The sequence below is a fragment of the Cyprinodon tularosa genome, unplaced genomic scaffold (assembly GCF_016077235.1).
Source record: "Cyprinodon tularosa strain WSP-4 unplaced genomic scaffold, ASM1607723v1 ctg408, whole genome shotgun sequence".
In the NCBI taxonomy this organism is placed as follows: domain Eukaryota; kingdom Metazoa; phylum Chordata; class Actinopteri; order Cyprinodontiformes; family Cyprinodontidae; genus Cyprinodon; species Cyprinodon tularosa.
In genome coordinates, this window is record NW_024039128.1 from 17,691 (window position 1) to 594,406 (window position 576,716).

Below are 576,716 nucleotides of genomic sequence, written 5' to 3' on the forward strand. Positions count from 1 at the left end.
CATCCAGCTCAACTCAGGAACCAATGGCAACTCCACGCAAGGTGGAAAAAGTAAAAAATAAAGTTGTAGCGTTAGCTACGAGGACAAGCAGAAGAGGGCTGCAGTTCTGTGTTTTGGCCAGAGGTGGCAGTATCATTAGAAAACTCTGTGATGCCTCATTAAGGTTGGTAAGATTAACCATAGAATGCAAGAGATTAGGCTTCTTTTTTAGTGTTGATATGTGAGAAGGAGGATTTTAAATTCTATTCTGGATTTAACAGGAAGCCAATGAAGAGAAGCCAGGATAGGAGAGATATGATCTCTCTTTTTCATTTTCATCAGAACTCTGGCTGCAGCATTTTGGATCAGCTGAAGGCTTTTAACTACAGTTGAATGAATGAATAAAATTAATAGGAATTTATTTCAGAAAACTTTTTTGACAAACAACAATAAACAACAATGAACAAATCAACCAAATACACACAAAATAGACAAGTTAACACTAATTTTCAAACTAACTAAAATTCACCTGAACATAAATGAAAACAGAACCCTCCACCAAATGAACCTGTCGGTATATACAACCATAGAAATGACATTGATCAATGGAAATTGTCTGAAAAGGGGTATGAAGACGTAAAAATAATTTTTCATACCCCCTTTCCCTTTAATTGCACTTGAATTAGCTTCAATTCGAGTAACCCTCCTGTTACACTTGTTTTTTATACAATATTCACAAACACACACAAAAAAATAAAATATATATATATATTTTATTTTTCTTTCTCTCTCTCTTTTATCCACCTTACTTTTATCTTTTTAAAATATTTTATTTGTTTCTTGGTTTCTTCTTTTATTTTCTTTTATTTTTTATTTATTTTTTTATCTGTGATTTGTGAAATGTGAACGTGTGTATGAAAGGTGTACTACGACTTCACAAAAATTGCCCATACTGGGACAAATAAAAGCTACTGAACTGATATACAGTTTTATACATTTATATCACCAATATATATGTGTTATTATACATATCTCCTTATATATACATATAAACATACTTATACATAGCTACACAAACACATCAGGCCAAAATCCACATTTACACTCCTGTACATCGGCACTCGGACTGCGACCCCCCCAATCATCAGTGCCACATCCCAACGCCCCCGTTTGTGGACTTCCTGATAGTAAAGAATTACAATAGTCCAGCCTTGAAGTAACAAATGCATGGACTAGTTTCTCAGCATCACCCCTGGACAGGAGATTGCTCATTTTTGCAATGTTCCTCAGATGAAAGAAGGAAATTCTAGGAATCTCTTTGATATGGAATTTAAATGATCAAAAATAACAAAAAGATGAACACTGAAAATTAATCCCATGCTGTCCAATAACTCTACCGATTGGGAGCATATATACAGTAAAGAGAATTGGTCCTAGCACTGATCCCTGTGGTACTCCACAGGTAACCTTTGAGCATGAGGAAGATCTGTCATTAACATGAACAAACTAAATTCGATCAGATAGATAAGATTTAAACCAGTCTAGTGCTGTTCCTTTAATTCCAACAAAATATCCAAGTCTTTCTAAAAGAATATTATGGTCAACTGTATCAAATGCAGCACTAAGATCCAACAGGACGAGCACAGATACAAGTCCATTATCTGAGGCCATGAGAATATCATTAGTGACTTTCACCAGAGCTGTTTCAGTGCTATGATGAGCTCTAAAGCCAGACTGAAACTCTTCAAAAAGTTCATTATGGTGGAAGTGATCGCACACTTGTTTAGTATTTTTCCCCCCAGACTTTTAGGTAAGTAAGGATGTTTAAAAAGTGATTTGACCAAATTATTGATTAAACTTTAGTAACAAGCACCTTAGCAGCAGGAGAATCAATAAACACAGCCCTGCCTCCTGATTGGATCACAGTGCCTCCACGCAGGACCTCCATCACATGTAGCAGCCATGAGACACATGCCATTCTGACTCATTGCCCTGCTCAGTAAGCAGGCAGTTCAGCAGTAAGCCAACCACCATGCGACACAATCACTGCACACTCACTCACACTCACACAGCGCTTCATTAACCAGCCCAGCCTGGAAACGGGCACCGCTGAGAAGCTGCCTCGCTCTTTTCCACCTCGGTGGACTGGAAACTTCAGCTGGCGATGAGAATTTTGCAGATCAATGAGCAGAGTAATGAACAGACTTTATGGACACTTAATGATCCACAAGATCAATACAGCATTGGACACCCAGAGTTGATGTGGCAATACGAACTTGCTAAATATTTTAAAACGCTCCGGGCCAAACAAGCATGCTCATGAGGATTACAAAACCAGGAAATAGTACAATCATCCATCAACGCTGACTAACTAATATATATTATTATGTACATGGGAGCATATTTGTCCAGAAGAGAATGAAAATGCGATTTATTGCTTCAGGTACATCATGTTCACAGAGAAAGAAACGGACAGCTGCCTCCTGCACTGATCCCAGATCAGAGTCAGAGGAGAAACACCTGCAACAAGCCGCCTGTCAACTCCAGTTCAAAACCCAGCAGAGCTTCATGCAAGAAGATCTGGACAAGCTTTGACCTAAACCATGCTTAAAGTGTAACTCACCCTAAACACTAGACAGGGGCAGATTTAGGAAATTCTGGGCCCTCTGCAAAGACAGGCAGGGGGCCCCTCTGAATGGAGAAGATAACCCATAGAACAGCCCCATTCTCCAGAAATGTTAATAGAATAGACATCCATTATCTGTTCTAGGTTGTGTCCCTCTCTTCTTGTCCCTTTTCTTCTTGTTTTCCTCTCTATGTTTTGTACTCAGCTGACTTTTCATGCTGTCTCTAAAGGAATGAAAGATTTTTTCCAAGCACTAAGCTCACTTAGCTGATTGCTCCTTCCTGTGTTTCCAAAAAGGCCAAAGTAAATAACCCAGTCCTTCTTTTCACTGTAGACAAGCCATGATCTGCTTCTCTGTTCTCCATGTTTCATTTGGATGAAATAATAGCTGCATGAATCATGACAGCAGACAAGATAGAGGAGAGCAGGAGGCGGGGTTACCAATCTACTCGCTCTGGAGAGCAGAGTTCGCTGCTTTTAGATGTTGTCTCCAAAGTCTCCAGTAGCAGAAAAAAGTCTCTAGATTTGGCGCTAGGAGCTTTTTAGAAATCAAAGTGCTAGAGGGGTCTGAAAAGTGGCTAAATATAGCGACTAAAGCGCTAAGTTGGCAACACTGCTCTTTGCATGGTTTTTTTTTTCAAATGGTTTGCTGCTGTCTGTTTGGATCTTTCTGAACCTCTGAATAGTTGTATTAACCATACATGGAAACAGGGTTTTATGGGGCCCTCAGGAACTTAGGGGCCTATGCAACTGCCTAGTGTTGCCTAATGGTAAACAACCAGAGCAGAGAGCAGCCAGAGGTGAAGCGGCAAAGCAACTTGACAAGCGTTCTCTGCTTTTGCCCGTTCTTGACACTCATTACGCCTTAGGTGTGAACGCAGCATTGTGCTACGTTTACATGCAAATTCAATGGATGACGTGCATCAAGACGCAGCAAAATGAGCTTCTGAGCATCTGAGGCGCTCCAGAAGCAGCAGCTGCTGGAGTTGGAAAAATTTAACTTTATCTGCTGGACTCGCCTCATCAACCAATGAGAGAAGCTGATCTGGGAGCTGGCAGGGAGTCAGACGCAGCACTGCTGATGCAGAGCGCTATGATCACTCCTCTGAAACAGTTTATTAACGCCTAAATTAACTTCAAATGTAGGAACCTGCCGGCAGAATATGTTGGCTTTTATTATCCTGCTGCCTGCAGTTTGTAGCACAGACCTGAAAAACGCTAAGATCTACTTCCAGACGCCACCAACAGGAGGGGAAAACCCCCAAGAGGCGAGCGGGCCTGAGGCAGCTGCTGCTGGGGATTCCCAGTGACAGCGCAGCGCCGGTATGTGGGGGTCTGAGCGGCTCCCACAGAGAAATAATCTTTGAAGGCAGGATGGTGATCTGGATGAACTGACTGCACAGACCATGTTTTCAGGAGGACTTTCTCACTTCAACATAGATTCTAACTACTTTCTACCCGCTGATCACAGCTAATATAGCCGCCATTGTTCCAGGCAGAGAAAGGATAGAGTAGCTCCGCCCACCGAGCATCAGACCCACTTTTAGGCTGCGCAGCTAGAGCAGCAAAGATGCTTCAGCCGCACGTCAGAACTAAACTTGTACAAGCATCAAAAATGAAGCAGTGCGTGCATTTTTGCTGCTCCTGCTGCTTGCGGTCTGAAGGTACCATAATGCCTCGTCCAGCAACAGTGTCTGCCCCCAGAAAAATGCTTCCGGGTATATTTGAAAAAACGTGCATCTATTGCAGACATCCTGCCCAGTAGAGCTGAAGCATATAGCTCCATAGAGTGGGCTGATGTGGTCATAAGGCAGAGACTTCAAATTTGTCTTGGTGAGATGGTGCCACAAACTAGCAGTGCTGATTCTTTGTGGTTAGCGGGCAAATTAGGAAATCCAACCTATTATGTAAACCAGTGTCTGCAACAGGACACCACAGGGAACTGATGTTTAGAAACTGAGATGGAAAAAAAAATGGTAGGGAGAGAATAATGGACACGTATAATTAGCTATAGGGTGGAGCATAATAGTAAGAGAGAATTAAAGAGGGCTCCCCTGCAGAGGTGAAATGAATGTTCTAGCTCTCAGTGGGGAATACGTCTAATGAAAGAGATCTGCTATATGAAATCTGATATTCATTTTCACTCCCGATTCTGTGGATGGATGGTGAGACAGGAGCAGCAGCAGGACTCTGCTGACTTCACTGGAAGAGGAGGTTAAAAGCAACATGTTGCATCATGTTCAATCAGACAAAGACGTGAAGGTTATAAACAGGATTGAGACAACAGGGGGCCCCACATCACAGACAGGTTATTATGAAGAGGTACTGCAACAGGGACATTTTCAAAAGAGAAAACTAACTTTTTGGAGATGTTGAAAACTTGTCATGTAGACCAAAAAAAATCCCTCTGATTCCCAGAGCATCCAGAATGAGCTTTTATACAGAGGGAGTCCTCACTAGTTTCAACCTCGATGCGAAAACAGCATCATAATACAATACTATGAGTAAATATGGCATCGTCAACTGGATTTTATTAGAAGTTGGAAGAGGAAGGGGAACAATAGATGCTGGAATTGATATCCGTGAGTACGGTGACTAGACATGCACTGCAAATACAATAAGTATTGTGAATGCTAAAATGAGCCTAGGAAGCATAAAAAAAGACTCAAAAACACGTAAATGGTGAAAACACAGAAACACAAGCTGCAAAATGCTACAAGTAGGAAAAACTGCAAGTAAAGAAAATTTGCAAAAGAGCTCCAAACCACCAGGGGGAGCCAACTTCCCTACCCACATAAGACTGACATTAGATTTTAATTGTCTGAGTGTTATTACCCCTTTCCCACTGGCTGAAAAAACTTTTTAAACCCGGAAACAATGGTCTTTTAGTGGCAGTGGGAACAACCCACTGACACGTGTCTACATGGGGCAAAAGACTCTGCAAGTGACCGCATTAAAAGCGCCTTGGCTCTGATCGGCATGCTTTAAGAACCCCAGAGCCGGGATGACCCTCTAATTTACGTGATACCATTGAAGGCAACGTACGGACAACTCTATTTGCATTTGATAAACGTGGAGCAGCTCTGGTGAGAGGGATTCAGACAGATAATAGAGAGAATCAATAAAGCACACTGACTACGCCCTGGCTTCTTTACATGATGCTATCCATTGTTTACTTCCCTGATTTCTGTCGAAATGTCGATATCAAGGCACATCCTGTGTGATACTGTCATCAGACACACAGCAGTGGGGGGAGACGGCTTGCCAGCAGGGGATCAGACGTGGTTTCCCATTTCGGACAAATGTAAAAGAGACAAAAGCCGATTGTTAGCGGGTCAACCCGGTTTTGAAAAACTCAGAATGCGGCTTATGTCTGTTTTTCCAAAGAATCTGGTCACCTGTGAGTGAATTGTCAACTCCCCCTAGTGGTAACAAAGTAAACACTTTGACAAGTTAAAATATTTGAGAAAATCAAAGCTTATGAAGAAGCAACAGTAAACATTTTACCATAAACCTAATGTCTGTTTCAGGTTCGTTATCAATGTGGGAATAAACGTCTCATTAATTCATCATCAGATATTAAGTTTGTTTTTTGAAAACCTTTGCAGAAATGATAAAATCTCAGTTTTCAAGGTTTATTTTATCCATTTAATTTGTACGTATTGTTGAAATTGACATCGAGCACATCTTTACATAAGTTATATGAACAGATGTATAAAAATATGTCAACTTGTTATTATCACAGCTAGGGCTCAAACAATTTACTGGATTAATCGTGATTAATCAATTAATCAATTAATCAATTAATGAATCTTCAACTAATTTAGTAATGGATTCATCGTTAACTGAAGTATAGAAACTCTAAAACATGCCTTTAGCTGACAGATTTTTTGTCTTCTTTTTTCCTTTTCTAGCTTTTTTTTGTCATTTCCCTGTCACGAGTACAGAGCAATGAAATGAACCCATCCCCTGGGGGAGCAGGGGGCTGCCATTGTGCGGCGCCCTGGGAGCAGTGTGGGGTTAAGGGTCTTTGTTCAGGGACCCAGAGTGACAGTCTGTGAGAGTGAGGTTTGAACCTGAGGATTCCTCTGAGGGCTACCACTTCAGAGTGACCCACTTAGAGCAGGAATTATTAGCCTGACGTAGTCCGACTCAATTCTAGTCAGAATCTGAGTCTGATGCTGCTCCATAGAGCTGTGATTATGGGGCGTGTTTCGAACGAACCAGGAAAAAAAATGCCTCTGCACTCAACTGGATAGACCTACAACCAATAAGAGAAACGGAGTGCGTGACGTATGTTAAACGACGCATAGTTGTTGTCAACAAAAATCAAAGCGTGCAGTTGCGCGCCTAGAATAAGAAGATGAGCCTTGATCGCGTTTCTCTGTTCCTCTTTTAAAATTAATTTGCTGTCGGTATCTTCTAGAACAGACCTAATAGCAGAATCTACTCACCTCAACTCTCCAGCGGCAGCCATTGTTGTTGTCACCCAAGCGCGCTTTGGTGACGTGGTTGATTACGTTACTGTTGATCATCTGTCCATCATCGTATAAAGCCCGCCCTGACAATTTGATTGGCCCGCCAGATATTGGGCGAGCATACTCGCGCTACTGTTGAGCAATGGCAGACCGAACTTCCCGACCTCAAACGTTGTGGGCGGGACTAAGTTCGGAATGGCACCCAGGCTAAGGAATTATACCAAGATTGCAAAAAATATTAACATTTTGCATTTAAGATATAAAATATATTTTTCTCTCAGTATGATCTATGCAGTACTCATCATGTGAAAGGTTTGAGTTTGACCAAGTTTATTTTTATAAAGTCTTCTCTATGTCATGATCTTGGCACTTTTAGGTTGGGATTTACTCCTTGTTGATCTCATCTGCTTTGCTCCGCCCTGCGCTCACGATCTCTCATCTGATCCACCTGTTCCTGTTGCTATTTAAGCCTCTAGGCAGACATGGGCAATGTGGAGTCAACAAGTCATCTTCATGTCATGTATTTGTTCTACCCAGCCACTGAAGCAGGTGAGTCCAGTTTTCACCATCAATTAAGCTGTGCAGATTGGACTCACCTGGTTAATTGGCTGGGTAGATTAAATACATGACATGGAGATGACTTGTTGACTCCACATTGCCCATGTCTGCCTCCAGGTCCCAGCTTTTGGTGCCAGATTATCTGAGCTTCTAGAGAGACTAACTTTAGTTTTCCCGATGTCCTGATCTGCCTGTTTCTGACATGTTTCTGCAAACGGACTTCTGAGTTTTGGGCGCCATTGTTCCGCTCTGTTTGCCTGTCCTGTGTTTTGGGCTGTTACCTGAATTCCTCTTTATGTCGACCTTGGACCTGTCTTCTGACCACGGTGGGGATTTACCCTCCTGGATCTCTGGTACCGGCTCCAGAGTAGTTTAGTCTGGGCACAGACTGATCTGTGCCAGGTTGGTGGCATTCATGCTCATTGTTGTTCCTGAAGTCACTGACCTGAGCCACTAATCCTGCAGAGTTTCCAGTGAGTCCGCCGCAGCAGATGAGCAGCCAAACGCTTCCTTTAATAAAAACCTTTTCAATATATCACTGTCTGTCTCACCTGAATTCTGGGTCCCACTTTCTGAGCCTTCTGACACTTTAAGGAATCTTTGGATATCTGATTATTAATTGATTGATTGAAGAAAATAATTGACAGATTAATCGATTTGTAAAATAATTCTTTAGTTGCTGCCCTGGTCACATCCCAACATAATGTAGTGACAGGATCATGACTGTCAACAAATGAAAGGGTGAGTCAGTCTGACATTTCTTCATATGCATCGGTTCTCAGTGTTACAGTAAGACCGTCTGAGCAGAACGGCATGAAGCCAGAACAGATCGTATGACTTTAACGACTGGTCATCTTTTCATCAGCGGTTACACCTCCAGAAACTGCAGAAGTAAACTGGGAAGACTGGGAAAACAGACGACCAGTCTGACACGCATCCTATTTTACCCCAGTAAAGCATCCTTTAATACTCTCTATGGAAGGCTGAGCTTCCAGAGGATCCAGGATTTCACTGATTAACTGATTTGTTAAATGTGAGGAATGCCTGATGTCACTGGTCACGTCTTATGACAACAACTTTGAACTGAGAAACTCATGATTTACCAAGAGGGCTAATTGATTGCCAGGTTGGACATTCTAACGAGCCTAAATGACTCAGGTTGAAGCGTATTAGATTATTGTGCCAGAGGAGAAGAGTGCTCTCTAACACGGAAGCACAAAGCCTCATAAAGAAGCTGAGATCAGACTGGATTGTGAGTTTAAATGAGTTTGTACCGCTTTATTACAAACAGAAGCAGGTTTCCAAAAGCGTACACTGGAAAATGAAAAGAAGCAACAAGGGTTTATTTTCTGTAAATGAATAATAATTTGACAAGGAAAAAAAACAATCCCAGACAGAGGAGTTAGTGCTTTAAAGGTTCTGCATCTTTCTGTTCTCTCATCCAGGGGCGGATTCAGGAAATTTGGGGCCCTAGGTAAAGACAGGCAGGGGCCCTCTGGATTGAGAAGACAAAACATCAAACAGCCCCATTCTCCAGATGTAGAAATGTTAATAGAATAGACATCCATTATCTGTTCTAGGTTGTGTCCCTCTCTTCTTGTCCCTTTTCTTCTTGTTTTCCTCTCTATGTTTTGTACTCAGCTGACTTTTCATGCTGTCTCTAAAGGAATGAAAGATTTTTTCCAAGCACTAAGCTCACTTAGCTGATTGCTCCTTCCTGTGTTTCCAAAAAGGCCAAAGTAAATAACCCAGTCCTTCTTTTCACTGTAGACAAGCCATGATCTGCTTATCTGTTCTCCATTTTTCATTTGGATGAAATAATAGCTGCATGAATCATGACAGCAGACAAGATAGAGGAGAGCAGGAGGCGGGGTTACCAATCTACTCGCTCTGGAGAGCAGAGTTCGCTGCTTTTAGATGTTGTCTCCAAAGTCTCCAGTAGCAGAAAAAAGTCTCTAGATTTGGCGCTAGGAGCTTTTTAGAAATCAAAGTGCTAGAGGGGTCTGAAAAGTGGCTAAATATAGCGACTAAAGCGCTAAGTTGGCAACACTGCTCTTTGCATGGTTTGTTTTCAAATGGTTTGCTGCTGTCTGTTTGGACCTTTCTGAACATGTGCAGCAAATGGACTGATCCAATATGGCGGACACTGAAGGGGGGGGCTGAGACACACTGAATATTATCTGATGGCATTTTAGCCAGAGGATTTTTATCAAAAACATAATTAATTTTCATAATAAGGAATAGTTGTATTAACCATACATGTAAACAGGGTTTTTTAATGGTAACCCCCCCGCTCTCATCAAATCCACATGGAGCCTCAAAATAGATCTATATAACCAGTTTGGGTTTTGGTTTTCCTCAGTTTTGGTATCCTAATTCCTTTACTGTTTTCTGGTTTTTAAATTGTAAAGGTCTTGCCGTATTTAACACATTGCTTTGTGTTTATCATTGTGAGCAACATTGCAGCATGCAAATTAGTTTTATTGCTGATTGGAAGCTGTTGCTTCCTTAGTTTAAACCTGTGTGTTTATTTTCTAAGTTCATAAATGTTTTCTGTTTGTTTTCTGTTTGGTACTTTTGGGATCTCTTTTTCTCTTTGCTTAGTAATGTTTTACTGCCGTTTATATTGGTTATTCTCTCAGCTTTTCTTTAGCCAGAGCTGTTCCAAATCCTCTGATTACCTCCGTTGTCATTCTCCACTCTTCCCTCAGTAGTATGTTAGTTCCCTGGTTGTCATTGTTCTGTTATACCACCCATTAAGGCTGCGTCCAGCTCTGATGTGTTATTTTTTTCTGTCACACTGGCTCTGTAAAGGTTCCCATGGAGATTTTGTATCAGAAATTCCTTCTAGTATGAACAAGCCAAGCTGTGAATGTTGATGTCTTTTTGCTCTAACAAGCTACAAGAAGATTGCTGCTGTTTCTCTTTACCTTTTTTCTGTATTCCTGGGCTCCTTCCATGGTTAAAGTGCAATATTTATTGAAATGTTTTATTGATTGTGTATGTCAGAGTCTGCCCTGCCTGCTTTATAACTACCGTGTGTTTCCACACCAACCTAGATGGGAATAAATCTGGTTTACCATCAGAGTGTGCATTTTGTATTTAACTGGAAGCGGATGGTTTGACTTTGTCATCAAATTGCTGCATGGGTAACAGGCCAGGGTTCTAGTATTGATTCACTGATATATCAGCTGGCTGATATTCTGAGATGGTATTACCTTCTTTTTTGTGCCACGATCAGCCGATACCTGCACGCTTTCACCGAATCGTTAGCACATTCGGCTGCCATGCCGCGCCGCCCTTTCATCTGCTGCCCGTCGTAATTTGTTAAATCCTTTAAATGTTATTTTATCAATTAAATTGAGACGTGTGTAACAATTTTTGATGAACGTTTCATTCTTACCATTTAAAAGGAGAAAGAAAAAGTAGATTATCTCATGGTTTTGGTTCTGTTTAAGTTTTATTTTTGAGTTTCACTGGTTTTATTTTCATTTTTTGTTATTCTAGTTATTTTTGGATTGTATTCGTGTTCTTTGGTATTTCTTGTTTGCCCTCCTGTGTCAGTCTCCTTCTCCCTAAATCCTTCTAGACTCCTCTATCCACACCAGCTCCCAGTCTGCTGATTAGCCTGGTAGTTGTTTCTCTCTCCCATATATACACCTCCTGCTCAGTCACTGTTGCTGGTTTGTCGTGATTTCTTTGCCCCCTTGATGTGAGGATTCCTGGTTCTCGGATTTTGTGGATTTATGTTTTTGAAATTTTGGATGCTTCATGATGTGTCTAGAGGTCTGACCCAAAAATGCAGAGAACCACTCAGAGATTGGCAAGGCAAAAGGTTAAACAGGTTTAGAGGGAGTTGGATTTGGAACTCAGTGTACTCAGAGGGCTGGTGACCCGGAACTGGAAGGGAGGAGGGAAGTTCACAGTGGTTAGTTCAGGAACCGTGGGAATCTTGAATACAGTAAGGAAAGTGCTAGTGAGGGAGGTTCTTCTCTCACTAGCATCCAGTCTGTGTGGGTTGATCAGAGAAGGGGAACATGTTGAAGAGTGGACAGGTAGACATACTTTGGACCCAGAGGAGCACTGGAGGGGACTGTCACTTGGATTTCCATGAGGGACTTGAACAGCACATGTGGAGGTTTCTCCCCTGCTCAGTGTGAACTCGATAGACAATCCTTCCAGAGGAAGAAGGCCAAACATCCAGTATGCAGGAGGACTTCCTGCCAAAGGCAAAGACAAAAACAAGGTTAGACTCAGAGAGACAAAGACTCAGGTTAGGCTCTGCTAATCGAAGCATGGATAGATTATCCAAAACTGGCAAACACTCTGGCGTCGAGGTAGTGACAGTCAACTGCTTAAGTACTCCTCCAGATAATGATCCAAAGAGGTGCAGGGAGGACCAACAAGGACAGGGCGCCACCTGGTGGTGGAGAGAGAGACAGACACAAAAAAGACCACACAAACTGGATTCCTGACAGGATGTTACACTTTCTGTTATTAAACCTGCTAGAAACCACTTCAGCTTCAGTGTCTGCATTTGGGTCCTCTTCAAACCTCCACCCAACCTGACCAATTCCTTTCATAAAGTGTTTATTTCCTGGTCAATATTTGCCCCAGATTGTTGCATATCGCCAAGATATTTCCTGAGCAAAGGAGAGATTTTCCTTCAATTTTTTCAGTCAGCAGTTTATTTGCTCTTAGAGCTCGACTATGGAGGCCTGATCATTGACTTTGATTTAGTGAAGTGAGGCTTGTTGTGACTGACATCCCCCTAAAAATACATCTAGTTAGTTTACTCTGAACTTATATAGAAATAGAAACTGAAGTAATTCTTTAAATTTCTAAATATATGTTTTTTTAATGATATTTAATGATTAAATTATTCATTTTAGATGAATTTTTTATTGTTTAAAGCTTAATTGCATAGGTATTTTTAATATTTGAATCTTTTTAAAAACAAATAAATGAATGGTACCACTATTTATTTTATGATACATTTATTTATTCATTTCAACAGATATCTATACTTATATAGCCCTCCTCCCCAATATATCTAAAGGGTCACAATACAATGACTGAAAACCCCCGGCTGGACTTAAACCCCTGATTTAAAATTTCTTTTAACTTTTCTCTCATCTTCAGTGGATTTGCTGATATGCCCTTTAAGTCTTGGTAGACCTGCTCCCCCTGGAAGGCTCCCCACTGCAGAGGTGCTTTCCAACATGATTATAAACACAGTACTGTAAAAGAGTAGCACATTATTTAAAAATAATGACATTAGAAAGAATAAAAACGTATTAAGAAGTGTTCAAGGTCTGGTTCTTTAATCATGAAACAGGAAAATAATATAATGACAAAAAAGAAAAGTTGTGGCAAAATAAAAATAAATTAAACATATCAACAAATGTATTTTCAAAGATTGTAGCTGCCTTTTACTGTAGGTGATATTTGTATGTTAGAACAGGGCAACATTTCGTCCTTTTTTCTGTACAGTACCTCTGAATGGAGTACGAGTTCTGCAGCTAAAAGACTTTATTAGAACAATAAGGTCGGTTTAATCGATCAACCTCAACATTAACTTGTTGTCTGTGTGTCTGGTGGGTTAAAGGGCATCTGATCCTCAGTCAGTGAAGTGTAGAAATGTAAAATACAAGGTGCAGCTAACTGCTTGTAGAAATAGTTACTCTAAGACTAGCTGTCAAAAGTATTCATGTTTATTACTCCAGTAGATAGATTGTTAGAGGATCAACTTCAGCTTTTTACTCAAGTAAAAGAGTAAAAGTACAATTTTTAAAATGACTTAAAGTATTAGGAACAAATATTAAGGATAGATGCTTTAAAACTTACACTGGCTACCAAGGAAGAGGTTTTAGAGGCCAGTGAAAAAAAATTAAAAAAAATTTAACAGATTTTTTATTTTTATTTCAGTTTAATATGGGGAAAAAAATCTGAATTCTGATTTTGATCTCAGGATTCTAAATGTATTCTATTAGAATTCTGACAACACCTCAGTGTTAATGATCGATTTGCCAACAGAGGAGGTTCTGTGAATTTAATCCGAACTGCTCATAGATGACAGTGACTGACAGAATCTATTGTAAGTCATGGAGCACCAGGGGCAGCATGGAGATTAAATACAAGCTGGGGAGCTCTGAAGCTGATTAAGAGTGAGGAGGCAATCAGAGGAGTGTGTTTAAGACAGTGGTTCTCAAACTTTTTCTGTCATTCCCCACTTTGGACAAGGGGGAATTTTCAAGCCCCGCCTGTCCCCATCGCCCCAACACAATGCTAATGAAATATGCAACAATCTTAAAATTTTCCAATTTTATTGAAGTAACAAGTAGTATCTAAATACAAACTATCTACATCAAATAACAGCAAGCTCAAAAATAAAGAAAATGAAAATGCAGCTGTGTCAAAATTTGTATCAAGCTCAAAGATAGAAAAAATTAAAGTGCCACTCTGCAATCTGTTAATAAAAGAAAAGAAGTGAAATCCATCTGGCAATACAGGTCTATTTATCCCTGCATCAGTGGCTGCAATGAGCCTGTTTTGCATTGCACAGTTTCTCAAAACGGGGTTGCAGGCTTGATACTGCCACTCTCAAGTCATGCTCAATGTTCAGCTGAGATCTGTATTTTGTTTTCAGTGAAGCAACAGTTGAAAAGCCCATCTCACAGAGATATGATGTGGCAAAGGGAAGAAGAATGCACACAGCTCTCTGCCCGATGAGTGGATACTCCCTCTCCACTCCAAACCAGAATTCACTATTAGTCTGAGCATTAAACCTGAGCTTCAGGGTGGAGTCAGACGTCATTTCAATAAACTGGTCCTATTTATTTAAGATAAAATATTTCAAATTCAGTTATTTATGATCAACCTGCGCCGTCAATCCCGGCGCATGTGCGCTTTATTTGCAGTCTGGACGCTGAGGGTAAACATGCTGTGTCTCTGCAGCGCTGAGAGGGACTCCTGCGATAGCTGGGGAGAACGGGGTGGGGATGGGGGAGGCGCCCCACGGCAGCACCTGCCGCTGGAGGACAAGAAAAGGAATGATACGTGCTTTCACGTAAGAGTCTCCAAAAGGCGCTAATTTGTCGCTAGTCCCTTTTTTTAAAAAGAGTCGCTGGAGGGGTCTAAAATATAGCAACAAAGTCGCTGAGTTGGCAACACTGGGGCGCGAAAGTTTATTCCGTTACAAATAATATGCCGACGTCACGTCAATCATTATTTTGGCACTTCAGTTCCAGGTGAAATTTTTCTCATATCTAATGTTCTTTTAATTAGACTGCATGTAGGCTATTAATGATTACTTTGTGGGTTTGATTGGTCTAAAAAGCGGCAACATACAGCTATAAGGACAGTTTGCTCTCACACATTCTACATTTATAGTCACACACACACACACACACACCGGAACTTGGCGCGCCCCACCTGTCACGTCTCAATTCCCCACCAGTGGGTCGCGCCACACACTTTGAGAACCGCGGGTTTAAGGTAAAACACCAAATCATTCCCTCCTTCAATACGTCCCTGCTTTCGTTCATCTCTTATTCTCCCCTCCTTTCTCCCATCTCTGTGCATGTTTCCACCTCCTCGGCTTCCCCACCTGCTCCTGCTCTCCATCCTTACCGCTGCGCAGTCGGCTGCTCCTACGACTCTGTCCCTCCATCTGCTGCTTGGTTTGGAGGCAGAAAATGCAGCAGCAGTTAGTTTGTTCTCTCAGGGTGGAAGAACAGGACAATCCATGAAACTGGTCTTATGTCACTGCCCTAACTGTGTTACGACTGGCAGTTTGACATTTTCAATAAACAAAAAACGTATAAAGCGTAAAGACCAGAAAGCTTTAAAACACAGCTTTGTAACATATTTTGTCTTGTCTCCTTGTTCACCTTGTTGCAGTGATGGAAATAATTTTTAAATGACGTAACATTAGATGACAGTGTTTATGTCCTAACTACATGCTCCTGTATTACAATCAGAAGTAATTAATCTGCAATGATTTCATTATAATATACATTTGGTTTTAGTCAACCTTTATTTATTCCCTTAATTTCCAAATCTGGTTCTTTGATGGACTGTTTTCCCAAATGCTAAAACTTATATTAGACATAATGTCTAATGTATATTAGACAGTCTGTTGCATCTCTGGTCCTTCAGACTGTCTGTGTGTCGGTTCACTAGGATTCAGCAGAATGGGTTCAGATTCATTCTTAATTAAATAATTAACTGCTTGATTCCAAAGTACCAAATATTATAATAAGATCTGAAAAAGTCAAGAAGCTGATTTCAGCATTTTGTCAGGTTTGGGTAAAAACAGCAAAGTGGAAACAGAAAAAACTTCTTATTTCTAAAATCCTTCTTTCCTTTCTCGCTTTATTGCTCCCTTCAATCCGTCTTTCCTTCCTTTATTGCATCCTTGCTTCCTTCTGTTTTTCCTTCTTCCTTGCATTCTTTGTTTGCTTCCTTGCAGCCTTCCTTCATTTCTTCCTTTGCTTCCTTGCATCCTTTCATCCCTTAGTAGTAAAAAAAAAAGCACAAATGATTAAGCTAAAATGTAGATTTCTATTTCTAATCTATATTGTGATTTCAGAAGGTGGTTCAGTAAAATCAGAGAACGTTATTTCTAAGAAAAGAAAAAAGATCTGGCACTGGCCTAGTCTAAGTCCAGCCTGAACTTTGATGAAGATGCACTTTTAACGTGGTTGAAACTCTAAAGAACAATTTGACAAAGAAAATCCTAATGCTCATTTGTTCTAAAATAGACGTCCTGTCTAATTACACACTCTGGAGGGAAATTGTTCTCTTCTGAACACATTTAAATTTGAAGAAAAACCATCAAATCTGCTCTGCTGATATTTCCGCACGTCACTGACTCATCCAACAGGCTGGATTTAGACATTTTCTTTTTCTGCTGCTATGATACAGAGTTTTTTCTTCCTAGTTTCCAGGGTTGTGACTAGGTTCTCAGGCTGGCGGCCATGTTTGTTATGATTGTAGGCAAACAGGTGGCCCGACTGTGTAAAATCAAAGGGCTTAAAATGTTGTCACGATTTTTCACCGAAATAGATTCCTATGGCTTGTACATTATTGGCGAGTATCTCCTGGGTGCTGCGTAAGGAGGCTTCAGAGCCCCGGGGCCCCATGAGGAATGATTTACATTCTGGCCAGCAGTTTGATTGCCACCGGTTGTGTTCAGAGACACGTTGCCATATTTCATCCGCCGTCTTTATCTTGCTCCCGCTCTCTGTTCTGGGATTGTGCGGTGCAGATTGCTGTGGGAGGATGGTGTCGGGTAGAGTGCGAGGAAAGCAACGTCAAACAGGGTGCACTGCTTTATGTGTGCTTGGTTGGAGCTGTGATGATCTGCACAGAGCAGATCTATGCTCTGAGTGGATCAACTATGCGGCATGATCCAGAAATTCAAATCTAAAGCTGTTTGAATTGATTCATAGTAAATTAAGGCTTTGTTTAAAAAAGTAACATAAGCAAAGAAAGATAAATGAACAAAGACAGAAAAAAAATCTATAAATTCTTTGTGCATTAACTTTTTCAGCCCTATACTCAAACAGAAGGCCAACAATTCCCTTTAATGTTATGACCCCCCCTTTCCGAGACATAGACAAAGAACACATTGGACAAAGAAGACAGGTGGTTTGAAAGGGGTGTGCAGGAAGCAATGTATGTTAAGGAAGAAAAAACAACCTTAAACAGAGGAGGTGGACTCAGATTTCAGCTTTCAAAAAGCTAAAATGCAGCAATTTAGTTGATTCCTTCCCGCTATCATCGCAACCCCAACTTCTGTAAAGGGGAACAGACAGAAGACCTCACCTTTCAGCCAGGCCAACTATTCCCTTTAACGACCCCCCTTTCAGAGACATAGACAGGTATGGGGCATTGCAGGCTGACAAAGAAGCCAAACGACCCCCATTCCAAAGGGGGGGACCCGTTCATCTATTTCTATTTGCTTGTTTTCTAAACCAAAACAAGGCTTTGTTAGCCTGGGTGCCATTCCGAACTTAGTCCCGCCCACAACGTTTGAGGTCGGGAAGTTCGGTCTGGCATTGCTCAGTAGTAGCGCGAGTATGATTGCACATTATCTGGCGGGCCAATCAAATTGTCAGGGCGGGCTTTATACGATGATGGACAGATGATCAACAGTAACGTAATCAACCACGTCACCAAAGCGCGCTTGGGTGACAACAACAATGGCTGCCGCTGGAGAGTTGAGGTGTGTAGATTCTGCTATTAGGTCTGTTCTAGAAGATATCGACAGCAAATTAATTTTAAAAGAGGAACAGAGAAACGCGATCAAGGCATTTGTTGACAAGAAAGATGTTTTTGGCGTCCTTCCTACGGGATTCGGCAAAAGTTTAATTTATCAGCTGGCTACCTTGGTCGCTTAACATACGTCACGCACTCTGGACATTTTGAATTGAAAAAGCTTGCTGGATGGAAGAGAAAGGTCTTCAAACTTGGAAACAAAGTCCAGTGGATTTATTTTTTTCTTTTTTGGAAAGAAGGAGTGATGGTTTTGTAATTTTCAGAGTAAAACTTCTTCATCTTCTTATTTCCCTTTTTCAGTTTTCAGTTTAGGCAAGAAGTTTTCTAGAAGACGTTTCTCCTCTCATCCAAGAGGCTTCATCGGTTCTAACTAGTGGTGGAGAGCAGTGAAATTAATATCCTACTGGATTGGGGGGGGGGGGGGGGGGGGTTATTGGTCATTATAAATGGAATATTAGCAGCCATAATAAATGGCTGCTAATATTCCCAAACAAAATAGTTCAACAGATCTGGTCAAACTTACCTGCCAAATTCAATTCACAACAAGCAAACAATACCGACTATTTACACAGGAGGATTTTTACGGGCATCATCCTGCACCAACAAAGAAAAGTTCGGCAGAGATTGCACCGTTTGTCTCTCAGACCCCGAGACGCTTGAACACCTGGCCGTAGCATCTTTGGGACAAGATTGGCGAAAACATGGAAAGTTTGGAACCGAGCATCAGCAAAGGAAACAAAGAGTGGGACTGGATAAGACTTTTTGGAACACAGAAAAAAAGACTGCACACCTTAAGCAATATAATCCTTTCTCTCGCAAGACACTCAGTATACATTTGCAGGAACTGTAAACATTTTGAAAATAAGTCACTGGATTGCTGGAAACTGTTCATAGGACTTTTTGAAAATCACAGGAAAACACTCATAAGCATCGACAAACAACTTTCTCAGGACATTTTCTAAATGCTTAGTAAATGCAAATATTTTCAGGACTGGACAATTTGATTAATTTTTGTGCATAAACATGAAAGTATTTTTGTTGATATGGGTTTGTAATGAGTTTCTTTTTATGTTTTTTCCGTAAACGAATAACAATGTTTGATTATCCTTTTTGTTCACTGTATATAGTTGCACCTATTCTTTTAAATTGAATTTTTCTAATAAAAAAAGAGGTCATTAGGGGGTTCTAATGGTTCATTAACTTCCTCGTCAGGGTGGTTGTGGTCACATGCCTCATGGAGGTGTGAGTCAGGTGAGGGCGGGTGGGAGGTGAATCTTCTGGGTTTTGTTCCTAAAAGGTATTTTTAAGTAGGTGAAATGTTCTGTCTAAGCCCACCTCCTCTGTGGAGAGATGGATTTTCTAGGCTAACAAAGATGGCTTCCTTAACCCCTCTCTCAAACCATCTGTCTTCCTTGGCCAGAATCTGGACGTTGTTGTCCTCAAACGGGTGTCCCTTATCCTTAAGGTGTAGGTGAACATTTAAGTTCTGTCCTGAGGAGTTGGTCCTCCTGTGTTGAGCCATGCGCCTTGCTTGGTCTCTCCAATGTACAGCTCTATACTCTTCACTTCGCTGAACGGCGTAAACCACGTTGTCGGTCTGGTTTCTGGGCGTCTCATCCTTGGGGTGAACCAGTTTTCGTCTCAGGGTGTTGCTGGGTTTGAAGGGCACAGGGACCTGGTGCTTGTTAAAAATCCTCCTGAGGTTTTCAGAGACTCCAGCAACATCTGGAATGATGATGTTCCTTCTTCTGTTCTCTTCCCTCTCAGCAGACGTTCTTGTTGGTTTTTAGAAAAGCCCATCTGGGATAACCAGTTCTTTACCTATCTGAACCCTTTGTTCCCATGTAGGCTTATATAGACAAATTTTATTGTCATTTTGCATACACAGAGTGTATACACCTCTGGCTTATTTACAGTTATCAAATTTATGCAATAGGAGTGTGAATAGTTTTCAACCTTCCTGCATTTCATGGTGTGTATTTGGAGGAGAAAGAGCTGGTAGAGCCTTCAGCTCCAGCAGAATGAAGCCGTGGCTCCTGGGCTGCAGAGACAGCAAAACACGCTGATTGTTTCCTCTTTTATTCCCCTCATTCTGAGCCTTGTTCCACCTCATAGCCTTCAGAATCATTTTTGCTTTATTCCCACTGGCACAGCATCTGTGAGTGTTTGGTGTGCGTGTGGCCCTTTTCTGTGCCGCCGTGTGACAGCTGAATTTGTTGTTAACACCTTTTTATGTGAAGCTGTTAACTCAAAGAACAGGTTTCATCGCAGCTTAGTGGAGCAGAAAAAAAGATGTGTGGAAGGCTTTGTAAATGAACTGCAAGATCTGAGACCATCTTAGGATGGAATATTAAAAGTTATAGTGGGCTGAAGTCTACAGGTTGTCTGGATGGCAGGTCCTCCTCTGTTTGTCTATCAAGTATGAATCATTTACTAGATGTAATTTTCTTTGCAACCCGCAGTTAAAACCATAAACTATGAAATGTTCATTTAGATATATATATATATATATATATATATATATATATATATATATATATATATATATATATATATATATATATATATATATATATATATAAAATGTATTTGTATATAGATAGAAAGCTTACATGCAGTGCCATAACCAATTGGCTGGAATAGCGTACAGGAACATCTGTGCAGAGTATGGGCTGGAAACCCCAAGGTCAAAGTGGGAAACACTTCCAAAGATGGTAGAGAATGATCAAGCCAAGATCCTGTGGGACTTTCAGATACAGATGGACTGAATGGTGATGGCAAACCTACTGGACATTGTGGTGGTGGACAAAAAGCAGAGGAAGGCCGTAGTGGTTCTCATAGCAATACCAAGTAACTATGACATCAGAAAAAAAGAACATGAGAAACTAGAGAAACACCAGGGGCCCAGAGAAGAGCTGGGGAAAACCTGTAAGGTCATCAGTGGTACCTGTGGTCATTGGGGGGCAGTGACCTCCAAACTGGTGGAGTGGTCCAGAATAGGTGCAGTTCTAGGAACAGTAAAGATACTGGCAGTACCGTCGAGCTCCAGGCCTCAGGTAGAGGACCCCAGTTTGGAGTAAAAAGTGGGGGGAGAGCCCCCGCGATGGGTGAGGAACAATTTATTTTTTTATACGTGTATGTCCATCCATCCATCCATCCATCTTCTTCCGCTTATCCGGGGTCGGGTCGCGTTGGTAGCAGCTTCAGTAGGGAGGCCCAGACGTCCCTCTCTCCAGCCACTTGGTCCAGCTCCTCAGGGGGAATCCCAAGGCGCTCCCAGGCCAGCAGAGAAACATAGTCCCTCCAGCGTGTCCTGGGTCTCCCCCTGGGCCTCCTCCCGGTGGGACGTGCCTGGATCACCTCACCAGGGAGACGTCCTGGAGGCATCCTAACCAGATGTCTGAGCCACCTCAACTGGCTCCTCTCTATGTGGAGGAGCAGCGGCTCTATTCTGAGTCCTCCCCGGATGTCTGAGCTCCTCCCCCTATCTCTAAGTGAGAGCCCCCCATAATCGCTGCTATCTGCCATGATGGAATGAAAAACAGCAGCAGTGGATTAAAAAGCTGAGCTGAACCAAAAGGAAGAAGGAGCTAGCAGCTTCCTGGAAATGGAGTGGAGAGAACCCCCCCCCCCTAAAAAAAGAGCTCAAGTAAACTAAGGATACTCAGACAAAGTAGTTAATTATAGTAATCAAGTAAACTGCAGATAAACTTGGTCTGATGGGGATGCAGATGCTGTCTCAAAATTAATATGATCCAACAACAGATCTCTGTACTGATTGATGCTGAGTTTATCCTTACTTTTCCAATCCATGAGGATAGTTTTCTTTGCGATACATAATGCAGTGAAGGCCATGCAAACTGATTTTTTTCCCAGATAGCTTACCTCAAAGTCACCCAGCAAGCAAACTGAAGGGGAAAGTGAGATTTTACAACCCAGGCACAGTGATAAGTCCTTACATACCTGTACCCAGAACCTCTGAACCGGCATGCATAACCATAACGCGTGAAAATAATCATCAAGTTGATTGCCTGTGCACTGTGGACAGATGTTAGATTGTATAAAACCCATCTTGAATAATCTTTGACCTGTATAGTGCACTCTGTGGAGGATTTTGTATTATATTAATTGTAAATTGGAGTTTCTAATCATGTTAAAAGTTCTTAGACATATCTGAGCCCAGATGTGTTGTTCAAAGCTGACTGATAAATCCTCCTCCCATTTAGTAATAGGAAGAGATATTGTATCATCCAGTTTAGTCAGTGTCCTGTATAATTTAGACAGTAGTTTAGGGGGGGGGTTAACTCCAGGAACTCTGATATATTAGTTGGAAACAATTAATTCAATTTGTTTCTAATTATAGCTTTAATTTACTCATATTCTAAGAATTTATTTTTGTTAATGCCATATTGCAGATTTAATCTCGCAAAAGGTATAAACTCTGTACCTTCAAATAAATAATCCAGATAGTTAATACCTTTATCTGCCTGCATCTCAAGGCACTTTACAGTTCACCTGATTGATTTAAAGTTTTCTATCTAAGGAAAACCAGCTGATTGCATCGACTCATTGACTCTTCAGCAATCCCTCACACTAAGCATGCTTGTAGCGACAGTGGAGAGGAAAAACTCCCTTTGAACAGGAAGAAACCTCCATCAGAACCAGGCTTTAGTACACTTACTATTTTAGGGAGGGAAAAAAAAAGTAATTTAGGTATTTTTTACAAAGTAAAATCAAGTAGTAAACAGTATATCTGGTTGTGCAGATGAGCTGATAGCACAGATCGTGGTAGCGGTACGGATCGGGTATTGACTGGACCTCTTGTGTTTGTCAGCAAACCAGGATGGTAACGGCCACTCGTATTGTTTCCATTTCAGCCCTTCATCTCTAACTGAGGGAATCAGAGCTCTGCAGCCACCTGAAGTCACACAGACAAAAGCTGCCTGTCAACACAGCCGTTTACTTCATTTCTTCAAGCGCCTCCTGTTAGCTGGCGGTCACAGTAGAGAAATAGGTTCCTGGTTTCAGAAATTAGCATTGATCAGTGCGCTGTGTTGGAACAGCTCAGGGGAAATGATGTACCCACCTTAAAACTTGCTAAACTCAGTGACCACTGTGTTTTGCTGTGCATGAACGCAGCAGGCTTCCTCATTGATTTTTTTTTTAGAAGCTGAGGTAACTGTCATAATGCAGCGATGATGAAAGACCAAGGAAATGTGGACGGGCACTTGAGAACCACCTCCTGTCCATCTACTCTTTCAGTTGCACTCACCTAACTCAGCATCTCCCCACGTCTGTCTCAAGTGCCGCATCATTTCAGAGGCATCAAAGGAGACACATTATGCTTTTCAGGGTTATTTCTTTCTGCTCCGGTAAATCGGCCAGCTCTAAAAACCTTGAAGTGTCCAAAACTTTTCAAAACAGGGATTTTTTCCCTCTAACTGAAACATGTCTCATATAGTCTGGAATCCTTTGCTATTATTTTTCCATGCAGCAGAACCACCATGTTTGCAACAGTCTGGCTACATGTCTCTATTCTTTACAGAAAAGCTGCTTTTTCTGATAATATTCAGATGAAAACAATTTCTGGTTTGGAGCAGATTCAGCTTCTAATTTGGTGCCTCACTGACTTTGCCTAGAAACTGGTCCCAAAGCAGCAGCGGATGAACTGATGGGAGGAGTGTTCATATTCATCTTCATCAGAGGGATGTTTCTATGAAAGTAAACTGAAAAAGCTGAACATGTCAGGACTCAGAATTCGAAGCAGACAGACAGGTGTATGAGGTAAGATCACTGTCAAAATAAACTTGTGCATAAAAGCATAGTTGTGTGCATTTTAGTCAGAAGTTGTGCATAACAAAAATTTGTAAACTCATAATAATTGAAATCTCATTCAAAACATGCAACATACAGTTTAAATAGTTACAACTTCAATAACAAATAAATACAAATTTCAAGTTTAAATTTGTGCTTTATTCTTTATGAACACAAACAGCAGCGGCTGTTTGAGAATACGGATTTTTTCTTTGAGAATACGAATTCACAGCAGTGGTCTGACGTCACGGTTTCCAAGGCTGGTTAATGGAGCACAGAGCAGGAAGATAGGAGCCGCGCATGCGTACTATGTGTTCTTTCAACTTAGTAGCGGCAAGATGACGGACCAGGAAGCTACGGAGCAAAGCCAGGTAATGGCTCTGTTCGAAAACCTAGGACGGGTCCTCCAAGGACGCGTCTACCTAGACTGGATCCTTCGAAGTCCTTGAAAATAAGGAGACCGGAAGAGTTTTGGCTGTGAATTCGACCAGGTCCTCCCTTCGGCGGGTTTTACCGCCGTATGCTCTGTTGCTTAGCAACCGTAAACGTTGACACACAAAGCAGGAAAAGAATGAATACCGAGGTTTTCAAAACTGTTTATTTATTTCTTTTTTATTGTGAAGTGAACAAAGACTACACTCACAAGAATCCAGAATGGAATAAAGGTTCCAACCACCGGGAGCAGGAACTAATCAAATCAAATGTAATGATAGAAACCTTAGTCAGTTTAATAACCTGCTGCTGTCATTCTGCACATCTCTGATGTTGCTGCTATTTTCAAATATCCATGACTGTAAAAATGTCCATAGCTGCATATTGGTTATTTATTCCCCAGTTTTATATTGTTAAAACACTTTACAGTATTGTATTGTTTATATTTTAACTCTTCCCTATTATGTTATTCTTAGACATTTTTCTAAGATCCTCATTTGTGTGACCATTTTCAATAATCTTTCTGCTGCTGTAAATCTGCCCATTGTGGGAAAATAAAGAGATTTTCTATTCTTTTCTATAAAAGGGGTAGAAATATATAAGTAAATCTAAACAATGTATTTATATGTGTCAATGATTCAGTATGTTGAAGATCACTGGGCAACAAGCGACAGCATTTAAGTAACACACCTGTTGTGAAAATATGACTATTTGCTGTATCCTGCCTTTGCAAATTTAATAATCTACATTGATGTCACCATTTTTGGGTATTTAATGTCATTTATCTGCACAGCTATTCATCTGTATTTGATTGTATTCTTTTTACTCATTTCTATACAGATTACAACTTATCTCAAATTCATCATATCAGAAAATTAGAATATTACTGAAGACCAATAAAAACAAAGGATTTATAGAAATGTTGGCCAACTGAAAAGTATGAACATGAAAAGTATGAGCATGTACAGCACTCAGTATTTAGTTGGGCCTCCTTTGGCCTGTATTACTGCAGCAATGCGGCGTGGCATGGAGTCGATCAGTCTGTGGCACTGCTCAGGTGTTATGATAGCCCAGGTTGCTCTAATAGTGGCTTTTAGCTCTTCTGAATTGTTGGGTCTGGTGTATTGCATCTTCTTCTTCACAATACCCCATAGATTTTCTATGGGGTTAAGGTCAGGAGAGTTTGCTGGCCAATTAAGAACAGGGATACCATGGTCCTTCAACCAGGTACTGGTAGCTTTGGCACTGTGTGCAGGTGCCAAGTCCTGTTGGAAAATGAAATCTGCATCTCCAAAAAGTTGGTCAGCTGCAGGAAGCATGAAGTGCTCTAAAACTTCCTGGTATGTGGCTGCGTTGACCCTGGACCTCAGAAAACACAATGGACCAACACCAGCAGATGACATGGCACCCCAAACCATCACTGACTGTGGAAACTTTACACTGGACTTCAAGCAACGTGGATGAAGTGCCTCTCTTCTTTTCCTCCAGACTCTGGGACCTTGATTTCCAAAGGAAATGCAAAATTTACTTTCATCAGAGAACATGACTTTGGACCACTCACCAGCAGTCCAGTCCTGTTTCTCTTTAGCCCAGGCAAGACGCTTCTGACGCTGTCTGTGGTTCAAGAGTGGCTTGACACAAGGAATGCGACAGCAGAAACCCATGTCTTTCATACGTCTGTGTGTGGTGGTTCTTGAAGCACTCACTCCAGCTGCAGTCCACTCTTTGTGAATCTCCCCCACATTTTTGAATGGGTTTTGTTTCACAATCCTCTCCAGGGTGCGGTTATCTCTCTTGCTTGTACACTTTTTTCGACCACATCTTTTCCTTCCCTTCGCCTCTCTATTAATGTGCTTGGACACTGAGCTCTGTGAACAGCCAGCCTCTTTAGCGATGACCTTTTGTGTCTTGCCCTCCTTGTGCAAGGTGTCGATGGTCGTCTTTTGGACAACTGTCAAGTCAGCAGTCTTCCCCATGATTGTGTAGCCTATAGAACTAGACTGAAAGACCATTTAAAGGCTTTTGCAGGTGGTTTGAGTTAATTAGCTGATTAGAGTGTGGCACCAGGGGCCATCAATTTTGAACCTTTTCACAATATTCTAATTTTCTGATATGATGAATTTGAGATTTTCATTTGTTGTCATTTGTAATCATCAAAATTAAACAAAATAAACATCTGAAATATATGAGTTTGTATGTAATGTATGAATATAATATACAAGTTTCACTTTTTAAATGGAATTACTGAAATCAATCTACTTTTTCATGATATTCTAATTTTATGACCAGCACCTGTATGTACCGGAAGTAGTTAGTATCCAGGCTGTTAAGGCAGTACAGAGGATTTTTGCCCTTCTTGCTTGCACTGCCCACAAACAGTTTGTTTTCTATTTCAGAAACCATTTCTAAATTGAACAACAACAAGAAAAAAAATTATATAAAGTGTGATTGAATAATGTTTAAGTTCCATTAAAACTAACTCAATGAGCTAATGTAAATGTACCTGTTAGAAACTCTTTACTTAGAGCGCCTGTGTCAATGCCTGATTCCCCAAAAAAAGAAACCTTCAGTCGGCAGTTTGGACGGGATTTTTTCTGGCATTGCCACTGTTGCATTCCTCTACTAAAGAGATCAAATCTTGACACACAAAGGGAAAATGTGCAGCTGTCGTCCACTTGGCCGCTGATCCAGTTCAAGATTTCCTCTGAGCTAAAAAAATTATATAACAAGAAATGTGTTAAATTATGCTCCTGAAAAGGAAAAGGGCTTTTGTTCTGATAAACTAAATATATGCAACATCAACAGCATGGAAGTGACATACATTTTAAAGGAATAAAGGTCACTTAACTTAATAAATTTATATCCATGGGGTAGCCGAGGGTTCTATTTCACATAAAATAATATCATGTCCTACTACACATTAGTAGCACTCATGCAGTCCTTGATGACTAGGAATCCATTACAATTTCCCTGACACAAAGCAGTCTAAAAATCTATTAAATATAATGTCTACAAGAAGGGACGAAGCAGACAAGACATCTTGAAGAATATTATAGTCCTTCAGTGTCTGTAGCAAGATGCTGCAGATCTTTTCTGGTCTGTAGTGTGTTGTTTCTACTGTCATTTTCTGTAGAGGCAGAATCAGATGCAATTGACATAAAGCATCAGGGTAACATAGTTGAAAAAAGCTTGTTGAGCTTCATCCAAAAAGAAAGCTAGCTCTGTTCTGGGGAATATCTGGAGATGATTTTACAAGGAAGTATTATTCATAAAACGAAGAACATTGTGGACAACCATGGGCATGTTCTTCATCAGACTGTCACACAACAACAGAGTGTCTTCAGTGAAACCACTACAAGAGATCCTTCCTGCATGCAGCCATGCACAGCTTATTGAAAAAACTCCAATAAAAGGAGTTATACAAACATTTGAGTTGTTCATTGACAGCAAATAAGTTAGGAGTGGGAAAACTGTTAAAGAAATATTACAAACACTTTCTGAAAGAATAATGTAAAAATATTATGCATTCTTTTGCTAGAAATTGAATCAAAATATAACTAATTGGAGCTCCCGTCTTTAAATAATGCATTTTGCTCTATAAATATGGCGAAATGGAGTTTTGTTTTTGTTTACCTTTGAAAGTAGTTACTCTCATCCTCTCAGGTGCTTATATTGCATTCTTGGTTTGAAGATCTGTAGGAATAATAATTAGAATTCATATATGAATAAATCACTGACTACATGAAATGTTTTTAAAAAAAAAATCCTGGTGAAGTACCGTATTCCACAGTCTGATGCATGGGTCTCAATGGCATCAGTGCTGAATATACCTCCGCACACTGGACACTCAGTAGTCTAAATGACACTGAATGTACATAAAAAAGTTAAATTAATAATTCAAACAGACAACCAGCAAACAAAGCATCTCACCATCTCTGTCTGATGTTTTGTCCTTAATGGAGATTCATTGTCCTGAGTGAAGCTTTCCTAATTATAAAACATACAAATATAAATGTAATCAATTATTTGGTTAATTACAGCCAACACTTTATTACTTATAGGCAGTATGTCACATACATTCTCAGGGGAGCTGCTGAGATAAATCATTTCCTCTTTGCAGCTCTTGATGTGAAACGGAAGAGCTTGGAGTGGTACCATGTTGTTGCAGGTGGTGCATGGAGCTTTAGGCATGTTTTCAAATTCTTTTGCATCTGGTGGTAATGGAGAAGTTTCAATTTGTTCCTGTAGAGGAGTTATGTACAGTGTACATTTTCCATTTCCACTAACGGTCTTCAGTTGGTGCCCACTATAACCATCAGAATCAGGAGGAATAACAACTAATCTGCGCTGCCCACCACCACCTAGAAATGTTAAACATTTACAGACATCATTTACTCAACTGTATGCACATTCACCGAGTTAAACTGGTTGTACAACATGAGTTTAACAGTTTATGTTTCATTACAACATACCTGTAGACTTGTATAGCAACCAGCCACCATTGATGCTTGCAGGCCTTGGAAATGCATTAAGCAACAAATCTGTCAGCTTATACAAAAAAAGTTCAGTTACTAGTCAATATCATACATATAACAAATACAATTATTTTCTACATTTTCTATTCCGTAACCCAAGGAGAGGTCACTGATTTGCAATATATATAATTATATGGGGAAATTCAGCCAAGACATCGGCTCATTCAGTTATCACAGGATGCAGAAAAAGTCAGTGGTTAGAATAGCTCCAACACCAAAAAGAAAGAAAGAAACAGATTATAGTTTAGTCTACTATACTTAAAGAAGAATTATCTCTGTATGTGTTAAACTCTCTGTTACTGAGAGAGAACGTTTACCCAGACCAGCCAATATAAGCTGGAGTTTTTCGTCTCCTTTGGGGGTTTTGGAACGTTGTTTCTCAAGGAGAAAAAAGTTCACCAGAAAACTTTTTTTTGGTCGGGTATACAGTGTAAAACGTCTTTTCCCTTTTGTCTCTCGGCGAAAAAGTCCAGGAAATGATCTGAAAAAATGATGATGATGATGTTTATACAGCTTATTTTATTCAATATCAAATTTAAATTGACAGAAATGCAGAAGATCAACACAGACCGCAGGCTTGCTACACAAGCTAACTAAGATGAAACTTACCGAGCCATTTCTTGATGAACTGAACCACTGCGCTGAGGACATCTTAGCTGTCCTGACTGTGGACCTGTCTCTGTTTGCCTCGACTGTCCCTCAACAGACTGTCTTTCACTTTCTTGTGCAACTGGCCTCACAGTCCCTGAAGAGCCTAACCTTCGGTTTAATAATGACACAAGACTGTGTGCCGTGTTTAGGATATCCGCTAACTGTACCTCACAGAAAGTTCAATAAAGTTAGATGTCTGAATATCAACTACAGACATAAAGATTCTTTCTTTCTTTCTTTCTTCTTGTTTAATGGCGGTTGACAAGCAACTTATTGGTGTGCATTACCGCCACCTACTGGTAAGGAGTGTGGATCAGGACGCAACCTAAAAAAAAAAAAAAAAAAAAAAAAAAAAAAAACTAAATCCTTTCTATCAGTTTAGTTTTCTTAAGAAATCTTAATAAATGACGTAAATATTCAGAAGAGGAGCAATATCCCAACATATCTGATATTTTTAACTGTAACTTATTCTTTAGAAGTCGATATTCTAATTTCCTTCTCTCCTCAGAGTACTTTGGACAAAACAACAAAACATGTTCTACTGTCTCTTCTTGAAAACAAAATTCACAATTTCCTGATGGATGTCTTCCCATTATAAATAATGTACTGTTTAAGCCTGTATGACCAAAACGTAACCTGGATATTATATTATCTTCTTTTCTACTTCTTCCTGTTCCCCTCATTACCCCAACTTTCCTTTGAATGCTATAAATCATCTACCAGTTCTTTCCTCCTCCCACTGCTTCTGCCATCTTTCCTTAACCTTTTGCTTTATAATAGATTTTATCTCCTCTTTACTAAATGGAATCAGTATCTCAATGCAACTGTTTTTTGAAGCTTGTTTTGCATATCTGTCTGCCAATTCATTTCCTATTACTCCTATATGAGATGGAACCCATGTAAAAATGACAATTAATCCCATGGTCTGAATTCTATAAAGTATTAACTGAATCTCCAATAGAAGGTCTGGTCTACTATTGGAATGATTATTTTTATTTGAATATAACGATGAGCTTGAATCAGAGCAAATTAAACTTCTTAGAGGACGAACATCTTCAATCCAACTCAAAGCCAAAATAATTCCCATCATTTCCCCTGTAAACACTGATACGTCATCAGAAATCCTCTTACATTTTTTAATATTAAACTCTGGGACGATAAATGACACCCCATTGTTGTTACTTAGGCTTTTAGATGCATCTGTATACACTTGAACATAACCAAAATATTTATTTTCTATATATGATTGGACTGAGCAAGATTCTGAAAAATGTCCTTTTTCCCTCTTCTTCAACAATGATAAGTCAACAATGATTTCATTACATAGAGATGGATGAACCAGTGGCAGAGGAACTGTACCACTCATTTTTATGGATGATAACTGAACATTTTTAACATCATTTTCTATCTCCCAACCAAAGGATTTTAAAGTCTTTTTCCCTTTTTCCCAACTAGGTTTTAAAATTTCTTGACATGGATGGTTTTTATAATGACCCTTTAAATAACTCCAGTCAGATAATCTTAACTGTAACCTTCTAAGGTAAAGTGGTATTTCCCCCATTTCAACTAACAGAGCTGAGATCGGAGTTGTTCTGATGGCTCCTGTACACAACCTCAAGGCTTGAAACTGAATAATATCTAATTTTTTAAGAAGTGTTTCTGATGCTGATCCAAATGCCAGACTGCCATAATCTAATACAGATCTTATTAAGCCCGTATATATTGATTTTAACGCTTTCCTCTCAGCACCCCACTCTCTCCCCACCAAACACCTCATAACATTTAAAACTCTCTTACACTTGTCCACTACTTTTTGAATATGACTACTCCAGGTCAGTTTTTCATCCATCCACAAACCCAGAAACTTAAACTCCTTTACTCTTTCTAAATCATGTTTATACAAATACAATTTTAAATCACTAGATACTTTCTTCCTAGTGAAAAATAAAGTCTTTGTCTTATCTATTGAAATTTTAAAACCCCAATTATATGACCACTCTTCTATACTATAAATTGTTTCTTGTAATTTTTTAACTATAAATTTCAAGTTCTTACCTCTCTTCCAGATTGCTCCATCATCAGCAAATAATGAACAACCCATCCCACTCTCTAACTTATCAAACATATCATTAATCATAATAGAGAAAAACAAAGGACTCACAATACTTCCTTGAGGTGTTCCGTTTTCAACAAAATATTTTTCTGACAATTGTTGACCTATTCTTACTTGTATAGATCTATTATGTAAGAAATCTTTTATCCAATTAAACATTGATCCTCTAACCCCCATTTTTCTTAATTTAATTAAAAAACCTTCTTTCCACATCATATCATAGGCTTTCTCTATGTCGAAGAAGACAGCCACCACACTCTCCTTATTAACTTGTCCTTTTCTGATTTCATGTTCTAAACACAAAACAGGGTCCATAGTACTTCTACCTTTTCTGAATCCACTCTGAAATTTTGACAAAAACCCCTTTTTCTCCACAAAATAACTCAGCCTTTCATTTATCATTCTTTCCATTATTTTGCATATATGTGATGTCAAAGCAATGGGCCTATAGCTTGTAGGATTTGACTTCTCTTTCCCTGGTTTTAAAATTGGAACTATAATTGCTTCCTTCCATGCCACAGGTAAATAACCCTCTTCCCATATCTTATTAAAGAAATCTAATAATATCTTTTTAGATGAATTACTAAGTTTTTTAATCATAATATAAGAGATATTGTCTTTTCCTGGAGAAGAATTTTTTGTTTTCCTTAAAGAGTTGTTCAATTCAAATAATGAAAAGGAATTATTCAATAGATCATTATATTCTGTATCTACTTCTAATAAATTACTATTTTCCTTAATAATAGAAGCTCTTTTCCTTATTTCTTCTACATTTAAGTTTTTGCTACTATGTATTTCAACAAATTTCCTACCCAGCATATTTGCCTTGTCCTCATCATTTAGAGCCATTTCATCTCCATTCTTAAGAACTGGATAACCATATTCCCTTCTAATTCCATTCATTCGTTTAATCATTCCCCAGATTTTTGAAATATTTGTTTCCCTTCCTATTGAATTACAGAAATTTCCCCAATAAACCCTTTTAGCACTTTTTACTGTTCTTTTAACCAAAGCTTGTGACTTTTTATATGCCAACAAATTCTCAAAATTTTGATTTCTCTTTAACAGTCTAAAAGCTTTATTTCTAGATTTAATTGCCAAATCACATTCCTTTGTCCACCATGGAACTATTTTTCTCTTATATTTTCCTTTTTTCTTTTGAATCGTTCCTTGGGCCGCTCCTAAAATAGCTTCGCAGATAGAAGAATTTATGCTATCTATATCCAAATTTAAATTAACCTTTAGCATTTTTCCATCACTTATTATTTTATATTTTTCCCAATCAACATTTTTAAAATTTAATTTTTCTATATTTTTGTTAACAACTTTCTCTATTTCTAAACCGATTTCAATAACAATAGGATAATGATGACTTCCTAATGTTGATTCTTTTAAAACTTTCCAATTACTAATCCCAGCAAAATTGGCTGATACTAGAGTTAGATCTAGAGCTGATTCATTTCCATTTCTAATATCAATTCTTGTCCCTTCTCCATTATTAATACAGACCAATTGTTTCTTATCCATTATTTGTTCTACCACTTCTCCGTTTTCATCATTTTTATGACCCCATACAGTGCTAAAAGCATTAAAATCTCCACAACAGATTAGACTTTTTCCTAGATTTTTAAACATTTCCTCTATTTCATCTAAACTCAGTTTTTTACAGGGATTATAAAAGTTTATTATCCTAATATGTTCTTTGTTAATCCAAATTTCCACAGATACCCATTCTAAAGATGATCCTTTATCTACAAACCTATATTGAATCCCTTGCTTAACAAATATTATACAACCTCCTCCATTTTCTTTCTCCCTATCCCTTCTAATGCTATCATATCCCGAAATCACAAAATCTAGATCTGGTCTAAGCCATGCTTCCTGAACACAAATAATATCTGGTTTAATTTCCAAACAGTTTATATATCCTTTCAATTCTTGACCATTTGCTATTAAACTTCTTGCATTCCATTGTAAGATAATCATTGAGTTTTTCCTCCACCTTGCTTTCCATCCATTTCAAGCCTTTTATTTATTAGTTCCCAAGATAAATCCTTCACGGCCAAAAAATTTTCTGCACCTTTCACTATAATTTTTATTTTTTCTGTTTTACTTGATCAGTACAGTTGATTACATATGCCATGAATAATATTAATTTATCCATTGTGATCTCCATTCCAGATTTGGAAGTTTGGCTGGGGTCAGCACTTGTGCTAGACATTACTTGTTGACTTTTCTGAACCATTCTTTTCTCTTGAACACTTTTTGCTGCCTCTGCATAAGTGATGTTTTTAATTGTTCTCAGCTGTTGAATTTCTGCTGCCCTTTTCCTTGCCTCACAACCTCCATATGCCACATTATGTTGACCCCCACAGTTACAGCATTTCATTTGTACATCCACTCCACATTCATCATATCGATGATCTCCTCCACATTTGGCACATCTTTGTTTCCCCTTACATACTGCTGCGATATGACCATACCTTTGGCATTTAAAACATCGCAAAGGGGGAGGAACATATGGTCTTACAGGAAAACTCATAAATCCAATTTTAATTTTATCAGGAAGGACTTCTCCTTGAAACTCCAAAAGAATCGATAAGCTCTCTATTTTTTCTCCATTTACATGCTTTTGCAATCTTTTCAATCTCCGAACTTCTCCCCCCTGTATATTCTTTTTGAGTCTTTCTAAATCCTCCTCCAGCGGAATACCAGTGATAACACCACGTCACACTCTATTTTCTCCAACAATTAGTTTCTCACTAACAACTTTTTTGCAAATGTTGTCAATCTGCATGCATTTATTCTTTTGATCTTCAGATCTGCATTTTATCAACATGTTTCCATCTCGTAATGTTTTAACAAATTCCACTTCCCCTAGTTTCTTTTTTATTTCCCTTGAGACTTGAATCGGGCTCAGGTTAACATTTATATCTTCGTTCCTGAATTTAAGTATTACCTTAAATTCTTCGTTTGTTACTTTTTTCCTGACTGCTCTGTTTTCTTCATCAGAGCTGTACTCTTCCAAACTTCGTTTACTGTTCTGGCTACCAATTACTCTATCCTCTCTCAGAACCTTCGCCTTCCCTCTACCTCTTCCTCTTCCTACCGATGTCCACTCATCAAAATCCATGTCATCCTCACCAACATAAAGATTTAAGTTACAAATGTTAAAGATTACCTGGCTTTGCTCCGTAGCTTCCTGGTCCGTCATCTTGCCGCTACTAAGTTGAAAGAACACATAGTACGCATGCGCGGCTCCTATCTTCCTGCTCTGTGCTCCATTAACCAGCCTTGGAAACCGTGACGTCAGACCACTGCTGTGAATTCGTATTCTCAAAGAAAAAATCCGTATTCTCAAACAGCCGCTGCTGTTTGTGTTCATAAAGAATAAAGCACAAATTTAAACTAGAAATTTGTATTTATTAGTTATTGAAGTTGTAACTATTTAAACTGTATGTTGCATGTTTTGAATGAGATTTCAATTATTATGAGTTTACAAATTTTTGTTATGCACAACTTCTGACTAAAATGCACACAACTATGCTTTTATGCACAAGTTTATTTTGACAGTGATCTTACCTCATACAGGTGTGATTATTAAAAGCGTTTATTAATATACTTTGGATCTGTAACTGAGCAGCACCAAAGGCCGTAATCTCTGTAGAGGGAAAACTCAGGTTAATGACCACGTAAATCTGACAGAGGACGATTGTGAGCGTGTGAGTCACTAACCTGGTTTGAAAGTTCAGCCCGAGCCTAAAGGAAGGAGTGGAATCCAGCCAGATGGCTGTGAACAGCACGCGGTGGAGGAAGGCAGGACTTTCCAGAAGACGTAGCCAAAGCTAGCGTCGTAGAGTTTAACAGGAGCCTAGCCCAGAAGGTGAGGTAATGAGGGAAAAATCCAAGTCAAAGTCAGGTTCAGTCCACAAGCAGAAACCAGCGGGAGTCCAAAGACAGGTCAGGCAAACGAATCTGAAACGGGAACAGGCAGTCTCAAAGGTCAGAAAGACAGAATAGGTCAGGATCAGGCAATCAGAACAACAAACAGGTACAGTAGAGAATTCTCACCAAAGGCTCGCATAATATGGCACTGATGACTGGGAGCAAGCAGTTTAAATAGAGACTAGAGCAGATGACACAGATGATCAGTGATGGGAAACTGGGCGGAGCTAGACAGGTGAATGGAATGAACAATTAAGCCAGTCATCAGTGCCAAAATCAGAATCAGATATACTTTAATAATCCCAGAGGGAAATTACTTTTGTTACACGCTCCAGTTACAGTTTTACATAATATATACACACATCCAACTATACAATATAATAAAGATAAAAAAATAAGATAAAAAATAAGAATAAAAAGTGATAAAATATATACAAATATAGCTCATCTGTATATATATATGTACGTATATCTAAGCGTACATCATGACAGAATCATGACAGAACAGGCTAGCTGTTAGCCTCATTCTATAATTCCCTCCTTAATCAGAGGTTGCTGAGTATTTTTACTATTGTTTTTCTTTTGGAAATGTCTTTTAAACCTTTTTTTGGGGAGTCATGTTTTCCACAGTTGAAATTAGGTCGAAGCCGTGCCTGGATCCCTGTAAAGGTGACTGCACACCTAATGTGAATTTCTTGACATTTCAGCTTTGTAATGCAGACACTTCAATGAAACTCCGCCCATCTAGTTTCACAGCATCATCAAACAGGAAGGACGTCTATCCTCTATCTCCCTTTTCCCCTGTTTCCTCTGTGTGAAATTTCGCTCTGATTGCTGTATGTGCACTCGAAACGCATCCTTCAGATGGCTGACTGTTTAGTCGCTCCTTGTACTGTAAAGATCGTTCCCATTGCATCCCATTCCCTCTCACCCCCTTGTAGTTCAGTGGGAAGTGACAGTGTTGTTCTTGGACTGCTTCTGCTTCTCTGATTAATGCTCTCCCTGTTTTTGCTCTGTGGAACCCTCCCAGCTCTGTCTTTACGAAAACCTTAAGCTGAAATCTGTTCGTATAAAAAAGGTCTTATTCTCAAAAAAAGCTGAAATAGTTTGTGTTGTTTTTTTTGTTTTTTTACTTCATAGGACGACATATTGTGTGGAATGAGTTTACTCGGACTGGTGTAATTTTTGTCATTATTAGAGATTCAATTAAATTCAGTTTATTTATATAGTTCCAATTCACAACATATTTAATCTCAAGGCACTTTACAGTTCCTCAGATCATGCAGGTCAAATTGATTCAAGTTTTCTATCTTAGAAAAACCAGTTGATTGCATCGACTCATTGACTGGAAGGCAATCCCTCCCACCAGCTCCCATGTCAGAGGATGAAGAGAGCACATCCAGTTAGTCACAGTCAGAGAAACAGGACTACACTGGAAAACAGGCCAAGCTCCAACATCTAGAAACAAAGGTGTTGATGGCAGCAGCACAACTGATATTTCTCTCCAGGATGGAGTCACAGCCAAACAGGAACAGACCAGATGAAGCTACTATGAGAAAAAGCAGAGAGAGCAGAACGTTAGAGATTGAACTAACAGATTCTGCAGAGTGGGAGAATAGAGATAGAATGAAGCAGAATGATGAAAAAGGGGTCCCTATGTCCTCCAGCAGTCTAAGCCTATAGCAGCAGAACTATAGAGATAGCTCAGGATAACCTGAGCCACTCTAACTATAAGCTTTATCAAAAAGGAAAGTTTTAAGCCTAGCCTTAAAAGTAGACAGGGTGTCTGCCTCACGGACTAAAACTGGTAGTTGGTTCCACAGGAGAGGAGCCTGAGAACTAAAAGATCTGCCTCCCATTCTACTTTTAGAAATTCTAGGAACCACTAGTAAACCTGCAGATTGAGAGCGAAGTGCTCTGTTAGGAACATAAGGAACAATCAGATCTCTGATATCAGATGGAGCTTGGCCATTTAAGGCTTTATATGTGAGAAGGAGGACTTTAAATTCTATTCTGGATTTAACAGGAAGCCAATGAAGAGAAGCCAGGATAGGAGAGATATGATCTCTCTTTTTCATTTTCATCAGAACTCTGGCTGCAGCATTTTGGATCAGCTGAAGGCTTTTAACTACAGTTTGTGGACTTCCTGATAGTAAAGAATTACAATAGTCCAGCCTTGAAGTAACAAATGCATGGACTAGTTTCTCAGCATCACCCCTGGACAGGAGATTTCTATATTTTTGCAATATTCCTCAGATGAAAGAAGGAAAGAGATAAACAGCAGCTTCATCTTTCCTTAGTTACTGTTTCATTTAATCCTTTGCGGCCACATCAATCCTTTCCTCGCATGTTTTGGTCTCAAAGTCTTTTTCAATCTCTCCCCTGTTAGAAAATATTCTGTAAGACTGAAGAAAAAAATCCACTTCTTTGCTTCAAAGAAATGTGAAGGTTTACACTTGAGGTGCAGAGCATCACTGTCCTTCCTCCCTACCTTGGCTAATTTCCACAATGCCAGATTGGATTGTAGAAGTGCTGAAAAAGAAACAGCCACTGCAAATTCTGACTTACTAATGGAAGTTATTTACCAATAAAATCTCTCACGCCTGTGATTCCTATTCCTCAGCTTCTGTTATTCTCAAAATCATCTGGCAAAGATCTAAAAACACAGAAGTAGAAAATGGAGAAAACATTTATGTCAGTCTTTACATTTGTCCAAATCGTTAAGCTCAATCTTCTACCATACTTAATAAAATGTCATGATTATAAAAGGTGTCTCGGTTTTAGCATTGGGAGTCGGATCAATGCGTTTTTCCTTTAACCAAAGACGACATATTGGTGTTTCCACTAGCAGCGGGACGCCTTCGATTTGATCTCTGCCAGCTGTAGCTTAGTGAAGGTTTAAAGTCTTGGGTTCTTGGTTGGTTTCTGAATTCTCCCAGTGGTGCCCCACTTTACACGAGTGAATAAAGTGAATGTGATTGGTCGTTTACCAAGGGGGCAGGATTTTTGTGGCGGAAGGTTTGCAAGCAACTTTGGTTGTGGTCGGTTTTTCTGAAGCATCTTGCTAACCAGTTAGCATCTTAGTGCTAGCAGGTTCCCAATGGGAAATTCCATTGGGACCAAGTAGCACTAAATTGGTGACTTAGAAACGACGCTGTCAAGGAACGCTATGGACAGCGGAAACATGCAAGAGGAGGAGAGTTTAGTGTCGGAGGTCGTGGATGAGTCTCCTCCGTCATCCATTTTTTATTTAGAGGAGGAAAGCAGGGACGAAGATGTTGTGGAAGAGGACGCCAGGGCGGCAGAAGCTTGGTTTGGTGTAGAAGGCTTCCAGCCGTACATGTTTGAGCCCTTGCCTCGCAACGCTGCCAGTTCTGTTAGCTCTACGCCTGCCGAAGACACAGACGTCCATCCCCGTGAACACTGGGACGCAACTCAATGGGAAAGGAAAGGATTCTGATTTCAACCGTTGCGTATATTAGCTGCGACACATGAATCAAGATGCTATGACCAAAAACATTTGATTGACAGATGGCCGTTGATATATGATTGGCCGAAATTAGGTGTTCAGGCTGACGTAGAACTAACTGGCCTGCAGAAGATAAAGGAAAAAACAGACAGGATTTTTTTTTTAAACTGAAATTTTCTAAATTTTTGTCACAATATCGTCTGATAAAGAGTAGATTTATATACATGTTTAAGCCAGAATGATTTGACATTCAAATATGATTTCCCTACAACTTTAATCTAAACAGGGGGGTGATTTACCATTAGGCTATACTAGGCAGGTGCCTAGGGCCCCAAGTTCCTGAGGGCCCCATTACTCTCTGCTTAGATGTATGGTTAATACAACTATTCGTTCTTTGCGAACATTAATTATGTTTTTAATAAAAATCCTTTGGCTAAAATGCCATCAGAACGCTGATAATATTAAGTGTGTCTCACCACCCCCCCTTCAGTGTCCACCATATTGGATCAGTCCATTTGCTGCACATGTTCAGAAAGGTCCAAACAGACAGCAGCAAACCATTTGAAAACAAACCATGCAAAGAGCAGTGTTGCCAACTTAGCGCTTTAGTCGCTATATTTAGCCACTTTTCAGACCCCTCTAGCACTTTGATTTCTAAAAAGCTCCTAGCGCCAAATCCAGCGACTCAGGAGTGGAAGCTTAATAAACCAACCAGGCCGTGTCCTTATTTCTGCTGAGTCATCATTTTCCTTCACTAAAGACTTTGCATTTTTCTTTTGCTAACCTTCCACTATTGGCCCCACGTCTCAGGACAGTCACCCATCTCTCTGCTACTGAAACCAACATATTGCTTAAAGTCTTGTTTAGGGAAGAAGATGCTCTCAATCTAAACTCTAAATGCTAGCTAAGGATTTATTTTCCACCCAGTGGGGAACTTGTGCCACATCATCTAGGAACTGATGAAACTAGCAGCAGAGTAAACAGCCTGACTGGGATCTATTATATGACTGCAGAGGTTAGACAGAGATGTGCTAAAGCTAAGCTAGGCTCATTTCGTTTGTCCTCAATTCTCCTCACCATGTCACCACCTGTCCACCATCTTTGTTCTCTCTCCTTCGAGTCCTAATAAAGAAAACGGCATTTAATGATGACTAAAATCTCTTTTCTTTAAGTTTTTTATTCCTCCTCACACTAAAGTCACAGTCAACAACATTATTTAACAGTTAAAGATATTTGACTTATTTTTCTCTGGAAGCAAATATTGATTCATTTTCAGTTGGCATTAACCAGAAACAGTTCAATGTTTTTAAGGTTATGTAGTTGCCAGATAAGGTCTTGGTATTTTTATTTTATTTTTTTATATACTGTCCTGTCTGCAATGTGGTAATGAGAATTGTTGTCTTAATGATAAAAAGAGCTCAACAGATTTTACTCTTAGAAGTGGAAAATCATCGCTTTCGCCATAGTGCTCTGCTTGATTTATATATGTAAATAGTTTTACTACTACTACTACTACTAATACTAATAATAATGATAATATTAATAATAATAACAATAATAATAATTATTATTATTATTATTTGATTTATTATAATAGGGCTGCACAGTGGGTAGCACTGCTGCCTTGCAGCAAGAAGGTTCTTGTTGCAAGAAGGTTCAGGCAGCAAGGTATTTCTGTATGGAGTTTCTCCCTGAGCATGCATGGGTTCTCTCCGGGTACTCCGGCTTCCTCCCACAGTCCAAAAACATGACTGTTAGGTTAATTGGCTCCTCTAAATTCTCCTTAGGTGTGAATGGTTGTTTGTCCTGTGTGTCTCTGTGTTGCCCTGCGATTGACTTGCGATGGACTTTTAGATCAAATAATATTCCATCTGTCATATACAATATTGTTATGTGAACCTATGTCCAGCTGGCTGAGTGTTAGAACAACAAATTAAAGTTTTAATTAAGCTCAAAACATGGTCGAACAAATAACTGCTCAAATAGACTTCTTCCATTCAAAATAATTTATTAATAAAAATCCCTATAGTCTGAGATCATTTTAAATGTCTCATAGTTCTGTCATTCTGTGATCTTTTTTTCTGAATTACTTCTCAGGGTTCTTTAGCAGCAAGAGATAAGATAAAAAAGGTAAGACAATATTAAAAAATAATGTGATAGAGTTGAGAAAACCATTTGAGCAATTGAGAAGTGGGAGAAACTGGGATTTTACAATGGTATGCCTCTACTCTCAACTATGTCTTAATTATTTTAAGGGAGAATTAAAGAACTTCATATGAGATAAATCCAAGACTTTCTCTTTAATAGCTGAAAAGAACTCGGGATGATTTTGGGTGGGAGACACTTGCAATGGAGGTTCATAAGCCAGGATTTGATCCTGCAGCAGGCTTACCATGAACTAAGTTCTGTGTACATAGAAAGATTGCAAATGAGACATTCTAAATCAGCACAATAAAAAAAAAAAAAATTAAAAACAATCCTCTGGACTTTGTTTCCAAGTCTGAAGACGTTTTGTTTCCCATCCAGGAAGATCTTTCAATTCAAAATGTCGTTAAGTTACAGGTTTTATAAAGTGGACCAAAACAAAGCTTTGTTTTGGCTTAGAAACATGCAAATTGAACGACTCCACCCCTTTGGAATGGGGGGACTGCAGAGTCTGGTCCGACTCGGCGGTACATCTACACTTTAGGGGCAAAGGTCATTATTTTGAAGACCAGAATGTTCACATTTTGGACAAAGAAGACAGGTGGTTTGAGAGGGGCGTGAAGGAGGCCATCTTCCGTCTCTCTCAGCCCTCCGGTCAAGAGGAACCGGCATGGGCTCGAATCCAAACGGATTGAGAGGTTAATTAATTCCTCGACAGAATCAGGTTCATTTAAGGTGGCTAGTTCGTCCTTGATCGAATCACTTAGGGCATGAGCGAAAACCCCCTTTTTTTAATAGAAATTTTCTATTTTTTGGGACAATATGGTCGGATAAAGAGTACATTTATATACATGTTTAAGCCAGAATGATGTAATTTCTTCTCTACGAATTTAATCTAACATAATTACCTGAAAGAGGTAGAGGGCAACACACAAATAGTGGAGTGAGCTTTCCTACTGGTCTGCTAGTCACTCTGTGTACTGTAACAAAATTCGAAGTTAGCCTTTGAGCATAAAAGCCAATATTATTCAGAAGAGAAGCAGATTTGATGGCTGACCACAGCACGGCGCCCAACACACTGGAACTTTCGGCTTCTCTTTGTATTTATAGTGAACCAGTAGGGGGCGCCAAAAACTACCCATCACAGGAAAATTATGAAACATATTTTAGCGAGAATTTCATGTGTATATCCAATACCCGTTACGTATATATTGCTGTATTTATGAACTAAACATTTTAAGTCATGAATCTCTGTTTATAACTGGTGGATTAACAGATTTGCATTTTCAAATTAGATGAGAGCAAAACCTTTTCATCTAAAACTAAACTGCTTTCCATACAGTCTTTCTGTAAGTGCATCCTTGCTGCTCTGCATTTATTCTCATTGTACCGTTTAAAGCTGCGGTTCATTGCAGAGTCATGGAGCATCACTGCTACACGTGTTTCAGGGCAGCAAACGTACCTTCGCTTAATGGCATGCTGGGAATTTCAGAACCATAACATCACATGTAGAAATGTTACCGCACTGGTTGCCAGAGATAAGCAGCGGCTGTAATGATGCTAATTATAACCCTTTCACGCAGTGCGCTACATTGACATTTGCACTAATGAGTTAGAATATGCATCCACTCACAGCGTCGTACAGCTGTATGGTAAACCAGCTGTCCCCGTTGGATTTTCTCACCATCTTATGGACAGGAGCTGCTGTATAGTTTTAAACATGCTTATAAAGGGTCTCTGCTGCTAAATGGCTTCTAATGTTACAGCTTGTTTCCAGTTATTGTTGAGGAAAGCTAAAAGATGCTAATATGAGGGTTTATCCCTGGGACTGAGGGATTGCTGAACAGTCAACGAGTCGATGCAATCAGCAGGTTTCCCTTAAATGGAAAACTTTGAACCAATCTGACTGGATGATCTGGTTTAATTGTCTCTATAAAGTGACCTGCGATGATGTGAATTGGAGTTTAATAAATAAACTTAAATGGATTGAACTAGTCAACAGGTCTGTGATTTAGCCTCTCAAAACCCGCCTGAATAAAAATATTCCATGATGAGAAAATCGCCACATAACCTCCGTTTTTTGACACCAGAAAAGTTAGCTGGACATACCTAATGATTAGCATCTTGCTAATAAGACTTCCTTTCTCAAAAAATTGTTTTTGATGTTTGGTATGTTTCTTTACATCATCTTCTTACCTACAACACAAAAGTGTCCGCATCTTTGTATGAGTAGATTTCAGTCAGGGACAGCCGCTGAAGTCTCACAAGCGCTCCTTGCCTTTCAGCCAATGATGCACCGATGAACTATTTTATGCCTCATAGACTCCTGCTGTTATTGGTTAAGACCAAGTTGGCTATTTTTCTTTGTAGTCAATGAAATAAGGTTTCAAACAAGGGTAGATATTGTAGGGTTGTATAAAGCAGAGCTGTGTTACCGGCTTGTGTAAGAGTGAAACACGCAGCTGAGACTGGATCAATGCGCGCAGTTCCAAGCTGATTACTAAGAAGCTTCGATGTTTTTGAAGTTTGGACGCTGATTTTGTTTAATTACAATGCCTAAGGCTGAAAAACAAAAATAAAAACTACAGCTCAGAAAAGGTACTGGGGCATGAAAGAAGCAGTTTAACCGTTTTTTTTTAATAGATTTTTATGTTATTTTAGGTTAATATTTTATTATATACACTGATTATGAAAAAAAATGGAAAAATACTTGCTACATTAATGTTTTGTGACCATCGAAATGCTTTAGTGTTATTCTATGGGTATAATAGTTGAGTAAAAGCATTTGACACAATTTGGAGATGCTGCTGACACCAAAAGTTCAAAGCCCCACAGCTCTGGAAGAGAGAGGAGAGGAGAGGAGAGGAGAGGAGAGGAGAGGAGAGGAGAGGAGAGGAGAGGAGAGGAGAGGAGAGGAGAGGAGAGGAGAGGAGAGGAGAGGAGAGGAGAGGAGACATTATTGCTCCCCAGTGGGGGACTTTAGATGGAACAGCAGCTCAGTGATTGTTAATAAGCAATAGAGGCATGCAGATACTCACATGGGTAAAAAAAAAGAAATTAGAAAACTAGAAAAAGCTTTTTCGGAGAAACAGCAAGTGGGAATGCTTCTGCTGAATGAAAAAAGCTGAAATTACCTGAAGAACATATGAAAATGTGATATGAAGTTATCAGAAACTTCAAACTGCAGAAAACAATTGAATCATCTGAAGATTTTGTAGGGTAGAATCATTTGGCAGTAAAATGGCAGAAACAGACTCATCTTAAAAGCTGCACAGCAAAACCATACATGATCAAAAAATGTCTTGAATGTGGGCACGAGAAGGGTCTTTACATAATGTCTCCCAAGTTTCTAGGAAAAGTTCTAAAGAAATTTTGAAGGGGGGCCACCTGCTTTCCAGAAACATGTCAGGCATGTTATGAATTAGCAGCAAACAGAAAAGCTTAATTCCTGTCCAAAAAGAGAGCAGAATGAAGCCAAAGTTCACAACATAGGCTGAAAAGTATTAAATTAGCTGAATCAGAAAAGAAATTACAAAGAAAAACTTGAATCTTATCTGGTTGAAGAAAAAATGAGTAGCTTAAGGATGGGAAGTAAAATGTTGAAGAAGATGGTATTGAATAAGTATCAAAATTTTTAAATCATATGTGGAAATGTCAAGACTTGGCAAAACAATTTGAAATGATTTAAAATGTGTCGGTTGATCAGCATGAAGAAAACAGCGTCAGCCTTAGAGGATTGAAAATCTAAAAACATATGTGCAAGACTGACCATGAGAAGCAGAGTAAGGATAGAGAGAGAAGCTTATAGAAAGAGTGCCAATACCACTTAAGGAGCTGAATTTATAAAAAAAAAACTAACCTGCATATAACGAGCCGCTGTGGTGATGAAAGCACCGTTGGCAGGCTTAGACTGCATGTTACGAGGTTAGCAGATGCTTTATTAAAGTGTAAATCTTAGAACCTGATTAAGAAATATGCACTGAGGTGTGTGGTCAACAGGCCTTGGTAGTGTATTTTGAAGAAATTGGTTGAGTTTGGGTCATAGCTACGAGCCATACAGTACGGCACAATGAATGAGTGTGTGTAAGGAAGAGGCTTTTATTTTGTAGAGTCCCTTTAGTCTTATTTCGAAAGTCCATCATGGATGTGTGTCAAGGGAAGGGTCATGCCCAGCAGTGATATAGAATCCATTTCTAAATATGAAATCACTGGTTTTCCATGTTATTGGGTGAATAGATGCTGCATTACAGCGTAAATGGGAGACTTTTATTGTGAAATTCGCTCTGGGGTATGTTTTGAAAAGGTCCCTAGAGTCTAATAGAAACAAGCTGGTAGAGTTTGGGTCATAATGCTGAGCCATTTGCATCAATTAATACACGAGTATAATATAGAGGCTTTTATGTTGTAGAGTCACTGGAGTCTTATTTTGAAAGTCTAGCAGGGTTGTGTGTTGAGAAAAGGGTCAGACCCAGCAGTGATACTTGATGACTTTCCAATCATTAAATCACTCTTTCCCCTGTTATTAGGGCAGTAGATAAAGTGGCAATGGGAGGCTTTTATTTTTAAATTTGCTGTTGGGCATGTTTTGAAAAGCCCCCTAGAGTCTAATTTTAAAAAAGTGGTTGAGTTTGCGTCATAATGTTGAGCCATATACTGGGAAAAAAATATGAGTTTAATGTAGGGGCTTTTATTTTGTAGGGTCCCCGGAGTCTTATTTTGAAAGTCTATCAGGGTTGCGTGTGAAGGGATGGGTCATGGCCAGTAGTCATATTGTATGCATTTCCAAATGTTAAATCAGTGTTGTCTCCCTCCATTAGACTAAGGCCCCGTCCACACAAAGCCAAACCCTGGCCTAAACACACAAATTTTTCACCAAACCAGCCTCTCATCCATACGAAGCCGGCGTTTCGGGGGTCTGTAAACGATCTTTTTTTTATTCAGCCTTCAGAGTCGGAAGATTTCGAAACACCGTTTTCGCGTTTCCATCTTTAAGCTCTAACCGCATTTTTTTTCTTACACGCATGCGTCATAGCGTCGCCTCTAAACACGCATGCGTCATAGCGTCGCCTCTAAACACGCATGCGCGACACAGTATCACAACAACAATGGCGCCGTACTGTGTTGAATGGTTGCTGCTCATGCTACCTGCCCTGCTGTCGGGCTTACAACAGAATCTTCTTCTTCTGGAATATCTCCAGGAAGAACAGAGCAATATCGACCACATAGTTCAGCACCTGAATTTGACTGAACCACGAAAATGGACCCGCAGGGCAACCATGTATAAATATTAGTGCGCATGCCCAACATTTCGTCGCCTATTTTTGCTTTGGCACCACAGCGCCACCTACAGGCCTGGCATACATTTTGCAGCGTTTTCATGCATTCGTGTGAACGATCACATTTATTTTACGTCTCCGTCTTTACGACAAACGTTCTGGAAAATATTAGCGTTTCGTGTTCGTTTTGACTTCGTGTGGACGGGGCTTATAATGTGCTGTTTAAAGTGGCAGAGGTAAAATCCCTTTGAAGCTTGGTTACCTTGACAACGCTTAACGAGCCTGTCAGTGACAGAGAGAAAAGCGCAACAGTATCGTTCCTTTCCTCTCAGGCTTTTTTGAATGGGAAAATCAGCTCCGAACAAACGAGTGCTGAAGACAAACCGTAAATGGTATCTAAAAAATTATTTCAGTCTAAGCGACAGCTATCCTTTGTCTTAGATTGGGGTAAATTTCATGGCTGTAGCTTATTCAAAACCTTAATGGGAAGAAGAAATAAAAAGGTTTGTCACTCCTGCTGGTCTCATTAAAGCAGAGCAGAGCTCTCAAAAGCAAAACTTCCCCTCTGAACAAACGAGCGGTGAGCCAAAACTGTAAAAGGTATTAAAAAAAATTTTTCACCGTTGGCGTCAGCCATCCTTTGGATTCGACTGTGCCAACTTTCATGTTTCTACTAAAAACTATTTGGCCACAGTGACGATGTAAAAATTTGTTTTTTCTGAGTATGAGGTTTTTTCTCAGAATCAACGTTTTCCTATGCCCGAAAAAGTCAGCTAAAAAGCTAAACCATAAATGATATTGAGAAAATTCATTCAATGTGAGTGCTAGAAGCGTCTGGAGATGGTGTATACCAAGTTTCATGTTTGTACATCAAACAGTTAAGAAATGGGAGCGATACGAAAATATGTATCGTTTTGGATTTTCATATGTGATTTTTGGCAAGCCTCTCATTGGATTTCTATTGGGGAAGTGTGGACTTCTTCGCGGTCTGGGCCACACTATCGGAAAACTGTAAATGCCACACAAATGAGGGTTACATTTTCTGAATCCTGACAAAAATCCCTACGTTTTGATGTATAATGTATTTCAATTGAGTGAAAAATGAGGGAGTGAGAAGAATTTGTTCGGAAAAACCAGAACAGCTCAAAAGCTAGAGCACGCACTCTAGCAGTTGAAGAATTCCGTCCATAGACTTCCATTATAAATCTGAAAATCTTTAAATTTCCTTTTAAAGTTTGAAGCTTCACTGAAGCAAAACTGTTAAAGTTAGCAAAAAGCTGAGTTAAACAGTAATAGCAGAAAGATACGGAAACATTTCAAAAGTTGAACGGTGTTTCTAGCTGAAAGTATGCTGAAGTAGTTAAAGTCAAAGATGATGAAGTTTTAGCTGAATTTTGTTGAAATCTAAGAATTCTACATGCATTTCAATGGGACAAAAAAAACACAGAAAAAGCTGAATATCGCGAAAACTACAAAAAATATCTTTACCAAAAGACATAGCATAATTCTCCTGAACAAGCTGAACGTTTTGATACCAAAATTGTTAAAATCGGTTGAAAACTGCGGGACTAGTTAGAGTCAGAAAAATAAAAAGTGAACAACAATAAGTGGGAATGCATAAGCATTCCCACTTGATTAATGGTAACAAGGGAAGCCTGGTTAAATAAGTAATGGTTTGGGATTGTGTGGATAACAATGCAGGCTGATGAAGGATGAGCAGAAGGAGGAACTTACATGTGTATTCTCTTATAATGGAGTAAATGTCCCCCCCTTTATACTTTAACCCTATAATGCCAAATGTATCATATTTGATACAAACGGTTTCTGAAATGTTTTGCGTCTTACACCTTTTGCATAATTTAATGGTAAAAACTTTGCTCAAAATCCTATAGTACACAATTAGATATACCTGATAACAGAAGGCAGAAGACTACACAAAAAATAATCTTGACTTATCGCATAGTAATAAATTATTAATATCTTTTTACATATTTTGTTAAAAGGCCAAATAAGGACTTCAAACCAGAAAAAAGCAATTTTCTGTTTTGTTTTATTCTTGGATCGGGCTTTAAAGGGTTAAGTAGTTTTAAAAATTGTACTTTTACACTTTTACTGGAGTAAAAAGCTTTAGTTGTTCCTCTAATTTCTATAAAGTGTTTTTAAACAGTAGGATTTAAACTTCTACTGTACAGGAAGTTGTTTTTTTACCTTTCTCTCTGAGTGTGACGTCCAATGTTAGCTCGTTTCTGCACTAAAAAAAATAATGCAACTGTTTTTTGCATTTATTTAATCATATTTAGTTACTTTTTGTTTGCTTTGTTTCATGCTAGCAGGATAGGACATGAAACTACACTGCAAATACGATGTAGAAATAAGTAAAATTTTCTTAAATTAAGTGTTTTCACCCTTAATTTGAGTAGGTAAATGAGATAGTTTGCAATTGGTATGAGTTTAGATAATATGCACTTGAAATAAGACGATGCAATTGTGTTTTCTTATTTTAAGCGTCTTGTCCCATTGGCAAAATGTCTCTTTTACCTCCTCAATTCAAGAACAAATGCACTTATTTTAAGAAAAAATGACTGATCTAGATTTAGATTTTTTGCAGTGTATTGTTTTAAAGTGGCTGAATATAACTAAGTAAAGTAAAAAAAAAATTCAGTGTGGCGTGGGGAACGTTGGGTCAGCGTGGGCAGCGCTGAGCCATACCAGCTACTTATTGCTACATTTATGACTTTTTAACCCAGAAATGTATCGCTGGGCTCATTTGTTTGTAGTTTGATGAATTTGTGGATAACATGGGGTTTTATAGACATCTGGTGCGAATGAGAGGCAGATCTTTTAGTTCTCAGGCTCCTCTCCTGTGGAACCAACTACCAGTTTTAGTCCGTGAGGCAGACACCCTGTCTACTTTTAAGGCTAGGCTTAAAACTTTCCTTTTTGATGAAGCTTCTAGTTAGAGTGGCTCAGGTTATCCTGATCTATCTCTATAGTTCTGCTGCTATAGGCTTAGACTGCTGGAGGACATAGGGACCCCTATTTCATCATTCTGCTTCATTCTATCTCTATTCTCCCACTCTGCAGAATCTGTTAGTTCAATCTCTAACGTTCTGCTCTCTCTGCTTTTTCTCATAGTAGCTTCATCTGGTCTGTTCCTGTTTGGCTGTGACTCCATCCTGGAGAGAAATATCAGCTGTGCTGCTGCCATCAACACCTTTGTTTCTAGATGTTGGAGCTTGGCCTGTTTTCCAGTGTAGTCCTGTTTCACTGACTGTGACTAACTGGATGTGCTCTCTTCATCCTCTGACATGGGAGCTGGCTCGGAGCTCGTCTGCCTGGCTGTGTGTTTCCTGGACGGGGCTGTTGATCTGGCTGCTGTTTTTACCTCTGAATGGCCTCAGGTGAAATTAAAGCCACGATGGGAGGGAGAAAAATGAATGCGAGATGAGAGACGTTCAATGGCTGCTGAGCATTTTTAGCCCCCACATGGGTGTTGAGTAAGCTTTGCTGATCACCCAGCAGGCTTTTATTGAGCCATCTCATCTAAGCAATTATTGGCAGAGTCGGTAAATAAGACATAAAAGAACGTAGATGAATAAATAACTCTTCTAGAGTCAGCCCACAGGAGTTATCATCGTAAATACGTTTCCCAGACGGAGCGTGGAAAAAGGGTTGAATATCAAACTGGCCTGGCCTCCACAAGACAACCCCATGATGGATCTCCAGTGAATGATGAGAAGGAGGATTTCCATAATATCTTGCAGGGTGCTTTATCACATGGATGACCATAAATCAAGATGGAAGGCGTTTCATTTCAACACAGTGTTTTATTGGTCAAATATTTACTCATAGGTATAAAGATAAATCTGCTGAAGACCTTGAAATAAAGATGAACATAAGAGAAGCAGTTTAACGTTTAAAAGTTCTTGCATAGGTACAGAAAGTCTAAAATCGGTAATTATATACAGAGTTATTTTTGCCCATCTAATCATCACTGTGTGCATTGTTCTCGGTTTGTTTACACATCGCTGCTGTGCCTGTATGCATGTAACAGTGTGTTATAGTAGGAACCCTGTTGACTTACAGACAGGAAGCAGAAATGACAGCAAAATTACTGTTTGTGCTGATTTTCCCTCCCTTCTTTCTCACCTTTCCTATTTTTCCAGAGATAATACTTCTTTTAAGGAGCATTTCTTTCTCTGTGTGGAGATTTTAATCCAGTTTATTCTCTGTAATCTCACATATCATTCATTCTTATGCTACATTCACACTTAATGTGATTTCAGCAGCAAAGAAGCTTCTGCTGTTTCATTTCTGATGTTTGTCCACATTAAGGTCAGCCGTCCAGTAAAGTGAGTCCAGATGCTTCTGCTGCTCCTGTGTTCAATGCCAGAGAGCAGCTTTGCTATATTTGCTGTGATCGGCGGGTAGAAAGTAGTTTGAATCTACACTCACTGGTCACTTTATTAGGTACCCCATGCTAGTAACGGGTTGGACCCCCTTTTACCTTCAGAACTGCCTCAGTTCTTGGTGGCATAGATTCAACAAGGTGCTGGAAGCATTCCTCAGGGAGTTTGGTCCATATTGACATGATGGCATCACACAGTTGCCGCAGATTTGTCGGCTGCACATCCATGATGCGAATCTCCCGTTCCACCACATCCCAAAGATGCTCTATTGGATTGAGATCTGGTGACTGTGGAGGCCATTTGAGTACAGTGAACTCATTGTCATGTTCAAGAAACAAGTCTGAGATGATTCCAGCTTTATGACATGGCGCATTATCCTGCTGAAAGTAGCCATCAGAAGTTGGGTACATTGTGGTCATAAAGGGACGGACATGGTCAGCAACAATACTCAGGTAGGCTGTGGCGTTGCAACGATGCTCAATTGGTACCAAGGGGCCCAAAGAGTGCCAAGAAAATTTTCCCCACACCATGACACCACCACCACCAGCCTGAACCGTTGATACAAGGCAGGATGGATCCATGCTTTCATGTTGTAGACGCCAAATTCTGACCCTACCATCCGAATGTCGCAGCAGAAATCCAGACTCATCAGACCAGGCAACGTTTTTCCAATCTTCTATTGTCCAATTTCCATGAACTTGTGCAAATTGTAGCCTCAGTTTCCTGTTCTTAGCTGAAAGGAGTGGCACCCGGTGTGGTCTTCTGCTGCTGTAGCCCATCTGCCTCAAAGTTCGACGTACTGTGCGTTCAGAGATGCTCTTCTGCCCACCTTGGTTGTAACGGTTGGTTATTTGAGTCACTGTTGCCCTTCCATCAGCTCCAACCAGTCTGGCCATTCTCCTCTGACCTCTGGCATCAACAAGGCATTTCCGCCCACAGAACTGCCGCTCACTGGATGTTTTTTCTTTTTTGGACCATTCTCTGTAAACCCTAGAGATGGTTGTGCGTGAAAATCCCAGAAGATCAGTACGGTTTCAGTAGTTGCCCTGGTACCTTTCTATAAACCCATCCTGATGGTGGTTTCAGTAGTTGCCCTGGTACCTTTCCATAAACCCATCCTGGTGGTGGTTTCAGTAGCTGCCCTGGTACCTTTCCATAAACCAATCCTGGTGGTGGTTTCAGTAGCTGCCCTGGTACCTTTCTATAAACCCATCCTGATGGTGGTTTCAGTAGCTGTCCTGGTACCTTTCTATAAACCCATCCTGGTGTTGGTTTCAGTAGTTGCCCTGGTACCTTTCTATAAACCCATCCTGACGGTGGTTTCAGTAGCTGCCCTGGTACCTTTCTCTAAACCCATCCTGGTGGTGGTTTCAGTAGCTGCCCTGGTACCTTTCTATAAACCCATCCTGGTGGTGGTTTCAGTAGCTGCCCTGGTACCTTTCTCTAAACCCATCCTGACGGTGGTTTCAGTAGCTGCCCTGGTACCTTTCTATAAACCCATCCTGGTGGTGGTTTCAGTAGCTGCCCTGGTACCTTTCTATAAACCCATCCTGATGGTGGTTTCAGTAGCTGCCCTGGTACCTTTCTATAAACCCATCCTGACGGTGGTTTCAGTAGCTGCCCTGGTACCTTTCTATAAACCCATCCTGACGGTGGTTTCAGTAGCTGCCCTGGTACCTTTCTCTAAACCCATCCTGGTGGTGGTTTCAGTAGCTGCCCTGGTACCTTTCTATAAACCCATCCTGATGGTGGTTTCAGTAGCTGCCCTGGTACCTTTCTATAAACCCATCCTGATGGTGGTTTCAGTAGCTGCCCTGGTACCTTTCTATAAACCCATCCTGGTGGTGGTTTCAGTAGCTGCCCTGGTACATTTCTATGAACCCATCCTGGTGGTGGTTTCAGTAGCTGCCCTGGTACCTTTCTATAAACCCATCCTGATGGTGGTTTCAGTAGCTGCCCTGGTACCTTTCTATAAACCCATCCTGATGGTGGTTTCAGTAGCTGCCCTGGTACCTTTCTATAAACCAATCCTGATGGGGGTTTCAGTAGCTGCCCTGGTACCTTTCTATAAACCCATCCTGGTGGTGGTTTCAGTAGCTGCCCTGGTACATTTCTATAAACCCATCCTGATGGTGGTTTCAGTAGCTGCCCTGGTACCTTTCTATAAACCCATCCTGATGGTGGTTTCAGTAGCTGCCCTGGTACCTTTCTATAAACCCATCCTGATGGTGGTTCTAGTAGCTGCCCTGGTACCTTTCTATAAACCCATCCTGATGGTGGTTTCAGTAGCTGCCCTGGTACCTTTCTATAAACCAATCCTGATGGGGGTTTCAGTAGCTGCCCTGGTACCTTTCTATAAACCCATCCTGGTGGTGGTTTCAGTAGCTGCCCTGGTACATTTCTATAAACCCATCCTGATGGTGGTTTCAGTAGCTGCCCTGGTACCTTTCTATAAACCCATCCTGATGGTGGTTTCAGTAGCTGCCCTGGTACCTTTCTATAAACTCATCCTGATGGTGGTTTCAGTAGCTGCCCTGGTACCTTTCTATAAACCCATCCTGATGGTGGTTTCAGTTGCTGCCCTGGTACCTTTCTATAAACCCATCCTGGTGGTGGTTTCAGTAGCTGCCCTGGTACCTTTCCATAAACCCATCCTGGTGGTGGTTTCAGTAGCTGCCCTGGTACCTTTCTATAAACCCATCCTGATGGTGGTTTCAGTAGCTGCCCTGGTACCTTTCTATAAACCCATCCTGATGGTGGTTTCAGTAGCTACCCTGGTACCTTTCTATAAACCCATCCTGATGGTGGTTTCAGTAGCTGTCCTGGTACCTTTCTATAAACCCATCCTGATGGTGGTTTCAGTAGCTGCCCTGGTACCTTTCTATAAACCCATCCTGATGGTGGTTTCAGTAGCTGCCCTGGTACCTTTCTATAAACCCATCCTGGTGGTGGTTTCAGTAGCTGCCCTGGTACATTTCTATGAACCCATCCTGATGGTGGTTTCAGTAGCTGCCCTGGTACCTTTCTATAAACCCATCCTGATGGTGGTTTCAGTAGCTGCCCTGGTACCTTTCTATAAACCCATCCTGATGGTGGTTTCAGTAGCTGCCCTGGTACCTTTCTATAAACCCATCCTGGTGGTGGTTTCAGTCGCTGCCCTGGTACCTTTCTATAAACCCATCCTGGTGGTGGTTTCAGTAGTTGCTCTGGTACCTTTCTCTAAACCCATCCTGGTGGTGGTTTCAGTAGCTGCCCTGGTACATTTCTATGAACCCATCCTGATGGTGGTTTCAGTAGCTACCCTGGTACCTTTCTATAAACCCATCCTGATGGTGGTTTCAGTAGCTGTCCTGGTACCTTTCTATAAACCCATCCTGATGGTGGTTTCAGTAGCTGCCCTGGTACCTTTCTATAAACCCATCCTGATGGTGGTTTCAGTAGCTGCCCTGGTACCTTTCTATAAACCCATCCTGGTGGTGGTTTCAGTAGCTGCCCTGGTACATTTCTATGAACCCATCCTGATGGTGGTTTCAGTAGCTGCCCTGGTACCTTTCTATAAACCCATCCTGATGGTGGTTTCAGTAGCTGCCCTGGTACCTTTCTATAAACCCATCCTGATGGTGGTTTCAGTAGCTGCCCTGGTACCTTTCTATAAACCCATCCTGGTGGTGGTTTCAGTCGCTGCCCTGGTACCTTTCTATAAACCCATCCTGGTGGTGGTTTCAGTAGTTGCTCTGGTACCTTTCTCTAAACCCATCCTGGTGGTGGTTTCAGTAGCTGCCCTGGTACATTTCTATGAACCCATCCTGATGGTGGTTTCAGTAGCTGCCCTGGTACCTTTCTATAAACCCATCCTGATGGTGGTTTCAGTAGCTGCCCTGGCACCTTTCTATAAACCCATCCTGATGGTGGTTTCAGTAGCTGCCCTGGTACCTTTCTATAAACCCATCCTGGTGGTGGTTTCAGTCGCTGCCCTGGTACCTTTCTATAAACCCATCCTGGTGGTGGTTTCAGTAGTTGCTCTGGTACCTTTCTCTAAACCCATCCTGATGGTGGTTTCAGTAGCTGCCCTGGTACCTTTCTATAAACCCATCCTGGTGGTGGTTTCAGTAGCTGCCCTGGTACATTTCTATAAACCCATCCTGATGGTGGTTTCAGTAGCTGCCCTGGTACCTTTCTATAAACCCATCCTGATGGTGGTTTCAGTAGCTGCCCTGGTACCTTTCTATAAACCCATCCTGATGGTGGTTTCAGTAGCTGCCCTGGTACCTTTCTATAAACCCATCCTGGTGGTGGTTTCAGTCGCTGCCCTGGTACCTTTCTATAAACCCATCCTGGTGGTGGTTTCAGTAGTTGCTCTGGTACCTTTCTCTAAACCCATCCTGATGGTGGTTTCAGTAGCTGCCCTGGTACCTTTCTATAAACCCATCCTGATGGTGGTTTCAGTAGTTGCCCTGGTGCCTTTCCATAAACCCACAGTGATGGTGGTTTCAGTAGTTGCCCTGGTACCTTTCTATAAACCCATCCTGATGGTGGTTTCAGTAGTTGCCCTGGTACCTTTCTATAAACCCATCCTGGTGGTGGTTTCAGTAGTTGCCCTGGTACCTTTCTATAAACCCATCCTGATGGTGGTTTCAGTAGCTGCCCTGGTACCTTTCTATAAACCCATCCTGGTGGTGGTTTCAGTCGCTGCCCTGGTACCTTTCTATAAACCCCTCCTGGTGGTGGTTTCAGTAGTTGCTCTGGTACCTTTCTCTAAACCCATCCTGATGGTGGTTTCAGTAGCTGCCCTGGTACCTTTCTATAAACCCATCCTGGTGGTGGTTTCAGTCGCTGCCCTGGTACCTTTCTATAAACCCATCCTGGTGGTGGTTTCAGTAGTTGCTCTGGTACCTTTCTCTAAACCCATCCTGATGGTGGTTTCAGTAGCTGCCCTGGTACCTTTCTATAAACCCATCCTGATGGTGGTTTCAGTAGTTGCCCTGGTGCCTTTCCATAAACCCACAGTGATGGTGGTTTCAGTAGTTGCCCTGGTACCTTTCTATAAACCCATCCTGATGGTGGTTTCAGTAGTTGCCCTGGTACCTTTCTATAAACCCATCCTGGTGGTGGTTTCAGTAGTTGCCCTGGTACCTTTCTATAAACCCATCCTGATGGTGGTTTCAGTAGCTGCCCTGGTACCTTTCTATAAACCTATCCTGGTGATGGTTTCAGTAGTTGCCCTGGTACCTTTCTATAAACCCATCCTGGTGGTGGTTTCAGTAGTTGCCCTGGTACCTTTCTATAAACCCATCCTGGTGGTGGTTTCAGTAGTTGCCCTGGTACCTTAGTAGTTCTAGTTAGTCCTGGCTTGAAGTGTATTTTTAAAGGGTTTAGAAATGACACCCATTTGATGTGAGGGTTAGAAGGAAGAGGGATTATATATTATATTGACCTCTCATATCGAGAAAGGTATCATCTGGCAGAGCCAGGACTCAATTCCCCATAGTTATGGCCTGATAGCACTCCACAGTGGATTGTTTAGAAGCAGTACAGTACAGAGAAAAGCATTTCTGTCTCCTTCCTTTCTAATCTTCCTCCACTGCTGCTATTACCGACCTTTTAGCAGGAATCATTGGCAGTGGCTGCTGTGAGTTTCATAGCTACGGGTCAGGAAGGCGAACTCCTCATGGATTAATCATACGGTTGGCGGTTTAGTGTCGGGATTCTTCCGCCTGCATGTTAAGAGTCCTTAAATGAACCAGTGAGCCCCTAAATTGTTCCACCCCTCCCAGCCAATGCCTAATGTGGCAGATCTGAGTGGGAGAGCATGGCTAAACTAGATGTTCCATCAAGCACTTCTTTTTCTTATAGCCATACCACAAATGTATGTTTATGAGAAAATCAAAATGCATTTAAAGCCCCTTTTGCTTCCAAGATGCGACTATGGCTAGAGAAGTCTTCCTACATTCAGTTTGTTTTTATTTATGTCTACATTCTGAGGAACAGACTGTCAGTGATGAAGGAAAAGACATTGCCTCTGGCATTAAAGCTGTAGCGAAGTCATATTTAAATTATAAATCATTCTGGCTTAAACTTGTATATAAATGTACTCTTTTTCAGACCATATTGTTCCAAAAGTTAGAAAATCTCTATTTAAAAACAAATCCTGTCTTAAAATTTGTGGGGAGTTTTCTGTTATCTTCTGCAGGCCAGTTAGTTCTACGTCAGCCTGAACACCTAAATTCAGCCAATCATATATCAACGGTCATCTGTCAATCAAATGTTTTCAGTCCTAGCATCTTGATTCATATGTCGCAGCTAATATACGCAACGGTTGAAACCAGAATCCTTTCCTTTCCCATTGAGTTGCGTCCCAGTGTTCACGGGGATGGACGTCTTTGTCTTCAGCAGGCGTAGAGCTAACAGAACTGGCAGCGTTGCGAGGCAAGGGCTCAAACATGTACGGCTGGAAGCCTTCTACACCAAACCAAGCTTCTGCCGCCCTGGCGTCCTCTTCCACAACATCTTCGTCCCCGCTTTCCTCCTCTAAATAAAAAATGGATGACGGAGGAGACTCATCCACGACCTCCGACACTAAACTCTCCTCCTCTTGCATGTTTCCGCTGTCCATAGCGTTCCTTGACAGCGTCGTTTCTAAGTCACCAATTTAGTGCTACTTGGTCCCAATGGAATTTCCCATTGGGAACCTGCTAGCACTAAGATGCTAACTGGTTAGCAAGATGCTTCCCACAAACCGGCTACAACCAAACTTGCCTGTGAACCTTCCGCCATAACAATCCCGCCCCCTTGATAAACGACCAATCACATTCGCTTTATTCACTCGTGTAAAGTCGGGCACCACTGGGAGAATTCGGAAATGCTACGTTTGGAACAGCCGTTTCCTTACAAAGTGACAGGTGTTGCTGTCAATAATCACCTGGTGGGACTTTGAATTGCAGAACATGGTGCATTTAGTTCAACTTAAAACATAACATCTCTTTACTACCTGAAACCTGCTGCTTAAACGTGGAAGAATTGTCTCTCACCTGTTGTTATGATCCATTATTCTCCCCTTTCCAGGATATTACCGTAAAACTTTAGAGTATAATGTTTTTTTTCTTTGTTGGTTGTTGTTGGACAAAAAAAAAAAATTCACCATGTTAACTAGGATCTACTGATGAACATTAGTTAGGAACTACTGGTTTAGACTGGTGGGAAAGAAAATGAAAAGTCGCTCATATTGAGAATTCAAACTTCTGAAAGTTCTTTAAATCTGAAATGATTCCATCCTGTTCAATAAATGATCAGTGTTTTTAATTCAGAGTCATTTTCATGTGAATGTGCTTTACTGGAGGCATCCATGTTTGTCAAAGAACACTACTGCCACCTACTGGTTAGTGACATTGTCACGGTGCGGTATCGGCTGTTGATCAAGTCCCAGTGCTGTATCTGGTGTTTGTCACAACGCGCTATTATCCAAGTCATCTTGAAAACATTCTTCTTCCAAATGTCGGCTACATATTACGGGTTTTTTCTCTGGCCAGAAGTTCGATGGCAAATCCTCCCTCTTCAAGTTGGCGATCCAACGACCAACCCGTCCGTGGAGGATCAGGAATCAGAAAGGTGGAATAACTCTTTTTTTTCACTTTTACCCGATGTATTCCAGCATCCAGCTGCCATGCACGTGGGCATTGTCAGTTTCACTATAGCTCTGGTGATCACAACCAAAAAAATATATATTTTTTTTTTTACTGATTACGTTAAATTAATTAAATCACTGCGAACATATTAGTTTTAGGTATAAATAATGATCCATTGATTATGCCTTGTTCACCGGACTTTTCCCTTAAAGGCTTAAATAAACAGCATGAAAATAATTGCAGGAAAAGGCTGGAGTCAAAAATATTCTAGAAAATAAGTTATACAGGACCGCTGCTGATTTAGGTGGCATATTGCTGTTTGTTTGGGGTCTTCAGTGTTTTTAGGGCGAAGGACCCGAAACTGATGGTGAGATGGAGCAGGGGCCCCTTACTGTAATTATTGTATTAAAGTGGAGTGGTGGCCTAGTGGTTAGGGCATAGGGTTTTGAATCCTGAGATTGTGAGTCTCCCACTCCCACAGACTGCCACTCTGGGTCCCTGAGCAAGACCCTTAACCTCACCCTGCTCTCTGGGCGCCTCATAGTGGCAGCCCACTGCTCTCCAAGGGGAGGGGTTAAATGCAGAGAAGTAATTTCCCTCTGGGATTATAAAAAAAAATAAAAAATAAAAATTAAATAGTGTTCTATCAAACTGGTCCTATAGTCACTCTATTACAGATGGAGTAATGTAACTAAAGTAATCCCTCCCTGGGATTATTAAAGTATTTCTGATTCCTGGTTGATGGGACAGGTGTTGTGAATGAAACGGTGCCCAGCTTGAAAGAGCTCCTGTGTGTCGCTGAATGTGAGCATTGATGACTGAAAGACATCTTCTGCCTCCATTTATCTGTTTACTACAGTCTGTTGGATTCATGTTAATGCGGATTTAAAGATATTTCAATTAGTGGAAAAAACTGCAGGCGAGAATATATAAAAAAGTCTAATCAACCACAACTTTCGTGATCCCCATGCAGTACCTCTGTGGACCCCCTAGGGGTCGCGGACCCCCTGTTGAAGACCTCCACCTTTGAGAGACATGTTCTTATTTCTGGCTTTGTGTTTGTGTGGGCTGGCTAATTGTGTTTCTATGTTGTTAATAAGGAAATATAAAAAACATACACTTACATAAATTTTTATCCATGTTTAACATTCAACGTCATCTAGCTTCTTGTTGCCCTGCTTTGTTTGAAAAGCACCTTTTTAACACCTGGTGCTTCTAATATCCCCATTGTCAGCTTACAGCACACTCCACAATTATTGGGACCAGTGGTAGTGCTGTATAAAAAGGCTTAAAACAGATTAATCTCCAGTGTTCCTGACTAGATGTCCAAATAATTGTCCCCCCAGTGTATTCGCTGAGCTTTGTCTCTCTCAGCATCCACGGGGCTCAGTAACCTATGATTAGCCAGAGCTCTGAAGAGGCAAAGAAGGAACACTGGGATGTTTTTCACACCAAGCAAGTTTGCAAAAGGTGTTAGACCAGAATGTTTAAGTCTTTTCTTCCTGACTGTATGATTTATACATTTTCCTAATGATTTATTGACTGGTTAAGTAATCATAAACAGCTAAAATGCTTCCATCATAGGCACACATTTCACTAAATGTGTTTGAACAAGCTGGTAGCTTTTTAATCTCCCCTCAGCAGACAACCATCATGCCTTGACACTGATGCAAAGGTCAGGATCTTTTTTTTTCTCTCTGCCGTAATGTGACCTTTCTTTGAACGTCAACCAACACAGATTTAAGATTCTCTATCTTTCCTTTCAGCTGCTCTATCTCACCAATACCTGCTTCAAAAATGAGTTCAATTAAAACATTTGATATGATTTAATTTCTCCATTTCTACCTCGAGCTGTTTTTATGAAATAGTACGAATTTTGTCCTTGTTACTTCACGCTAACGTGAAATTCGTACGATTATAAAACATGTTTTGCCATTTTGTCATTAAGTACCACAGAAATATTTGAATGTAATCTAAATAATTTGTATAATCAGCTAAGATGGAATGCTGTTTTTTGTTTATGATTCACTGCTACCAGGACCGTAAATAACATCGATGTTTTTTTATTTATATTTTGCCTGAATTGTGATAAACCTAAAATAAATTACTGATCTCAGAAGATTATCTAAATCTCCCATAAAACTGCGAGCTGTTTTAAATTTGAGGAGTCAAGAGTAGCGCGACCATCTAATACAAACAGTAGCTCAAGGGTTTTTTAAAACGTGCTGCGCATCCTCAACACGCACTGTTGCTATGGTAACTGCCACACAGGGGGGGATTTACGATTAGGCAATACTAAGCAGTTGACTAGGGCCCCAAGTTCCTAGGGGGCCCATAAACCTCTGTTTACCTTTATGGTTAATACAACTTTTCCTTATTTGTGCACATTAATTATGTTTTTGAGAAAAATCCTTTGGCTAAAACGCCATCAGAACGCTGATAATATTAAGTGTGTCTCAGCCCCCCCCCTTCAGTGTCCACCATATTGGATCAGTCCATTTGCTGCACATGTTCAGAAAGGTCCAAACAGACAGCAGCAAACCATTTGAAAACAAACCATGCAAAGAGCAGTGTTGCCAACTTAGCGCTTTAGTCGCTATATTTAGCCACTTTTCAGACCCCTCTAGCACTTTGATTTCTAAAAAGCTCCTAGCGCCAAATCTAGAGACTTTTTTCTGCTACTGGAGACTTTGGAGACAACATCTAAAAGCAGCGAACTCTGCTCTCCAGAGCGAGTAGATTGGTAACCCCGCCTCCTGCTCTCCTCTATCTTGTCTGCTGTCATGATTCATGCAGCTATTATTTCATCCAAATGAAAAATGGAGAGCAGATAAGCAGATCATGGCTTGTCTACAGTGAAAAGAAGGACTGGGTTATTTACTTTGGCCTTTTTGGAAACACAGGAAGGAGCAATCAGCTAAGTGAGCTTAGTGCTTGGAAAAAATCTTTCATTCCTTTAGAGACAGCATGAAAAGTCAGCTGAGTACAAAACATAGAGAGGAAAACAGGAAGAAAAGGGACAAGAAGAGAGGGACACAACCTAGAACAGATAATGGATGTCTATTCTATTAACATTTCTCTATCTGGAGAATGGGGCTGTTTGATGTGTTGTCTTCTTCATTCAGAGGGCCCCCTGCCTGTCTTTGCCTTGGGCCCCAAATTTCCTAAATCCGCCCCTGGCTACAGATGCCATTAGTGGGTCCGTCAGTCACTGTAGTCACAGGAAATAATATATATATATAACTGGAAATAATTCAGCCCAGCAAGCTAGTCTAACATCAAAGGAACATCAAACCAAAGTTTAATTAACGCCGTTAGTATCGGTCATCAGTCAGTTTCCCCGTGCTGAATCAACATTCATTATGTGACTGATGTTTCAGTGTTGGTTTCTGAGTGTTGAATCTGTTTCATATTTCTGCCCGATGCTGAAGCTCAAAGCAGCAAGTTGGTGCAGAGCAGATCACGCAGCACAGGAAGTCATGCCCAGAAACAACATAACACTGCCAGTAATATTCAAAATAATAAACTATTTTCTTTGGTAACTTGTCCTTATTTCAAGAGTCACCATTATGGTGCTGGAAAAAACTTTGTTGACTCTTTCATTCTTTTTAAATTCAAAATAGACGTATACCAAAAACCAATCAAATGTATACTAAGTTATGACACCAGTATATTTATATGAATGCCAACAACAACAAAAAATTATAAAATCACATTATAAAAACAAAACATGATTTCATGTCCAGGTTTATTGTTTGTCCATAATTTTGTGACACGTTTCTGACCACGTAGATGGAAGCTTCAAAGACAGATGAAATTAAAATCTAGTTTATATTACCTGAAATGTCTGGGAGGAAAGAGGAACAGAGAAATGCAAATTGTTCAAAAGTCAGAATGATGTTGCTTTTGATCCTTAAGAATGAATGAAAGTCATATATAGTTAATCTGCACTGATGAATATTGACCAACCACAGGCTGATTGATCACAGTGGCTCCAACCGAAGGAGCCTGAGCTACTTTCTGACTAGTTCATCCGTTCTTAAAGGGTCATCCGGGCTGCTGGGTCCAGCTGGCACAGAGAGCGAGGTAGGGTCCATCCTAGAGGGGCCGCCACTAAATAAAAACAGGTTAGACCTAGAAAAGACCAGATTATTTCGGATGTTAAAAACTAAAAATACCACTTTCCTATAAGAAAGTATCTCTAAGAGAAAATGAAGTGAGTGACTGTCACCAAAAACAGGCCAAACTTGGACATTCAAGGCAAGAAGAAGAACTGAGGAGTTTTTGTTTCTCGCTACCTTGTCTCATAAAATAGGTCCTCTGTCACCTCCGTACAGGCGTCTCTACATTGGGCTTTTCAACTTGATGATGCAAAGTTAAATGTGACACCCTTCTTATATTAGTTATAAAACTAAGAAAATTAGGTCTAAGGAAGTTATTATCCAGAATTATAGAAAAATGTTCCTTTAATAGGGCAGAGCAGTAAAGCTTCTGGCCTTTTATACTTTAAGTAGTTATACAAATTGTACTTTTACACTTTTACTGGAGTACAAAGCTGAAGTTGATCCTCTAACTAACTAAAAAGTAGGATTTATTCCTCTACCTAAGTAATAAACTTTAATACTTTCGACACCTCTGCTGTTTGCTGGTTATTTTATTGATATTTTCTGCTAATTAACCTTTGCGTTTCTTTAAGCTCTCACCACCATGATCCCTCCAGGTTCTTGTCTGCATTTTGACCATGTTAAAAAATAGGTGACATTTTTCATTCCAAAAAAAGAAAAAGAAAATCAATCCACTGGACTTTGTTTCCAAGTTTGAAGACGTTTCTCTTCCATCCAGGAAGATTTTTCAATCCAAAATGTCAGAAATAGCGTTTAGTTCCAGGTTTTATCCAGTTTACTGGTCTCTCTTAATTCCCACAGATGCAACAATGTTCAGGTATGGTTCTGCCTCTTTGTGTGTAGCTAATCTATCACTCATCCCGGCTATAGACAGGAACTAGCAGTGGGGTATGAAAAATAGATGCATACGCATTGGTCTGGTTATATAAACATTTGGGAATAAAACAGCAGCAGCCGTTTTTCAAAATGAAATAATTCTGCTGCTTTTTGTTCGTTACACATTTGTGTTGTCCCCTTTGGGAAAGTGACTCACCAGGGAAGATCAGTGTTTGGCTAAAGAAAATAGCAAATATTTCCAGTACATTAAATACTGCAGGGCTCATAATTCCACATGGTGCTTTCATAGCATGTGGCACCGCTGCAGTCTTTCTTTATATCACAGTTAAGCTGCTGTGTGCTTTCTGTCCGCCACCATTTCCAGAAAACCTGCGATTGCATGTAGCACTTTATCTTCTTGGTTTGTAATGATAAAGTTTAGATGGAGTCGCTTTTATTCATCGTTAGATGGTTTAGTGTGTTCCTAAGGGGGAACTATATGAACGTCTTCCATGAAGATCTCTGCAGAAAAAATACATTACATTGAAAATTGCTTAAAATACTTAGGTTGATGATAATCCCTCCTACAAGAGAAGAGGTACTACAACAACCCGACTGTATCATTTAAAATATACTTTATGCAACAGCCCAAGACAAAGTGATTAACTTCACTTTATTTCAGCGTACTTAAAGCCTATTCATGATCGTCTAATTTGATACTCCTTGTCAAAGAAAGCAAGAAATTGCTGAAAAAGTTTTCCATTGTGAGAAACCGTGCAGATTGTATGAACTGACCGTCTTGCAGAATTTACTTCCCCTGGAAGAGCTTGCAACCATCAGCAGGTCAATTGAATTAGATTCAATCCAGTTTATTTATATATCGTCAATTCACAAATCATTTTATCTCAGGATACTTTAAAGACACAATTCAGTCAGAGAATCCAATGCCTTTGGACCGGTAAGTTGTCTGAAACCTGCTGATTGGACCCAGTCCTTGACATTACATGATTTCCCTCCTCCTGGATAATCAGGTAGATCAGGGGTAACCAATTAAAAACCAGCAGGTTCCAAATAAAGAAAATCGTCAACCAGTAAAGGTCTGGAGACATTTTTAATTATAATCTGTTACTTTAAACAGAATTTAACACTAAAATAAAATGCAGGTGTTTATGCATCCATGTTATACATTGATATTTAAAATAAAGACATAAAAAATAGAAATGTTTTTCATTTTAAATCTAAAGTGTTTTTTAAGTAGAGAACAAAAATCGTTCAGTTTGGTTTATAGATAATTTCCTGATTCCCATATTTTCTCAAACCCCTGAACTGAGCGTTTGTTATTTTCTTTCTTTTTTTCTGTCTTAATGTTGGCAGTGGGCTTTAGGCTGCCCTGCAAGGCTTTAAACCTGGGTTTGAATGGAGACTAAGCCATTCTCAAGCACATATCAAGGAGCTCATTTTGAGCATCCAGATCCAGACCGTGGTTCGCTAATCCGTGACCTCTGATGTAGACACTAGATATCTCCTGGCCATCAGGAGCAAATGAATTATAACGACCGACTCTTAACAATCATAGACAGGTTTCAGGTACAGGAGACAATCCCCCCCTTAACAGCAATCCCCCCCTTTAATGACCGACCCCTAGAATCACAGACAGGTTTCAGATATTACAGGCTAACAATGGAACCAAACGACCCATTCATCGGCTTCCTGGAGAGGTGGAGAAACTTCTTCAAATCTTGGAAACCAAATCCAGTGGATATTTTTTTTTTTTTTTTACGGAATGACTATGACCTGGATGACTGAGAATCTTCATCAGCATTAGGAGCTAATTACTTCATTTTTTATTTTCTGTTTTATTTACTTTTAAATGTTTAATTATATTAATTTGAACTTTTTCAATTTTACAGTTGGCTTTTGTATCTATTCTTCTATTTCTATGTCTGCTTCTGTCTCCTTGAACCCCAGTGGGCCTCAGCAGATGGCCGCTCACACTGAGCCTGGTTCTGCTGGAGGTTTCTTCCTGTTCAAAGGGAGTTTTTCCTCTCCACTGTCGCTACAAGCATGCTTAGTGTGAGGGATTGCTGAAGAGTCAATGAGTCGATGCAATCAGCTGGTTTTCCTCAGATAGAAAACTTTGAATCAATCTGACTGGATGATCTGGTTGAACTAGAAAGTGACCTGAGATGACATGATGTGAATTGGAGCTATAGAAATAAACTGAATAGAACTGAACTATTTTAACAGGGTTTTTTCTCTATTTTTGCTTGTTTATTCTAATTTTACTGTTGCTTGTGAGCAGCACTTTGATGACCTTTGCCCTTGTCAAAGTGCTTTATAAATAAAGGGTTATGGTCAAACAGGAGCTCCAAACACGCGTCCGTAAGGCGGCGGATCCAGCGTGATGTTCTGAGCGCAGCTGAGCGGTGCCTTCAGGGCTTCTGATTACAGGGACAGTGATTCCAGGCAATAGGAACTCCTTCATATTTTATGATAAAGGATTTCTGCTCCTAATTACAACTGATGACTTGCCTGAAAATGGAAGCTGCTGGCTCTTATCTTTAATGAGTAAACATACACACAGAGCTGCGGATCACTACACAACTATGAGTCAATGCTGACCGCTGTGCCCACTATTCTTTGGAATCGATTTCAGACGGTCTTTTAGTGCTGCCACACTATTTCGCTTTCTCCTCCAAACACATGCTGACACACACAATCTCTCTATTTGTCTGCTTCATTATTCTGCCTCTCTCCTTTCATCGCCTTCACTGAGTTCCTCTCTGTGGTGCAGCACAAGTGATTTCCCTAATTGTGTTTTTCATCAGAGAATTACAGCTAGAAAACACCGTGGCGTGTTGGATGAATCCGTCACAGCTGAGTGTCCTCAAACTAGCTCACAGCGCAGCGCTGCGTATAGCTCCTGCTGCTGGATGCTGCCCGGCTAATTGGCTGATAAGGTTAGAAGATGCCGGATGTCTTTTACAGCCAATCAGTGATTACAGGCGACCCTGATGGACCGAATGCCCATAATAATTAGAGATGTTTACATCCAGAAAGATTTTCAATTGATTTCACAAGTTTTTCACATGTTTGCTGTTGGTGCAGGGATGGTGATGTTTGCTTCATATCCCATAATGTTTAACAGGTTGTTTTTTTAGGGTCACCTTCTTAAAACAACCATCTCAGTGCTGATAAAAGCAACATGGCCCTTTAACCCAATACAGGGCCCTCAGTCAAATACTTTAAAATTAAAATTTCAAGCAAATAGTGTCATTGAAAAGACTTTATTACCTTTGTAACATTCCAAAAATATGGATATTTTGATGGCAAAAATAGATGTCAATGTCATAAAAAAAAACCCGGCAACTTGCCCGAATAAAGTAAGAAAAATAACAAAAGTGCTTCTATAAAAAAAATCCATGAAAAACACTCTGAGAGTTAAAGAAACACATTTTCTTTGGTTCAACATAACCTTAGAGGTTGTTTTAGTTTATAAACCTTAATATAATACAGTTAAATAGGCTTATTAACGTTTTAACTTTACTTTTTTTCTTTTTAATTAGCTTTTTACCTTTTTTTTTTGACTTGTTAACTTTTTTCCAACTTAATTTCCAGTAGTTAATCTATCATTCAAGGGATCATCTAACTGGTCAAATGCCAAAATCAGATGTCCAGCCATTAAGCAGGATCTTTCTGAATGGCTGGATATAGATCTTGCGCTTCTAGACCTCACTGCGGGATGGGGGAGGGGGTTCCTTCTGTAAGGGGTATGCAGGTGATGGAAAACTGTTTGCCCTATAAAGGGTTAAAGGCGTTAGATGCGTTGACTTTGATCCATGATGGTATTATGTAGGTCTGACCCCATACTACTGCGATTATCCCCACAGCATGATGCCTGAGCTACTGTGCCTTACAGTGACTAATATGCTGCCTAGTAAGCACATAAACAGGAGAAAACTGTGGTTAAACAAAAATGCAGATCTCCTCTACAAAAAAGATTTAGATTATTGCAAATTAACAGCCAATTAAATCCTCCAAACAACCACAGAGGTGTATGGCAGACAAATGGCCCAGAGGCTTTAACACTCTTTAGCATTTAGTGTGCAGAAGAGGCGGAGGCGGAGCCTGAAATAGAACAAGGTATTACTTGGATGCAAAAACAAAATGACATCCATCTTGGGGTTGTAACACATGGGTGAACCGGTTTTAGCAGGAATACCCTTCATTTCTTTTTTAAAAACGAGCAAGAGGACGGGATTTTTTTGCCCTTCTGGTTGGAAAGATGTTTGCATGTTCCTCCCGACTGGATACAGTTAGAGTTCTAATTTATCAGTTTAACGAATCAAAAATGTCTGAGCTGCTACTGCTGCTGTGATTGGCTAAAAACTCAACACTGTAGGCAGGTACACAATCTATTGCGTCATTTTTATTTCAAAATGCCCATTAGCAAATTAAACATACGCCCATGTATGTTAAACTACTTCGGTGAATGGTTTATGTTAAAGTGAGGACAACAAAATCACACATGCGGCCCTTCTCTCCACGTGCGCCAGGTCCTCCCAGGCGCCCTCAGGATGGTGCTCGGGATCTAACCGTGCGCATGATTTTCTATCTAGCGGTCGCGCTCGAGGATGGCTATGCTCTCGAAAGAGTCTCTGCTCTTGGACTGGTTTTCTCCTCGTGCGATGGAAAATGGGTTTTAGCAGGTGTGGTCGAGACAAACCTCTTCTGTTAGCCTCCTCCTGATTGGACCTTGGGAAGTAGAAGACAAGGGCAATAGTTTCAGGAATCCTTTGACTGACATTTACCCAGTGTATCACAAACGTAGGAGAAGCCTCCGCCACTGTCCCGCCTCTAGTCGTCATCTTCACTTATGGAAGACGGGCTGTCAGAGAGAGCAGAACGTTAGAGATTGAACTAACAGATTCTGCAGAGTGGGAGAATAGAGATAGAATGAAGCAGAATGATGAAAAAGGGGTCCCTATGTCCTCCAGCAGTCTAAGCTGCTGTCAACCAGCAACTGTCAACCAGCTCCACAGGCGGCCCCGTCCAGGAAACACACAGCCAGGCAGACGAGCTCCGAGCCAGCTCCCATGTCAGAGGATGAAGAGAGCACATCCAGTTAGTCACAGTCAGAGAAACAGGACTACACTGGAAAACAGGCCAAGCTCCAACATCTAGAAACAAAGGTGTTGATGGCAGCAGCACAGCTGATATTTCTCTCCAGGATGGAGTCACAGCCAAACAGGAACAGACCAGATGAAGCTACTATGAGAAAAAGCAGAGAGAGCAGAACGTTAGAGATTGAACTAACAGATTCTGCAGAGTGGGAGAATAGAGATAGAATGAAGCAGAATTATGAAAAAGGGGTCCCTATGTCCTCCAGCAGTCTAAGCCTATAGCAGCAGAACTATAGAGATAGCTCAGGATAACCTGAGCCACTCTAACTAGAAGCGTTATCAAAAAGGAAAGTTTTAAGCCTAGCCTTAAAAGTAGACAGGGTGTCTGCCTCACGGACTAAAACTGGTAGTTGGTTCCACAGGAGAGGAGCCTGAGAACTAAAAGATTCCACATATATTTAATGTGGCTGTTTCTGCTGGTTGCACCAGTGAATTTCTTTTTTTTTATCTTGTTCGTTATATGAGGGTCATCTGTTTCTCACTTGTCTTTTCTCTGATTAAATGAACTCACTGACTGAACTCCACAGGTTCAGTTAAGGATTCAGCAGCAGCAACACTCTGTTGTTAGTTACTTTTATTCCTCTGCTTGTAAATTATTTGCAATGTAGGAAAATAGTTGATCTGGATGGTGAAGGTAGAATTCTATAACAAACTGAAGGAAAGTGAGTTGGATGCTATATTCCCTCTCTTTATAAGGCGAATACTAAGTATAGATTAGTAAGTAAAGCTTATTGCTTTTCTCTTCGGAGTTTCTCACTGTGCTACTCCTCATATAACCCCCCATGGAGCCCAGACAAACTCTAATGTTTACTGCTGTGGTTTCTAGCTTTGTTTCTCAGCGGGTGAATGATAGAAAGCCTGTTGGTATCGTGAATTGCAGCTGAAAGGGAGGCCCACCACAAAATATTTAGTTAAATCCAGTTCAAGCAGAGGAGTCAGCGGAGAACAAGAGAAATAAATCATATTATTTTTAATCTATTATTCATTCTGTGTTTATGTGTTTCTTATAAAGAAGAATGTGTCTGGTTGGTTTATGGATATGAAGGTCTTTTAAAAAACGGTGGAGTCATTCAAGGTGGTACGCTGATCTAAATGACACCAGACGCTTCCTCACACATTATGCAATCATCTATTTCACACTCGCCAGCATTGTCTTCTCACAGCAGCATTTCTCCACCTGCCACAGGTTCGCCGTGGATCGCGGATATTCAACCTTCTTCACCTTCTTCTAGGGAATGCAGGGAGCAGCATCACGCAGTGTCAAAAAGAACTGTTTAGGAATATATTATGTAATCGTCAAAAACAATGAAACACCTGCGTCTTCCAAGCATCACAGTGCAATAACCTGTCAGAAATACATGTATGGCTGATCTTTTATAAAAGAAATATATATATATACACCAGTATATATATATATATATATATATATATATATATATATATATATATATATATATATATATATATATATATATATATATATATATATATATATATGAATGTCAACAACAACAAACAACATTCCTAAATGTTCTGCAAAATGCTTTAAAGTCGTAGGGAAGCGGCTGTTCCAACCGCTGCATTTCCGAATTCCCCAAGTGGTGCCCGACTTTACACGAGTGAATAAAGTGATTGGTCGTTTATCAAGGGGGCGGGATTGTTGTGGCGGAAGGTTTGCGACAAGGGCGTAGGTTTGATTTGAACTTTGGTAGGGACACTATCAGTCGGTTGTCATTGGTGCTATGCAATATGCATGCCCTTTTTTATGCACGGTGTGAGCATCCGTACTGATGAGAGGAATTCATTGTTAAAAGAGAAAAGCAACATTTTGCTCTATTAATAATAATGTTATAAGCTCTACACTCATTAGATGCTGTTTATCAATGTTTGAAGTATCACCGGCTCTGATGAATGTGGAATTAGGACTGTTTTCCACTTTGAAAACGGTTTCATTTGAACGACTAAGAGAGAAGGTAAATACAGTATTTTCTTTTGAAGATATAGAATTGTGCAGAGTTAACCCCACTCTTATATTTTTACCTACTATTCTCTCTCTGTATCAAGCAAAATAATACATTCATTAAAATATTAACTTCACTATAAAAGTTGAACATCTGGGCTGTAGTTACTCTGTGTAGCCACTTTCATTTATTTCATCTGGGGCTGAAAAAATGAATCATATTAATTGATTATTTCAATAATCGTCAACTAATTTAGTAAGTGATTCATCATTAACTGGAGTATAGAGACTTTAAAACAAACAGTAATATAAATGTAAAATGTGCCTTTCCCCACAGAGCAACCCACTTAGATAAAAGTCTCAAGAACCAGGGATATTAGATTTTTTATTTTTTATTTTTTTACTCAAAGCTGAATCCCCTCTTAAAAGCAGCTCATCTGAGGTTCTTCTGTTATGGTGGTTTAGCTCACAATCTGAACTGGGAATCGGATGCAGAACAGGTCTTTGTTGTCTTTATCTCTCAGCTCCCACTCCACAACACATTTGATAGAAGGATACTCGCTCTTTACTGGTAATGAAGCAAAATGGTAAAAATAAAAACAAAAAAATGAAAACAGTAATATCAACTAAATATCGGTAAAAAGGAAACCCTCACATTTTCTTTTTTAGTTGGCTGTGGCTAAGAATCAGAAATGTTGATGGCTTACAGCCTTTATTTGCCCATTTTTCCAGCAGTCTTCAGAACTCCTGGCTGACTCAGAATATTTCGTTTTATAAAAGAAAAAAAAAGGGTTTTTTTTTTTTAGTGTACATGATATTCATTTTTTTTATTGGGACTAGTTTTGTAGCCTAATATTAATTGTAGTAACCGCTGCATTCTAGTGTGAATACATTTTCAATGTTGTGCTCCAAGCACACGCGGACTAGAAAACAGCCAATCAGAGAGAGAAAAGGCGGAACCTAAGGCAGAACAACCAATGAGAGTTTAGTTAAACAGCGCAGCACAGTTCCACGCGCTGCTACATGAAAGGGACAGGAGAGACCAGGCAGAGGAGCTGCAAGAGGAAAAGAAGCCACTGCTGCAACAACTACTGCTGGAAATTATAAACATGTTGCTCACATCCAATTATTGGTAGGGACAATTAGGTCGGTTCAAAATTTTGGTAGGGACATGTCCCTATGGTCCCTATGCAAACCTACGCCCATGGTTTGCGAGCATGTTTGGTTGTGGCCGGTTTGTCGGAAGCATCTTGCTAACCAGTTAGCAACTTAGTGCTAGCAGGTTCCCAATGGTAAATTCCATTGGGACCAAGTAGCACAAAATTGGTGACTTAGAAACGACGCTGTCAAGAAACGCTATGGACAGCAGAAACATGCAAGAGGAGGAGAGTTTAGTGTCGGAGGTCGTGGATGAGTCTCCTCCGTCATCCATTTTTTATTTAGAGGAGGAAAGCGGGGACGAAGATGTTGTGGAAGAGGACGCCAGGGCGGCAGAAGCTTGGTTTGGTGTAGAAGGCTTCCAGCCGTACATGTTTGAGCCCTTGCCTCGCAACGCTGCCAGTTCTGTTAGCTCTACGCCTGCCGAAGACACAGACGTCCATCCCCGTGAACACTGGGACGCAACTCAATGGGAAAGGATTCTGATTTCAACCGTTGCGTATATTAGCTGCGACATATGAGTCAAGATGCTATGACCTAAAAAATGTGATTGACAGATGACCGTTGATATATGATTGGCCAAATTTAGGTGTTCAGGCTGATGTAGAACTAACTGGCCTGCAGAAGATAATGAGAAGAAAACACAGATTTTAAGACAAATTTTGAAATAGAAATTTTCTAAATTTTGAAAAATATCGTCTGATAAAGAGAACATTTATATACATGTTTAATCCAGAATGATTTGAAATTTAAATATGATCTCTCTACGGCTTTAAATCAGTCCTACCTGTCTCCATCCATGCTGCCTGAGATCCTTTTTAAAGGTGGCAGTAGTGTTCTTTGACAAACATGGATGCCTCCAGTAAAACACATTCACATGAAAATGACTCTGAATTAAAAAAAACTTCTCATTTATTAAACAGTATATAATAATTTAATACTTAAAGTTTTTTCAGAAGTTTAAACCCTAAATATGACCAGACTTTTTGTTTAAAACTTTCTAATCAAAAACAATGTTCTTAAAACTCTTCCTACTGACTGTTTAGTTCTCTACGTTAGTGAATTTATTCCTCTCTCCTTGAACGGCGGGTTCAGAGAATCGGTATAAAGGTTGATTTAAACAGCAGAGGCTGTGATTAATAGCCAGCTGAATACAGTCAGATTGAGGGGACTTTATTTAGAAAATGTTCCCGAAGATTTGGACAGTAAAAACTTGACATTTACTTTCTGCAGCCTGGTTACCATGGTGACAGTGGAAAGCAGCATTCTGGTGGGAAGGGGGCCGTTAATGATCAACTTCTGTGTACTTTAGAAATGTTTTTTTAGCCGTTGTCACAGTGGCTGAGGGCAGAGGAGATGCTGAAGCGTGTTGGTGCTTCGTTCTGCTGATACCACCGTGTGTTAGAGCCGGGATTAAAACTAACCCCTGATTGTTTGAGATCCCAGCCCATCAACCCCAGACAAAAAAATAACTACAATTAAAGCTCTGAAGGCTGTGAGGAGAGTTTGATCGTTAGTTTTATTCCAGGATTGATGATTAAAGTTGTTTGAAAAGAGCCGATGATAAGTGTCCTCCTGTGAGTGAATGTGAGCTCCACACTCTGTGATCGCAGGTCTCAGAAATCCAATTTGGTTTATCACCTGATGCATCTGTGGGTATTCTGAGGTGAATCTCTCAAATCTGGGTCTGTCTGGAAAAACTGTGTTTTGAACATTGAGCTAAATCTACAGTAGCAGTCATTCCTTCCCAGTCAAATGCCAGTAGAATGGCAGCCCACTCCCTGCAGCTCCCAGCATAATCCCCTCCAACTTTCAACCAATGCCCTCCTCCTGGTCGTTAATATGTTTTATGTATTTTATACTCTGACACTGTCACAATGGGGTGGAGGTTTTTGAGGACCCAAACGCAGAGATCAGGAGGCTGAGGTGAATCCTGTAGATTTAATGAGTAACTGAGGCAAAATCCCAAAAATACAAAGAAACAAATGACCTGAAAACATCAGGGAAAACTCACACAGGGAGCCAGAGATGAAGCACTAACAACAACCTGCAATGAGTGACTGCAGAGGTGGAGTATATAAGGGGAACAGGACACAGGATGGGTTAATGAGCTGAATATGGAGCAGGTGTGAGTGGAACTAACTAGAAAGAAGCACAAGGGGGCAGCAGAGAGTAACCAAAGGCTGCTTAAAGGAATAGTACACCCAAAACATGATTAGCCTTCATTTTCTACTCACCCCCATGCTGAACAACACTCTGGAGTACTTTTTTGATATCTCAAATGCATCTGGAGATCTGGGAGGCTTCTTGCTGTCTGCTGACATTCAAATAATGGAGGTCTATGGCGCCCGAGGCAGAAAGGTCCATAAAAGTCCACAAAAAACGTGTCAATATTCCTTCATACTGCTCGTCCAATGTATTCCAAGTGTCCTGAGTGGGTAGCGTCCATAATTTACTCGAAACGAAGTCATTTAGAATGTTTTTAGAGCATAAACAGTAGTGTATAGGATTTCCTGAAAGCGCGCACACGCGCGCTCACGACGCTACGGAAGCCGGCAGACCAAACCAGCGCATTCAGCTCGGCAAAGAACTCATGCTCTTCCTCAACACTGAAGTCCTCAGATATTTTTCTTTCGTTGTTTCTTTCTTTGCACAGGTAAACAGCACATTTCTTCTTCTACGCTTGCATTATTGGCAGAGCAGACGCTGAATGCGCACTTTCATCCGGTTTGGTCTGCCGGCTTCCGTAGCGTCGTGAACGCGCTTTCAGGAAATCCTATACACTACTGTTTATGCTCTAAAAACATTCTAAATGACTTTGTTTCGAGTAAATTCTGGACGCTACCCACTCAGGACACTTGGAATACATTGGACGAGCAGTATGGAGGAATATTGACACGTTTTTTGTGGACTTTTATGGACCTTTCTGTCTCGGCACCATAGACCTCCATTATTTGAATGTCAGCAGACAGCAAGAAGCCTCCCAGATCTCCAGATGCATTTGAGATATCAAAAAAGTACTCCAGAGTGTTGTTCAGCATGGGGGTGAGTAGAAAATGAAGGCTAATCATGTTTTGGGCGTACTATTCCTTTAATGGAAAAACAGAATAACTGAAAACTAAAATATCAGAGTCCCAAAAGAGGAGAACTATAACAGACTCCACCCTTTCGCTGGATTACAGGGTCTGACCAGGAGATGGCGCTTCTCTTTAGATCTTAATGTCCATAAATCATGACAGAAAGAATATTTTAGTACAAATAATGATGTTAAAAAAGGAATTATAGGGGACCAGCCAAGGGCCCATCAAGGAAACTGGAGAAGTTTTTAATGGCTGCTACTGTAAGTTTAATCTAAATGAAAGCTAATTAACCCTATACAGCCAAATGTATCATATTTGATACATATGGTTTCTGAAATGTTTTGCATCAGACACCTTTTGCATAATTTAATGGTAAAAACTTTGCTCAAAATTCTGTTGTACACAATCAGATATACCTGATAACAGCCAACAGAAGACTACACAAAAAATAATCTTGACTTATCGCATAGTAATAAATTATTAATATCAAAAATGTATTTCTGTTTTTTCTTTTTACATATTTTGTTAAAAGGTCAAATAAGGACTTCAAACCAAAAAAAAGTAATTTTCTGTTTTGTTTTATTCTTGGATCAGGCTTTAAAGGGTTAAGACATGTTTTGTAAATTGATTATAACTCTTACAGACTTTATTTGTCATTTTGTACACAGACAGTGTATGCGAAAATAAATTTCGTTCAGTACAGCTGTAGTACAGTTCTAGCAGTAGTGATAATGTAAACATACAACTGTATATTAATTACAGCTCTAACATTCAGGGTTTGTTTTTTATTTTATATTTATTTATCTCGGCTTTCTGACACAATTCTAAAACCAATAAAAGTTAAAAGACCTGAAAACAAGTAGAGTCATAGATTATCACTTCCCTGCAGAAATGGCTGTTTTCACTCTTTCTGTAGAATATTGGGTCTAGCGTACGGGACGATACACAGTGTCGTGCACAGTGTTGGGAAAGTTCTCTTTCTACGTGAACTAGTTCAAAGTTCAGTTTACACATTTTAAAATGAACTAGTTCCGTTCATAGTTCATAATTCAAAATTTTGAACTAAGTTCACAGTTCCAAAAAATGAACTAGTTCATAGTTTGTTTGTTTTTTTCATATATTGCTCAATTACACCATAGCCTACTGTAGAACCACAGACAGCAATTATTTTATCAGTTGTAACTCTGAAACTGTGCGTCAGATTTCATCTTCATATCCAGTTTTGAATCCTTATCCAACCAGGGTTTACATTAGCATTGAGGGGACAGCATTTCCCCATTGTTGCTTTAACGCTTTGTTGCTGTCCATTCACTTCACACTAGTAGCAGCTACAGCTTTCACCCCTACAGTATATTCTCAACAACATCAGGAAAAATGTGCTGCTTGAATGGTCTTTTTATGAGGAATTATTAAAAGAAAAACAGGAAAGTAGTCTTTAAGGTGCAAATGTTTTTTTAATTTTAATATTTTTTTCAATTTGAAATTCCATTTCAGTACATACTAAAAAGGAATACTGGAAAATTATACCAGGCAGGTTTAACAAACAAGTTACATAAATAGTAAAACCCTCAAGAACATTTTACTAACACAAACTGAGGGACCAGGCTGAGGTAGGAATTTAAGGTTACTGAAGTGCGGATTTTTTTACTGAAAGCCGGCGGGCAAAGTTTGCAGAGAAATGTAAGATTGTTGCCATCATCCTCACCGACCACCTGGTCATAAAACTGTTTTAAGTGATCATACTGCTGCTTTGTCACCTCCACGGTCGCCTCCATGCTGCTGTGGCTTCCACGCTGCATTTTGTTTTGATGACGCACGCGGCTGTAGCACGACACTGGTAGCTGGTGTTGCCAGATTGGGTGTTTTTCCCGCTACATATTAAGGCCTGTTTACGGTGTGATTTAGCCGGAGTTTCGCCTGGAGGGCTCTATAGAAATCTGGCAACCTATTGAACGGAGTTGAACTGAGAGAGCGTGCCGTTCACAGACACCAGAATGAACGAGTTCACAATAACGTTCATCAGGCAGTAATGCAGTACGTTCAGTTCACGTTCGCGCAAAATATGAACGCGTTCATTGAACTTTCGTTCAATGAACGCGTTCAGGCACAACACTGGTCGTGCATGACTGTGCATCACTGAAGGCATCCGCTGAATACGTTCCTATTTTAGCCAACTGAGCGGATCAGTTTTTAAGAAATGAATTTAAACAAGCACAACGTTCACTCTGTTCTTTCACATGAGCATACCGGGTCAGACCAGCATGCCCACAGTCAAAAACTGTTTATCCCTTTAATTTTATATTAAAAATACACTTCAAACTATCTCTATAACTGAATTGTAAGTTTTTGGAAGCTGGAATCTGAGCTGGAAACCTTCTAAAAACTTACAATTCAGTTATACAACAAACAACATCACATAGGAACAAAGTATCTCCTCTCTTCAGCCAGGTGAACAATCCCTTCCTTAACGACTGACCCTTAACAATCATAGACAGGTTTCAGGTTTTACAGGCTAACAATGGAACCAAATTACCCACTCATCGGTTACCATTTGCATGTTTCCAACCGATACAAGACCTGGTCTATATAAAGACTCAAACTCACTGTGGATCCAGAAATTGAATTGAAAAGGGAAGGAGAAGCGAAACATCTTCAAACCTTGGAAACCAAGTTAAGTGGATTGGGTTTTGTTTTTTTTACTTTTACAGAATGACTATGACCTGGATGACTGAGAATCTTCATCAGCATATTTTACAGTCATTGATCAGACTGTTTTAGTTTTAGTCAGAGGAGTTTCTGCAATAATCCCAAAGGAAACTGAAATCTCTGTGTTTCCACCTTGCAGCTTTCCTACTCCGGTTCTTGTCCTGAGAAGAGATCATTCGGGACAAACTCTTTAAATAACACCTCATAATGTATATTTATTAAATGAGACATGACAACATATTTTGACAGAAATTTTAATCTTACTCAGATCAGAGAGTTACAGAAGGCAGCTGCTCACCAACCGGACTCACTTATCGTTGAAGTGGCCTAGAATCACAATTAGAGAAGCATTTTATACAACTCCAGATCCACATCATCACATCATTACATCATCACGTCATTATTACATCACATCTGCTGTTGCCCCAGCATATGATGGAGATCAGACTCTCCACAGCATCCTGTTGCAAACCCTGAAGGACCAACGCTTCCATTCTGCTCTGTCCCTTCATGATTGAAAAGGCCAAACATATAACCCAAACTCACCCAAAGACCACGGTAAACGAGCCATGGCTAACTGCTAATTCTGCTAACATTATATCAAGTCAGAATCTTTTGCATTCCCTTATGAGAAAAAAAGGAGTATAAAAACGTATTTAAAACGTATCTAAAAAGTATTTTCTTATGTCATTATTTGAGTTGTGTGTTTTGTGAGGTGGAAAGCGATACATGCAGGTCTGCAGCTGTGAGCTTTCTGATGCTGCAGAGGCTCACTGTGTGTTTGGAAGGGGGGGGGGGGTTTGGCTTTGCTCAAGTCAGAAAGCTGTGTTCCTCTCATCCAAGCCCCGCCCTTCCTACAGTCTCCACGGAAACGCAACACAATTGGTACCTGTCGCTTGGCAACGTTACCCGCTATCTTTGGGATGCAGAGGGCCCCCCCGCACACACACACACACACATGTTGTGTCACAATATCCGCGTGGGGACCTTCCATTGACTTCCATTCATTTCCCATTAATTTATATGGCCTAACCGTGACCCTTGCCCTAACCCTAACCATTACCGACACAAACCTATCCCTAAACCTAACCTAAACTCAATTCACACCTTAGTCCTAAACCTAACCCCCACCCCAAGAAGAGAAACTTTCCTTATGGGGACCAGTTGTTGGTCCCCACAAGTACCTATGAGTCCCCAAAATGTAGCATATTCCTAGGAAACTGTCCCCACCAGGTATTAAAGACATGGCCACACCCCCACACACACACACACCCTGTATGGTAGCAGTTACAGAGGTGTTTTTTTTCTGTGTTCAGATGTTAAAACGGTGCAGCTCTTTGATGAGGAGAAAACCCAAAGTTTAAAGTGTTTTTATAGACTGAGACAATCCTGATAAATATGGCTTCTATAAAAATATATTACTAATAACAAACAATTTAAGATGTTTTTACCACAGTGTTCATATTTTCTCAAACCTGCTAAAACAATGCAACGAGAAATATATTACTTTTGAATTTTAATAAACATTGTTCTACCTGAAAATAAAAGACAACCTGAACAGCTTGCTGGAAGCTACGACTTGTTTCAAACAGATTTTTACATCCCTTTATCTTTATTTCCTGGGCAAAACTCATCTTAGACTCCTGCCGATTTTATTAGATTTTTGTATGGTGGACCAACACATGGCAAAGCGTGATTATGGAGAAAAGGAAATTGCTCATCATTATAAAATGTGTTTTATAAATAAAATAACCTACATGTATTTGTATCGAGATGTTATGATGGCAAATATCTAAAAACTGAAGAAACGGCCTCATTAAAGCTAACGAGCAGCGCAGACATAAAGCTTTCTCACTGAGCCTCGTTACAGAAAAGGTTTTAAATTTTGTTGCCATCAAGATTAGTGGAAATGTTGCTCTTGTAATCAGTGCAAAGTTGCAATATGAATAAAATAAACAATTTATTTCAAATTGAATAATTGATGAGTTTAAAACACTGAAGTACGCTAAGATAAACAGTTTGAACACCAACCTCCTCCACTCACCTGCCTGCTTATAGATGTGTTTCAGAAACGTGACGTCATGGCGGTTCTATTTAACGGCCGCCATATTGAGCTTAGCTCTGCAGCGCTTCCCTCCAACCAGAACACACTGATCCGTATTTCACAACTGACCAGAGCAGCTACTCAAAATTCATTTTGGAGATAAATATTTATTTAAAAAACTAAATATCTCATTTGCAAACTAAATATTTAGTTCCAAACTAAGTATTTAGTTTGGAAACTAAATAGTTATTTATTTAGTTTTTACTTTGGAAAATAAATACTTGCCTTGCTGACAAATCTTTTAACTTACAATCTAAATATTTAGTTTTGAACCTTGATTTTTATAAATGAATGAATGACAAAGGGAAAAAATTATTTGGAAAAAGATAATCCTCTTATTTTTCTCCTAAAACACACTAAATCACCAGATATATTGCCTCTAATTTTTTACTGTGAAACTTAGCAAATGGCAACCCATATATATCCATCTAAAAAAAGGCATATGTTATAAGAACTATTGCAAATTCGTGACAGGCAGGTGTTTTGCTCAAAAAGTAAATGTTTTATACATTTATAACATATTTAACACATTTAGTTTTCACCAAAAGGCCATGTTCCATTAGGATTTTCTGTAAAACCTGGACTGTTAACTAAAACACTAACTTAGTTTTAATGTTCTAACTATTATGACTGTTTGGTGAAACACAGGATTTAATTCTATTCAGTTTATTTCTATAGCTCCAATTCACATCATGTCATCTCAGGTCACTTTCCAGTTCACCAGATCATCCAGTCAGATTGATTCAAAGTTTTCTATCTAAGGAAAACCAGCTGATTGCATCAACTCATTGACTCTTCAGCAATCCCTCACACTAAGCATGCTTGTAGCGACAGTGGAGAGGAAAAACTCCCTTTGAACAGGAAGAAACCTCCAGCAGAACCAGGCTCAGTGTGAGCGGCCATCTGCTGAGGCCCACTGGGGTTCAAGGAGACAGAAGCAGACATAGAAAAAGAAGCATAGATACAAAAGGCAACTGTCAACCAGCTCCACAGGCGGCCCCGTCCAGGAAACACACAGCCAGGCAGACGAGCTCCGAGCCAGCTCCCATGTCAGAGGATGAAGAGAGCACATCCAGTTAGTCACAGTCAGAGAAACAGGACCACACTGGAAAACAGGCCAAGCTCCAACATCTAGAAACAAAGGTGTTGATGGCAGCAGCACAGCTGATATTTCTCTCCAGGATGGAGTCACAGCCAAACAGGAACAGACCAGATGAAGCTACTATGAGAAAAAGCAGAGAGAGCAGAACGTTAGAGATTGAACTAACAGATTCTGCAGAGTGGGAGAATAGAGATAGAATGAAGCAGAATGATGAAAAAGGGGTCCCTATGTCCTCCAGCAGTCTAAGCCTATAGCAGCAGAACTATAGAGATAGCTCAGGATAACCTAAAGCAACCTTAAGCACTCAGAGATCCACTTGGAACAACTTTCCATGGAAAGTTTCTCTTCCTCGCCTTTGATGCCGTTTCTGTGGTTGAACACCTTCTGACAGGATGGGAAGTCAAAGCCTTATATGGCATTATCGGGGAGGTAATTATGCAGATCTGGACTGGGCAGCAACAGGTTAACAAGGATCATTTACTGAAGTTAAGAATGTTTCTTGAATCTGATGTGGAACATAAGTAAGAGCCCTGTTAAAGGTAGGCCCTGTGTTTGCACCCTGATGCTCTATCTCTCCGGTTCTTTTTCCTGAAAAGAGTTCACTCAGACAAACTATTTAAATATTTCATAACTTCTATGTATTAAATAACCAGGAGACATGACAACAGATTCTGATAGAAATTGTAATCTTACTCCGATCAGAGAAGTTGCTTCGGGTTACAGAAGGAAGCTGCTCACCTCTCAGGAAGTGGCCCCGATTAACAGTTAATAGAGTTACAGTTATTAGAATAGAAATAAGGAATACCGTATTTTCACGACCATAAGGCGCACCGTACTAAAAGGCGCAGTCTCAGTTATGTGTCCCATTTCTGTATTTAACACACATAAGGCGCACCGGACTATAGGGCGCATTTTTTATATACAGGTACATGTCCTCTACTACCTTTAAATACCTCTACTGCGTATTTAAAAATACAGCGGGGGCAAAACTGAGTATGACTGTGCTTTATTCATGTATTTATTACAAAGTATTAATCAAACCTGGCAGCTGGCCGTGAGACAGACACATCGCAGATGACACAGCGCTGTGATCACTCCTAAATTAACTTAAAATCTTGAAACCTGCCGACGGAATATGTTCGGCAGTTTAAATTATTTAGATGAAAAACACCTGCCATCCACCGCGGTGAACCCGGAGGCTGCCCGGCCTAGAGGCTGCTGATGAAGGGATTTTTACTGTCGGTGCACCGCTGGTATGTGGGGGTCTGAGCGCCTCCGACAGAAATAGATAATCTGGATGAACTGACTGCAATTATTAAGTTTTCAGGTGGACTTTCTCACTTAAAAACATATTAAAACTACTTTATTCCCACTGATCACAGCAAATATAGCTGCAAGATTTAGATTATTTAGATGAAAAAACACCTGCCAGCCACCGCGGTGAAGAGGAGGAGACCCGCCCAGAGGCTGCTGTTGAATTAAGTTTTCAGGTAGAAAAATAGAGCGGGAGCAAAACTGAGTATGATTGTGCTTTATTCATGTATTTATTACAAAGTATTAATCAAACCCATCAAAGTCATCATCCTCTGTTTCTGAATAAAACAGCTGCGCTAAATCAGACATGCCAATTTCCCCTTCGCTCTCAGAGTCACTTTCCGTGCCTTGCGGCTCCTCAGAAATAATGCCGGCTTTTGTGAAAGCTTGAACAACAGAGCCAGCAGACACGTTAGTCCAAGCATCTACAATCCATCCGCAAACGGTGGCGTAACTTGCCCGGCGCTGCCTTCCACTTATCCTGAAACTGTGGTCTCCGTCTGTCATCCATCGCTCCCACGCCGCTCACAGCCTTACTTTGAACGGCCGCTTCACACTGATGTCGAGCGGTTGAAGTTCCTTTGTCAGACCCCCCGGGATAACGGCGAGCACAGCGTTCATTTGATTCACCTTTTTTTTCACATCGGCTGTGAGATGGGCACGCATGGAGTCACAGATTAACTGCGATGGTGATGAGTGGAAAAAAACACCTGGTCTCCTCACATACACCTGCCTCAGCCACGCTTTCATCATCTCCTCATCCATCCAGCCTTTTCCATTTGCGTTAATATCATATGTCATCAGAGCGCTGTGTCTGTCTCGCTGTCAGCTCCCAGATCAGCTTCTCTGATTGGTTGATGCGGCGCGTCCAGCAGCAAAACTTCAATTTTTCCATCTCGAGCAGCAGCAGCGCGTTGTCAGATGCTTAAACGCTCCCGACTTGCTGCACCTTTTGCTGCGCCTATACGCGCGTCAACCATTTACTTTGCATGTAAACTCGCTGCTTCTGCTGCACCTGCTGGGTCCGGTTCACACCGATGTCGAGCGGTTGAACAGCGAGCACAGCGTTAATTTGTTTCCCCATGTTTTTCACATCAGCTGTGAGATGGGCAGGCATGGAGTTACATATTAACAGCGATGGTGAGGGGTGGAAAAAAAAACACCTGGTCTCCTTACATTCAGCCACTCTTTCATCATCTCCTCAATGAGGTGGTCTCAAAAGTCGCAGTTACAACACACATAGGTCGCACCGCACCAAAGGGCGCACCGCACATTTTGAGGGAAAAAAAAGACGTTTAAGTGCGCCTTATAGTCGTGAAAATACGGTAGTTGTATCAACCATACATGTAAGCAGAGTTTTATGGGGCCCCCAGGAACTTGGGGCCCTAGGCAACTGCTTAGTATTGCCTAATGGTAAATCCCCCCCGACTGTAACGCATCATGGATATGACTGACTGTTTGATGCCTTTAAACCAGAAATAACATTTTTCCACCTCGACGCCCTCAGGAGTTTTAAAGTCATTTTCTCCTCAGGCCATTTGGCATCAATTTTAAACAGGCTGGTTTCGGCCGTTTGAATCAAACGTTTTGTTTCGACTCACACTGCTCTGCTCTTATACATTTACTCCTTTGTATTTTCCTTTGTAAACTTTGAAAGAACATATTATGTATTCTTTTTTTTTTTGTATCCCGAGGGCTGGAAGATGGAAATCTGAATGAAATATCTACAATCTGACACTGGTCCCTTCTGCATAGACCTGCTGCTTATGATAAAGCAGGAACTGAAATCAGACTCATTTTTTATTTCAGACCACTGCGGCATCATCAAGTCTGTTGACATCAGGTGTTTGAATGAAACTTGGTGTTATATTTTAATTTACTAAGATCTTACTGCGCTGGCATTATTGATTTTTTCATTTATTTTTGTTCAATGAAGAATAGTTTCTGCTTCAACGTTCTCTGTGATGGAAGCACGGTTTTCCTTGGACTATTTGTGAGATAAAATATTTTGAGTGAGCCTTTCCTCTGCCTAAATAGCGGTGATTGTTTAGAAGTCACCAGTCTGTATGCTGGAGTTATGGAGTTAAGAGTGAGGATGACAGAAAGCAGCTGCCTCCCTTCTCTAGACATGGGTGAACCATGAGAGATAAGAACCAGTTCACCCAGCCTCCTTCATGCCGTGAACTGGAGACCTGTTCTGAGTGTTTATCTGGCTAAAATTTATGTCCTTGATTGATTGAAAAGTGTTTGTTCTTGGGAATAACCAAATTTTCAAGTGTGAGAAAGTTCTTTATGTAGGGGGTGGGATAGTTCCAAGGGAGAGTGTGTGTATAGGGAGTTGCTGTATAAATGTACGTATTGAGCGTTGCCCACTCAGAGCTCTATCTCTCCGTCTGAGCAAGTTAAATAAATTTGAACATTGCAACAGCCTCAGCTTCCTCCTTTTAATCCACAAATGTCTTGTTTTGGCTTCTGAGGGCAGCAGAGATAACCTCCAATGAGTTTGTTCAAATTCTTCTGCCATCTCGAGTTATTCTCCTGTTCGATTCTGCAACAATAGTTGAAGTTAAAACATTAAAACTTTGGTTTGCTTCAAACAAGGAAAAGAGGAAGCAATGGATAAATTCTGATGTGGGGTGTCATCTGTGACCTGCCATCAGCATCTGTGATGTTTATCACACTTTAAAGTCACCTTCAGAAATGTTAAAATGGCAGCTTTTGTGATAAAACTTGAAGCTTTCACAGACATTTATTCTGTGTAAGAAATACGGTACTTTTAAAAAATATTTTCTTGGTATTTGCTAGGGCTGTAAATCACTTCCATCATGGCGATTCGATTCAGTATCGATTTCCTGACGCAACGATTCGATTATTTTCGATACTCAAGAATACACCACGATACGATTCGATTAATCGGTTAATTATTTATTTATTTTTTACACCTTACAGGCTAAACAAAGTTTTAACTTTGAAATAAATCAATGAAAGCTGTAAAATGTTTTTTTCTTTTTTTAGAAACAACAGCAAATAACAGAAGTAGAAAAGTTGCATCAAAAAATTCTGCACATAATCAGTGCAATGAGTGCAATGCAATACCTGGGCTCCAGACGTCCCGCCCCTCCACAGACGCTCCGCTGCTCCTCTCCCAGATTGTAGCTGACCGCAGACAGGAGGCCGGCTTGTTTGGTTTTATGACCGAAATTGCGGAAAACAACTCGTGAAGTTTGACCCGCTAGAAGAGCGAGGTGCACGAGAACGCTGGGACCCTTTTTCCACCTGGATCCCCGCTCTTTTTGGCCCTCATGTCCCTCCGTCGTCGGACTAAACTCGCCCCCACTTCCTCGCCGCCTCGGCCGTATCTAGACCCACAGTGTGTAGCTCAGACCATGCTTCAATATTGAGCATAAATCAAAAATGTCTGCATCAAGCTCACTGCAACACACTGCTGTAAGAGTATAACCAGGAAGCGAGGTAGGAGGGCAAAATAGGTTTAGCGCCACCGCAGCACAGGAGAAGAATTACGCCCAGGAGCAAATGGATAAAAATAGACCGGAGGAAAAAAAAAAACATGAATCGATTCTCTTGCGGACGTGTCGATGCATCGGATCGTCGGCTGTTGGATCGATGCATCGATACAAAACGATTATTATTTACACCCCTAGTATTTTCTTATTTCCATCCTTTTGTCATAACCATAGTTTGCAGGATGTTATTAAAGAATCATGGAATACAAAATAATTTTATTATTATTATTCAGAATAAATTAAAATTATACAAAAAACTAATTAGTTAAGAACAAGTGTTGGTATAAATGTAAATATGACAATAAAAAGGCAGCTCCCCACTGTAAAATGTTCTGAAAATTAGTAAAAATGTCTTAAAATAAGTGTATTTTAAGTAAAATAAGACGATCTGACAATGGAATTAGCCTTTTTACTCTTAAAATAAGATAATTAGATAATCTGGAATTTTTATTCTTCTTATTTTAAATGTAAATAGTCTTGTTCCATTGGCAAAGTGTCTCAGTTAGCTTTTAAATTCAAGAAAAAATGCTTTATTTTAAGAAATTGACTTGCTTAACATTTACATTTTTTGCAGTGTCTTTGACATATTGTATTAAATCTTATCAAAGCCCTACACCTGCATTAAATCCCCCATGTTCTTAGTGGCTCTGTGGAAGCTGAGCTCCAGTGTTATCCAAATAGACCGCCATCTTTGCCTACCCCCCCTTGTTTAAAGATCAGGAAAAGTATTTAATCTTATGCAGTAAAAATAAGTTTTTCATGAAGACACACAGAAAGGTCACTTTCAGGCAAAAAGAAAAACAAATAAATAACCGATCAGTTTGCGGTTTAGAGGTGCTGGTTTAGAGTGAAATCCTGCCTGCAGACCACCACACTGCAAAAAATGTCTAAATCTAAATAAGTCACAGATTCAGTTCAATACTCAGAAATCTGACCTGGAGAGTTTTGATAGAGCCTAATTACAGTCAAAGGTTTTTCATCGTAAATCCAAAATGTTCACATTTCCTGACCAGTTTTGGTTTAATTACTGTTCTCAGCAGGTTGTTCTCTGAGCCGACGGCGTTTCAGTCTGCGGACGCCACTTAACGATGGTTAGACGGCGAATTAGGTGACCATTATTTCAATAGCTGAATAATCAGAAGGAATCGTTTTAGTCCAGCATTGAAATCAACAAAATTGAGCTCATGAAGGGAAAAGTGGAATGAGTCCCAATCTGATATAGAAAATCAGTGTTTACCTGATGAAGATTAAGACTGAATGAAACATTTAAATCAAGAGGAGCTTCACTGAAGTTTTCGTTTAAGGCTGTCTTTGCTATTCAACTGTTAGGATTTTATTTTCTACTTTTAACAGATGGAGGTGTCTTTCCCCTTCAATTATTCAGGACCAATTAAATGTGGAAAAGTGTTTAATTATAGATTTGTTATTTTAAATCACCAAAGTTTGGTCACAGATTACAGATTGTGGATATGATCTGCTCTGCCTGTTGACTTAATTGTAAAGATTTTAGGTATTTTCTGTTTGACATGACGTCTACTAATTGGAGCTGTTATGTAGAAATATTAATTCATTTTACTTTATTCTCTTAATTTTACGACTTTATTCTCGTAATTTTGTCTTTATTCTCATAATTTTATGATTTTATTCTCATAATATTTCAACTTTATTCTCGTAATTTTATGTCTTTATTGTAGTAATTTTATGACTTTATTCTCATAATATTTCAACTTTATTCTCGTAATTTTATGATTTTATTTCTCATAATTTTATGATTTTATTCTCATAATATTTCAACTTTATTCTCGTAATTTTATGTCTTTATTCTCATCATTTTTTGACTTTATTCTCATCATATTTCAACTTTATTCTTGTAATTTTACGACTTTATTGTCGTAATTTTAAATCTTTATTCTCATAATTTTATGACTTTATTCTAATAATTTTACTCCTTTATTCTCGGAAATTTGTCTTTATTCTCATAATTTTATGATTTTATTCTCATAATATTTCAACTTTATTCTTGTAATTTTAGGACTTTATTCTAATAATTTTATGACTTTATTCTTGTAATATTTCAACTTTATTCTTGTAATTTTATGTCTTTATTCTCATAAATATCAGGGGTCTCTCGCTCGAAATGGGCAACAGTCCCATTAAAGGTGTTATTATGAACTATGGATTACAGTGAAGCGTTTCTAACCGAAACATTTAAGACGTGTTTTCCTCACCGATCGCTGATGCTCTGAACTCTTTACCTTCCTCTTAGAGGCAGAAATGATGGAGCTGTGATTGCTTGTGATCTGGAAAAGTCCGAACTAACAGCATGTAAACTGAGCCCAGCCTCCCTTGTTACCTTGGGGTTTAATTACTCGGTAGGGTACATGAGTCACAGTAATGTGGGGGCAATTAAACCCTGAAGTTCAGGCCACCCAATGAGGGTGCAATTATTTCTGAAACCCCTCAGAGACTAAAGAACAAAATGTCAGTAGGAAGAAAGTCTCATGTTTGTAACTCTCTGATTTTCAGTCGTTAGTAAGGAAACAGAATCTGTCCTGGGTGAAGCGACTGGTTGGTATTTGCAGGATCAGTTCTCTCACACAGTGTGCTGGAGGGACACGGCTGACAGGAACACGGTTAGGGACCTATTTTTGCCCGTGTCACACGCTCGCTGATGCTGGGGGGGGGGCTTTTGTTTCAGGGCGTTCAGGGACCACGTCACTGCAGGAGTGCATTGCTTAAATGAGAGATTGCACCTTACTCGGGGCTCATGACTCGGACTTTAGTCAGATTTGAAATTTTATTTTCTTGTGACTTGCCTTTAATTTCTACACCAATGCCTCGAGTCTTTAACCTGTTGAAACTTGATAATTTACCTGAAATTTAAAGGCCTTGGATCTAAATCTAAAGTCCATTAATTAATTTACTCATTAAGAAAACGCAGACTGTCTCCATGTCTCCATGTCTTCACTCTGTACACGTGTTTAACTGCTGAACGGACATTTCTTACAAATCCAGACAGATCTGCTACCAACATAGATATCCTTTGGGTACTTAGATCCCCACACGAACTAAATGCAAGATGCAAAGGATCTGTAGGGGGTGCTTTTCGTTTGCTGAAATGGGATAGTTTATGTTGGCTAACTTTATCTTATTAAAGGAAAAGTCGCTCATATTCAGAATCCAAACTTCTGAAAGTTCTTTAAATCTGAAATGATTCCATCCTGTTCAATAAATGATCAGTGTTTTTAATTCAGAGTAATTTTCATGTGAATGTGCTTTACTGGAGGCATCCATGTTTGTCAAAGAACACTACTGCCCCCTACTGGTTAGTGACGTCACGGTGCGGTATCGGCTGTTGATCAAGTCCCAGTGCTGTATCTGGTGTTTGTCACAACGCGCTATTATCCAAGTCATCTTGAAAACATTCTTCTTCCAAATGTTGGCTACATATTACGGGTTTTTTCTCTGGCCAGAAGTTCGATGGCAAATCCTCCCTCTTCAAGTTGGCGATCCAACGACCAACCCGTCCGTGGAGGATCAGGAATCAGAAAGGTGGAATAACTCTTTCTTTCACTTTTACCCGATGTATTCCAGCATCCAGCTGCCATGCACGTGGGCATTGTCAGTTTCACTATAGCTCTGGTGAATTTCAATGGTGAAGTCCTCTGGAAATCTTCAATAATTGTTGTTGATTGCAGATGTGTCTAGTAGTTCCCATTGATTTAGCTTGGAAAGCGGGGAGAATGGCGCTAGGCTTACCGCACCGTGACGTCACTGCTGGAAGATGGCAGGAGGGAGGGGCTACTATATTTGGGAGAAAATGGCAGCTCCCAGACTCAGTGATCATGATGAGAATTATTATTTAAAATTTTTTACTGAATAACACTAAATTCATTAAATCACTGCAACATATTACTTTTAGGTATAAATAATGATCCGTTGGTTATTCCTGCTGATCAGACTTTTCCTTTAAAAACTGTTGGGTTGGACTGGTTGCATCAACGGTTGAGATAAATGCAGATTTTAAAACAAACACACTGTGAACTACTAACATACAAAGTAAGCATATAATTTAACATTTTTAAAAATTAAAACGATTCAGATCCTAAATAAATTGAGACTTGGTTCAGGACTTGATGCTTGTAAAATAATGACTGCTTTCAAATGTCTAAATTTAGGCACTAAAACTTGATTCACGCTGAGGTTAGAGAAATTGCTCTTGTTAATTATTTACAGAAGCATATCCTCCACTTATTAATGTGTGTGTTTTGGTCATTAAAGTATCATCTGCATGACAGAAAACGAGCCGCCTGCTGAATTTCACCTGCACATCTCTTTGTGCTTTCTTTGAACATCTGCTCTGAGTTTGTTAACAAGTTTGCTTGGTTTTTAAAACCTTGAAGGTCGCTCCTTTAGGCTTTATATATTTCTTCTCAGTTATTGTGTCTCTTTAGACTATAAAGCTTACTCAGGTGTTTATAATGATGGTTTAACATTAACTGAACAGCATAGGTTCAAAGAATCAAACTGCAACAGATGACTCACTGATTAACTATTAGTATCATCACTAATAATAACAATTGAACTTTATTGATCTCATATTGGAGAAATTTACCTCTGCATTTAATTTATCCCCTTGGGGAGCAGTGGGCTCCCACTGAGAGGCACCCGGGGAGCAGGGGTGGATTTAGGAAATTTGGGGCCCTAGGCAAAGACAGGTAGGGGGCCCTCTGAGAAAACAACACATCAAACAGCCCCATTCTACGGATATAGAAATGTTAATAGAATAGACATCCATTATCTGTTCTAGGTTGTGTCCCTCTCTTCTTGTCCCTTTTCTTCTTGTTTTCCTCTCTATGTTTTGTACTCAGCTGACTTTTCATGCTGTCTCTAAAGGAATGAAAGATTTTTTCCAAGCACTAAGCTCACTTAGCTGATTGCTCCTTCCTGTGTTTCCAAAAAGGCCAAAGTAAATAACCCAGTCCTTCTTTTCACTGTAGACAAGCCATGATCTGCTTATCTGTTCTCCATTTTTCATTTGGATGAAATAATAGCTGCATGAATCATGACAGCAGACAAGATAGAGGAGAGCAGGAGGCGGGGTTACCAATCTACTCGCTCTGGAGAGCAGAGTTCGCTGCTTTTAGATGTTGTCTCCAAAGTCTCCAGTAGCAGAAAAAAGTCTCTAGATTTGGCGCTAGGAGCTTTTTAGAAATCAAAGTGCTAGAGGGGTCTGAAAAGTGGCTAAATATAGCGACTAAAGCGCTAAGTTGGCAACACTGCTCTTTGCATGGTTTGTTTTCAAATGGTTTGCTGCTGTCTGTTTGGACCTTTCTGAACATGTGCAGCAAATGGACTGATCCAATATGGTGGACACTGAAGGGGGGGGCTGAGACACACTTATTATTATAAACTTTCTGATGGCATTTTAGTCAGAGGATTTTTATCAAAAACAAAATTAATGTGCACAAATAAGGAATAGTTGGATTAACTATACATGTAAACAGAGTTTTATGGGGCCCCCAGGAACTTGGGGCCCTAGGCAACTGCCTGGTATTGCCTAATGGTAAATCCCCCCCTGCCGGGGAGCAGTGTTGGGTTAAGGGTCTTGCTCAGGGACCCAGAGTGGCAGTCTGTGGGAGTGGGACTCGGACTCAGAACCTCAGGATTCCAAGCACAATGCCTTACACCACTAGTATTAATACTATTGCATCTTTTGTTTCTCCTGGTAAAATAAAAAAGTTTGAATAAACCCTAAATGGGTGAATGTGCAAAAAGTTCTCCACAGAAAGAGGCCGACATGGAATCTGTAAATTTTCCTGTTTAGTTTAATAACTGTGAACAGTTGAAGAGGCAGATTATTTCTCCTTGTTAGGTTAGATATCAGTCAGATGAAAGAGCAGTAACGTAATGATATTGATCAAACACCAGTAAACAACTTTAACATTCACTTTGGAGTTCCGTCTGTTGTTGGAGGAGGAATCTCGCTGTGTATTTCTATGAGTCAGAGCTTTCAACCATAGAGATACTTCCTCCGGACATCAGATGCATGATAATCGCTTCACCGTCTCTATTTATTATACTCTTTATTTATCATGTAGAGAAGTAACTTTCAAACTGAGGACTGAAACGACTCTTTTCAGCTTTCGCCCCTCGCAGACCATTTTTAAAACATCTAATGCCTCTGTGGTCAAAACATTTTTTTCCCTACTTTTTAAAAAGCATCTCTCTGAAATAGAAAAAAGGAACTTTTTTCATCTTTTTAGGTCAATGGAGGCTGCCGGAGTGCAGAGAGGAAACTTTAATCCGCACAGTTTCATTTCAAGTCGGTCACAGTGAGAGGGATTTTAAAAGAAAGTTTATTCAATCATAAAAAAAATCTAATTTAGCAGTGGAATTGGCTTCAGTTACCGGTTTAAATTTTCTAGGAGGATTTATAGTAAATATGATGTCACATCTGGGTCCTTTGATGGGACGTTTGTCTCTACGTGGAGCCGACCCCCTGATGTAACTGGATCCGCTCTCCTGTTGGTCGTCCAGTCTTTCTTAGAAGATGATCCTTAAAGGTGCAGTAGGAGATATTTTCTGACGCATTTTTTACCATGTGGCTTAAAGGAATAGTACACCCAAAACATGATTAGCCTTCATTTTCTACTCACCCCCATGCTGAACAACACTCTGGAGTACTTTTTTGATATCTCAAATGCATCTGGAGATCTGGGAGGCTTCTTGCTGTCTGCTGACATTCAAATAATGGAGGTCTATGGCGCCCGAGGCAGAAAGGTCCATAAAAGTCCACAAAAAACGTGTCAATATTCCTCCATACTGCTCGTCCAATGTATTCCAAGTGTCCTGAGTGGGTAGCGTCCATAATTTACTCGAAACGAAGTCATTTAGAATGTTTTTAGAGCATAAACAGTAGTGTATAGGATTTCCTGAAAGCGCGTTCACGACGCTACGGAAACCGCGGCAGACCAAACCAGATGAAAGTGCGCATTAAGAAAACACAATTACATTGTCTTATTTCAAGTGCATTTTATCTAATTATCTTATTTTAAAAGTAAAAATACTCATTCCATTGGCAAACTATATAATTTACCTACTTAAATTAAGGGTAAATACACTTAATTTAGGAAATTTTTAACTTATTACTAGATCGTTTTTCCAGTGTTATCCTTTCTCTGCCTGGAACAATGGCAGCTATATTAGCTTAACCTGACAACAGCCAGATGCATGTCTCGCTCCGCCCAGCTCCACTCACATACATCTGGGACACCACCATAGGAATTGCCTTTACTGAAGGCTGGGCCTTATCAAAACTCCTTGCATATGATTGGATAAGCCACTTGTCTGTCATCTTTATTGACGTGCTATTTCAACCACTCACACCGAAGCTAACCCGTGACGCTGTGAGAGGAGGAGCCATTTGGTAGATCAAGCTCTTGCCAAATCCGGTCGGGAGAAAGGCGAAAACATCGTTTCCACCAACAAAAGCCTTCAAAGTCGTTCTCTGATGTTCTTTTAATCAAACAATATCAGATAGATTGGACAACACAGAAGAAATAGCAGCATCAATGCTAACGCTTGCTTCCTCAATGCGAGCCGCCATTGTTGTTGGAATCTCACGGTCGCTTCTCCACTCCAGGACACACCCACCCTGCGTCCTGATTGGACAGACCATAAATACGGTTGGGGAAATCACTTTCAATGAGCGGGTTCCCAGATGTATGTGAGTGGAGCTGGGCGGAGCGAGACATGCATCTGGCTGTTGTCAGGTTAATATTAGCTGTGATCAGCGGGTAGAAAGTAGTTAGAATCTATGTTGAAGTGAGAAAGTCCTCCTGAAAACATGGTCTGTGCAGTCAGTTCATCCAGATTACCATCCTGCCTTCAAAGATTATTTCTCTGTGGGAGCCGCTCAGACCCCCACATACCGGCGCTGCGCTGTCACTGGGAATCCCCAGCAGCAGCTGCCTCTGGCCCAGTCGCCGCGGCGGCTGGAAGGCGTTTTTCATGTACGTAATCCAAAATGCAGGGACCAGGATAATAAAAGTGAACAAGTTTTGGCGGCAGATTTCGGCATTTTAAGTTAATTTAGGCGTTAACAAACTGTTTCAGAGGACTTCCAGAGGATCTCTGCATCATCAGTGCTGTGTCTGTCTCCCTGCCAGTTCCCAGATCAGTGACGCACTGCTTTAGCTGCTCATATGCGCTACACCATGTGCGTTCATGTGTTTTGAAGGTGCGGTTTCGAGGGCTGTTCTGAAGGGAGAGGCATGGTTGTGTATGTTAAAAGATATAGCTTACTGGAACTGTTTTTTCAAGATCTCCTACAGCTCCTTTAACTTCTATTATCATTCTATGCAGCCTTAAACCATGGCATCTTAACCCTGGTCCTCCACTGTCCTTCATCTCTACTCAAGCACATCTGGTTCATATAATGGCATTACCTCCTCTGCAGCCATCAAATGATGCAAATCACCTTTTCATTCAGGTCAGGTGTGCAGAGGTGAGGAAACACCTGGAACCTGTAGGACAGTACGGGCACCGCTTCTTACTGTATTTTCACGACTATAAGGCGCATATAAACGTCTTTTTTCCCTCAAAATGTGCGGTGCGCCTGATAGTGCGGTGTGCCCTATGTGTGTTGTTACTGCGGACGTTGTTGAGACCACCATGAGAACGTTAAAGGGCGAAGTGTGGGCGTGGATTGTGTATAAAAGAACAGGTATGTGCTTTATGCAGAACTCCTCATTGAGGAGATGATGAAAGAGTGGCTGAGGGAGGTGAATGGAAGGAGACCAGGTGGTTTTTTCCACTCATCACCATCGCTGTTAATCTGTGACTCCATGCGCGCCCATCTCACAGCCGATGTGAAAAACATGGTGAAACAAATGAACGCTGTGCTCGCTGTTATTCAACCGCATGACATCGTGTGAACCGGCCGTTCAAAGTAAGGCTGCGTTCCAGCGTCTGCTGCTTCATTTTTGCTGATTGTACCAGTTAGTTCTGACGCGCGGCTGAAGCAGCATTGCTGCTCTGGCTGCGCAGTCCAAAAGTGTGTCTGACGCGCGTTGGGCGGAGCTTAACTATCCTTTCTCTGCCTTGCAGCCATATTTGCTGTGATCAGTGGGAATAAAGTAGTTTTAATATGTTTTTAAGTGAGAAAATACACCTGAAAACTTAATCAGTGCAGTCAGTTCATCCAGATTACCATCCTGCCTTACAATATTATTTCTGTCGGAGCCGCTCAGACCCCCACATACCAGCGGAGCGCTGTCAGTAGGAATCCCATTCAACAGCAGCCTCTGGGCCGGGTCGCCTCCTTGCGGTTCACCGCGGCAGCTGGTAGGTGTTTTTCATCTAAATAATCTAAACTGCAGGAAGCAGGATAATTAGGGTGACCAAACGTCCGTATTTCCCGGGACATATCCGTATTTCACGTCCTGTCCCGGGCGTCCCGGGTTTTTTTTAGAAAGTGAGGAAATGTCCTGATTTCACTGCGCACGACGCTCCGTGTGACGTAATCCCTGAGCCGCGTCAGTGCGGGCAGCCCTGTTCTTAATCAGAGGCTCTGTTCAAAAACCTGGGCTGCATCCTCCAAGGACGCGGTCTACCTAGACTGGATCCTTCGAAGTCCTTGAAAATAAGGAGGCCGGAAGAGTTTTGCCTGTAAATTCGAACAGGTCCTCCCTTCGGCGGGTTTTACCGGCGTATGCTCTGTTGCTTAGCAACCGTGAAAATTGACACACAAAGCAGGAAAGGAATGAATACAGAAGTTTTCAAAACTGTTTCTTTATTTCTTTTTTATTGTGAAGTGAACAAAGACTACACTCACAAGAATCCAGAATGGAATAAAGGTTCCAACCACCGGGAGCAGGAACTAATCAAATCAAATGTAATGATAGAAACCTTAGTCAGTTAAATAACCTGCTGCTGTCATTCTGCACATCTCTGATGTTGCTGCTATTTTCAAATATCCATTACTGTAAAAATGTCCATAGCTGCATATTGGTTATTTATTCTCCAGTTTTATGTTGTTAAAACACTTTACAGTATTGTATTGTTTATATTTTAACTCTTCCCTATTATGTTATTCTTATACATTTTTCTAAGGTCCACATTTGTGTGACCATTTTCAATAATCTTTCTGCTGCTGTAAATTTGCCCATTGTGGGACAATAAAGGGATTTTCTATACTATAAAAGGGTCAGAAATACATAAGTAAATCTAAACAATGTATGTATAAAAATATATCTGCAAAATCTCTAATATTCAACAACAAAAAATACTTAGTTAAGCATATTGTGCAAAACAACAATAAAAAAATTAAACTCCTATCAGATTTATAGTTCCCACTCTGCAGATCTATTAGAATCTGTCCTTTAATTCCAGCCAAACTCATTTACACAGTAACAGATAAAAACCTTTAGATAAACCAAACATTACCGCCACATATCTGACTCAATAACCATTAAAACAACTATTTTCATTAATTTCAGACGGAACTATTCACAGAGTTCTATTATATTAAACTGAACTTCCAATTTTCACCACTGTTCTGCGCCAAGTAACATTTCCTCTGATCACGGAGCAAATCCCGATGATGAGACATTTGTTCTTTCAATCAATTTTTCTACTTAAAAGCACAAACTTTCAGCACTTTCAGCGGATGTAATGAGACAAAGTTATGAAGCAGAAAAGGCTTTGCTGTTTCCATGGTTCACGCTCCAGTCGTACATAATTTTCGAGTAGAATCTGCTAAATGAGGCATGAATGAGACACTTTATCGTACAGAAAGTACAATGTTATTTTATCTCTTTGCCAGTCATTTCTGTTGTGGATATTAATGGTTAACAAAGCACTGAGCCTCTCTCTAAAAACAGCTAACTCCAAAAGTTGTTAATCTTTAGGGTTTAATAACAAAAACACAAAAGTTAGCTAAACGTTCCTCCATTGAAATTACTTAAAATTCAAAGTTATTATTTCTAAACTGGCATCAGTTGTTTTTCCCGTATTTAAAGCTATGCTTTTCATGTTTTCACAAATAAAAATAGTTTTTGATTCCAAACCATGAATGTTTTACAGTGTGGGCCCCTTGCCTGTTTCTCTGATGCTTTTCCTGTCGGCTTCTGAGTTTAGCTGGATGTTCATGCTTTGGAAATTTCTGCCGATGTTCCAAACTCTTTGTTGTCAGATGATGTACAGTAGTAGCCATTCAAAATTTCCCCACTTTCCTTGGCTGGTCCCCTACAATTCCTTTTTTAATCATCAGTCTTTGTATTAAATAATTTTGGCCTAAACATTTATATAAATATACTCTTTATCAGAGCATATTGTCCAAAAGGTTAAAAAATTTCTATAAAAAAAAAAAAATCCTGTCTTAAAATCTGTTTTTTTTTCTCGTTATCTTCTGCAGGCCAGTTAGTTCTACGTCAGCCTGAACACCTAAATTCAGCCAATCATATATCAACGGTCATCTGTCAATCAAATGTTTTCAGTCATAGCATCTTGGTTCATATGTCTAACTCTGGAAAATTATACAGAAATATACTGATATTAGAAAATTTGATTTGTATTTTTGAACACTAACGTACCTTTAAATGCATATAGTTTTCAGTATTTAAGTATTTTCAAAAGTGAGAACTTTAATACTTTAACCTGAGTAGATGTTTGACTAAATAACTTTTACTTGTAGTTGAGTAAGTTTCGACTCTGAGTATCAATACTTTTACACAAGTACTACCGCTGAGTACTTCGTCTACCACTATCATAACTATCACAGAGTATTTCCAGACACAGGAGCAAAGGTGCTCATTATGTTCTGGTAGTCTGGTCCCCTGGAGCTCTGTAACTCTGCCTTAGCAGGGCATTTGAGGACACTTGCATACGTAAACAAACCCTACTATATCCACCGTTAGGAGCTGCAGCCCTTCAAAGGGCCTTTGAAAGGACCCTGATTACCAGCCTGCCTCTAACTAGCATCCCTCCACAGTCGGCCGGACACAAAAGCCTGCTGAGAAATGCCACCAAAGACTCCTGGGAAATCAACAATCAGATGTTGTTTCCCCTTTTTTCCCTGAATAGAAATGCATGTATCTTGGTAATTCATACATTTTGCATGAGTTTGGGGAAGTGTTCGGTTACAATGCCACAGACATCCGTGCGTGATCATCCTGAGCCGCAGCGCTCACTGCAAACCTGTGGGACAAGAAAGAAGAGAAAAACAGAACAAAACGGGGAAACAAAAAAAGTTTTATATGATGTGACCAGAACGCAGCTCCTGTGTTTCACTGATGGATTCCCTTTTTTTGCTGACTGTACCCTGCTGTCAGCCGGGTCCCCATCACACCACCTGTTTGTTGCCCACTGCCAGTCAACACATCTGTGCTGGTCCATTTAAACTGAACTTTGGGCATTAAAGGGTGCGTCTCTGCCAGCCTCACGTGGAGCACAGCGCGCCTTCATCCATCTACATCATCCATTATTGATTTTTCAAAGAAAAGCTGCCTCCTTTTTGGGTTTTCACTGCGGGGTCTAAGGGCAGCTTTAAAAAGGCCCTCCTGGGGGTTTCACTCTCAGGGAGGCGGCATATAAATGGACTACATGCATAGCTGCGGTTCTGGTGAATCCTCAAAGTGCTTTACTCTATGGGCCACGCTCAGCCGTTCGCTCAGATTGTGGTTGTTCAGTGTTTGCAGCTCCTGGCAGCTGTGAAGCCTTCTGAGCTGCAGCCGTATCTTTAACTCTATAAATGAAGTTTAAATGAGCTAAAGTACGTCTTCAGTCACATTCAAGAGCACTCCATTTCCATACCTGAGTAACACAGCTGATGTCGGCTGTGGGAACATCTGCAGGAGTTAGACTTGAGGTCTAAAGGAGCCAAAGCTGTGAGCTTCGCAGCTGCACTTTTGGTAGGAATCGAGTATTCTCACTGCATAAAATGGAAATCTAAATAAGTGCATTTGTCTTGAATTGGGGAGGAAAGTGAGACACTTTGCCATTGGAACACAACAATTTAGATTTGAAATAAGAATAAAATACTATTATTTCAAGTGCATATTATCTAATTACCGTATGTTATTTTAAGTAGGGATGCACGATATTGGGATTTTGGCCGATATCCGATATGCCGATATTTTAAAACTCATGTAGCCGATAACCGATATCGATACCGATGTTAAAGCTGGACAAAAATAAGTAGTCATTGAAAATAGCAGTTTTGTTATCCATTTCTGACACTTTGAAAAATAATAAACTCAAATATATTTTCATATGCTGATATCAAATAGATTTTTAAAAACGCGGTATTGATCTATTTTACTTTCAAAATCTGGTGAAATTTCATTGTTCTGTTACAAACTCTCGTGATATTTTGCAAATTCTTGTGAGATTTTGTTAGTAAAATAGATCGATACCGCGTCAATATATCAACATATAAAAATATGGCAACATTTCATGAATTTTCGGGGGATTTCGTAGCATAACGATGACATATAGCAATATTTCATTAGTAAAAGAGATTGATATGGTGTTTTTAAATGGCAATATACACTATATTGCCAAAAGTATTTGCTCACCTGCCTTGACTCACATATGAGCTTAAGTGACATCCCGTTCCTAATCCATAGGGTTCAATATGACGTCGGTCCACCCTTTGCAGCTAGAACAGCTTCAACTCTTCTGGGAAGGCTGTCCACAAGGTTTAGGAGTGTGTTTATGGGAATTTTTGACCATTCTTCCAGAAGCGCATTTGTGAGGTCGCACACTGATGTTGGACGAGAAGGCCTGGCTCTCAGTCTCCGCTCTAATTCATCCCAAAGGTGTTCTATCGGGTTGAGGTCAGGACTCTGTGCAGGCCAGTCAAGTTCATCCACACCAGACTCTGTCATCCATGTCTTTATGGACCTTGCTTTGTGCACTGGTGCACAGTCATGTTGGAAGAGGAAGGGGCCAGCTCCAAACTGTTCCCACAAAGTTGGGAGCATGGAATTGTCCAAAATGTCTTGGTATGCTGAAGCATTCAGAGTTCCTTTCCTTGGAACTAAGGGGCCAAGCCCAGCTCCTGAAAAACAACCCCACACCATAATCCCCCCTCCACCAAACTTTACACTTGGCACAATGCAGTCAGACAAGTACCGTTCTCCTGGCAACCGCCAAACCCAGACCCGTCCATCAGATTGCCAGATGGAGAAGCGCGATTCGTCACTCCAGAGAACGCGTCTCCACTGCTCTAGAGTCCAGTGGCGGCGTGCTTTACACCACCGCATCCGACGCTTTGCATTGCACTTGGTGATGTATGGCTTGGATGCAGCTGCTCGACCATGGAAACCCATTCCATGAAGCTCTCTGCGCACTGTTCTTGAGCTAATCTGAAGGCCACATGAAGTTTGGAGGTCTGTAGTGATTGACTCTGCAGAAAGTTGGCGACCTCTTCGCACTATGCGCGTCAGCATCCGCTGACCCCGCTCCGTCAGTTTACGTGGCCTACCACTTCGTGGCTGAGTTGCTGTCGTTCCCAAACACTTCCATTTTCTTATAATACAGCTGACAGTTGACTGTGGAATATTTAGGAGCGAGGAAATTTCACGACTGGATTTGTTGCACAGGTGGCATCCTATCACAGTTCCACGCTGGAATTCACTGAGCTCCTGAGAGCGACCCATTCTCTCACAAATGTTTGTAAAAACAGTCTGCATGCCTAGGTGCTTGAATTTATACACCTGTGGCCATGGAAGTGATTGGAACACCTGATTCCAATAATTTGGATGGGTGAGCAAATACTTTTGGCAATATAGTGTATCAGCATATGAAGATATTGGGATATTTTAATGTATCAATATTTTTTCCCTCGTCTTTAGAAGTTTTTAAGTCTGCAAAATTCTGCGCTATGTTTCCTGCCGAGGTCTGAGCGCCAAAGACTAAAGTAATTGTATTGATAAAATTCCTTAAAATATATATTTTTTTCAGGTGAGTTTTTCAGATTGAAGTGTTTTATAATGTTTTTTGTTCTCTGCATTCATATGAATATACTGGTGTTACAACTTAGTATACGTTTGATTGGTTTTTGGTATACAGTACGTCTATTTTATAGCCCCCCCCACCCCACCCCCCGCCCCGGAGAAAACTCCACCAGCCGCTACTGATTATGAGTTCTGAATTACATTTCTTTCTAATTCAAGTAATACAAATTATATCCAGTAACTGCAGGAATATGGAGATCTGATATTACAGGGGGTCAATATAACCTCAATGTTAATTACTTCATTTTAATATACAAAGATGTTTTCATCTTTAATTTTTATTTCCATCAGCCCCTTACCACCTTCGTTAACTTGGTATGATCCAATCAACGGGTTTCTCCACCTAGAGTTCATCATTCGCTGTACTGTAGATGGCCTTGCTAGCAAAAAATCGATGTAAAGCTAAAAAGAGCCCCAAACAGTAAACAGACAATCATTTTTCATCATTGTTTAACTTTGAATAAATCTAAATGGTGGACTTATCTGTACAGTTAGGGTTAGGGATGCACGATATTGGGATTTTGGCCGATATCCGATATGCCGATATTTTAAAACTCATGTAGCCGATAACCGATATCGATACCGATGTTAAAGCTGGACAAAAATAAGTAGTCATTGAAAATAGCAGTTTTGTTATCCATTTCTGACACTTTGAAAAATAATAAACTCAAATATATTTTCATATGCTGATATCAAATAGGTTTTTAAAAACGCGGTATCGATCTATTTTACTTTCAAAATCTCGTGAAATTTCATCTTTCTGTTACAAACTCTCGTGATATTTTGCAAATTCTTGTGAGATTTTGTTAGTAAAATAGATCGATACCGCGTCAATATATCAACATATAAAAATACGGCAACATTTGGTGAATTTTCGGGGGATTTCGTAGCATAACGATGACATATAGCAATATTTCATTAGTAAAAGAGATTGATATGGTGTTTTTAAATGGCAATATATCAGCATATGAAGATATTGGGATATTTTAATGGATCAATATTTTTTCCCTCGTCTTTAGAAGTTTTTAAGTCTGTAAAAAAGACGTTTTTGAGGAAGAAGAAGAAGTAGTATTTATTTTTTTTTTTTAGACTTTAGAAACTCAGAAGCTGATCAAATATCGGGTTAAATATCGGTGGGGTGGCCGATGTCCGATATTCAGTTTTAAGGCCGATACCGATAGGGGGCCGATTATATCGTGCATCCCTAAATTTAAGCGTAAAAATACACATTCCATTGGCAAATCATCATATTTACCTGCTCAAATTAAGGGTAAATATACTTCACTTAAGATTTTTTTGCTTATTTGTAGATCGTTTTTTCTAGTGCTGTCTTTAATTTTTCTAATTTTTCATTTCTATCTGTTGCACATTCGATTTTATCTTTTTGTTGCACAAAAGTCGGTTTATTCGACACAATTCTTGTGCAAGATTACGAGCTGATATATGAGAACATTTCCCGTTTGCTGATGATTGAAAGTGTGGAGGACCGAGCAAAGATGTCAATGCTGAACAGGATACGATAGAGATATGATGGAGAAGGTCTGAGCCCCGTAGACTTCATTTGACAAACGTCCAGATTTCAAGGGAACCGTTTGGATCCGACACTCCAGCAAACATTTCAGGGAGACATCAGACAGTTCTGCAGTAAAAGGGGTACAAACACAGTTGCTGGTCATGATGTTTTGCCAGATCTGTTGGGAACCGGTTATCAGTTTGGGATTGATCCAGGCCTGGTTCAGCGCTCTCTGCAGACGGCTTTGTGCAGAGGATAAATTCTTTCCTAACTGTATTATTCCTGCTGTTTGTCCATCCACTGCTAGAATACTCTCTGCTCCTCCAGATGTTTTTTAATCAACTTAGTTGCTTGGTAGGTTGCTTGGGGGGGTGGGGGTTGGGAGGGTCCAATCTCAATTTACTTTGCAAATTCCAATAATTCAATAACCAGAACAATTGATAGGAGCTGCGTGAGCAACAACGTGAACTGTCTTATTCACACAAAGCAATATGTTTGCACACACATGCACACAAACACAGGGTCTAATGTAATCATCTCACGTTGTTGCCGGGCCGGTGTGCTGGATTATTCATCAAAGCTGGGCAGCTGCTCTGCCTTCAGGCATGTTTGCAGGATGGATCCCTCGTTGGTCCTTCTCAGATTCTACTTTAAGGCTCACGCTCACTCTGAATGCATCAGATAACCTAACGGAGATCATCCGTCCACTGTAGAAATAAATGCTTTTTATTTTTATGTGTTTTCATGAGATTATTTTCTGTAGCAAACTAAACGAATATAAACTTATCTTAGTGTCAGTTCAGTTTTATTGTTCTGAGATTCTTTGTTTTGCTAAGAAGCTCAACCTGTTGGATGTTTAATGTTGAGCAGATTTGATTTTATCAGTAGTTTACTTCAAAGTCATAAGCATACAAAGGGAACAGAAAATACATTGGAAAATCATTTTTAAATATAAAGTAAATAAATTAGTGCTGGCCTAGTGGTTAGGGCATAGAGCATCCTGAGGTTCTGAGTTTGAGCCCCACTTTCACAGACTACCACTCTGGGTCCCTGAGCAAGACCTTTAACCCCACAATACACCCTGGGTGTGGCACAATGGCAGCCCACTGCTCCGCAAAGGGATGGATTATATGCATCCATCATTGTCTAGCACGCTTGTCCCAATTGGGGTCACAAGGGGTGCTGGTGCCTTTTTCCAGCTGTCTACGGGCGAGAGGCGGGGTCCACCCTGGACAGGTCTCCAGTCCATCGCAGGGCAACACAAAGACAAACAGGACAAACAACCATTGACACTCACCTAAGGACAATTTAGAGAAGCCAATTAACCTAACAGTCATTGTTTTTGGACTGTTGGACAAAGCCAGAGTACCCAGAGTGAACCCACGCATGCTCAGGGAGAACATGCAAACTCCATGCAGAAAGAGAATCAAACCCAGAACCTTCTTGCTGCAAGGCAGCAGTGCTACCCACTGCACCACTGAGCAGCCATTTCTCCCATGTGAGATCAATAAAGGTCAATTATTATTTTAAAAGTCGTAGGGAATTTTTTTATTTTTTTATTTAATATACTCTAATAATCCCAGAGGGAAATTACTTCTCTGCATTTAACCCATGTAAACATTTTGCATTTAAGATAAAAAAAAAAATGTCGTCTGTCTATAGGCCTACGCTCTATCTAGAACTCCTCAAGTGAACCAATTTTACACAAGTGAATAAAGTGAATGTGATTGGTCGATTTTCAAGGGGGTGGGATTGATGTGGCAGAAGGTTCACAAGCAAGTTTGATCGAGGCTGGTTTTTAGGAAGCATGTTGCTAACCAGTTAGCATCTTAGTGCTAGTAGGTTCCCAATGGGAAATTCCATTGGGACCAAGTAGCAATAAATTGGTGACTTAGAAACGACGCTGTCAAGGAACGCTATGGACAGCGGAAACATGCAAGAGGAGGAGAGTTTAGTGTCGGAGGTCGTGGATGAGTCTCCTCCGTCATCCATATTTAATTTAGAGGAGGAAAGCGGGGACGAAGATGTTGTGGAAGAGGACGCCAGTGCGGCAGAAGCTTGGTTTGGTGTAGAAGGCTTCCAGCCGTACATGTTTGAGCCCTTGCCTCGCAACGCTGCCAGTTCTGTTAGCTCTACGCCTGCCGAAGACACAGACGTCCATCCCCGTGAACACTGGGACGCAACTCAATGGGAAAGGAAAGGATTCTGATTTCAACCGTTGCGTATATTAGCTGCAACATATGAATCAAGGTGCTATGACCGAAAACATTTGATTGACAGGTGACCGTTGATATATGATTGGCTGAATTTAGGTGTTCAGGCTGACGTAGAACTAACTGGCCTGCAGAAGATAACGGAAAAAATAACATAGATTTTAAGACAGGATTTTTTTTAATTCAAATTTTCTAACTTTTCTGACAATATGGTTTATGTTGTTGATGTTTAAGCCAGAATGATTTGACATTTAAATATGACTTCCCTATGACTTTAAAAAAGAAAAACCTTTGGATCAAAGCTAACTGACTTTCCTGACCTTTAACCCTACTGAGTTTGTGCGTCTCAATAAAACTACATATTTGTTTAAAACCTCTTTTCAGTTCTTGTCATGTGTATTAATGATTAAACCAGCGCTAAATTAACAATCCGAAAAGTTAGAATATTGTAAAGTAAAGTTGAATACATGCTCACTTGTTTTAGAAAAATATGAGAGTATTAGGGCCATATTTGAAGGTAGAGTCAGTGCATTAAGAACTGCAACACACACGGACCCCAAACACTAGGTAAACATCACCTTTCCAGTAACCTGAACCACAGACAACATCCAAAACCTCTTAACTGATCTAAGGTAGGATGCTACAGGCTAAGGTCATCAGTGATCGATCCTCCTTCAATCGAGGTCCCACAATCTGAAGGAAAATTAGAGAAGCCCAGAATCCATGTTGGCTGAAGTCCAGAGGTCTGGTTTTCACAGTTAGTGATGGTTTGAGCTTCCAGCTCACTTGGTGCTTCTGGTCCACCTCATTTTCTGAAGGCTTCTACCAGAACATTTCATGCTTCCTTCAGCTGACGGGCTTTAGGTTTTCATTTTCCATGCTGGTTCAGTAATCACAGTGCTCCTGTTCTCTATTGGTCAGCCAGCTGAACTGAACCAGAGGACAAGATGAGAGACACCAGAACCAACGAGAAATAGGTGAATTTTTCATCCAAATTTCATTTTTCAGTCATCCTCTGACATGGGAGCTGGCTCGGAGCTCGTCTGCCTGGCTGTGTGTTTCCTGGACGGGGCCGCCTGTGGAGCTGGTTGACAGTTGCCTTTTGTATCTATGCTTCTTTTTCTATGTCTGCTTCTGTCTCCTTCAACCCCAGTGGGCCTCAGCAGATGGCCGCTCACACTGAGCCTGGTTCTGCTGGAGGTTTCTTCCTGTTCAAAGGGAGTTTTTCCTCTCCACTGTCGCTACAAGCATGCTTAGTGTGAGGGATTGCTGAAGAGTCAATGAGTCGATGCAATCAGCTGGTTTTTCTTAGATAGAAAACTTTGAATCAATTTGACTGGATGATCTGGTGAACTGGAAAGTGACCTGAGATGACATGATGTGAATTGGAGCTATAGAAATAAACTGAATAGAATTGAATAATTAAGTCATTTACAAGGAAAACATTTTTACTCTATGTGTAAGAAATAATAATAATACCATTACAACTAATAATAATGACGATGATGATGATAATGATGATACTACATTTTGTTTAAAGCGCTTTTTAAGAACTGTACAAATCTGTATATTGGTTCATAGCTTTACTTTTCTACCAAATGCTTTCTCAGCTGGTCCGTATTTGCTTCTGCAGAGTTTCCCATGCCGTTCTTCCTGTCAGCTGTACTGCAAATTAAAACGCTCTACCAAAGGTCATGCTTTATATGAAGGAAACTTCAAAAAGAAAACCCTTCAGTCATCTTCATAGGACATGAGAAATCTAAAAGCTTCATATTCATGCACAGCAAAAACCAGTGAGCGAATGCAGAGTATGTGACTAGGCAAAAAGCCTTCTTCTGCAGAACTAGGAGCGTTAACAGCAGGTCAAATAGAAGCTAATATTTAAAAAGGTTGCTCACAGATATATTCCTATTTAATGTTTATAATTTGCATCATCTTGTTTTCCAGACTGGTAGAAGTTTTATTTTTCTTATTATTTAGCTTTTCCCAGACGTGGTAAGATTCTGTCTTTATCAAATTAAAATATGTGCCATACACTTTGTAAAAAAAATAAAAATTACATCTTAGATTTTTATTTTTTTGTATTTTTTCAGTCTTTAAAAGAGTCTCAGGTCATGGAATCTTTGAATTAAATTAAACATAATGTTTGTAACTTGCTGACTGCACCTTCCCAGCCTCTTATTAAGATTAAACAGGTTTTCAGCTAACTATATTAGTCCATTTATCATAATAAATATTCTACTAATATGTGGTTCTTCATGGCGCTCATATCCTGTAGTGAGATTAATGTCAACCAGTGAGGTTAATGTGGGGAATTCACAAGATAAAATAATGTTTCATTGATCTTTTTGTAAATTAAGCTTTAGCAAAAATTCAGTCTTAAGACTTGATTTAGCATCAGAAAAGGTAAAAGTTTAATCAAATCCAGTGAAAACTTCCAACTACGAATTGCACAAATTCAATAGAAACTTCTTATCAAAGGCATTGATGAAGAATAACCTGACTCCGCCAGATGGATTTGCTCCTCATATCCGTCTGGAAACCTTCAGTTGAAGTAATTTTGGGAAGGGGCGGAAATACTGGTTAGCTGATTGGCCTACAGGTGCTGGTCATAAAATTAGAATATCATGAAAAAGTAGATTGATTTCAGTAATTCCATTTAAAAAGTGAAACTTGTATATTATATTCATACATTACATACAAACTCATATATTTCAGATGTTTATTTTGTTTAATTTTGATGATTACAAATGACAACAAATGAAAATCTCAAATTCATCATATCAGAAAATTAGAATATTGTGAAAAGGTTCAAAATTGATGGCCCCTGGTGCCACACTCTAATCAGCTAATTAACTCAAACCACCTGCAAAAGCCTTTAAATGGTCTTTCAGTCTAGTTCTATAGGCTACACAATCATGGGGAAGACTGCTGACTTGACAGTTGTCCAAAAGACGACCATCGACACCTTGCACAAGGAGGGCAAGACACAAAAGGTCATCGCTAAAGAGGCTGGCTGTTCACAGAGCTCAGTGTCCAAGCACATTAATAGAGAGGCGAAGGGAAGGAAAAGATGTGGTCGAAAAAAGTGTACAAGCAAGAGAGATAACCGCACCCTGGAGAGGATTGTGAAACAAAACCCATTCAAAAATGTGGGGGAGATTCACAAAGAGTGGACTGCAGCTGGAGTGAGTGCTTCAAGAACCACCACACACAGACGTATGAAAGACATGGGTTTCTGCTGTCGCATTCCTTGTGTCAAGCCACTCTTGAACCACAGACAGCGTCAGAAGCGTCTTGCCTGGGCTAAAGAGAAACAGGACTGGACTGCTGGTGAGTGGTCCAAAGTCATGTTCTCTGATGAAAGTAAATTTTGCATTTCCTTTGGAAATCAAGGTCCCAGAGTCTGGAGGAAAAGAAGAGAGGCACTTCATCCACGTTGCTTGAAGTCCAGTGTAAAGTTTCCACAGTCAGTGATGGTTTGGGGTGCCATGTCATCTGCTGGTGTTGGTCCATTGTGTTTTCTGAGGTCCAGGGTCAACGCAGCCACATACCAGGAAGTTTTAGAGCACTTCATGCTTCCTGCAGCTGACCAACTTTTTGGAGATGCAGATTTCATTTTCCAACAGGACTTGGCACCTGCACACAGTGCCAAAGCTACCAGTACCTGGTTGAAGGACCATGGTATCCCTGTTCTTAATTGGCCAGCAAACTCTCCTGACCTTAACCCCATAGAAAATCTATGGGGTATTGTGAAGAAGAAGATGCAATACACCAGACCCAACAATTCAGAAGAGCTAAAAGCCACTATTAGAGCAACCTGGGCTATCATAACACCTGAGCAGTGCCACAGACTGATCGACTCCATGCCACGCCGCATTGCTGCAGTAATACAGGCCAAAGGAGGCCCAACTAAATACTGAGTGCTGTACATGCTCATACTTTTCATGTTCATACTTTTCAGTTGGCCAACATTTCTATAAATCCTTTGTTTTTATTGGTCTTCAGTAATATTCTAATTTTCTGATATGATGAATTTGAGATTTTCATTTGTTGTCATTTGTAATCATCAAAATTAAACAAAATAAACATCTGAAATATATGAGTTTGTATGTAATGTATGAATATAATATACAAGTTTCACTTTTTAAATGGAATTACTGAAATCAATCTACTTTTTCATGATATTCTAATTTTATGACCAGCACCTGTATGTTGGTGATAGACGGGCCAAATAAACCAATCAGATCAATGAAGCATATGACGTACTAACAGAGCGACGACGAAAACACAACCACAAACCAGGCTACTCTTGCGGAAACCAGTCGGGAGAAGAGCAAAAACATCTTTTCCTCTGAGAAAAGCCTCCAGAGCAGTGTTTTGCTCTTCTTTCAGTGAAGAAATACTCTGTAATTCCGATAAAACTTGCTCGATAGCCACGCTAACGCTAGTTTCATCGGCTGAAGCCGCCATGTTCTTTAGACTGAACTGTCGCGCTTCTCGTTGCGTCACACCTCAAAGCCAACGCTGATTGGACGTTCGTTTGGTGAACGGCTCCAAATTTTCTTTAACCGAAAGAAGCCAGACTGATTAGCGAGTGAAACCTTGAAAGCTCGCGAGATCAGGATGGTCTCACGAGGCTAGACGAAGAGATGCTGAGATTGGAAGCAGAGAAGAAACATAGTTCATACAAACCGTGGATGATCCTACTTATCCCTGTTACAAAAATCCACAAAAAAAGAGAATATTTAATAGAAGCTGCACATCTGCTGGATGCTGATGGGGATTTTATCATATTAAATTAAGCGTTCATTTCCGCATGCTTTGCTCCTGTGGATTTATTAATAATATAGCGCACGCTCTCCTCGAGCTCCGAGGAAGTCGGGAGGAACAGCGGAGGTTGTAGGCTTTGCCTTGTGTAGGTGGTCTGGAGCGCAGCGGGGGGGATACGTAGAATGTGAGGTTTCGCCCCCCCTCCAGGTGCAGCCTCTAGTCGCCATCTAGTGGATGAAGGTGAATGTAGCAGGCAAACAAGAAAAAACCCACAGAGATCCCAAAACCCAGTTCCCAACAAAAACAGAAGAACATTTTTGAAAAAGAATTGAAATGATCGTATCAGACTGTTTATGAATTTTAGAAGCATAAAGTTCGCCTTATGCAAACTTTTAGTCCGCATACTGTAAGGCGAACACAGAATCTGTGGCTTACTGCTCTCCATCATCGGTTTCCTCTGATTGGCTTCGTTCTCACTCTGAATCTGAAATCCTCTCATCTTCACCATTTCTGATTTCATCCTTTTCCTCATCCTTCAGCTCTTGGACCTTCAGCGGATTCCTTTACTTGAAAAACAATCTAGAAATAAGTAAAAATGTCTTAAATTAAGTGTATTTACCGTTAATTTGAGTAGGTAAATGAGATGATTTGCCAAGGGAATGAGTATTTTTACTCTATAAATAAGATATTTAGATAAAATGCACTTAAAATAAGACAATGCAATTGTGTTTTCTTATTTTAAGTGTTAATTGTATTGTCCCATTGACAAAATGTCTCTTTTACCTTCTCAATTCAAGAACAAATGCACTTATTTTAAGAAAAAATGCCTTATCTAGAGTTAGATTTTTCCAGTGTTAACTTGTGACCTTTCAACTCACTCCCTTTTCTTCCTCTTTATTTATTTTATTCCAATAATTTCCTTTTTATTAATCTCATCACGTCACAAAAGCAGCATCTCATTCTCATTGCTGCAAATTTAATATCGTTGTATTTTTTTATGACATGTAATGAAAAAATATATATGTTAGTAAGTAATATTTAAAGGTTGTGTGGTTTTAGGGATAATATAATGACTGAAAAGTCGGGGGGAAGTTCGGAGATTAAGGCTTACTAATGGCAGCCCCCAGCCCTATAGATCCGGTCTGTACAGTTTTAGTGCCTGTTTCTCTGCCTCTGCTGTTGCAACTTCTCTAATTTATTTCATTAATCTCATAAATAAAAACCTTCACTAAGTTTATCCCTCATTCCTGTCTGCTCTTTGGTCCCAGTCCAAACCACTGCTACCTTTCACTGCTGTGTTAGTGAGGATGTCATCATTTATTGAAAGGTTTATTGCAGCCCCAGAGTTCCATGCTTGGAAGAGTGGAGGTTTCTAGAGCTGTTGTTGAATGATTCATTTGATATTTTGTAAGGTGTGCTGGAGCGGCGATCTTCTGGGTGGAGGTCTGCAGCGGAACCAGTTGCTCCAAGCTCTGCATACTGATCAAACCAAACCTCTGGGCTGATGTGAGAGGGAGGGAGAATTTGACTTCTGATCGTAGTTTTATATTGGTCTCAGATATTTGCACACAGTTATAAAACTCTTTGTTTCTCTCAGAATAAGCAAATTATTTAATTCATAGGAAACTATATCGGGTTAAAATAGGCAAAGAGGCAAATCTTTTATTTCTTACCTGTTTGTGCATAGAAACCCTGAAGTTTGGGGTTTTTGCTTGGATTCTTCAAACTCCCACATGATTTTACATCTTAATGATGCTCTTCTGGTGCTTCTGGTTCTTATTGTTCCAGCTTAAGACCTGACAGAGCCAGTGACTTTAGATATGATTTTAAAAAGTCCTATTAAATAATGGTTTTATTGTTAATTTTATTGTAAATTGTTTAATTTTTTATTTTCTTTATCAAGATGTCTGATTATGACCAGAGATGATGAAGAAAAACAACTTAAATGGAACTTGGCTGAAAACATAATGTTGTCAGGTCTCTGCCCTCTGCTTCGGTTACTTTTAGTTTCTTTGTATTCTGTGTCTTTGTAGTTTATTGCTAACAGTGCTGAGTTCTTTAGTTACTCTCTGTCGCCCCCTTGTGTATCTTTCCTTTCCCCTTGGCATCCTTCTAGTTGGTCTTGCCCACACCTGCTCCCAGTCTGCTGATTAGCCTGTCTTGGTTTAGGCCCCGTCCACACGAAGTCAAAACGAACATGAAATGCTAATATTTTCCAGAACGTTTGTCGTAAAGACGGAGATGTAAAATAAATGTGATCGACCACATGAATGCATGAAAACGCTGCAAAATGTATGCCAGGCCTGTAAGTGGCGCTCTGGTGCCAAAGCAAAAATAGGCGAAAACAGGCAACGAAATGTTGGGCATGCGCAGTAATATTTATACATGGTTGCCCTGCGGGTCCATTTTCGTGGTTCAGTCAAATTCAGGTGCTGAACTATGTGGTCGATATTGCTCTGTTCTTCCTGGAGATATTCCAGAAGAAGAAGATTCTGTTGTAAGCCCGACAGCAGGGTGAGTAGCATGAGCAGCAACCATTCAACACAGTACGGCGCCATTGTTGTTGTGATACTGTGTCGCGCATGCGTGTTTAGAGGCGACGCTATGACGCATGCGTGTAAGAAGAAAAATGCGGTTAGAACTTGAAGATGGAAACGCGAAAACGGCGTTACAAAATCTTCCCACTCTGAAGGCTGAATAAAAAAAAGATTGTTTACAGACCCCCGAAACGCCGGCTTCGTATGGATGAGAGGCTGGTTTGGTGGAAAATTAGTGAATTTAGGCCAGGGTTTGGCCTCGTGTGGACGGGGCCTCAGTCTCACCATATATACACCACCTCTGCAGTCACTCTGTGCTGTTTTGTTGGTTTGTTGTTCCTTCGTCTCTGGCTGCCTACATGAGTTTTCCCCGATGTAATCTTATTTTTGGTTCTCAGTATTTTAGATTATTTTGGATTTCTGCCTCAGTTGCCTGTTAAATCTGCAAGACTCACCTCTGCCTCCAGATCTCTAGATTTGGGACCTCAAAAACCTCCAACCAACCGTGACATATGCAGTCTAGATGGTCTGAAAGAGCAGCAGCAATAAATACTGGATCTGTTCAAATATTTCACACCTAATGAAACAGACTTTGATGTTAATCTGGCTCTAATATTTTCATGTTAAGACTTCAATAAAATATTATGACCATTTTATTCTCTTAATATTAGGACTTTATTCTCTTGATGTTGCATTTTTCTCCTACTGTTTTGACTTTAATTGTTATGACTTTATTCAATATACTGATTTATTTTTTTCTTATAATTCAAACATTTTATTTTAAGAGTATTTGTATTTTATTGCCACATTAATCAAATGGATTAGGTATTTTTTCCGCTATAAATGGCTTTATTTTCAGAATTTATAAAAAAAAATAATGGGTATCTCTCAGTATGGCACTAATACTCTGTCCTACCCTTACAGCATTACAGCTACACTTACGGTATAAATGTAACACATTATGCAGGCATCTAGTTTATTTGCCTTGGAAATTAGGAGAGGAAGCCATTTTCCTTATCATGTAACTTACAGCAATAAAATGCAAAAATCACTTGAGAAACTAGAACTTTGTGTTTGTGGCCGTTCACTGGGCTCACCTGAAGCCTGGCCATCATTCAATTCTATTCAGTTTATTTCTATAGCTCCAATTCACATCTATTTATTTAAACACATATTTTAGAAATAAAATCTTGTACGGGCTTAGAATGGGTAGATTCAGATCCTAAATGACTTGAGACTCGGTTCAGGACTTGAGGCTTGTAAAATAATGACTGCTTTCAAATGTCTAAATTTAGGCACTAAAACTTCGTTCACGCTGAGGCTAGAGAAATTGCTCTTGTTAATTATTTACAGAAGCATATCCTCCATTTATTAATGTGTGTGTTTTGGTCATTAAAGTATCATCTGCATGACAGAAAACGAGCCGCCTGCTGAATTTCACCTGCACATCTCTTTGTGCTTTCTTTGCAGATCTGCTCTGAGTTTGTTAAGAAGTTTGTTTGGTTTTTGATCTGTTGATTATTAGTTGAAATCCAGGTGGATTTCTTACACTGGTTCAAAAGCAAACTCAATGATTTTAATGGGATTTCAAGATCCTAAAGCTCTGAAAGGTATTTACAGAATTAGTGCCTGATCTTTAAAGATTCCATACGGGAGGCTCTTTTTCTTTTTAGTATGTGAAGTTGTCATGATTTTACTTAAAGTTCAGACCCATATACTGAAAACCAAACAGGGAGATCATGAGAAAAGGTTTAACAGGTTTTATTGAAGAGGTTAAACAGAGGGAGAAGTGTTGCTCTGAACACTGCTCAACCAGAACTGAAAAGTGAGGGGAAGGCACAGCGATTAGTTCAGGCTCAGTGGGAAATTTGATACGTGAACGTGGAGAAGAGGATTTGGTTACCGACTCACGTTTCCAGCAAAGTTGTTGAATCTTTGACTCCATTCTGTATGCTGTTGTTCCAGTGTTTGTCTGATTGGGTGGAGGGCGGAACAGGGTTTACCCAGAATGCGGTTGTTTGTAGGTGAACGGAGAAGCTGACTGCCACTCAGATTTCCTGCGGTACTTGAACGGGTCGTAATGGAGATGATTCCCATTCTCAGTGTGAAGCTCAAACGATCTCTTGGGGTAAAGTGGATCCAAACTTTTTGTTTGAACCCCAGTTCAGCTTACAGCTCTGTTGATCCTTCCAGGGAGAGAAGGTCCGAAAATCCAGTTTGCAGGATGACTTCCTGCCGAGAGGCAAAGACAAAAACAATGTCAAAACTCAGGTTGACAAGAACTCAGTTTGAGTCAGCAAAACTCAGCTTGGCTAGAGTACCCTAAACTGGCAAACACTCTGGCGTCGAGGTAGTGGCAGTCAGCAGCTTAAGAACACTCCGTCAACGAGGAAACCATCAGCAGGTGTGTGAGGAGGCGGACCAGAACCAGGCGCCTCCTGGTGGACGAAGGGAGACAAACACAGAAACACAAACAGACAGACAGGAGTCCTGACAGAAATAAGTGGATGTGCTGCAGGTGAAATAAAAAGATTGCTGCACAAATGTTAAGACATGCAAACTGATTTAAAATGAGCAGGTTCTACTGCTGGTTAAAACGGGGCAGATGAGGGTTGAAGACAGTGGAACTAATAATAGTGTTTATTGTTATTTATTTTACTTTTATTGTTAGATTTATGTTACGTTCAGACCGCACGTGTTTTTTAACGCCTAAATTAACTTCAAATGTAGAAACCTGCCGGCAGAATATGTTGGCTTTTATTATCCTGCTGCCTGCAGTTTGTAGCACAGACCTGAAAAATGCTAACATCTACTTCCAGCCTGTGTTGCCAACTCCTCAGTAAGGAAAGTAGCTATTGGCTGTGCTACAAGTCGCTAGTAGTCGCTGAATGACGTCATTGCCTAATTTGCATATATATTTTTTTCCAACTTTTTAAAAACTTTTTTTTTCTCTCTTGTGGTCCACAAAGAAGCTTAAAAAGCATGGTAAAACATGAACATTTTCAACCATACAGCGGGAGAACGGGGTTTGGAAGGGGGAGGCGCCCCAAGGCAGACACCAGAAAAGTCGCCAGATTTGTCGCTAGTCGTTTTTTTGAAAAAGAGTTGCTGGAGGGGTCGCTGAGTTGGCAACACTGCTTCCAGCCGCCACTAACAGTAGGGAAAAACCCCCAAGAGGCGAGCGGGCCTGAGGCAGCTGCTGCTGCGGATTCCCAGTGAGCAATTGGAGCTACATTTGTTCAAGACCTTAAAGGAATAGTACACCCAAAACATGATTAGCCTTCATTTTCTACTCACCCCCATGCTGAACAACACTCTGAGTACTTTTTTAATATCTTAAATGCATCTGGAGATCTGGGAGGCTTCTTGCTGTCTGCTGACATTCAAATAATGGAGGTCTATGGCGCCCGAGGCAGAAAGGTCCATAAAAGTCCACAAAAAACGTGTCAATATTCCTCCATACTGCTCGTCCAATGTATTCCAAGTGTCCTGAGTGGGTAGCGTCCAGAATTTACTCGAAACAAAGTCATGTAGAATGTTTTTAGAGCATAAACAGTAGTGTATAGGATTTCCTGAAAGCGCCCACATGCGCGTTCACGACGCTACGGAAGCCGGCAGACCAAACCAGATGAAAGTGCGCATTCAGCTCGGCAAAGAACTCATGCTCTTCCTCAACACTGAAGTCCTCAGACATTTTTCTTTCGTTGTTTCTTTCTTTGCACAGGTAAACAGCACATTTCTTCTTCTACGCTTGCATTATCGGCAGAGCAGACGCTGAATACGCACTTTCATCTGGTTTGGTCTGCCGGCTTCCGTAGCGTCGTGAATGCGCAGGTGCGCGCTTTCAGGAAATCCTATACACTACTGTTTATGCTCTAAAAACATTCTAAATGACTTCGTTTCGAGTAAATTCTGGACGCTACCCACTCAGGACACTTGGAATACATTGGACGAGCAGTATGGAGGAATATTGACACGTTTTTTGTGGACTTTTATGGACCTTTCTGCCTCGGGCGCCATAGACCTCCATTATTTGAATGTCAGCAGACAGCAAGAAGCCTCCCAGATCTCCAGATGCATTTGAGATATCAAAAAAGTACTCCAGAGTGTTGTTCAGCATGGGGGTGAGTAGAAAATGAAGGCTAATCATGTTTTGGGTGTACTATTCCTTTAATGTTTGTGTTGTTTTTGAAAATTTAGATTTCAGAGGTTCTTTGGAGGTTATCATGCTATGTTAGGCAAAGCATGTGAAGAAATAGACTCAGTCTCAGAACTATTGAGTTATCTGCACAGACTTATAACATGAAGGCACAATAAATGAGGCACACATGTTGTTATGATTCACTTACCTGGTTTCCTTCTCTTGTTTCTGCTGGAGCTTTCTTCTTGTCCAAAGGGAGTTTTTCCTCTCCACTGTCGCTGCAAGCATGCTCAGTGTGATGGATTGGTAAAGAGTCAATGAGTCGATGCAATAGACTGGTTTTCTTTATATGGTAAAAATGGAACCAATTTGACTGGATGATCTGGTTGAGTTGCCTCTTTGAAGTGACCTGAGATGACATGATGTGCATTTAAGGTATTAAAATAAACTGAATTCTGATGATTGTGGTTTAATGATTTTGCATTAAGTTTTCCTCTGCTAACTTGGAGCTAATCTGTTAGCATCCTTATTCTTATGGGCAACTCTGTCACAGAGAGGCTCTGGAATCAGAATCTGGATATTTAATAAAAACAAGCTGCAGTTTGCCTCTAGTTGTTTCTTTACCGGTTCACAGCCTCTCAGCAGCATATAAGATGTTTGTTCTTCCACCCGCCTCTACAGCACATACATGTCTTCATGTTCAACCCCAATGTCTTCATTTTCAGCTGAGAAAAAGTGCCATTTAAGCACATTGATAATATCACAATATCAGGTCTACAGCATTGATTCTGAATCAAATAAAGTTTAAACCAGGGTTTCTTATTCTGTCCTCAGGGCCCAGTGTTCCACACGCTGCCCTCCCTCCACACACCTGACATGTCATGATCCTGGTGCTGATTGCTGGCTTAATTGCTCATTTCATTCACCTGTCCATTTCTGCCCTGTTTTTCATCACTGCTCATCTTATCCACCTGCTCCTGCTTCTATTTAAACTGCTTGTTCCCAGCCATTAGTGCCAGATTTTTCTTTAGCCTTTAGTGTGAGATTTTTCTAGCGTAACTGTTTGTGTTCTGGTTGCCTGATCAGGAATGGACGTCACCTGGGGGGGTTAATAGTCATTAGTGGGTTCTAATGGTTCATTAACTCCCTCGTCAGAGTGGCTTCGGTCACATGCTATTTCAATCTGAAAAACTCACAGAGAGAGAAAGATGCAATTAGAAGAGTTTATTGATACAATAGTTTGAACTTTGGCGCTCAGGCCTCGGCAGGAAACATAAACGCTGATTTATACTTTAATGCAGATAAACTGATGTTTGAGAATAAGGATATTCCCCCCGGGCCTGAAACTGGTGGTGGAGTTTAGATAGATGAAGTTTGGTTAATCCATAGAGGCTGGTATGCAGGGTGATGCTTGAGTTAGATGTCACTAAATGAACAAAGTTTGCATAAACTGTCCATGAAGAGCAAGCATGAAGCGACTGTGGAGAGAAAAAACTCCCCTTTGGGAAGAAATCTCTGGCAGAACCAGGCTCAACGTGGCGGTCTTCTGCCGGACCGTTTAAAGTGACAGGGAACTCCATGAAAGTCTGGAGGGAGTACGCACTGGAGGTGAGGTTGAAGGAGCATCGAGGAGGAGTCGGATGAGCTTACTACAATGGTGGACAAGGGGATGGAGGTGGGTTGTCTGAATCAAAGTCCGACATAGCGACGGATCTTGTGCTTGTTGAGGAGCAGGCCTAGAGATGATTTGGAGTGGCTTTTAAGTTGAGTGCTGGAAGATGATTGGGCATCGAGGAAATGTAGCTTGAAGCGGGTTGGCTGCATTGGAGGCGGATCAGCCTCAGATTGAATGGAAGTAATCAGAGTTTCTTCAGTTGAATTTCCGCCTTAGCTTCATATTAAAGAAATTGCTTTCAGGTTTCAAACGCTGGGGAGTGAACGCTGGCACGACTTGCTGCCGCTGCTCGCCGGTATTTTTGTATTCGTTGCTCACTGCCTTCGCTCACCGGTAACTTTTAAACTTTTTTACTTTCTGACGGACAGTCTAATTGTTTTTACTGGGATTGTTTTTACTGGGAATACGACCACGATTCGTCAGCACTACAGGACTGTGTGAGTCCCAACTAGGCTACTACCAGTAGCTCACCTGTCCTGCCTCGTTTTCAGCCTCACCTGGCGTTTTTAATAATGTGGACCGGCAGGACATACACCCTGCTTGTCTGTATCTGGATATTCCTACTGCCCGCTCACCTGCAAGTGGCGGGTTTGCTGCAGTATTCACCCGCTGACCTGCTCCGGCTCCGCTGTCACTCCCTTGGACCTGCGCCCGAGGCTCTCCACCTTCACCCGGACATCACCTTCCAGCCACGTCGGAGATACATCCACCGAGGGTCCCGTCGGATTGTCCACCGCAACGGTTCAACAGCAATAAAATCCATCTGGTCCAGCTCCCGACGGCGGATTCCTCGCCCTCCATGCTCCACCAGCCGGCCTGTCGACCACAGCGTGTTAGCCCGCCTAGCTCGGTCAGCTAGCACCACCACCAGCTGCGACAACAACGCACTCAACTTTGCTCTGCTCAACATCCGTTCACTGACAAGCAAGGGACATCTCATTCAGGATCTCATCACTGACCGTAAACTGGACTTTCTCTGCTTAACCGAGACCTGGCATCAGCCCCAAGATTACTCTCAGCTCAACGATTCCACTCCTAGTGGGTTTGTTTACATCTCTCAACCCCGTGGTTCCGGTCGCGGAGGAGGTCTCGCGATAATTCATCGCGAGAATTGGAAAGTCTCGCCGGTATCAGCACCAGTTTCAAGCACATTTGAATCCACAGTCTGCAAGCTATCTGGTCCAACTCCAACCATCATTGCTGCTGTCTACCGCCCCCCAAAACCGAATAGTGCCTTTTTAACTGAGTTTGCTGATTTTCTCACCCACCTATCCTCTCTCTCACCAAACTTAATTCTGCTGGGTGATTTCAATATCCACATGGACAACACCAATTCGCCTCTCACCAAAGACTTTACTTCCTGCCTAGAGAGTTTTGGATGTCAGCAATACACCACTACCCCCACACACACCAAAGGACATATTCTGGATTTAATCTGTTGCTCTGGTGTCATCCCCCACAACATAACATCTGATGAACTCCCCATAAGTGACCATTTTCTCCTCTCATTTGCAGTTAATCTTACTCTCTCAGTCTCTAAAACATCCCGCCTCATATCCTTCCGGAACATAAAGAAAATTGATCCCTCCACCCTTATTTCAAGTATCCACTGATCCTGCCTCCTTGACTTCAATAATCTGCTAACCCCTGATGATCTGGTTTTTCACTACAACACTGGTCTCCATAATATTCTTGACTCACTTGCTCCTCTAAAAAATAGATTTGTTTCTTTCTCTGTCTCCTCCCCCTGGTACACCCCAAATCTCAGAAGCATGAAAACCAAAGGACGGCAACTTGAAAGACTTTACAGAAAAACTGGTCTTACTATACACAAAGAAATGTACAATAATCACATTATGCACTATAAGGACTCCATTGCCAGCACCAAATCACAGTACTACTCCAACTTAATCACTGCCAATCAACAGAGCTCTAAGTCACTTTTCTCTATACTTAACAATACCATCAAACCCCAGGACCCTTTCCCCCTGCACCTTTACACAACCTCCTTCTGCAATGACATCATGTCATACTTCACAGAAAAAATCAAGAACATTCACCAGAACCTTTGATCAACGGCTCATCTCAACAACTCAGCAGATCTCCCCCCGCCTACACATTTATTCTCCTCCTTCCATCCTCCCACTGTCTCGGTAATCACAGAGCTCATCCGGAAATCCAAATCATCCACCTGTCAACTGGACCCCCTCCCAACACAACTTGTCAAAGCCTGCCTTCCCTCTCTGGCTCCCCTCATCTCCGCTATCATCCACTCCTCCCTCACCACTGGAACTGTCCCTACACCTCTCAAAACTGCTGCCATCACCCCGATTGTAAAAAAAACCTGGTGCCAACCCCACCAACTTCAACAACCTCCGTCCTATCTCCAATTTACCCCTTCATCTCCAAAATTCTTGAAAAAACAGTTGCCTCCCAGCTCCATTCTCACCTATGTGCCAACAGCCTGTATGAAGAATTTCAGTCTGGTTTCCGGCCACTCCATAGCACTGAAACAGCACTCATCAAAATCACCAATGACCTCCTCATGGCATCTGATTCTGGACTACTCACCATCCTCATCCTCCTCGACCTGAGTGCAGCCTTCGACACCATCTGTCACACCACCCTCCTCAGTAGGCTTTCTTCCATTGGCATCACGAGCACTCCGTTGGACTGGTTTATTTCCTATTTTTCTGACCGCACTCAGTTCATTCAACTGAAGACCCTCAAATCCACCCCCTCCCCCGTCACCTCAGGAGTGCCCCAGGGCTCTGTTCTGGGGCCTCTGCTCTTCATCATCTACCTCCTTCCCCTTGGCAATATCTTCCGTAAATTCAACATCCACTTCCATTGCTATGCCGATGACACCCAGCTCTACCTCACCACGCAGCCATCGTCCTCTCTTCCGCCCGCCTCCCTCACAAATTGCATCTGTGAATTAAAGGCCTGGTTCACCAACAACTTCCTTCAATTAAACAGTAGTAAAACCGAGGTTCTCCTCATTGGTACCAAATCAACTCTTTCCAAAACCGACAGTTTCCAAGTCACTATTGATAGCTCCTCCATCTCCCCCTCCCCCCAGGTTAAGAGTCTGGGTGTCATCCTCGATAGCACACTATCTTTCCAATCCCATATAAATAACATTACCCGGTCTGCCTACTTCCACTTAAGAAACATCAACCGCCTCCGTCCCTCCCTTACCCCACACACTACTTGTGCACAGCCTTGTCACCTCCCGACTAGATTACTGCAACTCCCTCCTCTTTGGACTTCCTCAGAAATCACTCCACAAACTACAACTGGTCCAGAACTCAGCTGCTCGAATCATAACAAGAACTCCCTCTATCCACCACATCACTCCGGTCCTCCGACAGCTCCACTGGCTCCCCATACAGTTCCGCATTCAATATAAAATTATCATGATGACTTTCAAGGCACTTCACCATCTTGCCCCCCCATATCTGTCAGACCTCCTGCATGTTCCCACCCCCTCCCGTGCTCTTAGATCCTCATCTGCTTTACACCTGTCTGTCCCCTCCGCCCGTCTCACCACCATGGGGAGCAGAGCATTCAGCCGCTCTGCCCCCCGCCTCTGGAACTCTCTACCTCCCCAACTTCGAAATACGGACTCAATTCTCCATTTTAAAATACAACTCAAAACCCATCTGTTCAAGATTGCTTATTCTCTTTAAAAATATCAATTTCACTGTCACAGCCTCTGTATTTTTTAAATGTTTTTAAATGTTTTTATAATTATAATTTTTATTTTTTCTGACACTTTTTATGTTTTGTACGGTGACCTTGAGTGTCCAGAAAGGCGCCTTTTTTTTTTTTTTTTTTTTTTTTTTTTTATGTATTAAAGTGTGAGTCAGGTGAGGGTAGGTGGGAGGTGAATCTTCTGGGTATTGTTCCTAAAAGGTATTTTTAAGCAGGTGAAATGTTCTGTCTAAAACCACCTCCTCTGTTGAGAGGTGGTTTTTCCAGGTTAACAAAGATGGCTTCCTTAACCCCTCTCTCAAACCATCTGTCTTCCTTGGCCAGAATCTGGACGTTGTTGCCCTCAAACGAGTGTCCCTTATCCTTGAGGTGTTGGTGAACAGCTGATTCCTGTCCTCCTGTGTTGAGCCATGTGCCTTTATAGAGATTGCTTGATCTCTCCAATGTACAGGTGTGTGCACTCATCACTTCGATGAATGGTGTAAACCACGTTGTCGGTCTTGTTTCTGGGCGTCATCTTTGACTCAGGGTTATTTTGGGTTTGAAGTGCACAGAGATCCAGTGCTGGTTGAAAATCCTCCTATTTTCAGAGACTCCAGCAACATCTAGGATGGCGATGTTCCTTCCTCTGTTCTCTTCCTTCTTAGCAGACCTCTTCTTGTTGGTTCTTAGAAAAGGTGAAAAACTATCTAAAATCTAGAACAGCCCTGGGAGGATGCAGACCTCGCCCATTTTCCCATTTCCACGGACAGATGGGGAAACTCTCCTAAAAGCATCACCTCCTTGGCGAAGGTCATTATAAGCGCCTGAAATTAATCAGACATAAATCCAAGGAAAAACATGGCAGCTATATCTTTGATTTATTTTCTCATGGATTTCTCTGTTTTGATGCTGTTATCTATATTAGTAATAAATGATGTGACTTTACCATGAACACACTAGATGAGCACTATGATGGAGAAGCAGCACATCAGCTGCTGTTTTGCAGTCCCAAGAAGTAATAGTTGTTTCTGGATATGCTGCCAAGCATGGGACCCTGAGCTTTCAGCTTACAGCACATCCAGCCCCCAGAGTGAGCGATGACATCAGCACTGACTCCCAGAGGGTCAGCGAGAGGAGGAAGTATGACAGGAAGGTGGTCACCACTCCTTCTGCTCCGTCCTCTACCAGAAAACAAGGAAGGGTTTCAATTTCACACACAGGAGTAGTTAGCTAATATGGATTGCGTAACGGTTGCTTGAGTGACTCATGATGGTGAAAGAATATTACTTCCTATTAACTCTGGGCTTCAGCCAACGTCTGCACTGATATCCACTTTAAAGAGAACACACCCTGCTCAGAGCGAGCTGATCAAGTCTCCAAATGCTCTTTTCGTGCTCGTCTGATGACTTTCTTGCCTCGACACTTCATTTTAGGCTGCCTAATGAGCTCTTGGCGCAATATGCAAACATACCCAAACACAACTAACAGCTCAGCCATGAAATATTTAATACGTGGTCTCAAGGGCCCTGGTAGCTGATGGATCAATGAGAACAACGGAACGCAGAGTAATAGATCGTTCTTTTCAAAGCGCTCACTCATCTGGATGCCCAGAGCCAGGAAGTGGAAACGCAGGGGCAACGTTGTTTCATATTTACACATGTGAACTTTTACACGTCTGATTAACGGTGTGTGTTCCTGCCCGTTAGGGGAGGGCTGACACGTGAGCTGCCGGTGGCATCAGTTAAAGGAAGCTCCCGACGGGTTTGAGGCCTCTTGTCATGTTTACTTCACCCGATCGATTCTTGTTAGTGATCTCCGTTGCCTCCGGCGCACCCTCACTGAGGCTGCTTTTCATGCATGTCATGGGGAACGTTGGAGTAAAACAAACCCAGCCTCTGCTTTACGGTTCGCTTTGTGTCTTAGTGGTTTATTTTCTGCTGACTTTGGCTTTCAGCCTGCAGGAGAGTGAATATTGGAAAAGAACAAATTTATTTTTCTTTCCTCTTGCGCAGAAACTAAGCCTGCTTTTATGGTTTCTGTAGAGAACAAAGTTTGTGTGAAACTTTGACCCGTATCTTTAGACGAGTATAGTCCAATGGAAAAGTTTGGGCTCCCCTATTAATCTCAATTATTTTAATTTCTAAATATTTGGGTGTTTGCAATGGCTATTTCAGTTTGATATATCTTATAGCTGATGGACACAGTAATATTTTGAGTATTAAATTGAGGTTTATTGGACTAACAGAAAATGTGCAATATGAATTAAAACAAAACTTGACAGGTGCAAAAATGTGGGCACCCCAACTCACTTACTGAAACATAAAATTGGTTCGGTAACTTTATTAAGATTTAAACATCAGAGCCAAAAGTTTCTAATCCAATTTTTTTTCTTTTTTTAATAGAAAAAATTCAATTTAAAAGAAAAGGTGCAACTATATACAGTGAACAAAAAGAATAATCAAACATTGTTATTCGTTTACAGAAACACCAAAGAAAAAAACCACAAAAAGAAACCCATTAAAAACCCATATCAACAAAAATACTTCCCCTCTTAATTATCTACAGTGAAAAAATTCATGTTTATGCACAAAATTAATCAAATTGTCCAGTCCTGAAAATATTTAGCAGTCCGAAAATGTCCTGAGAAAGTTGTTTTTCGATATTTGTGAGTGTTTTCCTGTGATTTTCAAAAAGTTTTTATCTTTTTTTTTTTATCTTCTAGTTTTTATCTTTAATCCAAGGTGCTCTGTATCGATTGAATACTTCAGCATCGGAGCTGAAATACTTGGTTTTAATAAAACCTATATGTTCCCTGTAAACTTTTTCATTTTAATGGTTATTAACGTATGGAAGCCCGTTTCCGCCACTCTGTAAAAAAAGAAAAAAAAATTAACTCATTATAATGAGATTAGGGCTGCAACAACGAATCGATAAAATCGATAAAAATCGACTTTTAAAAGCGTTGGCAACGAATTTCATCATCGATTAGTTGTGTCGCGCGATTAATGCGTCATCCGCCGCCGCCGTCATCACATCCACTTGACTGAAACAGGGGAAGAAAAAAAAAAACGGCAGAGCAAGTCAGCGCTGCAGGTGCAGTGTTGCCAACTCAGCGACTTTTCAGACCCCTCCAGCGACTATTTTTCAAAAAAGCGACTAGCAACAAATCTGGCGACTTTTTACGGTGTCACTGGCGGCTTTTGGAGACTCTTACGTGAAAGCATATATCATTCCTACTCTGCCGTGGGGCGCCTCCCCCATCCCAACCCCGTTCTCCCGCAGGAGTCCCTCTCAGCGCTGCAGTCAGAGCCGCAGTGTCCAGACTGCAAATGAAGCGCGCATGCACCGGGATTGACGGCGCAAATTGATCACAATAATTAAAATAGCCTGCGCTTTGTAAAGTGAAAAAAGACGTAACATGCAACTTTTGTCAAAACAAATGAACATGGCACGGAACCACCATGTTTGTTTGGTTTTAAAGTGGGGAAACGTTACGTTAGTTGCTCAGGTAGCTCATCTGATGCTTTCCTTACCGTGTTAGTAGGTTACAGACAGTGATAAGGTTGGCTACTTATTTTACTTTTCATTTCATTTCAATTAGCTTAAGCAGCGTTTGTATTTACTTTATAAATAAATTAACTTGCAAATTATGAGGGCAAGGCTTTTAAAGTTTAAATCTTCTGGCAAAGATAAAGTAAAGAAGATCCTGCAATTTATGGAAGTAAAGCAGAATAAAATCCAGCAAGATCAGTAATATGTCAATTAATTATATGCCACATTCCCATGTAAATATCTGTCTTTGGAGGATGTGTTTTTTAGCACCCCTAGTTCTCTCATTTTTATTCCAAATACAATTTATAATTTGAATCACAGGGCTATTTTTATCTCTATGGTTAAGTATTTTCTCAAGTAGCAACTTTAACTGCTATACTTTCCTGTCTTAAAAGGCAGAACTCTTCTAGTCTAAAAAAACTCATTTGTTGAAATGGGGGGGCCTATTGTTTGAACCCCTTAGGGGCTTTTAAAAACAAAAAAGTCTTTTTTTGCTCTTTATGAAACAAAGTAGCCTATATTTTGTGGATGTACAGCTACATTTCTCATGTAAGTTTGCGTAGTTTTAACACAAACATTTATTTTTCATATTGCACCAGTACAGTTAATGAGCAACCTGTACTTGTGTGCTTGTTTGTTCTGTCTAAAATGTTTATTTTGGAATAATGATGTTAATATAAAAATATTTTCTGTCTGATTCATCGATTAATCGAAAAAATAATCGGCCGATTCATCGATTTTTAAAATAATCGTTAGTTGCAGCCCTAAATGAGATAGTAAAAAAGTATTTTTTACTATATCAGTAAAGTAATTTTGTGCTTCAGGACATTTTAGTCGAACCGTCCGAGTATCGTTTTTTTTTTTTTTTTTTTTTAATAACCGGTGGTCTGTAATTTTCAACAAAGCAGGTCTTTCAGAAGGAGCGACCTGAGGTCAAGGCTGTAATTTTTAACATTTAAATGTCAGTAATAATGTGGATGTGAAATAAAAGGGTTGCTCTAACAGGAAATTAGAAACTCTGCTGCTGTTGCTGCATCAACAGGCTGATCGTCATGGTTCCTTTCAAGAAGTCTTTAGATCTTCTCTGAAAGGTTTAATTTTTTTTCACATTATCTAAAAGCTTTAAAACATGATCGACCGACAGAAAGTAGAACATCAAGAAACAATATTTATATTTTTAAAAAGCTTTTATGGAAATAAAAATGTGGTTTTCATTTCTTTTTGCCCCCATGAGATTATGATCAACTCTATTCAGTTTATTTCTATAGCTCTAAGTCACATCACGTCATCTCAGGTCACTTTCCAGTTCACCAGATCATCCAGTCAGATTGATTCAAAGTTTTCTATCTAAGGAAAACCAGCTGATTGCATCGACTCATTGACTCTTCAGCAATCCCTCACACTAAGCATGCTTGTAGCGACAGTGGAGAGGAAAAACTCCCTTTGAACAGGAAGAAACCTCCAGCAGAACCAGGCTCAGTGTGAGCGGCCATCTGCTATGGCCCACTGGGGTTCAAGGAGACAGAAGCAGACATAGAAAAAGAAGCATAGATACAAAAGGCAACTGTCAACCAGCTCCACAGGCGGCCCCGTCCAGGAAACCCACAACCAGGCAGACGAGCTCCGAGCCAGCTCCCATATCAGAGGATGAAGAGAGCACATCCAGTTAGTCACAGTCAGAGAAACAGGACTACACTGGAAAACAGGTGGATCAAATGTTCAAAGTAAAGACAGCTTCCTGGGGTACGGGGAGCTGTATGTAAAACTTATTATTACATACAGTTATTTAGCGTGTTTTGATAGAAAATCATTTTTTACTATGTCAGTCATTCATTTCTAAAAATGTTACTTTGTTAAATAAATATTTATATTAATATTAAGTTTTTGCAAAATAAAAATGTAGTTTTTTAAAATAAATATGTAGCTCCCAACTAAATATTTAAACTAACTATTTAGTTTGGAGCTAAATATTTATTTAAAATAACAACATTTTTAATTTGCAAACTAAATATTTATTTAAACAAAGTAAGATTTTTATAAATGAAGGAACAACAGAGTGAAAAAATGACTTGGAAAAAAATAACCACCTTATTTTTCTCTCAAAAGATGCTAAATAACCATAAATATTGCTCCTAATTTTTACCGTTTAACTTTACAGCACCCCATACTGAGGTAGGTCTCTACCTGCATCAAAAAAATTTAGCCTTGTCATTTTTTTTTACAGGTCAGTCAGATTGGACAGAAGGCAGCAGTTTTCCAGACATGAATTCATATTTGGGATTTTTAAACATGTTCTTTTCCTGCTGGAGAGCAAACCTCTGCCTCATTCCAGGTCTTTTTAACGAGTCGCTTCATCCATGTTTCCTGTCCCTGAAAAGCATCCCCACTGTACAGACACTTTCCTTCTAATCCCATATCTTTATTCATTGGTTCACTTCAACTAGGAGACAAAATGAGAGGGAAAAAAAACAGGAAATCACGTTGTAGATTTTTAAAAAGTATTTATGAGTAATTTCTTATAGAAAATAAGTAATTGTTCGATAAAAAAAGTTCAACTCCACATCTTTGCAGCGTAATCTTTGTAACGACAGCTCTAGCTGTAGCTGGAATCAGATCTCTGCAGAGCTCTGATGTTTTGGGGCTGTTGCTAGGCAACACACACTTTTAACCCACTCCACAAACTGGAGACCGGCTCAGCCACTCCAGGACCTTGAAATGCTTTTAACAGAGCCGCTCCTTCGCAGTATGTTTGGCATCATTATCCTCTCACTGTTGGAAGGATGTTTGGGCTTCAAATCTCAACATACGTGGCCATTTTTCCCTTAACACAGATCAGTCCCTTTTAGTGAAAAACTGCCCCAAAGCATGATGTATCCACCCCCATGCTTCACAGTAGGTTCACTGTTCTTGGGATGCATCTGGATGCGGTTGAGTTTGTGCTGACCTGCTTCTTGTTGTAGATTCTAGCTTCCCGACCTGCTGCAGGTCTACAGCGGCTCCTTGGCCGAGGTTGAGTTTGGAGTCTGACCTTTTGAGGCTGTGGAAAGGTTTCTTTCCACAAATAACCAGTTCAAACTGGTTTTATTACTACATGTAACCAGTGGAGGACAGAAGAGCTTTTTACAGAGGAAATTATTGATCTGTGAGGACCAGAAATCTGCTTTAATTGTAGGTGACCAAATAATTATTTTCCAAATAGATTCTTTAAAAAATCTACAATGTGAATTTCTTGGTTATTTTTTTCATTTCGTATCGCATAGCTGAAGTATAGTTTAGTGGGAAAAAAGTATTCAACACTTTTCTCCAGTTAAATAAACGGAGATCGATGGATTTCACTCAGTCGGCACTTTATTTTTTACCTTTGCAAAGAGAGAAGAGTTCATCATATTATTGCACGGTAATCAGCCCTGTTCTGATCTGAGCAGCATTCGTCCCCTTTTCACTGCAAAAAAGATCTAGAAATAAGTAAAACATTTCTTAAATTAAGTGTATTTACCCTTACTTTGAGTAGGTAAATTCAATGATTTGCCAATGAAATTAGTATTGTTACTCTTAAAATAAGATAATTAGATAATATGAATTTAAAATAAGACAATGCAATTGTTTTTTAATATTTTAAATGTAAATTGTCTTGTTCCATTGGCAAAGTCTCCCACTTTCGACCTCAATTAGGGAAAAAAATTACTTACTTAGATTTCCATTTTTTGCAGTGTTACTTACAACAATGGAAAGTAGTCAGAGTCAAAAAACATTACAGATATTTTGGCTATGCTATGAATAAACCTTGAGAAAGAATCTGGTTTGTTATGGGAAGAAGTATGTCTCCAAACACCCTCATTGTGTGGCCTTGCAGGTGAAGCAGGCTGAGTGAAAACCTTTGTGGTGAGTAAATAACAAATTAATATATGAAATAAGAGAAGCTAAATTTTCCAACCACAATAGCTACCTCAGGCCTCATTGATGCCTCTCTGCTGTTCATGCTTTGCAGGCTGGTTCAGGTTAACAGCCGTGTTTCGGTTGGTTTACAGCTGTTAAACATCATTCTTAATGGAGATAAAAAAACTCTTTGAAATGTTCCAGGCTTTAGATGTAGTTTCAGAAACCTGTCTGCTTCCAACTCTCTGACCTGTTTGCTGTGTTATTGTTCTTCATCATACGGTTGGGGCTCCTATGGTGCATTTAGGGTGAGATTAGATTTGACACCGGTGGATCTGAATTATTAATTAGATAGATTCTGATTGACCACTGTGGATCAGAGGAAAAGGCAGAGGGGAACAGAAGATGCAGGTCTTTTCATGACTTTTATATGAAGAGAAAAAAATCAGGTCTGATGTTTTTATCTTAAAGGAATAGTACACCCAAAACATGATTAGCCTTCATTTTCTACTCACCCCCATGCTGAACAACACTCTGGAGTACTTTTTTGATATCTCAGATGCATCTGGAGATCTGGGAGGCTTCTTGCTGTCTGCTGACATTCAAATAATGGAGGTCTATGGCGCCCGAGGCAGAAAGGTCCATAAAAGTCCACAAAAAACGTGTCAATATTCCTCCATACTTCTCGTCCAACGTATTCCAAGTGTCCTGAGTGGGCAGCATCCAGAATTTACTCGAAATGAAGTCATTTAGAATGTTTTTAGAGCATAAACAGTAGTGTATAGGATTTCCTGAAAGCGCGTTCACGAGTCTACGGAAACCGCGGCAGACCAAACCAGACGAAAGTGCGCATTCAGCTCGGCAAAGAACTCATGCTCTTCCTCAACACTGAAGTCCTCAGACATTTTTCTTTCGTTGTTTCTTTCTTTGCACAGGTAAACAGCACATTTCTTCTTCTACGCTTGCATTATTGGCAGAGCAGACGCTGAATGCGCACTTTCATCTGGTTTGGTCTGCCGGCTTCCGTAGCGTCGTGAACGTGCAGGTGCGCGCTTTCAGGAAATCCTATACACTACTGTTTATGCTCTAAAAACATTCTAAATGACTTCGTTTCGAGTAAATTCTGGACGCTACCCACTCAGGACACTTGGAATACATTGGACGAGCAGTATGGAGGAATATTGACACGTTTTTTGTGGACTTTTATGGACCTTTCTGCCTCGGGCGCCATAGACCTCCATTATTTGAATGTCAGCAGACAGCAAGAAGCCTCCCAGATCTCCAGATGCATTTGAGATATCAAAAAAGTACTCCAGAGTGTTGTTCAGCATGGGGGTGAGTAGAAAATGAAGGCTAATCATGTTTTGGGTGTACTATTCCTTTAAGATAACAGTTAGAAAAAAAAATTATATTGGATTAAAATAATTGTTATTTGAGTTTTGTATGTTTGGGTGATTCACAGGCTTTTTGTGTTTCTTGTTTATGTTGATATTTGTCATGATCTTATCTAAAGCTCGGACCCACATGCAGAGAAAGCAATTCAGAGAGACCAGGGAAAAAGTTTAACGGGTTTATTGAAGAAGTTAAACAGAGTGTTGCTCTGAACACTGCTCCGGAAGTTTCCAGAAAGTTGTTGAATCCCTGACTCCTGTCTGTGTGCCGTGGTTCCAGTGTTTGTCCGATTCGGTGGAGGGCGGACGGAGAAACTGACTGCCACTCAGATTTCCTGCGGTACTTGAATGGGTCGTAATGGAGAATAATCCTTTTCTCAGTGTGAAGCTCAAACGATTTCTTGGGGAAAGTGGATCCAAACCTCCTGTTTGAACCCCAGCTACGTTTGAAGCTCAGTTGATCCTTCCAGGGAGAGAAGGTCCAAGAAATCCAGTTTGCAGGATGACTTCCTGCCAAGAGGCAAAGACGAAACAAAGTTAAACTCAGGTTGACAAAAAACTCAGCTTGGCTAGAGTACCCAAAACTGGCAAACACTCTGGCGTCGAGGTAGTGGCAGTCAGCAGCTTAAGAACACTCCGTTAACGAGGAAACCATCAGCAGGTGTGAGGAGGCGGACCAGAACCAGGCGCCTCCTGGTGGAGGAAGGGAGACAAACACAGAAACACAAAGACAAAGACAGGAGTTCTGACGATATTATCTCATGTAGATGTTAATATCAGTACGATCATGTTATTTAAATGTAGACCAAACTTCCAGATACAGTAGGTGTGTCTATAGAGTTTACTCTGAAAAGTACTGACAGTGAAATGCTGTAAATTAAAACGGTACAAATTGACATAGTATCAGTACTAAATAACTTTTTCTTTGCATATTTTTTGCTTTTATTACATTTTAATTTCTGGATTATTAAAATTTGAATAATTAAAAGAATAATACTGCAGAAAACCTTAAAATATTGTCAGATTATTTTATATTTGGTCTGTTTAAATTAAAATCCATTTATTTTGTGATTTATAAAGTATTTCTGAATGCTCCATGTTAACATTGAAAAAGGCAAGTTTTTATGTTAATAAAAGTATTTTAACTTTATGGTAATATTGATCCTTTTTTTTATTTCAATGGTGTCAAAAATTGTATCAATATCACTGTTTAAAATTTTAAACAGCGATAACCTGACTTGTATTTAAATCTGAGATTCATCCTAAAATACATGAATACAACTAGGACATACCTGATTATTCATTCCTCTGTTTAATAATAATTAAGACTTTAAAAATTTGAGGGAATAACTTGTTAAATCTTTCTTCAGAAATTAAAGTACGCAAATATTAAATTATTTTCAGTTACCAGGATCTGTCGGTTCCATAAAGCTAATTATTAACAAGCCAGCATTAAAGGTTATGGAAAGTTGGTAGACTGATAAGAACAGTCTCACCAATTAAGATTAATTGGATTCATGAGGTTCTGAGTTAACGAGCTTCCTTTTATCTCTTCTTCTAATATCATCCTGTCACCATCCTTTTATGTAGACTTGTTGGTCCCTCAGCCTAAGATGCGCTCTGTGAAATTAGACAGTGTGTCGTCTATTTCATTGGCTTTGTAGCCAATGAAATAAGGTTTCAAACAAGGATAGAGATCGCTGAGCTGCATAAAGGAGAGCCATCTTACCAGCCTGTGTAAGAGTGAACCACACAGCTGAGACTGGATCTGTGCGCACAGTGCGAAGCTGATTACTAACAACGCTCCAATGATTTTAAAGTTTGGACGATGATTATGTTTTATTACAATGCCTAAGGCCAAAAAATAAAAAGTAAAATAAAAATACAGCTCAGAAAAGTTACTTATTAGGCTTATTTTAGCTTGAAAAGCAGCAGTTTCACTATTTCTTTATAGATTGTCATGTTATTTCAGGTTTATAAATGTTACATTTTGTTATATACACCGATTCCGGAAAAAAGTGGAAAAATACTTGCTTCACAAATGTTTTGTGGCCATCAAAATGCTTCAGTGTTATTCTATGGGTCAGATAGTTGAGTAAAAGCATTTGCAGATGCTGGTGACGCCAAAAGCTCAAAGCCCTGCAGCTCTTGAACTGTTGTAGCTAGAGGTCTGGAATTTTCTGACCTGTCTCCGCCAGATGGATTTGCTCCGCATATCCAATTTTGGGAAGGGGCGAAAATACTGGTTAGCTGATTGGCCTATGTTGGTGATAGACGGGCCAAATGAACCAATCAGATCAACGAAGCATATGACGTACTAACAGAGCGACGACGAAAACACAACCACAAGCCAGGCTACTCTTGCCGAAACCAGTCGGGAGAAGAGCAAAAACATCTTTTCCTCTGAGAAAAGCCTCCAGAGCAGTGTTTTGCTCTTCTTTCAGTGAAGAAATACTCTGTAATTCCGATAAAACTTGCTCGATAGCCACGCTAACGCTAGTTTCGTCGGCTGAAGCCGCCATGTTCTTTAGACTGAACTGTCGCGCTTCTCGTTGCGTCACACCTCAACCCGCCTCAAAGCCAACGCTGATTGGACGTTCGTTTGCTGAACGGCTCCAACTTTTCTTTAACGGAGAGTCTCCAGACTGATCTGCGAGTGAAACCTTGAAAGCTCGCGAGATCAGGATGGTCTCACCAGGCTAGGAATTTTCTGCATTTATGGTTGACATGATGTAGAACACATGTAATACAATGAGACCTGCCTATTCTCAAGCATGTCTTTATTACTGCTGTTTAAAAAAGACCTATTATTTTCAAGGATAAAAAAAACAACTTTGAGTGATGTTTGATTGAACTGATGCTTAGGCTGTGTTTTACTCACACTATTTTCATTGATATTTTTAGAAACTAGAAGGTTTTAGCTTTCAAATTATGCATCACACATGTAATATTGACTTACAGTTCCTCAGGTATTTGCTTTTCCATTTGGGTATGCAAAATAGGTGGGGATTACTAGCCTAGTAAACTAGCCCCACCCACCAGCGGCCAAAATCATTTTTGCCTGCGAGTTGGTCCAGCCTAGATGAATGCCCCAGGCCCTAAATCTGGCAGGCCAATCACAACAATGTGTTTTGAATTTTTGGATGCAAAGCGGGCGGGGTTTTGAGGGCGTGACGACAAAGCTACACGACGCTGGAGAAAGAACAACAAGGAAGATGACATCTATTGAACAGTAGCATGCACTGCGGCAGCAGCAGCTTTCAATGGAGCGCTCCATTGAAATTTAAAAGTTCTCTTTTCTGTTGCTGTTGTTCAATAACAGCATGTTTTAAGAGCATTTGAGGCGAGAATATTATATCTTAAAGCATAACTATTAGTCCATTTACAGATTTAATGCGTAATAAAAAAAAATATTTGCGAAGTTGAGAGGACTGCGGCAACCAGCGGAGCTCCGAGGCTAACGGCAGCCAGGGCTAACCGCAGCCCGTCTGCAGCGGCCCTCTCTCGGCTTAGCCGTGTGTGAAGGACAGCTGGCTCTGATGCCGATTTTTGACTCCGCTTTGGAATCAGTTCTGGAAGGATTAGACTTTGGGTTTTCATTGAAACGTGAGCAGGAAGAGGCTCTACGCTCATTTATTTTTAGGAAGGACGACGTATTCGCCGTTTTACCGACAGGCTGTTTGTTTCCACTCCCCCACCAGCTTCCTGTCCAGGGCCGGTTCTAGCCCTTTGGTTGCCCTAGGCGAGATTGAGTTTTGCACGCCCCCAAACGCCCCCCCCACCCCCCCCCCCCCCCCCCCCAGTACTGTTTTCAGCATCTGTTTAGTGCCTCATTGAGTTGTGTTTACAGTTCCATAAAGAGTGCTGTGCGGGGAATTGTACCTACAGTTGTGCAAAGTGTGTGTTACAAAATTGCAAATTGAGTGCAAAGCAGTGTTTGTTCTTTTAGTTTTGTGAACTCAGTGAGTGGATTTGCTATAAGTATTAATAGTTTTAGAAATTGTGCTATAAGAATCAAGGTTGTGTTTAAGCATTCAGAAAAAACTGTAACTTAGCATGGAGTGATGCATAGACAAATACCAGAATAGGTTTCAGTACCTTTTCTTTTTTATTATTTTAAATAATTTATTACACACTCAAAGTTAGGACTTTGCAAAAACACTTTTAACCATCTGTAAGGACACTTAGGTAAAGTATAACTAAAAAACTGGATTGAATCATTGAATGAATTTATTTCAGACAATTAACAAATTTAACACACATTAAACAAATATTAAATAAATCAATTTCAGAAATTACCAAATAACAATAAAAAATAATAAATTTAAGAAATTCTTCAACCAAGGACTACATAAAAAAGTAATTGATAAACATTAAATTAAATTTTCTGTTCCAGTTCAATTAAATCATTTGAACATAAATAGAAACGAGATAAACAAAATGTTCCTCTAAATAAAATATATCAGGTATATTTACCCTGATTTCTGACATTGATTAGTGATTAAAGAAAGGATTAACCCTCTACAAACAAAAGTGCTTTTATGAATACCATTACAAAATTAAAAGTTTGAAGTTGTTGTTTTTTTTGTTGTTCACATATTCTATGATGAACAGCCATAACTTCATATATTTTGATGATTATTTGTACATCCCTTTTGAATACTCAATGCAGATAATCACTACAAAATATTTTATTTATATTAGTATCTTCTACCCCTTTCTCAAGCTAATAATATAGCACATAATTCTGCTGCATATATACTGAGAAAAAAATGATGTCAACATTAGGGATGGGGATCGTTAATATTTATTGATATCGATACCTTTATCGATACTCCTTATCGATCCGAGTCTTTATCGATACCACTATCGATACTTTTCTGTTATTTGGTGGAAAGACGATGCAACAAAGTTTTATTAACAGAACTGGTATTGCTTCTATTGCTTAACAAGTGAGCGTAACAAAAACTTTTCTAGCCTTCAATAAACATGGCTAATGTAATAGGCCACTTCGAAATGACATAAAACTAACTAGAATATATTTTCACAATTGTTGGTTAATGTATTGTCTACTGTCACTTTTCATCATGTTTTTAGTGATTAGGAAAATATTTAACGAATAAATAAATTTTTTTTAAATTAAATGTAATTTTTAATAAATGTTGGCATCAGTAGTTTAATTATATAGAGAGCAATATACAACTGTATTACTCATGTTTCTCGCCAAAAACAAAATTTCCCGTTTTCTTTACGTTACACTTGAACGCATTATGATAACCTAATTGTCGTTTTACTGAGCCAATCTGAACACATCATCACGCAGCACGTCTGAAACTTTATTCACTTTTCAAGCTAACTAGCTTGTATGCTTCCGATTACAAGACGGATTTCACAATTAATATTTTTAACTGACCGGACAAGCTACAAAGTCTGTGTGCGCTGACCAGTGATACTCTGAGTGGATGATTAAGACGGGCCCGACCGCGGCGGCAGGAGGAGGGGGAGTCTTTTCCGTTCAGCCATTCTCGAGTCGCGAGCAAAGTTAACTGCCAGACTTCACTTGTTTTACTTTTAATATCTGTTTGCTTACAATTTCATTCCAAAATATTGGTGTACATGCTGCAGTGATTGACGTCACGACTTCCGGGTTGGAGGGCGCTTGAAAAGTGATCAGAATCTTTTCCGATTTTCTCTTAAATGTGAAAAAATAAATAAAAAAAACGGTGGTATATTTATTTGTTCATATTTTGCTATTTATATATACGTAAGGCTAAGTCAAACTGACGGACGCTTCATAACCGGTTTAATTTGCTTTTTTTTCTACTTCTATGATTAATGGGAAGTAAACCTAAGGGCGACGCTAGAGGGCGCCCCCAACACATTTGTCGCCCTAGGCAATTGCCTAGCTCGCCTATAGCAATCGCCGGCCCTGCGCGCTTCCTACGTAATCGTCGGTTGCTCATTGGACAGAGCGTTGGCCAATAGGCACAGACATGGTTGAAAAAAAACGGGTTGTTCTCATCATCGGGGCCAGACTAGATTACACATTTAGTCTGGTTTATCAGGCTAGAGGGTTACTCCAAGTAGGTGGGAGTTAAGAGTTTAACTGGGAATCCAATGTTAGGTGTAAAACCAGATGAGTCATGATTTCGGTCCCAGTTAGATAGATAGATAGCATTTATTGTCACTGAACAGAATTCAACGAAATTCAGTTCAGAATTCAGTTGTTCCGTTCTAATGGATCTTCTCTCTCCTTTACAGACAGTAACTTTGTTCTGGGGAATGCCCAGGTGCAGTCACTCTATCCCATCGTCTACTGCTCCGATGGCTTCTGTGAGCTCACTGGTTACGCCCGCGCCGAACTCATGCAGAAGAGCTGCGCGTGCCATTTCCTGTACGGCCCCGAGACGAGCGACCGGTCTACGGCCCAGATTCAAGGAGCTCTGGACGACAGGAGGGAGTTCAAGACTGAGCTGGTGTTCTACAAGAAGGAAGGTGAGAAAAGACCTTGCAGAAATGTTATGTCACCTCGCAAGAAATGTTCACATCAATTCAAATCTTTTCTTTTGTCATATTACATGTATTTTATTTGGATTTTATCGTATATGATACAAAAAATAAAGTAGTTCACAGCCCGTCATACAATAGAAGCCATTGCAATTTCCCCATATTCCTTGGCTGGTCCCTTACAATTCATTTTTAAACATCTAAAATATTCTTTCTGTCACAATTTGTGGAAATTAAGATCTAAAGAGAAGCGCCATCTCCTGGTCAGACCCTGTAATTCAGTGAAAGAGTGGAGTCAGAGTAATAGAATATGCACACCCCATGAGAAGTCCCGTGGCTGGCAGTTGGAGGGGATTTTGCTGCTTCTGTAGGAAGAACAAGGCATGCATTTGTGTTTATTCAAATTCATAGAGCAGCAGACAGATCAGGTCACAAAATATCATCCCAAACTCTAAATGCATATCCATATGGTGGATATGCATTGAAATACATGCAGAGAAAAAAATGCTGAAAGTAGCAACAAGAACTGCAAGTTAAGAAACGATGCAAACGATCACAGCTTGAGGTAAGTTCTCCAGACCACCAGGGGGAAACTAGCATAAACTGGATGCTACGAAAGATTAGCATAAAAAATAACAGTGAGAAGATTAAAAAAACATCCCCATCCCATATATTTCTGGAGTCTCTGAAAAACTCAAGAGGATTTTTTCCACACACAAAATCCCAGGAAATTTCAAACCAAACAGACCCTGAAACAGAGACTAGTTCATCCTAATACCAAACCCCCAGACCTAATCTGAGCAGAGTGGTGTCTGCAGGTCAATGCAGCGAGGAATGCTCTGATCTTTATATTGGAGTAACCAAACAACCTCTCCACAGACGCATGGCTCAACACAGAAGAGCGCCCTCCTCTGGACAAGACTCTGCAGTACACCTACACCTGATGGACCAGAATGTTCCCATTGTGGACAAAGAAGACAGGTGTTTTGAGAGGGGCGTGAAGGAAGCCATCTATTTTAAGAAAGAAAAACCAACCTTAAACAGGGGGGGGGGGGGGGGGGGGGGACTCAGATTTCACCTTTCAAAAAGCTAAAATACAGCGATAGAGTTGATTCCTTCCCACTATTATCGCAACCCCAACCCCTTTACAGGAGAGCACAGGATCTCGCCTCTTCAGCCAGGCCAACAATTCCCTTTAACGACCCCCCTTTCAGAGACATAGACAGGTATGGGGCATTGCAGGCTAACAAAGAAGCCAAACGACCCCCATTCCAAAGGGGCATGCCCGTTCGTTCGGTTTAAGTTGCATGTTTTCTAAACAAAAACTAATTGAAAAAGCTTCCTGGATGAAAAGAGAAACGTCTTCATACTTGGAAACAAATTAGATTGTTTTTAATTTTCTTTTTTTGGGATTAAAAAAAATACATTTACAAATTCCAGTATTTAATAATGAATTGATACATATAATTTACAATTTGCAATTAATTAAATTAAAATATACACTACTGTTCAAAAGTTTGGGGTCACCCAAACAATTTTGTGTTTTTTTCTGAAAAGTCACACTTATTCACCACCATACGTTGTGAAATGAATAGAAAATAGTCAATACATTGACATGGTTAGAAGTAATGATTTGTATTTGAATTAAGATTTTTTGTTTTTACATCAAACCTTGCTTTCGTCAAAGAATCCTCCATTTGCAGCAATTCCAGCATTGCAGACCTTTGGCATTCTAGCTGTTAATTTGTTGAGGTAATCTGGAGAAATTGCCCCCCACGCTTCCAGAAGCAGCTCCCACCAGTTGGATTGGTTGGATGGGCACTTCTAGCGTCCCATACGGTCAAGCTGCTCCCACAGCAGCTCAATGGGGTTCAGATCTGGTGACTGCGCTGGCCACTCCATTACCCATAGAATACCAGCTGTCTGCTTCTGCTCTAAATAGTTCTGCACAATTTGGAGGTGTGTTTAGGGTCATTGTCCTGCTGTAGGATGAAATTGGCTCCAATCAAGCGCTGTCCACTGGGTATGGCATGGCGTTGCAAAATGGAGTAATAGCCTTCCTTATTCAGAATCCCTTTTACCCTGTACAAATCTCCCACCTTACATGCACCAAAGCAACCCCAGACCATCACATGACCTCCACCGTGCTTAACAGATGGCGTCAGGCATTCTTCCAGCATCTTTTCATTTGTTCTGCGTCTCACAAACGTTCTTCCTTGTGATCCAAACACCTCAAACTTGGATTCATCCGTCCACAACACTTTTTTCCAGTCTTCCTCTGTCCAACGTCTGTGTTCCTTTGCCCATCTTAATCTCTTTCTTTTATTGGCTAGTCTTTGATATGGCTTTCTTCTTTGCCCCTCTGCCCTGAAGCCCAGAATCCTGCAGCCGCCTCTTCACTGTAGATGTTGACACTGGTGTTTTGCGGGTTCTATTTAATGAAGATGCCAGTTGGGGACCTGTGAGGCGTCTGTTTCTCAAACTAGAGACTCTAATGTACTTATCGTCTTGCTCAGTTGTGCAACGCGGCCTCCCACTTCTTTTTCTACTCTGGCTAGAGCCTGTTTGTGCTGTCCTCTGAAGGGAGTAGTACACGCCGTTGTAGGAAATCTTCAATTTCTTAGCAATTTCTCGCATGGAGTAGCCTTCATTTCTAAGAACAAGAATAGACTGTGGAGTTTCAGATGAAAGTTCTCTTTTTCTGGCCATTTTGAGCTTTTAATTGACCCCACAAATGTGATGCTCCAGAAACTCAATCTGCTCAAAGGAAGGTGAGTTTTGTAGCTTCTGTAACGAGCTAAACTGTTTTCAGATGTGTGAACATGATTGCACAAGGGTTTTCTAAGCATCAATTAGCCTTCTGAGCCAATGAGCAAACACATTGTACCATTAGAACACTGGAGTGATAGTTGCTGGAAATGGGCCTCTATACACCTATGTAGATATTGCACCAAAAACCAGACATTTGCAGCTAGAATAGTCATTTACCACATTAGCAATGTATAGAGTGTATTTCTTTAAAGTTAAGACTAGTTTAAAGTTATCTTCATTGAAAAGTACAGAGCTTTTCCTTCAAAAATAAGGACATTTCAATGTGACCCAAACTTTTGAATGGTCGTGTATACTTAGAAAAATGCTTTTCATCTTGGATTTCAATTTGCATTAGTTAAATTTTAAATTTTACCCCCCCCCCCCCCATCCAGTCTGACTGAGCTTCACCTGTTTTTAGGCAAAAAAATACATCTAAATGTCCATATGTCATGGTTTTGGTTCTTTGAATTTTCATTGGTTTTATTTTTATTTAGTTTTATTCTAGTTATCTTTGATTGTATTTAAGTTCTCTGTGTTTCCTGTTTACCTTCTGTTTCCCTCTTATGTCAGTCTCCTTCTCCTAGCTCCCTTCTAGACTCCTCTCTTCACACCTGCTCCCATTTAGCCTGGTCTTTGTTTCTCTCTCCCATATATGCACATCCTGCTCAGTCACTGTTTGCTGGTTTGTCATCATTTCTTTGCTCCTTTGTTGTGAGTATTCTTGGTTTTGGGTATTTTTTTTATTTTGTGGATTTATTTTTTAGGATTTTTGCTACTGTTACCCTTTTTGTTTTTAAATCTGCAAGAAACCACCTTCAGCTGTAGTGTCTGCATTTCTGTCCTGTCAAACATCCACTACAAATTGACACCATATGTGCAAAATGCTTGGTTATAAAGGAAAATACCTTCAGCTGTAAGAACGACAGAGATTCATCCCGCAATGGACTCAGGAAGGCAACATAAAAAAAGCATAATGCAATTTCTTTTTTATTTCATAATTGTAAGAAAATGTGGGTCTCATATGAAAACCTAAAAAGTACAAAGCTGTTGTAATGAAACAAAATGCAAGGGAAAAAATTCTCCTATGATCTGAAAAGAATCCAGTCCTCCTTCATTCTGTTATGAATCAGGCAGTCAAATATGCTAGAAAACCTTGCAGTGTAGGAAGATGCTCCTTGGATCGGTTAGCTCGCTGGCTGGCATGTCTCTAGATGAAGTCTGTGTGTTGTTAAATATCAGCGTTCAGTCAGCAATGCTGAGGTTGATGTGAACTTTGGGACATTCATTGCTGAAAAAAGAGGTTTGATGCAAATGTTGCATGACTTTAAGTCATCAGAAGCTGCATCTTGAATAAGCGCCATTAAATATGGAATTTGTTGCAGGATACAGCTGGGATTTTACTATGGCTCCAGAGAGAACGGAGCCAAATGAATAAATTAATAAACTACAGAGAAAGACAATCATTAAAAGGTAAGCAGAAGAAAACAAAAGTTCTTGCAGGAAACGAGGCTAAAATTCAGGCCAGTATAGATGATGGAGGAGAGAGTGGGGAAGTTTTTCAACATATGTGGAGCTCAAATGTCTGCAAAAGAAAAACACAATAACAATACTTATCTTAAGGACTCATTACAAATTACACGTGTTACAATTCCTTCTAAGAGGATTGTTTTAGCATCTGCTTCAAAAATATTTAAACAATTTTCTTTTGTCTTGTTTAGGAGACCAGCGGTGTCATGATTTTACTAAAGTTCAGACCCAAATGCAGAAGACCAAACAGGGAGACCAGGGAAAAGGTTCAACAGGTTTATTAGGAAATTGTGGGGAGTCCAGTGTTGCTCTGAACACTGCTCAACCGGAACTTAAAAGTGAGGGGAAGGCACAGCGATTAGTTCAGGCTCAGTGGGAAATCTGATTCGTAAGCTTGGAGAAGAGGATTTGTTTGCTGACTCACGTTTCCAGAGAAGTTGTTGAATCTTTGACTCCAGTCTTTATGCTGTGGTTCCAGTGTTTGTCTGATTCGGTGGAGGGCGGAACAGGGTTTACCCAGAATGCAGTTGTTTGTAGGAGAACGGAGAAACTGACTGCCACTCAGATTTCCTGCGGTACTTGACCAGGTCGTAGTGGGGAATAATCCCTTTCTCTGTGTGAAGCTCAAACGATCTTTTGGGGAAAGTGGATCCAAACCTCCTGTTTGAACCCCAGCTCAGTTTGAAGCTCAGTTGATCCTTCCAGGGAGAGAAGGTCAGAAATTCCAGTTTGCAGGATGACTTCCTGCCAAGAGGCAAAGACAAAAACAATGTCAAAACTCAAACAAGAACTCAGTTTGACTCAGCAAAACTCAGCTTGGCCAGAGTACCGAAAACTGGCAAACACTCTGGCGTCGAGGTAGTGGCAGTCAGCAGCTTAAGAGCAGTCCGTGTGTGAGGAGGCGGAACAGAACCAGGCGCCTCCTGGTGGATGAAGGGAGACAAACACAGAAACACAAAGACGGGAGTCCTGACAACCGTTAAACAAGAATAAAATACAATGTTTGCTGCTCATTGTAATAACAAAAAAAAAGGGAAGAAACAATTTTAGATTTTCTCTCAAACATCTGATCCTGATTCAGTTTGATTTATAAACGCAGAGTGAAGAAAGAGTGTAGGTTATAGAAAGAAATAGCTAAGAACGTCACGTCAATGGGTTCGCACTTTTTGCTCTAGGCTGAGTGAAATCTACAAAACACTAAAAACTAAATAACAGTAGAAGAACAAATGAGAACACGCTTTGTTTAACGTTTTAATTTTACCCCGAAATTTGAAATCCTAAATCTGTGATTTATGACTTTAAATAATTTATAGCTACATTAAAACATGTTTAAACTATGAAAACATTTTTATGATATTTAAACACTTCTCCAAACTTGCATGATCTGATTAGTCCCTATGGATTAAATAGCGGGCTGCTCAGTGGTGCCTTGCAGCAAGAAGGTTCTGGGTTTGATTCCCGGCCCCGGGGTCTATCTGCATGGAGTCTGCATGTTCTCCCTGAGCATGCGTGGGTTCTCTCCGGGTACTCCGGCTTCCTCCCACAGTCCAAAAACATGACTGTTAGGTTAATTGGCTTCTCTAAATTCTCCTTAGGAGTGAATGTTGTTTGTCCTGTTTGTCTCTCTGTTGCCCAGCGATGGACTGGAGACCTGTCCAGGGTGGACCCCGCCTCTCACAGCTGGAGATAGGCTCCAGCTCCTCTGGGATAAACATTATGGAAAATGGATGGATGGATTATATAGTGAATAAGAAAGTAAATTCTTTAGATTGGGGGTCAGCCATTCAATGAAATACGCAGATTAATCGACCAGTAGAGGGGTAGATTTCTGACCAGAAGCGTGAATGCGTGGATGGAGCATTCAGACATTTAAACAGGGAATTCATCTTTATAGGAAAATCTTGTACCTAAACTAAGGCATAAACCACTGCCTGTCCTCCGCAGTCTTAATGAGGGGGTGAACATTTTTTTCCTGATTCCGAGACGGCGGGTTCACAAGTGTGAGAGAGGGGGCACTGTAGCTGGGGAGATTCATTTAATTAATGATTTCCTCTTTTAATTTATCGCTCATCAGAGGTGCCAGAAAGATCTAAAGAGAAGCGCCATGTCCTGGTCAGACCCTGTAATGCAGTGAAAGGGTGGAGTCGGGGTAAAGAAATATGCAAACCCAGGAGAAGGCCAGTGGCTGGAAGTAGGAGAGGAGTTGCAGGGGAGTTGGCTGCCACTCGGCTAGAGTTTGACTGGGAACGGCCATTTAAAATGCTGCTACTGTAGCAGGAAGGTGATTCTGGATTATTTTTCAGACCCTGGGATGTAAACTGTGTTACAAAAGGAGGAGAAAACGCAGGATAGCCGCTGCTATTTTGAATTTTTATCACCCAATAAGCTCCTGTGACGCTCCTAAGTTATTAGCAACCATGTTTGGGCGAGGTTGCTAAAAACTCCTGCCCTCTGGTTAGTTTAAATCCATATAAACTAATCTGCTTCCCCGTGGGGCATTAGTATCTGAGCTTTAGGGAACAGTTTAGCACACGTAGCCCATAAAGTCCTGAGCCACAGCAGAGTAACTAAAAACCACAACAGCTTGTTGCTTGTTTCATGCATTTGTAAGAAGCTGCTCACTCATACCTATTGAAGCCCTTATTGAAATGAGAAGGCCGGAGATACAGTTTCTTGTCATTTCACCTAATAACACCTGTCGGTTGTTTTTAGCACACTGTGTATTAATTAACCTGCTATATGCTGCTCTGTACAATGTCTTTAAATAAGGCTTCAGATTATGTCCTTCACAGATTTAGGTTTAAAATAACCCGGAATGGAAGTGATGTTCATGTTCACACTATTAGTGTGATAGAAGGAAAACTATTGCAGCAAAGCTCATTGTAAAAGATGCATGTGTAGAAATAGCAATATTTATATATATTTTATCTTTGTTTCATCAAAGCTGGTTTATTTAAACCCATCCCTATATTATATTTTACATTTGTTTTACTGATAATTTTCCATCTGAGACCCCCGCTTTGTAACTCATACCTCAAAATCATTAAAAACAATAAAGAAAATGTCCACTGCTGTGGTTTATTTTCAGTAAATAATCATCATTGATGTTTTTCTCTTTAAACCTGTTGCAGCACATTGATCTGTAGCATCAAGGTATTATATTTGGTAATATATGATCAGTAATGGTAATAGCATCAGGATTTACCATTAGGCAATACTAGGCAGTTGCCTAGGGCCACAAGTTCCTGGGGGCCCAATAAAACTCTGTTTACATGTATGGTTAATACATCTATTCCTTATTAGTGAACATTAATTATGTTTTTGATCAAAATCCTTTGGCTAAAATGCCATCAGAACGCTGATAATATTAAGTGTGTCTCAGCCCCCCCCCTTCAGTGTCCACCATATTGGATCAGTCCATTTGCTGCACATGTTCAGAAAGGTCCAAACAGACAGCAGCAAACAATTTTAAAAAAACCATGCAAAGAGCAGTGTTGCCAACTTAGCGCTTTAGTCGCTATATTTAGTGACTTTTCAGACCCCTCTAGCACTTTGATTTCTAAAAAGCTCCTAGCGCCAAATCTAGAGACTTTTTTCTGCTTCTGAAGACTTTGGCGACAACATATAAAAGCATGGAGTTAGATAGGTCTAAATCTTCACAAATACACATATGTGATTCATAGATGCACAGCACGATTCTTGCAAGCAAAAAAAAATAAAAAATCCACACATGAGGGAAAAGATTCACAAAACGATTGACGCAAGCACACAAGATCCACACTAGAGACTGAAATTTTTTCGGGAATCCCACGGGTCACGGGATTCCCGTGGGATGGGAGTCAGTATTAGTAACGATCACGTGATTGGGACGGTACAGGATTAAACATTAACGGGAGAAGACGGGAGCGGGAGCAAACCAATAGTAACTAAAAAAACTACGATCGATGCCAAAAAATAAAATAAAATAGAAAGAAAAAAAATCCAGTCCTGGCGCCGCCATTTTGTAGTTTTCTTCCTTGAAGCCTACACTATAATGCGAGTCAAAAAAACTACACGACCCAAAAACCAACAGTGCTTCCGCTCTGAGTTTTTCAAAAACAACGATGGGGGGACCAACAGTTACTACAGTTAGAAACAGGAACTTAACTGACCCTTCATAGAAATTCAGATTCAATGTATTGGCAGAAATCTTATTGAAGACAACAAGAAGGGGAGAGGTGCAGGAGCGGGAGTCATTCTGAATGGGAGCGGGATGGGAGTGGGAGTAATTTCACCATGAGTGGGACGGGACAGGATTTAGATTTCTACTCTGGCCCGGGATCGGGACGGGACACCATTTTTTTCTGTGGGAGTGGGACGGGACAGGAGGGAAAATCCACTCCCGTGTCAGTCTCTAATCCACACATGCACAGAACAAGATTCACCAAAGTATTTCAGGAGTATGTGGAATCTGGGGGTAAGTCATCCCAGAGTACTTTCTTGTGATTGGCTTATAGAAGAGAGCTTTGTGATTGCTAAACCATCCCGTTTAAGAAAAATGCATTTGTGTATCGCGGCATGTCAAGGGAGTGTCAAAAATCCACACACAAATGCAGTGAAGGTAAAAGTGAAGTTCATTTTATAATTTTTTTTATGGACCAGACATACTGTGGTGAATCTCTTTCTCTGCACGTGTGGATTTTGTCCTGTGCATGTAAGAAGGACTGGGTTATTTACTTTGGCCTTTTTGGAAACACAGGAAGGAGCAATCAGCTAAGTGAGCTTAGTGCTTGGAAAAAATCTTTCATTCCTTTAGAGACAGCATGAAAAGTCAGCTGAGTACAAAACATAGAGAGGAAAACAAGAAGAAAAGGGACAAGAAGAGAGGGACACAACCTAGAACAGATAATGGATGTCTATTCTATTAACATTTCTCTATCTGGAGAATGGGGCTGTTTTATGTGTTGTCTTCTCCATTCAGAGGGGCCCCCTGCCTGTCTTTGCCTAGGGCCCCACATTTCCTAAATCTGTGGAAACGCCCCTGCTTCTGAAAACAACACAGTCGGCTACTCATGATCATCCCTTACGACTAACTGTTTTCACCAAACTCTATGGCAACATCTTCTACATCCATATTCGAAGGGAAAAGTTGACCCCAAACTTTAACTAATTGATCCCGTCTCACTGAATATTATATTCCTCACAAACATGTCATCCCAGAGACGGAAGCCAGAGAGCTTAAACCAATCAGGTTATCACCTGTCGGAGGATGATGATAGTCTCATTATATCCTCTGCTCTCTGTGTTGATTGAAATGATCATGTGCTTCTATAAAAGAAGTCCAGGAAAATCATTTCCACATTAATATTTTCACTGCCATCCCTTATGCACGCCGAGGTCTCCATCAACTTTAAAAATTGTATTACACGCTTTGGAGCTCGCTATCAAAGTACTGCATTATAAGCCAAACACTGTGGGATTTCTAATGACAGAGGACACAAACCAGCATCTAGATTTGAAGTAGAATGGAACACATTCTATAAATGATGATCTGAAATGTCTTCAGGACTCCAGAAATCCACATTTAGTGGAGCCACATTTCGCTGGATTTACGAAAACCAATGGTGTCATTCAGACGTCTCTTCCAACTCTCTTTTTTTAACAGATTTTTTTTCAGTATTGTTTCATAATTAGCTTCACCCTAAACTAAACTGTAAAGTTTTCTAGAAGTCGTTTCGCCTCTCATCCAAGAGGCTTCATCAGTTCTAACTAGTGGTGGGGGCACTGAGATTAATATACTGGAGGTGGAACAAAGAATCCACTGGATTGACCATGGATGTCACCCAGAGGTTAATAGTTGTTAGGGGGTTCTGATGGGTCCTTAACTCCCTCGTCAGAGTGGTTTCTGTTACATCCCTCATTGAAGTGTGAGTCAGGTGAGGACAGGTGAGAGGTGAATCTTCTGGGTAGTGTTGCACCAATGCCAGTATCGGGCGGTGCCCCGATCCAGCAATAAAACAATGGTATCGATATCAGCGAGTACCATCAAATAGGGCCCTGATACCATTTTGAGAACCAAAAGTTTCTTCAACTATTGTCCCCCATTCCAGGTAGGCAATAAAAAGTTATACCGGATTCACTTTGTTTCAGTCTTTTTCCTGCTTCACAAAGGTAGGCAGCAGCTTGACATGAAGCCATGATGGCAATTATTTTAAATCTAATTAGTCTGCAGTTCTTCATATATACACACGCATCACTTTCAAACAGATGGTATCGGTATTGGCCAATACTGCACAGCCAGGTATCAAAAAAACGGTATTGGCGCCACACTTGTTCTGGGTATTGTTCCTAAAAGGTATTTGTAAGTAGGTGAAAGGTTCTGTCTAAGCCCACCTCCTCTGTTGAGAAATGTTTTTTCCAGGTTAACAAAGATGGCTTCCTTAACCCCTCTCTTAAACCATCCATCTTCCTTGGCCAGAATCTGGACGTTGTTGTCTTCAATCAAGTGTCCCTTATCCTTGAGGTGTAGGTGAACAGCTGAGTCCTGTCCTGAGGAGTTGGTCCTCCTGTGTTGAGCCATGCGCCTTTGTAGAGGTTGCTTGATCTCTCCAATGATCAGCTCTGTGCACTCATCACTTCGCTGAATGGCGTAAACCACGTTGTCGGTCTTTGTTCAGGGCTTCACCTTTGGGGTGAACCAGTTCTTGTCTCAGGGTATTGCTGGGGTTGAAGGGCACAGGGATCCGATGCTGGTTGAAAATCCTCCTGAGACTCCAGCAACATCTGGAATAATGATGTTCCTTCTTCTGTTCTCTTCCTTCTCATTAGACCTCTTCTTGTTGGTTTTTAGAAAAGCCCATCTGGGATAACCAGTTCTTCAGGGCTTTCCTGATATGTCCCCACTTTTCAAACTATTTGCAGAGCGTTTGCACCTCTCTGCTAGCCTGGGTGCCATTCCGAACTTAGTCCCGCCCACAACGTTTGAGGTCGGGAAGTTCGGTCTGGCATTGCTCCATAGTAGCGCGAGTATGCAAGCACAATATCTGGCGGGCCAATCAAATTGTCAGGGCGGGCTTTATACGATGATGGACAGATGATCAACAGTAACGTAATCAACCACGTGACCAAAGCGCGCTTGGGTGACAACAACAATGGCTGCCGCTGGAGAGTTGAGGTGAGTAGATTCTGCTATTAGGTCTGTTCTAGAAGATATCGACAGCAAATTAATTTTAAAAGAGGAACAGAGAAACGCGATCAAGGCTCATCTTCTTATTCTAGGCGTGCAACTGCACGCTTTGATTTTTGTTGACAACAACTATGCCTCGCTTAACTTACGTCACGCACTCTGTTGCTCTTATTGGTTGTAGGTCTATCCAGTTGAGTGCAGAGGCATTTTTTTTCCTGGTTCGTTCGAAACACGCCCCATAATCACAGCTCTATGGAGCAGCATCAGACTCATTCTGACTAGAATTGAGTAGGACTACGTCAGGCTACCTCTCTGCTACCATTTCCTTGGTCTTCAGGATGTTAAAAAAGATCCAAAAAATATTATCCTAAAAGTCAGATCAATACAGAGATGAAATTACACTTTGTTTTTTTTACATGCTGATTCTCGTTTTTTCAACGGTTTTGAACACGAAAATTGATTTTTCCTCATTTTACAATCATCCACATCTTTTTATGCAAAAAAAAACACACAAAAAATCCTGTTAATAATATTCTACAGCTTAAGAATATGCTTCAAGTTAAAGCGGTGTTATTATACCTGCAATTATGTCTGTATTACAACTAGAAACATTACATGAGATAAAAAGCAGGTATAGATCATAGAGCTGCTGTTCTTTTATATAGATCGCCTTTTTAAGTGTGATTTAAAGTCTTCAAAGCAAAGATAAAGATTTTTCAACCTTATTTAGACTGAAAGAAAAGTAAAAAACTTGTATTTTCTTTTGTCTCCACTGCTTGTAGAATGATTAAATTTATCTGAATGTTTAGGAAAGTTCACATTTTGCTTCTCTACTTGTTTTAATTTTATATTCTGGCTCCTTTTCCTGCAGTTTGTCTTCTATGTGTTGCAGGGTATAATACTCACTTGATCCTGTTGATATTGAATCTAATTGTTTTGATCAACTGCATTAATTTAGTTTGGTTTGGGGTGTGGAAGGAATGATTTGGGTCGTTTGTCTGGAAGAGGGGTGTGTTGGCGCCATTATCAAAAGAGTCCACTAGGGGGACTAGTGCGCTCTTCTGCATATTCAGTACAAAAGTGAAAGCGCACTGGTTTCATCCCTGCTGTTTCTTTTTTTACATTTTGTCCTTTTATAAGGTAAGAAATTATATGTAACTCTCAGGAGAATAACATGTAGATAAATGTTAGCCCTGTATGCGTGAATTTGTTTGTATTTAGTTCATAGTGTTTTAAACTTATATGTTAATACTGTTTAGCTAATTAAGCTAGCTCTGTTGCTAATGGCAGTAGGCCTCGTCTTCCGATTAGCAGTTTGATTTGTTTGAATTGTAATTATTACTTGTGATTCTTATAGACTACAAGCAGTGTAATTTGTATGTATTAAGTTCATAGTGTTTTAAATTGATGTGTGAATACTGTTTGGCTAATTAACTTAGCTCTGTTGCTAACGGCAGTTGGCCTGGTCTTCCGTTTGGCAGTTGGATTTGTTTAAATTTTATTATTGCTTGTGACTTTTATATAGTACAAACAGTGTACTCTCTTTTTTCATCATTAAGGATGAGTATTGTAAGAAATTAGATTTCTGTGTTCTGCTCTTCTGTATGTACGGAGACCCACTGATGACATGGTCAAAAAAAAATTTTAATTGTGGCCATGAAGTAGTATTTCGTGCGCACGAAATACTTCTTCGTGGCCACGCATTAGTTTAACGTGCGCACGAAATACTACTTCGTGGCCACGCATTAGTTCAACGTGCGCACGAAATACTTCTTCGTGGCCACGCAATAAGTTTAACGTGCGCACGAAATACTTATTAATAATATTAATATTATTCCTGGACAACTGGGTAAGCAAATCGAGCGCGCCTTCTCTAAGGTCCAGTAGAGAGGAGGATCCTGACGTCTTCTTTTCTGATAGAAATACCGTGTTGTTTACACTTTGTAAACATCCACCGGTAACCGTGATCATTCCCAGGGCCTTGCAGTTGGTCAACAATGAAACCTATCCTGCGTCCAAGTCGTACCTTCGCCGGTAAAGCAACCTGGCTCTCAATATCCTGTTTAAATGTCTCTCGGTAATGACGGTTCCTTGCAATGCCAGGCTTTTCAGAATGTCTTTGTAGCTCATTCCCGGCCTAAAATGAAATTCTATCATACGGCCCCCTTCCATCGGGGAGCTTTAGCCTCTCTAATGCCTCTACCTTAGACCTTAGAGAAGGCGCGCTCGATTTGCTTACCCAGTTGTCCAGGAATTATATTAATATTATTAATAAGCATTTCGTGCGCACATTAAACTTATTGCGTGGCCAAGAAGTAGTATTTCGTGCGCACGTTAAACTAATGCGTGGCCACGAAGTAGTATTTCGTGCGCACGTTATACTTATTGCGTGGCCTCGAAGTAATATTTCGTGCGCACGAAATACTACTTCGTGGCCACAATTAAAAACTTTTTTTGACCATGTCATCAGAGGGGCTCCGTATGTATGTTCCATACAAGAGTAAGTAAAAGCGCACTGGTTTCATCCCTGCTGTTTCTTTTCTTACATTTTGTCCTTTTATAAGGGCTAACATATGTGAACGCTTTTACCTGTGAGGCAGAGACCTGCATAAACACATTAACACCTGCTAGGATAGAACTAAAGTTATCAGAGGCACCACCGCTCAGGTAGATTGAGCCTCGAGCTGCAAAGTATCTGAAGCCTGCGACCCGCAGCCGTTTCCAACCTTTTGTGCCGTTAACTGTGACAAACTGTGCTCTGCTTTTTAAGGTTTAGGTTTTCTTATGATTCAGTCATAATATTAGGACTTTTTACTCGTAATTTTATTACTTTATTCTCATAATGTTATTCTCAAAATAGAAGGAAAAAAAAATCCCTAGCCTGGCCCTAATACTCCGTCATATTCACTAAATAGCGCACCACCGGCGTGACTTTCTGAAAGCCTGGTGGGGACAATCCCCACAAATAATTTCCACTTTTTCCCCCTTTCCGCTAATGTAGCCAAAGGTAGCAGAGTTGGGTGCAGCTATCTGTATTCAGAGCGTTTTGAGTCGTGTTGCAGTATCCCGCCTCTTCTTGGGATCTGTCACTTTGAGACATTTGATTTGCGGTCGCATTTCATTGACGTATAAAGTAGCTACGTGGAGATGGAGAGATACATAGCAGCACTCGGTGAATATTAACCAGCAGCTACTTTGATATTTAAGTAAAAATTAGGGGACGGGTTGGTTAAAAAAATTTGAGATGCCACCGAAAAATCATGGCAACAGATTGTAAGTTTATAAAAGTTAGTACTATAATGTTTCAAATTAATGTATGACATTTTCTATACATTAATGTTTTTGGGCCCTATAATGTGTATTATCAGTGTATTATGGTTATCCTGTATTCTCAACAATAGGAAAGTATTCAATAAATATGTCATGATGTTTTTAAGAGATCTGACCCACATGCAGAAAACCGCTCAGAGAAACCAGAGTAAACAGTTAACAGGTTTATTGAGGAGTTCAAATGAGTTGGATTCAGGGAAACTCAGAGAGCTGGTGAACTGGAACTGGAAGTGAGAAGGGAAGTTCACAGAGGTTAGTTCAGGGTCCGTGGGAACTTTGAACGACGTCTTGCAAAAACAGAGATAAACGGGACTCATGTTTACGGAGAAAGGTTTCTTCCCAGAATCCAGTCGGTGTGGGTTTTTCCGGAGATAGAGGGGCTCGTTGGAGGGCGGACAGGTTTTGGTTTGGTTGGTTCATGAGGAGCAATGGAGCGGACTGCCACTTAGATTTCTAGGAGAACTTGAACGGGACGTATGGAGATTAATCCCCTGCTCAGTGTAAAACTCAAACAATCCTTCCAAGGGGAGAAGGCCAAACATCCATTATGCAGGATGACTTCCTGCCGAAAGGCAAAAGACAAAAATCATGTTAGATTCAAGAAACAAAGACTCAGTTAGACTTAGCTATACTCAGCTTGGCTAGAGTACCCAAAACTGGCAAACACTCTTGCGTCGAGGTAGTGGCAGTCCACCGCTTAAGAAGTCCTCAGTAATGAGCCAACCAGCCGCAGGTGTGCAGGAGGACCAACGAGGACAGGGCACCACCTGGTGGTGGAGGGAGAGAAAAACACCAAAAACACAATCCACACAGACTCGATTCCTAACAAAATATATGTTTGAGGTCATTTTTGGAAAATACAAAAACTTTAATGAAAGCTTTGAGGTTTAGTAACTGTCCCCGCCAACTTTCATCCCTAAGTTACACCCTTGTAGAACAGCAACAAATTCAAAATTCTTTAAAAAAAAATGTAACATCATCAGAGACGAACCCTTGGACAGAGTATAGTGAGAAAGCAGCGTCATATTAAGGAAAGACAACAAGGGTTATTCTGGAGAGTTAAGGGAGATCAACTCTCCAAAATATTGGTGGGCGGTTTTTATACAGGTGATAATCAAAGTGCATTCTGTGTGTTCTACTTCTAGGCACAAAGTTTTGGTGCCTTCTGGACATCGTGCCCATTAAGAATGAGAAGGGAGAGGTGGTTCTGTTCCTCGTGTCCCACAAAGACATAACCGACAAGAAGATGGAGCAGGATCCAGAGCAGGGGCCTGAAACTGGTGAGTAAAAAAATATTGCAACTACTTTTTATACACTTCTGGGCTCCGTTTCATGAAGCAGGTTTACAGAAAGCTCTAAGTTTTCTAAACCTGAAAACAGGGAAACTGGTTTTCCGGTTCATAAAGAGAGTTTAATCAACCTCTGTTTCTGTTGCCATAGTAACATTCCCCCAGAGCTAACCTGGTCAGCAGAAGGTTTTCTTTTGTTTTGTTTTTCCTTACAGCCAAATACTCAGACTTTTGTTGTAGTTTTGTTTAAAAAAAATTGCAAATTAGACACGTTATGTCATGAAGCGAGGACAGAAGGACCCAGTATTCAAGGAGAGACAGTCAGTAGGCAAGTTCAAAACGTTTATTTAATGAAGAACAACACTAAAAGGGGAGCTGCTATGATCTGTGGCACGGCAACTGTCCACTCTTGGACAGTCCAGTCCGAGAGTGTCCCCAGTGCTGCAGTCCCAGAGGTCTTGCAGGAAGCCGATCCTGGTCAGGGATCCAGAACAGACAGAACAGGCAGGATCCAGGCCTCATAGTGCTCCCAGGCAGGTTCAGAGTCCAGCAGAGTCAGGCTTACTTGGATAAAAACTGAACCTCCCTGCGCACAGAGCCAAAAACCCAGAGGACTCAGCAGGTGAACAGTGAACAAGCAGGAGACGAGACAGACACAAAACCCTCCTTCCACTGGCCGCCAGGATCAAGGACAAGAACCTTGGCATCAACATGACAGACAGGCTAACAGAAAAACAAATGATGATCTGGCCCTGAATGCTCAGGCTGAACAGAATATAAACCGAAGGAAACAGGTGAGAGGAATAAATGATAATTGAGGCAGGGAGGAAAAACGACAGGTGAAAGAAATATCCAATTAAGGGAGAGCAAACAGGCCAGATCATGACACGTTAGGCTGAAAAAACGAACAATGCATGTCCAGTAGACAAGGATCTTTTTAAAGAATGGTCGGCACTATTTCACAGAAAATTTTACATCTCAGTTAACAGGTGTTGTACTGAGAATGAGCTCCGCGGTCGCGGGAGCGTCCATCGTTCTAAACTCTCCCACATTGATGAGAGAATGAATAACAGTTAACATATTCTTAATGTTTTCATATTTCTTATGCATGGATGCCCTAAAATGGAGAGTTTTGGTGGGCAGATAAATTCGATGAATACAATTTTTACTTGTATGGAGACTCATTTTAGTCGATGTGCTACAGGCAGTGACCCATAAATATATTCTCTGCTCACTGGATGGCATTTCCCTCTTTTGACATCATTTTTGATAATTTGTTAAAGCTACAGTGTGTAATAATTACAGGGATATACAGTCAGAAATGTAATATATTATACATAACTATGCTATTTATCATCATCTACGAGCTCAGCCTCTTAACCTTAATATTTGCGTTGCCTTAGAATTCGTTATTTATAATTACATAGGAGCGGGTCTCGCAGCCATGGAGGCAGACATCTTTGCGCTACGGCAGCGCAGAGCCAACAAACTAGCGATTGCGAGATCGCCCATTACGCTCGAAAGTAACTAAGGCAAGTTGAGAGAGATTAACTGAGACGGTACTGAACAATAGATGGCAGTATTAAAATTATCTATGTAAACAAACCTCATCACTTGAGAAGGTAGGTGATGCGGACGTCGTGGAAGACATTTTGTCCCGTAACGCTCGCCGTACTGTTGGGGGGGAGAAGCGGTGGGGGGGAGATGTTCATGTTGCTGTGGTCTGCAGTCTGGACGTTAGATGTCGCTGAAAATTACACACTGTAGCTTTAAACTAAGAATCTGGAACCTGCCGAAAAATTCCTCCCCTGCCTATTTTACACAATATTGCCTCCCCGATAAAAAAAAATAAATAAATAAAATCATTATATTGCCTCAGATGCAGGAATCATTATGTCATCATTAAGTATCCAGTTTCTACCCCTGAACAAGTTATTTTTACTCTTTAGTTAAAAACACACATTACATTCAAATTGGTTCATAGTGGTGATTTGGAGCATTTCAAGTGATGACTTTAGCAAACGTCAAAGCTCAATAATATTTTATAACACACATTATGAATCCTGATACATGTGGGGATTAATGTGGAATTTTGAACTGAATCACACCAAATGATCCATCTGTGTACAGAAATACGTTTATTGGCCGAATCTAAAGCAGGCAGCAACACTGAGCAAAGTGTGCAACAAGTTTCCCTGCAACAGCAATGTAGATTAACTATTAACACAGCAGTGGTGTGAACAACCACACTGAGGGTCCCAGAGTGCCGCCAGTTGCAGGATTCTGCAGAGGAGCTTTGGACATCCACAGTAGAGCCAAAACGTCATGATTTTATCAAGAGCTTGGACCCACATGCAGAGAAACCAATTCAGAGAGACCAGGGGAAAAGGTTTAACAGGTTTATTGAAGAGATAATGCAGAATGAAGTGTTGCTCTGAACACTGCTCAACCTGAACTGAAAAGTGAGAGGAAGACACAGCGGTTAGTTCAGGCTCAGTGGGAAATTTGATTTGTGAACTTGAAGAGGAGGATTTGGTTGCCGACTCACATTTCCAGAGAAGTTGTCGACTCTTTGACTCCAGACTGTATGCTGTAGTTCCAGTGTTTGTCTGATTCGGTGGAGGGCGGAACAGGGTTTACCCAGAATGCGGTTGTTTGTAGGGGAACGGAAAAGCTGACTGCCATTCAGATTCCCTGCGGTACTTGAACGTGTTGTAGTGGAGATGAATCCCTTGCTCAGTGTGAAGCTCAAACGATCTCTTAGGGAAAAGTAGATTCAAACTTCCAGTAAAATCCTTAGCTCAGTCCATAGCTCAGTTGATCCTTCCAGGGAGAGAAGGTCCGAAACATCCAGTTTGCAGGATGACTTCCTTCCGAGAGGCAAAGACAAAAAACAAGATCAAGACCCAGGTTGACAAGAACGAGGTAACTATCTGCAGGTGTGTGAGGAGGCGGACCAGAACCAGGCGCCACCTGGTCGAGGAAGGGAGACAAACACAGAAACACAAACACACAGACAGGAATCCTGACAAAACAATATGTTGACGGGACATATGATCATAGGTCCAGGCATACGGTATCTGCTGATCCACTAAAGGCTTTGATATTAAATATGTGGTTATTATCTTCTATATACAGTTGCAGCCATTCGAAATGGGCCTTCCCAGTCAAATGCCAGCCAGATGGCAGCCCACTTCCTTACAACTCCCAGCAAATTGCCCTCAAACTTCCAAGCACTTGAGTGACCCCTGTTCAATGAATTACAGGGTCTGACCAGGAGACCATTCTCTTTAGATCTTCTACTAATGTAGATAAAAGAGAAGACCATGCTGCTGAGCTAGTGGAGGTTGTAAGTAGGGGTGTAAATCACATCCATAATGGCGATTCGATTCAGTATCGATTTCCTGACCCAACGATTCGATTATTTTCGATTCTCAAGAATACACCACGATTCGATTCGATTAATCGATTAATCGGTTAAATTTTTTCTTTATTATTATTATATTTTTTTTTACACCTTACAGGCTAAACAAAGTTTCAAGTTTGAAATAAATCAATGAAAGCTGTAATATCATTATGCATTTTCTTTAGAAACAACAGCAAATAACAGAAGTAGAAAAGTTGCATCAAAAAATACTGCAAAAATACTGCACAATATCAGTGTAATGAGTTCAATGCAATACCTCGGCTCCAAAGAAACTGTCCAACATATTTTTTTAGAATGTAATAAATATACTCAGGAAAGAGAGATGTTGTGTAGAGAGTTGGACAGGAATAAAAATAAACTAGATATAAGGGAATTGTTTCAAAGGTAATCTGGGGATGTAGTTTTTGGGAGTGTTTTTAATTTTCTAAGAAGAACGGGTATTTTAGGGAGAATATAATAGTTTGTCTGGTCCATACTCCATTCTGGAAGGTGGGGGTAATGCACCTATAAGTTGTTTGCCAACCGCCATTAAAAAAAAGAAGAAGAAGAAGGCTCCAGTGTGTCGACGTCAACGCTCCCTTGACAGACGCTCCGCTGCTCCTCTCCCAGATTGTAGCTGACCGCAAACAGTGCAGCAGACAGGAGGCCGGCTTGTTTTGTTTTTATGACCGAAATTGCGGAAAACAACTCGTGAAGTCTGACCCGCTAGAAGAGCGAGGTGCGCGAGAACGCTGGGACCCTTTTTCCAGCTGGATCTCCGCTCTTTTTGGCCCTCATGTCCCTCCGTCGTCGGACTAAACTCGTCCCCACTTCCTCACCGCCTCGGCCGTATCTAGACCCACAGCGTGTAGCTCAGACCACGCTTTAATATTGAGCATAAATCAAAAATGTCTGTGTAAAGCTCACTGCAACACACTGCTGTAAGAGTATAACCAGGAAGCAAGGTAGGAGGGCAAAATAGGTTTAGCGGCACCGCAGCACGGGAGGAAGAATTACGCCCAGGAGCAACTGGATAAAAATAGACCGGAGGAAAAAAAAAAACATGAATCGATTATCTTGCAGACGTATCGATGCATCGGATCGTCGGCTTTTGGATCGATGCATCGATACAAAACGATTATTATTTACATCCCTAGTTGTAAGTCTGTGGGGGGATCCTGGGACATCTCTGTGTCTGCACCCAGGATCCCCCCCAGGTTGCTCTGTGTCACGTGGTCTGGAGCCTGGAAGAGGAGGGGTACGTTCATTGTATTTGTCAAATTAACCTGGGCTCCATCTGGGGAGGTTCTGTAGATAATCGATATGTAAAAGCCTCTTTGCCACTGAAAAAAGCAGATTAACGCGTGTTTTTCAAACATGGATCGACCCGCTAACGATTAGCATCTGGCTCCCTCCCACTGGCAAAAACAGCTGGTTTAACCCCTCTGTCTCCCCCGTTGCTGCGTGTCTGGTGACATCAACATGCTGGGTTAGTGTTGATGATGTCATCAGAGCGACAGAAATCAGGGAAGTAAACAATGGAGGGCATCATGCCAGGGCGTGGTCAGTGTGCTTTATTGTTTCTCTCTATTATCTGTCAGAATCCCTCTCACCAAAGCTGCTCTATGTTTATCGAATGGAAACAGAGTCGTTTCTGCTTGTTAGATCAGAAGCGACTGATGCAGTGTGTTGACGTCCGTACGATGTGTGCAATGTTATCATGTAAGCAGGTCAACCCAGCTCTGGTGTTCCCACAGCATTCCGATCAGAGCGGAGAAGATTTTTACGCGGATCACTTGCCGAGTCGTTTGACCCGGGTAGACACGCGTCAGTGAGCTGTTCCCGCTTTCACTAAAGGCGGATTGTTCCCAGGTTTAAATGAGTTTTTCGGCCAGTGGGAAAGGTGTATAATTTTCTATCAGTTGAACATCTGCAGCTAAAAGAACTTTGATAAAACTGTGATCTATGTGGGTGTCTGTCATTTCTCTGTTTGTACTGTAAATATTGGAATTTCACCAACAACTTTTATCTGGAAACAACCAAAAACATGAAATTTAGGCTATAATTAAAATTTTAAACTTTTAGTGGAGGATTTTCGTGAATTTTTTAAAAGACCCGCCCTCTCCACTTTTAAAAAGAAATGCACATGCACAACCCTGTACACGCTTAAAAGAGGGAGCGCCTATTAAAAGCATGCAAGAGCGTGCATGAGCCCATTGCTAAAAGAGGATTTACAATTTTTCCAGTATGTCAGACTCACCACCATAAGTTAAAATGGGGACCAGCAGGTAGGACGGCCTTAAGTAAATGTATCACCAGAATGATTGAGATCTAGGAGGACCAGTTATTTTGATGATCCACTCGGAAAAAAAAAGAACATCCTCCGATCAAGGATGCTCTGATCAAGATCAGAACATTCATGACAGAATGGTCCAGTATTATTAATCTGTAGCAGGAATTGATGTTTTCATTCACTCTGAATATGGAGAGAAAATGATCACTGGATCTGCAAAGCTGCCATAGAGATAAACCCTAAAAGACTAATTGGAATAATTGCAACAAAAGTTTAACAAAGAATGGAACCAGGTTATCTGGTAGCGAATAAACACTTAGTTGTTTAGAACAATTATGAAATAAATAAATCTTTGTTTTTCAATTTTAATACGATGTACTGCTTTTTGACCCCTAAATAAAATGAATTTTATGTTTTTTATGTGATAAGAATGAAAGGGGACATGAATACTTATCAGTGATCAAAAAGACGCTAATAATCCTCTTATAACTATAGCTACCATTTCTAGGTTAGCAGAGTAATTCTAACTGAGTGCATTTTTATAGTTTTCTCTTTACTGTGTAATCAAAGCAGTTGGTGTTGGACACCTGGTGCAGTAACTGCACCTTGAGGCGCTTTTCTAAAGAAAGTACTTTTCGACAGTATGTAGCCCACAGGCTTTAAAAGGTGAGATATTTTAAAATTTACATATTTTAAAGCTAAAAAAGGCCATATATAGATAAAATATTTAAAAAGCATGAGAAACCTTATCGACTTTATGTCAAACAGGCTAACCCAGCTGCACCACCTTGCAGAGAGTAAACCGCCTGAGGCAGGCAGGATAAAAAGCAGCTGCATTATGATTCTGAAGAATGCAAATTATACCAATGAAACTTTCAATAGCATTTTGAATATGAGACACAGGCTGAGCTGTATGATAAGTATTTGCTGCAGGGGATGAACAGCACTTCGCCCTTCAGCTTCCAGGCTATAAGCAAACATCAATTAACCATCTATTAATCATTTTAACCACTCTTCTCTGACTGTACATCTCGTCCTGATTAAACAAGCAGGTCTGTCAGTTTGAGCTTTTGATGAATGCAGATGATTTCTCTAAATGAAAAGCACACGCCGCACTGTAAACATTCACTCAAGGATAACACACGGCCTCCTCATTTTGAGATGCAGTAACGCCGTCGCTGAGTGAAGACGAGAGCCATACTTCAGCTGCCTACGGAGAATATGTGAGTTAATTAGGAGCAGAGAGGAATCTGTCTGCAACCAAACGTGTCTTACATGCTTCTGTGTTTTAGAACTACCTTCAAAAAGACTTTCTGTGTTATGGACTTTCTAGCTGTCCTGAAAACTCTGTTTAGTCTCCATCCTGGTGTGGATGAGGTGGTGGAAAATATTCTGACCGCTTTGTGGTTGGAAGTTCCAAGATAAATCAATTCAATCCACTTTATTTATATTGTGCCAATTCACAGCACATGTCGTCTCAAGTCACTTAAAGCCGGGCGTACGCTGTACGACTTTTTGCCCTTTTCGGGCCGATTCTTCAGTCGTGCGAGAATTCTCCAGCGTCGTTTAGTGTACAAGGGGTAATGAGGGGCGATCAGCCTCTCGCGACCACCTCCCCATCAGGAATCAAGGTTGGGAGAAAATCAAACATGTTTGAAATTCAGTCGGCCATTGTAAGGTGGTTGTGGGCAAATCACTCTGTGGGCAAACAAGGATTCTTCTTCTTCTTCCTCTCAGAGGAAAACCCAGAAGCATGGCGGGGTCTGAGTGAAATGAAGTTCTTCTCAAACCCCGTTTCTAAATTCACGAGAACGCCAGTCAATACTCGTGTTCTCGTCAAGTCTGGACTTGGTGAGAACAGGAGCACGCAGTATAAATCTGGGTCAATTGGAACAGAAGCGTACTGATGACTTCACCACAAGCTCAGCTCGTCTAGAGCTGCATTTCACCTCCTGTTATTAATAGTCTCTTAATAATAAATTCAGACTTTTTACATTTAGTCGGGGAATATTAATTAACACAGTCAGATAAACACAAATCAAATGAACATTTTGCCAAGCAAAGCAAAAAAAAATCACCATCAGAGCCAGTGGTCCTTCACACACGGCTATGCCAAGAGAGGGCTGTGGTTAGGGCTTGTTAGTTAATTACACATTAAATCCGTAAATTGATAATATAGTGAAGCTTTAAAGTATAACATTCTCGCCTCAATTGATCTTAAAATGTACTTTTATTGAACAACAGCAACAGAAAAGAGAACTTTTAACTTTCAATAGAGCGCCCCATTGAAAGCCGCTGCTGCTGCAGTGCATGCTGGGACAGCTGTCAATCTCAAGAATTGACAAGTCTTCTCTCATGCATGCTGGGTAAAGAGGGAGGGGCCAGAAGAACATCCGGGAATTTGGTACGTTCTCGGTCTGGCGTTCTTGGCAATTGGAACAGTGCTCGGGCTGAGGCTGATGACGTGTCACAAGAACGCTCAAGAATACATATTGAAAACGGTAGTAGCCATGTTTGCTCAGCCATGTCTTTGTCCAAATACGTCGTCGCCTTTTCTTTGTAGGGCTTTCGACACAAAAAAAAACACACCTGGTTTTTAGACGTACGGTGTGACCAGTTAGAGCTGTAGCTGCGTACAATGATTGAAGAAATCATACAGAGACAAGTCAACAGGATCATCTAGTAAGATTGGTTCAAAGTTTTCTAACCAGAATAGATAGGGAATGTTGACATATTACAAAACATAATAAGATCTACATCTAAAGAAAAGAAAAACGCAGCAATAACCGCTTTGTGACGTTTGTTATATTGATTGACCTGGTTTGAGTTGCTGCACAGACTGATTAAAAGGGGCTTTACTTTAAAGCTACATCATTTTTTGTATAACTTTTCACAATCTGTCCAATTCAAACTTGGGGATTTATTTTTTATTTCTGTACAGCACATAGGCAGAAGTGAAAAAAATCTGCACAGATCTCCTCAACCTGCCTAGTCGGAGCCTCTCTGTATGCAGTCAGTGTGACATGGAAAAAAATCGGATCAGAGATTTAAAAGTGGTACGCAGCCGGAGTGTTCATGCCTTTAGTGTGTATAGAAGGTCACATTGAAGCTTTTAATATTATTGATGTCATTAGAGTAGAGCAGAGGGGGTGCGGGAGCTGCTTCTGCTAATAAACTTATTAATGGGCTTGAGTTCTCATACATCATCAGCTGCTGGAATCTAGAGGCAATAAGTACATTTTTATCCCCATAGAGCTGCATTCATTACTTGTATTTTCTAAGCTGTATTTATCTCAGACTGAACAACATTGACTAACCTTCATCAGCTCCTGCTGCCTGGAGATGTTTAGAGGATTTAGTGTTTCGCTCTTGTACCTCTGAATACAGAGAGAGGAGGACTCATTTATGCAAAGCAGAGCATCCGAAAGGACTCAGTGAAAGACTTGGAAAAATATCTTTAATAATTTTTTCAACCTGTGAGCTGTTGTTTTAAAGATTTCCTTTTAACCCTTTGAAGCCTGGACCATGAAATTGACAGAAAATTCTAAGTTTTCAAATTAGAGATGTCATTGAACAGGCAGAAAAATTTAATAAAAACATCCATTTTATATAAGATAAATTACATAATTTATTTGCATCAATGTTGATACATTAGGCATGTTCTGTATATTCAAAAAGGTACTTCATGTTAAATTCTGGGCTCATCATTGACTCCATAGGCATAGAGATTACTCAACCTACTTCTGTATTATTTTAACATGCACCCTGAAACAAAAATAGCCTTAATATCCAGTTCTAAGCATAACTTTCTTCAAAATCTTAGGACTAAGTGAAAGTTATTGGGTTCTAATAGGGGCTTTCAAATGGTAAACATATCAACATTAGCAAGTAATAAAAAGTAGTCAGACATACGGACAGTCAGCCCAGAGGGATGCCTGCTGAATTGTTTCCAGTCAGCCACGACTTGTCCCAACAACACAACCTGAATTGTTTCTGTCGGGGAAAAAAAGCTCCCAGATGCTGACGGTGCCTCCACTGTGCCACATGGAAAACATTTCCAGTATAATTCAATTTAATACAGTTTACCTATACAGCACCAATTCACAACACATGCGATTTCAAGGCACTCTCCAGTTCACCAGATCATCCAGTCAGATTAATTCAAATTTTTCTATCTAAGGAAAACCAGCTGATTGCATCAACTCATTGACTCTTCAGCTGCTGAGGCCGACTGGGGTTCAAGGAGACAAAAGCAGACATAGAACAAGAAGCATAGATACAAAAGGCAACTGTTACAAATAGGGATGGGCATCGAAACCCGGTTCTATCAAGGACCCGGTTCCACTTTTTTCAAAACCCGAAAATCAGTAACGTTTGGGCTTATCCATACCCATATCGAGTCTGGTCGTTTTTTTTTTTTTCTCCCGGAGGTCATGTAACATAATTGCGTGTCCCTCGAGTCGCGTCACAGCATTTAAATCTAATCAATCCAATCGCTGCAGCATGTTCACCGATGTTTTGGAATGAAATTGTAAGCAAACAGATATTAAAAGTAAAACAAGTGAAGTTTGGCAGTTAACTTCACTCGCCACTCGAGGATGGCTGAACGGACGAAAAGGTCTAAAGTTTAGCTTCATTTTACCAAGCTCAAAGATAAAGAAGAAGCGAAATGCAACTTATGTTGCAAAATCATCTCTTGTAAAGGGGGGAACACAACCTCAATGGCAAAGCACATTAGTATTGTGCATGAAATAAAGGCCAAATGCAGTACCTTCGACTGTCTCCGGGTTGAAAAGACTCCTCCTCCTCCTCCTCCTGCCGCCGCACCACAGTCAGGCCCGTCTTCATCATCCACTCAGAGTACCGCTGGTAGAAGCGCACACAGACTTTGTAGCTTGTCCGGTCAGTTAAAAATAGTCATTGTGAAATCCGTGTTGTAACCGGCAGCATACAAGCTAGTTAGCTTGAAAAGTAAATAAAGTTTCAGACGTGCTGCGTGATGATGTGTTCAGATTGGCTCAGTAAAACGACAATTAGGTTATCATGATGCGTTCAAGTGTAACGTAAAGAAAAGGGAAATTGAGTTTTTGGCAAGAAACACGAGTAATACAGTTGTATATTGCTCTAATTATTTTAGAATATATAATTAAACTACTGATGCCAACAATTATTAAAAATTACATTTAATTTAAAATAGAATTATTTATTTGCTAAATATTCTCCTAATCACTAAAAACATGATGAAAAGTGACAGTAGACAATACATTAACCAACAATTGTGAAAATTTATATATTTTTTTAAACCAAAAGAAGAAATTTTCTTCAAAATATAGGACATTTCTTCAAATAATTTTTTTCCCACTTCCTTTCTGTCTGTTAAAAACATATTGTCGCACCGTCTTTCCAACACATAACAGAAAAGTATCGATAGTGGTATCGATAAAGACTCGGATCGATAAGGAGTATCGATATCAATAAATATTAACGATCCCCATCCCTAGTCACAAATGGGCAGCACCACAGGCCACCCCCGTCCAAGAAACACACAGCCAGGCACATGAGCTCCGAGCCAGCTCCCATGTCAGAGGATGAAGAGAGCACATCCAGTTAGTCATAGTCAGAGAAACAGGACCACACTGGAAAAAGGCAGGACTCCAACATCTATAAACAGAAGTGTTGATGGCAGCAGTAGAACTGATATTAGTGTCCAGGATGGAATGACAGCCAAACAGGAACAGGAATAAACTTATTGTCATACATATTGTATCCTTCATGACTTCCAGACTTAACTTTCTTCCATTTTTCAAAGTATATGTTTTCTGCAGCCGTATAAAAGTAAAACAAGCAAATTTCTTAACCATCTTTTTATTTTAAAAGCTTCTCACAGTTTTTCATAAGGCTATCAGGCTTTCGGTAAGAGACTATTTAGTCAAAGTTCAGATCGTGTGTTAAAGCACAGCTTTCCAGGCCTCAGGGTATTTTAAGTGATGTAAGATGTCTGTCTGACCCTGTCTAACCTCTGCACAGATGGAGCACTGGGAGATGCTCTGGATCCTCTTTGAATTTCTCCTTCAGGAAAATTGCCTTAAACTGTTTCTGAGTTTTTGATTTACTTTAAATGTTTTCCCAACTTGTTGTGTTTAGTCTGTTTTCCCTGAATTTGAACTTCCATCATGAAATCTTAGTATTTGAGAAATTTCCCCGGCTCACTTTAATTGAACTAAATAACATCTCATCGGCAGCAGTTCTGCTCCTCTCTGTCTTTCTCCCACACTGAGACCTGTGCAATGATATTTGAGGGTTACAAGCAGAGCAGATAAGATTACATAGGCAGCAAAGAGCAGCTGCTCTCTCTGTTTGTCACTGGAAAGGATAAAGAAAGGCTCCAGTTTTGAATCCAAAAACAAAGAAAATTGACAAAGAAAAGTTAATGAACCATAATACAGCTGATAATTCAGGTGTGTAAACCTATCGTTGAATGATTAAATGTCCATGGTCTACTCTGACTCTTTTTCTATGTCTGCTTCTGTCTCCTTGAACCCCAGTCGGCCTCAGCAGATGGCCGCTCACACTGAGCCTGGTTCTGCTGGAGGTTTCTTCCTGTTCAAAGGGAGTTTTTCCTCTCCACTGTCGCTACAAGCATGCTCAGTGTGAGGGATTGCTGAAGAGTCAAAGAGTCGATGCAATCAGCTGGTTTTCCTTAGAAAGAAAACTTTGAATCAATCTGACTGCATAATCTAGTTGAATTGTTTCTATAAAGTGCGTAGAGATAACATGTGTTATGAATTGGCGCTATAGAAATAAATTGAACTGAATTGAATTGAAGAGGGGGGAGATTTTACAATCAACCCCAGATAAAGTGTTTCTTTCTATCTTGTAAGAAAAAAAGCAACACCACCTGCATCAAGTCGCCCTATTTTCCCAGGCTCTCTGATTTGGTTCAACATGTCGCCTTTTAGCTGCAGAAGTTATTTCATTTTTTACCAATCTGTGTGACCTACTTGCTGAGCCGTAAGCTCAGAAACTCAAGGTGCCAGAAATTTGAGCACAATATGGATAGAAATACAAACTGGTATAAGAAAGGGGAAACATGGAAGACCACAGAGGCTGATATCTGCCTCATTTACTTTTAACATAGGCTGGTGAAGATTCTCCGTCATTCTGCGTCAGTCATTTCAAAGATGTTAAAAATCAATCCACTGGACTTTGTTTCCAAGTTTGAAGATGTTTCTCTTCCCATCAAGGAAGCTTTTTCAGTTCAAAATGTCAGAAATAGCGTTGAGTTACAGGCTTTATACAGTAGCCCAACAAGGCCTTGTTTTCGTTTAGAAAACATGCAAATTGGAATGAACGGGTCCACCCCTTTGGAATGAGGGTCATTTGGCTTCTTTTGTTAGCCTGCAATACTTGTGCGTTCTCGTGTGCTCGTGAAACGTCATCAGCCTAAGCCCTAGTGCTGTTCCAATTCATGAGAACAGCAGACCGAGAACGAACAAAGTTCCCGGATTTTGTTCTGGTCCCTCCCTCTTTACCCAGCATGCATCAGAACAGACTTGTCCGTTCTCCAGATTGACAGCTGTCCCAGCATGCACTGCAGCAGCAGCAGCTTCCAGGTTAGCGCTCACAGAGCTCAGAGTATTAAGTTAAGAGTTCTCTTTTCTGTTCAATAAATGTAAGTTTTGTATCATTTAAGGCGAGAACATTATACTTTAAGCTTCACTATATGGCCCTTTACTAATTTAGTGCGAAATTTGAAAAAAGTTCCAATGTTGAAAGGACCATGGCAACCAGCGGACCTCTGAGACTAACCGCAAACAGGGCTAACGTTAGCCCAGCTGCACCAGCCAGGTCTGACAATCTCTAGTGGCAGATGCCAGTACTACGCCGTGGGCTGCCTGACCTGCCAACCAGAAGTGTCACAACACTGCCACAAATTGAGCTCGGCTCTGCTCTATTTTTTCTGAACTATGAACTGAACTTTTTCAAGCTTGACCATGACCATGGATGACTGAGAATCCTCAGAAAATCTGCCCACTCAGTTTCAAAATGTTCCCCTTCATTCCTGATCTACCAAGCAGTAGGTTGTGCTGAGAAAGCTGCTGTGTGATCCTTGGACCTCATCTTCCTGCGTGTCTATTATGCAGATTTCTGTTATCATGTTAGATTTAATATTTTCCAGAAAGCAGCAGTTTGACCAGTTGTTTTATGTGCAGTGCTTAACATTAAGGTGAAAGATTGACTAATTCTGCTTAGAGATACTTAGAACCACCTATCAGGACCTAAAAGGTCACAGATTAACACATAGATTAGGTCATTAAAACAGATAGATATCCAAGAAACTTTTTCCCTATTTATTTTCTTGTTTGATCACTCTGTGGAGGTACAGAGTCTGTTAGCAAGAGTCAATTAGAACTGCAACATTTAGAACTGCACCAATTAGAGATACGCCAATCAGAATTTTGTGGCCCATTCTCTTGTCTACATTCTCTATTTTGTAAGGCTTTAGCTGGATGTTTGTAATTATACTGTTGTATTCAAGTATTCCAATTAAAGAATGTTAAATTGCACAAAAAACATTGTTGGTTTTAGCCGATATTAATTTTTCCGTGATTATAGAGGTGACATTTTAAACTTTAATGACATCAATTGGTAATTAGAGACGCTGCCATTACAAAACAGCAGCGTCTGTGCGTGAGGGGGGTTGTAGGAGTTCAAACCCTTAGTTTAACTGAAAGACATCTAATTATTACCCCATATTACAAATATACAATCCTATATAACTTTAGAAGAAAAAAATAAATACAGGTCATTTGGACCTCTTTATTTTTCTTGCAGGAATACACAAGACAATTTGACAATTTCCCAACTTGTGTGTGTGTGTTCATGATGTAACATTAGCCACATTAGCAGTTAGCCACGGTTCATTTACTATCTCTTTAAAAACAGTTAAAAATGTATTACTTTGACGTCCAATTGACGTCAATTTGCAACAATGGATGTTAAGCCTAACAATAAGTGATCTTTTTAAAACATTGTACAGTACATACATTTGTTACAAAACATACATTGTTACAAAACAAAGTTTATCCGGCCTTAATGGATTATTTCCTAGCTTAACTTGGCTATAAACCTTTTGCTCTAACTAATCAATCAGAGGACAGAAAATGCTGATGTAGGGAAAAGCCCTCGAGCTGGTAAATCTGTAATCTGATTGGTTGAAGAAAATGTCACTCATTAAAATTATTAAGGTGAGATCAGCCAGCACTGTTAAATTTAGTCAAGTCTGGTTTAATTCAATTCAATCTATATTGTGCAATTCACAACAAACTGCACGATTCCCCACTTGAAAGGGAGAGTCTCTACTTTGAAACTAGATTTCACTCAGAGAGTCTTAATTTTAGCTGATCCATCTTCATTTTTATATGAGGGTCACCATAGTTTTTGTCGTTCCAGTCATGTAGGTGAAAAACCTAAAATCTAAAAAAATCTATTACCGTAATTTTCGGACTATAAGCTGCGACTTTTTCCCAATTTTTCGACCTTGGGGCTTATATAACAATGCGGCTTATCTATGGACTTAGGTATTACTAGGGTAATACCTAAATCTATGGATTTTACCATCTACCATGTTGACGTCACATTTGCTTCAACACACACGTATGGTAGCCGCGCGCGCGGGAATGCGGAGGTCCTCCGGAAGAAGACTTCTACCGCGAGTGGTACAAGACAGAACGACAGTGAGAAAAACGGACATTGCGAGCGCAAGACAGTTTATGGGACACCCTCATTATGGAAAACAAACGTACGGGTAGAAATGCATAATGCAAGTTGTGTTGAAATGTTAATAAATAGGAGCTTCCCCAAACAGTTGCCTCTTTCCCGACAATCCTCTCTGTGCACGAACTATATGGTAATTAAACATAAAAAAACCTGCAGCTTATAGCCTGGTGCGGCTTGTATATGTACAAATCATGCAATTTAGCTTCTGTGGCTTATATTCAGGTGCGGCTAATAGTCCGAAAATTAACAGATTTTTAACCAATTCAGACCAATTATAATGAAACAGCAAATATTTTATAGATGTACAAGCATAATTTCATGGACATTATGAGGCATCAGTCAGAGCTGATCCCCTCAGGAGGACCGCTGCTCCTCAGGGGAGCGTCGTCTAGAACACGTCGGATAGGTTCATATGCGTTGGAAAGAAGTTCTTGATAAGTGACGCAGAAGTTATTCAGAGGTTTAGGACAAGCTAGACGCCACAACTGATGAGGAACTGACACTGAACGTCTGTTTCAAGGGACTAACCCAAACATTAAACAAATGCTTCAATTATAATTATCATGAGCAACTTTTAAAGGAAAATAAAAAAGTTTCTACATAGAGATATTCAACCAAATACAAATCTCCACAATTTTTGCTCTGAACCTATTTTTTGGTAACCTGACTCCGCCAGATGGATTTGCTCCGCATATCCATCTGGAAACCTTCCGTTGAAGTAATTTTGGGAGGGGGCGAAAATACTGGTTAGCTGATTGGCCTATGTTGGTGATAGACGGGCCAAATAAACCAATCAGATCAACGAAGCATATGACGTACTAACAGAGCGACGACGAAAACACAACCACAAGCCAGGCTACTCTTGCTGAAACCAGTCGGGAGAAGAGCAAAAACATCTTTTCCTCTGAGGAAAGCCTCCAGAGCAGTGTTTTGCTCTTCTTTCAGTGAAGAAATACTCTGTAATTCCGATAAAACTTGCTCGATAGCCACGCTAACGCTAGTTTCATCGGCTGAAGCCGCCATGTTCTTTAGACTGAACTGTCGCGCTTTTCGTTACGTCACACCTCAACCCGCCTCAAAGCCAACGCTGATTGGACGTTCGTTTGGTGAACGGCTCCAAATTTTCTTTAACGGAGAGTCTCCAGACTGATCTGCGAGTGAAACCTTGAAAGCTTGCGAGATCAGAATGGTCTCACCAGGCAAATTTTTTGGTTCAGTTTCATCCATTTTCTTGCACGCTTATCCCAAGTGGGGTCACGAGGGGTGCTGGTGCCTATCTCCAGCAGTCAATGGGCGAGAGGCTGAGTCCACCCTGCACAGGTCACCAGTCCATCGCAGGGCAACACAGAGACAAACAGGACAAACAACCATTCACATTTAGTTCCTATGCTCCACTTATCTGGAACAAACTTCCAGAAAACTGTAAAAGTGCAGAAAGCCTGAGTTCCTTTAAATCAAGACTAAAAACATATTTGTTTAGGATTGCATTCCACTGTTCTAGTTAAACAGTTCAACTGAAACATCATTAGTTCAGCTTTTTTATTTTCTTTAGTCCAAATGTTTTTAATATTCTTTTTTGTTTTTGCATTTTTTATTTCATTTAATTTATTTTTTTTCCTACTTGCTCTGATTCTGTTTTATTTTCCTATATTTTAATCATGTAAAGCACTTTGCATTGTCTTTGTACTGAATTGTGCCATACAAATAAATTTGCCTTGCCTAAGGGTATGGAGGACCAACTCTGCCATATTTAAAATAAATACAGAAATAAATAAATGCTCAATAAATATATAAGCATACAATCAATTGCCAACAAAAACACAATCAACAAATAAATGTAAGTAGAAATTAAATTATACAGAGAGACATAAATGTATATAACTCTTTTAATTAGCTTCTTTATTTATTTGCATTTGTAATATTTACCTCATTTATTTTTTGTCCTTTATAAATTTTTTTACATTTCTGCCTGCCCTCATTTCCTCCTTCCCTTTTTACATTTCTCTATGCATTTCTGCCTCATTATGTAAATGAAGAGGGGGCGTGTCCTAGAGAGTCAACATCTGCTCATTGGTTGGCGGTCCATCTTCTTAACTCACAGAGCTCAGACTACTAAGTTAAATGTTCTCTTTTCTGTTGCTGTTGTTCAATAAAAGTACGGTTTAAGATATTTGAGGCGAGAACATTATACTTTTAAGCATCACCATATGGCCCATTCACAGATTTAATGAGTAATTTAAAAGAAAATGTTCCGAACTTGAGAGGACCACGGCACCAGCGGAGCTCCGAAGCTAACGGCAGCCCGTCTGCAGCGGCCCTCTCTCGGCATAGCCGTGTGTGAAGGACCGCTGGCTATGATGGCGATTTTTTGTTGTATTTGGCAAAGTCCCTACTCGCGTTCTAATGACTTCAGACTCAACATCAGATTCTCCTCCTGTAGATTCGACCGATGTAGTAAAATGCTAACCAACACGCTTCACCACCAGTCTCACCACCGTAGCCCGGGGGCCAGGGACCGGCAGCAGGACCCACCAGCCAGCAGGGCCCAGGGCCGACACCACCATCACCCTCCCCCCATCCTGTCCATCCACAAAAAAAATATATATATATATAAAAATTATGATAATAATAATAAAAATTAAAATAAATAAATAAATGAATAAATAAGGGGGGGGACAACCCCGGCCGGCCAGCCCAATAATTTAATTTCTACTTACATTTATTTGTTGATTGTATTTTTGTTGGCAATAATTGTATGCTTATATATTTATTGAGCATTTATTTACTTCTGTGTTTATTTTTAAATATGGCAGAGTTGGTCCTCCATATAGAAGACAGTAGAGAAGCCAATTAACCCTGATTCAGGTTAATTGTTTAGATCAAAAAGAAGGATGCTGCTAAAAAGAAACTGGAACTGAGCCGCGCTCCAAGAAGTCCATCCCAACTTTGCTTCAAAGAAACAACACAACTTTGTACCTAGTTTTTTTTTTTTTTTTTTTGCATGCATTTAGTGTGACATAAATTCTTTTTATCTCCATTTTCAGGAGTTTCTCAGTGATTCCCTGAAGGTCATAACTTAACATCCTGTTTGTCGAAATCCAGGAAGGTTTTAAATCTTAAGGTTAAATAAACTCAGTGGAGCAGCACTTTGACATGCAGGTGGAGGTAATACTGTATATGTTCTTAGTAAGCGTACTATGGCCTTACAGTTACCATGGTTACCTCAGAAACTTAAGACTAAATGGGTTCATAAAACAATAGGATAGAAGGAAGAGGAAATCTAACCAGGGTTTCAGTTTCCATTTGAAGAAGCTTTTACAATCATAAAAAAGGAAAATGTGTGACTTTTGCAGTTACTGTTTCCATATCAGATGCAGTGTTTGATGACGCACCAATAAGCCTAAGTGTGGGGTCTAAATGCTGCCCTCTGAGGCGCCGTATATCATGTCATATATTTTAATAAACAACGGATGTCAGCCCTCAGTTAATTAACCTCCACCTACATAAAGTCCTGCAGTGCTCTTGCTGTTAGGAGATGATTGAGACAATCAGGCAGAGCCAGCTGGTGCCACATATACACAATTAACTATTGTTATTGAACTCCCTCTGCTTTATGACACACACGACTCAAACAGCCGCCAGACTAGAGAACAAGAAGCTGGAATCCAGCCGTCATTTGTTACCTCTGCCCAGGAAACTCCAAACTGTTGAGCTTTTTTTTAAATGTCTCTTCCTCATCTTCGCTGGACAATAACGAGTTCTGTTGTTAAGCTGTTTATTTATAAGACAAAAATTATCAGTGGATTAAAGTACCTAGGGAGTTAATTCTTTATATAATACATAAAGGTAAAGAAGTAAGTTTATAAAACTTACCTGAGATGTAGGGTTGAGGTGGTAAGTTAAATAAAGCCTCATATCAGCAGGATCTGGTTGTTTTAGCCGTGATCTGTTCCATGAGTGATGCTTTGGTTACAAAGCTCTGAAGCAGCGACTATTTTACTGCAGTTGAAGTGCGAGTCTATCTAAACATCCATAATTCCATCCCTCTACCTGTTATGAAGACCCTGTTGAACGATTCTACCTTTTCCTGAAACTCTGAGGTAGCGATCGAGGTATGCTGATGGTCCTGGAGTGGACAGCTGTTCTGAAATTCTCCAGAATGGGTTTATTTTTATTTTTTAGTTTGTGTGTTTTTGACTCGTCATGTCAGGTGTCATGTAAGGTGGCAAAGAGAGGCCTATTGATGCTGTTACAGGCGACCCAGATCTGCAGCTTGTCATGAAGCGAGGACAGATGGACCCAGTATTCAAGGAGAGACAGTCAGTAGGAAAGTTCAAAAAGGTTTATTAAACAAAAACTAAAGCGGACACTGCAGGATGGGGAGGCGGGGCACCGCCCAATCTCAGACACTCTGGTTTAAAAGTCCAGACCAAGAATGTCCCAAGTGCTGCAGTTCCAGAGGACATGCTGGAAGCCGATCCTGGTCAAGGATCTAGAACAGACAGGAACAGACAGGGACAGAATCGAGATCAGGCAGAAACAGAAACAGGTGGCAGGATCCAGACTTCCAGGCATCCACAGACTCCCAAGAGGGTTTAAAATCTGACTGGGACCAGAAGCATGACCAGGTGGTCATGCACAGGAGCAGACAGGATCAGGAGCAGACAGGCAGGCACAGTGGAAGAGGGTAGCCGAGACAGGACGTAGAACCGGAACTTGAAGCAGGACTTTAAACTGGTCTCCTCCCTGGAGCCAGGCTTACTGGATAAAAACTGAACCTCCCCACATAATGAGCCAAAAACCCAGAGGACTCCGCGGGGGAGGAACAGTGGACGACCAGGAGACGAGACAAACACTAAAACCCTCTTTCCACTGGCTGCTAGGATCCAGGACAAGAACCATGAACTAAAACTGAACAGACTAACAGAAAGGCAAGAAATGATCTGGCCCTAAATGCTCAGGGAGAACTGAATTTAAACCAGAGGAAACAGGTGAGAGGAATAAATTATAATTGAGGCAGAGAGGGAAAACGACAGGTGAGAGGAATTACTAATTAGGGAGGAGCAAACAGGCCAGATCATGAAAGAGCTACCCTGTTGTTGTAGAACCCTTTTTACGTGGTCCAGATCCGATGGAGTTACTCAGATAGTGTACACTGTACACAAAGGAGGAAACATGGTTAAGCGTTATCTGAATTTATTCCTTTCATGTTTAAGAAAATCATTGATACAAGCACATATTGCAAAAGAAGATCTCCTCTTCTATCAGGCCCTTGTGTGTTCGGTAATTTCAGGGGAAGAACACACTGAAAAAGCAGGGAGCTTCTGCATACTGTCGCGGGAAAAAAATATAACTTTTTCCAACTTTTCACCCCAGTTAAATAAACAGATTTCGATGGATTTCTGTCAGTCTGCACTTTATTTTATCTTTGCAAAGAGAGAACAGTTACATTATTATTGCAGGCAGTGCCGGCCGGCCCATAGGTGGCGCTGGGGCACCGCCCTCCCTGATAAGAAGAGAGAAACGTAAAATATATTTTTAGAAATTAACTCATAAATGTCAGTTTTACTCTCTAGACTGTGTACCTATAAGCAAAACAAATTATATAAACTACATTTCCCTACCTACTGTCATTAATTTGTGGAGTTCCACAGACAGACTCCTACCGTCTCTGTTCTGGGGGCGCTGATCAGACTGACCCACATTTGCAGAGAATCTGCCAATCATGTACTATTGCTAGGTGAATTTAATGGCCAATCAGCGTCTCAGAACTTTTTGGTCTTGGGGCTCTGAAAATACTGCGCTTTAACAGGCTTCTGAACCCAAGCGCAGGTGCAGACAATTAGAGGGACGATGGCGAACGTAACGAACGAGATGCAGCTTCCACCAAATTCGGTGAGATCCTTATTTATCTACCCGTTTGCCAGAAGAACATCCCTGTTGTAGGATATGAACATTTCATGTCATGGTTATTGTGACTGTGACGAATCCAGCTCGTCGCTTAAAACAACCTCTCTAACTTTGCGTGCCACACACACATTCCTGTTATACTGTGCTTGTGAGGACCAATACACTCGCGCTGAGCCCAGTAGCTCCATGAACGTAAAACACACAAGCTGTTCCTGGTTACCTGCTGGCATATTGAGGGTGCACACTTAATATTTCAGTGGGGTTAGCCGTGTGTGTGTGTGTGCGTGTGTGGGTATGTACGTGTTTATGCTACGGGGACTTGTCATCTTCAGTCTGGCTGCGTCTTTGCTGGGTTCAAACCCAGTTTGGTGTAATTGAATAAGTCAATGAATCTGTGTAAAAGAATTAAGTTGTAAAAATTATTTGTTTTTGTACATCAATTGTTTATGGAGGTAATATATGGACAAAACTGATTAATGAGAAGAAATCAGAAATAAGAGAGCCTGAGGTGAGGGGCTTAAACTATTTAATGAGGGCTGTGGGAAGAAAAGCGGCAATTTTTGTTTTCTGTTTCTTTGTTACATTGCTGGTAACTGGAGGGAGGCTGAGGCCCAGAGGATCTTGTACATGTTTAGTTTCTTTTGCTCCCTGTTTTGAGTTTTTGAGCACAATAAATCACCAACACCGGTAACCCGACTGAGCCTGGATTATTGGAGGCCAAAGAACCCCGTCACAGTGACCCAAATCATCACTGTTATTATATAGTAAATTAAATCATTACTGTTAAATTGTATGTATTGTCCAATTGTTTATTTGAATTCTTATTCCGGATTAGTTGGAGACATACACTAGGCTTTATCAGCCCCACCAAAAATATTTTTCACTAGCCGCCACTGATTGCAGGGTAATCAGCCCTGTTCTGATCTGAGCTGCGTTCGTTCCCCCTTACTTACAATAATGGAAAGTAGTCAAAGTCAAAACAGTAACATGTTATGAATAAACCTTGAGAAAGAATCTGGCTTGTTATCGGAAGAAGGTATGTCTGGCCTACAAAAACTCCCTCACTCAGGGGAATTGTGTGGCCTTGCAGGGGAAACAGGCTGAGTGAGTGAAATTTTTTATAGTATGTAAATAGCAAAAATGAATAAATAAAATAAGAGAAACAAAATTCTCCAACCAGTCAATCAGCATGTTTCCCTCCCAAAGCAACCGAGGCAGCATTCATTCTCAACCTGCAGCATCAGCATATAAGATGATGCAGGACTCGCTGTGGCCACACGGCAGCATAAGAATTAGGTCTATTTAGGCTGACCCACACAGAAGAGTAAACAGATAGAGAAATAAACAGATGTACCAGTTATTTAAAACAAAAAACAAAAGAAAAAGAAATGAATCTTCAACAACCCTAACTAGGGATGCACGATATAATGGGCCCCCTATCGGTATCGGCCTTAAAACTGAATATCGGACATCGGCCACCCCACCGATATTTAACCCGATATTTGATCAGCTTCTGAGTTTCTAAAGTCTAAAAAAAAAAAAAAATACTACTTCTTCTTCTTCCTCAAAAACTTCTTTTTTACAGACTTAAAAACTTCTAAAGACGAGGGAAAAAATATCGATACATTAAAGTATCCCAATATCTTCATATGCTGATATATTGCCATTTAAAAACACCATATCAATCTCTTTTACTAATGAAATATTGCTATATGTCATTGTTATGCTACGAAATCCCCCGAAAATTCACCAAATGTTGCCATATTTTTATATGTTTATAGATTGACGCGGTATCGATCTATTTTACTAACAAAATCTCACAAGAATTTGCAAAATATCACGAGAGTTTGTAACAGAAAGATGAAATTTCACGAGATTTTGAAAGTAAAATAGATCGATACCGCGTTTTTAAAAATCAATTTGATATCAGCATATGAAAATATATTTGAGTTTATTATTTTTCAAAGTGTCAGAAATGGATAACAAAACTGCTATTTTCAATGACTACTTATTTTTGTCCAGCTTTAACATCGGTATCGATATCGGTTATCGGCTACATGAGTTTTAAAATATCGGCATATCGGATATCGGCCAAAATCCCAATATCGTGCATCCCTAACCCTAACTGTACAGATAAGTCCACCATTTAGATTTATTCAAAGTTAAACAATGATGAAAAATGATTGTCTGTTTACTGTTTGGGGCTCTTTTTAGCTTTACATCGATTTTTTGCTAGCAAGGCCATCTACAGTACAGCGAATGATGAACTCTAGGTGGAGAAACCCGTTGATTGGATCATACCAAGTTAAGGAAGGTGATAAGGGGCTGATGGAAATAAAAATTAAAGATGAAAACATCTTTGTATATTAAAATGAAGTAATTAACATTGAGGTTATATTGACCCCCTGTAATATCAGATCTCCATATTCCTGCAGTTACTGGATATAATTTGTATTACTTGAATTAGAAAGAAATGTAATTCAGAACTCATAATCAGTAGCGGCTGGTGGAGTTTTCTCCGGGGCGGGGGGTGGGGTGGGGGGGGCTATAAAATAGACGTACTGTATACCAAAAACCAATCAAACGTATACTAAGTTGTAACACCAGTATATTCATATGAATGCAGAGAACAAAAAACATTATAAAACACTTCAATCTGAAAAACTCACCTGAAAAAAATATATATTTTAAGGAATTTTATCAATACAATTACTTTAGTCTTTGGCGCTCAGACCTCGGCAGGAAACATAGCGCAGAATTTTGCTTTGATATGCAGGAGTATAAGAACAGGGATGTTTCCCTGCAGGCCTGAAGCTGGTGGTGGAGTGGAGATAGATGAAGTTGGTTCAGTCCATGAACGCTGGTTGGAGAGACGGTCTGCTTGAGTTGTATTGGTGAGATCCAGAGGACTGGGTGAGCTGATACTAGTGCTTCACTCAGGGACCTGGAGGATGGAAGTCCAGCTTGGATAAACACAGGTTGCATGAACACGTGTTTATCACGACAGAAATAAAAAAAAAAATCTGCACAGATGTGCTCACCCTGACTAGTCGGAGCATCTCTCTACACAATCAGTGTGACATGGATCAGAAAATTGGACCGGAGATTAAAAAGTTGTACGCAAGCGGTTGGTTCAGGCCTGAAGGCCCAAAGAAAGGGATCTAATCTTCCTCCCTTTTGCACTTGAAGCACACAGATGATATTTTTGTGATTTTTCCCAGATGAGTTGCCATCAAAGCCCTTTTCTGCTGATGCTTCTTATTTTAAGGTCTGGCAGCTGAAATATCTCTCCCGTTGTCACTTTCAATCTGAACTTCATTGGAAATACCGATTTGAAACTTAAGCTTTTCTGATTCTTTAATCTTAGTGTTGGGTTTATGATGTTTTTACTGTTATTTATCAGTCTAGTACCACATAAGAGGCAACTATTTAGAAGAACACGAGAAGAGTGGTGAGAACAGCAGAGAGGATCATGGGGGCTCCTCTTCCCTCCATTAAAGACATTTCATCCCAGCGCTGCGTGTCCCGAGCCCGTGACATCATCAATGTCCCCTCACCCCCCCACCATGGACTGTTCTCCCTGCTGCCCTCTGGGAAGAGGCTTCACAGCATTCAATGCAGGACCAGCAGGTTCTGCTACAGCTTCTTCCCCACCGCCATCACACTGATGAACTGTTGAACTCTAACTTGTGCTTATAATTTTATAATTATATAAATAGCATTATGAAAAATGGCATTTTGCACCATATTTTTGTGCTGTACTAAACCTTTCCATATTAATGCCCGTTTGCATCCTTATTTTAAACTGGTTTTTCATGCTGATCACTGCTGAACTTTAAATGATAATGTTCTTTTCACTGTTGGAAGTTCAAAGCAACGTCATATCATTTGTATGCACTCATTGTATACAAAACGACAATAAACCTTTTTTTAAGTCTATTTATTCAGCATTTAGAAGGAAGAAAAGAAAACCACCTAAGTTGGCTGCCATTATTCAGAAAAGATCTGTAAACAACAGAGAACAAAAAATCCCTCAAAATTAATTTTTCCTCTTGGCTCCCTCCTCCTGTCAGGAGCAGGGCGGAGCTCGGACCTCAGACCATAAATGATCTTAACTGGTCAAACAATGCAGAGAAATGAAGCAGTTATTGATTTCACCGCATCATCCTTATTTCAGAAACCTAAATCAATTTCAATCATCTGATATGGGCATTTTTTTATCATTATGACATCCATCTCCATAGCTTAGAGCTTTATCTGCTTTATCTTGCAGCACCATGGTCGTGGCACAATATTCAAAACTCCCTGCAATTACGAACTCTTATTCCACTACAGCATTTTAAATCACTACTGAAAACTGCTTGCACAGAGAATTGTAACTGTTATTCTAGAGTCTAGTTTATGATTGATTTTATTATGTTGTCCTGTGTTTTTATATGTCTTACTGTACTGCTGCCTCTTGGCCAGGTCTCCCTCGAAAAAGAGATTTTATCTCAAGGGACTTCCTGGTAAAATAAAGGTTAAATAAAATAAAAATCTCCCAAGGCTATAGACGCTCTCAAACAGCCAGTAGAACATGCAGTATGCTAATTTTAACATGTGGGAAACACACCAGGTTGCCTGTCTTCTCAGACGCACATGTAGTCTTTGTTGATCAACATATCCATCCTGTTCCATCCACAATTATATTTATTTTATTTTGCATAACCAGTTTAGCACTCCTTATTTAGAATATGTGAAGCTCAGACCCATACTGAATACTTCTCCTACTGAAGATCATTTCTGTTTATTATCAAAAATTATAAAATTCTTCCAAACACGGTGCCAATGCAGTTTAGCTCACAAATTAGATTTAGAGACTTAGACATAATTTATTGTTCCCTAACTCTAAAATTAAAAAATCAGAAAAGCTTAAGTTTTGTTTTGTACAGTTTTCACAACATTTCCATTTCTTAAAGTGTGGCAGTGATCAAATGTAAACATTGTGAGAGAAAAAACATGGTGTGCAAAAAAAATAAAATAAACTCATTGATCTGGAAGTTCAGGGCGTTAAATATATATGGTGCAAATATGCAGTATTTTTGGTTTGCTGTTATTAGTGTGCTAACCTGACTCCGCCAGATGGATTTGCTCCGCATATCCATCTGGAAACCTTCCGTTGAAGTAATTTTGGGAAGGGGCGAAAATATTGGTTAGCTGATTGGCCTATGTTGGTGATAGACGGGCCAAATAAACCAATCAGATCAACGAAGCATATGACGTACTAACAGAGCGATGACGAAGAGGAGCCAATTGATAGATCAAACTCTTGCCGAAACCAGTCGGGAGAAGAGCAAAAACATCTTTTCCTCTGAGAAAAGCCTCCAGAGCAGTGTTTTGCTCTTCTTTCAGTGAAGAAATACTCTGTAATTCCGATAAAACTTGCTTGATAGCCACGCTAACGCTAGTTTCATCGGCTGAAGCCGCCATGTTCTTTAGACTGAACTGTCGCGCTTCCCGTTGCGTCACACCTCAACCCGCCTCAAAGCCAACGCTGATTGGACGTTCGTTTGGTGAACGGCTCCACATTTTCTTTAACGGAGGAAAAAGGAACAGGTGGGAATCTGTTGTTATTCAGCCACCAGAACTGGAATTGTTCTCTCCTTCAATGCCCTTTTAGAAAATGAAAATTTTTGCATTTCCTTCCACACAAGCATTTTCTCTAAACGCTGTCATGAACCGTAGACAGATTTGTTCTCCTGTTGGATCTTTCAGTATGATCACTGTCCCCAGCCCTTTAAGTGAGCATCTGTTTGAACGCTGCAGATCTCTTAGGAAGTTATGTGAACATTTTGTGATGTTACATCTACCTTAATGTGATAGATCAGCACAAAGTTGGGATTAACTGTGAAGTGGAAGAAAATGTGCATGGATTTAAATATTTTTCTGTCCATTTTTAAACCAGCCCCACTCTGTCTGCTGTGCACCGTAAAAAATGAAGTCAATATTCCTTAAAATAAATTCATAAAATACTTTAGCTTGATTTGAGTGAGACATTTCACCAATGGAATACAATGGTTCTCATTTAAAATAATCTCAGTTCAACTGCATAATATCTAATCATCTTCTTTGAGGGCAAAAACACTCAGTCTATTGGAAGATAATCTTATTTATCCTTTCAAATTCAGGGCAATTAAACTTATTTTAAGAATTATTGACTTATTTTGCAGTGTGTTATCTAATGAGCCTTCACAGAGCAGCTGAGCTTGTAATATAAATAAGCATAAAATGTGACTCCTTCTGTAATAATTTTGCTTTCTTTGGTAAAAGGAAGCCCTGGACTTTATTTAGGGGCACTGGAGTACAGGGGGTACAGAAGCCTGCAGAGCATTTTTTATTGTATTTGAAAGAAAATATTAAAAACTAAATGTTTTTTTAAAATCTTTCTGAATTAAGGACTGCTTTGTTTCATACTACGTGTAATACATACTTGTGCTTCCAGGTGAGTTTCGTAATTCCCAGTAAATCACATTGAAATGTAAATACAGTTAAAGCTTCCCACACTTTTATTCTGCACTTTTTAAATTCCCTTAGGATTCATCAAAGATGTTCTAAGCAAATTAGATGTACTTGAAGAGAATGAAATGATTTTGTTATATGGGTGGTTACTTTCCAAGAAAGAAAGCATATTATGGGCAGGGGAAGATCTGAAATAGGAAATGAAATAAGATATCTTCTGGCTGAGATGATGACTTAATCTGCTTATTATGAAACTAAGTCCCCTTTTTTTAATCCATTTATGTGTCTTTGTGTCTTTTTCCATCTTTACTTGATATGAAAGAAAATATTAACTGAATGAGGTTTTGTGGGTCGTTTGTCATTAGTATTGATTCTGTAAACACAGATATGATATTTGTTTGAATTGTACACTGAGAGAAGTTCCAGTCAATAGAGGTTCACAGAGGCAGAACACAGTTCTATATCAGCTATGCTGTTAGCATAAAAGGAGCATGGGAACAATAGAACAGGTGGTTTCACTGAGGCAGCATTATCATTAGGTCTGACAGCCATGGCGTCAGATGTGGTTATCTAATATTCAATAACACATTTCTGCATAAACAACAAATGTAGGCCAAGAAAAGGTCTGTTAGAATCAACATGCACAGGATCAGACCGATAGTGATTTCAATTCTCCCCTTGTGTTGTGAGTTTGATTGAAAAACAGCATGTCTCCATCTCCTTCCCAGATGAGGAGACGGGGCTACAGGTGCATCAGGTAACTCGCCCTCCAGGCTTCAACGCCAACCGGCGCCGCAGCAGAGCCGTGCTCTATCAGCTGTCAGGACATCTGCAGAAACAGGACAAGAGCAAGCTCAAGATCAACAATGTGAGTTTCCCTGCGTCTGTACGACTGAATTTCAGCTGTCCTGCTGTAGGGAGAAAATAGAGCGGAGTCTTCTATCGACTGTTCCAAGGATGGGAACTGATCAGAACAGTTAGTTTACACTGGGGATAAAGCACGATGAAAAATGGAAGGATCGATGTTCGATCTTATCAGTGCTGAGCCCCTGAAAGAACACTGAAGAGAAAAAAAAACTTTCTTGTGCGCATCAGACATTTTCTTGTGCGCACCAGACATTTTCTTTGTGTGGGAGATAGGGGTTACCCATGCTGACCAAATCTTATGGGCCCTTACCCAGAACCTGAACCAGGCCCACAGCAGCGCTTCAATGTGGCACACTGCGGGACGAGAGCCTGGGTGGAGATGACCATAGGCCTGTTGAAAGCACTTTTCCAGGGCCTACGTCACCTCAGGGTAACCCCTGAAAGGGCCTGCGACATTATTGTGGCATGTGTTGTTCTCCATAATATTGCCATAATTAGAGGGGAGCAACACCCTGCCCTACAATTACAAGACCCTGAGGAAGAGCCCATCAACCCTGCAGATTTCCAGGATGGAAGGGTAGTCCGGGATATGATATGCCGCAATGTCTTCTCAGATTAATACACATGATATCCACCACCACCACAAAAAAAATGAATAAACACAAAATCACAGCAATTTATGGTGTTCTTTATTTCATACAAATGCAACCACAAAATAAACTAATTAATAAACAAAATCACAGCAATTTATATGGTGTTCTTCATTTGCTAAAAAAAAAAAAAATAAAAAAAAGATTTTAAAATAGTTTCAATACTTCCTAGAATTCACCTGTGACCATACACTCACCTCTAGCTTTAGTTTCAGAATGTCGATTTCCAGATCTGCCTTTTGGATCCGGCGTTCCAAGTATACAAGTTCTTTGCTGTTTTTTTCTATCTTTTTAATAAGAAGAAGTCTATATAACTCCTTAACTGGCAACTGAAAATACATTAGATTAGAGTCACATCATGAATGTAGTCTACAATTCGGAATGAAACTGACATTTACTGTAAATCACTGAACTGTGTCCATCTGTGCACCAGAAGTTGATGGACCTTCCTCCTGCTGTTCTTCCACACTCTGGGGTGTAGAGATAAGAATGACCATTTATAGATATAAACTTGGATTCTATAGGCTACTCCACATATAAATGTGAATGTGTAGATTGTTTGATGTGTAGACAAATAATATTAAAATTACCTCTCTAGGCCTGTCTGTGGCAGCAGAAACAGTTTCTTCATCCCCATCATCCTGTGAAGATGAGCATTTCATAGAGTACACTTTATAATACTATTTGTCATAATTGATGGTGTATGGAGTAGGCTCCTGACAACTGGATGGGGTACTGTTGGGACAGGAGGCTTCAAGAGGCAGATATTACCACCCGAATCTGTTGGGACCAACAAAAAACCCAACCCAAAGTAATATAAATGGAAATATCACATTAAGTCTACATAAAAAAATAACACTGTAGGTAGACCTCTTACATTTTATGAAGGCACTTAAATCTTCTGGAGTGACTGGCTCTGATGAAGTCCCTCCAGGAATTCCCTCAGCCATTGGCCTTCCAGCATTTAGGCTCAGGGCCATCTCTTCTGCATTTGTCAGGGGTGGTGGTGCAGGTCCTCCCCCTGTTTTACGAGCCTCTGCCTTCTTTCTGTTGGCTGACTAGAAGTCAAATGAGAATGAACATTTAGACCTATGTCAAAAATGGTGCTGCACTGCTAGACACTGAATGCCATTTAGTCATTTAATATGTCAAATGTTTGTAAAGCCAGGTAGCTACTCTACTCCCATGATGTGCTCAAGGCTTACCTGCTTGAAGTATGTTTTTATATTTCATTTTCAGCTGCTGCCATGTTCTTTTGATGCCTGCAGGATTGCACCTATCCATGAAAACTAAATTAGGTTTAATAAAATACTGTTCTTCCAGTTTCACCTCTGATATTATAACAGTTGGGTAAGTTACTCTAAAATAGTTCTTAATTACTAACTACAAATTTTATCTTCAACAAGTCTAATTAGATTAATGTAATAATTACTGTCTCTAGAAAGTATTGGTCTACTTACTCATTTGTTTTACTTACTTATTAATTACTTTCTAAATCCCAAATCAACCTCAACCACTTGAACAATACAAGGACAGACAAGAAACTGCACTTCTAATGCTTTCAAATAAACAATATTCAATTGCATGAATTAATCTTAAATTGACCAAAGTGTGTAACTAGAGGGAGAAAGTTCAAATCAAAATATACCTTTTAAAATTTGATATTAAATCCACTATTGTTTTATAGTCTTTAATTTAATTACAGTATTTATATGACTTAAGTAACTTAATTCATTACCCCCAACACTGTATAAAAGTAATTAAAATGTAAACTTACGCATTGACTCGAGCAGCTATTTTCACCCAAGCTAACTGCCGCTGCAGCCGTGTTGCTTTTTTTTTTAAATACATGTTCAAATTCTGCATATGCTTGCATAAGCACATCCAGTTCTGCTGGTGAGAAATATGCACACCTTTTTTTGTCTGACGCTGTTGCCATGGTGACTCGTAATATCTGTGCTCCATTGATAATGGCTTTTTATAGTTGTGGTGCACGCGCTTAACTTAGAGTCAGTCAATTTAGAGTTGATTGAACTAACTCATTTCAGCTGTTCTGAAACCCAAAACTCAGAGTTTCCAATCTCAGGATAAGTCAACTCAGAGTTCAAGTTGTAACTCAGAGTTGGTTGAACTTCCTTATTGAAACAGGCCCCAGAAAGGACAGAATCATGACTGGTAGAATTGATCACTATGTAGAAGGAACAGAGAGCAGCTCTGATCATTATTGCGCCACCAAAACATTTTTATGAACTATGGAGAAACGGCTTATAAATACCCAAGTTAACTAGAAATGTTAAAACCTGCTGATGGAAAAATATCGGATTGTATATTCTGGTTCTAGCCTGATAAACCAGACTAAATGTGAGATTAAATGTGTAATTTAGTCCTTGTTGTGCTTTCTCCAGCCTGATTGGCCCGTCAGTTCTAGGGTCTGGGCCATTGATCAAGGCTAAACCGCTCGCAGGTAAAAATGATTTTGGTCTCTGGTGGGTGGGGCTAGTTTACTAGGCTAGGTTCTTGCAGTTTTTACCAGAATTCCTAAAACTCTTTCTATTGACTTCCAGTAGCTATGAATGGCAGCAGGAAATCCTCTACAGGCTGGTTGCAGCAGAGAGCTTTCAGCTGGGAGGTCTGCACTGCAAAAACAATCTAGAAACAAGCCATTTCTTGTTTTATTAAGTGTATTTATCCTTAATCTGAGTAGGTAAATAAGATGATCTTCCAATGCCATGAGTCTGTTTACTCATGAAATTAGATAATTAAATAATATGCACTTGAAATAAGACTAAGACATTTTTTTTTTCTTATTTTAAATGTAAATTGTCTTCTTCCATTGGCAAAGTGTCTCACTTACCTCCTTAATTCAAGAAAAAAATACTTATCTAGATTAAGATTTTTTCCAGTGTGGCGCTCCCAACAACAACTGCAGGTTTTAGTGGGATGATAATCCAGATTAACTGATGAACAGAAGATGTTTGGAGGCGGACTTTCTTACTTAAAAACCTGTTAGAACCAGTTTTCCAATGCATAAAGTAAATAAAGCCAAACTGCTCAATAACTTGAAGCTACAGAACAGAGCAGATAAACAACCAGAGCGCCGAGCAGCCAGAGGCGAAACTGAAAAGCAAGGCGACGAGCGTTGATATTTCTGTGTTTAGGCAAAGCTTTGGGTGTGAATGCAGCTTGAGGCATGGAAAAGCTTAAAGATCAAATTGCAAGATATGAAGATGTTATCTATAAAGTTGTGCCTTTTTTCTGATTGATGAATGTTTAGAATATCTCATAATAACTACAGTTTATATCCAATGCTCACCAAGTCAGTTCTACCCTTAGACAAGTTACTTAGAAGTCCAGTGTCAGCTATTAATCGTAGAGGGTCCGTAGTACGCTCTCCTAGGAGGAAGGAGTCATCTAGGTTTAGAGCACCAGAGGTCTCTAATTCCCATGGAGAAAACAAACAGTAGAAAGGTTTATTTAGTCAAAAAGTTAAAAGTTTGCAAAAACACAAGAACAAATAACAGATGCAGCTTGGGTGTTTTGCTCACCCAATTTCCATGTATATATTCATAAACTAGAAGGTGTTAACTTTCAAATAATATATCACACATGTAATTTGGGCTTAGAGTTCCTCAGTTATTTGCTTTTCCATTTGGGTATGCAGAATAGACAAGAATTTCCCAAAATCAGGTGGATATTAAGAGGTTATCTGTTCTAGGTTGTGTCCCTCTCTTCTTGTCCCTTTTCTTCTTGTTTTCCTCTCTATGTTTTGTACTCAGCTGACTTTTCATGCTGTCTCTAAAGGAATGAAAGATTTTTTCCAAGCACTAAGCTCACTTAGCTGATTGCTCCTTCCTGTGTTTCCAAAAAGGCCAAAGTAAATAACCCAGTCCTTCTTTTCACTGTAGACAAGCCATGATCTGCTTATCTGTTCTCCATTTTTCATTTGGATGAAATAATAGCTGCATGAATCATGACAGCAGACAAGATAGAGGAGAGCAGGAGGCGGGGTTACCAATCTACTCGCTCTGGAGAGCAGAGTTCGCTGCTTTTAGATGTTGTCTCCAAAGTCTCCAGTTGCAGAAAAAAGTCTCTAGATTTGGCGCTAGGAGCTTTTTAGAAATCAAAGTGCTAGAGGGGTCTGAAAAGTGGCTAAATATAGCGACTAAAGCGCTAAGTTGGCAACACTGCTCTTTGCATGGTTTGTTTTCAAATGGTTTGCTGCTGTCTGTTTGGACCTTTCTGAACATGTGCAGCAAATGGACTGATCCAATATGGTGGACACTGAAGGGGGGGGGGGGCTGAGACAAACTTAATTTTAGCCAAAGGATGTTTATCAAAAACATAATTAATGTGCACAAATAAGGAATAGTTGTATTAACCATACATGGAAACAGAGTTTTATGGGGCCCCCAGGAACTTGGGGACCTAGGCAGCTGCCTAATGTTAAATCCCCTCCTGACCCCAAATTAGGATTAAGTGAACCTCATTTACAATACCAGTCACAGACTTAAGAGTGGAACATCTGATAAAGCAGTTACACTACTGAAGGTTCTTCACCCGCCATCATTAAACAAGAAGAGAACAGAGAAGCGATGGAATGTTACACCTTTGCTGAACCTGTCATGATCTGCCCTGATAGCTGATCTAATTACTCACTTGACTCACCTGCCGTACCCTCCCCGCTCTCTAATTATCATTCATTTTATCCACCTGCTCTTTCTGCCTCCCCCTGTAGCCACTGCAGGCCTGCAGTTCTGCGCTTCTGTTTGATTTTGCTAATAAATGTTTTGAAACTTCCCACAGTCTGTTGCCTGAATAATGAATCTGCCTCATTCTTGACAGAAACGTTGTTTTCATTGCATGCGCAGGAAAATGTTCTGTTTTCGTTTTCCTCTTCTACTCAAAAACTGATTTTCCATTCCTCTCATTAATAAAAATCTCATTAAAAAAGCAAAATATTAGGCTGAAAAAGCAAACATTTCATCACTAAATAAAGTAAAAATTGTTTTAACTTCTTCCATGTTACACATTTCCAAGGATTTGGGGTTCACTTCTTTTTATAGCCTTTTTTCTTCATTATTTGTAAAGAAAGAGAATCTGTTGTATGTTTTTCTGAAATTTAGGTTAGATATGATTATTTCTTTAAGTGTATCGATGCCAATTTCTTTTAACATTAAAAGGTCTGATTTGAAGTAGGATCTACTTTATCTTGATCTTTCCAGCAACACCATGAGAAGGGTGAAATAGCTTACCTCAGACACGACAAACTGATAATCCGACCTCGTACCAGCACCCCAAGATAGGATAAACAAACGGAAATATGCTTACAGGACTGCTTCTTAAAATATATGGCAATGACATCCCAACACAAGCGACTAAAAAGTGGACTAATTATTGCACATATAAACAGTCTAAGAAACAAAACAAATGATATAGCTGAATTGTTAGAAGAACATAAGCTGAAGATACTTGCTATTTCTGAGACTCATTTAGACTCCTCCTTTGAAGATAGTGAATTACATATAAAGGGTTACAACATTTATAGAAACGATAGAAATAAATATGGTGGTGGAGTAGCTTTTTACATTCAAGATCATTTACCTGTGAAAATGTGTACTGACATGATGAAATATAATATTGAAATATTATGGTTACAAGTTTATTTTCCTCACAGAAAGCCTATACTAGTAGGCTGCTGTTACAGACCTCCAAGTTCTAACAATGAATATCTTGACACAATCTGTGAAATGTTTGCTCATAACTGTCCACTGAAGAATAAGATACAAATTGGAGCTAATGCAGGTGGATTTGATCAAATTATGAATAAGCCAACAAGAATATGTGTAAAAAAAGATGGTACTAAAACAGCTACATGTATTGATCACATTTTTACAAACTCTCCAGAAACAGTTAACAAGATATCATCGGTCCCTATTGGAAGCAGTGACCATAATCTGATTATAGTAGAAAAAAACAATAAGGTAGATAGGCAAGGACCTACAATAATTTTTAAGAGATCATATGCATCTTTCAATCCTTATTCTTTTGTTGACAATGTGAGAGAAATATGTTGGTCTAAAGTGTTGACTGAAAGAAATCCTGAGCTTGCACTGTCAAAGTTTGATGATTTATTTCTACCTGTGATTGAGAAACATGCACCTTTGAGAACGTTTACCGTCAGAACATTGAAAACACCATGGCTGGACAAAGAAATGAAAGAAGCTATGAAAATGAGAGACCAAATGAAAAAAACTGCAATTATAACTGGTAATAAGGAAGACTGGTGCCTCTATAGGAAAACAAGAAACGCTGTGACCAAGCTAAATAAAAAGAAAAAAAAGAATTATTATGAAGATAGAGTAAAGAAGGCGGGGAATGATTGCAAAAAAATGTGGAAGATAGTTAATGATTTGACAGGTAGGAAAAATAGAACGCATCCATTATTTCTTGAGACAAACGATGGCTTCATAACTAGACCTAGAGAAATTGCTAATTATTTAAATAATTATTTCATTAGTAAAATAGCAAAACTAAGAGAAAATATGCCTAACCTAAGTAATGAAATATCTCACTTATTAATAAGAAACGAAATAATGAAAGGGAAAAGGTCCAAGTTTAAATTAGAAATGGTTAACTTGCAGAGGGTAAAGGATTGCCTGAAAGAGTGCAAAGATAAACCACCGGGTGTTGATGAACGGGATGTCAGACTTCTCAAATTGGTTGCTGATGAAATCGCTCCTGTAATTACTCACATTATTAACTTAAGTTTTATGTCTTCAGTGTGTCCACAAGCCTGGAAAACAGCCAAAATAATCCCATTACAGAAAAATAAGAAACTGCCCTTTTCCAGCTCAAATAGTCGTCCGATAAGTCTACTACCTGTGTTAAAAAAAATAACAGAGACCATAGTATATGAACAAATTAATAATTATCTGTCGATTAATAACATAATTTGTCACTCTCAACATGCTTATAGAAAGGCTCATTCTACAGCAACAGCACTAATTAGTATGTCTGATGACTGGCTTAGGAGTTTTGAAATAAAAGATATGGTGGGAGTTGTGTTTCTAGATTTTTCAGCTGCTTTTGATTTAATTGACCACCATCTACTATTAGAAAAACTTTCCTGCTATGGTTTTGAACAATCTGCACTTACTTGGTTTTACAGTTATTTAACTAACCGGTCGCAAACGGTATATTTTAATGGTGCATTTTCTGAAAAACAAACTGTAACATGTGGTGTACCTCAAGGGAGCTGCCTGGGTCCTTTATTATTTTCAATATTTACTAATGACTTACCATACATACTCAAAAAAACTAAAATAATTATGTATGCAGATGATTCCACTATATATACATCAGCAAGAACAAATAATGAATTAGAAATTATTATGAATAACGAACTAGTGGGAGTGGATAAATGGGTGAAAGCAAATAAGCTGGTATTGAATACAGCAAAAACTAACAGCATGATTGTGAGGTCAAATTACAACGTAAACAGTAATCATATATTGAATATTAATATCAATAACGTCTCGATAAGGAATGTGCATGAGTCCAAGCTTCTGGGAGTGACGGTGGATAACACGTTATTATGGAGAAAACATATTAATAACATGATTGCAAAGATGGGTAGAGGAATCCCAGTCATAAGAAGACATGCAACCTTTATGTCCCCACATATTCTTAAAATGATAATCCAATCATTGATTTTTTCTCAAATGGATTACTGCCCAGTCGTCTGGTCAAATGCCCCTGGAGAGATGCTAAATAAACTACAACGTGTACAAAATAGAGCTGCCCGAATAATATTGAAGTGTGATTTAAGGACAAATATCATAACAATGCATAAAAAGTTAAACTGGTTGTTGGTTAAAGACAGACTTTCATACTCATTGACTGTTATGATTAGAAACATATCTGTATTAAAAACACCTTATATGTTATTTACAAACCTTACTTTTAGTTCAGAGAATCACGAATACAGGACTAGGCATGCGACTGAAGGAAACTTTAGTTTGCCTAAAGTAAAGTCAAATGCCTTAAAAAGAACTGTTATGTATAGAGGTATGAAAGCATGGAATTTACTGCCGAATTACATTAAACTGATAACTGATTTAAGGAAATTTAAAAAATCATTGAAAGAACATTTATTAAATATAGAGGTAAAACACGATTAGGACTGTCTTCTTCACTTGCTGTGCTTTGTAGTTTGTTTTGATTAGTTTGGATTGTTTCTGTTTATGTATATGGGTATGTATATGTATGTGTATATGTGTGTATGTATATATGTATATGTATAGATTATGGGAGATGTTGTTTTAATGTCCACATAATTTTATTTAATTTGTAATTGTTTTTATTTCATGTTTTGTTGTTGGACCCCAGGAAGAATAGCTGTAGCTTGCTACAGCTAATGGGGATCCTAAATAAACTAAACTAAACTAAACCATTCATCATTATTAGGGTTTTGTTGTTAACTTTTTGGATTATCTCACAATCTGAGCTTTTTGCATTTCTCATAATTCTTTTAAGAATATGAGCAAAGTATATTTTTTTGTTCCTTTTTTTCTATTCTCTTTTAGAGTGTGAAAATCAGAGGAGGTTACTGCAAAAAAAGTTAAAAAGGTTAAAAAAATAAACCACTGGACTTTTTCTAAATTTGAAGACGCTTTGATTGGAAAATAAAGTCTAGTGGTTTGTATTTTTTTACTTTTTTACTTTTGTAGAATGACTATAATCTGGATTACTGAGAATCTTCACCTGCACAGAGGAGGTTACATTTCTTTTTATGGGTAATGAGGGTTAGAATGTAGTTGAAAACATCCAACAACAACCAACAGAAGCTATATCCAAAGAACTTTGGCTTTTTTTCTTCCTTTTCAAATGGTGTTTTTTGGCTGCTCAGTTATTTTCCACTTACTTGTATAAATACAGCTGCTGAAAAGAGAGTTAAAGAGGAAAACAGAGCTCTTAAATCAGGGGTGTTCAATGTTTTCCAGGCCAAGGACCCCAAACTGATGCACTTGAAAAACGATCTAGAAATGAATAAAAATGTCTTAAATTAGGTGTATTTACCCTTAATTTGAGGAGGTAAATTAGATAGTTTGCCAATGGAATGAGTATTTTTAGTCTTAAAATAAGATAATTAGATAATATCTACTTGAAATTAGACAATGCAGGTGTGTTTTCTTATTTTTAGTGTAAATTGTCGTGTTCCATTGGCAAAATGTCTCTTTTACCTCTTTAATCCAAGAACAAATGCACTTATTTTAGGAAAAAATGACTTATTTCAATTCAATTTTCAATTCAGTTTATTTATATAGCGCCAAATTCACAACACATGTCATCTCAAGGCACTTTACAGGTCAACCAGATCATACAGTCAAATCGATACAAAGTTTTCTATCTAAGGAAAACCAGTTGATTGCATCGACTCATTGACTCTTCAGCAATCCCTCACACTAAGCATGCTTGTAGCGACAGTGGAGAGGAAAAACTCCCTTTGAACAGGAAGAAACCTCCAGCAGAACCAGGCTCAGTGTGAGCGGCCATCTGCTGAGGCCCACTTATTCAGATTTAGATTTTTCCCAGTGTGGTGAGATGGAGCGGGGACCCCCTAATTATATATATATTGTATGAAATAGTGTTATATTAAACTGGTTCTATAGTCACTCTATTCCCGATGGAGTAATGTAACTAAAGTAATCCCTCCCTGGGATTATTAAAGTATTTCTGATTCCTGGTTGATGGGACAGGTGTTGTGAATGAAACGGTGCCCAGCTTGAAAGAGCTCCTGTGTGTCGCTGAATGTGTGCATTGATGACTGAAAGACATCTTCTGCCTCCATTTATCTGTTTACTACAATCTGTTGGATTAATTTTAATGTGGATTTAAAGACATTTCAATTAGTGGAAAAAATTGCCAGGGGGAATATAAAAAAAAGTCTCATCAACCAAAATTTTCGCGACCCCCATGCAGTACCTCAGTGGACCCCCTAGGGGTCACAGACCCCCTGTTGAAGACCTCCGCATTAAATGATTATGGTGTTGACTTACATCTTCCTTTTATCCACACCAGAACATGTTTGGGCAGAAACCTCCGATCCCAGAGTACAAAGTAGCAGCCATCCAGAAGTCCCGCTTCATCCTGCTCCACTACGGCACCTTCAAAGCTGGCTGGGACTGGTTAATTCTGCTGGCCACCTTCTACGTGGCCGTCACTGTTCCCTACAACGTCTGCTTCACCGTTGGTGGAGGACGGGACGAAGGCACCTCACGGAGTCCACCTAGTGTCAGCGACATCCTAGTGGAGATCCTTTTCATTTTAGGTAAGAACAAACGGTCATGGGTTATTCAATCTCTGGTCTTGTTTACGATCAGGGTGTGAAATTCTTCTGCTGTCTCTAACATTTATAAAAGTTGCATTTTAGTGTAAAGAGATTTTTTTTTAAAGCATCCAAAAAAAGAGAAAAAAACCCTGTTAAGATCACATACAAGCTACAGTATGTCTGTGCTGACTGGGGTTCAAGACAAGAAGCAGACAAAGAAAAAGGAACATACGAGTAACAGGATTAAACACTTAAAAAACACGGCAGATGCTGATATTTCTCTCCAGGATGGAGTCACAGCCAAACAGGAACAGATCAGATGAAGCTACTATGAGAAAAAGCAGAGAGAGCAGAACGTTAGAGATTGAACTAACAGATTCTGCAGAGTGGGAGAATAGAGATAGAATGAAGCAGAATGATGAAAAAGGGGTCCCTATGTCCTCCAGCAGTCTAAGCCTATAGCAGCAGAACTATAGAGATAGAATGAAGCAGAATGATGAAAAAGGGGTCCCTATAGCCCCATTTCCACTGCCATTTTGAAACTTTGCTGAGATCAGACCTAGCACGGTAACAGAGATTAATGTTGAGTGTAAATGGCACGCACAACTGAAACGGACCGTGCCAGACACACCCAAACCGTGCTAACATGGTTCTAGTTAATCAGTAGGGCTCGGCACAGTTCAGATCTGGCACCTGAGCAGACCACATCATCTCCTTACAGTCAGCCTCAGTAATCCCTACTGTGACACACGATTTCCAGTGATGATTCTGCTTAGCTGTGATGAACCTCAACGTCTGTCATTGTTTCCTGCGTCTGGAAGCCCTATCGTTTGTCGTATCCACTTCCCAAAAGCCGACTCTGTCAAGTAAATTCACCAAAGGCTTCCCTCTTCTGCCTGACTCTCTGCAAACAACAAAATATCCCAATGATAACAAAACATAACTTATTGAATGTTACGGGTGCCGCCATGTTGGTTTGCTTGTATACCTCTAGAGAGCAGTAGTACCATAGATGGTCGTAAGGAACCGAGCTCGGCACGGACAGGTTTTCAGAGGGTAGTGTATGTCAAGTGATTTGATCTTTGCTGTGCTATTCCCACACTTGAAGGGTTGTATTAAGCTGAACATTAAACTGGATTCCACTCAATGACCAAACTGCAAATCATCTTATTTACATACTCAAATTAAGGGAAAAACCCTTTATCTGAGACATTTTTACTTATTTCTAGATCGTTTTGCAGGGTGTGTCACCGCTGTCTGCCAGTGCTCCCTTTGTCAGGAGAAATAGTCCAAGTTAGTTGATCAATATTTATTGACCCATAAAAACCAGAAGCAACATGCTGAAGTTGTTTCACCATAATGATTCAGGTTTTATTTGGAACAAAAGGGATTTCATCCTGGAGACCAATGACTTTAAAAGTAGCTGAACTAAAAGGACATCAGAGTGACCTCCTCAACCGCTTCCTCTTTATTCTCAGGTAAATGGGATTATACGCCACTAAACAGATTGATTCCTGATCAATCTGTTTCCTCCAGGTTTTCAGAGGGTAGTGTATGTCAAGTGATTTGATCTTTGCTGTGCTATTCCCACACTTGAAGGGTTGTATTAAGCTGAACATTAAACTGGATTCCACTCAATGACCAAACTGTTGTTTCATTTTTTCCTTTTTTATTCTTCTTCTTGTGTTGTTACAGGTTTACAGAATCATTTAATTAAGCAGGTGAAAAACCTTTGAAAGAAATGAAACCAAACAAAGCATTTACCATATAGCAAATTGTAATAGTTCTGAGAAATGCATCATTAAATATATTTATGAAAATAGACTGTTTTTAACTTTAAATTAAGACCATTTAGTTTTTAATTACCATAAAAAAATGCATCAAAAACGTATTAAAGCATTTTAACAGAAGCAGATTTATGCAGGTTATTTAACCCCATAGTTACATGGATTCTTAAATAGCAATAACAAATAACCAGTGAGTGATTTTTTGTTTGTTTTAAATATGCATAACATAGACTATGAAATTTCATTTTAACTGTTAGAAGTCTATTTTAATCACACACAGAAGACAGATACAAAAATTACCCCGTGCAACAGTTTAACAAACACATTAATTTGGATTGTTCAACCTCAACGTTAAATCACTGACAACAAGTTACATCAGCATTTCTCCAACCAAATAAAGCAAGCAAGCAAGACTTACAAGCCAAAATTTTCATGACGCATCGTGTGAGTATTTATAAGCTTAACACTACAAACAAACATTTCCCGCACGTCTCAACGCCTCATCAGCGCGGCGCATACATTCTTTTCACAACAGAATTAAATGCAAGCTTACCGGCTGTCTGTTCAGTCCTTTGCTTCCTTAATACACATTTTGCACAGCTTCTTCCACTGCCCGAGTAAACGGGGGCTTTTTATTTTCATGCTGCGATCCTCTGCTTGAACTAGGAAGTTTGTCTCACCTTTTGATTGACTGATTGATTGCACGCAGGTAAACTGCGCGCTCACGCTTAAACACTGATGTAAACAAAAGGGGGCGTTCGCCGCAACAGTGTAAAAGGGGCTTATGTCCTCCAGCAGTCTAAGTCTATAGCAGCACAAATGCAGAAAGTAGCTCAGGATAACCTGAATATTTTGGATGAGGTATAGGAAAGGTAGAGCCAAGGTGGAGCCAAGGAGAAACATCTATCCGGACTGAATTTCTCCCCACAAGGATTGAGCTGTTAACGCTTTACCTCCACCTACCTCCTATCTTTCTAAACTCCTTTAATAAACATCCACTTCTGGCCTATTTTGTAGCTGCAGTCAAGAAGCAAGTTAGATTTATAAACATTGAAATATTTTGGCAGATGGCCTCACCCAGTGACTGCAAAAATGAACTTAAAGAGCATTCAGACAGATGAAACTGCAGTGACTGTAGTGCTGGAATATTCTGTATGGCATAGTATCCAGGATAAAGACTCCTGATAAATGAAAGGAAAGTCGATTAAAGTAAAGCTAATTTTTCATTTTTCACTGACTAATTCCATGAACATTATTAAGGGTTGGAAACATTTACAGGATGCGCTGTGAACCATTAGGGTTCACAGCGCATAGTCCAAACTCTTTCAGAATTAGCCGGCGGCCAGCTGGAGGTCAGCACACGATCTTCATTCTACAAAATCTGTAAAAGTTTTTAATGATGCATGATACAGTAAAAGCATATGAACCATAAACATCAGGCCATTACTTCTAACTGCCGACTCGTTTCCAGCGAATCAACACGCCTCCATTGTTCCTGTCTGTCAAACTACAGGACTGTTTTCATGGGATCTCTTCAGGATGACGGTTCATTTTATTGGAGAAAATCATAAAAACTATTTGAAAAAGTTTCGTCATGAAAGTTCAGCAATGAAACTGTCTGCAGCGAGATGCACTATAAAAAATGGTAATCTAAATAAGTATTTATTTTTCTTAAAATAAGTGCATCTTTTCTTGAATTCAGAAGGTAATTGAGACACTTAGCGAAAGTAACAAGACAAGAAAAAAATGATAGCATTGTCTTATTTCAAGTGCATATGATCTAATTATCTTAATTTGAGACTAATAATACTAAGAATTGGCAAATCATCTTATTTACCTACTCAAATTAAGGGAAAAACCCTTTATCTGAGACATTTTTACTTATTTCTAGATCGTTTTGCAGGGTGTGTCACCGCTGTCTGCCAGTGCTCCCTTTGTCAGGAGAAATAGTCCAAGTTAGTTGATCAATATTTATTGACCCATAAAAACCAGAAGCAACATGCTGAAGTTGTTTCACCATAATGATTCAGGTTTTATTTGGAACAAAAGGGATTTCATCCTGGAGACCAATGACTTTAAAAGTAGCTGAACTAAAAGGACATCAGAGTGACCTCCTCAACCGCTTCCTCTTTATTCTCAGGTAAATGTGATTATACGCCACTAAACAGACTTTATGCAGAGAGATGTACTTTGAAGAATCATTGGACTCAATCTTTGAATCTTTAAATAGCAGAAAACATCCAAATCAGGGCTCAATCACATTGTCATTATTACTACAGTTCCTTTTTAAACATCAATATTTGTATGCTGGTGAAGATTCCCAGTCATCCAGGTCATCTAAAAAAGTAAAAAAAAAAAAAGAATCCACTGGACTTGAATTTATGTCATCTGTCCTGACATTTTAATAGGAAAAGCTTCCTGGATGGGAAGCAAAATGTCTTCAAATTTGGAAATCAATCTTTGTACTAAAATATTCTTTCTGTCATGATTCTTGGACATTAAGATCTAAAGAGAAGCGCCACCTCCTGGTCAGACCCTGTAATTCAGTGAAAGGGTGGAGTTTGACTGAGAAGGGCCCATTTGAAAGGCTGCTACTGTATAATGTATAAACTGGTGCATTCTTAAACTAATATGTAGCCAACATTTGGAAGAAGAATGTTTTCAAGATGACTTGGATAATAGCGCGTTGTGACACACCAGATACAGCACTGGGACTTGATCAACAGCCGATACTGCACCGTGACGTCACTAACCAGTAGGTGGCAGTAGAGTTCTTTGACAAACATGGATGCCTCCAGTAAAGCATATTCACATGAAAATTACTCTGAATTAAAAGCCCTCCCCAAGATAACAGCTCATCACCATCTGGGGGCTCTAAAACATACAGATATCACTAAGCTCTCATCCTGGAGGGGAAATTTTATCCCTGAATAAAACTACAAAAGGAAATGCAGTCCCATACAGAGCAACTCTTAATGACACCCTTATGAACGCTGCTCAGCACTACTTCATCATGAGAGTTTAAAAAAAGAACCACTCCTGTCATTTTGATTATGATTAGAAACTTTTCTAACATTATCTTTTTTTTTATCATTTTTTAACCAGTACAGCTTCTTTAATATTAAGAACTTCTCTTGTTTATATTTTTTTAACAGCACATCTTTTCTGTTTTTTATCCTCAGACATCTTGCTGAATTTCCGTACAACCTTTGTGAGCACATCGGGTCAGGTGGTCTATGACGCCCGCTCCATCTGTGTTCACTACGTCACCACCTGGCTGTTTGTTGACCTGGTTGCTGCCCTGCCCTTTGACCTGCTTTACGCTTTCAACATCAGCGTGGTGAGTCCCCTTCTCCACCTTCACTCATTTGCATTTCCTCTGCAGTTCGTTTAAACGACAGAGTATTAGGGCCCGGATAGAGATTTTTTTATTTTGAGAATAAATTTGGAATATTACGAGAATGAAGTCATCATACAACAACCTGTTTCAGAAAGAAAGCTTGGAGCTCCGCCCAGCAGATGACGGCCGACCAGCTCCACCAATCAGCAACCAGAGTCCACTTTGACATCCTGCCCAGTTTGATGCTGCTGCTAAAAGATTTCCTGATTTGTCAAACTGATGCTAAAGTAGAACTTCACATGATGCTCCACATTCCTCATTTTAGGGAAAAAAGGGCTTGTTTTTTATAATTTTAGGACTTAACTCTCTTAATATTACGACTTTATTCTCGTAACTTTTTTACTTTTTTCTCATAATGTTACGACTTTATTCTCACAATTTTACAACTTTATACTTGTATTGTTACGACTTTATTCTCGTAATGGTATGACTTTATTCTCGTAATTTTACGACTTTATTCTCCTAATTTTACCACTTTGTTCTCATAAAGTTACGACTTTATTCTTGTAATGGTACGACTTTATTCTCGTAATTTTACGACTTTATTCTCACAATTTTACGACTTTATTCTCGTAATGTTAAGACTTAATTCTCATAAGGTTACGACTTTATTCTCGTAATGTTAAGACTTAATTCTCATAAGGTTACGACTTTATTCTCGTAATGTTACGACTTTATTCTCATAATGTTACGACTTTATTCTTGTAATGGTACGACTTTATTCTCATAATTTTACGAATTTATTCTCACAATTTTACGACTTTATTCTCGTAATGTTAAGAATTAATTCTCATAAAGTTACGACTTTATTCTTGTAATGTTACGACTTTATTGTCCTAATTTTACGACTTTATTCTCCTAATTTTACAACTTTATTGTCACAATTTTACGACTTTATTCTCGTAATGTTAAGACTTAATTCTCATAAGGTTACGACTTTATTCTTGTAATGTTACGACTTTATTGTCCTAATTTTACGACTTTATTCTCCTATTTTAACTACTTTATTCTCACAATTTTATGACTTTATTCTCGTAATGTTAAGACTTAATTCTCATAATGTTACGACTTTATTCTCGTAATGGTACAACTTTATTCTCGTAATTTTACGACTTTTTTCTCACAATTTTACGACTTTATTCTCGTAATATTAAGAATTAATTCTCCTAATTTTACGACTTTATTCTCCTAATTTTACGACTTTATTCTCGTAATGTTACTACTTTATTCTTCTAATTTAACCACTTTATTCTCGTAATTTTACAACTTTATTCTCCTCATTTTTACAACTTTATTCTCCTAATTTTATGACTTTATTCTCCTAATTTTACGACTTTATTCTCGTAATGTTACTACTTTATTCTTCTAATTTAACCACTTTATTCTCGTAATTTTACAACTTTATTCTCCTCATTTTTACAACTTTATTCTCCTAATTTTATGACTTTATTCTCACAACTTTACGACTTTATTCTCGTAATGTTACAACTTTATTCTCGTAATTTTATGACTCTATTCTTGTACTAGGAAAAAAGCTTCTCTAGCCTGGCCCTAATACGTCCAATTAGCCGTCCATTAACAGAAGGTGATTAATCGTTGGCTAAATCAGCTCAGTTAAAAGATTAACCACTCATTGTCCAGGTCTCATGGAAGCTGAAACATGTTAGATTATTTTGTCATCAATATATTATATATCCATCTGGTGAGTGAATGTGGTATTAACTGTTATTAAGGACTTGTGTTTGTTCCTGTGAGCTGTTGTCACGTGTCCCTGTGTGCAGAACTCCAGGGTCCACCTGTTGAAGACTGTCCGACTGCTTCGGTTGCTGCGGCTCCTGCAGAAGTTGGAGCGCTACTCGCAGTACAGCGCCGTGGTTCTGACTCTGCTCATGTCCATGTTTGCGCTGCTGGCCCACTGGATGGCCTGTGTCTGGTACTACATTGGTCACAATGAGATCGAAAGCCGGGGCTCCTGGGATATCGGTTAGTGCGCACCAATCTCCATTCTTCAACCTTTGCTCTTAAGTTTCAGCTTGTATGCAGTGCCCTGTAGAGGCATCTTTACCCCCAGAACATCTTCACATTTAGCACAAATCACCTTTTAATAAAGCTGGATGTGAAACACTAGCCTATGACAGTTTATACTAATTCCATGTAGTTCTCACAGATGTTTAGTTCAGGATTCATGGCTTGATGAAGACAGCTGCATATAAACTGTTTTTTTCTCCGTATTTGAAGAGTGTTGAAGTTTTGGAGTAGAATTTCTTTACTGTGAACATCAACTCATATTTTTAACATTGGAGATGTTAAGGAGAGTAATTTTCACCTGTTAGGAAGCACTTTTTGTTCATCAAACGTGTTAGAAAAGCACTGCAGGCTATAACATCTCTACTTTTATCACAATATTTTTTTTACAAATACTTCCTTTTACATGCATGGTGAAATTAACCACAATCTGTGTTTAAATTATTAATTTATCCCATTATTTCATCCATTTGACGTGTGAAGTTGTGGAGAAACCGAGACTCTTGCAAGAGAAAGTTCAAATTTATTTTACGTTCTTAGACGAAGAGAAAAGCTCAGACTGGGGCAAACCCAGCACACACATTTATATTGTACAAATCCCAACACACTCTGCCTTGGGACCATCCCACCCCCTGCATAAAGAACTTTCTCACACAAGAACATTTAGAGGAAAACAACTTCAGTTCATCAAGGACATTCCCTGTTAGTTTAATATATCTTTCATTAGCCAGATAAACATGTCAGAACAGGCGTCCTCGTTTCACGGCACGAAGAAGGATGGGGAAACTTTAATCACTTATCTTTTATCACTCCTAGCCTTCCTTTCACCCCGATTAAGCCGAGGAAAAAATGCTTCCACTGACAACTATACAAGATGTTTCTGTTCCTGTTCTATTTATTGACCACTAGGTGGCCACAGTGAGCGTATGATGCTTATAATGCACCACATGCTGTTAAGTGTGGGAACACTGATAAATGTGCGTTAGTTAGCTTTAGTCAGAGTGGGTTTCTGTGAATGCCAATTATCGAGACAGAAGTCTCAAATGTATTTAAGATTTCGACTTTGAAAAGCCTTCTTCTTCTAAATGAGCCGAAGAGAAGCATTTTGATCCCATTATGGATAGATCCACGGTTAACTGTTACTCCTACATGGGTTTCAGCAAACAGGGATTCTTTTATTTTTCTAAAATGACTTTCTTATTCAAGGTCTCCTTTTATCCTCGTTCTGTTTACAGAACTTCCCTCCCGAGCTTCGGCTGCCTGCAGCTCCTCCAGAGTTTTAGTTCTTCCAAATTCTGTTCTGTGAGGTTTGCAGCTCAGAACACCATTTTAAAACCCTGCTTCATCATAGCTTCCTGCTGTGGTCCTTCAGGATGATCTCTAACTGTCACGGTTCTCCCTCTGCTTGAGTTTATTTTTTAGTTTCTTTGTAGTTGTTTTCTACCAGTGGTGAGTCCTTTAGTTTCTCTCTGTTGCCTCCTTGTGCTTGTTTCCTTTCCCATTGACTTCCTTCTAGTCAGTCTTGCTCACACCTGCTCCCAATCTGCTGATTAGCCTGGTATTTGTTCAGTCTCCCCGTATATACACCATCTCTGCAGTCACTCAGTGCTGGTTTGTTGGTTTGTTGCTTCCTCATCTCTGGCTCTCCACAGGGGTTTTTCCCTGACGTTGGCTGATTTTTTGGTTCTTTGTATTTTTCTATTTTGATTTTTGCCGCATTAAATCTAGAAGCCTCACCTCTGCCTCCTGATCTCTGGTCCCCAAAAACCTCAATTCAATCGTGACACTAACAGACCTTCAGAGACCTGCTGGATATGTACTGAGATGAAATAACACACTTTGAAGCTCCATTACCAATCTGCTGCACCTATTTCTACTCAAGGGTCTAAAATTAACCTCTTACACCCTAAGGGGGTATAAATAAATTTCTGCCTGACAAAAACACACAAAAGTAAATAACTTATAGCCTCAAAGCTATTAGATTTAAGAAGAAACTTTTGGTACGTCTGTAAAGGTAAGATGTCATAGAACGGTTTTCTGGTGTCAGCACCATTGTAGCTTTGACCCTGCCTGAAATATTAGGGACAAAATACAAAATATTTTGCATTTTTTGAACCTCGCCAAAAATTTCTTTGAAATAAACAATGCAAAACACTACCAAAATATTATTTATAGCACAAAAAAGTAGTACAGACTTTTAAATCTAAATGTTGTGTAAAAATATACAAAATGTGGACTCAATCAGATGAATCATATTTATTTTAGAATGGTATTAGTGAGAAATTTCTTAGGCGGAGAGGCCATTTTGGCACATTTATCCATAAATGTCACCAAACTGTGCCAAATATGTTTTTTACATCAATACTGGGGGTTTGGTAAAGTTACGAGGTCATGTAGCAGCTGGACCCGCCGGTGGGTCCGTAGGGTTCAAGGGGTTAAAGTGAGCTGAATGTTGAAAACACACCAAATATTTTGCTTTTATCATTGAAATGTTCCCTGCTTTGGGGTGGGTATAAATAATCTGATACAGTTGGGTACGTTTTCTTTTTTTACCCGATGAACATCTCCTTCACAAGGATGTTGTTTCAAAGAAGGAAGAAAAGCATTAAATAGATGCAGATGTTTGTCACTAACTAATGTTCCAGGGAAATAATAAGAGCCCCCTGATCATCTTTCCACACAATTTCCTGCTCCTGTGGCTGCAAACTAAACTAAAGCTACTGCCTCTGCTACTTGTTTTATGTCCAGAAATGTGCAAGATTACATTTATTAAAAAAAAGATTAAATCATTTAAAAGATGAAATGATTAATGTGCTACCAAAAGGAACCGCTGCTAATTTACAAGCACATGAGAATTTATCATTTTTCCATAAAGTTGAGCAACAGAGAAACTAAGTCTTGCAATAATTAATGTTAAAAAAAACACACACACACTGACCAGCAGCTCTTCTGTGTTTTATTCTCTGCCGGTTTTTAATTATTTCTCATTTGTTTCTTATAAATTACAATTTGTTCACAACTGTTAAGTTTCCCATCCTCCTCTCATCAGTCACATTTTTCCCTGTAAATTCTGACAGAAGCATCTTTTATGAGAACATTTCTGATCTTGGTCTGGGGAAAGGATTTAAAAGTTGATTTCTTTCTTTTATAAAACAAAATATGTAATATAAGATTAACAGTACCAGAAAAAACCCTCATAAATTCAATAAAGGTGTTATTATTAAGTGCTGTTTTTCCGTCCATATTAACGCATGCATGAAGTCTGAATGTTGGTCTATGAAGTCTTCCCACACATTCACCCTCTGCTGTGCAGCCAGCATTGGACCGCGGACCCTGCAGGCATGAGTCAGCATATGCATTCTGATCTTGATGGCTGATTAAACCACCAGCCTTTATATTTAACCCTGAAGCCCTGAGGGGTTTAGGCCTGCTATTAAATCAGTGTGAATGTAAATTAAAGTCCAGCTCCCAAACTATGAATTGAAAATACAATAATCTGTATTTGTATGACAGAAAGTGATTGAGGAATATTTTTCAGATGAGAGAGATGCACAATGCTTTGTCAGCTTTTTTATTATTATTTTGCTTTATTTATTTGGCTTAATTGTTAAAAGATTTTCTGCCATCCTGCTGCATTAAATTGTTCCAGCCTGTTTAGACAGTTTTTATTTATTAATCAAATATTGTTATTTCTGATGGTCCAAATATCTGCGATGCGATTTATAGCAGCAATGACCACAGATGCGTCGCCTTTCAGTTTGCACCGGACTTTTCGAAGTACAAAAAATAAGCTAAAACCGCAGCTGCAGTTTAGCTTCCAGTTTGGAAACATTTGCTTTGCATGTGGTAATTTTTTACATCTGCATTTCCACCACCCAGGAATCTGTGTGCTTTGGTCATTAAAATATGATCTGCATAAAAATAGGTTTAATTCAATTCAGTTTATTTCTATAGCTCCAATTCACATCATGTCATCTCAGGTCACTTTCTAGTTCACCAGATCATCCAGTCAGATTGATTCAAAGTTTTCTATCTAAGGAAAACCAGCTGATTGCATCGACTCATTGACTCTTCAGCAATCCCTCACACTAAGCATGCTTGTAGCGACAGTGGAGAGGAAAAACTCCCTTTAAACAGGAAGAAACCTCGAGCAGAACCAGGCTCAGTGTGAGCGGCCATCTGCTGAGGCCCACTGGGGTTCAAGGAGACAGAAGCAGACATAGAAAAAGAAGCATAGATACAAAAGGCAACTGTCAAAGGTTACACACTCTGTCACTTTGCATCTTCTTTGAAGATCTGCTCTGTGTGTCTCTCTGAAACCTGTTTAAAGACACTCAAACTTTCTGAAGATAAGTCTTTCCACCCCACGGGCGCCATTTACTTGTAGTAGGTGTCCAGAAAAAATTGTTTTTATGTATGTTTTAAAACTGAAACTGATTATATATGTAACTATTCTACATTTTGAATCGGTCAATCTAAGGTGATTTTTTTTTTGTACAAAGTTTTTAACCAAAAAATTTTTTTATTTCAATCCTGTTACTATAATAGATGGAGGATCCAAATCTATTTTTAATAGCATTACAGATACACTCCTGATCAAAATCTTAAGACCAGTCAAAAAATTGCAAGAATTAGCATTTTGCACTATTGGATCTAAAGAAGATTCAAAGTAGAGCTTCACAATGTTAAAATAAGAAATCAGCGTAAGAGACAAAAACTTTTGAGTGGGGAATTTTCTGAAAACTGCATTTACACTCAAACATGATTTTTTTCAGCTGATCAAAAGTTCATCAATAATGACGTCTTTATTTCAACAGAATAGCTTGTTTAAGCATAGAAACAGAAGGCAGCCAAAATGCATCCTTCCTGACAGCAAAGAGCCACTGAGCACAACTTTGTGTTTTATCACAATGTGTCTGATCCTTTGATTAACCCTTTCATGCATACATTATGAGAAACCCTGTCAGGATGATTTTTTATGAAGTTTTTTTATACATCCTTAGGAATGTAAAACAGAAAAAAATGTAAAAAAATATTTTTTTTCCCCCTATGTTTGTCTGTCCACTGAAGTGTAGTAAGCATGCATTTCATACGGTAAAACAGTTCAATATTCCAACAAAGTAGCTGCATAGATATAGTTGTAATTTAGTTTTACAGTTGTAATATAGTGTTCAGTTGGAATGGTGGCTCCGCCACTCTGTAGAAACTGAAACAGCCAACATGTTTGGTCTTTTTCCCTGTGGGTCAGCCATCTTGGTCTTACTGAGTTTTTTTTCCGATTGTAAAGTCTAAGAAATTGGATTTTTCTGTATGGGATGATACAATAGCTTCCACTAGATTTGATTGTATGCATAAGTGCCCAAAACTGAAGGCATATTCATAGACAGAAAAATCACTGTAGTGATCACTGTGCATGAAAGGGTTAACAAAAGAAAACTAAGATTAGTTTAAATATTGTCTAATTTCTATGATATTAAATGAGAGGATCAAAATGATGGAACATCCTGTCGAGGAAATTACTTCTGGAAACTTTACTGAAAGTTTCAGGTAAATAGAGTTAAAAAGTAAAAAAAAAAAAAAAAAAACAGGGACACAACTAGAGGTGGATTTTAACAAAAATATTATCGATTTCTTCTGTTAGAAACAAATTCAAATCATAGATAACAACCACATAGAGTGAGGACGTAACAAACGCAGATTTTTCAGCATAAACGTTTTTATTAAACCTCTTAATCATATATACCAAATTTCCCATTAGATCACATTCACGACATTTTATTTAGTAAAACAATTATTTTATAACAAATTTTCATACATACTTACAGATATTATTTCCAGAGGACTGAAATCTTCTGTTTCCTTTAGGGGTGGAACGATTCACAAAATCCACAGTTCGGTTCGATTCACGGTTTCTGGTCACAGTTTTCGGTTCGATTCGATACATGTTGATTGTTACACTGAAATTCCATAAAAAATTATGAAATTAATGAAAAAATCCCCCTAAAAATAATGGATTGTAATTATTTTAAATGATCCGTGGAAACCCTGGATCATTTCCGTATGTTTTGCTGCTTTGAATTTAATCATCTGGCGCATGCTCTCTAAGCTGACAACAGCCAGATGCATGTCTCGCTCCGCTGGCTGTTGTCAGGTTACATGCTCTCTACCATCTCCAAGGAACTCAGAGGGGAGCGGACGAAGCCACAGTGGGGGCTGTAGGCTTTGCTTTGAGCAGCCGGTCAGGAGCGCAGCGGGGCGGAGCGGGGGTTGCTGACGGAGTATGAGGGATTTCGGGGTTAGCATGACATGTTGCTGTTAGCATAAACAAAAAGTGTTGCACAATGCTTGCACACTGCTGCACTTTTATCCACAACGTAATCGTAGGTCACTCTAAATGCAAAGTGGTCCCATACAGCAGACCTATAAAGTGCTGCTGGCGCGTCTTCCAACTCCTGTTCTTTCCCACTCGCCATACCCACACAATTCTCCACAACAACTGATTTTTTTCTGCTACACCCGGCTACGCTGCTTCGCTTCTTCTTGTTTACTACTGGCGGTTGGCTTTGGTCGCAGTACCGCCACCTTCTGCTCTGGAGTGTAATCGCTTCCTCTATGAGAAAAAGGAGCAGCGCATGAACCGAACGAAACACACGCGAACCGAACCGAGGCAGTCGAACCGAACGATTCTGACGGTTTTCATAAATCGTCCCATCCCTAGTTTCCTTGTATGAAAACAGGCGGTAAGTTTACAGGCTGCCTCTGCAGAATGTGCCTCTCATCTCTCTGGTTAGGTATGGAGAGGATCAGTGGCGTTTAGTGAGTCAGGCTCATTTAAAAGGCTTTGATGGGACCATGGTCCCGTTCTCTGGTTTGGATCGGGGCATCCAGCACTAAATGCTACAATTGTTAGTTTACTGTTCATGTTTTTTTTACATAGTTTTGCTATTTAAAGCAAAGATGACAGTAAAATACACACCATGATGTCACTACAAACCTTTATAAAATGGGAATAAAAGAGAACTAAATGGGATTTAATTTGTTAGCACCATTTCCTTTGGCAACAGAGAGTAACTAAAAAATTGAACTTTAATACATTTTGACGGCTTTAAAAACAGACCTTTAATTCTCAGCCATTAGCGCTCCCCGGAGCTAAAATGATCTCCAGCTTTCTGAGAGGCTTTCTTTTCCCTGCAGGGATGCCAGGCTAAGAATATAGGCTCTCTAAATTCATTTTATCTTTGATTATTGCTGCTTTTTTTATTTATCTATTTACTTATAGAGAATCTGTTTACATCAGATTACTAAGAACCCGTATTTTTTAACTATTTTATGTACTTTGATTCTTTATGTCACATCAGCCTTTATAAAGTGACCTACAGACAGGTAGAAGTGCTCAGATTCCCTGTGATCTGAAAAATAGGTGGCAAAACATGCTTTCCAGCTTTTTTGTTCTTTACTCTGGAATAACCAATAAAATATAAGGAAGAAAATATTATCCTGAGGGAATAGTTTCGTTTTTTTAAGTAGCGAGAAACGTATTATATAAATATGCAAAACTTATAAATAAAAACACTTTGTTGATGTAACAGTTGAGACATCTTGAAATGACAGATTGGATTCCTCTTACTTGGCCTAAATAATGCCAAAACTGTAAGATCTAAACATCCCTTAAATAAATCCTGTTTGAGAAAAGGTCAAAAATTAATACATGATGCTGTGATCTATAGGAATTTAAGAAAACAAAAATATGTTGACATTTACTTCTCAGGAAGTGGTAGATGCACTTACTTTAATTCAGTTCAACCAATTTCTTTTTAGGTCATTTTATAGATCCGGTTCAATCAGATCATCAATTTGGATTAAAGGTTCAAAGTTTTCAATCTAAGGAAAACCAGCTGATTTCCTCCAGTCATTGAAGTTGTAGGATTCTCTCCTCCCTGATGAGCAAGTAGAGACAGAAGATATTTCCTTGCATTGTGTGATCAACTCTGCAGCAATCTTTGACATCAAGCATGCATGCTGCAACAGTGGAGAGGAAAAGTTCCCTTTTAACAGGAAGAAACCTCCAGCAGAACCAAAACCAGGCTCCATGTGAGCGGCCATCTGCAGACATTTAGAAAGGAACATAGATCCTTAAATACTTTCTATGTTAGAAAAGTTAACAGTGGCTCTGTTTATGAATTAAACAGTTAATCAGACAAGATCTGAGCCAGTTTTAAGAGGATGAAAAATAGCACATCCAGTTAGTCACAGCAAAAGCTGAGCCCATAGCTAGAGGAGAGAAACAGGACTACTGAAAAAACAGACCAAAGAACATCTAGAAACAAAGGTGTTGATGGCAGCAGCACAGCTGATATTTCTCTCCAGGATGGAGTCACAGCCAAACAGGAACAGACCAGATGAAGCTACTATGAGAAAAAAGGGGTCCCTATGTCCTCCAGCAGACTAAGCCTATAGCAGCATAACTATAGAGATAGCTCAGGATAACCTGAGCCACTCTAACTACAGTAGCAGCCACTCAAAATAGTCCTTCCCAGTCAAACGCCAGCTGAATGGCAGCCCACTTCCCTGCGATTCCCAGCAAAATCCCTCCCAACTTCCAGCCACTGGTCTTCTCCTTTACGTTCATGTTTTTTACACTGACTTCACCCTTTTACTGAATTACAGGGTCTGACCAGGAGATGACGCATCCCTTTAGATCTTGAGGTCCACATATTATGACAGAATATTTTAGTACAAAGATTGATGTTTAAAAAAGACTTGTAGGGGACCAGCCAAGGACCCAACAAGGAAAGTGGGGAAATTTTGAATGGCTACTACTGTTTAAGGCTCTATAAAAAAGGAAGGTTTTCAGCCTTGCCTCAAGGCTCTGAGACTCAAGAGGTTCACAGTGAGAACTCTTAAAAACAAAGAAAGAATATTTGAGGCTTTAAATTGAGTATTCCTCTCCACTGTCAACAGATAGAAAACGTTGGACCTTTAATCTAACTGTATGATCTAGTTTTTTTTTTTTTTTAACATTTATTTATTGATTTTAACAGGAGAACAAGAAACATACATATATACACTTACAAATAATTAAACTTGACCAGACAAAAACCCAAAGTACATATACACAAGGTGGAGGAGAAAAAATAAATAAATAAATAAATAATAATAAAATAATAAATAATTAAATAAAAAAAAAGGGGGGGGGTGCAGCAGACCCTCAATAGACTAACCTACATAAACATCAGTTTGCCTCACCATAAGGCCTTATAACCAATCTTTTTTCCAACCATCAAGTTGGATATCATTTTGACACAGCCAAGTGTAAAAGACAGACCAGACCACCCAGAATTTATCAAGCTTATTCTTAGTAAAATAACTGATTTTCTCAAGTGCAAAGTAGAACGTCATTTGCGTGGTCCATTGAGAAATTCCACATAAAGACTCTTTCTTCCAAGAGAGTGCAACGCAGCGTTTGGCTTCCAAAAAGGAGACATTAAGTAAGGATCTCAAGTTGTTTGGGATAACAAAGTCTTCAGGATAAATATTCAAGATGCACATTTTAGGATTCAAAGGAACCTTTTTACCTATCATCTGACCTATCACAATCAATACATCCTTCCAAAACGCCAACACTCGAGGACACGCCCACATGCAATGAAATAAAGAACCCTTTTGGGAAGTACATTTAATGCAAGTGTCAGGAATATTAGGGTTAAAATGATGCAATTTAACTGGAGTGATGTATTGCCTAGTCAGCCATTTGTATTGTAACAATTTGGAATTTGTGTTAGTATGCTGATGAAGGTTCTCAGTCATCCAGGTCATAGTCATTCCGTAAAATTCAAAAAATATCCACTGGACTTGGTTTTCATGGATTTCTTGAAAACCAAGTCCAGTGGATATTTTTTGAATTTTTACGGAATGAATTTGTGTTAGCAGATTGTGTATGTATCGAATTGCAGGCTTCTGACCACTCCTCACTCGACAAGTTCCCACCCAAGTCCGCTTCCCATGCTTTTAGGATGTTGGCCGGAGATTCTTTACATTTGTCAACAAACAAGGAATAAATTAGAGACACCTGTCCTCTGTTATATAGGTGATTTACAATAATGTCTTCTAGTGAAGACAAGGGGGGCAGATCAAGATTATTTTGTTGCTTGGATAAAATGAAACTCCTAACTTGCAGATATTTATAGAAATGTTTAGTGGGAATGTCATGTTTATTTTTAAGTTCTGTGAATGACATAAATACTCTTCCTATAAAAAGATCAGATACCTTAGCTAACCCCTTAGCAGACCAGAGTTTAAAACCTAGGTCTGCTCTACCTGGACCAAATTCCCTGTTTCCATAAATGGGTGAGAACTGGGATAGTTGTTGCCCTTCTCCCAAATATTCAAATACTTTTTGCCAGATAAGCAATGTATTCTTCAAAAACGGGTTTTTTGTTTGTTTAATACGTTTTTTCCTGTCTGATGAATACAAGTATAAGTTTAAAGGAATAGAGATATGCTGGGACTCCATTGTAACCCACGCTGGGGGCTCTTTGGAAACAAAATAAAACATAGCTGCCCTGATCTGGGCTGCCCAGAAATACCATAATAAATTAGGCAGTTGTAGACCACCTCTGTCATAAGGTAGATATAAAAGGGACAGTCTCATTCTAGGACGCTTACCGTTCCAAATGAAATTGGAAAAAGTTTTATTTATCTCCTTAAAGAAGGAGGGGGGAGGGGAAAGTGGAACTGATTGGAAAAGGTATAAAAATTTTGGCAAAATTGTCATTTTAATAATATTGACCCGACCTATTAAGGAAATGGGTAGTCTAGACCATCTTTCTATTAATTGCATAACTGATTCTGTAAGGTGGTTATAATTAGTTGGAATGATATTATTTATTGTAGGGGTAACTTTAACACCTAGATAAGTAAATCCATGTTTAGACGCTACATAAGGAGTTGAAACTGGGGGATTGAGGCGTTCGTTTTCTGATAGGTACAGTATTTCAGATTTAGCATCATTTACCTTATATCCTGAGAAAACTCCAAAGGACTTAATTAAATCAGCTATTGTGGAGATGGTGCTATCCAGCTTGGAGCAAAACAGGATTATGTCGTCTGCATACAAGGCTATACGATGCTCTAAGCTCCCTAATCTTATACCAGTTATATTATCGTGTTTGCGAATTGCCATAGCCAAAGGTTCGATGGCCAATGTGAACAACAGGGGAGAAAGGGGGCAGCCCTGTCTTGTTCCACGTTTTAGTTTGAAAGGAGATGAAGTTAAACCATTGGTTAAAATTTCAGCTTGTGGGTTTGAGTAAATCAACTTTATCCAGCTAAGAAATTTCCCTCCTATACCAAAGCGTTCCATAACAGCAAACATATATTGCCATTCTATCCTGTCAAAGGCCTTCTCTGTGTCTAGTGACAGGATGGCATTGTCTGGAGCTTCAGATTTTTCAAAAATTACATTAAACACCCTTCTGATCAGGGACGTGGCTAGACCTATTTTAGGGTGGCTGAAGTCATCCCTTCGTTGGTATTAGCCACCCCATAATTATTTTGCGATTTTTATTGTTATTTTTTTATTTATTGATTTTTTTTCCATATAACCCCAAACAATTGCAGTAAAGCACTGAAAACGAGCCACCAAGAAGGCAAGTTAATCTGAAGATAAGTTCCTGTTAGTTTATTTACAAACACAATTATTTATACAATTATTAATATCGTTAGGATATTCATTTCCTTCATTGGCTCCGCGTCCAGCGTCACGTCACGTGGTACACGGCCATCAACTGGACCATAGCAGCTGTGCAGTGCAGCAACAGCGCGCCCTTTGAATCTCCACACAGTCATCGAGCTTGATTAGGAAAGTTATGGTTGCGTGCAGATACATACGGTGAGTTTGCCATTTGATGTCAGCGGTTTACATTTTCTTCACTTTACCTGGAGTGAGGAAAGAGACAATATAGGCCTAATAGCTTGTCTGATTCAGTAGGAATTACGTTACCATGGTGAACAAAGTCAGTGGTGTGGGAAAACACGATGTTGTTGTAGCCTACTAGCATCATTATAATAGTTTTGTCACAGGAGCAGTGATGGGCAGTAGCGCCGCTACATGTAGCGAAGCTATTAGTTTAACTACATTTTCAAGTAGCTTGACCGTAGCGTCGCTGCTTTATTTATCAAGTAACTTTCCTGTAGCGACGTTATTGTTTTGATCAAGTAGCGACGTAGCGTCCACAAACGCTACAAAATCCAGGGCAAAACTAAGAAATGAAACCAGGTTTTCTATTTCTAAACAACAATCAGCCACAAAACTACTGTAAATAGCAGTTTCAGCTGACGCTTTATAAGTGGCGTAGTAGCACAGGCACACTCCGTAGGGTTAAACAAGCGCACCTTTTCCGAGGCTGTCGTTCTATTGGCTGGAAAGGTTGCTAGGCAACGATCCAACTGCAGTCTGAGAGAGCAAAACAAATCCGCAAGCAGAGCGTAACTGAGACCCGTGCAGAGCGGAGATGGAGGCAAGCGAGAGGAAAAAATATCTGTGATAATATAGAAAATATCTGTTTAAATCTGAGAGAAGAAACAAAGATTTTTGAGAGAAGAGAAAATATTTGAGAGAGAGCGCATGTTTTGAGTGTGAGCATTATAAGTTTTGAGTGCAAGAAGATGAAATTCTTTTCTCTAATTGAAGTTATGTGCTCTTGCATTATGGCAGGATAATTCTCCCATATCTACAGGTGCTGGTCATAAAATTAGAATATCATGAAAAAGTAGATTGATTTCAGTAATTCCATTTAAAAAGTGAAACTTGTATATTATATTCATACATTACATACAAACTCATATATTTCAGATGTTTATTTTGTTTAATTTTGATGATTACAAATGACAACAAATGAAAATCTCAAATTCATCATATCAGAAAATTAGAATATTACTGAAGACCAATAAAAACAAAGGATTTATAGAAATGTTGGCCAACTGAAAAGTATGAACATGAAAAGTATGAGCATGTACAGCACTCAGTATTTAGTTGGGCCTCCTTTGGCCTGTATTACTGCAGCAATGCGGCGTGGCATGGAGTCGATCAGTCTGTGGCACTGCTCAGGTGTTATGATAGCCCAGGTTGCTCTAATAGTGGCTTTTAGCTCTTCTGAATTGTTGGGTCTGGTGTATTGCATCTTCTTCTTCACAATACCCCATAGATTTTCTATGGGGTTAAGGTCAGGAGAGTTTGCTGGCCAATTAAGAACAGGGATACCATGGTCCTTCAACCAGGTACTGGTAGCTTTGGCACTGTGTGCAGGTGCCAAGTCCTGTTGGAAAATTAAATCTGCATCTCCAAAAAGTTGGTCAGCTGCAGGAAGCATGAAGTGCTCTAAAACTTCCTGGTATGTGGCTGCGTTGACCCTGGACCTCAGAAAACACAATGGACCAACACCAGCAGATGACATGGCACCCCAAACCATCACTGACTGTGGAAACTTTACACTGGACTTCAAGCAACGTGGATGAAGTGCCTCTCTTCTTTTCCTCCAGACTCTGGGACCTTGATTTCCAAAGGAAATGCAAAATTTACTTTCATCAGAGAACATGACTTTGGACCACTCACCAGCAGTCCAGTCCTGTTTCTCTTTAGCCCAGGCAAGACGCTTCTGACGCTGTCTGTGGTTCAAGAGTGGCTTGACACAAGGAATGCGACAGCAGAAACCCATGTCTTTCATACGTCTGTGTGTGGTGGTTCTTGAAGCACTCACTCCAGCTGCAGTCCACTCTTTGTGAATCTCCCCCACATTTTTGAATGGGTTTTGTTTCACAATCCTCTCCAGGGTGCGGTTATCTCTCTTGCTTGTACACTTTTTTCGACCACATCTTTTCCTTCCCTTCGCCTCTCTATTAATGTGCTTGGACACTGAGCTCTGTGAACAGCCAGCCTCTTTAGCGATGACCTTTTGTGTCTTGCCCTCCTTGTGCAAGCTGTCGATGGTCGTCTTTTGGACAACTGTCAAGTCAGCAGTCTTCCCCATGATTGTGTAGCCTATAGAACTAGACTGAAAGACCATTTAAAGGCTTTTGCAGGTGGTTTGAGTTAATTAGCTGATTAGAGTGTGGCACCAGAGGCCATCAATTTTGAACCTTTTCACAATATTCTAATTTTCTGATATGATGAATTTGAGATTTTCATTTGTTGTCATTTGTAAACATCAAAATTAAACAAAATAAACATCTGAAATATATGAGTTTGTATGTAATGTATGAATATAATATACAAGTTTCACTTTTTAAATGGAATTACTGAAATCAATCTACTTTTTCATGATATTCTAATTTTATGACCAGCACCTGTATGTGCCACCAGTCTGATAGGGCGACACTGTGTGATATGGTAGTGCTTCCTTGGGTTGACTATAGTTCTAAGTTGTACGTTTCATATACTGTTGATTTTGTGTTTTCATTAATACATTGTACTTAAAAATACTTCCTTTATTTGCAAACTTTGTCAGACTGATGTGAAAAAGTCTCAAGGATATCCTTCTTTGCAATGATGCTATTGCCTATTGCCTACTGTCCATTTATGCAACTTGTATTTTGTGGTTAAACTTTAGATTAAGCAGAAATCTATCAAAGATAATGCTGCATTTATTGTTAAGTTCCTCACATATATGTGTTTCTCTCTGTGCCAGGTGTAGAGAAAGACATGCCAAAGTCCAGGTCACACACACACACCAAGCACACACACAGAAACAGGGTTATTGCAAAGCAGACAGGGGTTCCTGACAGGTTGTGGGTGCAGGGGAGATGGGGAAAGATGAATGGCCAGGTTAAGGGTTTATGAAGATGTTGGGAGTCTGTTGGTTAGACAACTGTCTTCTGTAGAAGGTTTCCATTATGATGAGTGGCGAACCACTTGCCTTCTTCCATTTATGCAGTAATGCATGGCACCTACCATTTACTCTTTGTAATTTAGCACATTTTAACTGGTGTAGTTTAGTTGGTGAAGTAGCATTAGTGAGGGAAGTGTTTCCCAGGTATGTTGCTCTTAAAATAATGAATTTATAGACAGCGCCTTAGAAAGTGCACTGAAAAAATTTCGGCGCGCGCTACGCGCGCACAATATCTTACCTAGGGGCTAAGCCACCCATGTCTCTCAAACCTAGTGACGGCCCTGCTTCTGATGTTGTGAAAACCCTGTCTTCCTTGTACAAAACCATTTTGATCAGGGTGGACCATCTTGGGTAAAAGTAGCTCCAACTTCCCAGCTAACACCTTACACAGAATTTTAACATCATTATTAATAAGAGAAATTGGCCTATATGAGCTACATTGAGTTGCAGGTTTACCTGGCTTCAGGAGAAGGGAGATGATTGCTGTATTAAGTGAGGGAGGGAGAGATCCTTTACTAAAGGATTCTTGATACATGTCTAGCATAGGAGGTATCAGTTTGGAATGAAAAATTTTATATATTTCAATTGGAATTCCATCAGGCCCCGGACTCTTACCACCCTTCATACCGGATATAGCCTCAGATAACAATTGTGCATTGAGCTCAAAATCAAGCGATTTTAAGGATTCACTATCTAGGGGAGTAAATTCTAATGAATCCAAGAAAATAGTTTGTGCCTGGGGAGCTAAGTCTGAATAGTCTGAGCTGTACAATTTGTAATAGAATTTTGAAAACGTGCTGTTTATTTCTTTTAGGTCAGATGTAAACTCCCCTTCAGTTGTTTGAATTGAATTTATTGCTTTATCTGTTTGTTCCTGTTTGATACGCCAAGCCAACAACTTACTAGCCTTTTCACCTTGTTCAAAATATGATTGTTTTAGTCTCATTAAACTTTTAATTGCTTTATTTGTAGACAGCATGTTGTATTTAGCTCTTAACCTAAGAAGTTCTGTGTTTAGTTGGGTTGAAGGATTCTGAAATAGTTGTATTTCTATGTTTTTAGTAGAATTATCTAGTTGTTCCAATTCTTGTTTGTTAGTTTTATGTTTGAAGCTGGTAAAACTAATCATTTGGCCTCTTAAGAATGCCTTAAAGGCCTCCCATCTCACAGTAGCCGAGGTTTGGTGGGTGTTCAATTCAAAATACATATCTATTTTTGTTCCAATAAATTGTATGAAATCTGGGTCCCTAAGCCAAATTGATTGTAGACGCCACTTAGATGAAAAGGAAAGATTAGGAACCTTAAGGCAGAATGACACCGGAGCATGATCAGATATTACTATACTGTCATGCCAACTATTACTAATGAGTGGCACTAGATAAGCTGAGACTAAATAGTAATCAATTCTTGAAAATGTTTGGCAAGTACCAGAACAGCATGAGAAAGAAAGCTGATTAGGATGCATATTTCTCCAAATGTCTACCAAATTGAGTTCTCTCATAAAGTTAAGTAATTCTTTCCTTGTTTGAGCATGAGAGACGTCTTTGCCTGTAGATCTGTCTAACGTTGGAATGAGCGTACAGTTAAAATCGCCTCCTATGATGTACCCTCCAGGAAGCGACGCTACAGACAGAAACAGGTGTCTAAAAAAAGCAGGGTTATCATTATTTGCCCCGTAAATATTGACCAAATTAAGTTTCACAGACAGAATCACACATTGCACAATTAAATATCTGCCATATCGATCCTCAGTTACCTTGATGAGCTGGAATGGCACCGAGCTGTGGATTATTGTGATTACGCCCCTCGAATGTGAGCTAAAGGAAGTAGAAAAAACCCGACCATGCCATCTTCTCCTCACTCTATTAATATCATCAGGGGTCAAATGAGTCTCCTGGAGGAAAACTATCTTAGCCTTTAACTGTTGAATCCTGTTCACCTGTTTAAGTTTGACAAGTTTATTTAGACCTCTTACATTCCAAGAGGTGAATTGAAGGTCAGAGGCCATCAGAAAAAAGGAAAAATTACTTCAGCCACGGTATGTATATTTAAGAGTGAGCTGCCGAGGGAAAAAAAGACGGATAAAGACAAAAAAGTATAGACACAACAAACAACAATTAGACAATAGAGTATAAATCCCCAAACGAAGTATACCCACCCAACCCACTGAGAACACTTCCCAAGGAGCCATCCAGGCTCGGTCATGAAGCCCTGCTGGTCCACCCCAGCAATCAAGACGAAGAGGAACAGCATATAGAAAAACCCCATCAAACCACAGCCCCCAAATAATCAGTAGTGAAATTAACAACCCATAAACTGTAATGAAAGTAAACACACATTTGCATTACTTAACCTTGGTTACCCTTAACCATATTGTAAATTGACCATATGAATTAAACACAAAATAGAGCTGCATTAATAACCATTATAAACCATCAAAACACAGAATTGAAAAGATATGAATATAGAAGTGCACTTACAAATATGTGATCATAGTTGCAAATATAGTGAGATATAATTTGACAAAGTCACATAAATGTTCACCTTTATTGGACCTCTACCTGGTTCGCAACCAGATTTCGCTCCCGCTGGAGCTGCAGGACGAAGGACTCCGCATCTGCTGCCTTGTCAAAAGCGTGACGTTTCTTCTTGTAGGTCACCAAAAGTGTGGCCGGGTGAACAACACCGTAGCGCAGCTCCGGTAACTCCAGAGAAATAGAAGATAGATCCTTTTTCACTCGGTCAAATATCTTGCGCTTTTTCAGAAGTTCGGCAGAAACGTCCGGGAAGAACATGACTCTGTTATTCTTCAATCGTATTTCTCCCTTCGCCCTGGCAGCCTTCATGATCCGGACTTTGTCAGCGTAGTTCAGCAGCTTCATGATCACCGCTCTGGACCGCGTCCCCGCAGCGTCAACTCGCCCGACTCTGTGTGCACTCTCTATGATCAGCGGGATCGGGAACGTTTCCGCACCGAGCACTTCAGGCAGCCATTTCTCCAGAAATGCACACATGTCAGAACCTTCAGTCCCCTCAGGGAGACCGATAAGACGGAGGTTGGAACGGCGACTACGATTTTCCAGGTCGTCTATCTTTAGTTGCAGAGCTTCAATGGTAGTTTTCGTAGCAGTGTTATCGGCTTGCAGAGAAGCAACAGAATCCTCGTTAGCGCTGATTCGGTCCTCCGCTTGAGTAACACGTGCGGCAACACTTTTTATATCCGATTGCACCCCCTGGATAGCCGTCAGCAGGCTATCAAATCTCTTCCCAAAGTCATCTTTCATCGAGTTAATAGCCGCCACGAGGTCATTGGTGCTACCTGCTTCGATGGCAGCCAGACCATTTCCTTCTGTGGCTGCGGATTCATTGTTGACGAGAGGCATATCCGAAGAGTTACTGCCAACAGGGGGAGAAGCTGCCCCGTCGCTGTAGGCTATGCTAGTGCTAGCTAGCCTGCTACTCCTTGACTGTTGCACTGGGCTCAGCATAGACGTTATTAAAGCCTTTTTAGAGTTCGGTTTTGTGATCTTTGGTGCCATCTGGTCAGCGATAACTAGTACAGTTAACCAAAGAGGCAAGAAGCAAAAAAAAAACCAGATTGTTAATTTAGTATTTAGAAAGAAATTGGAGAGGGCTCCACCGCACGTCCGTTCAGCACCACGACATGACCGGAAGTCTGTATGATCTAGTTGAATGTCTCTGTAAAGTGCCTTGAAATTACATGATGTGAATTGGTCCTATAGAAATAAACTGAATTGAATGAATTAAAGTAGTTATGGAAATTTTAATCATGATCTTGTCTTTCTAAGTTTTTTTTTTAAGGCAAATTGCGTTCAAAAGCACCCAGAGTCTCTGAATGAGCAAAGAGCCGTAAGTTAACACACCCTTTATAGCCCTTGGTATGGAGCTAGATCTGTCACATTTTTCATAAATACAGATATGTGACTCATACATGCCCCCTGGATGCCTCCCTCGGGAGGTGTTCCAGGCACGTCCCACCTTGAGGAGGCCCAGGGGACGACCCTGGTCACGCCCGATTGATGCAAGCACACAAGAGCCACACATACACAGAACAAGATTCACTAAAGTATTTCTGGTCCATAAACAGTTACAAATTAAAGCACTAGTAGTCTTTAAAACTTCCCTGCATTTCTTAAACAGTGGGTGGTTTGCCACCAATCACAAAGCTCCCTTCTATACGCCAATCACAAGAAACTACTCCACGGGAGATGACTTAGCCCCAGATTCCACATCCTCTGTATCCACCCCGCTCCCCTGCAGACCGCCTGCGCCTACATCCTCCCGTCCTGCTCCGCTCCGACTTCCTCGGAGCTCTAGGAGAGCATGCACTTTTTTACTTTTTAAATCATCGGAGAAAATCATGCAGTAATGGTCATAAAAAATTGGTTTGTTCTCTACTTCCAAACTTAGCATCTATTCACTCATTCCTGCGATAAAAAGTTTTTTTCTGAAGTTGTGAGATTCACTCTTGGAAGTTGTGATTGGATTTAATTCAACTTTTAAGCCTCTCGGTATAAAATAAATATTTTGATCAATGAGGAATCTGCTTCCTGGTATGTTGAGGTACCAATACTTTGCATCCAATAATTTAGTTAAACAGTCTTAGTTTTGGGGAATTTATAGGAATTATGCTCTAATTTTTAGTCACCGATCTGTCGCTACTATATTTTAATTTGATAAACCGGATCTTCTTGACGTTCTTTTTTCCTGTTTGGTGTAATTACAACTGCGGATCTTGACCTGGCCAGACTGGAGCAGAGCTAAAAATAGCTCAGCTTCGTATTTTGACAGTGAAGGACGAAGAAGACGTATGTGGGCAGTTAAGTGCGGAGGAGCAGCGGTTAATGTGGAATAGTTCTCATTGATTAACATGACAGCTAGGGGTGCGCCGCATGACATACGTGACTAACCTGACTCCGCCAGATGGATTTGCTCCACATATCCATCTGGAAACCTTCCGTTGAGGTAATTTTGGGAAGGGGCAAAAATACTGGTTAGCTGATTGGCCTATGTTGGTGATAGACGGGCCAAATAAACCAATCAGATCAACGAAGCATATGACGTACTAACAGAGCGACGACGAAAACACAACCACAAGCCAGGCTACTCTTGCCGAAACCAGTCGGGAGAAGAGCAAAAACATCTTTTCCTCTGAGAAAAGCCTCCAGAGCAGTGTTTTGCTCTTCTTTCAGTGAAGAAATACTCTGTAATTCCGATAAAACTTGCTCGATAGCCACGCTAACGCTAGTTTCATCGGCTGAAGCCGCCATGTTCTTTAGACTGAACGGTCGCGCTTCTCGTTGCGTCACACCTCAACCCGCCTCAAAGCCAACGCTGATTGGACGTTCGTTTGGTGAACGGCTCCAAGTTTTCTTTAACGGAGAGTCTCCAGGCTGATCTACGAGTGAAACCTCGAAAGCTCGCGAGATCAGGATGGTCTCACGAGGCTAATACGTGAGCGGAGGATGTGGGGGTCAGTCATCCCACATTGAGTGTTTTCTTGTGATTGGCTTACACAAAGGAGCTCTGTGATTGGTGGCAAACAAAAAAATGCATTTGTGTGTCAAAATCCACACACAAATGCAGTGAACTTTAAGACTACTGGTACTTTTCAATTTCATTTATAATTGTTTATATAAATACTTTGGAAAATCTTTTTCTTTGTGTGTGAGGAGTTTTTTGTGCATATGTGGATCTTGTCCTGTGCATGTATGAATCACATATGTGTATTTGTGAAAATTGAGACGGATCTATCTCCATACTTGGAGCACACGGCAGAACGATGGTGAGAAACAGATGTGAGGAGGTTTGCCAACAACTAAAACCTGAAGATAAGGGTCGTAGAGTCCTGCGGGGTCACAAACCAAAACACACAAATTCTACGACCAAGTAAGAATATATAGTCATGCACAACATTTCTTAGCCGAGAAACTGCGTTAGAGAGGATGGCCTATCAAAATCATTCTACAAACTTCATCTCATCCAGGAATCCACATGTTGGCAAATTGAAAGTTCTTCCAGAGAATCATGGACTAAATCTCCTCCACAGGGATGTCAAAGACTTACATTCTGTCCACATGAATATTGCTGTTTAAGACCTTCCATCCCTTTACACTTTTACCGTAATTCCAACTATATTCAAACTATTTTAAGCATGTTTTATAAAAAGGCTGTGATGATAAACATTCTCCCCTAATAACTTTTGTTTATTTCCTGTCTGCACTACATTTCATGTCCTGTAAAAGTTTTTAATGTTTTTGTCTTCCTCCTTGAACATTAATCAGTGATCAGCTCAGTTTCTCATCTTTTAGTTTCTTAAAGGGCCAGCATTGTTTTCTAACTGCTTATCCTTGGTGGATCAACTAACCTAAGGAAACTTGTCTGAAGTTTGAGCAATGTTGTTTTTCCACCTACATCTCTGAGTGGAGAATTTGAAGCCCTGCAGGCGGTGTGAAACCCTGACTCAGAGTCTGATGAACATGCACAGACACACAGACAGGGAGTTTCCAAGGGCAAAGGAGCAAACTTTAATCCTTTTGACTGTGACCTCAGGCAGCGCTCAAGTTTTCTCTTTCTCTTGTTATATTAAGCAACACACACAGCGACATGAGGACACCAAAGAAGCTGAAAACGAGTTTATTATCTAATCTGCTGACTACAGTACCCAGCTCATAAACACATGACCAAATGTCTCCCTTTTCCTTCCCGGGTTTCAGTATATTTCCCCCTGTTTTATTATCTCCTCCTCATCTCTCTTGTTATTGATTAGCCCCAGCCTCTCTGTCATTATGCTTTCAGCAGAGCAGAGGTGAAGCGTAGCGGCTCAGTCAGTTCTTGTCAGCAGCTCCTCAATGAACTATTCAGAAAGGCTGAGGTAATCCAGGGGACAACAAAGACCAGCCTGCGGTCTGACCTTTCTGCGCCACCAGCTGTGATTCACAATGGTAGACTGATATCAGAGCAAACATACAGTTGACTGTTCTGTCTGTCCGTCACAGAGCTGCTGCATTGAGGGGGGGGGGGGATTATGTCTTTGCAGCACCATCAATAATTCAAAGACGGAAAAGCAGAAGCTTTCTTGGTGAGAGATAAATCAGCAGAAGAGGGAAGGAAAATGAAGCTGAGATGCATGAAAAGTATCTTGGCAGCGAGATTAGGTGGAGATGCTGAGGTGACATTAATCTTTTTTTTGTCCAATTCCAACTATAGTTTTTTGTTTTTTGAAATGCAAAAAAAAAATAAATGTTATAAATAATTGAACAATGTAATAAGAAAAAAAAAACAAATAAAGCAGGTTAATTTTTGATAACTGCAGCTGATCGAAAGGTTAAAACCTTTGCCTTAAAAATGTCTATGTTCAAAATGGCCTTTTTTCTTATGTCAAGTATTCACGCTGCTATGTCCTTTGGTTGCAGAGTTAAGAAGGTTCTCTGTCTTGAGGGTAGTCGGGTTGCTGATCCATGCAGGCAAGGTCTCTGGAATTTGACTTTTCTGTGGTGGTTGAGACTAAAAAAAGGAAATTATGAAGAAGGAAATGTTTTACCTTCTGACTGTGGCCCAGGAACCATGATACAGATTCTACCAGAGTAGGAATAAACCAAAAGGCTTGTCCTGGAACCTGCTGGACCGAAGTTGGGCGGAAGCTCCAACTGTTGAATATATATATTAGGGATGGGACGATTTATGAAAACCGTCCGAACCGTTCGGTTCGACTGTCTCTTTTCGGTTCGCGTGTGTTTCGTTCGGTTCATGTGCTGCTCCTTTTTCTCATAGGCGAAGCGTGTACACTCCAGAGCAGAAGGTGGCGGTACTGCGACCAAAGCCAACCACCAGTAGTAAACAAGAAGAAGAAGAAGAAGAAGCAAAGCAGCGTTGCCGGGTGTAGCAGAATAAAATCAGTTGTTGTGGAGAATTGTGTGGGTATGGCGAGTGGGAAAGAACAGGAGTTTGAAGACGCGCCAGCAGCACTTTATAGGTCTGCTGTATGGGACCACTTTGCATTTAGAGTGACCTACGATGACGGCGGAAAGAAAGCTGTGGATAAAAGTGCAACAGTGTGCAAGCATTGTGCAACACATTTTGTTTATGCTAACAGCAACATGAACAACATGTCAGGCTAACCCCGAAATCCCTCATACTCCGTCAGCGCTCCGCCCCGCTGCGCTCCAGACCGGCTGCTCAAAGCAAAGCCTACAGCCTCCACTGTGGCTCCCGTCGCTCTGCTCTGAGTTCCTTGGAGATGGTAGAGAGCATGCGCGAAATGATTAAATTCAATGCAGCAAAACATGCGGAAATGATTCAGGGTTTCCACGGATCATTTTAAATAATTACAATCCATTATTTTTTGGGGGATTTTTTAATTAATTCCATACATTTTTATGGGATTTCGGTGTAACAATCAACATGTATCGAACCGAACCGAAAACCGTGACCAGAAACCGTGAATCGAACTGAACCGTGGATTTTGTGAACCGTTCCACCCCTAATATATATGAACAAGTCCAACAGAACCACTCGCTTTTGATGCAAAAATTGACCAATACAATGTTGTTGCTAATGTCAACGCAGAGCGATACCAACAGCAATCCGTCCTCGCTCTCCCCCGGAGGAAACCCGCACCCAGAAGTTAAGAGAATGTGATCTGTAAAATGCAAACTTTAAATAAAACTTATTCTGAAAAACATAAATAAAGTGAAAATATAAGATCTGAAAAAATAACATTTGAAAAATATAAAATCTGTAAAATAAAAAATTATTTATAAAAAAAAAAAAAGGTTTTATTTCTGGATTGCTTTTTTTATTTTGTTTGTTTTGTAATATAACTGAGTTTTTTTTCCCATTTATAACACAGGATCTTTGCTTCAAAAAATACTGGAATAAAATTCACTCCTTGTTTTTCTGAAGGAATAACATCTGTGTTTGGAACCAATCCTGCTGCATAGAGCCAACTTAATTCCAGAAGACGCCTCCTGACTGCTTTTTTACTTTAAAAAGAAAAGAAACTACTCAGCTTTAATTTTCCCATCTCCACTTGTGATTTGTAGACAGCTTGAAGCAGCTCATCTTTGCAGGTTTAAGATTGTTTGAAGTTGTGACAGCGGCTTTTCCCAGGACCTACTTTCTTTTCTGTCTTCAAGTAAAAATCTTAAACATAGATGTATTTTGTAAAATTAAACACTCCTTCGTATTCTAAAGACAAAGCTGTGATTCACTGTCATAACTGAAGCATAAAGCAGAGCAAATTTCACTGTGATAGAAACACTGAGGTATGCTTCAGTTACTTGAACTAAAAAGCCTGAAAGTTAGTTAGAAAAAGTCCTGGCAACAAGTTGCTCAATGGTGTACATGCAGTATGTAATTAGATACAAGGTGATAATTAACTGAACACAAATTTAGTTAAAACAGTGGGGGTAAGCTTATCTGGCAGATGTGTAAAATAGAGAGAAGGTTTACATTTTTTAAGCAGAGATGTGCTTGACCTGAACCGAGGCAGGAATGTGACTCATTTCAGGTCAGAACAGGTTGGAAATGTGAGCAAAAAGTGGCTCTTCAGAGTGGAAGAGCCGAGTTCAGCACCACGGACAGCTCATATAGAAGGCTGACTGCTCAGTTGCACTGTCAGGAAAAATCAGCACCCTGGACAGAGGCAGATAAAACCAACAGTAAAGAATGAAGGAAGCTGTGCTCCATTTTTCTAACTATTTTGGGCTCTTTATTTACAAAGATAATAGCACAAGAGGATACAGATGCAAATAGAGAATTTAAAGGTTTTCAAAGGGTATAGGGGAGGATTTTCTCGAATTATTTGAGAGACTTAAAATAAACACTTAAAAAAATGCATGTGCGAGAGCATGCACGGCCCTTTCTCCTCGTGCACGCTCTGTTTAAAGTTGTTGTTTTCATAGCTCATACAACCTTACTGTGTCCAAATGTCCACCCTAACCCCTAGTTAGGGCGGACATCCCTCAATCACTATATAGAGCGGAGACTATATAGTGGACTTAGTTAACTCACCATTCAGACTGATGATCACTTCACCGTTGGTCCACTGTGCGGTGCCTGAGCCGTCTTTGTTAGTAGTCGCCACTGTCAGGTAGTGGCAGCCTACGGTGACAGTGGGCCGCTGTGACAGCAAATCCCATAATGCTTTGCGAGGAGAGCTCTCCACGCAAAGTATTCTGAGATATATCTGCCTCTTCTGAGGCCTTTCTTTTCTTCTCATAAACTTCGTAGACACTTTTTCTCTTACGACCCTCGGCCATTTTTCAAATAACCGGGGTGAGAAAGGTGAGCTTCAATGACTGTCTGAAACCGTAGCTCACCACAGATATACGCCTGAAAGGGCGCAGAAAAAGATAGCTAATGGGACGAGCATGTAGGACGGCCTTACATAAACGCATCACCACCCATCCACCAAGAAATAAAAGATCGTCCTCTTAAGGAAAAGCTGCTATACTCAGTGTCTTTCAATAATCAGTCTCAGTCCAGTTTGAAGTCTGTGACTGAATCCTTCTGGACTGCAAAGCTGATCTGTCAGCTGCCCAAAACTCTTAATTTGACAAAGCATTAAAGCTGTCAGGGATGCCAGAGGAGGTGCAACAAACTGCTGTGACCATAACCATGCACACAGTCACACCCAGGGTTGCCTTATGGCAACCTAACAGTCGTGTTTGGGCTGGAAGGAAGCCGAAGAATTGGAGAAAACCTGTTAACCTGCAAACTCCTGCAGGACAAGTGTTTAAATCCAGGATCGTCTCCCTGTAAAGCAGTAGTGCTGCCCACTGTGTCACCATTGGTGCTTTTAGTTTGATGTCATTTGTGTATTTTGCTAGATGCAAGGTGAAAGAGCTTTGGAGATGATCAACAATGTGATATTTACAAATAAAGCTGAGGGCTATGTTTTGATGTGCTGGAGTGCAGTGAAAAAAGAGCTGCATCCTGTTGTGATCCACCAATACACATTTATGTGAAACAAACTTTTACTGTGGTCCATTTGTTCAGAGTATTGGAGAGTTAGTTGTGCTAATGACAGAATAATTAGGAAACTACTGAGGTGTTAAATCCTCTGATGTTGATGGTTAACCCTCTGCTGGGATTGGCTCACAGCTTGATCATCACTTCTGCGTATTTATTCTGGCCGGCCGTAGAGCCAGAGCAAACAAAGCTTGTTCTCTGAAGATTCAGAAAAGAGGATCAATAAATATTCTCCTCATTGCATTTCAGAATGCTGTCTGGTTTTACAAAATCCTTCATTACATTTCCAATCTAATACTTTCCTTGGTCCTCGCTCCACGGTGAGATTTATTTACTCCATCTGACTACAAATAAACCTTCAAACAGCGTAGTTTGTATTTTTTTATTGTGATGATAGTGAAAACTTTTGACTGAGGGAGATTTAGATGGAGGCTGAGCAGTTTGAGTGCCATCCTGACCCACCAGAGACAGAAATGAAAGCAGAGAAAGAGTTAAACTGAGTTTGGTACTATGAGCAAAATGTATTCACACCCCTTTGAACATCTTCACAATGTGACTATTATAGTGATTTATTTATACATATACGAAAAATTAAAACTCATCTCACTAGGAAACGTAGAGTTGGCAGCATTATGCTGCGGGAAGCTTTCTTAAGAAGGTTAAAGGGAGTTGTGGGAAGGAATAAGTTTTTAAAATGTACTCTTGGAAGAAAACTGTTAAATACAGCATCAGGATCTTGTGCAGTGCGTAATTTATATTTATGCAATTACTATTTAATACCTTGTGCAATAAACCGTTTTTTTATACTTGACGTCAAGTGCAATATCTATATATATTAGGGATGCACGATATAATCGGCCCCCTATCGGTATCGGCCTTAAAACTGAATATCGGACGTCGGCCACCCCACCGATATTTAACCCGATATTTGATCAGCTTCTGAGTTTCTAAAGTCTAAAAAAAATAAAATAAAATACTACTTCTTCTTCTTCCTCAAAAACTTCTTTTTTACAGACTTAAAAACTTCTAAAGACGAGGGAAAAAATATTGATACAATAAAATATCCCAATATCTTCATATGCTGATATATTGCCATTTAAAAACACCATATCAATCTCTTTTACTAATGAAATATTGCCAAATGTCATCGTTATGCTACGAAATCCCCCGAAAATTCACCAAATGTTGCCATATTTTTATATGTTGATATATTGACGCGGTATCGATCTATTTTACTAACAAAATCTCACAAGAATTTGCAAAATATCACGAGAGTTTGTAACAGAACGATGAAATTTCACCAGATTTTGAAAGTAAAATAGATCGATACCGCGTTTTAAAAAATCAATTTGATATCAGCATATGAAAATATATTTGAGTATATTATTTTTCAGAGTGTCAGAAATGGATAACAAAACTGCTATTTTCAATGACTACTTATTTTTGTCCTGCTTTAACATCGGTATCGATATCGGTTATCGGCTACATGAGTTTTAAAATATCGGCATATCGGATATCGGCCAAAATCCCAATATCGTGCATCCCTAATATATATAGATATCCATCTATATAAATGCCCAGAAAAACACCCTGTGCAATAACCCTTGATTGTAATCCTGCTATAAAAGGGGAACAAAAGCTGTCCTATGTGGACTGACTGTATATACTGTATATATCCCATCATGCACCGTGTTCCGGTCCGTATTTTCCAGAGCACCTTCAAAACACCCACAGGTCTTTTTGGGTCTGTCTCCCGGCCTAACCATTAAAACAGGTGAATTGGAAGATAGCGGGGAAAATGTCAGCCGTGTGGGATTATTTTATCCTGCAGGATGTGTAGATGGAGACCAGGTGTGGAGAAGATTGGGGAGTATAAGGCATTTTTGTGTTTATTTGCACTGATTTTTTTAAGCAGTGTCTTTTTTCAAGAGTAGAGTCCTGATTCTAAGTTAATAGACTATTTTCCACTCTTGTCTGTTTTGCATTTTTATTAAAACTTACAGTAATATAGCACCTTTAACTGTTTGCGGTTTTACTGTTCACTGTGCAATATTAGATTGCTATTCATAATTTTGTCCAGTTTGTGTTTATCTCTTAATAAACAGGTAAGTTTGTTGTTACCAAGCATTGTGTTTTATTCAATCTCACCTAATTTAGCTGGCTAGATGTTATCAAGAGTACTAAAACCCTTTTCAACATGAGTCTTACAACTAAGGCTAAATACTTTAACTTAAACTTAAATACATGCTCGGATAGGCTGGTATCGGCCAGTATCGGTATCGGATCGGAAGTCCAAAAACAATGTCGGTATCGGATCGGAAGTGCAAAAACCTGGATTGGGACATCTCTAGTAGTATACAGGGGGTTACGAGGGCCGATTAGCCTCTGATGACCACCTCCTGGTCAGGAATCGCAAGGTCGGGAAAAAATCAATTATGTTTGAAATTCAGTCGGTCCCCCTGAGGAGTCCGAGCAGTTCCATCTCTCGGCGCTGAGTCCTGCAGTGTGAGCAGGTAGATCGCATCGGAGCGTTGGGTCATAGAGTGGCAGAACAAACATCGTTAGCTGAGAACTTTTAAATCCTGATGTTTCATCGTACAGTTTCAGCTGTGGCTGCGTGCAACGGCTGAAAATATCGTACAGTGGATGCCCGGCCTTAAAGGATCTCCTGACAGGCTGCCAGGGATACTGAACATCAAACTAACATGAAAACGCTTCCCTCACCTCAGGATGCTGGATGCTTGAAAGTCAAGAGAAAACCCTGAGTCATTTAAAAAAAAGACTTTAATTGTTACAATAGTTTTTTATTAATTTTACTAAATATTTTAGAGAAAAATGAAAAGAGAAACTCGTCTCCAGTGAGACCAAATAACGCCACTGCCCTCAGGATGACGTTTGTTTAACTCTGTATTCTAAGTCAAATGGAGGAAAGTTTAAAGAGCTTGTTTTTCCTTCTCTCCCCTCAGGTTGGCTCTATGAGCTGGCGAAGCGCTTGGGCACCCCTTACTTCCTGTCCTCTCTGTCGACGCCTGTCCCGGCCACAGTGAGCAGCCTTCCAGCCAACAGCTCTCAGTGGAACGTGACAGGGTCAGAGGTCACAGGGCGAGGAGCCCTGAACTCCAGCCAGAATTACGGGAACATCTCAGAAACGGGGGAGCTGAAGGTGCTTGGCGGCCCGTCGACCCGTAGCAGCTATGTGACCGCCCTCTACTTTGCTCTGAGCAGCCTGACCAGCGTGGGCTTCGGGAACGTTTCTGCCAACACGGATTCAGAGAAGATCTTCTCCATTTGCACCATGCTTATAGGAGGTAACCTTGATTTATAAAAAAATAAAACATTCAGTCACAAAAGCCCAGTTCATTAGATGATGGATGCAAATGGTTTGCTGCTGTCTGTTTGGACCTTTCTGAACATGTGCAGCAAATGGCTGCACATGTAGGCTCCTAGAGGCAGATAGGAATGTCAGGAGTTTCCCTTTGTTAAATGCACTGTGAAAGGAAGCATCCTGCTTCCTTGTCCTAGCTCCTTCCTAACTGCCAGCACTATTCAGAGAGCACCACCGATTCGGATTGCGCTACAGCGAATAACTGAGTCTATATATATATATATATATATATATATATATATATATATGTAAGGCCTACACTGCATGAGCTGATCTTAAAAATGAGTAAAATCATCAAAAAAATCGTGTATATGAACCTTCATTTGAGGAGGTAAATCATATGATCAGGAGATGAATGAGAATTGCTGCCCTTGAAGTAACATAATGAATTATTATACTCTTATAATAAGATCATTGAGCTTTATTCTTATTTCAAATCTAAATCATTTTAGTCCAACAACACTATTGTCTTACTTACCAGCTTGAATCTAATGAATATACACACAATTTTGGTAAAATCTACATATTTATATTTCGTAGTGTTCCTATTGAGTCATGATACAGATTTCTATTAAACTATTGCTGTTACTATCAGAATTAGACATTTTTTATCTGTTCAATTTAATTCTATTCAGTTTATTTCTATAGCTCCAATTCACATCATGTCATCTCAGGTCACTTTCCAGTTCAACCAGATCATCCAGTCAGATTGATTCAAAGTTTTCTATCTAAGGAAAACCAGCTGATTGCATCGACTCATTGACTCTTCAGCAATCCCTCACACTAAGCATGCTTGTAGCGACAGTGGAGAGGAAAAACTCCCTTTGAACAGGAAGAAACCTCCAGCAGAACCAGGCTCAGTGAGAGCGGCCATTAATAAGGTTATTATTTAAATCTAATTTATGGTTGGATTTGATTGATGCATGATTTCTTTTTTTTTTGCGTTTTTCTCTATACATGATAATCATATTTTATTTAATATATTCCATTTATTACATGCTGCTTGAGTTCATTTATTGAAACATGGTTGGGTTTTATTTTACTTTCAGATTCAGCTAATAAAGTTTCAATTAGTAGGTAGTTGGTATGTAGATTATATAATGGATAAAAATATGATTGCCTAAATTGAAGCCAGGATGCGTTAAACAGATTTTTCTAGCGCTGCATAATAATGAGGAACCTGAGTCGTTCTCAGCTCTTTATTTATTCCTCTGACTTTTAAAAAATATCGAGATTTTTGGTAAATGTACAGAAAAGTTTTTTTTTCTAAGCAACATTTGTTTTAACAGCCATTTATATTGGCAACCCTACAGTATATTAAATAAATGATCATTAATTTCACATCCTAAACAATCAATAGAACCAATCTTATGTGTTTGTAATGTTTCTGCTCCAAGTCTTTAACAGTAAGGTGACCCGATTCCTGAAATCCAGTCTGCACTGCAATAAAATGTAAACCTAAATAAGACTTTTTTTCTTAGAATAATTATTTTATTTTTTCTTGAATTGAGGAGGAAAGTGAGACGTTTTGCCATTGGACAAACACAACTCTTACATTTAAAATAAGAAAAAAACAATTGCATTGTTTTATTTCAAGTTCATATTATTTATTATCTTACTTTAAGAGTAAAAAAACTCATTCCTCCAAAACACACTTCATTAAAGTCATTTTTAGATATAAAGAAACACATATCATCAAAATTATATTTCCTTTGTTGTGACTGATGCTATTTTAAAACTAAATCCTACTTTATAATATATATAATTTCATGCATGGTGTTAAAGTTAATTTATTCAAACAAAGTGAGATTTTATTTTACATTCAGATTCAGCAAATAAAGTTCTAATCAGTACACTGGAAAAACCAAAATCTAGATTTTTGTTCAATTTTTCTGTGCTTTTGTTCTTGAATTGAGAAGGTAAAAGAAACATTTTGCATACAAGACAATTTACACTTAAAATAAGAAAACACTATTTGTTTGTCTTATTTTAAGTGTACGTTATCTAATTATCTTATTTTAAGATAATTAAGATTATTTAACGATCTAGAAATAAGTAAAATAATCTTAAATCAGGTGTATCTACCCTTAATTTGAGTAGTTAAATACGATGATTTGCCAATGAAATTAGTATCTTTGCTCTTAAAATAAGATAATATGAACTTGAAATAAGACAATGCAATTGTTTTTTCTTATTTTAAATGTAAATTGTCTTGTTCCATTGGCAAAGTGTCTCACTTTCGTCCTCAATTGGAGAAAAAATCCACTTACTTTGAGAAAAAATGACTTACTTAGACTTCCATTTTTTGCAGTGCACAAATTAAGGGTAAATACACTTAATTTAAGAAATCTTCACTTATTTCTAGATAATTTTTCCAGTGTAAGAAGTTGGAATGTAGATTATTTTATGGATTAAAAAAAAACTGATTGGCTAAATTGAAGCCAGGATGCGTTAGATTAATTTTTTAAAACATAGATTTTCTATCACTGTATAATAATGAGTCGTTCTGAGCTCTTTATTTGTTCCTCTGCTGGAAAATCCTGCTTTGAACCGGAAACTTGTCAAAATAAGCTGCAGCTTCATTAATCAGCCTAACGTGGAGTTTGGAGCTGCTGCAGCCGGAGGCTTTCTGTGGTGTAACTGAGAGACATTTTAAAGTCGGCCTGAATGTACGGCGGGTTGTTCTGCCTGAGGGGACAATCATTAGTCTCTGTGTCCCTGAGCTGGACTTGTCCCGCCATCTGACACTTCTTCTTTTTCCCCCTGCTGTTGATTGGCTGCATAGAAGTTCATCCTTAAACTCGGACCGAGGAGCCGTGGTGAAAGTTCACGCTTGTGTTCATTTAGAGCAGAAATGGGGCTGCATGGAGTTTCAAATGATTTTGGATTTCTTTAGACACAAAGGATGTATTCATTATCTCAGAGCTTGCTTTCCTCTTCCCACAGCGCTGATGCATGCCGTGGTGTTTGGTAACGTGACCGCCATCATCCAGAGGATGTATTCCCGCCGCTCGCTGTACCACACCCGCACCAAGGACCTGAAGGACTTCATCAGGGTCCACCGGCTGCCCAAAGCCTTGGAGCAGCGAATGCTGGAGTGTTTTCAGACCACCTGGTCTGTGAACAATGGGATCGACGTCAGTGAGGTACATTTGAATCTGGAAATTAGAAATTATAATAAAAGAAACCGCAACAAAATCAATAAAAACCAAAAAAAAATAGATTAAAATTGCACACTGCAAATGAAATCAAAGAAAAGATTTGAATTTTAAATTTATATATAAATGTATTTATTATAAATTCAAAATAGACGTTTACCAAAAACCAAACAAATGTATACTAATTTATTTATATGAATGCCGGAAATAAAAAAAAGATTATAAAAACACTTTCATTTCATGTCCAGGTTTATTGTTCGTCCATAAATCTTGCCCTTCTGAGGCTGTGAAGGTAAATCTGTGTTTTTCGTTGTCCAATATTGTGTCACAAACCTAAAAAAAATAATGGACCAGTTAAATAGTCAGCAATTAGTCAGCTTTTGATTTTTTTCATATATAAACTGCCCCTACTCTCCATAAAAAGAGCTACTACTGCCGTAAAAACTCATAAAAACACCTAGAAAAAGTAGATTATATTCTATTATCTTTCATGTGAATCCCAGATTGTTCGTTCTTCTTTTCCTTTTCTAAAAAGTGCTTTATATCAGTCCTAGACTGTCTTTATCCATGCTGGATCAGATCCTGATGTTTGAAAAAGGAGGCAGAGAAAGCAGGATAAAGCTTTAGCCTCGCTGCATGCAGTTAGCCTAGCCTTGCAGCTAAACCAGGTCCTGGAAGAAGGACGTTTCTTGCACCATTAGAGAGAGAGAGAGACCAGTAAATCACCCGCAAACCGTCTGCACTGTGGCGGGAGGTGCTGAGCAAATACACTTCCTGTCACCTCAGGGTGCAGCTCTCGTGCACCAAGAACTCTCCTATTCCTTTGTTTTGCAGAGGAGCTGCTGCACATGAACAACTTCTAACGAGAGTGTATGGGCGATGATTTTTGTGCCTTAGGTTGCAAATACATATATGTATATATATATATATATATATATATATATATATATATATATATATACAGTGATGGGACTAACGGCGTTGAAAGTAACGGCGCTTGTTTTAGTAACGAGTAATCTAACTAATTACTTTGACTGTAACTATAATGCAGTTACCATTGCAGACACCCCGTTACTGCGCGTTACTCAGGTCGCACAATGAACCTTTTTTCATGATAGGACTCGTGCGCAGCTGCGTGAAGCTGACACCCCACCCACGTCAAAAAACTCTGCAAATAGACTGAATGGTTAGTGCAACGTTAGTGAAGATTTGTGCAGAAAAAAATATTGTTTGTGCTTCTTTTGTTTAAGAGATATTAAAAATTATTTTTTAGGTCATCCAGAGGTGCGCGCCTTGTCATGAGAGAGGGGAGGATGAGAATGGCTGATGTATAGTGAGATTCCGTCTGTCAGTTGGGAAGGTGGGTGTTTCTGCTGGTGGGTGTTAACGTACAGCACACACAGAGAGATGGAGAGTGAGGAGGACTCCAGCAGCAAAACAGCGTTTTCCACATGGAAATACTGGTGTTACGTCGAGCTGCGTTTCCCCACCACATAACGGTTTCCTCTGCATCTCCGCACAGCGCAGGCGGCAAGAGTCACCGCGCAAGCGACAGGAAACGCGCATGCTAGCTAAAGGCGCGCAACAGTCGCCCTGTGCTTGCGCCACAGGAGAACTATGGAGAGCGGGAACGATCAAATGATAGCCTATATGGAGAAAGGGAGAAATCTGGATGGATGGATGGATGGATGGATGGATGGATGGATGGATGGATGGATGGATGGATGGATGGATACTCTGACTTTTCAACCTACTGTATTTTTTATTTTAAACATTATTTGATGGCCTTTGTGGCAGGGATGGAGATCCATATTTTATGTCACACACAGAGTATAGATCTAGATAGATAGATGGATAGATAGATGTTACAGTATGTATAACAACCCAAACACACAGGATTTCAGAATTAGACATCCCCAGTTATTAATTTCATTCACTCACCAGATCTGAACGCCCTGTTATAAAACTTCACATGGCGTTCCCCCCTGATGTCATTTACGTTGAGTTGCAATAAATGCTAAACTCTCTGCAGGTTCTTGTCTTTGTCGTCCGCTCTATTCAGCTGGCTTTGGAAACACACGGCGAGAAGGTGGGGGCTGGGTGATGAGGGTTACGGGGGCGAGAAACGCAAAAGTAATGCAATAGTTACTTTTACTAGTAACTAGTTACTTTTATTGTCGAGTAAATCAGTTACTTTTTGGGAGAAGTAACTAGTAACTATAACTAATTACTTTTTCAAAGTAACGTGCCCAACACTGTATATATATATATATATATATATATATATATATATATATATATAAGATGGTGGCAGAGAAAGCTTACATGGAGCGCCATAATCAATTGGCTGGAATAGCGTACAGGAACATCTATGCAGAGTATGGGCTGGAAACCCCAAGGTCAAAGTGGAAAACACCTCCAAAGACAGTAGAGAATGATCAAGCCAAGATCCTGTGGGACTTTCAGATACAGACGGACCGCATGATAACGGCAAACCAACCGGACAAAAAGCAGAGGAAAGCCGTAGTGGTTCCCATAGCGATACCAAGTGACTGCAACATCAGAAAAAAAGAACATGAGAAACTAGAGAAATACCAGGGGCTCAGAGAAAAGCTGGAAGGTCAAGGCAGCAGTGGAACCCGTGGTCAATGGGGGGCAGTGACCCCCAAACTGGAGCAGTTACAGCAGATCCTTGGAAATACAACAGACATCTCGGTCCAGAACGGTGCAGTTCTAGGAACAGCAAAGCCTCTGTTAGAGGACCCCAGCTTGGAGGAAGCTATCACCCACGATGGATGTGGAAGAGTTTTTTATATATATATTTAAATATTTAATTTTTTTTCTTAATCAGACCGATTGGATGGGTGGGGCAGCATCCTAGCGCCCTCTAATGGCCAGCCACCAGTGGTGGATAGAGGAGGAAGGGTGGAGAGTGGGGGAGGGTGGGGCAACATGGAGGAGATCAGACATGTAGGGAGGGGGACGTGGATTAAATGCTAAGAGAAAAGAACGGATCCCTTAACAGATGGAAAATGATCTATTAAGGAGGGTGATGATGATGATGGTGTCAAAGTCTGGGAGAATAAGGAGAATCAGCCGCCATGAGGAGGTCAGCAGGGATTTTTACCATGTTAGTTATTTTGTGACTAATCAAGAGATGATTCCCAGTCTCTGGCCGATCTTTACCAATCTTTAGAAAGCCTGACATGCTATCTCTGATTTATTTTAACTCATACTGTCAGCTGTTATAAGATCCTTTGGACTCTTTACTTGTGACCCGTAGTAAACAAACAGTATTATTCATCAAGTCATTAGAAAAAGAACAAGGATCTATTTCTGCTGCTTTGAGCTGAAAAATAAAACAACAAATGGAATATAAGATACCAGAGGATATGCTTAATAAGTCAAGGAAACAGATTCCTGGGTCGTCTTTAGTCACTTTAGATTAATGTTACTGCTTTAAGCTTGTTTAGAGATTTTTCTTCCATTTGTTTTTTTATTAACAGAGCTTTCCCAAACTGGCCGCTGTGTTTTTTTTAAATATATAAGTTAAATGTTATACGTTTTTTGTTTTATTTTTTTTGTCTCTAACTTTCAAACTGAAGACATGAAGCTGTGTTCTCGCCCAGCTGTGTTTCCTCTCATCTTGATATCATTGAAGTAGTTCTTGAAAAGCCATCGGCTAGACGCTCTGCTCTCTTCAGGCAGAGAAGCTCTTATGTGGGAAATTGTTTTGTCTTTGCAGCTGCTGAAGGACTTCCCTGATGAGCTGCGGGCGGACATTGCCATGCACCTGAACAAGGAGCTGCTGCAGCTTCCCCTCTTCGAGTCGGCCAGCAGGGGATGCCTGCGCTCTCTCTCCCTCATCATCAAGACCTCCTTCTGCGCTCCTGGAGAGTTCCTCATCCGGCAGGGGGACGCCCTGCAGGCCATCTACTTCGTCTGCTCAGGCTCCATGGAGGTGCTGAAAGACAACACTGTGCTGGCCATCCTGGGTGAGTCTGTCCTAGCCTTAAACATACAGACCTAACAGATCACACAGCGAGACCAGGGAATCAGTGAGCTGTAATAAAAGACATTTGTTTAAAGAATGGGTTAAAGAAGAGGTTTCAACAGCTGTGCACGAAAAGATTATTTAATTTACTTCCTTTTTGCTCGACTTTATCAGGGCAGCCCAGAAACGGCGGCTGAAAGAAGTGTGCATCTCCTCAGAGAGAAAAAAAACTGAGATTTAATTTGATGTATCTTCTTATTTAAAAAATAAAAAAGCCATATCGTTCCACATTAGCTGGGGGTGTAAATAATAATCGTTTTGTATCGATGCATCGATCCAACAGCCGACGATCCGATGCATCGACACGTCCGCAGGAGAATCGATTCATGTTTTTTTCCTCCGGTCTATTTTTATCCATTTGCTCCTGGGCGTAATTATCCTCCCGTGCTGCGGTGGCGCTAAACCTATTTTGCCCTCCTACCTCGCTTCCTGGTTATACTCTTACAGCAGTGTGTTGCAGTGAGCTTTACACAGACATTTTTGATTTATGCTCAATATTGAAGCGTGGTCTGTGCTACACGCTGTGGGTCTAGATACGGCCGAGGCGGCGAGGAAGTGGGGGCGAGTTTAGTCCGACGACGGAGGGACATGAGGGCCAAAAAGAGCGGGGATCCAGGTGGAAAAAGGGTCCCAGCGTTCTCGCGCACCTCGCTCTTCTAGCGGGTCAAACTTCACGAGTTGTTTTCCGCAATTTCGGTCATAAAAACAAAACAAGCTGGCCTCCTGTCTGCGGCGCTGTCTGCGGTCAGCTACAATCTGGCAGAGGAGCAGCGGAGCGTCTGTGGAGGGGGCGGGGCGTCCGGAGCCGAGGTATTGCATTGCACTAATTGCACTGATTATGTGCAGAATTTTTTGATGCAACATTTCTACTTCTGTTATTTGCTGTTGTTTCTCAAAAAAAATGCAAAACAATATTACAGCTTTCATTGATTTATTTTAAATTTGAAATATTGTCTAGCCTGTAAGGTGTAAAAAAAAAAAATGAACCAATTAATCGAATCGAATCGTATCGTGGTGTATTCTTGAGTATCGAAAATAATTTGAATCGTTGGGTCAGGGAATCGATACTGAATCGAATCGCCATGATGGAAGTGATTTACACCCCTAGCATTAGCAGAGACATAGCCAGAAAAATGTAAAAATGGTTGCCAGGCAATAACCAATGTACACTGAGGTGGCGCCAAAACCTCAGGGTCAATCTACCCTAATCCAACAGGAATGAACACAACATCCATATTTTCTAAATAACTATACTTTCTTATAGCCTTTGCTAACAAATAGATGCATATATTTAAACATCCGTGCTGCATAAGTTTTAGCCAGTCCAACAATCCCCTTTAGCGACCCCCCTTTCAGACACTTAGACAGGTATGGGGCATTGCAGTCTAACAAAAGAAGCCAAACGACCCCCATTCCAAAGGGGGGGACCCGTTCATCTGTTCCAGTTTGCATGTTTTCTAAACAAAAACAAGTCTTTGTTGGGCTGCTGGATAAAACCTTAAACTCAACGCTATTCTTGACATTTTGAATTGAAAAATTCTTGGATGGGAAGAGAAACGTCTTCAAACTCCAGTGGAGCATTTGAATTTTTTTGGAATGTCTAAATTAAAGGTATAGTGGAAAAAACTTCTGGGGTGAACATATTTTCCATTGTCATTACTTACCTACTTTTATCACAAATTATTGTGCAAAAAAAATATATTTACATATACTAATATTTACATTAAATGGATTTTTAAGTTATTATCAAAGTAGTTATTTATTCGATGATTTCACTGAAGTGTGCAGAGACACATCTTTGCCCCATATAATACAAAATTTAGTTTTGAAAAGAGCATGAATTCTGCATATATCAGCTTTAATTTTGGTATTTTGATGTGCATAATTAACCACAGCGTTTTAGTTGTCAAATAATTGCCAATATATATGAAAAATAAGTTTGAACATTGAGAGTGTTACTGCTGCCACCGTCTGTATTAGAGGGGGAAAATATGGTAGGAGTGGCCACAGGGGTGGCCAATGATTGGCTAAGGGTCATCTCTGGCCCCCATCTAGCTCTGCCCCTGCACATTAGTTCATAGCTGAGGACATATGCACTTATATATATATATAAATATATACTTATATACAATAGAAATGATGGAAACATTAGTGGTCCAGTTAGGTCGATGTTTCATAATGAAGGTATAATTAATATTTAACACTTCCTCTTTATTACAGTAGTGATCCAATGAGAGTCATCAACATGGTTGTATGTATGAGGTTGGACCTCCGTTCATTGATTTCAGGTAGAACAATTTTACATCCCCTCATTTGGTTTCATCCAAGCACAGCAAATCTGTTTTTTCAATAAACTTTATGTGATAAAAGGAAGCTGATAAAGACTCGCCTGAAGGAGCAGACGGCTAGAAGCATTATCTAAAGCAGTGAGTGAACATTAGGTCACAGAAGGGGTCCTTATGAGTAATTAATAACGCTTTCTTTATATGCAGATGATATTCTCCTGTTCTAAAGCCTCCCACAAACAGCTGTACAAACATTATTCTGTTGTAGCTAGAATTTAAAGTTGCACAATTTAGACAAAACTGGAGGCAATGCCTGTTTGCAAAATCTCCCACCGACCGAACGACAGCTGATGTCAGAGCGATCACCTGTCGTTACGTCTGAGATTTTTACAGTAAATCTGGAGAAACTAGAACCAAACATGGAGAAGCAGCATCTATGCTCCACTGATCTGGAACAAACTCCCAGAAGACTGGAAAAGAGCTGAAGAGGGTTTCCTTTAAAGTCAGAGTTAAAAACCCGTTAGTGTAGAGCTGCCTTTGACTGATGGAGTTAAACTGGTAACTGAGGTATTATTGGTTTAAAGTATGGTCCAAGTGTTTGATTTGTTTTACTACCTGCTTTAAATCCGATTTTTATCTTCATTTGCTTTTACGCTGCTTTTATGCTTCTTCTATTTTATGGTTTAATTTGATTTATCTTTATACTGAATTATACTTAATGAATAAACTTGCCTTTCCTTTGAGCTTTAAAGGAAAAGTCCGGTCAGCAAGAAATAACCAATGGATCATTAATTATACCTAAAACTAATACGTCCACGGTGATTTAATGAATTTAGTGTTAATCAGTAAAAAATAAAAGTAATAATTTTCGTTGTGATCACTGAGTCTGGGAGCGGCCATTTTTGCCCAAATCTAGTAGCCCCTCCCTCCTGCCATCTTCCAGCAGTGACGCCACGGTGCGGTAAGCCTAGCGCCATTCTCCCCGCTTTCCAAGCTAAATCAATGGGAACTACTAGACACATCTGCAATCAACAACAATTATTGAAGATTTCCAGAGGACTTCACCATTGAAATTCACCAGAGCTATAGTGAAACTGACAATGCCCACGTGCATGGCAGCTGGATGCTGGAATACATCGGGTAAAAGTGGAAAAAAGAGTTATTCCACCTTTCTGATTCCTGATCCTCCACGGACGGGTTGGTCGTTGGATCGCCAACTTGAAGAGGGAGGATTTGCCATCGAACTTCTGGCCAGAGAAAAAACCCGTAATATGTAGCCAACATTTGGAAGAGAATGTTTTCAAGATGACTTGGATAATAGCGCGTTGTGACAAACTGTGGGTTTCCTGGATGGGGCCCCCTTTTACAGCTGCTTTTTGTGTCTCTGCTTCTGTCTCCTTGAACCCCAGTGGGCCTCAGCAGATGGCCGCTCACACTGAGCCTGGTTCTGCTGGAGGTTTCTTCCTTTTAAAGGGAGTTTTTCCTCTCCACTGTCGCTACAAGCATGCTTAGTGTTTAGTTAGTGCTTAGTTAGGGATTGTATTTGAGTCAATGAGTCGATGCAATCAGCTGGTTTTCCTTAGATAGAAAACTTTGAATCAATCTGACTGGATGATCTGGTTGAACTGGAAAGTGACCTGAGATGACATGTGTTGTGAATTTGGCGCTATAGAAATAAACTGAATTGAATTGAAACACCAGATACAGCACTGGGACTTGATCAACAGCCGATACCGCACCGTGACGTCACAAACCAGTAGGTGGCAGTAGTGTTCTTTGACAAACATGGATGCCTCCAGTAAAGCACATTCACATGAAAATTACTCTGAATTAAAAACACTGATCATTTATTGAACAGGATGGAATCATTTCAGATTTAAAGAACTTTCAGAAGTTTGAATTCTGAATATGAGCGGACTTTTCCTTTAAATCTCTGTATATTCTAGATTGCTCCTAAGAAGGAAATGTTTGCAGGCTTAGATAAAAGTCAGGGGCTATAACTAGATAATTATTTGTCTTTGATTTAATCTATTGAAATCCCTCCTAATTTAAGTAAATCAGGATCAGTCACAGATTTGGATAAAAAGGAAAAAACAGAAACAGAAAAGAAGTCAGGAATTAGAGATTTTTGCTAATATGAGCCTAAAACCTGCAGACCAGAAACCGACCACTGATTGGTAATTAGTGCATCTATTCTGAAAAGAAAAACAGGAGAACGGTCATTTAGCAAACATTTGGTACCAAATGTAAAATGAACCTCAATATTGTTGTATTGAAAGTAATCTAATTGTAAATCGTATGTTCAGACAAGCTATTGCTGCTGTCAAAGCAATCATTTCTCTAGCTGGCTCTCACAGTTGGAAATCTAATTTAGCTGGATGTGCCTCTAAGCCTTTGTACCACTACCTCAGAAAGCTGCTCCTCTGAGCCATGGATGTACTGATGGGTAACCAACAAAAAACAGCGTGTTGAAGACGAGGGGGAAGGTGACAGGCTTTCTTTTGCCATCATGGACAGATGTCTATTAAAAAGGTCAACATGTATTAGATGTGGAGTTCATTTCTGGGGGTGTGAATGGAGTGAATGAAATGCCCGCTGCTCTTATAATGTGCTGTGGTGCAGGTGATAATAATAAATAGATGTTACATCATTAAAACAGCATCATTATTATTAAAGAACAGCAGGGACCATGAACAGGACCCACCTTCTTCATTGGTTTAAAGAAAAACCAAGATGTTTCCTTCCCTGGTGATTCATGTCTGGATGTTTCACTGCAACAAACAAAACTTCCATTGGTGTTGGTTTTAAATGTTAATCACAAGTTTGTAGCCAATCTGTACATTTAAATAATCTGCAGAACTGTAGAAAAAGTGGGCTGGTTCGTTGCTGCTTCTCAACCTTATGGTGTAATGCTTTTATCTTGCTGCATGATTAATGGCTGCAGAAATGCTGCATATATGTTTTCCCAAACCACTGAGCAGTAAAGTGTTGTTACTTTAAATCATTTTTAGATGCTCGAAAGTTTTAAAGGTTGTTTGGTTCTGATAAGCAGGCGGGAATTCACCATTAGGCAATACTAGCCAGTTACCTAGGGCCCCAAGTTCCTGGGGGCCCCATAAAACCCTGTGTACATGAATAGTTAATACAACCATTTCTTATATGTGCACATTAATTATGGTTTTGATAAAGATCCTTTTACTAAAATGCAGTGATGGGCAGTAGCGCCGCTACATGTAGCGAAGCTATTAGTTTAACTACATGTTCCAGTAGCTTGACCGTAGCGTCGCTGCTTTATTTATCGAGTAACTTTCCTGTAGCGACGTTATTGCTTTGATCAAGTAGCGACGTAGCGTCCACAAACGCTACAAAATCCATAACTAAGAAATGAAACCAGGTTTTCTATTTTTGAAACAACAATCAGCCACAAAACTACTGTAAATAGCAGTTTCAGCTGACGCTCTTATAAGTGGCGTAGTAGCACAGGCACACTCAGTAGGGTTAAACAAGCGCACCCTTTCCCAGGCTGTCGTTCTATTGGCTGGAAAGGTTGCTAGGCGACGATCCAACTGCAATCCGAGAGAGAGCAAAAAAAATCCGCAAGCAGAGCCTACGGGTTTGCGAGCGTATCTGAGACTACCTGACAGGATGTTTACATAAATCTGTTTACTAGTTTGTCTACTAGTAATTACTTCAGTTTTTATTTTAATATGCTGATCATAAAGCAATGTTTACACTGTGTTATGTCATTGGCTGATCTTTAATAAATGTTTTAACTAGTGTATCAGACTCATTTTGAATTGACATTAGGTTGGTACAACGTTAAGTAACTTCTGATGTAGTTAAGTTACTGTTTAGTGTAACTTAGCTTGCTATAATTCTTTAGGTGGTAGCTTTGGTGTAGTGAAGCTTAATTTATTGTTGAGTAACTGATAGCTTAGCTCACTACACTGGACAAGTAGCTTGCCCAACACTGCTAAAATGGCATCAGAACGCTGATAATATTAAGTGTGTCTCTCAGTAATTTGTTTGACATTGTGGTTGAAACGGTCCTACTTAATGTGTTGGTGACACTGTTGCACGGGGGAATTTGTGCGTCTTTCTTCCTGCATGTGATAAAAATGGTCTTTGAGTATTCCAAAGCTAAAATGAATCTTCATATGTGTTATGCATATTTAAAACGTGCTAAAAATCACTCACTTTACTCACCTTTACTGTTTAGGAATTCATGTAATCTATGGGGTTCAATTACCTGCATAAATCCACTTCTGTTGTTAAAATGCTTTCATATTTTTTATGCATTTTATGATAATTATAAACTAAATGGCCTTAAAGGAAAAAAAATATAGTCTATTTTCATAAAAATATTTAATGATACATTTCTCAGTACTGACTGAAGCAATATGGTAAATGCTTTGTTTGGTTTCGTCTTTTTAAGGTTTTTCAGCTGCTTAATTAATGATTAACTGTAAACAACACAAGAAGAAAAATGAAAAAGGAAAAGATGAAACAACAGTTTGGTCATTGAGTGGAACCCAGTTTAATGTTCAGTAATCTTCAAGTGTGGGAATAGCACAGCAAAGATTTAATCACCTGACAGTTCTGGTGTTTGTTTTGTTTTTGTTGAACTCACGTTGACTTGCTGGACTTTACCTGTTAGATCGCTGATCCATGAAAGCAATCTTTGTGAGCTGGTGAATAGAGCCTGCCTGTGTGTAACTGAAGCCCATTACTAATCCAGCATTCTCTGATGAACTCTGGGCTTTTTTAAAGAAGAAACTCATGAAGACTATAGACTCATTTGGCAGCTCAGAGATGATAATGATGCAGATATGCTTTTCTTATTTTCCTTTGAGATTGTTAAAGCATTTTTAATTTGAATCAATGGGAAGAAGAATATGGAGCTAAAAGAGTCTAAATATTCACAAACTCACATGTGGGATCCACACATCTAAAGGATTAAATTTCAAACATCTAAAGCTCTAAAGGTCTTCAACCTTTTCCAGGCCAAGGACCCCCAAACTGATGGCGATATGGTGGGGGGACCACCTAATTTTAAATATACCGTATTTTCACGACCATAAGGCGCACCGTGCTAAAAGGTGCAGTCTCAGTTATGTGTGCCATTTCTGTATTTAACACACACATAAGGCGCACCGGAATATAGGGCACATTTTTTATATACAGGTACATGTCCTCTACTACCTTTAAATACCTCTACTGCGTATTTAAAAATAGAGCGGGAGCAAAACTGAGTATGACTGTGCTTTATTCATGTATTCATTACAAAGTATTAAAGGTACACTATGCAACCGGTGTTGATTTTCCAGCGAGGCTCCCCCCAGAGGGCGAAAGTAAAAGTGCACTGTCGTAAATATGCACAGCTGTTCTCCTGGTTTCTCCGTCAAGCCAGGCGCGGTTGTTTTGAGCTTAGCAGACAGGCGAACGCAACGAATGATCTGACGAGCGTGATGTGCCGCAAACGCGCTGCTGCTCGAGATGGAAAAATTGAATTTTTGCTGCTCGACGCGCCACGTCAACCAATCAGAGAAGCTGATCTGGGAGCTGGCAGGGAGAGAGACACAGCGCTGATGACACAGAGCGCTGTGATCACTCCTCTTAAACAGTTAATTGACGCCTAAATTAACTTAAAATGCAGGAATCTGCAGGCAGAATATGTTGGCTTTTATTATCCTGCTGCCTGCAGTTTGGATTATTTAGATGAAAAACACCTACCAGCCGCCACGGTGAACCGCGAGGAGGCGACCCGGCCAGAGGCTGCTGATGAAGGGATTCCTACTGTCGGCGCACCGCTGGTATGTGGGGGTCTGAGCGGCTCTTACTGAAAAAATATTGGAAGGCAGGATAATAATCTGAATGAACTGACTGCACTGATTACGTTTTCAGGTGTATTTTCTCACTTAAAAACATATTAAAACTACTTTATTCCCACTGATCACAGCAAATATAGCTGCAAGGCAGAGAAAGGATAGTGAAGCTCCGCTACGCGCGTCAGACACACTTTTGCACCGCGCAGCCAGAGCAGCAAAGCTGCTTCAGCCGCGCGTCAGAACTAACTGGTACAAGCAGTAAAAATGAAGCAGCAGACGCAATTTTGCTGATTTTGCTGCGTCCGGTGTGAAAGCAGCACTGCACAAAGATCGCCACTGTGCTAGCAACGAGAATGCTTTTAACTGGGGGCGTGTAGCAGTTCTCGCCGTAAAGCAAGACCGACTCTCGCAAGACTTCTGAGCCTGTGGGTGCGGGTCGGTGCTCCTGCAATTGCAGTATTTCCCCCACAGACCACCAGGGCGGCCGAGAATACCTTTGTTCAACCTGAAATGACTCATTTAATCATCCAAAACGTTATGGAACACATTAATTAACTGAAAACTGTTGCATAGCGTGCCTTTAATCAAACCGATCAAAGTCATCATCCTCTGTTTCTGAATTAAACAGCTGCCCTAAATCAGACATGCCAATTTCCCCTTCTTCTTCGCTGTCAGTCACTTTCCGTGCCGGGCGGCTCCTCGGAAATAATGCCGGCTTTTGCGAAAGCTCGAACAACAGAGCCAGCAGACACGTTAGTCCAAGCATCTGCAATCCATCCGCAAACGGTGGCGTAACTTGCCCGGCGCTGCCTTCCACTTTTCGTGAAACTGTGGTCTCCGTCTGTCATCCATCGCTCCCACGCCGCTCGCAGCCTTACTTTGAACGGCCGCTTCACACCGATGTCGAGCGGTTGAAGTTCCTTTGTCAGACCTCCCAGAATAACAGCGAGCACAGCGTTCATTTGTTTCACCATGTTTTTCACATCGGCTGTGAGATGGACACGCATGGAGTCACAGATTAACAGCGATGGTGATGCGTGGAAAAAAACCACCTGGTCTCCTTACATTCACCTCCCTCAGCCACTCTTTCATCATCTCCTCATCCATCCAGCCCTTTCATTTGCTTTAAAATCATATGTCATCAGAGGGCAGTGTTGCCAACTCCTCAGTAACGAAAGTAGTGCTACAAGTCGCTAGAAGTCGCTGAATGACGTCATTGTCTAATTTGCATATATATTTTTTTCCAACTTTTTTAAAAACGTTTTCTTTTTTCCCTTGTGGTCCACAAAGGAGCTTAAAAAGCATGGTAAAACATGAAAATTTTCAACCATACATTTTTTTTTACATTACATTAACAACAACAAAATCTAAATGGAACAAAAAAAGACTGCAAAGAATTAATGACAATGTGAGCAAATAATTTTAATTATTATTATTTTTTTTAAGCTAACTAGACAGGCTGTGCTTGCCTGCTCACAGAAATATATGGCAGGTTCAGCAACTGAGGGAGCTGACTCAAGCGTGATCAACCTGTGCTGTCAACCCGGCGCACACGCGTGGTTCATTTGCAGTCAGGACGCTGAGGGAAAACATGCTGTGGCTCTGAATCCAGCTCTGAGAGGTACTCCTCAGCCACTCTTTCATCATCTCCTCAATGAGGTGGTCTCAAAAGTCGCAGTTAAGAAAACATATACGGCGCACCGCACTAAAGGGCGCACCGCACATTTTGAGGGGAAAAAAAGACGTTTATGTGCGCCTTATAGTTGTGAAAATACGGTATATATATATATATATATATATATATATATATATATACTGTATATATATATATATATATACTGTATATATTGTATGAAATAGTGTTATATCCAACTGGTCCTATAGTCACTCTATTACAGATGGAGTAATGTAACTAAAGTAATCCCTCTCTGGGATTATTTAAGTATTTCTGATTCCTGGTTGATGGGACAGGTGTTGTGAATGAAACGGTGTCCAGCTAGAAAGAGCTCCTGTGTGTCGCTGAATGTGAGCATTGATGACTGAAAGACATCTTCTGCCTCCATTTATCTGTTTACTACAGTCTGTTGAATTCATGTTCATGTGGATTTAAAGACATTTCAATTAGTGGGAAAAATGCAGGGGGATCATAAAAAAAGTCTGATCAACTGAAACTTTGGTGACCCCCATGCAGTACCTCTTTGGACCCCTAGGGGTCACAGACCCCCTGTTGAAGACCTCTGATCTGCAGGATAAAATCCACACCTGGACACGTTGATTCAAACAAGCACATAAAATGTCCACATTCGCAGGAAACTTTTCACAAGAGTATTTGTGATGCATACAGAATTATTTTCTGATTTATATAAAACCAGTGGTCTTTGAACTTAACTCCAATCTACAATGGTTGGATTTGTATCAAGTTTTTTAAATATATGTTTTTATAAGATGGCATTAGCTACACAACAGTTCCACATAATAAACTAAAGTAATACCTAAATAAGAAAAATAGTGTAGTGTAAACCAACTTATTTTAATCAATGACAGCTAAATGTTTATTTAAAGAGGCTGGTTCAATTTAGCCCTTAAAAGGTTGTTAAATCATCCATCATTCGTCCTCACGTGGCTTCCAGAGTTCATCTCTACCCCCCTCTGCACTCTGCCCCGCATTCAAACTCTCTGGCTAGCCTCGAGAGCTAGACCCAACCACTCTGCCCAGCTCTGGTGACATCTGCCGGACATCTGGCTCAGATCTATTCAATTCATTTCAATTCTGTTTATTTCTATAACGCCAATTTACATCACATGTCACCTCAAGGAACTTTCCAGTTCACCAGATCATCCAGTTGGATTGATTCAAAGTTTTCTATCTAAGGAAAACCAGCTGATTGCATCGACTCATTGACTCTTCAGCAATCCCTCACACTAAGCATGCTTGTAGCAACAGCGGAGAGGAAAAACTCCCTTTGAACAGGAAGAAACCTCCAGCAGAACCAGGCTCAGTGTGAGCGGCCATCTGCTGAGGCCCACTGGGGTTCAAGGAGACAGTGTAACAGTGCTGTTTGACAGGACCCAAATGCAGACACAAAACTTAAGGTGGTTACCTGAATGTTTAATTAACCAAAAGTTCAAAAAAAGCAAAAATCTAAAAACATAAATCCACAAAAATCCTGAAAACCAAGAATACCCCCAAGAAGAAGGGGACAAAGTAATGACGACAAACCAGCAAGGAGTGACTGAACAGGAGGAGAATAAATGGGAGAGAGAAACAAAGACCAGGCTAATTAGCAGATTGGGAGCAGGTGTTGACAGAGGCAAGAAGGGAGCTGGGGAAAAGGAAACTGATACAAGAGGACAAATAGAAAATATCTAAGAACTCAAATACAATCAAAAATAACTAAAACACAAAAATAAAAAATAAGACCAAAGAAAACTCAGAGATATAACTTGAACAAAACCAAAACCATGACAGAAGAAGATTTAGAAAAAGAAGCATAGATACAAAAGGCAACTGTCAACCAGCTCCACAGGCGGCCCCGTCCAGGAAACACACAGCCAGGCAGACGAGCTCCGAGCCAGCTCCCATGTCAGAGGATGAAGAGAGCACATCCAGTTAGTCACAGTCAGAGAAACAGGACTACACTGGAAAACAGGCCAAGCTCCAACATCTAGAAACAAAGGTGTTGATGGCAGCAGCACAGCTGATATTTCTCTCCAGGATGGAGTCACAGCCAAACAGGAACAGACCAGATGAAGCTACTATGAGAAAAAGCAGAGAGAGCAGAACGTTAGAGATTGAACTAACAGATTCTGCAGAGTGGGAGAATAGAGATAGAATGAAGCAGAATGATGAAAAAGGGGTCCCTATGTCCTCCAGCAGTCTAAGCCTATAGCAGCAGAACTATAGAGATAGCTCAGGATAACCTGAGCCACTCTAACTAGAAGCTTTATCAAAAAGGAAAGTTTTAAGCCTAGCCTTAAAAGTAGACAGGGTGTCTGCCTCACGGACTAAAACTGGTAGTTGGTTCCACAGGAGAGGAGCCTGAGAACTAAAAGATCTGCCTCCCATTCTACTTTTAGAAATTCTATGAACCACTAGTAAACCTGCAGATTGAGAGCGAAGTGCTCTGTTAGGAACATAAGGAACAATCAGATCTCTGATATAAGATGGAGCTTGGCCATTTAAGGCTTTATATGTGAGAAGGAGGATTTTAAATGTACCGCTATCCTCCTCCAATCTGGTGCAGGAGAGCGTGGCAGAGCAAGGCAGATTTTACTGACCGTACCCCACTGTGTAGCAAAGAGAGATGAAAGTAACGAAGTCCTACTCTTTCAGTGATTGGCTTATAGCTAAATGTCCATGTAATATACGTTCTTGTGATTGGCTGAAATAGTGAGGTTAGGTAATTGGTTGCAAATCATAGCTCGTTAAAAATGAAAATCAAGTGAGGCTCAAAATTCAGCACACAAATGCATTGCTGTTCAAATACCACTTTATAAATAAAGATTAAATTCCATATGCATCAGAAATACTTTTGTGAATATGTCTATTTTATGTGCTGTTTGAATTATTCTGTGCATGTGTGAATCTCAAATGTGAGTTTGTGATTATTGAGACTCTTTTAGCTCCATATAAGAATTCAGCTAAACCTTTAGCTAGAATAAGAAGTGCAATTTTTGGCCGTTGTAGGAAAAATTGTGGTGCAATCTTTGCTTGTGGCTCTAAATCTGCTGCACTGCGATGCGCTGTGAGACACGTTTAAAGATGGCCGCTATGTTTCAGTCATGTCCATCTCTAAATGTTTCTCTGATTGATTTTATTGCAAACAGATGCCTGGTTGTTTGTTTTGGGAATAAACCTGATCAGAGTTGGATGCTGAGTATTTGCAGCTGTTTAAATTCAGAATAACTTTCACTGGAGTTGGTCCAGTCACCACCTGGGTTCATCCGCTCTGATTATTAAATAATGATTAAAACACAAACTGTGATGTAACACCTTCAGCAGCCTGTCAAATGGGCCTAAATTGACCTTTACTTCGACCATCACACTAAGTAACAACAACGATGACGGTTTGCATGACTTCAAGCTGAAGCAAATGCATGTGACACAAATAAAAACACTGACCTTTTATTCTTCTACACCCCCGCTTGGCTAAGATACACAATACTTTTGGACAGATCCATGAGGAAGATGAAAGGATGAATTTGCTCCGCTAACTCAGAAAGCCCCCCCCCCCCCCTCCCCCAGCTGCTTCATTACATTCAGTATAACAGCAGTAGGTGTGAAACACGGGATGAGAAATCACACTTGAAAGGAGCAAAAGCTGAAGCAAAACAAACCAACTCTGACAATGTTAATGTGAAGCAGGACTAAAAGACATTGATGCTGATTTGAAACGTTTTTATTCCCCACCTTCGTCACTCGCAGCTACACTTACTAAAATCAGACGGACGCACGGAAATGTCAGATTAAGGTTTCATTGTTGAGGCAGCAGCTTTCTCTGCAGCTGTGGTTTCTTTCGGCTTCACCTCCACCCATCCTCCCTCTGAAAAGTCAACAATAGAGGAGCTGAAATTTGAGTAAAGTAAAGAAGACAGCGAATTATTAGAACAGTGATGGCAGGACGTGGAGGTGTTCAGTGGAAAGTGAAAGTGTGCGGCCACCTTCGCATGATGTTCCTCTGCTGTTTCTCCCCTTTCCCCTCTTTTTAGTCCACCTCCACACTCCGTCCTCCATCTGCAGTCCCGTCCCCGCCTCCTTCCATCATTTCTGTTTCCTCTTAGCTCATTTCTCTTCTTTTTTTCTCCCTTTTCTTTGCTCAGCCCCCATGAGTCTGTCACATTTCCTTTCATCCAAAAAAACACAGAGGCTTTGTCAGTCAAAAGGCCTTCAAATTACAGTTTCCCCTTATAGACAACAATACATTTCCTGTATTTTTTCTGACATTACGACTGATAATAAAGGATCTGAAAACTGTGAAAAATGTGACTGCAGGAAATAACAGACTAAGCAGCGCTGCTGTTATAAAAAATTTTTCCACATTTTTTTATTAACTGAGAAGCAAAAGTTCTCAGTGATTTCTCTGAAGAAATTATAAACGGCAAATCTGGATTGTTTTTTTTTTTTTTTTATTATTTATTTTTATAGAATTTTCTACAGGTATATAACGAAAACATGACAATGATTAATGTCCTTTAGTGAATCCTTTAGCATTTGTCACAAAAAAAAAACAAACAAAAAGAAAAAAAAAAAAAAAAAAAAAAAAAAAAACGACAACAAAAAAAAGCATTAGACACACAATAAATAATATTATATAAAAATTATTTGTTCATTTACACTTTGGACATACTGAAAGTAAAAAAACACACTTTATGGAGTTTCAACCAAACAATTAGGAGTGTCCACACCTTTATTCATAACAAATGAGATAAAGTAGAACAAAGAAAAGAGGGGAGGATAGGGGTTCTTTATGGCTTCAATTGTTCTAGAATGGGTTTCCAAATTTTGTAGTATTTTTGAGGACAGTTTATTAAATCAAATCTAATTTTTTCTATGTGCAAGATTCCTGTAAATTCCTTGATCCAAGATTCAAAATTAGGTGGTCTGTCAGCCTTCCACTGCTTTAATATGCATCTTTTGGCTATCATCATGCCATAGGAGACCACTGTTGTTACATCACGACCCAATTTGTTAAGAGTGTCCGAGACACCAAAGAGGGCTGTTTCTGGATCGGGTTTTATGTTAACTTTAAGGGCGCGAGAGTACCATTCAAATATTGAGGTCCAGAAACCTTGAATATTTGGACAAAGCCAAAATTGATGTGCTAATGTGCTGTCCCATATTTTACATCTGTCACAGAGAGGTGATGTTTGTGGGAAAATTTTGTTTAACCTTGTTTTTGAGTAATGTAACCTATGAACTACTTTATATTGTATTACTTGCAATCTTGAGTTCACTGAGCAATAGTGTATGTCACCCAGTGCTCTGCTCCATACATCGTCTTTGATTGTAATATTGAGATCCTCCTCCCACTTTTGCTTTATATTTAACGTTGAACATTCAGACTTACTTAAAAAATAGCGGACCAATGAGGAAATTAAACCCTGGGACTCTGGTGGGCCGAGCATGATTTTGAACAAATCATTATCCAAAGGGAGAGAGTCAAAATTTGGCAAATTATCCCTAACATAATTTCTTAATTGTAAAAATCTAAAAAAATGACTCTTAAGTAGACTGTATTTTGCTTCTAATTGTTCAAAAGAACAGAATTTTTTATTTATATATACGTCTTTGATTGACACTATACCTTTACTGGACCATTCTCTAAAAACAGCATCTGTAAACGACGGAGGAAATGCATGATTATGCCATATTGGAGCATGAATGGACAGATTAGGAAGTTGGCAATATTTTCGAATCTGTAACCAAATTTTCTCACATTGCTGTATGATAAAATGTTCTCCTCGTGTAGAGGTCCGGGGTCTTGGTGATGCAAAAAGAAGTGCCTGAAGAGATGATTTTGAAACTGAGCTATGTTCTATTGTTAGCCAAGATGGGACATTTTCTGAAGTAGCTAAATCTGGAGTCATCTGCCAGTATATCAACACTCTGGCATTGGCAGCCCAGTAATAATGTAGGAAACATGGTAGGCCCAAACCACCACACTTCTTTGGCTGTTGAAGATGTGTTTTTGATATTCTATGTGATTTGTAGCCCCAGATAAATGGCAGGATAACCGAATCAATCAGCTTGAAGAATTTTTTTGGGAGATATATTGGAATGTTCTGAAATAAATAAGTAAATCTCGGGAGGGAAACCATTTTAATTGTATTAATCCGACCAATAAGTGACAGAGGCAGTATTCTCCATTTTTCTATATTCTCTTTTAAGGAGTTTAATCTAGCAGTAAAATTATACTTAAAAAGAGAATTTGGATTTTTTGTTATTCTGATACCTAGATATTTAACTTTATCTGAAATGTTGAACTGAATTGAGGATAGAAACGCGGGATCTAAATCTGCTGAGAGAATCATGAGATCACTCTTTTGCCAGTTTATAGTGTAGCCAGAGACGGCACCAAAACCATTTATTACATCCAATAGTGTAGGGATTGAGAGCTCAGGATCCGATAAGAAAATGGCAATATCATCAGCGTATAACGATATTTTATGATCAACTCCTCCAATTGTTATGGGTTTAATATCTGGGTTTTCTCGGATACTGATGGCTAGGGGTTCGATGGCAAGGGCAAATAACAATGGCGAGAGTGGGCACCCCTGCCGTGTGCCTCTTTCCAATAAAAATTGAGTAGATCTATCTTGATTGGTGACAACTGAGGCAGTCGGGTACATATAAACTAAGTGTACCCAGGAAATAAAGGGTTCCCCCAACCCAAATCTTTCAAGAACCTTGAACATAAACCCCCATTCAACTTGATCAAACGCCTTTTCGGCATCTAAATATAGTATAGTTTGTTTTGACGTTGCTGGAAATTTGTGATATGTGATGTTTAGCACTCTTCTTGTATTAAAAAAAGAATGTCTGTTAGGGATAAACCCTGTTTGATCTTTGTGTATAATTGATTCAATACAAGAATTTAGTCTGTTGGCCAGAATTTTTGTAAAAATCTTACAGTCTAGATTCAACATAGATATAGGGCGATATGATGCAGGGTTTGTGTCGTCTCTATCTGGTTTGAGTATAAGGGCAATGTTTGCATCATATAAACTGGGCGGAAGCGTTTTTGTAGCCATTGAGTGAAGCAGCATCCTATGCAAGAGTGGAGATATTTGTCCAACAAACTTGTTATAAAATTCAGCTCCAAACCCATCTGGACCTGGGGCTTTCCCAGAGGCGAACGATTTAACAGAATCAGAGATCTCTTTCATGGTCAGTGGTTGGTTTAAGACCTTTCGAGTAGGACTCTCAAGCATTGGGATGGGGACTCCCTCTAGCCAGGAATCTATGTTCCCCTGTGCTTTTGTTCTGTATAATTCCTTGTAAAACTCTGTGAAACATTTGTTTATAGATTTTGGAGTAGTAATAATTTCACCTGTGTTGGACCTAATTTTGTGTATTGCTCTACTGTTCTGTTGGCCTCTTAGTTGTCGAGATAGGAGAGTATGTGGCTTGTCTCCAAGCTCAAAATAACGCACTCGTAACTGAGAAATTTGGTAACTTACTTGCTTTGTCAAAATAGTATTGTATTCATATTTAAGAGTAAGAATTTCTTGCAGTGTAAAACTATTCATATTTTTTTTTATACCGTATTTCTAATTCCGATATCTTGTCATTAATCTCCTTCAGTCTCGAGTTTCTAATTTTTCTTTGCGATGCCTCATATGAAATGATGTGTCCCCTCATGACTACTTTAAATGTTTCCCATAAATTTGAATCTGATGTATCTAAAGTGTCATTAGTGTTTAGGAAATCATCTATTTTCTGTGACAAGTATTTACAAAAATTTATATCATTAAGCAAGTATGGTTGTAATCTCCATGTTGAGCTTTGTTTTGGAATATTAAAATTTAAATTTATACTCGTGGGCGCATGATCTGAGATCAAAATATTATGATATTTACTATCAATAACATTTGGTAAAAGTTTGGAGTCCAACAGAAAAAAGTCAATACGCGAGTAAGAATTATGCATTTTGGAAAAGTAAGAGTAGTCTCTCTCTCTTGGATGTTGTAATCGCCAAATATCTACTAGGTTAACAGATGAAATTAAGTTATTCAAGGTTACTGAAGCATTTGATGGTACAGGTTGTCTTCTGGATGATCTGTCCATATGCCAATCCAAAACCAAATTATAGTCCCCCGCAATGATTAAATTAGTATTTATCAAATCTGGTATATTATCAAAAGCTTTACGAAAAAATCCTGCATCATCTACATTTGGACCATATATATTTACTAGAGTGACATGTTGAGAATACAACTCCCCAATAACAATCAAAAACCTACCATTAGGATCATTTATTGTGTTTATGTGATGAAAGGGGATATTTTTTTTTATTATTATGGCTACTCCTCGTGCTTTGCTAGAAAAAGTTGATTGATATACCTGTCCTGCCCAATTACATTTCAAACGTGTCTGATCACGAGGCCTGATATGAGTTTCCTGTAAAAAGGAAATATCAGACTTAAGAGATTTTAAATGTGTAAAAACTTTAGCTCTCTTAACATGGTTACCCATACCTCTGATATTCCAGCTAACCATTTTGAACCCCTCATCATTCTTGTTATCCCTTGTCATCAAAAACTTTAGGGGTCATTTTCTGCAGAGCGGACAAATTTAGTACTCCATAAAAATACAGATAACAAACAAAAAACTGAAAAAGACACACATAAAAACCTATCCTCCCTTCTACCCTACTTTCCCAAACAAAGTAGAGGAAACAGACCCAGCCTAACATCTATCTAAGGGGGTAACCTCTAACAGTGTATGTGGCAATTATACCATTTAGCTGTTAGAATCACAAAAACTATTCTAAAGTTGCATTCCTCCGACATATTTATATAAATTGTAATATCAAAACACTATTAAACAAAGAAAAAAAGGCACACAAAAAGCTTGGAACCGAAATAGGTATATAACTTTTCTTCAAACTTAAACATCTTTATGAAAAAAAAAAAAAAAGTGCTTAATCTACCTCCAACATTACCTGAGATCCCTCTCCAACGTGCTTATGCAGATGTAAAGTGAATAGCACAGTTAAGGTGTAAACCTGAATTAATATTGTTCTACTTTGGAGCTCTCTTCAGTTATTCTCTTCAGTCATGATGCCTCTCACGAAAGCGTTGGCTTCTTCAGGGGAGTTGAACGTGTGTATTACGTTGCCATGGGTAACGCGTAGCCGAGCTGGATAGATGAACCCCGTTCTGTGGCCCGCATCTTTAATCTTTTTCCTCGCGTCCTCGTAGAGTTGACGACGTTTCACAATCTCTGCTGGGAAGTCAGGGAAAATGTGGATACGTTGGCCCTGATACATCAGTGGAGAGTGTTTAGCGGCTAGTTGCATGATGCGTTCCTTGACTCGGTAATTGTGAATCCTTGCTATCATAATACGGGGCCTTTTAGCATCCAATGGCCGGCTTCCTAGCCTATGCGCCCGATCCACTTCAACAGGCTGTGGGAAGTGTTCGTGTCCGAAAAGTAACGACAGCAATCTCGAGACAAATTCAGTTGGTTTCCCAGCTTCGACATTCTCCGGCAGATTCACAAGCTTTATGTTCTGACGTCTGGAGCGGGCCTCTAAGTCGATAACTTTCTCATGCAAGGCCTTATTAGCTTCCTCCAGCCTCGACACTAGTTGCTCCACTTTTGCCAACCTGCAGTCATGTTCGCTGGAAGCACTTTCCAAGGCGCACAGGCGTTCTCCATGTTCTCTCAGGGTAGTTTGGTTCTCTTCCAAAGCAGTTTGTATTGAGTTAAAACGTTCGTCCATTTTGCGACTCATTTCTCCGATAGCGGAGAGGATAGCCGCGGTGTCTGCTGAGGCATTAGCAGTTAGCTCATTTAGCATGTCGCCGTCCTGCTCTTTCTCTTCAGATTTTTTCATTGTCCCTTGCTTTTTTGGACCCATTTCCACATATAGTCGCCGACCAAGCGAATAAATTGTGTTTTCCGCTAGGTGTTTATGGTGTCAAAGTATTTTGTAAAGTAAAGACTCGATTTATCGGAGGAGCGCACTGAAAACACGTCTACCTTCTCATGTGCGTACCCCCATCCCAAATCTGGATTGTTAAAGAATGTATTGATCCTCCTGCTGCAAGGCGACAAAACACAGAGCAAAGGATATATGTGTTGCAGAAATTAATTTGGACATGAACCTTGACTTTAGCCCCCCATGGAGGATCTGACCTAGCCTCGTGAGACCATCCTGATCTCGCGAGCTTTCAAGGTTTCACTCGCAGATCAGTCTGGAGACTCTCCGTTGAATAAAATTTGGAGCCGTTCACCAAAGGAACGTCCAATCAGCGTTGGCTTTGAGGCGGGTTGAGGTGTGACGCAACGAATAGCGCGACAGTTCAGTCTAAAGAACATGGCGGCTTCAGCCGGTGAAACTAGCGTTAGCGTGGCTATCGAGCAAGTTTTATCGGAATTACAGAGTATTTCTTCACTGAAAGAAGAGCAAAACACTGCTCTGGAGGCTTTTCTCAGAGGAAAAGATGTTTTTGCTCTTCTCCCGACTGGTTTCAGCAAGAGTTTGATCTATCAATTGGCTCCTCTTCGTCGTCGCTATGTCAGTACGTTATATGTTTCGTTGATCTGATTGGTTTATTTGGCCCGTCTATCACCAACATAGGCCAATCAGCTAACCAGTATTTTCGCCCCTTCCCAAAATTACTTCAACGGAAGGTTTCCAGATGGATATGCGGAGCAAATCCATCTGGCGGAGTCAGGTTAGATCTGACCTCCAATTTTTATCAAATTTATTTTTGTTCTTTGCGGCTTGTTTATCATTTAGTTTTTTTCAGGCATTAAAGGAAAAGTCCAGTCAGCGAGGAATAATCAATGGAGCATTATCTATACCTGAAACTAATACGTTAGTGGTGATTTAATGAATTTATTGTTAATCAGTAAAAAAAATTAAAACAATTTTCATTGTGATCACTGAGTCTGGGAGCGGCCATTTTAGCCCAAATATAGTAGCCCCTCCCTCCTGCCATCTTCCAGCAGTGACGTCACGGTGCGGTAAGCCTAGCGCCATTCTCCCCGCTTTCCAAGCTAAATCAATGGGAACTACTAGACACATCTGCAATCAACAACAATTATTGAAGATTTCCAGAGGACTTCACCATTGAAATTCACCAGAGCTATAGTGAAACTGACAATGCCCACGTGCATGGCAGCTGGATGCTGGAATACATCGGGTAAAAGTGGAAAAAAGAGTTATTCCACCTTTCTGATTCCTGATCCTCCACGGACGGGTGGGTCGTTGGATCGCCAACTTGAAGAGGGAGGATTTGCCATCGAACTTCTGGCCAGAGAAAAAACCCGTAATATGTAGCCAACATTTGGAAGAAGAATGTTTTCAAGATGACTTGGATAATAGCGCGTTGTGACAAACACCAGATACAGCACTGGGACTTGATCAACAGCCGATACCGCACCGTGACGTCACTAACCAGTAGGTGGCAGTAGTGTTCTTTGACAAACCACTTTGACAAAAGTGCTAATTCTGTTGGAAATAAATAACATTTTCATAAATAAAAAGAATCAAGGTTATAATCAGGAGGTCCTTTGCACATATTTAAGATTCTTTTAAAGGTTTATTTTTTCTGAAATTAATTTAATGATTATATGCTGGCCCATTGCCTACAAAATCAGTTGTCCTCGGATAGGAGATAATCATTTCAACTTGATTAAAAAAAGAAAAAGTTATAATTGAATTGAGTAATTTGTTTACCAAATGAAAGAGTACATTGTAATATGTATTTAAAACTTCAGTGAGTTTTGAACAATATTTACTATTATTTTGCGATTGCTCAAAATGTGTCCCACACATTTGTCACCACCATCAGATATAAAAGCAATAAAATCAGGCAACTAAAAGGTCAACTATATTCCTGATGACCCTATTTTCAAATCTTCAGCTCTACTGCATGCCTCGAGTTCACTCAAGCTCCTGTAAGATTGCTATTTTCTCTTTAATTTATTCATATCTTTCGACACTGCTAATGTCACAACCATAACATGTCCACACCGTCTCTTTTGTATAAAAAATATTAGATTAGATTATGACATAAATGTTTACTTTTTAAGAAGAGGTCTAAAGTAGCTAGCAACAGAGGGGGAACAAGATGGCTAATGTGAAAAACTCATGCATATCATTTGTCACCACCCTGCATAGGTGGATTAAACAACAACAATTTTCATTCCCAACCGTTATCTCCAGTGACGATATCGCTTTTGGTCTAATATTGCAAAGTAAAACTGATGAGCTCTGTATTAATACGATTGTATGTCTAGCTAAATTTTTCATTCATAAAAAACCCTGTGGTGTCGTCGTACAGAGTGAGCTGTAGCTGCGTACAGTGTATGCCTGGCTTTAAGTGTAAGAAAAGCTCAACCATTAATTTATTGGGACTAATTTGCATATTTAAAAATGCTAATTCCTGTTCCACTCAGGAATGTGGTCCAAATAATGAAAGGGGCAACAGTTTGTAACTAGGATTAAGGATAGAAGAGGGATGAACCAGCTGTTTTTTTTTTAAGTGCCGTGAGAGGACTTGTGTTGTGCTACATAAATTAACTGAACTGTAAAAAAAATTATAAATTGAATCAAACTGCTCATTATAAAAAAAACAATCTGCTCAAAAAGGACTCAGACCACTTAGAGACAATCTGGATCAATCAAGTGAGAGGTGGGTCCCCTGGAGGGGGCTCAGTGGAACTGCTTTGAAATTTGTCACAGTAAAATAAACAGCTAAACTTAACTTAAAGGCTATATTTTCTTTTTTACTTAAACGAGAATGTAGTTTTCTTTCAATGCAATCTGTGATACTGACATGGGCGTAGGTTTGCACAGGGACCATAGAGACATGTCCCTACCAAAATTTTGGACCGACCTACTTGTGCCTAGCAATAACTGGATGTGACCAACATCTTTATTATTTCCAATCCAGCGTTGATGCAGCAGTGGCGTCTTTTCCTCTTGCAGCTCCTCTGCCTGGTAGCTGCAGCTGCCTGCTGTTTCCTTCCTTTCACATAGCAGCGCATGGAACTGAGCTGTTTAAGTCCACTCTCTCATTTTCCTGCCTTAAGTTCCACCTTCTCTCTTTCTGATTGCTTGTTTTCTAGTCTGTATGTGTGCTCGTGCGTGCTTGGAGCCTGAAATACAAAAAACATTACGCTAGAATACGGCGGTTACCAAAATTAGGCTACGAAACTAGTCCTAACCCTTTTCTAGATTTCCACACGGTCCATTAGTAAATTAGTACAAACATTAATGTCTGGTCAATAATGCTTGAATCTGGCTGCTTATTTTGGATACTATTACATTAAAAATAAGATATTGTTATATTGTCTTTTAGGGATGCACGATACTGGGATTTTGGCCGATATCCGATATGCCGATATTTTAAAACTCACATAGCCGATAACCGATATCGATACCGATGTTAAAGCTGGACAAAAATAAGTAGTCATTGAAAATAGCACTTTTGTTATCCATTTCTGACACTTTGAAAAATAATATACTCAAATATATTTTCATATGCTGATATCAAATTGATTTTTAAAACGCGGTATAGATCTATTTTACTTTCAAAATCTCGTGAAATTTCATCGTTCTGTTACAAACTCTCGTGATATTTTGCAAATTCTTGTGAGATTTTGTTAGTAAAATAGATCGATACCGCGTCAATATATCAACATATAAAAATATGGCAACATTTGGTGAATTTTCGGGGGATTTCGTAGCATAACGATGTCATATAGCAATATTTGATCAGTAAAAGAGATTGATATGGTGTTTTTAAATGGCAATATACACTCACTGGCCACTTTATCAGGTACAGCTGTCCAACTGCTCGTTAACACTTAATTTCTAAGCAGCCAATCACATGGCAGCAACTCAGTGCATTTAGGCATGTAAACATGGTCAAGACAATCTCCTGCAGTTTAAGGCAGATGGGCTACAGCAGCAGAAGACCACACCGGGTGCCACTCCTTTCAGCTAAGAACAGGAAACTGAGGCTACAATTTGCACAAGCTCATGGAAATTGGACAATAGAAGATTGGAAAAACGTTGCCTGGTCTGATGAGTCTCGATTTCTGCTGCGACATTCGGATGGTAGGGTCAGAATTTGGCGTCTACAACATGAAAGCATGGATCCATCCTGCCTTGTATCAACGGTTCAGGCTGGTGGTGGTGGTGTCATGGTGTGGGGAATATTTTCTTGGCACTCTTTGGGCCCCTTGGTACCAATTGAGCATCGTTGCAACGCCACAGCCTACCTGAGTATTGTTGCTGACCATGTCCATCCCTTTATGACCACAATGTACCCAACTTCTGATGCCTACTTTCAGCAGGATAATGCGCCATGTCATAAAGCTGGAATCATCTCAGACTGGTTTCTTGAACATGACAATGAGTTCACTGTACTCAAATGGCCTCCACAGTCACCAGATCTCAATCCAATAGAGCATCTTTGGGATGTGGTGGAACGGGAGATTCACATCATGGATGTGCAGCCGACAAATCTGCGGCAACTGTGTGATGCCATCATGTCAATATGGACCAAACTCCCTGAGGAATGCTTCCAGCACCTTGTTGAATCTATGCCACCAAGAATTGAGGCAGTTCTGAAGGCAAAAGGGGGTCCAACCCGTTACCAGCATGGGGTACCTAATAAAGTGGCCGGTGAGTGTAAGTTACGGCTATATTTATCTGGGTCAGTAGGAACATTTCCAAATAAGGAGGGAAAAATTAAAGAAAATCTGTTTAACAAGGAAAATATACACAGATTCATCTGTCATAAAAGTTAAATCTATAGTCCATCATTTAAAAGCAAAGTGAGTCTAAATTTACAGAGTATTTATTTACATTTCTTACATTAGTCAAAACCAAATGATATTCCAGTTATGGCTATTTTTATAAAACGATCTGATTTCTCAAACTGAAGGATTTCCTTCTGTTTGATGTAGCGACCTTGAGAAATGAGCGTCTGAGTAAAGAAGAGCAAACTGCAGCGCTGTGATGGTTCCTGGCCTGAAGGCGCTGATGTCCCGCTCTGGATTACAGCCGTTTGCTCGGGACTCGCCTGACAACAGGACATTTGCAAACATCTGTTACATATATTATCTATAAACAAGTTCATCAATCATGCATTTGTCAGCTGATTTTTTTTCATTACTGATGACGATCAGCAGCAAAGGCCATTATTGTTTACCGAAGAGCTTCGAGAATAAATGAATAAAAAGATAAAAAGTATTTATAATTCCTAAATTACCTTTGACTCATTCTTGTTTAGCTTGTGGTGTTCTAGTACAAACAAAACAGACCTTTCATTTTGAAATTAGTTAAAAGAAAAAAGCTCTATAAAAACAATGAATGTTGTTAACTCTTCCTGCTTTATTCCTTAAAAGCCCAGCCAACAAATTTAATCGTTTCTGGGGAATAAAAAACATCACAATCAGGGGCAAAAGTGTGTTTTTATTTATGCAAAGGAAGATCTGCTTGTGAAATGGTTAGACCAAAACATGCTGTGCTGAAACAGTTCCTAAAAGATGAATCATACACACAGTTAGAGGAAAGTTTAGATTAATAGAAGAGCTTCTGGTTTTCAGAACAGATCATTCAAACGTTCGCTTTGCAGGAACCTTTTTCATCAAGTGATAAAAAGACGTTAAACAGTTTACCACATCTGAATAACTTTTGCTTTGAATCATTTGCTGAACATGTTATTAGAATTTTCTCAGTCTTGCTGATGGTTTAGTGACCTGAAATATTTTATAATGTGTTAATTCAATTCTATTCAGTTTATTTCTATAGCTCCAATTCCCATCATGTCATCTCAGGTCACTTTCCAGTTCACCAGATCATCCAGTCAGATTGATTCAAAGTTTTCTATCTAAGGAAAACCAGCTGATTGCATCGACTCATTGACTCTTCAGCAATCCCTCACACTAAGCATGCTTGTAGCGACAGTGGAGAGGAAAAACTCCCTTTTAACAGGAAAAAACCTCCAGCAGAACTAGGCTCAGTGTGAGCGGCCATCTGCTGAGGCCCACTGGGGTTCAAGGAGACAGAAGCAGACATAGAAAAAGAAGCATAGATACAAAAGGCAACTGTCAACCAGCTCCACAGGCGGCCCCGTCCAGGAAACACACAGCCAGGCAGACGAGCTCCGAGCCAGCTCCCATGTCAGAGGATGAAGAGAGCACATCCAGTTAGTCACAGTCAGAGAAACAGGACTACACTGGAAAACAGGCCAAGCTCCAACATCTAGAAACAAAGGTGTTGATGGCAGCAGCACAGCTGATATTTCTCTCCAGGATGGAGTCACAGCCAAACAGGAACAGACCAGATGAAGCTACTATGAGAAAAAGCAGAGAGAGCAGAACGTTAGAGATTGAACTAACAGATTCTGCAGAGTGGGAGAATAGCGATAGAATGAAGCAGAATGATGAAAAAGGGGTCCCTATGTCCTCCAGCAGTCTAAGCCTATAGCAGCAGAACTATAGAGATAGATCAGGATAACCTGAGCCACTCTAACTAGAAGCTTTATCAAAAAGGAAAGTTTTAAGCCTAGCCTTAAAAGTAGACAGGGTGTCTGCCTCACGGACTAAAACTGTGATTGAAGCTTGTAGCGAGCAGAAGATGAGGTGGAACATTGTACTCAGACTCTGAGCTGTGATCTATAAATGTCAAATGGTGAGCGTGTGCAAGGTTTTATAAATCAGATTCTCTGTTGACCTTTCGGCAAACTTACGCTTATAGTATGGATCCGACATAATGTTTTATAAATGAGACCCCTGAGCTGTTTGCGTTATGCTAAGAGCTGGTGGTAATTGTCTCACAGGGGAGGGAGAAGGAAAAACAGCAACATGCTCGCTGCTACATGGTTAGCTTTGCAAAAACAAGGCAGGGTTTCTCACTGCACACTGACCTTTAATTTAATAATTGGCTTACAGGATATAACTCCAAAAGCTTTTTTATATTCATACATAATTAAAAGCAAGTTAACTGAACATGTACCTAATGATAATTTTATAATCAGATGCATATTTGACCTTAATCAGGTTTTATTAATCAATTTAAGGAATGCATGATTCTGATATATTTTACAGCTGCAGCCAGTGATGCTTTTTTGTTGATATTTAGGACCAATTTATACTGAAGCAAACAAACAGCATGCAGGCAATGTGAAGTGAAAATCTTTGGCGACAAAGAGGGCGGGTGATACGTAATGCAGAATGCAACGAGGAGAGGCTGAGGGAACAAGCAGAAAAGACAAGGAGCAACATGGATGACAGGAACAAACGGACAATGTTCCACACTGAAGCCCAGATAATAATCCACAGAAACACTTAGTGAGCAAAAAAAAATCCCTCCAGGTGCAGCTTCTTTTACTCCTCCTCTCTGTGGCTTTATCCTTTCAGGTAAAGGGGACCTGATTGGTTCAGACTCCCTGACCAAGGAGCAGGTGATCAAGACCAATGCCAACGTCAAAGCCCTGACCTACTGTGACCTGCAGTACATCAGCCTGAAGGGGCTCAGGGAGGTCCTCCGGCTCTACCCGGAATACGCCCAGAAGTTCATCAGCGAGATACAGCATGACCTCACGTACAACCTGCGCGAGGGTCACGGGGCGGACGTAAGTACATCATCCACCCATACGGCACAATGCAACACAGGGATCTCTGAACTCACCAAAATGGTTCTGTATTGTTTGTGGAAAGATCGGTCCAAATGAATCTGAACAAACGGGACTAAATTCATTTCTATTCAGTTTATTTCTATAGCTCCAATTCACATCATATCATCTCAGGTCACTTTCCAGTTCACCAGATCATCCAGTCAGATTGATTCAAAGTTTTCTATCTAAGGAAAACCAGCTGATTGCATCGACTCATTGACTCTTCAGCAATCCCTCACACTAAGCATGCTTGTAGTGACAGTGGAGAGGAAAAACTCCCTCTGAACAGGAAGAAACCTCCAGCAGAACCAGGCTCAGTGTGAGCGGCCATCTGCTGAGGCCCACTGGGGTTCAAGGAGACAGAAGCAGACATAGAAAAAGAAGCATAGATACAAAAGGCAACTGTCAACCAGCTCCACAGGCGGCCCCGTCCAGGAAACACACAGCCAGGCAGACGAGCTCCGAGCCAGCTCCCATGCCAGAGGATGAAGAGAGCACATCCAGTTAGTCACAGTCAGAGAAACAGGACTACACTGGAAAACAGGCCAAGCTCCAACATCTAGAAACAAAGGTGTTTATGGCAGCAGCACAGCTGATATTTCTCTCCAGGATGGAGTCACAGCCAAACAGGAACAGACCAGATGAAACTACTGTGAGAAAAAGCAGAGAGAGCAGAACGTTAGAGATTGAACTAACAGATTCTGCAGAGTGGGAGAATAGAGATAGAATGAAGCAGAATGATGAAATGGGGGTCCCTATGTCCTCCAGCAGTCTAAGCCTATAGCAGCAGAACTATAGAGATAGCTCAGGATAACCTGAGCCACTCTAACTAGAAGCTTTATCAAAAAGGAAAGTTTTAAGCCTAGCCTTAAAAGTAGACAGGGTGTCTGCCTCACGGACTAAAACTGGTAGTTGGTTCCACAGGAGAGGAGCCTGAGAACTAACAGATCTGCCTCCCATTCTACTGTTCCATTGATGCCATGAGACCCAATTACAGCTCACTGGATTGTTAGATGCAGCATTTCAAGTATGTTCAGCATCACGAAATCCCGGAATAAAATCTTATCTCACAATGCACATCAGTTGCATGTGGCATTCTTTGGACAGGGAATATGGGTTTAATGTGGCATCAGCATATAAAAAAACTGAGGTGGGCTCTAACTAGTGATGTGATGCGGATAATGATGGATCACAGAATCAGAGGACAACAAACAGAGTCGCTGCTTTCAACAGAGACAAGGCGACAGCCCTATAGGAAATGATCCAATATAATGTGCTGATTCAGAGAGATGCTAGTGTTAAGAGGGTCCGCTGGATAAGAGCTGTGTCTGACCCCCTCCCCCATATCAGTCTCTGGCTTCCTGCATTTAAAAGCTCGGCATCAAACACACCGACTGAACTCTGTTCCTGCTGCAACAGCAGCAGACGGAGAAAAGCACAAAGATCAGAATAGATTAGCGCTGCCGTTTGAAGCTCTCCTGCTGCTAAAAATAGAGGAGGGGGGGGAAGCACGGGTTCTCCCTGACTGGCTCTCCCTCCTGAACTGCTGCTAAGATTGGATCCTGCTTGCTAAAAATAGAACAGCCAGTCATAGGGGAGAAAAGGAGAAAGTAGGGAAGGAGGAGAGGGGGGGCAGAACCTGTGCCATCTCATTTCCCTTTCTTATTCTCTCCCTCTCTGCTGCAGTGGAATCGTTTGGCTCTCCAGGGCGCTCCGCTTTTACTGCAGAGTGTGAGTGCATATCTTTGTGGATAACATCTAGACAGATGTGCAACCTGCTGCCTCCATATCAGGTCTGAGGCTGCACATGTCTTTCCTATGTATGCAAAAAGAAACAACTCTGCAATCGACCACCTGAGGGGGTCCTGCAGAGAAGCCTGCGGACGTCTAAGCTTGATTCATCCAAACACATCATGGGGGAACTATCCATCCATTTTCCATCACACTTATCCCTGATGGGGATGTGAGGGGTGCTGCTGCCTACCTCCAGCTGTCTCTGGGCGAGATGCGGGTCCACCCTGGACAGGCCGCCAGTCCATCGCAGGGCAACACAGAAACAAACAACCATTCAGGTGCACACTCACACCTAAGGAGTGTGGAGTTAGAAATCTGAGACAGAAGCTTTTCTTGCAAGAAAATATGTTTAAATTTATTTAACATCCTCAGACGGAGATTGAGCTCTGACTGAGGCAAAATCCCAACACACACACTCCCCCCAGGGGAACCAACCCACCCCCTGCATAAAGAACTTTCTCACACATTTAAAACAGCTTGAGTTCATCAAGTCTGTTCTTTGTTAGGCTAATATATCTTTCACTGGCCAGGTGGATCTTTTCAAAACAACAGTTCTCCCCTTCATGCCATGAAAGACGCTGTGAGGCTAAGAACAGACATAACTCAACATGTTTTACTCCACGGGAGAATTTAGAGAAGCCAATTAACCCAACAGTCATGTTTTTAGACTGTGGTAGGAAGCCAGAGTACCCGGAGAGAACCCACGTATGCACAGGGAGAACAGAAAGACCCCGGGCTGTGAATCGAACCCGGAACCTTCTTGCTGCAAGGCAGCAGTGCTACCCACTGTGCAGCCTGATGGGGGAACTAGGCTTTGGAAAGTAGTCAGTTAAATATTTGGTTTCAATCGATGTCTGAGAACGTGAGCTTTAACAACCATTCAGCTTCTGTCTTCCTCTGCTTCTCCGTCTCTGCATGAGGAGAGCACAGAGGCTCCAACCGCTGCACAGAAACAATGAAATATCACTTTCCCCCGCTTCACAACCGTGCGTGCATTTATCCTCACACACGTGCTTTGGCTTCTGATAAACATCCCAGCTCTGTCGCCCACAAACCTCAGCACACCCACACACGCGTTCACAGGAGAACAGAGCGCTTATCACACCCCCGCATCGCAGAAAGCTCCTTGGTTCCCCGCGGAGCTGGGAGCTAAAATTAGAAGCAGGGAGCTAAAAATAAAGGAGGCTGCCACAGAGGTGGAGGGGGGGGCAAAGACGAGGGAATGCTGAGGCGGCGCAGGGAGGGGAGAGAGGGAGAGTTGATTAAGAGAAGCGATGATGGGAGAGTAGATTTGAGAAATGGGGAAGCAGAGGGGCGTCGGCCTGAATGGTGCAGGCAGTGATCAAAGTGATTCACATCTCATCATTCAGGCGATCTGATGAAGTTTTGAGTGATTTCATTGTTTTATGGAGATACATCCATCATGCATTTTTACATTAACATGGATTTCTAGTTTTCTTTGAGGTCTGACCTGCTGATTCCAATTTGGACTGATTCCTCTGCTTTATTCCAAGATCTAAAATATTAAAAGAAAATAAATGTGCTGCAGGGTCCTTGATAAAGTAGTGTTCTCTACAGAAAGTGAAGGAATAGTGAGCCCATACTGCATAAAAGGTCCTTAATCTTGACATTTCCATAAAGTAGCCTCAACATTTAAAATGCTGCAGATTAATTCACCCAAAGCAGGAACTGTTTACTAGGAAACTGGAAAGGTATTTGGTTAAACAGAAGAAGACGACGTTTAACACAATAATTAAAAACCTACATGCATACAGGTTATTCAGTAGATTTAATAGCATGAGCAGCTGTCTACATGTGTTTAAAAGCAGTTGGCAGTTGTTCATCAGCAGGACACTAGTCTGCTTTAGAGACGTCACATGAAACTATCATTCTGCCCCCAGTCATCTCTGGAAGGACATCCTGGCAAATTCACCCCATAAATTTCATTAGGAAAAGACTGGATCATAATGTTTTTACTCTCTAAAAGCCATTTGGCAGCATAATCTATTTTTAGAAGGCTGCATCATAAAGAGGAAATGAAACCAAACTAAATTCATTCCCAAGATTGTGCCTCAATATTATCAATAATTATATTACAAATGTAAAAAATTGTCACAGTTGGGTGCAACTGAGGCAAAAAAAATCCAAGGCACAAAAATACTGAGAACCAAAAAACCAGCAAACATCAAGGAAAACACGTGGAGAGCCAGAGACGAGGAAGCAACTAACAACAACTGGAGAGGGGTTCAAGGAGACAGAAGCAGACATAGAAAAAGAAGCATAGATACAAAAGGCAACTGTCAACCAGCTCCACAGGCGGCCCCGTCCAGGAAACACACAGCCAGGCAGACGAGCTCCGAGCCAGCTCCCATGTCAGAGGATGAAGAGAGCACATCCAGTTAGTCACAGTCAGAGAAACAGGACTACACTGGAAAACAGGCCAAGCTCCAACATCTAGAAACAAAGGTGTTGATGGCAGCAGCACAGCTGATATGCTAGCAGCAAAGCTGCTTCTTGTTCTAGCAGAGCAGCAGCTCCTTCAGGAACACAGATCTAAGGTCTTGATTAGTTTCTCTGCAGGGAGGCTCAGGATGAAGAGTGGAAGCAGACCAAATGCTCTACTGCTACTAAAATCTGGTGTATTGCAGGAAGACATTGTTTCTGCAGCAGAAGAATTAACCTTTTCCCAGAGTCTCATTAAAAGCCAGTCAGATTTAAAAAAAAAACAATAACAGATATGCCTCTCCTACTTTTCTAAACATTTTGTGGCATCAAATTCTGATTGGTTTGTTCTTCCTCAGCTTGATTCTCTAAAACAGAAACCTTTCCAACACCCTCCACACTTTCACAACATTAGTTGTGGATTAGCCCTGGTCCTGTATTTTATGAAAAGTCTTGAAACAAACAGAACTCATCTCATCTTTTATTCTGTTTCAAACCACTTAGCAGATAAATGACATGACTGGGATGCGTTGAAATGTAGAAATGCAGCAAAAGGACCAGGATCAAACTCTTGTGTTTGTCTGACACCTACTGGTAGAACTACGACACTGCAGTTCATTTACCTACACTGAGCACTTATTGTCTTAAAGGGACATCTCTGTCCCCTCCTGTAACCTCAGCTAAAAACTCTGACCTTCCTGTTTCCCAGAAGGACTGGGAGAGTAACGGCGGCCTGGTGAAGAAGTTACCGTCCATCCGTGAGGATGAGGAGGGTGATGAGGAGCAGAGCTCCGTTTCCCGGGCTCCTCGCTCCCCGCTGCATCTCAGCAGGGGCCTCAGCTCGCCTCTGCGCTCCCCCCTCCTGACCCCGCGGCCTTTCCGGGCCCCCACAGAGCACCTGCGGCCCTCCACCTTGCAGATACCGGTGGTGAGCTTCAGCAGTGCGCCGCCAGAGCTCAGCCCCAGGTGAGACATGAACACAAGCATGTAAACACGCTACAGGTGCAAACAGCAGAAAGAGAAGCATTGTGGCTTCAGACACAAAAACAGAGACAGAGGAAGAGCTGCACAAGCTGCAGTGGACTCTGCAGCGCACTGTGTCTGGCTGCCATGGCAACCAGTAGATTACATAGCTGGTGGATCATATGGGACCTGGCTGCTCTGTGGAAGGATTATAATAGCCGAGCAGCTGATGTGGGGAGGTTGAAGAACAGAACGGGGCTTAAAGAAACCGCCCTCCACGCCGGAGCGACAATCATCTCTTTTGTTTCATTCTGTTTCTCCTGCAAAGATTTGTGGACGGCATCGAAACAGAGAGCAATTCCACCTCCTCGCAGAGGTTTGAGTTCAGCCCCAGTCTGTCACCTGCAGCCCCGCCCTCCCCGCTCGCAGGTAAAACACACCCACACCCTGAGGGGGGGGCATAGAGTTTCACATTGAGACATTTTCTAAGAGCTTGCACTGCAAAAACGATCTAGAAATGAGCATAAATGTCTTAAATTAAGTGTATTTACCATTAATTTGAGCAAGTTAATAAGATGATTAGATAATTAGATAAAATGCACTTGAAATAAGACAAGGCGACTGATTTTTCCTATTTTAAATGTAGATAGTCTTGTTCCATTGGCAAAGTGTTTCACTTATCTCCTCTGTTCAAAAATGACTCATTTAGATTTCAAATTTTTGCAGTAAAATGTTAAAGCGTTTATGTTCATGTTATCTGCAGGGATCCGCGAGCACTCTGAGATGAAGCAGAGCGTGACCAAGCTTACAGAGGAGGTAAGTGACGGAGTATCATAACTGCTGCATTTTCTCCACTGACTCAGATTCTTGTAACCTGACTCCGCCAGATGGATTTGCTCCGCATATCCATCTGGAAACCTTCCGTTGAAGTAATTTTGGGAAGGGGCGAAAATACTGGTTAGCTGATTGGCCTATGCTGGTGATAGACGGGCCAAATAAACCAATCAGATCAACGAAGCATATGACGTACTAACAGAGCGACGACGAAGAGGAGCCAATTGATAGATCAAACTCCTGAGAAAAGCCTCCAGAGCAGTGTTTTGCTCTTCTTTCATTGAAGAAATACTCTGTAATTCCGATAAAACTTGCTCGATAGCCACGCTAACGCTAGTTTCACCGGCTGAAGCCGCCATGTTCTTTAGACTGAACTGTCGCGCTTCTCGTTGCGTCACACATCAACCCGCCTCAAAGCCAACGCTGATTGGACGTTCGTTTGGTGAACGGCTCCAAATTTTCTTTAACGGAGAGTCTCCAGACTGATCTGCGAGTGAAACCTTGAAAGCTCGCGAGATCAGGATGGTCTCACGAGGCTAAGATTCTTGGCCCAGGATTCCCAATTGACAAATCTGAAAATGTTCTGTATTTATCCCATTGTACTGTGACAATTTGCAACTTTATGAAACTTTCTAAATCATATTTATCCAGCAATTCACTCTATACCCACCTAATGCATGTGGGTCATGAGAGCTGGTTCCTCTTTCAGTGGGTCCGCTCTGGTTACCAGTCTATGACACGGAAACGCAATCAGGCCTAAGACCTGTTTAGACGAGTTGGCGTCACGAATTGGTTAATGAGTGAGAGGACCCAAAAGCAGAGGCAGAGGTGAATCTGTTGTGGATTTAATAAAAAAAACTTGACAGAAAACAGAGGCTGGTTATCCAAAAATCCAAGGAAAACAAAACAAGAAACCAGAAGTCCAGAACTCCAAAAAAATCTAATAAACATGAAAACAAGTCTAACGTACCAGAAACCTTGGGGAAAATCAGGGGAATCACAAACAAGACGAGGTGGGCACAGAGAGAAGGAGTTGGAGCAAGCAGACGGTGTTTGACGAGGACCCAGCAAAGGGGAACTGAACAGAGAGGGCTTTTAAAGGAGACTGAGACAAAGAGGGGGCTAATGAGGGGATTGAAAACAGGTGAGGGCAGTGCAGAAAACAGAGCTAGTGAAAGAGGACACAAGGGGGCAGCAGAGGACAACAAATGGAAAGACTGGAAATAACAAAATGATAATCAAATAACGAGGATAATGAAACATGGTGAAAAGAAAACTAAACACTAGAAATCAAGGAGTAAGGAAAGACAGAATACTCAAATGAAAAACATAACAGAAACAGAAACCTACCGGTAACAGTTGGATGCTATTGGATTCAGGGAAGAAACCAGAGAGCCTTAAAAAAACCTGCATATCCAATCGGAGAACATGGTAATAGTGTTAATGTAGTGGGAAAAAAGTAAAAAAAAAAAATTGACTCCAGTAAAATAAACAGAGAACCATAGATTTTACTCAGTCAGCACTTTATTTTTATCTTCATACCCTCCATGTTGCACGGTAATCAGCCCTGTTCTAAACTGGGCGGCTTTCGTTCTTCCTTACTTACAAAAATTTAAAGTTGTCAGAGTTAAAACAAATTACTGACACTTTGGGTAAACAGTAACATGTCATGAATGAACCTTGAGAAAGAATGTGGTTTGTTATGTGAAGAAGCTCACGCAGGGGAATTGTGTGGCCTTGCAGTGGAAACAGGCTGAGTGAGTCAAAACTTTTATAGTGCGTGAATAGCATAGATTAATATATGAAATAAGGGAAACTAAATTATCGACCACAGATAACAAGTGCAGCAACATGAAGCCCTACTTCATGTACAGTCATTTCAAAAGGTTCAGTGCTGATTAATGCGATCCATTCTAAACCAGTCGAGGGATATGGTCAGTTACATGCCTTCACTGGATGGGACGGTGGTCTTGGAAACCAATAAACTGTAGATACCAACGTTCTTCAAATGCTGTCTACAGCTTTTCTACAAAACGTAACTTTCCATGAACTATAGCCACTTTGGAAACTGTGCCAAGATGGGTCTGAGCACAGTAACCGAGATAAAGGTTGAGTGTTAATGGCTTGCACAACTGAACCAGACTGCTCCAAACACAACTGAACCGCACTAACATGGTACTGGGTCATCAGCAGGGCTGCAATCAGCTGGTTTTGCTTAGATAGAAAACTTTGAATCAATCTAACTGGATGATCTGGTGAACTGGAAAGTGCCTTAAGATGACATATGTTGTGAATTGGTGCAATAGAAATAAACTTAATTGAATAGATTATTGAAAGACTGGATGAACCTTAATACTTTTAGTTTGTATACACCCTAAAGGGATAAAGTCAATTATACAAGGACAGGTCACATGATCGTCATTTGAGTCAAGAATCACCATATTCTGATCTTCAGCTACCACAGTACACATCAGATTACTCCCTTTTATCTCCTCTTTCTTTCATCTTGTCTCCTTTTTTCTGTTTTTCCTTTCCTGTTCTACTTACATTGCAGTAAGTAGAATAATCTGTAAAACTCCCTGCATGAATTATAATACAGCTATTTATAAGTATAAACCAAGCGGATCACTATGGCGATAGCCGTACTGCTACACTTGTGAAAGTAAAATCTGTTGGGCTCTTTTTGGCATCAAGACAGTCATTCTTATTGCCACATTGCCAGACAGGACACTGTAAAAAAAGAAAGAAACACTGGTTGGTTAGCTGTGTTTGGAAGTAACAATGGAGAACTGCTGATAGTGAGATAGTTCTTAATGCAGCGTTAGCGGTGGAAGACATCGTTTCCTCTTCTTTATTCAAAGAATGAAAATGGGTAATGGTTTGACCAGCATTCTGATAGGTGGGATAGGTGAGCCCGCTCTGATCCAATTCAAAGGATCCATGGCGGTCAGTAGGTAGAACCCATACAGTCATGTTCTGTTGGTCATGTAATGCCAACCAAGTCAGGTGACTATTTTTATGAAAGAGAGATAAAATAATGGAAGCACAAGTGTTAAAAACCAGGAGAACCATTCCGAAAAAGTTAAAATCAATCCACTGGACTTTGTTTCCAAGTTTGAAGACGTTTCTCTTCCATCCAGGAAGCTTTTTCAATTCAAAATGTCGGAAATAGGGTTTAGTTCCAGGTTTTATCCAGCAGCCCAACTGTTAGGTTTATTCAATGATGATTATAAAATTAATGTGTGCTTATGAAACATTTGTTCAAGGGGATGCTCCACTGTGTCTTGTTATTTAGTCAGGAGACCATCCTGCCTTGTCTGGTGAAGCATCCTGTCTTTATGAACTGATCAATTGTTCTGTCAGAACAGTTTTGTAACCATGTGTTTTGTTCTGTTAATAAAAGATGGCTGCAGGAGAGGATTCGGAGAAAGAAAGCTTGAAGTTGGGTTGGGCTTTTTCTTTCCGCTCCTGCAGAAGTTGCTTGAATCTCTTTCCTGTGTAGACTCAGTTTCTCTTTTACAAACCTACATTTTCTGAACCTTAGACCAACAAAGTCTGGTTTTTAGTTTAGAAAACATGCAAATAGAAACGGACGAACGGGTCCAACCCTTTGGAATGGGGGTCGCTTGGCTTCTTCTGTGCCTGCAATGCTCCATATCTCGGAGAAACTTAAAAACCACCTTAATCTGAGATGTATATTTCTGTCTAAAGGGACAAACATGTAAATAAACCAGGACTCCAACCCTAACCCTAACCATCCCTTGTTTTTTTACGCTTACCCAGCTTCTGGCGTATTCTCCTTAAAATGAAAACTTCAGACAAACAGGACTGATGGTTGTTTTGTTTTTTGACACCCCTGTTCGAGGATTGTCATGCTCTGATGTTTGTTGTTTCTCTTTATCGTCCAGATGAACTCGCTCTCCAAACAAGTGTCCAACCTCAGTCAGGAGCTGCGGGAAATGGCTCGCCTGCTTAAGCCCCTCCTCCAAGCGGCTCCGCAGCCAATCCTGACCAGCACGCTGTCCGGCCTCGCTCCGCCACAGAGCAGTGCCAGCCAGCTGCTGTCCACATCCTGGTTCACGGCGCCCCCCACGTCGACGCCTTACCCCCCCCAGAGAGCAGACACTCACTCCCTACTGGATAGTGGAGCCCCAGAAGTGGAGGGTTTGCCACGATGCCTTCTCCCAACTCATTCACCAAAAAAGCAGGATTCTCCTCCGTCGGCATCACCACAGCCTCCCCCCAGCCCCAAAGGGGGGAGCATGGAGGAAACACCATGCACGAACTTCCTCTTGTCTAAGGAAGAACCTGTGAGGGGATCCGTGGGGCCCTGCAGCCCCCCGGTGTCCCCCAGTAATGGGGTCCTCTTACCCCCACTGCAGGACCAGCCTCCCCTGCGTTCTAACACCCCTTCACCTTCACTCTCCCTGTCCGTCTCCCTCAACTCTTCGCCATCGCTGTCTCCTTGCCAGTCCCGACCCACCAGCTGTGGCAGCAGAGGCCTGCTCCCCCCACCCCCGTCTCAGGACACACCTCCTCCCGTATCCTCTCACCGCTCGGCTCCCTCCTCAGTCTCCTCCTCTCCTGGGGGTCACCGGCTGAGGCCTTCCTTTTCCATCCCCATCCCATCCGCTGTAGCTCCCCCCCATCCCTCCACCCTGTCCCTCCCCTCGTCTCTGAGCTTTGGGAGCGTAACAAAAGTAGACGTTCCCACTCCACCAAGGTGGAACCCACAGGGAAGCCAGGAGGAGGCCAGAGCCCCCGTGTTTTCCCAGGAGGTGGAGATGCAGGAGTGGAGGCGACAAACAGAGGAGGGGAAAAGCTCCACAGAGGAATTCAGTTTCATTGATGAAGAGGATCCTGTGTTATAAACAGGTTGACGCAGCGAAGAACAAAGCGACGGTGAGAACGAGGTCAGAGCAGGAAAGGTAGAATAGAAACAGATCAATCTGACAGGCAGGAGAACCCGAAGCACCGGGGAGTCAAACCCACAGCCTACTGATCATCAACGCGCTCAGCTCCCGACACACAGAGATCGTCTCCCTGCTGTTTGTTTCTAATCCCAGAATAGACATACCCGCCCCCAGAGGCGGGACAAACACTCATCCCCCAAAACCATGGGTCCCACTCAGCAGGCCAGGGCCTGGAATGTAAAAACACTCCAGTTTTTAGTTCCTAAAGGGAGGCATTCATCGGCCCCGGGGCCCATTAACCCATCCTGCCATCACAGCAGAAAGGCTTGGTTCTCTGTTGGTGTGGGGGGGTCGCCCTGTACTGTTGGGCTGCATGCCAAAGAGAAAAGCAAAAAGAAAGGAAGAAATTAGTTCCTAGATCCGCACACTTATCCCAAACGGTGCTTCTCAGCAAATTCAAATCCAAAACTGATTTATGTTACTCATTTAATATTGAAAATTCATAAATAAATTATTTCATATCTTTCAAGTCCCTCTTTCTGTTCTTTTAGAGGATTAACGCCTACAGCAAATAAAAACACAGATAACTGGAATGACATCAAAGCAATAGAAAATTATTTTAATTGAACGGCTGCATCATGGCGGCGTAGGATTGAGTTAAAAATCCGCTCATATTCAGAGTTCAAACTTCTGAAAGTTCTTTAAATATGAAATTATTCCATACCGTTAATTAAATGATAACAGTTTTTAATTTTCATGTGAATGTGCTTTACTGGAGGCATCCATGTTTGTCAAAGAACACTACTGCCACCTACTGGTTAGTGACGTCACGGTGCGGTATCGGCTGTTGATCAAGTCCCAGTGCTGTATCTGGTGTTTGTCACAACGCGCTATTATCCAAGTCATCTTGAAAACATTCTTCTTCCAAATGTTGGCTACATATTACGGGTTTTTTCTCTGGCCAGAAGTTCGATGGCAAATCCTCCCTCTTCAAGTTGGCGATCCAACGACCAACCCGTCCGTGGAGGATCAGGAATCAGAAAGGTGGAATAACTCTTTTTTTTCACTTTTACCCGATGTATTCCAGCATCCAGCTGCCATGCACGTGGGCATTGTCAGTTTCACTATAGCTCTGGTGAATTTCAATGGTGAAGTCCTCTGGAAATCTTCAATAATTGTTGTTGATTGCAGATGTGTCTAGTAGTTCCCATTGATTTAGCTTGGAAAGCAGGGAGAATGGCGCTAGGCTTACCGCACCGTGACGTCACTGCTGGAAGATTTTTACAAACTAACGCTAAATTCATTAATTCACTGCGAACGTATTAGTTTTAGCTATAAATAATGATCCATTGATTATTCCTTGCTGACTGAACTTTTCCTTTAACTCCCAGAGTTTCAGGGTTGATGGTTCAAATCCCTCCAGAGTTAAATTAACATCTTCAAAATAGTTAATTATTAAGTTTTTAACTTACATTTAAGAGTTAAACCAACACGGAATCACTTGAATAAATTAACTTTATTAGTTCATTACTTTAAGATGTCTACCTCAGAAGAAATTTGTGTTAATTATGATACAGAAAAAAACATTAAGAAGTAGAGCCGTTTTTAAGGATTGTGTTTTTCCAGCTGTGCTTCAAACATTAAACTGGTACAATGGAGAAACGTCCAAACCAGTGAACGAAAAACAAACCAGTGAAATTATTCAGTTATAAATTAATAGGTTTTGGTCATTTTTGTAACATCTAATTATTTCATTCTGTTGCTTTTACACCTCATTGTGGAAAATGCACAACAAAACTAAACAAATACGACAGCTTCCCCCTTTTTATTACCACAGATTTCTAAAATACTTTTATACTTTTTTAGAGAATGTCAGAGATTCCCTTCAACAAAAGCAAAATCAAACCTTTATCAATGAAAGTCAGGCTGCTCTTCATCCAGCGTTCACACACTGCTCTCCATATTTGAACAGGGTCAGCATGTTAGGAGAGCGTGGCTTAACATAGAACAACATAAAGTATAGGTCAAGTTTTTCTTCAAATAAGTGCATTTGTTCTAGAATTGAGGAGGAAAGTGAGACACTTTGCCAATGGAACACAAATGACATTTAAAATAAGAAAAAAACAATTGCATTGTCTTATTTCAAGTGCATCTTATCTAATTATCTTATTTTAGGAGTAAAAATACTCATTGCATTGTCGACCTCATTTACCTGCTCAAGTTACGGGTAAAAACACTGAATTTGACTTTTTGTACTTATTTCTAGATATTTTTTCCAGTGGATGTGAAGGTACCAGGACCCCTTAAAGATGGCGTCAGTGACATAGACATTAAATACGTAGACAGCTCATTGGACGCTGGCCGACGTGCCTAGAGGGCGGCCATCTTGGATCGGACCACAGTTCAGACAGCTGCTGTCAGAATGAACAGATCTCATTTTAATCACACGAGAGACAAGTCAGAGATAATATTACAATATTCTCTGATATTTCAACAATTAAAAGACCAAAACTAATTCCTAAAATATAAATATATATGACACACATTAACTTATAAAAGAACAATTGTTGACATCTGCATAAATAATGATAAAAGTGTTTTAGACAAAGGACAAAAAGACTTTAGTTAGACACAACATAAGTTTACCATTCATTACGATTTTAGAACAAAGTCAGAAAATTAAAAAAAATTAACATAACATTTATTAAAAAAAAAAAAATAATAACTTTACTCTTAATTTTCCTTTATAGATCATAATACTAAGTAACAAAGAGCATTCCTTAAAAATACTGAATAATAATAATAATATACTATATAAATATATATTTGTAAAACAATCTTATATCAAACTTTTTATCATATTAATATTTAATTGCTTAAAGGAATAGTACACCCAAACAATGATTAGCCTTCATTTTCTACTCACCCCCATGCTGAACAACACTCTGGAGTACTTTTTTGATATCTCAAATGCATCTGGAGATCTGGGAGGCTTCTTGCTGTCTGCTGACATTCAAATAATGGAGGTCTATGGCGCCCGAGGCAGAAGGGTCCATAAAAGTCCACAAAAAACGTGTCAATATTCCTCCATACTGCTCGTCCAATGTATTCCAAGTGTCCTGAGTGGGTAGCATCCAGAATTTACTCGAAACGAAGTCATTTAGAATGTTTTTAGAGCATAAACAGTAGTGTATAGGATTTCCTGAAAGCGCCCACATGCGCGTTCACGACGCTACGGAAGCCGGCAGACCAAACCAGATGAAAGTGCGCATTCAGCGTCTGCTCTGCCGATAATGAAAGCGTAGAAGAAGAAATGTGCTGTTTACCTGTGCAAAGAAAGAAACAACGAAAGAAAAATGTCTGAGGACTTCAGTGTTGAGGAAGAGCATGAGTTCTTTGCCGAGCTGAATGCGCACTTTCATCTGGTTTGGTCTGCCGCGGTTTCCGTAGACTCGTGAACGGGCTTTCAGGAAATCCTATACACTACTGTTTATGCTCTAAAAACATTCTAAATGACTTCGTTTCGAGTAAATTATGGACGCTACCCACTCAGGACACTTGGAATACATTGGACGAGCAGTATGGAGGAATATTGACACGTTTTTTGTGGACTTTTGTGGACCTTTCTGCCTCGGGCGCCATAGACCTCCATTATTTGAATGTCAGCAGACAGCAAGAAGCCTCCCAGATCTCCAGATGCATTTGAGATATCAAAAAAGTACTCCAGAGTGTTGTTCAGCATGGGGGTGAGTAGAAAATGAAGGCTAATCATGTTTTGGGTGTACTATTCCTTTAATATCTAGCTTTGCTTATATCTAATCCAGTTTAAGTTCAGTTTAAATAATTTGTAATCTGAATAAATCTGTGTAATCTAACTGAAAGATCATTTTATAATTAGTTTTGACATGGAAGAGATTATTTTAATATTATCTCATGTGATTATAATGAGATCTAAGGCCCTTCCTATTCATTCTGATAGCAGCTGCCTGAACTGTGGTCTGACCCAAGATGGCCGCCCTCTAGGCACGTCGTCCTGGCTGCCGACAGCGTCCAGTGATGGCGAGGGCAAGTGCCTTCCTGCAATCTTTCATCTTGAATCACACATTTTTTGTTTCCCTGAGAAAAGCGGCTCAGACTGTCATACGATAAAGTCCCGTGCTTCTGTCGTCCTAAAAAGACGCTCCTGTTTTGCACCTTTGTCTAGAACAATTTTTCCTTCCACTAAACTTTCTTTAATGTGCTCCGATGCAGTTTACTGCTAACAGCCAGCTCACTCAATAATTGGCCTGTTGTTGGTTACAGTCTTTTCAAAGATCTAAGGAGACATTTGTCAGAAACTGATTTTAAAATAAGTGTATTTGATCTTAATGTGAGCAGGTACTATCTTTGAAATAAGATATTTAGTAATGAGGCACTTGAAATACAATAATTAAAACATAATTCATCTTATTCTGTTGTCTTTCCTGCTCAGATCAAAGGAAAATATTTCTTTAAAAGTGAACTTACTTATATTTCCTTTCTTTGATCTTCTCTGATTTTGTGTAAACCATAGAAAAAAACACAATTAAGACATTTAGATTGTTCTTATATATTTTATTTTTTTTAAAACATAAATTTTGGTTTTTAAAAGCTGTAAGCCATAATGACCAAAATGTAGATACACCACACTAAATATACTAATAATTTTTTTCTGGAACTGATGAGGTAATTGAGACTCTGCCAGTAGAACAAGACAATTTACATTTCAAGAAAAAAAACGTTGCATTGTTTTATTTCGAGTGCATATCATCTAATTATCTAAATTTAAGAGTAAAAAGTCTCTTTTCTTTGGCAGATCATATAGTTACCTGCTCAAATGAAGACTAAATACACTTAATTTTAGACATTTTGACTTTTTTCTAGATATTTTTTGCAGTTATTTAAAACTAGTCTGTTCCTGAATTAATTGCTGAAATGATTAACTAAGCTTTTCATTGCTTCATTATTTGAAAACTTTATTTATTTAGCAGCTTTTAAGCCAGCTTGTTCAGATTGTACATCCTAATTTCCCCTGAGCTTTAGCCATCCCGCCATGCGTGCCTTCTCCACTCCGCCCCAGTCAGCCATCTTTGTTCAGAAGAAGCCATCAATGCCAACTACTGATAAACACCTGCTCCTTCCTCTGAGAAGAAACCACTTTATTTAGGCTCTTATTTGTGCAGAGACACGACTGTTCTGCAGTCATGTGGAACCTCTCACAGTTCTTATGTAGCACACACATATCATCTCCGACCGACCGACCGACGGCGGAGCTGGTACGAGACTTCAGCCTGGAGCTAGATCTACAGCACCCAGACTGGAACACTATAGAAGTCTCAGGACCTGAGTTTCATAGAGGTGCTTTGTGCACCGTCCATTTGTTGTAATATAGACCCTCAGAATTCTGGTTCTAACTTTGTTACACAAAGAGCTGAGGTGACCTTCTTGGACTTTTTACTCACGGAGTTGTGGCGCCATGTGGGTGGGTGGGCTGGTTGCAGTGAGATGTTATGGGGGAGGGGGTTCTATAGGGGTTTAAATCAATGCATGTTTTTTATTATTATTTTTGCATGAGAAATGTGCCTGTTTTTGAGCTGTTCAGGCCAGAGGGAGCAGAAAGCTGCCCACCCTGTTGGAGGCTGCTGGGATCCAGATGTATTTTATTAAAGACTGCTGTTACATACTGATTTAAACTGGGATTCAAAACGTTATCACAATAAAGAAGTGTTGTTTTGTAAAACCTGCGTCTTATGTGTCTTAATTTAAACAGTGTGTTGATGAAGCGGAAGAGCACATGAGGTTCAGAGGCCTCGGTTCTTCCAGCTTCTGGCTCCGCCCTCAACCTTCCTTCCTGATCCCATTTACTGTCAAAGAAAGGAAACTTCTGCAAACAGAATTATTTAGATTTTGCTAAAGCTAAAAATGCAAAAGAATCCAAATGAAACACCAATAAGGATAGACTTAAATGGGTCATACCATGGCAGCAGGAAGTGGGGGTGCTGCATCACCCCCTAGTGGCGAGAGGGAGATAAAAAAAAATAATAAAAATAAATTAAAAATTCTTTGCACAATTTATAAGTTTCTCATGAATATTTTTGGAGAATTATTTGACCTTTTTTATTTTATTTAAACCTATATTTGGATTTTCATTTAAATATTTTGAGTTCTAATTAAAACAACTTCGTGGAAGATGCGTTGTCATGGTAACGCCAAGCAAGCTAGGCGTAGCATCCCGCACACAGCAACAGACTAGTAAATTTAGATGACAGAAACAAGGAGAAAATATGGCACAGAAATGCAATTCAGATTCATCGGCTCATGAGAGGCTTTATCTCCACCACCTCAGAGCGCATCTCAACATGTAACCAGGGGGCCCCCAGGGGCCCCTGCCTGTAGCTATATGTAAGAGCATGGTGCTGCCACTCACTTTCATATCTCTTCATGCAGTTTAACGTGACCATAGTATTTTTAGAGTGTTATTTTGAGCCTGTGTTCTTTGTGTAATGGATGGATAACGTTAAAGTAACATAATTATTTCCTTGTGGTTTGGGTAAAAGGATTTTGGAGCTACTAGAGTCAAGTGTGACAAACACAGTGACTCAGGATCATGCCAGCTGACCAAATCTAAATTATTATAGTGTTATTGTGAAGTTGAATTAAAATCGCATATATTAACCTGAGAACTGATGATCTTCAGTCGTAGCCGTTCAAAATGTCCCCACTTTCCTTGGCTGCTCCTACAATTCCTTTTTCAATTAAATTCAGTTTATTTCTATAGTGCCAAATTCACATCATGTCATCTCAGGTCACTTTACAGTTCACCAGATCATCCAGTCAGATTGATTCAAAGTTTTCTATCTAAGGAAAACCAGCTGATTGTTTACCTTAAAAACCCTGCGCTTCAATAAATGGGTGGAGTTACGATAAACATTGAGACTCCCAACAGAAAGAAGAGGGGCGGAGCTACAGCGGCTGGAATTCAGAGGGAAGCTGGATGGAAACTGTGGAGGACCAACTCTGCCATATTTAAAAATTAATAAAGAAATAAATAAATGCTCAATAAATATATAAGCATAGGGAAGGCAGAAATGTAAAAAAAATAATATAAAGGACAAAAAAATAAATAAGGTAAACTAGGGATGCAGGATATTGGGATTTTGGCCGATATCCGATATGCCGATATTTTAAAACTCATGTAGCCGATAACCGATATCGATACCGATGTTAAAGCTGGACAAAAATAAGTAGTCATTGAAAATGGCAGCTTTGTTATCCATTTCTGACACTTTGAAAAATAATATACTCAAATATATTTTCATATGCTGATATCAAATTGATTTTTAAAAACGCGGTATCGATCTATTTTACTTTCAAAATCTGGTGAAATTTCATCGTACTGTTACAAACTCTCGTGATATTTTGCTAATTCTTGTGAGATTTTGTTAGTAAAATAGATCGATACCGCGTCAATATATCAACATATAAAAATATGGCAACATTTTGTGAATTTTCGGGGAATTTCGTAGCATAACGATGACATATAGCAATATTTCATTAGTAAAAGAGATTGATATGGTGTTTTTAAATGGCAATATATCAGCATATGAAGATATTGGGATATTTTAATGTATCAATATTTTTTCCCTCATCTTTAGAAGTTTTTAAGTCTGTAAAAAAGACGTTTTTGAGGAAGAAGAAGTAGTATTTTATTTTATTTTTTTAGACTTTAGAAACTCAGAAGCTGATCAAATATCGGGTTAAATATCGGTGGGGTGGCCGATGTCCGATATCAGTTTTAAGGCCGATACCGATAGGGGGCCCATTATATCGTGCATCCCTAAGGTAAACATTACAAAGGCAAATAAATAAAGAAGCTATTTAAAAGAGATATATACATTTATGTCTCACTGTAGAATTTAATTTCTACCTATTTATTTATCTTATTTTGGGTGTAATTAATTGCATGCTTATTTATTTATTGTGCATTTATTTATTTTTAAATATGGCAGAGTTGGTCCTCCATAGGAAACCGGAGGCCATCCAATATGATTTCCCTACGATTAACATTCAGACACATTGTGAAAGAGAAGTTTTGGTTGTTCAAAACCAGCTCAGAGCCGCTGAAGGTGTAGCAGGTAGATGTAGCATCGCAGTCAGAGTAGTAAGGAAAGGATTCCCCATCGAACAGCATTAATGCCTGACATTTTGATCAGAACGATTCAGTTACATCATAACATCAGCCGTGTTCATGATGCCACAGGTTATAGCCGTTTGCAGATGAAATGGTTAATTGTGCATACATGCTCCAGATGTGCAGCAATAAACCCAGAGGGGGACAGAAGCCATTTTCACCTGGAAACACATCAACATGAGTCCACATGGTCAGGCATAAATTAAATCTTTTAGTGTAAAGGTAAGATATAAACCTTTTCTCCAGTGGAAAAAAACATCACAGCTCTTATTCACATATATGTGATTAAACAAACAAAAACTATTCAGAATCAAGGTTAAATAAAAACATTGAAAGTCCTTCTGAAGGCCTTGGAGACATTTAGATTCTATTGATCAGCATCTTTATGCTGACTGCAGCAAACTGAACCAGTGGAAGCGTATTTGATCTTAAATGGTTTTAGTGGGCCACTGATCCAGGTGGAGCTCTTATTCTGGAACAAGTGATCTAAATGTGCCAAAACCTATAAACACTAGAATTAAACTATTACAATACAAATGGTTGATGGGAACATAAATTATCCCGGTTCAATCAGTCGTCTCCTGATGAGCCAGACTCATGCATTCAGTGTTTGGAAGGAAAGTGGACTCTATATCACAGGATGGTAGCTCTGTCCTGGAGAATAATTGATGTGCCCTCCATACATATGTGGATGATGGAGGATGATGTGGATGATGCCATCTCCTATGAAAGGAGATGGCATCTATAATGTCTTAATGTTTTATAACCAGGGGAAGGGCTGCAGAGTTTGAGGCTGTATGGAATCCTTTAATAGAGTTTTTTAAACGTTAAAATGCTCAAACAACTCAAAACTGCTGCGTTATGATCTTATTGTTTTGATTGAAGTGTTCTACCTTACTGACGGGAATCGTGCTGATTTCCATTTCAGGACCCATTCTGCATTTGATCATGCTGTTTAGCTCAGGCTATGTTATGCCATAAACCATGATAATTATTTTGGACATTAAGAACCAACGTCCACTCTGATATTTAACATAACCGTCTGCATCGCAGTGAATGCAGATATGCCCCGCCCCCTTCCGCAGACACTCTGCTGCACCTCTCCAAAATTGTAGGTGACCGCAGACAGGAGGCCTCTGATTGGTCAAATCTACATCCCGTCTACACTATGCCTATTTCCTGTTTGGTTCCTTAACGGCTTGTTTTGTTTGTCTGACCTCCATTATGGAAAACGACTGAAGATGGAGCAGCTAGAAGAGCGAGGTGCGCGAGAACCCTTTTTCCACCTGGATCTCGCACAAACATGCCCCCATTTCCTCAGCGCCTCGGCCGTATCTAGACCCACAGCTAGTTCCTGATTGGCCCTCTGGCGTTGTGGCATGGAATAACAGCGCAGACCACGCTTCAGAATGAGCTGGAGGAGGTGTCTGCAGAGAGGGAAGTCTGGGAGTCTCTGCTTAGTCTGCTGCCCCGTGACCCGGTTCCGGATAAAGCGGGAGACGACGAGTACGAGTCCACCATAAGCGTCGTTAGACCTATTTAAGGGTGGCTTCAGCCACCCTTTCTTTGGCATTAGCCACCCTATAAATTATTTTGCAATTTTAAAAAATATATTTTTTTTTTCTGTATTTATTTTTTCCTCATATTTTCCCAAAACAAATGCAGTAAAGCACCGAATAAAAGCTATAAAGAAGACAAGTTGATCTAAACAATCATAGGCGTAACTTCCTTAAGGACTGGTGTGGACATGTCCCCACCAATAGGGCTTGGTCGTCATGACGTAAGCACTTCGCGTCGCCGCCATGTTGAATGCGTCTTTTACCGCAGCTCAGACTACTGCCTATGACTACCACATACTGTACTCCCTCTCAGCCGTGTTTTAATTTGATTAATTTCACCTTAACTTGATTTCAACCATGGTAAACCGTTGCTGTATTGCGGGCTGTAACAGCGCAACACGTGATCACCATGGGAAAAACATAGAAAATGGGTTAACTTTCCACCGCTTTCCTGACTGGAGGCGTAACCATGGAGACCAAGCTTTCAGAGATAAAGAGTCGTCGGCTAGCTTGGATCGCGGCTGTAAGACGACCGAACATAACTTTCCACAGTATTCCAATGTCAATGAGAGTGTGTTCCCTGCATTTTCATTCTGGTAAGTTAAAGATGCACGGTTTTATTTTATAGCCTACATTGTTTATTTCCTTCAAAGTTGGGATCTTTTACGGGAAAATAATAAAAACGGCAGCGGGAAAAGGCTCAAATACGCGAGAAACCCGGAGGGTTGGCAGTTAACGTTACTAACTACACCTTTGAAACACATAGCAGCTAGTTAAAAGTAGATTAAATGCGTGAGTGGTTGTTAGCACTAGCGGTTAGCAGTTGCTAAACTAGCAGGTTCCAGAGCCCGTCTGATCACAGCTTACCTTCGTACGGATTACTGTGTTCCCACTGTTTGCTGGCTTTATGATGTGCAGCTCCTGAACCCATCCATTCATGAACTGCACATGAGACTCCAAGGACTTGTAGCTTCGGAACTGTTTTGAAGTATACAGGTGCTGGTCATAAAATTAGAATATCATGAAAAAGTAGATTGATTTCAGTAATTCCATTTAAAAAGTGAAACTTGTATATTATATTCATACATTACATACAAACTCATATATTTCAGATGTTTATTTTGTTTAATTTTGATGATTACAAATGACAACAAATGAAAATCTCAAATTCATCATATCAGAAAATTAGAATATTGTGAAAAGGTTCCAAATTGATGGCCCCTGGTGCCACACTCTAATCAGCTAATTAACTCAAACCACCTGCAAAAGCCTTTAAATGGTCTTTCAGTCTAGTTCTATAGGCTACACAATCATGGGGAAGACTGCTGACTTGACAGTTGTCCAAAAGACGACCATCGACAGCTTGCACAAGGAGGGCAAGACACAAAAGGTCATCGCTAAAGAGGCTGGCTGTTCACAGAGCTCAGTGTCCAAGCACATTAATAGAGAGGCGAAGGGAAGGAAAAGATGTGGTCGAAAAAAGTGTACAAGCAAGAGAGATAACCGCACCCTGGAGAGGATTGTGAAACAAAACCCATTCAAAAATGTGGGGGAGATTCACAAAGAGTGGACTGCAGCTGGAGTGAGTGCTTCAAGAACCACCACACACAGACGTATGAAAGACATGGGTTTCTGCTGTCGCATTCCTTGTGTCAAGCCACTCTTGAACCACAGACAGCGTCAGAAGCGTCTTGCCTGGGCTAAAGAGAAACAGGACTGGACTGCTGGTGAGTGGTCCAAAGTCATGTTCTCTGATGAAAGTAAATTTTGCATTTCCTTTGGAAATCAAGGTCCTAGAGTCTGGAGGAAAAGAAGAGAGGCACTTCATCCACGTTGCTTGAAGTCCAGTGTAAAGTTTCCACAGTCAGTGATGGTTTGGGGTGCCATGTCATCTGCTGGTGTTGGTCCATTGTGTTTTCTGAGGTCCAGGGTCAACGCAGCCACATACCAGGAAGTTTTAGAGCACTTCATGCTTCCTGCAGCTGACCAACTTTTTGGAGATGCAGATTTCATTTTCCAACAGGACTTGGCACCTGCACACAGTGCCAAAGCTACCAGTACCTGGTTGAAGGACCATGGTATCCCTGTTCTTAATTGGCCAGCAAACTCTCCTGACCTTAACCCCATAGAAAATCTATGGGGTATTGTGAAGAAGAAGATGCAATACACCAGACCCAACAATTCAGAAGAGCTAAAAGCCACTATTAGAGCAACCTGGGCTATCATAACACCTGAGCAGTGCCACAGACTGATCGACTCCATGCCACGCCGCATTGCTGCAGTAATACAGGCCAAAGGAGGCCCAACTAAATACTGAGTGCTGTACATGCTCATACTTTTCATGTTCATACTTTTCAGTTGGCCAACATTTCTATAAATCCTTTGTTTTTATTGGTCTTCAGTAATATTCTAATTTTCTGATATGATGAATTTGAGATTTTCATTTGTTGTCATTTGTAATCATCAAAATTAAACAAAATAAACATCTGAAATATATGAGTTTGTATGTAATGTATGAATATAATATACAAGTTTCACTTTTTAAATGGAATTACTGAAATCAATCTACTTTTTCATGATATTCTAATTTTATGACCAGCACCTGTAGGCGCTCACTCATCGGTGCTCCACTCATTGCTGGAACTTCATATGGATCCAAATGATTAATAATGCTGATTTTGTCAACATACCGGTCCCTGGCTTCTCTATTTAATGTGTCCCGGTAAATTCCAGATCCTTTTCGGGATTTTAACATCTTTTTTCTCTCTACTTCTGTCTCTTCTTTCAACAACAACGTTGTGTCAGAGCTATGCTTACGTTTGCGTAGCAGTCAGTATGGCTGCGACGTCCCACAATGCAACGTGGATCCCGAGCCCTATATTTTGTACACGTATTTCGCTTTCGGTGCTGTGTATATCTGATTAAAACCCCATTCATGCCGCTCCTCAGAAAGAAAATAAAAAAAGTTCTCCCCGCTGCTCACCGTCCACAAACCCCGACAAAAAAACTCAGAAAAAAGATTCTGTTGCCTCTCGCTTTCTCCCCATCACCCCCCTCCAACCTCTCCCCATAACATTTGAATTGAAGATATCCGCGGGTGGCGGGTCGGGTTCGGTAGTCATCCTAACGGGTTCGGGCGGGTGCGGGTTGGTAAAACTCGACCCATGCAGGTCTCTAAGCTACACTACATTCAGTATCGTTGCCATAGAAACAGACAACAGCGCCAATATATCAGAATTATACTAAAACACACGCAAATAATTTCCCACATAAAAAACAGGACTTTCAGTCCATTACAGTTTTCCGTTTTTAGAGGGTTGTTTATTTTGCGTTTATTAAGTGATGGCTGTGGTATATTAGCTTTCACTGCTATAAGCTTTCGCAGCAGTGATTGATTAATTTAAACACCTGCTCTACTGATGGTCTATCGGAGTTGGTGTTTAGGTTGAACATAAAGAACACCTTTTATTTGAAGCTTCTTGTAGCTACTGTTTTAATCCCGGCTTTACTTAAAACTTCTTCCTGACTTTGATAGTGTTGCCATTCAGTAGCAAGCACTGCGCCCCTTTTTCTTTTATATGTACACGTACATTTAAGATTTAGCGTGTTAAGTTGACAACTCATGAGCAAGCTGCTTTTTGCAATCTAGCAGGGAGGTGTGACGTCACTCTGCAGGGGGTCCAAAGATAAAAGATTTAAACAATTTTGGCATTGAAATTTCAGATTTAAGGGAGTTAGAAAGTTCACTTAGTAAAAGTGCAAATAATAAATGTGATTAGCGATTACTTTTAAGCTGGTTGAACATACTGCGACAGACTGGTGACCTGTCCAGGGTGATCCCACCTCTCACCCAGAACGTGGCTGGAGATATGCACCAGCACCTCCTGATCCCACTGAGGGATAAGGTTAAAGAAAATGGATGGTTGAACATAGTCCGCTCTCCCAGATTCTATCAAATCAGTATTGATACCCTCAGGGGCGGATTTAGGAAATTTGGGGCCCTAGGCAAAGACAGGCAGGGGGCCCCCTGAGAAGTAAACCCATAAAACAGACCCATTCTACAGATAGAGAAATGTTAATAGAATAGACATCCATTATCTGTTCTAGGTTTTGTCCCTCTCTTCTTGTCCCTTTTTCCTCTCTATTTATCAGTGTTCTGATGGCATTTTAGCCAAAGGATTTTTATCAAAAACATAATTAATGTGCACAAATAAGGATTAGTTGTATTAACCATACTGGAAACAGAGTTTTATGGGGCCCCCAGAACTTGGGGCCCTGGGCAACTGCCTAGTATTGCCTAATGGTAAATCCCCCCCTGGATACCCTGCTGGTGGATGTTCTTGACAGAAAGACGGAGTTGCTTAATCATATTCTGCTTAAGGTCCCATAAGATCTCGTTCGAGTCCTGGTTTAAAAGTAAATAAATTTTAAAAAGTGACCCAAAATTGACTGTCAATAAATGTTCTACAAAATTGATATATTTATTTGATTTGTACTGTCTGTTTAGATTTATGTGATATTTTTTGCACAAAATATATAAGTGAATATTGTAACAGTTATGTTTTCAACTGTAAGCATTAAATTGATAAAAGTTATTAGCATTTTTTTGGCTTTATCCTTTCCAACAAAAAAAAAAAGGCGTCGCGCACGTAGCTCCCTTTCCTTATGAGCCGTCCCCACCAACTTTCAACACAAAGTTACACCCTTGTCTTAGACAACGCCTTAGCAGGTGCACTGAAAAAATTCGGCGCGCGCTGTGCGCGCGCATTATCTTCTAGGGGCTGAGCCACCCTTGTGTCTTAAACCTAGAGACGCCCCTGGAGTCCACGCTTCAATATTGGGCATAAATCAAAATACCTGCGACGCACTGCTGGCGAGGATAACCAGACCTTTAGAAGGATGAAGGTTTGCCTGCTGCTGTGACTCTCCAGCTTCTGCAACCCTCGCCCTGCTCACAAACTTCCAAAAGGCTTCCACGGGACACGCAATCCTGCCCCCTACAGTGTTTGAAGAGAAAATACCCAACTCACAGGAATTCTGTCCGTTTTCCGACATTTTCTCCTGGATATCACACTGTATCCGTATTGATGGCCGCTCACACTGAGCCTGGTTCTGCTGGAGGTTTCTTCCTGTTCAAAGGGAGTTTTTCCTCTCCACTGTCGCTACAAGCATGCTTAGTGTGAGGGATTGCTGAAGAGTCAATGAGTCGATGCAATTAGCTGGTTTTCCTTAGATAGAAAACTTTGAATCAATCGACCTGAGATGACATGATGTGAATTGGAGCTATAGAAATAAACTGAATAGAATGTTAGTTTAAAGAAGGAGCCGTTCTTTAAGTTTGGTCAGAAGTGATGTTGACCTGTTGCATTCATTCATGATTTTTATTCTCTTGTAAGAAAATAACCAAAAAAGGGACAAAGAGCATCTAAAGTGATATCAGTAACAAATCATAAAGTCAGACAGCAAACAGTGACGGATGAGATCAGAAAGGAACACGTTTAACGAGCAAACCAACCTCTACGCTTCTCCTGACAGGAGAAATAACACACGACACCAAGGAGTCCTTCTGCAGGTCTGCATATATTTCATTAGTGACATTCATCCATCAGAGCTTCACTTTAAAATGTCAGAGAGCATCAGCCGAGGCACCCTGATTGTAGGAGAGCTTCTCCACGTCCTCTAATCACGGAGCGGATCAGACCGAGCGACGCCAGCTCTACGTTTCCCATGGGGAGCATAAGGACACCTGGCAGAGGTCGCAGGCAAGCAGTCGCTTGGGTCGCTGAACACAAACCCTTAAATTTCATTTTTCACCACCGCAGACAGAAAAAATCCAAGGTTTGAAGAAGTTAAAACCAGGCTGCAGAGGGACACGGCGAGAGCAAACGGATCAAACCCATGGGCAGGGAGAGGGGAAAATAAAAATCCAAAAATATATATTTAGGTTTAAATCCATATATATTTATATATATATATATATATATATATATATATTTACGAGGTATAGGTCCACAAAAAAATAAAACATCCAAAGTTTCAAAATAGGCATTTCTTCCAAATATATCCTTGCAAACGATGCCTCAGGTAGACATAAATATTAACAGAAATATTAATCCAGGAGGTTCTCCTGTCCAACAGCATCTCTGTGAGATGCAGACGAATCCATGAGATTCTCCAACATCCGGAGTCCAAACAGCCACTTCCAGCGCTTCTCTTCCAGAGTCAAAACCTAGAAAGATCCACCTCAAGCAAAAAAAAGACAAACTTCCTTAAGTCTTCCACAGTTTCACAGCCTTCATCCAGGACGAGCCGGGCCTGAGTAGACCCGCCGAGGCTGGGAGGCAGGAGAAAAGTGTCTCACAGCTCCCAAAAAATAAAAAGGTGTCTTTGTGCAAGTCTCTAGAGTTTAATCCCAAACATAAACCCTCAGGCGGACCGGCGGGCGTCCTCCTGTTAGTTAGGCTGGCAGTAGAGGATCGCTGCCCACTGTAGTCATGCTAGGTACTGCTGCAACGCAGTCTTTGCCCTGAGAAAGACAAACACACCATCAGAACTCAACCTTTGGTCATGAGAGAGACGCTCAGGCACTGCTGCTGGTTCTGGCCCACCTGTCGCTGAGGTTGGGGTCGGTAGACTGTGTGAGTTTGTGCAGGGCGTCTACGAAGCCCATCTCCCTCAGCTTGTCTTGGCGATCCTGAGAACCTAATAAACGACAGAAGAGAGAACGTCAGAAGTTTGGCTCGTTGCTGAAGCCTCCACAGATCATCGGTTCCACCGTGGTGTTAACATTTCCCTTCACTTTCAAGCATCCAGCATCCTGAGGTGAGGGAAGCGTTTTCACGCTAGTTTGATGTTAACTAGAATTTAAAATCCTCCTTCTCACATATAAAGCCTTAAATGGCCAAGCTCCATCTGATATCAGAGATCTGATTGTTCCTTATGTTCCTAACAGAGCACTTCGCTCTCAATCTGCAGGTTTACTAGTGGTTCCTAGAATTTCTAAAAGTAGAATGGGAGGCAGATCTTTTAGTTATCAGGCTCCTCTCCTGTGGAACCAACTACCAGAAAGAGGCCTTTCTGTATGGATTCTGCATGTTCTCCCTGAGCATGCGTGGGTTCTCTCTGGGTACTCCGGCTTCCTCCCAAAGTCCAGAAACATGACTGTTAGGTTAAGTGGCTTCTCTAAATTCTCCCTAGGTGTGTGTGTCAATGGTTGTTTGTCTTGTGTGTCTCTGTGTTGCCCTGCGATGGACTGGCGACCTGTCCAGGGTGGACCCCGCCTCTCACCTGTAGACAGCTGGAGATAGACGCCAGCACCCCTCACCACCTCAGCAGCGATAAGTTTGATGGAAAATGGAAGGAAAAACTGTTTCTGACTTAATTATAACATTAAGCAACTCTTCAGCGCTCTAGCAACTTTTGATCTCTAAACGATTTTTGAGTTTTCCGTCTTTAGCGAGCAGTGATGGCTGCCGAATAAATTGACCACTTTTCTTTGGAAGTGTTGCACTAAAATAAATCCTCCCTGCATCTCATGTCCACACAGCCTCACCCACCGTTGACCTCTGCTGCTGCCTTTAGGCTGACCTTGATGAAATGAGATTCATGCAGTTTAGGAAAAAATATTATTGAAAAATTATTGAATAAAGTAAAATTTTAGTTTTAAACATATTTAGAGTTTTTAAAGCATCTTTCTGTCTTTCCAATGTTGATATTCTTCTCTTAACCCTTTATAGGGCAATCAGTGAAATACTCTGAAAATCCAAACTTCCACCCAATAGTGTTATTGAAAAATAAAAAATATGGATATTTTGATGACAAAAATTAATGTCAATGAAATAACAAAAAAAGCCAACTTGCCCGAATATATTAAGAAAAATAACAAAAGTGCTTCTATAAGAAATAAATTAAAAACCCTCTGAGAGTGAAAGAAACATGTTTTTTTGGTCCAACATAACCTTAGAGGCATTAATGCCGATACTGGCACTGACATTTTTTAGTTTATAAACCTAAATATAATAAAGTTAAATAGGCTTACTAACTTTTTAACTTTACTTTTAACTTTTCAATTACCTTTTTTGTTCTTGACTTGTTAATTTTTTCCCCAAACTTAATTTCCAGTAGTTAATATATCATTCAAGGGCTCATCTAATTGGTCAAATGCCAAAATAAGATGTACAGCCATGTAGCAGGATCTTTGCTGAATGGCTGGATATAGATCTTGTGTTTCTAGACCTCAGTGAGGGACGAGGGGTAGCCCATAAAGGGTTAATTGATTCATCTGTTATTTAAAACAAAGCAACTGTTTTAATCTTATAAAGATACAAGTAAACTTTTTAAACATTGTTTTTCTTGGATGCCATCTAACGTGTTTGCATCTGCAGGTCTCTTAAAATGATCAATAACTGTAAACTAGATGCGTTTTTGCCATAGAGGATATCTACCAGATGTTTTCTGTATAATGATGTGTGTGGAAGCAGTTCTCACCGTCCTCCTCATTCCAGATCAGGTTTGAGATGCAGAAGGTGGCGGCGAGCTGCAGCTTGACGTTGGAGTGTCCCTGTGGGAACAGCAGGGGGAAACATTCCTCAGCCTCAGTGACTCTACATCCTCCTGTCAGCTGAAATCCATTCAGTTACCTTCAGAAAAACTAAACCACTGTCATTAAATCACAGCAAACCTATTAGCTTTAGGTATAAATAACGATCCATTGATCATTCCCTGCTGATCGGACTTTTCCTTTAACACAACCGAAATAACCGCATTTCCATAACGGGGATGAAAACCTGATTACAGACAGGTTTGACAGTAAAGACCAGAGGGCCACAGCTGCTCTGTACCATGTAATATTTAACTTTCTGCAGCATGTCGTCGTTTGTCATGATAGGTTCCTTGGCGGTGTTTCCATCGGCGATGTTAGCCAGGATGCACAGCGTCTAAATGCAAAGGGAAAAGGCAGCGTCAGTGTTTCCGTTCCGATGTAATGGATCCGGTCTGCAGGGCACCATAACCCCCTCTGCACACGCTCACCTGCTCTTTGACCTCTGCGCTGTGCTCGGCTTCCAGGATCAGAGTCACTGCCTGCATGATCTGCTTCCCATGAGAGCTCATGATCTGGTCGATGTGCTGAAAACATGAACAGGGAGAACATTCACTTCTTCGGCATGGCCCAAACCCAGTGAACCCAGCATGAACTGGATCCCTGCTAGAAACCCAGCAGCTCTGCAACCTTCACAATCCAAACACCTTCTTTCCTCAGTCCAGCTGATTAAAACTTACTTAGAGCTGCAAATGAGTTTCTAGATAAATGACAATTTTAGAGAAAAATGTGTTTTATTCATTGAAGAATGTTCCGTTGTTTACTTTTTTGTTTAAAAATAAAACCGAAAATGTTTTCAATGGGAAGTAGACATTAGTGGAAAATGATGAACCACAGGATAAAGAATAAGCTCTTCCCAGTCACTGGCCCCCTCCTGCATATTCTTTTCCTCTGACTCCACCCTTTCACTGAATTACAGGGTCTGACCAGGAGATTGCGCTTCTCTTTAGATGCTAATGTCCACAAATCTTGACAGAAAGAATATTTTAGTACAAAGATTGATGTTTAAAAAGGAATTGAAGGGGACCAGCCAAGGACCCATCAAGGAAAGTGGGGAAAATTTGAACGGCTACTTCTGTTCTGCTGGAGGTTTCTTCCTGTTCAAAGGGAGTTTTTCCTCTCCACTCTCGCTACAAGCATGCTTAGTGTCAGGGATTGCTGAAGAGTCAATGAGTCGATGCAATCAGCTGGTTTTCCTTCGATAGAAAACTTTGAATCAATCTGACTGGATGATCTGGTTGAACTGGAAAGTGACCTGAGATGACATGATGTGAATTGGAGCTATAGAAATAAACTGAATAGAATCTCAGTGATTGATCAGTAAACTGCAGTCTGTGCACCACTACTAAGAACCATGACGGCTGCCTTTTCACCAATGCAGAGCTATATCCAATGAACAAAATGGTTAAAACCTGAGCTTTCTGTAATTATATCTACATTTAAAGACATAAACTTGTTCTGTATCATTTTTAGCAGAAGTCATTTCGAGCCTCAGGTTGTCCTGTTCTAAACAAACTTCTAATTTCTTCATATTGCTTATCTTATGTGGCTTTCTGCCACATTAGCCATATATTTCTATGTTGGGAAGTTCCCTGTCGCCTTCTTTGCACGCTCTCAAAATGATGGTGGACAGTGCAGCTATAATAGAAAATGGTGTGCGGCCTGAAGCTGATGTTGAGGCTGGATTTGCTCTGCAGTTTGGTCTGTTAGCCCAAATTAAGTTTAGAATTGTACTTAAACTGCTAAGATGCTAACGAGATAAATGTACACTGCAGGGCGACTTTAAGGTTTAGAGGAACACGTATGGAATATTCTGTGTTGTCGTGCGAGTGGCATTTCTCACCGGGCGCGTGGACAGCAGGTTACGCAGCAGACCGAGAGTCTTCATCAGGACGTTGGCATCGGGGTCGGATAGGAGACGGAACAGCTGCTCTGTGCCCAAACAGCGGACAATCTCCACCTTCACCTTTTGATCGGCCTGGAACGCCATGTTCTAAGAGCAACACAGCTTTAGATCATTTCCTGCTTTAGGAGTCTGAGCTCTTTAGAGACCGGTCACTACTTTTTAAAAAAAAGTCATGTTCAGAGTTCAAACTTCTGAAAGTTCTTTAAATCTGAAATGATTCCATCCTGTTCAATAAATGATCAGTGTTTTTAATTCAGAGTAATTTTCATGTGAATGTGCTTTACTGGAGGCATCCATGTTTGTCAAAGAACACTACTGCCACCTACTGGTTAGTGACATTGTCACGGTGCGGTATCGGCTGTTGATCAAGTCCCAGTGCTGTATCTGGTGTTTGTCACAACGCGCTATTATCCAAGTCATCTTGAAAACATTCTTCTTCCAAATGTTGGCTACATATTACGGGTTTTTTCTCTGGCCAGAAGTTCGATGGCAAATCCTCCCTCTTCAAGTTGGCGATCCAACGACCAACCCGTCCGTGGAGGATCAGGAATCAGAAAGGTGGAATAACTCTTTATTTCCCTTTTACCCGATGTATTCCAGCATCCAGCTGCCATGCATGTGGGCATTGTCAGTTTCACTATTACCCAATTTACACTACACTTGAAAAACTGTGCAGAGACCGGTCCGAGCTCAGTAACTGAGATAACTTATGGTGTGTAAATGGAAAGCAAACTGAACCGGACCGAGCTAACTGCAGACCAGTTCCAGAGGTGGGCTCGGCTCGGTTTTTCCCTGGCTCGGTTCTCTGATAACGAGAGCGCATGAGCAGAACGCGTCATCTCCGTCTGGCTGCACATCGCGATTCACACTCCATTCCACTAGTTGGCGGTAATGCCCCTCCGGAAACAGAAGAAGAAGAACAACTTCTTCTTCAACTATAAAGAACAATCGAAATCTTCTCCACGGAAAATTTTAAATAATAACACCGAAGTACAGCAATAATAATCAAGCATAACTTTCTGAATGTGGCGGGCGCCACCATTTTGATTTGCTTGATTCCTTCCTTCTTCGTCTTCTTCTTCTTGTGTTTTATGATGGTTGGCAAACAACTTTTGGTGCATTACCGCCACCAACTGCTTGATTTCCTCCTTCAATACTGGCAGTAATACCGCAGATCGTCACTAGGAGGCGAGGAGCGGAGATAGCGTGATGTGTAAACGGTTGTAAGAACCGAGCTCGGCCTGGTTAACTGATCCGAGCTCGGACCGGTCTCGGCATGGATCGGTTTTTCAATGGTAGTGTAAATGTGACTCATAGCTCTGGTGAATTTCAATGGTGAAGTCCTCTGGAAATCTTCAATAATTGTTGTTGATTGCAGATGTGTCTAGTAGTTCCCATTGATTTAGCTTGGAAAGCGGGGAGAATGGCGCTAGGCTTACCGCACCGTGACGTCACTGCTGGAAGATGGCAGGAGGGAGGGGCTACTAGATTTGGGCTAAAATGGCCGCTCCCAGACTCAGTGATCGTCAATTATTATTTTAAATTTTTTACTGATTAACACAAAATTAATTAAATCACCGTAAACCTTTTAGTTTTAGTTGTAAATAATGATCCATTGATTATTCCTTGAGGAACGGACTTTTCCTTTAAGGTGAAGTTCTTACCATGAGGGCCCAGATGCCGTTCACCCTCAGAGCGGGGCTGTCGCTCTGAGTCAGACTGCAGAGTAACTCGATCACCCCAGACTCCAGGATGGGCTGTTGGAAACACCGAGGTTATTTAAACATCAACTTCAACCTGATCAAAATGTAATTATTGTTTTTTTTTTTTTTTATTACAAATGATCAGAAGCAGATGTAGAAACATTCCTGCAAACCAGGTGACATCTGCCCAGCTTTGAACTATCCACTAAGAGAGCGAGGGGTGCCCCCTCAGCAGGCGGGCGGTCCGTTTACCTCTTTACTTGGTGAGAACTCCAGCAGCAGGTTGCATAGTGTTGAGGAAGCCATGACCAGCACTTCATCGGGGGCGTTCTGCAGCAGCTACAGACAGACGTTAGTGTTTATTTTCAGCAGATAGAGCCAGAGAGTGAGAGACGGATGGAGGTGAATCCAAACTGACCTTCATGAGCGGCTTCCACACGGCGTGATCGTGAAAGCTGGTCCGCAGCTGCTGCACCGACCGCGAGAGACTATGAAGACATCTGCAGGAGGAGGCAGACTTTAACTCCTTCATTAAAACCTCTGTATAGAAGCAGAGGCTCAGATCTGGGCTCAGAGGATTGGTAGAAGATGGCTACTCCAAGACGCTGCTCAACTTTTTCAGAGCAGTTTAACCTTAGAAAACTCGTTTAAAATAAAACTTTAATGGAACTAAAACGGTTCCTCCTCAATAAACGATAGATCCATCAGCCTGATGAGACCCAAATGGGTCAAAAGATGAACCTTGTTCAAAAACAATCTGAGACTCTTCAGGAGAAACAAAAACCAAGTTATATTAGGCCTTTATAGCAGGAGTCTTGCACATTTTCCACTCCAAGGACCCCCTAATTATATATATGGTATGAAATTTTGTTCTCTCAAACTGGTCCTATAGTCGCTGTATTACAGATGCAGTAATGTAACTAAGGGTAATTTCTCCCTGGGATTATTAAAGTATTTCTGATTCCTGGTTGATGGGACAGGTGTTGTGAATGAAACGGTGCCCAGCTTGAAAGAGCTCCTGTGTGTCGCTGAATGTGAGCATTGATGACTGAAAGACATCTTCTGCCTCCATTTATCTGTTTACTACAGTCTGTTGGATTCATGTTAATGTGGATTTAAAGACATTTCAATTAGTGGGAAAAACTGCAGGGTGGAATAAAAAATTTCTCTAATCAACCAAAACTTTTGTGACCCCCTAGGGGTCCACAGAGGTACTGCACTTTATAGGACAAGTTACCTTTTTTGATCACTTGCATGTCCCTGTGACAATGAGCTATTGTTACCTGTATATTGGCCAAAGTAGCAGCTAAACACAGCATCTGGTTTTCTACTTTGGTTTATTTTTTGTTGTTTTGGGTGAAGTGGATTTGTTTGGGTTGTGGTTCTTTGGTTGGCCGCATCTTGTTTTCATTTTTGTAAAAAGGTAAATTGATTTCACTTTACAATGTTTTGTTTTTGTTTAATTATTCATAAAAGGGAAATTCATGGATTAAGGATATAAAATATAGTGAAATACTCACCTCTGCTGTTTCACTCTCACAAGCAGGTGTGTACAGGACTAGGGATGGGAATCGAAAACCGGTTCCTGTTAAGAACCGGTTCCGTATTTTCCGATTCCATGGCATCGTTTGGCAGCTCACTGAACGATTCTTTTTTCGATTCCCGCAGCACCAGAGCCTAGAGCGCCGGCTCTGGGGAGCACGACTTACGTCACGTTTTTTACGTAAGTTACGCAAGTTACGCAAGTTACGCAAGTTGGAAGAACTATTCGAGGAGGAAGACAACGAGCTACGGTCACTTTGTGAATCAAAGCCCCGTCTTTCCTTAGCCCAGAGGGTAGATCAGGAAATCCAGCTCTATAAAAGCTTGCCCTCCATCCCCTGCAGGGATAGCGCCACACTGTGGTGCTGGAACAAGCAAGATACGCTGCCCTTGCTATCTGACTGGCTGAAAACTACCTCTGTGTGCAGGCTTCCTCCACCCCATCTGAGAGGGTGTTCTCCACGGCTGGAGACACCATAAGCCCTGAAAGATCCTGTATCCTTCCAGAAAAAGCAGATATGCTCATCTTTCTGCAAAATAACTGTTAATTTTCCCTACTACTCTTTTATAATTAGTATTTTTTGTTATTTAAAATAGGTTATTATCCCATCATTTGTTATTAGACATTGTTGGTTATTAAGTTTGTTCTTGTATATTTATTTTTCATTTAAACACAGATGTTACTCCAGTTTCACATTTCCTGTGGACATCTTGATCTTGTTGAGTTTGTAAGATTGTGCAATAGTTAAGTAAACAAAGTTGATGCTGATAATCAAACTGTTTGTTCTCCTTTTTCCCCCAAATTGGAATCGAAAAAAGAATCGATAAAGAATCGAATCATTTCATAGAATCGAAAAGGGAATCGGAATCGTGAAAATCTTTTCAATTCCCAACCCTATACAGGACTGCACCATTGGATAATTGAAGAGGGGGGAGGTTGATCTGATGTATGGTGTTTTCTATATTGAGTTTGAGTATTTGTTTGGATTGAATTAAAATATTTGTTTCTGTATTTATTGGTAAAAGTATTTCTTAAGTAGTTGTATGTTTAAACCACATTTCCCTTTCTTCATATTGTGAAGCTGAACAGCCTTTTAAAAAATGGTTTCTTCCAATTTAGTTCCTCCTCTATTTAAAGCTACAGTGTGTAATTTTCAGCGACATCTAGCGGTCAGACTGCAGACCGCAGCAACATGAACATCTCCCCCCCACCGCTTCTCCCCCCCAACAGTACGGCGAGCGTTACGGGACAAAATTTCTTCCACGACGTCCGCATCACCTACCTTCTCAAGTGATGAGGTTTGTTTACATAGATAATTTTACAGATAGTATTTCATTAGTCTGTGTAGGGTATAGATTTCATGTAGACTTAAGATAATAAATATACCCGTTATTTTTTCTACATCGTTGTGACGTTTTGGTGAGCTGCTTTGCATGGTGATATAAACAGACGAAGTAATTGTAGTCATTAGTTTAACAGCGAGATTGTGTTCACTGGAAGAATATATATTCCCCGTTTACAGAGTCTAAGTCATTTTGGTGGCACGGGGGTTACAACGCGAGGAAGAGGGAGAGGACGAGGGCGAGGGCAGGGAGGCCGTGCAGCTAGGGCCAGGCGAGAGAGGGGAGCCAGCGGGGTGAGAGCAGAGGAGGAAAGGCTTGAAGATCTCCAAAGGAGCTGGAGAGAAGTAACCGAGGTATATATCCAGAAAATTATTTTACAGAAAATTACTGAATCATTACCTGTGAAACGTCAGGGACGTTGCTGAATAAGTATACTGGAGAGGAACAGCATCATCACGCCGCAGCATGTTATTGTTTTAGACAGGTCTGAGCATCCTGTACTCCAAAAACTGCAGTGATATTAGACAATTGTGTGTGTAGGATTAATTACCTGTCCAAGAGAAAACTGGCAACTTGAGCGTCACTTTGAAAACCTTTTTCCTCCATCAGTGACTTCCATCGTGTAAATGCCGTGCCAATGTTGATCCGTGTTTTTTGTCGTTTCTTGTCACTCTTGCGTTTATTCTCGTCGTGTTTCCGCTTCTTAGATGACGGGGGTTCGGTGTCCGCCGCTTTTCGTTGTGATACAGAGTAGACATGATCCTCCATTCGTCTGATGTTTGGCCAAACAGTTTGCAAAGTCACTCACGCCTGCCGCCTTGTTCACCTTTCTTGTTACTGAGGCGCAGTATACCTGCTTCTTCTTCTTCTTTGGTTTCAGGCAGACTAAACGCTTCTCAGGCATAATACTGCCATCTACTGTTCAGTACCGTCTCAGTTCATCTCTCTCAACTTGCCGTAGTTATTTTTGAGCGTCATGGGAGATCTCGCAATCGCTAGTTTGTTGCCTCTGCGCTTGCCGTAGCGCAAAGATGTCAGCCTCCATGGCTGCGAGACCCGCTCCTATGTAATTATAAATAACGAATTCTAAGGCAACGCAAATATTATGGTTAAAAGGCTGAGCTCATAGGTGATGATAAATAACATAGTTATGTATAATATATTAAATTTCTGACTTTATATCCCTGTAATTATTACACACTGTAGCTTTAAGAAACATGTCTGCCATTGTTCTGGGTTGGTGTGGTTTGGTTGATGTCCTGCACAAGAAGAAAATTAAAGTTTTGTCTGCTTCTTTCAACCAGTTTGGGTCCCGCCTCCAAGGCTGCTTGGCCTCCTGACAAGCATGTGACAGTCCCTTACAAATGGAGGTCCTAAAAGTAGCAGCAGCAGCAACCCAGACTGACACAGTTCTGGAGGGCTTTACCGTATTAACAGGAGAAGCAGCGCAAGTGACTTTTAGATAATGTCGTTGGACAACATGCGGTAATTTATAAATGTTTTAATCAGGTTGGGTCCTGGATTAGCCAGCAGGGGGGTCCGGATCCGGACCGCGGTCCGCTTATCCGTAACCTCCGACCTAAGGTTATGATGTACCAAAAAATACTTTTACTTTTCTTTTACTCTCAGGGTGTTTTTCATGAATTTCTTATAGAAGCACTTTTATTATTTTTCTTAATATATTCGGGCAAGTTGGCGTTTCTTGTTATTGAATTGACATTAATTTTTCCCACAAAATATCCATATTTTTTTTACGTTACACAGGTAATAAGGTCTCCTCCTGGATTCCAATAACGTTTTATTTCACTCAGTGCCCTATAAAGGGTTAAAGGTAATTAGAAACCCCACTGACCTCACTGCTGCCAGCCGCACTTTAATGCTGGACTCTGATAGGCCGCTAACTATTCGGTCCATCATGTTTTCCGTCTCTGTGATCTGAGGAGAAGGAAGAGCGTGGATCAGAACGTCTGCCACTCGTATGCAGAGAAGATTAAAACAAAGTGAACCTTTTTCCGGATGTCCTCGTCGTTTGAGCCCAGGGAGGCGTAGAGCTTGAAAGCAGCTTGTCTCAGCTCATGTGCATGTTTGAGGTCATGGTCCAGCTGCAAAGGACAACAGGCATCATTATTAACCACAAAAGCAATTAAAAAAAGTAAAAAAACTAATTAGGGAAGAAAAAGAGAACGGAGATTAAAAGAGAAGGTCCAAAGCAAGCAGTTTATAAATGAGCTTTCTAATTTATTCCACAGTAAATAGCCCATTATCTGTATTCTCAGTCAACATCCTGTTCGTTTGATGGTGAAGTTCTAAGTGTTGCAGAAATGAGGCTGATCCTTTAAATCCCTGTTTTTAGTCTCTGTGTTTATTTTAACTTTGGCAGATTCCTTGAACAGTACCACGGAGTATTAGGGCCAGGCTAGAGATTGTTATTTGTATTTCAATAATAAAGTCATAACATTAGGAGAATAAAGTCGCTACAAGCATGCTTAGTGTGAGGGATTGCTGAAGAGTCAATGAGTCGATGCAATCAACTGGTTTTCCTTAGATAGAAAACTTTGAATCAATCTGACTGGATGATCTGGTTGAACTGGAAAGTGACCTGAGATGACATGATGTGAATTGGAGCTATAGAAATAAACTGAATAGAATTAAATGTTAGGCAGCAAAGCATCTATTCCAGGGGTCGGCAACCCCAACTACTCAAAGAGATATATTGGAGCTGCAAAAATGTAAAAGCCTTATATCAGCCTTGTATAGCAACACAGGCTCTAAATGTTTTATCCCACTATAGAAAAGGACTATATGGGCTTAAATATATAATAAGCATTAATGATTAAATGTTTATCCTGAAGCAAATGTCACATAGTAGCCTGAGGTGACGGAGGAACAGTGAACCTTCACTGTGCGGTTTAAGTTTTCTTGCAATGATGAAATTATAGAAACACAATAAATGAATCTTTCTATGGTGGAAGCATTTCTGTTGGGAGGAGTTGATTGAGTCATGAGGAACCAAGCAGGAAGTGACATCAGAGCTGTGCTCTCTAACCCTGAAATCTCACATCCTCCGTCACCATCATTCCTTGGTCTGATTAATATTTATAGGATTCGGGGGAAAAATGGAAGAAAGTTCAGATACCTGCATCAGAGTGCTGCCTGTTTGATCTGTGGACGGTTTTCCATCCTTGCAGCAAAACTAGCAGCAGTGGTGGAGATTGGAAAATCCAATCCACTTTTTAAATCTATCTTTGCTCTCCTCTAATTTATCCTGCAATCGCACTTTTTCTCTCCCTCCCAGCTTGGCGGTCAGCTGCAGATTTAGCCTTCCCTGGAAAAGCCTTTCCAAATTTTTTTTTTTATTTTTTGACACCCTCTCATGACGAAGCAAAAACGCAGGAAATCCTTCTGCATTGATAATGAAAGCAAATGATTCGGTCTCTTTGAATCCTCATTTCTTATCAACCATTTTCCTTTTTTCCCTTTGGGATTCATATTCCGAGACACACCTGCAGCTTTGTTAGCCTGGCACCGCGCCGCGCTGGTTCCAAGTTAGGATCAATGATCTCTATGGCTATGACGCCAATTGTTGTTTACATTTATTTATATTACAAATGTTTACAGCATTGGAAAACATGAATTTTTGTTTGACCTCCTGCACACCATATTAAAAGAAAAACAAAAAACAAAATAGATTTTCATAAAATTTGTGAAAAAGCTCCAGGGAGCCACAAGGGGGCGCTTAAAGAGCCGCAGGTTGCCGACCCCTGATCAATTCAGACCCACTGACCCACCCTCTTGATGTCGGTGATGGCGGACACAGAGCTGGGGTACTTGAAGTAGTCGGCCAGCATGGCCACCAGGTGGTCAGTGGTGCTGGCGATCCTCTGCAGCTCCACGTCAGGCTCCATCAGGTAGGCGAGGGTTTCTGCACCCTCCACCCTCTCCTCCAGCAAATGCTCTTTACTGCACATTCGCACGAGGCAGGGCAACGTCTGAACAAACAACAGGGAGTCATGTCACACAGGAACGGGTCACCGCTTGTAGTTAGAGGCAAAGGAAGCCCCACCTTCAGCACTATGCAGCCGTCGTCCGTCCGGATGGCTCCTGCTCGACACATGTAGGTCAGACTGGGACAGAGACGGGAGGCCGACATGAAGTGGTCGTGCACGACGGATACGTTTATATCATCGTTTAATTTGATCGCTCACCATTTGGCTGCCGTTAGCTGCATTTCAACAGGCTGATCCCTTTGCATCATCCTAACAAATACCTGAGGGAGCTGCTCGCCGTCCACCAGCACTGGCATCGACAAAACAATCAGATTTCAGTGGAGGAGACAGATTGGACGGAGAAAAAAAAACAGGAGTCAAGCTCACCATTCACCAGCGTCATGGAGACCAGAGTGTTCTCGTAGGCCAGGACTGAGAAACATTTTAACGCCTGCATCCGGACCTGTGGAGGGAATGAGGGTGATCTACGGAGCGGCGACAGCGGGAACCGGTCAGGGGGAGAACCTACCTTATAAGAGGATGAAATGAGCAGCGGGGCGATGTTCTGGATGGCACCGTGGTTGAACAGAACCGTCTGGTGCTCCGGGGTCTGCAAACAGAACGACAGCCACCGATTGTTGGTCTGGCTGCACGGCAGTCGGCTCCACAGAGTTTGCGTGTGATCAAATACCTTACAACAGTGGGAGAAGATCTGGGTGATGTACTCCTGGGTTCTCTGGGAGTTACTCAGCAGAGACATCAGATGAGGAATCACAGTGGGGTCCTTCAGGGAATCACAGCGTTCCATCAGACCACAGTTAAAGCAGTGACAATTCATGGGAATAAAACAGAGACAGGTTACAGGGTGACCTACAGTATACAGCAGCTGGACAGGCGTCACAGGACTGATGAAGACGGTTCTGAGACATCGAAGACAGGCTTCAGTGAAGACCAGATCTGGACACAAGAGACCTGCAAAGACAAAAGGATCAGCGTTCTGCTCCTGTCCCCTGATCAGCATGCAGGGCACTGTGGGGGGGTGGTTTACCTTGGAGCAGGGTGGGGATGATGTGACAGTCCACCAGGGACTTGATGTTGTTCTCCGTTCCCATGGCTAAGCTGCCCAGAACCACGGCGCACTCGGCCCTCAGCTGCAGGCTGGAGGAGCTTTGCTGGAGAAGGTAAAGCAGCCTGGAGGCAGAAAGAGAACAAACTAAAGCTCCTGTCACACCTTGACCATTTAGACCAGCGTATACCTGACGTAGGAAAATCCTGGCAAAAACACTGGCTTACGTTGGATAAGTTATGAACACGCTGAACTACGCTGGCTTACGTAGACATACAGCGAGAACGTTGAGACGTACGCCAGCGTCTGCCATAAGTGGGCTATCAGCTCCAGGTCAGTTACCTGATGGCTGACATCCGTTCAGTGTCAGTTCCTCATCAGTCGTGGCGTCTAGCTGATCCTAAACCTCTGAGTAAATTTGTGCATAACTTCTGCGTAACTTATCCAGAACTTCTCTCCAACATATCAACGTATCTGACGTGTTCCAGACGAGCGCTGAACGTGTTTCTAACTTCCAGCTACTGTATAATGGCGTATTGGCAGCGTTTTGGTATAAAGGGGGTTCACAGGAGGAAACCGTCAGTTCTCCTCCAGACTTCATCCCCATCATAGGGTGAGCCAGAAGGGGAGTGATGGATCCTCCCTGCGTTCACGCCCACTATCACTACCCGATCCGTCCTGCGCATGTGCATCCAGATATACAGGTGCTGGTCATAAAATTAGAATATCATGAAAAAGTAGATTGATTTCAGTAATTCCATTTAGAAAGTGAAACTTGTATATTATATTCATACATTACATACAAACTCATATATTTCAGATGTTTATTTTGTTTAATTTTGATGATTACAAATGACAACAAATGAAAATCTCAAATTCATCATATCAGAAAATTAGAATATTACTGAAGACCAATAAAAACAAAGGATTTATAGAAATGTTGGCCAACTGAAAAGTATGAACATGAAAAGTATGAGCATGTACAGCACTCAGTATTTAGTTGGGCCTCCTTTGGCCTGTATTACTGCAGCAATGCGGCGTGGCATGGAGTCGATCAGTCTGTGGCACTGCTCAGGTGTTATGATAGCCCAGGTTGCTCTAATAGTGGCTTTTAGCTCTTCTGAATTGTTGGGTCTGGTGTATTGCATCTTCTTCTTCACAATACCCCATAGATTTTCTATGGGGTTAAGGTCAGGAGAGTTTGCTGGCCAATTAAGAACAGGGATACCATGGTCCTTCAACCAGGTACTGGTAGCTTTGGCACTGTGTGCAGGTGCCAAGTCCTGTTGGAAAATGAAATCTGCATCTCCAAAAAGTTGGTCAGCTGCAGGAAGCATGAAGTGCTCTAAAACTTCCTGGTATGTGGCTGCGTTGACCCTGGACCTCAGAAAACACAATGGACCAACACCAGCAGATGACATGGCACCCCAAACCATCACTGACTGTGGAAACTTTACACTGGACTTCAAGCAACGTGGATGAAGTGCCTCTCTTCTTTTCCTCCAGAATCTGGGACCTTGATTTCCAAAGGAAATGCAAAATTTACTTTCATCAGAGAACATGACTTTGGACCACTCACCAGCAGTCCAGTCCTGTTTCTCTTTAGCCCAGGCAAGACGCTTCTGACGCTGTCTGTGGTTCAAGAGTGGCTTGACACAAGGAATGCGACAGCAGAAACCCATGTCTTTCATACGTCTGTGTGTGGTGGTTCTTGAAGCACTCACTCCAGCTGCAGTCCACTCTTTGTGAATCTCCCCCACATTTTTGAATGGGTTTTGTTTCACAATCCTCTCCAGGGTGCGGTTATCTCTCTTGCTTGTACACTTTTTTCGACCACATCTTTTCCTTCCCTTCGCCTCTCTATTAATGTGCTTGGACACTGAGCTCTGTGAACAGCCAGCCTCTTTAGCGATGACCTTTTGTGTCTTGCCCTCCTTGTGCAAGGTGTCGATGGTCGTCTTTTGGACAACTGTCAAGTCAGCAGTCTTCCCCATGATTGTGTAGCCTATAGAACTAGACTGAAAGACCATTTAAAGGCTTTTGCAGGTGGTTTGAGTTAATTAGCTGATTAGAGTGTGGCACCAGGGGCCATCAATTTGGAACCTTTTCACAATATTCTAATTTTCTGATATGATGAATTTGAGATTTTCATTTGTTGTCATTTGTAATCATCAAAATTAAACAAAATAAACATCTGAAATATATGAGTTTGTATGTAATGTATGAATATAATATACAAGTTTCACTTTTTAAATGGAATTACTGAAATCAATCTACTTTTTCATGATATTCTAATTTTATGACCAGCACCTGTACATCCGGGTCACCCTCGATTTTATTTTGTTAAAAAGACCTAAATTAAGTTTTTTCCCTCCCCAAAAACAGTAAGCGTTCTGAACTATAATGTGTTAAAGGTGAATGTATTTCCTGGGAAAATAAATGCATTAAAATCCTTTCTGTTTTATCACTCTCTACCCGATCTGCACCGGAAATGTGATCCACAAGCTAACTTTTTTGGTTTTAGATTTAAACATAAATCTAGTCTTATTGAGTTTTATTCTTTCCTTTCGTGTTAACATAATGGTATATAGTGCATAATCCAAAGAAGGAAACCATTAAAACGCAGATAAACATGATTTAATCAGATTTACTGCTCTGAGCGTGTCCCATGATGATGTCAGAGAAGCTGTTTAAGAAAATGTAAAAAGCATAAAAATTGTCTCAAGTCATAAAACATTTTTTAAAGGTGTGTATTAGCATTTCTTAGTGAGTTAAGGATAGAAATAAGTAATTTTAGTGCCATAATTACATTATTTATGGACACCTGGATGAATATCTGTTTGCGCAGGACGGATCGGGTCGTAACACCAACGACCAACAAACTTCCTAGCAGACATGACGATGAATCTGCTTCAACCGCAAACTTTCTTTTTCTCTTTTATTTTTTGGCAGGCAGTTAACAGCAGTTAGGTTAATACCAGGATCAAAGAAATCTTTTCCTGCAGACCGGGCGCATCGCTGCTCCTGAGGGGAGCAGCTTCAGCTGATGCTTCATAATGCTTCCTGGGCATTATGCTGCCGTGCGTTATGCAGAAGTTAGGCTGTTGTTGGACAGAAGTTCTGGACTCGTTATGAATCGTCCATATATACGCCAAACATTGAAAAAAATCCATAGAAAGTTCAGGTATGCCAGCGTTTTAGGAGATTCTGGGACGTCAGGCATACTTCTAGTTATAATAGTTAGAGGATGAGGGCGAGGATGTCAAATAAAGACTAAGATGTTTAAATAGTCAGGAGTCAGCAGAGAGAAGATACAGTAATCTGGTCCCTTTAACCACAGAGAGAATAATCCAGCAGGTTAAGCTCGTCTACCGGCACCTTCAGCTGCTTCCCTTAAAAAAGAACTGGGTGGAAATGCTGGGGAGTACCTGGGTACCGCTCCGAGGACGATCAGATTGGCCTTTTGCTTGTTGTTTCCGATCACAGCGTTCTTCATGTCACTGATGGGGAAAAAAGGAAATACAATCAAAACAACGGAAAAGGATTGATCTCCTTTCCAGATTTCCAGTCTGTATGGAAGCAACCCCCCCCCCCCCCCCCCCCCCATTCCATGGTATACATTAAAATAAATAAATTTTATTTTCCATTGAATTTCCTGATTACCATATTTCCTAAAACCCCTGAACTGATCGTTTGTTATTTTCTTTCTTTTTTCTGTCTTAATGTTGGCAGTGGGCTTTAGGCTGCCCTGCAAGGCTTTAAACCTGGGTTTAACCAGAGACTAAGCCATTCTCAAGCACATATCAAGGTGCAACATGCTGTAATTTATGAATGACCTAATTTATGAATGACCTAGTTGGGTCCAGATTAGCCAGTAGGTGGCTAATCCGGTGACCTCTGCTATAGGTTCTCAGACTGAAAGCTTTTTTTATTTTATTTTTATTTAGAAAGACAGATTTCCATTACATCAGTAATCACAGCTTCATCCATTTCAGATTATAACTGAAGATATGAGCAGAAAATCCAAGTGATTTTGTCCATGTTGCCTTTCTGGTATTTTTACTATTTTTGAGCTTTTTAAATATGCTGGTGAAGATTCTCAGTCATCCAGGTCATAGTCATTCCAAAAAAAGCTATAAAACACTCCACTGGACTTTGTTTCCAAGTTTGAAGACGTTTCTCTTCCATCCAGGAAGTTTTTTCAATTCAAAATGTCAGAAATGGCGTTTAGTTCCAGGTTTTATCCAGCAGCCCAACAAAGCCTGGTTTTAGTTTAGAAAACATGCAAATAGAAACGGATGAACGGGTCCCCCCCTTTGGAATGGGGGTCGCTTGGCTTCTTTGTTAGTCTGCAATGCCCCATACCTGTCTATGTCTCTGAAAGGGGGGTCGTTAGAGGGAATTGTTGGCCTGGATGAATAGGTGAGGTCTTCTGTTCCCCTGTAAATGGGTTTAAAGTGAACAAGATTTTGAAATGAAAAAGCTTCCTGGATGGGAAGTGAAATGTCTTCAACCTTGGAAACAAAGTCCAGTGGATTGTATTTAACTTTTTTGGAATGATAATGACCTGGATGACTGAGAATCTTCACCAGCATATTAATATGTAATCAAATTAAAGTCCAACACTCAGGTCTGCTCTCTTATTTCCAGGTATGAACGATGCAACGTTTCCCCCGCTGGGCAGGTGACCCGGATGATAGCAGACAGCCGCTGAATTAAGGTGGTGGAAAAGTACGGCTGGAGTCGAGATAGCGGAGCAGTACGAGCCGGAACTACAGCTGCTAACCTCACAGGATAAAAATAACAAGGAAATCGTCCGAGGACATGTCGTCTGCCTCATGCTGAGCAGCAGAAGAAACTCTGAGTATCAGATGAAAGCCTGAACGTGTAAACAGAGAGAGCCTTTAAATCTTGTTTATTTACAGTGTTTGAGCAGAAATGTTTTTTTTTTTCTGTAGGAACAGAAATCAGTCCAAAAAGGATGATAAAGCTTTTAAAAAAATACAATTTCAAAAATATTATCATGGGAACCATTGGACATTTAAAAAATATATATATTTTTCCTCTTCTTTGCCTTTCCTTTTTACCTTGAACATTTCTTTTGTTTTTTTAACTGAATGTCTCTTTATAAAGAGTATTTTTTACCTTACTTACTTTGAAAGTCCTTCTCCGATCTCTTTTGAGATTTTATTCCACGTTATGCTGGTAAGGCTCCTGTCACACCTTTAGGATTTATCCAGCGTCTGCCCGACGTCCCAGAATCTCCTAAAACCCTGGCATACCTGAACTTTCTATGGATTATTTCTATGTTGGGTGTATGCATAGAGGATTCATAACGAGTCCAGAACTTCTGTCCAACGACAGCCTAACTTCTGCATAACGCACGGCAGCATAATGCCCAGGAAGCATTACGAAGCGTCAGTTGAAGCTGCTCCCCTCAGGAGCAGCGATGCAACTTCTGCATAACGCACAGCAGCGTAATGCCCAGGAAATGATGCACAAGCATCATTTGAAGCATCATCTTCATATTAACCTAACGGCTGTTAACCGCCTGCCAAAAACAAATAAAATAGAAAAAGAAAGTTTGCAGTGGAAGCAGATTCAGCGTCATGTCTGCTAGGAAGTTTGTTGGTCGTTGGTGTTACGACCCGATCCGTCCTGCGCAAACAGATATTCATCCAGGTGTCCAGAAATAATGTAATAATGGCACTAAAATTACTTATTTCTATCCTAAACTCACAAAAAATGCTAATACACACCTTTAAAAAAATGTTTTATGACTTTTGTGAAACAATTTTGATGCTTTTTAGATTTTCTTTGTTAAACAGCTTCTCTGACGTCATCATGGACACGCTCAGAGCAGTAAATCTGATTAAATCATGTTTATCTGCGTTTTAATGGTTTCCTTCTTTAGATTATGCACTATATACCATTATGTTAACACGAAAGGAAAGAATAAAACTCAAAAAGACTAGATTTATGTTTAAATCTAAAACCGAAAAAGTTAGCTTGTGGATCACATTTCCGGTGCAGATCAGGTAGAGAGTGATAAAACAGAAAGGATTTTAATGCATTTATTTTCCCAGGAAATACATTCACCTTTAACACATTATAGTTCAGAACGCTTACTGTTTTTAGGGAGGGAAAAAACTTAATTTAGGTCTTTTTAACAAAATAAAATTGAGGGCGACCCGGATGTATATTCGCAGGACGGATCGTGCTTCCGGGACGGATCGGGTAGTGATAGTGGGCGTGAACGCAGGGAGGATCCATCACTCACCTTCTGGCTCACCCTATGATGGGGATGAAGTCTGGAGGAGAACTGACGGTTTCCTCCTGTGAACCCCCTTTATACCAAAACGCTGCCAATACGCCATTACACAGTAGCTGGAAGTTAGAAACACGTTCAGCGCTCGTCTGGAACACGTCAGATACGCTGATATGTTGGAGAGAAGTTCTGGATAAGTTACGCAGAAGTTACTCAGAGGTTTAGGATCAGCCAGACGCTACGACTGATGAAGAACCGACACTGAACGGATGTCAGCCATCAGATAACTGACCTGTCATGAAATACGGGCATGCTTAAAATGGACGTATTTTAACACGTATGTCGACGTGTTTCAGCGTACTCATAACTTATCCGACATAAACCAGCATTTTAGCATTTTTCGAACGTCAGGCGTACGCTGGTCTTAATCATCAAGGTGTGACAGGGACTTAAAAGCCTGAGCTACTTTAAAATAATTAACATTCAAAGGATTATTCGCTTAAATTCATCATAGAGAGATTATCAAAGGTACTAAGGATTCTGTCAGAAGTTATTTATATTTTAAAACAGAAGAATTAGTCTGATGCTTAAGTGAATAAATGCAGCTCTGTCAGCCTTACATGACTCCCTGCAGCACCTTCTGTGGGTCGGGGTCGAACAGACGGTCCACATAATGGCGACTGGTGGCGGTGACTTCCTGCATGGAGACAAAACCAAACATTTTAGTAACAAATCCCCCCCTAAAAAAAACCAGCACGCTCACAGTGCTGTGCTGAAGTATTCACAGCTTTGCTTACATTTGGCCTCAAATTAAACATTTAGAGTATTTTAGGGGACCTGAGTGAAGCTGCGCCCCACCACCACCTTCTTGAAATCAGACAAAATTAGTGTCAAACGTTTGTGCTGGTTTGTGCAGAAAAAAAATTAGTTTGAGCTGCTAACGTTTTAAAGATGTTTCTAGAGGTCATCAAAGGTCAACCAGCCCCCCCACCTTCTTCAAATCAGACGAAATGGGTGTCAATTAACTCAGCTCCGTTTGTGCAGCAAAATTTTCGTTTGTGCTGCTTTGGCTTTGAAGATATTAATGAAAATGTAAAGGTCAAAAGGTCAACCAGCCCCCCCACCTTCTTCAAATTAGACTAAATTAGTGTCAAATGTTTGTGCTACGTTTGTGCAGCAAAGATTTTCGTTTGTACTGCTATGATATAAATTTAAAGATATAAAGAAATGTTTCTAGAGGTCATCAAAGGTCAACCAGCCCCCACCCCCCCCACCAACACCACCTTCTTCAAATCAGACGAAATGGGTGTCAATTGTAGAAGCCATCAAAGTGAACATTTGTTCATTTTGTTCATTCTGAAAATCTGACTTTCATATAAATTATATGTTACTAACCATGATTACATAATTTTAACCTGTAAAAAATGTTGGCGGCAAACGTTTGACACCAATTTTGTCTAATTTGAAGAAGTTGTGGGGTGGGGGAGTGTGTGTGTGTGGGTGCTGTTTGACCTTTGATGACCTCTAGAAACATCTCTTTATATCTTTAAAATGGTAGCGGCACAAATGAAAATTTTTGCTGCACAAACGTTTGACACTAATTTTGTCTAATTTGAAAAAGGTGGGGGGGCCAACCTTACTCAGGTTTATAGGGGGGTTATTTATGTCACCAACACAAAGTTGTCCATAAGTGTGAAGTTTGAGGAGAATCAGTTATTGCCCTCAAACCCATTTTAAAAAGCTAAATCTTAAAAATGCAGCATGCTAATTTAGTCAGCGTATTTATTCAGAAACCCCAAAATAAAATCTTTATACCTTTATTCAAACAGTTATTTTAACAGGCAAGTCTTTAAGAACAAGTTCTTATTTACAATTGTGGCCTGACAAGTGGAGTAACCACTTAGGAAAAAGGAAGTAGGGCTAAAATAAATACATTAGTAATACATAAAAATAAAAATAAACAATTTAAAACACAACAGACAACCCAAAAATGACTGTAGAGAAGCAGCTGCAAGTGTCTGTGAACAAAGATGCTCTAGTTGAAATGAGTCTATCCAGTTTAAGAATGTTTTGCAGAGCGTTCCAGTCACCAGCGGCAGTGCTGGTTTTAGGAGTAAGTAATTGTAGATGAAGTGAGGAGCGGGTGTTGGAAGTGACAGGCTCTGGCTGCAGCAGGTGACCTAAATAAGGTGGTAATCTAGATGCATTATTCAGAAATCACCTGTTATGGTAATAAAACCTAAATGTTTCCTTTATTATCAGCCTTTCTCTGAAGGCCTCATTACCGAAGGCTCAGCAAAGATCAGGGACAAACTGGGCTACAGGATTAAAGGAAAAGTCGCTCATATTCAGAATCCAAACTCCTGAAAGTTCTTTAAATCTGAAATGATTCCATCCTGTTCAATAAATGTTTTTAATTCAGAGTAATTTTCATGTGAATGTGCTTTACTGGAGGCATCCATGTTTGTCAAAGAACACTACTGCCACCTACTGGTTAGTGACGTCACGGTGCGGTATCGGCTGTTGATCAAGTCCCAGTGCTGTATCTGGTGTTTGTCACAACGCGCTATTATCCAAGTCATCTTGAAAACATTCTTCTTCCAAATGTTGGCTACATATTACGGGTTTTTTCTCTGGCCAGAAGTTCGATGGCAAATCCTCCCTCTTCAAGTTGGCGATCCAACGACCAACCCGTCCGTGGAGGATCAGGAATCAGAAAGGTGGAATAACTCTTTTTTTCACTTTTACCCGATGTATTCCAGCATCCAGCTGCCATGCACGTGGGCATTGTCAGTTTCACTATAGCTCTGGTGAATTTCAATGGTGAAGTCCTCTGGAAATCTTCAATAATTGTTGTTGATTGCAGATGTGTCTAGTAGTTCCCATTGATTTAGCTTGGAAAGCGGGGAGAATGGCGCTAGGCTTACCGCACCGTGACGTCACTGCTGGAAGATGGCAGGAGGGAGGGGCTACTATATTTGAGCAAAAATGGCCGCTCCCAGACTCAGTGATCACAACAGAAATTATTATTTTCATGTTTTTTACTGATTAACACTAAATTCATGAAATCACAGCAAACGTTTTAGTTTTAGGTATAAATAATGATCCATTGATTATTCCTTGAAATCCAGGTGGATTTCTTACACTGGTTCAAAAGCAAACTCAATGATTTTAATGTGATTTCAAGATCATAAAGCTCTGAAAGGTATTTACACAATTAGACCGGACTTTTCCTTTTAAAAAAACTCAATAAATCTGACCCATATGGAAGAGCGGTAAGCAAAATAATAAAAATCAGTTTGTAGTTTGCTTTATCTCATGTAAGGAACAAAACAAAACATATGGAAAACGTTGCTCCAGTTTGATGACCTGAAAATTAAACTCTTTAGTTCCTCGTCATGCTCCTCCATCTCCCACTGTGTAACACAGTAGTGGCAGCATCATGCTGTCAGATTCCCTCCTTTGGCTGAGACTAGATATTTAGGAAGATTTAATGTCTGTCTGTGTCTCTCTCTCTCTCTTTTTTTATTTATACAGTTTTATGTTTTGTTTTACTTTTTTTTTTTGTCTTTACAGCACTTTGGTCAGCTGTGGTTGTTTAAGGGCTTAACAAATAAAATTGGATTGGAATGTTGCTGTTTTTTTTTACTCTGTCACTTATTCTATTATTGTTATGCTCTTTTTAAAGATCCATATCTGTGTGATCACTTTAGCTCTAATCTTTTGCTGCTGTAACACCTCAATTTACCCGCTGTGGGACAATAAAGGGAGTTTCTATTCTATGTAGTGTATATCTGCTGTTTGTTCAGTAATGTCCTCCAAAGCTCTGATGCCTTCATGAATTGTTATATGATTTACGAACAGACTGACAAACTAAACTGAAAACTTATAAGCACATCTGTCCATGCAACACATCTGCAAAATAAAATCTTTGATCTTTAATCATTAAAATTAATCAGGAAATGTGGAGCAGCCTCAAGGCAAAATAAACGTTTCAGCTGAGTGGACTGTTTTAATATCAGATTTGTTTTAATTTTCCTGTTATGTCATCCTGTTGCTCTCAGTTATCACTCAACTTATTAAGTGTTTGCTGTTCTACCTGTAGTTATTTTCTATAAATAAATTCTAGTCCACAAACATCCTTATTCACATCTTCACTTCCATTTTTCTGTTTTATGTTCGCATTAACGGATTGCATCTAAAATTATCAAACATGCTTTCCATTTGAATGAAGAAATAAAATAATGCATTGCAGCAAACAATGGCTTAAATCACATTACAGGTCATCAATTTATTTTATATAAATTCCCCATTGGGATTAATAAAGCATTTTTGAATTGAATCAAATCAGGTTCAGTTTAGTCTGTGATGATTTTAAACGTCCAGCAGGTGTCAGTATTCAGTGACACAGAATCAATACAGTTTGCTACCCTGGAAAAGTGAAGCCACCGTCCGCCATGCTGGTACTCCCCACTCCCACAGAAACGTGCAGTGAGAATGCCTCCCTGTGCAGCATTTGACTGCAGGAAGACATTCCTCAGGTCATTTCCCAGTCAGTGGATGAACTAACCAATAAATCCATCTATAGCGATGGATCCTATAGTTTAGTCTGTAGACTAACATTAGTCTGGCTATCTCAGACTGACTGGAAGACATTGGCTGAGTTAGATACTAACATTGGGTCTAACGTTAGAAAATAGAAAGTAGAGGAAATAGAAAGTAATTCACTGTGAAATTTCAATGTAGTAATTCTTTATATACTGGATGATGCCGTTTTTTTTTTGGTGTTTGTTGTTTTTCACATTTGAAAAAATAATTTGCTGAAATATATTGCATGTTATATTGATTAAAAGAAAGCAACTCAAACATTTTTAAAGGCTAATGCACAAAGCATAATTGATATGCCATCATGCATGCAGAATTTGCAATTATAAATAAAAGTCTTAATTCCCCCTGAAAATGAGAACATCATCATTTTCCGATGCTGCAGCACACATGTTTACATTGCGAGCGGTCTAACAAGGGAGTACCAATATGGCGGGCCGGTGGCTTCACTTCGATCCCGTACTACCAACTGACGATCAGCAATCCTGGTTGATGACGCCTCATGAACCCATCACAACATAACAGAAAAAGGAAATAATAGTCAGGAGGGAAAAGATCTCTGCTCATGTTTTGGATAAATTGTGTTTCTTTTCTATGACAGTTTTCTAAGAAAATACAAACATCTGTGCACATCTGGGCAAACAGGGCTATAAAAATTGGGTTAATTTAAATCATTCCCTGGGGGACTTTTTTTATTTTATTTTTTTAATTCTCTCTTAAACGGGCTGGACAAATAAATAGCATTTAAGTAGTATAGCAACCAGAGGTGTCAAGTAATGAAGTACAAATACTTTGTTACTGTACTTAAGTACACTGTTTAGGTATCTACAGGTGCTGGTCATAAAATTAGAATATCATGAAAAAGTAGATTGATTTCAGTAATTCCATTTAAAAAGTGAAACTTGTATATTATATTCATACATTACATACAAACTCATATATTTCAGATGTTTATTTTGTTTAATTTTGATGATTACAAATGACAACAAATGAAAATCTCAAATTCATCATATCAGAAAATTAGAATATTGTGAAAAGGTTCAAAATTGATGGCCCCTGGTGCCACACTCTAATCAGCTAATTAACTCAAACCACCTGCAAAAGCCTTTAAATGGTCTTTCAGTCTAGTTCTATAGGCTACACAATCATGGGGAAGACTGCTGACTTGACAGTTGTCCAAAAGACGACCATCGACACCTTGCACAAGGAGGGCAAGACACAAAAGGTCACCGCTAAAGAGGCTGGCTGTTCACAGAGCTCAGTGTCCAAGCACATTAATAGAGAGGCGAAGGGAAGGAAAAGATGTGGTCGAAAAAAGTGTACAAGCAAGAGAGATAACCGCACCCTGGAGAGGATTGTGAAACAAAACCCCTTCAAAAATGTGGGGGAGATTCACAAAGAGTGGACTGCAGCTGGAGTGAGTGCTTCAAGAACCACCACACACAGACGTATGAAAGACATGGGTTTCTGCTGTCGCATTCCTTGTGTCAAGCCACTCTTGAACCACAGACAGCGTCAGAAGCGTCTTGCCTGGGCTAAAGAGAAACAGGACTGGACTGCTGGTGAGTGGTCCAAAGTCATGTTCTCTGATGAAAGTAACTTTTGCATTTCCTTTGGAAATCAAGGTCCCAGAGTCTGGAGGAAAAGAAGAGAGGCACTTCATCCACGTTGCTTGAAGTCCAGTGTAAAGTTTCCACAGTCAGTGATGGTTTGGGGTGCCATGTCATCTGCTGGTGTTGGTCCATTGTGTTTTCTGAGGTCCAGGGTCAACGCAGCCACATACCAGGAAGTTTTAGAGCACTTCATGCTTCCTGCAGCTGACCAACTTTTTGGAGATGCAGATTTCATTTTCCAACAGGACTTGGCACCTGCACACAGTGCCAAAGCTACCAGTACCTGGTTGAAGGACCATGGTATCCCTGTTCTTAATTGGCCAGCAAACTCTCCTGACCTTAACCCCATAGAAAATCTATGGGGTATTGTGGAGAAGAAGATGCAATACACCAGACCCAACAATTCAGAAGAGCTAAAAGCCACTATTAGAGCAACCTGGGCTATCATAACACCTGAGCAGTGCCACAGACTGATGGACTCCATGCCACGCCGCATTGCTGCAGTAATACAGGCCAAAGGAGGCCCAACTAAATACTGAGTGCTGTACATGCTCATACTTTTCATGTTCATACTTTTCAGTTGGCCAACATTTCTATAAATCCTTTGTTTTTATTGGTCTTCAGTAATATTCTAATTTTCTGATATGATGAATTTGAGATTTTCATTTGTTGTCATTTGTAATCATCAAAATTAAACAAAATAAACATCTGAAATATATGAGTTTGTATGTAATGTATGAATATAATATACAAGTTTCACTTTTTAAATGGAATTACTGAAATCAATCTACTTTTTCATGATATTCTAATTTTATGACCAGCACCTGTATACTTTACTCCATTACTTATTTTTTTTCCAAGGTCTGACTTCTACTCATTACATTTTCACACCAGTATCTGTACTTTCTATTCCTTACATTTCTAAAACAAACGTTACTCGTTACTCTTGGCTTCGGTTTAATGTTTCTAAATCTTTATTTCCCGTCATGTGCTCCATCCAATGCAGATCATTGGCTCCACCCACATCTAGTGAAAACTAGTGCGATTGGATGAGTCACAGAACGCAAACACTCATTGGTTAGCTAAAGGAAATCATCAGAAGCAAGCAGGTGTTCTTCAAACTGCTAACGTGAATTGTCTATGCCATGCTACAATGTGGGATTCAGAAAAAGATGTTGAAATGTCTGAAAGGTCGGACACAGGCGAGAGCGTATCGGGAGGAGGGCGGCAACCTGCGGCTCTTTAGCTTCCCCCTTGCGACTCCCTGGAGCTTTTTCAAAAATGCATGAAAATCCATTTTTTTTTTTTTTTTTTGTTAGTTTTAATATGGTGTGCACGAGGTCAAAGAAAAATTCAATATGTTTTCCAATGCTGTAAACATTTGTAGAATAATTACAGTTAAAACATGATTTGCATCATAGCCATAGAGGTCAGTGGTCATAACTTGCAAGCAGCATGGCACGGTGCCAGGCTAACAAAGCTGCAGGCGTGTCTCAGACCATGGATCCCAAAGGGAAAAAAAGAAAGATAGCTGATGAGAAAAGAGGATTCAAAGAATGGAGCGAATCATTTGCTTTCATTATCAATGCGGAAGGATTGCCTGCATTTTTGCTTTGTAATCAAAGGTTGTCAAAAAATAAAAATAAAAATTTGGAAAGGCATTTCCAGGGAAGGCTAAATATGCAGCCGAACATCAAGCTGGGAGGGAGAGAAAAAGTGTGATCGCAGAACTTCTGGATAAATTAGAGGAGAGCAAATATAGATTTAAGAAGTAGATTGCATCTCCAAACACCACTACTGCTGCTAGTTTGGTTGCAAGCATAGAAAACCGTTCATAGACCCAACAGGTCGAGCTCTGATGGAGGATGGGAACTTTCTGCCATTTTTTCCCCCAAATCCTAAAAATATAAATAACACCAAGGAACGCTGCATGGTGACGGAGGATGTGGGATTTCAGGGTTAGAAAGCTCTAACCAAGTTCCTGCTTGGTTCCTCAACTCCTCCCAACAGAAACACGTCCATCATGGAAAGATTCTTTTATTATGTTTTTATAATTCCCTCAATGCAACAAACCCTAAACCGCACGGGGAAGGGCGGTGAGAGTGTTCACTGCTCCTCCCTTACCTGATGTGACATTTGCTCCAGGATAAACATTTAATCATTAATGCTTATTATATATTTAATAAGCCCACATAGGCCTTTTCTATAGTTGGATAATAGACCTAGAGCCCGTGTTGCCATACCAAGCAGATAGAAGAATTTTTAATTTTTGCGGCTCCAGACAGATTTGTTTTTTTGGTCCAATATGGCTCTATGAGCAGTTTGGGTTGCAGACTCCTGGTATAGGGAGACGGAGACCAACCAGACCTCCCTCATCCTTGTTTTTTTTTTACTTTATACTTTTATACTTTAAGTAGTTTTTGGAGCACATACTTTTTCACTTTTACTTGAGCAATGAGGTCAAGTTGATACTTCATCTTTTACCAAAGTGTTTTTAAACTGCAGTATCTATACTTCTACTTAAGTAACAAAGGTGTGAACTTTAGACATCACTGATAGCAACACAAAAGTGAGCATCATATTGACCTTTTCAAACAAAAATCTGAAAACGTTATTCCTATTATTCCAATCAGGTTTTAAAGACCATTTAATGCGGCTGCATGTGACACCAGAAAACCTTGTTTATCCCACTGACTGATTTGAGCAGAACTTTCCACATGACCCCAGAGAAGCAAAGGTCCACCAGCTGACAGCAGTGATACTGTTGGTGGCTGGTGCCAGCACACATGACATGACTGCACCTGCAACATCATGGCTCTAAACACGCCTGCTTCTTGCTTTCTAACCTACATGGATCCCCTACTGTTGCAATATTTATATGACATAAAAGTGTTTATAAACACGCAAACAATTTTACACATTGATTCAGTGTGTTTAAAATTTAAATCTTAAATTAGCTTATTCAAATGCTTTATGACTTACTAAATTATATCAAGCACTCGTTATTTTTTGTTGCAATACGCAGAAATGCCATTTTTGCTTATTTTCTCATTTTCAGTGAGCAAAGATATTTTAGCTGTGTTAGCTTATTTAAATGTTGCTAACAGCCGTTAGCTTCAGAAGAAAAAGTGAAGAGCTGTAAAACTACGCAGACATTGTAGTGATTTAAAACAAACGTTAGCAGGTAGTTGGGCTAACAGCTGACCCAGCGGCTGTTTGTGTCCAAGCTTTACTCGCTCTGTAAACATGTTGGAAGAGTTTAAGCACTTTCCCTTTGCAGCTAGCTGCTAACTTCCAAATGACACTGACATGACAGCTCTGGTGGACGCTTCATTTGATTTTCAGTGCGTTCCGCTGGGGCGGGCATGCGCGAGACAAATGGCTGAAAAGAGAGTCCTTCTGATGTTTTCCACCCGCCAAAACAAGGAGGCGATGAAAAACGTTCCCACTAAGCGCTATGCAAAGCGCACAGCTACATGCTGCTGAGCCCCCTTAGCATGCGAGCTAATAGTGGAGTTGTGCCCTTCCTCGCTTTTTATGACACATTCCCCTGGAATAAATGGATTAAACCCTGGGGGAAGAGTAGGGAACCCGGCTGAAATTAAGAGAGCGACACTCACAGATAGAACACTGATGCGGAGAGGGGCCTCCAACAAGCACGCCATCTCTCTTCCTCCAAGCGGGCGCCCCAATCGGCGCAGCACTTTGCGGACACTCCGCCCCCCAGAGCAACTGCGAGCGGCTTTAAAAAGTAACTGAGGCTCGGTCCTGAAGTTCTGCTTTCCTAATAACACATAGTATCCTCAGTGGCGGTTGGCTGTGAAATATCTGTGGATAGTAGCATCGATAACACTACTGGTTGGTGTTAGCAGCTGTTGGCATGAACACGAACCAATTAGGTAATGTTGTTTATAAGTGTACGCGGTGTCCTACTTTTCAACCAGATTCGATACTCCTCCATATCAGCCACAAATAAAATACATCATATTTAATTCTATCATCATCAAAATTCACCTTTTTATTATTGACATAAAACAAAATGGTAACAACATGAAAATAATAAACTTAATGATAGAATTGTGGTGTGTAAAAAAGTGCTCGTGTATGCACTATTTGATGCGATTGTCGTAATGCAAGGTGGAAAATTCGCTCAAATCGGATTCGCTGGATTGGAACCAAATAAGCATTTTAGAACATTAGTAACTATGGTCTCTTCGGGGACAGATTAATCTTCAACAACATTTCTCGTATTTTTAATTTATCGACATCTCTGCTATTGTTGTCTACTGTTTAAGTTTACAAATGTTACTGAACGTGTTGTTGCTAATCGGCTTCGATTTGGAAATTTTTAAACAATTGTTTCTTAACTTATCCTTAGAATGCAAGCAGCATTCTGTTTGGTTACATATAAAATTCTTCTTATTATTTCGGCCCTGAATCAGATATGTTTAAATTAGCCGCATTAGAAATTTAAGTAAATTTTGTTTGTTTTCAAACATCAAATGACACCGAAATTATTCATGATAGAGACTCAGGCAGGGGGTGTTTCACTTAGGCACATACTAGCAGCTGCTAGGCCCATTCCTGAGCCATAATACTCTGTTTTCAAAATGCCATTCAGACGTGATAATATTAGTGTCTTCAGTGTCCCCATATTTGACTATCCATTTGCTTGCACATTTCATGAAGGTTCCAAACTAGCGCAGCAAACCATTGAAAACAAACATGCAAAGACCCATGTTTGCCAACTTAGCTATTAGTCGCTAATTTAGCATTTTCGACCCTCTAGCACTTTGTTTCTAAACTCATACGCAAATCTAGAGACTTTTTTTATACTGGAGACTTGCAGAAACTTAAAGCAGCTGAACCTGTCTCAAGTGTTAGATTGGTATACCGCTCTGCTCTCTCTACTCATTGTCAGCTGTCAGATTCATTGCGCTATATTTCTCCAATGAAATGGTAGAACGATAACAATCAGGCTGTACTACAGTTGATAAAGAAGGACTGGTTATTTACTTTGCCATTTTGGAAAACAAAGGCATCACTAGTCAGTTATGCTTGGAATCATCTAGTAAGATTTGAATATACTGATAGTAATTGTTTAAATGTACCTGTACTGAACTACTATCAATGATGAAAGATTTATCCTGCTTCTTTTCCATGATTGTCATATCTACTGTTGCTTCTGGTAAAATCCATGGCGGTATTACTGATGTTGGTGTTGTATGACTAATTTCCAGATTATTCATGTTAAATTCTTTTATTTTATTTTCAATTGTCCATCCAAGACTCCCCATATCTTTTGTTTCTTTTTCCCAACATGGTTTTAAAATTTCCATAGCTGGATGATCTGAATTATTGCTCTGCAAATTTAACCAATAATTTAATTCCAACCTTAATCTTCTTAATTCTAATGGCATTTCTCCCATCTCTACTTCCATTGCTGCTCTTGGTGTGGTTTTAAACGCTCCAGAACACAATCTTAATGCTTGATGTTGAGGCTCGGTCCTGAAGTTCTGCTTTCCTAATAACACATAGAAATCCTCCGTGGGTTCGGCTGTGAAATCATCTGCTGGATAGAGATCATAACACAGCCTGGTTGTGTTAGCGAGCTGTCTGACAGAACACTGAACCAATTAGGTAAATGTTGTTTATAAGTGTGACGCCGGTGTCCTACTTTTCAACCAGATTCGATACTCCTCCATTATCAGCCTCAAATAAAATAATATAAATTAATTCATCATCAAAAATTCACCTTTTTATTATTGACATAAAAAACAAAAATGGTAAACAACAATGAAAAATAAAACTAAACATTCAATGATAGAATCTGCTGGTGTGTAAAAAAGGTGCTCGGGTGTTTGCAGTATTTGCGCATGCGCATTGTGCGGTAATAGCAAGGTGGGAAAATTCGGTCTATCGGATTCAGCTGGAATTGGACCAAAATAATGCATTTTAGAAGATATTAGTAACTCTATGGTCTCTATCTGGGGACAGATAAAATCTTCAAACACAACGTGATTCACGTGAGTTTTTAATTTACCGAATCTCTGCTTGTGTTGTCTCGTGTTAAAGGGTACAAATGTTAGCTGAAGCGTGTTGTTTGCTAAATCCGGGCTACGATTGTGGAAATGTTTTAAATCAATTGTTTCTTAACTTATTCCTTAAGAAATACAAGCAGTCATTCTGTTTGGTACATAATAAAATAATTTTCATATTAATTCGGCTGAAGCAAGATAGGTTTAAAATTAGCCGCATTAGAAACATAAGGTATATTTTGTTTGGTTTTCAAACATCAGAAAATGAACGAAAATTATTCATGATAGAGACTCAGGCAGGGGGGGATTCACCATTAGGCAATACTAGGCAGCTGCCTAGGGCCCCAAGTTCCTGAGGGCCCCATAAAACTCTGTTTCCAAAATGCCATCAGAACGCTGATAATATTAAGTGTCCTTCAGTGTCCACCATATTGGATCAGTCCATTTGCTGCACATGTTCAGAAAGGTCCAAACAGACAGCAGCAAACCATTTGAAAACAAACAATGCAAAGAGCAGTGTTGCCAACTTAGCGCTTTAGTCGCTATATTTAGCCACTTTTCAGACCCCTCTAGCACTTTGATTTCTAAAAAGCTCCTAGCGCCAAATCTAGAGACTTTTTTCTGCTACTGGAGACTTTGGAGACAACATCTAAAAGCAGCGAACTCTGCTCTCCAGAGCGAGTAGATTGGTAACCCCGCCTCCTGCTCTCCTCTATCTTGTCTGCTGTCATGATTCATGCAGCTATTATTTCATCCAAATGAAAAATGGAGAACAGATAAGCAGATCATGGCTTGTCTACAGTGAAAAGAAGGACTGGGTTATTTACTTTGGCCTTTTTGGAAACACAGGAAGGAGCAATCAGCTAAGTGAGCTTAGTGCTTGGAAAAAATCTTTCATTCCTTTAGAGACAGCATGAAAAGTCAGCTGAGTACAAAACATAGAGAGGAAAACAAGAAGAAAAGGGACAAGAAGAGAGGGACACAACCTAGAACAGATAATGGATGTCTATTCTATTAACATTTCTCTATCTGGAGAATGGGGCTGTGTTCTCTATTTAAAGGGCCCAATATTTCCTAAATCCGCCCCTGGACTCGGGCAATGATGGTAAATTTTATACTCACAGGAGGATTGAATAGAATAGAAAATCTGTTTATTGTTCCACAACGGGGGAATTCTGGTAGCAGAGAAACGGCTTCTTCTCCTCAGTCTGTCCTGGATGTTATCCTTAGATTGAAGCGACGCCTTTTCTGAACTACTGTACTTCTCAGAGAACAGGCTTCCTGCTGCCCATTAGAAAATTGTGTTTATTATTAAGTAGCTTCTTTAAGATAATAAAACACCACATAAATAACATTCATTTTAACCAGATCATTGAACCTTGAGGATTTTCATCGCCGACTCACAGCGTGAATCTGATCTTTCTGAAGTAATCTGTAGTGCCCGGCATGAAGATCGCAGTCGAAGGCTGCTGTCATGGGGAGCTGGACAAGATCTACGAGACGATCGAGTACCTGGAGAAGAAGGAAGCGATCAAAGTGGATCTGCTGCTCTGCTGCGGAGACTTCCAGGCGGTGCGAAATGAGGGAGACCTGAAGTGCATGGCGGTACCTTCCAAGTACAGGACGATGCAAACCTTTTACAAGTCAGTGTTTTGGTTTTGCGACGAAGGGGATAAAATGTTTGAAGCAGACGTTGTTGAAAGTTGATGTAACATTTTCAGATATTACTCTGGGGAGAAGAAGGCTCCGGTGCTTACCATTTTTATCGGAGGGAACCACGAGGCTTCCAACCACCTGCAGGAGCTGGCCTACGGAGGCTGGGTTGCACCCAACATATATTACCTGGGTAAGGAGCAGGTGAGGGTTAGGCTCCTGTCACACCTTGCTGATTTATCCAGCATTTGCCCGACTTCCCAGAGTCTCCTAAAACGCTGGCATACGCTGAATTTAAATGTATTTTTTTCAATGTTTGGCGCATACATAGAGTATTCATAACGAGTCCAGAACTTCTTTCCCACGACAGCCTCACTTATGCGTAACGCACGGCAGCGTAACGCCCAGGAAGCATTACGAAGCATCAGTTGAAGCTGCTTTCCTCAGGAGCAGCGATGCGCCCGGTTTGCAGAAAAAGATTTCTTTGATCCCTGTATTAACCTAACGGCTGTTTACCGCCTGCCAAAAAATAAAGAGAAAAAGAAAGAAAGAAGGTTTGCAGTGGCAGCAGATTCAGCGTCATATCTGCTAGGAAGATTGTTGGTCGTGGGTGTTATCCTTAACTCTCTAAAAAATGCTAATACACACCTTTAAAATCTGATTAAACCATATTTATCTGCATTTTAGTTGTTTCCTTCTTTAGATTACACATTATATACCATAATGTTAACACGAAAGGAAAGAATAAAACTCAAAAAGAATAGATTTATGTTTAAATCTAAAACCTAAAAAGTTAGTTCCTGGAAGTAGCATAGGATCCCATTTCCAGTGCAGATCTGGTAGAGAGTGATAAAACAAACGATTTAAAGGCATTCATTTTCCCAGGAAATACATTAACCTTTAACACATTATACAGGGTTTCAGCGGGTCCTTAAAAAGTCTTAAAAGGCATTGAATTCTTCAAAATATAACTAAGGCCTTAATTGGTATTAAAATGTCTTAAATCAGTCTTTCGTAGGTCTTAATTTTTAAAATATCATAAATAGGATTATTTTTAATAAGATATATATTTGTAATCTAAATAAAACATTAAAATTGACCTTTTTTTATTTAAAAAAAACTAATGTCTCGCCATTATTGGTTCCGTCGCCATAGCGGAATCAATAATAGCGTTGTTGCGGCCGGGACATTTGGGAGATGCGCTATTAACTTTTTGTCTGGAAAATATGAGCAAGTGTAAATGTAACGTAAAATTGTCTCCAGCCAAGAGTTTTCTCCATGGCTAAAACCAGGGAACATACATGAGGCTCAGTGGATTTAGTGCAAGAAGTCCTTCAAGCTCAGAACGATGGGAATTAAGGCAGTGGAGTCGCACATGCGAAGCACGAAACACAAAGCGTCAAAATTACAGAGAAACAGCCGGTATTTCTCAGTTTAGTTCCACCCTTGTCTCTGCAACGCCTCCACTTATCACCAAATCAAACATACTAAGAAAACCATACAAAGAAAAATAGCTGCAAAAAAGACTTAGCGCTGGTTATGTTGGGGCTTTAAAACTGATTTGTTTTGTTCCCTGCTAAAACAAAGTTTGTGAATTCATTTAAATAATTGTTCAAATATATCTGTCATTTGTGTGTTTTTAGCTTTCTTCCTGTATGGGAAGCTTTTCAAAATTTGAAACATTAGTGCAGTGGTTTATGTTAAAATAAACCTTTGGGTTTAGTTATCGCAAACAGGTTTTTCTTGTGTTTCTTGTGAATTTGGTCTGAAATTTTTATTTCAAGTGGCATTAAAAAGTCTTAAAAAGTCTTGAATTTAACTTGCCTTATGCTGTAGGAACCCTGTTATTTCTATCCTTAACTCACTAAAAAATGCTAATACACACCTTTAAAAATGTTTTATGACTTTTGTGAGACAAGTTTGATGCTTTTACATTTTCTTCGTTAAACAGCTTCTCTGACGTCATCATGGGACACGCTCAGAGCAGTCCAGCAAAATCTGATTAAACCACGTTTATCTGCGTTTTAGTTGTTTCTTTCTTTAGATTACGCACTATATACCATCTCACTCACCTTCTGGCTCACCCTATGATGGGGATGAAGTCTGGAGGAGAACTGACGGTTTCCTCCTGTGAACCCCCTTTATACCAAAACGCTGCCAATACGCCATTATACAGTAGCTGGAAGTTAGAAACACGTTCAGCGCTCGTCTGGAACACGGCAGATACGCTGATATGCGTTGGAGAGAAGTTCTGGATAAGTTACGCAGAAGTTACTCAGAGGTTTAGGATCAGCTAGACGCCACGACTGATGAGGAACTGAGACTGAACGGATGTCAGCCATCAGATAACTCACCTGGAACTGGACACTGAACGGATGGCAGACGCTGGCATACATCGGGAAATATGAGCATACTCAAAATTTCTTGACGTACTCGCCGTATGTCGACGTGTGCCAGCGTGTTTCAGCGTGCTCCTAACTTATACAAAACATACTCATAACTCATCCAGCGTATGCCAGCTTTTTGGTGCGTCAGGCATATGCTGGTCTAAATCGTCAAGGTGTGACAGGAGCTTTAAGGTGTCTGCTTGGGCCTCTGATATTCACTAGCATTAACTTGGTCATGTGACTGTAGGTTACGCCGGTGTTGTTCGCTACAAAGGGATCCGGATCGGTGGCCTGTCTGGAATCTTCAAATCCAACGACTTCAGAAAGGGTCTGTTCATTTACACGTCTCATCTCTAATAGTTTGACCTTGGTGTTTGGCTGACAGAGCATGTTTTCTTTAAGGTCACCATGAATTCCCGCCGTATGATCAGGAAACTCTTCGGAGCGTTTACCACATCAGGAACATCGAGGTGTTCAAACTCAAACAGGTACCTATCTACGTCACATTTGATGTTTATTGATTCCTTTTCTGTCTGACGGATCGATAACCGTTTCAAAACAGGTTCAGATGCCCATCGACATTTTCCTGAGCCATGACTGGCCCAGAGGAATCTACCACTATGGAAAGACGGAGGATTTGTTGCGTAAGAAGAGGTTTCTGCGCCACGAAGTGGAGACGAACACGCTGGGAAATCCGGCTGCGGAGGAGTTGCTGGCTCATCTCCAGCCCAGCTACTGGTTCTCTGCACATCTCCATGTAAAGTTTGCTGCTGTCATGCAGCATCCAGTAAGTGACTCAGTCTCTGCAGCTTGACTTAAAGTTGCTCCTCTAAATGTCGGTCCAGATGCAAACCTTTTGTCTCTGCTCTGTAGCCAAAGGGAAATGCAGCCCCACGTGTCACTAAATTCCTCTCTCTGGACAAGTGTCTCCCCTACAGAGAGTTCCTGCAGGTCAGAGGACGTTTGCCTCGTATGTAAATGGTTTTTTATGCACGGGTTCACTGTGGTTCAGTATCGCTGCGTTTGTTTCAGGTTGTAGATGTTCCAGACAGACCAAGTTCATCGGAGGGTCTGGAGTATGATCCAGAGTGGTTTGCTATTCTAAAAGCCACCGACAGTTTGCAAAACACGACTCGTCAGCGCTGGAACCCCCCAGAGAACAACGGCCTGCATGAACGGTACACAGATGCTCACAAACACACAGACTGGCTGGATCCAGTGGCTCTGATAACTTCATAGGTCGGCTCCCTGATCAGAACCTCAGAAATCTGAACCTTTACAGCGACGTTACCACTTTCAAAACCGCTCTTTAGTGTGATAGCGGTTACTGAGGGAAAACAGCAGGGTGATAAAATATAAAGTTAGAAGCTCTTTGAAGGGATGGGTTTTCTTCCTGGTTATAAAAAGTATTGGATGAGGAAGCATCGGCAAAATCTAAGCTCATGTTGTCGCTTTTACTCCTAGCGTTAGGGATGAACTTAGATGGAAATTCTTAGCCGAAAACAAAAAATATGGAAACAGAGGCTGAAACACCAAGAACAATTCTGTCAACTATTAGAACCATAGCTCTGATGTGTACAACAAACATTTACAGTCGAAAATATTCATTAGTTGAATTTTTGGTGCATCCCTACTAGTAATAAAACCATTTCAATTCTATTCAGTTTATTTCTATAGCTCCAATTCACATCATGTCATCTCAGGTCACTTTCCAGTTCACCAGATCATCCAGTCAGATTGATTAAAAGTTTTCTATCTAAGGAAAACCAGCTGATTGCATCGACTCATTGACTCTTCAGCAATCCCTCACACTCAGCATGCTTGTAGCGACAGTGGAGAGGAAAAACTCCCTTTGAACAGGAAGAAACCTCCAGCAGAACCAGGCTCAGTGTGAGCGGCCATCTGCTGAGGCCCACTGGGGTTCAAGGAGACAGAAGCAGGCATAGAAAAAGAAGCATAGATACAAAAGGCAACTGTCAACCAGCTCCACAGGCGGCTCCGTCGAGAATAAACGAAAATACAAGAATAAAGTCGCAACGTAACGAGAATAAAGTCATCATTAAACAACCAGTTTCAGAAAAAAAAAAGCTTGGAGCTCCGCCCAGCAGATGACGGCCGACCAGCTCCACCAATCAGCAGCCAGAGTCCACTTTGACATCCTGCCCTTTTTGATGCTGCTGCTAAAAGATTTCCTGATTTGTCAAACCGACCCTAAAGTAGAACTTCACATGATGGTCCACATTCCTCATTTTAGGGAAGAAAGGGCGTCTTGGAAGAGTTGTCATAAAATACAACTTTATTCTCGTCATTTTATGACTTTATTTTCGTAATAATAATAAAAACTCTCTAGCCTGGCCCTAATACTGCGGAATTTCCTGGGTCTCCACCATAGAAATATTTTTGTCTGTTCGTGTGTTCAATGATTTATATATAAATATCTTTCCAATTCAACTGGATAAGGTTAAAAAAGCAAGAAAATGTCAAAATAACTAAATTAACAAAGTTCTTATTTTTGTAGTATTGTTTGTGTTGATCTTCCCTTTGCTTTTGGAACACATAGATTGACCACTGGAGGCTGTAAGCAAACTTTTAAATGTCTATTTTATTTTCTTGGGGGTGTTTTTATTGTCGAAAAAGCAGGTTTCACAGCATGACGCTGTGTTTTTTTAAACTTTTATGAAAGCTCCAGAGTCACATTAAAACAGAGACCGATAATGTTGGATTAACCAAAAACAAAATCACCCAAACATTCTGATAAAACACGGTTTTCTTGGTCTTTAATTGGGGATAAGGCAGATTTAAAGGCGCGCCGTGTAACGTTTGGCCACTCGGGGCGCTAGTCCTGTAACTTTCATGTCTAGCACCCCGAGGAGCTTTTGTTTGTGGCCTGCTATCTTCTTCTGCACGTATTTTGATTCTACTAAACATAGAAAATAATAACCCAGATATCTGACTGTATACTAGGAGCAAAGTATTAACTTACCCGTCTAATAATAAAGTAAAGAGAATCGGTTTTACATCCGGCTTCCTCTTTCAGCCTGCGCCGACGAACAAACCAATTTCCATGATCGACTCATTTTTCCTCGCATATGATCCCTTTCCCATTTCCTCTTTTTAGCCTCAGAAGGTTTAAACTTTTTCCTTGCCTCAGCCATGACCAGCAGGTGGGAAAATAGTAGAGCTAAAGCCTTAGCTCCATGATGACATAAGAGCCTGCCGCCGTGAAGCGGAACGTTCTTCCAGGTCAAATGACCTGACCAATGGCAGTGCGTCGTCTCCCAACTTACACAGTCAGTATTTAAAGATAGGAGCCCTGCTGGTAGCAGTGATGGTGTCATGCGCTGTATATTGGCCTGTGGAATCATTTAAAATTTAATTTAAGTGATCTCTAACCTAAAATAAAATAAAATCAGGCAGCTCATATGTGCGACTCGCTGTTCCTGAAGGCTTTGAATAAAACGTCCGGAATAAACTTCCTGCTGTGACGGTGCAGGTCTGAGCAGACTGACAATCATCTGTAGGGCCCTATAAAATCAGTTTTATTTTTTCCCAAATTCCGTTTTTTCCGTTTTAATTTTAGAAAATTCCATTTTTTTCCATTTTATGTATTTTTGCGCTTCCAATCAAGGGAATGTTGACAAAACTTGCAAAACAATAGTTCACCTGACACGTAAAAGTCACGAGGGAACTGCTGGGCTCTGTACTCGGGGCTTAGCGTCGTGTTTCTCAACCTTTTCGCCGAAAGCGGAGCTGTGGAGAGCCGCTTCGCCATTTTTTCAATGTTTTGATGCGGTAGGGTGAGCGGGAATGACGGATCGGGACGGGTTGTGTCGCCCAGATTTGCGTCCCCCGGTGTGCATTTCCCCACGATGTACGTTCTTCTCCCACACAAAAACAGAATTTTATTTCAAATGTAGAAATTCCACATTTACACTAGATTCCATCCTTAATTTGCCAATTCCGTCCGCGATTCCGTGATCACGGAAATTATAGGGCCCTACATCTGTCCTGATGCTGCTGGTTGAGCTTTGGACTCTCTGTTCCTCTCAGGTGGGACTTCAGGGCCACCGAGGCGGATATAATGCAGGTGGTGGAGGATCTCAGCGGTGACCTGGGCGTTCCAGACAACTTCAGCCGCACCGTGCCTCCATACGACCCCAGCCGCCCGCAGCCCGGCGCTCCCCCAAGCTACAACACCAACCCACAGACGACGGAGCTCTGCGCCAAGCTGGGCCTCACAGACATCTACTCTAAGGCTGGGCAGCGAGGCGATGACACGGGCAGGTCTCAGAGCCGCACCGGAGACGACGGCGACGAGGAGGAGGAAACTGATGAACCCAGCGAGTATCCCACTGATACCTCTGGCTTGTCAAGTTCTTTTAACCCTGATGAGATCACCATCGAGGACGAGTGGGAGGAGGAGGACGAAGAGGCCGGCGGCGAGTCAAAGGCGAAGGAGAAGCCAGACTCACCGTCTGCCATCAAAACCCCAAATCGGATGGTTCTGCCTGAGCCCATATCAGGTGCCTCCCCCTCCCTCCGCACCTCCCTGATGAACCTGCCTCCTCCCTCCCACTCCACCCCCAAAGCTGCTCCGGCTCAGTCGAACCCGGATCACGAAGGACGGTGCGACGACGCCGAAGAGGTCGCTGCTGCTCACATCCTGAAACGGAGCAGCAGCGAGAGCGCCGAGGCGGGCAGCCGAGGCGTGACTCCACGAATCAAACGCAGGAACCAGGTCATTTACCAGACCGCGGACGACGACGAGGGTTAGCGCTCTGCAAACCGGTGGTTCTTTTTATGGTTTTTTTTAAACGAGGCCATTTTAGAAAACATTTGGAGTTATTTTGTATCGGACATTTCTGATTTATAACATGGATTAAAGAGGCTGATTTTTTATTTTTCTAAATTAATAACATGAGCCTTTTGGTAAAAAAAACTAAAACATGATATTTTTAAACACAGCTGCTTATTGGATACAGGATATTAATAACTAAAGCAAAGGCCTCACAGATAAATGTCTGTAACTAAAGCACTGATGGACATTATTATGCAATAACTCATCAACCTCACCTCATGTGGAAAAATAAACTTCCAGACACTGAATAATGCATCCGTTAAAACTGGTTTAAATCCTACTTTCTATTGAGCTTTGAAATAAAAGGAAAACAAATCAACCATTTAGCTTTTATTCCTTCTGTATATTTAAACACGGAGTGTCTCCTACCAGTTTCATAAAATCACAATCCAATCGGTTCCTTTAAACCATTTCTTCTCATGTAAAGGCCTGTGTTGCCATGACAACAGATCCAGTTTGCTCTGAGATCTAATCCACCACTTCAGGTGGGGTTTGTGTCCCCATTTGGGAGCTTTTTTTGTTTTTAAGGAGGTAGAACTTGTTTTTAATCCTCCATAACACAGAAATTAGACCATCCACTTCTGGGAATCAAAGCAAGTGTCCTAAAATCTTGATATAATTCCAATTAATGCTAGTTATATTCCTCTGTTTAGCTTTTTTACAAACTAATGGTGGCAATTTTGACATTTTTACTGAAGAGAAAATGACTGAAAATGACTTCTGAGTTTCTAAAGTCTAAAAAAAAAAAATACTACTACTTCTTCCTCAAAAACGTCTTTTTTTACAGACTTAAAAACTTCTAAAGACGAGGGAAAAAATATTGATACATTAAAATATCCCAATATCTTCATATGCTGATATATTGCCATTTAAAAACATCATATCAATCTCTTTTACTAATGAAATATTGCTATATGTCATCGTTATGCTACGAAATCCCCCGAAAATTCACCAAATGTTGCCATATTTTTATATGTTGATATATTGACGCGGTATCGATCTATTTTACTAACAAAATCTCACAAGAATTTGCAAAATATCACGAGTTTGTAACAACGATGAAATTTCACCAGATTTTGAAAGTAAAATAGATCGATACCGCGTTTTTAAAAATCTATTTGATATCAGCATATGAAAATATATTTGAGTTTATTATTTTTCAGTGTCAGAAATGGATAACAAAACTGCTATTTTCAATGACTGCTTATTTTTGTCCAGCTTTAACATCGGTATCGATATCGGTTATCGGCTACATGAGTTTTAAAATATCGGCATATCAGATATCAGCCAAAATCTGAATATCGTGCATCCCTAATTTAGACAATTTAATCAGAAACCTACAAAGAGAAAAGTCATATGCTAATAGAAATTAACTGCTACAGAAAATAATTTAGCTGAAAGATAAAAAGCTGTTTATATTGTTTTTTACATTTTGTAACCATTTTAAATTTACCAAGGTAGTGTCCCATTAAAAGCTTAAAAAATCAGTCAGCAGGTTTATCTGCGTAATTTTTCCTGATATACCAGCTAACGTTAGCGGAGAGGCTAATTGCTAGCTATTTCCTCACTATTAGCTAATGTTATTAATGGCTAATATGCAAATGGGAACATCTTTTCTAGATGGAGCTAATTTTCAAATGTGATACTAGCTAAAGTTAGCAAATAATACCTGACATGCTAAGTTAGCATAGCAGTAATATTGAGCTAATGTCTTTAGGAGGGATTCTGTGAGATTCAGATGGTTTAAAACAAGATTTTATTGTCCAACTTTCTGAGACAGAACCTGCTTTTATTATATATTTCCAACAGTTTTTTTTTTATTATCAAAACTGCTTTCTTAATTTCTGAACTTCTCATATGTTTAAAGGAATAATCAATGGATCATTATCTATACCTAAAACTAATACGTTTGCGGTGATTTAATGAATTTAGCGTTAATCAGTAAAAAAATAAAAATCGCGATCACTGAGTCTGGGAGCGGCCATTTTTGCCCAAAAATAGTAACACCTCCCTCCTGCCATCTTCCTGTGTAGGTACCAGATCTGCCCGGGGCCCCGCCCCTTCTTATGACGTCAACATATGGCAACTCCACTCGCACCAGTTTCTTAAGGATCAAATCTCTTTTGGAGTCTCAACATATTACCTATATTTGCTATTACCCATCCATCCATTATCTGACACACTTGTCCCAATTGGGGTCGCGAGGGGTGCTGGTACCTATCTCCAACAGTCAATGGGCGAGAGGCGGGGTACACCCTGGACAGGTCGCCAGTCCATCGCAGGGCAACACAGAGACACACACACACACTCACATCTAAGGAGAATTCAGAGAAACAGTAATGTTTTTAGACTCTGGGAGGAAGCCGGAGTACCAGGAGAGAACCCACGCATGCTTAGGGAGAACAGGCAAACTCCATGCAGAAAGACCGGGCCGGGAATTGAACCCAGAACCTTCTTGCTGCAAGGCAGCAGTACTGCCAACCGTGCCACTGAGCAACCCATTTGCTATTATTTTACATTTCACTGGCGATATAAAGTAGCCGAAAGTAAAAAAAAAAAATAAAAATCATTTGTCAGTCTTGAAGGAAAGTACTGCGTTCTAAGACTGAGCTCTGCATTTTCAAAGTGACAAAAGTCTCCGCTTATTTTTATTCTTTTTAATAAGATCTTAGATCAGGGAAGGACAAATGGAACATCTTAATAAATGACTTTCGTAGAGATTTTGGACAAATAAAACTGTTGCTCTACTTGTAGAAAATGGTTGGTCGTTGGCAAGCTAAAAGAGGCTAACCTGTTAGCTACTGAGAACAGCTAGCTACAGCGCTACCCAGCTCTCCCCCTTTATATCATGGTCTAACAGTTCCTTAGTTCACCAGAAACTGATTTTTTTTTTTTTTGTTATCGATCCGGTAAAACTTCATCTGTCATTACGCTAACGCTACAGTTGCCCCCGACTCGCCACACTGATGCTGCGGGATGTTATTGTCTGTGCAACCACAATGTTTAACATCATGTGGCGACGTTCAGCCGATCATGTAGCGTACCGTGGCTGACAGAAAGCAGGGCCCCAGCAGATCTGGTAGCTACAGCGGTAGTGATGTCACGGTGCGGTAAGCCTAGCGCCATTCTCCCCGCTTTCCAAGCTAAATCAATGGGAACTACTAGACACATCTGCAATCAACAACAATTATTGAAGATTTCCAGAGGACTTCACCATTGAAATTCACCAGAGCTATAGTGAAACTGACAATGTCCACGTGCATGGCAGCTGGATGCTGGAATACATTGGGTAAAAGGGAAATAAAGAGTTATTCCACCTTTCTGATTCCTGATCCTCCACGGACGGGTTGGTCGTTGGATCGCCAACTTGAAGAGGGAGGATTTGCCATCGAACTTCTGGCCAGAGAAAAAACCCGTAATATGTAGCCAACATTTGGAAGAAGAATGTTTTCAAGATGACTTGGATAATAGCGCGTTGTGACAAACACCAGATACAGCACTGGGACTTGATCAACAGCCGATACCGCACCGTGACAATGTCACTAACCAGTAGGTGGCAGTAGTGTTCTTTGACAAACATGGATGCCTCCAGTAAAGCACATTCACATGGAAATTACTCTGGATTAAAAACACTGATCATTTATCGAACAGGATGGAATCATTTCAGATTTAAAGAACTTTCAGAAGTTAGAATTCTGGATATGAGCGACTTTTCCTTTAAAAATATTTCACTAAACCTCATTTCTGAAGTCAGATACAATAAGAGGCTTTATCCTCTACCCCTGAAGTCACCCTGTACTTCACTCTCACTGTGACATCTTTTTAATGCATAATTTCTGTTTCTTGTTTTTAAGTTTGCAATTAAATAAAAAATGAGAAATCACACAGAACACCAATGTTGGTTTAAATCAAATAGATTTATAACACTGATTAGAGTCCTTTGAACAATCCATTCCAAGTTCACAGGAGCGATCTGCTAAAATTAACCTACACTTTCATTAAAATAGGGACAATATACGACATACAGTGTCTGACTAAATCTCTTTACATCCATTCAAAGAGCCGTTAGTGTAGCTGAACAAGGCGTCACGTTGTTTTAAGTACGAGCCAGAGTCAGGGAAGTGCTTCTCCTGCACCCGTTTGCAAACCACACACCAAGGGGAAAGAAAACTGGGAGTAGGCACTTCTGTTCCACTATTTTCCTCTTTTCTTCAGCCAGGCCCGGCCGCTACCACGCACGCTTCACTCAACTCAAGAGCATTGTTTGAAAATAAGTTAATTCACAAAGCCATCCGAGATCACCGTGACAAGAGGGACGCCTTCCGGAAGATGGCCAGAGAAGATCCTACAGGACAACCTGGTTCATTCTAGATCCGTTATCCTTTAGGTAAATAAACAAATGTCACCATGGGGTTATCTGTGGACAGGATTTTCACATGCACAGAAGCACACATGGCCACTCCCCCTAAAAGATCTACTCACAGTACGATTCTGGTATCTAAACTCTTTGGGTTCCCTGCTGCAGGCGTTTTAAGATTGGCCACGTAGCATACGCTCCTCATCAACCCCATAGTGTCGTGGTAAAGTTTGCTTCTGTCTCTATTGTTACTCATGCACTACACTGCAGGGATTTTTAGACATTGCATCATAAATAGGTTATATGCAAACAGGTTGGGCTGTGCGAGCTTCCACCTCAGCTTCCTGGAGTCAATTGAAGATTCTATCCAGAGCGTAGGCCATGATTAGGACTGGCTGGAATGTTGCAGCCAAAACACGATGGAGGGTAGATGTTTGATAAAGCGGACACGTTTGAGAAGTTGTGTCATCGATGCTTCTCTGGGGGAAGCTTGGTGAAAGGAGTACGGATCATTCCAGGATGGCGGTACGGGACAGTGTTCACAGAAGAGTTGGATCAGTTCAAAATGAGGCAAAAGCTAAATCCACAAAGAAGGAGAAGAGGAAAGCTCCCTTTCTGTTGGTTCTCTCCTTTTTTAGGTCCACTCAAAAGCAGGTGATGTTCAGTTTGGGCCCTTTTTATGCAACATGGTGAAGGCAGAGAAAACACAGAAAGAAAAAAAACAAATCACCTTTAGTGCTAAATTCTACAGCAAGTTTTCCACATCCTTCGATTTTTTCCACTTCTCAATCTCTACGTTTGCCTCTGATTACCCAAAGTAAAGTCCTGAAACAAGCATGATGAGCAAACTTGTGTATCCGCCCTAAATTCAGCCGCTATCGTTGGAATGTCTTCCCCGTTCCTTGGAGTTGGCCAGGAGGATGGAGGCGGCGTGCAGAGGTGAGAGCTCGGCAGGTTTCCCTAGCTTACGGCTCCTCCTTTGCACGCTGCTTCTACATGACGCCATGATTTCAGGGCTGTGGCGATGGGGATGGCGGGGGGGCGGGGGGGTTGATTGGTCGTGGAGGGTTAGTTGCCGCCGCAGCAGGCTCTGGTGGAGTGGGCGTCCGGGTCCTGGAGGTTCACTCCCCGATGTCGTGCTGCATGCGTCGGGTTCTGGGTGTCTGTTTTTGGCATCTTTTTCGCTAAAGCAAAGTAAATTAAGGTTACAGATTATTAAAACGCTGCACTTTTATTCCAGATTACTAATCTACAGTGTTTAAGGAAGGTATGTATGTGAAGCAAGTGTTAAACATGTGTCTCACCAATAGCCAGGAAAAGCTCATTGACGTTCATGGCCGTCTTGGCAGACGTCTCCATGAAGAGCAGGCCTGTGTCCTCAGCATAAGACTGGGCCTCCTTCATGACAGAGGAGGATAGTTGGTCAGTAAAACCGCCCCTCTGGTCCCCATGAACAGCTTTAATGAATTCAGCCTAATCCCACTTGACCTTCTGCTTAGAAAGGTCTAACTTTGGGGGATCCACTCTAGAGACACAACCTCTCATCTTTAAAGGAATAGTACACCCAAAACATGATTAGCCTTCATTTTCTACTCACCCCCATGCTGAACAACACTCTGGAGTACTTTTTTGATATCTCAAATGCATCTGGAGATCTGGGAGGCTTCTTGCTGTCTGCTGACATTCAAATAATGGAGGTCTATGGCGCCCGAGGCAGAAAGGTCCATAAAAGTCCACAAAAAACGTGTCAATATTCCTCCATACTGCTCGTCCAATGTATTCCAAGTGTCCTGAGTGGGTAGCATCCAGAATTTACTCGAAACGAAGTCATTTAGAATGTTTTTAGAGCATAAACAGTAGTGTATAGGATTTCGTAAAAGCGCGTTCACGAGTCTACGGAAACCGCGGCAGACCAAACCAGATGAAAGTGCGCATTCAGCTCGGCAAAGAACTCATGCTCTTCCTCAACACTGAAGTCCTCAGACATTTTTCTTTCGTTGTTTCTTTCTTTGCGCAGGTAAACAGCACATTTCTTCTTCTACGCTTGCATTATCGGCAGAGCAGACGCTGAATGCTTACTTTCATCTGGTTTGGTCTGCCGCGGTTTCTGTAGGCTCGTGAACTCGCAGGCGCGCACTTTCAGGAAATCCTATACACTACTGTTTATGCTCTAAAAACATTCTAAATGACTTCGTTTCGAGTAAATTCTGGATGCTACCCACTCAGGACACTTGGAATACATTGGACGAGCAGTATGGAGGAATATTGACACGTTTTTTGTGGACTTTTATGGACCTTTCTGCCTCGGGCGCCATAGACCTCCATTATTTGAATGTCAGCAGACAGCAAGAAGCCTCCCAGATCTCCAGATGCATTTGAGATATCAAAAAAGTATTCCAGAGTGTTGTTCAGCATGGGGGTGAGTAGAAAATGAAGACTAATCATGTTTTGGGTGTACTATTCCTTTAAGAGGAAACATGGGAGATACTTTTATACAGATCTAACAATAATTTCACTGTACAGAAATTAAAAAGAACAAATCTATTTCTATTATAATTATAGTAGCTAATCATAGCATATTTTAAATAAAAACATGTAAAGCATATTAGATATAAGCGGTACAAATAGGACTTTATGATATTATAGGATGAGTCCTTGTTCTGTATTAGAGTCCATTTACATTTTATTTATTGTTGTTAATAAGTTTCCTTTTTTTCCATCCTTCCTAACATCTGTTCGCTTTGTTAATTTTCAGTTTCCGTGTAGAAATATACGCACCATTCTTGGTGCAAAATTTGTTCCCTCATTTATTGCAGCTGTTTTCAAAAATATAACATTGAGAAGTTTATTGTAAATAAAGACAAACAAATTTACAAATATGTTATTATTGTTCAATTCCAGGTTGGGGGCACCACACAGTAAATGTGCTCAGGGCCCCCTAATGGCTAGCACTAGCCCTGATCTTATTTGATATCTGAAAACGTGTCACAGGGGGTTTCACAGACTCAGTTCTCTGTCTAGCTTGCAATCAGACCTCCATCTCCTCATGTTGGGAAGGGCTGCTCAGACCGATTAGCCTTCATTCAATTCAATTCAATAATACTTTATTATTTAAAAAGGAAAAATTAAATGTTGCAGTTAGGCTTCTTGTTAGAGTGGCTCAGGTTATCCTGAGCTATCTCTATAGTTCTGCTGCTATAGGCTTAGACTGCTGGAGGACATAGGGACCCCTTTTTCGTCATTCTGCTTCATTCTATCTCTATTCTCCCACTCTGCAGAATCTGTTAGTTCAATCTCTAACGTTCTGCTCTCTCTGCTTTTTCTCATAGTAGCTTCATCTGGTCTGTTCCTGTTTGGCTGTGACTCCATCCTGGAGAGAAATATCAGCTGTGCTGCTGCCATCAACACCTTTGTTTCTAGATGTTGGAGATCGGCCTGTTTTCCAGTGTAGTCCTGTTTCTCTGACTGTGACTAACTGGATGTGCTCTCTTCATCCTCTGACATGGGAGCTGGCTCGGAGCTCGTCTGCCTGGCTGTGTGTTTCCTGGATGTGGGGATATGTTTACGTAAGGTCGTCCTACGTTCTCGTCCCCATTTCCACTTACCTCTGGTGAATCTGACATAGTGGAAAAATTGCAAATCTTCTTTTGGAAAGTAAGCTTGTATGAGCCATATATCAGCTTTAGCATGCTCTTTAATGCGTTTAATAGGCATTCATGTGTATTGTTTAAAAAAGAAAAAAAGTTGTGAAAATCCTCCCCTATACCTTTAATGTATAAAGTTAGCTCACAATCTTTTTTGGATAAAGCTTTTTTAAAGTTTTATTTCTGGGTTGTGTTCTTTACTTTGAACAATTATGGAGCAAAATGTACTCCATATTTTGACATATACAGGCATCACTCACTTTGTAGAAATGTAACATCTAAGATAGGGCTGAAACAATCGATTAATGGAGTAATCATCTAGTAATCGATTAATCGTTAACTTGAGTAAAGAGACTCTAAAACGTCTCTTTACTTCCCTGACTCTGGCTCGTACTTAAAACAACGTGACGCCTTGTTCAGCTACACGTCTAAAACGCCTTTAGCTGACAGAGCGACCCACTTAGAGCAGGAACTATATCAAGATTTTAAATAAATATATAAACTTTTTGCATGTAAGATTAAAAAAAAATCTTGTTCGCCTTAATCTGCTCTATCCAGAACACCTGGATTAATTTAGTAATGATCTTAAAGAGAGATTTGCTATCTGATTATTAATCTATTAATCGAAAAAATAAACGACAGATTAATCAAGAAGCAAAATAATCGTTAGTTGCAGCCCTAATCTAAGAACAGGAGTTGAACAGAGGGCATCAGACAGAGATGGGAAAGGAAGGAAGCCAGCTTAATGGTTTCAGTAAAAGTCTGGTTACAACTGTGGAGGGAACCTGTCATCAAACTCCTTAGAAAGTCAATTAAATAATATCATGAGAATTTATTATTCCAAAGTAAAAATCCAGATGAGGTTTCTTTGCTGGAGGCAGTTTGGGGTCATTGCAGATAGTCTCATTAGTTGAAGAAATTCTGTTTTATTCTGGGTTTAGCATAAGACTTCTCCTTTATTTCCATGTATCTTGGAAAACAGCCTAATGAACTTTGAGCAGGTGACACATATTTATGGAGGATATTTATGGCTGCAGGCAAGAAGAGAACCAAAGCCACCCACCCTGAGGCGCCTAGTTAATATTCTAAACTTGATCCAGGACATTTTTAATGCGTCTCCAGAAGAAAGACTGTTTGGATCATCACACGTTTAAAGATTTATAATAACAGTTAGAAGCAAACGCGTTGTACAGCGTAATCTGTTCCCTGCACCCGATCACTCGCAGCAGTTAGCTCATGTTTCTATCTATCGTTTTTAAGCTCTAGCCTTCGACTGTGTTCTTTTTTCCACATATATGAAAAATAAAGTTTAAAATCTTGATCTAGTTTGTCGTTTTTCAGATTTGTTCTCATAAAAGTGGATCTGAAATTGTGATTTAATTGACGCCCATGTAGCATTGCTACCTGTGGAAGATCAATAAGCGTCAGCATCAGACAGTGTTTGGCTGTTGGCAGCTCCAGGCGACGTATAAAGGGCTGAAAACACCAGCTGTGTACGACTTTTTAATCTCCGATCTGATTTTTTTTTTTCCCATGTCACGCTGACTGCGTATGGAGAGGCTCCGACTAGGCAGGGTGAGCAGATTTGTGTGGATTATTTTCACTTCTGTCTCTGTGCTAAACACACATTAGCACATGCTGCTATAGGCTTAGACTGCTGGAGGACATAGGGACCCTTTTTCTTCATTCTATCTCTATTCTCCCACTCTGCAGAATCTGTTAGTTCAATGTTCTGCTCTCTCTGCTTTTTCTCATAGTAGTGTTGCGCCATATGCCATTATCATACTTTTTGGACATTGGGAACCAGTGTCTATATTTCATCTTGACATGATGATGTGGAATCAGCTGTGAAATCTCTGCAACAACCCCCGTTTCAGCCAATGCCTCCACAGGCAAGTCACAGAGGTGTGACCTACGACCACCCCCACTCTGTGTGAGGACAGACAAAATCATAGAGCACAGAGAATTCTCCTTCTTCTGCTCCTGCTCTGCTTGGCTCCTCTCCCTTGCCCAGGAAGCTGGGGTTCGCTTTGGCTAGTTCTCCAACACAGTGGAGTAAGGGCCCAAGGAGACCCAGACCTCCAGAACCATCATAAAAGTCTTAAAGTATCAGAAATATAAATTCCCAGCTGGCTAACAATTGAATAGAATATAAAATCACAACAGTAGCTTCATCTGGTCTGTTCCTGTTTGGCTGTGACTCCATCCTGGAGAGAAATATCAGCTGTGCTGCTGCCATCAACACCTTTGTTTCTAGATGTTGGAGCTTGGCCTGTTTTCCAGTGTAGTCCTGTTTCTCTGGCTGTGACTAACTGGATGTGCTCTCTTCATCCTCTGAGATGAGAGCTGGCTCTCATTGGAATCTGCCTTTTTTCTGTATAAAGAACAAAACAATTTTTTTTACAAATTGAGTTCCTTACACTGAATTTTTATCTGTTGAAAATTTAGCTGCAAAAATATTCAACTGCAAAGAATTTGCCAGTAAATGTGTCGACCTTTTGGTGAGCTCAAACCAAAGCAATCGACACTTGATGCAGTCGAGCAGCTTTTAGCCAATGAAATCAGCTCATTTGGCCAGAAAAATAAAGGTCTCCCACCGGCTGCTTCTTCCGGATCAAACCAAGAGCCTAGGCAGACGGGGGTGCTGCACTAGCTGTGATTGGCTCAGTTATTTCCCTCAGCCCCATTAGATGGAAAACTCTAATAGCTGTCTGTTAGCAGCTACCTGACGTTTTTTTAATATGATCTGTTTAACAAGAAAAAATCCTCATTCAGCCGAGAACAAAGCTACGGCCAACTGTTGTATCATGTGACCAAATGAGCTCATTTCATTGGCTAAAAGCTACTCGACTGCATCCAGTGTCAATAGGGGGTTTTCAGTGACGTCACTGGCCAGCTCCCGGTCCGCCATCTTGGGTGGCATATTATCGTATATTAAATATATCATGTCGCGAATAGATAAGTACGCCAGCACGCTAGAGCCACCAGATCATGGAACATATCTGAGGAAATGTTCCGTGATCGACCATATGGACCCCTATGCCCTCCACGGTGCCTTGTTTAGCACTAATCCAGATGATTGGCCAAATGTAGAGCACGGTAACATAGTTCATTACCCGGTGTTCAGTGAAAACCCTCTGCACACTCTGGAGGAAATGAGAGCGTACAAGGGTCTAGAGGCTCACAACCAGTTCACATCTGGTTGGGTACGAGATGTCGAAGTGATGTACATGAAGGAAATCGCCATCATACGTGGACGGGTGAGTTTTAATAAGATGGTAAAAATGTAAACAATCCGACGCAGGGCTCGCTATGCTAGGTGGCTAACGGCCGGCGGTGCGCGAACAGTTCCAAAGCTACAAGTCCTTGGAGTCTCATGTGCAGTTTACGAATGGATGGGTTCAGGAGCTGCAGCTCATAAAGCCAGCAAACAGTGCTAACCGTTAGTGCTAACAACCACTCAGGCATGTAATGTACTTTTAACTAGCTGCTATGTGTTTCAAAGGTTTGGTTAGTAACGTTAACTGCCAAACCTCCCTAAACCCTCCGGGTTTCTCACATATTTGAGCCTTTTCCCGCTGGTTGAAATCAAGTTAAGGTGAAATTAATCAAATTAAAACACGGCAGAGAGAGGGAGTCCAGTACGCGGTGGTCATAGGCAGTAGTCTGAGTAGCGGCGGCGGAGACGGTCAACATTGCGGCCACGGAAAGTAATACGTCATGACGCCCAAGCCCTATTATTAATATATTCTTACATGTTTTAAATGCTTGACAGTTATTTACCTGTGACAAAGTGAGCACTGCAGACTCTGGCGTGTTCCAGCTTAACACCGTCCAAATCGGACCTGGATATCCGTGTCGGCCATAGGTGACGGCGTTGTTCAGATAGCTGTTTTGTTTTTTCACATTGATTCACGATTACGGCTGGTATGCGATAGAAAGAGCGTTGATCTCCACCTCCACGGGCCGTGCAACCAACAATTACACACGATTTCACAATTTTTCACTGTCAATACTGCCTAAGGCTGCCACCCAATATGGCGGACGCGCTGAGTAGTCACGTGAGCGCGACGTCACATGAAAACCCCCTACTGCTTGGCTTCAGTTCGCCAGAAAGTCGACACATTTACAGCTGAATTTTTTGCAGGCAAATTTTTACCAGATAAAAATTACGTGTAAGAAATTCAATGTTTAAAAAATTTAGTGTTTTAAATTTGGTGCTAAAAAAAATCCAGTGTTTAAAGGGGTGATAGAATGATTCTATAGGGTATCTGGTCCTTCAGGTCTCCAATAGGGTGATAGAATGATTCTATAGGGTATCTGGTCCTTCAGGTCTCTAATAGGGTGATAGAATGATTCTATAGGGTATCTGGTCCTTCAGGTCTCTAATAGGGTGATAGAATGATTCTATAGGGTATCTGGTCCTTCAGGTCTCTAATAGGGTGATAGAATGATTCTATAGGGTATCTGGTCCTTCAGGTCTTTAATAGGGTGATAGAATGATTCTATAGGGTATCTGGTCCTTCAGGTCTCTAATAGGGTGATAGAATGATTCTATAGGGTATCTGGTCCTTCAGGTCTCTAATAGGGTGATAGAATGATTCTATAGGGTATCTGGTCCTTCAGGTCTCCAATAGGGTGATAGAATGATTCTATAGGGTATCTGGTCCTTCAGGTCTCTAATAGGGTGATAGAATGATTCTATAGGGTATCTGGTCCTTCGGGTCTCTAATAGGGTGATAGAATGATTCTATAGGGTATCTGGTCCTTCAGGTCTCTAATAGGGTGATAGAATGATTCTATAGGGTATCTGGTCCTTCAGGTCTCTAATAGGGTGATAGAATGATTCTATAGGGTATCTGGTCCTTCAGGTCTCTAATAGGGTGATAGAATGATTCTATAGGGTATCTGGTCCTTCAGGTCTCTAATAGGGTGATAGAATGATTCTATAGGGTATCTGGTCCTTCAGGTCTCTAATAGGGTGTGTAACATTGTTTGGGCTGAAAATGGCATATTAGCTGTTCTATGAGCCCTAATGCAGCCTGGTTAAAAGCCCTAGAATGAAACCACAGCTTTTCTTCCTTTTATGGAATGATCATGAATATTTAGATGAGCTGTGCTCTGATTGGTTGGTTTACAACGAGCCAAGCTGCTGAGCAAAGACGCATCATAGCAACAAGCACTCACTCACTGAAACATCAGATTGTTGATATGATAGGGAGACCAGACGTCCTCTTTTTCACTGACATGTCCTACTCTTCATACCTAAGGACATATCCGGGGGGAATTTCAAAATCATCCAGGGTTTTGGTCGCCTACAGTGCTCCGTGCTTCCCCAGCCTCCCTCCTCCAGCTGAGGATGGGCCGCTCATGGTTCTCTGCGGAGGTATTTCATTCTATGACCCATTTAAAGTCGCAAGGTTGCGGCCGTTCCAACTTTTGCATTTCTGAATTCTCTCAAGTGGTGCCCGACTTTACACGGGTGAATAAAGTGAATGTGATTGGTCATTTATCAAGGGGGCGGGATTGTTGTGGCGGAAGGTTAGCAAGCAAGTTTGGTTGTTGCCAGTTTGTGGGAAGCATCTTGCTAACCAGTTAGCAACTTAGTGCTAGTAGGTTCCCAATGGGAAATTCCATTGGGAACAAGTAGCACTAAATTGGTGACTTAGAAACGACGCTGTCAAGGAACGCTATGGACAGAGTAAACATGCAAGAGGAGGAGAGTTTAGTGTCGGAGGTCGTGGAGGAGTCTCCTCCGTCATCCATTTTTTATTTAGAGGAGGAAAGCGGGGACGAAGATGTTGTGGAAGAGGACGCCAGGGCGGCAGAAGCTTGGTTTGGTGTAGAAGGCTTCCAGCCGTACATGTTTGAGCCCTTGCCTCGCAACGCTGCCAGTTCTGTTAGCTCTACGCCTGCTGAAGACACAGACGTCCATCCCCGTGAACACTGGGACGCAACTCAATGGGAAAGGAAAGGATTCTGATTTCAACCGTTGCGTATATTAGCTGCAACATATGAATCAAGATGCTATGACTGAACAAATTTGATTGACAGATGACCGTTGATATATGATTGGCTGAATTTAGGTGTTCAGGCTGACGTAGAACTAACTGTCCTGCAGAAGATAATAAAGAAAAAAAAGATTTTAAGACAGGATTTTTTTAAATAGAAATTTTGGGACAATATGGTCTGATAAAGAAAACATTTATATAAATGTTTAAGCCAGAATGATTTGACAGTTAAATAGGATTTCCCTACCATTTGGTGTACAAAAAAGGCAGATTCCAGTGAGACTGCTTTCCTTCCATATTAAGGTGACCTTTTTCCAACCTGAGCACCTGACCTGAAAAATGTCTGTGTACGCCACTGGCTTCATGTTCATGTTCTTCAGGGGTATATTTTTATTTTTAACAAGACCGTGTTAAATGGAGATACCTGCTGCGTTACTGGGTTGGTATTACCTCGTATTCCACCAGTCTCTTCTCAGCCAAGTCGGCCTTGTTTCCAGCCAGAGCGATGACGATGTTAGGACTGGCCTGCCGCTGCAGCTCCTTCACCCACGCCTTCGCTCTCTCAAAGGTCTCCTGCAATCAAACGCTGATCTTCACACAGGTCTGCATAATTAAACCCCTTCTGAGTGTAGAAGCTCGTAAACTTAAACGTACCGGTTTGGTGATATCGAAAACAACGATGGCAGCCTGCGCCCCGCGGTAGTACATGGGAGCCAGGCTGTGGTAGCGCTCCTGTCCGGCCGTGTCCCAGATCTCAAACTTCACCGTGGTGTCGTCTAAACACACGGACTGGGCCAAGAAGGCGGCTGCAGAAACACGGAGAGGAGAGAAACAATGAGCGGCGATCTGATGAGGTGCGAGGCTTCCTGACCTGCATCGCCGCGTCTCACCTCCTATAGTCGTCTCCTGGAACTCGTCAAACTGTCCCTTGACGAAGCGCAGCACCAGGCTGGACTTGCCCACAGCCATGTCCCCCAGCAGCACCAGCTTGAACTGGCAGATCTTCGTCTGCGGCAGGGCGCTGTTGGAGCGGCCACCACTCCCTCTGGAGCTCATAGCGTCCTGTGCAGCAGACAGCGGGGGGGGCTGGGCCTCCTCCCTGAAGTGGGGGTCAAACAGGGGGGTCCCAAACAGACGACTGTTCCTCCGCAGCTTGGACTCTGTTCTCTTTTGGATTATTTTCTTGGTGCAAAGAGAAAAACATAATTTTTGCAGTTAATTACAACAACCTGTCCTCTAAGCATCATTATAGGCAGAAGAAATGAAGCGGCACACGATGACAACATTATTGAACATTTTATATCCAAACATAAATTCATTTCGCTGCCCGGCAGGCGGAGCAGTTACCATCAACACCTTATCTTCACATTAGGGTGTTAATGGGAAACCATAAACTCAGTTTTCATTGCTCTTTCCAGGTGAGCCAAACCCCCGGGTTTAGATTGGCCCGTTTTTCAGTGTTGTCCTGTTTCTCTGACTGTGACTAATTGGATGTGCTCTCTTCATCCTCATTTCATCCTAGAGTTAGAGTGGCTCAGGTTACATCTCTATAGTTCTGCTGCTATAGGCTTAGACTGCTGGAGGACATAGGGACCCCTTTTTCATCATTCTGCTTCATTCTATCTCTATTCTCCCACTCTGCAGAATCTGTTAGTTCAATCTCTAACGTTCTGCTCTCTCTGCTTTTTCTCATAGTAGCTTCATCTGGTCTGTTCCTGTTTGGCTGTGACTCCATCCTGGAGAGAAATATCAGCTGTGCTGCTGCCATCAACACCTTTGTTTCTAGATGTTGGAGCTTGGCCTGTTTTCCAGTGTAGTCCTGTTTCTCTGACTGTGACTAACTGGATGTGCTCTCTTCATCCTCTGACATGGGAGCTGGCTCGGAGCTCGTCTGCCTGGCTGTGTGTTTCCTGGACGGGGCCGCCTGTGGAGCTGGTTGACAGTTGCCTTTTGTATCTATGCTTCTTTTTCTATGTCTGCTTCTGTCTCCTTGAACCCCAATGGGCCTCAGCAGATGGCCGCTCATACTGAGTCTGGTTCTGCTGGAGGTTTCTTCCTGTTCAAAGGGAGTTTTTCCTCTCCACTGTTGCTACAAGCATGCTTAGTGTGAAGGATTGCTGAAGAGTCAATGAGTCGATGCAATCAGCTGGTTTTTCTTAGATAGAAAACTTTGAATCAATCTGACTGGATGATCTGGTGAACTGGAAAGTGACCTGAGATGACATGATGTGAATTGGCGCTATAGAAATACACTGAATAGAAACTGAATTCTTATTGGGGCCGATCTGAGGAGCAGAACCTTCAGACTTTAGTTTTGAGTTTCAGCTTTTCTGGATCAAATTTTCTTAATTTGAATCTAAAGATAAATTCTTCCGACATGAAGCGCTGAGTTCCAACCTCAGCTTATTATCAGCAGTTTTCCTTCTGCTCCAAGAAAGCAGAGGAAATGTTAGAAACAACAAACAGTTTCTGTTCCGAGAGGTTTAGAGCAGCTTCCTTCATTCAACGCAGGAGAGCGTTTGGAGGTAAGGAAGGCTTCTGGTCACCATGGCAGCAAAGCGAGCCCTCATCATCATCCCTCCACCTCCGTGCTTTACAGATAGGATGATGTCGGGCAGCTGGCATGAACAATCCTTCCTCCTGCAGTCATTGGACTCCATTATTTGGAGATGACTCCTCACATTCCCAGATGGAGGAGCTTCTCTAAGATCAAACCTCAACTCTAACTTCCTCACCGCTGATCTAAGCAACCTTTGCTCCAAAGGATCTCAGATTAGCTGTTGTGTGAAAATATCACAGAGCAGCAGCACCAAAGTCAGACAATTTCACACCAATCTTCTCACATGTCTCCTCAGGAGGATGGATCCTCCTCGGAGGTCTCAGCTCTCCTGGACCCCCCACCTCCAGCCCCTCTGGCCGGAGCAGCGGATCGCTTCTGTTCCTCCCTCACCGACCCTTATCTTATCTGAGCTAACGACACACCGCCGCCTCCAGACGAGTCAGCAGACACCGGAATAAAGACCTGGACCTGGACCAACCCCCCCGGGCCAAACCGACCTCACACTGACGGCATATTTACCGTGTCTGAGCCGCAGCGGGTTTCCAGCCTTCTCTGTTGACAGCGGAGCTATCAGCTGCTGCTACAAGAACGACGGCAACACTTCCGGGAATCTGGCGCATGCGCACTGAGTGCCGCAGTGTCAACCTGCTGGAAACAAAAGCAATGAATGAACTTTAATCATATCTGAGGTCCAAGAGACATTTCATTCTCATTTTATTCTCATTTTATCCTCATTTTATTCTTTTTGTGGAAACGAAACCCAAACGATTTTTATTTCGATTTTTTTATAAGAAAAATAAACTTAAGTTTGTTTTTGTTTCGTTTCATGCAAACCAAATTTATTAAATTAATTTAGGTAGCCTGTTTTTTTTGTTTGTTTGTTTGTTTCTTTTTTTATTTTATTTTTTTTATTTTTATTTACATTTATTTGAATAGAACAGAATATAATGGATGGAATAGAATTGTACAGAATAGAAAATCTCTTTTTTGTCTCACAAAGAGGAAGTTCTACTGTTTAGAGCAACAAAAATATTATAGAAAGAAATGATCATTGAAATGTGGACATTAGAAAATGTATGAGAATAACATAATAGTGTAGAATTAAAAGATAAACAATAAAATCTTGTACTGTTAAAGCTACAGTGTGTAACTTTTAGCGACATCTAGCGCTCAGACTGCAGACTGCAGCAACATGATCATCTCCCCCCCACCGCTTCTCCCCCCCCCCCCCCCCCCCCCCACAACAGTACGGCGAGCGTTACGGGACAAAATGTCTTCCACGACGTCCGCATCACCTACCTTTGCAAGTGATGAGGTTTGTTTACATAGATAATTTTACAGATAGTATTTCATTAGTCTGTGTAGGGTATAGATTTCATGTAGACTTAAGATAATAAATATACCCGTTATTTTTTCTACATCGTCACGTTTTGGCGATCTCGCAATCGCTAGTTTGTTGGCTCTGCGCTGCCGTAGCGCAAAGATGTCTGCCTCCATGGCTGCGAGACCCGCTCCTATGTAATTATAAATAACGAATTCTAAGGCAACGCAAATATTAAGGTTAAGAGGCTGAGCTTGTAGATGATGATAAATAACATAGTTATGTATAATATATTACATTTCTGATTTCATATCCCTGTAATTATTACACACTGTAGCTTTAAAAGTGTTTTACAAAATATATAAAACTGCACCTAGAGAATAAATAACCAATACACAGCTATGGACATTTTTTGCTGTTATGGGTATTTATAAATAGCAGCATAGTTGGTGAACTATGTCATTAAATTGAAAAATATGTGATTGTTTTAAAAACCAATAAATATGGTGAACATTTTAAAGAAATTTTCAAATAAGAACAATAACATGGTTCTGTTTATCATTATTGGTCTTTTTATTAATTCACATGAAAGTTTGAATTATGGTTTCTAAATCTAATACATAACACCTGGACAAAAAAACAATGTTTAAATGTAAGTTTAGTTCTGCAGATGACAGGACTCTGTCTGGTCCTGGAAGTCAGAGGTGAACAGAGGAAAAAGGAAGGGAGAGAGTACCGGCCCCTGTGGTTCTCCTGTGCTGCTGGATCAGATAGCTGAGCCTTCAGTCTGTCTGTCAGGTAGTATTTGATCCAGGTGGTTGTTGTTGCCTCCACCTGAGTCTGCTGGAGTTTCTGCCAAAGTCAGTCAGGTTGAATGGTGTTAAATGGGAGAAATCAAAGAACACGTCTAAACAACAGTTGGTTTGTTGAAGCAGGTGGATGATGACATCCTCAACTCCATCTCCATGGTAATAAGAAACCTGCAGGGGGTCCTGATAGCTGCTGGTTTGCTTGCTGAGGTGAACCATCAGAAGTCTCTCTAGGACCTTAAAAAGAAGGTTTAAATTGGAAGGCAAGCGGACTTTCGATTAGTTTCTTAAATATTTGCAAATCAAAGCTGTTGTTTTTAACAGATAAAAAAAAAACAATCTTTTCTGAAAATTCGTGTTCAATAGTCTTGTACATTAGGTGGCGGTATGCACGTATAAGTTGTTTGCAATCCGCCAATCAAATGAAAGAAGAAGAAGAAGATAAAAGAAGAGGTCTTTCCCCCTCCAGGCCGTAGGGGGGCGTCCGTGAGCCGCAATGAAGGACCTCGGAAGTGAGACTCACATGGAGGAGAATTGATTGTTTTTGCTTGACATTTCAGAGGACAGACTTTTAATATTAAAACAAGCAAAGCCATTTGCTTTATCGGTGGACATGATCCGCAGAAGAAGAAGTCTAGTGACGCTAATGACTCGATGACGTCATGCCATCCAGAGACGGAAAGAAGCAGCGAAAAGGCAGCGACACGGCGGCAAGTTCAATAAGAATAAAACTCTTAATTCACTGATTCAACAACTTTATGGAAGAATTAATTTAAACATTAATACAGAATTAACTGATCAATGAAGAAGAAGGAGAATCAACTCATTCATCTATTTTTAGGAATATAAGTATTTATTTAATTTATATCCAATTATTACAGAAGAGGATTAAGGCCACTGGGGAAAAAAAAAAAAAAAAAGATAACTGATTTTTAAACGTTATTTCAGTTTAATATGGGAAAAAAGTCAGAATTCTGAGATTAAAGTCAGAATTCTGCCTTTTTTACCCATATTAAACTAAAATAATATTTTTAAAATAATAAACTTTTCAGTGGCCCTAATCTTCTTTTCTATATTATCCAATAATTAACAGGAACAATAACATTTTTGCTGCATAATTTCTGCTAAAACCAGAATAATATAAAATGTTCTTTTTGTTATTTATGTGTCCAGAAAAGCAGTTAATGGTAGAATAATGAAATAAAAGACTTTGATTTGATTTTTTTGTTCTCCCCATAAAGAAAGAAAGGAATATATAGAAATATTAAATAAATGTTTCCATACCTGCAACAAGGAATCAGAAATTAAATAAAGTACATTTATGATTTAATTATATTTACATTTTTGTAATCTGGATAATTGATTTAATAACTGGCTAATTATGTCAGATTTGCTGTATTATTCAATTATTCTGACTGTTTATAAAATTATTGGAGTTACTTGAAAAACAATAATAAATGTAGTCAGTGTGCAGATGAAGATCACATGACCTTCATCAGCTTCTGGAATTTTATCTTTTTCATTTTAAATCTGAATAGTAATCTATTATAATAATATATTATAATAGATTACTATAATATAATATATTATTAATTACACATCTATGCTGATAGTTTTTAAAGTAAAATATTTGTTTTGCTACTATTTTTTTTTTACAGTAATTAATATTAATAGATATGCAGTGATTTTTTTTTTTTTTTTTTTTTTTGCGAAAACAAAAGAAAATATGCAATCCAGAGATAAAACTTTGAATAATGTAATAATTATGGTTTGATAGTAACTTTGCTGTTCTTTCTTTTTTTTCCCAGATTTATCTTTATACTAAATTTGAAAAATCACATTTTTATAATCGACCTTATATTTACACATTTCAGTGTTTCAGATTGAGTTTTATGAATTGTACTTTTCTTACACTCTGTAGACAAAATGACCTAAAGTTTGTCTCAGTCTAAGTTGTTTAATCTGCCTCCTCAGGTGCAGGGAACCAACGACAGCAGCGTGGTGAGCAAGGCTTCGGCTGCAGCTCAGGGCTACTTCAGCGACGCTTTTATCCAGCACTTTGTGTGTAAAGTGGGTCGAAGGGCGCCGCTGATCAACAGGTGAGGAGGGGTCCGAGTGTCGCACAGCTGGACCTCTGATCTCAGTAAACCTTCAGTCAGTCTCTCTGTCTTTAGGGGCTATTATGTTCGCTGGAAAGCTTTGGACCACTGCGTGAGGCGGTTCCTTCACGTCACGGCGGATCGCCCCAAGAAACAGGCAAGCTGAGCTCAGACCCGGTGGATGAGATGCACCACCGCCCTCATTCTGACTCTGTCTGGCTATCTTGTCCTCCGCTGCTGCAGGTTCTGTCTCTGGGCGCCGGATTCGACTCTCTGTACTTCCGCCTCCATGCAGACGGAGTTCTGGGCGGAGCCGTGGTGTTCGAGGTGGATTTTCCGGACGTGGCGCGTCGCAAAGCTGCTCTGATCGCCGCTGATGCAGCACTGAGAGGGATGCTGGACTCCTGCCTGCCTCCTCAAGCAGGTTCCTCTTCTCATTTCTTTCTTTGCTTCGGCTTTTCTAAATATAGTTAGAGTTTTACTCCAAGGGGTCATAGAATGCATAACTGAGTTTCTATTGTCATAGATGAATAACGATAGTTCAGTGGATGAAATGGACGTACAGAGAAGATCAAACCCCATCAACCCCCCCTTCCTCTGCAAATCTCACTATTCTAAACTTCCACCTTAAAACGGGCGAATCCAAATGAAGCCCAGAGTTGACGTAAACCCAGAGATGTTGCCTTATTTGGTTCTGGCCTGGACTTTTGTCACGCCCAAAAATTGACATATAATTTCCGGGGGGCGAGAACACGGGGCCGCCAGTGTCCAGGCTACCATCGCCAGGTCGGATACGGTCGCTCCGTCCCACGCTGGCTCCCTCCCCTCATCCACTGGACCAGCCCAGAGCTGACGGCTCGTAAGATTTTGAAATTCCCCCTGGACATTTTTTAGGAAAAGTAGGACATGTCCAGGAAAAAGAGGACGTCTGGTCCCCCTACCATATCAACAATTTGATGTTTCAGTGAGTGAGTGCTTGTTGCTATGGTGCGTCTTTGCTCAGCAGCTTGGCTCGTTGTAAACCAACCAATCAGAGCACAGCTCATCTAAATATTCATGATCATTCCATAAAAGGAAGAAACCTGTGGTTTCATTCTAGGGCTTTTAACCAGGCTGCATTAGGGCTCATAGAACAGCTACCGTATTTTCACGACCATAAGGCGCACCGTACTAAAAGGCGCAGTCTCAGTTATGTGTCCCATTTCTGTATTTAACACACATAAGGCGCACCGGACTATAGGGCGCGTTTTTTATACACAGGTACATGTCCTCTACTACCTTTAAATACCTCTACTGCGTATTTAAAAATACAGCGGGGGCAAAACTGAGTATGACTGTGCTTTATTCATGTATTTATTACAAAGTATTAATCAAACCTGGCAGCTGGCCGTGAGACAGACACATCGCTGATGACACAGCGCTGTGATCACTCCTAAATTAACTTAAAATCCTGAAACCTGTCGACGGAATTTGTTCGCTTTTATTACCGGTATCCTGGTGCCTGCAGTTTAAATTATTTAGATGAAAAACACCTGCCATCCACCGCGGTGAACCCGGAGGCTGCCCAGCCTAGAGGCTGCTGATGAAGGGATTTTTACTGTCGGTGCACCGCTGGTATGTGGGGGTCTGAGCGCCTCCGACAGAAATAGATAATCTGGATGAACTGACTGCAATTATTAAGTTTTCAGGTGGACTTTCTCACTTAAAAACATATTAAAACTACTTTATTCCCACTGATCACAGCAAATATAGCTGCAAGATTTAGATTATTTAGATGAAAAAACACCTGCCAGCCACCGCGGTGAAGAGGAGGAGACCCGCCCAGAGGCTGCTGTTGAATTAAGTTTTCAGGTAGAAAAATAGAGCGGGAGCAAAACTGAGTATGATTGTGCTTTATTCATGTATTTATTACAAAGTATTAATCAAACCCATCAAAGTCATCATCCTCTGTTTCTGAATAAAACAGCTGCACTAAATCAGACATGCCAGTTTCCCCTTCGCTGTCAGAGTCACTTTCCGCGCCTTGCGGCTCCTCAGAAATAATGCCTGCTTTTGTGAAAGCTTGAACAACAGAGCCAGCAGACACGTTAGTCCAAGCATCAACAATCCATCCGCTAACGGTGGCGTAACTTGCCCGGCGCTGCCTTCCACTTATCCTGAAACTGTGCTCTCCGTCTGTCATCCATCGCTCCCACGCCGCTCACAGCCTTACTTTGAACGGCCGCTTCACACCGATGTCGAGCGGTTGAAGTTCCTTTGTCAGACCTCCCGGGATAACAGCGAGCACAGCGTTAATTTTTTTTTCACCATGTTTTTCACATCAGCTGTGAGATGGGCACGCATGGAGTCACATATTAAAAGCGATGGTGATGCGTGGAAAAAAACACCTGGTCTCCTCACATACACCTGCCTCAGCCACTCTTTCATCATCTCCTCATCCATCCAGCCCTTTTCATTTGCCTTAATATCATATGTCATCAGAGCGATGTGTCGTCTCACAGCCAGCTCCCAGATCAGCTTCTCTGATTGGTTGATGCGGCGCTTCCAGCAGCAAAACTTCAATTTTTCCATCTCGAGCAGCACCAAAACGCGCTGCGGGACCTTTTGCTGCGTCTATACGCTTGTCAACCATTGACTTTGCATGTAAACTCGCTGCTTCTGCTGCACCTGCTGCGTCCGGTTCACAGCGAGCACAGCGTTAATTTGTTTCCCCATGTTTTTCACATCAGCTGTGAGATGGGCACGCATGGAGTCACAGATTAACAGCGATGGTGATGAGTGGAAAAAAAAAAACACCTGGTCTCCTTACATTCAGCCACTCTTTCATCATCTCCTCAATGAGGTGGTCTCAAAAGTCGCAGTTGCAACACACATAGGGCGCACCGCACCAAAGGGCGCGCCGCACATTTTGAGGGGAAAAAAAGACGTTTATGTGCGCCTTATAGTCGTGAAAATACGCTAATATGCCATTTTCAGCCCAACCAATGTTACACACCCTATTAGAGACCTGAAGGACCAGATACCCTATAGAATCATTCTATCACCTTATTAGAGACCTGAAGGACCAGATACCCTATAGAATCATTCTATCACCCTATTAGAGACCTGAAGGACCAGATACCCTATAGAATCATTCTATCACCCTATTAGAGACCTGAAGGACCAGATACCCGATAGAATCATTCTATCACCTTATTAGAGACCTGAAGGACCAGATACCCGATAGAATCATTCTATCACCCTATTAGAGACCTGAAGGACCAGATACCCGATAGAATCATTCTATGACCCTATTAGAGACCTGAAGGACCAGATACCCTATAGAATCATTCTATCACCCTATTAGAGACCTGAAGGACCAGATACCCGATAGAATCATTCTATCACCCTATTAGAGACCTGAAGGACCAGATACCCTATAGAATCATTCTATGACCCTATTAGAGACCTGAAGGACCAGATACCCTATAGAATCATTCTATCACCCTATTAGAGACCTGAAGGACCAGATACCCGATAGAATCATTCTATGACCCTATTAGAGACCTGAAGGACCAGATACCCTATAGAATCATTCTATCACCCTATTAGAGACCTGAAGGACCAGATACCCTATAGAATCATTCTATCACCCTATTAGAGACCTGAAGGACCAGATACCCTATAGAATCATTCTATCACCCTATTAGAGACCTGAAGGACCAGATACCCTATAGAATCATTCTATCACCCTATTAGAGACCTGAAGGACCAGATACCCGATAGAATCATTCTATGACCTTATTAGAGACCCGAAGGACCAGATACCCTATAGAATCATTCTATCACCCTATTAGAGACCTGAAGGACCAGATACCCGATAGAATAATTCTATCACCCTATTAGAGACCTGAAGGACCAGATACCCTATAGAATCATTCTATCACCCTATTAGAGACCTGAAGGACCAGATACCCTATAGAATCATTCTATGACCCTATTAGAGACCTGAAGGACCAGATACCCTATAGAATCATTCTATCACCCTATTAGAGACCTGAAGGACCAGATACCCTATAGAATCATTCTATCACCCTATTAGAGACCTGAAGGACCAGATACCCTATAGAATCATTCTATCACCCTATTAGAGACCTGAAGGACCAGATACCCGATAGAATCATTCTATCACCCTATTAGAGACCTGAAGGACCAGATACCCTATAGAATCATTCTATCACCCTATTAGAGACCTGAAGGACCAGATACCCTATAGAATCATTCTATCACCCTATTAGAGACCTGAAGGACCAGATACCCTATAGAATCATTCTATCACCCTATTAGAGACCTGAAGGACCAGATACCCTATAGAATCATTCTATTACCCTATTAGAGACCTGAAGGACCAGATACCCTATAGAATCATTCTATCACCCTATTAGAGACCTGAAGGACCAGATACCCTATAGAATCATTCTATCACCCTATTAGAGACCTGAAGGACCAGATACCCTATAGAATCATTCTATCACCCTATTAGAGACCTGAAGGACCAGATACCCTATAGAATCATTCTATGACCCTATTAGAGACCTGAAGGACCAGATACCCTATATAATCATTCTATCACCCTATTAGAGACCTGAAGGACCAGATACCCTATAGAATCATTCTATCACCCTATTAGAGACCTGAAGGACCAGATACCCTATAGAATCATTCTATCACCCTATTAGAGACCTGAAGGACCAGATACCCTATAGAATCATTCTATGACCCTATTAGAGACCTGAAGGACCAGATACCCTATAGAATCATTCTATGACCCTATTAGAGACCTGAAGGACCAGATACCCTATAGAATCATTCTATCACCCTATTAGAGACCTGAAGGACCAGATACCCTATAGAATCATTCTATCACCCTATTAGAGACCTGAAGGACCAGATACCCTATAGAATCATTCTATCACCCTATTAGAGACCTGAAGGACCAGATACCCTATAGAATCATTCTATGACCCTATTAGAGACCTGAAGGACCAGATACCCTATAGAATCATTCTATCACCCTATTAGAGACCTGAAGGACCAGATACCCTATAGAATCATTCTATCGCCCTATTAGAGACCTGAAGGACCAGATACCCTATAGAATCATTCTATCACCTTATTAGAGACCTGAAGGACCAGATACCCTATAGAATCATTCTATCACCCTATTAGAGACCTGAAGGACCAGATACCCTATAGAATCATTCTATGACCCTATTAGAGACCTGAAGGACCAGATACCCTATAGAATCATTCTATCACCCTATTAGAGACCTGAAGGACCAGATACCCTATAGAATCATTCTATCACCCTATTAGAGACCTGAAGGACCAGATACCCTATAGAATCATTCTATCACCCTATTAGAGACCTGAAGGACCAGATACCCGATAGAATCATTCTATGACCCTATTAGAGACCTGAAGGACCAGATACCCTATAGAATCATTCTATCGCCCTATTAGAGACCTGAAGGACCAGATACCCTATAGAATCATTCTATCGCCCTATTAGAGACCTGAAGGACCAGATACCCTATAGAATCATTCTATCACCTTATTAGAGACCTGAAGGACCAGATACCCTATAGAATCATTCTATCACCCTATTAGAGACCTGAAGGACCAGATACCCTATAGAATCATTCTATCACCCTATTAGAGACCTGAAGGACCAGATACCCTATAGAATCATTCTATCACCCTATTAGAGACCTGAAGGACCAGATACCCTATAGAATCACTCCTTTAATAATCGTTAATCTGCCCTCAGGGCCCGTCCAGGTGTCCAGCAGCCGGTACCGCCTGTTAGGCCTGGATGTCAGGGAGGAATCCCCGGTGGAGGAGGCTCTGAGTGCAGCTGGTCTGGACTGGGCGGCTCCCACCCTCATCCTCTCTGAAGTGGTGCTGACCTACATGGAAACCCGATGGTACGGCCCAGACGCTGAAAGAACTGCATTCACCAGGCTGTGAGGCTAAACCGCTGCTCGTCTCGCAGGTCGGACGCCGTCATCGGCTGGGCGGCGAGGCTCCTCCCGCAGTCCCTCTTTGTGATGTACGAGCAGATCCACCCCCACGATCCTTTTGGCCGCGTGATGCAGGATCATTTCCTAAAGCTCAACTCCACGCTGCACGCGCTGCAGCGGTACCCAGAGCTGTCGGCACAGAGACGCAGGTTCCTGGACAAGGCCAGTACACGAACACGCCGCCATCTGCTAACCACACAGGACACGTAATTTACTTTGAGTCTTTGAAAGATTCCGACCGAATAAATTAAGTTTGAATCCATCAATTTATTTTGAAGAGGCCGACTGCTCTGATAATCTAATTTTACTCTCATTTATTCAGCAGTTTTAGCAACTTTTTTCATTTTAAAATGGCAAATAAATCCTCATGATGACATGTGAGGCTTTTTTGGATCTGGAGCGCCAGATAGATCGCTGAGGAGGGACAGACTGTCTGCAACCTCACTGGAAAAAATCTAAATCTAGATAAGTCATTTTCTCTTAAAATAGGTGTATTTGTTCTTGGATTGAGGAGACATTTGGCCAATCGAACAAGACAATTTACATTTAGAATAAGAAAACGCAGTAGCATTGTCTTATTTCAAGTGCATAATATCTAATTATCTTATTTTAGGAGTAAAAATACTAATTTAATCAGCAAATCATCTCATTTACCTACTTAAATTAAGGGTAAACACACTTAATTAAAAAAATGATCATTTATTTTTAGATAATTTTTTCAGTGCTGCTGCTCCAGAACCACATGTGGTTCTTTGCACGCCAAAAACAATCAAGACATAAGTAAAAATGTCCTAAATTAAATGTATTTACCCTTAATTTGAGTAGGTTAATGAGATGATTTGCAAATGGAATGAGTATTTTTACTCCTTAAATAAGCTTAAATCAATTACAATTAAATCACTTTTTGTTTTGTAAATGTAAATTGTCTTGTTCCATTGGCAAAGTGTCTCACATACCGCCTCAATTAAAGAAAAATTGCACTTATTTCAAGAAAAAAATTGCTAATCGAGAGTTCGATTTCTTCCAGTGTGGCGCCTCTACAATAAATCTTCATAGAGTGGCTAAAATGAATATAAAGTGTCAAAACGTATTTGAATCAAATCTTCACAACAAAATGACATGAAAAGAACCAGAAATATGTTTTTAGAGATATTTGCCTTTGAATTAGCATAGAGATAATTTATTATTATTATTTTATAAGCTAAAAATACAAATCAAACAGTTTAAGATGGCAGCAGGTTTCCTGTGGCAGAAGTTTAACAAAAATATGTTTTTTTTAAGTCATGTAAAACTTTAAATGACTTTTTTTAGCAGACTCAGGGAAAAATGGCTCTTTTGATTTGAACATGTTGCAGCTCATTGTGTTACGCTGCAAAAAAATGAAAATCTAAATTAGTCATTTTTTTCTTAAAATAAGTAAATTTGTCCCTTCAACTGAGAAGGAAAGTGAAATTTTGCCAATGCAACGTGACAATTTACACTTAAAATAGCGTCTTATTTAAAGTGCATTTTATCTATTTATCTTAAAGAGTATAAATCCTTATTCCATTGGCAGATCATCTTATTTACCTGCTCAGATTAAAGGTAAATACACTTAATATAAGAAGTTTTGACTTTTTTCTAGATAGTTTTTTCAGTGTAGACAGTTAGACAGAGCAGGAAAACCCCCAATATGCAGCGATATGGAAGAAAAACAGTTTTTTGTACATCGAATTTTAAACACTGAATTTTTATCTGGTGAAAATTCACCTGTAAAAAAGCCTTAAAAAAATGTGCCTGCAAATGTATCGTCCTTTTGGCAAACTGAAGTCAAGCAATTCACACTGGGTGCAGTCGAGCATTCTAGCCAATGAAATGAGCTCATTTGGTCACGTGACACGACAGTTGGCCGTAGCTTTGTTTTCGGCTGAAGAGTTTTTCTTATTAAATAGCTGATTTCATTGGCTGGAAGCTGCTCGACTGCATCGAGTGTCGATTGCTTTGGCCTGAGTTAAACAAAAGGTCAATACTTTTGCAGGCAAAGTTTTTGCAGCTGAATTTTAACCAGATAAAAATTTTGTGTAAGGAATTCAATGTGTAAAAAAGTTCAGTGTTTAAAATTCGATAAAAAAAAAAGGCAGATTTAAATGAGACTGATTTTCTTCCATGCAGGCAGAGCTACAGTGGAATAAATTAGATCAAAGATCAACCGATGCTCGTTTTTTTAAATATTTAATTCTTCTTTTGAGCCGGATTATTTCCACATCAGTCTAACGGATCCCAGATCTGTGCTGCAGATGTTACCTTTTCTTCTTTTACATGATGGCAACGATAACAAGCGTAACTCTAATCTAAATTTACTGAAAAGCAAATAAACATTTATAAACAAACTAAACATGCTGGGAAAAAAGAGGCTGAAATCTTCCGGTTTACTCCGAGTTTAGATCGTTCTGTCGATGTGTTAAAACGGCCTAGTCAAAGTCTGGAACCAGATTTAGGGGATTTATTTTAGCTAGATTTAGCCAGCTGGTGCTTTAGATGCTCCCCATGCCGTCTGACTGAACTAGGAGGGATTTTCTGCGTAATATCTGTATGATGTAGCTCTATAGATTCTTTCTAAACGTTGACTTTTCTTTCATATTTGATCTAAATGAAGAAATGTTGGTGAAACCTTTCTCTGTTTTTCTGTGCTCAGGGCTGGGAGTGCTGTGTGTGTCTGGATATGAATGATTTCTATCTGGGGCTGGTCCCCCAGGAGGAGCGGGACCGAGTGGAGAGCCTGGAGCCGTTTGACGAGCATGAGGTGAGCTGGTTCTGGAGGGGGGGGGGGGGGTGCGGGGGGTAGCGTCAGTGAACGCTCTGAGCGTGTTTGTTTCCGTCTGCAGGAATGGAACCAGAAGTGCTCCCACTACTTCATCCTGACTGCATCTCGCGGGGCGTTGATGGAGCAGGCTCTGCTCCCCCAGACCTCAGGTAGGGACCCCCGCCCCCCAATCCGTCCCATCGTCCCAGAAACCCTCTCATCCTCTGGTTTTCCTGTCTGCAGCGCCGTCCGTCGCTCCGAGCTGGAGCCCCGCAGCCCTGAGCGTGCGCCCGGTCCCGGTGCGTCTGGAGGGCCTGGGGTTGGCCTCCACCCGGATCAGGCCGCAGGTGGTGCTGCTCACTGGAGGGTCCGGCAGAGGGGGCCGGGGGGCGGAGACCAGGTGTCTCCTCAGAGGTCAGGGGGGGTGGAGCTCCACCAGAGTGGAAGCATCAGCAGATCTGGGTCAGCTTCTCCTCTCCTTCACTCTCCGACTGGTTTGGTTGATCTCAGAGGTTTGCTAAATCCGATCTTCATGGATCCACAGGAGAGAGACTCTATCACACCGTCACCCCCCTCCCTGGAGGAGCGCTGGTCTACGGCGGCCGCTCCTCCCCGCTCAGACCCAGCTGCGACCTGTTGAAGGTGACGCTGGACCCGTTTGCTCCGCCGTCTGCAGCCGGGTCAGCAGAGGAACAGAGGGTTCAGGTGGAGCGGATGGGCTGCACGGGCACCGCCCCCCCACCGAGATGGAGACACGCAGCCGCAGTGGTCAGTCACGGAGGTGAGCTGGAGATAAACACCAACATAGTTCACCCCATAAAACCAGTTTCCTTGTGTCTCTTTCTACTAAAGAGTTTGGTTGATTAAAAGTTTCCCTTCGCTGCATCGTTTAGCGTAGCGGATGCAGCCTGGGGGCCGAGGTTAGCCGGTGAACCCGCCTTTTAATGGGCAGCAACATGCTGCTGATTGAAGAAGATCCCAACACATTGGGAAAAAAATCCCTGAACATCTGTTCAGAGGCACGTTCATAATTCTACGTTCAGACCACAAAGCAGCAGAAGCAGCAAGTTTACAATCAAAGGCAATGGTTCACGCACAGCAAAAGGTCCTGCAGCATCTGTGCAGCTGAAGCAGCGGCGCCTCATGAGCATCTGAGGAGCTTCACAAGCAGCAGCTGCTGGAGTTGGAGAAATGTAACTTTAGCTGCTGGACGCGCCGCATCAACCAATGAGAGCAGCTGATCTTGGAGCTGGCAGGGAGTCAGACGCAGCGCTGATGATCAGAGCGCTATGATCACTCCTCTGAAACAGTTTATTAACGCCTAAATTAACTTCAAATGTAGAAACCTGCCGGCAGAATATGTTGGCTTTTATTATCCTGCTGCCTGCAGTTTGTAGCACAGACCTGAAAAACGCTAACATCTACTTCCAGCCGCCACCAACAGGAGGGGAAAACCCTGGAGAGGCGAGCGGGCCTGAGGCAGCTGCTGCTGGGGATTCCCAGTGACAGCGCAGCGCCGGTATGTGGGGGTCTGAGCGGCTCCCACAGAGAAATAATCTTTGAAGGCAGGATGGTAATCTGGATGAACTGACTGCACAGACCATGTTTTCAGGAGGACTTTCTCACTTCAACATAGATTCTAACTACTTTCTACCCGCTGATCACAGCTAATATAGCCGCCATTGTTCCAGGCAGAGAAAGGATAGAGTAGCTCCGCCCACCGAGCAGCTAGAGCAGCAAAGATGATTCAGCTGCGTGTCAGAACTAAACTACAAGTATCAAAATTGAAGCAGCACGTGCGTTTCTGCAGCTTCTGCTGCGTGCGATCTGAACGTAGCATAACAGAATTGTTTTGCCATAAAATCAAGATTATACTGAGACCATTTAAATGAAATATTTTTTGGCACAAATATCTTTTAATTATTTGATCTAAAGCTTTAAGACAAGAAGGAAAAATATGTTTCATTTCTTATTTTTAATGTCCACTAGGTGGCACCATGGAGCAAATGAAACGTCCTGATGGCGCTTCATGTCACCATCATCATTTAAAACGTCAACAAAAGGAAAATACAAACTAGATGTGTTTTGATCCATTAGAGTGAAAGAACCAGGAAGTGCAAAGCGTAATGTTGTCACATGTTAACGTTACGCTTGGCTAGCTAGCTAGCTAGCAGGGAGCTCAGATCAGCAGTAAGCAGAGGTTTTAATCAATGTGTTGGAATCAGGAAGGAGGTGCCGACCATAGACGCCTCGTTGGACGCTGGCCGACATGCCTAGAGGGCGGCCATCTTGGTGGCGCCTTAGATCTTATTTTAATCACATGGAAGACGAGTCAGAGATAATATTACAATAATCTGGTACATGTCACCTGACCACTGGCCCCTGTTGGCCCCCGTCTAGAACCACCCATGCAGACATGTGAGGCAAATATTCCCAACATCAGAAATTATTCAGTAAATATGTTTCCGTCTATATTTCCTTCTATAAGAAAGCATGGAAACTTTTTGGAGAAATCCAGTCAGTTATTTGATTCTTGGATTCCCATCAACCTCTTCTGATGCAATACTTGATAGTAGATGATTTTCCATTCATGCTTTAACGCTTATTTTCATCTTTTATGACAATAGTTTATCATGCAGAAAAGTGTCTGATAATGACGGCCTGATCTCCTCCGTCAGGCTGCTGAGGAACGGACCAATCACAGCGAGGGAGGCGGGGCCATGATGCAGCAGAGCAACGTTTTAATGATGATGCCCAGAAAAAAAAGATGTTTAGATTGTTTACATTTGAAAGACTGGCTGGTTTAAGAGCTTTTTTTTTAAGATGTTTTTGCATCACATTCGTAGTTTTCTGGTTGGTTCTGAACTGTTTCTAACGACGCCATTTAAAATCGAACTCTACTGAATGATTAGAATGAGAAGTTAATTTTACATTTACTTTAAATGCAGGAAATTAAACTAAATGAAGCCCAGAATGCAAAGTGTGGGATCTGCTGGTATATAAATCGTTTTTATTTATTCTTTTTCTTTTCCTTCTTACTTTTTATAATTTTTTTTATCTCTGAGATTCTTCCTTTTTTTTCTTTCAGTCCCTCCAGCCTGTTTTTGACTTTTCGTCTCCTGTTCTCGGATCCAGAACATCTCTCATGTTTTTCTCTTCCTGCAGACTTTCAATGCGGCAGATATTTCTTTTCTAATTAATTTTCAGATTTTTTCATTTATCCATTTTCTTCTTCTTTCCTTCTTTTGCCGTCCACGCCAGCTCTTTCCTATTCTTCCTGTTCTTGTCCAAAGCTTAATGGCTTTTTCCTGTCCATGGTAGGTGGAGACTTCCTGTTTGTGTTTGGTGGGAAGAACCAATCAGAGCGGGTTCTGGGTGACAGCAGCTTCCTGAGTCTGGACCGGCGGGAATGGATGGAGGTTTGTTTGGCCTCTTTTTTTTTTTTTTAAGTACTGAACTTTGGACTCGGGTGACCGTCTGTATGTGATCCTCAGATTCCAGTAGAGGGCGCTGCACCGGCGGCTCGTCATTCTCACACCGCCTGCTCCTACCAAGGAGGCGTGGTCGTGTTCGGAGGACTGGGCCGAGGAGGGGAGCCTCTGGGCGACACCAGCCTGCTGGTACCGACGGAGCGAGGCTTTTGTTGGAGGAGGGTGGCAGTGCATCCTCCCCCCATCCCTCGGTCAGAGTTAAACCAAACATCCATTAGCGACACGAGATGCGGGAATCGAACCGACGACTTTCAGGTCGGAGGCGCCGGCTGATCTGAGCCTCTGTTCTCCTGTTATCCAGGTTTTCTCACTGCGCCCACCTGCTGGGCGATAGGCTGGTTGTGGTGGGCGGAGTCTGGATGCATCCAGACGGAGTTCCTGGCGTCGCCGTCATCAGCCTGGCCGTAGGCAGCAGCGTGGAGTTCAGACTGGACATGGTCAGTGTTTACCCAGGGTTCTTCTGGTACGGTGGGGAGGGGCAGGAGGTGAACATGACTTTAACAGGTTCTTAAACAAACACGTCTGTGAAGTTACTGCTGGACAGAGATGGCAAAGTACTCACTTTCCGTACTTGAGTAAAAGTACAGATACTTGTGTCAAAAAATACTCTGGTAAAAGTGGAAGTACTGATTAAACTTCTTTACTCAAGTAAAAGTAACAAAGTACAGGCTTGTAAATTTACTTAAAGTATAAAAGTAAAAGTAGAAACCACTTTTTTCATGCCGTTGCCTACATTTTAAATGGATGTCTGCCAATAGGACTAGATCTCCGTTGTGTTCATTTTCAATCATCTCGTCGTCCATGCTACTATGCTAACGCCGCCGCCACCAAGCTGCAATGATTTGCCGCCAATGAATACCGCCGAATCTGTCGATTCATCTTGTAGTGGTGCGTCAAATGCAACGTAGATTCCCATCCAATTAGATTGAATTTGGTATTGGTGACGTGAAAAATAATAACGGTAACTCCATTGAAATGATTCAAAACTAAAGTAACGAGCCAATTTTTTAAAATGTAAGGAGTAGAAAGTACAGATATTTGTGTAAAAATGTAAGGAGTAGAAGTAAAAAGTCGCCATAAAAATAAGTAGTAAAGTAAAGTAAAAATATCAGAAAAATCTACTTGAGTACAGTAACGAAGTATTTGTACTTCGTTACTTCCCATCTCTGCTGCTGGAAAAGCCCTTTTTTTACTTGACTTTAACCCTTTCATCCAAACAAACTCATCATGGAGGTTCTGGTCTGTCCAGAGAGGAGAAAACATGAACAGATGTGTTTATTACGCCTGAAGGATTGTTTAGTTTCCTCTCATGACCACATATCCCACCTGGCATATCCCCCCCTGTTTAAAGGAATAGTACACCCAAAACATGTTTAGCCTTCATTTTCTACTCACCCCCATGCTGAACAACACTCTGGAGTACTTTTTTGATATCTCAAATGCATCTGGAGATCTGGGAGGCTTCTTGCTGTCTGCTGACATTCAAATAATGGAGGTCTATGGCGCCCGAGGCAGAAAGGTCCATAAAAGTCCACAAAAACGTGTCAATATTCCTCCATACTGCTCGTCCAATGTATTCCAAGTGTCCTGAGTGGGTAGCATCCAGAATTTACTCGAAACGAAGTCATTTAGAATGTTTTTAGAGCATAAACAGTAGTGTATAGGATTTCCTAAAAGCGCGTTCACGAGTCTACGGAAACCGCGGCAGACCAAACCAGATGAAAGTGCGCATTCAGCGTCTGCTCTGCCGATAATGCAAGCGTAGAAGAAGAAATGTGCTGTTTACCTGTGCAAAGAAAGAAACAACGAAAGAAAAATGTCTGAGGACTTCAGTGTTGAGGAAGAGCATGAGTTCTTTGCCGAGCTGAATGCGCACTTTCATCTGGTTTGGTCTGCCGCGGTTTCCGTAGACTCGTGAACGCGCTTTTAGGAAATCCTATACACTACTGTTTATGCTCTAAAAACATTCTAAATGACTTCGTTTCGAGTAAATTCTGGACGCTACCCACTCAGGACACTTGGAATACATTGGACGAGCAGTATGGAGGAATATTGACACGTTTTTTGTGGACTTTTATGGACCTTTCTGCCTCGGGCGCCATAGACCTCCATTATTTGAATGTCAGCAGACAGCAAGAAGCCTCCCAGATCTCCAGATGCATTTGAGATATCAAAAAAGTACTCCAGAGTGTTGTTCAGCATGGGGGTGAGTAGAAAATGAAGGCTAATCATGTTTTGGGTGTACTATTCCTTTAAGCTTGTTTTTTTTTTTTTCTTAACATAGATGGCTTCCTTCAGGCCCCTCTCAAACCACCTGTCTTCTTTGTCCAAAAAGTGAACAGATTTTGTGTTTTAGTGCATAGCGTAGATTTAAAGGGCAGGCGTTCTTCTTACCCTGACAGTTTAATGGAGTAAATGTGTGGATGTGTTTGCAGAGCTCGGTGCCCTGGCCTCTGATGCTCCACTCGTTCTGCTCCGAGCTGACGGACGCAGAAGAACCGCAGCTGCTCCTCATTGGGGGGGGTGGGAACTGCTTCTCCTTCGGGACTCATCTGAACCCTCAGCCTGTCTGTGTGGAGCTCCGGCCTGCACTGGGATGAGGCGGCGAACCACAACCAGGATTTTTAAAGCGTTAAATCCTGATAATTTGTCATTTTTTTACTGTTTGTTTCAACCGCTGTTTGTTTTTCAATAAAAATGTGATTTTAATCCCAGATTTTTATGCATTAAAATACTTTTTTATGCCCATTTTAACACCTGATGATCCATTAGAAGACGAACCGCCTATAGAATAAAGAACCCTGCTGTGATTGGTCAGATCCTGGATTACTATCAGCTAATTAGTCTTATGTTCACATGTTTGACCTCAGAGTGATGATTACAGTAAAACTTTTATTCCTATCAAACCTCAGTGAATAAAAACTCTGTAGACTCAGATTAAAGATAAAATCTAAGGGAAAGTTACTGATTCAGATCAAATATTTGCTTCTTCCTGTTTTCAAAAGTGGCTGAAGCTCCATCAGTCGATATTTAATATAAATAACCCTATAAATGCCCTGAGAAATTAGAACAGTTCAGCTGTTTTGGTTTATTTAATATTTAGATGGGGAGAAAAGAAAACTCCCTGAAACAATCTGCAGAAGGTTGGGCAGCTCCAGTGCTTAATGTAACGGGTCAGCTGATTAAAATCATTTATCAGCATATTAATGGGCCCAGTGTTGACATGAACCATCTAGAGATGGTTTCTGATTGGAAGTTTAATGCTAATAGTGCAATGCTTCATGTCGATCAGAAAACAGTAGAATAAAGTAGAAAGTGTCTTTAGCTTGATGCAGATTCAGTAAGACGTCCTTTATTATTATGAACAGCACAACGTTGGTTTATTTTCTTTAAAAAAAATACCATCATCCCCAAACAACAGAGGCTGCAAAAGCATAAATGTTTTATCTATATTATGGATGCTCAAGCTTTAGCTGGGGGCCCTGCAGTAGAACATTGTGGAGGGAGTGTGGTGATCTGGGGATGTTTTGCTCCCTCAGAACCAGATATGTCCTCTTTGGTTCTGCAGCAGGACCACCTCTGAATAACGTTAGAGAGACAGAATGAGGAGTGGCCTGTAGTTAAAGTCCTGACCTGAATCCTGCAGCTTTAAAGGAAAAGTCGCTCATATTCAGAATTCAAACTTCTGAAAGTTCTTTAAATCTGAAATGATTCCATCCTGTTCAATAAATGATCAGTGTTTTTAATTCAGAGTAATTTTCATGTGAATGTGCTTTACTGGAGGCATCCATGTTTGTCAAAGAACACTACTGCCACCTACTGGTTAGTGACATTGTCACGGTGCGGTATCGGCTGTTGATCAAGTCCCAGTGCTGTATCTGGTGTTTGTCACAACGCGCTATTATCCAAGTCATCTTGAAAACATTCTTCTTCCAAATGTTGGCTACATATTACGGGTTTTTTCTCTGGCCAGAAGTTCGATGGCAAATCCTCCCTCTTCAAGTTGGCGATCCAACGACCAACCCGTCCGTGGAGGATCAGGAATCAGAAAGGTGGAATAACTCTATTTTTCACTTTTACCCGATGTATTCCAGCATCCAGCTGCCATGCACGTGGGCATTGTCAGTTTCACTATAGCTCTGGTGAATTTCAATGGTGAAGTCCTCTGGAAATCTTCAATAATTGTTGTTGATTGCAGATGTGTCTAGTAGTTCCCATCGATTTAGCTTGTAAAGCGGGGAGAATGGCGCTAGGCTTACCGCACCGTGACGTCACTGCTGGAAGATGGCAGGAGGGAGGGGCTACTATATTTGGGCAAAAATGGCCGCTCCCAGACTCAGTGATCGCAACCAAAATTATTGTTTTTATTTTTTTTCTTTACTGATTAACACTAATTTCATTAAATCACATCAAACAGTTTTTTGGACCAACCAGAACCCCACAGAGAATCTTTGTTCTTCGCTGCTGTGCTGCTTGGTTCCATGTTTCTTCACACATGACTGAAACGTGTATGACGGCTGGCAGCAGCTGAAAGGACAAACATCTAAGCAGCATTCCTGTTGAAGAAAATGATCTCCGCAGCATGACGCTGCCACCGCCATGTTGTCATGGTAGCTCCTAGTGAGGTGGACAACTTCAGATCCTGTCGCCAAAAGTAATCAAATAAATGAGTATTTAATGTGTTTACAGTAGAAGTGTTGTCCTGTTAATTATTTTTGGTTCAAGAAGCTGAAGCAGCAAATATGCAAGGAAACTACTTTGATGTAAGAACAGGAAAAAAATTAGTAAAAATACTTAATTCAAAATTTAAAGAAATAAACAACAGAATATTAAACGCACACCCAGATGTGAAAGCAGCTAAAAACAACATTCAGAGATAACTAGTCTTGGAAACGAGGTGAATATATGTAAAAGCTCTACTTGAAAAAGTAAAAAATAATAAAAATTTAAAAAACCCCCCTAACTTTCTGATTTTATGTGACTCTTAGCTTCATAAGCTGTGCTTCCTGACTGAAAATTCATTCATGACATCCCTTTATTATCAGCCCAACCAGTCTTTATTCAAGTATAAAAAATTCTATTCAGTTTATTTCTATAGCTCCAATTCACATCATGTCATCTCAGGTCACTTTCCAGTTCACCAGATCATCCAGTCAGATTGATTCAAAGTTTTCTATCTAAGGAAAACCAGCTGATTGCATCGACTCATTGACTCTTCAGCAATCCCTCACACTAAGCATGCTTGTAGCGACAGTGGAGAGGAAAAACTCCCTTTGAACAGGATGTCATCAGTGACTTTGCCTCCAGAAAAGCCAGGAAGGGACAATTTTGTGGTCATTGTTGTACAATTGTGGGTGTTGAACCATTGCTGTTCTAATGTTTGCTTCCATTATTTAAGTATTTTTTTTCGTAACATCCTATTTTTGATTATATTCATGTTTCTCTATTTTTTTTTAAAGAATGCACATTTGCAAATAATTTATTTTATGTTTTGTAGCAGTTTGTATTCTGAAGTTTTAATAAAAGAGTCAAGTATTTTTAGTATAATTTATTTTGTATTAATACATAACCTAGCATAGTGTGACATTTGTGTAAATGGCTACGTTCACACAGCAGCCTGAAGTGACCCAAATCTAATTTTTTTGCCCATATACGACATGTTTCTGATCTTTTCATGGCAGTCTGAACACAGATCCGATTTGTTCCAATGCGACCCAGAACACTTGGCTCTGTGGTCCTGAATCCAATATGAATCTGATCTTTTTAAATACGACCTGTGTCTGGACAGACAGGTCGCATTCATCCGACCTGAACGCCATTAATACCCAACAAAGGTCACTATTCTGCCTCTTGCTACACAGAAGCGGCAAGATAAAGAACAACCATGGCAGACGATGATGCGGAGAGCAGTATTTATGTTTAACCATATTTAAAAGATTGAGTTTTTATGGTTGGAAAAGACGCCGAAAAGACCCCGAAACGCGCGCCGGCACAAACCCTTTTTTCCGGAAAAAAAAGAGCACGCTGGCCTGTGACGTCATCGCATCCTCTACTGCGCATGCGGGACACTTGCGTTGTATGACTGCAGTTCACACAGGAGATCACGTATAAGTCGCATATATTTATAAATATGAACGGCAACGCAAAAAAATGGGATTTCGCAAAAGGATCGGAATTGAGCATCAAGGCCTGCAGTGTGAACGTAGTCTATGATGTTTTTAGCATAGGTGATTCTGCGTGGTGAGAGGGGGCCTCCAGATCAAATTCTACTTTGCTGGCACTGATTTGGAGACAGGAGTTTTCTCCAAGCCCTTATTGGAAAAAGGTTTGGATTGTTTCAGATATTTTTTATTAGTTGAGTTAAATTCAATTCAGTTTATTTCTATAGCAAATATTCACAACTTATGTCATCTCAAGGCACTTTCCAGTTCACCAGATCATCCAGTCAGATTGATTCAAAGTTTTCTAAGGAAGATCAGCTGCATCGACTGAATAGAACTGAAACAGCCGATTCATCTGTTCCAGTCAGTCAAACACACCTATTTAAGCAAAACATTTTTGTTGTACCATTTCTGAAAGAAAATAAAAAAGATCCAGCACACAAAAAGTCCAAAGAGATTTTAGTTTTATTTGTACAGTTTCTAGAAAAGAAGGGGAGCCGACAAACAGCCCTCAGCAAGCCGTACTGCATCAGGAACTGGTATGAAAATCATCAGACTGGAAACGATGGAGATTTTCAGCTCTTCTTCTGGTGCAATAAAAACACTGATGGCCTGAAAACAACAATATTAAAACACTGTGCTGGTTGACAGCGTGTGTGCTTATTACTTCAACCTCAAACATCAACCGTCTCGCACAAAGATCAGCGTCAACGCTGGGAACAAAATCGTTTCATATCCGTACCTAAAGCTAAATCACTCACACACGCGCAGCTTTAACACAACCCTGGAGATGCTCCTTTGTTTATTACCAACAGATTCTGCTTTAGATTTGGAGTCACAGATCTACAAACGTCTGGTTTTGGTCTCATCAAGAGAAATAATGGGTGTTTATTTAAACAAAGGAAAATCTGCAGGCAGGAAGGAGAAATGGAAACATCCCTCCCTCCGAACGTCGTCTTTCAAAGTTCAATCTTTATCCCACATTGAGATTAAGATATTAAAGGATCAGTTCACACAATAACTCTTTTCAAGACATTTGGAGCTAAAAATCTCTGGATTAAAACCAGATTATTTAGAAATCAATTCAAGTTTTCAATTAACGGCTTAGTTTTACTAAGAGAACGAAGAAAGAGTAAAAGCGAGGCTACGAATCTGCAAGTAGGAGGTGGATTTTATTAATAATCGACAGTTTTTGGTGAACTTATTCTTTAAAACAGCATAACTGGAATTATCAAATAGAAAACACTATAAAAAGAAACCAAATGAAACAACAGCAAGGCACTGGACATGTTGGAGACGATGGCACGTTGCTGGTAGGCGGACACACAGAGGGCGGGTGATGCTGTGTACCTTTACATGGAAGTGCTGGCAGTATTTGTACCGTCATGATGAAGTTGATAAAAAGTACAAAGAACTGAGCTAAAGACTTTTTTTAAATCACGTGAGACATTTTGGTCTTTTTAAATCTAAAAACTGCTGCTCTGAGCTGAAAGTGTGCAAACGTGCACAGATGGGTGGTTTACACAGAGGGGTCAAAGTGCAGGGGGCGCAGTAAGACTGGAGGACGAAAACACATAAAGCTGTGTGATAATCTTATCGTTCATCCACACCTGCACTAATACTGCGTTTCTCAACAGGTACAGCCTGGTTCCATCGGCTAATTGTTCCTCACATGGTTGGGAGGTCGCTCATATTTATTTTTTTACTATTTCCTTTCACCTGGGATCCTCATTTTGACTGTTTAAGAAAGTCCTTGATGTAGCAGTAACTTCTTCATCCTAATAAAATCTGCCGGCGGAAACATTTTAGGCGACTTTTCTGAAATTTCCTGAACTTTCGTCCCGATTCCTTTGCAATATTTGCATTTCTGGTTGTTTATTTGTATGTTTAAGAATTTCTAATGAGTTTCCATGATAACGTGTCAAAAAAGGCTTAAACTATCCCAATAGTTATGTTGCTTTTTGGAAAACCTGATTTGAGGCCCCCGAGGGAATAAAGGGTTGATATGAGACCAGCCCGCTAACAGACACACCTTCCTGTTTTTTAGTAAAGTTGACCTTTTAAAAACAGCGACTGGCCGTGACTTCTTCTAAATTTGGGCGTTTTAATTCACTGCAGATATCTATGAAGCTAAAACTCCTCTTTAAGTCTTAAACAATAACTGATGTCTGGAAGCTAAAGAGGGGGATGAAAAAATATAGCCTAGCTTGTTTAAGCTAGTACAGCCTGGATCACTCTGGGGTCTAAAACTGTAGAAAATGGTTTCTTGTTCCAAATGAATCCAAAATTATATTTTTGGATTCATGTTAGCTTGTTTGACACAGTAGCTGCGTTTCCTGGTTTAGTGATGCTAATATTATTTAAGCTAACAATAGTTTGTGTTTTTTTTTTTTGTTTTTTTTTTACATTAGCTTGTCCAAATTCAAAAACTACGGAAGAGGATTAGGGCCACTGGGAAAAAAAAAAAGTTAACAGATTTTTAAATTTTATTTCAGATTAGTATGGGAAAAAAGTCAGAATTCCGACTTTTTTCTCAGAATTCTGACTTTTTTTCTCAGAATTCTGACTTTTTTTCTCAGAATTCCGACTTTTTTTCTCAGAATTCCGACTTTTTTTCTCAGAATTCCGACTTTTTTTCTCAGAATTCCGACTTTTTTCTCAGAATTCCGATTTTAATCTCAAAAGTCTGACTTTAATCTCAGAATTCTGACTTTTTTCTCAGAATTCTGACTTTTTTCTCAGAATTTTGACTTTTTTCTCAGAATTCTGACTTTTTTCTCAGAATTCTGACTTTTTTCTCAGAATTCTGACTTTTTTCTCAGAATTCTGACTTTAATCTCAAAATTCTGACTTTTTTTCTCAGAATTCTGACTTTTTTCACAAAATTCTGACAATACTAACAATCCCATACTAAACTGAAATAAAATAAAAAAATCAGTTAACTGTTTTTTTTTCCCAGTGGCTCTAATCCTCTTCCGTAAAAGACAGCTAACATTAGCTTGTTTTATTTCACGTAGCGAAGAACTTTCTTGCTAAAGAAAGAATTTTGTCGAAACATTGGCGTCCGTTTAATGCAAACACAGAAGCTAGCATGTACCTGACTAAAATTAGCTCAATTTCGTTTTAATTTTAAAACAGCAGAGTACGGGGAGGTGTTTGTTTTAAAGGAGGCACGTTTTTTGCGTAATTTCAGTGAGATTTGTCTGTGCAGTGTGAGCAATGGTGCAAAAGCTTGAGTCTCACTACGAAAGAGTGAGAGTCGGCAACGCGTTATTTTAAGCGTGGGATGCTAACACATCCGACGACGTGTCGGACCTTTTCCTGTCGATGGAACATAGATGTACCCGTCATGCTAGATTCTCTCTCCTGGTGAACATCTAAACGTCTCACTCAGGCTGTGCTATTCACATTCTGAAAACATTTCATCAAAATAAACAACCAACTCCAAACTTGTGCTTTAGCTGGTAAAACATTTCATAAAGTACCTGTTCACGTAACCCTTCAGTACATGTTATTTTCTTCTGAATGGAAGTCAAATATTTGGTACAATCTTAAAAAAACAAAGCATAAAATTACAGTTGAATTTCTAATAATCTTTGCGTACAAACAGTTAAAATGGCTTTTTAACAGAAAATGTCTGAGAGCGGCATGGCTTTGCTGCGCGGATGTTGAGTACTGAGGTTTAGTTTGGATTTAAGCACCCAGGAGCTTCAGGACTGAACCGGGGAGTCCATCGGACCGGAGCTGGAACCAGTCCGGATATCGTTTGTGCACCAGTTTGGTCAGCTGCAGCCGTCGGCCCTGGGAAGAATGAGGAGGAGCTGCTGGACTTCCATCTTTGAGACAGAGAAGGTCAACAGCCTGCAGGCGCAAAGCGAACATGTGGAGCCCCAAGGGTTTAATGTTTTCTTCACCAACACTAATAAAAAATAAACAACCTAACGATCAAACGCACTAATGATACTGTCTGGTATTGTTTTGTTTTTTATCATTTCTAGACGTTTAGCATCAATTAGTAATTTCATTGCTCTCAGAGCAGCACGCTCACATAAAAAGGCGTTTTAACTATTTGCTCCCAAAGCAAAGATCCCTGTGTGTCTGTTAGTTGTTTGTGTTTCCACTGTTAGGCCTGAAATCCGACTGTCCATGTAAACTTCAGCCGCAGACGTTCCTCCTGCTTTTAAAATGTAATAAATCTAAGAGGTAAAACAACAATTAATGGATTAATACAGAACAGTTTCAAAGTCAGGGAAGGTCCCCATGGAAAGGTAAAACTGGAACAGATTAAATAACTGAGATGATTTCCAGCAACAAAACGATACCTGAGGATTCTGTGGGAATCATTCATCTTTAAAAATCATTTAAGTCTTCTCAGCTTCTATGGAGACGTGAAGCAAGAACTAACTTTAAAGGAAAAGTCCGGTCAGCAGGGAATGATCAATGGATCATTATTTATACCCAAAACGAATATGTTCTACTATACGTTAGCGGTGATTTTATCATATCGCTACACCCATGCCAATACTGGCCCCTACCTCCCATGACCTCCAACAGATGGTGGAGTTCGAGGCCTACCTCTGACTGGTTGTATTACATTTATTGGAAAACGACCGAGTTTGGATTAATAAAGAAAATGAAATATAAACAAACCTCCATATTGATCTAGCTGTAAAACGGGAAGATGGAGGAGTGCGGACTGGAACTAGAACAGAAGTGTTCAGCTCCTCCAGTGGAAACACACCAGTAACCGGTTAGCTTTAGCCGTGATGATAAATGGAAACCAGCCGAACTCCAGGTGGATTTACTGATTCCTGCTTACAGTAGCAGCCATTCAAAATGGCCGTTCCCAGTCAAACACCAGTCCAATGGCGGCCCACTTCCCTGCAGCTCCCAGACAAATCCCCTCCAACTCCCAGCCACTGGCTTCCTCCTGGGCATGTTTTCACTCTGACTCCACCCTTTCACTGAATTGAATGGCTGCTACTGTAGTTACATTTATAACCCAGAAATTTGTTCTCAGTTTTAGATTTTACAAAATCTAAAAAAATATAATTTTTGTTTTTTATATTTAACTTCTGTGACGCCTTCAAAGTCTGCAGGATGAAACGACCACAACGTTCCACAGAAAAGTTTAGTTTGTAAGAAATTCAGACGAGTATGATTGAGTAGAAAAGCAGAGAGACATCTTATAAATTAATAAGAGAATAAATTAGGAATTAAATTCTGAGATCATTTTAGATTTTTTTGTAATAATATATAATAGTAAAATTTGCTTCATTGTTTGTTGCTGAAACCCTTGGAGCTCCATCATTAAAATCAGAAACATCCCTCTCCAAAAAAACAAAAAAAAAAGTCTGAGGTAAGAAGCGGGAGTCCGATCAGAGATCCGTCAAAAGGTTTCAGAGTCTTCTGAGTCGTTCTCAGTAGTTCCCTCGCTGGAAGGTCCCGAGGGGTTCCTGGGGCTGCGTGGTCCCCGCGGGCCGGCGTTCCCGCCTTTACCCCCCCGGCGAGGCAGCTGCCTCAGCAGGGAGCCTGGGGAGGGAGCTCCGGAGCTGCAAGGGGAGCAGAAAGGCATCATGGTAGCCAGAATGAGAGCCAGACAGTCAGCCACCTCTCTGCTAGGAGCACAAGCCAGAGCAGGGGTCAGACCTGAGGCAGAGAGACAGAGCAGAGAGGAGGAGGAGGAGGAGACATGGACATGGAGGAAGCAGGGGAGGCGAAGCAGAGGACAAAGATGGAGCAGCATTCCATTAGTTTACAGCCAGCTGACGAATCAAACAACAGAGGAGAACACCGAGGACAGCAAAGACCGACGCATCTAGAAGCAGTCAGAGCTGGAGGAATTATTCAGCCTCCGTCAGAAACGCTGCTGCTGCTTTAGTCCCACTGGTGGAAGAATCGGGCTGATTTCCAGCTTCTGCAGGAAACTCATCTCCTGTGACTCCAGGAGCAACGACTCGGCTCAGCATCAGGCCATGGGGGCTTTTATTCAGCCGGCTCTAGCAGACGGGTCGGACTGTGGGCGGTTCTGCTCGGATCACTCCTTCAGCAACAGTTCTAAGTCACCCGCTTCTATAAAGGGAGGCGCTGCGTTCGGACATTTCTACAGCAATCAGTGAAGGGAAGGACCTGCTCTCTGAGGGAGAACACAAGTGCCATGCTAACTGCTAACATTAGATGCTCAATTAAATCTGAGAAAAATCCTGTTTTTATAGCAGCTGCTTTCTGACACACCTGCTGCTAATTTATAATGACACCTAGAAAATAGCATTTAAACAACTATGTGGATATAAAACAGCTAAAGTGGGGACAAAGTTTGTTTATATATATATATATAATAAAAGAAGATTTTAAATTGAGAAAAAAATGTTTAAAACTAGATTTTTTTTTACAGCTCAAAATATTTCCAGGTGTTGCATTCAGGAACTGCGGAAACTAGAAACGCCTTTATTATATTCCATATTTTTGTGACTTCCGCTTTACTTGCAGGAAATGTCCATTGGGGGATGAATGCGCTGCTAAGATTCCCACAGTTCCTTAAGGGAACACCTGGTGATGTGTTTCAGATGCATAAGCTGTCATCATTTTACACCCCATGTAATCTAAGCCCCGCCCCCTCAACAGTTTGAAACTGATGCCATATTTGAAAAAAAAAAAAATTATCTTAAAAGTAGTTAAAAGATTTTTTAGATTAAAACATTTTTTATTTTAATTTCAATTTTCAAGTCGTCTTTTTTTATAAAAAAAATGTTCAGCCAAACTTTTTGGCCCCAATGTGGCTCCGTATCGGCAGCCGATTTTCTATTTGATTATGTTCACGTCTGGAATTGCTGTTATAAGAAAGAAAAACTGTTTTACTATCTGCTGCTAATGTCATTTCAAACTCTCAGGCACCAGAGAGTTCACGATTTAAGGAAGTTTTTAAAACCTTTATTTTATTTACAAGCAGAAAAGATGCGACTAACAGAGCCAGCGGCCATCTTTGATCATCAGATCTATTGTTAACGTTTAAGTTAGCTTTCTTAGTCTGATCAGAACAACGTAGATTCAGGATTTTTTGGACGGATATTTTTAAATGACTTCCAGCTCTGACCATTAATCACATCAAATAGACAAACAATGAGAAGAGTTCAACAACAGCTCCCACCGCCACATGAAAAGGTTCCTGTTAGAGGAAAATGGCTACGATGGGCCAGATATTTGTTCCAAATCCGCTGTTAGCTTCAAAAGGATAAAAAACATCCTGCAGAAGAATCTCTTCCATTCTAAAAGGAACAGAAACTTTAAATCCAGTGGGAGCAGCTGCTTTCAGCACCCTTCATGCTGCAGGAGAGAAAAGCTTTCATGCGGAGCGACGATCAAGGCGGCCTCCTCCTACCGTTCTCATCCACCGTCTGAACGTTGGCTCCTCTGGACAGCAGCTCCTGGACCGCCTTCTTCAGGCCGCTACGCGCCGCCAGGTGCAGCGGCCTGACGGACACAGACAGTTTCACACAGGGGTCACTTCACTGGGAACCGTCTTCATTCTAAGCTAGTTTCTGCTAAACTACAGACCGCCTACAACTAAAATACTTTATTTAGATTTATCCAGATTTTATCTGATAGACCACAATGTATTCAGACCCCTTTATGACGACAACCCTAAATAAAAAGCCTTTAGATGTCAGCGGGTTAGTTAGTAAATCAAATAGAGTGAGTTTGATTGAATCCACTTAGAAATCAGGGGCCAAGGTGTCGCTCTCACAAACTGACTTTACCGCTGGAACTGGATGCTAACTGTGATTTAGTGGAAAACCAGTGATCGGCGCTAAGGGAGACTGTTAGAGTTATTGAATGACAATTATAAAATTATTGTGTGGGCATATGAAACATTGAAGAAATAAGATGCTACATTTCTGTCCTGTGATTCAATCAGGAGGGTCATAAACTTTTATGACCTGCATCCAGTAGGTCATGAGGAAGTCACACTGTTGTGTGACTTCCATTCAGCCAGTTGGTCATTCTAGGGTCATAAAACCCACCCATCTGTCTTCTGCTCTGTGAATAAAAGACTCTGCTGTTCTGTTGGGGGTCAGATTGGTGCTGGGATGTGAGCAGCAGCCTTTCTCATTCCTGCAGGAAAAGCAAAATCCTTTTGTGCTTCAGATTAATTTTTGTCCTATATGAAATATGAAAAATGAACTCACAATATTTTGAATCTAACAGAGACTTTATCCTGTTAGCTTAGCTTTTAAACTGTGTTTTGCTTCTAGTTGGGATATTAGAATTTGGCTCCTTGAAGGTTATTAACTCCATCTATCATGCTAACTGCTAGCATACCTTAGTCCGGCGGTTTTAAAAATGTGAGGCCCCTAAAGTGCTCTGGCGCCCCCTAGGGGAGGCGCGGTGCGAGGGAAAAAATAAACCGATTCAGGACCGTGATAGAAAAACAAAGGGTTCGCATAGCGTGCGTAATTTTTTTTCCCTTTGTAAGCCTCCGCTCTTTCTTACAGCACGCTATTTTAGCTCGAGATAAATTGTTTAGATGAGCCACAAAAAGAGCTCCACGATTTTGCAACTGTTTAAATAAAAAAAATAAATAAAAAACTTAATTTCAAGGAAATTTACAGAGGTGTTCCAAAGATCTGATCAACATGTTTTTGTTAAGATGTGAAAACACTGTTGGCATCTCAAACATTAAACTATGAGTCTCAGATATAACGTTTGTTTGAGAAAACAGTTGAAAAGTGAGTTTGGGGTTGTTCTTATCATTAGAAAAATGAAAAAAAGGGCATATTTGTCAAACAAAGGCCCCGATAAAATAATTAAAATTGGAAGAAATATTTAAAAATGTTCATGTGTTAAATTTCACTCAGAGTGTAATTTTAAAAGATGAGACGGTTCTAAAATAAAAGCAATTACAAGGTGTTTTGTAGTGGCATTTTTAACACATAATACATACAATTAACACAAACTAAAAATGCTTAAACTCCTTTTACACACCAGCTCCAAAAAGACCAAAAGAGTAGAATTTAATAATATTTAATAATGCTTTAACACTGTATGTCAGAACAGATAAAACCACGTTCTAAACCTAAACCTTACAGGCTAAATTCAAGGTGAACAACTCTTCATATTGAATTGAAACAGAAATATATTCCCTGTATTGTTTTCCATTGCTAATGAGAAACATCTGATTGAAGTTATGTGACTGTTGAAATCACAGCTGAACTCTGCCAGGGGTGGATACGGCATGCAAAAAGATTCTTCCCACGATGCCTTGGTAGAAACCATATCAGCTGTGATGTGGATGAGAACATGTGGCCAAATGCAAAAGAACGAGTAAATTGAAAGTTTTTATTCTGGAGTATTTCTAATTGTATATCTTGTAGTAATTTCCTTTTGCAAATAAAGTATTTATACTGAAGCAATTCTGTCTCTGTCTTTTGTTTCATAAAATGTACGATCTATAAAGCTACTATCTGTAGCAAACGAAACAAAATGCATGTGTAAAACCCAGGTGTGCCTTTGTTCAGTTACTGTTTATTGTATAAGGGCACCTAACACATCTAAAATAATGCAGTTTCTGTAATTTCAGCTGATGATTGTGTTATTTTTGTCATTGTGTTATGATTTATTAAATGCTCCTGATAGAAGAGAACATGCGTTAGTGTTTTGATTAATTATGTGATTTTGAAACATGTTTGCAGTGTTTTGTTAGACATGGTGTGTCGTGTTAGTGTATTAATTTATTTTGAAATTTAGTTTTGGAGTTTAGTTTACATTGTGTGAAGTTAAACATGAAATTAACCGTTTTGCCAATCGTGTGTTTTAGGTGTGTTGGTGCGTTAAGAGGTTAGGAAACCTGTTAAATGTAGTGAAAACTGTGTCTTAGCGATTGTAAAAAACTGTAATAATCCTGCTGCTCCTCCATAGAGCGGCTAAATGGGCCCATTTAGAAGAACTGAAGGAGTTTTTCAAGAGTTTAGATTCACTAACAGAACCACAGGAAGTTCATTCTGGATCCTTGGATCCATCAAACGGTGGAAATAATCCGGAACGAACTCTGGATCCATTCATGTTTCTGCTTTCCAAAGAGCAGTGAGGCTACACCTAAAGGTGAACTTTGGCGCCCTCTAGTGAATGTTGCCAACATTACAACACTGAAAGAAATTCCCATGATCAGTTAATCAGATGGATCAAATTTTTATCCGATAAACTTTTAATCGACGATGATCCGTCGATTATTTGATCACAAAAAGCAACTAATGCTGATAAATTAAGCTTCATTTCATCTTTCAGAAACTCACGTTTGCAGGGCGGCGTTTGTGGCATTGATGAGCGTCGCGTCGGACAGCTTCTCTATGATCAGCAACACACAGTCTTCTTTCCCCTAAAACGAAAGGATGTTACAGCTCTGATGAAATACAATAATCTCGCTTTAGCTAAGCTCAGAGTGTGAATCAAAGCAAGTAAAGCTCCCAAACTAAAAATTGGAAATACAATTGTTTGTATTTGTATAACAGAAAGGCACTGAGGAATATTTTTCAGGTGGAACCGCTATTTTAAATGTCACCATGTCTAAAATTATAGGTGATTAAGCAAAGAAAAAATGAAAGATATTTAGCCTCACCAAATTTGTTTTCCAAAATAAACACTGCGAAACACCATGAAAACCCATTTGAAACTCTGGATGAACCGTCAGACTTTATAGATCCACATCTTGACTATAACTGAAGCAAATTTGGACTGAATAAGTTGAAGAATGTTTGTTCCACAGAGGATTTAGTGGGCAGGGTGCGAGGAGGAAGCTTATGTAACACATGCCGGTTACATGACCTGGAATGGTCGCACAATGACCTCCGACCCCTCAATGGAAAGGTCTTAGCCTGTAGTTTCCATTGATGGCGGCCATTAGGGGGCGGGGCTAAAAATGAATACCTGCTGTTGCATTACTCCCAGACATTTCAGGTAGAATTTTAAATCTAATTCTATTTGTTTACACATCTATAAAACAAATACTTTTGAAAAAAATAAATTTGAAAGATGTTTTAGAAATTTTAAAGTCCCATTTGAAAGGTGTGTGGATGAAACACCATGTGACTGTGTTTCGGCCATTTCTATAAATAGATAAAGATCAGCTGGTGTCAGCGCCGGGCTTAAATACATGAGTTTTTATAATAAACCCATTTTGTGATCGATAACAAAGTCAAAACTGTTTGAAATTATCGACATAGTGGGAAAATAAATAAACTTTCTTTTTTTACTCTGCTGCTTTAAAAAATCAACTGTAGGGATTCAGAATCTCCTGCAGCCGGATGACATGAGCTATGCAAATTAGGCGATGATGTCATCTAGCGCCTTTTAACATTGGCTGAAATTCTGTTTAGGCTCCAGAAGGACGAGCTAAACGCTGTCAGGACGGACGCTTGGTGTTCATCGCCTTAGATCATCAGGATCAAATGATTATTTTTTGTGTTCAAATAAAACTGCAGCTAGCACAGTGATTGCTAGCTGGACGTTAGCACTTCTCCACGCCGTGCCAAAGTTCTGCAACTTTATATGTTGGACAGGAGAGCATAACCATAAAAAGCATAAAACCTCAGAGCTGCGAGTAAACATGCTACCGTTAGCATAGCCCTGCAGCCATTACTCTATGGAGACAGATGGTAAAGCTGCACAGTGGTGCTGCCGCTTCAAACACTCACGTTACTGCAGGCCAGGTGCAGCGCCGTGTTTCCTTCTTTGTCCGTAAGGCTGAGGTCTGCATTGGCGCCGGTCAGCAGCACATCTGCAAAAAACACCGGCGTTAAAATAAATCAGAAAGAAGCAAGCAGCAGAGAAGAAAACCGACTCAAACAGAAAGAGAGAATCGGCACCGAGAGCTTCGGCCCGGCCTTTCTCTGCCGCCATCATCAGCGCCGAACGGCCCGACTGGTCCACAGTGTCTACAGGTGCATCATGGGAGAGAAGCAGCTGGATGCAGTCTACGTGTCCGTTGAACGCTGCAGCGTGGAGAGGAGTCCTGCAGGAGCAAAGGAAGAGGAATGATGCACTGGAGACGAGAGCTGCAGCATCGGCGGCGTTCAGCTCTGGTCTTACCTGCCCTTCGCATCGCTGCAGCCGGCTATGTCTGATCCCATGGCCTCCAGAAGCAGCGACGCACACGCTTCATGGTCGTTCAACCTGACAATTCGACACACGGCGCCAGGCATGAAGGGCAAACAGCCAAACGGAAAATGTAGCAGAGGGACCAAGAGGCCGACTTACGCTGCACAATGCAGAGGAGTGAAAGGGTTCCCATCGATGCAGCGGCAGCCTTTCTGCTCCAGCAGGACCTCCACACACCCTTCATGGCCTGATGATGCAAACGCATTTTAGTAACAACCAGTGGATAACAGAGGAAGTATGGCGTCACATTTATTTCAAAACATTCTGGGAGCAAAATAAACATACAGGCATGTATGTTAAACTACTTCTGCCATTGGTTTATCTACCATCGCTCAAAGATGCAGGAGAAACCGCCGCTCAGAGAGGAGGAAAACGCTCTCCACGTGCGGCAGTTCCTCCCAGGCGCGCTTGGGATCTAACCGCGCACACGATTTTCTGTCGTGGCCATGCTGGAGGACAGCTGCGCTCCTGAAAGCGTCTCTGCCCTCGGAGTGATTTTCAACTCGCGCAAAAAAAATAGTTTTTTGACAGGTTGGGTGGAGAAAATCCTCTACTGTAAGCCTCCTCCTGATTGGGCCTTGCAGACACCATCACACAGGAAGTAGTGTTATGGCTGGAGGCGACATTGTCCCGCCACCAGCGGGAGCTTTTAATAGAGGCGGGAGTGTGGTGCCTACAGCCGTCGCCTCCACCTGAGCATGATGCCAAGTGACTGTGGGAGGAGCTAACATGCGTAGAGAGTATTTTTCTCCTCTCTGAGCGTCAGTTTCTTGTGCGTGTGTAATTTTGATGTGCGGTGGTAGATAAACGTTGGTGAAGATTCTCAGTCATCCAGGTCAGAGTCATTCCAGAAAAAAGAAAATAAAAAACAATCAACTGGACTTTGTTTCCAAGTTTGAAGACGTTTCGCTTCCCATCCAGGAAGCTTTTTCAATTCTAGATGTCAGGAACGAACTCAACGCTATTTCTGACATTTTGAATTCAGAAAGCTTAATTTTCTTTTTTTGTGGTAGATAAACCATGCGCAGAAATAGTTTGCGGCGTTTTTAAATAAATGTGACGCCATATGATGTATCTGAAGGCTCAGGAGGATAAAAACGCTTCAGCTCTACAGCAACCCATTGAGCCTTCCTGTTATCTGCTGAAAGTCCTGCTCTCTCTCACTCTGCAGCTCTGCTAGTCTTTGATAAGCTTTTCTGTTGCTGTTTGCCTTTTTCAGACGGTCTTTCAATGTCTTTTTTTTATCTTCTGACATTGCATTCTGTAATTTCGCATTTCTTTGCTGCCTGACAGTTGTTTGATGCCTCTGCTGCGTTGACCACCGCTATTCTAAAATTTGCATTATAACAATCAATCCACTCCGTTCTAGGCAGCGACTCTCCGTTTGAAGCATCCTGGTCACTTCCTCTCCGTTATGATAGAAAGATGAGCCCAGCCACGAAAAGATCTTCAAAGTATAATGATTTTGAAGCTGTTATTGTTCGTTTTCTTGTTGGAGCGATGGGATTTCTGCAGCTGAGCGCCAAAAAGTCGGGGATTCAAATCTAGCTGTACTTCCGCTGATTTTATCCTAAATATACAGCTCAAAAAAATGAAGCGACACTCAAATAACACATCCTGGTTCTCAATGTATGAAATATTTTCATTGGATACTTTGCTCTGTAGAAAGCTGAATGTTCTGACGACAAAATCACAAAAAAACCCGAAGTTTGATTTAATTGAAGTTATATTGCGTCGTTTATGTGTTTCCTTTTTTTTTTTGATCAGTGAGAGTCGGCCCACTGAGAGTGGAAGTAACTAACCGCCTTAGGAAAAGTGCCTAACGAGTGTTAGCGTGAGGAAAGAACATGAGGCATCAATCAGGACTGATTATGATTAAAAGCGTCTGATTCTTTCTCTGATTTGGATTTTTTAACGAGCGTTTTAAAGACGTATGAAAACCAGAGCTGCTGATGTCACTGACCGTAGTAGCAGGCCCAGTGCAGAGGTGTGTACCCGCTGACGTCCATCAGTGGCGGCAGAGACGGCGACTCTGAGCAGGCGATGCTCAGGAGCTCGCTCAGCCAGGAGGCGTGTCCCCGAGCGGCGGCCAGGTGGATGGCCGTGCGTCCCCGAGCGTCTCCCAGCAGCACGGACGCCTCCTGCTCCAGCAGGCACTGGATGCACTCCTCCTGACCACACAGCAGCTGGGGCAGACAGCGCAGGTCAGAGTGGTTTCAGGTTCCTCGCAGAGAGGCGTGTGTTGGATGCTCACCCCGAGGTGCAGCGCCGTGAGGCCGTGGCTGTCCGCCTGGTTCACGTTGGCTTCCCTCTCCAGCAGCAGCGACACGGCGTCCACATGACCGCCAGCCGCCGCCAGCATCAGAGGAGTCCTGCAGGGAAGAACGGCGGCGCTTCGTTAGCAGCGAGCACGCAGGCGACCTGGAGGAGGAGCAGGAGAGAAAGACGACTCACTGTCCCTGGGAGTCCGCAGCGTCGATGAGCTCCGCTCCGTCCGACTCATCCAGCAGGAGGCGCACACACGTGGTATGACCGTTCATCACTGACCCGTCGACAGGCAGAGAGCAGCAGGCGTTAACGGATGTCCAGCTAACATCATGGCTTCAACCTCCTAGAAAATGCCCTACCTGCCAGGTGCACAGGTGAGCGGCCGTACTGCCGATCGGTGGCGTGCGGCGACGCCCCCTGGCTGAGGAGCGTGTGAACGCAGTCGGTGTGGCCCCGCAGGGCGGCCAGGGCCAGAGGGGTCCTCCCCGCCTCATCTGCCTGATCCACGTCTGCGTCCCCCTGCAGCAGCACCTCCAGAGCCTGGGCGTGGCCGTGGTACGCCTGAGCAGAAGCGGGAAGCCGTTAGAGGCTGAATGGAAGCTTTGAATCAGGAACCCACCGACTAGCAGAGACTCACGGCGAGGTGCAGCGGGCTCCTGGCGTGAGGAGATCCGGGATCCTCTGGATGGTCGTCATCTCTGTTCAGCAGCTGCAGGTCACAGAAACATCTACATGAATCCCTGATGCATCAGACTGTGGTTCAGAAGCGGCAGATTAAATGTAATCCAACTTTACCCATAATCCATCTGCTTTTTATACATTTAATATTTCAGGTTAGTTTGGAGCTGATTCATTGGTTGATTTTGTTCCATTGGTCATTTTAACAAGTATGGAGTGAATTTTGTTCCATTATTGTTGTAAATTTGAAGGATAAAGGAGCAGTCCAGAAATTAAAGTTTTAGAAAAAATGTATCATCAAAAATGTCTTTTTTCCCACATTTTATTTTTTCAAATTTCTCTTTTTCAGATCGAGTTGGAATAAAAACGCTCGCTTGTTGACCAATAAAAATGCTGTTGCTAACGTCCAGCATGCTAACAGAAATGCATCTTCAATCACAGAAGTGAAAAAAAGCGAAATTTGAAAAACCTTTTAAAAAAACAGAAAATAAATTAAAATCTGACGTCGGATCCAGAATATAATAATAAACAAATTCATCTGAGAAAACATGAAGCTTCTCTTAAAGGAGAAGTTCACTTTTTAACACTTTAAGCCCATTTTCTGTAGTGTCCAGGATGAAATCGAATGATCGACACCAAAATGTTGACAATTGGTCCTGTCTCTGCTTTTTGGCTCATTTAGAATCCCCCCCTGGCTGCTTCAGAATGGCTAGCATAGAGCATGTCCGATAATGTCCTTAAAACAACCTTAAACGTTCTTTTTTTAAAATATGCTACTCACCGGGTCGTCAGCGCTGTTCAATGACGTTCCAAAAAAAGTTTCGTGAAGAAAAAACGTTCCTGTAGTGTTTTATTTAGCATTTTGTAAATCCCATTGAGTTCTGTAGGAATAGTCAATATTCCGCTGCCACCGGAAACGGAAATGGGGCCTGTTTACACAGTTGTAGTCTTTTCGCTTCACTCTGTGTACTCCGACGTCGAGAATCAAGAATCCACCTTTCGTATTCCATTTTCAGAGTTTTTTAAAGTGTTTAACAGAGACGTTAGCACCTCGACGTCGGAGTACACAGAGTGAAGCGAAAAGACTACAACTAAGCGTAAACAGGCCCCCTTTCCGTTTCCTGTGGCGGAGGGATATTGACTATTCCAACAGAACTCAATGGGATTTACAAAATGCTAAATAAAACACTACAGGAACGTTTTTTCTTTACGAAACTTTTTTTGGAATGTCATTGAACAGCGCTGACGACACGGTGAGTAGCATATTTTAAAAAAAGAACGTTTAAGGTTGTTTTAAGGACATTATCGGACATGCACTATGGAAGCCATTCTGAAGCAGCCAGGGGTGGATTCTAAATGAGCCAAAAAGCAGAGACAGGACCAATTGTCAACATTTTGGTGTCGATCATTCGATTTCATCCTGGACACTACAGAAAATGGGCTTAAAGTGTTAAAAAGTGAACTTCACCTTTAAAACCATTAGAAGCTTTTCAAAGCGTTGCATCTTTTTAAATTTCCATTTTCATAAACTTTTCTTTTCTTTGAACATTAATGGGACAAAAAACTTCAAATCTAAATAAATCTAGTTTCTTTAAAATAATCTGCTTTTTTTTTTCTTGAATTGAGGAGGTAAGTGAGACACTTTGGTAATGGAACAAGACTATTTACATTTAAAATAAGAAAAAACAATTGCATTGTCTCATTTCAAGTACATATTATATAATTATCTTATTTTAGGCAAACTCTTTCTACTGGAATATCATCTCATTTAACTACTCAAAATAAGGTGAAATACATATTTAAAGATTTTCTTTTTAGTCATTTTGAAATTATTTTTGCAGTGTAGAATCAAGTCATGCTAATGGAACAAAATCCCACTAAAAGATGTTTAAAGATTTCATATCTAAAATCATTTTACTTTTTATCTGAAAAGTTAAGATTATTTAACCTGGATTATAAGGCCATACTTGGTGCCCTAATCCCTTTCAGCATTTAAATTTATTGTAAAAATAGAAAACATTTCGATTCAAACTAAAAAAGATATTTTTAGGACTTTCAATCTTTTTTACAGGATTATTGACACATAAATAAATCATATACTGACTGATATATATTTGAGGACAAAATAATCTTTTATAAATTTTGGGTGTTTTATGCTTCTCTGATTTTTATTGTTTGTTGTTTTAATTTAGATAAAAAATTTATACAATAAAAAAATTTAAGAGAAGTTTTACTAGTCCTTGCTTCCTCGTTTGTTAGCGTTTAGCTTCAGGGTTTAAGACTGAACAGAGTCTAAGGCTCTGTTCTAATTCATGGGATGCGTCCTCAGAAGGCCAGATTTGAAGGCCGATGACGTCATAGCGCGGCGCCGAGGTCTGGTCGGATTCCAACACTCCTCGTTATGCGGCTGATAAATGCGTCCTTCGTTTTGCCTGATTTGAAGGACGGGTCCGATGTATCCTCGCTATCCTTGGTTTACCCAGGATTCATTGCGAGACCAAGCAAGCCGTGATCAGAGGAAAGGTTACTTGGCGCCTAACAGTGGTGAAAATTGGAATTTAAGTTTAATATAATACAAGTCTGTGAATAGTTCCATCTGAAATTAATGAAAATAGTTGTTTTAATGGTTATTGAGTCAGATATGTGGCGGTAATGTTTGATTTATCTAAAGGTTTTTATCTGTTACTGATTAAATGGGTTTGGCTGTAATTTAATGACAGATTCTAATAAATCTGCAGGGTGGGGACTATAAATCTGATAGGATTTAGATTTTTTTATTGCTGTTTTGCACAATATGCTTAACTAAGATGTGTTTGTTTTTAAGTATTAGCGATTTTGCAGATATATTTTTATAAATACATTGTTTAGATTTACTTATATATTTCTACCCCTTTTATAGAATAGAATAGAAAATCCCTTTATTGTCCCACAATGGGCAGATTTACAGCAGCAGAAAGATTATTGAAAATGGTCACACAAATGAGGACCTTAGAAAAATGTCTAAGAATAACATAATAGGGAAGAGTTAAAATATAAACAATACAATACTGTAAAGTGTTTTAACAACATAAAACTGGAGAATAAATAACCAATATGCAGCTATGGACATTTTTACAGTAATGGATATTTGAAAATAGCAGCAACATCAGAGATGTGCAGAATGACAGCAGCAGGTTATTTAACTGACTAAGGTTTCTATCATTACATTTGATTTGATTAGTTCCTGCTCCCGGTGGTTGGAACCTTTATTCCATTCTGGATTCTCATCAGTCTTTGTTCACTTTATGATAAAAATTTTTTTAAAAACTTTGAGAAAAGTTTGGTATTCATTCTTTTCCTGCTTTGTGTGTCAACTGTCATGGTTGCTAAGCGACGGAGCGTACGGCTGCAGAAGGCTGGACCTGTTTGTCTCCTTATTTTCATGGACTTTGAAGGATCCAGTCCAGGTAGACCACGTCCTTGGAGGACGCAGCCCAGGATTTGAACAGAGTCTAAGTTAAGGTTTAGGATTAGCTGTGCTCTGGTAAAGGTTGGGTTAAGGTTATTATCCAGGATGCAGAAACTAGGGATGCACCATATTGGGATTTTGGCCGATATCCGATATGCCGATATTTTAAAACTCATGTAGCCGATAACCGATATCGATACCGATGTTAAAGCTGGACAAAAATAAGTAGTCATTGAAAATAGCAGTTTTGTTATCCATTTCTGACACTTTGAAAAATAATAAACTCAAATATATTTTCATATGCTGATATCGAATAGATTTTTAAAAACGCGGTATCGATCTATTTTACTTTCAAAATCTGGTGAAATTTCATCTTTCTGTTACAAACTCTCGTGATATTTTGCAAATTCTTGTGAGATTTTGTTAGTAAAATAGATCGATACCGCGTCAATATATCAACATATAAAAATATGGCAACATTTGGTGAATTTTCGGGGGATTTCGTAGCATAACGATGACATATAGCAATATTTCATTAGTAAAAGAGATTGATATGGTGTTTTTAAATGGCAATATATCAGCATATGAAGATATTGGGATATTTTAATGGATCAATATTTTTTCCTTCGTCTTTAGAAGTTTTTAAGTCTGTAAAAAAGACGTTTTTGAGGAAGAAAAAGAAGTAGTATTTTTATTTTTTTTTTTTTTTAGACTTTAGAAACTCAGAAGCTGATCAAATATCGGGTTAAATATCGGTGGGGTGGCCGATGTCCGATATTCAGTTTTAAGGCCGATACCGATAGGGGGCCCATTATATCGTGCATCCCTAGCAGAAACTGTTGAAAATGTCCAAAAAGCAATAGGAGTCCTCATTGCATATATAAGATTAGGATGTGTATGTGTGTGTACCAACCAGCTCCAGACAGTGCCTGTGTCCGAAGGCGGCGGCGTAATGGACCGGACTGTAGCCCTGTTTGTCCTTCAGCGACGCCGTGGCTCCGCTCTTGAGCAGGAACTCCAAACATCTGCAGCATCGACACAAAGACTCAGCAAACGGAGCGAAGCAGGCGCCTCCAACATGTCCGCCGTGTTCAGTACTCACAGAGCTGCCTCCTTCTCCCTCTCTGCCTGGACGCCCTCGCTCTCCGGCTCCAGAGCCACGCGGCGCCTGCAGACCATACACTGTTATTCTACAACAAGCAGCTTTAACATCAACAGAAAATTATCGCATTTTGATCATATTTCTATAATCATATGAATGAAATCTGGAGTCTCTGAGTTCATTAAATCAAAACCGGAAAAGTTCTAAAAAATAAACCTGTTTTTGCAAACAGTCGGATGTTCTGTCAGATCAGCATACCCATAGTTAATTCCTGTTTATCCCTTTAGTCATGTACAAAAAATAACAATTTAATTACTTACTTTTTGGTGTTTTTTGAAGCGTATGGCGATCTGACTTTAAATTTCTTTTTTTACTAAAGGGATACGTTGCAAAAAATGGCAATCCCAATAAGTATTTTTCTTAAAATAAGTGCTTTTCGTCTTAAAATTGAGGAGGTAAGTAAGACACTTTGCTAATCAAACAAGACAATTTATATTTAAAATAAGAAAAATTTCAAGAGCATATTATCTAATTATCTTATTCTAAGAGTAAAAATACTCATTCCATTGGCAACTTATCTCATTTAACTGCTCAAATTGGGGCTAAATTCAATTAATTTCAGACATTTTTACTTATTTCTTGCTTGTTTTTGCAGTGTACACGCCCGTTGAGGTAGTTCAAAGTCTATTTTTCATACAAAACTAAAGGGATAAACACAAATCTGACATGTTGCTTAAGCGTATCGACTACAGGTATGCTGGTCTGACAGAACACGGGCTGTAAAGGTGCTGCTGGAAGCCGAGCCTTCATTCCCTCCCAGGTTTGCCTGACAGGAAAAGATCTGCAGGCTTCTTTTATTCGCACGCTTTGGACATTTGTGCAGCTCTCAGACTGTAGTGAAGCTGCTTTTCTGCTTCTTAAAGAGGAACAGGAAATAAGGGATTCTTAAACTACAGGATCTAAATATCTGTCACAGTTTTCAGGTCTGCAGAGAGGATCATCCCTGCAGGACAACGTCTGTGCAGAGCCCACACATCCTGGACATGCTCTGCATAACTCGTATTCCTGGTCTTATCTGAGTCGACGTTTCCTGAAACAGCCGTAGTCTATCTCACCTCCTGTCCAGGTCTGAGGCGGCGGCGTAATGCAGAGCGGAGCGCCCCCACTGATCCGTGGCATTGATGTCAATGCCGCACGCCACCAGCGTCTCCAGACACTGGAAGTGGCGGCTGGCGGCGGCGTAATGAAGGGGAGTCCTGAGGGACACGAGAGCAGACAATCCGATTCAGCGGGACTCCAGGAGAAAAGGAAGGAAAGACGAAAGTCCTTCGGATCAGGACGACGTTTCCTACCTGCCACATTTGTCTCTCCGGTTGTGTTCTCCACCGCTGCTCAGCAGCAGTTTGACACAGTCCACATTTCTGCAGAAAAAAAGAACAAATGTTGGAGCAACTGTCCATAAATCATCATAAAATAGATCAGAATAAGAGGGATTCATACTAGATATGGAATTATTATATAGATTTATGATGCATCTAAAGCGTTAAGAGTTAAATACATTAATTCTCCTTTAGTTCCATAGATTTTGTTCTTGTCTAAAGACTATTTTTCTTAAACAAAAATAACAAAATGGCAGAGATACAGAATTTGTTTTCTGGAAGAAAAACAGTCTCATTGGAATCTGCCTTTTTATACACTGGATTTTAAACAATTGAATTGAATTTAATTTTTGATGACACATTGAATTCCTTACACTGAATTGTTATCTGGTAAAAATCTTCCTGCAAAAAATTCAGCTGCAAAACATTTGCCTGCCAATGTGTCGACCTTTTGGTAAGCTGAAGCCAAAGCAGTCGCCACTCGATGCAGCAGAGCAGCTTCTAGCCAATGACATCAGCTCATTGTGTTATAAACTAAATGTGAGTAAAAGATGAGTTAGAACCGCTGATAAAACAGGTGAATGGGGAGTAAATCTGGTTCAATTTGCATGTTTTCTAAGCCAAAACATATGGAAGAAAAACAGTCTTATTGGAATCTGCCTTTTTTTTAACACCGAATTTTAAACACTGAATTCTTTTAGACATTGAATTCCTTACACTCACTTTTTATCTGGTAAAAATTCACCAGAAAAGAATTCAGCTGCCAAAGTGTTGACCTTTTGGTGAACTCAAGTCAAAGCAATCTACACTCGATAGAGTCGAGCAGCTTCTAGCCAATGAAATTAGCTCATTTGGTCACGTGACACAACAGCTTTGTTAAACAGATAGAATTACAAAACGTCAGTTAGCTACTGACAGACAGCTATAATGCTACGTTTGGACGCTGCAGGCGCGGCAGAAGCAAAGGTCCCGCAGCGCGTCTGAGCAGCTGAAGCAGCGCGTCGGGAGCGTTTAAGCATCTGACGCGCCGCAAACACACTGCTGCTCGAGATGGAAAAATTTAACTTTAGCTGCTGGACGCGCCGCATCAACCAATCAGAGAAGCTGATCTGGGAGCTGGCAGGGAGACAGACACATCGCTGATGATACAGAGCGCTGTGATCGCTCCTCTGAAACTGTTTATTGACGCGTAAATTAACTTAAAATGCAGAAATCTGCCGACAGAATATGTTCCCTTTCATTATTCTGGTGCGGCAGGTTGGATTATTTAGATGAAAAACACCTACCAGCCGCCGCGGCGAACCGCGAGGAGGCGACCCGGCCAGAGGCTGCTGTTGAATGGGATCCTACTGACAGCGCACCGCTGGTATGTGGGGGTCTGAGCGGCTCCGACAGAAATAATATTGTAAGGCAGGATGATAATCTGGATGAGCTGACTGCACTGATTAAGGCCCCGTCCACACGAAGCCGAACCCTGGCCTAAACGCGCAAATTTTTCACCAAACCAGCCTCTCATCCATACGAAGCCGGCGTTTCGGGGGTCTGTAAACGATCTTTTTTTTATTAAGCCTTCAGAGTGGGAAGATTTCGAAACACCGTTTTCGCGTTTCCATCTTTAAGCTCTAACCGCATTTTTTTTCTTACACGCATGCGTCATAGCGTCGCCTCTAAACACGCATGCGTCATAGCGTCGCCTCTAAACACGCATGCGCGACACAGTATCACAACAACAATGGCGCCGTACTGTGTTGAATGGTTGCTGCTCATGCTACTCACCCTGCTGTCGGGCTTACAACAGAATCTTCTTCTTCTGGAATATCTCCAGGAAGAACAGAGCAATATCGACCACATAGTTCAGCACCTGAATTTGACTGAACCACGAAAATGGACCCGCAGGGCAACCATGTATAAATATTACTGCGCATGCCCAACATTTCGTCGCCTATTTTTGCTTTGGCACCACAGCGCCACTTACAGGCCTGGCATACATTTTGCAGCGTTTTCATGCATTCGTGTGGACGATCACATTTATTTTACGTCTCAATCTTTACGACAAACGTTCTGGAAAATATTAGAGTTTCGTGTTCGTTTTGACTTCGTGTGGACGGGGCCTAAGTTTTCAGGTGGATTTTTTCACTTAAAAACATATTAAAACTACTTTATTCCCACTGATCACAGCAAATACAGCTGCAAGGCAAAGATAGGATAGAGTAGCTCCGCCCAACGCGCATCAGACAAACTTTTGCACCGCGCAGCCAGAGCAGCAAAGCTGCTTCAGCCGCGCGTCAGAACTAACTGGTACAAGCAGTAAAAAGGAAGCAGCAGACGTGATTTTGCTGCTCCTGCTGCGTCCGGTGTGAACGTAGCATGAGAGTTTTTCCTCTTATCAGACTGGGTGAAACAACTGAGCCGATCACAGCTAGGACGGCACCCTGTCTGTTTGCCGCCGCCATGTTGCCTCTGGCCGAAATGAAGAAGAAAAAAGTTTGCCGCCGGCCGCTTCTCCTGGCTGTGATCGGCTCAGCTGAGCGCAGCTGTTGTGTCACGTGACGAAATGAGCTAATTTCATTGGCTAGAAGCTGCTCAACTCTATCAAGGGTAGATTGCTTTGGCTTGAGTTCACAAAAAGGTCAACACTTTGGCGGCTGAATTTTTTCTGGTGAATTTTTACCAGATAAAACTGTAAGTGTAAGGAATTCAATGTCTAAAAAAATTCAGTGTTTAAAATTCAGTGTTAAAACAAGGCTGATTCCAATGAGACTGTTTTTCTTCCATAAAACAAGGCTTTACTTTTGTTCCACTCTATAAAGCCTGGAACTAAACGCTATTTCTGACATTCTGAATTGAAAAAGCTTCCTGGATGGAAGAGAAACGTCTTTAAACATGGAAACAAAGTCCACTGGATTGTTTTTTTACTTTTTTGGAACGATGAGTAAAGTTTAACATATACATGGAAAAGTTACTGATTTTGATCAGAATAAAGGTTTATGCTGAAATATTTCTGTATTTAGTATATTTTGTATTTTTCTATTTTCCCAAAACGTGGTTCAGGTAAAAGCTTTGAAAGCTGTTTGGACTCCTGGACAGGTGTGTTCAGCAGGACTCACCCTCCTGCAGCAGCTGCATGAAGGCATGTTCTCCCAAGCCGGTCCGGGGTGTCGATCTGGAAGCCTGCGGACAGGACCGAGTCGTTACACATAAAGCTAAACCTCCGGCCTGACGAGGGCAGCGGCGGGAACACAGAGAGGAGGAGAGGAGAGGCAGGCGGTCGTGGAGAGAGAGACAGGTGTTAGTGGAAAGGAGGGGGAACCAGCTCAGCCACAGGAAGCGTTAGGTCACATTTACACATCAGAACTGGGAGGAGTTTATCCCAGCTGGCAGAGCGCTGGACAGAAGGTCAGAGGAAAGGAAAATAACGATCCGCTACGGTTAAAACTATGAGGTGGATTTTATATGAGGTTATTCCAGAAAGTTAAAAAACAATTCGCTAGAATTTTTATTTCTAGGTTTGAAGACGTTTCGCTCCCATCCAGAAAGCTTTCTCAATTCAAAATGTCTGGAGTAGTGGCGCTCCAGGCTTTATAGAGTAGCCCCAAAAAAAGCCTCGTTATGGATTAAAGTTGATTTATACTCAGAAACCAGATATGCCCCGCCGCAGACACTCTGCTGCACCTCTCCAAAATTATAGGTGACCGCAGAGAGGATATATGACCGCCAACGACTGGTGAAGATGGACCCGCTAGAAGAGCGAGGTGCGTGAGAACGCTGGGACCCTTTTCCACCTGGATCCCCGCTCTTTTTGGCCCTCATGTCACACACTATCCGCCACTTCCTCACCGCCTCGGCCGTATCTAGACCCACAGCTAGTTCCTGATTGGCCCTCTGGCGTTGTGGCGTGGAATAACAATGCGCAGACCACACTTCAATATTGGGCAGAAATTAAAAATATCTGCGACACGCTAATGCTGGAGGATAACCGGACCTTTGGAAAGCTTGCGAATTTAACCGAAACAGGTCCACCTGTTAGTAATGGGGATTCGTTAGGGTCGTTATTGGCCTGGCTAAACAGGAGCAACGTTTTGATCACCTGCATGGCGACGAGGATTGAGGAGATAGCAGGAAGGAATCAACTCTATCGCAGCGTTATAGTTACTGTTTAAGGTTGGTTTTCCTTTCTTAACATAGATGCTTCCTTCCTCTCAAACCACCTGTCTTCTTTGTCCAAAATGTGAACATTCTGGTCCTCCAAAGAATGTCCTTTGTCCATCAGGTGTAGATGTAGCACAGATTTTGTCCAGAGGAGGGCGCTCTTCTGTGTTGGGCCATGCGTCTGTGGAGAGGTTGTTTGGTTTCTCCAATATAAAGATCAGAGCATTCCTCACTGCATTGACCTGCAGACACTCTGCTCAGATTAGGTTCTGGTTTTTGTCTTTAGGATGAACTAGTCTCTGTTTCAGGGTCTGTTTGGTTTGAAATGTTCCAGGATTTAATGTTTAATGACCCCCCCCCATCACTAAGGGACCCGTTTAGGTTCAATTTGCATGTTTACGACAGACATTTTGAACTGAGAAAGCTTTCTGGATGGGAAGCGAAACGTCTTCAAAGTTGGTGAAAAAAAACTGGTTTGTTTTTACGTTTCTGGAAAAACTACGACCTGAAACGCAGCCTGACCAGCCAGCCGCTGGGCGGGGCTCCGACATGGAAACAGTTTAGTTCAGAACCTGCTGCCTGGATAAATCTGACTCAGCAGGAAGAAGTTTTCTGAAAGCTGCTGTAAACTTCCTGCCTGATCGCCACTCAGCTGCTTCGCCTCGTTAAGCTCCTCCCTCTGATCGCTGCCGTTCCGTTCAGACGTACGCAGAGAGGTTTCAGGAACAGTTCATGCATTATTTTTCACATAAAGGTGGACGCTTGTAGCATTTAAACATCTTAACGACAGTGACTATAGCTGCTGTAGTTTGATTCAGACAGGTATGACCCCCCCCTCCCCACCAGGTGAGTTACCTGAGGACAGCAGCTTCCTGCAGCAGTCAGAGTGAGCGTTCAAGGCCGCCATGTGTAAAGGAAACATCCCATGGACTCCTCGACTACAGACACACAGATAGAGAACAGATTAAAACCTGTTTCCATGACGATAGCACCTGTGGACCGGCGGATGCCTCACCGTGTGCAGTCGGCTCCGCTTGTGATGAGGGTGTTGATGAGGAGCTCGTGACCGTAGCGGGCGGCGACGTGAAGCGGGGTGTTGCCGTCCTTATCCACGCTGTCGATCTCTCCTCCTGGAACAAAAAAAAGACGAAGACGCGATGAAGACGAGCGGAGTTACAGGACGCCCAGCGAAGATGACGAGCATGGCGAAGGCTGACCGTTCTGGATGAGGGTCTGGGAGCGGGTGAAACGCCCGTGGACGGCCGTCATGTGAAGAGGACTCTTTCCGTCTCGACTCTGATAAAGCAGAAAAACAAGAAAACATTTCAAGGATCTACTTTTTCACTTTTTACTTTTATATCTATGGTTAATACAGCTATAACTTATTTGTGCACATTAATTATGTTTTTGATAAAAATAATTGTTTAACATATCATCAGAGTGTGTCTCAGCCCCCCCCTTCAGTGTCCGCCATATTGGATCAGTCCATTTGCTGCACATGTTCAGAAAGGTCCAAACAGACAGCAGCAAACCATTTGAAAACAAACCATGCAAAGAGCAGTGTTGCCAACTTAGCGCTTTAGTCGCTATATTTTATTTTATTTATTCATATTTTTATTCACGTGACAAGGTCAAGTACAAACAATGAAAAGTAAGGATTTTTTTCTTTTTAACAAAAACAACAACCACTCATTCCCTCCCTTCCCCAGCCCTCCCCAATCCTACAAGATTATGTTACAGATCAGTAATAACCCACATCCTTCCTCCTTACCGTACACAAACGTGTGAATAAGAAAGTATATAGACAATTAAAAAAAGAGAGAGTAGGAAGAATAACATAGATAAGTAAATAGAAAACACCACAAAATAAAACTGAGAAGTAAAATTTTCAATGGGTTGAGATGAAGCAAGGGGGAAAAGGAAATGTAATCAAAAGTCAGTTGTCAAAGGTGGAGATTTCATTTGTCCTGTAGTGTCTTTAATCTAGCTATGTAACTAATCATGCAGCCCCAAACTGAAACAAAATTTCCAGGTGCCCCCCTCAGATCATATTTAATTTTCTCCAGATCTTAGTCACTATATTTAGCCACTTTTCAGACCCCTCTAGCACTTTGATTTCTAAAAAGCTCCTAGCGCCAAATCTAGAGACTTTTTTCTGCTACTGGAGACTTTGGAGACAACATCTAAAAGCATGGAGATAGATATGTCTCAATTTTCACTAATACACATATGTGATTCATACATTCACAGGACAAGATCCACACATGAACAGAAGAAGATTCACCAAAGTATTTGCAGAGGGGAGTATGTGGAATCTGGGGGTAAGCCATCCCACGTGGAGTATTTTCTTGTGATTGGCTTATAGAAGGGAGCTTTGTGATTGGTGGTAAACCATCCCCCGTTTAAAAAAAAATGCTTTTTTGTATCGAGGCGCATCAATGGAGTCTCAAAAATCTACACACAAAGCAGTGAAGTTTAAAGACCACTGGTACTTTGATTTATAGTTGTTTATGGAGCAGAAATACTTTGGTGAATCTTGTGTGCTTGCGTCAATCCTTCTGTGCGTCTGAGAATCTCGTCCTTTGCGTGTGTGGATTTTTTTGTACTTGTGTGAATCGTGCTGGGCATGTGTGGATCACATATTGATATTTGTGAACATTGAGAGCGATCTAGATAGATCTAAATGCAGCGAACTCTGCTCTCCAGAGCGAGTAACCCTGCCTCCTGCTCTCCTCTATCTTGTCTGCTGTGATGATTCATGCAGCTATTATTTCATCCAAATGAAAAATGGAGAACAGATAAGCAGATCATGGCTTGTCTACAGTGAAAAGAAGGACTGGGTTATTTACTTTGGCCTTTTTGGAAACACAGGAAGGAGCAATCAGCTAAGTGAGCTTAGTGCTTGGAAGAAATCTTTCATTCCTTTAGAGACAGCATGAAAAGTCAGCTGAGTACAAAACATAGAGAGGAAAACAAGAAGAAAAGGGACAAGAAGAGAGGGACACAACCTAGAACAGATAATGGATGTCTATTCTATTAACATTTCTCTATCTGGAGAATGGGGCTGTTTTATCTATTGTCTTCTCTATTCAGAGGGCCCCCTGCCTGTCTTTGCCAAGGGCCACAGATTTTCTAAATCCGCCCCTGCTTCTGGCTCCATCCTGCAGGTTATCTATCGTCCAGTAAACCGAGGGTTCGCTGGTTTACCTGAACGTTAACGTCGGCCCCGTTGATGACCAGGGACTCCAGACAGAGCGCTCCGTGGGTGGAGGCCGCAGCGAAGTGCAGAGGCGTGAAACCTTTGTTGTTGGGTTGGCTGACGTTGGCGCCGTGATCGATGAGCTCGTTGACGACGGCGTCCTGGCCGTTGAAGCAGGCCACGTGCAGCGCCGTGTTCCCGAACGCGTTGGCCTCATCTATCTGTATCACACAAGAGGGAAAAACGTCTTAACTCTCATGGTGGGCAGCCCCTTTACTCTGATGCCCCGAAAAATACAACCAGAAGAGGAACTTTCAGAGCTGACTGAAGCTCTGCTCGCTCTCAAGGGTTTTTGTTTTAAGCAAAGGAGATAATTTTTTAATATAAATGTGAAATAAAAGCAATCCAGAAATTTAAACCTTGTGAAGATAAAAGGTTTTAAATTAATTTTGCTGTTATTTTGTCTCACCTCTACAGGCAGGGTGAGGAGGTGTTTGACCACGGCCAGCTGTCCGCTGGAGGCGGCGGTGTGGAGAGGCGTGTATCCTCGTTTATCCTTGCAGCTGACCTCCGCTCCCTTACCCTGCAGCTGGCACACTACCTCCAAATGACCTGCAGGGGGCAGCAGCACAAACCAAACAACTGAAATGTTTGAGCAGAAACCTTGTTTCAAAGAGTCAAATCCTGGAAGCTTTCTGCTGGTTTCTCCTGAAACGACTGGGAAGAGTAAATATCTGCATCTGCTCAAAAAGCTCCTTGTTTTCCATCGACAAAGATGAGTTTCTATTCTGCGCCTCGCAGCCTGGCACGCCGAGAACTCAAAAGGAAGCACATGATCATGGCTTTTTTTCAGATTATCAGCAAAAAATGTCGAGGAACCCTCATGGTTTGAAAGCCGAATGTGCAAAAATATTAAAAAGTCCTCAGACACGTTAATGACACCAACTGGGCAATTTGAGAGAAAGGTTTCTTTATACTGGCTTTAAACTGGGAGATTAAACACTGAAGCAGAGTTTGGTCAAGAATTATGACTTTATGCTTCTAAAGGAAGCCTGGTGTTTGTAGGAACATGTAACCCTTTAAGTTTTATCTAAGTTAATAACCTCTACAGCTACAAACTAACTTTGGAATCGAAATTATCCTAAAATATGAGAGATTTCATCAGACGTATAAGAGTCACAGGTTGTCCGTTGTGTTTTAAATTGTATTTTATGTATTTATTACTAATGTATTGTATTTATTTTAGTTTCCTTTTCCAAAGTGGTTACTTAACTTGTCAGCCAGCCATCGTAAATAAAAATGTGTTAAAGGTATATATATATAAAAAAAAAGAAATTGAGGATAAAACATAAAAAAATCTGATTTTTTTTCTTTCCTTGCTAGAATTTAATTGCATTAGAGACCATATAAAGTATTAAAAATATGACAAATAAAGCAACAAACTTGGGAAACCTTAGATCAAACTTATTTTTACATTATCAGAGTAAAGATTCCTGCCACTGAGGTGATCTAAAGCAAAGCTACAGAAGTCTGAAGATTTCTTGTTTTTATTTGGAAAACATGAATAAAATTTTCACATAAAATAGGGCTGCAGCTATCGTTACTTATAGTTAGGCTTGTCCCGATCCGATACGTGGATCGGATCGGGACGCCGATATTGGCAAAAAATGCGTATCGGCAAAGCATGGAAAATGCCGATCCAGACTGCCGATCCAGTTTTTTTTTTTTTTTATCCGGTCCGTATTTTCCAGTTTCGCCGATTAAAACGATCCATTCCACTATTTTGCGCCAGTGTTCCCCTGTTTTGCATTTTTATTAAAACTTACAGTAATACTTGCACCTTTAACTGTTTACGGTTTTACTGCTCACTGTGCAATTTCAGATTGCTATTCGTAATTTTGTCCAGTTTGTGTTTATCTCTTAACAGGTAAGTTTGTTGTTACCAAGCATTGTGTTTTATTCAATCTCACCTAATTTAGCTGGCTAGATGTTATCAAGAGTACTAAAACCCTTTTCAACATGAGTCTTACAACTAAGGCTAAATACTTTAACTTAAACTTAAATACATGCTCGGATAGGCTGGTATCGGCCAGTATCGGTATCGGATCGGAAGTCCAAAAACAATATCGGTATCGGATCGGAAGTGCAAAAACCTGGATCGGGACATCTCTACTTATAGTAGCTGACTATCCATCCATTTTCTGATACGCTTAATCCCAAGCTTGGTCGCAAGGGGTGCTGGTGCCTATCCCCAGCTGTCTACGGGGGAGAGGCGGGGTCCATCCTGGACAGAGAGGCGGGGTCCATCCTGGACAGAGAGGCGGGGTCCACCCTGGACAGAGAGGCGGGGTCCACCCTTGACAGAGAGGCGGGGTCCACCCTGGACAGGTCTCCAGTCCATCGCTGAGTAACTGACTAACCTATCGATTATTTTTTGAGGCTTCATTAAAGCTATAGTGGTCCTCCTAACTGTCAATCATTCTGGTGATATATTTACATAGGGCCGTCCCATGCGCTCATCCTGTTAGCTATCTTTTTCTGCCCACTTTCAGGCGTACATCTATGGTGAGCTACGGTTTCAGACAGTCACTGATGCTCACCTTTGAAACAGAGTTTATACAGGAATAAGTAACTGTAATTTAATGTTCTTTAATGCTCTTAGAAATAATTGTAATGCCATCAACAAGTATACATATATATAAACATACATACATATATATATATATATATATATATATATATATATATATATATATATATATATATATATATATATATATATATATATATATATATATATATATATATATATATATATATGTATATGTATATATGTATCATTGACAGGCTGCAGCCATGTCCCCAATTCCTCGTTTTCCAGCCACCTTTGTTGAAATGCGCATTTTCCAATTCTCTTGCTTTTTCTCCGAATGTACGACTTTACCATCAACTGGAAGCAGTTTCATGCAAACATGCGGAACCAGTTCTATCTGATATATCTGAAGAAATTCATTTTATAATTTTAACAAATTTTAATGCCAATTAACGCCTTTCATTTAAAATATAATAATTTTATGGCGTTTTATGATTGTTAATGACCTGCGGAAACCCTGTGAAAATGGCTGAGGGTCGCAACAGAAAAAGTGTCTACGAAGTGTATGAGAAGAAAAGAAAGGCCTTGGAAGAGGCAGATATATCCCAGAATGCTTTGCATGGAGAGCTCTCCTCGCAAAGCACTATGGGATTTGCTGTCGCTACAAACAGCGGCGACTGATAACAAAGATGGCGCAGGCACCGAGCGGCGGACCAACAGTGAAGTGATCATCTGTCCGAACGGTCCGTTAACTGAGTTTACTTTAAAGTCCACCATATAGCCCCCCCTGTATCTAGTGATGGAGGGATGTAGGGCGGACGTTCAGGCTAAGTTAGCTTGTATGAGCTATGAGAACAGCTACTTTAAAAGTTGAGCGTGCACGAGGAGAAATGGGCTCCCTCACGCTCTCGCACGCGCATTTTTTATTATAGTGGAGGGGGCCCATCTTTTAAAAAATTCAAGATCCTCCACAATACCTTTAAGCTTCTACGTCTGATCTCCGATCATTTAAGTAAATTACATTTCTAAATAAATGTTTGAAACCAAGAAGTTTCATACCTATATTTCATATTTTAAATTAATTGCAATAACATAAAGAATACACACACACACACACACATACTGGTTCTGCTTATGTAGTGAGGACCATGTGTTGACTCCCATTGACTTCCATTGGTTTTCAGTCATTTTCAACCCTTTCTATGCCCTAACCCTAAACCTAACCATTACCAATGCATACCTCACCATAACCCTAACCAACTGACACCTTAGCCCTAAATCTAACCATTAACAAATAGCATGTAAGGACCATCAAAATGTTCTCACTTTGCAATAACTGGTCCTCCATCTGATGCTGAAATTGGAAAAATGTCCTCACTCTGAGGGCTAGACAGGTACACACATTATTTCCTGCTGAACAGGAAATAAAAAACGTTTCTATTCTACCATCTATGTGAGAATAACCTCCAACACATTGAATCATGCAGGAATATGTTACTAGGATGAAATAACTTAATCAGAGGGATGGATTGGTGACGTTAGATAAATTTAATTATCTATTTTAGTCAAATCAAGATGTTTTTGCTTGTAGAGCAGGAATATTTATGATCATAAATATAATACAGAACACAGAGTCCCAAACATTTCAGCCTGAAACCCCAAAAATAACGACGTTACAATGCTTCTCTCTATGTTCCCTGATAAATATAAAGTTAAGTAACTATTTTAATGCTGGAATTATTTGTTTAAATATCATTTAGAGACTGCGAGATCAATAAAGCCCTGTTATTTGATAATAATAATAATATATTCTTTTAAACTAATGTTTCAATATTTAACAGTGTATTTAATAATTTAATGGTTTAGTTATTAATAAAAAAACAATATAAATAATAAATTGATATTTGAATCATGTATTAAATAAATAAATGTATTAATTAATAAATAGATCAATATTAAATCAGTTTATCTGTTTTATAAAACATTTATATAATGTGTTTTTAATTATTTTGGGCCTAAATATAACTGAGGGATTTCATCACAATCATTGTGAAAACTCTTCACTAGGTCTCATGTGACCCCTGGGGGGCCCTGACCCTCACTGGTGGTAAATATGACAGAACTCTGAGGGCGGGGCTCCGTCTGCGCGTCACCTCGCTCCTTAAAGTAACGACCCTTTCTGTTAAAATAAGTCTGATCAATAAGTAAAATGATTTTCAAACAGCAAAAAATTTTACATTTAGAATAAAAAAAAAAGTCCAAACAAACAAACGTATGATCTTATTATGAAGTTTAGATATTTTCCTGTTTTTTTTTTTTCTGGCGGCCAAAATGGAAGAAGCAGCTGATCTGTTCTCACCCATGAAAGCCGCCCAGTGCAGCGCGCGGCCGTCCTTCTTGTCGAAGGCGTTGATGTTGGCTCCTTTATCGAGCAGAAGGTTCACCATCTGAAAGCAGAGATTAGTTAGTCTGGGGGGGGGGGGTCCAGCTGCCCCGCAGGGCTAATTTAGGATCAGGCACATTTCTGAAGGGTTCTGTCAGAAATGAACAGCCCACTCAATAAATAACCGCCATGATTCAGCTGCAGTCGCCCGCCCGCCTGTTTCCTCCAGTCAGTCAACAGTTAGGGCACAGTGGGGGGGGGGGGTTTAGTGTACCTCAGTGTGGCCGTTCAGGGCAGCGTGGTGCAGCGCGGTTCGCCCGCCGCGGTCCGACACGTTCACGCTGCTCAGCAGAGGAATGATGACCTCGGCGCATCGTAGGGCGTTGTTGGCGGCGGCGACGTGCAGCGGCGTCTGCCAGTTCTTGTCCCGCGCGTTGACGTCCGCAGAGTGGCGGATCAGAACCCGCACGGCGTCCTGGAGGAGGGAAACCACAGAAATTAAGCTAAAAAGTAAGAAGTTATGATAAAAAAGATATAAAAGCATAATTTTTATATGGATAATTAATATTGGAACATTAACATTATGGATAGTTGCTTTTTTTATTTACTAAAACAATCTTTTGGGTCATTGGCTGATTCTGGAACCACTTTTTTGGGTGAAAAGCTGAGAAGTTTGGATAAACGCTCATCCCTACTTCACATAAAAAAGCAGATTTGCTAAATAGTAAAATCAAAAAGGAGAGAAATCCTATAGAAGCTTTTTTTTCTACCTACTATCAGTAATCACACTTTTCAGGAGAGAGACGCTGTTCTGTCAGATGAGCATACCCATAATCAATACCCGTTTATCCCTTTAGTTTTATACGAATAAGAGACTTTAAACTAGGGATGCACGATATCGGGATTTTGGCCGATATCCGATATGCCGATATTTTAAAACTCACGTAGCCGATAACCGATATCGATACCGATGTTAAAGCTGGACAAAAATAAGTAGTCATTGAAAATAGCAGTTTTGTTATCCATTTCTGACACTTTGAAAAATAATATACTCAAATATATTTTCATATGCTGATATCAAATAGATTTTTAAAAACGCGGTATCGATCTATTTTACTTTCAAAATCTGGTAAAATTTCATCGTTCTGTTACAAACTCTCGTGATATTTTGCAAATTCTTGTGAGATTTTGTTAGTAAAATAGATCGATGCCGCGTCAATATATCAACATATAAAAATATGGCAAAAGTTTGTGAATTTTCGGGGGATTTCGTAGCATAACGATGACATATAGCAACATTTCATTAGTAAAAGAGATTGATATGGTGTTTTTAAATGGCAATATATCAGCATATGAAGATATTGGGATATTTTAATGTATCAATATTTTTTCCCTCGTCTTTAGAAGTTTTTAAGTCTGTAAAAAAGAAGTTTTTGAGGAAGAAGTAGTATTTTTTATTTTTTTAGACTTTAGAAACTCAGAAGCTGATCAAATATCAGGTTAAATATCGGTGGGGTGGCCGATGTCCGATATTCAGTTTTAAGGCCGATACCAATAGGGGGCCGATTATATCGTGCATCCCTACTTTAAACTACCTCAACTGCCGTGTATCCCTTTATTCGTGTACAAAAAATGATTTAATTACTTACTTTTTGGTGTATTTTTTAAAAGTATGGCGATCTGACCTTAAATAGTTTTTTTTGTCCATGACTAAAGGGATACACGCTGGTTGAGGTAGTTTAAAGTCTATTTTTTTCGTTTAAAACTAAATGTCTTGCGTACGCTGGTCTGACAGAACACCAGCACTGCAAAAACCATCTGGAAATAAGTGAAAAGGTCTGAGGTGTGATTATCCTTAATTAGAGAAGCTAAATAAGAAGATCTGCCAATGGAATGAGGATTTCTACTCATTAAATAAGATAACTAGATAATACGCACTTGAAATGAGAAAATGTAATTGTATTTGTCGTATCTTTAAATGTTAATTATCTTGTTTCATTGGCAAAGTTTCTTACTTACCTCCACAATTTAAGAAAACCTTTTTTTCTTCTTTTTTTTTTTTATGGGGGGGAGTCCCAGAGAGGAAGGTGTGAATTACCGGTAAACAGAACAAAGACCCTCTGAGGATACATTTACCCCGTTTCCACTACCCTTGAAAAAACGATCCATGCCGAGACCGGTCCGAGTTAGGATCAGTTAACCAGGCCGAGCTCGGTTCTTACAACCGTTTACACATCACGCAATCTCCGTTCCTCGCCTCCTAGTGACGATCTGCGGTATTACTGCCAGTATTGAAGGAGGAAATCAAGCAGTTGGTGGCGGTAATGCACCAAAAGTTGTTTGCCAACCGCCATAAAGCACAAGAAGAAGAAGACGAACAAGGAGGGAATCAAGCAAATCAAAATGGCGGCGCCCGTCACATTCAGAAAGTTATGCTTGATTATCATTGCTGTACTTCGGTTTTATTATTTTAAATGTTGCGTGGAGAAGATTTTGATTGTTGTTTATAGTTGAAGAAGAAGTTGTTCTTCTTCTTCTGTTTCCGGAGGGGCATTACCGCCAACTACTGGAATGGAGGGTGAATCGCGATGTGCAGCCAGACGGAGATGACGCGTTCTGCTCATGCGCTCTCGTTATCAGAGAACCGAGCCAGGGAAAAACCGAGCCGAGCCCACCTCTGGAACTGGTCTGCAGTTAGCTCGGTTCGGTTGTGTCTAGCTCGGTTCAGTTCAGTTTCCATTTACACACGAACATTAAAAGATGGCGGCGCGAACGGACGCAGCGGCTTACGGCTCTCCATTCCAGTGCTACCGAAAGTACACTTTTCAGTCGCTCTTGGACATTGGATATCAATCACAGATATCTATTTCGAGTGACTTTCTTCGTAAGCACAACATTCCGGACGAGATAGCGAGACCACCCGGGTCTCCGTGGATTGTTGTCGGGTCCTGGAGAAGACGCAGGCGGAGGAGAGAGAGGAAGCAGAAGCGGGGCTGCCGGTCTGGCCTATTGCTAAGGCTACGTAAACAACCACACAAGCCGCCTCTCCCGAGCCTGTTTCTCTCCAACGCCAGATCCCTGCTGCATAAAATGGACGACCTGGATTTACACCTCACTGGAAATCGCTACGTCCGGGACTGCTGTGTGTTTATCATTACCGAAACTTGGCTTAACCCGGACATTCCCGATGCTAGCATGCAGCTAGCCAGCCGCACTCTGCTACGCGCGGACAGAACAATGGACTCCGGTAAGAGCAGAGGAGGGGGGCTTTGTATGTATGTGCATGACAACTGGTGCAACAACGGAACCATCATAGACAGCCACTGTTGTCCGGACCTCGAGTACATGATTGTTAGGTGCCGGCCTTTTTTCCTCCCGAGAGAGCTGACCGTAGTTATCGTCACGGCTGTTTACATCCCACCCGACGCCGATGTAAGCGCGGCACTCTCTCTCCTGCTGAACGCGGTGAGCGAACAACAACGAGCTCACCCCGACGGCTTTCACATCATAGCGGGGGATTTTAATAAGGCCAACCTAAAGTCTGTACTACCAAATTTCCATCAGCACGTGAAATGTGCCACGCGAGGCGAGAACACCTTGGACCACGTCTACACCAGCATCAGGCATGCTTACAGAGCCGTCCCCCTCCCCCATCTGGGAAAATCGGACCATCTGTCCCTACTGCTCTTTCCGGCCTACACCCCCCTCAGACGCAGAATCAGGCCCACCGTAAGGACCATCACCACCTGGCCTGAAGATGCACTTCACAAACTCAAAGACTGTTTTCAACGGACAAACTGGGACCTGTTCGAACACCAGGAGCTGGGAGCACACACAGACACAGTACTGGACTACATCCACTTCTGCACCAGTAATGTGACTGTGACCAAAACTATCCGGGTCTTCCCCAACCAGAAGCCCTGGATGACCAGTCAGGTCCGCTCCCTTCTTAGAGCCCGTGACGCCGCCTTCAGGTCAGGAGACAGAGCTCTGTATAGTGCTGCCAGAGCTGAGCTGAAGAGAGGGGTCAAAGAGGCTAAAGCAGACCACAGACAACGGCTGGAGTCCCAACTGTCCAGTAACAATACCCGTAAGGTGTGGCAGGGCATCCAGGAGATCACCAACTTCAGGGGCAGCGTCGTTCAAACTGAACAACAGGGCGCACAGCTGTCAGAGGAGCTAAACAGCTTCTTTGCTCGGTTTGGAGAATCCCAGCGGCCCTCCCCTGTCCCTGCCCTGTCCCCTCCCCCACCCAGCGCTGACACCCCCCCACTCACTGTCCAGGAGCACAACGTCAGGAAGGTGCTACTGGCAGTGAACCCCAGGAAGGCCGCAGGCCCAGACGGAGTCCCTGGCAAGGTGCTAAAGGCATGCGCGGGCGAGCTCGCCCCCACCTTCACCAGGCTCTTCAACCTGTCCTTGGCCCAAGCCACCGTTCCGTCCCGCCTGAAAACCTCCACCATCATCCCAGTGCCGAAGAAGTCTGCCATCACCAGCCTGAATGATTACCGCCCAGTGGCCCTCACTCCGGTAATCATGAAGTGCTTTGAGAAGCTGGTTCTTCAGCACATCAAGGACTGTCTCCCCCCACACCTGGATCCCCAACAGTTTGCATACCGGGCCAACCGATCCACAGAGGACGCCGTTGCCGTGGCTCTCCACTCTGCTGTGAACCACCTGGAGCAGCAGCAGAGCTACGTCCGGATGCTCTTTGTGGATTACAGCTCGGCCTTTAACACCATCCTCCCGGACAGACTCATCATCAAACTGGGCTCCCTTGGACTCCCCCCTCTCACATGTGCCTGGATTAACAACTTCCTGACCGACCGACCCCAGGCTGTGAGAGTTGGCCCCCACCTCTCCTCCACCCGCACGCTGAGCATCGGCTCCCCACAGGGCTGTGTGCTGAGCCCCCTCCTCTTCTGCCTCTACACCCACGATTGCAGACCGATCCACAACCACAACCAGATCATCAAGTACGCCGACGATACCGCTGTGGTCGGTCTCATCTCCAGGGGCGACGAGGCCGCCTACAGAGAGGAGGTCCTGAAGCTGGCTGATTGGTGCTCAGAGAACAATCTGACTCTGAACACCAAGAAAACCAACGAGCTCATCATAGACTTCAGGAGGCACAGCCCTGAGCCAGCTCCCCTCTTCATCAACGGCGAGCAGGTGGAGAGGGTTCACAGCGTCAAATACCTCGGCGTCCACATCTCTGACCGCATCACCTGGTCAGAGAACATCACCACCATCATCAAGAAGGCCCGGCAAAGGTTACACTTCCTGAGAATCCTCAGAAGGTATAACCTCAACTCTGATCTGTTGCTGGCCTTCTACCGCTCCTCCATCGAGAGCTTGCTGACCTACTGCATCATAGTATGGTTCGGCAGCTCCACCGCTGCCGACAGGGAGAGGCTGCAGAGGGTGATAAAGGCGGCGCAGAGGATTATCGGTCGCCCTCTCCCCTCCCTGGCAGACATTTACTCCACCCGGTGCCTCAGCAGAGCCAGGGCCATCTCCAAGGACAGCTCCCACCCTGGCTCCACCCTGTTTGACCTGTTGCCCTCTGGAAGGCGCTACAGGCAAATGAGGATCAGGACAAACAGACTCAAGAACAGTTTCTTCCCCCGAGCCATTGCCGCCCTCAACTCCGACCTGCACTGTCGGTCACTTTACACCTGTTTTGCACTATCCCCCCCCCCACAATCTGTGCCAGTACTGTTTTACATTTCCTTTTCACTGTTTACATTTCCTTTTCACTGTTTACATTTCCTTTTAATATATTTATATATATTTTTTGTAACTGTTTACATTTCCTTTCCTTTTAATATATCTATATATTTTTTATATATTTTTATTTTATTTTTATTTCACGGTAGCTGTTATGGAAGTCCCAAATCTCATTGTATTTGTCACAGAATATAATGACAATAAAGGCTTTTTGACTTTTGACTTTTTGACTTTGAAAAGTTATCTCAGTTACTGAGCTCGGACCAGTCTCGGCATAATGGGGTAATTATCTAACGTTAAAGCAGCTCTGTACCGACAGGAAACGGCGTCCCGCCAAAATAAAGTAAAAGACAGATTAAACTTGGCACGGCAGCTTTGGGGCATGACTTTATGTTCTTTGGACCTGCTGGTCTGACGAAGCTACGGTTCAACGGTTTGGTTAGGACTGGAGGAACAGGGGAGCCGTGAAGCACGGGGGAGGCAGCATGATGATGTGGCTGCAGAAAGCACTGATGCACAACAGGTGGAGAGTGAAAACCATGTGAGCAAACTGAAGAAACGTCTCAGGGAGAAGTTCAATCTTTGGCACAAACGACTGAAAGCAGGATCCAATCAGAGCGGTTCATGGAGGACGACCCACGCCATCATTTAGAAGGAACTTCTACCAAACGCTAACGTCTGCTCACCTCGCTGCGGGAAGCCACGGCGCGGTGCAGAGGGGTCAGCCACATGTTGTCTTTGGCGTTGACTCTGGCCCCTGCAGCATGGAAACATGTGAACAGAGCTGCTGATGTGCATCAATAACAGACATAAAAACAGGCGGTCAGAGAAGGGAGCGCACTGAGAGGGGCGACAAAAGGAAAACCACTCACATCCTTTTATGATTACGGCATTTCAGAATAAAGCCAAGTTAAAAAATATTTCAATAATAAAATAAAGGACTATTGTTTACAGATTAATTGTGCCCATAGATAATCTGTTAAACTCAGCTGTGATCATTTCACGGTGAGGAAGTGAAAAACATAAACAAAGAGGCTGATCTGAGGGAGGAGAAAACGACAGACGTTTGAATAAAGAAGATCACAGAGAGGGTTTCCTACCAGAGAGGATGAGGAGTTCGATGATCTCAGCATCGCCCAGGAATGCCGCTGCATGCAGCGGGGTGCGTTTCTCAGAATCCTGCAGGAACATCCAGGAAAAAAAAACATGACTGAACAGGCTGGAGACGCTGTGAGCAGGTCTGAAAAAAAAAAAAAAAAAGCTCAAAGGACAGAAAATTAGTCAAATCCTGACGTTTGACCCCTAAGACACAGTATTGGTCTCATCATAACAGCAAAATGCAGGTTTATTAGTGGCTCCTAGAGTTTCTAAAAGTAGAATGGGAGGCAGATCTTTTAGTTCTCAGGCTCCTCTCCTGTGGAACCAACTACCAGTTTTAGTCCGTGAGGCAGACACCCTGTCTACTTTTAAGGCTAGGCTTAAAACTTTCCTTTTTGATAAAGCTTCTAGTTAGAGTGGCTCAGGTTATCCTGATCTATCTCTATAGTTCTGCTGCTATAGGCTTAGACTGCTGGAGGACATAGGGACCCCTTTTTCATCATTCTGCTTCATTCTATCTCTATTCTCCCACTCTGCAGAATCTGTTAGTTCAATCTCTAACGTTCTGCTCTCTCTGCTTTTTCTCATAGTAGCTTCATCTGGTCTGTTCCTGTTTGGCTGTGACTCCATACTGGAGAGAAATATCAGCTGTGCTGCTTCTATCAACACCTTTGTTTCTAGTTTCTTCACCCGTGGAGCTGGTTGACAGTTGCCTTTTGTATCTATGCTTCTTTTTCTATGTCTGCTTCTGTCTCCTTGAACCCCAGTGGGCCTCAGCAGATGGCCGCTCACACTGAGCCTGGTTCTGCTGGAGGTTTCTTCCTGTTCAAAGGGAGTTTTTCCTCTCCACTGTCGCTACAAGCATGCTTAGTGTCAGGGATTGCTGAAGAGTCAATGAGTCGATGCAATCAGCTGGTTTTCCTTAGATAGAAAACTTTGAATCAATCTGACTGGATGATCTGGTTGAACTGGAAAGTGACCTGAGATGACATGATGCGAATTGGAGCTATAGAAATAAACTGAATAGAATTGATTTAGCTGCACCTACAGATCAGAGTAAATAGAGCTGGATGTACAGAATGTGAAGACACGTGGACATAAAGGCTCAATAAAACTTCTTACTGGGAACAAAAACATCCTTTGAGGGATTTCAGTTCTTATTATATAACAGAGCAGCTTTTAGCCTCCGGATGTGCTAAATAGTGACGGCCAAATCCACGGTAAGCACGGGGACAAACAGACGGAATTTCTAACTTCTACCTGCTGCAGATCTGTAATGTTTGCTTTCAGAAAATCCTGAATTAAACAGGAAACTGCAGTTTGTGGTCTTCAATTGCCTTGTTTTTCCAGATAAAAAAAATCTATTTCCTGCGTTTATCTGCAGCTTTAATAAAATCCTAGAATGCTAGAAAATAAAGATCCATATTTGTGGATTTATTTCCATTTATTGCAAAAATATTTTAAATATTCTCCTTACTTCTGGGAGCCGGCTTCTTTTTTTCTTACTTTATTCTGCTTTGTTTCGTCTAATTGTTGTATTTGTTTTACAAAAGTTTTTGGTTTTACTCTGCTTCTATTTTATTATCTATAAAGCATTTATAATTGTCCATGAACTGAATTGTGCTTTACAGATAAAATTGCCTTGGCAAGCAAAGATGCATTTCTATTGATGAGAGAATGTGATCTCTAAAAGGTAGTTTGGAAAAAATAGAAATTGCAAAACTTAATCTGAAAAAAATAAAACTTTAAAATATAAAATCTCTAACAAAACTTGGAAAAATAACAGGTGAGCCAGCACTGATTAAAGGAAAAGTCGCTCATATTCAGAAATTAAACGTCTGAAAGTTCTTTAAATCTGAAATGATTCCATCCTGTTCAATAAATGATCAGTGTTTTTAATTCAGAGTCATTTTCATGTGAATGGGCTTTACTGGAGGCATCCATGTTTGTCAAAGAACACTACTGCCACCTACTGGTTAGTGACGTCACGGTGCGGTATCAGCTGTTGATCAAGTCCCAGTGCTGTATCTGGTGTTTGTCACAACGCGCTATTATCCAAGTCATCTTGAAAACATTCTTCTTCCAAATGTTGGCTACATATTACGGGTTTTTTCTCTGGCCAGAAGTTCGATGGCAAATCCTCCCTCTTCAAGTTGGCGATCCAACGACCAACCCGTCCGTGGAGGATCAGGAATCAGAAAGGTGGAATAACTCTTTTTTTCACTTTTACCCGATGTATTCCAGCATCCAGCTGCCATGCACGTGGGCATTGTCAGTTTCACTATAGCTCTGGTGAATTTCAATGGTGAAGTCCTCTGGAAATCTTCAATAATTGTTGTTGATTGCAGATGTGTCTAGTAGTTCCCATTGATTTAGCTTGTAAAGCGGGGAGAATGGCGCTAGGCTTACCGCACCGTGACGTCACTGCTGGAAGACGGCAGGAGGGAGGGGTTACTATAAAAATGGCCGATCCCAGACTCAGTGATTGCAACAGAAATATTATTTTAATTTTTTTTTACTGATTAACTTTAAATTCATTAAATCACTACGAACGTAATAGTTTTAGGTATAAATAATGATCATTGATTATTCCTTCCTGAACGGACTTTTCCTTTAAGACAGCCGTGACTGATTTGAAAGCACTTTGCAGAACATTTTATAATGTTGTTTTTTGTTGTTTATTCATATAAATATACTGGTGTGATACCTTAATATGCATTTGATTGGTTTTTGGTAAACATCTATTTTAAAGTTATTGCCCCCCCCCCCTGTTTGGGTCAAAGCAGAACTTTAGAGGTCAGTAGAGAAATATCAGCTCCAGATCAGCCTTTCTCTCCGTTTATCATCTTATTGATGCAGTTTGGGTTTTTCAGGACCTTTTATAAGGATAATACAGGAAGGTGTTAAATCCTGCTTGGCAATATAAATTATAAACATCTTTCACTTTTCTGTCTAACAGAGCTGAATGGAAATAAAGCATAAACATCCTAAACTGTGACGCGGATTAAAGGAGAACCTCACAGAGGAAACCCTTTGGAAGACAAACTCTAACCGGACCATAAGCCACGCAGGCCGACCCGCTGGTTCTGGTACCGGGCCGTTCCGCAGGAGGGAACTCTGTGCGTCTGAAGTTCTGATGCAGCGCGGGGAACGCTGGAACTGCGCTTCTTTAGAAGGAAGGAGAGTTTCTGTAAACACTAAAACGCTCTGTTTACATTCATGGCTCCTACTGAAACCTGCTGTGTACTCCAGAACCAAACATGTCGGTTCTTATGGGCCGCTTTGGACGCCTTCTAAAACCGAAGCGGTTTACGCGGACAATGACTCGTACGTCTTGAGTCTGAGCGGCCGCCGTGCAGAAGAGGAGGAGGATGAGGGACGGCAGCCGAGCCTCTCTGGATGCTCTGAGAGCAGAAAGAACATCCAGTGGAAAAGACGACCCACATCCGCTGCAGCTCTGCTGCATCTGGTCTATGTGGAGGCGTCTGTAAACAAAAACACACTCTGAACCCCTGACCTCTGACCTTCCTCCCCTCTCGGGCCACTCAGGAAGTGGAGGCGGAGCTTAGAGGAGAGCTGGCTCTGAACCTCAGGATACTTTCCTTTTCAGACATTATGAAGAAACACGGAAATACTCTGCATTCATTATCTGTGCCAGATTGAATAAGTCTGGTCTGCCTGTCAGCCCAGGAGGAAGAGGAGGGGGAAGAGGAGGAGGAAGAGGAGGCCAACGTTCGTATTAAGCCAGAAAACAAACCGCATGATGATGAGGAAAAGGTCGGCAAACATACGAGGAATCTAAAATAAATCGGCCCCCAAAGACGTCTGTTGGTTCAGATCCTGATAAACCCTTTAAAATGTTTTTTTCTTTTATTCTGACCTGTAACCACGATAAAAACCCAACATGCACCTTCTCAGCGCTAACTTAGCGTTCCTCCATCTTCCTCTGTCTTTTTGAATCCTGCAGCTCCTGGAGTTCAGGATAAATGAGACTCTGAGGACGTCCACAGCCAGTCCGGGCTTTGACTAGGCCTTCCCAAACGTTCCTCCCCCCGATTTCTTCATCTCCAACTTTCTGGCAGAAACCTCAGGAAATATTATGCCTTTATTCTTGTTATATAAGAACTTCATTCTGATAATGATGTGACTTTATTCTCATAATATTACGAGTTTATTCTTGTACATTAACGACTATTCTCGTAATATTTGGAGTTTATTTTTATGGATGCACGATATAATGGGCCCCCTATCGGTATCGGCCTTTAAACTGAATATCGGACATCGGCCACCCCACCGATATTTAACCCGATATTTGATCAGCTTCTGAGTTTCTAAAGTCTAAAAAAAAAAAAAAAATACTACTTCTTCTTCTTCCTCAAAAACTTCTTTTTTACAGACTTAAAAACTTCTAAAGACGAGGGAAAAAATATCGATACATTAAAATATCCCAGTATCTTCATATGCTGATATATTGCCATTTAAAAACACCATATCAATCTCTTTTACTAAAGAAATATTGCTATATGTCATCGTTATGCTACGAAATCCCCCGAAAATTCACCAAATGTTGCCATATTTTTATATGTTGATATATTGACGCGGTATTGATCTATTTTACTAACAAAATCTCACAAGAATTTGCAAAATATCACGAGAGTTTGTAACAGAACGATGAAATTTCACGAGATTTTGAAAGTAAAATAGATCAATACCGCGTTTTTAAAAATCTATTTGATATCAGCATATGAAAATATATTTGAGTATATTATTTTTCAAAGTGTCAGAGATGGATAACAAAACTGCTATTTTCAATGACTACTTATTTTTGTCCAGCTTTAACATCGGTATCGATATCGGTTATCGGCTACATGAGTTTTAAAATATCGGCATATCAGATATCGGCCAAAATCCCGATATCGTGCATCCCTAATTATTTTCATAAATTTACGACTTTATTCTCGCAATATAATGACTTTATTTTTGTAAATTTACTATTTTATTCTAGTAATATAAGGACTTAATTTTGATAATGTGACTTTATTTTCATATATTTACGATTTAATTCACATAAGTTACTACTTTATTCTCTTAATATAATGAATTAATTCTGATCATGTTTCGACTTTATCCTCATAATATCATGACTTAATTTTCATCATGTTGTGACTTTATTCTCGTATTAAAAACAAATCCGTAAAAAAAAAAAAAAAGGTTGAAAAAACAAAATAAAATAAAAAAAGGAGAAAACTGTATTTATACTCTAAACTGTTTCATGAGAAGTTACATTTCTGGATTGTGTTTTTTTTCCAGATTTCCATTTATAAAAACATGTTCTTTGCAAAAAAAAATGGAACAAAATTCACTCCATAAAAAGTGTGAAACCAGCATGATGCTGCCACCGCCATGTTTCACCACAGCAGCATGCAGCTGCTGTGGTGATGCACCCGACCCATTTAATGTTATCATTATCAGCCGATGTTAGCTTTAAAGCTAAATATCAGACGTCGTCTTAACTCACGACATCAAAGGTTCTGGTTCTGTGAGGATTGCAAAAATTTTAATCTAAATAAGTGTTTTTTTTTTTTTCATTGAGAAGGTAAGTGAGACTCTTCGTCTCACTTTGAGTCTACATTTGAAATAGGAAAAAAAACTATTGCATGGTGCATATTATCAAATTATCTTATTTTAAGAGTAAAAAATCTCCTTCTGTTGGCAAATCATCTTATTTTCATGCTCAAATTAAAGGTAAAAACTCTTATTTTAAGACAGTTTCACTCATTTTTATAAATTTTTTGAAGTGTGATGAATAAAACCACCAGAACTGCAAAAATGTTCTGAAAATGGGTAAAAAGTTCTTACATCTCCTGAGAGACAGGGGGAGGAGCTCAGTCATCCGGGGAGGACTCAGAGTAGAGCCGCTGCTCCTCCACATAGAGAGGAGCCAGTTGAGGGGGCTCAGGCATCTGGTTAGGATGCCTCCTGGACGTCTCCCTGGTGAGGTGATCCAGGCACGTCCCACTGGGAGGAGGCCCAGGGGGAGACCCAGGACACGCTGGAGGGACTGGGTTTCTGGGCTGGACCTGAATTCCCCTGCAGGTACCAAGTGGCTGAGGAGAGGGAGGTCTGAGCCTCCCTACTGAAGCTTCGACCCCCCAACGTTTTCAGATCGGTTTCACATCGCAGGTGTGAAACCGATCTGATCGACTTCTGTCGAGGTCAGAAAGTCCTCCTCTGAACTTTACTTTTTTTTCCCCCAAAACAGTTATTTGAGATTTTGTTTTTTGTTTTTTAGTATTGATCAATGTTTTTTTTTGTATGATAGGATTGAAATATTGAAAGTGAGAGTTACAAAAAGAAAGACTTCTCAAAGATCGGTAATCGGTGCACCTCTAACAGATTATTCATTTAGAGCAGAGCTTTCACATCCATATATAAATGCTTTCTACTATTTCTGTTCATTTCTCTGTTTCTGTTTTGTTTTCAGCTGAATGATACAGGCTGTGTTTGTGATTTTTCCTCACCAACGCATTGATGTCCTCGGATTTGTAAATGAGCATTCGGATCTCTTCAGGGTCTCTGCTGAAGATCGCCTGGATGAGAGGAGGCTGGAGGGGGAGGAAACAGAGAGAAACGGTCACATGGCGTGAAGCACAAACATCTCACTTAAACACTTTGTCAACGACGTGATGAGGGAGCGTGGGAATCCTTCCTCCACGTTGGGACCGGATTCCTGTCCTCCCAGCGCCGCTCTAAAAGCTTCTCCCAAACAGATGCGGAAAACAGCCTAGATACGGATCAGAAAAATAAAACGCTTGTGCAGAGGAAGAGTGTTTGAGAAGAGTCACGTCTACAGGGCCCTTATTTTCCCTCTCTTCATCACAGACAGGAGGTAAATGCAGGCCCCCGGCGGTCCGCCCAGGAGCCCCCGCTGCCGGCTGAGGAACACCAGAAACAAGATGACAGCAGCGCGGTAAACAGCCCCGGTTTAAAAATGTTACCACGAAAAAAGCTTCATTGAACTGAAATCAGATGCATTGTTCTCTATGAGCGCCACCATGAGGTCAGACGTGTTGAGGTTTCCGGGAAACTGAGCTCCAAAGTTACTGCTTAAAGCATCAGGCTGCGGTCAAGCAACCGACACGGCAAAGCGTGCGGCTACATCAGTGGCTCCAACATGACTTTAATTTAACGCTGGTTTCACACTTTTTATGGAGTGAACTCTGTTCCATTATTTTTGCAAAGAACATGTTTTATAAATGGAAATCTGGAAAAAAAAATACAATCCAGAAATTTAACTTCTTATGAAACTGTTTGGAGTGTAAATACTGTTTTCTCCTTTTTTTTTATTTTATTTTGTTTTTTCAAACTTTTTTTAGTTTTTTTTTTTACAGATTTGTTTGTAATACGAGAATAAAGTCATAACATTATGAGAATAATGTTGTAATAAAGTCATAAATTCACGAGAATTAAGTCACAACATTATAAGAATTAAGTCATTATATTATGAAGATAAAGTCGAAACATGATCAGAATTAATTCATTATATTACGAGAATAAAGTAGTAACTTATGTGAATTAAGTCGTAAATAAAGGAGAATAAAGTCACATTATCAAAATTAAGCTCATATATTACTTGAATGAAATTGTAAATTTACGAAAATAAAATTACATTACGAGAATAAAGTCGTAAATTTACGAAAATAAACTATTACGAGAATAGTCTTTAATGTACAAGAATAAACTCGTAATATTACGACAATAAAGTCGCACCATTATCAGAATGAAGTCCTTATATAACAAGAATTAAGTCATAATATTATGAGGATAAAGTCAAAACATGATCAGAATTAATTCATTATATTACGAGAATAAAGTAGTAAGTTATGTGAATTAAGTCGTAAATATACGAGAATAAAGTCACATTATCAAAATTAAGTCCTTGAATAAAATTGTACATTTACGAAAATAAAGTCATTATAGTACGAGAATAAAGTCGTAAATTTACGAAAATAAACAAATATTACGAGAATAGTCGTTAATGTACAAGAATAAACTCGTAATATTATGAGAATAAAGTCGCATCATTATCAGAATGAAGTTCTTATATAACCAGAATAAAGTCATAATATTGTGAGAATTAAGGCTTACGTTTACAAGAATAAAATCGCAATGTTAGGAGAATAAGGTCGCAACATTTCAAGAATAAAGTTGTAATGTTACAAGAACAAAGTGGCAACATTATTAGATTAAAGTCAATATTATGAGAATAACATTGTGGAAATAAAGTTGCAACATTACAAGAATAACGTCGTAATATTACTAGAATAAAATTGTAACGACAATAAAGTCGTGCATTTATGAGAATAAAGTCGTAGTATTACATTGTTTTTTTCTGACTCTCTCCTGATGTTGTGACTTTATTCTCATAATATTGTGACTTTTAGGAATGCACGATATCGGGATTTTGGCCGATATCCGATATGCCGATATTTTAAAACTCACGTAGCCGATAACCGATATCGATACTGATGTTAAAGCTGGACAAAAATAAGTAGTCATTGAAAATAGCAGTTTTGTTATCCATTTCTGACACTTTGATAAATAATACACTCAAATATATTTTCATATGCTGATATCAAATAGATTTTTAAAAACGCGGTATCGATCTATTTTACTTTCAAAATCTGGTGAAATTTCATCGTTCTGTTACAAACTCTCGTGATATTTTGCAAATTCTTGTGAGATTTTGTTAGTAAAACAGATCAATACCGCATCAATATATCAATATATAAAAATATGGCAACATTTCGTGAATTTTCGGGGGATTTCGTAGCATAACGATGACATATAGCAATATTTCATTAGTAAAAGAGATTGATATGGTGTTTTTAAATGGCAATAAATCAGCATATGAAGATATTGGGATATTTTAATGGATCAATATTTTTTCCCTCGTCTTTAGAAGTTTTTAAGTCTGTAAAAAAGAAGTTTTTGAGGAAGAAGAAGTAGTAGTATTTTTATTTTTTTTTTAGACTTTAGAAACTCAGAAGCTGATCAAATATCGGGTTAAATATCGGTGGGGTGGCCGATGTCCGATATTCAGTTTTAAGGCCGATACCGATAGGGGGCCGATTATATCGTGCATCCCTAGTGACTTTATAATGTTACAACATTATTCCCATAATGTTATGACTTTATTCTCTTATTTTTTTTAAATCCCTAGCCTGGCCCACATACTCTGTCGTATGAATGTAATTTTTAAATTCCGATTTTTATGATTTGATTTCTTTTAAAACTGAATTTCATAGATCCCATTCTCTTCACTTCCAGCCCAAAGAAAAATATTGTTGGAAACGTCCCGCAGACCAACAGAAATGCATCTTGGCTCCTTAGTGCAGACTAAAGCCCGCCCCCAGAAGTGAACAGAGTGTGATCTAAAGAACGCAACATGAAAACAATGAAATTCATAGAACTCACTCTAAAAAAAAAAAAAATGAAATTAAACAAAAACAAAATCTGAAAAATTAGCAACTCTCAAGTGAGGTGTTCAAAGTTTTATTTCTAGATTGCATTTTTTTCAAATTTCCATCATCAAAACAAGTCCTTTGTACCAATAATGGAACTAAATTCACTCCATACTTTGCAGAAGTTGTACACTTTCAGAGTGGACATATTGGGTCTGATTCCAATTCTCAATTCTAGATAGATTTCGACTGTTTTTAGACTTAAAAAGGATTCAAACAGTCTCAGCATAAACTCTTAGTGTATATAACCTTATTTTATAAGGACTAAACGGTTTTTGGTGTTTTTTGTAGAGGCATATAACGGGACTATGCACCTTTAATTTGTCCCAAACAGCATCTTCTGCCCCACAGTTTGCTCAGCATGCAGCAGACGACTATAATGTTGCAACTAGATGCAACTCTGCTGTACCATAAAGTGATTCTCTGTTAAAACTAGGATCCTACAGATTCAAAACTCCAATGCTGGATAAATAACCATGGTCCATTCAGAGGGTCCAAATATTTAATAAGCATTTACAAAATCTCCTCCCAGTATTTTATTTTGACGATCAGGTGAATCCTGTGAGAACCTCCTACTGATCAGTTCTGCACGGCTATCACGTCTGTAGGTGTTTTTAAACATGTAAACCTTTTGGAGTCTCTAACGGTTAAAACCACAGGGCCTCTTATTGACAGTTAAGCAGCATTTTATTTTATTTAAATACAAAAAGAAAAAGACAAATACAAATACTTCAACCTTTGGGTTAAATTTTCTGAGTAAAACAAGCAGAGCGTTGCTCAGGCTAACTCTGCTGTGTTTCTGCCACCACCTGCCTACTTCCTGTTGCTTACTGTCTCCTTCTCAGAAACAGCAGAGAGGAACCTGCCGCAGAGCAGCGTTTCACTTCTGCTTCAGAAAGGCAGCAGCACTTCCTCATCGGACCCCAAACGTCCCTCTGAAAGTGACTGAGCTGTGGTGAGATCATCACACTGCTGCTCCGCATACCTGAGCCTGAACCAGAGGAGCAGCGCCTCCGTCTTTAACCTTCAACCCTGATAAGGATCTTTTTAATCAACATTATATTTATTTATTTATTTATTCGTTTTATTTGAATTAGGGCATTGAATAGTGATCAATGTGTCAGCAATGCATCAACATAAATACATTTTTTTTCTCAACTTTTGGTAACACTTTATTTACACAATTCAAACTATTATAAACAATTATGGACGTAAAACGCGTGTCAGCTAAAAATCATTAAATGAGGAACTTGTTCAATCGTAGTTGTCCTTAATCTGACACGGTACATAAAATGTTAAAACCCACAGCTGGATATAATCCTCCATGTTCTGTGTGTCTCTGTGGAAGTGAAACTCCAGCTTTATTCTGGCTTTAACCTCCACAGAGCGTCATGGTGAGCTCCGTCCTGCAGTCTGTCTCTGCAGGACAACGAACCACCATCTTTGCTTCACTGGTTACAACAGTTAAAAGTCGGACCTTTGGCTTGTTTCTTCCCCAAACTCCTCCTATAGAAGTACAGCGTTTGTAAAAACTGTCCTTTTTGGGACATTATGGGAATAATGTCGCAATATTATAAGGTCTTAATATTATGAGAATAAAGTTGTAACATTGGGAAAATAAAATCGTAACATTATGAGAATAAAGTCGTAAATTTAAGAGAATAAAGTCGTAAATTTATGAAAATAAACTTTTTATATTACAAGAATAAAGTCATAATATCATGAGAATAAAGTCGTAACATTGCGAAAATAAAGTCGTAAATTTAAGAGAATAAAGTTGTAAATTATGACAATAAAGCCGTAATATTACAAGAATAAATTTGTAAATTTATGAAAATAAACTTTTTATATTACAAGAATAAAGTCATAATATCATGAGAATAAAGTCGTAACATTGCAAAAATAAAGTCGTAAATTTAAGAGAATAAAATTGTAAATTATGACAATAAAGCCGTAATATTACAAGAATAAAATTGTAAATTTATGAAAATAAATTTTTTATATTACAAGAATAAAGTCATAATATCATTAGAATAAAGTCGTAACATTGCTAAAATAAAGTCGTAAATTTAAGAGAATAAAGTTGTAACATTGGGAAAATAAAATCGTAACATTATGAGAATAAAGTCGTAAATTTAAGAGAATAAAGTCGTAAATTTCTGAAAATAAACTCTTTATATTACAAGAATAAAGTCATAATATCATGAGAATAAAGTCGTAACATTGCGAAAATAAAGTCGTAAATTTAAGAGAATAAGGTTGTAAATTATGACAATAAAGCCGAAATATTACAAGAATAAATTTGTAAATTTCTCAAAATAAACTCTTTATATTACAAGAATAAAGTCATAATATCATGAGAATAAAGTCGTAACATTGCGAAAATAAAGTCGTAAATTTAAGAGAATAAAGTTGTAAATTATGACAATAAAGCCGTAATATTACAAGAATAAATTTGTAAATTTATGAAAATAAACTTTTTATATTACAAGAATAAAGTCATAATATCATGAGAATAAAGTCGTAACATTGCAAAAATAAAGTCGTAAATTTAAGAGAATAAAATTGTAAATTATGACAATAAAGCCGTAATATTACAAGAATAAAATTGTAAATTTATGAAAATAAATTTTTTATATTACAAGAATAAAGTCATAATATCATTAGAATAAAGTCGTAACATTGCTAAAATAAAGTCGTAAATTTAAGAGAATAAAGTTGTAACATTGGGAAAATAAAATCGTAACATTATGAGAATAAAGTCGTAAATTTAAGAGAATAAAGTCGTAAATTTCTGAAAATAAACTCTTTATATTACAAGAATAAAGTCATAATATCATGAGAATAAAGTCGTAACATTGCGAAAATAAAGTCGTAAATTTAAGAGAATAAGGTTGTAAATTATGACAATAAAGCCGAAATATTACAAGAATAAATTTGTAAATTTCTCAAAATAAACTCTTTATATTACAAGAATAAAGTCATAATATCACGAGAATAAAGTCGTAACATTGCGAAAATAAAGTCGTAAATTTAAGAGAATAAAGTTGTAAATTATGACAATAAAGCCGAAATATTACAAGAATAAATTTGTAAATTTATGAAAATAAACTTTTTATATTACAAGAATAAAGTCATAATATCATGAGAATAAAGTCGTAACATTGCGAAAATAAAGTTGTAAATTTAAGAGAATAGTTGTAAATTATGACAATAAAGCCGTAATATTACAGGAATAAATAGCTAAATTTATGAAAATAAACTTTTTATATTACACGAATAAAGTCATAATATCATGAGAATAAAGTCGTAACATTGCGAAAATCAAGTCGTAAATTTAAGAGAATAAAGTTGTAAATTATGACAATAAAGCCGTAATATTACAAGAATAAATTAGTAAATTTATGAAAATAAACTTTTTTTATTACACGAATAAAGTCATAATATCATGAGAATAAAGTCGTAACATTGCGAAAATCAAGTCGTAAATTTAAGAGAATAAAGTTGTAAATTATGACAATAAAGCCGTAATATTACAAGAATAAAATTGTAAATTTATGAAAATAAACTTTTTATATTACACGAATAAAGTCATAATATCATGAAAATAAAGTCGTAACATTGCGAAAATAAAGTTGTAAATTTAAGAGAATAAAGTTGTAAATTATGACAATAAAGCCGTAATATTACAAGAATAAAATTGTAAATTTATGAAAATAAACTTTTTATATTACAAGAATAAAGTCATAATATCATGAGAATAAAGTCGTAACATTGCGAAAATAAAGTCGTATTACATTAAGTTTTATGACTTCTAATGTTGCGACATTATTCTTGTACCATTACCACTTTATGTTACAACACTATTCTTATAATGTTATGACTTTATTCCCGCATTTAAAAATAAATAAAAACACTGATTAAAAGGCTAAAAATGGTCTTTGGTCTTGTTCATTCCATAAAAACGTGGAACACGTTTTCAGGCAGACTGCAGAAAGGACACTCGTGTAAAACGCCCCGATTCGTAAGCGATAAAAACCGTTAGTGGTGATGGCGCCGTGTAAAATCGTCCACTGGGAGCTTTTCTCTGAAGTGTTTCTGTCCAGATGCAGACCAGCCGGTTCTGAAGATGATTTTTGGTTTATTGCTTCTGTGCAGCTGTGATAAAGGGCTTTCTGGTCCACATTCCATAAAACTAATCTCTGTGGGTCCAGGCTGGAGAGCAGAGGTCCCAGTTCCTCGGGGAAGCGGGAATCCAGGACCAGGTCAAGAAAGGAGGCCATCATGGTGGCTCCTTTCCTGGCCAACAGGTCCAGGAAGTGTCGCACCAGCTTGGCAGACCGTACCCTCATCGCACCAACATAAATACCAGAGTTAGCACCAGCGCTAAACTTCATCCTTGCAAACATTTCTACACACATTTCTACAGCAAAGCAGACGCAAAACAAGTGAAAAGGCTAATTAAATAAAAGGAACATGATGATAAAGCAGCTAAAGGAATACAATTCTGTGCAATAAAACATAACTATTATGTAATAAACAAGCTTAGTAAGTCTCCTTTAGTCTTGAGCAGCAGCGTGTGATCAGTTTATTTCAGCCTTCCTGCAGTGCGAGTGAATGTCTGCAGAATCAGGCTGTAGGCCTTTATCCTCAGAGGTTAAGTTAGGTCGCTCAGCTCAGCTATTCCAGGTACGAACAGAGGAATGTCTTCCAGGAGGAGAGGCGTCTGTCAGGCCTCTCCACTTTAAAGCAGGTTTTTCCTTTCTCTCCTGCTCTTTACATTCCTGTGTCCGTCCACCCTCCCTCGGAGCATGACGCTGCCACCACCATGCTTCCCCCCAGGGCAGATCTTTTGTTTTAAGCCCTTTGCTTTTCAAAACCACATACTGATGTAAAAACTAATAAAAACAATGAAAATTAGAATGTAGGCGACATCCAGTCCACCTTTTATAACCCAGACAGAGGATTATCTCCTCCGGTATGCCATGAAGGAGCTGTACCTCATGCTAAACTACGTCTATCATGAAACATGTTTGGTTGATGAAGGTGTAAAAACCCTAAAAATGGTGTTAGCAGCCTTGCTAACTATGCTAATGTATAAAAAAGGAAGCAGATATAAAAACCTGTCATCTAATAGTAACATCCTGCTTTACAGCGACTGCTCGGTCACACGGTGAGACATCAGCAGTAACGGAAGAAAACCATCCATGATCTAAAAGCTAATAAAAAAAAATAATAATAATACTTCAGCTTAGATTCATTTCTTTTTAAAACCCAGAAATAAAAAAAAAACTGCTTCTTTAATCAGAGCAAAAGAGGCAGAACAAAATGAAAGCAGGAACTCAAAGTCGGCACCATCACTTCCTCCATGTGCGCCGTGCAGAAAATCTAACTATTCTCCTTCACATCCAGGAACTTCCTGTTCGATTTCCACCTGCTGCTTCAACACGCCTCACTTTGAGCCTCTTCATCAGGTGTCCAGTAAGAACTGGAACCAAACGTTGAGGGAAACCAAAGCTTGGCTTTAAAAGAAGCAATCAACATTGGCATCCTGCAGCAGCTTTGGGGTTCTTCCCTCCCGCTGCATTCAGGCTTTATATGGTGTTTAAATGGCGCGACTGGGGACAACTGCAGCTGCCACGCATTCAGGGTGTGAGAGCTGGAGAAAGCCTGTAAGCTAATGCTGCAACCATGCAGATATGTAAAAGCAAACCAGAGCAGAGATGGGGAAGTCTGGAGGAGGACAGCAGGGGCCTGACAGGAAGTAACATTCAGACTCGGCTGGTTTTTTGCTCCATCTTCCCTGCAGGCCATTCCAAACACAGGAAGTCATTGTTGCAGTGAAATGTTCTCCCTCTCAGGCCTGCCTCACACACCAACACTCACATTTTCTGGGAGGATGACCGATGTGGGCCAGACACCATCAGAAACTAACACAACCAGAAACTCTTCTTTAACACGCCTCGCACATCTGATTAGAAACAGGACAAACTGGAAGCGCGCCTCACAGAGATTTCATGCTGAGGTTCACTAAGAATACTAGTTTGAAACCCTGAAAACATTCTGCTGAAATTGCCCGTTTAATTCCTTTATCGATTCACCAATTGATTGGATATTTTGAAAACAATATGAAGAAATCACAGCCAAGTGGCGCAGTGGGGAGAACTGCTGCTTTACAGCAAGAAGGTTCTGGGTTAAATTCCCGGCTCGGGGTCTTTCTGCATGTTCACCCTGAGCATGCGTGGGTTCTCTCTGGGTACTCCGGCTTCCCACAATCCAAAAACAACTCTAAATTCTCCTGTGCCGTAAATTTTTTTTAGATATGTCTGTTCTTAGCCTCACAGCATCATTCATGGCATGAAGGGGAGGACTGCGTTTTGAAAAGATCCATCTGGCGTGAAGATATATTAACCTGACAGGGAACGGCCTTGATGAACTCAAGCTGTTTTTCCTGTGTGAGAAAGTTCTTTATGTAGGGGGTGGGTTGGTTCCCCCTGGGGGAGTTTGGGGATTTTGTAAGGTATAAATGTTTGTAGTGAGGCTGCCTCAGTCAGAGCCCTATCTCTCTGTCTGAGGACGTTAAATAAATCAGAACCTTTTTTGTTGCAAGAAAAGCCTCTGTCTCAGTTTCCTAACTCCACACTCCTTAGGTGTGAGTGTGCACCTGAATGGTTGTTTGTCCTGTTTGTCTCTGTATTGTCCTGCGATGGACTGGAGACCTGTCCAGGGTGGACCCACCTCTCACCCGTACACAGCTGGAGATAATCACCAGCACCCCTCGCGACCCCAGCAGGGATAAGCGTGACTGAAAAGGAATGGATGGATGAAGAAATCCCAAATGGATTTCCCTGCCTATTCTGATTCAAAAATTATATTTTTATTTCCTCTGGTAATAAGCATGCAAATAAGATCCCTCTTGCTCTAAATCCTGTCGTTACTATTATTGGACTGCAGCCTAGCCTCAACAGCTTAACCAGGTGTTATTCTAGCAGCAGTACCACACACCGCCACTAGGAGGTAAGGAACCGAGCTAGCGTGGTGTGTAAATGGTGGTGAGGAACAGAGCTAGCATGGTATGTAAATGGTCGTAAGGAACTGAGCTAGCGTGGTGTGTAAATGGTCGTAAGGAACCGAGCTAGCGTAGTGCGTAAATGGTCGTAAGGAACCGAGCTAACGTAGTGCGTAAATGGTCGTAAGGAACCGAGCTAGCGTGGTGCGTAAATGGTCGTAAGGAACCGAGCTAGCGTGGTGTGTAAATGGCTCCTAAGGAACCGAGCTAGCGTGGTGCGTAAATGGTCGTAAGGAACCGAGCTAGCGTGGTGCGTAAATGGTCGTAAGGAACCGAGCTAGCGTAGTGCGTAAATGGTCGTAAGGAACCGAGCTAGCGTAGTGCGTAAATGGTCGTAAGGAACCAAGCTAGCGTAGTGCGTAAATGGTCGTAAGGAACCGGGCTAGCATGGTTTGTAAATGGTCATAAGGAGCCAAGCTAGCGTGGTGCATAAATGGTCGTAAGGGACCGAGCTAGCGTGGTGCGTAAATGGTCGTGAGGAACCGAGCTAGCGTGGTGTGTTAATGGTCGTAAGGAACCGAGCTAGCGTGGTGAGTAAATGGTCGTGAGGAACCGAGCTAGCGTGGTGAGTAAATGGTCGTAAGGAACCGATCTAGCGTTGTGCGTATATGGTCGTGAGGAACAGAGCTAGCGTGGTGAGTAAATGGTCGTGAGGAACCGAGCTAGCGTGGTGTGTTAATGGTCGTAAGGAACCGAGCTAGCGTGGTGTGTTAATGGTCGTAAGGAACCGAGCTAGCGTGGTGAGTAAATGGTCTTGAGGAACCGAGCTAGCGTGGTGAGTAAATGGTCGTAAGGAACCGATCTAGCGTGGTGCGTATATGGTCGTGAGGAACAGAGCTAGCGTGGTGAGTAAATGGTCGTGAGGAACCGAGCTAGCGTGGTGAGTAAATGGTCGTGAGGAACCGAGCTAGCGTGGTGCGTATATGGTCGTGAGGAACAGAGCTAGCGTGGTGAGTAAATGGTCGTGAGGAACCGAGCTAGCGTGGTGAGTAAATGGTCGTGAGGAACCGAGCTAGCGTGGTGAGTAAATGGTTGTAAGGAACCGATCTAGCGTGGTTTGTAAATGGTCGTAAGGAACCAAGCTAGCGTGGTGCGTAAATGGTCGTAAGGAACCGGGCTAGCGTGGTGTGTAAATGGTCGTAAGGAACCGATCTAGCATGGTGTGTAAATGGTCGTAAGGAACCGATCTAGCATGGTGTGTAAATGGTCGTAAGGTACCGAGCTAGCGTGGTGTGTAAAATGGTCATAAGGAACCGATCTAGCGTGTGTGTAAATGGTCGTAAGGAACCGAGCTAGCATGGTGTGTAAATGGTCGTAAGGAACCGATCTAGCGTGGTGTGTAAATGGTCGTTAGGTACCGAGCTAGCGTGGTGTGTAAATGGTCGTTAGGTACCGAGCTAGCGTGGTGTGTAAAATGGTCGTAAGGAACCGATCTAGCGTGTGTGTAAATGGTCGTAAGCCAGTAAACCAGGGAAAGATTATTGGCTAATAGCTAATATCAGTTTGATTAGAAAAAGCTTTTTTTAAACATGTGCACCCGGTGTGCTGTAAGCAGCCCCAGATTCATGTCTACTATGAGTGTCTGCAGAGGGAAAAAAAAAAAAACAGAATAAACCCATATAAAGTTTATCTGGCTCAATCCATGAGAATACAGCAAGCCTGCAGGTTTTAGGTTGAAAGAGAACCCGCAGCACAGGGGCTGAGCGCTGAGTGGAGGCATCCACTTATCAGTCATCATCAGCTTGTTGTCTAAAAATAACAGGAAGTCTTACAGCTCTGGGTTAAGAACACGCAGACCAACTAAAAAAAACCTAACAGCTCTTCCTTCCTTGACGACACATCAGATATGACTTTCAAATCAGGGTTTCTACTGATGTCAACTTAAAAACAGCTGCAAACACAAACAGACCATAAACGCAGACGGCTTGGGGGACCGGAGGGATGGCGTTGTGTGTTCAGCCCACATGAAGACCTCAGAGGCAAACAGAGGCGATGCTGACTTCAACTGATAATGTGGCCTCACAGGTTTTTGATCTGATGGGATGGGAGCGTCTCTAACAGCATCGGATCTACCAATCTAGATGTGCCTTCCTGTCCTCTTCAGTCACAAGTGGTTTTAAAAGGGAATCCCAAAAAGTTCAAAAACAATCCATAGATACCAATGGACGTACAATTAGTCTCTACAATGGCAAGAATGTGGATGGAAAAATGTGGTAAATTCTTTATCACAGCTGCTCAGAAATGCCACTATGATGGGAATCCTCCTGCATGTTGGAGAAAACGCAGAAATCAAAACCATGTCTTCTGGCACTGCCGATTATGAAAGACTACTGCAAAGAGATAAATAGGGCCTTACAGGATATTTTAGGAAGAACATTCATCTGGAGATCAAGCTCATTTATTTCAGTATAATTCTTCAAGAAGCTTCAAAAAGAAATAAATATTTGATGACTATTTTATGAAAGTCGTCGGGAAATGATATTTAAATGTCAAATTAAACATGTATATAAATGTTCTCTTTATTAGACCAAATTTTTTCGCCAGTTAGTTCTACGTCAGCCTGAACACCTAATTTCGGCCAATCATATATCAACTGTCATCTGTCAATCAAATGTTTTCGGTCATAGCATCTTGATTCATGTGTCGCAGCTAATATACGCAACGGTTGAAATCAGAATCCTTTCCTTTCCCATTGAGTTGCGTCCCAGTGTTCACGGGGATGGACGTCTGTGTCTTCGGCAGGCGTAGAGCTAACAGAACTGGCAGCGTTGCGAGGCAAGGGCTCAAACATGTACGGCTGGAAGCCTTCTACACCAAACCAAGCTTCTGCCGCCCTGGCGTCCTCTTCCACAACATCTTCGTCCCCGCTTTCCTCCTCTAAATAAAAAATGGATGACGGAGGAGACTCATCCACGACCTCCGACACTAAACTCTCCTCCTCTTGCATGTTTCCGCTGTCCATAGCGTGACAGCGTCGTTTCTAAGTCACCAATTTAGTGCTACTTGGTCCCAATGGAATTTCCCATTGGGAACCTGCTAGCACTAAGTTGCTAACTGGTTAGCAAGATGCTTCCGACAAACCGGCCACAACCAAACTTGCTTGTGAACATTCCACTACAACAATCCCGCCCCCTTGATAATCGACCAATCACATTCACTTTATTCACTTGTGTAAAGTCGTGCACCACTCGGGAGAATTCGGAAACGCGACGGTTGGAACAGCCGCTTCCCTACGACTTTAAGGAGCAAGTAAAACATTACAATTCTGTCAGTGGAGGCAGATTTGGGTAAACACTGTAAAACTTAAATTATCTGATCTAATTTTTAGAAATCTAACTCGATAAAATTTTCTTTAACAATCCAATCTCCCATGTCAGCCATACTTCATAATTATCTTATGCTACATTTTTCATCGTTTCTGGGGTGTTTTTTTGTTTCATCTTTCACACTCTTTACCTCTTGCTTTATAATCTTTCTCGGGGAAGTGAGGTTGTATTTTGGTTTAGACTGATATAGTAATAATAATGGCCTATTTGTCCACCTTAATTCAAATGTTGTGATTAATCTTGTGATGTAGAGGCCTAAGTTTATGTAAATGATACTTTCTTGAGAATCAATAAACATAAAATGTAAAAAAAACAATCCACTGGACTTTGTTGGATTGTTTTTTTTTTTTACTTTTTAGAATAAATATGACCTGGATGACTTAGAGTGTTCACCAGCTAATTTAAAATGGGAAAATCTTCTTTTTCTTAAAGCCGGATCCTGAACTCTGACCTTCAGCGATGCAGGGAGAGCCTGCAGAGCTTTAGATGCTGTTCTGACCTTCTGGATGAGCGCTGCTGGAAAGCTTCACCACGTTTCCACACCAGGATGACGGTTCCACAGTCATACAGCTTTCCAACCCTTTCCAGGAAGGCTGGGTCTGAGACCTCCAACAACTCAGGTCAAAACTGTCGGAATTTAAACCTGATTGATGATCTAAAACATTTATGTTGGACAAAAAAAAACTGACTGAATCTGGACCGTCATGCAGAGCATCAGACCCACAGGAATCATATTCTGATGATGGGAGGAATCCTCTGAGCTGAAAGCATGTCTCCTTGGGAGCAGACTGCTATCAGAGGAGAATCTCTGGGCTGCATTTCAGGAGTTCCTCACATGGTTGAGCTAACAGGTTAGCACAGCTGATTAGCTCTGAACCGACATTTTGATCATTTTAATGACTAACATTGGAGGGCAACATATTTATTCATTTTAAGTATAATAAAATCACTAAACTGTACTTAACACGACTCCGCCACATCGTGTGGACATCAGGGACAGTTCCCTTGGATTGGCAGACTGGGGGGGGGGGTCCCCCAATTTAAAAAGGGGGACCAGAGGAGTTGTTCCAAATACAGAGGAATCACTCTGCTAAGCATTCTGGGTAAAGTCTATTCCATGATCCTGGAAAGGAGGGATCATTGCATAGTAGAATCTCTGGTTCAGGAGGAGCAGTGTGGTTTTCGTCCTGGCTGTGGAACACTGGATCAGCTCTACACCCTCAGCAGGATCCTGGAGGGTGCATGGGAGTTTGCCCAACCAGTCTACATGTGTCCCACGGCAGGGCCCTGCAGGAGGTACTAGGGACTAGAACCACTTTTGGGAAACATCCCAACCTGGCAACAATCCCCGTAACACGGGAAACATTAGCCTTTAGATGCAAAACCCCATCATGCACCGCAACATATTTTTGCAAAATATTCGAACATAAATTCACCAAATATAAGAGGAACATCGTAGTTCGGTTTAAAGAAAGCATTTTAGTTTTATTATAATTTAGTTTTCTGCAAGGATTTTACAGTTTTAAGAAATAGAAAATGACACCATATGCTAACCGACACAAGGACGAGTATGAAGGAAGGGCTAAATATACTGCATGCATCATTGAGCTCCTTAAGTGACTTACAGGTAGGAGCTTCGGCCGGAGAGTAAAGAGCAGATTAGACTTCTTCAACCGCACACATCAAATGTCGCATGGGTCTGTTCGCGAACCAGTTTTGCTGCTATGCTTCTGCACCGTCGGTCTGGAATTTCTAGGGACGCAGAGCAGTTTCCCGCCAAACTGCGGGGGGGGGGGGGGGGGGGGGGGGGGGGGGGGGGCATTCGAGAACTGGCAAGAACTTCGGCGGATGGACACGAGAACTTCAACGGCTTCGGCAGGAGTTTCTATTTTCCAAAACAACAATGGCGTGTCTGCAAGATAACAAGGTCACAGAGATAGATCTAGAGTTGCTAGATATCAAAGAGGAACAGGTTCTGTTAATGGAGTGAACCTCCTCAATTAACCTTTCAACATAGGTGTCCATTGTAGTTGTTCCTCAGTTTTTAAAAATGGCGCGCCCCGGGCCCGAATCGAGAAGGACGACCACACAGATAGCCGGAAAGGTGTACCAAGGACCAATCACAGCTGATTTTTGTCTGAGGGCTGCGCGAGTTTGCAACGGTCCGACGCGTAGTCAGGATTTTTTTGATGTACGCGATGATGGTTGCAGAACCTCTGCAACCGCGGGGGGGTGTGGTGGGGGGCGTGGTGGTGCACAGAGACAGATTTGATGCAGAGGCTATGCGTCAGAAGCATAAATTGGCCTGAAGTTTTGGGGCCGGTAAGATTTTAGGAGGGCCGGCTCTTGCACTCTAAATGAGGACCGGCCCACCGGGTAAATGGCCGCTATCACAGATTACCAGTCTGAGCCTTCTAGGCAGTATGGAGTACCGGCCCTTTAATAAGGGCTGTTAGGTCTCTGTTTGACCGGTGTCAGAACCTGGTCTTTATTGCTGGCAGTAAAGGCCTGGTTATCCTCCTGCAGCAGTGTGTCACAGTGAGCTAGTCGCAGATATTTCTGATTTATGCTCAATATTGAACGCTACAACGCCAGAGGGACAATCAGGAACTAGCTTTTGGGTCTAGATACGGTCGAGGCGATGAGGAAGTGGGGGATAGTTTGTGCAACAACGGACAACGGTGAGATGTTCCAGGCACGTCCCACCGGGAGGAGGCCCAGGGGAGACCCAGGACACGCTGGAGGGACTATGTTCCTCAGCTGGCCTGGGAACGCCTTGGGATTCCCCCGGACCAGGTAGCAGTGGAGAGGGAGGGAGGGAGCAAGGGAGGCAGGGAAGTGGTTGAGTCTCTATAAACCTGCAGTTTTCACCCATAAAGTCTCAGTAAATAATCCAAAGCAAAACAAAACAAAACTGTTTGGTTTTTATCATGTTTTTAAATTATTCTGTTAATAGTTAAATATAAAAGAACAGCTGAAACTAAACACACCCCCGTTAGTGAGAAACTAAACACACCCGTCAGTGAGAAACTAAAAACCCCCCATGTCAGCCACGCTTAAGCAGCACTTTGATCGTCTTCAGGAAGACCTTAATAGTGTCCAAAATCATTTTGGTAAAATCTGTCCCACATCCTCCAAAAGCTGCTTCAGCTCATTATGGTATAAAAATATTAGTTTGAAGCCTGACTTTGACTAGACCAGTGGAGATTTGATGCCTTGTGTTCGTTTGTCGTCCTGTTTGTGACTCTTAGCTGAAGATCACCCCCGCCCACCCCCACCTGAAGACGGAAGGAATTGTTTGATTAATCATCTCTGTCAATCAAACAAGAGAAAGAGCCGTTTCCTCCGTGCACGGCTTTAATTAGCCTTTCTGCTCTGCATTCAGTAAATAAAGACATTGTGTTTTAAAGTGAATTTAGCTTAAGGCTAACTCGTTAGCTGCACCTGGAAGTTATCACTTTATATTGTGTTAGAATTCAATTTAGTTGATTTCTATTCACAACACGTCATCTCAACACACCTTACTGTTCATCAGATCATCCAGTCTATTGCATCATACAGGCCATCGACTCATTGACTCTTCAGCAATCCCTCACACTAAGCATGCTTGTAGCGACAGTGGAGAGAAAAACTCCCTTTGAACAGGAAGAAACCTCCAGCAGAACCAGGCTCAGTGTGCGCGGCCATCTGCTGAGACCCACTGGGGTTCAAGGAGACAGAAGCAGACATAGAAAAAGAAGCATAGATACAAAAGGCGTGCTATGCGCGGTTCTTGCTCAGTTTAATGATTTTATCTAGTTTTACCAAATTAATGTGTTAATAATTCATTTATTAACAGAAAAGTCTCCATTTAAAGTGATGAAGCGTCTCCAGCTTTTGATTCAGATCACTGACTGTTTAATTATTGCAGAAAATCCTCTGAAACATTAATTTGCTCTAAATCTTTGCAGAAACTCTCCACCAGATAAAGTTGGATGTTTGCAGAGGCGCGTGACTTCCGGTACCTGCTCTGATGCGGAAGGAAACAGGCAGGAAGTCTCTGAGGACATGTCTGTCCCCATAAAAGGGGACATTTCTCATCCCTCTGAGGGTTGGTTTTCTAGAAGGTGAGGCTGAGCGCGTGCCGCGGGCAGAGCCGCTGGTTTAAAGATGGAGGCTGAAAGCAGGCGCTGGTTGATGAGCATCAGTGATGCTGAGCTAACAGCGGCTAGCGGCTCCTACCTGCTCGGCCAGTTTGAGGACAGCCATGTCTGGGTCCGCTCCGTCTGCGCATCCACTCAGCCCCGCAGCACCACGCACGGAGCGATGCTGCTGCGCCTCGGTCCTTCCTGCGGGACTACGGGAGCCGGAGAGGCCAAGCTTTTAGTCGGTGATCGTCTAACGGCTGACAGTGAGGATGCAGGCCGGCGGGAGCTCCACGGCCATCAGCCCCGCTCCGCGGAGGAGATCTGCGGCTCGGCAGAGGCAGAGGAAACGGGCTGACCCTCCGGTGTAAATAATCCGCATCTATGGCTGCCGCTTCCGGCGCTCCGGCTAAAAGTCCCCCCCCGCCGCTAAGCCTTCCTCCTCCCCGGTGTGCAGAACCAGAAGCTCCGGGAGAGGAAGCCAGGCTGCAGTCAGCTGAAGCAGATCGACAGGAAGTCCTGCTGCTGCTCCGCTCCGCGCTCAGATGCGGAGAGGAGGCGAAGCTGGAGAAGAAGCATCATCCGAGCTGCAGCATCTGCTCGACGGCACCACCCAGCGGACGAACTGGGAACTGCAACCTCCAACCACAAATCACCAATAAAATTCATCTTTTCTTTTTAAACTATAAAACCAAACATTTAAGCACACAAAGCGATTCTGATATCATAAAGTGTTTTATTTTCTGGTTGATTGATTTCTAAACCTTGAGGACAACAGATCAGAGTCACAGGTGTAGCCAGAACATTTTAATCAGGCAATAACCAATGAACTCTGAGGGAAAGCAGGTAGATGCAAGAACTTTAGGAAAATGAACAACCACAATATCCATTGTTTCTAAATAGACAAACTATACTTTCCTACAACCTTTTCTAACAAATAGACACACATATTTAAACATCCATGCTGTTTTAAATTAAAGGTGTAGTGGACAAAAATCTTTCAGGCTTGAGTTCTGGGGAGAACATCTTATTCACTGCCATTACTTACCGACTTTCATCAATAATTGTTCTGCATAAAAGTAATATTTACATCTACTAATATCCACATTAAATGGAGTATTATTATTATTAAAGTAGTTATTTAACTCTGATTTCCCTGATTGATGACTTGCAGACATAATTTACTCTTTACCCCAGAAGATAAAATCTACTTCTGAAAAGAGCAGGAATTATGTATTTATCATCTTTAATGTTAGTATATTGGTCTGCATAATTAACCACAGTATTGATAGATTAGATAGTATTTATCAAATTAGCAAGGAAATCCAAAAGACACGCAACAGAAGACAGCGATGGGAAAATTAAACGCAAAAACATCACAATCCCTTATGTTGCTGGAGTGTCTGAAAAGCTCAAGAGGATTTTCTCCAAACACAAGATCCCAGTACATTTCAAGCCAAACCAAACCTTTAAACAGAGGCTAGTGCATCCTAAAGATAAAACCCCCAGACCGAATATGAGCGGAGTGGTATATGCTGTTCAGTGCAGCGAGGAATGCTCTGATCTTTATATTGGCGAAACCAAACAACCTCTCCACAGACGCATGGCCCAACACAGAAGAGCGGCCGCCTCTGGACAAGACTCCGCAGTACACCTACACCTGCTGGACAAAGGACATTCGTTGGAGGACCAGAATGTCCACATTCTGGATAAAGAAGACAGGTGGTCTGAGAGGGGTGTGAAGGAAGCCATCTATGTTAACACTAGAAGTCCCAGAGATTTTCAGTTTTCCTGCAAGCCCCCCTCCCCTCTGCAAGTTTGTGTATTCACTCTGCCTTGCTAACTGTCCCTATTGTAATGCAAATAACCTGTGATATGACCAGCCCTTCTACATTAAGACTGGATAAAGGCTGAAACAAACTGGCATCAAGACCATGTTCCAAGCACTTTTCAGTACCTGGCCCTGCAACATCATACCTTTTTGCAGGAATATATTTATATGTCATAAATCTAAATCTTTTATTCAGGCAAACCTATTGAACAACCAGATATCATAGTGGTCCTAGTTCCTGAGCTGAGAACAAGTCATAACCATGCTTTTCCAACAAGGCAAGGCAGAGCCTATTTCTATTGTCCATTCACCAACAGACTCATTTATATTGCAAAGCTCACTATATGAAAGAAAGAATAATTGTATTTTGTCTTGTCTTGCCTTTTTATGTCATTCAAAATTTAATCTTAGAGAATGACAAACAGTATGCCTTTAGTATTGGAGTAACATTTATGTCACAAAAGGAACAGCCCTAGTCTCTTCATCTCACAATGCTGTCTCATGTGTTCTTCCTTTATTGCCTTTTCTTGCATACAAATGTTACGAAGTTCATTTGCAAGTAGCAGAATTAACTTTGGTGGACTCTCTTTGGTCCCTGTGCACGGCTTGTACAACACATGCTCGTCTGTTGCAGCCAAGCTTGTACGCCAAGCCAAGCTTGAAATCTCAATAACTCTGAGTCGATCTGCTGGGCCTATTTATTCTGGGAGCTAGACTTCCCACCCACAACCTTTACATTTCCCCCTGCCGCCAGATTGGAATTTGAGCTGGAAACGGGTTTCCAGCACAAAACCGGCTTTCCGCTGGAAATCGTGAGCGGATGATGTTTGCTTGTTTGCCCTCTAGTAAATAGGGCAGATGGTCATTGTTGTATAAATATTCTTGTCAGCTGATTGAGATGTTTTCATTGTACAGATCAGTTGGGGGGACTGGAGCCCAATTCCCACCCCAAACAGCTCAATTTTGAAAAACAACAGACAGAAGGTATAGCCTCAGAAAGTTTTTTTTTATTTCAGATAAAGAAAAACAGTCTACATATGGATGAAGCACTAAATATAATGTGGAAAAATGTAAAAGGCAATTGTCCCATCTAGCAGTTTCCACATTCCCATGGTGAGCCTTTCCTACATTTGCCACAGGTAAATTTGCCGCAGTGGACACAACGTTCAGTACTTCTGTTGTTATTGCAGAGTATGCGCACCTGGCATTGAGTCTTTTTCTGCTGGGAAACTCATCTCACGACGTAGCTGTTTTTGCTCTTCCTCTTGTGTCTTTTCCTGCAGGAGCCTGTTTTTGAGTTCCTCTGAAAGCTCCAGCATGAACAGTCGACGACTTTCTTTGGATCCTGTACACGCTGTGTACAAAACATGTGCATTTGTGGCGACCATGTCAAGCAGGTTATAAAACACAGCCATAGGCCACCTCCGTGTTCCTGCACGTACAGAGTAGTTGCGCAGTTTCTGGTCCATAATATCAACACCACATTTGAGATGGTTGTAATCAACCACAGTGTTTGGTTTATGTTTTTGAATGTCCACAATTTCCACTCTGTGATGCATGGTACTCAGAAGACAGACAGATTTATTTTTTTTTGTCGCATACACCGTCAGCAAGGCACTTCCAGATTTGAAGACCTGCGTGGAGTGCAACTGGCGCCCCGAGGTTTCCTTTGCAGTTGCTGGTAGCTCCCGACGAATTTTGTTGATGGTGCCAAGCAGAGTTGTATTTTGCTGAAGGAGCCTGTTAGCCAAAGACAGAGAGGTGAAGAAAATGTCCATAGCTACAGTCCTTCCCTTGTCCAAAAATGGTTCCATCAATTTCAGAACAACGTTCTCTGACAACCTCTCTCCTTTTGGACGAGTGGGATCCTTTCCCAAGTAAGGGATGGCATTACACATGTATTTTGTGTCCAGATCTGCTGCAATCCAAAACTTGATTCCAAACTTGTCAGGCTTGGATGCAATGTACTGCAAAAAGGGGCACCGAACCTTGGACGGAAACAGCTGCTCATCCACAGTAACATGCTGTCCTGGACTGTAGGACGACACACAGTTCTGAACAAACCGCATCCAGATGTCAGAAATTGCTGCAAATTTGTCATTGTGTATGCGTTCCTTGCGAGTGTCCTTGTTGTCAAAACGAAGGTACCGTCTTATTTAAAAAAAACGGTTACAAGGCATTATGGGTTTGATATCTGCGTTTCCGAATTTATTGGCCCACATGTGTCGCATGGGACCAATGTAACCCATGGAAGCCCTTCGAAAAAGGATTGCGAGGAAAGCCATCAGCTCGTAGACACTCATCTGCCAGCTGGGGTTTGTTCTGCGGGCCTCGTGGACTGTGCAGTCTCTGATGGTCAGCAACATGTTCATATCCAGCAAACACAGGAAGCTGCGAAGGCGGCTTGTGATTTTGCGTTTCGCTGAATCTGTTGGCCCTCCTGATCCAGTGAAGGCAGTCTGTGGGGTTTCAGGAACAGAAAAGTCTTCAACTTTCCAGTGGGACCAAACAGTGCCATCTTTTGCCTTCACTGTGGATCCAGGCATTGTGCCAACATCAGCAGTTTTTTGTTTTTTGCAAGGAGGGGAGTTGCCGCGCACTGTGTCTTCCTCTTCATCTGATGTAGCCTCAGTGTTTGAACTGTCTCGCTCAATCATATAATTGACCACTCGGCCCCTGGTGCGTCTTTGGAGGGGAGGATTTGCTGGTGCAAAAGCAGTCGTATTCTCATATGAATCATCCTCTTCACTTGAAGAATCGGTTGCGCCGTTTTCATTCTGAAATGCTAAGTCTCCAACAGATCCACCATCAGATTCGTAGTCTGGCATGCTCTGAAGCATGGCTAAAGCCTCTTGAGCGTTCATCCTTCTTGGTCGCCTTGGTTGTGTCATGGTGAATTCCGGGTGAATTCTGAGTCTGTGTGCTGTGCCTGCTCTATTTATTCCCACAGAAATTCTGTAAATTACTCAACTCCTTGAAAAACCTAATTTACAACACAAAGGGAGGCAACTTTAACAAAGAAACCCCAGCACACCAGCTGAAGTCACCAAACCACATTCCTACATTTGCATTTGATTTGAAAATGGAGCACCAGAGGAGAGCCGTTAACACCTTTGGGGGGATACTTGATACAAACTGGGTGCAGACTAAAGTCTGCACTTTGGGACTTCTAGTGTTAAGAGAGAAAAACCAACTTTAAACAGAGGTGGTGGACTCAGATTCCAGCTTCCAAAAACATACAATTCAATCATAGACATGATCCCTTCCAGATATCACCACACCCCCCACCCCATCACAGAGGAATGAGGGACCTACCCGCCCCAGCCGGTGAACAATACCTCCTTAACGACCAACCCTTAACAATCATAGACAGTTTCAGATATTACAGGCTAACGATGGAACTAACGACCCATTCATCGGTTACCATTGCATGTTTCCAAGCGATACAAGGCGTTGTCTATAGAGGGATTATCAGGCAACGTCACTCTACGTCACTTCCGGCACCAATGCGCATGTCGCCTGCAGAAAGAGCCGCTAACATGTCTTGTTGTGCTGTCGGTTGCACGAACCGTTTTGATAAAAACAATAAAAAGCGCAAGTTTTACCGAATCCCATCAACTCGCACCCCTTTCAAGGCAAACAAGAGACGTCTTTGGTTGCAAGCCATCAGAAGAAGCGATTGGAACGAGCAGATGATTAAAAATGCATCAATCTGCAGCGATCACTTTATATCAGGTAAGTCTTATCTATAAAAAAGCTAAACGGCATCGCTGGTTTTACAAACAATGGTTTTACATACAATTATTAAGTATTACATATATAAACGGGATTAATGAATCGTACAAAACACATTGGAGCATAACTAGCATACAAGCTAATGTACCTTGATTCAGTCTTATCAAGTTGCAACTCATCGGGTCAGCCATAAGTTTTATCATTAACATCATCACGTTGTCTGGTCTAAACTTCTCTGTGTGTGCTGTCTTTTCAATTGATTGACTAGTGTCTGTAATAAAGGTTGATGATGATGATGATTGCTTCAATTCATTATTTGTACAGGAGAGGCATCAGACGACATCCCAGACTTTGTCCCGTCTATCTTTCCATACTCAATCCAGCCCGGCAAAGACGGTGTTGCAAAACTGGAGCGGTAAGTATCACATCTGTGTGCTTGATTGTTGTCTGATTACAAGCATGACTCCACATAGTATGACTGGAAGTGCAAAGAAAAAATATTGATATATTGTAGCTATATAGGTTACCCCGGTTAAAGGTCAGAGTTGGGATGACTTAGCATGTGATTTGCATGGACTTGAATTTAGGAGATAACACCTGTGGAACTGTTTTGTTTTTTTGGGTTTTTTTTGCACTAAATGATTGTTCTCTCCTGTGTGTTTCAGATATAAGAGAAAAAGAAGAAGGGATGCAACCCCCAGCAGGTGTCCAGAAGATGGACATCAGTGTACACCCTCTTCCATCTCTCCAACTGAGTGTGGAATAGAGGCTGGTGCTGATCTATATAATGGTATGAAACCTTATTACTAACCTGACCAAGACGGCCTGCAAACTCATTTGGATTTTTATAAAGGGACGTAGATCTGTGTGTTCCTAAATGTTAACATATTAATTATTGCAGAATAGAAAGGTCACTAGTGTACGGAAGAGGTTTAGGGCCACTGAAAAAAAAAAAAAGTAAACTGATTTTAAAATTTTATTTCAGTTTAACATGGGAACAAAGTCAGAATTCTGACTTTTTTCCCATACTATACTGAAATAAAATAAACAAAAACAGTTACCTTTTTCTTTTTCCAGTGGCCCTTATCCTCTTCCGTACTAGTGGGATTAATCAGTTAGTAATGTTCATATTTGTTGCGAACAGGTATTTGCCCACAGTGTGACTTATCACTCAGAATGTAACCATTTGTTTTTTGTAAAGATAAGAATGTAAAATTTGTATTTATTTTTCAGAAGGTATGGTCCCAAAGACTGTCAATGATGACCTCCAGCTGAAGTACAGCCAACTTCATACAGAGTGTGATAACCTGCCTGAGGACATCAACAAACTGAAAACAGAGAATGAACAATTAAAAGAAATGCTCGGGACTGCACAGTTCTCTTTTGCGTCACTGCAGTGTAAAGCAGCACAGGTGCTGTTTTTCACAGGTCTAACCAGTGCCCTCTTTAATTGGGTCCTGCAGACGATTAAGGAAAGTGTTGAGGTCATCCGTGGCTCTCTGACCCTAGAGCAGTGGTTCTCAAACTTTTTCTGTCATTCCCCACTTTGGACAATGGGGAATTTTCAAGCCCCGCCTGTCCCCATCGCCCCAACACAATGCTAATGAAATATGCAACAATCTTAAAATGTTCCAATTTTATTGAAGTAACAAGTAGTATCTAAATACAAACTATCTACATCAAATAACAGCAAGCTCAAAAATAAAGAAAATAAAAATGCAGCTGTGTCAAAATTTGTATCAAGCTCAAAGATAGAAAAAATAAATCTGTTAATAAAAGAAAAGAAGTGAAATCCATCTGGCAATACAGGTCTATTTATCCCTGCATTAGTGGCTGCAATGAGCCTGTTTTGCATTGCACAGTTTCTCAAAACGGGGTTGCAGGCTTGATACTGCCACTCTCAAGTCATGCTCAATGTTCAGCTGAGATCTGTATTTTGTTTTCAGTGAAGCAACAGTTGAAAAGCCCATCTCACAGAGATATGATGTGGCAAAGGGAAGAAGAATGCAAACAGCTCTCTGCCCGATGAGTGGAAACTCCCTCTCCACTCCAAACCAGAATTCACTATGAGTCTGAGCATTAAACCTGAGCCTCAGGGTGGAGTCAGACGTCATTTCAATAAACTGGTCCTATTTATTTAAGATAAAATATTTCAAATTCAGTTAATTATGATCAACCTGCGCCGCCAATCCCGGCGCATGTGCGCTTTATTTGCAGTCTGGACGCTGACCCCAGGCTCACACCGACTCCGGTCTTACCGTTGCGGTGCGGTGGGTGCGGCGCCGCAGTGATTCCAAGTCATTAAAGCTACAGTGTGTAATAATTACAGGGATATAAAGTCAGAAATTTAATATATTATACATAACTATGTTATTTATCATCACCTATGAGCTCAGCCTTTTAACCATAATATTTGCGTTGCCTTAGAATTCGTTATTTATAATTACATAGGAGCGGGTCTCGCAGCCATGGAGGCTGACATCTTTGCGCTACGGCAAGCGCAGAGGCAACAAACTAGCGATTGCGAGATCTCCCATGACGCTCAAAAATAACTACGGCAAGTTGAGAGAGATGAACTGAGACGGTACTGAACAGTAGATGGCAGTATTATGCCTGAGAAGCGTTTAGTCTGCCTGAAACCAAAGAAGAAGAAGAAGAAGCAGGTATACTGCGCCTCAGTAACAAGAAAGGTGAACAAGGCGGCAGGCGTGAGTGACTTTGCAAACTGTTTGGCACTGTGTGGCCAAACATCAGACGAATGGAGGATCATGCCTACTCTGTATCACAACGAAAAGCGGCGGACACCGAACCCCCGTCATCTAAGAAGCGGAAACACGACGAGAATAAACGCAAGCGTGACAAGAAACGGCAAAAAACACCGATCAACATTGGCACGGCATTTACACGATGGAAGTCACTGATGGAGGAAAAAGGTTTTCAAAGTGACGCTCAAGTTGCCAGTTTTCTCTTGGACAGGTAATTAATCCTACACACACAATTGTCTAATATCACTGCAGTTTTTGGAGTACAGGATGCTCAGACCTGTCTAAAACAATAACATGCTGCGGCGTGATGATGCTGTTCCTCTCCAGTATACTTATTCAGCAACGTCCCTGACGTTTCATAGGTAATGATTCAGTAATTTTCTGTAAAATAATTTTCTGGATATATACCTCGGTTACTTCTCTCCGGCTCCTTTGGAGATCTTCAAGCCTTTCCTCCTCTGCTCTAGTCACCCCGCTGGCTCCCCTCTCTCGCCTGGCCCTAGCTGCACGGCCTCCCTGCCCTCGCCCTCGTCCTCTCCCTCTTCCTCGCGTTGTAACCCCCGTGCCACCAAAATGACTTAGACTCTGTAAACGGGGAATATATATTCTTCCAGCGAACACAATCTCGCTGTTAAACTAATGACTACAATTACTTCGTCTGTTTATATCACCATGCAAAGCAGCTCACCAAAACGTCACAACGATGTAGAAAAAATAACGGGTATATTTATTATCTTAAGTCTACATGAAATCTATACCCTACACAGACTAATGAAATACTATCTGTAAAATTATCTATGTAAACAAACCTCATCACTTGAGAAGGTAGGTGATGCGGACGTCGTGGAAGAAATTTTGTCCCGTAACGCTCGCCGTACTGTTGGGGGGGAGAAGCGGTGGGGGGGAGATGTTCATGTTGCTGCGGTCTGCAGTCTGACCGCTAGATGTCGCTGAAAATTACACACTGTAGCTTTAAAAAGACGTAAACCTTTCTCACCGGCTGCTGAGCTGTCCGGCAGCGGTTACCGAGACACTCCGGCGCTGCAGAAAATTCCGCAAGAAAGCTATCCTTGCGGCGTGCCGGAGAACCTCCGCAACAAGCTCTCGCAAATATCCTTATTTGGGCCGTGTTATCGCGTGAAGTTACGTGAACTCAAGTGAACTTCTGTTAAATCTCCGGACCTGTTGCCGGAGCCGCAGAGCCGCACCGCACCGTAGTCAAAAGGGCGGTGTGAGAGGGGGTGTGCGGGAGTTGCGGTCTCTGTCGGCTCGGTAACCGCACCGGAGCCAGTGTGAGCAAGGGGTAAGGGTAAACATGCTGTGTCTCTGCAGCGCTGAGAGGGACTCCTGCGATAGCGGGGGAGAACGGGGTTGGGATGGGGGAGGCGCCCCACGGCAGCACCTGCCGCTGGAGGACAAGAAAAGGAACGATACGTGCTTTCACGTAAGAGTCTCCAAAAGTCGCTAATTTGTCGCTAGTCGCTTTTTTGATAAAGAGTCGCTGGAGGGGTCTAAAATATAGCGACAAAGTCGCTGAGTTGGCAACACTGGGGCGCGAAAGTTTATTCCGTTACAAATAATATGCCGACGTCACGTCAATCATTATTTTGGCACTTCAGTTCCAGGTGAAATTTTTCTCATATCTAATGTTCTTTTAATTAGACTGCATGTAGGCTAGTAATGATTACTTTGTGGGTTTGATTGGTCTAAAAAGCGGCAACATACAGCTATAAGGACAGTTTGCTCTCACACGTTCTACATTTATAGTCACACACACACACACTGGAACTTGGCGCGCCCCACCTGTCACGTCTCAATTCCCCACCAGTGGGTCGCGCCACACACTTTGAGAAACGCGGCCCTAGAGGATCATCTTTTGGCTGTACTCATGAAACTCAGATTAGGACTCACCAACAAGGATATTGCATTCAGATTTAATGTTAACGAATGTGACATCTCTAAAATCTAAAGAAGTTGGCTGCCTATTATGTCTCAGATTTTGAAACCTTTAATCAAGTGGCCAAGTAAGCATGCTATATTAAAGAATATGCAAAAACGTTTCAAACCTAAATACCAGCGTTGCAGGTGCATTATTGACTGCACAGAAATTTTTTATTAACAGACCAACAAATTTAACAGCCAGAGCCCAAACATATTCAAATTATAAGAGCCATAACACGGTTAAGTATTTGGTTGGCATGTCACCTGCAGGAGCAATTACATTTCTGTCTGCAGGTTGGGGTGGGCGTGTTTCTGATAAACAACTTACAGCCGAGTCTGGATTTTATGACCTTCTACAAGTAAATGATGAGATACTAGCAGATCGTGGTTTTACCATTAGAGATGAGCTTGCCTTGCGTGGTGCTACCCTGAGGATCCCTCACTTTACCAAAGGTAAAAAGCAGTTGTCTGCTCAAGAGGTGGAAACATCGAGGCGTTTGTCCAATGTTAGAATACACATTGGAAGAATAATAGGGAGATGGAAAACTTTCCAAATTCTTACTACTGTTATTCCTTTATCACAGGCGGACCTGTTAGATGACATTGTAATTGTTTGTGCAGCATTGACAAATATTTGCAAATGCATAGTCCCTAGAAAATAAATTAAAAGCCCCTAATTGAATTGTGCCAAAATTAAGGCCTTAATGTTGTTAACATCTATGAATTGAGGTTTAAATGTCATTGAATATTATTTTTTTTTTTTTAAATGATTGCCTAAGTATTTTCACTGCATAAGCTCATTGAACATTCAAAAGCTGTGGTTTAAAACATTTTGCAGCAGTTTTGGTTCAAAATGTGTGTTGTATCCAGTTTGCTTTTGAATATTGAGATTTTTCCTCATTCCTCTGTTGTATGATATATTTCAAAATCTTAAATGAAATATGCAGATATTTTGCTTTGTGTTTTGCCATTGAAAAGAATACAATTCAATCAGCTGATACCTGTGTACACCCTGTGTAAATATTAATAAAGTATTCAAGAGTCAAGGAAACATTGAAATATATTTATTCTTGTGCATGTAACCAATAATAAAAATAACAATATTAAACAATCTTGTCATAAGATGCACACTGAGAAGCTTAGTGCATACTTTGAATGGTAAGCACAGGTACAGTTACAACTCTATTTTTCAGAGTGCATTTTTTCTAGTTTTTCTGTTTTTTGCACTGATCACAATACCATTCTTTAGCCTTTCTTTTTACTTTTGCACATTCGTAGTGGAAATGCCTATTGCACTTTGCACAGGTGGGAATGAATGTCCGGCCACTGAATTTTGGGCCATTTTTTCTCGTCATTTATCTACTCACCGGCCTGTAACGCGTATGGGTCATTAAGACGTATTCCATTAACTAGTGTTAATTTAGCAGCATAACTTATTTTATCACTAGGTGATAAACTGTTGTAGAACGCTGACAACATCGCTAGTTAGCAGATCGCAACTGCTAAATAACCGCGTATAATCACAACATTCGACCAGACGCTTTAAAGGACCCGGCACTTTTTGCAGTCAAGATGCGCGCGCATCCGCCGTGTTGATAAACAAATAATCCCTCTATATAAGACTCAAACTCACTGCGGATCCAGACATTTGAATTGAGAAAGCTTCCTGGAGAGGTGGAGAAACGTCTTCAAACCTTGAAAACCAAGTCCAGTAGATATTTTTTGAATTTTTACGGAATGACTATGACCTGGATGACTGAGAACCTTCATCAGCACGTTAATAGAATAGACATCCATTATCTGTTCTAGGTTGTGTCCCTCTCTTCTTGTCCCTTTTCTTCTTGTTTTCTTCTCTATGTTTTGTACTCAGCTGACTTTTCATGCTGTCTCTAAAGGTATAAAAGATTTTTTCCAAGCACTAAACTCACTTAGCTGATTGCTCCTTCCTGTGTTTCCAAAAAGGCCAAAGTAAATAACTATAACTATATCTCTCCAGTTCCTTTCCCTGAAAAGGACAAGCTCTTTAAATAACACTTCATAACTTGTCTCACGTCTCCTGGTAATTTACCAGAGGACATGACAACAGATTCTGATAGAAATTGTAATCTTACTCAGATCATAGAAGTTGCTTAGAGTTACAGAAGGCAGCTGCTCACCTCTGGGCTCACCTCTCAGGAAGTGGCCCCGATTAAAAGTTAAAAAGACATTTTATACATCTCCAGTCTGCCCCATCATCATAGTTTACATCACACACGTTACCAGATGATTAGACATCCATGGCTCCAGCCTTATCAAATATTACACTTTGTTCTTAGCTGAAGGACGCCGCTCTCATTCCACATCTTTGCCACGTACAGAATGAGGATTATAACTGTGTATCCGGGCAGAGGAACTGGCCTGATTAGATAAACTATTGTGGAAAACATCAGTTCTGAGACGCAACAGGCAGCTAATATCAAGGTGTAATAAACTCACACATCATCAATGATAATTATCCTAACACATCGTTTGTTTTCAAATGGTTTGCTGCTGCATGTTTGGACCTTTCTGAACATGTGCAGCAAATGGACTGATCCAGTATAGTGGACACTGAAGGGGGGGGCTGAGACACACTTAATATTATCAGCGTTCTGATGGCATTTTAGCTAAAGGATTTTGATCAAAAACTTAAATAATGTGCAGAAATAAGGAATAGTTGTATTAACCATAGACATAAAAGTAGTTTTATGGGGCCCCCAGGAACTTGGGGCCCTAGGAAACTGCCAAGTGTTGCCTAATGGTAAATCCCCTCCTGTTCATATAAAAGACTGCCAGAGCAACACACTGAACACCACATCTATAAATTGGTTAGTCAGTGATTTTTTAAACTACTGCAAAGCTTTTGATAAGATAATAATGTGGAGAAATCAGAAAATATCTGATTAGCAATTGGTAAAAGAATCAGAGTCAAGTTTATGGCCAAGCAGGTTTGCACTCACAAGGAATTTGACTTGGTGTTAATCCTGCAGACAAATTAGATATATGTATACAGAACACAGAATCCATAGCTATATACAATATAAAACATACAATATACTGTATACAATATTTAGTATATAGCCGTATACTATATGCACAGTAGACTCTGCGTTAATGTAAAGCATGAGGTCTTTCTGCTTTTTCTCATAGTAGCTTCATCTGGTCTGTTCCTGTTTGGCTGTGACTCCATCCTGGAGAGAAATATCAGCTGTGCTGCTGCCATCAACACCTTTGTTTATAGATGTTGGAGCTTGGCCTGTTTTCCAGTGTAGTCCTGTTTCTCTGACTGTGACTAACTGGATGTGCTCTCTTCATCCTCTGACATGGGAGCTGGCTCGGAGCTCGTCTGCCTGGCTTTGTGTTTCCTGGACGGGGCCGCCTGTGGAGCTGGTTGACAGTTGCCTTTTGTATCTATCCTTCTTTTTCTATGTCTGCTTCTGTCTCCTTGAACCCCAGTGGGCCTCAGCAGATGGCCGCTCACACTGAGCCTGGTTCTGCTGGAGGTTTCTTCCTGTTCAAAGGGAATTTTTCCTCTCCACTGTCGCTACAAGCATGCTTAGTGTGAGGGATTGCTGAAGAGTCAATGAGTCGATGCAATCAGCTGGTTTTCCTTAGATAGAAAAATCAATCTGACTGAATGATCTGGTGAAAGGTAAAGTGCTTTGAGATGGCATGTGTTGTGATGTGGCGCTATAGAAATAAACTGAATAGAGAGAAAACAACTAAAAAATAAAGAATCGGACAAAGGCAGGGAGACACCTTGTCCCCCATGCCATGATTGTTCTTAATCTAGAGCCCCTGGTAGAAGCTTTCAGAAAAAAATCACGTAGGACGTTCAGATGAATGCCTTGCATGCATGTACGCCCTGTGCTCAGTTCCTGAGCTCCATCAGAGTGTTTATCAAATATGGCTTCGTTTCAGGCTGTGTGGCTAACGAGATGCTATCTGAACATGTTCTACCAAACCTTAGAGGATCGTTTCCAAAGGTCCTGATAAGCATTGATGAGGATTATGCTTTGGGCTGCATGGTGGAGCAGTGGGTAGCACTGTTACCAGGTTCTATTCCCGACCCCGGGGTCTTTCTGCGTGGAGTTTGCATGTTCTCCCTGTGCATGCGTGGGTTCTCTCCAGGTACTCCGGCCATAGTCCAGAAACATCACTGTTAGGTTAATTGGCTTCTCTAAATTGACCTTCGGTGTGGGTGTGTGCGCATGGATGTCTGTCTCTGTTGCCCTGCGAAAGACTGGTAATCTGTCCAAGTTATACTCCACCTAAAGACTGCCATAGGTAGGCAACACCCCCACCATTACCCTGATCGAATAAGGGGGAGAAGATGGATGGATGGATGGATGGATGGATGGATGGATGGATGGATGGATGGATGGATGGAAGGAGGGATGGATTATGCTACAGCTATCGAAAGCAACTGATAGCAGATAGATTAAAAGAGAATTATTGATATAAATATCTCGTTTGCAGGACTAGAAACCTTCAAAATGAACATTTTGCACAAGATTCTTTACTTGTTCCAGTCTCCACCAGTATGGGTCCCAGGTGACTGATTAAAGAAGCTCTTTTTCAGTTTTATCTGGCAAAACAAAAAGCAAAGAGTAAAGATAAGCATCTAATGTTCCCCCAAAGCGAAAATGAAAACAGGCTTTTGAGTAAACAAAGTGGAGTGGGCCACGGTCTGAAGGGGGGTTAGGCCCACTCGCTCTCTCAGTGAAATCGCTCGCTGGTTATAAAGAATGTGTTTCCTTATGACAATTAGTGGTTTGAAACTATGGGAATTTGAAAAACGGGGAAAACTAATCAACTGTTTTAGGATAATGAGATTAAATAATTTCCTTAATTACAAAAACAGATTTTACTCCGAGCAAAGTATCTGTTTTTACTCTCATCAAATACGGCATAATGTTCAGACTTCCGGAACATGGAATAGAATCAAGTGTGAAAAAGTAGTTTTTTGTTAATGAAATATAATTTAGTAAATAGAAATATTTCATATATCTAAAGGAGACACATCAGAAAAAAGGTGGAGTTTAATAATATAATGGAAAAGTTTTGTGTTGTAGTAGTTTCTGTTGAGTCAGTGGCACAGATTACACATGGAGTGCCCCAAGGCTTCATACTCTTCCTTCTTCTTTTTTCACTCTATTTACTTCGTTGCGACTCATTCCTTTCATTTTTTTTTTTAACCAATGGCAGCCGAGTGCTCTGCAGCTCACTTTCTGAATGTATTGATGTTGAGCTTTTACCATTTCAACGATCAGAAAACAGAGGTATGGTTTAAGCCAGGCGTTCTTCTAAAGCCATTCTGATCTGAGGACTTTAACAGATTATTTAGAACCTGGATGTGAGACCGGACAATGATCCTGAATCTGATTAAATCTGTAATAAAGTCCAGTTTTTATCATCTCAGTTAAACCTTTCCACCATGGACACCAACCAAACCATTTAGTCCGCTATAATTTTCTGTCTGTTGGGCTAAGGCACTGTTTCACTGATCAACTTCAGCTGGATCCAAGCGCTGCTGCCCGTCTTTACCCAATACTAAGAAACAAGAGCATATATCTCCCTGTAATGGTTTGCAGTTTGTTTCCAAGCTTATTTTAAAGGTTTTTGATTAGTTTTAGTTTATTTGGTCTCACCTCTCAGCATCTGTCTGACCTGATTCAAATGCATGCTCCCTCACCTCAGATCTGTTTTTGCTGGTTGTCCCAAAAACAAACAAGTTGACAGGTTGGATCACTTGATTTTATTAGAGCGCCTGGAAAACTGGGTCGGCCTTTCTGGTACAGATCTGGTTTAAATCCTACCTGAAGGACAGGGACTTCTATGTGTCAGTAGGGAACTTTAAATCAGAGCCCAGAAAAATCACATTCAACACCTACATGCTCCTCTTGGCTCAGATTATATCTGACAACCAGATCAGTTACCATCACTATGCAGACGATACACAGCTTTACATCCCAATGTCTCCAGGTGGCTATGAACCAATCAGAGTGTTAGTTAGATGCTGAGAACAGATCAATATGTGGATGAAACATCATTTTCTCCGACTGAATAAAAACCAAACTAAGGTTATAGCCTTCAGACTAAAGGAGCAGAGATCCAGAGTTAGCGCTCAGCATCAGATACTACAGCTAGAAACCATGAGAATATCATTAGTGACTTTCACCAGAGCTGTTTCAGTGCTATGATGAGCTCTAAAGCCAGACTGAAACTCTTCAAAATGTTCATTATGGTGTAAGTGATTGCAGACTTGTTTGGCAACTACTTTCTCAAGAATTTTAGATCAGAAAGGAAGATTGGATATAGGTCTATAATTGACCAAGTCATCTGGGTCAAGAGACAGTTTCTTAAGCAGAGGTTTAATTCCAGCAACCTTAAAAGCCTTTGGTACATATCCCTGTAACAGAGATAGATTAATCACATCTAAAACGGAGGAGGAGATCAAAGGGAATACCTCCTTAAATAACCTGGTTGGAACTGGATCTAACATCCAAGTTGAAGGCTTAGATATAGACAATAATTTTGCCAACTCTGAAAGTTCAACTGGATCAAAGCAGTCAAAACCCGGTTCAGATTCCATGACTACCTAAGATGCTGCCCCACCCTCCAGAGATCAATCGTTTAATCGTTGCTGCCTCAACTTTTAATGAGATCAATCTTATTTATAAAGAATCCCATACAATCATTGCTGCTAAGAGCAGGTGGAATGGACGGTTCAACAGAGCTATGGCTCTGGGTGAGTTTGGCAACCGTATTAAAAAGAAATCTAGGATTATTCTTATTCTCCTCTATTAATGAGGAGAAATATGACAAATAAAGAAGTCTAAGTCTAAGTCTAAGTCTAAATATGCTGCTCTTGCTTTACAAAGGCTCCTCTTATACAGCAGTAAACCATTTTTCCAGACTAGGTAGGATTCCCTTAGGCCTGTGGAACGATATTTTCTCTCCAGTTTCCTAGCATTTTGCTTCAAAGTGCGCAGCTCTGCATTAAACCAAGGAGCAAGCTTTCTATTTTCAAAGTTTTTTTTTTTTTTTTTTTTAAAGGGCCTGTGTTGTCTAAGGCAGCACACAGAGAACTAGCAACCCCATCATCAGAATCATAAATTTGTAAGGGGGAATAAACTAAATGGTTGCCCTCTTCAGTATTATTCAGTGATATAAAGGAGAGAGAATTTGGAACAGATTTAAAAGTTATAACTGCATTTCTCATAATGATCTGCTAAGTGAACATTTCTTTTGAGTGTGAGGACAGAAACACATCAGTACCTCGTCCCCAAACTACAGGTTTTACTTCATTTTCCCAGACTGATGCTCCACATCCTTCAGAAATCTCTGGATTTGTTTCTGGGTTTGTTGAACAGATTAATTAAAAAATCCCTATGTTAAATCGCATTAAACAGAAACATCTAGTCCAAAAGTGATGATTTTAAATGAAAGACAGATTAGGAGCTCTTCTGAAGAAAGACGTGTCAAAAAGTAAAACTATCCTCCAGCATAAGACGGCCAATCAGCTCCACCAATCAGCAACCTGAGTCCACTTTGTCTCAGACGTACTAATAATTTGAGCCGTGCGCTAAAAGACTTAATTCCTTACTATTGAAACCAACGTTAAAGTATAGCTTCACATTAATCATTTTAGAGAAGACAGAGCTACTTGTTAGAGTTGTCATAAAATACAACTTTATCCTCATAATGATGGTGAAGATTCTCAGTCATCCAGATCATAGTCTTTCCAAAAAAGTAAAAAAAAAAAACTATCCTCCGGACTTTGTTTCCAAATTTGAAGATGTTTCTCTTCTCATCCAGGAAGATTTTTTAGTTCAAAATGTCAGAATTAGCATTGAGTTCCAGGCTTTATAGAGTGGACCAAAAGCAAAGCCTTGTTTTGGCTTAGAAAACATGCAAATTGTACCAGAAGAACGGGTCGACCCCTTAGGAATGGGGAGTTGTTTGGTTTCTTTGTTACCCTTCAATGCCTGATATTAGTCTATGCTTCATAAAGGGGGGTCATAGGGGAAATTGCTGCCTGGCTGAATACAGAGAAACAGAAGACCTCGCCTAAAGGGGTTGGGGTTACGATGATAGCGGGAAGGGATCAACTCAATTGCTGCATTGTAGATTTTTGAACTTCGTTTTTTTTTTACCTTGGGTTGATTTTATGTTATTACATCATGTTCTACGCACCCATATGAGTTTTGTGTCATTTGGACAAAACACAACCTTAAAGGGGAACTTTAGGTTTTTTTTTTTTTCTTAACATAGATGGCTTCCTTCACGCCCCTCTCAAACCAGCCTGTCTTCTTTGTCCAAAATGTGAACATTCTGATCCTCCAAAGAATGTCTTTTATCCATCAGGTGTAGATGTAGCGCAGTCTTGTCCAGAGGAGGGCGCTCTTCTGTGTTGGACCATGCGTCTGGAGAGGTTGTTTGGTTTCTCCAATATACAGGTGCTGGTCATAAAATTAGAATATCATGAAAAAGTAGATTGATTTCAGTAATTCCATTTAAAAAGTGAAACTTGTATATTATATTCATACATTACATACAAACTCATATATTTCAGATGTTTATTTTGTTTAATTTTGATGATTACAAATGACAACAAATGAAAATCTCAAATTCATCATATCAGAAAATTAGAATATTACTGAAGACCAATAAAAACAAAGGATTTATAGAAATGTTGGCCAACTGAAAAGTATGAACATGAAAAGTATGAGCATGTACAGCACTCAGTATTTAGTTGGGCCTCCTTTGGCCTGTATTACTGCAGCAATGCGGCGTGGCATGGAGTCGATCAGTCTGTGGCACTGCTCAGGTGTTATGATAGCCCAGGTTGCTCTAATAGTGGCTTTTAGCTCTTCTGAATTGTTGGGTCTGGTGTATTGCATCTTCTTCTTCACAATACCCCATAGATTTTCTATGGGGTTAAGGTCAGGAGAGTTTGCTGGCCAATTAAGAACAGGGATACCATGGTCCTTCAACCAGGTACTGGTAGCTTTGGCACTGTGTGCAGGTGCCAAGTCCTGTTGGAAAATGAAATCTGCATCTCCAAAAAGTTGGTCAGCTGCAGGAAGCATGAAGTGCTCTAAAACTTCCTGGTATGTGGCTGCGTTGACCCTGGACCTCAGAAAACACAATGGACCAACACCAGCAGATGACATGGCACCCCAAACCATCACTGACTGTGGAAACTTTACACTGGACTTCAAGCAACGTGGATGAAGTGCCTCTCTTCTTTTCCTCCAGACTCTGGGACCTTGATTTCCAAAGGAAATGCAAAATTTACTTTCATCAGAGAACATGACTTTGGACCACTCACCAGCAGTCCAGTCCTGTTTCTCTTTAGCCCAGGCAAGACGCTTCTGACGCTGTCTGTGGTTCAAGAGTGGCTTGACACAAGGAATGCGACAGCAGAAACCCATGTCTTTCATACGTCTGTGTGTGGTGGTTCTTGAAGCACTCACTCCAGCTGCAGTCCACTCTTTGTGAATCTCCCCCACATTTTTGAATGGGTTTTGTTTCACAATCCTCTCCAGGGTGCGGTTATCTCTGTTGCTTGTACACTTTTTTCGACCACATCTTTTCCTTCCCTTCGCCTCTCTATTAATGTGCTTGGACACTGAGCTCTGTGAACAGCCAGCCTCTTTAGCGATGACCTTTTGTGTCTTGCCCTCCTTGTGCAAGGTGTCGATGGTCGTCTTTTGCACAACTGTCAAGTCAGCAGTCTTCCCCATGATTGTGTAGCCTATAGAACTAGACTGAAAGACCATTTAAAGGCTTTTGCAGGTGGTTTGAGTTAATTAGCTGATTAGAGTGTGGCACCAGGGGCCATCAATTTTGAACCTTTTCACAATATTCTAATTTTCTGATATGATGAATTTGAGATTTTCATTTGTTGTCATTTGTAATCATCAAAATTAAACAAAATAAACATCTGAAATATATGAGTTTGTATGTAATGTATGAATATAATATACAAGTTTCACTTTTTAAATGGAATTACTGAAATCAATCTACTTTTTCATGATATTCTAATTTTATGACCAGCACCTGTACATATCAGAGCATTCCTCACTGCATTGAACTGCAGATACCGTAAATCCTCTAATATAGGCCGGGGCCTTTATTTCACTCAGGTGCATCTTGGTCCAGGCCATTATTGGAAGGAGGCCAGAATTAGAGGCAGGCCTCTATTTATATTTGATCAAAACAGACTACCAGTGGAATGAATAAAAAACAGATTTTGTGTCTCCTTGAACCTATAAAATACTAGGTTCATTTATTGAAAAAGTAGTTACCATAACATTATACAGAACATTATTCAGACATCTTCCAGCAGCTGCAATATTTCTGCATGGCAATAAGAAAAAAAAAAAAAAAAAAAGACAGAATGGAATCTTCGCCAAACTGACTTGCGAAACAAAGCTAGTGAAATTTTATTTAAGGCAGGCTAAATGGAAGTAGGCTACCAGTATCATATATTTGAAAGGAAATTCAGAACAACGAAGGCCAAAGAAATTCTGTCATTTTAACGCTGCCTGGTTACCACCAGATTCAATTTGCCAAAACGAGGCTTTGTTTTTGGTCCACTCTATAAAGCCTGGAACTCAACGCTAATTCTGACATTTTGAAATGAAAAATCTTCCTGGATGGGAAGAGAAACGTCTTCAAACTTGGAAACAAAGTCCAGAGGATTGCTTTTTTTTTTTTTTTTTACTCTTGGAAGAATTATTCTCATAATTCTATGAAATTAGTCTCCAAATGTTGCGACTTTACTCTGATAATTTTACAACTTAGTTATTCTCAATGTTATGAGTTCATCAGATAAAAAAAAGAAAAGAAAAAAGGTCTACATGACATTTTTTTTGTCCCCAGACTAAAATGAAAAATCTTTGATAAAGATAAATAAAAAATGTCCAAAAGTGAAAATCTGACGTGGCCTAAGCCGACTGCAGGGGAAACCGGGTCGATGTCTGTGGTGCAGCTGGTTTTCATTACAGATTAAAAAATTTGAGACAGAAACAGGATTTTGTACACAAACCTTTTATTTGGTTAAATAAAGCCTTGATCTAAGAACAGAGGAGGTGAAGAATGAAGCGTTTCTGATTCTACAGATCTATCATAACCAATTCAAAGACAAAAACAATCAGGATCTTAAAATGTGCTGATGACGTCTATTTTCCAAGATCATCTTCTGACCTCAACTGCTTCTCACAGGAAACACGAAGTAAAAGTAAAAAATACATACAGACTCTACAAGGTTCCTTCCTTTCCGTTCCCATTTTTCACTCAAACAGAGGAAACTGAATGTAAGCAACATGAAGCCACTAAATAAAAACGGAATTGCGGGCGGCGAAGAGGGGAGGATATTTACAAAGCGTACTCCAGCTCGTAGCGCACGTAGACGTTTTTCTCGTCGTTGTAGACCTGCGGGTAGTGAGCGATCAGCGCGTCCTGGGAGCCGATGTAGATGGAGTTATAAATCTTCCAGTAGACGTCCCTCACCTTGCGGGCAGGATGGAACAGACCCTGCGGAGACAAACGGAGAAACGGCGGTTAGATGGTGCAGCGTTTGGCGTCAGATCCAACACTTTTCCGGACCCCTACCTGTAAGCAGTACTGCAGCATGCGGCAGGGCCCGAGGGCCACCCTCAGCCCCTCTAGGGCCCCCATTACTGCCTGGATGACGTGGGGAGACGTCTCGAAAACGTTGGGCCACACGTAGTTCAGTAAATGGTTGAGAGAGTCCTCACAGCCGAAGCCGTAGACGCCCAGAGACATGTGCTGCACCACGGCGCTGGCCGTCTGTCTGTGGACCAGATCCCTGCAGGAGACGGAAAAACAACCTCAGTGGACGTTCAACCTGCTCTGTCTGTTCGCCACAATCAGGAAGTCCACAAACTGTAGTTAAAAGCCTTCAGCTGATCCAAAATGCTGCAGCCAGGGTTCTGATGAAAATGAAAAAGAGAGATCATATCTCTCCTATCCTGGCTTCTCTTCATTGGCTTCCTGTTAAATCCAGAATAGAATTTAAAATCCTCCTTCTCACATATAAAGCCTTAAATGGCCAAGCTCCATCTGATATCAGAGATCTGATTGTTCCTTATGTTCCTAACAGAGCACTCCGCTCTCAATCTGCAGGTTTACTAGTGGTTCCTAGAATTTCTAAAAGTAGAATGGGAGGCAGATCTTTTAGTTCTCAGGCTCCTCTCCTGTGGAACCAACTACCAGTTTTAGTCCGTGAGGCAGACACCCTGTCTACTTTTAAGGCTAGGCTTAAAACTTTCCTTTTTGATAAAGCTTCTAGTTAGAGTGGCTCAGGTTATCCTGATCTATCTCTATAGTTCTGCTGCTATAGGCTTAGACTAGTGGAGGACATAGGGACCCCTTTTTCATCATCCTGCTTCATTCTATCTCTATTCTCCCACTCTGCAGAATCTGTTAGTTCAATCTCTAACGTTCTGCTCTCTCTGCTTTTTCTCATAGTAGCTTCATCTGGTCTGTTCCTGTTTGGCTGTGACTCCATCCTGGAGAGAAATATCAGCTGTGCTGCTGCCATCAACACCTTTGTTTCTAGATGTTGGAGCTTGGCCTGTTTTCCAGTGTAGTCCTGTTTCTCTGACTGTGACTAACTGGATGTGCTCTCTTCATCCTCTGACATGGGAGCTGGCTCGGAGCTCGTCTGCCTGGCTGTGTGTTTCCTGGACGGGGCCGCCTGTGGAGCTGGTTGACAGTTGCCTTTTGTATCTATGCTTCTTTTTCTATGTCTGCTTCTGTCTCCTTGAACCCCAGTGGGCCTCAGCAGATGGCCGCTCACACTGAGCCTGGTTCTGCTGGAGAATCCTTCCTGTTAAAGGGGAGTTTTTCCTCTCCGCTGTCGCTACAAGCATGCTTAGTGTGAGGGATTGCTGAAGAGTCAATGAGTCGATGCAATCAGCTGGTTTTCTTTAGATAGAAAACTTTGAATCAATCTGACTGGATGATCTGGTGAACTGGAAAGTGACCTGAGATGACATGATGGGAATTGGAGCTATAGAAATAAACTGAATAGAAATTCAACCCCTCCCACCTGTCCATCAGCGCGTCCTCCAGCAGAGGAGTGACGGCGTAGATGTAGTCTTTGCCCATTTCTCCGATGTACTCGAACAGGAAGGAGAGCGACTTCAAGACGCCGTTCTGCACGTTCAGCTCAGGAACTCTGTACTCGTTCATGAGCGCCGGCAGCACCGTGAACGGCGAGCAGGTCTCGGCCACAATGGCGATGGCCACGGTCGTGCAGACTCGGTTCTGACGCTCCTGGACCTTCAGGTTGTTCAGCAGGGTGGCCAACACGTCATGAGGCCTGAGGAGAGAGGGAGACGAATAAATAAAAATGCTCTGATAGAAAAAAAAAAAAGGGTGTGTGTGTGGGGGGCTCACCCGATGGCTTTGGCGATGTAACCGAACGTGTTGACCGTGGCTCTACGGATGGCCTTTTTGTGAGCTTTGAGCAGCTCCAGCAGCTCGAAACAAATCCTCATCCACTCTCTGGCCGACACGTATTCAGCCCCCCTGCACAGAAACGGGTTCGGATGAAACGGAGCGTCACGGCGGCAGCGCCGCGGGTCAGAATCACTTCCTGATCGGCACTGACCTGTCGGCTATCCTGCCCACCAGGTCGATGCAGTTCTCCTGCACCTTCTCATGTCTGTTCTTCAGGATGGGCGTCAGACGAGGGAGCAGGTCTTTGATGGGTGGAGTCATCTTGTGCATACCTGCAAGAGAACCAAGTTTCTTCATTAATAAACTCCTCAAACGACGCGTCAGCAGGCGGATGTGAGCTGCGCTTCACCTATGACGTTAACGATGGCCTTCAGCGCTCCCAGGATGCTGCCCAGCACCTCAGGGTACTCCTCTCCCAGGTACTCGTATAGAACAACGCCCAGATGACCCATTAGCTTCTCCTGTGGCAGAAAGAAGCGTCAGTTTGTGCGTTCGGTCGCGCTGCGATGCAGACGCCGCACAGCTTACCTCCTGACAGGTCTTCATCACCACGGCGGTGCGGGAGATGAGATCCGCAGCCTGCTGTCGGACTTTGGCCGACTTGTTGTTGAGACGCCACAGCACCGTACCGCAGATCTGAGGCAGGTACGGTTTCACGCGCTTCCCTAGAGCGTTCACCACCGTTCCGAAGCCGTTCAGCATCACAGAGTCCTGCAGAAACAGAGATATCCAGAGAAACTGAGTTCACCTCCAGAAAAGCGGCTCTAGAAGCGCCGGCCGGCCGGCGGCAGAGCTCCTCCTCACCTCTGTGGTCTGCTCCTGGAAGGCGTACAGGATGCCGTCGATCAGCTGCTCCTCCAGCTTGTGGTCGATGTCGGCGGCTCCCAGGTTGCCCATGATCTTCTCGATGGTCTCCATCACCATCTTCCTGTACTGCTCTGCTTCGTCCTTCAAGTCATCGACGATGCGAGAGATGATCTCTGCTGCTCCCACTTTATTCGCCAGCTCCACGGTGGTGTCCACCAGCTGAAGGCGCAAACAGAAACCTTTTCATTTGATCCGTCACATTAATGAATTCTAATCCCATCCAAGGACTTTATTATAAAAAAAGCTTGACTTATTGACTTTTAATGCTTTTTAATGACCTGTGGACACCCCGATAAAGTTGACCTTTAGCTGCATTACGTGGATTTAGTTACATTTTTTCAAATTTCAGTTTAAACCTTGAATTCAAAGCAAAAAAGGAAGAAACCAGATTAGTGTGAGCTGGATGCGAAAAAGCTCCAGGAAAGAAGAACCTTTTTAACTTTAAATGTCCAAATCTAACTGGGAAATAAATGTGAGTTCATCTAAACTCTGCCTTCGGCTCACCTGTCTGTAGTTGCGTCTGTCCAGAGCCATCCTGTGCTGCCAGAAGTGCTTGAAGAAAGGGGGCAGGATCTCCGTTTTGATGTAGTTTGCTTCCACGCCGTCAGTGCCGCAGCACTGCTTCACCACCTGAGACACAGAAGAGAAGTTAAAGCAGCTGATCTGCAGCGGGTGTGAGGCTGTAACCAGCGGGTGCAGGGTGAGAACAGAAAGAGAACAGCTGCTCTTCCTGATGGCTCTCATGCTGGTGTTCATCTAGCGGACTACTAGCCCTGCTGCGGCCACGTGGCGGCCGAACAGGCGAGAATGAGCCGCCAAACCTTTACGGTAGATCCGAGCTTTCCTACCTTCAGCACGATCTTCTTCATCTCCTCATCAGGTGACTGGAACTCTCTGATCAGGATCAGCATCACCTCTCTGGTGTAGTAGTTGGCGTATTCGGCGTCCATCAGGGGGATCAGATAACCGATGGCTTTGAGGAAAGCAGCCAGACCCTGGTGACACCACGAGAGGTTAGGAGTTATGGAGATATCAATGAGTACGTTTATTTGTCTGCTGCCTTCAGCCAGGCATCGACCGTCCATCACTGGACGCCGGGTGACGGCGGCAGCTCCTGAAAGGAGACCATCTAGCAAGCAAGTATTCACACTGCAGCCACACGCAGGCGCAGTGCTGGGTGTTGATCTTGCAAAAAAAGACCTGTGGGAGTAGAAAGGCTCACCTTTCCTCTGTGCTGCCGGATGCCTTTCCACAGCGGCTTCAGCACAGAGTCGAAGGACTCGATGCCGTAGGGCGTAGCAGCTTCGGCCAGGGCGGCAATGGCCAGGGCACTGATGGTCCTCACCTTCTGCTGCTCGTCCACCAGACCTGCAGCGTCAGAAAACATCTCAGTGACCATATTGAAAGTGAGCTTTCTAAGATGGTTCCTATGGTTACGGTTAAACAGTGACGGAGAGTTTAACTCTAGAACAAACCAGGGTCGTCATTTTGACGATTCTGGGAGAGAACTTTATTTACATTAATCATATGTTGCTCATATTAACTGACTTTCCCTTTTTCTATATTTCCTTCATTTTGACGTTTTTTTTTAATAAAGTAAAAACATAAAAAAAATCATGTTTAAGTTTACCTCGATCTCCCACAGCCGTCATTTTGATGGCTCTATTAGTTGCATTGTAAATTCTTCCCACAGTTGATTGATGTTGCCTAGCAACCAACATTCTATAGAGAACTCTTGTGCCGTTTCTCATTCCTCATTCTGTGTACTCGTGCGATCTTGTGGAACGTCAGCCTCAGACAGGGCTCGATGTTAGCCATTGCCCGATTTATTGTTGGGAGAGTACAATTTTCATTGCATTTGCCCGCCGGGCAAGTGCAATGGTAGCAAAAAAAAGGTATCACTCAAAATTACTTTAAAATCACAGACATTCGCTGAAAACGACCCACAAGCGTTGCCGGTGCCATTTTTGTCGTTTTGTACACATTCTCACGTGATTTTCCGCTAGATGGCGTGATTCAGTAACCTGACAACAGCCAGATGCATGTCTCGCTCCGCCCAGCTCCACTCACATACATCTGGGAACCCGCTCATTGAAAGTGATTTCCCCAACCGTATTTATGGTCTGTCCAATCAGGACGCAGGGTGGGTGTGTCCTGGAGTGGAGAAGCGACCGTGAGATTCCAACAACAATGGCGGCTCGCATTGAGGAAGCAAGCGTTAGCATTGATGCTGCTATTTCTTCTGTGTTGTCCAATCTATCTGATATTGTTTGATTAAAAGAACATCAGAGAACGACTTTGAAGGCTTTTGTTGGTGGAAACGATGTTTTCGCCCTTCTCCCGACCGGATTTGGCAAGAGCTTGATCTACCAAATGGCTCCTCCTCTCACAGCGTCTCGGGTTAGCTTCGGTGTGAGTGGTTGAAATAGCACGTCAATAAAGATGACAGACAAGTGGCTTATCCAATCATATGCAAGGAGTTTTGATAAGGCCCAGCCTTCAGTAAAGGCAATTTCTATGGTGGTGTCCCAGATGTATGTGAGTGGAGCTGGGCGGAGCGAGACATGCATCTGGCTGTTGTCAGGTTAGTGATTCAGCTCTTGGGGAGAGAATTCTGCAGAGCAGCAGCTGGATGATGAATTTAATCTATACTATATAATACACGCTAGATTAAAAATGATCAGTCAAGGATTAGGAAAATAATAACTGTATGCGCACAGTGTTATTTTTTTTATCATATGGCAGGCTTCTGTACAGTGGTCATACATTAAAAAATGTTCATTAAATTTTTTTCTCTTAGACATTGGAGTGGTGCATTTAAATGTTAGAGCTAAAAATGTTAAATTGGTGAGTAGTAGTAGTGTAAGTTTTTAAGCCGTCAAGTGTTTTTTTTTATTTTTAACATTACAATTTATATTTTGCCAAGCACACAACAGTTTAAAGCAAAGCTTATTTTGAAAAGATGAGTTTCATTGATATATATACAAAAATGAATATTATGAACTCTATTTATCAAACATTATACTGGGCAAGTAAAAATTGTTTCTGGGCAAATGAAATGTGAAAGTCACTTGCCCAAAAGGCAAGTGGTAAAAATCCTTAATCTCAACCCCTGTCAGTACTGTTCCAGTTCACAAGAACAAGAAGACCAAGAACAGACAAAGTCAACGGATGTTGTTCTGGCTCCTCCCTCTTTACCCAGCATGCATCAGGAGCACACTTGTCCATTCTCCAGACTGACAGCTGTCCTTTGCCAAAATGTTAATTTGATTTGTGTTTCTCTGACTGTGTTCATCATTATTCCCCCACTAAATGAAAAAAAGTCAATTAATAACAGCTCTAGATGAATTGAGCGTGTGATGATGTCATCAGTAAGCTTCTGTTCCAATTGACCCAGATTTATTCTGCGTGCTCCCGTTCTCCCAGAGTTCAGACTTTCCCCTGTTCCACTCAAGAACTTACTTGAGTCCAACTCGTGTTCTTGTGAATGGAAAAACGGCCCTAGTGTTAAAGACCTGCAAGTATCGATTTACTCAACTTCAGACGCAACTAAACTGTATTTTTCTTTTAATAACGAAATAAGAACTGAGATTTTTGTTTGGATTTAACGGTTTGTAAATAAATGTCTGAAGCCAGAAGCTGAAGACTGACCGTGTTCTATAATCTCCACCAGGCTGCGCAGGTGAGGCAGGATGGCGCAGCCCATCAGGATGGCGATCTGCTGGACGATCTTGATGCCGGTGTGTCTCGCCTGCCACGACTTCTTGCTTTTACACACGGCTTTGAGGAAGGGGAGGAGGGAGGGGATGCCAAGGGCGGAGGCCACCACGGCGAAGGCTCGAGCGGTGGTGTTTCTGACATACTCGTCCATGTTGTCGATGTCCGGCCTCATGGTGGAGATCATGGTGGCCAAGCCGGCAGCCTGGGACACGAAACGCACGTAAAGGTTAAAAATCAACCAGCTGATGAAGTTCAGTACAGGTCGTCCTTCTGGGAAAAAAACAGACTGAATCTACCAGAGAAGAATGGTTATTCAAAGCTTTGTAACCAACGGGTGCAGGTTGAGAACAGACCAGTTGGAAACACCAGGTCTGCATGCTCTCATGTTGGCGTCAATCTGGCGAACAACTAGCCCCGTTCTGACCACAGACCGGTCCAACAGGCGAGAATGGTTCGCTAAAACCTCCTCATACTGCAGCTGCCTGACAAGAACGATACCTTGGCCAAGTTGGAGATGATCTCCCTGCCTTCCACTCTGGCGTAATAATCTTCATCGATCAGCAGCGGCTCGATCACCACCAGGATCTGCAGAGAGGAGAACCGTTAGAGAACGGCAGACGTTCGCAGAGCGAACCCACCTCGCCGCCGCGGACCTCACCTTGTGGACGTACGGCCGGACCAGGTCGTCCAGTTTGTAGAGGATGCGGTCGATGACCTTGACCAGCAGGTGGCGCTCCTGGTCCTCCAGCGTGGGGGACATAAGCAGCGGCAGGATCTGGTTGAATAGCGGACCCGCTCCAAACTCCCGAGCTTTATCTGTAATCTGGCGCAGAGCGGCCTGGCAGAGGAGGACGACACGGGTCAGAACCGGAGGTCACATTCAACAGATACTTTATTTACACCCAAAAAAAAGGTCCTTTTATGTACTTTAAGCTGCATCTGTATCCTTCAGCTTAAATAGAACAAATCAAAATCTCTAAACAAGTCTTCCTCTTGTTCACGGATGATGGGAAGATGGAGCCGGAGATCAATGCTTGGTGCGGCGTCTACTGTGAAGCATGCGATTTACCGGTCAATCCATGTTCCTACCCTCATCTATGGTCAGGAGCTTTTGGTCATGACCCAAAGAACGAGATCCCGGATCCAAGCGGCTAAAATTAGTTTTCTCTATAGTGTGTCTGGGCTCTCCCTTAGAGAGGGAGGTGAGGAGCTCAGAGTAGAGCCGCTGCTCCTCCACATGGAGAGGAGCCAGTTGAGGTGGCTCGAGTTTAGGATGCCTCCTGGACGTCTCCCTGGTGAGGTGTTCCAGGCACGTCCCACCGGGAAGAGACCCGGGGGGAGACCCAGGACACGCTGGAGGGACTATGTTTCTCTGCTGGCCTGGGAACGCCTTCGGATTCCTCCGGAGGAGTTAGACCAAGTGGCTGGAGAGAGGGACATCTGGGCCTCCCTACTAAAGCTGCTACCCCCGCGACCCGACCCCGGATAAGAGGAAGAAGATGGATGGAAGTTTTCCTCCTTCCTAAGCAGCAGTTAAACATCTGCATCAGTTAAAGCTGCTCCTGATGGGGGCTACGCGCCCGGACTGCATAGGAAGATTTTGTTGATCGCAGTATTAAACCAGTTGCCGTTTACCACCCACCAGAAAAAAAAAAAAAAGAAAAAAAAAAAAAATTAAAATAGTATTAAGTAGGGGTGTAAATCACATCCATAATGGCGATTCGATTCAGTATCGATTTCCTGACCCAACGATTCGATTATTTTCGATACTTAAGAATACACCACGATTCGATTCGATTAATCGATTAATCGGTTAATTTTTTTTTTATTATTATTTTTTTTTTTTACACCTTACAGGCTAAACAAAGTTTCAAGTTTGAAATAAATCAATGAAAGCTGTAATATCATTATGCATTTTCTTTAGAAACAACAGCAAATAACAGAAGTAGAAAAGTTGCATCAAAAAATACTGCAAAAATACTGCACAATATCAGTGTAATGAGTTCAATGCAATACCTCGGCTCCAGAGAAACTGTCCAACATATTTTTTTTAGAATGTAATAAATATATTCAGGAAAGAGAGATGTTGCGTAGAGAGTTAGACAGGAATAAAAATAAACTAGATATAAGGGAATTTTTTCAAAGGTCATCTGGGGATGTAGTTTTTGGTAGTATTTTTAATTTTCTAAGAAGAACGTTTGTCTGGTCCATACTCCATTCTGGAAGGTAGCGGTAATGCACCTATAAGTTGTTTGCCAACCGCCATTAAAAAAAAGAAGAAGAAGAAGGCTCCAGAGTGTTGCGTCACCGCCCCCTTGAGAGACGCTCTGCTGCACCTCTCCCAGATTGTAGCTGACTGCAAACAGTGCATCAGACAGGAGGTCGGCTTGTTTTGTTTTTATGACCGAAATTGCGGAAAAAAACTCGTGAAGTTTGACCCGCTAGAAGAGCGAGGTGCGCGAGAACGCTGGGACGCTTTTTCCAGCTGAATCTCCGCTCTTTTTGCCCTCATGTCCCTTCGTCGTCGGACTAAACTCGCCCCCACTTCCTCATCGCCTCGGCCGTATCTAGACCCACAGCGTGTAGCCCAGACCACGCTTCAATACTGAGCATAATTTAAAAATGTCTGTGTGAAGCTTGCTGCAACAAACTGCTGTAAGAGTATAACCAGGAAGCGCGGTAGGAGGGCAAAATAGGTTTAGCGCCACCGCAGCACGGGAGGATTACGCCCAGGAGCAAATGGATAAAAATAGACCGGAGGGGAAAAAAAAAACATTAATCGATTATCTTGTGGACGTGTCGATGCATCGGATCGTCGGCTTTTGGATCGATGCATCGATACAAAACGATTATTATTTACACCCCTAGTATTAAGAAAGAAAAGGTTTTTGGTGGCAGCAGATTGAGCGTCATGTCTGCTAGGAAGTTTGTTGGTGGTGGGCGTGAACGCAGGGAGGATCCATCACTCTCACCTTCTGGCTCACCCTATGATGGGGATGAAGTCTGGAGGAGAACTGACGGTTTCCTCCTGTGCAGTGGCACCGACCCACTGGCCAGCGTAAATTGTAGTACCATCAGTTTAGCATTTCATCCCATTATGCCTGCCAGCGATGTAACATTAAAAATCACACCATGAACCCGTTCAGCACTCATCTGGGACACAGCTACGTTGATTTGCATTGGAGAGAAGTTCTTGCTAAGTTACGCAGAAGTTCTGCACAAGTTACTCAGAGGTTCTGGATAAACTACAGTCATGGCCAAAAGTTTTGAGAATGATTCAAATGTTAATATTTACAACTGCTTCAGTTTTTATAACAGTAATTTGCATATAGTCCAGAATGTTCTAAAGAGTGATCAGCGTAACAGCAATTAATTGCAAAGTCAATATTTGCATAGAAAATGAACTTTATCCCCCAAAATACATTTCATGGTCATTGCAGCCCTGCCTTAAAGGAGCAGCTAACATGGTTTCAGTGATTGCTCCATTAACTCAGGTGTGGGTGGTGATGAGGACAGGGCTGGGGATCAATCTGTCATGATTAAGTAAGAATGACACCACTGGACAATTTAAAAAGAGGCTGGTGCTGGGCATCATTGTTTCTCTTCTGTGAACCATGGTTATCTCTAAAGAAACACCTGCAGTCATCATTGCACTGCAAAAAAATGGCCAAACAGGAAAGAGAATGGCAGCTAGAAAGATTGCACCTCAGTCAGCAATCTATGGCATCATCAAGAACTTCAAGGAGAGAGGTTCCATTGTTGCCAAAAAGGCTCCAGGGCACCAAGAAAGACCAGCGAGCGCCAGGACCGTCTCTGAAAAGTGTTTCAGCCGTGGGATCAGGCTACCAGCGGTGCAGAGCTTGCTCATGAAGGGCAGCAGGCAGGTGTGAGTGCATCTGCACGAGACTCTTGGAGCAAGGCCTGGTCCGAAGGAGGGCAGCAAACAAGCCACTTCTCTCCAGGAAAAACAAATACTAAACAGCTTGTTGGGAGAAGACGAGGTGAGCGCTACCACCAGTCTGGTCTCATGCCGACTGTAAAGCATCCTGAAACCATTCATGTGTGGGGTTGCTTCTCAGCCAAGGGAGTCGGCTCTCTCACAGTCTGACCTAAAAACACAGCCATGAATAAAGAATGGAACCAGAATGTCCTCCGAGAGCAACTTCTCCCAACCGTCCCAGAGCAGTTTGGTGATGAACGATGCCTTTTCCAGCATGATGGAGCACCTCGCCATAAAGCAAAGCTGATATCTAACTGGCTCAGGGAACAAAACAGAGAGATGTTGGGCCCATGGCCTGGAAAGTCCCCTGATCTTAATCCCATTGAAAACTTGTGATCAATCATCAAGAGACGGGTGGACAAACGAAAACCTTCTGACTAAATGCAAGCATTGATTGTGCAGAATGGACGCTATCAGTCAGGATTTGGTCCAGAAGTTGATTGAGAGCAGCCAGGGAGATTTACAGAGGTCCTGAAGAAGAGGGGTCAACACTGCAAATATTGACTTGCTGCATTAACTCATTCTGTCATTAAAAGCTTTGGTTACTCAGAATATGATTGCAATTATAATATTATTATAATATATATAATATTTCTGCATGTGATGACAACATCTGACATGAAAACCAGAGGGCAGCAGATCAGGAGAAAATAGAATATTTGTGTCATTCTCAATACTTTTGGCCATGACCGTAGACGCCACGACTGATAAGGAAGTGACACTGAACGCATGTCAACCATCAGAGAACTGATGGACCATGTATGAGGATAAGATGGCACACGTCATACTCTTCTTATGTCTACGTATGCCATTGTACTTCAGCGTACTCATGACTTATACAAAACGTACCCATAACTTTTCCAGCCTATGTGTTTTTGACAGGCTTTTCGTACATCAGGAATAAGCTGGTCTAAATCGTTAAGGTGTGACAGTAGCTTAAGAAGAACAGAGCTGAGTTCCTGCTGGTTTCCATTGCTCCCAGTAGAGTCATTAGTCCACTAAGCTCCACGGGCAGCAGCAGCTTCTCAGAGGGGAGGTCGTGTAGCGAGCACATATTCACGCTGCGGCCACGCAGGCTCAGCGCTGGGTGTTGATCCTGCAGCAGTTGATGCGTCTCTAACGGGTAAAAACTGACCTTTCTCATGGGGGGGGTCCCATTCTTGATCTTCAGCAACAGCTTCATGATCTTGCGCTCCTTCTGCTCCTCCGGGCTCAGAGTCGATTCATCCACCTCGACCTGAAATCAGCAGACAGTCAGTTCATGGGATCATTTACGGCATGAAGCTTTAGCGGTAAAACGGCCCGGCTGCTGACCAGCAGTTTGTCGAAGTACTGAATGTCGTCGGGTTTGAGGAAGGGGAGGTTCCCTGAGGGCTGGTCGTTCATCTGCTTGGTGGTGCGGTCCTCCACCTGCATGTGGAAACCCGTCATGCCCCCGATGGGTGTGGGCGTGGCCGACAGCTTACGGGCCGGGGTTCGGATCGGAACGTATCCTGCTGGAGGAGGTAGAACCTGCAGAGAGGAGGGAGGGATGAGCTGGAGGAGCAGGTGAACGGGTGACAGTGAGTTGGCAGACAGAAAGGAACTGACCTTATAGCCTTCGGGGAACATGGCGTCCAGCTCCTCGTCGGTGAGCGGTCGGTTCCTCTCATCGATCTCCCGCTCCCACCGCCACGCCTGGAGCTGCTCTGGGGTCATGCTCATCAGGTGACCTGGAAGCAAACAAAGGTGGGATTCATCAAGGGGAAATGAGAGCTCTAAGTCTCCGTGAGGTCGCCGAGGCGACGGTGTTTACCAGGAGTGGGCGTGGCCATGTTCATGGCCGGTGTTCCCAGCGGGGTTTTTCCTGGGGTCAGCAGTGGAGTGGAGGATCCCATCTGACTGGCCGGCGTCTCGTCCCACCGGGACTTCCTCTTGCTGGCCCCTGGGGTGGGGGTCTCCCCCACAGACTCCTCCCCTCGGTCTGTTCGGGGGGTCTCTGCCCAGCCGCTGCCATGGCCGGGCGTCTCCCTCTCCGTCTTCGGGGTCTCATCCCAGCGGTTCTTGCGGACGCTTCCTGTGGCGCCGCCGTGGCCGGGCGTGGCGTGGCCGGGCGTGTCCCTGCCGGGGGTGGCGGCGCCGGCGGGGGTGTGGCTGGGAGTGGGGTCCCACATGCGGGTGCTGGGGGTGGCCCCAGGGGTCTCGCTGCCTTTAGGACGACCAGGAGTTTCATCCCAGCGGCTGTTGGAGGGCGTGTGCGCCGGTGTGTGTCCTGGAGTCTAAAACAGAGCAGGATGAGTGAAGTCCGGTTTTTTTCCCCCAGGAACCAGAACAGGCTGGATGTGAAGAATCACCTCAGCGCCGGCGTCAGCCTGGTCCCAGCTGGACAGTTTTTTGGGCGTGGCGTTGGACGGGGTTTGGTCAGCCGTCTGGTCCCAGCGGCGCTTACGTTTGGCAGCGGCCTGGGAGGCAGCAGAGCCGTTGACCGCCTTCAGGTCTCCTGATTTGGCCTTCTCTGCCAGCTGCAGGCGGATCTCCCTCTAAACAGACAGACCGGGACAGACGAAACGTTAAAACCAGCCATTAAATGAGCCTTCTCCTGGATAAAAAGCCAGATTTCAATCTAAATCCGTCATTCGTTTGCATTTTCAATGTGGCAGAACAACCAAGATTTTCTGAGCTTTGACAGGAGTCTTTAACAAGCTCTTTAAACTTCTTATAGTAATGATGACTATATTCACACTGGAGGCCTTAATGCTCAAATCCTTTACTATAGTCATATTGAAACAAATCCAAGTAATTTCTGCTTCTCATCACTTGATTGGACATTTAATGATCTAATCTTGGATTTACTGGTTGATTAAACTTTTAAATCGTGTTATTAGATAAATAAATAAATGTTCATCTATTGATTTCATGGTGCATTTCCTGCTATATTGTGTCTCGGGAATCGCATCAGAGGTGGGAAATAAATCAGCATTAGTATAAACAGCAGAAGGCTGATCAGTTATTTCCCCTGAAATTCAGGTTTTAAGCTTTAACACAACAAAATATTAACTCTAAATAAGGCAGTTTCCTTGAATAGAGCAGGTAAGTTAGACACTTTGCCAATACAACAAGACAAATTGCCTTTAAAATAAGAAAAAAGAAACAATCGCATTGTCTTATTTCAAAAGCATATTATCTAATTATTTTATTTTAAGAGTAAAAATAGTAATTCCATTGGCGAATATTCTTATTTCCCTGCTCAAATTAGGGGTAAATAGACTTTATTTAAGACACTATTACTTACTACCAGATTTGTTTTTCCAGAGTAAGAAAGGATTCGCATTCTGGAAGCCATTTAACCGTACTGGTTGCAGTTTGGAAAGTGGTGGTTTAAAGGAAAAGTTCGCTCATATTCAGAATTCAAACTTCTGAAAGTTCTTTAAATATGAAATGATTCCATCCTGTTCAATAAATGATCAGTGTTTTTAATTCAGAGTAATTTTCATGTGAATGTGCTTTACTGGAGGCATCCATGTTTGTCAAAGAACACTACTGCCACCTACTGGTTAGTGACGTCACGGTGCGGTATCGGCTGTTGATCAAGTCCCAGTGCTGTATCTGGTGTTTGTCACAACGCGCTATTATCCAAGTCATCTTGAAAACATTCTTCTTCCAAATGTTGGCTACATATTACGGGTTTTTTCTCTGGCCAGAAGTTCGATGGCAAATCCTCCCTCTTCAAGTTGGCGATCCAACGACCAACCCGTCCGTGGAGGATCAGGAATCAGAAAGGTGGAATAACTCTTTTTTTCACTTTTACCCGATGTATTCCAGCATCCAGCTGCCATGCACGTGGGCATTGTCAGTTTCACTATAGCTCTGGTGAATTTCAATGGTGAAGTCCTCTGGAAATCTTCAATAATTGTTGTTGATTGCAGATGTGTCTAGTAGTTCCCATTGATTTAGCTTGTAAAGCGGGAAGAATGGCGCTAGGCTTACCGCACCGTGATGTCACTGCTGGAAGATGGCGGGGGGGGGTTCCATATTAGACTGATCGCCGTGAAAATTTTTTCTTTTTTACTGATTAACGCTAAATTCATTAAATTCAAAGCAAACGATTAGTTTTAGGTATAAATAATGAACCATTGATTATTCCTCGCTGACTGAACTTTTCCTTTAAGTGCTATTAAATAAAACTGGGAACACTGGGAGCAAAACTCGTGTTAGAGATGGTGGAATAGACGTTTAGGCAGAAAACAGGAAAAGGAGATTTTATTTTTTTGTTTTTCCATAAATGAAGCTGCAGTAGCCTCATCAGCTTCTGTTCAAGCTGTACAGAAAATAAATTCCTCTTTTAGAGTCTCACCTCCTCTTTGGATAGGTTCTGCTCCATCATCACGTCCACGTACGACCTGACCTGCATCTTAGGGTCCGGTGTTTTACCCCCTGCGCGAAAGAGCACCAACAGAACAAAGAAGAGCCGTCAGGGACAGTGGAGGACGAGCCGTCGCAAACACAGTAAGCTCGTTACCAACACATTTACTTATGTTCCTGCTCTAACAGCTGATTAGCAAAACAACTTCTACTGAATTGTGTTAACATTTACAGGTTGTTCTTAAACTGAGTCATAGCAGTTTAGAGAAAAACAAACAGATACATGAGAAAAGCTGAGGTTGTGATGATTTCTTTAAGTGGATTAAGAAGTATAGCCATCACTGATGCAGGGCTCCTGGGCTGTGCTCCTCAGAATACGTACACTTTCAGTGCCAAGGGTCCTTCTGCAGTCAGACTTCAACCGGCAGAAAAGAAGCCTAGAAAATTTCTCTTTACCATTAGTAACACTTTGGAAAAGGGTTTGAAGTCACAAACAACAGTATACCACCTGTGTTGCAATGATTTATGGCATTCAAAGAACAATGCATCTTCTTCGGGGCATACCCACCAAACTACAAACAACTGATGCCGACACTTTGGTCCACATTGGTTTGACTTTCACTACAGAGTTTGGCAAAATTCAATGGATCTACAGGACAATGAGCAGAAAATGACATCTGCAGGGGAAAAATGTGGATTTTTAACAGCACGGCTGATCACTCTTTTATTAAACTCTGCTTCCTCTGAGAGCCAAATGTAAAGATATGAAGCCAAATTTGGACTGGTTGGATCTATGAGGCCGAATCAAAGAGGTGCTCAGGGGCTGAGGTTTTGAAGTAGCTGCGCTGCATCTCATTCCCCATCACAGCCTCCCAAACAAGCGGCCAGTGGACCCTGACCCAACTGACAAGTGCACTGTCTTCCCCATAACCTACACAGGATGAGTTGCTGCACCCTTTACAGAGTGCAGTACAGGACTGGCAAAGCAGTACTGCTGTAGGAGAGAAATTAAGGACAGTTAGTATGGGCCTGTGGTATTTTTCGCACACAACTTTTCTTGGCAACATATTTCTATTTTACAGGGAGAGAGCTGTAAAATAAAAATATATTTTAACATGACAAAGTTACACAAAGAGCTCTCTCTACATGCAGGTTTCAGAGAAACTAGACCAGATCTGAAACTCTCCGGCGGTTTTTTGACGCTCCTATTGAAAATTAGCTTCTAATAAGTTGCTTTGATTTTAGTCAGAGCAGAAAATGCTAAGAAAGCTTAAATATGTCTACAAAGCAAGTTTTATACTGGACTTTTATGTAGAGGCCCATGATTTACATCCATCTAAAAACTACTGGATGCGGTTTAATCCGTACGATGATCAGAAATAAAGTCTTAAAACACTTATTTTCTGGGCCTTGGACAGAACAGAGAAATGTAAGAGCTAAGGAGCGTTACTGCTACAAAATTACCCCGACATCCCACATCCTCTGTAACCGTTCCGCTTCGCTCCAGACCGCCTGCGCAAAGCAGCACCTACTGCCTCCGCTGTTCCTCCCGTCCTGCTCCGCTCAGACTTCCTCGGAGCTCGAGGAGAGCATGCGCGATATTATTATTAAATTCATCGGAGAAAAGGATTCGGTAATAAACAATGCTTTATTTAATATAACATTAAAATCACCATCAGGATGTTGAGTTTCTGCCCAAATTTTTTCTTTTTTTGGGGATTTTTGTAACAGGGATAATTGTGATCATAGATAGTTTGGATGAACTATGTTTGTTCTCTACTTCCAAACTCAGCATCACTTCATCCAGGCCTGAGATAAGAAGTTTGTTTTGAAGTTTTGACTGGATTTGATTAAACTTTTAAGCCTCTCACTGTAAAATAAATATTTAAATCAGGATAAGAAATCTGCTTCCTGGTATGATGAAGTACGAATAGTATAGCATCCAATCATTCAATTAAACGGTCTTAGTTTTTGACTATTTACAAGAGTTATGCTCTAATTAGTATTTACCGATCTGTCGTTACCATATTCTAATTTGACAAACTGGATCTGCGATGTTCTTTTTCCTGTTTGGTGTGATTGCAATTATGGATCTTGACCTGGCCGGACCGGAGCTAAAAATAGCTCGGCTCCGTATTTTGACGAAGAAGGACGGAGAAGACGTGCGGAGGAGCAGCGGTGGATGTGGAACGGTTCCCTTAGATTAAAATGACAGCCAAGTACTCCACACGACGTACGTGAGCGGGGTGGAGACGGAGGATGTGAAATCTGGGGGTTAGCAGTACGTCTCTGCTGCTCGGTCTTTCCTCCTCTGACTGCCTTGGGATCTACGTGACTGTGCCCAGTATGGAAAAGCACAGTGCATCGGCCGGTCAGCGGCGCCGGACCTAACCCAGGTCTTCACATGCTGTCTGCCATGTTGGGTAGCGTAAACCGTTCGACGCACACGCATCCCAACTGCTACCCATGTTTGTTAGGCGAGACCCAACCACCTCTCCCCCTAAACACATGGTTAACCCTATAGAGTCCCAAATCAGGCAGTAAAAAAAAAAAGCTTATTATTGGTAAAATCAGAAAACTGACTCTCCTTAACAGAAAAAAATTATTCTGTAGTTTTATTTGGATTTAAATCAGAAAGGAAGGATTGACCATAGGGAAGGCACAGAGTCTGGGAAGCAAGCTAGAGCAATGTGGTCGAAGGGTTGAGCGGTAAAGCTAAGCTACTGATGTTTATGAACAGGGAAAAATCACAAACGTGAGCAGAGGGGAAATTAAAAGTTCGGGGAGTGTTGATGTGATGGAAACATAAACGACAAGGAATTACCATCAGCAAACGGATCGAGACGCTCAGGCGAGATGATCATCTGTCTGCGGCGGGCTTTGTATTCATCCTCCCGATCTGCGATCTTCTGTGGACGGTGTTCTGCAAAGGGGTCGTACTGCGACACAAACAAAAATCACGCAGTTTTATTTTTTTGCCCCGTCATCTTTAAATAATGATGAGATGCACCAGAAAAACATGGACATACCTGCTCATCTGACTGGGGGATTGAATTAAGCATCGCCACCGGTGCGTGGAAGCTGGGCTTCTTTTGTCCCAGTAAGCTTGTTGACGTGTCGTCTTCGTCGTCCTGAGGAGGAACCGAGAAGCAGGAGTCTAGTCAAATCTCACCAAACTGGCAAGATTCTCCTAGCTCGCGTATAGAACACGTATGGGGAGCAGTCAAGCTCTGCAGGGCCAAAAATGATGCGGGAGAACACAAAGCAGGAGAAAACAAACACAAATTTTAAATCTACTTACATCCTCCTGTTCGTTTGCTGCGATTGAGGTGACATATCCTGCAAAACGGCTGTCGCTGCCTCCATAGATCTCCTGGTCATAAAAGCCAGTGGACACCAGGCCCACTCCCTGCTCTCCATTCTCCTCCTGCAGGGAGGCCTTCATCCCCTGGATCTCCAGGATCTGGGCCTCGATATCTAATTTCAAGAGAAGGAATAAAAATGAAAAATTATGAATAATAAAGCCCATGTGTTGAGTGAATGCTGGATAGGACAATAACTGTACAGTTCAAAGGACTTCAGTTCGAGATTCGTGATATCTGCTGCATCAAGCAGCAATTTAGTCAACAGGACGTTCACTGGAAGTCGCCACGGCTCATTTCAGAAATTAGCCAGGGTTGTATTCTACATTATCCAGGAATGAGTGTCTGAAGGACAGATGTGTTAAAAATATGCCTTTGGGTTTTATATTTATGTAACTTTCAACTAATTACAAAGTTAGGGGCAAATTTAAGGATGCTAAAATCCATCATTACCAACTCTCTGCATTGGCTGCAAAGTTTAAAAAAAAAAGTCAAAATTAAGATGTTTTAAGAAATGCATCAGGTTAATCAAGCAAACTTTTGTTATTCAACTGCAGAAAAAATTCTATTTAGTTTCTTTTTCAGCAGCTGGTCTTGAGGATTGTCACAGTGGATCTACCTCACTGGGACCAGATGATCCCCGTATTATCTAATGTCAAACAGATTCATCATCCCTCATAGGTCGATAATAAAATATTACTTTATTTGCCTTTTCAAATATTTCCAAATTGTGGAACAGTAAAGGGATTATCTATTCTATTTTTAATGAATTACTAACCCTGTCCATTCCAATAAACCAATAATTTAAACTAAAAGGTAGAAACAAAATATGCCCAAGTAAACAAAACAAATGATGCTTTTGTGGTTTATAAATATTCCAAGTGTAAATGAAATGCATAGTGACAGCTGAGACTAGAAACAACTGATAACGAGACAAATTCATTAAAACTATAAGCGTTGATTAAATCTGAGCTCAGATGTGTTCCTTACTCTAAAAAAGAAAACATTACTCAACCGTTGGGTTAAAGTGATCAATGGATCACTTAAGCGAGGATAACATCACATCACACATTGAGGGGATAATCAGAAATTATTATTTTTAAACTATTACGTTTCATCCTGAGAAGGCAACTGATACAAGTTACGTTTATTTTTTTTTTTTTACTTTTAAGTAAAAAAATAAAATAAAAATCAGACAGCAAACAGCAAATTAACTGTGATTAAATAATTGAACTTTATTGATCTCGCACTGAAGAAATGCAACTCTGCATATAATCCTCCACCTGTGCAGCTCAGGGACCCCGAGTGGCAGTCTGTGGGAGTGGGGCTTGAAATCAGAACCTCTGGATTCCCCGAACCACTGGGCCACCACTCCCCCTAATCACACTGAATTAGTCCAAAAATTGTCTTTAATTAAACCGCTGCATCTGTTGAGAATGAGAAATGGACATGAATTGGCCTAAACTGCATAGCCACCAGTACAGAGCTTGCTCAACATCAGCAGCAGATGGCCTGTAAAAGTTTCCAAAGCGTCATCCTAATTTACTATAAGAAAAATAAAAGATGCTAAGAACTTAAAAAAAAAGAAAAAACTGTAGGTGATTCGTTATGTTAAATGTATTATTTATACTTTGCTATATAATAGGTGACATCATTTCGCACCAGTTTAACAACAACAACAAAAAAAACAAGATACAAAAAAACAAAGACTAAGGATTGATAAATTCAATGCCACCAGCATCATTATTTAACGCGTGATTGAAGGGGCCATATTGACATTTTTTTATTTATGAAATAATGAAACATTTTTTTTAAGAACCCCGAAGTGGTTTTGTAAAACCGGAGTTTTGCATGGAACTTTTAATGAACATAATGGCATTTGTTATGTAGGTTACTGCTGGTTACATGGGGGTCATGCTAGGCGCTAGCCTTCCTTCTGACCACCGATGGCAAAACATTAAACTAAATAACGACAAAAAGTCACGTGAATTATCAAGACTATTGCACGTTCTTAGCTTTAGCACGAAGAGCAAATTAAAGACTATGTATATATCCGAATATTAAAAGAAAAAAGCGACAGGAAATGTGTCGCTTTAAGCCAGCTAGTTAGCATTAGCAACCAGCGCCATTATATAAAACCGTCCGCGTTGCGTCGTCAGAGGCCTGCTGTTCATCCTCTTTAAAATCCTTAAATGAGCAGAATAGCGCGTGCTGCTTCCAGGGATAGAGTTGGTGGTGCATTTATTTAAAAATCAATGTGAATAATATCTAGAAGATATTGAAACAACTACAATTTAATAGATTTTTACCTTCGTGTGTTTTGGCGATCTTCGCCATTTTGGTGGTGGTGGTGCTGGAGCTCGAGACTGAAGCCGGAAATGCGTCGCTCCGTCTCTATCATGGGAGGAGGTTCTTCTTCTTCTTCTCTTTACCACCTTGGCGGATGGATAGCGCAACCTACTGTTCTTCTTCTTCTTCTTATTGATTTTTATTGGCGGTTGGCAAAAAACGTTAGGTGAGCATTACCGCCACCAACTGGTATGGAGTGTGGACTACATGGCAGAAAAAAAAAAAAAAATTAAAATAAAACTATACCCTATTATACAACCTAATCTGTTTCAAAAATTCAAATATAACCCGATATCCTCTGCTTCCTGATTCCTTCTGCAATAAATCGACAATGTCAAGTTTCATTTTCATGTCACTAAGTTTCCTTATTAACCTGTTTCTCTGTATCGAATATTTACTACAATTTAAAATGACATGTTCCACAGTCTCATCTTCCCCACAGTCACATTTCCCTGTCTGATGTTTCCCTATCAAAAATAACGATCTATTCAATCCAGTGTGTCCTATTCTAAGTCGAGAAATAATAATCTCTTCTCCCCTGTTCCTTTCTGATCTTCTCATTGGTCCAATTCTCTTTTGTATTTTATAAAGCCACCTTCCTTTCTTTTCTTCATTCCATAACTTTTGCCACCTCTCTTTTGCTTTTTGTTTAATTATACCCTTTATTTCTGTTATACCAAAACTAACATTAATGTCTACCCTTAACTTATTGGTACTCTCCTTAGCCATCCTGTCTGCCCTTTCATTTCCTTTTATCTCGTTATGTGCCGGAACCCAAAAAAAATTTACCACTAGCCCCATCATATTTATTCTGTAAAGTGTTTGTTGTATTTCAAGTAATATATCTGGTCTACTGACTGACTGATTATTTTGCAAACTGACTAATGACGAACTGGAATCTGAGCAAATGATAGATTTTAATGGTCTTACCTCTTCCACCCATTGAACTGCTAAAAGCAAAGCTAGCATTTCGCAACCTACTGTTCATTGAATGCTTTTCTTTTATTTATTTTTTTTGTTTATTTATTTTTTATTAGAAAATTATTTATAAAATACGACATTTAGACTTTAGACTTATTTTTTTTTTTGTCATTTTGTACACAAAAGTGTAAACAAAAATAAATTTCGTTAAGCAAAGCTCTCTAGACTATTTCATTTTTTAAACTTTAGCCTTGATAAAGGTAAGTGCTGTGATAAAAACATTGTGATGAAAAAACAAAAAAAGCAATAAGTACATAAAGAAATACGTTCAATTCCCAGTGAATGATGGCCAGGGGTTTGAACAAAAATAATAATAATAATTAAAAAAAAATAATAATAACTGAATAAAAGTTAAAATAGTAATAGCGATTAGATAAAGCTACACGTAAAGCATATAAAGGGATTAGATACATATATTTAATTTACAGCATAAAGATAAAGTTTTAACAGCCTTTTTTGTAAATGGAGGAGAACAATGTAGAAAAATAAATTGTTGCTTCCTTTAAAGAAAGAGATACATGAGGGTTTAATCATAATCTTTTTACATTTTTGGATATAAGATGATACATGAGAAGAAATGGTCAGAATTTTCTTTTTTTATATTTTTGTGATTCCAAATAAAGCATCCTTAAAATAAAGTTCCAATTTGTCATAAATATTGTCCAGAATGAAGCAACATACACCTTGCCTTAGATGCCTGGTGTACTCACAGGACCAGTGAGAGACAGACTCAGAGTAACTGTTGCAGGAAGTGCAAATGGCATCAATGTCCTTTTTATATTTAATCAAAAATGACTTTACTGGGTAACAGCTGTGAATGATCTTAAAGGAAACCTCTTTAACCTTGTTTACTAGTAAATATTTAATGGGTAGAGACCACGTTTTGTTCCCGCATACTCCTGAGACCAGACCAGACTGAAGTTACGTAAGGAACTGAGATGCAGCTTACTTGGAATTTGCTTGGTTTTTTATTTTTAGGAGATTTGGTTTGAAAACACACAGTCTACCTATATAAGCATCAGTTAGTTCAGTTGGAGGTCTTGGGCCTTTGGAGAACAGAGAAGTCTGACCTTTAAATAACATTATAACACCTGGTGGAACAGCATAAAAAAAATAGCAAATTGTTTTGGGCTTATAGGAATCTTAAAATGGCATTATTGATACCGTAATTAAAGAGGTTTCCTTTTTCATTGAAAAGTTGACTTACCAACCAGTTTTCAAAAAAACAGAGATTTTTTTCTTATAACATATATCTTTGGTATTCCAAAGAAAATACCTATTAGGAGAAAAATGATGTTTGAACATCAGTGACCAGGCCAGAAGGGCTTGTTTATGAAAATTAGAGAGAGCCACAGGAATACGATCAATGTTCTGCTTTTCATTGTTAGTATTAAAGCGATGATTTTTGACAATAACATTTTTCTAACTCAATTCATAACATTTATAGTTCAATGATAATGGACATTTTCTTTCTCTCCACTCCATTAAGGAAGATCTAACCTACCGTCCATCTCATCTTTTTTCTCTTATCTTACTTTTACTCTTCATTGTTTTTAATGCAGATTTGTATTTTCTTGAAAAATATTAACTCTCTTGTCTTCATTATTATTTAAACCACTAAACCTTTCCTCTAAACAGAGGTGAGTAGAGTACCAAAGAATTATATTCAATTAAGAGTAGCTCTAATTTAAAAAAAAGTGTTTACTCAAGTAAACACTTGAAACTTTAGTGCTGAGTAACCGTTGGATACTAACATCAGATTTAATGTTTATAAATGATCCTGGCAAAGAGATTTTATGTGGAATTTCAGTCATTTTAAAGACTTAGATGCATAAAGAATACAAATAAATGTCATGAATATAAAAGAACAAATTCGCGCAGAAGAAATACTTTGCCAGTTTATTTCCAACATCAAACTTCGAAAACCAATCCTTACAATCAGAACTGTATATATGTTAGGAAAACAAACTTCCAGTCAGTGTTGTGGTCAAGAACCCGAGACCAAGTCAAGACCAAGACCAGCGCGTATGTGACAATAAAATGTGAAAAATGATCAAAATCACTAAAATTGATCTAAAAGACCCACATTCACATAAAACACCTAGATATTTAACACACAGAACTGGACTAAACATTAACATCTTTATTTAGTACTTCTGTGTAGTAATCACAGAATTTCTGACAATTAATCAAAGTCGATCAAAATAGTATTTTCTCTGCCGTTCATGAACAGTGCATACATGTATGTTGTTTTTAAATGTGCTATTTCAAAACAATGTACAAATGTGTAAAACTGAAAAAAAATGGCAATAATTTCTCTCGTTTCTCTCTCATATACAGATTAAAGTTATATTATATACTTTTCTTAAATAAATCTATATCTGTCACCAAGTTGTAAACATATGTTATGAGACAGATAATTTGTTGAAAAAAATAGATTGATCTCCTTCCCTTCCTCCCTGAGCTACTACTGACATCTGCAGAAATACAAACCCCACTGAAGTGCTCAATATTTTCACAGCTTGTCGGTCTCATAACATACTGTCACAACATAATGACTTAAATATGTACAGGTGCTGGTCATAAAATTAGAATATCATGAAAAAGTAGATTGATTTCAGTAATTCCATTTAAAAAGTGAAACTTGTATATTATATTCATACATTACATACAAACTCATATATTTCAGATGTTTATTTTGTTTAATTTTGATGATTACAAATGACAACAAATGAAAATCTCAAATTCATCATATCAGAAAATTTGAATATTGTGAAAAGGTTCCAAATTGATGGCCCCTGGTGCCACACTCTAATCAGCTAATTAACTCAAACCACCTGCAAAAGCCTTTAAATGGTCTTTCAGTCTAGTTCTATAGGCTACACAATCATGGGGAAGACTGCTGACTTGACAGTTGTCCAAAAGACGACCATCGACACCTTGCACAAGGAGGGCAAGACACAAAAGGTCATCGCTAAAGAGGCTGGCTGTTCACAGAGCTCAGTGTCCAAGCACATTAATAGAGAGGCGAAGGGAAGGAAAAGATGTGGTCGAAAAAAGTGTACAAGCAAGAGAGATAACCGCACCCTGGAGAGGATTGTGAAACAAAACCCATTCAAAAATGTGGGGGAGATTCACAAAGAGTGGACTGCAGCTGGAGTGAGTGCTTCAAGAACCACCACACACAGACGTATGAAAGACATGGGTTTCTGCTGTCGCATTCCTTGTGTCAAGCCACTCTTGAACCACAGACAGCGTCAGAAGCGTCTTGCCTGGGCTAAAGAGAAACAGGACTGGACTGCTGGTGAGTGGTCCAAAGTCATGTTCTCTGATGAAAGTAAATTTTGCATTTCCTTTGGAAATCAAGGTCCCAGAGTCTGGAGGAAAAGAAGAGAGGCACTTCATCCACGTTGCTTGAAGTCCAGTGTAAAGTTTCCACAGTCAGTGATGGTTTGGGGTGCCATGTCATCTGCTGGTGTTGGTCCATTGTGTTTTCTGAGGTCCAGGGTCAACGCAGCCACATACCAGGAAGTTTTAGAGCACTTCATGCTTCCTGCAGCTGACCAACTTTTTGGAGATGCAGATTTCATTTTCCAACAGGACTTGGCACCTGCACACAGTGCCAAAGCTACCAGTACCTGGTTGAAGGACCATGGTATCCCTGTTCTTAATTGGCCAGCAAACTCTCCTGACCTTAACCCCATAGAAAATCTATGGGGTATTGTGAAGAAGAAGATGCAATACACCAGACCCAACAATTCAGAAGAGCTAAAAGCCACTATTAGAGCAACCTGGGCTATCATAACACCTGAGCAGTGCCACAGACTGATCGACTCCATGCCACGCCGCATTGCTGCAGTAATACAGGCCAAAGGAGGCCCAACTAAATACTGAGTGCTGTACATGCTCATACTTTTCATGTTCATACTTTTCAGTTGGCCAACATTTCTATAAATCCTTTGTTTTTATTGGTCTTCAGTAATATTCTAATTTTCTGATATGATGAATTTGAGATTTTCATTTGTTGTCATTTGTAATCATCAAAATTAAACAAAATAAACATCTGAAATATGAGTTTGTATGTAATGTATGAATATAATATACAAGTTTCACTTTTTAAATGGAATTACTGAAATCAATCTACTTTTTCATGATATTCTAATTTTATGACCAGCACCTGTACGTAGCTTACCTTTCTTTGTGCTTTCTTTCAAGGTGTCGATAAAAGTTGGACGTAGTCCCTACCGTCTCTGAAAATGAAGCACTGCAGAACTTACATTGCGCTGTATGCTTTTTTCTCAATATTGCTTTACAAATATATTCTTTGTGATTAAAATAGCCGAATTTTATAACCGATGATTTGGCCGACATCTTATCCCGTTCTCAGACAACCACTTGTGACTTTCAATTGAAGTGCTGCAGCCCGCGGGCAGGTGAAAGGGGGTGGGCAGGACAACGGTAAAAAAACAAACAAACAAACAAAAAAACATGCATTTACCAATGAGACAGGTTATTGCTTGGATTTGAATCCAAGCATCCAATAAAAAGAAGGATCTTAAAGAAACTGATAATAGTCTGATGATTAGCGTTATTTCCACAGTTGTGGTCTTGACCGGTCTTGAAATAAAATGCTGAGTCCTCAGCGCCCGGCCGAGACCGAGACAAGACCGAGACCAAATGAGGTCAAGACCGAGACGAGACCGAGACCATCAAAAAATGGTCTTGAGACCAAGACCGATCTCCAGTACTACAACACTGCTTCCAGTGTTAACGTCTACAGTTTACTGCATGTTTACCTGATTTAGGAAAAGTTCTAATTACTCACACAGGACAGAGTATTCAGAGGTTTTACTCATGTAGGAGAAGAGAAACTTTACAATAAGATTACTCTTGTAAAAGTAAGACGTACCGCAGAGTAAACCTACTCCTAAAAGTAGGACTCCTAGTTGTAGTAGTGGAGCACTGAGTAGCACTCCTGCCTTGCAGCAAGAAGGTTCCAGGTTCAATTCCCGGAACCCAGTCTTTGTGAACTTGCATGTTTTGCATGATCTTTGGATGTTCTCCCTGAGCATGCCTGGGTTCTCTCCGGGTACTCCGGCTTCCTCCAACAGTTCAAAAACCTGACTGTTAGGTTAATTGGCTTCTCTACAGTCCCCTTAGGTGTGAGTGTAAATGGTTGTTTTTCCTGTTTGTCTCTGTGTTGCCCTGCGATGGACTGGTGACCTGTCCAGGGTGGACCCCGCCCCTTGCCCATACACAGCTGGAGATAGGCACCAACACCCCTCACCACCCCAGCTGGGACCAAGTGTGACAAAAGATGGATGGATGACTGCATAATTTTATTGCCTTTAAATCTGTTCATATTACCTCCCTCCAGGTCTGAGCTCCTCATCCCACTGCATGCTTTTTGTTTCTGCCACGATCTCTGCTTTGAAAACAGATGGTTGATCTGACAAGTGTTTGGACAGGTGTTTGGACAGGGGCGGATTTACCATCAGCCAAAACTAGGCAGTTGCCTAGGACCCCAAGTTCCTGGGAGCCCCATTAAACTCTGACACATGTATGGTTAATATAACTATTCCTTATTTGTTCACATTAATTATGTTTTTGATAAAAAATCCTTTCGCTAAAATGCCGTCAGAACGCTGATAATATTAAGTGTGTCTCAGCCCCCCCCATCAGTGTCCACCATATTGGATCAGTCCATTTGCTGCACATGTTCAGAAAGGTCCAAACAGACAGCAGCAAACCATTTGAAAACAAACCATGCAAAGAGCAGTGTTGCCAACTTAGCGCTTTAGTCGCTATATTTAGCCACTTTTCAGACCCATCTAGCACTTTGATTTCTAAAAAGCTCCTAGCGCCAAATCTAGAGACTTTTTTCTGCTACTGGAGACTTTGGAGACAACATCTAAAAGCAGCGAACTCTGCTCTCCAGAGCCAGTAGATTGGTAACCCCGCCTCCTGCTCTCCTCTATCTTGTCTGCTGTCATGATTCATGCAGCTATTATTTCATCCAAATGAAAAATGGAGAACAGATAAGCAGATCATGGCTTGTCTACAGTGAAAAGAAGGACTGGGTTATTTACTTTGGCCTTTTTGGAAACACAGGAAGGAGCAATCAGCTAAGTGAGCTTAGTGCTTGGAAAAAATCTTTCATTCCTTTAGAGACAGCATGAAAAGTCAGCTGAGCACAAAACATAGAGAGGAAAACAAGAAGAGAGGGACAAGAAGAGAAGTACACAACCTAGAACAGATAATGGATGTCTATTCTATTAACATTTCTCTATCTGGAGAATGGGGCTGTTTTATCTGTTGTCTTCTCTATTCAGAGGGCCCCCTGCCTGTCTTTGCCTAGGGCTCCAAATTTCCTAAATCCACCCCTGCGTTTGGATACGCATATTTGACATTCTGGTATATATAAACTCATTCCCCCACAGCCCTTTGTCTTCTTACCATCTGTGCGTTTCAGGTAAATATAAAGATATATATTTTTTTACTTCTACCTCATTTAGGTTTATATCTCTTTTCCTTTAAAGGAGCCTCAAATTATCTTTTATTCCAGCATAAACTGTAAGATTTTATTTTCATCTAAACAAAACTCTTCAGTCCATTCATCCCCTGCCCATCCAAATTCATTTGTCTAAAACTTAAAGTCAGTTTTCTTCCTTTATTTCGCATTTGAAATGTAAGATATAGTTCTTTATTCCAGTGTCAGCAGTTTCTATCAGTCTCACCTTATTCAGAGCTGTTTTCCCTGTAAACACACCTAATGCCCTGCACTGGGATCCATCTCAGTTTTTTAATGTTGATTTTGCTGCTGCTCCATATATAATACATTAATTATATATGCTGATCTCATGTGCATGGGCGGTTCTAGACAGGGGCCAACGGGGGCCAGTGCCCCTGTAGATCACGTCCTGGCCCCTGTTATGGCCCCTGTTCTGAAGACATAATACTCAAAGAAATTCTAATGATGATGTGTGTTGGAACATATCCTTTGGATCTATTTTAATTTTTTTTTTTTTTACAAATTCTGTTTTATTTATTATTTAAAAACAATAAGGAGATAGCTTTAGTGGTGTTGAGATAGGATCCCAGTTTTCATCTGCTAAATGTAAAAAAAAAAAAAAAAAACTCATACAAATTTATAAAAAATAGTCATTTTAACCTAAATTAAGTCAAAAATATGTCAATTATGACTGTATATTGACCTAAAAAGATATAGAATTTTAATTAAACCTAATTGAATATAAATTTCACTTCATGCAGCTCTCTTAATTTATTTGAATCCCTTGCCCTGTTTTTTATTTAATGCTTCTCTGTGCCCCCATGAAAACACACTGACCCCCTCCTGGCCCCCTGGTACATTATGTCTAGAACCGCCACTGCTCACGTGTTCGCTGTATATGTTTAATGACTGCTTAGCAGGTAATTAGGTTAAAATGCTGAAAGGAACCACCACACTGTTTACACTGAATAGACTCAAGTCTGTTCATACTCAGAGATTTTTTTTCACATTTGGTTTCTTTACAATTAATTAGTTTTAGGTTCAATTAACAAAGTGGTTTTCATCAGTTAATGATTGCTAATAGACACAAAAACTCCCTCAAAATAAACAATTTCATAATTTTAAGTACTTCACCATCACAATGGACTGGCGACCTGTCCAGGGTGGACCCCGCCTCTCGCCCAGTTACAGCTGGAGATAGGCACCGCCCCCACTGTGACCCCAGCGGGGATAAGCATGACATAAAATGGATGGATGGATGATGTTGACACCATTGGCTGTAGGGATGCCGCGTTCAGAGTGATGTGCAGTGTTAGTTTTCTACACCAATGAACATTTCTGCACATGTAATCAGGCTTTGTTGTGATTTAATAACGACAGAACTTTATTTATCTCAAATTGGAGAAATTCACCTCAGCATTTAACCCATCCCCTTGGGGAGCAGTGGGCTGCCATTGTTTGGCACCCAGGGAGCAGTGTGGGGTTAAGGGTTTTGCTCAGTGACCCAGAGTGGCAGTCTGTGGGAGTGGGGCTTGAACTCAGAACCTCCTGATTCCAAGCGCAATGCCATAATCAGTTCAATATTCTCTTTTAGTAAACCGCCGCATCAGGTGAGAACGGTTGACTTCATCTCCAGTTATTTCTTCTTCTTTGGTTTTCATTTTGGGAATCCTTTTAAAGCAAGAGATTGAATTGTAATAAAGTGATTTTAAGGATGTCCAACGCAAATGGACATGAATGGGCCTGAAATGAATGGAAGGGACTAAAACTGCATAGCCACCAGTACAGAGCTTGCTCCACATCAGCAGCAGGTGGTGTCAAGGTTTGGTTGTGGTTTAGAGGACCCAGATGCAGAGAGGCTGAGGTGATTTCTTGCAGTTTGATTAATAAACACAAACAATTGAGGCACAAATCCAACTTAAAATGTAACACAAACCAGAACCATGGAGACATCAGGGGAAAATAATCACGAGGAGCCAGGGAAAGACGAGGTAGGACAGAAGAACCAGCACTGAGGAAAGAGAGGACTAACGAGCAGATTGGGAGCAGGTGTGAACAGAGCAGCAAAGGAAGGAGCTAGGGAAAAGGAGACCAACACAAGAGGGCAACAGAGGGAAACATAATAACCTTAGAACTCAAATATATCCAGAAAATACAACAAAATAGGAATTAAATCAATAAAACTACAAAAAACATGGAGCAAAGTAAAACATAACAGAATCAAGACTGTGACAGGTTGCCTGTAAAAGGTTCCAACGTGACAATAATAATTGACCTCACATTCAAGAAATCCACCTCTGCATTTAACCCATCCCCTTGGGGAGCAGTGGGCTGCCATTTTTCGGCACCCAGGGAGCAGTGTGGGGTTAAGGGTCTTAATCAGGGACCCAGAGTGGAGGCTGTGTGGATCGAACTTAGAACTTGGAAGTGCACTGCTCTAACCACTAGGCCAACACTCCCCAACAACATGTCATCCTAAATTACACTATTTATTATAAGAAAAACAATAGGATGCTAAGAATCTTTTAAAAATGTAAAAACTGTTGTTAATTTGTAATATTACATATTTTATTGATAGCTGATAATATATAACAGGTATATATATCTTCAGATTATAGCACATTGTAACAAGGTATATTTTTAGATATTTTTTAATTATTCTTTGCATCCAGTTATTTTTTTATTTTTGAATTAAATAGTACAAAGAAAATTAACAATAAAAAAAAAAATCTGGGACCTTTTCAGACATTAACTCCTTACAAATAAGATCTAATCCCTCCAGATTATAGAGTTATTGAATGACTGGACACACTTTTAATATTACCTGGTTTGTTTTTTTATTGTTTTTAGTATTCAAAATCTTATTCTGAAGCTCTTTTAAAATTCACCAAGAAAGGATATAACTTTAAATCATCATTTAATTCATTCCACAGCTTCACACCAATAAATGAAACACATCTAGACTTAATTTCTGGCTCTTCTCTTTTGCACATTCAAATATAAACACATTTATTTTCTCTTAACTTGAATAATTCCTGGATACCATAAGTAAGACATTTGTGCACTGTTTTAGATTATTTCCAGTATTTTTATATAAACAATATCTTTGAATTTTAATGTGTTGCTTTGAATGAAGAGCTTATCAGTTGGTTCCCACCTTATTAACAAGGCTTATAGCTTTTTTTGCATCATAACTAACCTATTTCAATAATTTTTTTACTTGCATTTCCCTATACTTCTGAACAATAAGACAAATAAGGCATGACCAAAGAGGAATATATAGCATGCAGGCCTTTGATATTTATTAAATCGTTTATTTTAAACTAGTGTTATGCTGATGGCATTTTTTGGCCCCGATACCGATACCTGGCTGTGCGTATCGGCCCGATACCATCTGTTTGAAATTGATGTGTGTGTATATGTGTGTGTATGTGTGCAAAAAAAAAAATTAGAAATCTCCTGTCCAGGGGTGATGCTGAGAAACTAGTCCATGCATTTGTTACTTCAAGGCTGGACTATTGTAATTCTTTACTATCAGGAAGTCCACAAACTGTAGTTAAAAGCCTTCAGCTGATCCAAAATGCTGCAGCCAGAGTTCTGATGAAAATTAAAAAGAGAGATCATATCTCGCCTATCCTGGCTTCTCTTCATTGGCTTCCTGTTAAATCAAGAATTGAATTTAAAATCCTCCTTCTCACATATAAAGCCTTAAATGGCCAAGCTCCATCTTATATCAGAGATCTGATTGTTCCTTATGTTCCTAACAGAGCACTTCGCTCTCAATCTGCAGGTTTACTAGTGGTTCCTAGAATTTCTAAAGGTAGAATGGGAGGCAGATCTTTTAGTTCTCAGGCTCCTCTCCTGTGGAACCAACTACCAGTTTTAGTCCGTGAGGCAGACACCCTGTCTACTTTTAAGGCTAGACTTAAAACTTTCCTTTTTGATAAAGCTTATAGTTAGGGTGGCTCAGGTTATCCTGATCTATCTCTATAGTTCTGCTGCTATAGGCTTAGACTTTTGGAGGACATAGGGACCCCCATTTCATCATTCTGCTTCATTCTCTCTCTGTTCTCCTATTCTGCAGAATCTGTTTGTTCAATCTCTAACCTTCTGCTCTCTCTGCTTTTCCTCAGAGTAGCTTTGCCTCGTCTGTTCCTGTTTGGCTGTGACGTCATCCAGGAAAGAAACATCAGCTGTGCTGCTTCCATCAACACCCTTGTTTGTAGATGTTGGAGATCGTCCTGTTTTCCAGTGTGGTCCTGTTTCTCTGGCCGTGGCTGGGTGGATGTGCTCTCTTCATCCTCTGCCATGGGAGCTGCCTTGGAGCTCGTCTGCCTGGCTGTGTGTTTCCTGGACGGGGCCGCCTTTTACAGCTGCTTTTTGTATCTCTGCTTCTGTCTCCTTGAACCCCAGTCGGCCTCAGCAGATGGCCGCTCACACTGAGCCTGGTTCTGCTGGAGGTTTCTTCCTGTTAAAAGGGAGTTTTTCCTCTCCACTGTCGCTACAAGCATGCTTAGTGTGAGGGATTGTATTTGAGTCAATGAGTCAATGCAATCAACTGGTTTTCCTTAGATAGAAAACTTTGTATCAATTTGACTGTATGATCCGGTTGAACTGTAAAGTGCCTTGAGATGACATGTGTTGTGAATTTGGCGCTATATAAATAAACTGAATTGAAATTATATATGAAGAACTGCAGACTGCTTGGATGTAAAATAATTGCCATCATGGCTTCATGTCCAGCTGCTGCCTTCCTTTGTGTAGCAGGAAAAAGACTAAAACAAAGTGAATCCAGTAGAACTTTTTATTGCCTACCTAGAAAGGGTGACAATAGTTGAAGAAACTTTTGCCTCTCAAAATGGTATCAGTGCCCTATTTGTTTGTACTCACCGATACTGATACCACCATTTTAGTGCTGGATTGGGGCCCCATCTGATACTGGTATCGGTGGAGACACTATTTTAAACAATATTCCAATAGTTTTTGCAACTTTATTTTACTTTAATCAATTGTTTATAATAATCCCTAAAAATGTCGTCTCATAAACTCTTTCAGTTTCAACTTTATACATAACTTTATATTTACTACTTTCTACTTTCAATTTATGACACAGAGGCAATAAGATAACTATGGAAGAGGATTACGGCCACAGGGAAAAAAAAAGTTAACTGATTTTTAAATTTTATTTCAGTTTGGTACAGGAAAAAAGTCAGAATTCTAACTTTAATCTCAGAATTCTGACCTTTTTTCTCAGAATTCTGACTGAATTCTGACAATAAAAGAAGTCAGACTTCTGAGATTAAAGTCAGAATTCCGAGAAAAAAGTCAGAATTCTGAGATTAAAGTCAGAATTCCGAGAAAAAAGTCAGAATTCTGAGATTAAAGTCAGAATTCTGAGAAAAGTCAGAATTCTGACTTTTTTCCCATACTAAACTGAAATAAAATTTAAAAATCTGTTCATTTTTATTTTTTTTTCAGTGGCCCTAAGATAGATAGATAACAGAGCAAAAGATCAAAAAGTCACAGCAGGACTTTCTGATGAAAGGATCCAGAGCCCATCCACCTTGACATGGCAGCCATAGAACCAGGACTAAAGCGTCAGTCATCTACAGGGCAGATGTGGCGGCGGGAGGAGTTTTTCAGGTTTTAAGTAGGCCACCAAAGTTTCGTGTGTGCGTGTTTTTCTGAAAACACGGAGCCTGCGTGCGTACACACTGAAACCGGAGCCAGCATCTCGTGACTGTCGTGCACGCACACGCGCACCCACAAACGTCAGTACCCTCGTATGACGATTTGTTTGTCTGACCAATCACAAAGCTCAGCGGATGCGGGCTGGCCAATGGCATCGGTGAAGGGAGGTGACGTGAACGTGGCTAGCATACCACCGCTGTACGCCTGTGAACTTGTAGCAGGAGGCGAAACAAGAAGAAGAAAGCGTCAAAGAAAGAAGATGGCGAGAGGCGGCCGCTGCTTACGGAGAGTAGCGGAATACCTGAAGCAGCTACCGAGCACAGCGAGCCGGGAAATCCAGACCAAGAGCAATGTCAGGTAAAAGAGGCGGACAGTTTTACTGTCGACTGAACCCGGTGGGTGTCGGGGGGAGAATCCGCCGAGGCTCCGGCAGACGGACGGTAACCGGAGCCTTAGCGAACTTAATCCGTTAACGTTAGGGGTCAGGAAGCTCGGTTTACCGGCAGCTAAACGTGCAGAGGTTTAGGCACTAACGCCATTTTTGGTGTTAGATGTTAGCTGGATGTTTCTGATAAGAACAACTTCGCTTTTTTCCCACCAAAGTCTGAAACGTCAGGGGCGTAGCTGGGGGGTAAAGCCGATTTGGGGCCGGGGTCTGCTAACGTTCATTCCAACCACTGGTGGAAACCACCGTCAGCTAGGGTTAGCCAAACGGATCCGGTGTGAATTAAACTTGGATGAGCTGAAACCTGTGGAGAAAATGTTACTTTGCTGCTGGTGAAACTGAAATCCAGGAAAAAGGGACTGACATGTTGAATTCCTTTATTTTAGTCTGTTGATAAGATTAAAATTGAATAAAGTAGTCAGATTACTTTTTAATGTCACACTGTGCTAGAGTGAGATTTTAATGAGAATCTGAATAATAAAATACCACTGGCTTTTAAGTTTCATATTCATATAATGTTCCCTAGAATATATCCCTATGAGATGACGTCACAACTTTAAATAAAATGATTATAAACAAGCATTGCAGCTTATGCTTGTTGGTTTCTATGAAAGAAATGCTCTTTGATGTCAGGTTGAACGTTTGGCTTTTTGTGCAGAAAATGTTCTTTATGATAGAAGTATCGAAGGCTGTCAGAGACGTGAAGGGGCTGTAGGAAAAGGAAGCAGTATTTAAAAAAAGTCGACTTGTCATTTATGAATCTTACCAGGGAGAAAGTGAGACTTTCAGCAGATAACAGGAAGGCTAAGGGTTTAACAACATGGTGCTGAATGATCCTTCTGAGCTTTTAACATCAAATATAAAGTCATAGGGAAGTCATATTTAAATGTCAAATCATTCTGGCCTAAATATGTATATAAATGTACTCGTTATCAGACTATATTGTCCCAAACTTGAGAAAGTTACTGTTTTAAAAAAAAAATCCTGTCTTAAAATCTGGTTTTTTTTCATTAACTTCTGCAGGCCAGTTAGTTCTACCTCAGCCTGAACACCTAAATTCGGTCATTTATCAATCAATTTTTTCGGTCATACGCAGCTAATATATGCAACGGTTGAAATCAGAATCCTCCCCTTTCCCATTGAGTTCCGTCCCAGTGTTCACGGGGATGGACGTCTGTGTCTTCGGCAGGCGTAGAGCTTGTTATTGGTATTTATTAAATTGAAAAAGCTAAGTAGAGACTCTGATTATAATTTATCATTTCGAATAACTACAGAAAAAAGGATCATTTGTCTTTCCAAAGAGCTTTTAAAACTTTTAAACTCTGTCTACCTGTTGAATCCCCGAATCTCCCATAGAAACTGTTCAGATGTTTTATTTTAATCAAATATTATAACAAACAAAGATGGCTGTTGAGCTAAAGTTGAGCATTTCTTCTGTGGATCACCTGCAGGAGTTCAGCTGTGGGAGGTCAGAACAAAGTGTCAGCCGGATCATGTTCCAGGTACTGGGGAACTGCTGAAGGTCAGCATTAGGAACAGCAGGTCCCTGCTGCACATCGTGACTAGGGGTGTGCAAAATAATCGTCATGATGATGCATCGTGATTCTAATTTTCGTGATCTACTGCATCGATTCTTGACGCCAAGTATCGATTATTAATTTAAAAAAAATTATAAATAAAATTGCATGAATGGTTAACGAACATCAGCCAAAAACAAGTGTAGTACAACTTCCAGTCCAGTAGATGTCACTGCGGATGTGTTGACTCACGCTGCCTTGTGTCACAAGCATTTCCGGCCCCGGGTTACTGCGCCGAGTCATTCAAAAACAAAACATGGAGGAGAAAATATTAAAAATGCATCGCAATAATTCAAGTATCGTGATGCATCGTGATAGAATCGCATCGTGGCCTGTGAATCGGGATTCAAATCGAATCGTGACATCTTTGGCAATACCCACCCCTAATCGTGACCAACAGGCCCTTTTATCTGCTGATGAAATCATATTATAGCTTTCCATAAAATTACAATTGGATAGGTCTGTTTATTATTATGTAAAAGGTATGTGTGGTATACAGCTGTGTCGGGTTGTAATGTCACAGATTATGTTCTTAGTGCTTAAAGCCTTGAGGAAAGGAGGTTGTTGTGGTTTTGAATTGGTGTGGTTTTGGCTTTTGTAATGTTTGTAGACCTGTGGTCACTTTTTTGGTGTCACAGGGATGAGGTCAGGTTTAGCCTGTCTGGTCATTTAGGCGATGTGTCCGCATGGATCTGGTGTTCTGGGAGACCTAAACAAAAAACATAACCAAATGTGTTTTAAACTTGGACCCAGAGTAGAAACATTTCAGGAAGACAGTTTTATGTTTGTCTTCTTTTCTGGAACAATGACGGCATATCTCCATCTCTGCCTCTGTAGCGACTGAGGGGGGGGGGGGGGGGGGGGGATGGGTGGCGGCATGCCACTTCTTAAAAGAAATCTTAAAAAATCATCCCCTTCTTAAATGACCACCCTCCCCACCCCCATACCGTCCCCTGTGACATTTTATCACTGAATGAGTAAAATGTCTACTATGTATTAACAATAATGGCAATAATATTGCCCTTTCAACATTTGCAAAATTTTTTATATATTTAATTTTATTATTTCATATAAGACCTGGATAAACATCCTGTTTTTTTTTATTTTTATTAATAAAACAGTTTAAGTGTTCAACAAAATAAATGGAGTGCAAAGTTCTATCCTGGTTTTTCTGAAAAATTATCCGATCCGTGACTTAAAACCGCGATACAATCCGAACCGTGACTTTTTGATCCTTTACACCATTAGTGTTTACACCTTTTGTTAAAGTTTTTTATCAATCATTGCTGTTTTCCCCATTTTGATCAACCCCATTGGTCCCTGTCCCTTCGTTCAGCGATGCGTTTATTGGATCGTGCCACAATAATAGGGCTCAGAAACATCTGCTGCCGGACTATGTGGAGCAGGAACCACTTGTTGGATCGAGCCAATAAAAGCAGCAGGAACATCCCTCAGCAGCGGCCAATCACAGAAGCCCTGTCGGCTGCTGCTGTGATGGTAACAGGAGCCATTATAGGTACGAGGTCATAGCTGGAGTATAGGTTACAGCGAGCGAATAAAAGAGTCCCCATGATGCCGTCAGGAGGGATCTGGGTCAAACCTTTTCACCTAATCCAGTGGATCCGCTTGTGATTATCAGATGAGTCACTTTTTAATTAAAGTCTCCAAACGTTTAATAATTTCTATGAAGTTTCTCTCTAGTTTTATTGATTTAATCAAATCATCTGCATTTATTTATGGCCGTCTTGTAGAAGAAACAGTTTAAACATGGGAATGACTCCACTTCAGCACATCATATGGCCCGCTGTGTTCCACCTCCGCAGGAGAAGTTTGAATCCTCTGTCCAACTTCAGGGTGAGGAGAGTTGTAATTCCTCAAAGTGAACCTCAGACTCGGAGTGTGTACAGAAGGTCTGAAACCCCTTCAGGTATTTTTAGCACTGGAGTGAATCTATAACAGTTCCTCAATCTGTCTGCAGAAGATTATGCAGTGAAATCAATCTTCCTTTATTCAGATAATCAGTATTGGACAAACCACAGTTGATTTCAAACAGGCTAATCATTTAATCCCATGATTACCCAAGCAGGACACCTTTAAACAGATTGAAAGCTCTGATGATTTAAAGTGCCTTTGATCATCATGCAGAGCAGCTGGGTTAATTATTGATCACCTATCACTTCACAGAAGAAAGATGGAGGAAAAAATCCTAAAGGTTAAACTAGATGTGTTTTTATTGACATTTTAATGAGCATTTCAAGGTATCACTTTAGAAGAGGTTGATATAAACGGAAAAATCTGAATCATCTGACTACATTTTTAACACTCCTTTGAGGTTGATTTTGACTTTTTCAAAAAGAAGGAATGCATTTAAAGCATCTGTAAAAACAAAGAACCTGTACAATAAAGCTAAAAACACATTAAAATTATTATTAGGGCTGCAACTAATGATTATTTTACAAATAAATTAATCTGTTGATTATTTTTTCGATTAATAATCAGATAGCCAAAGTTCCCTTAAAGAATTTTTATGAAATGAAACCAGGTGAAACTAAAACTTTTCCACTTGAGGAGTTCTGGATAGGGCTGATTAGATTTTTTATTTTATTTTTTAATCTTAAAAGCAAAATGTTTATCCATTTTTTTTTTTTTTTTTTTTTTACAATTTTGATATAATTCCTGCTCTGAGTGGGTCGCTCTGTCAGCTAAAGGCATATTTTACAGTCTCTATACTCCAGTTAACAATTAATCGATCACTGAATTAGTTGATAATTATTTCAAGAATCAATTAATCATGATTAATCTGTTTGTTTTAGCTCTAATTATCAGTTTCAGTACTGGGAATGGGGGTGAATCCAGACTTTGGGAGCAGAATATTTGTTGAATAATTTCTGACTATAGATCAACTAATGCGGGTTCTTAAAAGTCGATACTGATAATTTTGAATGCCGATATTTGCTGCCGATTTCTTTTCTTTTTTTAAGCTTATTTTGCTTTATCTTCCTCCTTTTATGTGATTAAAATGACCCAACACATTAGCAAAGGAAAACAAATGGAGGAAGCAGCAATACATGCTCTCCATGTGACCTGGAGACATGGCTGCACTGACGGGTTGGAGGCATGCAGATCGGCTGATACACGGAAAAAAACAACTCAGATTAAGGTTGGCTGATATGTCAACCGATATTCGTCAGTGCAACAAATGGACGACGTATCGGTGGAGGTGACTTTGTGTGCAGAGACGAGTACACCTTCAGAGTGCATCGTCTGCTCCGCGCTAATATTGTTAACCACCTGCACACACTGATAAACTCAATAAAGTAAAAATGCTTGTTTTCTTGTCAAAAGTTAGTTTAATCCAGTTTCCTGGATTACCTGGAAAACCTGCCTCTCTCTGGTTCGGCTGTTTTACAATAAAAAATAAAATAAACAGCTAGTCTGTAGTTTGGATCGGTTCTTTCTTTCTGTCTTAAGCTTAAGTAGATAAATCTGCGCGGTGGAACGGGAACAAAGCTGCAGCTGGAAGGAGCTTGTGTGTACCATGGAAAAGCATTTTTATTTTTTTGTGGGCTGCCTCTGAACCTGTAGGTCCAAAAAAGAAACAAAAATCATTGTTTTTAAAAACAAAACAAAAAAGTAGAAGGGCGGTGTCTATCCTCAGTGTTCGATGGATTTGTCCGATCTTCCAACCTTACTCAGATATCGCCTGCCTGACGTATCTGTCCATATAGCTGACATGATCAAGTCTACACACCCTGGCTGGTTCCAACACATTCATTAACGCCTCTGTCCGTTACTGACCTGGGGTCTGCGCTAGCTTCCTACCTCTACTTCCGGTCTGTTGCGGCCAAAAGTAACCTAAACACATGATGGCGTTAGGCTTTGCTTAATTTGCACAAAGGCTGCAGTGACCTTTATTTTATTGTTCTTGAAAGTTGGCAGACAGGAAATGGGACTAGAGAGAGGGCCAAGGTCAACAGGGAGATGTAGGTCCCAGATCTGCTCGGGTCCTGCTTTATGCCAGTGATGTTATGCCACATGATTGGCTGAACGTTGCCACAGGACATAAAACATTGTGGTTGCCCAGACAATGGTAATAACGCAGCATCAGTGTGCCGAGTCGGGAGCATCGGTAGAGTTAGCGTGTCTAATGACCGATAAACTTTTACCTGATTGATAACAAAGCTGAAAATATCTGTTTATGGTGAACAAAGTAACTGCACGACCACGGTAGCGCTGTGGTTCCTGTGCTCAGAAGCTAACCGGTAGCACGATCCGTACCATCAGCTCATTTGCGCCTGCGCGAACAGAATAACTTCCGGGTCGCCAAAAAATAATGTAATTACGGTACTGAAAAAACTTTATTTATATCCTTAAATAATTAAAGAATACTAAACTACATCGTAAAGACAATATTGAAGACTTTTCTGGAAGAAATGGATGCTTTTTAAATTCAATCCATTGTATTGCTTGACGTCATCATCAGACAGTGGCGGCCGGCCCATAGGTGGCGCTGGGGCACCGCCCTCCCTGATAAGAAGAGAGAAACGTAAAATATATTTTTAGAAATTAAATCATAAATGTCAGTTTTACTCTCTAGACTGTGTACCTATAAGCAAAACAAATTATATAAACTACATTTCCCTATCTACTGTCATTAATTTGTGGATTTCCACAGACAGACTCCTACCGTCTCTGTTCTGGGGGCTGTGATCAGACTGACCCACATTTGCAGAGAATCTGTCAATCATGTACTTTTGCTAGGTGAATTTAATGGCCAATCAGCGTCTCGGAACTATATGGTCTTGGGGCGCTGAAAATACTGCGCTTTAACAGGCTTCTGAACCCAAGCGCAGGTGCAGACAATGAGAGGGACGATGGCGAACGTAACAAGGAAGATGCAGCTTCCACCAAATTCGGTGAGATCCTTATTTATCTACCCGTTTGCCGGAAGAACATCCCTGTTGTAGGATATGAACATTTCATGTCATGGTTATTGTGACTGTGACGAATCCACCTCCTCGCTTAAAAAAACCTCTCTAACTTTGCGCGCCACACACACGTTCCTGTTGTACTGTGTTTGTGAGGACCAATACGCTCGTGCTGAGCCCAGTAGCTCTATTAACTTAAAACACACAAGCTGTTCCTGATTACCTGCTGGCATATTGAGGGTGCACACTTAATATTTCAGTGGGGTTAGCCGTGTGTGTGTGTGTGGGTGGGTGTGGGGGGTGTGGGTGTGTGGGTTTGTGTACGTGTTTATGCTATGGGGACTTGTCATCTTCAGTCTGGCTGCATCTTTGCTGGGTTCAAACCCAGTTTGGTGTAATTGAATAAGTCAACGAATCTGTGTAAAAGAATTAAGTTGTAAAAATTATTTGTTTTTGTAAATTAATTGTTTGTGGAGGTAATATATGGACAAAACTGATTAATGAGAAGAAATCAGAAATAAGAGAGCCTGAGGTGAGGGGCTTAAACTATTTAATGAGGGCTGTGGGAAGAAAAGCGGCAATTTTTGTTTTCTGTTTCTTTGTTACATTGCTGGTAACTGGAGGGAGGCTGAGGCCCAGAGTATCTTGTACATGTTTAGTTTCTTTTGCACCCTGTTTTGATTTTTTGAGCTCAATAAATCAGCAACACCGGTAACCCGACTGAGCCTGGATTATTGGAGGCCAAAGAACCCCGTCACAGTGACCCAAATCATCACTGTTATTATATAGTAAATTAAATCATTACTGTTAAATTGTATGTATTGTCCAATTGTTTAATCGAATTCTTATTCCGGATTAGTTGGAGACATACACTAGGCTATATCAGCCCCACCAAAAATATTTTTCACCAGCCGCCACTGTCATCAGACATGCTAAGAGCAGTCTGTGAATATATTATGAAAAACTGCAGGTCACGAAAGGTAGCAAATGAATCCATTGTGGGATCAGTACTGCTGGAGTGCATAGTTAAGTACAGAGTAAATCAAATATTTAAAAAAATGTAAATATATACGCTGTGTGACGTATATTTGCGCATGCTCAGAGCAGTCAAAGTAACTATCACAGGCGATTGAACTTTTTTATGTATTTCTGTTTTTTTATTTTTAGAAAATGCAATATATAAAATACAAAGATATACAAAAAGAAACCCATGCCTCTAAAAATACAAAATAATTAAAAAGTAAGAAAAAGGAAATATTGCCACCGGAAGTTATTCTGTTCGCGCACGCGCAAATGAGCTGATGGTACGGATCGGGTAATGACAAGGTTAGCCTATTTTAGCTCAGTCAGTTAGCCATAGTAAGCTACACTACTTTTAACTTTGTGTCAATAACAACTGTTTGTGTCTACAACAAGAATATCTGTTTTCTTTGTCTAAAATCGTTTTTTTAAGATGCTCTATTTGGCCTCCTCTGCCCTCAAATCTTAATAAACAGAATAAAAATAAGCTGAGACTTTTTGTGTCTCCTTGTTAAATAGCAGAGCTCAGTCTGACTTAGAAGGCAGTGTTTTCTTTCCAGACGGACAATGATTTTCCATTTTCTAGGTCTGGTACCTAGCCGGACTCGAATCTGTGACCGTCGCATCAGTGAGCAGCCTCCCTACATGATTTGCTCTGCACCACTGCTGCGCCTCGTAACACATCTGCTCCACCGCTGCACCTTTCACATTTTCTATTTAGTTTTTAAATCGGTTTAGTTAAAAAGTTGGTAAAAGGTTCTTTTAGCAGTTAGCATGCTGGATCAAAGAGGCTGGAAGTCATTCTTTCCAGTATAAATTAGTTGTAATCCAACTGATGCAGAAATATCCAAATGATTTTGAAGCTCTGGCCTCTAGGGAAAGCAGCTCTAAGTGGATGGAAATGTTTGGCCGCTGTGTCACGTATGCCTCATAAAGCTGACTATAAAGCGCGGCTCCTTGGCCTCATTTCTACGTGGGACTGCCTGAATGTTAAACACTTAAACCAGACAAGGGCAGCCATGAAAGCCGGGTGCAGCTTTATTTTTACTCTCAGCAGTATGGAAAACCTCACAGCCTGATAACCTGGAGGGAACATACAAGGTTTCTGGTGTTAGCACAAAAAGTTCTAATGTGTTCAAAACAAGCAACTGTAATTACTGGACTTATGATGATGTCTGTGACTTTTCTACTGTTTGTCTCTGAGAACATTCAGCCGAGAGAAACGGCTAAAGCAGATTTATTTAATAAAACAGCAACTAATTAAAAAAAGGGACTTAAAAAACAGTTTTATGACTGTTAGAGCTCTTAATCATCGCTGCTTATTTAGTGTAAAATAAGATCAGTCGTGTTTATAGCTGGTAGTTTTACTTAGTGTTGACAGAAAGACAAAAAAGTTCATGAAGTGCAGATATTTTTACCTCAGGTCATCAAACTAAGAATCTCAAAAATTAAATTAGATTTCAGCACGCCTAATTATTCCAACTGCTTATATATTTGTCAGTCATTGGTTTCTTATGTAATAGACTAAAGCAGCTTAGTGATCAGCAGCCTGTCAGTGCAGAACACAAACATCAGCGAATAGTCCAGGTCAGTGGGACGCTCCTTCCTGCGATGCATCCACTTCCTGTTAACGCTTTATTGTGAAGACATTCCAGCCTCTGGAGCCACAGCTCCTTCTGATTTATTTTTTAAACTCTTTAAGCTTCACTATCTGGCATTAAGTGGGTCTTCACACAGCTGCTGGGGCGTTGCTGGCTCTGGGACCCGCATGGAGTCATTATATCTGCTGCGTCATCAACGGCGTTTTATTTAGGAGCACCGGCCTCTTTACGCATCATAAAATACCGTTAATCTGCTTTAACTCTGTCACACAAAGTTCCCCTTTTCTCTTCATTAACATGTGGTCAGAAAACAAATGTCAGAGAAGAAAAAATATTTTTTTTATGTGATAATATACTTATATAGACATTTTTTACAGAGACAGCCTGTAGCTGCTGCTTTGTTTTCCTAACGGCTCTTTGTAGCGTCAGCATAAAGGGAAACATCTAATCAGGAAGTGTCCAGGATGTTTGGGGTCTACAAAGGAACTGCACTTTTAGGAGTTTTGGCTCAGAAAAAGCATCAAGTCGGATGCTTTGTGGTCAGAAAAATATCTGAACAACCTAACTGATTGTTTCTCTAAGCATTAAAAAGAGAAGCACCTTTCTTTCAGTCAGCTGAGTGGCAGTGCTCAGCAGTAGCTGCCTGAGATGTTTCTTGGAAACTTTGAAACCTTCAGTTTCTCTTCCAACGTAATAAAGATCATTAATGGTTAATTGGACAAAAAAAAAACATGCTACCATAGGAAACCAATCATGGCACAGCAGTGTGATCCAGTCTTTGGTTGATTGGTTGGCTCATCTCGGATCTAGTTAATGGTGTTTGGGGAGAGATGGGTTTACTTTTTCGTTAACTGGAGTTTAGAGACTCTAAAACGTGCCTTTAGCTGACAGAGCTGTAATTAGGGCTGCAAATAAAGATTATTTTGCAAATCGATGTATCTGGTGATAATTTTTCCGATTAATCGATTAATAATCAGATAGCAAAAGGTTTCTTAAAGAAGACTAGCTAAACCAAAAATTTTTCCACCCGAGTAGTTCTGGATAGAGCATACTGACAGACGAAAAAGATTATCTTAAATGCAAAATGTTTACATAATTTCTTTTTTTTTAATGTTGGTATAATTGCTACTCAAGGTTGGTTGCTCAGCTAAAGGCTTGTTTTAGAGGCTCTACACTCCAATTGACGATTAATCGATTACTAAATTAGTTGACGATTATTTCAATAATCGATTAATCACGATTAATTCTAAAAATTGTTTCAGCCCCAGCTGTAATTATAAGAAAAATGTAAAAATATATGTAAACTTTTTGCATTTAAGATAAAAAACAAACAAAAAAGAACCCTTTTCATTCTGTCAATGTCCTCTATCCAGGACTCCTCAAGTGGAAACGTTTTAGTTTCACCTGGTTAATAATTCAGTAAAGTCTTCTCTGAGGAACCTTTGGCTATCTGCTTGTTGATTGAATAAATAATCAACAGATTAATCGATTTGCAAAATAATCATTGCTTTCAGCCTTACTTCACTGATCTTGGAGCGTTTTCTGATTTAGGGGCCTTAACAGCAGCTGTCAGCACATCTAGATGATGAACATCGATAATCAGTGTTAGAATGTGGTCGTTATTTCAGAAAAGCTCCTTCTTTGTTCACTTTGTGTATTGAAAGGATTCTTTGTTGAAGTTTGAAATGATATGACATGTTTTCACAGTCAACAAATCTAAAGTTTAAGGTTTTCTGACTGTTTATTCTTCAGCCAGGATAACGGAGAATCTAAAAGCAGGAGGCTGTGTAATCAGTGATGTTTCTCTGTATCTCTGGTTGTGTAACGGGGGAATTTGGGATGGAATGAAAGTTTTGTTTACTGCTTGTTTCTGCTGACAGCCATTGATTTATCGGAGGTTGCGTCGGGGGCAAATCGAACAAACTGAAAGTGTGACTTTGTCTCCGAGACTCACCTTCTGCCCTCCATGTCTTTATGTGCCCTTTAGATACCTGTCATCCTGTGGGATCCTGATGACGCGTGCGCCTCCTCTGCTGGGCGCAGCAGCCATGCCAGGCCGGGCCGTCGTCCTGCCGGCGCGCAGCTTCTTCAACCTCACAGACTCCTTGTCCAAGAGGAAGGAGTACTCAGAGAGACGCATCATCGGGTACGTTGGCTCTGACTCCATCTGCTGTTTTCTGGTGGAGGTTTTTCAGTCTGTCGGCTTCAGGCAGCATTAGGTGGTACCTTGAATGTTGACGGGAGCCCAGATTTGTTTCTCTTATTTTGAATTATTCAACCATTAAAGCTGTTATCATCAGCCCTTCATCAGAGCAGTTAGAATTACTCGGTTTATTTAGATGATATTCATGTAAAGTAATGGGACCTGTTGGTTCCACTAAGGCTGAATTACATTCCAGCCGTTAGCACATTGATTCTAGATGAACTACACCTCATTTCTGCTGTTTCTCTCCAAACATTAAGTGGTTCAAAAAAGAGAAACCTTTGAGCAGCTAATTTTAGATGGCACGCCCGAGGAGCCGCTGCTGCTGGAGGCCAGGCCAGGTTGATTACAGGAAAGAGAAGAGAATCGGAGGAATTTCTGCTGCACATTACTATATTTGGAAACTAGTTGCTTTTCTGTGTAGAGAAGCAACTCCGTCGTTAAAGAATGCGCTGCGCCGCTTGTTTCTGACAGAGGGGGTGGGGGTGGGGGTGGAGGCCTCTGCGTGAGCTGGAGGAATTTCCAAAGGAAGCATCAGAATCACCTTTTACCCAGAAAGTGTTTATGGTTTGTTTAAGGAGAGTTCCTCTAAATCCACTCGGCCTCCTGCTGGATTCACAGAAAGAGGAACATTTGTCCTCAGAGTTAAAGTGTTTCCACAGAACGCAGAAACCTTCCAGTCCGCCCGCCGGCCGTCCTAACTCTGTCTGTGCATAAAGGAACAGCAGCCTGTTGAAGATCCTCTGTCATGCTTTGGAAGGAACGGTGGCTCATAGGGGCCAAGTCAGGTTCAAGAAACGGGAAACGAGTTTCTTCCAGGCAAGTGAAGAAGCTGGAAGAAAAGTTTTTTTCCCCTTCCGGAAGAAAGTGGAAGAAAGTCCTGATAATAGATCATGTTTTGGAGATCTGGGAACGTTCCAAGGAAAAGTCAACTCTCTATATCCACCAGGCTGCACGAGGAGCCATCTTTATGAGAATAAAAACAGTGATTAAGAATTCATAACTAATCAGGGAATTAAATATTTAATACAGAAGTGATCATTTACTAATAGCTTTTAAATGGTAGGAAAACGTTTTCTTGTATGCTCAGATTACAGCTGCTGGCTTTTTTTCTGCTGTTCATGCCCCCAAACCCAGCTCTTTTATTTTTTATTCTTTATTTATTTTTATTGTCATTTTTATTATCGTTCCACTGTCACAAGTACAGAGCAACGATATGAACTCTCTGCATTGAACCCATCCCCTTTGGGAGCAGTGGGCTGCCATGGTGCGGCGCCCAGGGAGCAGTGTGAGGTTAAGGGTCTCGCTCAGAGACCCAGAGTGGCAGTGGGGATTGAACTCAGAACCTCTGGATTCAAAGCTCTATGCCCTAACTACTAGCAAATATGGAAGATTCCTGGATAAAAAAAACACATTCCGGAAGAAACTTCCAACCCTGTTGGGAAATAAATGAAAAAATGAGTCAAGCCTGTTTCCCACTAAAAAATTGTGCAGTAATGCTTATGTTTACATTTGATCACCATGCTTACATTTTATCACTGCTACACTTTAAGAAACGGAATTGTCTTGAGAGCTGTACCGAACGAAATTTCATTTTGTATACACTCTGTGTTTACAAAACGACAGTTTGTCTAAGTCTAAAAAAAAGAAAAAGTTTTCAAATGTGGGTCGACCGGCTAGAAATCAGCATTTCTCTCCCTTCCCATTAGGGGAAAAAAAGCTGGTCTAACCCCTCGCTGGCCGCTGCGTGTCCATTTACGCCATCACGCTGGGTTAGCGTTGATGATGTCACCAGTGCGACAGAAATCAGGAAAGTAAACGATGGAGAGTGTCGCTACCCGATCCGTAACATCATTTACGCAACCAGATATGCATGCAGGTGTCCATAAATGTCTTATTATGGTTCTAGAATTACTTATTTATATCTTTAACTGTATAGAATGCTAATACACATCTTTAAAAATGTTTTATGACTTCTCTGAATCAATTTTTTTTTTTTTGAGTTTTTTCGACAGTAGGCTGACAGGAAACAGGTTATGTGAGAGGGAGAGAGACATGTGGCAAAGGAGGTCGGATTTTAACCGCCGTCTGCCGCGTCGAGGACCAAGGCCTCCATAAATGACTTGGACAGATTTATTTTTGTCATTTTCTTTACACATTGTAAACAAAATGAACTTTTATGAAGAACAGCTCTAGACAATTTCATGTTTTTTAAAGTACAGCCTTGAAAAAAATACATAAAAACAGTAATATAAACATATGACTGTATATTTACAGTTTTTTTCCTTTTTTTATTAATAAAATATAATAAAATACAATAAAATAACCCATTTTACATAACATTCAGCAGTCTAATGGCGGTGAGGAAGAAGCTGTTGTTGAATCTGCTTGACCTGCATTGAATGCTGTGAAGCCTCTTCCCAGAGGGCAGCAGGGACAACTGTCCATGGTGGGGGGGTCATTGATGATGTCACGGGACACGCAGCGCTGGGATGAAATAACCACTGCTCCACCAAAGCTCACGCAGAGCCGAGGCGATTCTAACGTGGCTCGCTGAGTCGTTTGACCCGCGTAGACACGCATCCATGAGCTGCTCCCACTGCCACTAAAAGCAGATTGTTCCCGGGTTTAAACATGTCACTGGGAAACGGGTATTATAGATCAGCAGGAGGCCTGGGGGGGATGGGTGGAGGGCGGCAGCTGAAACGTAAACGAGGAGCTGTCAGCTTTCCGTCCTTCACAGGTTGAACTCTCAGAATAAATGGCAGGAAAACTAAGTGAAGCACTCAGTGTTCCTCTCAGAGGCCGTAATCACTAAACATGCAGGTATAAATAGACACACAGCAGGTGACAGCTGGACATTGTCTGACCCCCATTCTGCACGTCCTAGCTCTACGTCAGAGCTCTGTAACAGAATCTGCCTCCCTGCTCCTCTTACCTCATTCAGAGGTGTGGCTCATGAGTTTACACAGACCCGTTCAGTTTGCCGTTGCGTCACCCAGGCATTGACCCCCCTCCCCTCTCTGTTGTCCAGGTATTCCATGCAGGAGATCTATGACGTGGTGGCCCAGGTGGAAAACTACCGCCACTTCGTTCCCTGGTGTAAGAAGTCAGACGTGGTGTTCCGGCGTTCTGGTTTCTGCAAGGCCAAGCTAACCGTGGGCTTCCCCCCCGTGGTGGAGAACTACACCTCCCTGGTCACAACAGTACGACCCCACCTGGTCAAGGTAAGACCAATAATCAGGGCCTAGTTAAAGGGTTTACACCCTTTGCACCTTTGGTTTTGTCTCAGTTAATAATTGTGCAGAAATGTGAGGTCAAAGAAATATGAGGCTGTTTTTTTTAATCAGTAGATACAAAATGAAGCTGAAAGGTGTGGCTGGCATTTTTATTTCACCTCATTCCCTCTGGGATCCCTGAAGGGAAGCAGGTTTCTGCAGGAATCTTTAGTTATTAATGAAAAGTGTCTGATATACCTTAAATGTTGCTGTTCTTAGAATAGAAGGCATCATGGCGGCTTTAGGGGGGATTTTGGGGGCTAATCAGATAAAATCCACCAAGATTTGGCCGTTTCTCAATTCACAAGAGCACGAGTATGAGCTTGTGTTCTCGCCAAGCCTGTTCTTGAGAAGAACACAGGAAAGTCTGGACTCTGGGAGAACGGGAGCACGCAGAATAAATCTGGGTCAATTGAAACAGAAGCGTACTGATGACATCACCGCACACTATGCTAGTCTGGAGCTGCATTTCACCTCCTGTTATTAATAGAATATAGATATAAATCATTAGTTTTTTTGCATTTAGTGGAGGAATAATGATTAATACTGTCAAATAAACACAAATCAAATTAACGTTTTGTCAAATAAAACAAAAAAACCTCCATCAGAGCCAGCGATCCTTCCCACACAGCTATGCAGAGAGATCTGCAGACGGGCCAACGCTACGCTAGCCCTGGCCGCTGCAGACGGGCCAACGCTAGCCCTGGCTGTGGTTAGACTCTGAGCTCTGCTGGTTGCCGCGGTCCTCTCAAGATTATAACTTTTTTTTTTAATTGAAATGATTTTATTGAACAGAAACAGGAAAGAGAACTTTTACCTTAATCCTCTGAGCTGTGTGAGCGCTAACCTAGCTGCTGCCGCAGTGCATGCTGGGACAGCTGTCAGTCTGAAGAACGGACAGGTCTGCTCTGATGCATGCTGGGTAAAGAGGGAGGGACCAGAACAACATCCGGGGACTTGTCCGTTCTCGGCCTGCTGTTCTTGTGAATAAGAACAGCACTAGGGCTGAGGCTGGTGACGTTTCACGAGGACACGAGAACGCACAAGAACACAGATTGAGAAACGGCCTTTAATTAGTAAACTTTAAACACAGTTATTGGAAGTTTTCCTTCATATTTAAAGAAAAAGCTCCTTTATCTCTTCGCTCTCTACTGAAGTTTGCTTGCAAAGAGAATCTAACCTTTCCACAGACTTGATTTCTCTGTCACCATGACTTTGCCATTTGAATATTTGCGAAACTTCAGCTTCCAGTAGCCTTTCTGAGGCTGGATTCTCCAGCTGGGCTAAGGCTCTGTTCTTGTTCTCACTGCTGAGGAAAGATCCAGTAGAGCCAGTTCTTCAGATAACCTGATGCAGCTGGTTATGAGGGGGAACGGCAGCGAGGAGCCATGTTATCAGTTAAAAAGGTGAACATTCCCCCTGTGGCGTCTCCAGAGAGGAAAGATAGAAAGAAAGAACCGGTTCCCATTCCTCAGACCACGTCTGGAGTTACTTTAAAGGCAGAGCCTCCCAATCAACGCAGGTGAACTCTGGGCTGAGTGGAGATGAATCGGCTAGGCTAAGCTGCTGCTAGTTTCCACTGAACTCCTGCTACTACCTGCACAATCAGGCCTCAGTAGGTGGTTTCCATGACAACCTAACACCAGAGATGACAAAAGTACTCACTTTCCGTACTTGAGTAAAAGTACAGATACTTATGTTAAAAATACTCTGGTAAAAGTGGAAGTACTGATTAAACTTCTTTACTCAAGTAAAAGTAACAAAGTACAGGCTTGTAAATTTACTTAAAGTATAAAAGTAAAAGTAGAAACCACTTTTTTCATGCCGTTGCCTACATTTTAAATGGATGTCTGCCAATAGGACTAGATCTCCGTTGTGTTCATTTTCAATCATCTCGTCGTCCATGCTACTATGCTAACGCCACCGCCACCAAGCTGCAATGATTTGCCGCCAATAGATACCGCCGAATCTGTCGATTCATCTTGTAGTGGTGCGTCAAATGCAACGTAGATTCCCATCCAATTAGAGTGAATTTGGTATTGATGACGTGAAAAATAATAACGGTAACTCCATTGAAATGATTCAAAACTAAAGTAACGAGCCAATTTTTTTAAATGTAAGGAGTAGAAAGTACAGATATTTGTGTAAAGATGTAAGGAGTAGAAGTAAAAAGTCGCCATAAAAATAAGTAGTAAAGTAAAGTAAAAATATCAGAAAAATCTACTTGAGTACAGTAACGAAGTATTTGTACTTCGTTACTTCCCATCTCTGCATAACACACACATGCTTTGGAGGTGCAGTGGTTCACACACATGACCCATGTATGGAGTCGACGCGGGCGACCAAGTTTCCAATCCAATCTGTGGTCCTTTGCTGCATGTCCCTCCCCCCATACCTTCTTTCCTGTCATCCCTGTTATCCAAAAAACAAAACAAAAAACCAAGCCACCAGTGCTGTAAAAAACTCCCAGTAAAGAAAAAAGACAAAATTTGATTTAGTAAAATAGGCTAAGGATCAACTTACACATACCTCCATTAAACTTCTCCCAGCAGCCAGTGCTTCCTGTCTATATCGCAGATTTACTAACCTTCAGGGTGGTACGTATGCAAGGGTTGTTTTTTTATTTCCTTAATAGAAGAAAAAATAAATGCATATTTTCTTTAGAAACTTTGCTCCCAGTCCTATTTTATTTAACTTCCTAAGAAATAGATTATTGTATATTATAATATATTGTCATGTACCCCCTGCAGTGCACCCGTGGACCACTAGGGGTACAGCTGCCCCCGGTTGGGAATCGCTGATCTACAGGCAGACCGATTCCCTCACCGGCCGACAGCTTTGGCCGATATTTCTGCTTGGATATGTTGACAGATTCATTACAGCATTTAGCAGCCGTGCCTTAAGATCCGCCAGGCTGCTACCAGTTAATGTTTGGTTTGAGTTGGTAGGAAAACATCTGCTTGTTTAAACTGGGACGTGCATAACATCTGTCATTGTTTTATTTTATCATTTAAATGGAGGAAGAGAAAAAATTTGGGTCCCGTATTAGGGATCAGACTGATGCCAAAATAATCATTACCAGCATTCCTATAGTCAGTACGCGTTTATCTTTTTCGTTTAGTATGAAAAATACACTTTAAAGTACCTGAGGGGGCGTGTAGCCCTTTAGTCATGTACAACAACAAAAATTTGAGGTCAGATCTGCACACGCTTCAAAAAACAATAAGTAAGTAATTAAATAGTTTTGTGCATGACTAAAGAGATATACACCCGTTGAGGTAGTTTAAAGTGTATTTTTAGTACAAAATGAAAGGGATAAACTGAAGTAGCATACGTGTATGCAGATCTGACGTCTTGCGCATGCATATTGACTGATAAACTCTATCAGTCTGTCTCTGATCTTTATTAGTTTTAATCCAATGAAAAATAATCCTCATTAGAATAAAAAAATTAGGAATTAAAGTCGACATCAACAGGAAGGGAACGCCGTAAAGGGATCTCCTGTATTTATAAATGTATGAACCTGGATGGGAATGAGATGAAGCAGGTGAGCCGTGTCGTACGGAGGTCAACCTTCCTCTCGGTTCCCGACCTTCCAAACAAAGCGGTGAATTTATTTAGCAGAAATGATGGATGGATGAAGCTGGATTAATGAGGCGTTCTGTGCAGACAGAGACCAAAACAAGAAAAGGAACCCTGGGTCAATTCAGGGACAAAAAGTCCAGTTTTACCAGATTAATAATATAATAAAGATCCAGACGGATGGAGTTTCTACGTTTAGACATGGATGATCTCAGCGGGGTGAAATAATCTGACTTCATATAAGTAAAGGACCTAATAACAGATAAATGATTGAAAGCTCTAAATCATCTCGTGGTCATGATGGTTGGATCAGCCTGACATGGAGGAAACCTTCAGGCCAGCGGGCGGAGTTAAACGTGTTCATGACCTGCGTGTGTCTGCTGCTCCTCAGGCGTCCTGCTCAGAGGGGAAGCTCTTCAACCACCTGGAGACGGTGTGGCGCTTCAGCCCCGGCCTCCCCGGCTACCCTCGGACCTGCACTGTGGATTTTGCCGTGAGTATCCTGCCGTGGCGTCGGCTCCGCTCACCGCTATTACGTCTGGGTGTTCCCCCCCCCCCCAAGTTTCAAAACGACGAGACGTCCGCCAACAAGCTAACGCCCCCTCCTTTCTCTCCTGCAGATCTCCTTTGAGTTCCGCTCCCTCCTCCACTCTCAGCTCGCCAACGTCTTCTTCGATGAGGTGGTCAAGCAGATGGTTTCAGCGTTCGAGCGCCGCGCCTCTACGATACACGGCGCCGAGACGCCCATCCCCCGGGAGCTGATGTTCCACGAGGTCCACCAGACGTAGCACCCAGCCCCGCTTCGCACACTAGCAAAACGCAACGCCAAAGAGACGGAGGACGGCCCCCGTGCGCCGACTGAGAACTGCAGTGCCTTTCCTACAACAGCGAACCCTTTTTCCACCTCAGATTTTAAACCTCGGTGCTAAACCCACGCAGGCCCCAGCCGCCGCCGCCGCTGCTGCGGAGCGGCACTGACATGATCACGAACTGTACGCCGTCACATCTGACAAAGAACCATGAAACCCAGCTGGAGCCAAAAAACAGAATGAACATTTTAGCCTTTTACTAAAACTTTCTACCGTTCATGAAGTGACCTTTTAGGAGCGTTTCCTGGTTCCAGCTGGTCAGGGGGGGCATCCCTCACTCGTCTTTGTCAAATCTGATTTTAAAGATGCCCATTTGGGCTCTGAGCGAAGCTTTCAGGGCATTTGGATCAAACTGAGGAGTTTGTTTTAGGAAAGTTGTAGCAGTTTTTATTTAGTTCCCTTTGAAGCATTTTCTAACCTCTGACTTTATTTATATCTAAACACAAAAGGCTGAAAGCAGAAGATTATAAAAAAAGCTAGAAATTCAAATAATATAGTAAGCTAACGTAGCGTAGGAGGAGAGGAGACGTGGCAGTTGGTACTGATGAAGGATCAGCTGAACGGTGTTCAGCCGGACCGCCATCCCGTTTAACCGCCGCAGTCCGACTGGATCCAGAACCGGATCCTTCTCTGGTAGAAGAGAGACTGCAGGCGGACGTACTGTACTGACGGCGCCACACGCCGCACCCGAACGGTTAATCTCTCCGTTTTCATCATCATCATCATCAATGTTGGGAGGCGTGGCTTGTTTCTGCTGAAGACAAATTCAACAGAGAAGCATGGCGGCGATTCGTGGAGAACTTCCTGCTTGATCCTGGTTTTTATTAGAGTCGCCGATATGAAAAGCTGGGCTGATATTTACTGACACAGCGCTGACATTAAACACCCACAATCCTTTGCTGCGGCTGCAGGGAAATGGACGTGGATCTTCAGCCTGTGATCATCCATCAGGGAAACCCTCCATCGCTGCGTCTCTGATGATCCAGCTGCTGTCAAAATGACAAAGATTCGGTTTCCTTTGATCTTCTGCTGAAGTTTGCTTCTGGTCACCATGGAAACGTGTCAGACTAAAAAGGGAAGAAAGTATCTGACCAGCAGGTGTGAGAGAAACGCCTTAAACTGCTCTGAATAAATGTTCATGTTCGGCCCGTGTTTCCATGACGACCTGAAAGCCTCCCATCAGCTGTTCCCGCCCACGCCGGCGGCGTATTTATCACCGTCATTTTATTCTATTTATTGTTTTAGCTGTAGATGTTCTCTTTCCTTTCGGAGCTGATGGTTAAGTCACAGGAAGTCTGGTTCTACGACCGCCGCCGCTGTCCGCCGTGTTCCGATCCAGCCGATGGCGAACGTTGACAGGCAGCTCAGAGTGTCGCTGTGTAAATAGTTTGAAGTTCACATGAGGCTGTATTCTGCTTTCAGAGAAACCGTGTGTCTGTTTCTGGTGTGTGAAAACGACGATGTACCAACTGCATGTTATATAAAGTTATTTTTTCAAAAAAAAAAAAAAATCATGACTGGTTTCTTTTTCCGCTTGGTGTCGGTTCATCATGACAGAAGCAAAACGAGCTAATGATGAGGTCATTTGAAAATATCTTCCTGACCTTTGACCTGCTCAACAGTCAGGTGTTTTTGTTACTAAAAGCCTCCATTTTTCGCTGAAGCCGCTTTCAGATAAAATTCAAGGAAAGCTTCTTTAGATGCTTTTTCAAAGTGTCCACTGGGTCCAAAGGTCAGGCTGCAAAATGACTGACTTGGTCTTTTTAATGCTGGGATCTTTAAACAGCTTCATGTCAGAAACAAACAGTTTTAGAAAGCGGTGATGATGCCATGCTGCTTCAGAGGGCCTAAAAAAGGGGAAAAACGATGCAATTTAAAGTTTCTACAGAAGACAATTATGGAAGATTCAAATTTACATCCTCCTCCTCAGCATCTACTGTATACAACAAATCACCAATGGGCTAAGTCTGAATCTTTGATTTTTGCCTTAATCATTTAAAGCAGGTCCAACAAATGTCATACTGACACCTGCTGGACATTTAAAGACACTACAGGCAGCTTATGACTGGACTGAGCTGATTCGATATCCTAGTACACTGATATTTTAAGTTATCGTAGGTTATATATTTTATGTTTAAAAATATTTTTAGATGAAGCCCATAAATAATGTAAACGTGAAAATTTAAGGAATATGTGAACGAGGATGCTTGTGAACTAGGATTTTAAATCATTTTTAAAACGAGTACAGTAAAAACAGTAAATAGTCAATTTGAAATTTAATCCAGATAAGTTAAGTGATATTACAGGCAAAGGATGATACAAATTAAAATAAAAACGCAATGGCTGAAATGATCCTATTCCTTTTAGGCTGCTCCAAGATTCTGGATAATTTTAACGATAAACTGCAAAAAACTACTTTTAGCCGAGTCTTCATGTTGACACTTTTTTTTTTTTTAATCACTGTTAAGTTAGTCAGAAATAACTCCTGGATCGGTCACATGACTTTCTTGAACTGACAAGATGGTGTTTAGGACTAAGGTTCCACGCATTAATGGACACATCACTAGTATTTCATATATAGTATTTAATCATTTATTGAAATTTAATCCCTCCGAGGGAAAAATCTGCTTAATTCACTGAAATTTAGCTTTTAAAGGAAACACTTAAACTGAGTATAGAGACAATGATTTATTAAATAAAAAAAACAAAAAAAAACAAAGATGTCTAGTTAGACAGAAGTGACCTGCTGACCACTTCCCGGAACACAGGCGCCACCTGCTGGCTGCTTTCATGTTGGTACAGGACAGAGTTTCACATTCAACCAGCACGGCAGAAGGTCTCAGTAAACATTTGGGACTTAGTCGTCCGTCCGTCCGCTCGTTTGAGGCACTCCGATTCTAGACGTAACAAAACGCTCAGTCGGTAAGAAAACTGGTTTAATCCGGATCAATCAAGACAGACGTTTATATTACAAAACAAAACATGAAAAATTAGCAGAAAACTACAAAATAAGAGTCCAGGCATTGACAGAGAAGCCCCCCCCCCCTCCCCCATGGTCCATTAAATGGTTTGTTTCAGCCTGCCAGAGGAAACCGGTTTGGTTCAGACCAACAAATGAACTTTGGAGCAGAAGGTCTGATGTTCTCCTCCGCAGTCAACTGAATCTAGAAGGTTCTGTGCACGCCGCAGCCAGCAGGCTGAAACAAAGCTGCAGTTTCGGTTTAATGAACCCCATGTTAGCGTTTCCCTCTGAGCTTGTGACGTGACGAGTTTGGTGCCAGTGGAACAGGGAGGAGGACTCTGGGGCACCAGATGGGCTGTTAGCTCTCAGTCCGCCGAGCCATCAAACCATGTGACGCTCCGGATGAATCGTGGTCCGTCCTCCAGCTCAAATCTGATGATTCAGTCTTTCCAGGGTCAGGAGGCCCGGCTCAGAAGCCCATGCCGCCTCCCATTCCTCCCATACCCCCCATGCCGCCCATGCCTCCTGGCATCTCTTTTTCCTCCTTAGGGATCTCTGTGACGACGGCCTCGGCGGTGGAAAGAAGAGAGGCGACTCCTGCGGCGTCCATCAGCGCGGTCCGTACCACCTGCAGGGGGAGGAGGAGAACAGGAGAGAAAAAGCATGATGCTGCCACCGCCATGCTTTGCTGTGATATTTTCAGATCATTTTGAACCAAAAACTAGAATCTGAGCTGCTTGAACAAACATCTGAAGTGTATTAATAAAGTGTCTGAACCAAAGGGGTGGATCTATTCACTCCATTTCTATGTTAAATTTAAGTTAAAAAAATAAAAATTACATATTTTTTTCAGGCAATATCATGACTTTATGGCGATAGTCCTTTCCACCAAGCATGTCAACACTCGGTACTCCATGGTTTCAGTTTTTTTTCCTGACCTTGAAAGCCTGTTTGTCCCGATCAGGCGCTGCAGGACTTTACTGCTAAACCTGCACAAAACAAGTTCTTACTTCCACTATAATGCATTCATCAGGGTTCTAGCTGGAACTCTGTCCTCCCTTCTGTGTGGTGCAAACCCACTTTAATCATATCGCCACCTAAAGGGCCGGAGGGAGAAATTTAGCCTGTTAAGCCAGGCGTAAACTGTGCGATATTTTTAATCGCTCACAATGTAAGATGAAACCGCAGGGTTTAAAAGTTCACAGCTCACCATGTTTGTTCTCACGCTGTGCGACCCGACGCTCTGATGCGATCTACCTGCTCACGTTGTACTTCTAAACACCAGGTGGGACTCAGCTCCGCAGTGGGATGGCGCTACTCGGACTCGTCTATCCAGAAGAAGGAGAACTCCCCCTTTGCCCATGCGCAGTCCGTAAGGTTCTGGTAAATCCGCTCTCAGCAGGATTTACCAACGGCCGCCTCATGACGGCCGACTGGATTTCAAACATGTTTGATTTTAAACTGACCTTATGATTCCTGATTGGGAGGTGGTCATCAGAGGCTGATCGCCCCTCGTTACCCGCTGTATACTACACCACGCACCATGAAGCTGAAACTCAGCCCCATCCCCCAAAAAAATATATATATGTTCTTGCACGACTGGAGAATTGGTCCGAAAAAAGGACAAACGTACAGTGTATGCCCGACGTGGCCGCATGTCTCTGTCTCACACGTCCTTTCCTGTCAGATAACTGACGGAAAAAAACTAGCCACTAGTGCCGCAACAACTAAACAGAAATTCTGTTCTAAGCAGCAGAGATTTTATTCCAGACTAAAATGTAATTTTGTTTTTGACACGAGTAATAAGGGTGTGCAAAATAATCGTCATGACGATGCATCGCGATTCTAATTTTTGTGATCTACTGCATCGATTCTTGAAGGCAAGAATCGATTATAAAAAAAATAAAATAAAAAGAAATGAACAAATATACATGAATGGTTGGCGCACATCAGCCAAACCAAGTGGAATACAACTTCCAGTCCAGCAGATGTCGCTGCAGATGTGTTGACGCCACAAGCATTTCCGGCCGTGGGATACTGTGACGAGTCATGGGAAATAAAACATGGAGGACACTATGAAAATTCGCCCTGCGGTTCCATCACATTTCAAGTCAGATGCTTGGATGCATTTTGGCTTTAAAAACAAAGAAGGTAAAAATAAAATTGATATGATGCACGATATTCATTTCATTGGTTTAAAGGACCACTGAGGCCATGTAAACGGCTCTGATTATCCTTATTTGTTATTTTAAGTTTGATGAATCCTAAGATCTTTTTGTCAGTGTGTCCACGCCAGTAATAGTAATATTTCTGTCCAGTGTTTGTTTCCATGGCAACACCTCCAAAAGTCGTTTCAATAAATACAGCTATGTATGAATTCAGTTGCTTTCAGTTATGTATCAAATGAAGATCCCAATAATTTCACATATCTGAACGTTAAATTCAACAGCTCCTAAAATCAGCCGCTGATATCGTTTCTACGTTTCTACTAGTAGATCTACATCTTTAAGATTGAGATCAGAAATTAGTTCAGTTTCAAATATCCAGAATATTTATTTCAGATTCTGGAAGTAAGAGTCTAATCCAGATGAACGGGAAAAGGAAGAAGTCGATATTAAATGTCTGAAATGTTCGTTCTCAGCTGATGGATGCTGGGTTGTCCTGCCGTCGGGGGCGGGGTCGTACCTTAGTGGGGTCGATGATGCCCTTCTCCACCATGTTGACGTACTCCCCCTGCATGGCGTCATAGCCCATCTCCGGCGCCCCCTGCAGGATCTTCTCCACCACCAGGGAGCCCTCCACGCCGGCGTTCTTGGCGATGGTCATGGCGGGGATACGCAGCGACCGCCTGATGATGTCCACACCTGAGGGAGAAAGTCGGACGTCGTGACCCGAGCTTGTAGGCTGCACCTGCTGTAATGGGCGGAGCTAGGACTCACCGATCTTCTGGTCGCTGTTGGCGGTCTTCAGGGCGTCCAGGGCGGGGATGCAGCGCAGCAGAGCGCATCCTCCGCCGGGAACGATGCCCTCCTCCACAGCGGCCCGGGTGGCGTTCAGAGCATCTGTCACTCGGTCCTTCTTCTCGTTCACCTCAACGTCGCTGGTTCCTCCCACCTGGAAACCAGCAGAACCGTCAGCCCTTCCTGCGTTTTAACGAATCGTTAGCGAGGAAGCGGCGCTCCCCCTACCTTGAGGACGGCCACGCCGTCAGACAGCTTCGCCAGCCTCTCGTTGAGCTTCTCCTTCTCGTAGTCGCTGGTGGTGTTCTCCAGCTGCTCTACGATCTCAGCCGCCCGCTTCTCGACGTCGGCGGGGCTGCCGCCGCCCTTCAGTAGCAGGGTGTCGTCTTTAGTGATCTGGACTTCGCCCACTCTGCCGAAGTCGTGAGCTTGGATGTCCTCCAGGGCCAGACCGAGAGCCTCATCGCCAAACACCTAAAGACACGGAGCAAAAACCCGGATCAGACTGGAGGTCCGGTTCAGAAACGCGAGCAGAGACTCTGAACCAAACGCACCGTGCCGCCGGTGGCGACGGCCATGTCCTTCAGCTGGTTCTTCCTGTTGTCCCCGAAACCTGGAGCTTTGACGGCGACCACCTGGAGTCCAACCTTCAGCCTGGAAGGTCGATCGTCATTAACCAGGATGCAGAACGCCTGCCTACAGCGGCGAAGGAACGACGGAAACGTACCTGTTCAGAACCAGAGTGCTCAGCGCTTCTCCGTCCACATCCTCGGCTACAATCACCAGAGGTTTGCGATGCTGGTTGGCGATCTCCAGGGCGGGCACGATGCTCTGGACGCTAGAAATCTTTTTCTCGCTCAGCAGCAGGTAGGCGTCCTGGAACTCGCACTTCTGGCCTGAAAGGAGGACAGCGATTGGTCAAAACAGGGCCGAACTCTGACCCCGGGTCAGTGCGTCTGAGGAGACGTTACCTTTAGCCGTGTTGATGAAGTACGGAGAGATGTAACCACGGTCGAACTTCATGCCCTCGATGATCTCCAGCTCGTCCTGCAGCGTCTTCCCGTCCTGTTAAACACACCATGAACTTAAACGCGTCATCCACGGCGTCCTCAGACTCATTCAGAGGTCAAACAGGAACCTACCTTCACGGTGATGACGCCTTTGCGGCCGACTCTCTTCATGGCGTTGGAAATAATGTTCCCGATTTCCACGTCGCCGTTGGCAGAGATGGTAGCGACCTGCGAAGACAGAGCTTCGCGTAAACGTCTCCTCCTGACGGTTGTGGACGGAGCCGACCGGAGAAGCCGCGGGATTTCCTACCTGTGCGATCTCCTCGGGGGTCGTGACGGGCTTAGAGAGGTTCTTCAGCTCATTGATGACCGTCTCCACGGCCATCATGACACCACGGCGGATCTCCACGGGATTGGCGCCTTTGCTGATGTTGTCGAAGCCCTCCTTGGCGATGGCCCGCGCCAGCACCGTGGCCGTGGTGGTGCCGTCGCCGGCCTCCTCGTTGGTGTTGTTGGCCACGTCCTGCACCAGCTTGGCTCCGATGTTCTTGTATCTGTCCTTCAGGTCGATGCTTTTAGCCACCGTCACGCCGTCCTTGGTCACCTTCGGACTGCCCCAGCTCTGCTCGATGATGACGGTGCGACCCTGAAAGACACGGCGGGAACGGTGAGTCCTCTCTGAGGGACAGCCTACGGAGACCTGGACGCGCAGGGACAGACGTTACCTTTGGCCCCATGGTAACGGCCACGGCGTCGGCCAGCAGGTCCACCCCCTGCAGCATGAGGGCGCGAGCGTCCGCCCCAAACTTTACGTCCTTGGCGTACGCCCGGGTGAGGTGAGGAGCCAGCGCCCGGCACACGGGCCTCACCTGCTTCATGACGGTAGGTAAACGAAACATTTCTGGGAAAAAAAATACAAGGACATCTTAGATGAACCAACCACTGATCTTCATTTATTTACTGAAATGCTGATTGGCCTAAAAAAGTGAAGCCACCATCCGCCATGCTGGTACTCCCCACTCCCACAGAGACACGCCATCTCAGACTTTGAGACATTGACCGAGTCAGCCATTGTGTCCATTGTTAGAAAATAGAATGTAAAGGAAATGGAAAGTAATTCTTTTTAAAATGAGAAATATAAACACTACAAGAAAAAAAAAAGACAGCGTCCTCCATTTAATAAAGTCATGTGCATAAATATATATTGGATATTATTTTTCCGTCATTTTTAACCCTTTCTATGCCCTAACTTTAAAACTAACTCTAAATCTAACCTTAGCCCTGATCCTAACCATTAGCACAATGTCCCCACTTTGCAACAACTGACCTCTAGTGGCTACAGGTGGTATGACAGGGTGCTGGTGAATACATAATCAGGTTACAAAAGCTAAACCCTGAATCACAGTGAAAGCTAACATCCACCATGAAGCTTTCAGCTAAATTCTGGTCCTTTCAGGAACAGACGGCGCCGCTCTGCTTCTTCTGGACCGACTGAACCGATGAATGAATAACCGCCATCTCCAGAGCTCAGATGTTCATCTGCAAGTTAATGATTGAACAGCTGAAGGTCCACCCTGACAATCAACCAACTGAATTTAGTCCTTTCTGAAGATTAAACAAGAAAAATCTTTTTATAAAAATAAAGATTAAAACACAAGAAAAATAGCTTATTGCAGCAGCAGATCTATTATCAAACTTAAATCATTGTATTGTTTTAGCACCTCTAGTCACCTCACATTAAAAAGGACTCAGGCTGGTAAAAAACAATAGTTGCAGTTTATCAAAGAGTCACTGATCCTTCTCAATCAACTCAAAAATTACAATTAATATTTTAATTTCAATTAACCAAAACATTATGCATCCCTCCCTGGGAGGGAAGCGTTTTTGGAACTTAACTTTTATGTATTTTTTTTCTTATAATTAAACCTAACCCACAAACAAAGAACAGAAAATCAGCTTTACTGCACAGCAGCAGTAGAAATATTTTGGGGTTTTTCTTCCATTACCAACCGTGCAGTTCTGATCAGCATAGCTCTATATTTAATCTAGGGGATTAAATTATCAATAATTGAAACAGTTGAACATTAAACCTTAGACTAGTAACTCTATCAGGTAATTATAGGAACAGTTTAATATAGTTCTTCACTTTCTTTATGGGGAAAATTAAACCGAATTAAGTTTTATTCTGCAACTTAAGTTACGTACGTTAAAAAACTGCAGCTTCACGCATAAAAAAAAAAGTTTGGTTAAATTTTTTCGTTTTTTTTTTTTTTAAACAGAAAAAGCCAAGAAAGGCTCCCACGTGGGGGCCCCGAGGTCATACGTCACAAGGTCAAAATGTAAGAGTAGTAGGAGCACGTGCGGCTGCCTGCACGCTGAAGCTGTTAAGGACGGAAAGCGGAGTTAAATTGGATGAAGCCGACATGACATCAAAGTGACATCAAAGCAAACCGATCGGTTCATGTCGTCAAGCACGAGACGATAATCGGAGAGACACCGATGGAGGCTCGCGGGTAGCTGGTTAAAGTCGGTGGAATCCGTAGTGCCATTTTTCCGTCCTTGTTGAGCAGAAGGAATCTGATCCGTTTGGATTAAAACAGCTTCAGCCGCGGGGAATTCTGCTGTGAAATCACGCGCACCCTAACCCTGAGCCGCGTGGGCCAACGCTGGTGGAGTTTGAGTGCTTACCTGCTGCGAGGTAAAAGCTGCGAGCTCACGCCACACGGAGCGGTTAGACTGGAGGAGAGGACGGAGGAGAAGAGCAGAAGACAGACTGCATGTGGGCTTCTACATCCGGGTTATGTACCGGCCCGCCCCCAACCATGAATACATCAAATATATCTCACCAAACCGCCCTACTACGATTTATACATTAAATCTGCATTTATTCTATCGGATTAAAATATTATAACTTAAAACGATCGGGTTTAAAAACGTTATTTTTTGTTTTATGAGAGATTAATCCAAAATCAACACCAATACGCTCGTTCCCGGGTGGGGGCTTCCAGAATTTTCTGGCATGCCATTGGAGGAGCGAACGAAGGTCAAAGGTGACGTTGTGCAATATTGCGCAACATTAAAACGTAAAACTTTAAAATAACTCAAGTTATAATATTTTTTCCATCAATAATGTCTGTTTTAACCTCACTGTATGAACATTTTTTCATTAAAAACGGTTTTTTTAATTGATTCTCGGCTGAACTAGAATGTTCTGTGAGACACGTCATGATGAGGGCAGGTAGTGCGCATGCGCGTTCTGGAGGTTTCCTCACGTGGAGAACTGCAGGGAGGCTCAGATCCAGACTCTCTGGCTGCGGTGCTGCTTCAGACAGGCTCTCAGACTGCGCTCCCATCCAATAATGGTAAGAAACACCGTCTAACTCCTGGAGACGTTCACAGGCTAATGCTCGGAGCTCAAATAGACCAGCAGGGACCCAGCTATACTCTGGAAAGTCATTTTCCCCTCTTTATCGAGGTGTCGGCTAGCGTTGTGTAAGCTAACATTCATTCACAAGGTCACGCTGCTGAGGAGAGCGCGTGGGGGGGCTTGACCACATGTTTACCGTAATATGTGCTGGAAATGGGTAAGAAGCACATATATGCAAAAAATTATATTACATTTTAAACGGTTAGCTGATGCAATTAGTGCTATAATGGCCTTAAGCTGTGGCAATGATGCACGCGCTTTTCTGTAATACCAACTGTATTCCTGCTGCTACATTTGCATATTCCGTGGTAGGCCAGGGTGGGAATCGAACCCGCGACGTTCTGGTTGCTGGGATTCACACCGTCAGACCTTTCCTCTCCGGTGTTAGGTTAAGGGGTGTCCGAGAGAGAGAGAGACCAAATCGTTGCAGTGGAGAAATTCCTACATCCATGTTAACATTTTAATTCAGTTTATTTCTATAGCGCCAATTCACAACATGTCTTCTAAAGGCACTTTCCAGATCATCCAGTCAGATTGATTCAAAGTTTTCTATCTAAGGAAAACCAGCTGATTGCATCGACTTAAAGGCAATCCCTCACACTAAGCATGCTTGTAGCGACAGTGGAGAAGAAAAACTCCCTTTGAACAGGAAGAAACCTCCAGCAGAACCAGGCTCAGTGTGAGCGGCCATCTGCTGAGGCCCACTGGGGTTCAAGGGGACAGAAGCAGACATAGAAAAAGAAGCATAGATACAAAAGGCAACTGTCAACCAGCTCCACAGGCGGCCCCGTCCAGGAAACACACAGCCAGGCAGACGAGCTCCGAGCCAGCTCCCATGTCAGAGGATGAAGAGAGCACATCCAGTTAGTCACAGTCAGAGAAACAGGACTACACTGGAAAAGAGACCAATCTATTAAAAATGAATTAAGATTAAAAAAGCAAGTTTTGACTGTATTAGTGCAAGAACATAGAAATACAACATTAAATGTGGTCTTTAGACTGAGAAAACTCCTTTTAATCAAACACTTTCTCTGACATCTCAGGGAAATAATGGGACTTTATTTATAGTATTTAACTTTTGCTCCTTATAAAAATAAACAGCAACCAATCACCGTGTATTACGGTAAACTTCTAAATTTGAAATTGTAGTTAAACTAACTGCTGGTCATGAGTTACTTAACCAACTTTTAATTTCCCTTTGAGATTTTTATTTGAATTAAACTGAAGACCCTCAATTTTATAAAAGGTGTTTAATGTTTTAAAAGCTAAATCCAAAATGATTTAGATGTTTTGTGTTTTATTTATGATAGTATATTTATTTTCTTAGTTCCTTTGACGGGGGGGTTGGTGTAAATGTGTTAATGCAGCTGATAAACAGTGAAGGCTCTCAGTAGGTGGGGGTGTTGAACCTTCTAGAAAGCGGCCCCTCTCACCCTGACAGTTGTGTCGAGCTGAAGGCGGTTTGCTCAGGCCGCCAGGACGATCACTGTTGGTTTTTCAGGAGGTTTATCTCTGAGGTGACCCGTCCTTGACCTCTAAGCTTCAGGGTCGAATGATCAGAGTGAGCATGGCTGTCCAACCCCCCACCCCTCCCAGTCCTCCTCCACTCAAGGTCACGGTACATCTGCTGTTCTCAGCAGTCACAGCCTTTAATCCTTCAGGAGCTTCTCTAAAATCTTACAAAATACCAGATAATCTGAAATTTCTGTTCCGACTAACTAATAACGACACTAAATCAGTCTTTCTAATTCCTGCAAGTCGTTGATGTAGGCAGAGATCTCAGATTTCATTCAACCAGAGCAAATAAATTTTTAATTTAATCTATTGTTTGAAGAAATGTGTGCAGAGAAAATTCAGTTAATCATGACCTTAAAATGTTGAAGTTCTCACTTTTTCAGTACATTTTGTGGTAAACAAATCAAGCTGTTAGTATATAGGAAGTCTTGGGGATGCAAGTTATTAATTAATGAATCTGAAGTTGGTTGATGGTCACTTTCTTAAAAAGTAACCGATAAACTTAATTGCATCAAGAGGATCTTTCCATTATAAGAAGCGCTAAATTAATTTTACGATATTCTAAATAAATGTAAAAAAGTAAATCAGGTAGTGTTGTTTATTAGCTTGGAGCAGGGATGGACATTTGTCTCATTAAGAGAAATGTATCATAATTAGAATATATTATTCTGATAAGTTCTAGTTTTCATTTGAGTTTTTAAACTGTTTCTAAATGCTTTCCAAGTATGACGAGCTTATTTGCTTTGTGTGTGCTGGTAAGTAATGTTATGATGAACGCTGCTGAAGCATGTTGAGTCCTTGGGGGGCCGTCCTTAACCCAGAGATCATTGTCTCTTTCAGGCCTTCAGGAAGTTCCTCCCTCTGTTCGACCGGGTGCTGGTGGAGCGCCTCACAGCAGAGACGGTAACCAAGGGAGGCATCATGCTGCCAGAGAAGTCTCAGGGCAAAGTGCTGCAGGCCACGGTGGTGGCAGTCGGCCCAGGCTCAGTTAACCAGGTGATCCATTGGTTTTGACCCGCGCTCCAGGTGGCCTCCGTGGTCCCAGACACTAAAACCCCCAGGAAATAATTTGAAGGCTTAATTACTTATCTTTGTTTTATTGTTACCTTTATCCGGACTGAAGGCAAACGGTCGTATGGCTATAAGCTAGTTAGGTTCATCTCTATATCCTCACCTCAAGGAACCCTCCAGAGCTAACGGCCGTTTGGCCATCAAGTCAGTTTCATACCGAGGCCTTTAGCTGGGGCTGAAAAGGTCAACAGGGGACATGGGCCATTTCTCAATTCACAAGGACATGAGTACGGACTCGTATCCTTGCCAAGTATGTTCATGAGCAGAACAGAGGAAAGTCTGGACTCTAGATAATAATAAATTCTTTATTTTCATTTAGTGGGGGAATAATGTTTAACTCTGTCAGATAAACACAAATCAAATGGAACATTTCACCAAATAAAACAAAAAATCCCCATCAGAGTCAGCAGTACTTAACACGGCTATGCAGAGAGAGGGCTTCCTTAGCCCTGGCTGTGCTTAGATAATAGGTCCTCTCAACATTGGAACTTTTTAGGTTACGCACTAAATCAGTAGATGTTCCGTATAGTGAAGATTAAACTATAGTTTTTTTCGCCCTCAATTTATCTTAAAACGTACTTTTATTGAACAACAGAAAAGAGAACTTTTAATTTAATACTCTGAGCTGTGTTAGCGCTCTACAGGAAGCTGCTGCTGCAGTGCATGCTGGGACAGCTGTCAGTGTCAATAACAGACAAGTCTTCACTGATGCATGCTGGGTAAATAAGGAGGGACTTTGTCTGTTCTGTCTTCTTGTGAATTGGAACAGTGCTAGGGTTGAGGCTGATGACGTTTCACGAGGACCCGAGTACGCGAGGACGCACAAGTACACGGATTGAGAAACAGCCAAAGTCTAAACCTAGAACCTCTTAGCAAACTGCGTCAGGCCCTGATCTACTGGTTTGGCACCAGTTAGCCTACCTGCTGGTTTACTAGAACGGATCTCAGCCATGGGTCAGCCTCTGGCTGCTTCCCTGCTTTTAACTATATTGTAACGTTTTATTTTTTACTTTTGGAAGAATAATAAAAAAGACAAATTAATTTCACAGGATCATTAGAGATGAACTTTTTTTTTTTGATATTTTTTTTTGTTTTTCCATCCTCAGAAAGGCCACGTGCAGCCGGTTAGTGTGAAGGTCGGAGAGAAAGTGCTGCTACCAGAATACGGAGGAACTAAAGTAGTTCTAGATGACAAGGTGAAGCTCCGTTCATCTCCGGCTCACAGCCGATGCTTTGTGTTTTATTTTAACGCTTTGTCATCGGTTTCTCTCCGTAGGATTATTTCCTGTTCCGTGACGGAGACATCCTCGGCAAATACGCAGAATGAGCTCTGATGCTAGCTCGCTTGTTTCTGGTCTGTCATCGCGGTGGAGGAGAATTAATTTCATTCATGTCTGTTTTTTCTTTTTTATGTCCCATAAATTGTAAATAATTCTAATATCATTTTGTTACAATAATAAAGTCACTCAGCTGTTATTTTTTTTGTGAGTGTGTTTATTGTTTTTGCTCTTTATACACCCTTTGATGTGTTCTCAGATTTTAATGGCTAACTGCAGCTTTTGCTGATTGGAAAGGGGGGGGGGGTGTCAGCCTTAAACTGTAAATATTACTGCAGCCAACGTCGTTTAGTAAAATAAAATTATCTCTTGACACTTTGTCAATTGAAAAAAAAAAAAGCAATCCAGAATTTACAGTTAACTTTAAATGTACTTTTGAAAAAAGTTACATTTCTGGATTTATTCAATTGATTCTCCAATTACAAAACTGTTATTTTCTTGTAACAATAGAAATAAATTCACACCATGAATTATTTTTTAACCAATCTGGTTATAATCAAAAATGATACACTAAAAAATGCAGCAAGTATTTGTCCTTAATCTCTGATCTAATTACAGCAATTAAACTCCCGACTCGGTTATGTATCATTTTATTTTTTTTACAAAAACGGAAAAACATTGCAACTGAGATCTGAACGTCTGATCCCAAATATTTTCAGTGCCAACATTTGACAAAATGACGCCCCTTAAGGCTTAAGTTGATTTGCTCTACGTTTCCTGATCAAGGGAAAGTTACCACACTAGATTAAACATTTCCAGTTATAAAAATATAAAATGTCTTAAATATGCTCTTACTGTCCAATCCAAAAGCAACGTTGGATGAAATTATATCTTCTGAAAAAATCTAAAGTTGCCTGCAACAACCCTGATCAAACTGTGTTAAAAATAGTGGTGGCAGCATCATGCTGAGGAGATACAGGAAAACAGAATCTGGCCTGATCTATTGGACAATGGATGATGCTAAAATAAGAAATCCCAGAAGAAACACAAAGGTGGTGGTTTCTCCTCCCAGGTGGACAAAGCTGGCGTTGTCAGGGACGTTCCTCTAAATGCCCAAAGTCATTTCAACAAAGTCAGGATTTCAGGGGGATAGAAACAGATGCACGCCACACTTTTAAGGTTATCTTTTGATGTTCTTTTAACTGCATTTTACATTCACAATAAAAACAGCTATAATGCAAAAGAATAATCTGTCAGATTACACCTCTGGGGGAAATTTGATGAGGACAGAAAAATCTTCTGAAGGCTTTCCTTGATAGAAAACTATGACTTACAGTCAATTTAAAGATGGGAAAAATATATTAATATATTATATATATATATATATATATATATTTTGTGTGAATATTGGATAAAAAAACAGGAAGGTTAGTCAAAGTTACTTTAGGTGCAATAGGAGAGGGGGCATGGAAAATTATTTTTACGTCTTCAAACCCTTTGACATTAAATTTTACATATACCGACGGGTTTATTTGGTGGAAAGTTTATTTTCTGTTGAAATAAATTTAAATTGTTTGGCCATTGGAGTTTCTCTTTCTCTCTTTTTCCACTGCTATAGAAACAGTTGATAAACGGGTTGATTTCTCTGTGATTTCTCTGTGCTCCTTCTCGCCGCCATGGCCTGAACCGTTTCCGCTTTCCTCGCCGCTGACGAACATCCGGGTATTCTGTCGAGATGGTCATGGCGGAGGGAGCTGCAGTTCTCAGGAGGAATCGGCCTGGAACCAAGGCTAAGGTTGGTTTCAGCTCCCTGGGATCAAACCACATCCAGCCCGTTCAGCGGACTGTTTGACACCCGGAGGGACGTGCTGTGTTTCCCCGCCTCTGTCCGATGAGAGCCCGCTGGGAAACATCGCTCTGTCATTGGAATGTTCGGCTAGCTACAGTTAGCTTCGCTCACCGTCTAATTGCTGGGCTGATCAGCTGTCTGAGGGGTTGATTCTCTGCTCTGCTTCACTTTGTCTGGATCTGGATCCTAGAATCGCTGCTTTATTTAATTATCGATGTTTTCTTTCCTAAGGTCGTTTATTTTTTATTTCAGAAACTCAACCGTGACTTTCATTTTACCTTTACAGGAAGTAGCCTCGTCCTTGTTTACGTTGTCAGGTAAACTAGCTAGGCAGCGTAAAGAAGTAAGAATTCACTCTAACTTTAGGTGAAACATTTGCTGAGGGCAGATATTTACTGCTGAAGGATTGACAGCTAGCTGCGCTAGTTAGCATAGTTAACTAGCATAGTTAACCTGTGCCTCAGTGCTAACTGCTAACTCTAAATATCCTTTGATTTGCAGGATTTCTACAACTGGCCTGATGAATCCTTTGAGGAGATGGACAGCACGCTGGCTGTTCAGCAGGTGTGTGGAAATGGGTCCTTATTCTGGGGAATGAAGGGAGTTCAGAGCAGTGAGGAATAAACTTATCTATCAAAACAAACTCTGGGATCAATCCTTCAAAATAAAACGCCAAGTTTTAACTCTCAGACCTGAATATAATTATTATAACACTTCTGAAAATTAGATGTAAAAACATAGAGGCGGTTAAAGCAAAGGGAAAGAGATCTGCTGGTTTCTAGCTTTCAGGTTTAGATCAGAAATCAGCAGAATCTCCTCTGATGTTTCTACATGTGTGTTTAAAGAGTGGAAACCATCATGTTTCTGCAGGAACCTGGTTAATAAGAGCTTTTTCAGGTTCAGGAGCAGAGGATATGTGACAGAGAAGCTCCTGTAACCCAGATTCAATATTGGTTTTCCAAATATATTCTTAACAAGAGAAGAGTTCCAAAAAAGTAAAAAATAAAAAAGAAAATTCACTTGATTTGTTTCTGGAGTTGAAGACATTTTTCTTCGCATCCAGGAAGCTTTTCCAATTCAAAATATCAGACAAGCTTTGAGTTTGAGGCTATATAGAGTGGACCAAAACAAAGCTTTGTTTTGGCTTAGAAACAGCCAAAAAAAGCTTCCTGGATGGGAAGCGAAACGTCTTCAAACTAGGAAACAAAGTCCAGTGGATCGGTTTTTACTTTTTTGGAATGACTATGACCTGGATGACTGAGAATCTTTACCAGCAAAGAGAAGAGTTGGGTTTTTAAACATTGTTTTTCAAATGAAATTGGCAAATTAGTAAGGCTGGAAAACTTGAATTTAATGCTGTGTATTTCTGAGGGATAACTGAAGATTAACTGCAGAATAAAGTTTCCTTCTCTGTTCAGCCTTCCTGTTATCACCCTCAAATCTCACACTCTTCCAACCAGGAAGTCCCACAGACATTTGAAAAATGTGCTATCCACTAAAACAACAAAAACACAGAAAACCTTCAAGCAGATGATGTTTCAACAATTGGATCAGGAAGTAGGAAAAGGCCCAGGTGCTACATGTCAGGTAGCTTGTTAGCCACGGGTCAGGTAGCTTGTTAGCCACGGGTCAGGTAGCTTGTTAGCCACGGGTCAGGTAGCTTGTTATCCACACGTCAGGTAGCATGTTAGCCACGCGTCTGGTAGCATGTTAGCCACGCGTCAGCTAGCATGTTAGCCACTCGTCTGGTAGCATTTTAGCCACTCGTCTGGTAGCATTTTAGCCACGTGTCAGGTAGCATGTTAGCCACGCGTCAGGTAGCTTGTTAGCCACTCGTCTGGTAGCTTGTTAGCCACGCGTCTGGTAGCTTGTTAGCCACGCGTCTGGTAGCTTGTTAGCCACGCGTCTGGTAGCTTGTTAGCCACGCGTCAGGTAGCTTGTTAGCCACGGGTCAGGTAGCTTGTTAGCCACGGGTCAGGTAGCATGTTAGCCACGCGTCAGGTAGCATGTTAGCCACGCGTCAGGTAGCATGTTAGCCACTCGTCAGGTAGCATGTTAGCCACTCGTCAGGTAGCATGTTAGCCACTCGTCTGGTAGCATGTTTGCCACGCGTCAGGTAGCATTTTAGCCACGCGTCTGGTAGCATTTTAGCCACGCGTCTGGTAGCATGTTAGCCACGCGTCTGGTAGCTTGTTAGCCACGCGTCTGGTAGCTTGTTAGCCACGCGTCAGGTAGCTTGTTAGCCACGCGTCAGGTAGCTTGTTAGCCACGCGTCAGGTAGCTTGTTAGCCACGCGTCAGGTAGCTTGTTAGACACGCGTCAGGTAGTTTGCAATCTACAAATGATGGTTCCTTGGGAAAAAAAAATAAAAAATTGAACTTTATTGATCCCACATTGGAAAAATTAACCTCTGCATTTAACCCATCCCCTCGGGGAGCAGTGGGCGGCCATCGTGGGGCGCCCGGGGAGCAGCGTGGGGTTAAAGGTCTTGCTCAGTGTTTTATTTAACTGGAATAAAGGAAAGAGTCAAGTAGGGCTGAAACAGTCAGTCTGACTAATCGTGATTATTGATTGTTGAAATAATCGTCAACTAATTTAATAATCAATTAGTGGTTAACTGGAGTATAGAGACTGTAAAATAATCCTTTAGCCGACAGAGCAACCCATTTGTATGGAAGACCAACTCTGCCATATTTAAAAATAAAAACATAAATAAATAAATGCTCAATAAATAAATAAGCATACAAATAATTGCCACCAAAATAAAATAAAAAAATAAATGGTGGAAGAAATTAAATTATACAGTGTTTAATTACCTATATTTTTAAGTATTTATTTATGTGCATTTTATAATATTTTTGTCTGTTTTATTCTTCCTTTGTATTATTTTACCCTAGTTATTTCTTCGCCACTATTTATTCCTGCCCTTTTTACATTTCTGTCTGCATTTCTGCCTAATTATGCAGATAAGGAGGGGGCGTGTCCAAGAGATTATTATTATTATTATTATTATACCAAAAAACAATACAATAAAATTTTGTCTTTGAGATAAAGAACAAATGTTTAAGATTCTCTTCTCAGAACTCGACCACTGGAACATTTTTTGTTTCACTTAGTTTAATTTCATAAACGTCTTCTTTAAAGAATCTTTTGCTATCCGATTATAATCGAAAAACTAATTGACAGATTAATGGGTTTGCAAAATAATCCTTAGTTTCAGGCCCACTCTAGACTAATAATCCTGCCCCTGTAAACAATTGGGTTATACTGTGGTGCCGTTGTTGGGGTGAAAACAATCAAGCGGAAAGCCATTGTTTTTCAGATCAGGGTTAAAACTGGAATGATTGGATGCTTGTGTCATTATCTAGGTTCAACTGCAGCTAGATGAAGCTGAATAGCCATTAAAGAAAAATAGATGACCTGTATTGAATTTTTTTGTTTTAAATAACATATTGTCCCCTTTTTTGTCCCAGTACATCCAGCAGAACATCAGGTCAGATTGCTCCAACATTGATAAAATCCTGGAGCCTCCTGAGGGTCAGGATGAAGGCGTCTGGAAGTATGAGCACCTCAGGTAAAGAAACCATTTGCCTTTTAAACGCCCTAAGCTTTGATTCTGCCACGTTAAAAACGTTAATCAAACCACTTGTGATAAGTTAAAATCTTGTTACATACTTAATGTTCATAAACACCAGATTACTATTTGAATCTACTGAAAAAATGGCTGCTTCTTATAAAAAATCTCCTGCTTTTACATTTAAAGGACCAACTTTTATTTTCTTAATGACTTTACAGCCTTATAGAGGGATTATTTGTTTATCAACACGGCGGATGCGCGCGCATCTTGACTGCAAAAAGTGCCGGGTCCTTTGAAGCGTCTGGTTGAATGTTGTGATTATACGCGGTTATTCAGCAGTTGCGATCTGCTAGCTAGCGATGTTGTCAGCGTACTACAACAGTTTATCACCTAGTGATAAAATAAGTTATGCTGCTAAATTAACACTAGTTAATGCAATACGTCTTAATGACCCATACGCGTTACATGCCGGTGAGTGGATAAATGACGAGAAAAAATGGCCCAAAATTCAGTGGCTGGACATTCATTCCCACTTGTGCAAAGTGCAATAGGCATTTCCACTACGAATGTGCAAAAGTAAAAAGAAAGGCTAAAGAATGGTATTGTGATCAGTGCAAAAAACAGAAAAACTAGAAAAAATGCACTCTGAATGGTAAGCACAGGTACAGTTACAACTCTATGTTTCAAAGTATGCACTAAGCTTCTCAGTGTGCATCTTATGACAAGAATGTTTAATATTGTTATTTTTATTATTGGTTACATGCACAAGAATAAATATATTTCAATGTTTCCTTGACTCTTGAATACTTTATTAATATTTACACAGGGTGTACACAGGTATCAGCTGATTGAATTGTTTTATTTTCAATGGCAAAACACAAAGCAAAATATCTGCATATTTCATTTAAGATTTTGAAATATATCATACAACAGAGGAATGAGGAAAAATCTCAATATTCAAAAGCAAACTGGATACAACACACATTTTGAACCAAAACTGCTGCAAAATGTTTTAAACCACAGCTTTTGAATGTTCAATGAGCTTATGCAGTGAAAATACTTAGGCAATCATTTTTTTCAAAAAAAATAATATTCAATGACATTTAAACCTCAATTCATAGATGTTAACAACATTAAGGCCTTAATTTTGGCACAATTCAATTAAGGGCTTTTAATTTATTTTCTAGGGACTATGCATTTACAAATGTTTGTCAATGCTGCACAAACAATTACAATGTCATCTAACAGGTCCGCCTGTGATAAAGGAATAACAGTAGTAAGAATTCGGAAAGTTTTCCATCTCCCTATTATTCTTTCAATGTGTATTCTAACATTGGACAAACGCCTCGATGTTTCCACCTCTTGAGCAGACAACTGCTTTTTACCTTTGGTAAAGTGAGGGATCCTCAGGGTAGCACCACGCAAGGCAAGCTCATCTCTAATGGTAAAACCACGATCTGCTAGTATCTCATCATTTACTTGTAGAAGGTCATAAAATCCAGACTCGGCTGTAAGTTGTTTATCAGAAACACGCCCACCCCAACCTGCAGACAGAAATGTAATTGCTCCTGCAGGTGACATGCCAACCAAATACTTAACCGTGTTATGGCTCTTATAATTTGAATATGTTTGGGCTCTGGCTGTTAAATTTGTTGGTCTGTTAATAAAAATTTCTGTGCAGTCAATAATGCACCTGCAACGCTGGTATTTAGGTTTGAAACATTTTGGCATATTCTTTAAAATAGCATGCTTACTTGGCCACTTGATTAAAGGTTTCAAAATCTGAGACATAATAGGCAGCCAACTTCTTAAGATTTTAGAGATGTCACATTCGTTAACATTAAATCTGAATGCAATATCCTTGTTGGTGAGTCCTAATCTGAGTTTCATGAGTACAGCCAAAAGATGATCCTCTAGGGTCAGAGAGCCACGGATGACCTCAACACTTTCCTTAATCGTCTGCAGGACCCAATTAAAGAGGGCACTGGTTAGACCTGTGAAAAACAGCACCTGTGCTGCTCTACACTGCAGTGACGCAAAAGAGAACTGTGCAGCCCCGAGCATTTCTTTTAATTGTTCATTCTCTGTTTTCAGTTTGTTGATGTCCTCAGGCAGGTTATCACACTCTGTATGAAGTTGGCTGTACTTCAGCTGGAGGTCATCATTGACAGTCTTTGGGACCATACCTTCTGAAAAATAAATACAAATTTTACATTCTTATCTTTACAAAAAACAAATGGTTACATTCTGGGTGATAAGTCACACTGTGGGCAAATACCTGTTCGCAACAAATATGAACATTACTAACTGATTAATCCCACTAGTACGGAAGAGGATAAGGGCCACTGGAAAAAAAAAAGTTAACTGTTTTTTTTTTTTTTTTTTTTCCGTATAGTATGGGAAAAAAGTCAGAATTCTGAGAATAAAGTCAGAATTCTGAGAAAAAAGTCAGAATTCTGAGAATAAAGTCAGAATTCTGTGATTAAAGTCAGAATTCTGACTTTGTTCCCATGTTAAACTGAAATAAAATTTAAAAATTTAAAAAATAATTAATATGTTAACATTTAGGAACACACAGATCTACGTCCCTTTATAAAAATCCAAATGAGTTTGCAGGCCGTCTTGGTCAGGTTAGTAATAAGGTTTCATACCATTATATAGATCAGCACCAGCCTCTATTCCACACTCAGTTGGAGAGATGGAAGAGGGTGTACACTGATGTCCATCTTCTGGACACCTGCTGGGGGTTGCATCCCTTCTTCTTTTTCTCTTATATCTGAAACACACAGGAGAGAACAATCATTTAGTGCAAAAAAACCCCAAAAAAACAAAACAGTTCCACAGTTGTTATCTCCTAAATTCAAGTCCATGCAAATCACATGCTCAGTCATCCCAACTCTCCATATGAGATGTCTAATAAAAACTACATGCTCTGACCTTTAACCGGGGTAACCTACAGGTGCTGGTCATAAAATTAGAATATCATGAAAAAGTAGATTGATTTCAGTAATTCCATTTAAAAAGTGAAACTTGTATATTATATTCATACATTACATACAAACTCATATATTTCAGATGTTTATTTTGTTTAATTTTGATGATTACAAATGACAACAAATGAAAATCTCAAATTCATCATATCAGAAAATTAGAATATTGTGAAAAGGTTCCAAATTGATGGCCCCTGGTGCCACACTCTAATCAGCTAATTAACTCAAACCACCTGCAAAAGCCTTTAAATGGTCTTTCAGTCTAGTTCTATAGGCTACACAATCATGGGGAAGACTGCTGACTTGACAGTTGTCCAAAAGACGACCATCGACACCTTGCACAAGGAGGGCAAGACACAAAAGGTCATCGCTAAAGAGGCTGGCTGTTCACAGAGCTCAGTGTCCAAGCACATTAATAGAGAGGCGAAGGGAAGGAAAAGATGTGGTCGAAAAAAGTGTACAAGCAAGAGAGATAACCGCACCCTGGAGAGGATTGTGAAACAAAACCCATTCAAAAATGTGGGGGAGATTCACAAAGAGTGGACTGCAGCTGGAGTGAGTGCTTCAAGAACCACCACACACAGACGTATGAAAGACATGGGTTTCTGCTGTCGCATTCCTTGTGTCAAGCCACTCTTGAACCACAGACAGCGTCAGAAGCGTCTTGCCTGGGCTAAAGAGAAACAGGACTGGACTGCTGGTGAGTGGTCCAAAGTCATGTTCTCTGATGAAAGTAAATTTTGCATTTCCTTTGGAAATCAAGGTCCCAGAGTCTGGAGGAAAAGAAGAGAGGCACTTCATCCACGTTGCTTGAAGTCCAGTGTAAAGTTTCCACAGTCAGTGATGGTTTGGGGTGCCATGTCATCTGCTGGTGTTGGTCCATTGTGTTTTCTGAGGTCCAGGGTCAACGCAGCCACATACCAGGAAGTTTTAGAGCACTTCATGCTTCCTGCAGCTGACCAACTTTTTGGAGATGCAGATTTCATTTTCCAACAGGACTTGGCACCTGCACACAGTGCCAAAGCTACCAGTACCTGGTTGAAGGACCATGGTATCCCTGTTCTTAATTGGCCAGCAAACTCTCCTGACCTTAACCCCATAGAAAATCTATGGGGTATTGTGAAGAAGAAGATGCAATACACCAGACCCAACAATTCAGAAGAGCTAAAAGCCACTATTAGAGCAACCTGGGCTATCATAACACCTGAGCAGTGCCACAGACTGATCGACTCCATGCCACGCCGCATTGCTGCAGTAATACAGGCCAAAGGAGGCCCAACTAAATACTGAGTGCTGTACATGCTCATACTTTTCATGTTCATACTTTTCAGTTGGCCAACATTTCTATAAATCCTTTGTTTTTATTGGTCTTCAGTAATATTCTAATTTTCTGATATGATGAATTTGAGATTTTCATTTGTTGTCATTTGTAATCATCAAAATTAAACAAAATAAACATCTGAAATATATGAGTTTGTATGTAATGTATGAATATAATATACAAGTTTCACTTTTTAAATGGAATTACTGAAATCAATCTACTTTTTCATGATATTCTAATTTTATGACCAGCACCTGTATATAGCTACAATATATCAATATTTTTTCTTTGCACTTCCAGTCATACTATGTGGAGTCATGCTTGTAATCAGACAACAATCAAGCACACAGATGTGATACTTACCGCTCCAGTTTTGCAACACCGTCTTTGCCGGGCTGGATTGAGTATGGAAAGATAGACGGGACAAAGTCTGGGCTGTCGATGTCGTCTGATGCCTCTCCTGTACAAATAATGTATTGACGCAATCATCATCATCATCATCATCATCATCAACCTTTATTACAGACACTAGTCAATCAATTGAAAAGACAGCACACACAGAGAAGTTTAGACCAGACAACGTGATGATGTTAATGATAAAACTTATGGCTGACCCGATGAGTTGCAACTTGATAAGACTGAATCAAGGTACATTAGCTTGTATGCTAGTTATGCTCCAATGTGTTTTGTACGATTCATTAATCCCGTTTATATATGTAATACTTAATAATTGTATGTAAAACCATTGTTTGTAAAACCAGCGATGCCGTTTAGCTTTTTTATAGATAAGACTTACCTGATATAAAGTGATCGCTGCAGATTGATGCATTTTTAATCATCTGCTCGTTCCAATCGCTTCTTCTGATGGCTTGCAACCAAAGACGTCTCTTGTTTGCCTTGAAAGGGGTGCGAGTTGATGGGATTCGGTAAAACTTGCGCGTTTTATTGTTTTTATCAAAACGGTTCGTGCAACCGACAGCACAACAAGACATGTTAGCGGCTCTTTCTGCAGGCGACATGCGCATTGGTGCCGGAAGTGACGTAGAGTGACGTTGCCTGATAATCCCTCTATTACCTTGTTAATAGTGATGAGGAGATGAAGCCTCATTGGTCCTCGCCACCTACTGGTGGAGTGCAGAACTACAGTTAGTAGTATCTGGGACTTTTTTGCAATATTTTTTCTTCTTTTCCTATTTAGGTACTTTTGAAATTATTAATGATTGGTGCATATAATAAAATGTGTTTAAGTGTAACTTCTTAGAAGAGAAAGATCAGTTAAGGCCCACTGTTTTTCTGCCATTTTAATGAAATAAACTTAAGCAGACAGTGAAAATGTTTGTGCAAATTTGGGCAAAGATGAGCTAAATGAACGGTGTTAGTCATTTTTATTCAAACATTATAGTTTTTCCTGCAGTTTTTGGTTTTAATCAGGTTTGAAGTTATGTGTTCAATCAATCTTTTGGTTAAACCAACCAATCTAATTTGGCTGTGCTTTTACCCAATCTATTTTTATACCAGCGTAAACAAATACAAATTAGTCACATTAGCCTAAATGCTTGCTAAGTATTATCGCAACTGTGCTCAGATTTTAATCATTATATTGTTTTATATAACCAAAATAGTTTAAACCATCTAGATTGGTTGTTTTTCCAACCAATCTATTCTTAGAATCTATCCAAACTCTATCCGACTGACAGCAGCTGTCCTACAAACTCCCACATCTTGACCGAATACTGAGGCTGTTTAAATGACTGCTGAAGTTCTTGATCCCACTTCCTGATGCGGTCACCTGGTGTCACCTGGCTTTGAACATCATCATTTTTGGTCCCGCCCCTAAATAAATCACACCTCGACACGCACTTTGGCGTGCCTCATAACTAGGGGTGTGGGAAATAATCGTTTTGGCGATATATCGTGATATTCGGCTGCCCAATATAATATCGATCTTTCAGTTCTTTGTATCGATATTTTTTTTTTTAAATGGTTACATAAAACATTGATGGGGAAAATGGGCTACCTCTGCACCACCACTCTGGAAGAAACTGTGCGTGCAGCACCAAATCTGTATTTGAGGCAGTCGCAGTGGAAGAAAACCCCAATCAACATGGATAATAATACCTAATCAATATTTTCTGATGAAAATAGGGCTGGGCGATAATTCAATAACGATATATATCGACCGATAGACGTGTGGCGCAATAGAAAAAAAGAGGGTCGATAAAAGTTCGATAAAAAAGAAACGCAGTTTTCCTTCCTTCTCATTGTAGCCTAGCATGTAGGTTTATGCTAGTCAATACTTCCTCCTAACCAATCACAATCGCGGACCCAGGCACGCCGTCACCAAGCGCCGCCCTCTCAAACCACAACACAGAGCACATGAAGATGCAGCAAGGAGAGGCGGAGGAAATTGTTTCAAAGAAAGGTTTTTGTAGTTCGGCAGTCTGGCAGTATTTCAGTCATGGCAAGTCGGACAAAAAACAAACCACAGTCATCTGGAAAATGTGTCGGGAACCAGTGAAAACCAAGTCTGATAACGCAACCAACTTTTTTTTTTTTTTTTTTTTTATCATCTCAGCCGCTCACACCCGCAGGAGTACGAGCTGTGTAGGCCCCGCCGCGGCTCTCCTCCGAGGAATCTTCGGAAAATATATATATATTTTCAGTTCTGGGCAGTTTCCCACGTAGTTCTAACAATTGCGATAAAAATGCTGAGGGGCCAGAAACTTCAAAGTAATAACTCAGGTTAAAGCAGGAAACGGGGCGGTGGCGGTGGGGGGGCATTTATTTATTTGTTATATTTATTTTGGTCACTTTTCTGGTCACTTTAGTTTATTCTTTGTCAGTATTTAATAACATAACTCAGGTCTCTTAAGTTATTTTTCTTTAAAACAATTCTGTTATGGTTAAAAAAGTTGGTTAAATAAAGATTTAATTCGAAGTCTGTGTTTGTGTTTTTTATTAAAATTAAATCATTTAGCAATATTATAAAAAGTCCAGGCAGAGCTGCACATAAAATATGGTTTCAAATCTTTTCAATAATTATCGATATCGATCAATATGCATTTCTTTTTATCGATAAGCTTTTTTTCTTTATCGCCCAGCCCTAGATGAAAATATACAGCACTTGCTGTTTTATCTCATTATTTGATTTTGATAGCTGGGGAAAATATGGCAATATATAGTGATACTGCAATATCGTGATAATATCGTATCGTGACCCAAGTATCGCGACATGTATCGAATCGCAACACTCATGCCAATACTCACCTCTACTCATAACATCACTACTTGTTAAACTAAACTGCAAATGTTTAATAGTCATAGAAAGTCTAAATGTGTCGAGCTTAAATAATTAACCTGCGGTTCTAGAAGCTTCAGCAGTTCCAACCATAAATACTGAAAATATAGAAGAGAAGTTCTGGAGATGTTATGTGCTGGACGGTAATTATGGCTGGTTGGATGTTTCTGGTCTTCGTGGCTGAAGCTACTTTACAAGAGGAGAAGAAGAAACGCAGATTAGATCCAATCATTGATATTATGATCATAATTCTATGAGATCAGCAGATCTAACCTGCAGTGGTTCAGTTTCACTGTGGAGTCAAAGCAGAATATAAGCTGAGCTCTGCTGATATGCTGATACAGGTATAGACTTATAAAACCTAGATTAGAACAGTTCTTCTCACTCACAGGTTTTCTTCAGTCTCGAAGGAAAGAATTATTATCGTTCAGCTCTTTTTACTGGATGTTGAAAAAGGTGTTTTAATCCGGATATTTGATGATTGTTCACTTTTTAAATTTATTTTTTGGTTTTAAGATGGACAAAAAAAACAAAACATGAATGAAATCAAGAAGATTTCAGACCTGGAAAAAAATGCAAAATAGGATTTTTTGATTCAGTGGAGAGATGCAGCTTCTTTCCAATAAAGATTAGTAAATATAGACGGATGCATAATTTCTGTTTACTTCTATCTAAAATCATACTGAGAGATATGCTGCTTTAAATTCTGAAAATAAAGTCATAATATTATCAAATTACGTTGTAATACAACCAGAATAATGTCAAGTTTCAAGAATGAAACTAGGACTGAAACAATTAATCTGATTATTTGATTATTAAATTAATCATCAACTAATTCAGAGATCAATGGTTAACCTGAGTATCGAGACACTAAAAAATTCCTTTATCTGATAGAGCCACACACTTAGAGCAGGAATTACACCAACATTATTAAAAAAGTAAAAATTTTGCATTTAAGATAAAAAAAAAAATTTTGTTCTGTCTATATCCTCTATCCAGAACTGAAATGGAAAAGTTTTAGTATCATCTTGTATAATTTAGCAAAAAATCTTCTTCTTGGAACCCATGCCTATCCGATTATTAGTCGAGAAAATGATCAACAGATGAATCAATTTGCAAAATAATTGTTAGATGCAGCCGTAGGTGAAACACAGTCCTGGTGCGGCTAATAGTGGTAATAATTGTTAAAAAGAAACGGGAATGTTTCTGTCTTCCAGCATAAAGCCGGATGGGCTCCATGCTAACCTGCTCAGTCTCTCAGCTTCTGCTTATTAAACCTCAGATTTTCTTTGCTGATTATCTGGTTGAAACTGGTTCTTACCGGGTTCACTGCTGGTCCATGTTTAACCCTCTGATTGTCATCCATATTCTTTAACCACATGCATCATGGCTCAGGTCAGTAGTAGTCGCGCTAAGCGGTCGCTAGCTACAAGCAGCAGGACCTGGAAACGGGAGCAGACGGGTTTGGTTCCGGTTTCAGGAGACGCTCTGAAGCAGAACGGCCAAAGACTGATCATCTCTCCTTCTGTGTTCTGCTCTGATTCTCTCACAGGCAGTTCTGTCTGGAGCTCAATGGACTTGCTGTTAAGCTGCAGGTGAGTTTTTCTGTCCTTAAAGCTGTGGGTCGCATACCTGTTGGTTTGTTTCCTCTCCAAGGTGATTCATGTTTCCTTTAGGCCAGGGGTGCGCAACCGTTCATGTCCAAAGAGCCATTCTGCCCAGAGTCCGACCAAGTAAATGCTGATAGAGCTGCAAAGTTTTAGTTGCATTCTTAAACAACCAGCTATGTATGCATTTTTAGCTTTTAAAATAATATTAAAACACATAAATTCAAAGCTAATTATAAGGAAAATGGCTCTAAACAAAATCTATTTCTGGTTCTTTTAATGTCCTTCTTATCCATCTTATAAAAACCCCTAAAGCTTTTAAGAAGGGTATTTATTTTGTCGTACATAATTTAGCTCTCATTTTAGCTCATATTAAGAGCCGCTGTAGAGGGTCCAAAGAGCCGCAGTTTGCAGACCCTCTGCTTTAGGCTCTTTGAAATAGTTGGAATAAACATTCTGCTTCTTTACTTCACCTTTACTCAGTCTGATTGTATTTAATTCATGAATAGAAGCAATCTCTCTCCGGTGGGACAGTAATCACCGACTAAATAAATGATGAAGCGTTTGTGTCCTTCTCTCCGCCTGCAGAGCGAGTGCCATCCTGACACCTGCACTCAGATGACAGCCACAGAGCAGTGGATCTTCCTATGCGCCGCCCACAAGACGCCCAAAGAGGTGTGCTCCGTCTGCGGGTCATAAAGCGCTGCTTCATTGCTGGAAAGCTTGTTTTCATTGATGGATGTTGTGTTTTGCCGCCATCACAGTGCCCCGCCATTGATTACACCAGGCACACGCTGGACGGAGCTGCCTGCCTTCTCAATAGCAACAAATATTTCCCCAGCAGGTCAGTGACTGACGCTTAAAGCCTGTTCTGTTTAGATGGGAACATGTCAGGATGCGGATCGCTGTTCTGTGAAGAATCCATTCACAACAAAAAGCAACGTTTAAAGCAAAGCGAGTCGTAGGATTTGCTCTAAATTAGGAGGAACTCTGCCTTCTTTCCCAAGCTGCTCCTGCTTTGTTTGGGCTCTGATGTCCGTCAAACCGACACTTGGATCCGGTTAAAGGCTTCCTTCTGATTTCTTTACTTTTTCTTGTTGCTGATAAATTCTCAGCATTAATCGAGAGTCATTAGGATGTAGAATTGGTTCTGCTGTGGCCCTAACGGCAGGAAATGCTGCTTTCAGGAGCATCAGGGAAAACTAAGCCTCCATTTGTTCACATGTATATTCATATTTTTACTGTATTTATTTCCCATGAAGGGAAAGAAACGCAGACTGTAAACAAGAAGATCCTAAAAAATCGGACACTTTTTTTTAAATATTAGATTAGATTAACTTTATTTTCCCAAAGGAAATCTGATTTATTTTATATCAGATTTTCATCAGATTATTTCAAGGCTTAAAATTTTTGAAATAATCTTTCAGTAATTTTTTTTAAATGTCTTTATATTTATATATATATATATATATATATATATATATATATATATATATATATATATATATATATATATATATATAAAATTTCTTCCTAGTGTAGTTTTCCTTCTGTGTTAATAAGCTAAAAATGAGTTAAAGTGTTTCTTTTCAGTAAACGAAGGGACCCTGCCGCTTCCTGTAAGTTGTACGTTAGTAGTTTACTCCAGTGGTCCCCAACCACCGGGGACAAATATAACTCAGGCAATCTCTCCTCCGCTGCAGCCGTGCAGACAGCATCATGAGACTGCAGTAAAGTTGGCAAAATATGCACAGATTCGGCTTTTCCAGATTAACTCGTCGTTGGATGATTTATTCTACAAAACAGACACCTCTCCGTAACCACAGCAAGGCAGACAGTGAGCTACAACTGTAGTTTCCTCAAAGCGAGTCTCTTATCATGCTGGGAGATTTACATTGGACTCTATGCAGAGCTCGCTGCTTAGGGACCGTCTGTAAGTTGCAAATTAATCAGAGAGAAATATTCAAAAGCGTCACCAAGGAGAGGTGGATTATTATCACATTCATTTCATGTGTATCTCATGTCTTTCATACCACATTTATTGGATTGGAAAATAATACTTTGAGGAATTTCCCAAAGCCTAAATGACAAATGGCACCTCTGTTTTATTATTAGAATAAGTATAAAAATAGCAATGGCTACACTATAGATCACTGTAGTGCCTCCAAACATAGATAACCTCATCTAGTTCACACTACAACTCTTACTTTGGGGAAAATGTGCTAAACTCTATTTTTTAAAATGTTTCACTGTTATTATGAGTATTTAAAAGTCAATAATTACTTATAACTTAGACAGATTTATTTTGTCATTTTTATACACAAGTGTAAACAAAAGGACATTTCATTTAGAACAGCTCTAGAGAATTTCATATGTTAAAGTGCAGCTTTGAAAACAGTAATAAATACATAAAACTAGTTATATAAACATATGACTGTATATTTACAGTTCTAACATTCTTTTCTTTCTTACTTTGGGAAGATAGGCCAAACTGTATTTTTGGAGATTTATTCATTGTTATTATAAACATATAATAGCCAATAATTACACTATAGATCATTGTAGTGCCACATAACTTGTAGCACACATTGATAACCTCATCTAGATCATACTACAACTCTTACTTTGGGAAAATGTGCTAAACTCTATTTTTTTTTAAAGATGTTTTCATTGTTATTATAAGCAGGCCAGGTGTTCAATCTCTGCAACAGGAAGCACAGCACTGAGCGTTGTGTGCGCTGCACTAAGTATACCTGTCACACATGCAGGAAGGACTCACCTTGGGTTTTTAAAATTGTAGCTTCATATGTAGAGCTTTTCCTTGGGTGGAATAAATGTTACTGCTATACTGAAGTCATACTGTTTGTCATTCTTTAAACTGAAATGTTGAATGACGTGAAAAGGCGAAAACAGACAAAATCCAATTATTCTCTACGTTTCTTTCACATAGTGAGCTTTGCAATACAAATGAGTCTGTTGGTGAATGGACAATATAAATAGGCTCTGCCTTGCCCTGTTGGAAAAGCTGGTTATGACCTATTCTCAGCTCAGGAACTAGGACCCGTATGATGATATCTGGTTGTTCAATAGGTTTGCCTAAATAAAAGATTTAGATATGACTTATCAAGATATTCCTGCAAAAAGGTCTGATGTTGCAGGGGAAGGTAATGAAAAGTGTTTGGAGCATGCTCTGGTTCTGATGCCAGTTTGTTTCAGGCTAAGGCCCCGTCTACACGAAGTCAAACCCTGGCCTAAACGCACACATTTTTCACCAAACCAGCCTCTCATCCATACGAAGCCGGCGTTTCGGGGGTCTGTAAACGATCTTTTTTTTATTCAGCCTTCAGAGTGGGAAGATTTTGAAACGCCGTTTTCGCGTTTCCATCTTTAAGCTCTAACTGCATTTTTTTTTTCTTACACGCATGCGTCATAGCGTCGCCTCTAAACACGCATGCGCGACACAGTATCACAACAACAATGGCGCCGTACTGTGTTGAATGGTTGCTGCTCATGCTACTCGCCCTGCTGTCGGGCTTACATCAGAATCTTCTTCTTCTGGAATATCTCCAGGAAGAACAGAGCAATATGGACCACATAGTTCAGCACCTGAATTTGACTGAACCACCAAAATGGACCCGCAGGGCAACCATGTATAAATATTAGTGCGCATGCCCAACATTTCGTCGCCTATTTTTGCTTTGGCACCACAGCGCCACTTACAGGCCTGGCATACATTTTGCAGCGTTTTCATGCATTCGTGTGGACGATCACATTTATTTTACGTCTCCGTCTTTACGACAACCGTTCTGGAAAATATTAGCGTTTCCTGTTCGTTTTGACTTCATGTGGACGGGGCCTTTATCCAGTCTCATGTAGAAGGGCTGGTCATATCACAGGTTATTTATTACAACAAGGACAGTTGGCAAGGTAGAGTGAATACACTAACTTTAAGAGGGGAGGGGGTCTTGCAGGAAAACTGGAATTCTCTGGAACTTCTAGTGTTCAAACGTGCCTTTAGCTGACAGAGCGACCCACTTAGAGCAGGAATTATACAAAGATTGTTAAAAGAAAAACATTTTGCATTGAAGATAAACAAAATATTTTCTTTCAATTTGCTCTATCCAGAACTGCTTAACTAGAAAAGTTTTCGTGTCATTTGTTTTCATTTTTAAAAAGTCTTTAAGGAACCTTTGGCTATCCGATAATTAATCAAACAACTGAAAAAAATAGTTGACAGATTAATCAATTAGTAAAATAATGGTTATTTGCAGCCCTAGATGTACTAATTACTGCCAGCAGATGGCGATGATGCTCATTGTTTATCTCTGCTGATGCAAAAATCATTTCATGTTCAAAAAGCAAACAGTGTCGGGATGAATGCTTGGATTATATCCATTTATTTTAATACAAACATTTGGCTTTTGGTGTCTCCTTTCATATAGACGGTGACTACGCCCCTTTAATGCGGTTTGCATCTTTTGACCTAGAATGGGTTTACTGACTGCGCTCAATCATAGAACAGGTCTCAGTTTATCAAACTGATAGAAAACTATTTATTTTAGAAGCTTTAAAAAACAAACAAATGTCCTAGTTATTTTATTTTTTAAATCTCCCTCTGTTGGGATGAGGGTTTTGCTTCTGTGGTTGAACTGGGACCAGTTTCTCAGCATGTCTGGTTTGTGTTGCAGGGTGAGCATCAAAGAGTCATCAGTGGCCAAGCTGGGCTCCGTCTGTCGCCGCATCTATAGGATATTTTCTCATGCCTACTTCCATCACCGCCAGATATTTGACAAGTATGAGGTGAGCCTTAAGGAACCGCTGGCTTTACTTTGACCCTCAGTCAGCGCGTCCTCGTCTGACCTCTGGTCTTTCTAAATAAAGTCATTTTAAGCCCTTATGCTTCAGGAAGCAGAGAGGAAAAAGTTTGACAGCTGGAATAAACCAGTCAGACCATTAGGAGGCGTAAACCTGGTGACCAGTTTGTCATGGAGGCTCCCGCCGGCAGCCGTGGATGACTGATCAGATCTAATACTACCTCAGACTAATAATCCCCGTCTGAAAGGATTGTCGCTGATTAGGATTAGCCGTCTGAAGTCTTAGCTTCTACCCCGGGACCTTTGGTCCCCGTCCAATCAAAGTCTGTCATCTCTACTGGATCTCCCCGTGAAATCAGTCAGTCTGGGAAATACGGACACAGACTGGATGCTGCTTCTACTCCCAGTTCACTTTATAAAAACTCAAAGATTGACTTCTTGGTCTCCGACGCTGCTCTGTCATTTAATCCCTCCGTTAAAACAAACTAAATCCCTTCTGGTTGCTCAGCACAGTCTCCTCATGGAGGGTCTGCAGACTTGTCTCTATGGTTCGGTCTTTGGTTTTTTTCGTTTCAAAACAAAAACGAAAAAACAAAACAAGCATGTGGTTTTTTGTTTTTCCGTTTTTAAAACGAAATTAGAAAAGCGGCATTTGCAAAAATGAAAAAAGGGTACGTTTTGGGATTTTTTTTAACTGCAATGGTTAAACCAAAGACGTACTTTTATTTTGTTGTTAATTCAACGGACCTTATGGCAGAACCGGAAATGAAGACCTGAACTCCCAACACATAACTTTTTAAGTTACCAGTAGGTGGCGGAAACGTACGCCTTCAATTTCTTGCCAACCGCCATTACAATCCACAAGATGAACCTTTTCAGTTAGCAGTACGGTTGAAGTGCAGCCTTTGCCTTTTGTTTAGGAATGGTTTGTTTTGATGCCGTCTTCATTGTAAATGATTTTTCTTTGGCGACTTACTTCATTTCGGGTACCGCTACATATTAAAACAACAACCGTATTTTATTTTCATTTAGATGGCAAAACAAAACTCAATCGTTGTTGATTTTCTATTAATTCAATTTTTAATTTTTTCGATTTAGGTTTTAAAAACAGGAAAACCACATGCGTGTTTTGTTTTTTTGTTTTTGTTTTGAAACGAGAGAAAAACCAAAGAATGATCCATACAGGGATTCGTCTGCCTGAAACGTCTCTTTTGGTCGTTCCTTCCTGCTGGAGTCGCTCTGTAGTTGGAGCCACATGAGCAGCTGAGGTGTCGCTGCTGCTGCTGAGTCAAAACAAAAAACTTTAATCGTAATAATACAGCTTTAGCTGCTAACTGGAAACCCGTTTGCAAACTAGAAAACGATGCTGTAAAATATGTTTGTGTAGCAGATTAATATGAACTATTTCTAATGAGGGGAGTGGCAGATGCGGCGGTTAGTGGTTAGAGCACAGAGCCTGGAATCTGAAAGAATAATTATGGAAGGAAATCTGTGTCGCTGGGATTTGAATTAAAAATGCTACTGAAATTTAAATGTTGTACGTTTGTTCTTACTGTTTCAGTGTTTAAATATATTCAGAACACATTTTTAACCTAAAAAGAAATTCATTGTCATTATTTCTACAAACTTGAAATTTCATTTATTTTCTCTTCAAGCTAAAAATTCATTCACATTACTATTTCAAAGTGATAAAATTTTCAATACTTATTTTTCAGTTAAATTTTTCAGTGTTAAAAAAATCTGCATATAAAAAAATTCAACCTTTTAAAATTCAAACTCAATATGTTCAGCCTCCTGAGATTCAACTGGCTCTATTTCACCGTCTTAAATTCGGCGTCTAAATTCAGTGTAAAAAGGGAAGGGTTACTTCAGGTCACAGACATTAGCAATGGATTGTGGCGTCCAACACCCAGCCAGTCCCGTTACGTTTTCTTAGTCACGTGACGTGACGCTTGTGGCGCTCATACTGAAGGAAAACCAGCAACACTGAGTCCTTTTTGGACTTTATGACCTCAACAGTACTAAGACTAGACCAAATGGAACTTTCATTATTAATCTGATTATTCTCTTGGCAAAATTCTACATTCATAAATGTAATTTACACATTCCAAAATATCATTTATTGCTTTTAACAATGAGGTCAAGCAATATGTCAACACGATTAAAGGATAATTCCGGTTTTTAACACTTTTAGCCCATTTTCTGTAGTGTCCAGGATGAAATCGAATGATCGTCACCAAAATTTTGACGATTGTTCCTGTCTCTGCTATTTGGCTCATGCAGAATCCCCCCCTGGCTGCTTCAGAATGGCTTCCATAGTGCATGTCCGATAATGTCCTTAAAACAACCTTAAACGTTCTTTTTTTAAAATATGCTACTCACCGGGTCGTCAGCGCTGTTCAATGACGTTCCAAAAAAAGTTTTGTGAAGAAAAACCGTTCCTGTCTTGTTTTATTTAGCATTTTGTAAATCCCAGAACAATTTTTTCCGATACATCACAACCGCTTATAAACTTCCGCTTCCCGTTCGAATCTGAAGCGTTGCACACTCCAGACCACTAGTTGGCGACGGTATCCTCTACAGTCAAACTCAAAGTCCAATATGTCCTCCTCAAGAATCCACCTTTCGTATTCCATTTTCAGAGTTTTTTTAAGTGTTTAACAGAGACGTTAGCACCTCGACGTCGGAGTACACAGAGTGAAGCAGAAACACTTGGGCCTTGCGAAAAGACTACAACTGTGTAAACAGGCCCCATTTCCGTTTCCGGTGGCGAAGGGATATTGACTATTCCAACAGAACTCAATGGGATTTACAAAATGCTAAATAAAACACTACAGGAACGGTTTTTCTTCACAAAACTTTTTTTGGAACGTCATTGAACAGCGCTGACGACTCGGTGAGTAGCATATTTTAAAAAAAGAACGATTAAGGTTGTTTTAAGGACATTATCGGACATGCACAATGGAAGCCATTCTGAAGCAGCCAGGGGGGGATTCTGCATGAGCCAAAAAGCAGAGACAGGACCAATCGTCAAAATTTTGGTGTCGATCATTCGATTTCATCCTGGACACTACAGAAAATGGGTTAAAAGTGTTAAAAACCGGAATTCTCCTTTAAGTATTCTCTTAATCAAAAGGCAACAAAAACTGTAAATGTGTGTAAACAATTTAATATCTTTTTATAAGTTGTACTTTCCCGGCAAATTGTGAGGATTTTCATTTCTGTTTTTAGTTTTTTGTTAAAAAACCAGCAATGTTGGATACTGCACAGTATAGACTGACACGGGAGTTGATTTTCACTCCTGTCCCGTCCCACTCCCACAGAAAAAAATGGTGTCCCGTCCCGATCCCGGGCCAGAGTAGAAATCTAAATCCTGTCCCGTCCCAGTCCTGGTTAAATTACTCCCACTCCCATCCCGCTCCCATTCAGAATGACTCCCGCTCCTGAACCACTCCCATTCTTGTTGTTTTTGAGCGCGGGTGAAAAACTCAGAGCGGAAGTTACTATTGGTTTGCTCCCGCTCCCGCCTGCTCCCGTTAATGTTTAATCCTGTACCGTCCCAATCCCGTGATCGTTACTAATACTGACTCCCATCCCACGGGAATCCCACGGGAATCCCGTGACCCGTGGGATTCCCGAAAAAATGTCAGTCTCTACTGCACAGTGTAATATTTTCTCAATGGAGACAAATGTTGTATTTTTGTACGGAAGAGGATTAGGGCCACTGAGAAAAAAAAAAAAAGTAAACTGATTTTTAAATTTTATTTCAGTTTAACATGGGGAAAAAAGTCAGAATTCTGAGATTAAAGTCAGAATTCTGACTTTTTTCTCAGAATTCTGACTTTTTTTCTCAGAATTCTGAGATTAAAGTCAGAATTCTGACTTTTTTCCCATAGTATACTGAAATAAAATTTAAAAAACCGTTTACTTTTTTTTTTTTTTCCAGTGGCCCTAATCCTCTTCCGTAATTTTTGTAAAGTGTGCAATTGTTGAATAAAAAAAAACAAAAAAAAAACAAACAAATAAAAAACACGGAGCCGGTCATGCAAGCTAACGCTAACTCAACGGTGAGTTTATTACTTTCATTTTTCTGTAGTTGAGTTAGCGTTAGCTAGCATGACCGGCTCCGTCATGCTGGTTTTCCTTCCGTATGAGCGCCACCTGTGTCACGTCACGTGACTAAGAAACCGTAACGGGATTGGCTGGGTGTTGGACGCCACAATCCATTGCTAATGTCTGTGACCTGAAGTAACCCTTCCCTTTTTACACTGAATTTAGACGCCGAATTTAAGACGGTGAAATAGAGCCAGTTGAATCTCAGGAGGCTGAAAATATTGAGTTTGAATTTTTTTATATGCAGATTTTTTTAACACTGAAAAATTAAACTGAAAAATAAGTATTGAAAATGAAATCACTTTGAAATAGTAATGTGAATTTTTAGCTTGAAGAGAAAATAACAAATGAAATTTCAACTGTGAAATAATGACAATTAAATTTTTTTAGGTGAAAAATGTGTTCAGGATATATTTTAACACTGAAACAGTAAGAAAAAAAACGTACAACATTTAAATTTCAGTGGCATTTTTAATTCAAATCCCAGCGACACAGATTTACCTCCATAATTAATTGATTCAATGAGAATAATAAAGAGATGAAACCACAGGGTTTCGTCGTACAGTGTGAGCTGTAGCTGCGCACAACGATTGAAAAAATTACAGTGTATACGCCCGGCTTAACAGAATAATGACGCTGAAAGCGTCCGTTCTGTTTTTATTTAGTTTTTCTTTTTAGATCAATATTCCTCATTAGGTTGGAAACTCTTTTTAATCATTTTATAAAAATATTTCATCTTCTTTTTGCATATTTTTCCTTCATTTTCAAACCTTGAAGTGGAAATATATCAGTGTTTATTTAAAAGTAACTCATGGCAGATATTTATCAATAATCCTGATTTCTGGTCTTATTAACGGTTTTATTTATGAAATGATTTATGAATGATGGTCTGCAGAAGCCTGGACTAGAAGGACATTTGATAATTAAGGTCAAATGTTAATCCTCTTTAAGTTAACAATCAAAATATATCTAGACTCCATCGGTTTAACATTTACTTTTAATTCATCAGAAGAAAAAAAACTGCTTAAAAAAAACAGAAATGAGGGAAAGGAGGTTGTGTCAGAGAAAAGTATAAAGACAAAGACGTCCCGTTATTTCAATAACTAGAACAGTTTGTAATCCTAACTGGACCCGAGCAGCAGGACTTGGTTCTGGTCGCCTCCTTACAGCTGTGATGATGTGTCTCTGTGTGCAGAACGAGACGTTCCTGTGTCACCGGTTCACGCGCTTCGTGATGAAGTACAACCTGATGTCCAAGGACAACCTGATAGTTCCCATCCTGGAGGAGGAAGTCCAAAACACCTCATCGGCTGGCGAGAGCGAGGCCTAACGGCGGCGGCCGGAGGGGAGGCGCGCGTACGCTCACCATATCTATACAGTACCGAGGAGACGCACTCATTCTGCATAAATATCTATGAATATATGTATAGACACACTACAGTGTATTGAGACTCCTCGTCTGCAGACACTGTCCTCGTTAAGCTACCAGGGGCAGGCTAGCATCCATATTATCGGTTTATGTTCCGCTTTTCACGTTTCTGACCCGCTTTGTCTGCCTGGTTCAAACCACGCCCCCCCCCCCCGATCAGGTCCCAGATTTTAGCCATTAGCTTCTCCAGCCGGCTGGTTACACAGAAACCCGGCTGGCTCCACTGATCTGCTCCTCGCTCCGGACATGGTGGCTTGTTCCTTTTTTAAGCAGTTGGATTCGCCTCAGTTTATAAGTGACTTGCATTAATGCCCCCCCTGTATATACAGTCCAGTTCTATTCCTGCTTCTCTTGTGTTGCTGGGCTTTCTGCTTTGGGTCGGGGTCGCTCTGTGAATGGGAGGGGTTCATTTTCCTGCTCTGAAACAAACGTAGATGTGATGCTTGTGTGGTAGTGAGCGTACCTTCACCTTGTAGCTCCGTCTGTGAACTAGCAGTGAGATGTTCTTTAGAACGGCTTCTTATCGGACCCCCCCACCCCCCCGAAGCGTGCACCGCTGCAGGAGCAGCCCGTCATCATGAGCGCCGTGCTGAAGGAGGAGCATCGGCAGCATGAGGCGCCAGAGCACAACCCACTTCCTGCCTTCTTTAACCCTCTTCCTCGTTAAGTTATTGTGTGTGTGGGGTGGGGGGGGGTCTCCTTGGTCCAACCCACTGTTTGTTTTTTAAATGGACTAAAAATTTTGTTACTGTTGACATTTTCATGATGTCTGTTAATAAAAAATGAGCTATTATTCATACGGTCGTGTGGCTGTTCACTGACGCACCAACAGATTCTGCAAACAACCAGAAAACTTGTTAGCATCTTAGTTTTATTGCTGTTTATCATAGACATGATGTATGCAGACGCCTCATTGGATGCTGGCCGACACGCCTAGAGGGCAGCCATCTTGAATCAGACCACTGCTGTCAGGATGAATATTAATCACATGGAAGACGAGTCGGAGATATTACAATCTCTTACATTTCACCACTTAAAACTAATTCTAAGATATAAATATATAAATGACACATTAACTGATTAAAGAACAAATGTTCACATAAATAATAAAAAATCAGTTTTAAAAAGTTGACACGGGTCATGACAAAAAAATTAAAGAACTTCTCTTGTAAATCACAAACGCATTTTCTGGTATAGATCAGAATACTCATTATCAAAGGGCAATCCTTAAAAATAATGGATCAACCTATATATTTTTAATACAATCATATTAATATTTAATATCTTTAAATAGTTAAAATTATTTTCAATCTGAATATGTTTAATCTAACTGAAGGTCATTTTAAATTTAGTTTTGGTCTTTTAAGCGGTGAAATGTCAGATTATTGTTTAAGAAAGAATAAACAGGGAAATAAATGGATTATAGAGGAGAAGCGGGGGCAGAAGAAGGAAGGATTTTCTCCTTCCTGGGAGCTGGAAGCATCTTCCTGAAGCTCCAGACTGAATATATTCACACCCAATGAACCTTTTTACATTTCATCAGGGTTTAATATGCTGATGCTTTATTGGCATTTAATGTAATGAAGCTTCACAAGTTTAATTGGTAACAATCAGTGTGATGAAGAGCAGGTAACAACTGAGGGCCTTAAGCCAGAGGAGCGTCTTCCAGAGAGACACATGGAGGTTACTCTGGAGGAGCTGCTGAGATCCATGGCTCCTGTGGGACAAGATGTGGACGGCACCTCTATTAGAGGAGCTGAACGCTTCATGAATCTGGTCTATATGGAAGAGAGACGGAAAAAAACGAAATCTTTCGTTTGCAGTTTGTTGTTTGCTGGTAAAGATTCTCAGTCATCCTGGGGCCTGTTTCAATAAGGAAGTTCAACCAACTCTGAGTTACAACTTGAACTCTGAGTTGACTTATCCTGAGATTGGAAACTCTGAGTTTTGGGTTTCAGAACAGCTGAAATGAGTTAGTTCAATCAACTCTAAATTGACTGACTCTGAGTTAAGCGTGTGCACCACAACTATAAAAAGCCATTATCAATGAAGCACAGATATTACGAGTCACCATGGCAACAGCGTCAGACAAAAAAAGGTGTGCATATTTCTCACCAGCAGAACTGGATGTGCTTATGCAAGCATATGCAGAATTTGAACATGTATTTAAAAAAAAAAGCAACACGGCTGCAGCGGCGAAGGAGAGAGAGTTAGCTTGGGTGAAAATAGCTGCTTGAGTCAATGCATAAGTTTACATTTTAATTACTTTTATACAGTGTTGGGTGTAATGAATTAAGTTACTTAAGTCATATAAATACTGTAATTAAATTAAAGACTATAAAACAATAGTGGATTTAATATCAAATTTTAAAAGGTATATTTTGATTTGAACTTTCTCCCTCTAGTTACACACTTTGGTCAATTTAAGATTAATTCATGCAATTGAATATTGTTTATTTGAAAGCATTAGAAGTGCAGTTTCTTGTCTGTCCTTGTATTGTTCAAGTGGTTGAGGTTGATTTGGGATTTAGAAAGTAATTAATAAGTAAGTAAAACAAATGAGTAAGTAGACCAATACTTTCTAGAGACAGTAATTATTACATTAATCTAATTAGACTTGTTGAAGATAAAATTTGTAGTTAGTAATTAAGAACTATTTTAGAGTAACTTACCCAACTGTTATAATATCAGAGGTGAAACTGGAAGAACAGTATTTTATTAAACCTAATTTAGTTTTCATGGATAGGTGCAATCCTGCAGGCATCAAAAGAACATGGCAGCAGCTGAAAATGAAATATAAAAACATACTTCAAGCAGGTAAGCCTTGAGCACATCATGGGAGTAGAGTAGCTACCTGGCTTTACAAACAGGATCATCCATTAAAGGACATGCCATTTCATTCCCTTTGATGCGCTCTACGTGACTGAAATGTGTGCAATGAATATGTCCCCAAAGAATCAATGAGGTGTTTAAACACCACTTCCTCTTTAAAAAAGTGGAGGAGACCAAAATAAACTCTGGATTTTCTGAAGAAAACCTGCTCCTGACCAGGTTAGGTTCACAGAGTAAATTCCCATGGTAACTGACTCTGAGTATAAGTTACCTCTCTTTCAGAAACGGGCTTGACTTACTCTGCTTTCTCAGGTTTAACTTACCTCCCTTTCTGAAACAGAAAACCCAGAGTTTCCCTCATTTCAGGGTTAACAAACTCAGAGTTTTCACTTAACCTCCTTTCTGAAACAGGCCCCAGGTCAGAGTCATTCCAAAAAAAGTTCAAAACAATCCCCTGGACTTTGTTTCCAATTTTGAAGATGTTTCGCTTCCCATCCAGGAAGCTCTTTCAACAAAAAAAAAAAAAATAATATATATATATATATATATATATATATATATATATATATATATGAAAAAGCTTCCTGGATGGGAAGCAAAACATCTTCAAACTTGGAAACAAAGTCCAGGGGATTGTTTTGAACTTTTTTGGATTTACAGTTTGTTACAAACCATGGAGAAGAAACATCTGGCCTACATCCATGTTTTTTAACCTAAACACAATGTGTGATGTTGACGATACCCTGATCACTGTAAAATATGGCAGTGGCTGCATGATGCTGTGGGATGCTGGACAGGAATGGGTTGGAGGTTTATATTCCAGCAGCTAGAGCTGTGAGACAGGAGAGAATGGCCTAGTCAAAGTTCAGATGAGGAAACCTGTGGCAAGACAAATTATTTCTTCTTTTTTAAGAAATAACAGATGAAAAAAAGGAAAGGGAGGAAAAGTAAGATGAGAAAGTAGAAAAGGGAAAAATAATAATAGCAACAAAAAACAATATAGAAAAAAAAATTACAAAAGAAAGATGAAAGTGAAAAAATGAAAATGGAAAAAACCCAGAAAAAGGGAAAAGCTTAAAAGCAAAAAAAAAACCAAACGCTTTTAATCTGAGATATTCTGCAAGGATCACTCAATTCTTTAAATCTTCATAGCGGCTTCATTCTGCAGCGATATGCCCAATGAGGAGGCAGAGGGACTGAAAATAGATCCACATCACATAGAATACATTAAATCAGGTCCATGTAAAAGGAAATGTGTGAAGTTCCAGTGGGATCCTTGTTTTAAGGCAGATCCACAGAATGGAAGAACATCGTAATCAGACAAAGCCTGATCTTAGCCCTAATATTCAAACATTTCTGCAACAACAATGTTTTTTTGTTTTTTTTTTTGTTTTCACTAAATCATTTTCAGTGGATAACAATAATGGATGCTGGAAAATTCGCCCTTAAAATAGATCAGTTTCTTATATTACAGAGGAAGTTGATCTCCTGATGAGGAGCCGTTACTGTTTGAGGCGCCAAACGTCTTCAGACTGCAGGAGGTTTGTGGAAAAACGCTGGGAGGTAAAGATGGAGAATCCGATCTGTCAGGAGACGCAGCAGCTTTTCCTTCTCATCATCAGACCCGAATAAAAAGCTTTATGGCTTCATCAGAACAAAAGTCCAGTCTCTTTTCTTCCCTCTGGGTCTCACATGCAGGTGACCTCGGCCTTCCCCTCCTCCTGCTCAAGGCCCCCCTCCTCCAGGTGGGACAGGGAGCTGGAGAAGCCGCCCCCGAACACCGGGAAGCCCCCGATGCCCCCCGCGGTGGGGGAGAGGTCGTCTGTGGGGGCGGAGCGGCTCGACACATCGCTGTGCGCCAAAGCCGTCTGTGGAGACAGAAGAAAATAACAAAGTAAATATTTGGTCTTATTGACGCTACATTTCCTAAAAAAAGGAAAACTTTTCTTTAATAAAGCGTATTTGTTTCAGATCAAACTCATTTTAATCCTAACCTAACCTGAGAACATCGCAGTAAAATGATCCAAAGCACAACAGCAAGTCTGAGAGGACGATGTTTTATTTCGGGGTGGATCATCTCAATCAGTGGTCCTCCTAACTGTCAATCATTCTGTTTATATGTTTACGTAAGGCCGTCCTATGTGCTCGTCCCATTAGCTATATTTTTCAGTGCCCTTTCAGGCGTATATTTGTGGTGAGCTACAGGCAGTCATTGAAGCTCACCTTTCTCACTGCAGTTCGTTGAAAATTGGCCGAGAGTCAGAAGACAAAAAGTGTCTACGAAAAAAAGAAAGGCCTCAGAAGAGACAGATATATCCCGTAATGCTTTGCGAAGAGGGCTCGCAAAGCACCCTTCTTGCATATAAATTAAGGGAAAATGATAACTTAGCAAACATATCAGCAATTAGGACACAGGAGGGGGACATAACATCCGATCCTGTAAAGATTAACAACACTTTTCAGCTGTTTTACCAAAATTTGTACAAATCAGAGGTGTCTCCCAGTGATGAAACCTGCTCTGAATTTCTTAAGGCTTTACAGTTACCAAAATTGCCCCAGGAGACAATTCAGCACTTAGAGACACCCATCACTCTAGAAGAATTAGGGACAGCCATTAAATCAATGAACAGAGGTCGATCTCCAGGCCTGGATGGTCTGCCTTCCGAATTATATGATGCTTTCTGGCCCCAGCTTGGCCCACTGATACTGAACATGTTTAATTTTTCTATTAGAAGGGGTTCCTTTTCAGCTAGTTTAAACGTTGCAATCATTTCACTTCTGCTAAAAAAGGGTAAACCACCTAGCGATTGTTCCTCATCGAGCCCTTAAGTCTTATGAATAGTGAAGTCAAACTGTATGCTAAGGTTCTGACTAACCGCTTAAAGCATTACATGACCCATCTAATCAACTGTGATCAGACTGGGTTTATTAAATCTAGATTTGCTTCTGATGATGTTCGCCGTCTACTTCATAGCATTGATTCATCTTCAGGCTCAAAAAATCAAAATGCTATCTTATCACTAGATGCAGAGAAAGCCTTTGATCGACTGTAATGGGGTTACATCTGGTCTGTTCTGCAACATATGGGCTTCAGTAACAGCTTCATTTCTATGATCAAGGTATTGTATGCTAAACCCTCTGCGGTTGTGATGACAGGCAATACTTGTTCACTAAGATTTCCAGTTTCCAGATCTTCATGCCAGGGCTGTCCTTTATCCCCACTTCTATTTGCATTGTCTTTGGAACCCATTGCCCAAGCAATCCGTCAATCAGAGTTTCTTGAACCAATTTCTATTCATAATACCTCATTTTATATCCTTGTATGCGGATGACATTCTGATCTTTACAAGGAATCCCTCTAAAATGCTTCCTCATCTTCTTAAAACCTTTGAGGTCTTTAAGGAGATCTCAGGTTACAAGATAAACTGGACAAAATCAGCTCTGATGTTACTAGGGCAATTTGGTGACCAGACACCCTCCTTCAACATCCCAGTTGTTAGTAAAATCAAATATTTAGGAGTGACTATTCACACTTCTCTTCATCTGCTGACCACTGAAAATTATAACCAAGTTCTGAATGATATTGATAGAGATTTGGAGAGATGGAGCAAGTTGCCTGCCTCTTTTCAGTCCAGACTTTCAGTAATTAAAATGAATATATTGCCTCGGATTAACTTTGTTAGCTCCACCAGGGGGCTATTGGAAAAAGCTCCATTCTATTATTAATCGTTTCCTATGGAACAAAAAGAAACCTAGAATCAAATCATCTACTTTGCAAAGACACAAATCCTCAGGTGGTGTTAATCTACCAAATTTTGAGTGGTTTTCTTGGTGTTTTGCTCTACGTCCACTTAATAGTTGGTTGAAACCAGGATCTTCAATGTCATGGCGTCCCATAGAAGAACATTTAGTATACCCTCACTGCTTATCTGAGTTAATATACTCCAATATACCTCATAAGATAGTAAAGCGAGACTTTGAGGCCATAATTTCATATCTTTTCACTGTTTGGCATAAGGTTCAACGAGCTGCCAAAATACAAACAAAGTTTTTTGCTCAATCCCCTATTTTTTATAACTATTCACTTTTAATTGATAAAAAGATAATTGTTTTCCCAAAGTGGAGGGATAAAGGTATCTGTGTCTTTAGAGACATTATAGGGAAAGAAGGGCTCCGTGAATTCCATGATCAGATCTTATAACCTGCCGGGCACCTTTTATTTTTATTTACAGTTAAGGTCTGCAATGCGGGCACAGGGCGTTCCATGGGGAATGGAGTTAGGAAATCATCCCCTCCATGTAATTCTTGCTACCAAGATTCCACGCAATGGTATCGTCTCTGATCTGTACAAATTCATAGCTAAAGCTTCATACAAACCGCTGTTACTGAATAGACTATGGCAGACTGATTTAAATATAGTATCAGATTTAGATTGGCATTCCATATGGTCAAATGTAATTCTGTCTTCCAGGAATCTTGATCATCAAATGATCCACTATAAAATCACTCACAGGGCTTATTTAACACCTCAAAGATTACAACAAATGAAAATCAGACTTAACCCATATTGTGATTTTTGTTTTGATAATACTATTGCTACGTTTTACCATATGGCAGTGCCCGGAGGTTAACAGTTTTTGGAAAAACATTTCTACTATCATGTCATCAATAATAGGAGAGGTAGTACCACACTCACCGTGCTTGCTTCTACTCAATGATACCTCATCCCTACGATTAACCATAAACGATTATTAGCTGGCACTACAGCTGCTAAGAGAATGCTAGCGTGTCGATGGAAACCACCACATGCACTGTCGGTGAGGGAATGGCTCTCCTCCTATTATGAAATCGCACAGATGGAGCTCTCCTCAGCTCCATCACATGGTGCTAAATCATCAAACATTAATTGCTGGTTTAAATTTTTATTAAAGAAACTCTCAGAACTGTGGTAAATATTTATACATGACATGTTATCCCTATGAACATCGTTTTGTTTCCTTTGATGTATTATTGTTGCTTGTTTATTCAGTGGATTTGATTCCTGGATGGTAGGGGAAGGGGGTTATTTTACTGATTTTATTTACTTAAAATTATTATTATTTTCATTTCTATCTACCAATTTTTTATTATTATTGTTGCTATTTTTTTTTTTTTTTTAATGCCTTGACATCAATGGGTGGGGAGGGTGGAAATGAGGGTAAGGGCTGGGGAGTGTTAACATGGGCGGGGAGGAAAGGTGTTCTACTTCTGATGGCACCAATCTGTATACACTCACTGTACAAAATTTTGACTACCTGTGGTTGGTGCAAATGTTCCTCCTCTAATGTATAAAATAAAAAATTGATCACAAAAAAAAATATATTATTTATTAATTTATATGCACAACTTGATCCACTTGTGTGCCACTGTTTGGCGCGATGTGTGTGTATGTATACTAAATAGAAAATGTTCAAAGACATGAAAAAAAAAAAAAAAGACTCCTGCACAGATGTTAAGACGGTTCTGCTCAGTGTTACAGGAAGTTTGAGAGAAACCGTCAAAGAAAGATGAGTTTCTAAGACATGCACATGCTAAATGATACTTATAGATCACATAGGTAGCCTGTCTGCAGCTGCATTTGAGATTTCGGTTTAGAACATTGCTTTGCATGTGCTAAATGTTTACCTTTCCTCCACCCAGTTTGGTCATTAGAGTATGATCTGCATCCTGATGAAGGGAAATAAGCTAACCAAAGTTTGCACGCACTGCCTGCTGGACTGCAAACTCAAATCAGATCTGCTCTGTGAGTATAAACATGTTTTTAGGTTCTTTGTGTTTGCAGCTGTGGTTTTAAACACTGACTTAGTTTATCAGCTATGGATATGCATCTAAGAACAGGAAGTGATGAAGTTTTTTTCACTCTGAGCTTTGAAGCCAAAGGAGGGTCTTTTTATTTTTTGGGAAATAAAACAAAAAATCCAGCTATTCAAAAAAAAATAAACCTCTTGTAAACAAAAGATTTGATTTATTGGTAAAATCAATGAATCACTCAGCTGTAGCGGCAGCAGGTAAAAAGCACAACTAGTGAGTTCTGTGTGAGTGAATGCGGTGGAGTGGTGAATATGTATACAAACGTCTTGCCGTAGTTGTGACGGTAATGTTAGCTGCCTGTTCTCTGGATGGAAGAGCTTTGATTCTCCATCTGCATTTTCATGTTTAATGATGTTCTTTGGTCATTTTGTGTATCTGGAGTTACTTTTGTTTTCTGTGTGACTCAGCCTCAGGATGGACAGCAGTCCCAGAGAAACGTGTCATCAGCGGCTGAGCTGCAGAAAAAGAAGCTGGTTCTCTATTAATATTTCTCACCAACCATCAGTTTGATGGCTCAGCAGGAGATCCACCATATTTTATTGTTTATTCTCGGTCTCAGCTTCTGACTGAGTGGCTTCAGGTGCAGTTCTGTCCACCAGGGGGCAGCATAGAGGCATCCCAGTCCCAGCTGATCCTTTAATGATCTTACTGACTGCCGTAAACTCCTGCTGGGACGCTGCAGAGAACCCTAGCCTGGTCTCACCTGGTTCCCTGGTTGCCTGAATGTGGAGCTCCTGACCGGCCTCTGGAGGAACACCACCTGCTTTGTGGCCAGATTCCCTTCACTGCTCCCGCCGCGGCGTCAGGATAAGAAGGAGAAAACGTTAACGGGAAGGAGTTCCTGAGACGAGCTGATGAAAGACGTCGTATCTACCTGTCATGGCGGATGATGGGCGTGGGCAGAACGCAGGTGAGCAGCCACCCGAACTCTGCCAGGGTGTGAAGCAGGGGCCCGTAGTCCGTCTTTACATTTGAGTCCTGCAAAAAACAACAAAGTATCGATTCAGTCACATTTTCCCAGTAAACTATGAGCGTCACTGGGAGGGCAACCTGAAAAGTGTGGCATGCTCCAGGAAAGAGGCATCTTCTGCTGGATTTACTGCTCAAGCTGCAATTTGACCGGGCGCATATTCGGCATCAAAGCCCCTGATTTACATATGAATTCATTCCACCTGGGGCGATTCTAGGACCTGATGTTTAGGGGTGCTGAGCACCCAGAGATACGGAAGAGCCACTGAAAAAAAAAAAAAGTTAACAGATTTTTTTTATTTTATTTCAGTATAGTATGGGAAAAAAGTCAGAATTCTGACTTTAATCTCAGAATTCTGACTTTAATCTCAAAATTCTGACTGAATTCTGACTTTTTTATTGTCAGAATTCAGTCAGAACTCTGAGATTAAAGTCAGAATTCTGAGATTAAAGTCAGAATTCTGAGAAAAAAGTCAGAATTCTGAGATTAAAGTCAGAATTCTGAGAAAAAAGTCAGAATTCTGAGATTAAAGTCAGAATTCTGAGAAAAAAAGTCAGAATTCTGAGATTAAAGTCAGTATTCTGACTTTTTTCCCATGTTAAACTGAAATAAAATTTAAAAATCAGTTAACTTTTTTTTTTTCAGTGGCCCTAATCCTCTTCCGTACAGAGGAGCTGTGTGGCCATACAAGATTAATTTCACTGTTTTCTACACACATTTTTTTTAGACTTGATCAGTGTGTTTTGCTAATGGCCGACTCCATCATAAACTAATGAATAATAATATAATATATATATAATATCTGAGATGTGAGCCATAAACCTAACAAGCAAAGAAAAAAGCAGCATTTTTTAGACCAAGGACCCCCAGACTGATGGTGAGATGGAGCGGGGACCCCATCATTTTATATATATTGTATGAAATAGTGTTCTATCAAACTGGTCCTATAGTCACTCTATTACAGATGGAGTAATGTAACTAAAGTAATCCCTCTTCTGGGATTATTAAAGTATTTCTGATTCCTGGTTGATGGGACAGGTGTTGTGAATGAAACGGTGTCCAGCTTGAAAGAGCTCCTGTGTGTCTCTGAATGGGAGCATTGATGACTGAAAGACATCTTCTGCCTCCATTTATCTGTTTACTACAGTCTGTTGAATTCATGTTAATGTGGATTTAAAGACATTTCAATTAGCGGAAATTATGGCAGGCGGGAATATATATATATATATATATATTAAAAAAACGTCGAATCAACCCATAATTTCACGACCCCCATGCAGTACCTCCATGGACCCCCTAGCGGTTACAGATCCCAATATTCCAACCAATTAAAGCTTTTAAATCAACTAATTTCATGGAAACCTTTGAATCAGTTTTTCGCTTTTCTGCCAAAATTACGCTACCGTTCAAAAGTTTGGGGTCACATTGAAATGTCCTTATTTTTGAAGAAAAAGCTCTGTACTTTTCAATGAAGGTAACTTTAAACTAGTCTCAACTTTGCCTACAACGGTGTGTACTACTCCCTTCAGAGGACAGCACAAACAGGCTCTAACCAGAGTAGAAAAAGAAGTGGGAGGCCGCGTTGCACAACTGAGCAAGAAGATAAGTACATTAGAGTCTCTAGTTGGAGAAACAGACGCCTCACAGGTCCCCAACTGGCATCTTCATTAAATAGTACCCGCAGTAGCTTGTTTGTGCTGTCCTCTGAAGGGAGTAGTACACGCCGTTGTAGGAAATCTTCAATTTCTTAGCAAGTTCTCGCATGGAATAGCCTTCATTTCTAAGAACAAGAATAGACTGTGGAGTTTCAGATGAAAGTTCTCTTTTTCTGGCCATTTTGAGCGTTTAATTGACCCCACAAATGTGATGCTCCAGAAACTCAATCTGCTCAAAGGAAGGTCAGTTTTGTAGCTTCTGTAACGAGCTAAACTGTTTTCAGATGTGTGAACATGATTGCACAAGGGTTTTCTAATCATCAATTAGCCTTCTGAGCCAATGAGCAAACACATTGTACCATTAGAACACTGGAGTGATAGTTGCTGGAAATGGGCCTCTATACACCTATGTAGATATTGCACCAAAAACCAGACATTTGCAGCTAGAATAGTCATTTACTACATTAGCAATGTATAGAGGGTATTTCTTTAAAGTTAAGACTAGTTTAAAGTTATCTTCATTGAAAAGTACAGTACAGTCCTTTAAAAATAAGGACATTTCAATGTTACCCCAAACTTTTGAACGGTAGTATACTCCCATGATATCTATAAAATAATCTACTGAATGAATTTAAGGAGGGCCGGACCTCGCACGCTGACATTAGAATCGGGCAAATGGTATCAGATTACCAGTCCGAGCCTCGCTCCTATTCTGTCTGGTTTTTCCTGGCCTTTCACTTTGCTCACACCTCGCTCCTCTGCTCCTATTTACACCTCTCCCTCTTTAGACCGGCAATTATACAATGGATTATAAATTCAAATAACTAGAAACATGAAAAAAATGATAACAATTTACTAATGATTTAGTAAATTCAAATACTGATATTGAGTTTTGGTTTTAATGATAATCAAACAAACTATTATTGGACACATTAGAGCACCTCGCTGGTGAACATTTCACCAACACACCATCAATAGGTGCAGAAATCTTTCAGAAACACCTGAATGCAGCGTTTTCCTCAAAGCATTTTAGTTAAGGAGCTCTGTAGCGAACGCAGTTACACAAGCATTTTTCTGTGTGAATTTATTTCTTGTTTTTGTGAATATGAATATGTTTTACTTTTAATATCCAGTTCATATTTTTGTATTTTTTGATTAATATGTACATACTTTGGGAAATATTGTAATAATGTCAGATGGAGACGTCACTGGTTAGGTTATCACTTGATCACGTGATGCCTTGGATGGAAAATTCTGAGTTTTGTTTTATACTCGGTCGGTGTGTGCAAGAGTAAAGGCAAAGAACTGAAATACAGAAGAAATGGACCTGTAAGGACTTCTAGCAACTCCTAACCTTCTGGTTGGAGGGGCATACGGTATGGACAATTGAGAGAATTTATATTTTGTTGAATAAGTTTCAGTTGATAATTCATATAAGGGAATATGACGGTTTCACTGATGAATATTTTCCACCGTGTATTTTGCAGTGTTCACGGTGGTCTTGGGCGTTTGTGTGACGGAAAATCCTGTAATAAACGTTTGGAACCATCAGTTGGATAATTGCAGTTTCATCAACCAGTTAGAAAAAGTTGGGAGCAGCTATAGTGAACACGTGCACCGTGTGCAGCGCAGCCCGTGGCCCGAGAACATCGAGGGATGCCGCGCAGTGAATGCAAGCTGTGAACTTCTCGCCAGCCATGCCGAGATGGACGGGGGAGAAGAAGAAAAGACCGCCGCAGCTTGAAGATAACTAGTCGGCGGCTCGGAGTGACAGCTCGCCTGCGGCTGGGGAGGGCTGCAGCTCGTCTTTCCACCTCTGCGGGGACGTTACGATTGCATTTCCTTGCAGGGCGGGGCGTCGGCTTGGAAGCAGGATAAGGACTGTGTCGTTTCCACAAGTCACCACAAGAGAGCAGCAGCGCGCAGTGGTCGTGAGTAGCAGCCTAACACCAGCCCTAGGATTCCAGGTTTTTTCAGTTGATAAGAAAAGGACATTATAACTTGTAAATATTTGAATTTAAGAGTGAAAGGCCATTTTGTGCATATTTGTGTGAATATTTCTAGCCTGTGTTAATAAGTAATGTTGGCATTCCTACTTTGGATTTTTGTTTGGTTTAACATGTGTAGGATTGATGTTTGAAATTAATACTGAGGATTACTTGCAGCATAGGTTTTGCTAAGGTTTAAGATTGTAGTTACTACTTTACTTGGTGTTATTTCAAAATAATTCAGAAAATGGATAAAGGCAGAGAGAGAGCTCTTGTACTTGAGGGAGTAATTCAGGCTCTTGAAGAAGAAAAAATAAACTTAGAAACCAAGTTGGAAACTGAAACAGATGAATCATTAAGAGACCAAATGACAGAACGCATTGCTGAAATTAACAGCACTCTGCAAGCACATAGCATAGAGAGCCAGGAACCAGCGTCACCAGCTTCTGAACCTGAACAACTCAGGCGATCAGAAAGAGAAAGAAAACCAACTGGAAAGTGGCTTGAGTATGCAAAAGAAGAGAGTGCAAAAAAGGAAAGAAAGTTTATGTTAACTTATGTAAGCTTTAAAGGTGAGGTTCAGTACATTAGGAGCAAACTCAAAGAAGAATGTGACAAAGAGCATCTTGAAAGTATGACTGCTACTTTGGAAGAATATGAGTCACACTTAAAACAGGAGTACGAAAGCTTACGTGCATTGACCACACCAAGCCAAGACATAAGACGGCGAATGGATAGCTGCACCTCAGTAACCAAAGAAGTAGTTGCACTGTTAAAAATGCGCTGCTCAGATGCAGGCAAAGAGTTTGATGCTGTCGCAGTGAAGGAAGCACTCGCTAAATTACTTCAGAGAGATGATGCAAAATCGATATACGGGTCCACTGTATCAAGAGCTGGCACACATAGTGTGGCAGGAAGTCAAGTGTCATTAAAGAAAGCAGAAGTAGCAGCACGCTTAGCATCAAAACGTGCTGAAATAAACAGAGAGAGTGAAATAGCTGCACAAAGAAAGGAAGTGTTTGCTCAGCAAGAGAAGTTGAAAATGCTGGAACACCAAAGGGACCTGGAAGCTATGCAAGCTGAATTTGATGTGTATGAAGAGGTGGAAATGAAAATGAACGCTGAAACAGGAGAGAACCAAGAAATAATTCTGCCTCCAAGTCAGCCCCAAGGAGAAAAGAAAAACATAACTCTGTCTCCAAGTCAGTTCCAAACTCAGCATAACATAGCTCAATATGCTCAGACTCTTCATGACACACCAGTCCCTCCTCGTTCTGAAAAACAGTCAGAGCAAAAAGTGAATGACGCAACACTAGTGCAAGCTTTCAAAGAATCTCTTATGATGACAAGACTTCCAGCACCTGAGCCATCCGTGTTTAGTGGGGATCCTCTCAAATTCACTGAATGGAGAACCAGCTTTAAAGCCTTGATAGAGACTACCTGTACAAGCCCAGCACATAGACTGTTTTATCTCAGAAAATACATCAGCGGAGATGCACTGTCTGTGTTGGAAGGAACTTTTTACCGAAGCGACGATGAAGCATATACGCAAGCCTGGGATGCACTGAACAAGCGCTATGGCCATCCATTCATAGTGCAAAGAGCCTTTAGGGGTAAACTTAGTAGCTGGCCCAAGATAGGACCAAAAGAGCCACTGAAATTAAGAGAGTTCAGTGATTTTCTTGTGTCATGCAAAAAAGCAATGCCTCACATATCAGGTGTTAAAGTTCTGGACGATTGTGAGGAGAATCAAAAGCTACTCCAGAAACTTCCTGACTGGGCAACGGCTCGATGGAATCGACTAGTCACCAAGGAATTGGATGATGGCAAGCCATACCCAAGTTTTGAAGCGTTCTCAAACTTCTTAGCCGAGGAGGCCCGCATTGCCTGCAACCCGGTTTCCTCGCTTCATGCTTTGAAGAGGGCAGATGAGAAACCAGCCACTGAAGTGAAACGCATCAAAGCCAGAACCCTAGTGACAACAACAAAGGTTGCTCAAGGAAAAGGTCACACAGCTAAAGATTCAGGTGAATCAGCAGGCTCGACAGTCAATTCATCTGCTGCTCAAATTAAGAAGCAAATAAAATGCATATGCTGTCAAGAAATAGCCTGACGTAGTCCGACTCAATTCTAGGCAGAATATGAGTCTGATACTGCTCCATAGAGCTGTGATTATGGGGCGTGTTTCGAACGAACCAGGAAAAAAAATGCCTCTGCACTCAATTGGATAGACCTACAACCAATAAGAGCAACGGAGTGCGTGACGTATGTTAAGCGAGGCATAGTTGTTGTCCACAAAAATCAAAGCGTGCAGTTTCACGCCTATAATAAGAATATGAGACTTGATCGCGTTTCTCTGTTCCTCTTTTAAAATTAATTTGCTGTCGATATCTTCTAGAACAGACCTAATAGCAGAATCTACTCACCTCAACTCTCCAGCGGCAGCCATTATTGTTGTCACCCAAACGCGCATTGGTCACGTGGTTGATTACGTTACTTTTGTCATCTGTCCATCATCGTATAAAGCCCGCCCTGACAATTTGATTGGATCGCCTGACAGTGGGCTTTAATACTCGCGCTACTATGGAGCAGAGCCAGACCGAACTTCCCCGACCTCAAACTTTATGGGCGGGACTAAGTTCGGAATGGCACCCAGGCTAGTCAAGAAAACCACTTCATTTACAAATGTGAAAAGTTTGCTGCTCTGACTCTTGAGGAGAAGAAAGCATTCGTCAAAACCAACAATATGTGTTTCGCCTGCTTGAGAGTTGGCCATGTTTCAAAAGATTGTCGGAAAAGGGCTACATGCAATGTTCGTAGAAAAAGCCATCCAACTCCGCTTCATGATGAACCGGCTCAAGAGGTAAAGCCTGAAGTAAGCCAACAAAGAGACAGTACTGCTTCATGTAGTATGAACATGACCAATGCTGACCGCACTTCAATGATAGTCCCGGTGTGGCTGTCTAGTTCTGTCAAGACTAGCCCAGAGATCTTAGTGTATGCTCTGTTAGATGCACAAAGTAGCAATACATTTGTCACTGAAGATGTGTGCGAAAAACTGAAAGTACACACTGAGCCAGTTAAACTCAAGTTGTCAACTATGATTGACAGGTCAATTGTGAATTGTCACAGAGCCAGTGGGTTAAAGGTCAGAGGATACAGTTCCGAAGAATGCATAGAACTACCTCCAGCTTACACTCGAGAAGATATCCCGTTGGAGAAGACCAGCATTCCAACTCGGGAAACAGCCAAGGAATGGACACACTTGCTTAGCATAGCTGACAAGATGCCAGATTTGCTAGACTGTCCTGCTGGACTGCTAATAGGCTACGACTGTGTAAGAGCTCTAAAACCGAAAGAAGTCGTTACTGGAGCTGAACATGAGCCTTATGCAGTGAAAACAGACCTCGGGTGGAGCGTAGTTGGTGCCAAAATGCCTACTACTGGTGGAGGAACAAATCCTGGACTCTGCTATCGCATCTCTGTAAAGGAAATTCCACCTATTACACCTGCATGTGCAATTAAGGCTCTGGAGAGAGATTTTCAGGATACAAATCCTACAGATGGAACAATCTCTCAAGAAGACATTCAGTTTCTACAAATTCTGAATGAGGGAATTCATCACAATGACAATGGTCATCTGGAGATGCCTCTTCCTTTTAGAGAGCGTCCCCAGCTTCCTAACAACAAGCATCTAGCCGCAGTTAGGCTGAAACATCTGAAAGGGAAGATGGACAGAAATCCCAAATATAAGGAGGACTATGTACAGTTCATGATCAATGTTCTCAAAGATGGTGATGCAGAGGAAGTCCATGCAACACCAAAAGACGGTAACACCTGGTACATCCCACACCATGGGGTGTACCACCCGCGAAAGCCAGAGAAGATCAGAGTTGTCTTCGATTGCTCTGCCAAATACGAAGGCACCTCGTTGAATGACCACCTGCTCACGGGACCTGATTTAACAAACGCCTTGACTGGAGTGCTGTGTCGGTTCCGACAGTATCCCATTGCGATCAATTGTGACGTGGAGAAAATGTTCCATCGCTTCCATGTTACTCCAGAAGATCGAGATTTTATGAGGTTCCTGTGGTGGGAAAATGGGAAAACAACGAGTGAGGCCAAGGAATACCGCATGAGGGTGCACATATTTGGAGCGGCATCATCGCCAGGATGCGCGAATTACGGCATGAAATACCTCGCCACCAAGTATGAGCATGAGTACCCCATGGCGGCAAGCTTCATCCGAAGAAACTTTTATGTGGATGATGGTCTTGTCAGTCTGAATACCGTTGAAAAGGCCAAGCAACTTGTCCATTAAGCAAGAAAAGTCTGTCAGAAGGGACAGCTGCGACTGCACAAGTTTGTGTGCAATAATAGAGCGGTCTTGGAGAGCATTCCAGAGAGTGAGCGTGCTCCAGAAGTCAAGGACGTGGACCTGAACTATACAGAGCTACCAGCTCAGAGAGTGCTAGGAGTGAAGTGGAATGTCGAAATGGATGTCTTCTCATTCAATGTGGTCCAACAAGAAAGAACAGCCACAAGAAGAGGCATCTTATCCACAGTCGCCAGCATATATGATCCGCTAGGATTTCTGGCCCCCTAGGACTAGGAAAGGATCGCGACCTATCTCGCAAGAAAGGAATGTGACTTTCTGATGAATGTTCCCGAAGCCAGTCACATGGGAGGCATATGGGAGCGTCGGACGACCAGAAGCGTGATGAGCTCTGTTCTTGCTCAGGCTAAAGGACGACTGGATGACTCTTCACTAAGAACGTTCTTCTACGAGGCCATGTCCATAGTCAACAGTCGACCACTGACAACAAACACCCTCACTGATCCCAAAAGTGCTGAACCCTTGACACCCAATCACTTGCTTATGATGAAACCTATGACACCCCTTCCACCTCCAGGAAAGTTTGTTCAAGAAGATCTGTACGCAAGAAAAAGATGGCGTAAAGTGCAGTATCTCTCAGAACAGTTTTGGAACCGGTGGCGCCGAGAATACCTAACCAACATCAATCTTCGTCAGCAGTGGCATACAACCAGACGAAACGTGCAGGTTGGAGATGTAGTCATTATTAAAGATGAAAACACTCCAAGAAATGAATGGCCACTAGCTAGAGTAGTTGAGGCAGAGGAAGATGATGATGGTCTCGTGCGAAAGGTGAAAATACAAGTAGGCCAAAGTAAGTTAGGACCAAAAGGTGAGCGCTTAACACAACCTTCATTTCTTGAGCGTCCAGTGCAGAAATTAGTTGTGTTAGTTGAACATTATTCAAAATAGCTCAGCATTAACATGAAAATTGAAAGAGCCCATCACCTAATATAACAAGTGTTGATCGAAAGTATGGGTAAAGGTTAAGTTTGGAGTTATTGGAAAATTACAAGTTTTATTTCTTTGAATATGGTGAAAGTAAACCTTTTGTAATTTTGGTGGCAGTGTAGCGAACGCAGTTACACAAGCATTTTTCTGTGTGAATTTATTTCTTGTTTTTGTGAATATGAATATGTTTTACTTTTAATATCCAGTTCATATTTTTGTATTTTTTGATTAATATGTACATACTTTGGGAAATATGGTAATAATGTCAGATGGAGACGTCACTGGTTAGGTTATCACTTGATCACGTGATGCCTTGGATGGAAAATTCTGAGTTTTGTTTTATACTCGGTCGGCGTGTGCAAGAGTAAAGGCAAAGAACTGAAATATAGAAGAAATGGACCTGTAAGGACTTCTAGCAACTCCTAACCTTCTGGTTGGAGGGGCATACGGTATGGACAATTGAGAGAATTTATATTTTGTTGAATAAGTTTCAGTTGAAAATTCATATAAGGGAATATGACGGTTTCACTGATGAATATTTTCCACCGTGTATTTTGCAGTGTTCACGGTGGTCTTGGGCGTTTGTATGACGGAAAATCCTGTAATAAACGTTTGGAACCATCAGTTGGATAATTGCACTTTCATCAACCAGTTAGAAAAAGTTGGGAGCAGCTATAAGCTCCATCCGGCTGCTTTACTTGTTTTTTTGTTTTGTTTATTATTATTTCTGATGAACCAGAGCATAACTGAAGGGGTTAAATAACTAAATACTTTATAGTTTCTACAATGTCACATTTTTTAGTTTTTTATTGTAAAAAGCGCATACAGTATAAAAAAAACAGGATATTTTAGGGGTGCTTTCATTCATATTAGGGTGGCTTCAGAATATAAAAAAAAATAGGCTAAAAAGGTCCATGCATGCCCCCCCACCTCGATGACCGTCCACTGCTCCACCACGATGGTGTCGTTGGGAGGAGGCGACGTGCTCCTCTCCTCGTACACAAACAGCCCCTCCAGGGATCGAGGAACCGGCTCACCTGCAACACAAACACATCTTCACTTTGGGCTTTTTAGTGATCAATTACACTGACTCACCACCAGGTGGCGCCACAACTGCATTAACCACCAAGACTTTATGCAGCTGAAATGAGCGTCCCTCATAAAAACGACCCAGTTATTAGAAATAGGTTAAAAGCTAACATGTGTTCTTTCCGGGCAGAGAGGCGTCCCTGCTGCTGCCTGTCAGGAAATCAGCCGATCATTTATCCAATGCAACAATCAGAGAAAGGTTTCAATTCTCTCACATGTTTACAACTCAAATACTAAGTTATAATTGGACATTTTGTTATTTTGGGATGTTGTGAGCAGACTGAGCAACGACCTGATGCTCCTCCTTCCTGCTCGTTCTCCTCTGATTCCTACGCACCAAAAATCACCAACTTCCTGTTTTGTCTCCTCTGTCTCCTACTGGATCTAAATTTGGAGCGTCCTCCCGACCTCAGCCACCTCACTTCCTGTTTATGTGGGGAACAGCTGACATTTACACCATGAACAGATCCGGCTCTCTCTGCTGTGGATAAAGTCCTGAGCTCTTCTGTTTGGGCTGAGTTTGTCTCTCCAGAGGGAGCAGAATGAAGACGTTACTTCCTTCCATCAGGCTGCTGAGTTCATGATGCAGCTGCAGTTCACCAGAACAGGAGCGCCTCAGCAAATGATCCCAAATCTCTGCAGCAGCGATTAAAGCCCAATTCAATTCTATTCAGTTTATTTCTATAGCGCTAATTCAAACTCATGTCATCTCAGGTCACTTTCCAGTTCACCAGATCATCCAGTCAGATTGATTCAAAGTTTTCTATCTAAGGAAAACCAGCTGATTGCATCGACTCATTGACTCTTCAGCAATCCCTCACACTAAGCATGCTTGTAGCGACAGTGGAGAGGAAAAACTCCCTTTGAACAGGAAGAAACCTCCAGCAGAACCAGGCTCAGTGTGAGCGGCCATCTGCTGAGGCCCACTGGGGTTCAAGGAGACAGAAGCAGACATAGAAAAAGAAGCATAGATACAAAAGGCAACTGTCAACCAGCTCCACAGGCGGCCCCGTCCAGGAAACACACAGCCAGGCAGACGAGCTCCGAGCCAGCTCCCATGTCAGAGGATGAAGAGAGCACATCCAGTTAGTCACAGTCAGAGAAACAGGACTACACTGGAAAACAGGCCAAGCTCCAACATCTAGAAACAAAGGTGTTGATGGCAGCAGCACAGCTGATATTTCTCTTTCTCTGTTTGTGGGCCAGATCTATGAAAGTAGGAAAAGTATTATCTATAAAACACCCCTAGGGTCCCATTATATAAACCTAACATTAACATCAGCGGCTGGAAAAAGGTGGTTATGACTTATAGGTCTTAAAATGAAAATGAAATTTAAGAGAATGGAAACATTTGATTACTAATAATGAACACTTTGTGTTAACCTGAAATTTTAAATTCTCCACCTGCTTTAACTTTAGCCCCGCCCCCTCATTTAGACCAACCTTTAGGTGTGTCCCAGTAGACAAAGGAGTCCACCAGTGACCAGCCTCTGCGGTAGTAAGCAGCAGTCAGCTCCAGCCAGTCCGCCTCCAGGGCGCTGACCACTTGGCCCTTCCTGGAGACCCGCATGGAGAGCGCCCCCTGGTGGTACTGACAGCCCAGGGAGTCCAGAGGAGCACAGCCGGGGGGCCAGGAATGGAAGAAGACCAGCAGCCTCAAGTCTTAGTTTGGATTATGAGGAAAACAGATTAAAATAAAGATGTTAAAAATTTAAAATTTCAACCGCTTCCATCCGTCCCGCTCACCTGCTGCTCTGACAGTGAATCCAGCCAATCAGGGAGGGGCTCACCTGGACTGTAGGCGTTGTCCTCCAGGTCTCTGTCTCCAGGTGGGGTTTGGGGGGGTGTACGAGGTGGGGAGCGGCAGCCCCTTTTGGGACTGTGCACACGGCCGTTGGTGACGCCGCTCACCTGCTGCAGAACGGAGCCAACGAAGCGAACGCCCCCCCGCGCACTGCTGTTCACCTGCAGGAGGCACAGGTAGAAAACGGCATCAACGCGGCTGAACACCTGAAGGAGTCCCGGGGTTTATCTGCAGCCGGCTCACCCTGTCGATCAGCGCCCGCACTGTGTCGCAGGTCAGCGAGTCCCCAGGTAAGGGCCACTCCTCCACCCGCAGCACCGGCGCGCTGTGACACGTGGACGCCATCTGGTTGCTGCGAACGACAGACAGGAGTTCAGCTTCATCAGAGCAACCGGACAGAGTTCAGCTGCTGCAGGAAATAAAGCGTTTCCAGGAGCAGCAGGAGGCGACATCCTGCTGCTCCTGGAAACAGCAAGGAACGGGTCTTATTTACTCTCTCTGTCATTTCATTCATTTTCTACTAAATGTTTACATTTCCTACAGTTTCAGTTGGAAGATTTAGAGAAAATCTGGGAAACTGGCATAAAAAAATAGAGCAATATGGTGTTAAAAAGAAATAAACACAATTAAACACAACAGAAAAATAAAAACCTCTAGATCCTAACATTTCTATAGCTTTATATCTATATTTATCAGCAGCAGTTAAAAAATAAAGAGTTTATTTAGCTTTAAATCCAAATCTATGGAAGAAAAACAGTCTAACCTAAGGCAGCAATGTGGCTCTCAGATAGGATGATGTTCTTAAAAATTGAAAAAATGAAATACTTTACGGATCAACCAAAAATTTTACAAAGTATGGGACCCTTTATTGGGTTATTTAGACAAACTTACAAATCTCCCTTCTCGCTAGTAAACAAGTCTCAATGTAAAGGGTTTTCATCTATCTATTTTTTATTTTATTAATTTTTTATTTAGTTTTTTTAATGTTATTTATTTTCACAGAGGTTTTTGGGGTTGGATACAGTTTATAAAAATATAAAAATGTTGAAATGCTGTTTGATTCTTGTTATACTGTATATGGTCAAAACAACTGAAAAACACTACGATTTGGATGGCATTGTACATCTGTTTTAATAACAATAAAAATATGATAAAAAAAAGAAAAACAGTCTAATTGAAATCTGCCTTTTTTTTTTAGCATATTTTTACACATTGAATTCCTTACACTGAATTAATATCTGGTAAAAATTCAGCTGCGAATGTGTCGACCTTCTGGTGAAGCCAAAGCGATCTACACTGGATGCAGTGGAGCAGCTTCAACATTCGGGCGTAGCTTTGTTCTCGGCTGAAGAGTTTTTCTTATTAAATAGATCTGATTACAAAACGTCAGGTAGCTGCTAACAGACAGCCATTAGAGTTTTCCATCTAATGGGGCTGGGTGAAATAACTGAGCCGGTCACAGCTAGTGCAGCACCCCCGCCTGCCAAGACTCTTGGTTTGATCCGGAAGAAGCGGCCGGTGGAAAACTTCCTTATTTTTCTGACCAAATGAGCTGATTTCATTGGCTGGAAGCTGCTCGACTGCATTGAGTGTCGATCGTTTGGCTTGAGTTCACCAAAAGGTCGACATATTTACAGGCAAAGTTTTTGCAGCCGTGTAAGGAAGGAAAATTTCATTGAGACTGTTTTAATTCCATACAAATCCAATATGGCTGCCACATTCGTAATTAAAACTGCAGCTGCAGTAATCCAGTCATTAAGTCACCTGGTTTTCTAAAAGCAGAACCATCCCGGTGCTGCTATCATCACTAAGCACAGCAGGTAACGTCTGCTATTTAAGTCCAGTCCTAGAGGCAGAGACCAGGAAGCCATATTTTCTTAAAGTATGAGAACCAGTTTAAAAATGTTCTCCCTTCTGTTGGTCCATCAGGTCTGTGGTGATCTCATCACAGCCGGTCGTCTCTACTTCTAGCTGCAGCACTGATCCTGCCAGCATCCCCTCTCGGTTGCCTAGGGTACAGTCAAAAATTGGACTCTAAATAGTACATTTTCTTAAAATAAGTGCAATTTTTTTCTTGAATTAAGTAGTCAAATAAGACACTTTGCCAATGGAACAAGTAAAATTTACATTTAAAATAAGAAAAAGTAAAATGTTGCAAGTCTTAATTCAAGTGCATGTTCTGTAATTATCTCAACTATGACCCTGTTGTGGCATCAGCCATCTTCTATGGACCCGTCTGTTGGAGCAGTGGCTCATCTGGAGCTGAGATCAGCTGATCAGGAAGGCCAGCTCTGTGATTGGATGTCCTCTGGACTCTGGAAACAGATGGATTCTAACTAAATGAAGCTGGTGCTGAACTGGACAGCTCCTTCAGTGACAGACTGCTGCACCCTAAACGCACCAGGGAGCGTTATCACAGATCCTTCCTCCCAGCAGTTGGAAGACTCTAGAGCAGGCATCCCCAAAGTCGGTCCTGGAAGGTCGCTGTCCTGCAGGTTTTAGAGGTTTCTCTGCTTTAGCACAGATGATTCTGATGATTGCAGTTCAAAAGCCTGTTAATCAACTATCAATGTAAATCAGCTGTGCTGGAGCAGGGAAACCTCTAAAACCTGCAGGACAGCGGCCCTCGGCGACCAACTTTGGGGATGCCTGCTCTAGAACCACCACTGTTCCCAACAACCTCAACCAGTTCTTCCATTCATGCTGATTCTGCTCAGTTTCTATCTTAGTCAGTTAAATAACCTGCTGCTGTCATTCTGCACATCTCTGATGTTGCTGCTATTTTCAAATATCCGTTACTGGAAAAATGTCCATAGCTGCATATTGGTTATTTATTCTCCAGGTGAACCGTTTTATATTGTTAAAACACTTTATAGTACAGTATTTTTTAACTCTTCACTATTAGGTTATTTTTAATACATTTTTCTAAGGTCCACATTTGTGTGACCATTCTTTCTATAATCTTTTTGCTGCTGTAAATGCCAGAATTTCCAGATTGTGGGACAACACTGGAAAAAAAACTAAATCTAGATGAGTTGTTTTTTTCTTAAAATAATTGCATTTGTTCTTGGATTGAGGAAAAAAGCTAAAAGAGACATTTTGCCAGTGGAACAAGAATATTTACACTTAAAATAAGAAACAATTGCATTGTTTTAGTTCAAGTGCATGTTATCTAATTATCTTATTTTAAGAGTAAAAATACTCATTCTATTCTAAAATCATCTTATTAACCTACTCAAATTAAGGATAAATACACTTAATTTAAGAAAATCTTACTTATCTGTAGATCATTTTTCCAGTGAATAAAGGGATTTTCTATTCTATTCTATTTAAAAAACACTGATTCCATTGGCAGATCATCCTATTTACCTGCTCAAATTAAGGCTCAATAGACTTAATTTAAGAGTGTTTTACGTATTTCTAGGTCATCGTTTTGGTGCAGATGAATGCCCCCCCACCGCCCCCCCATCCAGCAGGTGTTTTAATGTGACTCTCAGTTCAGACACCTCTGGACCTTTGCTGTGTTTCTGCTGCTTCCTTCACAGCACAGCAACCAATGTTGACGCCTCCTCCTGATTGGCTGCTCAAAGACGCCTGTCGTTGAGTGGAAAACCCAAGTCACCCCCCCGCCAGTCTGACCTCCATCTGAAGCTTCCTATCTAATATGCAGCTGCCCTCATTAAAGTTGTCTCCTCTGACTGGAGGCTCATTAAGGGTCCCGGGTCCAGGGACCGGGTCTGGCCTACCTGGGTCTGGGCCGGGCCAGGACGGCGCGGTACAGCAGGCTGAAGGGCAGCGAGCGGCTCCGGCCCAGGGACAGGATGATGGGGTGCAGGGCGGCCAGGACGTAGCCCTGAGTGTAGTAGGACTGCAGCGCCTGAGGCAGCTCGGACAAGGAGGACAGATACTGGACCGTAGGACGGCTACCTGTGAGGACAGACGGTAGATTTAGGTCCAACAGAGCCTCAGGTCAGCTTAGATGGTTCCCCGACAAGTGGAGCCTTAAAGACACGGTTAATCTTCCTCCTTCCTATCTGCCACATAGTCCGCACTGAAAAAAACACCTAGAAATAAGTCAAAATGTCCTGAATTAAATGTATTTAGCCTTAATTTGAGCAGGTTAATAAGATGATTTGCTAATGGAATGAGGATTTTAACTCTTAAAATAAGATAATTGGATAATATGCTCTTGATTTTTTTTTTCTTATTTTAAATGTAAATTGTTTCACTGTGTCACTTACCTCCTAAGTTCAAGAAAAAATAACTTATTTAGATTTCGATTTTTTCGAGTTTTATTTTCCCTACAAGCTGGTTTATGGCTCACACACTGCAAAAACCAAATAGAAATAAATATTTTTTACTATTAATATAACATAAATAGATAATAAGCACTTTAAATAAACATTTTAATAGTAAATTATTTTTTTCCATTGGCAAAGTGTCTCCCTTACCTCAATTCAAGAAAAAAAGCACTTATTTTAAGAAAAAATGACTTATTTCAATATGATTTTTTTGCAGTGCACTAAAAAGATAATGAGTCCTGAATGCATTAAGTGACTCTTTGAATATAACTTGAAATTTACATCATAAGAAAACATTTGTTTAAAAACATATTAAAAGGTTTTAATACTTATTAAAATAAAAATCAAATAAAAATTTGAAACAAGCTTTTTTTTTTATTTGAAAATGTCTCTTTAAATCTAGAACACGGTTATTTTAACTGGAGTCTCATTATTGTTAATATTCAGTCTGAGTGTTATAAACTCTCCTGTCTTCGTTGGTCTCTTATCTCCCTCAGCTGCTAAGTTCCTGCTTTTCTTTGCTCCCTGCAGCTTTCTTTTATTCCATGATCCCCGGTTCCATTTCCTGCTCGCTTCTCCCTTTTCCCTCGTTTTGCTTCTTGAATCAGAGAAATGTCGTATACTAAAAAATGTCCATAATCCAGTAATCTGTCATATTTTACATTAGAACAGGATTTAGCAGAAAGTCTCTCATCTTTGCAGGAACTCTTCATTTTTGTGTCCTGCTATCAGCCGGTTTCCATCCTCTGATATCAGCAAAGATAAATGATAAATATTCACTAAATGTTGGAAAACTAATGACTGACTTTATTTCTGTCAGGCTGAAAGGACAAAAGTTAGAAAAAGACTGATTCTCTCATAAAACAGCTTAAAAAAGGACCTTGTCTGTTTATTTTTTATTTTTTTTTACAATTGTGTAAACAACAGCTGCCAAATTAAACTGAATGTTAAAACTTTGACATGATTATTTAATATATATATGAAAACGGTCAGATCCACCAGATCCGCCTCTCTGGCTCCCGACACCCCGGGATCACTTCTTCTTCTGCAGGGGAAAGCTGCAGTCTGCTTTCCTGCACTGCTGCCACCATCTGGTGAATTCCAGTACTGCACATTTTACTCTAATCAGCTCAGAATGAAGATCCGGGGCTCTGGGGGAAACATCCCAGGCTGTAGCCCAAGTAGCCCCCCCCCCCCCCCCCCAAGATCCGCCCTGCCTGTTCTTCAGTCTGCTAATAATGCTTTAACATAATACCAAAGATGGTTTAACTCTGTAATTGTCTGCATGTTTTATAATCGTAAAGCCCCACTTTAAGAAGGAAAGCTCTTAAACCAGACAAAACAAGCAGAACTGTTCTCCCCACGTCTCCTTTAAGGCTGTAAAGATTTAAAATCAGGGTAATTACTGTTTTTAAGGTAAGTCTGTGTGCAACA

The 576,716-nt window shown here is 40.8% G+C and overlaps 11 protein-coding genes and 3 long non-coding RNA genes across 24 annotated transcripts in view; 5 read left to right on the plus strand and 9 right to left on the minus strand.

The window, feature by feature from the left end:
* Nucleotides 1-26,764: 26,764 nt before the first annotated feature.
* On the minus strand, nucleotides 26,765-28,740 carry LOC119792038. The gene is made up of 6 exons (XR_005281923.1): nucleotides 28,644-28,740; nucleotides 28,249-28,532; nucleotides 28,102-28,158; nucleotides 27,950-28,026; nucleotides 27,805-27,864; nucleotides 26,765-26,880 (listed from the first exon to the last, which is right to left on the minus strand). It is a non-coding gene; the product is annotated as an uncharacterized LOC119792038 (long non-coding RNA).
* Nucleotides 28,741-29,135: 395 nt separating this feature from the next.
* LOC119792037 lies at nucleotides 29,136-34,784 on the minus strand. Its single transcript, XR_005281922.1, has 3 exons — nucleotides 34,652-34,784; nucleotides 29,316-29,524; nucleotides 29,136-29,187 (listed from the first exon to the last, which is right to left on the minus strand). It is a non-coding gene; the product is annotated as an uncharacterized LOC119792037 (long non-coding RNA).
* Nucleotides 34,785-136,063: 101,279 nt separating this feature from the next.
* On the plus strand, nucleotides 136,064-274,383 carry kcnh3 (potassium voltage-gated channel, subfamily H (eag-related), member 3). 2 transcript variants are annotated; one of them, XM_038298480.1, is made up of 14 exons: nucleotides 136,064-136,295; nucleotides 152,286-152,420; nucleotides 181,045-181,184; nucleotides 191,914-192,163; nucleotides 197,133-197,290; nucleotides 199,132-199,333; nucleotides 228,222-228,563; nucleotides 231,587-231,786; nucleotides 235,544-235,793; nucleotides 263,077-263,291; nucleotides 268,279-268,535; nucleotides 268,861-268,961; nucleotides 269,296-269,348; nucleotides 273,275-274,383. In XM_038298480.1, exons 1-14 carry the CDS (start codon nucleotides 136,166-136,168, stop codon nucleotides 274,235-274,237), a joined length of 3,396 nt encoding a protein of 1,131 aa, XP_038154408.1. In that variant the 5' UTR covers nucleotides 136,064-136,165; the 3' UTR covers nucleotides 274,238-274,383. The 2 variants fall into 2 exon arrangements, with proteins under 2 accessions (XP_038154408.1, XP_038154409.1); XM_038298481.1 differs by having other exon boundaries at nucleotides 268,282-268,535.
* Nucleotides 182,135-182,584, minus strand: LOC119792031. Its single transcript, XR_005281921.1, has 4 exons — nucleotides 182,555-182,584; nucleotides 182,424-182,474; nucleotides 182,247-182,303; nucleotides 182,135-182,162 (listed from the first exon to the last, which is right to left on the minus strand). It is a non-coding gene; the product is annotated as an uncharacterized LOC119792031 (long non-coding RNA).
* A 15,053-nt stretch (nucleotides 274,384-289,436) lies between the features above and the next one.
* armc8 (armadillo repeat containing 8) lies at nucleotides 289,437-322,313 on the minus strand. 2 transcript variants are annotated; one of them, XM_038298483.1, is made up of 23 exons: nucleotides 322,204-322,313; nucleotides 320,300-320,463; nucleotides 311,082-311,158; nucleotides 307,622-307,693; nucleotides 304,176-304,318; nucleotides 304,002-304,099; nucleotides 303,819-303,911; nucleotides 303,657-303,737; nucleotides 303,515-303,590; nucleotides 303,347-303,437; nucleotides 303,205-303,265; nucleotides 302,930-303,130; nucleotides 301,148-301,243; nucleotides 300,994-301,076; nucleotides 296,674-296,755; nucleotides 296,508-296,594; nucleotides 296,217-296,309; nucleotides 294,490-294,639; nucleotides 293,078-293,173; nucleotides 292,888-292,983; nucleotides 292,535-292,607; nucleotides 290,656-290,749; nucleotides 289,437-290,573 (listed from the first exon to the last, which is right to left on the minus strand). In XM_038298483.1, exons 2-23 carry the CDS (start codon nucleotides 320,342-320,344, stop codon nucleotides 290,540-290,542), a joined length of 2,022 nt encoding a protein of 673 aa, XP_038154411.1. In that variant the 5' UTR covers nucleotides 320,345-320,463; nucleotides 322,204-322,313; the 3' UTR covers nucleotides 289,437-290,539. The 2 variants fall into 2 exon arrangements, with proteins under 2 accessions (XP_038154411.1, XP_038154410.1); XM_038298482.1 differs by lacking the exon at nucleotides 322,204-322,313 and having other exon boundaries at nucleotides 320,300-320,478.
* A 1,808-nt stretch (nucleotides 322,314-324,121) lies between these two features.
* On the plus strand, nucleotides 324,122-331,637 carry dbr1 (debranching RNA lariats 1). The gene is made up of 8 exons (XM_038298486.1): nucleotides 324,122-324,360; nucleotides 324,439-324,563; nucleotides 327,005-327,085; nucleotides 327,160-327,245; nucleotides 327,320-327,544; nucleotides 327,631-327,708; nucleotides 327,790-327,935; nucleotides 330,808-331,637. Exons 1-8 carry the CDS (start codon nucleotides 324,164-324,166, stop codon nucleotides 331,529-331,531), a joined length of 1,662 nt encoding a protein of 553 aa, XP_038154414.1. The 5' UTR covers nucleotides 324,122-324,163; the 3' UTR covers nucleotides 331,532-331,637.
* A 5,376-nt stretch (nucleotides 331,638-337,013) lies between these two features.
* rab5b (RAB5B, member RAS oncogene family) lies at nucleotides 337,014-348,818 on the minus strand. The gene is made up of 6 exons (XM_038298484.1): nucleotides 348,707-348,818; nucleotides 346,518-346,809; nucleotides 346,282-346,433; nucleotides 346,078-346,200; nucleotides 337,277-337,370; nucleotides 337,014-337,156 (listed from the first exon to the last, which is right to left on the minus strand). The coding sequence occupies exons 2-6, from the start codon at nucleotides 346,681-346,683 to the stop codon at nucleotides 337,041-337,043; spliced, it is 651 nt and encodes a 216-aa protein (XP_038154412.1). The 5' UTR covers nucleotides 346,684-346,809; nucleotides 348,707-348,818; the 3' UTR covers nucleotides 337,014-337,040.
* Nucleotides 348,819-350,973: 2,155 nt separating this feature from the next.
* Nucleotides 350,974-367,465, plus strand: lcmt2 (leucine carboxyl methyltransferase 2). Its single transcript, XM_038298465.1, has 14 exons — nucleotides 350,974-351,027; nucleotides 352,292-352,416; nucleotides 352,492-352,573; nucleotides 352,660-352,840; nucleotides 358,226-358,382; nucleotides 358,451-358,640; nucleotides 361,153-361,260; nucleotides 361,343-361,430; nucleotides 361,504-361,722; nucleotides 361,805-362,041; nucleotides 364,582-364,679; nucleotides 364,755-364,942; nucleotides 365,053-365,188; nucleotides 367,187-367,465. The coding sequence occupies exons 1-14, from the start codon at nucleotides 350,980-350,982 to the stop codon at nucleotides 367,349-367,351; spliced, it is 2,022 nt and encodes a 673-aa protein (XP_038154393.1). The 5' UTR covers nucleotides 350,974-350,979; the 3' UTR covers nucleotides 367,352-367,465.
* A 6,331-nt stretch (nucleotides 367,466-373,796) lies between these two features.
* ankrd44 (ankyrin repeat domain 44) lies at nucleotides 373,797-435,698 on the minus strand. 3 transcript variants are annotated; one of them, XM_038298466.1, is made up of 28 exons: nucleotides 435,230-435,698; nucleotides 417,611-417,694; nucleotides 411,092-411,170; nucleotides 410,678-410,748; nucleotides 404,536-404,736; nucleotides 404,238-404,325; nucleotides 399,755-399,897; nucleotides 399,294-399,506; nucleotides 397,304-397,382; nucleotides 397,102-397,216; nucleotides 396,942-397,024; nucleotides 395,045-395,153; nucleotides 391,911-391,979; nucleotides 391,674-391,814; nucleotides 390,559-390,624; nucleotides 390,370-390,481; nucleotides 385,968-386,039; nucleotides 385,690-385,891; nucleotides 385,517-385,604; nucleotides 385,317-385,434; nucleotides 385,026-385,248; nucleotides 383,162-383,249; nucleotides 382,994-383,077; nucleotides 382,771-382,916; nucleotides 382,600-382,682; nucleotides 381,202-381,284; nucleotides 378,291-378,382; nucleotides 373,797-376,561 (listed from the first exon to the last, which is right to left on the minus strand). In XM_038298466.1, exons 1-28 carry the CDS (start codon nucleotides 435,254-435,256, stop codon nucleotides 376,302-376,304), a joined length of 3,219 nt encoding a protein of 1,072 aa, XP_038154394.1. In that variant the 5' UTR covers nucleotides 435,257-435,698; the 3' UTR covers nucleotides 373,797-376,301. The 3 variants fall into 3 exon arrangements, with proteins under 3 accessions (XP_038154394.1, XP_038154397.1, XP_038154395.1); XM_038298469.1 differs by having other exon boundaries at nucleotides 376,289-376,464; XM_038298467.1 differs by having other exon boundaries at nucleotides 376,302-376,561; nucleotides 395,045-395,108.
* Nucleotides 435,699-456,462: 20,764 nt separating this feature from the next.
* On the minus strand, nucleotides 456,463-477,583 carry sf3b1 (splicing factor 3b, subunit 1). 5 transcript variants are annotated; one of them, XM_038298472.1, is made up of 24 exons: nucleotides 477,522-477,549; nucleotides 475,152-475,327; nucleotides 474,880-474,981; nucleotides 474,675-474,789; nucleotides 471,843-471,922; nucleotides 469,843-470,028; nucleotides 469,305-469,767; nucleotides 469,100-469,221; nucleotides 468,824-469,021; nucleotides 468,645-468,746; nucleotides 464,168-464,347; nucleotides 464,008-464,094; nucleotides 463,441-463,711; nucleotides 461,012-461,157; nucleotides 460,638-460,784; nucleotides 460,294-460,419; nucleotides 459,727-459,948; nucleotides 459,451-459,633; nucleotides 459,272-459,383; nucleotides 459,074-459,194; nucleotides 458,860-458,991; nucleotides 458,510-458,782; nucleotides 457,048-457,264; nucleotides 456,463-456,969 (listed from the first exon to the last, which is right to left on the minus strand). In XM_038298472.1, exons 1-24 carry the CDS (start codon nucleotides 477,547-477,549, stop codon nucleotides 456,811-456,813), a joined length of 3,948 nt encoding a protein of 1,315 aa, XP_038154400.1. In that variant the 3' UTR covers nucleotides 456,463-456,810. The 5 variants fall into 5 exon arrangements, 4 of the variants coding, with proteins under 4 accessions (XP_038154400.1, XP_038154401.1, XP_038154403.1 ...); XM_038298473.1 differs by lacking the exons at nucleotides 474,880-474,981; nucleotides 475,152-475,327; nucleotides 477,522-477,549 and adding an exon at nucleotides 472,233-472,287 and having other exon boundaries at nucleotides 456,811-456,969; nucleotides 474,675-474,734; XR_005281920.1 differs by lacking the exons at nucleotides 456,463-456,969; nucleotides 457,048-457,264; nucleotides 458,510-458,782; ... (13 more) ...; nucleotides 469,100-469,221; nucleotides 469,305-469,767 and adding an exon at nucleotides 472,233-472,287 and having other exon boundaries at nucleotides 469,966-470,028; nucleotides 477,522-477,583.
* A 13,240-nt stretch (nucleotides 477,584-490,823) lies between these two features.
* Nucleotides 490,824-510,253, plus strand: coq10b (coenzyme Q10B). Its single transcript, XM_038298470.1, has 5 exons — nucleotides 490,824-491,101; nucleotides 502,303-502,461; nucleotides 505,553-505,745; nucleotides 509,770-509,871; nucleotides 509,999-510,253. The coding sequence occupies exons 1-5, from the start codon at nucleotides 490,839-490,841 to the stop codon at nucleotides 510,164-510,166; spliced, it is 885 nt and encodes a 294-aa protein (XP_038154398.1). The 5' UTR covers nucleotides 490,824-490,838; the 3' UTR covers nucleotides 510,167-510,253.
* A 2,912-nt stretch (nucleotides 510,254-513,165) lies between these two features.
* Nucleotides 513,166-520,021, minus strand: hspd1 (heat shock 60 protein 1). Its single transcript, XM_038298471.1, has 11 exons — nucleotides 519,868-520,021; nucleotides 517,905-518,080; nucleotides 517,490-517,825; nucleotides 517,312-517,407; nucleotides 517,141-517,234; nucleotides 516,897-517,065; nucleotides 516,724-516,823; nucleotides 516,398-516,643; nucleotides 516,149-516,323; nucleotides 515,895-516,073; nucleotides 513,166-513,837 (listed from the first exon to the last, which is right to left on the minus strand). Exons 2-11 carry the CDS (start codon nucleotides 518,076-518,078, stop codon nucleotides 513,679-513,681), a joined length of 1,728 nt encoding a protein of 575 aa, XP_038154399.1. The 5' UTR covers nucleotides 518,079-518,080; nucleotides 519,868-520,021; the 3' UTR covers nucleotides 513,166-513,678.
* A 364-nt stretch (nucleotides 520,022-520,385) lies between these two features.
* Nucleotides 520,386-549,521, plus strand: LOC119792029 (MOB-like protein phocein). 3 transcript variants are annotated; one of them, XM_038298478.1, is made up of 9 exons: nucleotides 520,386-520,541; nucleotides 522,962-523,117; nucleotides 526,820-526,882; nucleotides 529,792-529,892; nucleotides 539,057-539,099; nucleotides 539,700-539,786; nucleotides 539,876-539,955; nucleotides 543,800-543,911; nucleotides 549,234-549,521. In XM_038298478.1, the coding sequence occupies exons 1-9, from the start codon at nucleotides 520,539-520,541 to the stop codon at nucleotides 549,366-549,368; spliced, it is 780 nt and encodes a 259-aa protein (XP_038154406.1). In that variant the 5' UTR covers nucleotides 520,386-520,538; the 3' UTR covers nucleotides 549,369-549,521. The 3 variants fall into 3 exon arrangements, with proteins under 3 accessions (XP_038154406.1, XP_038154405.1, XP_038154404.1); XM_038298476.1 differs by lacking the exons at nucleotides 520,386-520,541; nucleotides 522,962-523,117 and adding an exon at nucleotides 526,130-526,264; XM_038298477.1 differs by lacking the exons at nucleotides 526,820-526,882; nucleotides 529,792-529,892; nucleotides 539,057-539,099; ... (2 more) ...; nucleotides 543,800-543,911; nucleotides 549,234-549,521 and adding exons at nucleotides 524,299-524,388; nucleotides 524,469-524,668 and having other exon boundaries at nucleotides 520,387-520,541.
* Nucleotides 549,522-553,969: 4,448 nt separating this feature from the next.
* Nucleotides 553,970-576,716, minus strand: part of rftn2 (raftlin family member 2) — a 41,725-nt gene continuing 18,978 nt past the window's right edge. Inside the window, exons 2-9 of the mRNA XM_038298485.1 lie at nucleotides 574,728-574,908; nucleotides 571,225-571,333; nucleotides 570,968-571,142; nucleotides 570,621-570,839; nucleotides 569,019-569,125; nucleotides 559,024-559,127; nucleotides 558,853-558,934; nucleotides 553,970-554,167 (exon numbers count right to left, since the gene is read on the minus strand). Coding sequence (XP_038154413.1) covers nucleotides 553,988-554,167; nucleotides 558,853-558,934; nucleotides 559,024-559,127; nucleotides 569,019-569,125; nucleotides 570,621-570,839; nucleotides 570,968-571,142; nucleotides 571,225-571,333; nucleotides 574,728-574,908 — 1,157 coding nt within the window. The 3' untranslated portion in view covers nucleotides 553,970-553,987. The remainder of the gene's footprint in view (nucleotides 554,168-558,852; nucleotides 558,935-559,023; nucleotides 559,128-569,018; nucleotides 569,126-570,620; nucleotides 570,840-570,967; nucleotides 571,143-571,224; nucleotides 571,334-574,727; nucleotides 574,909-576,716) is intronic.

Coding starts and splice junctions, on each gene's coding strand:
- rab5b (XM_038298484.1), bottom strand. CDS start 346,683: ATGAGCTCCAGAGGGAGTGGTGGCCGCTCCAACAGCGCCCTGCCGCAG. Junction 346,434..346,517: donor CCAGGAGACGACTATAGGAG/GTGAGACGCGGC, acceptor GTGTTTCTGCAG/CCGCCTTCTTGGCCCAGTCC. Junction 337,157..337,276: donor TGAGCTTTTCCTGGCTATTG/GTGAGACACATG, acceptor ACTTTGCTTTAG/CGAAAAAGATGCCAAAAACA.
- kcnh3 (XM_038298480.1), top strand. CDS start 136,166: ATGCAGAAGAGCTGCGCGTGCCATTTCCTGTACGGCCCCGAGACGAGC. Junction 152,421..181,044: donor AGAGCAGGGGCCTGAAACTG/GTGAGTAAAAAA, acceptor TCTCCTTCCCAG/ATGAGGAGACGGGGCTACAG. Junction 268,536..268,860: donor CCGCCAGAGCTCAGCCCCAG/GTGAGACATGAA, acceptor TCTCCTGCAAAG/ATTTGTGGACGGCATCGAAA.
- coq10b (XM_038298470.1), top strand. CDS start 490,839: ATGACGATTTGTTTGTCTGACCAATCACAAAGCTCAGCGGATGCGGGC. Junction 505,746..509,769: donor TACGACCCCACCTGGTCAAG/GTAAGACCAATA, acceptor GCTGCTCCTCAG/GCGTCCTGCTCAGAGGGGAA. Junction 509,872..509,998: donor CCTGCACTGTGGATTTTGCC/GTGAGTATCCTG, acceptor TCTCTCCTGCAG/ATCTCCTTTGAGTTCCGCTC.
- hspd1 (XM_038298471.1), bottom strand. CDS start 518,078: ATGTTTCGTTTACCTACCGTCATGAAGCAGGTGAGGCCCGTGTGCCGG. Junction 517,826..517,904: donor CCGTTACCATGGGGCCAAAG/GTAACGTCTGTC, acceptor CGTGTCTTTCAG/GGTCGCACCGTCATCATCGA. Junction 516,824..516,896: donor AGCACTCTGGTTCTGAACAG/GTACGTTTCCGT, acceptor TCGACCTTCCAG/GCTGAAGGTTGGACTCCAGG.
- LOC119792029 (XM_038298478.1), top strand. Junction 539,100..539,699: donor GACTTGCTGTTAAGCTGCAG/GTGAGTTTTTCT, acceptor CTCCGCCTGCAG/AGCGAGTGCCATCCTGACAC. Junction 539,787..539,875: donor CCCACAAGACGCCCAAAGAG/GTGTGCTCCGTC, acceptor CCGCCATCACAG/TGCCCCGCCATTGATTACAC.
- armc8 (XM_038298483.1), bottom strand. CDS start 320,344: ATGGCGTGCTTGTTGGAGGCCCCTCTCCGCATCAGTGTTCTATCT. Junction 304,319..307,621: donor GTCCTCGGAGCGGTACCCAG/GTACTCCCCAGC, acceptor TTCTGCCTCCAG/GCTGCTTTACCTTCTCCAGC. Junction 303,912..304,001: donor CTGTCCAGCTGCTGTATACT/GTAGGTCACCCT, acceptor GATTCCCTGAAG/GACCCCACTGTGATTCCTCA.
- ankrd44 (XM_038298466.1), bottom strand. CDS start 435,256: ATGGCTGTCCTCAAACTGGCCGAGCAG. Junction 397,383..399,293: donor GGGCCGACGTTAACGTTCAG/GTAAACCAGCGA, acceptor CTGCTTTATCAG/AGTCGAGACGGAAAGAGTCC. Junction 382,683..382,770: donor AGGCCGGGCCGAAGCTCTCG/GTGCCGATTCTC, acceptor TGTTTTTTGCAG/ATGTGCTGCTGACCGGCGCC.
- dbr1 (XM_038298486.1), top strand. CDS start 324,164: ATGAAGATCGCAGTCGAAGGCTGCTGTCATGGGGAGCTGGACAAGATC. Junction 324,361..324,438: donor ACGATGCAAACCTTTTACAA/GTCAGTGTTTTG, acceptor TAACATTTTCAG/ATATTACTCTGGGGAGAAGA. Junction 324,564..327,004: donor ACCCAACATATATTACCTGG/GTAAGGAGCAGG, acceptor ATGTGACTGTAG/GTTACGCCGGTGTTGTTCGC.
- sf3b1 (XM_038298472.1), bottom strand. CDS start 477,549: ATGGCGAAGATCGCCAAAACACACGAAG. Junction 460,785..461,011: donor TCCGGCAGCACAGAGGAAAG/GTGAGCCTTTCT, acceptor TGGTGTCACCAG/GGTCTGGCTGCTTTCCTCAA. Junction 460,420..460,637: donor TGAAGAAGATCGTGCTGAAG/GTAGGAAAGCTC, acceptor TCTGTGTCTCAG/GTGGTGAAGCAGTGCTGCGG.
- lcmt2 (XM_038298465.1), top strand. CDS start 350,980: ATGCCATCCAGAGACGGAAAGAAGCAGCGAAAAGGCAGCGACACGGCG. Junction 352,574..352,659: donor CGGATCGCCCCAAGAAACAG/GCAAGCTGAGCT, acceptor CCGCTGCTGCAG/GTTCTGTCTCTGGGCGCCGG. Junction 364,680..364,754: donor ACCGGCGGGAATGGATGGAG/GTTTGTTTGGCC, acceptor TGTGATCCTCAG/ATTCCAGTAGAGGGCGCTGC.